This window comes from Tetrao urogallus, assembly GCF_951394365.1.
Source record: "Tetrao urogallus genome assembly, chromosome: 7".
In the NCBI taxonomy this organism is placed as follows: domain Eukaryota; kingdom Metazoa; phylum Chordata; class Aves; order Galliformes; family Phasianidae; genus Tetrao; species Tetrao urogallus.
Window position 1 is genome coordinate 12735085 of NC_136820.1, and position 576716 is coordinate 13311800.

General features: G+C 39.0%; 1 protein-coding gene across 2 annotated transcripts; it reads right to left on the reverse strand.

The window, feature by feature from the left end:
* Positions 1-35681: 35681 nt before the first annotated feature.
* Positions 35682-474783, reverse strand: RBMS3 (RNA binding motif single stranded interacting protein 3; the record flags this gene model as incomplete). 2 transcript variants are annotated; one of them, XM_079538692.1, is made up of 13 exons in its annotated part: positions 35682-35813; positions 38254-38334; positions 64872-64982; positions 95978-96028; positions 98977-99073; positions 106448-106494; positions 116062-116168; positions 168544-168623; positions 178119-178276; positions 284574-284665; positions 346811-346869; positions 374569-374738; positions 474624-474783. In XM_079538692.1, 13 exons carry the CDS (start codon positions 474696-474698, stop codon positions 35682-35684), a joined length of 1260 nt encoding a protein of 419 aa, XP_079394818.1. The 2 variants fall into 2 exon arrangements, with proteins under 2 accessions (XP_079394818.1, XP_079394817.1); XM_079538691.1 differs by having other exon boundaries at positions 374569-374735; positions 474624-474698.
* Positions 474784-576716: the final 101933 nt, after the last annotated feature.

Here is a 576716-nt window from a genome sequence, read left to right on the forward strand (position 1 = left end):
TAGCTAGCCACTCATCACTGCAACTCTACTCTTCGAAATACTTCAGGAAAGAAGAAACTTTTCTACTCCAAAATATCAGTGGAATTTAGGTCAGAATAGCATTCTACTACAGCGGCTATTAAATTACAGTAGAAGGCTCGCTTTCTCCACCTAGTGGCTAAAATGCAAACATAATAACCTATGCCATATAGATACCCTACAGAAAAGCATGAAATCCACCAGAAGAAAGAATAAGAATCACCCCTGCTTCCTAATACTTAGTGGGGCTTCATTATTTTTGAAGGCGTGACAAGCTTTTTCTCCTCCCTTGGCCATAATAAAAAGAATTTTGCCTTCTGAGGCAAATTAAGGGACACAGATTTTTGCCCTCATTGAAAGCTCAGGTTCCTGGAGATCCAAATAATTTGTTTGCTCACAGAAGAAACACGAAGCATACAAATCAGCCCACTACTATGATGCTGAGATTTTCCCAGGTACCTGCTGAGTGACAGGAAAGGAGGAAATGCAGAGGTGCTGTTTTTCTTACAGTTGTGCTCTTAAACTCTTTGTTGATAAGGATAGCTGACTGGCATGAAGCAGAGAAGCCCAAACCTCACACTGTGCTTGGTTACAGCTCCCTTGTCCCAGACAGGAAGACTGGAGGTTACAAGGGAAAATGGTTTTAAGCTGAAGGAGGGAAGATTTAGGTTGGATGTCAGTGGGAAGTTCTTTACTATGAGAGTGGTGAGGCGCTGGAACTGGCTGCCCAGAGAAGTTGTGGATGCCCCGTCCCTGGAGGTGCTCAAGGCCAGATTGGATGGGGCCTGGGCAGCCTGGTCTAGTATTAAATGGGGATGTTGGTGGTCCTGCATGTGGCAGGGGGGTTGGAGCTTAATGATCCTTGAGGTCCCTTCCAACCCTGGCCATTCTATGATTATATGAGTCACGGGAGGGCCACAGCCACGTACTTTCTCACTTGTGTCCTTCAGCCTTACAGAAAGGGGAACAAGTTCTACAGCTGCATTTGTCAAATACCTCCAACAGGATGGTCCTTCAGTGAGATAATTCTCCTGCTTCAACTGACTTTATGGGGACATTAAATGCTTGATCTGGTCCACAGGATTCAAATGATTTGTTTCATGATTGTAGCCAAAGTTTACTGTGCATGCAATTATTTTCCAAGGCCAAATGAAATTGACAGAAGGAAACAAGAAAGCTGATGGGTTCCTCTCTAGATTGTCAAGCAATCAGGAGAAGTAACTAAGCTGCTACTCTGAAAAGCTGCACTCACTGGCCTGCCTCTCCATCAAGCACCAATTCATGCCAGCATTGCCTGGAAGATTCTATTTGTATTTACTTCCTTTTATCAGCTAATCATCTAATCTAATGGGCTCTAACTTTCACAAAAATGAGGCAGGCAAGAGACTGATGAAGTACTCAAAATAAGTTTTTCCACTTTCTAATCTCCTGGTCTAATGATTTCTCAGGGAAGGCAGAAGTTTGGCTCAGCAGCTACTGCTTAGCTGTACATGCAGGTGTAGATGGAGATCCATAAACACATTGCCTACTGTGTCATAAGGAGCGTGCTGTGGAAGAAGCATCTTTATCATATCTTAGGCAACAAGATACGATAAGAAAAGTTTTCTTGTCTCAGACTTCCTGATAAACCCAGTTCCATTCAAAGATATCTCTGCTTATTCTTAATTATCCAGGGAATTCAATACACTGATGCTCACAAGGAAGAGAATCGGAGGAGTCTCAAGTTCTCCAAAATGAACTTCGTAGAATAACAGCATTTATTGTAACTACATTTATTAAAAGCATGGTTTTTGTTGTGCAAAATTCATAAAATCAGTTTGAGATAAAGGGATTTAAATATGTGACAAGCAAAAATGTTAAGTGCCTTCCTGAATCAAGATTGATTTTAAAATGTATTTAAATGTTTTACAAGCCTGGACCATTGATGACAATCACAAGCAGCACTTAAAAGAAATGTTCTTATTTAAAGATTTTCAACATTGTAGGAGAGTTACAAAAAAAAAAAAAAAAAAACCACCAAAAACAAAACAAAACAAAAAACCCAACAACCAAATGCATTAATTTTAGTTTCTAAACATATCATACACAGTGGGAGGAAGGAGAAGATTACTTTTACAAAATTTACACTCAGAACTTCCTATCTATATCTTAATCAATAAGTCATTTGCATCTTAAACTATGAAAAGATGAACTATACCATGCTTAGGGAGAGATTATAATTTATATTTTGTAAGGTGTGTCTGAGATATATTGCTTATTAATTGGCACTATGTCCTTTCAAGCTACAATACTATATCTCCCAATGTCAAAAGGAGGTGCTTCCTTAACAATATATTTTAAGAAGAGATACTGCTGACCTACTTCCACTCTTCTCTTCAGGCAGGGTAAAGGATTGAACGGATGCTTGCACCATTACGAAACACTGCAACGTTCATTGCAACTTCGTAAGCAGAATCACTCAGTGTCTTAGAATCTAGCTTCAAAGCAATAGTTTCATCTGTGATTCTAATTGGTAATGTTAGTAACATACATTACTATATGCCACAGTACCACATAGTACACATTAGTAATTTGTCTTCTGCACTGAGAGATTGTAGCTTAGATTTGTTTTCATACTACACTGAAGTGAGAATGCATCCTATACGTTTCCATAAACCAGGACAGAGTCAAAATGCTCTCTTCAGCCCCATCAGGTCAAATTACTGCTTCACTTCTCACCAGTCATACCTGCTGGGCAAAACAGCAGCAAGCCCAGATCCCAGAACTAGAACAAAAGATCCAGTGGACCTGCACAGTAGTGCACACAACAGTGCAAATCCATCAGCTTGGTAATGTTTGATGTAGAGATAAGAGGAGGAATCTGACTATGTTTGTGAAGAACTAAATCTTTCATTTTATCAAAGTTGAGAATCAAATTCACTGCAGTTTAACAACACCATTCCCCAGAATAAACAACATAAATAGTCCCTGTACAAGTGTCTGAATTAAATTACCTCAGAATCTTTGCTACAAACAAACCAAAAAAAAAGAAAAAAGTCAAAAGTCTTTGTTGACATGGTATATTCAAAGACTCGAAAGTTCAAGAGTTGCATTTACGATGATGCTTTTCTACATGATGCATAAGATCACTGTTGCTTGCTAAATGCAGTGAAGTATCCAGTTACACTGCCTTTTCCTCTATAATCTATCTTGGCATCTGCCTCTTCAGGGAAGGAGAACACCAATCAAACAGTGCCTAATAGCTGACGCTGCTGAGTTTAATCTCCTTCTCTATTCTACCAAGACCCACAGTGGAAATCCTGGAATAGCTCTTGTGTTAGATCCCTTACTAGCAATCTCTAAATTAAGTTCCCTCTACCTGACCAAAGGGATAGAAAAACACAGATCAATAGCACAGAGAAATAGAGCAGTATGACTCTTTCAAGAAATTCATAGCAGTGTAGGAAGAATTTGCACTTCTTTTAAGGAGATTCAGAGATAACTGCTCTTAACACACCTTTCAAGCAAATGGGAGAAAGGTGGGGATAAAGGGGGGGGGTGGGGTAAAATGCCCTCCCACTGTAAACGAAGATCACGTTCACAACCAACTGAGGAAACTGAACATCCATAAGCCTATGGGTCCTGATGAGATGCATCCCAAAACCCTGAGGGAATTGACTAATGTAGTTCCCAAGACACTCTCAATGATTTTTGAATAGGTGGTCATTGTGATCAGGTGAAGTCCCTGGTGACTGGGGGAAAGGCAATGTCACACTCATTTTTATGAAGAATAGAAAGGATGACACAGGGAACTACCAATCTGCTAGCCTTGCCTCTGTACCACAGAAGATAATGGAACTGATCTTCCTGGTAGGTACTTTATGGTGCATAGAAGAGGAGGAGATGGTGTAGGATAACCAGCATGGCTTCACCAAGGGCAGGTCCTGCCTGACCAACACAGCGGCCTTCTATGATAGTGGAACTGCATCTGTGGACAAGGGAAGAGCCAATGATGTCATCTATCTGGATTTCAGAAAGGCCTTTCACATGATCCTCCATAACATCTGGCTCTCCAAAGTGGAAAAATAAATACTTGATGGGTGGACTTCTCAAAGCATGAGAGGCTGATTATGAAGCTGTACCCAGAAAGCAGTGATGAAGGGTTCAAAGTCCAGGTGGAGCTCTGGGATGAACAGTGTCCCTCGGGGGTCAGTACTCTTCTGCTGTTTAATATCTTCAGCAATGACACTGACAATGGCATTGAGTGCACCCTCAGTGAGTTGGCAGATAACGTCAAGATGTGGGGTGCAATTGACACATCCAAGGGAGAGAGTGCCATTGAGGGAAACCTACACTTGTTCAAGCAGGAGAACTGCATAAAGTTCAACAAACCCAAGTGCAAGGTCTTGCACCTGGGTCACTGCAAATCTCACAGTTAATAAAAGCTGGGAGATGAAAGAACTGAGCAGAGCCCTGCTGAAAAGGTCCTGGGGGGTACTGGTGGATGGGAAACTGGACATGAGCCAGCAATGTGCCCTCACAGCCCTGAAAGCCAAACATATCCTGGGCTGCATCAGAAGAAGCGTGGTCTGGAGGTTGAGGAAGGTGATCCTGCCCTTCTAGTCTGCACTGGTGAGACCTCACCTGGAGTACAGTGTCCTGATGAGGAGTCCCTCAGAATGGAAGAGGCATAGACCTGTTGGAGCACAGCCAGAGAAGGACCACAAAAATAATCCCAGGGTGGAACACCTCCCTTTATTAAGACAGTCTAAGAGAGCTGAGGCTGTTCAGCCTGGAGAAGAGAAGGCTCCAAGGAGTCTTGAGAGCAGCCTGTCAATACCTAAAGGGAGCTATGAGCAAGAAAGGGACAGATTCTGCAGTAGGGTCTGCGTTGTCTGATGAAGGGAAATGGTTTCCAGTTGAAAGAGGAAAGGTTTAGACTGGATATAAGGAAGAATTTTTTTTTTTATGTTTTCCAGTGAGGGTGGTGAGGCACTGGAATAGGTTGCTCAGAGATGTGGACGCACCACCCCTGGAGACAAAGTCAGGCTGGTCAGGGCTCTGAGCACGTGATGTAGCTGAAGGTGTCCCTGCTCATTGCAGGGGAGTTAGACTAGATGACCTTTAAAAGGTTTCTTCCAACTCAAACAATTCTGTGAAATGCCTATACCCTGCTTCTTCTTTGTGAATTGCCTTAATAGCTTCATCTCAGTAGAAAATGGATTCTCTTTCCTTTCACTCCGAACACTTTTGTTTTGAGCCAAATCCACGTTATTGGACCCTGGGCCACTGCAGCCCCCACAAAACGATGCACCAAATAATATAAGAGTATTCACACTTTCATTTGAGAAATTACCCAAGCATCTGGAATCTAATACAGGGTGACAGAAGTCTCACATGCAGACTGCAAGAACAGAGCTGTATGCATTTCCCACTCAGACACAGGCTATTTTTAGATGATATTGGCTCACTAGCCAACTAAGATTTATGCTATCCTAAAGGTGAGACAGAAGGGCAATGCAACTCATCAGTGACTCAGTAGAAGTGAACGTTACCGTTGCAAACATCCGTGAGGTTTTACCTTGGCTTTTTTTTTTTTTTTTTTTTTTTTTTTTTTCTTTCTTTTTTGGTCTTCTTCAAAGATATTAATATTCCCCAAGTTGTTTAAAGAAGAAGAGGCATTTTGGTTTCTTTTTTTTTTTTTTTTTTTTTTCCCCCCCAAGGATTGCTTAACACCCTACTTAGGTATGCAAGTTATATCTGCATGTACACTACAGCCAGCAAAAGCAATCATGCGTTCATATCCCAGATTTCCACCGTGAAAGACAGTATGTTGGTGGTATAAATGACAGCTATTTGCATTACTTAGCCTTCAGATCTGGCAAAGGTTATTAATAGTCAATATGAAATGAAGAACTCTTTTTGTGTGTGTGTGCTCTTCTGCAGTACTTAAGGGATTGAAATAATGAAGCTGTTGGCAACGCCTTTTTAGAAGGTAGTTGCAGGTAAAAATATATTCAGAAATGCAAAATAAGGAAAAAGCACACCTAAAAATCCATGCATTACTTTGGGGGAGGGGAGAGAAGCTTCCACCATGGGCTCTGATCCCCACTATCACTACTCCCTCCCACACTGTCTCAATCTATTTCATTCTGCTGAACCAATTTCACATTGAGATGATTGAGACTTTCAGATGTCAATTCTCTATCACCACCTACCTTGTATTTTTGCAATAGAGCAGTTTCATTATCTGCTTCAGCAGACAATTAAAACATAGTACCATGTTAAGCTTATAGTCCACCACCCACTAGAAGAAAAGTCAGAAGATGAAAGATGTACTTCAAATAAGAGCTGCTGCAAACCAAGAAGAGTTTGTGCCAACAGGATCTCATGACAAAAGGGAAGCAGTTCATGGAAACTTGATTTTAATCCCCAAAAATACATCTTTCAGCATTCTGAACCTCCAAAAGATTAGGAAGTCTGATATAAATGGATACAAGACTCAAGATATACCTCAGTTTCAACATGGTCTTACAAATCCATATCATGCCTGACTATTCATATACTTAAAACTGCACATATTTGGAACATGTTACTATCCTGGATCTCAATGCAGCCCAAACGGATCCTCTATACAGCATCTCCTTTTTCAGTAATGTTTGGGATAGTTTGAACTATTAACTTCTTACCCATAAAAACTATTTATCTTCCAACTCCTGTAAGTTACACTGTAAAATGTCTCAATTACTCTGAATTGAAAGGATTTAAAAGATTTACCTCCAATATTCCTCACTACGTCTGTAGTACTGAGTTGCTGAAATAAGGCCAGTAGCTTTGGGTTAACAATCCGAAGGTACAGATTCCTGCCTCCTTCCATGACCTGACAGCAGAGTTGTGGCACTTTATTTGATGCATCATCTCCCTGCTCTTCTGTTGTAGCAGAACCAGTGAGCACAATTCTAGCATCTTTGCCCCAAGAACAGCAATCCCCTCAGAGTGACAGGGTGCCATCTCCTATCAAGACATGGAGATACACTACGCGCTCAAAGGAATTGTTTCTTACTTAGTGTGTTGGCCTTGAAGAACAGAAGAGCTCAGTTGAAGAGAGGTTTTACAAGTGGGCAATAAAACCGAGGAAAAGAGAAGACATAAGCATTGCAACAGAAGACTGCCATGGAGGTAGGAAATGCGGAAGATGAAGGATCCACAGCCATAAGAACTGTTGACTCAGACACAGATAATTTATTGTTCTCACTATTGTTTTTCAGAGTTAAAAACTACAGCTTCATTTACCTGGGTTTGCTTATTATTTCTTTGGGAAAGAGTCACAAAAAGACAGCAAAGCAAGTTTTTCCCACAGTTATACACATAACTTACATCCCTCTTCTATTTTCTCATGTGCTGTAATCTCAGAAATGCACTCTATGAGAAATGGACGGGCAGAGAGCTAATGTTTACTACATATTCCACATTAATCTGTAAGAATGAGATATCTACATATGCATTAAAATTCTGATTCCACAGTCTTGTGTGGTTGCACATTAAGAAAACAAAGAAAGGTTGAAAATTAATCGGCTCCAAGCACATTTCCCACTAAAAGGATGACCCTGTTAATACGTTCCTCTTCCTTAACAGCTCTAAAGTAGACAGGCAATTGAGCACCACTTATGTTGTATAGAAATTGATTCCATATTGAAATGGCAGTCCTATAAAAATACTGCAGCACCCTTGGGAGTCATAGGCAGCCATGTGTCTTAATTTTGCCTCAGAAGACATACTGACCGTGTTTTACCACTTGTTCTATTTCTGGGAACCATACCCTATTGAATATGTTGACAAATGTAATACACGTATATTAAATAAACACAGAATTATTTGCCCTCAGACGTGGGTGCACAGCTTCCTCTCACTCCACTGCATACATAATGGTGGCCATGGACCCCTATTTGCACTCTAAGATCACGTGAAGAATTAAAGGCCAACAGCCAGAAAAAGAACAGATAAGAAAGCAACAGTCTGAAAATAAAATAAAATAAAAGGAAATAATGGTGTATCTGTATATAGCTATCAGTTCATCCATTACGAAATGCTCAAGTATAATCACAAGTCTACTAGTTCAGTTAATTATAGGCCAGATTTTCAACAGATTGTTTGGCTACTTACACTATTATTAATTAAAAAAAAAAAAAAAATTATCACAGTTCCAGCAAATTGAAGGCATGGTTTCTGTTCTTGCAGAACAACCATCAGCCTTACTCTATATACTCATGGAACAACATGTGGTGATACTCATCGGATTTGGTTATGAATTAGTTCTGAGAAAGTCCCGATGGAAGTTGAATTTTGTAGGTGATAAGAGAAAATTCTAGTGTTTCAGTCACAATTCAGAAGTTTCTTCAATTTGATTAACAGTTTTTGGTGTAAAAGAGGGGTGGCTGTTTTTACTCCACATTCTTGTAATGCTACAGGGAGTCATACATGGGGTTGAAATAAACCACTTTAATACGATTTCATTTCCAGGTTGGAGGAAATACCCAGAAAAAAAGGCAAGGCAACATATTATTTTAGCCCCAGAAACTGTTCCCTCAGGTATTGAGAAACGTAAATATTAATCCGGTAGTATTACATTTTACAGTAACTCACTACCTCCATTTTGACTTTATTCAAAATCAAGTCACATGCTGTATAGTCATCTTTAACACATTTACCTGCCAAAGCAAGCTTTCCGGTCATTATACCCTCCCCCCAAACTGCAATAACAAACAGAACGTAAAAGAAATAACTAAATCTTGTAGCCTTGGTCGTCAGTGTGGAATTACATAACCAGGAGATTTTTATTTCCATAGTTTTGTTTGCTTTGGCAATTGATACCTCTTCCTCTTGTGTTTTAAAGGCTGGCTTTAATGAAATGACAACTTAAAAGCCCTCCTTACTCACAGCTTGATGTTGAAATGGAATCAAGCCAGAGCTGGAATGGCTTTCCAAATTAGCAAGGGAACCTACTGTTGAAGTACACTATTACCCTGCATGTGTTTGTGCATACAGGCTTATTTCTTCATACCCACAACTGGGCTAGCTATCATTTACTCACCTCACAAAGCTGCCTCTTCCCTCTTTTTCTTCTCAGAGAATTTAGTTAAAAACAAAAGAAAAGTCAAAAGGAAGTGTTATTGCACTTGAAAGCACTTTGCCACTTCAAATGCCCAAACAGCATCATATCATTTCAGAAACAGCAATGAAAGTGCCTTGAATCACTCAAGGAAAGCACAGCAGTCTACATTTTCAAAGAGGATGAGCATAAACTCTGAACGTCACATGTCTAGCGAGTGTTTATATAACATGCAAAAAGCCAGGGCAGCAATCACACCAACACACTGTGCAAATTGCTGCCTTCCAGAACAGCAAACAAAGCTCTTTATATTCTTATGAAGTCAAAGCTTTTTTTTACAGTGTGTACCCCAAATCAGACCTTTTGGGGAAACCAACAAACGCAACCACTTAATAAATTGGTACTTTAAGTCACAGAAAGGCAAAGAAACATAATAAGAAGTGCCACAAACAGTTAATGACAGAGGCAAAACACACCCTTTCTGTCCTAAATTTCAATGCTCTATACAAAATAATCCTGAATTTTACCGCAGATTAACAAAAAATATTTAGTTATGGGTCTGACTTGCTTGCAGGTACTCGTGAAGCAGCCTAGATGCAAAGATGCTGGGCAGTGATTTGCCAGACGTCACTGATTTCATTTCACACTAAAATCCAAATGTGTCATTGCTACTTAAAGATAGGCCCTAGAACTCAGGAGCAATGAGGAAAGGCACTGAAGAAAAAGTAGTGCAACCCTACGTCTCCCATGAGATGAAGGAAAAGTATCACATGCTATCAAGTGTATATATCTGTAAACTAAAGTCATGGTATAATTGCACCTTGCAACTCAGGAGCTCAGTGATAACAAAATTTAAAACACAAGGATCTGAAAGTAGGAATTTCGTAAGAGAGCAAAGAGCATGCAGAGCCTAAAACCACTAGAAAAGCTGCGGAGACAGCAACCATGAAACAACACATCTAGGACAATAAAGAAACAGCTGACAACAATTAACTACATTTGAAAAAAACAGCTTAACTCAAGCCTGCTAAATAAACTACCTAGAATGTTACCCCCCAGAACAAGAGTTACTACTCACGTGTTCTCCAAGCCACCTTGCATGCGCTCCTCAGTTATGAACGGTGACCCTGGGATGGAGCACCACATAGTTAGCTCACCTGCATGAATGAAATCCCTTGCGTGCTGAACAGCTTTCCTCATCAGCTGCAAGCACCTCTAATTAGAGTGCTAGAAATGGCATTCAGCTGAGACCATCTCAGCTTTTCCTTCTATAAGAACTAATCCCCGAAACTTGCTGAAACTTAGCACAGCCCAGGAGATTACCTTAATCATAGAATCATACCTACATCAGGTACTCAGAGCCCTGGCCTGCCTGACCTTGAATGTCTCCAGGGGTGGTGCATCTACACCTCTGAGCAACCTGTTCCAGTACCTCACCACCCTTACTGAAAAAAAATTCTTCCTTATACCCCATCTAAATCTCTCCTCTTTCAACTGGAAAGCATTTCCCTTGACTTGTCACCACTGACCCGCTGCAGAATCTGTCCCCTTCTTGCTCAAAGCCCTGTTTAGATATTGAAAGGCTTCTCTCAAGTCTCCTTGGAGCCTTCTTCTTCAGTGCACTGTTGCACTTCCCACCATTTCACAGTCCTGGAAGAGACTGACGGCGTGAATCAGATCAGGGAAGTGGAGTAGAAATGGAGGCTGCGTCTGGAAGCTTCTGGAAGCTTCTGGAAAGGGTGGGCGTGGCGCCGTGTGTGGCGCAGTTCCACCAAAGAGTTTCAAAAGCCACTTTAGGAAGAAAAACTCCTACTCCAAAGATAAAAACTGTATCCAACTGCAGATAAAAAGGTACAGGCATCCAGGTCGCTTTTACCCATTTTTCCTAGGTAGCTCCTCATCAGAACTGGGAGGTAATCTGGTGCTTGGAAATTTGATCCACTACAAAGCAAACTGGCTCATCTCTTTTCAAAGCAGTTCCCTCCTTAAAGCTGATTCTTGTTTAGCAAAACATCTCCACTTACCTTGAAGGTCTCTGGGCCAAAACAGAAGAGCACTTAGGCAGCAAGGACTGGAGCTGCTCTCAATCAGTCAGCCTTGCTTTGGCACTGAGAGAGGGCAATATTATTGATGATATGAAAGACCAGGGCTGCCAAACTAATATGGAAAAGAAACATCATATCTCTGGCTAAAAATCAGTATGGCATTTGGTCTCCAGTGGCATGGAATTTCAGTGGAAACACTCTTAAAATAAAAGGTATGTACCTATGCAGAGTAGTAAAGATTTCAAGCACATATTTTCACAAAAGAGTGCTGGCATGGAGGCTGTACCTTGGGTACTGTAGTCAGTTTTGGGCCTCTCACTGCCTGAAGGAGGTTGTGGAGAGGTTGGGATCGGCCTCTTCTCCCAGGTAGATAGTGATAGGATGAGAGGGAATGGCCTCATGTTGCTCCAGGGAAGGTTCAGGTTGGATATTATGGAGAACTTCTTCTCAGAAAGAGTGGTGATGTGTCGAAATAGGCTGCCCAGGAAGGTGGTGGAGTCACCATGCCTGCATCAAGAAACATGCAGATGTGGCACTGAGGAACACAGTTTTGTGGGCAGTATTGGTGGTAGGTGGATTGTTGGACCAGGTGATCTTACAGATCTTTTCCATCCTTAACGATTCGGTACTCTGTGATAAGAGTGCTTGGCATGTTTTGTCTGTCTGAAAGGGTCTGCTGTGTCCCCACTTCTTCTGTTTCCCTTCTCAGCCTGCTTTCCAGCCTCTCTCCCTTATACCTCCTTCCTTTTGTTCTTTTCATGTGTATCACACCTCTGTTACCAGAGTTTGTCCTCTGCTGCACTGAGCAGGTACTTCAGAAAGCACTGCAGCTCCACTCAGGAAGCGACTGCTTATTTCACATGTGGAAAGGAGAATCAATTCATCACAGCGGGGGAAATTGCAGAGCACAGCTGGAGTGGAGGTCGGTGAGACAGAGCACTGTTCTGGAGTGTTCACGCTTCATTTAACCTTTTAATAAAAGTATGTTAGAACATCCTGATGTTAAAGAATATTGTGAAAAGAAAAAAACAAGGAAAGCATTGCAAGAGCGGGGAGGAGAAGTATGGAGTCGTCATGTAAGAAACATGCTTGCAGGTAATGCACAGAGAAATTATTTCTGATGCATAGTATATAGGATGGTATTTCTCTGGTCATTCTCTGCTTAGCAGTTTGCGGCTATGTATTTTTTTGCCAGTGGTGGGGCTGGGCAGTCATACCTCTACACCTACATCTGGGGCAGAGACTGGGAAGAGACCTCAAAGTTGGACTTTTTTTTTCCCCCCCTCCCAGAAATCAAGTTCCTGAAGGTCCAAAGTACTCTGCAAGTACTATCTATTATTTTCTTCACTAAGATGTGAGAAAAGACTCCTTTTTTCCAGATATGGAAACTGCTGATTGCTTCCCCATAGTTCAAGATGGACATCTGGACTGACCAGGCATAGAAGAAGGGGTGGGGTGACGACTGCTGAACTGAATGAAATGTAAAATTGGGTGTTAATAGAAAATACCCAGAGAAATATGAGGAAGCTAGTGCTGTAATTTCATAACACTTACTAATGTAGACTGATAAGGAAGGAAAAAAAATAAACCATCAAGCCAAGAGTGTCTACCTGTGTTATGATGGATAGCTCTGATCCAATAGAGACATTTGAGTGGGATTTCGTGATATGTTATTTCTGTTTTAATCAGGCACGATGAAGCTGAACCAGGACTTATACACTTCACAGCCACTTCAGATTATTGAACGCTCACTAAGGCTAAAGGAGCACTCACAGCTCATCAAATTAAGCAAAAATGTATAAATTAAGTACCATCAAGCCTACAAGCCATTGCATTTACAGGGAGAGAAGAAGGGGAAACAGTATAGAATTAAAGGATGAGACATTAAGATGCACTTTGCAGTATGCTTTTAAGAAATGACATTCTTGACTGAAGAAAACAATTAGCAAGCATCTCAATTCATCCCTCAATGCATCCCTTAGCAAGCTAAGATCCATTTACACACACTTCCCTGGACAGCTATCTAGCTTTCCTGGTCATTGATTATTACAGTATTTCCAAAAAGCTTGATTTATTTTCTTGCACATACGCTGCAGCTTATACATCATGCCCATCATTTGAGGCAAGCTTAGCCTGTAGCTTAACAACTGCTACGTACATATCAAGCTCAGGATCTAGCATCTAGAGCTCATTCTGCAGGATACTGTAAGGACCAGAGGCACTCACTATGCTGTGTGCCAAAACAGCAGCATTCTGAATGCTGAACTACTCTTCCGTACCATAAAAGTTTAGTGATCCTAGGAATTGTGATTCTTCTCTGTCTTGCTAGATGACTATTGAGGGTACACAAACAGAGCCTCTCAGTGTGCTGTTGGGCATGATGAGCTTGCCAGTAAGTCAATCATTAATCCTCTGCTGTGCTGCTGGTTTCTGGAATCCACACATATCATGCAACATGAAGGCATTTTTAGTACTGGTGGCTCCCATGCAAGTTTGTGATACACTCAGGATTGCTTAGGTTCCAGGCTTGGACAGATAAGATGTTTTGAGCAGGAGATAGAGGGCAGCAGGTGTCTGGCCATTTTGGAAAGGGTTGGAAATAAATGCTTTGAAAGATTAGGGGGAAAAGTGGACAGTTTTGTTGTTGCAACACCTAATCAGTAGGGAGGGAAGGAACAGATGGAAACTGGCAGACAAAGAAAAAAATGCAGCAAGAACTTTTTTCACTTCTGCTACCTAGCACTGTAACATTTGTGTTGCACCTCTTATTGTGACAGCTAACAGGAATCGCTATAAAGCAGTGATAACAACAGAAGGTAAAATACCTTCCAAAAGCAAGGAGAGAATGATATTACAAATTATGAAGAGAGCAGAAATTAAAAATTGCCGAGATATAAACTGCAGACACAAAAAAAAAAAAAAAAAAAAAAAAAAAAAAAAAAAAAAATTTAACAGATTTGATAAACTGTTTGCAGTAGGACAGCCACATAACTTTAATCCATATTGCAGCATCTTTCCAACAAGAACCTTAACAATTAGTGCTGTCTTCAAAAATTGCACTATGATTTTGCATGTCTGTGCATGCCAGACTTAAGACATTAAGCAGTCTGCTACAAATCCCACTGAAGACTCTTCAGTAAAGAGATGTCTTGCATCTAAAGTGAACAAGGGAAACAAATGAGAATTAATTGAGAAAAACAAAGGTGATATCAAGTATCAATGAAATTTGTCAAGTTGCTCTTTTTTTTTTAATATATAGCTTATAATGCAGTCAACGTTAGACGATACTATTTTCCAACTTCTTTTAAAATGATTTTTCTGCATGCAGGACAGAATTCATTGCTACATTGTTCTTCCTTTGAAGGCTTTTGATCAAAATACTAAAGAAGCAAATTAAGACAAAGAAGGCAACCAACTACGACAGAAAAAGCATTTCCTTTCCATTTCCTATTAAAGAATTAGGTAATTAGTCCTTATTCTAAAGTGGAGTGGTTGGGCTGAAAGAATTTCAAATTTGTCTTCCAAGGAGTAACCCTTCAATGACAGAACTGCACTCAAGAAGGAAGACGTAGCAAGAATTGAAGCTTAGAAAAAAGGGATTGACATCAACTGTACTAGAAGGTAAAAACTCATTACATGCATTATGTGTTCAGTCACGTATATTTTGAATAGTACTGACTGCTGGTAGTATGAATATCCCAGACATGGAAGAACAATTTCTGGTGTGGTTGCAATGGAAAGCATTGGTTGGTTGGTCTTTCTGCTCCTTCTGTGATAGGCTCAGGAACATGTAATGTTGGTGAGATTTGTAGGTTTCACTCACACATTCATACCAGCAAACACATACCTATTCCTGTGTGTATTTGTACGCACGTTTGTACAATATATATACACACACACATATAGATTGAGGCTATGGATTACAGTCTGTGGTGCCATCTGGTGGAAAGAAGTCAGCAGCAGCTGTGAGAAAGTTTACAAGTGTAGGTATCCTTAAAATAAGGAAGGAAAGAATAACATCTGAAGAGGTGGCTCTCGGGCATATGATTTATAGGAGCTACAGTGTTCAAAAAAAAATGCAGTTCCTCCTTCCTTCCTGAGGCTGCCTCAAACACAAAAGCTGTTTACCTTGACTGTCAAACTCACTGATGTTGATCAGCAGTCATTGATGCACCACTAAAATCACAAAAAGCTTAAGTAGGTAGGTAAAGTTTTAAAGTTTTCCTAGTGCTTCTTACAGCTGTACTCATCCTGACTTGGTCTGAGATAGACAGGTTTAAGTCTTGCAAGTTTACCAGAAGAGCCAACATCTTCAACTGTAATGCATCTAATAATGAACCATTTTACAGTAAGCAAGTATTTACTTGAATTCAATTTTATTTATTTATTTATTTATTTATTTATTTATTTATTTATTTATGTATAATAAATGTCATCTTAATCTGGCATGCAATTTCTGTTTCTCTCAGTAGATGAAATTTTTGGAAGAGAAATAAGTTTCTAGAAAATAAAACAATCTGTCTTAAAGAATATTTGAGAGTAATGTTTGCCACATAGGCAGGGAGGGCAGTCTTCATGTTTTATTTGGAGAATTTGGGTTGGCTTTCTCAAAATTCCATTTAGTGTCTGAAGGAATAGTAAAAAAACTAAGGACTAGTTGCTCTCTAAGAGAAAGCTGTTGTCTTCAAGGACAGCACTCACATCCAACTAGACCAAACCTGAAGAAGTCTGCCCTAGAGGAATAAGGTCTAGTTCTGTACCACGTTATACAAAACTGGGTCATTTGGGAAAATTTATTTCATAAAGAATTATTACATGTATTTACAGTTATACTGAAGATTACGAATCAGGCATAACACCGTAATGGTTTCCATGGCAGAAGTAAAATCAGTAAAGCCAGGAACTGCTGTAGAGAAACAAAGAAACAGTCTTCTTTAGTGAGGACAGCTATGTTATTTCTTGCTCATATTCTTTTAAAGGTTGCTTAGCCTACTTCAGCTTTCTTATCTTCAGATGAAGACCTTGAAATGAGCCAGGAATCTGACATCAATTAAATGATGATATGAGATGTTTCAGAAAGTTTGCCAGTGATTCTGTGTGTCACAAAACAAAACAAAACAAAACAAAACAAAACAAAACAAAACAAACTCTGGAAGACGAGACTGTAAGCACACAGGTGAACGAGCATATGTATGTCCACATGCCAGCTAATAATCCCCTTCCACTGGTGAGCCACATGTGCCATCTATGTTTGTTTTGTTTTTCATTCCTTTTTGTTGTCCGTGCTCCCCCTATCCATTTTTCATTTAGCAGTTGTCTATCACATCCCTCCTTTCTTCTCTCGCGAGGCTCCGTCCACCTTTCTGAGAGCCAGCAAACTCCCTCAGTAGAGCAGATGGAAAGGCAGTGGGGAAGGAAGCTGATATGACTAAGCAATAATTCTATCCCTGTTGAGATAACATCCTAATCCAATGGCAGTTTTTCTTGAAAAGTACTTTGGATAGGATGTTATGACTTGAGCTGTGGCTAAACCATCTTTATCATCAGCAAATTAAATTTACTGCTTGCCTTCCAACAGCCAGCGTTGTCAAAATGTTCTCAAAGCTCAGCCTCCCCGTCAAAAATAAATTTCTGTTTCTACCACTGCTTTATTTCTGCTAGTCTTGCTTTTTACTCGTGTTCCTTTGCTTCTCACTGCTTATATTGTGATGTCTGAATCACTGATTTCTCCTTGTGAAGTCAGCCAGTAAATTCAGCAGAAAAACTCTTATTGACTTAACTGGGAATAGAATTGGATTTACTGTCCATTGCTCTAATCTGTTAGATTACTTCCCTCCTGCTATTTCTTTCTTTTATGTAAATAAACTATGAATGTAGGGATATTGTACTTATTGGCTATGATGCAGTTATTGGAAGAACCTGACAAAAGCCTGTCTTTGAAAACAATATTTGTATACTTTTAGGAAAATTTGTTGCCTATAGTTTCAAGTGGCTAAAAGTTGATCAAAAGAGACTTTCATTTTCTGCGGAAATGAAATCATTTTTCAAAAACTATGTTTCCCTTTTTTGCCGTCTTGTAACCGAGCTCCTCCCTGCTCACAACCACCATCAGTACAGTCCTTTGGGAGAAACTTTTGCCCCAGTTTCTCAATCTAAATCCAGAAATAGAGGCTGTGGGTGCCCCGTCACTGGAGGCATTCAATGCCAGACTGGATGTGGCTCTGGGCAGCCTGGTCTAGTGTTCGGCAGCCCTGCACACAACAGGGGGGTTGAACCTAAGTGATCATTGCGGTCCTTTTCAACCCAGTCCATTCTATGATTCTATGATACCATGAAATATTAAGTGGCAGAGGGGTTTTTATAGGACAGTTGAGCAAGTTCAGTGGTGAACGCCTGGAAGACTCTGTGATGTGTGCTGTTCTTGTGATTAATGACTTACCATTGATGCAGAACCATAAATTCATACAGGATGTTTCAAGTGTAGGTAAGAAAGCAGTAGGTTCTGCTGTGCAAAGTTACACCAGGAAAATGGCAAGGATTTATACAGCCAAATCTTAACAGGCACATTACAAAATTGTGAATATGTTTCTGTTCCCTTCGTAGTTCTGAGAGTGCTGCCTTTTCACTATTAGTGAGAGGGAGTCTGTGCCTGTAGTGGCTGTGAGAAGGCTGGAATATAAATAGAGCTAGCATTTAACAAGGTAGCTGATTCATTTCTGCATAAAACCTTGAAAAAGGTCATTTGAAAACTATTCGTTTATGAACACTCACCTGAATTGAAGTTTTGCTGAGGAAGCCAGCTGACAGTAAATGGGAAAGTGTCACAATTCTGGGAGCAGGGCAGGGGGTTGCTTTTAGCTTCAGTGATTTCATTGCTGGTTCACAAAGGAGCATTACTGTGTGCAGTTGCAGTGTGATCTTTCCGCTGAGGTGCTGCCATGCATCCTCACTCAGCAATAAACTCTGCTCAAAGGTTGTGACACAAACTTACCATGTAGAAAGTAGAGGTCAGTGGCTTTTGTTAACCTAGAAAGTATTTCAGCAATAAATGGCAAAGCAAGTACAGCTGGGGGTATGCCATCTACTTCGCTGGTTTAGATATCCATCTCTGCCTGGAAAGGCTAGCAGAGCAAACCTGGGGCCTGAAGGACAATCAAGGATCTGCGTGCTCCTTATTAACAATTGTGCTTATCCTATGGGTCAAGCCGACTTCTCTTTCTGTGGCTTCCTGTTCCATCCAGCTGCAGGAATGTCCTATGATTTTGTGCATAGCAGATGGTATCTCTGATGTAATTGCAAAATATGGAGAAGGGAAGAAAAACTCTAAAAAACCTCCAGCTGGTGTAGATGGATGTAGAAGTGAAATCTAATATCATGAAAGAGTATAAAATTAGAAAAAAACATCCTTATATATGAATGCTGTGTTAGCTAACAGGGAAAGAAGGGGTGGGATCAGATGTGTTTCAAGCTGAAGCAAGAGGGTATATACAGCACAAATCCTTCTTCAGCACCTCAAAGCCATAAGGATACTTTTTATATACACTTCCACACATATCGCACTTGTCCTTCTGAGACCATGATTGTACTTATGGGGTCCCTGCACTTTACTTTAAGGTGCAAACAAGTCTCGTTCATAACTGATCCTTCTGGGCTGCTGTTTCCTTATTCCCTCTGCAGTTCCACAAGGTTTCCCATTACATGTAGCCTCTAGTGTAGGGAGTGTTTCAGCTGGCACCTCTCACAGGTTGCTTCTGGCTCCATTCTTAGCACACCTCGTAGGTATTTCCATTGCTTTTTCTGAGCTTTAATTACTGAAAATGTGCCTGTGCAGTATCAACTGACACTAAAATGATTTCCTCTTTAATGTCAATTGACCAATGAGTTCCGTTTCTTGCTCCAAACACCACTTTCATGTCAGTTATTTCATGAGCCCAGGAGACTTTTACTAGAGCAGCCAGCTGCCATGAATGGAACTGGGCCTCTTTCCACCAAGCTCTCATTGCACAGCCTCAGCTCTTACCTATTAAGTTCTATGCTTACAGTGACAGTGCTCAAAACCTATGGGGTTATCCACTGTACATTGCTCTGCATTTGGTGGGAGGTGGAGTCATAGCTGCAGGGTGCTACTGTGCAGAGAAAAGGAATAATGAGGTCTGTTGAAAGAAAAGAAGGTTCAGAGGTTTCTTAAGTGAAGTATGGGAAAGGGCGAAAGTGCTTTTGTCTTGTTCATTATGGTCAAAAGATTCCCCTACTGGAAAGAAGGTGGGAATAGGGTAATGCTTAGGTTTATCTCTGACCTTTGCGCAGAGGTAATTTTTCCAATTTAGAGACTTGAATTCAAATACTTTTTATTCTCCATAGACCATATCTCTGCTTTGTCTGTTGTGCTGCATAGCACCTACAGCCATTAAGAACCAGAGCAACAAAGGCCAAGTTTACATTGGCAAAATTGAGGCGGCTCAAATGTACTGGCACATGTTACTCGTGTGCCTTTCTACCAAGAGGCTTTATTACTAAAAATTTGGTAGGAAGCCGTCCGTCAGCTCTATAGTTGGCTTTTTTTGTTAAAGCTTTGAGGAAAGAGATCCTGCTGATTGTTGTCAGGAGGAGCTGATGACATTTGTTGCCAACTTGACAGTTATTTAAAGCTTGGGGTAAATCAGACCCAGATAATTCAGAGGATGAGACTCCAAAGAGTTATGGTCAACAGCTTGTTGTCTGTGAGACCAGAGATGAGTGACATTCCACAGGCGTTGGTGTTGGGACTGGCACTATGTAAATCTTTGTCAGTGACATGAACAGTGGGATTGAGAGCAACTTCAGCAAGTTTGTCTACGACACCAAGCCAAATGGTGTGGTTGACATACAGCAGGGAAAGGATGCCATCCAGAGGAACTCTGACAGGTTTGAGAGGTGGGCCTGTGTGTACCTCATGAAGATCAACAAGACCAAGTGCTAGGTCCTGTATCTGTGTCAGGGCAACCCCAAGAACAAATACAGGCTGGCTGATGAGTGGATAGAGAGAAGCCCTGAGGAGAAGACTTGGGGGTGTTTGATTGATGGCTCCTAATTTGCTTCTCAACCTGAGCCACCAATGTGTGCTTGCAGCCTGGAAGGCCAGCTGTCTCCTGGAAAGCAACGTGACCAAGAGAGTGAGGAAGGTGATTGTCTCCCTTTACTCTGCTTTCATGAGATCCCATCTGGAGTACTGCATTCAGCTTTGGCGCTTCCAGCAAAAGAAGGACATGGACATGTTAGAGCACATCCAGAGGAGGGCCACAAGGATACTCAGAGGACTAGAACACACCTCATGTGAAGACAGGCTGAAGGAGATGGGCTTCTTCATCCTGGGAAGAGAAGGCTCCTAGGAGGCATTATAGTGGCCTTCCAGTACCTACAGGAGACTTAAGGAAACCTGGGGAGATAAACTTTGTCAGGAAGTGTAGCGACAGGACAAGGAGAAATAGCTTTAAACTAAAAGAGGGGAAAATTAGATTAAGTATTAGGAAGAATTTCTTCTCTGTGAAGGTGATGAGGCACTGGAACAGCTTGCTGGACGGCACTTCAGGCAGCCTGATCCATTGGGAAGAGTCCCTGCCCATGGCAGGCAGGTTGGAACTGGGTGGTCTTTAAGGTCCATCTCAGGACAAACCATTCTGTGATTCTATGATTATACAGATGTATATACACTGATTTACACAGTAAAATGTCTGTTTTAAATGGCCTTTTATAAATAAGCAAAATCAAGAGGAACTTCACAGAGGACCAAAAGGCACCATCTTTCTTCCCTCCTGTCATTACCTTAGCCTGCAAACAAACATAACATACATGTGAAGTTCTCTTTAGGTGTGCATATATTTTTTTTTAATTTAGGAAGTAAGCCATTTCAAGGTGTAGTTTTACCTTAACATCTTTGAGAATTCAGTTTATTTATTCATTTATTTATTGACCTTGGTTTTCTTAATCAAAATACTCTTATGCAGTCTTCTGGAAAAGAAAAGCAACAATTTGAAATATGAACAATATCAAGAAAGTTAAGAGACAAGAAGTCTGAAACACTTAGAGCTGCAATACTCATTTGAACTCCATTTCTACTGATAATTCTACTGAGGTAAAACTGTGCTGATTAAATGTCTAGCTCTGTGTGCTTAGGGGAGGCAGGTGAGAACTTCAGAACAAGGAAAGGGACCAGGGCTTTATTTTGTAAACTTTTTATATTGGATCTTTTTAGATATCACTACCAGAAAATCCTGCTATGAAATTTATCATCTGATGTTTCTGAGCCCTTCTTACTGACAAAGGGAATGCTTTTCTGTGCTATAGTGAGGGAGAGGCAATTTCTTGGGATGGGTGTTGATCCCCTGCTATCCGACATTTAAATTTCCTTGTTTCCTCACTGCATGCATGCATCTCAGCCATCGAACCAGCTCCAGTCCTTCCCTTTTATCCATGGATAGAAATAATCAAGATTACTTGCTAATTCACTCACCAGGGCAGTTCAGACTCAGTCTGTCCTACCCTTCCTAAACTGTAACTGCATGCAAAGTGAAATAAAATGGGGCAGAGCCTCACTAGCCTGGAAGGTTTTTCTCTTCCAAATCATTTCCTGTCTCTTCTTTTAATTAAGTTCCTCTGTTTTCCCCCTCTTTTTGTCCAGTTAGCAACAGCCCTTAATACTCCTATCCACATCTTCTCTCAGGTAAGCAGTCTAAACTACCACAGAGAGCTTTGATGCTGAAATTCCTATTTTTTTTTTTTTTTAAATGAGAATTCTTTCCAAGTCTAGTAAAAAATAACATACTTGGGAAGAAATAACCATCCCAGCAGAGAATATGATGTGGTTAATACCTGGATTTCATGTTTTGGGTACTTTGGAAGGCTTCTCCTAGGTGCTGTATAGGCAAATGATAGAAATCACCTGAAAAAGCTCACACTACACATGCCAGACAGGATGCAGCAAGTGGGGTGGGACAGATACCAGCTCTGCTTACCAGAGCTGAAACATATTATTATAATACACACATTTCACGCGAATGCATGGACTATTGCTGCAGCCCAGGGAAGTCCTGGATATGGAGGTATCCTTTGTCCAGGGACAGGGTTCTTGAGAGGCACATTCCTCATTAGGAGCGCAGACTCTGTTTCCAGTATGCAGTGAACACAGAACCACAGAATCACAGAACTTTTCACTACAGTGAATACAGAATCTCAGAACTGCAGGGTTTGGAAGGGATCTCTGGAGATCTTTGAGTCCAACCCGCTGCTGAAGGAGGTTCCTTATAGCAGGTCGCACAGGTAGGTGGCAAGACAGATCTTGAATATCTCCACATCCTGTTCCAGTGCTCCATCACTCTGACAGTGAAAAAGTTTTTCCTTGTGTTAATATAGAAATTCCTGCATCTCAATTTCTTCCTGTTGCCCCTTGATCTATTGCTGCAAATAGGTTGTTTTCAAAGGGAAAGAGAAGAAAAAACGTGACTTGCAGACAAACATCTCCATACCCTTCAATGCACATGTAAGGCCAAAGAAGGGACAGTTTTATGGCTAGCTCTCTGAACAAATAACGTAAGCAATTGCAAATGGCTCCTGTTTAGTTGAGAGCCTCTTCCACAAAGGCAATTCAGTCATCCTATGTAATAGAAACAACCTTGTCACAGGCATCAATACTCAGTCCTTGCTATAAGTAACATTGAGTTATTCACCAATATTTGCACAATGCTTTAGCATTGTTTGAAAGTCATTTGGGCTTAATCTTTTTTGGATTGAAGAAATATCTCAACTAAACCATCCCATTCTGCACAAGATACCACCTCAAGATAATTTTGGTAGCAATCATTCTGAATCTACCATAGAAAATACCATAGTCATAGCTGAAACTACTGTATCTTCTCAGCAGGAGATGCTACCCTTAAGTTCCTTCTGAAGCTTCTGAGCTGGATCTCTAAGAGCTCTCTAAGAACTGCTGTTTCCAAACAGCTGTTTACATTCCAAAGCCCTCGTAGTAGGATCAATATATGAAAAGGGAAACATTTTGGAAAGCAGTCCTTGATCTCTGTGCTACAGCCAACTATTGCTGTGAAAAGTAACCAGTAATGCTGAAGCTCATCATATTCAGCTCCAACTGAGAGTCCAATAGACATATAAATCTCTTACTGAATTAAGTGGATAATTTTTCCTTCACTTCATAAGCTTTGTAGAGCATGACTTTTTTTCTCTGGGGCCCCTGCATGTTGCCCTAACAAATACTTATTTGCTGATTTGGAAGCATACATTGGACATAATACCTAAGAAACACAGTTAAGAAACCAGTGGGAGTTGCTGTAAAAATGAAACTTTTTTAAAAGAAACTTCAAACTTTTTGGGCCTCTTGGAGACTTGCCTCCACAACGAGAAAACCAGATTGCTGGCGTGCTTGTTAAGAAGACAACTGATCACTGCTAGAAGTTGCAGCACAAACTGAGAAAGGCAGCATTGGGCTGTGGATACTGGGATATCCACTTCTCCTGATGGCACGTTCAGTTCTACTCACTGCTTAGGCACAGGTGAGCAAGTGGTTAGGATCAGGAAGACACACGTGTATTTGGCTATACCAATGGGCTCATACTGCACCTGAGAATGGATATACACTAATTCTGTTGGATGGATGCACGTGTCTACCAAGAAGGAGAGAGAGAAAGAAAGAAGCTTAAAATGATTGTTTCCTTATTGCTTTACCTTCCTCAAAGTTCCTTCTTGCTTTTCTCCAGTTATTGATTACTGTGCCTTGGTATCAGTAAGATCTATCAATTCTGTTTCTCCCTATTCTTCTACATAAAAAAAGCTTTAAGTGTCCAAACACCTCTTTTTCACAACGCTAAGATTAACTGGCAAACATTCAGATCACGTGGAAAATCTAGGTGAGCCAGAGTTTCACTGCAGAGTATTACTATATGAAACTGTCATTGGGTAAAAGTTGCTCTAACTGAGGAAAAGAGTACCCAAGTGGGCTGCAGTGTGGTGCAGCATAATTTTTAATGAGGAAATGATTTCTGATTGAAAAATGTGGGATTAGATCCCACAGGAATGATGTTCAGAGAGCTTTTACAGTTTTCAGCTGGCAGTGTATCAATGGCTGAATTCTACACAAGATAGGGAATGTATTATCTGGTAACAAATGATGAAAAAAGTAAAATAATAAGTGCAAAATATGCTTTCTGTCTTTTTCTTGGACATTTAGAATTTTTCAGAAGTATTTCAGCGCAGCAGAACTTAGATTCCTCAGCTAAACACACTATGGACTCGAGCTTGTTTAGCTTTAAATAATTACTTCTTTGCATCACTTTAAACAGCTCAACTTTCAATTTCTCCATTTAAAGTGGTGTACACAACTAGAAGATTATTTAGTTATCATTTATGTCCCTCCAAATAAGTTCAGCGATGTATCACTGGATGTGCCGGGCAGCATGCTACTGCCGGACAGGCTTAATATTTGCCTGCCAAAATCCTCCTGTGTTGAGTGCAGCCCCAGGACCACTTCTGTCAGTCATGAGTTATCATGATAACTCATGTTATCTTGTTGTATTGTATCAAGTTAATATGTATTGTGCTCTGCTAAGTCAAATGGAGACTTGCACAGAATAGTCTTCTGAAGACTGGCAACAGTGGCACAAGGAGCAGAGGCACAGGGACCGAAGGGAATGAGCAGCTCACCTACGGATACATCATGGAACAGAAAAAGTGTGTGAGGGGAAGGGTGCAGACAACACCACAAACCACATGGAACATTGAAGGAGAAAGCCACACTCTTGCTAGGCTGGGAGAAGAAGAGCATGCTGCAGTTTCCAACATTGGAATAAAGCTCCTTGGCAGAAGGGAAAGTAACTGGAAACGTCCTGCCTGCCTTTGCCTCCTTCTTCACAGGAATGGCTCTCATGGGAAGATGTGTGCGTGGCAATGTGAGAGCCGCTGACTAAGGCAGCCATGGGGAAGCACGCCAAATGGCTTTCTTGTTCCCCATGAGATGTGGCCAACAAGGCGATTTATTTCCAGTTCCCTTTCAAGATGAAGTATGGCTTGCACTATCACTGCCTGGGCTGCACTTATTCTGTAAATAAAGATTTTCTGTCTTCCATGTGACAACATTTGCCCTGAAGTCACTCTTCGAAGAAGGAGAGTCACTCCTCAGAAAGAGTTCCTCTGGCAGGTGAGCACAGCCGAGGGCCCAGACAGCAGGTACCCACTAGTGTTAAACAGTCTCAGTGCAAGAGCGTTTCCCATATTTCACCTCCTAACATGTGGATGGTGGTGCTGCTGTTAGGGCAGCAGAGCCATCCCATCCCTCCGACGTTTTCCTGGCTCTTGGTGAAGATGCAGAGCAGGCAGGTGTTGCTGTGAAGCCACTGCTGCTCCCTCTGTGCTCAGCGTATGTGCCTCGGCCTCAGGAAACCTCTGCACAATGGTTTCATAAGAACACAGTCACCCAGCTCTTTTCTTTCTTTATTTTTTTATTGAAAGCTTCATCAAAGAAAACAGAAGTTTAAACCTAACATCCACTGATCTACAGAAAGCCCCAGGAGTGGGAAAATGGCAGCTATTAGGATTGTGGTACAAATGGAAAACATCAAAAAAAATCATAGCAGTACAGATCTTTCAAAGACATTCTGAGACATCAGCACACAGATGCCCATATAAATAAGATTCATAATTTAATGGATCATGGAGGTTCTGTATTCTACATTTTGGCTACAGTGAGGTCTGTAAGGGCTTTAAAGAACCTCTGTCCCATTTGTGTGATGCACATTTCTTGATAGGAAGTTCATCTGCTTTCTAAGCTGCTTTGATTTTCCTTATAGACAGAACCTGCTCATTCTCCTTTAAAAAGGAAACAATTAAATGTTCCTATATGAATTCTGTATACTTCCTGGCTTTTGCACAAAAATGTTTTGCCTCCAAAAGATAGAATTTTCCTCCACTCTGGAATACAGCATATTTCATAATACTTTAGTTACATAAACATCACGTTCTCTTCTCTAGGCTGCATTTTTGAGCTTTTAAAAATATGACTGCCTGCAAATTCCACCAAATTCATAACATTAGTATCCAAGAGAGAGACACTGAAAGGCAGAAATTAACATTGGGCAGATACTCTCTTAGGATAACAGTTCCAGATCTTGGAAGGTGCTTACACCTTGCAGATTCTGACTCTACAAGGAAACATGGATTTGTGAACCTGTTAAAGGCTGATATTTTTTTACTTATCACAAGTGAAAGAATGCGACTGTCACTGTTGGGGAATGAAATCTTGAGCGAAACAAAGACAAGCACTTTTGTCATCACGGAAAACTAAAGCAACAGTTTTTCTTTTCTTTCTTTCTTTCCACTTTTTTGACAACTTTCCTCTCAATTTACTGTTAATTTTAACACAGAACAGCAATAAAGGGGAGAAGAAAAGGTCTCTTCAGCCTGCTTTGAGGCACAAAGGTGAATAAATTTCTGGGGTACAGAGTTCTGATCTACGTGGGTGACAGGAGCAATATAGAAAAAGTTGGTGCTCTTTTTTGAGGGGAAACAACTCTCCTTCCACTGTATCTTTGCTATGTGCTAAGATTATAGAAATCTGCTTCAGTGAGGGAGAGGAGAAGTCTGCCAGTCACTCAGCCCTCCTTCTGAGAACGCATGTGTGCATGACTGTGTATATGAATACCAGAAATGAGAAGAATCATTATTATTAGAGCCAATTGTCATCTAACAGAAAAGACCAATGCACCAAACGCCAGTGTTTTTGTTATTTTCTGTTTTGCATTTCCATCACACCGTGACTGTTTCCTCAGCTCACATGGGTTACCTAGAAAGATCTGTAAAATCCCTTACCCTAGGGCACTTTTTTTGTTTTGGGATCAATTTCATGTTAAATAAAGATTTGAAAGGAAATGTTGACCATGTGTGCATCAAACATTACTATCTTCAACTACCACATTTGGTCTCACCACGAAAAATGGATTGATTCATTACTTTAAGCACATTATCACTCTTTAGCATGACTCTTACTGGAGGTGGAAGTTCAGTGAATCTGCCTAAACCTGTTTTGCTCATGTCAACCTCAGCATTAAAATGAAGTGGCATGAGGAGAACCATCAAGCTTAAAATCATGAAGCACGGCAATTTGTTAAACACTTTGCATCATTATCATCCTTCAGTACCATAAACAACATAATATAGATCCAAATACTATGACATATTAAAAATAAACTTTATTACAATGCAGGCTTCCTCAAATTTGCTGAGTTTTGCTACACATACATACATAAATAATACCCTTTGTTTGATTTTTACCTGTGTAAAAATCCATTTGAGTTCTTCAGCCCACTGCCCACTGAAAGTTTAAGCCCTCAATTTCTCTAATAACCAGCCTTTATCTTCCACAGTTGGGCATGCATCCATAGCAGAAGATAATACAATGTGATGCAATTGCTCTCAGATATGCCTCATTCTGTATTACAGTGGATTTCTTGACCAACACAACCAAGGCAGTCTCTTGGTAAACAGAACTATACAAGTAAGCACAAGCTAAGGACATTTCAAGAGTCTGTTTCACTGGAAGGCAATAGGAGGACATTCACAATTTGAGGCCTGACTGTCACAGGTGAAAAGTGCTTACAAAACCAGCAGTAGAGCCAGATAGGAAGAAGAGTCCCTCAGCAATCTCATTGGGAACGACAAGAATTTTCAGTGACCCGATCTACACTGCATCTGCAAATATAATACTCTCTTGAGTTCCACTGTATCCATTTTTTTCCTCAATCTCAAGCGACGAGCCCAGGTATTCAGATTTTCTAGCCATAATTTGTATTTCTCTGACACCCCTCCTGTATTTATCTTTTAAAGTAAAAACAAAAATACCAAACCTGAATATTCAGATTTGACTATTTACAAGAATTCAGGTGTGATGGAAAGTACATACGCAGTTCAGCTTATGGATTTGATGTTGCTTCTAGACCGCTGGGACAGGCACCATTGCCTTAGACTTCTGGAGTTGTTTCTGCAACCTTTCAGGAACCCTCATGATATTTAAAGCTAAATTGGCAAGACATAGATATTGACTTTACAAATTCAGATCTTCCAAATAAAAAAAACCCACAAAAAAAAAAAAAAAAAAAACCACCAACAAAAAAAACCCAACAACCAAAAAACCAACCAACCAACAACTGAAAGAGATAGCTATAGCGAACTTTCTGATAAATCTTATTAGCCTGAACATAAAGAACACCAGTTTTAGAGTTCAGAAGCCACCAAGTGTTCTAGTGCTATGACAACAACCATGCAGTGTATAGGTTTTCAACTGTTCTCTTTTATCTCAACTTGTAACTTTTACAAATAAGTTACCAATTTCCATACAATTTGTATGTTCCCAAAAAGTTTTTTTCTTACCTTAATATTTATGACTGTTTATAACCAAATGTCACATTTTTTATAACTCATAGACTTTCAAGTACCAGTTCACTGTTTTTGGGGAAGAGTAAGACGATCAATTGTATTTAGGGAATCCATTTTCTTTCCTCTTCTTCTTCCATTTCTTTGCTTTATTTCTTTTGATTTCAAACACTAATAAACACTGCAGCATGGGAAAAAAAGGAACAATTCTAACACGAACGCACTTGAAACACTTTAAAGTGACAGGCATCGTTATACCATGTTGCCTGCCTGGCTTAATAAAAAACACTGAGATTGCTTAAATTTGTTTGCTGAAAAAAATAACAAAAATGTTTCTGAATGTATAAATAAAGCAGCAGAGTTCTGAATAGAAATAAGAAGGTACCTCAGCATATTCATCAGCCACATGGTAGCTACCTTGTAGCCTCATTGTTGATAGTAAATGAGACTTTTTGTATGTCACATTAGAACTAACACAGAAACAAATATGTTTATTTTATATTGAACTGAATTGTGCCTGGGGTTATCTCTATTTGTACAAAGAATTCAGAGACAGAAAGAGAGTAAGTGTAGAAAGGAAGAAAATAAGGCTAGATTGATTTCTCCCCCATATGCCCTCCAAATAAAGAGGGAACCTTTTTCCAAGGCCAAAATTCAAGTGCCACTTTCAAAAAGCAACAAGTAATGTGACAGCATGTGGAACAGAAAGAGATGATTGAGTGTCTTTATATGTTTTTTTTTTTTTTTTGTTTTTGTTTTTCTGAATTAAAAACAGGCTGTGGGTATTGTTCTTTTACTTTGGCATCATCTGGTTTTCAGAAGTGCTGAATATCCCAGCTACTCTGGAGAAAGCATAAGTTTTACAACTTCTGAAAATCAGGCCTTCTTCCTATGATGAAGAACCACATGAACTCCCCTTCCTCTCTTTTATATGTTGCATATCTAGCAGCCATTTACTTGGGAAACCCCCTCCCCCCCATACTACATTAAAAAATATGATCTCGTTTTATCAATTTAAAAAAATAACTGTGTACTTTTTCCCCTAAAAGTCAGGTTAGGGAAACAGATCTCTTTTCAGAATTGTGTGGCTGAATCAGATTGATCCAATACATATGTTTTAATTTAATTATTTTTATTGGATACCCTGTCTCTAATGCACCACAATAAATGTGATGAAGCTTCCCCTCTCTTCTGGATGGAGAGAAGTTTAAAAATGTTTGGTTTAATTTCTATTTAAAGATACATGTGTATGTACGTACATATTTTAACTGCTGCTTCTCTTCTGCCTCCTTAAGGAAAAAATCCTCTTCTGACTTGTTTACCACTTTTTTTGGTTGCTTGGAAAAACCAAGGGCCATAATCCAAACTTCTCTATGGAAAACAATGTCATTCTTAAAACAAGTTTCAGTGGATTCAATTCAGTTAGTGTCTTTTCTTAATCATACTAATTAGTGATTGTCAGCCAACATATTAAGACAACAGAAATCATAGCAGAGAAGAGTAATTAACTTCCTGTCTGGATGACAACACTAGCATAAGTCATTTTCAACATTTTTGCTTGCTTGGGAGAGCTAAAATGAGAACAAAGATCAAGTTTGCTTTCTGTTGCATCTAACTGGCAATTCAAATGCATCACTGAAAAATGAACACAGAATTAAGGTGGCTATGCATGCTGGACGATGACAAAGACTGAGGTGAAGAAATGAATCTGTGGTGTGTTGGAATTCAGAAGGAAGACTGTTGTTTCAGTAGAAATACCAAAGATCAGGCAATTTAACAGAAAAACTCATCAAAATTAAAGCCCACCTGGACAGATTAGTTGGTAACTCACTCCACTTGCTTTGCGGTGTTCTCCAAAGCACACCATCAACAAACGTAAAATACCAACTATTCTGAAATTTCCACTAAAATCATATGCAGTATGTAAAACACCAGTGGAAGATAGTTTAAACAAACAAGAAAGTAAGAACTGGTCCGGCCATGTAGGTCAAATAAAGATAAAAAAAAAAAAAAGAAAAAAAAACCTCTATCTTCTGGACTGCGTTAGGGTGTCACTTCATCTTTGGTATAAAATAGGCCATCCATAGGCTGCATTTGTTCACAACTAGGAAAGACTACAGAAATTGTCAACAATTTCTTCTATCTATTGCTTTTTTTTGCACTTTTTTGACCATAAGCTCCTATCTACTTAAGTTTTTTTTAATGCTCTTAAGCTAGGTTTTTGCAATGTGACAAGCAAAGCAGACTAAAAACTTCTTAAAGCTCATAAAAAAGACTGCAGATAAAAAGCACTAATGCTTTCGCTAGCGATCACGCTTTGTAAATAAAAAAATCTGCATTCTGCAAGAAAAAACCCCTGCATTCTCTATAATGCAGCAAGTTTTTTTCTCAATTCAATAACTTTACTGTAAAATGCTTTAGCCTTCTAGATTTTTTTTCTGTCAACACTTAAGACAAAGTTCATAAAAGTCCCAGCATTTTTCCAATCCTTTCAGTTGCCACAGTTCCTTTATCATCAACTTTTCTTCAAAAGAAGAAAATCATTTTCTTTTAAACTGTACAGTTTATTTTTTGTTCACCCCAAAAACTCAGTCTATTAAACTTCTTCTGCACCAGCACCGGTGTGAGCAGTTTCAATTCATTCTCGGGTTTTCTAACAAGACGTTGACAGCTTGCCTTGAGAGCCTTTGACGTCCTTAAAATTAAGGCAATTAAGATTCAAGATAAACCTTACCTAAACATTTCTTTAAAAAAAAAAACAAACAAAAATAAAACAAAAGAACCAAAAAACAAAAAACCACTCTAGATTTAAAACAAGAAGAAAAATAAAATGAGAGAAAAAGAGTAGCTTAATTTTTGAGGAAGACAATTGGTTTTCAGCTCAACTTGCTCCCTCTTGACATCATCAGTTTTTCTGTTAAAAAAAAAATCTAGCTACACCTCCAGGTAAATTCTGAATTCAGATGTTTGTCCAGATGAAATGTCAACCCAGCGTTTTTCCTTCGGGTTTTTTCTTTAGTTAACAACAACAACAACAACAAAAAAAAAAAGCAAAAAATAAAATTGTCAGACTACATGACGGAACCATTTGCACAGCACATAAAAACACTGTTTTGTTTTCGTTGGGAAAGGTAGAAAAAAAAAAAAAGAAAGCATTCATTTGACGCCTGTGCAAACTGGAAGCCAACTTCTTGTTCAGTGAAGTTTCTCCATTCAAGGCAATGATTTCAGACCGACATTCTTCAGTCCTGTTTATTGTCTGTAAAAACAATTGAATTAAAGTGGTCATTAAGTCAAAACAACTTTGAAACAGGCTCCTCTCCTTTTTTTTTCCCCACCCAATTCTCTTTAAAAGTTATCCAAGCTAAACTAACTTTGCAGCTGTTTAAATATGATACCGACACTAGGCTGAAAATAGCCAGGCAGAAGTAGGGAACTCCTGCTTTGGGGATGTTAACACATCCTAAGCAGATGACTTTACTTCTGTTAATGCTATGCTTAATGGGCAGTTTAACTTCGCTGAAATGAGATGAATGTGTGGCTTAGCACTGTGTAAATATTTCAAGAGTAACAGAATAAGAGAGTGGATATTTTCATAATATTAAGTGGCACTATTTGTTTTGGATACTAATGATAAAGGATAAAATTACAATAAAAGGAATATATCCAATTTACTAACAAGAACACATCTTCTGATGGCAAGAACACTTAGACGATGAAACAACCTGCTTAATGAGCTAGTTATGGCTAAGTAAGAAACATTTGAGATGATATTAATTCAAAGCACTCAAGTTTTTTGAATGTATAGTGTCACGTGTTTCTAAATTTCGCACAAAGAACAAGTTAAACGATCAAAATTTTTTTTGGTAGGAAGATAGCACTCATTTCGTGTTTGTGAGGTTTCACAACATTTAACAATACATCTAACAAAACTTATACTGGCAAGACAATATGAGATCCTTAGGGAGATGCAGATCCTACTTACAAACACTGTTAAATGTATCAGTGAGCTATCAGTAAGAGCTAGTTGCTGGATCTCCTAAGTCCCCAAAACTTGCATAGAAATGATCCTTTTTCAATTTCAGTTCAACACAAAGCAAGCTAGCACCTTTACCTACGCAAGCATTAAGGCATTTGCCTCGCTTCGTTCTAAAATAATGATATTATTATAAGGAGTTAAATTGTGAAGAACGCTCATGACCTAACATTTGCCACAGAGCAACTACTTCTACAGGATGGTGAACATAAATGAACACTGATTTTAAACATTGAATTTGCCAAAGAACATTTTCATTGCACGAAGACTTAAAAATAGCATTTTGAATGTAACAACAGATTTAAATGGAAAAAAAAAAAAAAAGGATTAAATATTTTCTTTGGGCTTCTGAAGCATTTCTTTATAATTAACTTTGCTTGACTTTACTGCCCTTCTGAGTAGGGTGGACACCATATACCCAAAAGGCTGACTGCATCAAAGGGTCACAGCACATTCTCTAACGTAACATGGCATGGAGCTTGCCCAGAAAAGGCCCCATAAACTGCATTCACCCCACATTTAAAATCAGAGTGCTTTGTGCAGCACACAGTTTTGTTTAGGAGCAAGAGAGTAGAATTTCCAGGGGGAAGAATCTCCATTTAAAGCCACTTCATAGATTTCACACTCTTTTATGTGGAAAATTAAAGATTTATGAGGAAAAGAGGCACTGTGGGTCTAAAATAATTAAGGTGATTTCCTCACAGAGTTGAGTTCTCTGCTCAGAAACAGAGGGCTGCTTCTCCTATATTGCTCCACTTCTAGAAGCCGGGCTTTTGACATGAAGTTATCATTTCTGAACATCCCTGGGATGCTCTAATTGAGTATCCAGAATATTAAATGAAACAATGCATACACTGATGAAAAGAGTGGATCTTAAATTTTATCTTTGGTTCATTTTTTTGCACACAGAGATATTACAGGATCCTGTATTTTCCCTCCTTTGTTGCCTGCAATGTTATGATAGTTGCAAAGAAAATAAAAATAATGAAACATACTGTTAGAATTTGTCTCCTAACTAATCAGCTCCTGTGAAACCATTTTTTCAGTGTCTGCCTTTTTCTTTGCACATATATGACAAAACCATTATCTGGTTAAGTTAATTACTTCTTCTCCATTGCTTTGCAAACAGCTGTTGTACACTAGGCATGATGTTTGCTATTAATAAATGTGCCCTTCAAAGAGAAAATTAACAATGTTTTATTTTAGTTGCAAAAACAAAAAAAATTGTTACACATTGAAGATTACTGAAATACTCTGCCAGGAATTTCTTTTTCTTTCTTTTTTTTTTTTCTTTCTTTTTTTTTTTTTTTAAAGACAGATTGTGTACCATTTTGATTCTTTTTACAGCTTCCCCCATTTTGCATTTCTGCCCACAACTAGCAGACACAAATGTAGGGCACATTTCAGATAAAAAATGTTAAAATAATTATAATAAATCTGTAGTGGATCAGCCTGCGTGATTAAAAAAGAAATTCTTCTGAATACAAATGTTTGTGCCATTAGAACTGCAACAAGGCTGTAGCTGACATGGAAAGATGACGGATCCCATTCTCAGGGAAAGTGAGAAATCAGCTCTTGAGCATGAATACAACACTCATTTCAATAAAGAATTGCAGTGTAGCTTCTTCTGTGAAGGAAAAATGCCAGAAGCAGCTGATCACATTTACCTTAGGAGACTTGAGTGAAAGGGAACTGGAAAACGGGAATGGTCAGATCATAATCCTTTCAGAACACAGTCATCAAAACCAGTGAACAGGATGTCACTGTCACATTCATTTATCTGTTTGACTACTATATTCTGTTAGTATTTTGCCATTGCTTATTTACAGGTACTAGAGAAGCTTATGTCAGAGCAAGTACACATACACAGACTGTGTCTCCAAAATACACCACTGGATGCAACAGCATAAAGCTTGTGATCAACTGCTTTTGTGATATGTACATATGAACAAATATGGCAGTGACATATGAAATAGTGACAGCTTATGTTTCAAGGCAGTCAAAAAGGGCCATTGCATGATTTCACACATTTCTCATTCACATATTAGGGAAATAAACGTATCTTCCATTTCCAGAGGTCATAAATGAAGTAAAGCAACTGGCAGACTGGTGTAATTCTAATCACTTCTATATCATAGCATATGCCTCTGAGTACTTAGAGCACTATGAGCGCTATGTCATGATGCATTAACTGACATATCACATGATTTTCTTGTCTTTTTGTCTACTTTCTTCAAGATAAAAATTCCTCTTTTTACAGTAAAGTGATGTTTAATGTACACGTATTTATAAATGATAGCATTTGGAGCACATCAAAATTCCTAGTCTTTCCAAATTCCTGGAATCTACGTGTGATTGAGTTTTTGACTAAGCAACCTCATCTTTTTGAGGATCAATTCCATTATGGCAAAAGGAAAGATGATTGAGGACTACTCTGAAATTGAAAGTGTTCAAAGCACCGCCACTGTGTAGATCTTAAATTTTCCAAGATATTCCAAGGAAGCAAATAAAGCGAGCAGAGGATAGGAGGACAGAACAGTCTTATCATATTCGCTTCCCTTGTGTTTCCAGCTTCTGCCCACTTGGTGTCTGCATGGCACTGGAGTTGTATTCTCAAAAATACCACCTTGGGGCAATTTACACTGCTTTACTAACCACATTTTCAGAAACTAACTTTTACACGTGTACCATAATAATTTCACCATTGCAAAATCTAAGCTCTCTGTATAACCTCTGATGCCAAACACTGGTTTAACCCAGCATGATGATTGTTAATACAGTTGTTGAGATCCTTGCAAGTCCACAATAAGCAGAGAACAGCCAAAGAGCGTTGTTTGGCAAGCACAAACTCAAGGACAATTTGCTAAGATCAGGCCATCTACTAATGCTACATCAGTACTTCTATACTGCATGCTACAGTATGCAGCAGTGTTCCACATACACTACTATGTATAGAGAATTCATTTGAACTCAATGAAGCACCTGCTGAATTTGTATTGCTGAAATAGGAAGCAGATTCCTACTATTTTGTATGTCCTACTATTTTGAAGGGAGAAAACCTTTCGGCTAAAAAGCATATGCTTGCTTACTTAGACTGTTGGTAAGAATATGCAGGTGCATGTTCACTGGATGTTTCCACTGTCATCTGTTGCTGTTGACCACTGGCTTCCTGTGATGAAGATGCTACTGTTTGTGGAGAAGTATCAGCAACAACACCCTAAGGAGTCAAATAAAAACATGAAAGGTTACTGTTTTTACTCGCTTCAGTTAATTACATAAAAGAATCTCAGTACCAGATCACTATTCCTGTATTTCTCTTGGAGCACTGTACGGTTAAAAGAGCTTGGAAAAAGCAGAACCATATGCTAACACAACAAACTCAATTAGCTCACAAAGAGATAATCCAGCAGTGAGAATCCTCCTTAGTGTACCAACCTCTCCAGTTCTCACAAGCTGAACTGGGAAACACCTACGCATTTTGAAATGTTTCTCTGGTTACTGAAAGACAAAAATTCTGCTGACTTCAGTGAAATGTGGGTTTTACTTTTTGTCTTTCTTATAACGAATGTAAGGCTCTCTGATGTTCATGTACTTAGCCCAACTTCGCAGTGAAATCACTTTCATTTCCTTTGAATTGCAATGCGATAAAAGGCAGAAATTAGGTCCACCACCTTCAATCTATTACATGTCCAGCAGAAGTCAAGCTGCCTTAGAAAAGCACTGCACTACCGTACACAGCGCATTTATGCATGATCTCTTTCAAAGATAAACTTACCCAACTGTAAAGATTTTATTACTTAAGTCAAAGCTCCAATAAAGTTTTGTTTCAATTGTAAATTTGAAAAAAGTGATTAGATACACAAAAGTTGATGTGCATGGATTTAACATTACATTCCATTTCTTAACTATTTGGACAGTCTGAATCATGCTATTAAATCTAACAATTTTGCATGCTTTCAAAGCAATCTATTTTCTTGCCTTTACTCTCACATTTGATGTGAGACACAAAAACAGTACTATCAGATCTCTTCAGGGAACAAACTATTACTGTATCACATACAACAGAGCCAGAAGAGGGAGCACAAACCACTTGTTTTGTTTTCATTTGAGTCTTATGTAAACAAGAGGTAGTTTATTTCATATTATCTGTGAAAAAAATGATAGTTTCATTTCTCCATTTCTCAGAAATTCTTCATGTCTGTTGAGACTGTGTTATTTTTTTTTTCCTGTGTACTTCTTTTGCCTTTATGATTCTGCTATTGTCCATCTTGAGAATGTAAGCTCTCTGGGGCAGAGACCCTATACAAATAAACAATAGCAGTAATAGCATCACTAGATCAGATCAAGACTGGCTATATATTCAGATAATATTTGATTACTATGTCACATTATTTCACTGGACATGAATATAACAATGGTGAGAAGAGTACAGGAAGAATTAATCTCTTATAAGCACTGGTCATTACTGATGGATGAGCCGCTCTTGTCTCCACCCCACTATCTCCTTTTGATTTGGATTTGTACCTCATTTGTGCCTCATTTAGTACCTAAGAATAGCTACTAAAAGAGGCACTCATGCACCATTTGCAACCAAACAAGGCTTATGGGAGTATTATCTTCAAGCAAAAAACAAAATAAAACAAAAAAAAAACCCTGAAGATTTGACTGGCACAGCGTGACAAAAAAAGTAGAAGCCTTTTCTGAGGACTCTCATTTAGAAATTTCAGTAATTGCACAGAACTAGGAAAAAAAACATGAGTTCACTTGACTGCTGGTGGAGCCACACCAAAAGTATCACTAACACAGCAACTCCAAAGCACAGAACAGCAACAGTACCAACTCAGAAACTCCATACAGCTCAAGGCAGAAGTATGGAGACCCTGGAACACTTCGTATTACCCTACAGAAAGGAAGAAGTTATTAATGAAAAAGAGTAGCACCAAAAAGAAGCACATATTGAAGAGGATGACAAGGCACCCTCCTCTCACTGTGCTCGGTGGCCCTTATAATGCTGCACAGAAGTGGAGGCCGACCTGATTCTCCCGGCAGCTTGTGGTCTACAGGGTTGAGTAAATACTTACTCATTAGACTGTCATCAGCATGACTCAGCCCCAAGGAGGGAGGGAGCGAATCCTTCCTCAAGGATGAAAAAGCACTCAGTCAGTGCAGCATCCTCCACGTCTGTATATACAAGAGGAAGGTTTCCATTGCTCAATCACTTTTCCTGGTGGCTAAATATTTCAGCAATTACCTATACTTGTTAAGGACCACATCAAACCCTCTTGCAGTCTTCTTTTCTTGCAATCTCTTTTGCATTTGTGGTCTGCCTGCTGGGATTGTTTTCCTGTCGCTTCCCATGTCCCCTCCCAAGTACACGGGGAAAAAAAGACAGTCATAATCACTGTTGTTTTATTCCATGTCCTGCTGTACAGCAAAACAAAAGCAAAATAAGAGCCCCTGCAAATAATAAGTAAATTAAAAGGGAAAATAACGTAAAAAAAAAAGAATGTGAAATCTTAATTTTAAAAAAGCTGGAAGATGTACCATTCCATAAAGTGATTTTAGGCCCCTATCAAACAGCAGGTACAGTGAGGAATCATAGATGTAAGAGTTGTGTTACCCCCTCACACTGCTTTCAGGGATGGAGGTAAACTTACTTCAATAGGGACAGCTGTTGGAGGCACAGGAGTGTACTGGGGAATGTAGGTCCCTTGCATAGGTGCAGCAGCAGTCATGTACTAGAACAAACCAAAGACAAATTGACATTAGAAAACTACAGTTGCAAAAATAATCACACTGGAAGCGTGACACCGTTTCTATTTTCTGTATGAAATTTGCTGATTCATGTATAGTCTTGTTTTGATTGAGGATTTTAATGAATTGTAAGATCACCTTCTAGCTATTAAAAATCATAATCTTGAACTTCAAAGTCAGGTCACACTTGAGTACAATACTGTAATCAATATCTTGCTGATATATTCAGATTGTATCACTGTTTCATGTACTTCTTCAAATTGAGACTCCTATTTGTTTTTATAAACAAAATGGTAAAGAGTCATGACAATATATATATATATACATACACAATATATATAATATTTAGAGAAACAAAGAGTCTAAACAATCTTTTGGAATCTTATTTGTCTTATCTTACAAAACACAAAGCATGGAATTTGACAGATTTATTCCTGCCCATAATTAGCCCTATCATCAAGAACATTTTTGTTTATAGTTGTTTGTATCCAAGACAGGAAGACATGTTTGGGAGCACCTGCTTTTGTACACAGTAGTCTTAACCAGATTCTTACAGATCATTTTTAATATCCAAAGATCTCTTATACAGATTTTGAAGCTGCTCCCAATTGTTATTACAGCAACATGTGTTACTGAACTTCTTTAAAACATTTTCTCTCCCAAGTACTACAAAAGAGTCTTTTTTTTTTCCTAATTCATAAGTGCGTATGGATTTTGCAACAGATTGTTCAAGTTTTCAAATAAGGTATCAATTAAGTTATCAGATCCACACATACTTTTCTTTCTACAATCCAGTCCCAACTGCACGTCTTCACTGACAAGAATCTCAGGATGTGCCCAATCACACAATGGACTGTATGACACTTCCACTACATGTTATCTTCAAAGACACATTGAAGATCTGAATCAGCCCAGAATATATTTGATGAATTTCAAAATGAGTTAAATATAGCTTTGCTTCCTGGCAGGCTTGGGAAGTGTTTGAAGGATTTTATTCTGCTGTTTATAGTAAAATTTGCATTTAAAGAACTCACCTCAATTCTAAACTAACTGTCTGGTTTGATATGCCTGTCACAAACACGCATTATAAAATTACAAAGCAGGGTACAGACTCTGCAGCAGTGCTGGAGAACGGAAAATTGGGAGTCTAAGAGCTCAATTCTCCAATCTTCATTTGAATAAAAAGAAAAACAAGCATTTAAATGAAATTGGTTTCTGATGGAAAAAGCAATGAGAAATATAGGTGACATAAAATGTACACTTGCAGTATAAGCAGCATGTTGTTGTGTTGAAAATCATTACATTATTCGCGAATACAAATTCACAGCATTTTCCTTCCCTTCAGGCAGAGGGACAGGAATTTCCCCAGTGCATGTGTGTCTGTATCAGGCCACGATTTCCTGCAGCTCCTTTTTCTTCTTTTTTCAGAATGAGAACTTAATTCAATACTTTTTTTAATGAACGCTAACCCATCAAAGACATTAGGCCAATGATCCCTATTGTACTCAGTGCAGTTGGGTTATTATCCTGCCTTAAGGAATTACAGCAAGGCGTTTCAGAGCTGCTTCATTCTGCTTTGTAAAGCTGGGATTACATCTACTCTGCAGTATTGTTATGTGTCAATATTTAAGAATAACCTGAAGCACTCTTACAGTTCTGCAAAGACCTACAAGCATTTTAAATACCTGCGTAGCCTAGCTTCACTCGAATTTATAAATATTTTAATAACAAGTATTAATGTAAAGACTAAATTGGCCTTATTCATCTTAAACTTCCTCAGAGTTTTTCCCTGAACGCAGCAGATCAATGCAAGGCTCAAGAGGTGCAGTTATTTGCCTTTCCCTTACCTTGCACATAAACATATACAAGTTTCAATGCATGGATCTCAAGTTATTCACCTGACTTTTAATTTAGGCCTCGCCCCTTTTTACAAAATCCTCTGACATTGAGTTATGCAGTACAACAACTGAAACTGTCCAGAAATTACTTGATGTCTTTGCTGGCTCTCAAAGCACTGTTCTTGGTAGTGCAAAGGAAAGGAACATTCCAGTTGTGCCAGACTGTATGAGGAACTGCAGGAATGTGACTTCTCCCTGTATATGACATATTCCGCTTGTATTAATGTTCACTGTAGTGGTGGTTCAACCTTTTGATTAAATCCCTTGTAGCTCTGCAATTAAAACAAGTTATATGGGCAAAATTAGTTGCACCAATGGCATAAAAGGAATAATTCTTTTGGCAAATAATTTGATCCTGATAAAAGTTAGTCAAAGCTTAATCCAGCAGAGGAGTTCTGCTGCTTAACGACTGGCCCTTGAACACAACAGCAGACTGATCCGTATTACAGGTACACACATTGTGTCCTTCATACAAATTGAATTTCAAAATATTCCTAATGTAATTACCTTTATGAGTTAAAAAACACCCTCCTCATTTCAGAAAAAAATATCCGGGGCAATAGTTAAACATGTTAGCAGTGCTTGGAACTGATTCTCTGTCTCCCCATACTCTCGCATAAGGATCCATCAAGGCTTTTGTAAAAGACTGCACACAACTACAAAGAACAACTGGGGCTTAATTCTCAGAGATATATACCAACATAATTGGTCTTAAGTATTTAAACTCTGCTTAGGTACAGAGGGAATCCCAAATGAGATCACATGAATTCAGGAGTGCCTGCCCTGGTGGATCTATTTTCACCAAGGGAAGCTTAACACTGAGAAGCTGCTCTAAGCTAGTCTGTTTATTTAAAGTATGATGAAAGAGGAAGACAGATTCATTTTTGTTAAAACTCACATTAGCTCAATCAAATTCACATGCATTTATTCTGTTTATGAGGAACATAATCCTAATCCTTTCTCTCACAGGTTGAATACCTTAAAGATTACCTAGTGCTGAGGTACGGTATCAGTGGACTCTAATTAATACATTAATAGCTTTGGCTAATGCAAGAGATGAATTTCTCTTGATGAATATTCATGCTTAATAGTTAGCTGAAAAGTCACTATAGAACAGGACTACAAAGTTTCCTGAAAACTGCATTTCAGTTGCTTCCACGCTCAGCACAGACCGAGCCCCCTGGAGTCTGTCTCTCTCCCTGGATCCCCTTGTCACTTTACCTAGCTATTCTGTAAAATGCAATGCTCTAGATGGGGTGAAGTGACTTCTTCTGGAAGACGCTGGGAGGTGGAAAAATGGATCTGAAAACTGGTGAGATTCAGAAGGAAAGTTAAACAATTGATGACCACCCTACACAGTACCACACAGGATGAAATTCTGCTTTATGGACATACCCTAGTTCATATGGCTTCCCACCTATCTCAAGAAATGAACATAACCTGGATGTAGACAAATGGCAAAAAAGAAGACATCTCTGTCACAAAACTGTCACTGAGATTTATCTTCATGAACCTATAAACTCCATAAATGTTGCTTAAATTTTCTGTCCACATGTATGCGTTAGACAGCATGTCTCACATGATCAGCTTACCAGTACCCACTTAATTCCAGTAAGCATTACTATTGAAAGCATTGAAATAAGAGAACGTGAAAAATTAATCCAAGCCCGTTATTTCTTTGTCATACTTTTCCATCAGGATTAAAGATTCTTGAGCAAAAACGTGAACAGTTGTTCAACAAAGTATACACAAAGAAGAAGAAAATAACGTTAATTCTTCCTCAACCATACAGGCTTTGTGGGTCTAAAAGGAGAAGATGATCCTTCCTAGCAGTAAAATGCATAGTGACTCTACAGGCATAGATGATGATCTGGAGAGCACAAGGAAGCTTGTTTGGCATTTTGATTCTTTAAAAGCTGACAATTTCTACTACAAAAAAAGAAAAAAAGGGAGCATTACTGATAATTTACTTAACTTGTTTATAAACAAATAGTCTCTTCACAGAGAATATAGAGCCCATTGTTACAGTTGGTGTTACAGCTGGAAAGATTATCGTGATGAAAATGGGAAAAAAACAAACAGGGAAGGAAAGCTCATCTGTATCTGAATATCTAGGTTCACAAAAAAGACTCCACAGAGGGGGAATCTCCAGAAGGAGACCCTTCCTGAGTTGGCAGGGAGCCCTTAAATGGCATCTAGCAGGGTCACACAGCTGAATCGCCTTCACCTGTGCTCCCACGGCTGACTCAGACGTTTCCTCAGGTGATCAGTGGTTCAGGCTGTGACTCAACAGCTCCCATACAGCCCATGTTCTCCGCACTGAAGATGCACAGTGTTACAGTGTAATGCATGCTTTGCAGTACCTCACTGCTTCACTCAGATCGCACTTACCAGGCCACCAGTTTAGCCCATACGCTACATCAGAAATTCTGCTCACACCTTGTTCTAATGAGATTTTTGTTTTTACCTCCTTGAAATTCCTTGTGTGAAAAATACATAGGTAGAAAATAAGAAAGCAGTGATGCACCTGTTCTCCTTTTAGCTATTACCCTGCACAACTACAAGGAGTTAAATGAAGAGAGGTAACAGATGAGGTGCGATGAAAGGACAAAATGAAATTGTGGGAAGGATCATTATTAATTCAGAGGGCAACATCAGTTCTTACTGATCTGAAAACAGTGTGGTATCCCCGCCTGGCTCCAGCAAGGCTTTTTGAGCCTGCAGAAAACACTAAACACATAATAGTGGCAAAAGAGAAGAAAAAACAAGGATTAAGCAGCTGCCTGCACCAGGCAGTGCAAGGGAGTATATTGAGGAAAGACAACGGTTTCTCCCATCAAAGGTGGAATTGAGTGACATGCAGGGAATTTGCAATTTATATCAAGAGTTAGGTGCAGATAATGCCCAGTTATTCATTTGTCACAGCCAGCCTTTCTTGGGCCCAAGCTAGCAAAGAGTCTGGTAAATGCTAGCAAGTGAGATACATTGCAAATGCTTCTCATGCTAGCCGTTAATTGCTGAGCTTCAACTGAAACAGTGCCTGAAAGAGTAAGCAACTATTGCAAGATTTCATTTATACCCCCAGTAGAATTTGGACACACACAGTTTAAATTCTGAAGGTCACCTTCAGCAGTAACATAAGAAACCACTCTGAAGTACAGCTCTGTGTGTAAGCCCAGTTGCCTGTGAAACAGCACAGCTGTGATTGCAAGAAGGCTACTAATTGTATGCTAACTCTCTTGACCACTATGAGTATTGTGAGATATTACAGAGCGGCAACAGTGGATAAGCTGATCAACACTAAACATATCTTCTGGAACAAAGAAAATCAGAATTCACAAAATGTGACATTAACATGTCAGTTTGTCGTAGGTTCTGAAACTGAGAGCAACACTTCCTCAGGATTAATACGCTTATTAAGCACACAAGGAGCAACGAGCAAGTAATAAGCATAGAAGAAAAGGCTTTACAAAATCCATGTGAAAATTCATCTTTCTGCTGTTTGCTTTGTTTTTCTAGAAACATCTATCTGTTTCAAGAATCAAAGATGGCTTTCCTGATTTCATTGACCCGTGTGCTCCTGAAAAGGCACAGAGCCCTTTCAGCCAAGGTTAGAGACAAACTGCAGAATCCCTATACCAGTTTTGCTGGTGAGCATTTGCCCCCACAGCAGCCTGCTGTGGAGAGATTAAATGGGTCTTATGAGAGTAAATGCTAACCCATGTATCTGAAATGAGCAGGGATTCCAGAAACCAATCTTTGGTGATTATTTGTGGTTCCATATCACTGCATGGGCTACAGTACAGTGATAATGACATAGCTTTTAGGATTCTGAGAATTACTGCCAGGATTTGTTTGTACGTGTTTTTTTATTTTATTTTATTTTTTTTAAACCATCTGAGAAGTCTAGACACTGCATCACTAACAGAATTATGTGAAAACATTTGCATTGCTGGAAAACTGAAGAAAATGAGACTGTTGGCTGGATTTATTTTTACCACTTTTATTTTTTTTCCCTCATGAAGGAAACCTGCCCTCTCACTTTTAAATCTCTTTCCCTGCAAAGAAAAACGGCATCTCTCATAGATCCCTGGGAGGTGGTTATGACTTTAATGAAACATAGAATAAAACAGCTGTATTTTTTTTGTCCCTGGTTCCACCTTCTCATTTGAAAATACCCTGTTTTCCAGCAGAAAAGAACATTGTCCTGCTGTGTCCTCTTATCCCACAGTCCAGCAGGGAGATGCAGAAACTCAGAAGAAAGACCATCTACTTCATCAGTGCCGGTAGCGGCTCGATGAAATACAATATCCAGCAGCCACGGTTTTTACTTTAAACTTCAAATATCTTTTGCTGCCCAGAAGCATTCTCATCTTCCAGCTCAATCCTGTAATTATTCAATGGCTGTTATTAATCTTAGTTTTTTTCCCAATTAAAGAGTATGAGAATAAAAGCTATGAAGATTTTGCATATATTACAATATTTTTGCTAATAATTATAAGCCTGGTCTAAAATGTAAAGCTATTTTACCGCACAATTACCAAAGTCCTATCAAGAATAGCACTGTCATTCAACAGAATCTCATCACTGGGCCACTGCACTCATTGTTCAGGCAGAGAATAAAAATCTTTACAAGATTTAACCTTCCTTCCCTGCTGCTCAGTAATACGAATGTATTTAGGAACACTGGCTATCACTTCGCTTTCAACCTTCCTAATGAGATGTTACCTAATTCTCGGAGCAAGTTAAATGAAGGTAGAGAGAATAATAACTTTAAGAACTATATTTACGAACTAATCTCCTTTTCTCTTCAGGAGTTCTAAGCATCCTTCACAAATCCCTACCTTTGGAAATCAGAGTAATGCAAAGGTATCAAAGAAAGGAGCAGATAAGCTAAACCCCCTATAGTTAATGGTCTTTTCTTTTATTTCTGAATTTAGGCCTGCTACTAAAACAGAGTAATCAGGATTAATCAGATAAAAACTATTTAGAGTAAACAAATGTGAGAACAGTCAGATCACTGCATACAGCTGTGTACTAGCATACAAAATACTACGTTTGCAGAAACTGTAGGTAATGCAAAGAGCAATCCAGGAACGTCTACAGAAGCAGATAAACCAAAAATCAGCACATTCATCCTAAGCAGATTTTAGAGTCTGACGGCTGGTATTAGAATGAAAGCTAGTGAAAATCCCAGGTTGTATTCAGATATCTCACTAGTGTCCGAAAAGACAGAAAATGGAAGTAAAACCATCAGAATGTGCAAATGAAGTTCCCAATTTGATATCTTTCACTAAAGGCAAGTGAAACTCCTTTTAAGATAATTTCTTTACATGAAGTTGTTCACATTATGTTTTTCAGCCTGTATGTGGCTATGGAACGCAGCCTCAGATAGACAGCGATGCTGGTAGTCACTGTCAGTGGACCTAGTTCTGTGATACTTTCGTTCTTGTCGTCCTTGTGACAGTCTCCACTGCGAGAAGAGATCTAAGGGGACTGTATAGAACTGTACATGGACTCTCCATGTATGACTGCACATATGAATAGCCATATGAATATGCTTTTTTGCATAATTCTCAGTATCTAATGGGTCTGATGAATACATTTGCAAGAGAGCAAGAATACTCCTGTGCTTAAAAAGGAGAAAGACTCTGGCACTGCACTTTCAGTTCATGATTTCTCAATTTTTTCAATTCTTAACCAGTTATCTAGAAAATTAGCATTTTTAAGTTTTTCCTAATACCCTCTATGTATCTATTCTGTCAATGTACATTATGACATCTCAGGATAAGTTTTCTAGCATGGGTTAGAGCATGATTTATTAGACTGTCTTGACTGCAGCACCCTATATAAAAACAGGGTACAGTGACTATTCTGTTACATTCTTTTTTTTTTTTTTTTTCACATTCTGTATACTGAAAAATAAAGGTGTGATACAGCAGAATTATAGCTGCTTCTTCTGAAACAGAAATTCCCTATACACCCCAATGGCTAGAAATTTCTATGAATTTCCATCCGAATGCAATTCCATCAATTAATCCTTGATGAATGGCTGCTAGCAAGAACAAGGAAGCCCGATCTGCATATTATACTTTCAACCCAAGTAAACAAATAACCGTGTCAGTGAAACTCTCAACACATGAGCATGTTAAGCTATTATTAGTAACACATCCATTTATATGAACAAATAATTGCTTTTTAGAAGTAAACGTATCTTCCAGAGGCTATTACATCTTCATGAATTTGAGGAGCTAAAGAGGAGACGAGTGTCTCCAAACATCCACATAGTATGGATGAATCTGTTAATAAAACAAAATGAGAACTGCTTAGACTTATTAAACTATAGTTGTTCATTAATCACATACACCTTCCATTTGCTCTTTCAGATTAGGCTTAAGAGTGGATCAATTGTCCATAAAAAAGAAAAAAAAATAGTAAAAACACACACAAAAAAGGTACTTGCATTAGTACTTCTAATTAATATGAGAAATTTAGTATTTCTAGTTTTCCAGTTTCCCGGAAACAGGACTAATTTCTTCAACTATTGCCTGATCGAAACACAGTAGTAAGATAATAGCATCGCACCATCAAACTACACCTTGGCTATTCTTAAAAGAAGCTGAAATACAGTATTACTTTGTCTCTAGAAGACCCCTCCAATCTAAAATATTTTGATAAGCTGTAATGAAGGGTATCACTGGCTGTAAAAAAACAAAAAATCATCTCAAAGCTTCATAGAAAACAGCTGTCTGCATGCTGCATTTAGAAATTTGCCAATCCAATGAATACAAAATACCTTGCAAGTGTAGTGTGTGTTTCCTTTTGGGGCTCATACTGGCAGCTAACAGTGGCAGCAGGGATAACTTAAAAGCCAGCCTTCCTGTATTTATGGTGGACATGAAATACCAGGGTTGGGCAGGGTGAAATGCATTCCCTGTCTTCTATGGGATTTGCTGGGCCCTCACACCTTAGCACAAAAGCAAAAGCATGCTCCTATTAGGTGTGTTTAGCCAAATCTCCTGCCAAACATGCACTCAGGCCTTCCAAGATGCTCAACATGGTATTGGGATGGCTTAGCATAGAGTCTGCAAGCCCCAGGAACTCAATTCTATCCGGAACTTGGGTGAAGCTCTGAAAGATTTTTGTCTCCTCCTGCGCACCTGGGAACCAGCAGTCCCTGTGCAGGCTTTGAGCTGGTGTCCTGCTTTTCTTCCAAGAAATCCCACCATGTTACCTGCACAAAGCAACATTTCTAGTCTTTTCCAACTTGTCAGCCACATGCCTACTAGGACTCATCTCTTCCTAAGTGAGCAGACCTGTAAGGCAACTCATCAAGAGATCTGGAAGCCAGCCCAAATCATCGGACATGCTAAGGCTGCTCTGGAACACAAAATCCTGGCTGTGTTCTGCAGCTGCTGCCTGAAAGCTGACCTGGAGCAGGACAGTAACCAAGAGGGATGTTTATACCAGTTGGCAGCTGTCAGGATCTTGGGGAGTGTATTTTGTGTTGCAAACACCGTGAGTCATTGTTTCCAAAATTTAATTTTTGCTAAGAATTTCTGGTACGTGGGAGAATCTTTCTGTTTTGAGGTTTTAGAAGATGAATCAGAATGAAACCAAATTTTGTAAAACGAATTTCCCACAAACTGGAAATCCTGAATGTTACTCAGCTAGCTCCTCTTCTGTCTGTAACTTAGTCAGAAGTATCAGCCATGGTCACAATTGCTCAGGATAAGAAAAATACAAAGTTTTAACCTTTAAGGGTTGATGGCAACTTTAACACATCTAAAGTACTATGCTTAAAAATAATGCAGAACAAAAGAGAGTTTCTCGTTAGCCTATGAATTTGTCTGTTCAAATCTTTAAATGTATTTACATTGTCATTAGCTCCGTCACATGGCAGGGCTGTGAAAGGTGGCTGCAGAATTTTGTGAGGGCTTCATTTTCCCATTATCCACAAAACTCTGAAATTACCCTGGGAGAAAGGTCCCCTTAAAGTTAATGCCAATGCTCTACTGTGACAGTGTTAGAGTATTACAGAGGCTGTCAAGTCTCCTAATTACCAGCTGTGGGAGGATCCCTGAAACATCAGCACCATCAGCTCTGGGACTGCATAATCAAAGCAGAAACACTGCCTATTAACAGGGTGCTGGCTAAGTGAGCTGAACCACATCGCATGGCCATGTCATGAGCTTGTCTGCAATGGAATGAGTTACTTACACTGTTGAACTCCTGAACTTATTTTGTGGTAAAAGTTATACAGAACCTCTTCAAGTTTGTCACTGTTTAATCCAAATGACAACGAAAGGAAGGAGAGGGGGAGAGAAATACAAAAAAGTTTTTTTAAAAAGGAACGAAATGAAAACTGAAAGAAGGGAAAAAATACCTGATCAGTCAAAATGCAGTCATCTCACTTTATCTTAAACTTTCTTGTTTTGTCATCTAACTAATTCCCCCTGAAGGTGCCTTGAAGAGGTCCCTTCAGAATATATATCATCTTTAAGAACTGCTTGTCTTTCACGCTACTCCATGTACTGTTTCCATTTCCTGGTACAGAGATGCTTAATTTTGTTTGAGAAAATGTGATCAGCACAGCTGATGAGACACAAATGAAGCAATCACTTGATGCTTCAGCTCTGAATCCACTGTGTATGGCAACTGAAGTCTTAGGCAACCTGAGGTTTTTTGTTTTTTTAAGGGAAAGTAAACACCTTTTCACCATAACACATAATTTAATATAGCTTTATGGGTATGCTTAGTACTTATTTTTCCCAGAATCACATTAACAATGCTTGAAGGGGCCAATAAAACAGATGTGTCTCAGTGCTGGTAGAATAGCAGCATTCCAAAGTTGTTTCTATAATTCCTTCAGTGGTGGCTTTCCAAAGGAGTCAGAGTCAACTCATATACATTCAAATTATATACAATTACCAATTTGTACAAATCTGTGCTTAAACAACCTTTTACTGTTCTGAATAATAAAAGCACAAATGCCAGGGTAAGAATTTAAACAGTATGTTGTTCTTTTTTTTTCTTTTTTTTTTCTTTATCTGTTTTAGGGTTAATAAAGTCCAGGCTAAGTGAGAAACAATCCATTTCATTGGTAAAAAGCTCTTAATCAGTCTTGTCCACACTCTTGGTGTACTGATTATGAATAGTTTTAAGTAGGGCTAAAAAATGCATAGCCGTACTCTCAGGTAAATGCCTGAAAGATGAGGAAGCTGTTATGGTGGTTCTCATTGCTGTGTTCACAGCATATTCCAAAAGGAAAAAAAAAAAAAAAAAAAAAAAAAGGAAAACAAAGCACAACAACAAAATCTCTCCAACTTCCTCCCCACCTCAAATTCTGATAGGAGATGGAATATGAGAAAGATAACTCTCACACAGAACACACAGAACCAACACTGGGGAAGACATTAATGTACATATAAATGCCTCTATTTCCTCTTTATAAAGTGCCTTTTGTATGACTAAGGTGTCCAAACAGCACTTAAGGAGCCATAGCAAAATGCCTCACAGACAGGTGTGATAAGTTATGGCTCAAAACATTTGCCTGCCAGACAGAAAGGGTGACTTCTTTTTCTGTTTTTTATTCTGAAAATCCTTTAAGGTAAACTCACTCCATGTCCGCTGGCATGCAGCCATTTTTCTATAAGCTCGTATTACAATGCTGCATTTCTAATGGATTGGGTATGGTGCTTTTCCATTTTGCTAATGAGAAAAGCTAAAGGCCATTACTTGTGATTAAGATCCCGAGGGAAGAAATGTGATGTGTATATTACCAGGCCATACGTAAAGGAAGCATGTGGCATTTCTAATCAATCAGATGAAGGATAGACAGAAAAAGTCTTATCCTGTGCCTGCAGAGGAAGATATAGGGAGAAAGAAACTATAGAAAGTGTCTTTAAAAGGTGACTTACAGGAATCAGTTATAATGATATTAGTATGATCAATGACTATAGCTACTATCTGGGAAGGATGTAATTACCAAAATGAAAACTTTCAAATGGGAAGCCTGACCAAGGGCAGAGGTACTGTCATATTTCTCAGAGTGCTGGCAGCTCCCACCCAGGTAATGCATTACCTTGTCCCTCACAAGCATAACAGCACTGCCCGGCTGAGCCTGGGGAGCTCATTCAGGGACAGAAGGAGGGAGGGGGGTCTCAAGCTGTGCACCCAGATCAAAAGAACAGTGAAGTCTTGTTCCAAAGGCAAATTCACGATAAGAAAAGGAAAGGCTGGGAAAAGGGAGAATGGAAAAAGAGCTCCACTATGACTGGCTTGATAGAAAGTTTTGCAGTCCTGCATGTTTGAATAAACATTTCAACTGAAAGGAAATATTACAGAGCAGCAAACTATTTGTTGTGGAGGGGATCAAACTAAAAAGCATGCTAAGAGAGGAGCTCATGCATCTACATAAGGATACTCTGGAATATCTACAAAGATGTTTGAGTATGCAATTTCTACATGTTTAATCTCAACTGCATACATTGTTTTCCCAAAATTTCACCTAGCTGAAATGCAAACTCTAGAGGGATTTTTCCATCATTTTTGAGTGGCTGTATAGTTACAGCTTGAATGAGCTTCAAGACACATACTCCAAATGGCAAATGAAATGAATAGAGTTTGGAGCATTCTATGAGTGGACAAGGTGCTCTGAATGTGTCATAACACATAGTCAGAGCTGCAGACATAGTATTTATAATAAATTAATTTCCTTTAATACTATAGATCATTGCTCAGTATTAAAACTGACAAAAATTCTAACAAACTACATCCTCTCAAATGGAATACGATGTAGTAGGTCAATGAAGCATTACTGTCTACAGTGGCAAAACTGTTACAAGTGGTAAGGCCAATGGAGAGACAGTATAATATATCAGTAACTCTGCTTCATCTTTAATGCAATAGTCACCAGAAACGTCTCCTACCCTTCCTTAGATGAGGAGGCAACACTGAGAGACTGTCTTAAATGTCAGTGACAAGGAAGGAAAAAATAAGCGTCACAAGTGAGAAAGCCCATCTATGGCTATTAAATTGAAATTAAACAATCTTTAGCTTTCCTTAATGGCATATATTAAAAAAAAATAATAATAATGACGGAGGCCCTAACGAGTTATCAGTAAAATTCTCTGATCTTCTCTATTCATGTGAAAAGGAACAAGTGCTGCACCATGAGACCTCAGCCTGCACAGGCAAGTAAGCAGGACTGGTGAGAACAGCCTGCCTGCTTCTACAATCCACAGCTCATTTGCAGAACTGTTCTTCCCAGAAGGAGCTTGTAGCATCTGTTTCTAAGCTAGGTTGTCCTTTCTGGTACTTTAAGGCACTTCTGGCTTTGGCACATGAACTGACAGAAAGCTCAAAGCTACCTTTTGCATTGGCTCTCATGGATCTGCAAAATGTTCCCTTTCTGTTCTCCTTTTACACTATAAATAAATAAATAAATAAAATACTGTGCAAATAGTTGCAATGGAGAAAATCCTAACTGCATGGCAGATTTTTTTTTTCAATAATATGACAAAGATGACAAAGCGCTCATTTTTCCATCAAGTAAATTTATACCACCACCTTTAAAACAGTAGGACTTTGCATGATTTACCTTACAAAAAAGGGTCAATGCTGACATATAAGTGCTACACTGAGCTCCCAAGCCTCAATTTAAAATACACATTAGTATTGTTAACATTTAAAAAATGTAAAATTGGCTATTCACGAAATTGTAGCAAGGCATTTGCAGATTGCTCTCACTTAGTGGCTAATTTCAGGGGCGATGAATTTAATCTCAGGATGGGGTGGGGTTAGAGGGGATGTATCCAGTCTGTCCAGTGGTAATATCCCCCAATAGCCTCAAAGGAATTGTCATTTTGAACCGCAGCAGCATCTGCTTAACTGTTATCCTAGCCTCAGGACTGGAACTTTTTGCTTGTTGTGACGGATCGTGAGAAAGACTACACAGAGCATGAAGATGAAAACAGAGCAAGATTAAAGCCATAAAACACAACCACCAAGACTCAGCTGTCCATACTGTGACAGAACTCAAGGAAATAAAATATATCCAACATCCATGATGCACTTTGGCACAGGAATTTGGAACACTGACTTGATAGCAAGCCTTCAGTTTATGATCTTTTTCATTATTATTATAGAGGATATGCTGATACTCTGAGTTAACGACTCAAATCTCAAACGAGATTATTAGTCAAGAAGCAATGAGTCCCAACGCTAGGCACATTAAGAAGTAAAACCAAATTCAACCAAAACTGGAAGAATGTATTCTTTACATACAAGAAAAAAGGCAGCAGTTAGTTCAGTAGCTATAACCAGAACAGCTTATTGCTCATCACAAGCACAGCCCGGGCTTGCCTTGAATGTCCTGCCTGTACCAGCAGCACTGCTGAGCCATCCAAGAAACGTTTGGCTGAAGTCCCTCCAATGTGTGCAGATGGAGTTAAAACATTTCCACAGAAACTGCACAGCTACATAGGCTGAACTGGTTACAAAGGCAGTGCTTGGAATTAACAGCAAGTGTTGCAATTTCTTAATTTGCAATGGGCCTAACTGTGAGAACCTCTGTGGAATAATCATGGTCCAGAGGCAGTCATTCTTTACACTTCTGTGCCAGACTTGTAACTGCAATCATCTATTTCCATTCCTTGGAACACACATCCAGGAATGTGTGCAATAATATTAAAATCTGAACATTACAAATAAAGGCAGGACAATGTCGTGATGCCTAAGCCATATTCTTCTCCTTTGAAACATCTGAAAATACAGTGCTGATCACAACACTTGTATGAAAATTAATGAAAAGAAAAAAGTGGATTAATAAGCCTGAAATGTATCATTCTTTTCTTTGCCTTCTGCTGCAGGTTAATTACTTTACACTATTCCATCAATCATTTTTGATTTCCAACTCTTTAACATTCAGTTTGAAACAAAGGATAAAAATTTTGGGAAGGACAGTGGTCTACTGCTCTAAATAGTTCAGGCACAAGCCATATAAATAAAACAAGGAAATCTCCTTGTTCAACTCATACCACACACTGAATGGAATGTGTTTCTATTAACTCTCATTTCTCCATGTCCTGTAACAAAGTGATGAAATTTAAAGTTGTGGCCAATTGTGCTATTTACTAATTATTAATAAATCTTCTGGACAGTGTAAATGAAAAAAAAAAAAAAAAGGTATTTTTATACCAAAGGAGAAAACCTCAATTAAAATAAAAAAAATTATTGCCAACTTCGCAATGAAGCCATTTTATACCAAAAACATGTTTTTTTTTTGAGAAAAGTGTGCTGTCTTCACAAGAAATGAGCCTTACTAATAGGTAGTTAGGAGCAGCTGCTCATTAAAAGAAGAGCAGCAAAATAGCTTTTGCTATAAAATTACACTTGGTTGGTAAAATTCTGAGCACCAATTTGTATTCCGGGTCTAGACCAGGTGATAACATCTGTGGGAATGCCATAGTAGCCAAAAACTCAATTCACCTCATTATTATACTTTTGTCACTCTGATTAGCACTGTCAAAAATGATCATGGACGTAAAAGCAAATTCACTCATTTTTCAGCCCCATGCAGGTGTTCAGGTGGGAAAGGTTGGTAGCAGAGCAGAATCATGGAAAAAAAAAAGGAGAACACAGGAATAGTTTAGCCCTTATTGGCTGGAAAAGTATTGGTTGAAAAATCAATTGGGAATTTGCAACCTTTCTGGTCTATCCCACAAACCCTGTGCACAGTGTGGATTGGAAGGCAAGACGACATAAACAGGATGAAATTTTTGCATCAGTGAAATCAGTTTACATCTCAGAAGTATTACACTGATTTGAGGGAAATCCTCAAGAGAAACACATTCAGAATAGGAAAACAGGGAATTGAGATTGGCTGATGAGTAATAATTTGGGCATTTAGCTAATAAAGCTCTTAGGAAGCTGGCCACTGCTATATTAAATTTGATAAAAATAAGAAAGCAAAATTGAGCGTGCATGGGTATGCCTACCACATTCAAAAGCCATAACAAATCCCAAAGGACAGAGCAGTCCTCCTTGGGACTGGAAAAGGATTGCGCCTCTTTGAGATACAATTACTCCCTGGACTCATCCCGGCATGGTGCAGCTCTCATCTGCCACACAGCAGAAATCTGCCATGCTCAACAGTTCATTTACCTTGCTAGAAAAACAACTCAATTCAGCAAACTCCCAAATTCACTCGATGCAGCTGCTCTCAAACCCCTTGTTACAGTTTAATGAAATGTGCTGACTGAGCTGTTTCATAGTAAATATTAGTTATAGCAGAACTCACCTCCCAAATTGAGTCTTTTAGGAGCAGGAGGATTCTGCATTGCCGTAGCACTGACACAGAATCACCCATAACTCACAAATAATAAAATACCATCTGAGGGCATAGAGGTTATTGCCATCAGCAGCTCCCTATAGAATTGTAAATCATTTGAACAAAGCTTACCCTTTTTTGAGAACTTCAGGCTACACACACAAGACACCAGTGTCTTACACAGGTGCAATGAAGACTGCACCCTCAGCTACTTCATTTAACCTTGCTTCACAAATGAGTGAACCCTGAACAGGTTGCTCTTACCAGCCGAAAATAAGAAAAGTTCCCTCAAAACACTGGCAATTTGTCTTAGAGGAAGTTTAAACCTTAGGGCGATCAGCTTGCCAACCATCTGATAAGTCAAGTGGATTAACTGTGAAATACACTGTGCACTGAAGTTCAGTGGGAGTACACTCAAGAAAAAGACAATAAAATTCAATGGAATATCATTTTTGCGAGCATCTGCAGATCCAGACCTTTGCCCAATATGTAAGTTATGTTATTTTTGTTGCTGTCATTACATTTTTAAAAAACACCGAACATCATTCAAATTAAATTCACTTTCAGCTCCATTCTATGTGCTTTCACTAATGTGGCATTGTGTCACCTTCAGAAATGCCACAGCACTTAAAATCTAACGTTTCCACCCAGTCTCAGTGCTCCTGGAAGTGAAACTTTCCACATAAAAAAAATCCTGGGAATGTAATTCAAAGGTCGCTGCTCAAAGCAGAAACATTTTGCTTTACAAAATATATCCGCTCTACTGAATGAAAAAAACAATTAAAAGCAAGCAGTACTAATCTACATACGTTGAAATAAGCAAATTGTAGCTCTTGATCCCAATATTTTTTTTAATTAATTGAATACTGAGAATAGTTAACTTGCAGAGTATGTTACTTCTCCACTGTGTGAACTTGAGGTATTGAAAACAAAGTGTTATTTTGATTCACAGCTCATCGGAGTCTTGTTATATCATGCTCAGTAAACATTTTCTAAAGTTTTCATAATTTCCTGATTTCTCCACAATTAAATGAATAGAAAATAAGAATTAATTATTTTTAGTACTTGTTTTGAATTGAAGTAACAACGTTCCTTTGCAAATAAAAACAGAGATGAAAACAGGCTGTTTTGCGTCAATGCCAGAAAATCCCACTTGCAGGTGTATGGCCCAACAGAGTTCTGGATGTTCCAATTAACAGCCATTCCCAATTAATTTCAAAGAGCAGGCCAAGCTCTAGATATATCACAGATTTCTGCAAGACATTCATACTTTCCCTATTTTGTCCTTCATTTACCTATATTCTGCTGTATGCAACTGCTGTTGCCTATCACCTTCATGCTCTTTTGTTCCACCTAGAGTTTACAACCTCTTGATTGAAGTTGCTATAACCCAAATACCTCACCTTTAACAAAGCTGATACTATATAAAGGACCTCAATAGTGCTAAGCAGACGCTAGTCACTCTTCTGCATAATTCGTCTTTCTTTCCTGCTGAGGATACAACTCCTTTAAGAATTCAGAACTTGTTGCTGTGCTTACAGCTCAGTTATCAGCCACCTGCAGTTTATAGAGACATGACCACAGGATTGTTTCCCAACGCTTGGCAGAGCAGAACTGTGGACACACCAGCTCTGGAAGACACGCCTTGCCTTTCACAAATCACAGTTTGGCAAGACAAACCTCACCTCCCTAAAATCTCAAACTTGCCTTGGATTATGGAGGCCTTACAGAGTTTTTTTTTGAATCACTGATAAATTGGATTTCTTACTTTTCTAGAAAGCCATATTCATCATTTCTATCATCTGAGTCTACTTTCAATACAGGCAGGAAAATAAAACAAAGTTTCATCCAAATAAAGCAAAGAGTTATGTATTTGCTTACAAAATAGAGAACACATTTACAACAGAGAAACACATCAAGAAAACACAGATGACAGACCTGGCTTTCAGAGTAATTTTGTTTCCTAATTTTTGTTGAATTTGTCAGTTATGGTTCTGGCAGGATGTTACAAACCTAGAATTATTTCAAGCTCTTAACTTTTTATTTGTTCCTTTTTTCATTAAAATCATATCCAATTTAAAACCAAATCAAGTTGAACTAAACCAAGCTTCTCTCCCCCAAACCAAAACCTCCCACGTTATCTGTGACACCAACACAATTGCACATGAATGTGCATGCTTTGTACACTTTTCTTTCCTCTTCACATTCAAAGCATTTAGGAAATGGTCTACTAAAAGCTAACAAAATTTTGAGAAGACGTATGAACAAAGTCTGGGAGCAGGACTAAAAGTGAGCCTTTTGGGGATATGCTGCAGACCACTCTCTATAATACTACATGTTTTGTGCCTTTCGCTTTCTCTTCATTATGGCAGAATAAAAATGTTCACTTTATAAACAGTGCATTGCTATCACAAAATAACAAACTGCTTTAGAAAAGGTGGCTTTGAGCTACATATTTCCTTGTCTACACAAAGTTCTAGAAATCACAGACTAAAACTGCAACTGCCATATATAAGAAAATACTGCTGAAACCAGACTCTAAATATTCTAGCTCACGGACTCAAAGTCAAGCTGCAAAATACTCGTCATTTTTAGGAACTGCGTTTGTCAGATGAAGAAAATGAAGTTATATTAGCTATAGCTCCTTTAGATGATGCTTTTTGATTTGCTGTTTCATTATTCTTGCTTTGTTTTAACGTATTTTCACCACAGTCAGGAAGTCTTTCTCCGAGGGAATGTGGGCTACTGTTGCTTTGGAGTCAGTAGCTGACACCTCACAGAGAGGTGTGAAGTGCTCAGCAAAAGCATTTGTTCATTTCTGGAAGTCTTACATGAGGGTAAACCTTAACAGAAAACAAAGCCTACTAACATGCTGGGCTCATATGAAGGGAAGCTTGAACAGAAAGTAGAATTCCCTCTGTGTTTATTCTGCTTTTATGTTTCTCTTCTCTGGCATACTTGCACATAAAGGCAAGTGGTAAGCCACTACTGACACACTGGAAAATCAAGCTGAGCTGAGAAGAGTAGGGGAAATGCTAGTGAAAAAAGATAAAATCTGTGTACTGAAAAATGCCATCTAGTTATTCCAACTATGGTCAAAGATTGACTGCGGAACTCATGCGGAGACAACTGGTTAGAAAAATCCTCATCTACATGAGGGCTGATCAGCCCAGTTCTCACAAGAGTCAATGGGACTTGAAGATGGTCCAAAGGGTAAAAGAACACATCTTCTTTGTTCACTCTATACACCTATTTGGCCTATACTGCCAAATTAAATTCTACACTGCTGTTTGACCTCAAAATGTTTGCTTATAGAGAGACTGAATCTATTTTTAAGACTGATTGATAATCTATTTGTCTTAATAGTGGCAATAAAGTCCAGAAGCTGATTAAATGCTTCATCAAAAAGTTATTTGTACCCTGATGACGGCCTGAAATTTGGTGCTTTTGAGTTGCACAGAGCAGCCTTTTTATTTTAAGATACATATCAGGCAAATGGAAGCTGCCTTTCAGGAGGCTCTTTGGCAAGGAGAGTGCAGGAGGAGTTTTCTATATAAATCTGGATAAGCTTATACTGTTTTCTCTTTCCCAATGATACCTTCTTAAAAGGATCTCCTGTCCCAGGAGATTAATCACTCGTACTTGACCTGGGCCTTCGCTGAATAAATGGACATAAGGATGATCTTCTCACTTTCTACTTGAACTACATTAATTTAATTTGTAATTGGTTCAGTCCTATATTTTCCACAAAACAGTAACTGAAACAGTCAGTCAATAGTTAAAACAAAAGAGCTCCAAGATTAACATCTGATAATGTGAAAGGCACAAGGTTGCAAAGACACTTTCCTCCTGTAGCTCTCTGGGGACCTTGAGACAGACAGAATAACAGACGTTGTATTTTTCTGTAATAAGGCCCTAAATAACGGGAGAAGATGATGATGTTTCTGCTCCATGTATCTGTAGTATGTGCAAATAGAATTGCAGATTAAAAAAAATAATAAAATAAAAGCACACAACCCTATCTAACAAAGCAGTTATTCTGTTGAGGCCTTTAGGTGACATTTCAAACCACTAGTGACCATGGAGTATCCAAACGAAACAGAAGATAAAAAGCTTATAACAAGCTTGTTGTTCCATAGAAGGGTTCTGTAGATACCATCAGCTCTACTGGCAACAAAAAGAGCTAACAAAGTGAAAGATAAGACTGATGTACCAGCGTAACAAGCCGGTTATTCCATGGAGAGATCTCTTTCAGGTTATACTCTAGATCAGGAAAGATGAGTTAGGATGGTTTGCAGTTTCAGCAGAATCCCATGTTGCATCAGTACAGTTCTTCTACCTGGCTGCATTTTTAATACAGAGGTATACAGAACAATTAAGCAATTTTTGATGCTGCTGTTTCTTTAAAAGCTCAATGGAGAGTTTATTTTACAAGTTGCTTACTATGTTTCTAAATTAGAAATTTAAAACTGAGTGATCCGTCTGCAAGTATGAAGAACAATTAAACAGCATGGTTGAGACAGCAGTTTTAGTAAAAACCCTCGCTTCTACCCATCCTTCTATTTGTGTGGGCCTCAAAGGTTTAAGATAAAACATGACTACACTGAGACACTACACTGAGTTTTGAAACAGAGAGAAAAAAGCTGTCAAGGAGGACTAATAAAGGCTGTTTCAATATGATGAAGGAAACTGGTACTCAGGAGGTACCTGAAATGGATGCTAACAACAGGAAGGAGTGAGAAACCCAGACTGGGAAAGTACAGAACAGAAAACTTCCTTCAGGAATGCACAGCAAAGGAGAAGGAATATAGCAAATCTCCTTTCTACTGAAACCTGTAGGTTACTGCTGCTGAAGGGCAAACTTATAAGTGCTGCAGTAAAAAGGAGCCAAGCAAGAGGGATTGAGAGCAGTGATCAAACTGCTCAGCTTTTATATTTCTAAAGGTTTTTGTATTATATCCATTCAGTCCATCAATCACAACTTTATTAAACCACAGAACAGATGTCAGATCAATGGCTGTATCGGAAACACTTTGATTGACAGGTTGATGATGGAACAATTCCAGCCTCCATACATTATTAAACACGTACTAATGCTGCTCTTTCAAAGCCACCCATACTGACTCTCTTCTCTCTGTATAATACCTTTTTCAATAGTAGACCTAATTGTAGATGAATATTACATAGGAAAAGCAAGACTTACAGTAATAAATAATAATAAACTAGTAAACAAAAGAAAGATTTCAAGGTTAAAACAGGTTGCATTATGCCCCTGGGCATTAAATTTTCATTTTAGTTCAATTGTAGGAGCTATGGTTGGATTGTCAGCTTTAATCAGAATATTCAGTTATTACCTTTTTGTTGTAATCATGACATAATTTAAGTTTAGCTATTCTTTACATATTTGCCCTCAGCCAGTCCACCAGTACAAATCTGCTCTTTTTGAGTGAAGAGGTATACATGAAAAATACATATAAATAAGGCAGAAATTGCCCCTCTGGCAATTTCTGTGCCTAACTCCAGATTTCAAGATTTCAATAGGTGATCAGAGCAGTATGCAAACTGTATTTCACTGGCAGAAATTAATCTGAATTTCATAATGGTAGAAAAGGATTATGTTCTTGGTGGATGAAGCATAAAGCACCGTAACAGGGAGATTCTGTATGAAATTCTCTCATGGCACGTGAATAGGGAGTGGGGCTGCCATGAACTGCAGTCCATCAGCTCCCCTCTGCTCTGTACCATTCTTTGGGCTAGTATACCTTGCAGATGTGTGATTTTGTAACGTGGCAGTGAGATCAGGTAGAGACGATCTGCAGTTTTTCACTTGGTCTGACATCTTGATGCATTCCCCTGATTGTGATCAGTATAGAAGCGAGATCTGATTTTACACAGACAGTTTAATAACAGATAAATAGATGGGATAAACATGTTAAAACAGATAATAAAACAAATATGTAATCTTCGGTGTTTTAGAGAGGAAAAAAACTTTATATTCCTCTTCATGGCAAGTGGTTTCCTAACAAAACTACTTGTGAGTTTTGGGGCCAGTGAGAGAAGCTTCCCATATGAGTAGTAGGAAAAGGCTGTAGGAAAACTGTTCTGTTTTAGCAGATGAAATGATTGTTTTCTACTTTAAGTTAGCAGCTTCATCAGCATTTAGAAACACCCATGTGGTTCATGTCTAAATAATCAAGTGAAGGAGTAACGGAAATGACCGCTTCCTGGATTCCTATGGGGCTTTAGCATAGGATTCAGGGCTGAAGATCAAAACTGGAATCCAGTTTTTGGTGTTAAGGTTGGAAGTGACAGAGGCTGCTCTTACTCAGGTAACTCTCCTAGCCAAAGGGATAAAGAGTGCTCCTGTGTGAAGAACCTCCCCTCTGGAATGGCTCCAACCTGGACTTCAATCTTTCAGACAGCATCAAAGGCCAGAATAATTCCCAGAAAGTATGAGGCATGAAAAGGTCTTTACACTATTTCTCTTGCTTCCTCATCAGAGAACGGATTTTCTGTTGAAACAATTTTAGAAATCCAGCATTCATTCTGAACCAGGCAAGTTTGGAATTGGGTTTGAAGTCAATTCTCACTTAAGTGACCACGAAGGTTTGTTTTGGCTGCAAAATATGATATGTTAATTAGCAAAATGTTTTTTCTACAGAAGTAAATGAATTAAAACCTTTTAATAAAAACCACTTTGCATACTTCAAGCTTTTAATTAAATTGAGACAGAATTAAAGCCAACACTGAGTGGGAACTGTTTGTGACTTTTGGGCTTGCTTGTTGGAAAAAATCTGGGTTGTTTCTTGAAAGACAGCTGGTGGGTCTTTATGGTGCCCTGTAGAACACTTTAAAAGGATAAAATTCAAAAATATGTTCATCATAGAAATGTACAGTTTATGTTTTATGTCTACCTTAAAACATAGTCCTGCTGAGGTACTCACAGTGGATTATTTTGGACTTGGCTCAATTTTTCATGGCTCTGTGCTCTCATTGTTCCTCTTTCTGGACTGAAATTCAGGCTTCAGAATAAATGAAGTGAAGATTTATTTATCTCTAAATAAATCATAGCTCTAACTAGGTTGTCCATTTTTTGCAATTTTTAAAAAATTTTTATTATTATTATTATTTTTTTGACTGGGCCATAAGATACCATTTCAAGTCAGGATGAGTACATTCAACAAAACTGCAATTGGTAGCCCAAATCCTGAAGCTATAATCTTAATTCAGGAGGAATTCCTGAAGAACTTCATGATTATGCTGCTTGCATGAGAACTGTAAATGAACATGGTGCTGCTGGTGTTTATACCAAAGGGAAATCCTCTGTGCAATAAAACGAGGTGTCATTTGCAATTTGTGAAAAACCCGTGATATTTTAACACCAATCAATCATTTACTCTTTCTTGAAATTTTCCATAAAAGAGTCAGGAATTTTAAAGATAGCAAACATAAAAACCTGTGGTGTATTTTCACATATATTTCATGAAGTTATAAGGGAATGCTGTGACCTTGAAAGACAGGACTGTGTAAAGAGCTAGTAACAGGAAAAAAAGATTTTATTTATGTTTAGTTGCACTACAGTAGCTCTAGGATCTTTTTATCAACCACTAAACTACCCGAGTTTTTCAGAGTCCTTTCCCTCTCTTTCCAAATAAGAAACATCAACATTTGCAATGGATTTGTTACTATGAATATAGTGACAGTTTTCAAGTCTGAAGGGAACATTAGCTTGGAATTCTCTAGTTTGCATTAAGAGTGTGAGAAAACAAGATCAGGAGACTTAATGTCTGTAAGAGTCATGGAAATGAAAATGACAAACAGAAAGAAAAATTCATAGTATCTGCCCAGCAGCACTATTGAAATTTGTTTTCCATTTCCTTACCATAGTAATTACACATGCAGAAATTCTCACTAGTCATACTATTTCCTATAATTTCATCTGTTCATAGGGAAAAAATGTTGATAATAACTTTTAGATATAACTGTCACCTCTTTTGACTACCGAATATTTTGAATAATAGGACTAAAAATCCATCATATTCAAGATTCCTTGAAATAAATACAGAAGTCCCAGATCTCAACAGAGTTTTTTTTAAAAACAGAGTGAAAACATACTAGAGTTAGAATTTAATTCCAACACATAAGAAAGAGGAGAAAAGGGAAAGGGAGCAGGTAAAGAACTGGAAGGGAAACGGAAGATAAAACTACAGTGAGTAAACATCTTTATTAGGATGTAAGTTTACTCAGTACCTTATTCAATTAGAAAAAAAAACCCCACACAACATGAAAACACTTGGAAAACTATTCCTATAGATTAGCATCAGGTAGAATAGAACAGAATATGGTAGGGGATGGGATAGGACAGGACAGGATTTTCAAAGACCATCTAGTCCAACTGCCTGACCTCTTCAAGGCTAATCAAAAGTTAAAGCATGCTACTGAGAGCACTGTCCAAATGCCTCTTAGCACAGACAGGGATGGCACATCTACAGGAAAACTGTTCCAGTATCTGAAAACCCTCATGGTAAAGAAATTTTTTCTAATGTTCAATGTAAGCCTTTGCTGATGAAGCTTTGTGCTGCCCCTGCATGCTTTGTTCACAGGTAGCAGAGTTCTGCACCTCTCTCTACTCTCCCTCCCCAGGAAGCTGCAGAGAGCAGTGAGGTTGCTCCTCAGCCTACTCTGTACCAGGCTAAGCAACACAAGTGTCCTCAGCCTCACCCCACAGAACATACCTTCCAGCCCAGCTACCAGCTTTGTTTCTCTTGTCTGTACATTTTTGGTGATCCTCATGTTCTTTTTATAGAGTGGAGCCCAGAACTGCATGCAATATGCAAGGACAGACCACACCAATGCTATATATAGAAAGAGAATAATTTCTTGTTGCTGACTGGCAATGATGTATTTAATGTCACCCCACAATGTGGGTTGTCCTCTTTACTGCCTAACAAACACAGTGCTGGCTTATGCTGAGCCTGCTCCACCAGCACCCCCTGGTCTCTTTCTGCTGAGCTTCTTTCCAGCCTCTCATCTCTCAGACTGCACCTGTGCCTGGTGTTACTCCCTTTGAAGTGCAGCACCTGGTATTTTCCTTTGTTGAACTGTGTGCTGTTGCTGATTACACAAAGCACCAGCCTATCTAGATCCTGCTGGAAGGCTCCACATCCCTAAAAGAAGTCAATAGCACCTCTCAGTTTAGTATGCTCAGCAAATTTGCTGGGGTGCCTTCAACTCCTGCATCCAGATCTATGATTACAATGTTGAAAAGGACTGACTCGTGAATTGAGCCATGGGGAACACCACTACTGACCGTCTGCCAGCCAGATGTAGCCCCATTCACTTCAGCCCTTTGAGCAGTACTGCATTGAAACAAAAGAAACAATTCTGAAGTACACAATAGATCCTTCACATAGTTGTAACACACAGAATGTGCTTAAAGACATATAATGTTTATGCCTGGATTTTTGTAAAACATGTATATATGCAGTGTGCACACATTCACATAGCAAATCACCATAGAGTGTGAGTAGACTGTTGGTATTACTAAAAGACTTTAGGAAACTTTCAGTTTTAATAATTTTTATTAGGACCATTTTTTGCTTTTCTTTGACTCTGGGGGAGTTAATTGAACCTGACTTGCACAGTTTAAAGAGAAAATAACCATTGAAATATGCATGTTTAAATATAATTTACTGGAAACATAGCTGACCTTGACCCAAAATCACATTTCAGAGCTTGAAGCAAACTATGTATTGCTGTCTGCTACGGGTTAAAAGTGAATGCTGGATCCTATCACAAAGCCAGAACTTCCATTTTCCAGCTATATAAAATCTTCTAGAAGCACAAGCAAACAATTTTGCATTAAATAACAAATTGTTAGAGGAGAACTTTCATATTTGCCTAAGAATTAATATGGATGACTTCTGCTAAGTAGAGAAAGTTTTGTTGACCTACTCTTTTACTACTTGTACTACTTTGTCCATTCTGTTCCGTATGACTGTGACTGTATAGTGGCTGTAGAACAGTATCTGTAGACACGTGTTACAGTGAGGCAGCAATCTGAGATATTGTTTGTGTAGGACATGATGAAAGGAACACTGACATGCTCACACAAACAGGGCCACGCATCTCCGGGCATAAAAAAAAAACATATGCAAAAGAAAGCACAGTAATATTAAACTGCTAAAAGTTAAAGTACTGAAAACCTGGGAATAAGAAGAGATCTCAAGAGATTCAGTAATCAATAATCATTTTGCAAACAGAAAGTAAATAGCATAAGCTATGATCTTACCGTTCCTGTTGTGCCCAAGGAAAGGTGGTTCATCTGTTGGGTCAGTGGGCCCATCATGCTTGCTGGCTGCATTGACATAGTGTGGTCCATTGTTGGTGTTATCACAGCACCCTAAAACACATATTATTTACACTTCAACTTTTTTTTTTTTTTTTTAAAGGGAAAACAACCAAAAAACCGCATTCTCTTATATGTGAACCTGGATGAGAACTTGACATGAATCTTAAAAGAGACTAATGTATCTGTCAGAGGAAACATGGTTTGTTTCTATTGACAGCCAAGCTACATACATATATTATTTGTACTACTAATGAGGCCATTTTATGTCAGTTCCAATTACGTGTCATTTTTTACTTCATTACTTCTGACAAAAAAATGCATATGTTCTTTCCATGATGAATGCTACTGTACATTGCAAAATGCCTGTCATTTATATATTTCCACATCCTATTCAGAACAATCTTACAGACAGAATACATATGTCCCCAATTTTCTCTGACTTCTAAAACCTCCAGTCTCTGAGATCTTCAACCTATTATGGTAATTGTCTTGGATTTTCCAGTCTCAATTAAGAACTCTTACTCAGGACATTTCATAGCTGATTAAGTAAGACTAGCTATTGACAGCGAGTGTGGCAGTGACACCCATTTAAAACACACATGCATCACTGAAAAGCATTTTTCTTCTCTGCATGAAAAACAAATACATTAATAACAAACAGCACATACACTAAAGCAAGAATAAGACTTTAAACAAAAATGAAACAAAAGACATGCCAGAGCTTTGGAGAGTCTCTGTCATTTGTATTCCTCTTTTTGCTCTTCCACTCCCCATACTGGTGAACTAATGCCTTAGTGAAGAGCTGATACTCTTCTGTTCAATGGTACAGAATGCTATTTCCTGTATTAGTTAGAGAAAGTCTGCCAGAAACAGTTATTTGCACTTTCTTTTCCAGATAGAGAAATACAAAGGTATTTTCAGCTATTTCTTCACATCTGGCAAAATGCATGGAAAAAGGTGAATTAATCTATTTTTGACATGTTGATCTTTTGTTGTTGTTGTTTGAGATTACTGATAAAATCTACTTTTAATTTGGAATCTAAAATAGACTAGTTCCAAAAAGCCACAGCACACTGTTGAATGCGTATCTCACATTTATGCAGACCCATCTGATTGCCATGTCAAGGACCAGAGTAGAACCAAAACTTTCAAATAAGTTACAAATAAGAAATAAGCAAAAAGAAAAAAGGCTGGGGAAGTGGCAACTATTTTTTTTTTCCTCACCTTGCAATGATATTTTGTCTGCACACATTCTATCTGAGAAGCTGAGATTTTGCAGTCTCTAGGAACTCATTACATGCACGCAATGATGAAGAGGAGGTAGACCTAACTTGGTCGGTCCTCTTTGTAATACCTCAGTGTACAAAATACATACACACTTGTTTCATGTCACATACTGGATTACACTTCTTGTGCTGACAGCAGTCCTTAGAGAAATTTGTCAAATTACTGAAATTGAATATCCTCCATGAATATCTGTCATGATTCCAAGTAAATACTTCCAGAACAAACTAGCCAGTGTGCAAGCATCAAACCCGCAGAACTTACAAGCACTTTTGTGCCTTTTTTGGCCATATTAACTTGTACTAGTTTACAGTAATTACAATAAACTAGCCACTGGATTAATTTACATTAATGAGCTACCAGTGTGATAACCTTTGTTACCATGGACTCTTGAAAATCTAGATAGTCAAAGTAGGGTTGGTAAATAATTTCAAGTACTCCCCTTTCTTACTTGCACATCATTCTTCTTTTTCATTCTGCTTCTCTCTCTTTATTTGAAAAATCTACTCATTTTCCTGAAAGTCTGAAATTGAATCTGCAGGACATACTCAGGACTTACTCAGCCCATTCTGCACCTACTACATTGTGCATTCAGAGCACAAGTCTACTTAAAGTAGCATCATGCCCAAGGAAAGACATGAGCAAAATTCAGCCATCTGGGATACCAGAGCTGCACTTGTAAAGGAACGCAGATCCAGACAGTGTCCTGGGGACTTGAACATTCACCTGCACTTTGATCACAGTAAGAAATCATGAATGCTTTTCTCAGAATGACTCATATCACAAACCAACACTTTCACTGCACCGAACTGTAAATGTGTAAATCAAATTTGTCAACTGTAAACTGGTTCTTAGTTTCCTTTCCAAGCAGTTTTCTTCTGCTACTTAGAAATGGACAATTGCCTTAGAGGTTTCAGCACAGATCATGTTGTGAAGTATAATGGGATAAGCAGAAAGTCATACCACAGCCTCCTGCAGCCCAATACTGCAATTAATTTAGGATGTCCCAAAGCCTAAATATACCTAGCACTCTTCTTAGAGATGTTTATTACAAAGGCATGTTTGGAGAAACTATCTGTGATTACAGATGTGACAGAGCAATAGCTATTTCTGTATATAAATTCATAAACTTGTAGTTGAAGAAAGGGCAGTGAAGAAAGTCTTGTGATTTAGTGCAGCAAATGCAAGGGCCAGACGCACAGTGGAAAAATCTGATACCAAAAGTCCTTCAGTGAGTAAGCAAGACAGTTTTGCAAATAAACTCTTCACAAAAATATGGGTTGGACAGAAAATATATTAAGGAGTAAAAATTACTAGTATAAGCTATACATATTATGTTAAATAGAGAGTGCATATATTCTGATCTCTAAATATACGCAATTTAATGTTAGAAAAAGAAGCTGAGTAAAAAAAACCCCCAAACCTGCAGCTTTCATAAAACAGCTTAATGCTTTTGAAGCTGACAGTTACCTAGAGCAGAGAATTATATGCATTTGCCAGTCCATTAATTCAACAGTTTGCAGAATCCTCTTGTGATCATGTAAGGAAAAAAATCATACTTCATTAAGGAAATATCGTCTGGTTGTTAGGGCGACAGCCAGTCTCCAGACCATTTTGCAATACATGCTGTCATGTCCATCCATATTCAACTTATTTATCTGAGGAAGACAACGATGTCTTGCAACAGACATTACCCTCACATTAAAAATAATTTGATTCTTTTCAGTTTATAATGGGCATTTGCTGATAAAAGTCCACTTGGCTACTGGCAAATGTTGCAGTAACATACTTTACATCTTCATCTACTTGTATGTCTGAGTTTACTGATGTTGTAAGCTTTATAGAGAGACATATTAGCATGGCATGATGCTACTGCCACGATTAATTGAAAAAGCAGTAGAAGAAATTATGATGATATTTTTGCCACTGTCTTTGCCAAAACAAGTTATTGGCATGCCAGTTACCAAGGTCTGCCCTTTTGCATCAGAATGATTAATTTTTTCACAATTCTTACAAGAAACTGGTTGCTATAATGTCCTTCAAATTTGGCAAGTTCTGTCAGTGTTATGCTGGCTTTGAAAGAAATGAAAAGGTCAACATGTAATGAACCAATGACACAGAAGAAAACGTATGATTTTCTCAGTGCTGCAATAAAACAAAGATAATTTCATCGATAATTAGACTTAATTGAAAGACCTTGCTGTTTTAAAATTCTCTGAGCTCTGGGGATATAACTTTCATAAAAGAAAGTCAAGATATTTATTTCAAAGTATTATCCAGTTTATTATTTGTAAAGAAAGATGCCCAGTTTTAACAACTACAAACACTGTACTTTTCTTGTATGGCAACAAACTGAAATCATGGGAAGAAAACTAAATACAACTTGTTTATTAAATTAAAAAAACAATCCTTCAGTAATTGCCAATACCAAAAGACACAATCAGAAATGAAGTTTATTTTGATGCAATGACACATGCCACTTTATGAGCCTTGAAGGGTGGGAAAGTGACATCAGATATCAAAAGTGTATTAGCAGGCTTTAGGAAGAGAGAGTTCACTAGTTGAGTGATGCACTTGGGGGCTGGTGGGAGGAAGGATTAGTCCCAGCTTTCTAGATAATGAACTGTATTAAAGGCTTCTCTTTTCTTCTTCTGTATTGGATTTAAGGCACAAATACCAGCCAGCTGAACAAATAGTTTTTAAAGCTTGTGGTAAGCATCTCACTCTTTAAAATTTACTTTTTTTTTTTTTTTTAAAAAAAAAAAAAGGAAGTTTTAACAAATTAAACATACCTAAAAATTCTTCCTTGTAAATTCTGGACAATGTGAAGCCAATGAACATTACAGCAGAAAAGCCACTTTCCAGATTTTTTTTTAGAGACACAGTGTGCAGTCATACAAGCACCCGGTCACTCCATCTGAAGAAGTTATTACCATGCCACCATGTGAATGTCTTCATGTTATCAAGAACATATTGTTTCTTGGGGTTTTATTACACTGAGTGAAAGAATTACTTTCTTCATACTTATCAGGCAAGACTTGTCTGTCAAGAATTAATATGAAAAATCCAACATACTTTTTTTTTTTCTTTCCCATACAAACATACACTCTCTGCATACAGAATAAATGACAGCCATATCTCTACTGGTTTACTGTTCTGTCTAGACTGACTTCTCTCATCTCCTTTGGCTGCATCTTATAGACAGCAGAAAAGAGTCCCCTTGCCAGGGCAGTGAGCTTGCTGAAATGCTCTGTGCTGACTGTTATTGGTCAGGCTTTCATGGCCACAGCAGGGAGACTGAAAGCTGTGAAAAACCACTCTGCCCTTTATTATCACCTTTGCAAGGGATACTTGTTGATATGCCACAAATACCTATCATATTTTAAAATCAAAGAAAACATATCTTTATACTTTTCCCTCTTTCTCAATGAAAAGTTACCAATTGCCTTGGCATTCACTGGCTAAGCTGAGGTTAAATACTTACATGAATATGATGAGGAAGATCAGCTAATGATCTCTATTCTGCAAATCTTAAGATTTGTTTTAATTTCATTACTCTGTTGAATTTAAAATCTTACTAAAAATGGAGTAAAACAACCAGGAAGCCCAAATACTGCACTGAATTCAAAGCAACTTTAACTTTGGAATGGGCAAGCACTGGTTAGACCTTTAACTCTGAGCCCCGTTTCTGTGGCAAGTACTAAACCACAACCTTGTATCGTAATATTTCTGATTTCGGGCATAGATTCAAATTCTCATCTGACATCACCTTCGTATCTTATTTAAATCTCTAGAAAACATACAAACAAGCTTTTTCATGCTCATTTTCCCTGTATGTTTGAGAACTTCTTTATTCTTACATGTCATAGGTCCAAAAGACTTCCCAGAAGTAACATAATTTAGTGCAGTATATAAAGAACAAAGGTGACCCTTTCATATGTTTCATCCTTCCTACAGCAAGAGCCAATATTCTCTATTGTTTTTTCCCCACTGTTTTCCTGTAGTTAACTATTCGTCCCATCTCTTAGTTTGAAAGAGTTTTTGAGAATAAACAGATATTAACCCACATATATAGATGCAGAAAAAAGGGATATTAGAATGGCAAAACCCAGAAATGAAAGAAGCAGTTGATGCAATAGAAAATGGCTTTTTTTTTTTTCTTTTTATCAAAAGCTGTGTGCACAAATAAAGCAATACTAGCAACTGTATTGGTTTCAGAACTGCATCAAGGAATATCATTGTGATACTATGTCAGCAGTTGATATTTCTGCCAGAGTACAAAAAAATGTAACTTTCACACAATATCTGTCTGTTATTCCAAAAGGACTTAAAAATATAAAGTAGAGATAGTGTTTATGTTGCAAACAAACAGTTCCCCATGTCATTTCATGCCTAAAGTGACTTTTACAGGGTGACTTCAATCTTTCCACACAAAATAAGATATCAAGAGGAAAGGCCATTGTACAAAAGGACAATGAAGAGAATTCTTTTAATTCCCTTAACATTTATGAAAGATAAATATACTTCAATGATTCTGAAGCATAGTTTGATAGTCCTGTGCTTTATCTTTGCTCTTATCATCTGTACATGCAGGCTAGACCACAAGCCCATATGCTTCATTTAGATTGAGAGGGAAACAGTGGTTTTTCATCCTTTTCTCCAACTTGCCACAGTAACAAAAAAAATTAACTATTACTATTTGCCTGGAAAAAAAAAAAGTGAGCAATTTCCCTGGGGTCTGCTAACTTGAAGGGGCCCACTGAAGTAAAGACATGACATGTCACAGTGGGCATTTGAGACCAGACAGCTCCTGGCTCCTCTTCTAATCCACTCTAGAGGGGAACAAGAAATCACAATTCTTTTGTTTTCTTCCTACCCTTCAGTTTATAAGTGCACTTGGGTGTGTTCTGGCTTCATATATCCATGCAGTAGTGCTTTTGCTCTTCCAAGAACAGCCATAGCTAACAAAAACATCCTCACAGTGCTCATATGAGGCTTAGCTTCCCCAGCAGACAGAGGAAACAGAGTGGCTGTGATTTACCCTAACCACTGAAACATACAGAACAAATCTTCTCCACTCCCTCCCTCTATCAGATTTCACAAAAATAACCATCATTTCATTCCATGTCAAAATAAGTACAGATTTCAAAACCTCAACACTATTAGTGGAAACAAATCTTTATTTCCTGCACAGAATTCTTGATCTATATCTCATTAGTGTGTGACACAAGCTAAAACGTTATGCTTGGCAATTCCATTCTGTTTATGCTCCTCAGCATATTTTCTCATGTGGACTAATTCCTTCATCCACTGTTTTCCAGAAGCTGGCATAAAATCCTAATAAAAAGAATCAGGAGTCTCTTTGCTCTAAACTAGCTTTTCTCAGGATCAGAATGGAGTTTCAGCTACTGAAATGAAAAGTAAACAATATTTCCTCTGCAAACAATTCTACTCTATTCTATTCCTTCATGACTACAGCCATACGTGAAGATTGACTTGATGGTAATTTCTAGTTCTATCAAGGTACAAAATGGAGTTTAAAGAACTGCACAATTAAAACATGAATTCGCATCAGCATCCTAAATTTTCACTTTCCTGCCCTAATGGGTTCAAATCAAACTTCAAAAAGGATTCTACATTTGCATCCTCAATAATCTAATCTTTTATCTTCATTTAATAATAATTGTATATAGGAATAAAAAGGATATTACTATTTCTATTACACTCTCTAGGGCTATTGGGCTAGTTATTTTGACACTTTTTTTTTTCAACATGAGGATAACTTTTTTAATGTGGTAGCATCCTGGCCTTCCCTAGGACTTAAGCCTTCTGGGCAAGGTGAGGCAGTCCTGCCTGTCTGTGTGTCTTCATGAAGTCATGGCAACGGACATTTGATCACACCAAATGTCTGAGGCACCCTACTGCTGATCTCTGCCTTTCTTGGCAAGATTTAGTACGCAGGTCATTTGGCAGGCACCAAGAGTGCCTAACTGGGTTTGCAGAGGAAATGTCTGTGATATTTCTTCTACATGCCCTTCTAGCCTCGTAACTGCAATGGCCAGTGACAGGACAGCAACTGTGATCTCTAACAGATGTGCTATGTTTCATATCCTGCCTGAAACCAGGAGGGATTTGCTCCATGCGAGCTGCAATTCAGCTGCTGTGCTAGAAGATTCACTTATTTGAAGGACAAACACTGGCACTGGGAATGTCAGAAAATCTGAGGAACTGGCTAACAACACGAGATAAAAAGCAACCAAAGCTGTATATTACCACGTAGGTAATACAGCCCCATGCATCCACCAAAGTTAAGATGGCAAAAAGGCATCCTATGCAACTGGAGACAGAGTAAAATAGTATGGCTGTGCAGGGAGTTAAATCCGCAGCACTAGAAGGACCTGATCAGAATCACAATCACTCTTAAATGGAAATGGCTGAAATGTCTCCAGCTTTCAGAAAAGCAAGGTAGTAGTACTCAATGAAGCACTGAGGAGATGTGCTAGTGTGCAGACAGCAGAGTGCTTCTCTATGAGCTCTCTAATTCCTGAGAAGACAACAGTCAAGGGAGAAGTAGGTAGCAGATTCTTGCAAGTCAGTTTACTACCGATGGTCAAAACAAATGAGAAGGAGCTCACGGTTCTTACATGTTGTTCATGGATTGCATGGTGGTCCTTGTAATGTTGAGCCTGAGATGATTCTTGACCAGTTCAGAGCTAACTCTAAATCCAGGCCCAAATCTGTACCCTCACAGACATGCTGTTGCAGGGGTTACCAGGTTTCCCAAGAATCCAGCAACAGGGGAGGAGAGATTCTGCTGAGGCTCAGATCGCTGTGTCACTCTGAAATCCAGATAAAAACCCAACCTCCACTCTACATAAAAAGTATGCTGAATAATAGTTTTCAGACTTAAGTCGGTACATGGAAATCCAGTACTAAGCCACAGATCATGTTATGTAACAATTTGTTCCATTTTGACCTTGTAATTGAGAAATGCTGCCTTACTAGAGAGGACCAATTTCTGTATTTCCATCATGTTCTGTTTGATTTGTAATCCCACATGTTAAATTTCAACGGAGCGCTTCTTAGCACAGTTTTCAAAACAAAATTATCCCAGCCCTGCCTTTCCTTTCATTAAAAAATAAAACAACAACTTTTCAAAGCATAAACACTCTATCACAGGTCCCAAACTATGTTTCATTTTCTCGATTCTTTGCCTCTCAAGGAAGGGTATGGGTGAAAGGCACTCCATTCTGTATTGAGATTTGCCTTTTGAATGCTTAAATTTGGGTACCTAGCAGCGTCAGCTTGGTGACAGCACTCAAAAACAAGACTGAGGCATAAACGTTCAGTAGTGACTTCTTACCTCATATTCCATCATAGCAAGCAATGTGACCCTATGCCTAACTCATGCCTTTACAAATTTTAACCATGATTTCTCTGCCAACAGACCACTTGCTGTTTGCATTCAACTGTACAAGCCAACTGTCAACAACACATGGCTTTTGCCACACCTGCATAACTCCACCATCTTCAGTGACTCCTGTGCAGATTTCCACTGTACTAAATAGCCAATATTACAGGCACAATCAGGAGAAAATGGTGCCGCAAAAATGTCCTTAGCTAATCTTGTTTTTCCCTAATGCATAGACCAAAAGAAGCTAGTAAATCTGATGGCAGCAGGCACAGGGAACAAGCAATTCAAAAGTAACCTCATTTAAATCAGTGTGGTATGACTTATGCAAACGAAATCAAACTCAAGTTCTAACTTCTGTGTCAATGGTCACAAAGCAGAAGTATATAAGGGCTGAACAGGTTTTCTAAGTAATAATGTAATATTTCAAGTCCTCATTTGCTTGAGAGTACTTTCAGTGAGACCAGCTTGTATATTACAATAAATTTTGACATTCGTAAGTCTCCCTTCTACAAAAATCTCTAAGTGCTTAACAAACTACGTGATATATAGAGGCCTTGAGTGCTAGCTTGTTATTATAGGGTCCTGGAATAGTCTGGATCACCATCTGAACTTTCCCAGGTTCATGAGTGTTCAGACTTGGGATGCAGCTTGGGTCATTACAGTTCCAGGCCCTAAAGGAACAGATGGTTTTGATCACATCCTCCAGTTCAAATTAATTATTAAGAGGAATCATTTAATCTCTCAATTCATACTGTGCAGACAATTTATAGAAAATGGTTAGTTTAAATCTACCTTGCTCCAAACATCATTTATTTTCTTTTCAAGGAAGATGAAAATAATGATAAAATGCACTTTAAACTGACCCTCGTGAGTTAAAGCTTCACCAGGTAAAACAGTCCAGTCAGGTTAAAAAAAAGAAAAAGGCATGAAAAGTTCAAGGAAGACAGATTTTAGCTATTGCTATGCTGAAAAGAGGGAAAAGCAACTGATCCTACAAGGATCGGTTATTTTATTTTTAATACATCTGTACTGATTAAGAATGAATAAATTGAAATATTTCTTGGGCCGAGACCTTCCTTATAAAGTTTCAGCCTGAAGCACATTTTTACAGCTGAATTATTATCCTTAAAATATGAGTTCATACTGGAAATGCTGGCAGCCCTCTTAACTATTGTATAGGACTGAGCGCAGCTGTAACGTGTTAAATATGTTGAAAGTACATGGAGGGAACAGAGTGGCTCAGAGGATCAGTAATAGAATAGGGAGTCTCAATGCTGTGTCACTGGGTTGGGTTGTTGCTGAAGTTTGCTGGGACTGAAAGTCATTATCAAACTACAGCTGTTCAGTTTTGTCCATGCATCAGCTGCCCACAGAGAGACACTCTCCATCCCAAAAGGACTGCAACTTGTGATGCCCAAAAGCATTCCCAAAGCACGTGAAGGGCGAGGGATAGTATTTTACAGGTTAGCTCCATGTAAAAGAACACTGATAGATGGAAGGGACAGGCTTGCATGGCTGCTGCCTTGCATGCTGACTGATCTAGGGAGAATGTCACTGCTGTGTCACATCAGGATGTTCTACTTTATCAAAAAGTTGCCACTTTCTGATGACTGATTCCCAAGCAGCCCACTTTCTACATTACCGAATGGATCACATCCATCCCATCCCGTTGCCAGTTTCAGAGGAATTCCAGTGATATTAGTTAAATGAAAGGCAGAAAGCAGATAACAAAGTACATTTTCAGCCACCCACATATTGCAATGCCTAGAGTTACCGAATACTTTATTACTACCTCTCTCTACACTGTGGTAATATCTTGCTTGTTATTTGCCTCTCATCACAATTCATTTCAATCCACTCTAAAATAGTCATCAATTTTGGCAGATGAATGCCAAGACTTCTGCATAATCTGGGTTCGGGCTACTTGCTTAAAAGCAATTTTCTGCTCATCAATGAAAGAGAACATCAAAGCAACGTGGACAAATTAAGACTGGGTTTCCTGCTTTAGCTTTCTAATGTGAACGGGTTTATCGGAGTAAATTAGCCAAATCTCTTTGGCATACATTTATTTACACTTTCAATTTATTACAGCTTTGAGGTGAACCACCATTTTCTACGAGTCACTATGTAAAGCATTTAACAGAACTACACAATGACAAAAAAAATTCACAGGTCTTAAGGATTATCAAAGAAAGAAGAGGTCAAGAACTGTCAAGGTCTTTTTCTAAATCCTTCTTTCATCCAACATAAGTCAGTTCTTCAGGCTAGCAGGTAGCTGACTGGAAACAGTCTACTACCAAACATTGTTTTCTCAGACAATGCTGAGCAACTTGCTCCACTGCCAGATAAAAATAAGATTGTTGCCCACTACTGTGGTGAATGTACCAGAGCAAGTCTTTGACCCAAGCTGAATGATCAGCCTTTTGTAACACAGATTAGGCAGCCAGGAGCTCAGGAAGACATCTTTTACACACAGGTAGAAGTGCTTCAGAGTTAAAAGACATACTAGAGGCTGGAGGAAAAAAAGGCCAGCTGGACAGTACACAACCACTGCTGAGATGAACAGTAAATTATTCTGAAAGAGCACTTTGAGGGAGTATAAAATATACTGTGAATTCAGGTCACACTTGGCACATAATTGTGACCAAAGGAATGAAAAAAATTGGAGCTGTCAAAATGCAGTGTTTCTACCATATTTCAAAATGACATGTCATTTCAGAATTTATCTAAATTTGAAGGAAAAAAAATCTAAAATTAGTTCAATAGACCAGAAATGAAAACAAAGATTATAGACATTTTGTCTTTGTTCTTCTCTCCCTTTTCCCACTCCCAAGCTGTCTCCTGGAGTTGAGTCAAAACAACATTTTCACAACTTTTTCCATGTCACTACCCTCTCCCTTCTGCAGATTTTCACTTCGGGACAAGTTTTAGCATTATTATTTGATTCAACCCACAAAGCCAAATTTTATTATTCACAAAGTACTATATATGTAATAGCCTTGTCAGTCCTAGCCAGAGGCAAAGGGTAGCCTCAGAGGAAAAGGAAACAAGAAACATCTAAAGGAAGATAAATAGGAGCAAGATGATAGGCAAGTGGGTAATACTCCCATCTTCTCTTGAGAGCTATGTGCATAGAAAAAAGAGGGCTGTAATTAATTCCAGAGTGATGGAGACTCAAGGGCTGGACTCTTTGCACTGCATGGTTGTGAATCTTCGTTCTGTTTGAACCCCCTTCCACCAAAAACCAAACAAGCCCTTGTTTTTTCTTTGACATCAAAAGACACAACATAACTAACAGCAGATGTTCCGATAAACTCCAATAGAGACCAACATCTTGGCAGCCATATTTCTGTTCCGCAGAGGCTTTTCCAAGCACACAGAAAATCCATTTGTGGGACTAAAAAGTACATGAAATGGTTTGTTTATAGTATTTTCTTTGTGGTATCTTCTTGTACTATTTCTACTATCTAGGAAATGCAGTATCATGAAAGATTCTGTTTTGTGGTGTTTCAGCCTTGCGTGACTGTGAGTGAATAAAAATCCCCCCCCCCCCCCCAAAAAAAAAAAGAAATGATAAATGCAATACTTGAAACTAGATAGAGACAAATTTTTAGCCATTTACAATTTCAGTGGTTAAAACCTCCATAATCCAGCAACAGCAAAGTACAGATTTTAGCTTAGTGAATTTGAAAATTTTGGCCTGAAATCCTGGCCCCATTGAAATCAATTAGTTTTGTCACTGACTTGAATGCTACTGGACTTTCACACTGTTTTAATCCTCAGAGATGGAAGCCAAACTCTGCATTACTATGCAGGTATCTAATAGATTTTTATACCACTTACAGATTGTCATTAATTAATTATACCAGGCAGGAATGATTCTGCTTTGGTCTTCAGATTTAGATTGTGATTCTCTCTCTCTCTCTCTCTCTCTCTATATATATATACATACATATATATATATATATATATATTTTTTTTTTTTTTACAACAGTCCAATTCTAAATTTTATGTTATTTTTATTTTCAACAGTGACTACTATATAGGTAACTGACGGCTGCCTGCAGACTTGTTTAATCAAGAAATAAAATCTTATTCTGTGGCAAGACAGTCATCTTGTCTAGAAGCTGAAGTAATTAATAAAGATAAGGACAACCAACCTGGGAACAGGAAGGCAGCGAGTCTAATAACAACTTCCAGTATGAAACCATCTAATAAATACTTGTTATGCACACTGAGAACAATCCTTAGGCTGAAATGTTGCCATAAATTATTCATACAAAAGTTTTGGACAGTAAACAAATTTATGAAGATAATGATCTCTTTGCAATTCATGAACAAAAAAAAAAGTGTGTGTGTGGGGGGGAGGTCAATCCTCAGAATAAATCTCAGTGTATAAATCTACCAGCTGTAGGCATAAAGTACTGACGCAGAGATTCACTGCAGAAATTTAAAAATAATCCCTGTGTGCTTTCTTCTTCCAGAAAGACAACTTTAAAGAGCAACTGTGATCAAAACGATTTAGCATATAGTCATTTGCTCTTCTTGACCAGAGCACTAATCACAAGTTAGGAATCAAAGCCCCCAGATTATAATGGTCGAATTAAATCAGAACTGTGCACAGCATTAGCCTCGGTCTGCACAAAACTAACAGCAAGCAAGCGTGAAACCTTCGTCAATACAGACTGCAAGGGGTTGTTGCAAATTTGGGAAACACTGATGTACATTTTTGTTTCATCTACCAAACTGCTTTGCCTCAATTGAGGATCCCTACTGAGTGACTAGGTGGTTTAAAAAGCTGAATGAATTTCACAATGGCAAAGTTTACTTCCAGTACATTTATTTAATGGTTGAGGCAACTGATGAAAGAGAAATAAAAATCTGATGAGGAGAAAAAAAAAAAAAAAAAATTAGACTAGAGCCCAGACTCCCCCAGGACAATTTCTTGTGCTTTGTATCCTCTGTACTGACAGACAACATATTTGCTTTCTAGCTAATTACCAACAAGACTAAAATTTTATATCTTTGATGTGCACGAGATCAAAGAATATTAGGAAATAAAAGTAAAATTAACATAATTGTCTTGTGCAGCTATAATAAACTATGACAACGTCTACAATGACACTGCTCATCAGGAAAGCATAAACTAGAATCAATTGGACTGAACAAAAATCTTAACTTTGCTTCCTCAGCAGCTTCCAGCCTCTCCAGACACCTACCACTTGATCACAGATGTACATCCAGAGCAAGATGCATTCTCCCAACAGGCTCATTTGACACCCCAAGACCCACGGGAGCACCTGTTCATTCGTTGAGCCTTCATGAAAATGCGCTCCCTTCTGCAGACACAGCAGGCCAGCAGATGGGGGAGAAGTAAAGGACTTCAAGGTCCAAAATCACATATCTCTACTACTTGATCTAAAAAATTAATTTCTATTTATTTATTTTACTACTACAATCCACCTCATGTGCACGCAGATGGGGCAAAACCCCTCTTCGGGAGCATACTTTAGTAGTGCTCCTATTATGCATGTGTTGTAGTTAGTATGCTCACTTCAGGAAAAAAAAAATAGAGGAAGTGGTATTTAAGTATATATTTGCCTCCAATTCATGACTAAAATACCATGTTAGCAGCACTGCATTTTCTTTAAACTGTCTACAAGAGCAATACTAACCTGTGAAAACCAACAAACGCCTTATTGATCTGTCTGACATTTATGCATATATCATGCGTGTTTAGGCCAAAAATATACAGAATTTCTACTTTCTTACCAGATCAAACATGAGAAAAAACAAAAGGCAGCCAAAAGTAAGTGCTTCAAAAGGGTAAAATGGAGTGGGAATGTTTGGATCAGTTCTGCTCATTAAGATGACATGAAAGGTTCACTTCTGTTTAGGAGCTGTGAGCTACTCCTCTGAGCAAAAACATTTTGAAGGTTTTATTTGTCATCAGGTGGCAGTGACAATGAAAAATGTCTATTGCACTTCAAGACAGCTGGTAATAAAGCAGTGTGGGGAACGACTGACAGAATAACAGTTATTGTACCAATGTAGCTTCTAAGTTTTTATAGCCACTCAGCTGGAATGGTACCATTGTATTAAAAGTGGTTTAGGGTATAAAAGACATTTGGTACAGAAGGACTCTCTCCCTCCCCACTGCTGTATCAGGAATCAGTCTAACAGCATTTGGGAAAAGCAGATCTTTTGCTTGATTGAATGAAGGTATTTTTACTGTGTAGTTTTGCTTTAGTTCATGCAAGGGCAAGCCTGAAAATGTTTCCTTGCTGACAACTGCTTCATTCAGCACCCTTGCAAGAAGCTCCCAACAAATCGCTGTCTTCAAAGGCACATTGTTTTTGTTTGTTCTCATTGTAACAGATGTTTTGTATCATGTACTTCAACGAACTAATTCATCTGCAGAAGACCGCCTACTCTGGCTGGTGTACATCCAGCTGTGGAAATAGCTCAAGTGTCATCTGTGGCCACTTTCATTCCATACTTCTGATCTCACAGGATCTCAGTGACCGCATCCAAGCCCATAAAAAATAAACAGACCTGAGAACATCCTTTTAAAAATTTTCCAGCGGAGGAGTAATGCTACTCCAGGCAGGAAGCCTTACTGGAAAGAATGTAACTGATGCTGAAGGAAGATTCACTCAGCTCTGGAAATCTCCTCCACAACATGCTGTTTTTGTTGTATGAACTACCCAGTCAGTATTAAGAAGCACTGGAGCACTGTCATGCGTGATTTTGATGGAGCTGAGAGCTTCTGACTAACTCAGTGCCATATCAATTAGCCCAAGCACCAGGTAATCAATTACCACTTCCCTAAATGTACTGAATTCCCATTAGGAGCTGCATATACCACAAGGCCAGTTCATCTCAACACACTGAGCACTTTTATATACTGTGGGTCTTCTACAATATATTTCTGAAGTAGAAAAAAAATCAATCTGAATTGCTCTGGAGTCGAAGCATATCCCAGTTATAGCTGTGCCCCAAGATTAAAATGTATTAGTGGATTAAAAAAAGTCTGCATCTGTAAGAAGTCAATTACTGTTTCCTTTAAAGTGACCAAATAAAACATCCAGTACTAATAAAGAATAGACGTTCTGAAAATGCCCTTAGAATCAGCTGGGATCACTTTATCACAAGTCAAAACATGTCTGGGATGGTGCAACCATTCCTTGATCAGCTTCCTTATAAGAAGGAACAAGTTGTGCTCTGAATTTGTTGAGAAGTCGACCACAGCTTCCCATAGGAACTGAAGAGTTCCTGATAAGATGCTGATCGTACACTTCAAGATCAGATCTACTGGGTTTGCTAATTACTTTCAAACCACTCAATCAAGTCACCCATTAAGAGGAAATGATTCAGTTGCAGACCTACTGAACTGAGAAACTAGGTGACCAAAACTCATTGTGGAACTTGAATTATCCACCTGTATAAGAGTGCTCACAATACGTCAAACCACGGAGTTAATTTCAGTTCAGAGAAGCAACTATGGCTGCATTTAATTAGGTACCTTGGCAGGATTTTTAACATTGTACAACGCCAATTATTGAAATATTTCAGAATCATTTCAAAAGCCTTTGAAAGCCTTCAGGAAAATTACAGCCTAGTACCAATCCTCAGAACTGATTCATCAGTTTTAGGAAGTTGCATTCCAACTCTGTAGAAAAGATTTTAAAACTTGCTGGCAACTGTCCTACATTTTAAAGCTATTGATTCATCTTTTCACTTCTGATCAAACATATTAGCTTCAGACTTGCTATGCAGATATAAGCATGGGTCAGCTGCTTGAAGGTCTAACCAGATCACAGCAAAAGCTCACTGCCTGAAGAGCTCACTGACACACATGGAATTTGCTATAGTTACTAAATCAGAGGTTGGCAAAATGGATTGCCTCACAGGGAAGCCAAACAATTTCACGTTAAAGTGCACTGACTTATCAGTACTAAATAACCAATGATACGTAGGGTAAAAATGGGTGCCAGTCAGAAGGCACTTTTGGGATTTCTTAGTTTTTCTCTGCCACACATTCTAACCTTCTGATTGTTCTGCTCTTGCTTGGCTTGGGTCCTCCTTCTGGAGCATGTCATAATGACAGATAGCACCCTTTGAAATAGAGAAGACACTTCTAAGAGGAAACTGCCACATTTGAGCAAAACTATTGTCCTTTAGAACATAAAACATATAAAAGCAATGCTTATGATGTGCCTAGGACATATACTGAATATTGGAATTGTTAACTTCAAAGAGTTTAATCACTCTTTAACCACAAGAATTTCAACAACACAAAAGAGTTAACATAGCCTTTTCTTCTGTGAGAAAAAGCATGAATTAATGTGGCATAACAACGGCTTACATATTGCCCAGCTGGGCCAAAAAGATGAAATTAAAGAGCAAGGCACTGTCACACACCACTTGACACAACTGCACTCACAGCACTGTCTTACTTACTCCTCTATATGCCTGTTGAGCAAAATGATGAAAGTAGGTTCAAAGATGATTTGAGTGCAATGGTGTATTGGGTAGACAAGCACACATAATCATCAAAGAGATAAGCAGCTACAGACACGTTTTCTCTTTTGTTTCTCTCAGCCTGGTGACAGTTTGGATGATCTTAACTGTGGATCATGGCTAAGCATCATACTCTCAAAGCCATGGCTTTCACTACTGATAACCAACTAGAGGAGAGATTTGAATGGCATGTAAAATGCTGGGAAGTTTGACAAATGATAACATCCTGGTTCCTGTAATACTAAGTTCTCTCTGGTTAAATTATGCCCAAATTCTCCAAGATCTCATGTTAGATCTTCACAATAAGTTCACTTGCCTTACAGCAAAATAATCACCAGTATTCTGAATGGGTGACACTTATATACAATATTTTATTTATATGATATCAGGGGAAACATCCGTGGTTACTATTCACTGAAGTACAAAGCCTAGAAGTTCAAAGCTGTGCACAACACCTACACAGATCCTGCAAAAGTCTTCTTAGTGTTAGAGTCAAAGCTGAATTCTCACCAGTGGATAAAATAGGTCTTGATTTACCACCTTGGAAAGTGGAGACAAGAGGGTAAAAGTAGCATAGAGGGACTGGGAGCTACTCTAGGAGAGTTGCACCTGACTCTACCATGTGAACACTGGTATAGATTAGAAGCAAGCTTGCTGTTGTAAAATCAAATCTGGGCACTAAGCCCCAAATCACTTTCGGTAGCAGCAAAGTGCCAGACCACCTTTTCAGGACCATTTTTCTCCCCCCACCACGTCCAAAGCACTGACTGAAACTGGCCCCATAGTCAACTCAGATTAAAACCAATATAATCAAGTTGTTGAGCAACCGTGAAGATCTAGGCTGAAATGTTATAAAATTCATTATCAAAAGAATAGTAAGGCATGTGAACTGGGTGCTATGCTCTGCAGAAGACAGCATGAGAGCAGGGGAACAACTCTTTCTCTTGAAATTCTTGTCAGTTCTCTGCTGTTTCTGGGGGAAGATGTGGCCTGTTGTAACCTCAGCTATTGTGATGGGCGGCTTTCATTGCTGGATCACATGCAAAATCAAAGAATTGTATAGGTTGGAAGGGACCTTCAGAGGTCTTCCAGTCCAACCCCTCTGCTATAAAAGTTTCCCTAGAGCAGATTTCATGGGAAAGCATCCAGGTGCACTTTGCATATTACCAGAGAAAGAGATTCCACAATCTCTCTGGGCTGCCTATTCCAGTGCTCTGTAATCCTCAAAATAAAGGAGTATTTCCTCATGATCATATGGAATATTGTATGTTCTGATCTGTTTGTTGCCCATTGTCCTGTTGCTGGGCACTATTAAAAAGAGCCTGGCCCTATCCACTTGACTCCTGCCTTTTAGACATTTATAAGCATTGATAATACACCCTCTCAGTCTTCTTTAGATTTAACAGCCCTCTCAGTCCTTCCTCATGAGGGAGATGCTGCAGGACTCAAATCATCTTTGCAGCCCCCTCCGGCCTCTCTCCAGAAGTTCCCTATCTTTTTTAAACTGACAAGTCCATAAATGTATACAGTACTCCAGACGTGGCCTCACCAGAGCAGAGTACAGGGGGACAATCACCTCCCTTGACCTGCTGGCCATACTCTTTTTAATTCACCTGGGATACTATTAGTCTGCATGGCCTTAAGGGCACACTGCTTGCTCACAGCCAACCTGTGTGCCACCAGGACATCCATGTGTTTGTTTGAAAAGCTCCTTTCCAGCAGGTCAGCATCTAATCTGTTGTATAACCAATGAATGTACAGATGTTATAATTATGAAATGTACCAGAGAGTTTATTATATCCAAAGAGAATAGACAGAATGCTTACCCATATCCTGGGCTCACTATGAAACTCCAGAGGAGGGATCTTCAAAAAAGATCCTTCCCTATTGATAGGCAGCTCTTAAATGAGTCTAGGAGAGGTGCAGCCAGGCTCCACCCCTTCCAGTAGCACAGCTGAATTGCCTTCACCTGTGCTCCTGTGGCTGACTCAGTGCTCACCTCAGGTGATCAATCAGAGGTTCAGGCTGTGATTCAGCAGTTCCCATACACCTGTACTGACGTGTGTGGTGAACTTAGAGCGAGAGTTAATGAGGGAACTACAGCTTTGCTACTTCTGCAGACATGAATCAGAGAGAAAGGCTGCTGCATCAATAGGATGAGAGGGAATGGCCTCAAAGTGGCACAAGGGGAGGTTCAGGTTAGATAATAAGAAAAAATTATTCTCTGAAAGAGTGGTTATGCACTGGAATGGACTGCCCTGGAGGTGTTTAAGAAACATGTACGTGTGGAACTAACAGCGGGCAAACACTGTCAGCCCACTGAGAAAGCCAGGCAAGCCAGGAGCAGTGGCAGCAGTATAGATGGACCAGCTTTACCACAGCATGTCTCTCCCACTACCTGCCACCAGGAAAAACAAGACTGCCTCTAGTCTCAGCCACGTCAGATGCAGGACATCTGCGAAAGTGACGCCTACGCTCTTGGCGAGTAGCAGGCCATAGACCAGTAATTTCCAAAGCTGCAAGCAGGAGCTTTTATTGATCGCGCTAAAGAGGAAGGCTATCAAGCTGGGAGCTGACACAGCCTCACATCCTGTGTGGATTGGGCAAAGAGGGGTGCATAATGATTTACAGATTGTCATACTGGAAAAGTACAAAGGCTGTTTGAAAGCAAGCCGTTCTCTGTGTGAATCATATGCAACCCTCTTGTCCCACCACAGAGATAAGTAGCGGGGTGTCAACCCTGTGATCCTCAGCTTTGAGCTGAAGAAATGTTCCAAGTTATTCTGGACCAAGGCCTGGATCAGGACTCTGCACGTGTTTTTTTCTGAGTGTTACAGTTTTTCAAGAGGCAAAAGTAGACATCTGATAGTGAAAAAATCAATTTTTTTTTTCCTGCTTTGGGATGTGTGTGTTGTGTGTAAAAGAAAGGGATATCTTCCACTCAGTTGCTTCCTATAAATGTACTACAGCTGGGATTTAGGATGTGAAAGACGAGGCTTCTTCTGGGCAACAAGGCCTGCAGGGATTTAATAAAAGCTCCCAGGTAACTTATTCAAAAAGCAGGGACTGGGAAAACTCTGCAGACATCCTTTAACTAGGTACATTCAAGACTGTTGTCAGTAATAAAAAATAACAAATTGCATTTAAACCACAGTTAGAAGCAGTGAAATTTCAAGTTCTGATTTCCCCTTTCCTTTTAACAATAGACCTTTTGATAAGAAAGCCTACTCTGCTGGAAGTGCGTCTCTCTTTGGCAGGTAGTCCAAAAAATAATCCTTCAGCAGTTTGACTAAATAACAACTCAGCACTCTTTCAAAATTCTTCTGACTTTGTTGATATATCACTGTTTTACACAACTCATTTTCATCAGTCTACTATGAAACAGTCAAGGAATGTTCAGTGTTTGTATTATTATATTTCTCTATTTGTTTTTGTAATCGTGTAAGAAAAAGAAGTTGAAACCATACTCTCAGCAATGTTCAGATACCACTGATTCTTAACAAGAAGCTTTTTGACACATACACTTGAATGCATGGACTTAGAACAGACATTCCTAATTTACACCAATTTGAGAAGAAAACACGGACATTCCTAATTTGCAACAGTTTGAGAAGAAAACAAGGGCATGAGGTTACAGCCTAAAAAGTGTAATTAAACGATCAGTCTGCTTAACTTCAACTTGATTTCAGGACTGAAATCAGTTTAGCAAAGATACACATGATTTTATCTAGAGCTGCCTCTGTACTGCAAAGCTTAGGTCAATATTACATTCTTTATAAAGACATTTGATCTGAAAAGAAAGCATTTCATTTAATAGAATAAGAAATGAATGGCAAATACAGTTAGACTATATTCAATAATGAGCTATTACTTATGATATCTTAGGAGTTTCTAACTTCCAGGAGGTCAAATCAAACTATATTTTTATGTTTGATATTAAAAAAAGTTAGCACTTTATCTGCAAAAATAATTAAAAAATAATTATGCTACTAAGGTGCTTCACCAGCCACAGTGGAGGAGGCATTAATTAGTCAACCACTTACTCAGACACCTAGGTAAGAATATCAAGAATGAAGACAGAATGAAAAATAAAAAGACAAAAAAGCTGCATCTTACAGACCAGAAGTAACATTTGCTAAAAATCTATGGGAGAGCTTGCAACAACATTCAAATGCCAAACAAAAGACTTTTCAAACAGGTAAGTGAAAAACAAGGACAGAACCCAGAGACAGGCTCCCCATTTGCTGAGAATCAGGTACAGATTAAAGGTAATTCAGAAGAAACCTGAACAGAATAAGGACATTGCCTTCATTTCCTGCATGAGTTATCACACAGCAGAGGCAGAAAGCTTTTTGAGAATGAAAGTTTGGGCAGAGGGATGAATACAGTCAAAGTAGATGAAAAAAACAAAGAAGTGAGTGAGCTCAAGGTGTGGGTACAAGTGAAACAAGGAACCAGGTCTGGATTTCCTCTATTTGGGAATAATGGAAGAACCAGCATATGTAATCACAGTTCCAGAGGCTAGAACTAGAGGATATTAATTAAGATAGAACATAGATAAACCAAAGATAGAGCTAGATAATCTAATTTTTTAAAATAACATGACCTATTTTCTAGACAAAGAACACAGCAGCTCTCTGAAGGTCAATAAAGTATTTCAGGTAGTGCTACACCACCAATTAATAAAATCTGAGGAAGATAAGGAATTAAGTGAAGAAGAAATTACAGCAGGTTGTGCTGAATGAGAAACTATAGTGCTTTGGTAGAAGGGTCACTAAAATCTCCATAAGGACTGTTCTCAGCAAATGTTTTTAATAATGTCCTTGAACAAAAAAAAAAAAAAAAAGATTTGAGGAAATGATGAGGTTAGAAGGCATTGACAATAAACCAGTAGATCAAACTACCTTACAGGAAACACTGTATTAAGCAGATTCGTGAAGATAATTACACTACTAAAGGTTTCCTTCATAACACAGAAACAATTGATGGAAAACAGAAAGCAAATCTAGGCATAACTGCAAATTGCTGGATGGCTGCAGTAGCAGGGTCGCATGCAATAAAGCACTCAAAGAGTACTTTAAAAAAAAAAAAACAGAGAGATACGAGTATTAATGCTGTTCTAAAAAAGGTTAGAATACTGTGTGCATTGGCTGTCCTAGAAAAATGAATTCAAAGCGAAACAGATCCGAAGAACAGTCAGTGTAACAGCCAGAGGTACAAACCTGCTAAGCGACTGCAAATGCATTGTGATGTTAGCATAATTAGCTCAGCAAACAAAGATGCAGGTAAAATTTTTGCCTATAAATGAATGTAGAAAACATCTAGAAGAGAGCTTTTCTGAAGAGAGAGGGGAATGTTTGGCCAGGAGCAGACAGATGTAAAATAAGCAGGAGTACATTTTGGTTGGAAATTAAAAATGCAGTTCTAAGCTTCAGAGCAAAGGTGTTCTGAAATAAGACTCCAGACAGAATTAGCAAGAGGCAAAAAAAATCTAACTATTTAATCAGGTTTTGGAAGGGATTATATATGGTTCTTGGGTATAGCTGGAATTCTGGGTCTTACAAACTGGCCACTAGCTCCCTAAAGGACAATTTTTACATTTTTTTGCACAATTCCTCTGCTGGACAATCATGATGTAATCACAAGTAATAAATACATTAGCTAATTTCTCCTACTTAGATAAATTGGTCCTTGAATGCACTTGCATAACCTAATGGTAATTTATGATAGTGCTTTTGTTCTAAGAATTATGTGTGTGCCAGAGTCTCCTTCATCAACTTTTTGCTGCAGGCGTGATTCTCTTCTCATTCTTACTACTTCACACCTTCATAACTCAATTTTCTAAAGTCAGGTTAACTCTTGATTTATACCAGCAAAATTAGACCCAACATTTCCCCTTGTAATCAAGACAGATTTATTTTAATATTTAACAAGACAACTCTAAATATTAATAATGTAACTGTTGTGCTTAAAGTTCTTGTTCCACCAGACATTTCACAAATGGCCAGTAAAAGCTATTTAGTGGTATGACAGTTCTGTAAGCTAAATAGGTGGTGGTAAGAAAACAAAAGACAAATCAGAAACTGAGGCTGAGAAGGAAGATGTTTTCCCTAAGGTCATGCACAAGATCAGTGGCAGAAGAAAAATCATTTATCATTAAGTGCTCTAAGTGTGTGAGTCTTCTGAAATCAGTGTGAGGAAAAGCAGGCTTAGGTCAGAAAGGAGCTCCAGCAAAAATGAATGTTGCCATACATTACACGTACATGAAAAAATATTCATGATTTCCATTTGGAATTTGCTGTCACAGAATTCTCTATGTCAAAAACCTCCATGAATAGCATATTAAAAAAAAAAAAAAGTTACAGTAATTTGCAAATTACACCTTGATTCCTTCATAACTCATTCCTCTTCAGTCATGTATAAAATGGTATTTTGTCAAAAGACTCCAACTCGACTTGTCCCTGTGCTAGCAGAAACTCACATTTGTGACTTCGTGAGGTTGTGTCAGTCTTCATAACTCTTATGCTGGAATCATCACAGTTACAGTGCTGCCCCAGCATTTCTCTAGAATCATAGAATGGCCTGGGTTGAAAAGTACCACAATGATCATGGAGTTTCAACCCCCCTGCGATGTGTAGGGTCGCCAACCACCAGAGCAGGCTAGCTGTACAATAATACTGTTCCTTAATACTGCTCTTTTGGGTTCACAGGGCTGCCCTGTTCCCCAAAGCTGCCCAGTGCCTCACCTCTAATGGAAATGAAATTTTTCTGCAATGCACAGATGTGGGTTGTGAAGCACAAAGGAAATACAGCTCCCTTTCTGCTGGAGAACTGTTCAGCAGCAACAACCTCTATCCTTATCTGCAGTATGGAAATGAGAACCATGTCTTCATCATGGGAAAGAGACCCACCACCGTGTGCAGCAGGCAACAACAGTAGATAACTCCCAGCCTTGTCACTAATAGTGCGAATCCTCAGTGCTGCCAGAGCACAGAGCTTTTTCAAAGCTTTTCGCTGCTGGTGGCGGATGAAAATTGCTGCCTTTCCTTTCCACCCTCACAGAATATGCACATTTGGCAATTACAGTATACAACCATCTGTGTTTCAAGGGGGATTGTGTCCTGCTTACTACAAGAATATCAGACAGAAATCTACATTCACTTAACCCAGTGCAGCAAAGCACTCACTGCAGAGGTTGAAGTATTACTATCCTCTGCAAAACAATGGACGTTACTGCAAAAAAATAAGAGATGGTCCATGATAGAGGATAATTATGACAAGACTGTACTACACCTGTAACCACAGGCCTCACTTGCTCACAGGACGCAGCATGCAAAAGCAAAGCACAATACAGAGGGAAAAATATTTGACGGTGAATTACACTGAAAAATCATCTGTCAAAATTATATCATATGCTTACCTAATTCATCCTTCTGCTGAGCCTGTTAATTTTTGCACACTCATCATTCTAACTCTTGGACTATAATTGATACCATGTGCTTATGTAGTCCATTACTCCTTACTGATCCTATCTCTTTCCTTCTACTTATTTGTCTACAACCTGGACAATAACTAAAATGGTAAGTGCTGATCAAATGAGAAATTTCTTGCTCAAAATGGCAAACGTTATATATGAACCTTACAGGCTGTGCTCAAGCTTTTGACTCCATAAATTTAAAACTTTGTGTAAATACAAATCTACATGCAACCCAAGACACACATGGTACATATGTTATACAAAGTACAGAATTAGTGATTTTCAGGCTTAGTAAATGTACGTGAAACTGGAAAACTTAAAACAGACTGCAGGCTTTGTACAAAATTAGACATTGATTTATTTTTTTTTTTAAACGCACTACATTCTTCCACAGAAGGTACTCTAACGTCTATTGATTAATAACTGTATTTTAAAAAATAGCCCCCTTTGATAAACCTTACTGCTTTTAAACAGTTGTCATGTCAAGATTTTTCTTGACAATGAATGTTGACAGTTAAGGTTACATCTTTTCTGTTAAAGAGAAATCAATATTCCATAACCACTATATCTCTCAACCAGAAATTCCTGGCTTCAGACTCTTTGGAGTATCTCTAAGATTTAGTGTCAGCCTTCTTCTTCAAACATCTTTTCCTTTTCCATTTATAGATTTGTATTATATATATATATATTTTTTCCCCCAGTAACATGAATGTCCTTTAAAATGTTTTAGACTGTTGGTTTATCCATTTAGTATTCATATTATCTGTAGAACACATGAAAATAAAATTTACTAGAACTCTTATGTCTTTTTAAGATTAAAGAGCAACACAAAAGTTCCTCAAATGCAATGGATTGTCTGCTGGAAAGGCTTGTGGTTCTCCTGTCCACATCTTCTAACTGAATCCATATGTGGTGTGTCTTTCTGCCATCACAAAAACACCCAATTTCACTAGGGGGCTCCAGCAGAGTGTCAAAAAAAAAAAGGGTTGGAAATCTAACTCGAATAAGGCTTTTTCTGCCATTCAGATTAATTCATACTAGTTTCTGCAACAGCAGAACAAATGACTGCATCAGTACTTTGATATGATTCCAGAAGAACTGGATAATCAGACATACAAGCCTCTATGCTTGAGCATGATGTGTGACCTGGGTAAATTGTTTACACCTATTCCCTGTTACAGAGGTGTGAGCTTGGGTGACGGGCACTGCTTTTCAAGCCTCGTCAGGCAGACAGCCCAGTACTCTCCTTACACCACTGTAGCTGGCACTAGACAGGGTCAGTCAGAGCATGCCCAGCTGAGGCTGAAATTACCCAATTAGTAGAAGAGGCAACTTCTAAAAAAGGCCAGTGCTGGGCAAGAGGCAGGCAGAAATGACCTCATGCAAGCCTGCTTGTCCCAAAGGAACATTGCCAATTACCATCTTGATTATCAGAGTTATAGAATTGGCAGTCCTTGATTTTCTGCCTCGGGAAACACTGAAATTAAAATTGTTCAGCAAAACTTTGGCACTGGTATTTGGTGAGTTATTTCAACCTCTGAACTCCTTAGCTTTAAAAGTTCAAGTAAGTTCACGTTCAAAGGATCTCTTAAAAACACACATCTAAAAGTTAAAAGAATAGCTGGAGATTCCAATTTCCAAGGATTATTTCCTGTTTACTTTTCATACCATCTAGCTGAACTCTCACATTTCATCTTGGATGCAGGACTCAGCTGTCTGCAAAGGACATACTTTGTTCCCTTACTTATACATCCAAATGTAAGATGGACTCCTGGCTCTGTTTGCTAAAAAGGTAGAGCAACAAACGTGAGGTAAAGAAAGCAGCCTTGGGAGAGGGACACCGAAGGGAGCACAAGGAACTTCTTTGTTCGAGAGTGTAGGAATCAAAACACTGAAACTGCTGTGGTATTTTGGGTACTGTCCAAAACAACAGAGTTGCTAGTGAGAAAATGAAAACTGATATATTTCAGTTGGACAGTTTGTACTTTTTAAGCTGCATTCACACACAACAATCAAAAGGCAAGATTCTGGAGTCGTTACACAGCCTCGCATCACACCAAAACAGGGGTTTCATGCTGCTTATGAAATAATTAATGTTTTTGTTTTTGATGTTAAAGAAGAACAATAATGACATTGGTTAAGACATCAACCTTTCTAAAAGGGCTGTACGGGCTTGAGAAATGTGCAGAAGAGCATTTCTCCCATGTGCACTTTAACAGTAGTAGATTTTTTGCATATTGCTGGCACATTCCTTCTCCACAAACCGCTCAAGACTGAGAAGAACACCTATTTGTGTACATAAGTTAATTGTTGTGGGAGCGCAGTTTTATTAGAAAATAAAAGCCAGTATGTACACACAGTACTGGTGTAGAGCATTTCTGTTGGTTCACTAAAAAACTGCCTTTAGAGGCAGGAGTACACATACGATGTGCAATAAAGACCTGTACAAAAATTTTTACACAAATGTCATTGTTAATAAAAATTGAAGATTATCTATATATGAACTGAGCGTAGATCATGGTTTTCAATGTTTTTCCCAAACCACCAAACGGCCTCTAGGGACTGCAGGAAAAACATATTAATATGGCAAATATTATACATCTCTATAATAACCTTTATCCCTAATATGTTTTAATTCTCTCATTGCTATCCATTTACCCTTATCCTAAGGCGGTGAAGAAATAAAAGAATCCTTTAAAGAAGGGATGAGTTTGAACTGTACTTTGAAAGATACAGTTGACTAAATGGAGCCTAGACTGTGATCAGTAGATTACATATTGTGCCAATACGAGCCCAACTCCACATGGCCATAACTCTTTGGGAGCTTGTCTTCCATTGGAGCTAACGTCACATGGAAAAACAAGAAAACTGGTGAAAGTGAGGCATTCTTACTTGCACACAGTATAATCAATATGGTCATAAAATGGTGAAGGCTCCATTTACAAAGAATGCATTTTCAACTGTTTGAGTCACACATGAGCTTAAAGGCATGCGAATCTGGGATCCTATTTCCCAAAACTCTGAAGGTTGCGCAAGCACAAAGATTTGGGACTTATGACCCTTTTATTTCAGCATGTTACTGGTTATTCTGAAACATCAGTACTTCCTCAACACATCTGATATTACTTTTCCATGGCTCTTTGCATAAAGCTAGTAAAATTCAAAGCTAAAACCAACCCTACCTTTTTAAAATGCTATCGCTCTTTGGCATCAACCTACTATATTAAGTTTAAAAGTTACAGGGAAAATCAAGAGTAAATGATGCTATAACTGAGGAGCCCTGGGCTGCCCCATTTGACTTGAGAAAAATATTTCCCAGTATTTCTGACTGTTTTCTTCTTACAGAAAGTCATTTTGATTACTCATTGTTTTAATGAGATCACAAAAGAAAGACAGACAAGGTTGGGGAGGGGAAAGCAATATCTGCACCTATTTTCCAGGCAATGGAATATGTTGCTGCTATCTATTAGAATCATAGTTAAAAAACTATAGAAAGAATCAGAGATAGAGTATTTTATATTTATTATAGTGTTCTTTGAATTCACCAAGTAAACAAAAACAGAACGCACACATCAGGAAGATGTGACTGAACTCAATATACAAAGGGAAATAAATGACCAAAACCTCCACCAGGCCAACCTACTGCAGAGGGCTATCAGCAAAAACGGAGCTCGGTGTTTACATGACAGTGGACAGAGAGGTGACATAGAAGCAGAGATGGGCATGCAAAGAAGAGGCCGGCAGAGGCAGGGTGGTGATGCTGCACAGCACAGCTTTTTCCTCATGTCAGCAAGCTTGCCAGTCTGGGAGCAAGCTGTCCTGTCTGTGCATGGCATGCTGAATGAAAACCTCCTTTGTCTCCTCTATAGCACAGGCCTGATTCTTTTTCTGTCACGGGGGACACTATGTGGTATTAAATTATACATAAGTATCAAGTAGGAGCTTCCTTCTGAAATGAAAAACTAATCATCCAGTAACATAATTTAGTGGATATTTATAATAAAAACAAAGAATTAACCGCTGGCATTTGAACAATTCAAACTGTGCTGTAAGAGTTCATCTTTATTCAGAAAGAATAATACAGGCTTAACAAAATGTTCTCCTTCCTGGGGCAAGGGGAATGTAATATTTATCTGCACTGGTTTCCAATGGGATATCATGCACCGCAATCAATCATCTCATAAAATACTGTGAAGTAAAGTGGTAGCAATTTAGATAATAACATGGCAAACTAAGTTACAGAAGAAACAAAAAGCTAAGTGAATTAGAAAGTTCCCAGTTCCATCAAATCACTGGGTCTTACATTCTGCCAGCCTTGTCACAATCTTTTCTTCATACTTTTTTAAGCTATGTAGTTGCCTAGAATAGTCTCCATACTTAACATGAAACTAAAGCAAACTTACTGTGGACAACGATTCTATATTTTCTTTCAAAATAGACCATCAATTCTCATGGTTTGCTGTGCGGTAATTCTCTGGCCATTTTTCAGACATTTCTAATAAAGAATTAATCTCTGAATGAAATCTGGAGAATGGTAGTTCTGCCTTTCTGCCTTCAGTTCTAAAGTCCTCCTGTCCATTTATTTAAGAACATAAATCTTGGGAAACACGTAGGAAAAATCTTTCAGTGAAAAGACTGGATTTGGTACAGACAACACATAGAGATAGCCCACAACGGCAGTGACACTGAAACTGAAATGTTAAACCTCTTGTCCGTTCTCCCTCTGCTTTTCCACATAAAAGTACACTTCCTTTCATTGTGTTAGCAATGAACACAAATATAACTTGGCATATTCAGGATGCTACTCACTATAAAAATTATTTTTCTCTTCACAGCCCTTTACCAAGGGGTAAGCACATCCAATCAGTACGCCGAAATACTCACTGCTTCTGGTAGTGCAGAAAAATGCTTTGCTGAACATGGTCAAATAAAACTCAAACACATCTATAAACAAAAGACTGGAATTGGTAAAGTGCTTATGTTCCTTCTTTTTGAAATGGAATATTTCCACAAGGATCAGAGATCCTTTGGCTTCCACAAGTCTTAAGTTCCTCATATCCACACTTCTCAAATTTCTTCTGATCTGCAAGTAAACCCAAATACTTAGAATACAGAATTGATTGTTCAATACAGTTTGGCTTCCTACAACAAACACAGCAGTAGCTTTATTCCACTGAGATGGAAATCTCTGCCAGGACCTGGAGAGTGGTACAGCACCAAAGAGGTGGGAATTGGGCTTCCTGGAGACAGTCAGTCACACTCTACAGTCACTGCCTAGTTAGACAAAACTGAAAAACTTGTCTCCAAAGAACACAGAACTTTTAACTTCCCTTCCAAAGATACGGAAGGGGACTTAAAAGTGGGATGAGAATCCTGCACTACTAAAAAGGTATGTAGGGTAATTGTATCCAGATTTTTGCATAGCTAATTCTAACCAGAAAGGAACAGGAGATGTTAATCTATTGTGAGGTCAAAACATTTGAACACAAATTAACATAATGAATATCCTAACGTACACATAATAAACAAGTCTGAACTATGGAACTTCATTTTTGTTTTACTCTCACTTGAATCGATATAGCAATACTCAGGTGGAATACACATTTGAATTTTGATTAATGACACTGTAGAGTGGATCCATGCCTGAAAAACCAATCAAACAGAGGAAACAAAACTAAAACAATCTGTAGGTAGTGCTGTTCAATATGTTCTTTCCATCTGAGACATCACTAATATTTAGGCAAAGTGCATCAAAACAGAGGTAAAAAAAATAATTCACCTCTAACAAATGGTATTACAAGTTTAATGCAGATACAAATAGCATCTATAAGCTGATGAAAGATAAAAATTTACTCAGAAATAAAAAGAGTTGAGTGGTCAAATCATAAAAGAGATTCAGGTTAAGCAGAGATTCTGCAAGACAGCTGTGTTTCACCCTTTTGAGTACTTGCAATATTGAGGCATTGAGGATTCTTTAAAGTATATACAACTACAAAGGACTTATTTGATGGATAAGCATATAAGGGAAGGCTAATGTGTTGAACCTGGCAATTCAAAGTATGCAGGAATGTGGCTACCTTGCAGACCGTGAAGCAAAGCTTCAGAAGTTCGACTTTAGATCTAGTTATTCTCTTATAGTCAATGCAGTTAGATAATATATCACCCATCCTCCTCTTTTCACTAAATCAAATAGTGTTCCTAAAAGAAGCAAAAAATTTGCAGCAGAGGGATCTTGTCAAAAGAGCAGCTGGCTGCTCTTACACGACCTAGGACTTTCCTGTGGCTGACAAGCAGTGTAAGGCTACAGTGTAAGCATTTTTAGTTGAATATTAACTAGTATCTACTTACTGTTGGTTGCATAACATATGGCGGATGAGGCATCCAGGAAGTACTCTGGACCTGCATATCAAATACTTTCTATTAGCACAGAAAAGCTTAAAACAGAACCCCAATAATTTACTTGAAAATATTATTTATATTGCAACTACAGAGCTAATTTCAGAAAAAGACTCAAGGCATGTAGCTCAATGTAAACATGATTTATGCATCATAAAGTTACTGACAAAGAAAAAAGCTTTCAAACTGTGTTTGATATTTCCACCAAATTCAGAAGTCCTAAAGATTGCACCACCTCTGTGATCCACATTATTTAATCTCATAGAGAATTATTCAATATTCCATGTTGTCTTAATTCTTCATTTGTATTGTGTGCTTTCATCCATCAACGTAACTGTGAACATGTCTTTGAAACTTTGAAAGGTATAACATTTTCAGAGATTCTAGAATGATTTATCCTGTTTTCAGGAAGAGCAGAAGATCTAATTTAGAGTTTTTGAAGCTCACTATGATTGAAAGCTTCCATAGCGTAGCTGACTTAAGATGCCCTTGTCCATAGAAGCAGCTCCTGCCTTGGGCATCATGGCATCCATTCTCAGCAGAACTCAGTATGCCTCACTGAAGCCTTTCTTTGTTGTTTTGTCTGACTACTGACATGTAACAGATTACACAGATAAATTAGTTTTACTAACAATTAAGTGCATTACAAAGTTCTTGTGTATTTGTGGAAGCATCTCTGAGCCATAACTACCTCTTCTGCTAAGCATGAATGGTCCACGTGTTATTGTAACTCAAGAGCCAATCTCAAGAATTGTGTCTTGATTCTTTCTGTGTCAATTTGGGGACCACAACACATGAGAAGTACATGAAAATATATCTGTGCTATAGCCATCAGTGGGCAGTCACTACCTCCACACTCACAGAAAAGGACATGTGGTATCTCAGGCTGAACACAAACAAGGATATGTAGGAGAAAGCCAGAAAGTCTTGATTTTCCATATGCCTTGTGATTTTGTTCATGAAGCAAGTGAGAATTAATTGTGTAGTTTTGTGCTTTAGCATTTTTTGAAATTGGCTAAATCAGAGTTTTTATTGAAAAGCAAGTTCACTGTAACAGTTTTAGAACCAAAACCAGAGCACACACATGCAAATACACACTACTACAAAATTTTCTATTGTGAATCCCCAGTAGCTAAAAAGATTAGTGCTCTAATGAGCTTGATGCTGTTCAATGTTCCCCTCCTTGTAGTTCCTCCTCTGTGCCAAGGCAAATGTCTTTGGGCTTCAACTATAAACTACCAAGTAAGAATGATCTGGATTTTAGAAAACAAAACAAAACAAATGGCAACAAAATGTTTTTTGATTTAAATGCGTCAAACCATGAACTGATGCAAATTTACTGAATTCATCTCACCGAAGCAACTTTTTGTTTGGTGTTACATAGCTACCTAAAATGAAACAACACAGAAATCAAAGAAAATTACAAGAATCCTTTATCTTTGACGATCAGGTTTAAAGCACAGTTTGTGTACAACATTGCCTGTAGATAAATAAACATTATCTGAGGGGGGAAAAAAAAAACAACAAAAAAAACCATCCAAAAACATTAAACCTCCCCACAGAAAACACACACCAAACCAACAAATCAATTCCAACAGTAAGAACAGTTTCTCATCTAGGACTCAGGTCTGGAAGAGTGCTGGCAGCACAGGACAGCAATAACTAGGGCAATCCTGGATATATGTACATACTGGATAGAGAGGACCCTGCACAAAGTTATCTGGGGGTTCTAGACAGTGGAAAGTTGAATTTGAGTCAGCAGTGTGGCCAGGCAGCCCAAAGGGCCAACTGCACCCCAGGGTGCATCAGGCCCACACTGCCAGTTAGGTGACGGAAGGAGAGAGCATACAAAGGAGAGATACAAAGATGAGGAAGGGTCTGGAGGGCAAGATGTACAAGGAGACCCTCATAGCAGCTGCAGCTCCTTACAGGGGGCAGAGGGGCAGTGCTGAGCTCTGGTCTCTGTGACAGCAACAGGAGCCAAGGGAACAGCATGGAGCTGTGTCAGGGGAGGGTCCGGTTGGAGATTAGGGAAAGGTTCTGCACTAGAAGGTGGTGAGCATGGAACAAGCTCCCACAGGGAAATGAGCATGGCCCCAAGCTGCTGGAGTTCAAGGAGCATCTTTACAGTCCTCTCAGACATAAGGTTTGAATTTTGGATAGTCTTGTGTGGAGTTGGGAGTTGGGCTATACGATCCTTGTGATTCTCTTCCAACGCGGGATATTCTATGATTCCAACTGAAATGGTAAAATGTATGGCCAATGACCAGCTTTACATATGTTCCCAGAAAAAAAAAAAGCTAATAATAATACTATTCAATTCAGTTTTGACTTCCATCTCACACAAAGCTAGAACATGGCAATATTTTCCCAGTGGAGAGCCGGTTGGAATATGCTGAAAAGAGGAATTCTGAAAGAGAAAATGTGTTGGAGACTGAAGAAGCTTATGAGGAGAATTATCCTAAAGAATCTTGCTCTGTCAGGGATTTTTGGGGAAAAAAAAAGAAGAGTGCTGTTAAAGGATGCTGTGACTGGAGCAAATACAACAGAGGTCAGAAGGTCAATATATAATCCAGACAACATAAATTATGAAAAAAAAAATGTGTTTAAAACATTTGGCTCATGAAATGGAGTCAAAATGACAGAACATTTCAATAAGAATGACAAGCATCTGCTATTGTTGAATGGAAATGAAGCAAAAATGCTGTTTGATGGTGAAGCTGACTGAAATAAGAAAAATTTACAGTAGCTTTCATTGCTAGTGTTAAGCAGGAAACACTCAAAACCCTGCACCAAACGATACCTGAATACTTCTAGAAAGCCTTTTGTTTAAAGCATGACTCAAGAGCACAAGCTCTCATGTAGTTTTCTGTGGTATCCACTCTGCTTTCATCCACATCCAAAACATAATTAACTGGGAAACATAGTAGACAAGCACAAATCTGACGTACCTGATATGTAGAGACAGGGGAAGCAGCAATGAATGGTGTGATTGATGTCTGTGGAATCATGCGGTTTGTTGGAATACTGTACGGTGAGGAATAAAATCTGCAAACAAAGAACAAAAGCAAGTTTTTTGAACCTTTCGACTGCTAGGCGCTGAATGACTAATTCACTGCCTCCCAGGCAAAGACAAAAAGAGCCTACACAGGTAATTATGTCCACCTATTTCCAAAACCACAATAAGGAAGATGTGATGGCTTCACTGAGTAGATTTTGAAAATGGAAAGGAGGAGGAATATTTACACAAAGCATATCTTTTTTCACTTCAACTAGCACAAATATAGCTTCACAACACAAGAAGTAATTATATGAAATGCAAAGACAGCTGATTTTCCAGAGTGCTATCTAGTGAAAGGAAATTTCTTACGCGATATTGAAGACAATGATAACTGATTTCACTTTTACATGCAGCACTGTTTTCTCTTCAGATCTTAATGCTTCAGTGCTGAGAATAACACATTCCACATATACGCCTGATTTATTTTATTAAGGGATGGGTACAGAATCTCTGGCTGAAATTTTCATACTCATCTACATGAGCTAAAAACTTACCTTCTGGTGAAATTTACCTAAATGCCCCAGGGAGCAATGAAAATCCCAGATCTAGTTGCTTTTATTTCTGCTATTGCATGCTATGAACAAAAGTTTCACTATATCTTGCTTGACGATAATAAATGTTATATTCATTCTACTTCCCTGTGGGTAAATGATTGTTGACAATATTATCGAGTGGAAAACATCACTACTGATGTACTGTGTAAATACTTAATACCCATGTACTCATCCAGTTTTTTTGTTTCTGTTGTTCTTTCAGATTTAACTAAAAACATCAAAATAAATAAATAAATAAAACTGCCAAACAATGTGGCTTAATAATACAACGTTTGTGGTCTTACTGCTGTCAAAAAGCTAATATTTTGGAATCCTTAAGGGAGAGAAATGTATTCCTGCACAACCTCCTCTGGTCTGATTCCAACCCCATGCATACTGTTCTTGTATAGCACGTGGCAACCCTATGAATAACAGTAGCTTTTGCACATATGTTCTCTGTAACAGTGAAGTGGATTGCTCTCCCTGCCTTTTTGTGTTCTTTCTCCCTGCACTGAGGCAATTCTCCCTGCAACAAAAAAAGCCAACCCACTACTGGTGTTTAAATAAGCGCTCTATTTTCTGATCACCCTGACATCCCAGATTTAGTACTAATCATTCTAGTTCAGACTGGATGCATTCATTTTGGATGCAGGCTTAAGTAATCACTGAATTTCTCCAACCAATAGGCTTGGAAATACAAGCTGCCATCTCTGAAAGTTGGGTGGAAACATTCAAAGTTAGAAAGGGAGAGGGAGACAGAGAAGCAATCAGTTCTCTCTGTTCCAAACAAGATTTTAAAATGCCAAAAGCAGCAGGTGGCGTCTGAGTGATTTTTTGTTTAATAGAAATATATTGCTATTTTAGGAACATTTATCTGCTCTTAGAGACTCACACAGAGACTATTTTAAAACCGTGCCTTTGCCCAATTTTCTGTATATCCTATTATGAGAACTTAGAAATATTTATATCCCTCTGCTTGTATCCAGCACATTCTATTATGCTTGTACAAATTTGGGGCTGGGGGGGAAGGATTTTTACAGCACTAGACAGGTTTATCTATGGCTTTAGGATGATGTGTATTTTATCTTAGTCCTATTACAGGGATCTTCTTCCCAGATAAAGGTTAACCAGAATTCACTTTGGCAATGTAGTTGCTAAGTGGATGAACTAAGAAATGCTTTGTGCTGCAAATGAAAATGGTCCACAGAAGACTGGCAGAACTTACTCTACAGGTTAAATGTATAACAGAGATACGTACAAACCTCTTCGACCAAAGGACAGTATAAAAACAATACTCTTTAGAGAAACAACACAATTTTCTTCCGTCAATTCTAATTCTATCTGTCCTGGCACTGAAGCTGTGCTCACACCATGTATGAATCACCTGGACAAAGGTGAGTGCACGGGACAAAATTTTTCCATTTGGAAGTAACACTGGCCCTTTGGAATAAACTCTCCAATAAATCCAAGTAAACACTACCAAATTTATATGAAATGTGTGCTAAGCCAAGAACTTGACAGACAGCTAACCATTTCATTTTCAGCTTAGAGATGCTGTTATCTGAAAAGTACATAAGTTTCTAGAATATAAACTCTGGTAATGTGAAAAATACAACCCCTCCAGTACCCTTGCCAATACCATTTATCTGACCCAGTTTGGAATGCTTTCAAATAGGCATCAAATACAACATACTATCAGGACGCTCATTTATATTGTGAAAATGCATGCACCAGAGTGTTAAAGAAGAAAAGGAAATTTGACACAGAAAATGACAATGTGAGAAAATCCAATTCATAGATTTCAACTTAAATAATAATAAATTGAGTTTAACAATCTGAGTCACTGAGAGGCTGTAGGTCAGACATTTTGCGATCATGAATTCTCTGTACTTGGAGACAAAGGTTTTCCCTCCTGCCGCAGCATTATTTTGTGCTGGAAGGGTTGTAATTTGCCTTAGCAAATTCAACAGAGCAAGAACTGAACCAGTATATTCTGAAGCTGTCTCTGTCACACACAGAGGACAGTGGAATGTTGAGGATTGGCTCAAGAGAAACATCCTCCAGCTTTAAGATGCTCAATCTGCCACGGTGCTGCAGCTACACACACACCCCCAGCGGCTCTTGCTCAAAAGGAGGGCTCACCATGCTCTTGCCCATGGGATGTGGAGGCATTTGCCATATAACATTTACATGTAAACAGGCTAATATCCAGGTATGTAGTTGACATAAGTATGGACCTCAAAAAAAAAAAAAAAACAAACAAACACAAGAGGACAAAAAATGCAAGAGTGGTCTGCTCTGATAAAAACTTTTCAGGCACCCCAATAAGATTCACAGCTGCCGATTTAATCATACTTGATTTTTATACTTCTAGCCCTTTGGAATGCATCAACATTCCTTCAGGCCCAGATAGAAGTGAGATGAGGTGGAAGAAGGATATTGTAAATAAGTCCAAAGGGATATAGGAATCTCAGTCATTGGAATATGCACATTAGAAAGTGGAATGAAAAGAGATACGAATTATACTAGCTTTGACCCATTTTAGATAGACAGTTCAATTATGACCCCGTGTGTGCTTGCACTGAAACATATATCAGTTTCTGGTACTACATTTGAGAGCTATGAACCATGTGATAGTTAACGTGAGAGCTCTAAGGAGAGTTCTCCAGAAGACTCAGCTGCATTCTGTGCAATAGCAGCTTGCATCCCTACAATAGGCCATGCAGGTCTTGTTGTTTTTTGCAGGTGTGAGCTACCATCCCTGATCCTGGTCTGCAATTGTATTGCTAGAAGCAAAAGCACAGAGAGGCAGGTGGGGGGAAAGAGGCAAGACAGACATTGCCCTTGCATTTCAAATAGTCCTTTTAAGCACGCCTGGATTCTATAAGAATAAGAAAAACTGTTCACTAGGAGACAAAAAGATTTCTGGAATGTTCGTGAGGAAGGGCTTATAAAGGATTCAAAAGAAAATATTTTTATGAGTTGTTAAAAGAACCACATTCCCCAGTATATCATCAGCACACATAGGCAAGGCTTTAAGAACAGTTTCTGCTGCTTAACAGAAAAAGTACACATTCCGCTCCTACATCAAGCCTCCCTCTGCTTTTGGGGACTACATTATCTGGAGCGTCTGGTCGCTATTTCCCTGCCAAAAAAATAGAAAAAAAAAAATCCATATGGTTCCCATCCTGTGGGAGAACGTGCAAGCTTCCACACAGAATCTGTACAAGAGCAAGACCCTATTTGCACTGCAATAAACACCATTTGCTCATGCCTCGTGCCTGCAGGCAATACTGAAAAAGTTACATTCATAAATAGTATCCTGGGGCTCACATAATGTAAGAGTATTACCAAGCGTTATCAGAGCAGCAATTTTCTGTTGCAATAAGCCACAGAGTCAGATGTTTGAGATGAAAAAGACCTATCTGAATATTGAGCCCATTGGCCTGCAAATGCACAATATAGTCCCCCAGATATCAGATATTAAACTGATACAGTACATTGCAATCTTAGTCAAATAGCCAGGAGAACTCAAGCCTCAGCAACATTTTAAATGAGCATCTTTACAGTGCAAGTACAGGAGCTCTATTTTGTTCCTTGTATGAGTGCATTAAACCACTAAAACAATATTAATATCACAAATTGAAAAATCAGTAGCATTTTACACAAGGCACGCTGCTCCCCAGAATAAGGCCCGACTTCTTTTGTAAATGCAATTCAGAAAAGGCTGATTATAAAAGAAAAAAAGACATGGAACAATTGGCAGGGGAAAAGAGCTTATCTACTGAAGTGTATGACTACATCTTCAGTAACACATACTGCAATGTTATGCTATATGTTGGGCCAGATTCTCCACTCCATTACACCAGTTTTATGCTGATACAACTCCACTGGATGCTTAAACAGAGTTACATGGGCATAAAAACAATATAATGAAATGGGGAGTCATGCCTTACAATGCAATAGAATAAAAAAAATAATAATAATAAAAATAAAAATCTATTCCTTTGTGGGGAAAAAGCCTTTGCTATTTTTAGTGAACGTCTCCATCTCTCTCTTTTGTTTTATTTCTGTCATAGATGTTCTAGGCAAATAAGCAGTTATACTATAATAAAAGTGATACTACTACTCTGAGAGCAACAAGAACCCGCCTTTTCATCCAGAGAACATTTAAGAATCCAAATTCTTCCCTAAGGGTTGGTTATGCCCCAAAACAAACCAGTATAATCCAAATCTCTTAAAGAGTTGGAAATTTTAAATACCTCTTCATGACACATGCAGTGACACATTTCATTAATAGACTACCATTCACGATGTATCCTGCACATAGCAACGTACACGCATCAAAATGCATGAAATACAGTCTTATATGGGATTCTAATAAATGGAGTCATTATTGAGTTTCATTAGCAACTCATAAGCTAATCTGAATCTTCACCTTGGTTTACACATCTTGACGTTTCTCATCTCTAGCCTTGGTCTACACTGTGCTGGCAGGCACCTGAAGGACCGAGCGACTCGTGCTTATCACAGCATACCAACAAATCCTGAGCTGCACGCAGGGACAACATCCGCTTAACCAGCTTACACCAAATAGACATATTACAAGGAGATCATCTTTGTTTTATAGATCCCCCCATGCAAAATACATCTACTTGATCCACTTTACTACAGAGCATTAAGCAGCATTTCACCCACATAGTATGGGCACAATATCAACACAAGCAGGCTGCAAGCATCAGCTTTGTGTTCACTTCCAGACTGCCCTCACTGTGAAGAGCAATGTGCTTGCCTAACACACCTTCACTGGATGTTTAAGTTGACTTGTTTCACTTCATAGTTTATAAGAGTCTTTAAATTCATTCTCTTTTACTGTGGCCACACACCTGCTATGATCCCATCTGCTGTATCGAGAGTAACAAATCGCATTTGCACATTTTACAAGCAATGCACCAAATTGTTCTCAGACTTGGCTAAAATATAACCCAGAAACTTGTAAGTAAAGAGCTTATGAAAAATAGTGAAAAATTATAACTACAGGATATATAATGACTGTTAAGTGAATGTCTGGAGAGTTAAAAAAAATAATAAAAATACATGGAAGCAAAAGAGAGTCCTGGTGATCCTCAGGAGACTGCATTTTGAAGATGCAACCAGAGAATAGGATAGCAGCTATGCCACTTTTGGAGGACAAATCAATGTTGCCCATATTGTAAGAGCTTCTCCTCTTAACAGTGCATGCAGTCAGAAAAAAATCTCAGTGGAAGAACATTTGAATAAGAATTTGTCCTGATGAAACAGAAAATATTTTGAACTCCAGAAATAAGAGACATGTCCAAGCAGTAATTAATTGTCACTCTTACAATGGTATGTAATGCTGTAGTTTTTCAAGCTTTACAAGTAAAAGAATATTTAAAAGCCTCCATTGGTTACTATTTATTTTTCAAAAGACCATTGACAACGTGTTCAAACGACTGAGTAATCAAACCCCCTAGGCATCCATGTATCTAAACTAAGTTCCATAATTAAAAAAATATATTCTTTAAGTAAAATGATATTAATCTCAAAGGATTATTCAAATTACAGTTTCCAAATATTTAATGCAACCAGCATACAAAAAATCCTTTGAAATAAAAGCCATTTGTCTGGATGAAATACTGGTGGATTATGAGCTGGTGATGGTTTCATTTATAGCTTACAATATGTTACCAGCTGAAAAGTATGACGGTAAAGCAGAAAGACTTGTTTAGGGGGGTCAGGGAAGCAAAACCAGAGGATTGTGAAATCCTCTTTTCACAGCTGCGTGAAAAAAAATATCTTTTTTCTGAGCTGCTCTGTCTTGGCTGCTTTATCCACAACATGAGAGTATCACAAGCCCTACAAAGATATTGCTTGCGAAGGGCAATTAAGTAAAATACGCTAACTATTATTGTTGATTTTTTTTTAAACTATTCCCACTGTTAGGGATTTTTAAATGCTTCAACTAGCAGTGCCCTAAACAGCATTTAACAAATAAATCCACTCTGCTCAATATCAATACATTCAATCCTTCCACTGGAAAGTGCAGATGGGAATATGCACTGAATAATCATATCAAACATCACTCTGATCAAAGAGTGACTGTCAAAGAGTTCAGGGCTGAGCCTCCTGTTTCTCTTCAAATTATTGTTAATCTGTCTGAAATGGTAGCTGGATCTCAAAGATCTGTTTTTCTACTTCATGAAATAATTGGAAATGTAATCATGCACATAAACAATATGGTGATGTAACTTCTTTGCAAGTTTGAAAAAAGTTTCAGTTCTTCAGCAGGCTGTAGCTGGGGAATGAAAAGGAGTGCTGTTCCACATTCTACTCCTGAATCTCATCTGCTTGCATACAGATATAAGGCTTTTGCACTGTTTGGCATTTCTGTTCAGACAATGCCATGGAAGCCATCCAGGCAGCAGAGAGGACCCAGATTAAGTAACAGCTCTAATATCCAAAATATGCTGGAATCTTCAGTGATCATTTTAACAAAAGCAAAGTCAGTAAAGGGAAACTTTACTGGTTTTCATTTCATGAGAGAGAGAGAGATTAAAAAACCACTAGCATTTGCCAAAAAGAGATGGAAACTGTTAGGAAAAACAACTTCCCATTCAAATGGATATTACAAACAAAAGGACATAAAAACAAAAGGGAAACTAAAAGAAGAACTTGACAGTATAGCATCACATGCTTCAAACAAAATATGACTGAGTAAATTTGCTTCTGAATGAGTTTCACCACAGAAAGAGAATATGGTATTCAAAATAATTTTTAAAAAGGCATAAGAAAACATGCATTTCTTACCCATTCTGTATAGCAGCTGTTGGATCATAAGTCAAAGCCATGCCAGCCTGCACAGTTAGGGAAGAAAAACAGATTTTTACTATTATTAGAGAAAAAAAGAAAGAAAGAAAGAAAGAAAAAAAAGACATTAAACATATTATGTGCCCAATGAGAATAAAAACTGAATACAACTTAGAAGTAAAAACTTTTCCAGGGAAGCTCAGATGGTCCAAAGAAGCATGGACACTTTGGCTTCCTTCTTAGCCTGACAGGCTCCCGAGAAACAGATCTCCTTGGTGACGCTTTCCCATAACATTTAGGCCAAATGGTTCTTTTGCTGCCTCAGTATCAGTAAATGTCTCCACCCGGATCAATGCATTTACAGTATAACATGACAGGGCCAAATCTTCTTCTTGCAGGTCTGATAGGTAGTTTGTAAATACCCAGCCAACTTCATAAGAACTTCTCAGGCAAGAATCTCATCCTTCCTACTAAGGCAGACCCTGTGTGACTTGAGGCCTCTGCCATTTCCCTGGGTGATCAGTCATGCTCTCACCATGAGACAAGAGACAACAAGTGGGCTGTGAAGCACAAAAGATCAACCAAAACAAGAAAGTGCCTGGGCTTTTAAACAGGGCTTTTAAAGTACCTTAGCGGTCTAGACAGACCAATAATTTATTTATGGCCTACACAGGGCTTTTCAACTGCCCTTCACCACCAAGCAAATAGTGACCTGTGCAAAAAGATTTGGAGATGTCAAAACAGCATCCAGTTAACCAGTGTCGCCATCATCACCATTAGCAAACATACGTACAGAAATAGCAGGAAAGGTGGGAAGTGAGCAGAGCTGGAGCCATAATTTCCCAGTCCATTTCAGACTCAAAGACGGCAATTAAAGCTGGGTGGGAAGAGAGAGGAGAGGGCTCCTCAGGGTGCTCTGCTCGCATTAGGAGCAGCTGAAAAATGGCCAGGGCACCCTCTCACCCTGAGGCACTCTATTCCTCTCCACTTGTCATGCGGACCATGCATTGCCTGAGACAAGAGACAGAAGCATTCACTTCAAGGACAGGTGCTTCAGTAACTGCGTGGCAGGTCTTGCACTCCTGGTGGGAGCTTTTATCACCCCTGGAGCCATATACCGAAGTACTTTTGGATAACAGCATCTGCCCCCTTCCAGATGGCTGCTCTGTCAGGAAAGTGTCTGCACTTGGCTGGCTCCCATGCAGACAACTGAGCTGCAAGGGCAAGAGGATTGGTGAGGGACAGGCAGTGGGATGGCAGTGCTCATGGAAGAGACACATTAGCCTGACAGCTGCTCACCAGTCTACGAGGAGATGGCCCCAGTTTCCAGAGGCCAAAAATTATTTCTGATCTGAAAGCACAGACTTCACTGTACCCGACGTAGCAAAAAAAAAAAAAAAAAAAAAGAAAAAAAAAAAGAAAAACAAAATGTTTGGGTCATTATGAAATGCATGCATTTTTCTCATTATTCTTTTAAGCAGGTGCTAGGGCAAATGCTTTACTTACTGAAAATGCCATTGTTTCAATAAAATATGTACAAGCTCCCATGAAAAAGATTTAGAAGACTAGTGGCTAAGACACGCAGCTAGTTTTTATGAATACATTCAGTTTGTAAAAATAAAAATAAAAATGGCTGTTTCTGCAAGCTTAAAATGTCAAATGATCAAATTTAGGGTGAGCTAACCATTGCTAATTTTGACCTAAAAAATAAAACAGCATAGAAAACAATCAAGTGTTCTCTATTTAAATTACTTTCTTACATCTTAAACATGCTCATTATACTGCATTGTTTGGGAATAGAAAGGTACACAGTTCATCCCAAAAGCCAATAAAACTTTAAAATCATGAACAATTTTTTTTTTTTCTTGCAATACATTTTCTGGAAAAACACCACACTTTCTTTTCTCTTTTCAGCACTTCTAAAGTTTATTACTACTCTCTTTTTATATCCTGGTGCTGGTAAAGACAACTTGCATAGTACACACAAGCCCTACACAAAAATTAGTTTAACAAACAAACAAACAAAAACCAAAGATGTTCTTTATAAATCAAGGTGTTGACATCTCAACATTTCATCTAGCCAGAACTGATGAAAAAAAGGAGGCAAATTATAAACCCCTCAGAAAGAAAGGATCCAAGCTTTCTAATTAAGGGAGCTTCTAGACATAAAAGTTCTCAGGATGGTCTGGAGCTCACTCTGTCCATCAGTTTGGATCAGTGTGAACTAGGAACAAAGCCACAGCAAGGAAGAAAGGTCTGGGAGACGAGGGAAACACAGACAACTGCTTTTTATTTCTTTGATGAACATAAATATGAAGATGCAGAAAGGATAAACTGAAGCATTTCTTTCACTAGATTTTCACAGGAGCCCCAGCAAGGATCAGTATGCTACTTTCAGCTACATTTCCTGTGAACATTAGAGCGCATGTTAATAACGCAGACCCTCAGCTTGCCTTCCAACACCATAATGCTCCACGTTTGCATGTGAACACAAAATGCATATGCTCTGTTCTCCCCACATTAACATCACATGCTTACATACTACTGGTATTTGGAACAAGGGACACAAGCGACTGTTGTGGGCTTAGTGAGTCCAAAATATTAAAGTACAGATTTTCAACTCATCTAAACTCCATATCCATTCTAAAAGGTGAAGTGTTAGCAGAATCTGACCAAATACTTTGCAGTGATGACTATAAATATGATCAACAGTGAGAGTTTTGCGTTAGACAAATATGGCACTGCATGTGGCATTACATGCATATGGTACACCACCTACAGATCCCCGAGTAATGCTGCTAATTTCTGCCATTGCTGAATAGCCTTAAACAGCTGCTACTTCAAATAGCTGCTAACAGAGGACTATTTACTTCTTTCTCATCAAGTTGCATAATTTCTCCCTAAAAAATTATGCTGGCATGAAGCCCAGAAGAGGCAACAGTTAGCCTGGACTAGTGAAAGATTTATAGTCTGAAGCATCCTCATACATGACTAATAAAAGCTGATGAGCAATAGTAACTTACTGGAAAATTGTCTGCACTTTATTCCATAACATACAAACAGGAATTCCAAAAACACCAAATACAGAATATTAGGGTTGGCCTCAGAGTTCCATGCTACAGAGGTCCAAATTATTCTCTCAGAAACACAGAAGTGAATATAGCTGTCACAGCGCTTGATAAGGTATTAACTGTATTGAGGTGCTAACTGATCCCCTGTAGCAGTCTTCATTCATGCTGAAGTGTATCTTCTCCCAAGTCTTTTCACCACTGTTTTGCTTATGTTTCAGTGGAAGAAAAGGGATTCATTCCTGCTTTGGAAAGTGACACTTCCTGATGAAATGCCACCTGAGTGTAGCACTGATGATGAAGCGTTGCTTCAGGAATATATTTGTCAGATGAATCTTCTATTAAGGAATGACTGAGCCACAGAATTTTTATGCCAGATAACACACACATACTTCCTGAATGAAAATTCTGCATCCCAACATTTCAGTACTCAATTCCTTAAAGAATAAATTAAAAGGAATATCTACTACCAGTTCTTCACATATTAATAACTAACATTCTCAATATTTACTCAACTACATTCAGAATATCAGAGGAGGCAAAAGTAAAACCATATTGGTTAAAATTATTATTTTTAAAAAGATTATTTAAACCACTCATGTTTATTTACTGAATATTTTTACTGAAGTGTTTGAACATAGGACAGAGGAATGAAAAATTTTGCTATTCTGTTACTGCAGTTTTCTAATTATTGACACCACTGAACAAACAAAAAATAAGCCAACAAATTAAAAAGGGGTGAAATCCACTAATGTGGTGGGTTTTCCAAGCAGTACAGTCCCTGGGTTTCTCCTCCTTAAGGGAAGAGGCAGAAAAGCATTATTGTACCATAGGACTCAAGGGATTTCTCTGAGGTGAAAGTTAGAGGAGAAGACAATCCTCTCCGCCTCATCTCCTCTGACTCAGTTTCTCATCCTATCATGCCAGAAGACTGCAAGCTGCTTCCCCAGGGCAATGGATTTGCTCTAGGGTACTACAGCAGAATCCATTGAATTTTCAATACTGAATTTCCTGTGCTTGTTTTGTCACCACCGCTAATATCTGCCAGGCATCACAGAACAAGGATCTCTTGTGCCCTGACAACAGATACTCCAACTAAAACACTTTGAAGTAGTAAGAGAGAGGAGAGGGAAAGAACCAACAAGACAAATGAGATTTTTGTAAAATACTGATTTAATAAATAAGCTCAGTCAACAGGAAAGTTAACTTGGCAGAGTTCCTTCCTTTGATTATTTAGAACAGTTCTGTCAGAAATATTCCACATTATTAGGAAGGTTTCTGAATTTAATTCTGAATAAAACACACCATTTCTTCTTAGAGGAGGAGAAATCTAAAAACGTAAATACGACACTTTTTAAATATGTAGGTGAATATGAAAAAAAATGGGTCATTTCCCAGAGTTGTGTGTTGGGAAACGCTTTTTTTTTTTGTTTAACATGCATGCGCTCCTTAAGCAGCCGCAGCTTCTGAGAAGAAAGTAGTTATGGAGAGGAAAAATTCATTATACTGAGGTCAAAATTGGAAAGTGATTCATGAACCCCAGAAGGTCAGAGGTTCAGTTGCCAGACACAATCGGAAATTCAGAAACCCAAATGAATAACTAGAAACATTTCGTACTACAGAACTTGACTGGAAGTATGATCTACATAGTTTCTGTTCTTGCTGTTGAGCCACTTTGTTCCCACTTCAATTTATCTGATAAATTAAATGAGGAGTGCTGAAGTTTGAAAATTTCTTGGCAGGCCTGCACATTTTTCCTTACCAAAAGAATAACTAAATTGTCTAGGTACGAAACAGATTAGTCCTAGACACTGTAGATTATGGAGAACATCTAAGTACTGCCTAGTTCTTGGAAGCATAAAAGAAATCTGAGTTCTCTCTCAAAATACCTATTGTATGTTTTTCTCTCTAAGTAACTGTCTGTATTTGATAAAATTGTAATAAGCAGCAGAGAAAAAGTGAAACTGTTAACAAAAGCAATATTTCCAAACTACTGTCTTCTTATTGTTTCTAGAAACAAGTAAAAAATTTATTTATTTATTTATTTTTTAAGAAATTTCACCAGGTGATACTTAATTAAAAAAAATTGAAAAGAGGAAAGGAGGATGAAGGGGAAAGGGAAGAAATAGGGGTTGATTTATTGGCTAAAGAGAAACAAAAAAACAGAAGAAAACAATCAATACAGGAATTATTTTTTGCAAATTATTAGATATCCTTGTAGACATCAGACCAATTTAAATGACAGAGGGGTCACATTCAGTGGTGCATGTCATTGTTGTGATATATGCACCAAGACTTTGATGATATTCCCCTGGCAAGAAAGATGACAAATATATGTAAATGGTCTGAATTTTAAAGAAGAGTGCAATTGAAGTGCTAAAATGTTTCATAATAATGTGATTGTAAATCTCTTTGGGTTGACTAGATATAGAAAGGCTATCATTTCTAGAACTGTTCTTTCTAGAAGAACCTATGATTTGCTAGTTAACCTTGGACTGATTCAAAGCATTTCATTTATTATCAGATTATGTGATATTTCTCCCTTTCTACCAGATAAATTTCAATCACTTGAATGCACATATCAAAAGATTTTATTTCCAAACAAAGTTTAAAAAATCTGCAATAAAAGATTAAGCCATAAAACTTAAGTTGCAGTTCTCAATCCAATCTGATCCCAGTGTGGAACTACTCCTGATTCCCCAGATGCATTTTGACCTAATGAACTTTTTCTGGAAAAATATCACGCACATAAACAATTTAGAGGCAAATTAGATCAAATATTTTACAGATAGAATTTGAATATGATTAGTTTCCATCACCATTTCCTCAACACGATCTTGTCAGGGAAAATTTCAAAACAGAGTATTGAACTAAACTAGTGTGACTCAGATAAGTCTGTCCTGATTTTGGATATAAATAAAGTTAGATATATCGAGTTAGATATTAGTTTCGAATTTCGCTGCAAATATTTCCAACGTGTACAGGCATTGTATATTTTCTGCACCTATATATCAGATACATAGTTTAACAGCCTTTTAAAAAGCCGCCAGTATCCTAAACTCTTGGATGCATAGTCTGGAATTGGTCAGCCAGCACAAATTCTCAGTCAAATGTCTCTCTCGGTCTGCTGAATGTTTCCTGAGGCTTCAACCAAGAGAGGAAGGGTACGGACTAAAAGCGTTCTTCAAGGTCAAGCATTCTTCCCTCATTACAACTGGCTTTTGGTTAGAAACCCCAAGCAACAAAGAACTAACAAAAAAAACCTGAAAAGCCCTAGAGAAATCCAGTATATTTTTAAGGACTTGACTTTAAAAGGTAGAAATCCACCTGCACTCAAACGCCAGTGTAAAATTAGGTGATAGCTAACAACATTCAGTTCTTTTCTGACCATGTTCCTCCTTTGCTTTTTTTCAGAGTGCTGGGGCTATACGCTTTACACGGCGATGTGCAGCCTACAGGCAGCCAGATCCCACCTCTGCCTTTCTAACAGTTGCACAAACCATACATGGAATAAGAAATTTGTTACTCTCTACCCCGCCCCCACTAAAGAACATTTCTACAATGAACATTTCAAGCCAAATTACATTGTTCCTGGGATTTCAGTGGGTGTGTTGTGCAAGTGGAGCAGGCTGACAGAATTTAACAACCAATTAAAGCATTTCTATACAGTTATGGAACAATCTACAGAAATGTATGGTAGAAACAAGATTTTCCATTATATTCTGCAGTATGGCCTGAAAACTTTACAAAAAAAAAAAAAAAAAAGTATATTTCTCTTTTTATATTCCACAGAAGATCTCCATACAAGAGAGCAAAACCTCTGAGAATAGCATAGCCAGAGGTACCACTGCAGCAATCTGTTTCTCCCCACTAAATCTCCTGCCTTTGCCCCCTTCAACAAAGTACTTTGCACAGCTGTCTGTCTCTACTTGGTATAATCTGAGTGACAAAACTATCAGTGTCATTTCTCTGGAGCCTGCCCTTCTGAGCAATAATCCTCACATGAATTCAGTATTAACACTGGTCAAACCTCAGAAGTTTTAGAAATGCCCTTCATGTAAGTATTTAAGAATGCAAATGCTTATCTGAACAATAGCCAAATACATGTTGGCTAGATATCTAGATATCATGGGATTTGGCCTGGGTGAAATACTGAGGCAGTAATCAGTTGGATGGTATTCCATTATTTTTTCCTTTGGGTTAAAAACTCAGAAAGAACAAAGGTTCAGGGAACACTTTCAGATTCCATTTGTAATCAGAACTATGACGCTTGTCATATATCAGTAAGTTCTCACTACTCACTATCTGTTCTTTTTTAGAGAAATTAAAGTTGACAGGAATAATTGTAGGAAAGTTATCTGAGTACTGCTACACGCTGAACAACTTAACGGTACATCTTGCTTAGAGTAAGATCATTAATGCTAAGAAAACAGAAGATTAATTTCACAAAAGGATTTCATATAGGGAATAAGAAAATTATATGATAATCTGGAGGAAATTCAGCAGCAGGCATTACCATTGATGCTTTGAGTAGTAAATATCCAACTTGCAGCAAGGTATTAACCAGAGGTTATTAAATCTGAGAAAGCCAATTACTACAGAGCAGATTCTTAGCCTGAAACATTGTGAGTTTGCATCTTGACTAGCTTTGCACATGTGTAGATTATCCCATGACAACAGCTGCATAGTTTGATGGTTGACTACAAACAACAAGATGAAATTATGACCTCCATCACTGAAAAAGTGTTTGAATGTTGATGTCATTAACACATTAGCCACACCATGCCTCTTGGTAACAGGGATATTGTTGTCCTTAGTACTTAGTAGAGGGATATTAGTGTCCTTAGAGCCACTCCATTAGCAGCAAATGAACTACATATGATGTAAGAAGCTGATGTCCTGAGGCTATAGGCGTAAAGGTGGCTTGTTGGGTTTGACTTTAAATTATTTTCTTAATGGATTTGAACTCAAGGAAGTACAGAACAGTGGAGATAATAGCTGCAGTGGCATGCTAAAATGGGATTTAGAGGTCCTTAAAATACAGATTGTTGACCTTATTCAGGGATTGTTATTGCCTCCTATATATATGCCTTTGTTTTTGGAGCCCTGCACACAATGGCTCGAGTCTAACACTTGAAGTAATTCCCGAGTACTTGTTCCTCACACACAATATACTGCATCAAAACTTTGGAGGTTTCTGCAATCTCTTGTAGCAAATGTAGCTGTCTTTTGGCACTTTAAGCCCAAAAGGCCAAAATACTTTTACAGTGTTTTTTTTGAAACAGTGTCCAACAAGCAAGGTCCTGGACAGAGAAACTTATATGCTTTAAAGAGGACCTTACATTTCTTTTAAAAGTTCAACAATTGCACTATCATTTGTAGGTCATAAGCTAATGATCCTAAAAGATATCAACTAGCAAAAGGAAGAAGTTACAATAAAGCAGTAATCCTCTTGAAACACCTATTTTAGGAATACCAAATAGTTTTCTTATTTATTTGCATAGTAAAATTGAAGTAAACATAAAAAAATCCCACAAAGAGGAGAAGGGAGAAGAAGGGGGAAGGGAGGGGAAGGGAGGGGAAGGGAGGGGAAGGGAAAAAAAAAAGGAGGGAAACTTTGGTTTTAGTGGGTCACAGTTGAATAACATACTTTGTCTTTGAATTCTCATTCATAAACACAAAGAATAAGCATTTAGAATGAAAATACTTGTAAGTTCTTCTGCCTTTGCAGTTACAATTTTCTTTAAGAAGGTACTACGACCAGATTCACTACACCTCATTTATTCAAGTATCTTTATCATTTAATGACATTCAAGGAGAATAAACAAATTCTTGAAGAGTCAAAGATATTTCTTTTTTCACCCACATTTGGAGTCACTACAAGTACATAGAAAGGAAATTCCAGTAACAGCCTATTTACAGCAGAGCAAAAAGCAACTGATTGAAACTCTTTTTAAAAAAATACTTTGTATACATGTTAGATCTGAGGCTACTGTAAACAGTGTTGTTTCGGACAAAATGAAGATCCCAGCTCAGAGAAGCTTTTGGGAAGCTTTTACATGGATTATGTGTTTAAATGCATGCGAGTATATCTTTGCTTTTTGTAGATGTCCCCCAGTTCCTTGGATGACAAAAAAAAAAAAAAAAAAAAAAAAAAAAAACAACCACCACCAAACAACATCGTTGAGCTGCTTAGGTGCAAACTGATGTTGGGTTTACAAGAGGTACACCACAGGTGCTGACTGCACACCAGTAAAAAAAATACTTAGCTCAAGTTTGGCAACAGAGAGCCCTTGGAATAGGAGAAGGTTGTGCAGAGCATCACAACCAGCTTTGAAATTCTTTTTTCCAGTAACTTTACACCCCACTCACTATTATGAACCTTACTCTTTCCCCCACATATGCACTATTGGTCATTTTTATCTGGTGTGGAACCATTGTATTTTTTGCGCAATCCTGTTTCTTCATAGCCCTGAAAGGCAAACCTTCAGATCTACAGCTGGCTTCTTCCAAATCCCTGGAAAGTAATCACCACGTGGCACTTACCTCTCCTTCTCTGGGCCACGGCCTTCCGTTCTGTGTGTATTTGCTTTGATTCTGGCGCTTCTTTTGCCCTCCATCAGCAAATTTGCACAGTAAAGGCTCAGTGGGGGCTGTGAAGACAAGAAACCCAGTCTATATTAGCAACCCCCAAAGAAAGTGATTATACCAGCAACAGTAGTGCTTTGTAATACTGATCTTTTGAAGTAAAATCTTGCCTTCTGCAGATATTTTTTTGCCTCTTTCAGCCTTGACTCTACTGGCAGCTGTTCTTACTAACTAAGCTTCAAAAAATATATACTGGCAGCCCTTAAAAGAATTTAGCAAATATTGTTGAAAAAATAATCAGCCCACGCAGAATGTTAAGTTGCTGAAGTGAAATAGTCGAGTCAGGCATTAGTTCCAGCTAAGTTAGACACGTATTCATGACCAGCATTGCTGAAGGATAAACACTGTTTTACTAACGCAGCTTTCTGTTTTTATTGTAAAAACTTCTCAAGAATATCTTTAAAAAATAAGTGTTCTCACTATTTTTGTGTTTCTCAGCACTCAATATGTTAAATTCTGAATAAACAGAATAAAATAGACAGTCTTGCCAAGCGCAATACAATTAGATTTCTTTTCCTCTTAACTTCTTTAAGCAAGTTGGCAGCTGAGAAAACTCTTTTCCTCTCCAGCTGGGCTCTGATCTGGGAGAGCACAATAGTGAGGGAGGCTGGAACCCCAGCAATGATGGACATTCCCAGAGACACACACTCAAAACCCCAGTGCACAATAGGGACTGCTGGTAGAGAAATTGCTATACAATGGGTGCCACAAGATGGGAACTTTGTGTCTTGGGATCTTCTCCCACCAATCAGCTTTTAATAATCTATTCTAAAACACTTTTCAGCCCAAGCTTGGTACACGGCTTGGTAGTGGGAACTTGCCTTGGCTGCCTCCATCTTAAATGAGGTGCCACAGTCTACCCACTTCGTTAGGTGGATGTCAGGATCGTCTTTTATTGCTTATATCAATTGGTGACTAAAAAATTTTTAGTTTGGTTGAAAGAAATCTGAAAATGATGTTTCACATCTGAAAGTCTTTTGGAAAATGTTGGGTTCCCAGCCATTACAAGTTGAGGCTCTAATTAATTAACCAGGAGGTTTGATAGGAAAAGTCAACAAAAATAGCTTTTCTCGTCATTTTCTGTTTCTAGGATGCAAGAAGTGTTGAAAGAATAGGAAGAAAGACATAAGAAGGAAATGTTGCAGTACGTGGTTAGTCAAATTGCTGACATTTATTTGTAATAAAAATAATAATTTGCTTGGAGGATTAAATAAGCTTGTATCATATTAAAACAAGCTCTCCTCCTTCAACCTCTTAGTTATAGTCAGCTCAAACCGGATCAGAAAACATAGTTTAAAAATGTGATCACTTGAAAACAACAACCAACAAAGTACAGAGAATCTCACATCAATACCACGATTTCTTATTGGGACTGCATTATTTTGGCTACTTTCGAAGCTCTAACAGCTTTGTTTTTTTCATTACCATTTTACCAGGCTAGTAATTTCCAAGGTCACTAGAAAGTGAACTACAGGGAACAATCCATTATTGGCAGAAAGCTCGACTGTGTGACCCCAGAGGTCTTTCCCCACCTCTGACTTTGGTTATTGTATCATATTTTGGTAGAAGTAATGTTCAGCCAACCATTTTAAATTTTAAATAATGAAGGTTTAAAAGCATCCAGGTGGCTGTGGAGATTCTTTCCGCAATCGGAGAGATTTTATGGGGCTGACTGCCCTGCACTTCTACCAGTTTTACTCCACAATGCGATGCAGCATAATTTCAGAGCAGTTACTTACAATTCACTTTGATGTGATTGTGAGGGAGGAGCAGGTGCTAAGCCAGCATCTGAGAAAGTCCTATTAAATGTCACATTTGATGCTTCAAAAGCTTTTTATTTCAAGTGCTGAACAACTATCATTCAACATATGGTATCAGGAGTATCAGAAGTATGCAAAAAACAATCTGAATGTTGCGTGTTTACATGTGCCATGATCATCTGCTATTGTACACATGTGCTGTTAGTCTAAATGCTATGATGTGGTATAGCAATCAAGTAAATCATATGTCTTACTACATATCCTTCCTAGAAATTAGCCAACCACAAATGGGAAGCTGTTGCCATTTCTGAGCTTCCCATTATTGAGCACTACCATATGACAACCTTTTATTGCTAAGTTGGGCCTTCCTAAAGTTAACTGAGATTAGCAGACAATCATTGAACAGATATGCCAAACAACTTCACACCACACCTAAAAAAAGTGTGGAAAAAGAAACTGTACTGGCTTTTTTGGGGTTAAGGAAGAAGATGGAAAAGGACAAATGAACCATGCCCTGCACAGGAAAGTTTCTTCAATAGGAAGCATTTTTCCTCTATTAAAAAACTGACAGGAGTTGTGGGGAAAAGATCAACACATGCCAATCAACATTACCATAAGCAGAAATATGGGAAAAAGACATTCTGGCAGGAAGATAGAGTCTAGTTCAGATTTTCTTTATTAGTTGATTATTTTTCTTTCTTTTTCAAAAATTAGACAAAACAGTGGGATGTAGCAGATTTGCATCTAGTAAAATAGAAAATGATTTGAAGAGATTTAGATCTTAAAGATTTACACCTGGGAAAAACTATGGTAATAACCTCAAAATATAAAGAACTAAACCTTTATTTTGGAAGTAAGAATGTAAAAGAATCTCAAGAGTTCAAGTGTTGCTCTAAGTACACAGAAGAACTCAAGTCTGATTTATTTCAGCCCTTTTGAAATACCTTGTAAGGCTCTTAACCTTTGTAAGCTCAGATGCACAGGAATATTTGACTTTACTACAATCATTCTTACTAAACAAATGCATAACAACAGAGGATTCTGGAGAGAACATATCCTATTCCATATATCAGAAAAACTATTTCTAAGTAGAATTCTTTTTGAATGGTTTTAAGAAATGTCAAAAGCTTTGAAAACAGCAAATTTACTTCTGACAAAGAAGTAAAAAAAAAAACAAACAACGTAATAAGGTTGTCAATTCAAAAAGAAACTGTTCAAACTATATCAGTATGACGTGACTAAGAGCAAAGAATTGGGATATTTCACTCTTAAATACTTCTCAAGGGGAGGAAGAAAAAAAAAAAAAGGGAATCTTTCAAACTGTTCCTGTTTTTGCTGCCTTCCATTCCAAACAAATGCTCCTGAATATATAGATTTTTTTTTTTTTTTTACCTTTCTCTTTTATATTTTTTACATTTTAATTTTTTTGTTTTTTAATATGAATATAGTGACTGGAAATAAATACGCCTCTTCTCTCACCTGCTGACTTAATAGCAAATGTAATTTGGGTATCTTTATATGGTCATATTTTGAACTGATAAGCACATACTTTTTTGCATGGCTCTTGACAACCTCGAAGTTTTCAGCATGTGTGGTATTTTGAAGCATATCTGGAAAATCTGCTGTTGGTATTTTCCTGTCAGAAAAGTGAGAATTGATTCACTCAAGATAAATTTCAAGCTATTGCATACCGATAAACTCTTCAAGGTACAAAGCACTGCTCTTTCTTTGACTTCTACCTGACAGTAACAAATAAAAATATCAAGAATAAGTAAGTAACAGCTTTAACCTGAACAAGGTTCATTAAGCCATTACCCATTTTTCAAGGAAAAGATTTAAATGCTTGCTGCAGTTCCCATCCAGAGCCTGCTTGAGTTAATAACACATAAATAGCTCTGAACTTGGCTTTCAGTCCTGAGAAGGAAACGGAATCAAATTGATAGTGCTTCTAAACAGCATCTGCCAAGATATTCAGGGCTGTTTTAGGAGAGGGCAGTTGCTGCAAGTATTCAAATTCTCTTCCCATGGAACAAAATGGCTAAAGCCGTATCTCTCTTTAATCAGACCCTGAATTTACTCTAAGAGTTCAGTGAAGGCGAAAGAGAAACACTGGTTTTATGTCAATCAAGGCTGTCAATATCGTCGGAGCTCCTTTAGGAACTCAACTTCTCATGCTCTGGTACTTCAGTTGGATTGACTGAACAGACAGCACCAAACTGCCAAATGCCACTATACCTCCAAAGGCACTGGTCTTTAAAATAGGACAAACCCTTTAGATGGAAAGAGACTGGGATAATAGTGTCCCATTCCCACATTGGCAGCCTCTCAACAGATCTTCCAGGACAGGAAAGCAACTTCAATTAAACTGGAGAACTCATAAAAAAAAAGCAAACTCCTAACTAGCTCCAAATACATACTTTTGTTTTTCTTTCATTCATCGGAAGGCTGAAACATTCAAGCTTCTACATATACAAAAATGTATATATCCATGAACATGTGCTTCATAAAGGATTGGGAAGATGAAAGCTGTCATTTATGTTCAGTGAATCTGTTTCATTATTTCAGGTGCTCAGTAAGTTTTTTTTTTTATCATATACTGAGAAAAGATTGCCCTCCACCACTTCCAATTCACAGTCATATTACATCGTCTGTCCAGCAATAGCAAGAATTACGTATACAGCAAGGTAACAACTAGAACATATTTATGTATTTTAACTTGTTTCACTATGAATATTTTTGAGGACAATATTTTTCAGCATGTCCGGAAGAAAGTAATCTCATCTTGTGCAAAAATGAAGATAACGCTGCTAGCAGAGACCTTAGCAATAAGTGCGATATGAACTCGTATGGATCTCTAAACTCCTTCGTTTTGTTAATGTGATGAAAAATGATAAGAAAGTCAATGCCATTAATAAAAAATGGTCAGAGTACAGACAATGATTTTTTTCAAAACATGTTTTCAGGAGAAGTTTGGATTAATTTATTTTTCAGCCCTGGCAAATCCTCCTCCACAATAAAAAAGAAGCAGAGCAATAATTGAGTTCACGGTGACACCAAACATTTAAACTGATCGTGTTTTGATAACTTTTTTTTCTTTACTCACTTTCAAATTTTAATTATTCCAGCAGCACTTTCACGTACGTATTGGACTGAAATATTCATGCGAGCAGCACAACATTTGTCTGCCACAGATCAAACATTACTTCTACAGTAACACCAAATTCACTTTGCAAGCAGACCTGTTAACTCATACAGTAGTTGAGAAGGAGATGCTAGAGACATAAAAACTCTAAATGGAAGGCACGACCGAGCAAGTTAAAGTGCTGATATGGATGTAGCCAGCAAGAATACAGGCTCTTCAGAACCTACAAAGTTTATTTACAAAATGAATTTTGCAGCTCTAAGTTTTGAACTGCAGTAGGTTCCTGATCAATAGAGCAACTCATTGTGCTAGTGAGTCTAGTGATTTCTAAGAAGTTCTGACACACAGTACTTATTCACCCCTAAGTAACAAACAAAACTCTAAATTCAAGGAAGATTGTAGAACACTGTCATAGCTATTCTGCTCTTGGTGAATGAAGGGGAAAAATTACAAAAGATGGCACGTGACACAAAAGGACAGAAGTAAACATAAGGGCAAAGCTCTACAAACCATAAGTAGTGAAGTAAATAAATGCATCATCCTATTCCATATGAAATACTTGATGAAGGACAGAGTTGATCATTTTGTGGGGTAACAGATTTCGCCCCACATGTCCATAAAACTGGATATGAGATCACAGGATAAACTCTAACATATATATGTAAAAGCAGAATAAAAGTGCACTAGTACATGTTCAGATAATTGCTTACTGCTCAATGTTTTTGATTGAGCCAGTGATTCTATACACAGGCATCCTAAAAAAGCGCAGAATGGAAGCTGATATCTTTAGAATGTTAGAAATAAACTCAAGAAATATACATTATATTTGTCTCCTCTTCCAGTACTAAACTAGATGATATTCAGTGCACTTACACAGCTGATTATAAAAGCAAAACAAGGAGTTAATATTGCACATTGTTTCTAGAAAGTATGATTTTCACAATATAATTGTGGAAATTGAGGAAACAGTTTTGTATAACAGAAAAGTTATACCCCAAAGCAACAGTTAAAAGGCAAACATCTGCTTGGCTAGAAATAAAAAGGAAAAAAAAAAAGTGATTTACTTTTGATAAACTGTATTATAGCTGAAGTAATTATCTCTAGTTCACCTCTTTGTCTTAAGAAAAGGGAAGCAATCCTTTCATCTTTCTGTAAAATAAGTATTTCTAAAAAGCAAGAGTATATTAGAAAAAGAAAATAAATCCTAGGGGAGAAATAGTTCATCAAGGATAAAGTTAGCATTTCTATTAAGTGAAACACGAACTATATAGAAGAGGTAGAACAGCTAATTCTATGCACACGGTGGAGAAACAGCATGCTGACTGTGAAGTGCAATCCAGGTCTTACTGCAATCAATGGAAACACTCTATGTACTACATAAAAAACTGTACTTAATCATATAATTGCAGAAGCCCCAACCAAGGTTTGTTAGAACTGATCGGAAATGACAGTCTGCTTTTGATGAGAAATTGCACCATTTATTTTCAAGTTTGTTTCTGTTTAAAAATCTATTTTAGTTTTCAAATTTTCTACTGAACAGCAGATTGAGAGCATCTGGTTCAGGCCTATTAAAACGTTCCTTTCTAATGCTGCTGATAAAGGGGAAACCTTCGTAACAGAGCATTAACTAGATATGTATGTTATTTTATGGAGATGACATACAGCAACAGATGCTTCAATACAGGACTGGAACTTAAATAAAAATACAAAATCAATCCAAATAGCTCAGATGAAATAAAATATTAAAGTAATGCTGAAACACAGTAACAAAATAGCATAGTTATGTTTTCACAAACTCCATTTCTCAGCCAACTTTAGTGCTGGCTTCTGTAGAAGGGCATGAATAAGTGAGCAGTGAATCCAGTATAGCATTAAGAAGATTATTAATCATACATATTAACTAGTAACTGATTCATTAATATAACACACTTCAATGTTGCATTTTATATTTATTTTAAACAAAAAGCCTGAACCAGAGCTCACAGAAGTTGAGGAGAAACTCTCAGCAACTTCAGTGGAATTTGGAGTGCAAATATAATGAGCTGAATGTAAAAAATCTTTACTGCTAAGTACGTGTATTGAAAGTACTGGTACAGATTTTGGCATCAGCCTCAGTGCCATTTGACCAAAGAGAATTCTGAGCACAGCAGCTCTTTTTTCAGTCACTTGGTTTCTGTGCTTGATGTAATTCTTGAGTTAACAGTACGTCCGATGAATTAACATCCATTGTCCTCATATTCACCAGGTTAAGTTCCCATTTTCAGTCTAGCAACTCAGCTAAAACTACTGTGACTTTGAATCCAAAGCTACTCTAATGAATCCAAATGTAAATTTGAGGTAATTATGAGGAAGAGTAGATTCAGACCTGTGATTTTCGTCAGAGAATGCAGCCCCCCCGCAATTGTCGGTACAGGAAACTTCAGCCTTATTGGAGGTTCCCTGACATAAAGCTGAAAATATCATTGTAGTTCATACTTTTCACCCAGCGCTCTTTGCAACCTTCTGGATGAAATGGAAGTGGGATCTTTGAGAAGTGATCTGTTCTTATGAAGTACTCAAAGAGACTATACAACAAGAGAAGATGTCTTTATATGAAAGCAATCAAAATAGCTATGTGCATCAGTTTGCAGAACATTTTTAACGTGCCTGTGCTTAGACCTCTAATTTATATTATTTTAAGACAGTTCCCACAATCAACTGAAATTCTGAACGCATTGTTTTCATGCAACAATTACAAATCCTAGAATTTGGACTAATACTTCCTGCAAAAACACTATGATACATCCCTTTGGAAGAACTATGTACCAAAAATTTCCACAGTACCATAGTTCGGAGAACAATATTGGCTACAAGATATTAAAAGCACTTGTCACATTATATATCAGACAGATAATAAATAAATAAATATTGAAGTAATTTGATATAAAATCTTTTTGGTTAAACTGGAAAAGCTTTAACAGTTCTTAACAGAATTGATAAATGCGGAAGCTTAAGAATCCAACTCACTTTTCCATGTCGGATAAATTTCTGTGCGGAATTTCTGTGCCACAGCTCCTATCTATTTCTCTCATGTGAGATTAACTAAGAAAGGCACTGAGTTAAGCCAATCCTACACGGCCCTTTTGTAAAATAAGTGAACAATTAGCAGAATATAAGGATATGCTATTTCAGTAGTACGCCATCACGCTTTTCCCCATTGGTAAGAGTCAGAAGGTATGAAAGTTTTTTTTTTCAATTGTTTTTCTTTAAAAAGTTTTTCTACATATTTGCATACATAGCAAGGTTCTTCTGCCGTACTGTGTTGACTCTTGTACCAGATAGCATAGCAGCTGCAAGACTATGTTGCAGTAGCGAAGCAGAGGACAGGTTTGAGTTGGCTGGTCTTTGTAAGCAAGTAGCACCCTGACTTTAGCACATTCCCTTTGCACTGGTAACACCTGAATGCTCCTGTACCAAGACAGACAAGCTTTGCATGTTATCCCAGAACTGCAATCTATGCATAGAATTAACCGAAAAAAAAAAACAACCAAAAATACACCCACTAAAAGTGAACCCCAAATCATTTTTAAATTCCTTCTAGGAAGATATACCTTTTTGCCCTCTCCCACAGTCTCAGAAGTTACTTTGTTTGGATGAAAATGGAGATCTTGTATTTCTTACTGTTCAATTATTAAGGAACAACAACGAAGTCAGCTTCATTTGAAAGGCTCAGCGATTTTTAAACGATCTCATGTACCGTAATTTATAATGGAAAATCAGGTACAAATAGTGTGAGATGCTTTCTGGTTCCCCTCTAATGGAAATAAAATGAATCCCTGGTAATGGTGACCCTACTTGCTTCTGTGGTCACCCATTTTAGTTTTTAGTGTTCTCTTTAGTACTCCCAGGAGAAAAGAGCAAATGCAAAGCTTTTATCTATTGCTGTTTCTCAAAACAATAGGTCTGTGCTTCTGCTATAAAATCTATTTTTACTATTCACATAAACTAACATTATTGATCACAGAGACTTTGCTATTATCCCACTTAGAAAAACCTACTTGTACTGACAGTCCAGAGACAAAATCATTTGAATTTAATGCAGTAAAAAGAATTAATTCTGGCTTTGCTAATACGAAGTTATTTCATGTACCTGTTTAAGTATTTATTATTTCTCATTGAATCTATTTACAATTTTAAATCATTGCATTATTTATTAATTTTTATTCAGCATTTATATAAACCAGTAAATTATCATCACATTATTCCTTGTCTGTGTGACACTTCTAGAACTAATACTACAAGTAAAAAATAATAATTTTAAACATATGTTTTCAGTATAAACAAGGAAACCTGGCCAAATGTCTTATGTCAATAGAATGATTTTTTTTCCACCAGCATTATTATAATTGCTGTATACAGACATTCATTTTTTACTAATTAAGGTTGAGTCTTGGCATTTCTGCTCACACTCCAACATATGCATAGCATTAATGTTCAGAACAGCTTATTCAAGCCAGTGTTGAACTGCATGAGGATGTCTCAGTTATGATCACTAGCTTATTTAATTCAGACATGCATGTTTCAATAACTACATTTTGTTTGCAGATTGTGGGGAAAGAAACATCTGTGTTGTCTTTGTGAACGGTCCTTGCAATAAAGAAGTGGACATACGTATACATAATGTCTTCATTATTTGATGCACTAGGCATATCTTGATAAAAAGTAGCAATGGGAAACTCTTACAATAGGAAAAAAAGTTTGGTTTGCAAAGAAATGTGCTGTGCATGGTCAAAGCAGTGACACCTTGCCAGAATCAGAGCTCAAACAGCATATTCCTAAAAGCACTGATTCATGTTAACGCATGAAATATTCCTGTGTAAATGAAACACAAATCCCAATTTTTAATCTGCTCAACAGCTTAAAAATATTAAGAAATAATGTATTTTTTCTCAGAACGCCTAATGAAAATCCTTTTATTTAAATCAGTTCTAATTAACCCACATTCCAGCCATGACTGCTGGGTGCAGAAGCAAAAATTCCAATCACTTAGAATTTAAAACGTAGCTAAGCAATACCATTTTGCCACTACTGTGAGAAAGAAGGAAAAGCTGAAGGGAAAATTCCTTTTATTGTTATTACCCTTCTTTCATTTTATTTTCTGCATTCACTGAAAGACATAAAATGAGCTAGTTTGCTAGAAGTTAACACGCAGCATTGCCAGCTTCCTTGCTTAAACGTGGGATCACCTCTAAAAAGTGGAGTTGACCCTGACTGCAGCAGAAGTGTGGGCAGGCATAGGCTACACAGCAGAAAGCATTTATCAGACGGGTGACTGACTGATTCTTAGAGGCAGGAGTTCATTTCACCGCGGTGGAGAATACCCAAATCACACTAAGCACCTTGGACAATCTAATTACTGTGTGCTACAAAACCTCCCTGAGCACTCCACCATTTTCTCCTGTAAAGTGGCCCAGGGGAAGGCAGTGATTACTTCGGAAACCACACATAAGTAAGGACACCGATGCCCCTTCCCTCTTTCTCCTGGCAGAAGAGACTGCTGGCTGTGCAGAGCCATGGGACACGCTGCTCCTAAGGCTAACAAGCATGCCCAAGTCCATGGGGCAGGCTTTTCTGCATACTACCAAAACAAATCCCACTTCTCCCATCTTCAAACACCTGTGGGTTGGAAGCAAATGTGGCATTGGCACGTATTTGCTCCGAGAAGAAGGGCGGGCCATGGAAGAAAAAAAAAAAAAAAAAAAAAAAAAAAAAAAAAAAATCACTCAGCAACTCCATTTCCTGAGAGGGCAAGGTGACAATGTGCCCCTGAAACCTACCACTACCTGCAGATGCGGGGGGCTTTGCTCCAGCTTAAAGTACTTGTCTGCCTTCAAGGCATAACTGTACCTATGATTTCTATGACAAAACGCTGCACAGTAGAGTCACTGAGAATTCTACCGTAAGTCACCTCTTTTTCACAATATTTTATCCAAAAGAAAGACAAAGAAGTAAAATTATAATCTTTTCCCGAGGCAAAAGAAGACCTAACTCGTATTTCTTAGCTCTTTTCAAAATGCGTTGTTGATACCAATGCTAAATCTAATGTGCTACAAAAGTCAATTTCTAACCCTTACAGCTTAAAAAAACATTTATTGCCATCTGAGACAATATCCTAGAATATTAAATATATAACACTAAACCCTTCTGCATTTTTCAAGTGCAGAGCTCTCTGCTGAGTGCAGACAAGGAGGCAAGCTGACATATTAGAGACTGTGAAATGGCCTCAGCTCCTTTAACTCTATGTAGCTCATGTCTTGGGGGTTGTAGGAAGGTCATGCTACATCCTGCTCTACCGTGTGTTGAAAAATTAGGAAAAGAACATTATCTCAATACTAAGATAGGAAAAGTTAAAAAAAAAAAAAAAAAAAAAAAAAGGAAAATAAATCCTCTACTTTCCAGTTAAAAATACGGGAAAAACAAGAATAGGAGTGAGACAAGCACAACAATGAAAAATTGGTAGGGGGAAATAAGGTACAGCAATAGGCAAAGAAAAACATATTAAGAAAATGAAGAGAAACAGGAAAAGAAGGAAGAGTAATTCTTCTGAAATGCCTTTGAAAATGTTCTGGCTTCACACAAAAGTGAACACAATTGATATAATTTCTGGATGACAACAGGGCTGTGATGACTACCTGGGTCTTCACCAGTACAAAGATGACAGGAAAAAAAATTACAACTGAACAAGTAAATGAATGGGCTAAATGTTACTGCCTGTGTCAAAAAGATGAAGTCTATAAAATGTGTGTGTTTTTATTTGGAAATACAGACTGAAGACAAGTTCTGTCATACTATTAAGAACTCACTCATATTCTCACAGTAAGCATATAGGATTAAAACATAAATGAAACTTAAAAGACCGTAGAGTCTCCCCTACACAGAAATACTAAGGTCCAATTATCAAAGTCACTTGAAAGTTTATCTCAAAACCCGATGGATGATTCAACACTTCTATGCCACAGAGATAAAATTAGAGATGACTACACGATAGATGAAAAATAACAGACATTGCATACAGATGAATTAGGTTATTAAAAAAAAAAAAATAATATATATATATATATAGGAGCCTCTAACACTAACCCCCATGATTCTTTAAAGCTCCAGTGCCCATCTGGAGGGGATCCTCCCTGGGTTTACCAGGGATACAGCCATGTCAGCAGGATGCGAGCATTGTGTGCCTTTCCACTCAAAGCATGATTGCAGCCAAACAGCATTATCAGAATCAGGTCTGACAAAAGCTGTCTCCAGCTGACACGAAGCAGCATTTTTTCAGAACAAATGATTTCATGAATCAGCCAGCAGAGAACGACAACATTCTGCTGCCACTAAGTTGCAATTTCCAACAAGTTAATGAGCCCATTGCAAACTTGACCATATTTATCACTCTGCTGTTAACAGAAATGGTTAACTTTCAGGTTTTTTTTTTTTTCATTTTTTATTTATTTTTTCTTTTGCAAGCTTTATTGCTTATGATGTAGTATTTCCCTGGAGGCAGAAAGCAAAGTCTACCCCATGATGCTAGTAAAACTTGAAGACAGCACAGTAGAGTAAAGAACTAAAGACCAGCAACTTTTCTACTTTGAGTAACGTGGCAGGCCTAGCAGAGACCTCCTAGCTTTCTTCTGCCATGAGGAGGACAGCTCAGTACAGTTCTGCTGAACTTTGCAGGCTGATGAAAGACAAACAGATGTAAGTGAGAGAGAGAAAACTTTTCTTTCTAGAACATTTTCTGGTACAGATCCAGAGCTAGTAAAAAAAAAAAAAAAAAATCCCAGTCTTGAGGATGGTCAGAAAAGTAACAACAAAGTTCAAAGCAGGGATAAGGTAAAGATTGAGTAACAAAAGAATGAATACTTCTGAAGTTTAAAGTATTCTCCAAATACTACAGAAGGCATTTGCATACAAAAAAAAAAAATCTACATATAACAAACTACAATGCATTGTAGTCATTTTATTGTATATATACAATGCATTAATGCTATACTAGTAAACACAGTAGAAAAATACTGAACTTACTTTATGAGACTTCATTGCAATTCTAGCACATACTAGAAAGTCATTTCATAATAGCTTTAATAGTAGAGGGGAGAAATAATGGATACCTAGATTTTATTCAGCATCAGGATTCAAGCTGATTTTTGCTCCTAGACAGAACACCAAGATACAGTAGAAATGTTGCTATTAAACCACAGTCCCATCTCTTGTGCTTTTATCAGTGGATGGATGGGACGGAACCTCAGGCTCCACAACTCAGCTCTGAACTGAGGAGAAGGAACTTCTAGTACTGAAGCACGACAACAAGTGATAACAGGACTCCATGATCAGAGTGGAGGAAGAGTTATTGACAAGGCCATCCTGGACTTGTTGGAGAAGCAGAAGATGAAAAATAATATTACTTTTCTCCATTTCTGTCTGAAGTACCTTGGGATTTCGACTACTTGGACATGCTCCATATTACTAATTTGCATCTATCGAAGAGCACATTCAGTGGAACAGCCATTTTATATTTTTTCATAACTCTCTAGTCAACTACATGGTATGTGCACTGTTACTTTTTGTCTGCTTCTGTTTTGTTTTCCTATCCTGAAGAGGATATATTTTCTGGGCAGAAATACCAGTACATTTGACAACTGATACAATCACAGTGAGACAGCACTCAGCACAGTCTGCTTGCACCAGACTGCATTTGCCGATGGATAAGCAAAAATGAACGTGCATCTTGCTTCTAGGGTGCTTTTATGCCAAGGTAGAACAATACTGAGCACTTACTCCAAGGTTTACTTTACAGTATGCAAAAGAATATTTATTTGCAATGGTCAACTTGGATCAAACAAGCCTGCTTTTATTACCAATTCTTACTGCATTTGCATAGCATACAAAATGAACATGAGTTATTCCAGGTTTAATCAGAATCTCTTATTCCTGCTTTGTAAGTCCCTTCTAGAAGAGCCTATGATACTAACTGATCTATTCATATTTATATTACGCATCTATAGTAGCTTTGCAGGATTGGTGTACGGGCATGCACATACAGTTCTCAAATTGTCATTCTATACTCCTTCAAGCTAAGTCCTGCTACCACTTTTTGTATACTTAATAAGGTGGAATTTGTTTTTTGGTCCCTATCACAGGCTTTGTAGACATTGCAAAGACCTCAAAAGCAATAATGAATCCATGTTCCCAGTAAGTAGTATTCTCTTGCTTCACATACAGACCATCTGCAGAACAGAGAAACTGCAAGTTGTCTGGCGTCCCACAGGCTCTGAGTACAGATCTCTTGAGTTCTTGGCAGCATTTAGACTAATCCTCCTCAATAAGCTTTAGGTGCTTTATTTTCTCAGTTTCCTTTCCCACTCCAGTCTGAGCAAAGATTTCTTTCAACAATCTAAGCTTGCCATACCACAATCAACTCTCTAAAAGCTCCATCAGAAGACAGCTGTGTTGTACAGTGCCTGTGAAAATCCAGCTTGTAAGGATAATTTGGATTGGATGCCATTATAGGTATGTTTTTGCCTGAGCACATAACATATACACATCTATATAAGTGCATGCTACTAGGTGTCTGTGTAAAGTTAAATCACAGAACATCAGAACAGTCAAAGGGAATTAATTATAAACCTGCAATAAGACCCGTGCTGTTTAAGGTAACATTTAGCAATTCCTATCTCACAGTGCTATATATTCCTAAAGGGCAATGCCACCTAATAGGTTGCACTCATGTCCCTGATGTCCTAATATAAAGACAAAAATGGTGCAACAGAAAGACAGGGATAAGTCTGCACTTTATAAAATTTAATTTTGTTAAATATAGATTTGTTTCCATTTTCTTTCAGGAAGTTTTTCAGCCTTATTTCAAGAACAGCAAAGTACAACTGATTCCCAAAATCTTCGCAAACCTCTGGGATTTTCCTATCATATCCCTGTGTCAAACACTCTTAGGTAACAAGAGAAGAGACACTGAGGCCTTTGAGCATAGCACACACAAAACCAAATACACATGTAAGAGGAACTTGAAGGGAAAACAAGATGACCATTTTCTTCCCTACATTTACTGCTCTGCTGCTTTGCAATCAATATCCACTTTTGTGAAGCACTGTCTCTTGTTAGAAAGGCCCACTGCCAGCACCACATCTCCCTTTATTCTCAGCATTGCTCAGCTGGCTCCAACAGCTCCACCGAATGTCATTTCAGCGTTCTTCTTGAAACCCCTCCCCGGGAGTTTAACAGCAATGTGCTACTTCTAAACAGAAAAACAAGTTTGGGGAATTAAGTTCTGCTATAAACCCGCTGACAGCATGACAACAACAGAAGCTGTGACTGTTCAGTGTCTTTCAGAATCAGAATTATGTCATGTAGTTACTTTATAGATGGATTTATCAGCCAGGATTTAGTCCTTGAAACATAAAAATGTAGGCTTCTGGCTTTTTGTTTCTTTTCTTTTTTTTTTTTTTTTTTTTTTTTTTAAATGATTGATAATTATTTCACAAATGTCTTCCCCTGGCATTTGATCTGCTAGATAATACATAAACACGCAGTTTCTAATAGGTTTTCTGGCTTTTTAAACCTAATTTCTTTCCTCATTATTTTTCATTTCCAATTCTGCTATAGAATCTATTGTTCCTGAAGTTTTGTGTTATGTGAAGCAACCTCACTTTCGTAATGTAAGGAATATTTTAAACTAACAACAAAGTTAAAATCATTGATTGAAGAGAAGCTAAATTTTCCTGTATTTCTAACTTTGTTTCATGTTGAAGCACTTAGCACACATTCTTCCCAAAATGATTCCAAAATTACAGATTAAACTAATAAATATGCACAAGTCTTTAAAATACCTGCCACGTAAGAACAGTTGGGTTGGGCAAAAAATGACAGTTCAGCATACGAATACATCTATTTTTCTGTCAAATACTGACTTGCAGATGTTACTCTATTGCAAAAGTTTATTAGTTAATTAATGATTAGGCAGAAGGTAGATCATGGAGTTAATTCATCAGGAAGTACAAATTACAACATTTTTGTAACACAGAGAGGAAATAATGACTAGAAGTTGAGGGATATATATGAGTTCCAAGAAAACAATGAAAAAAATATGAAATTTAAGGCAAGACAAGTAGCAATTCATTATTCCAAATACAGTCACTAATTTCAGAGGGAGTGAATAACAAAGTCCAGTAATTCATTTTTCATCTGAGCATTTATAGTCTTTGGAGTTGCAGTATCAGTTGTTCTGAATATATAAATCTTGGATTTACATGTCTTACTCAAACTTCTTCTGAATGAAGAACTGGTTTTGTTGTTTTTTTTTTTTCCTCCTTTTTCTTCTCATCTTTCTTAACCAGCATAAATATATTGAACATATGATCATGAGATCATGTGATTATTTGCCTTATAGCGTTTATGCCCAATGCCAATTCCATTTATAAATGCATGAACATAGAAGTCAGCTTTCCAAAGAAAATGACTTAGAGATCTAAAGAATCACCATCCCCCCCCTCCCTCTTCATTCCTTTGACAAAAACCCACTGGACTAGGAGCAAGATGTTTTTTTTCCTAGTGAAGATTCTCAATATTATATCGTTCTTTTCACAAAGACCCGCCAAGATTTTCTAGCACTACATTAAACAAATTAAGCATGTTTTTTGTGTTACTACATTGTGTTACTACCAGTACTACAAAGTACTGGTCCATGCACTATGACTCAGAATACAGGAAGCCTTCTTCTAATCTGCCTATTTCTTCTTTGTAATCAGCCTATTTCTTCTTTGTAATCTTTTTTTTTTTTTTTAAAAAGGTGTGGCTTGGGTAGAAAGGATAATGCAATGATCATCTTCAAGCAACAAAACCTGCATTGTAAAATTGCAATTTATTCAGATGTCCTTTTCAGTGTAGCCTGAAGAAATAACCTGACATGCTAACAGACAGGTTTCTATTTAAACAAAAAAGAAAAAAGAAAAGTCCTTAAGAAATAGCCTCCAAAAACCACGTTTTTGACTTTCCTCCTTGAATTCCCCTGACAAAAGTAATGAGTGAGGTGACAGAAAACCTGATATTAATTCTGCAATTTCTAACTAGATGTGCAAGGGATCTAAGCCCAAGGAATAGAACTGGAATGCCGAGCAAATAGGCAATCATTCTGAGCCTGATGATGACTTGCCTGTCTCCTTTCTCCGGCTGCAGTTCTACAGAGACTATAATCTTCCATGCTGATGCCTATATTCAATCTTAATGCCTGATATTGAGTGATAGGAAGCTGTAGGAATTCTTGCAAGATTCATCGTTAATGAGTTTAAGTCAACTGGCATGTCTGCCTGGGATGTTTCATAAATACATAACCTGTAGTACGTGATCAGAATCATTACTTAGAAACATCCAAAGCACCCAACTCAACATATTACATTTTGTTCTACAACTTTTGCCACCTTCTCCTTTACTTTTATCTGTTAAATTACCTTTTAAAAATAATCATTATTAGTAGAAGATGTGCAATAAATCTGCAACGCACATACTCACGCATGCCTTCTGCCTTTGCCATCTGAGGCCTGAAGGAATTTGGCTCTCAGAAAGCAGTTTTTGCCAAAAACTGGGGATTGGACTGGAGAATAGGACTATGAAACTGTACACTAGTAGTAAACTGGATGAAAACAGGTTTTGTTATGCTACCAGTGCAGACCTATAGACCATTTTAACTCATGTGAGGAACATCCAGAAAAAGAGGGCTGTTAGAAAAAAAAAAAAAATGAAAGATAGTGTGATAATGTGATGATTTATTTCATAAAGGAAAAAAAGATCCTGCTTCAAATATGCTTTTCAAGTAGGTCAAATAAAAAAAAAAGGTGGTTTTTTTTTTTCATTATTTATTTTTCTGTCTCTTGGTCCATTCTTCTACAGATACAACATCTGCTAACTTTGTTAGAATACGACATACAGGAGATTTATTTGTCCATAAGACCTCTCAGTATGGAACAGAATTGCTATGGTTTCTGACCTATCTGAACGCTGTCATTTGTGGCAGACTGCATTCATTTATAAGAACAGACTCTCGTGACAAGGATCTCAATGACCCACCAACTGAAAGATTTTTGGTACTTGTGCTCTCTTACATTACTGTAATCAAAAAAAAAGAAGGAAATAATATAGGGTCCACTCCAGGGGAATGTATTCCACACCACTGTGTCACACCTCTGACAGATGATTCAGGCATGGTGACAACATGCAAGGCTCCTTCTGCTGTGCCTACCTTTTGTCTTCCCACTTACCCCAAAATTAAAGCAGCTTAATGAATAAAATATACATTTAGAACTACAAAACTATCACATGATGCAAAGTGTTCCTACTCAGTCTATACAAAGTATTCCTATGGTTCTTTTTTTTTTTTTTTTTTTTAATAGCAAGTGTGCTGCAAAATAACTACAATACAATCTTCACTTCCAATCCCACCTTAACACATGGACAAAAGTTATTTTCTGAAAGTGAAATCCCATTAGATCTTCAAAATCAGAGTTTGCAAGGCTTTTCTGGAGAGCAGTATGTACATGCAAGCTTTGGCCTCAGGGACCAAACAAGGCAAGGCTGACAAATAATAAGCTAGAAAAGCTAAACAAGAGAAATCATATTTCAGTTTTAAGACCACATTGATATTGGTTTGTGTTTGTTCTTAATAGTCATGCCTAGTTAATTCCCTTCAATTAGTAACTGCAGCAACTTTAGTTTGAGTTTAAAAAAAATCATATCACAAAGTAATTTAACAACAGTTAATACCACTTATATCTTTCAGACATGCAATTATGCAAATCCACCAAGCACTGTTCTGACTTTGTTTTCTTTACTTGGTCAAAGTCACTGTTAGAATAATGAATTTGCATAATGGCATCTGTTTTAAAATACGAACTGTAACAGGAATAGCAAAGTGCAAGTTAACATGAACATCAATTTCACTATTCCTGATATCAACTAGTTGTCATTTCAATTTCTTCCTCATTGTTTAGTGAGGATGTAAACGCAGAACTAAAAGTAAGCAAGGAATCAAGAATATAGTACTGGCAAATGTCCTAGTCCAATCTGATTTCCAAAGCACACAGTCTCTGAAATAGGAATTCAACAGGCTTCAAGTATTCAGCTCAAAATTCTCTTCTAGACTCAACCCCCCAGTTTGCCTGAAATGGGTACCTGAAGATTCTGGGCACTTCAGTACTATATGACACAGCAAGCTAACAAAATGGTCCTTTATACATACAGCCCTGAGCTTTAACATTTCAAGACAGCTCTCTTGGCAACATTCTTCTGATACAATTTACTATCAATCCAGTCTTTCCTATTCCACTGAATGACTCCATATTTGGTGACATCTTCGTTTTCATTATTCTTTTCCACTTCTTAACTGGCTGAATTAAGTCTAGCAGCACTCAATAAATCAGAAGTAAAAATCTTGACTAAAACAGTTTCATGTTTCAGTAACCTTATGATTTAACATACAGAATAATGCAAAGCGAAACAAACAGCAACAAATTAAGGCATAAGTGGCACAAAAGGCCAAACACCCTATCATCACCCTCACCATTATAACAGCTTTGAATTACTGTAATGCAAGGGAGTAATTTGTGTTAGGTTCCCTAGAACAAAACAAAGTGTTTACTACTGAAGTATGAAACAAGAGACAACAGAAACAGCAGACAATATATGGCAGCATTATTTGCACGGAAATAATACAACTCATGTCAATTTCTGGCAGTGTTATTCCCAGAAGTTTCAAATGTGGACCAGGAAAACTGTGACGGTGACTCAGAGATGCCTGTATGTATTCCAGATACAAACAACACAGGGAAAAAAAAAAGATTATATCTTTTAAGTTAGAGATGGATCAAGAAAAACATGTTACACCTCATATGAATGCTAGTTCAAACTGATGTTCAGTTTGAAGTATCTGAGGTTTCACTGGATGGTCATAATGCAGGAAATATTTGTGGCTCCTTGAGGAAAACAACACTATGAAAACCATATCACTTTAGAAAAGAGAAATACTTATTACTAACATAAAACATGGTACTTTTGTCTCCTTCCAAATTCTGCATTATTTGCTGTTGCTTATTTTTTTGCTTTAAATTTCTCTGTCATTGTTCTCAGTTTTTTAAATATCATTTCCACTTAAAAGTTTCCTTCTCAGTTTTAAATGAGAAAAATTCAGCTCTTCTTTTACAACTTGTCAACTTCTTCTGACTTCTGGAACAGGTGCCCTTGTCTTGAGATACCTGTCTTGTCTCTAACTTCTCCTGCTATTAGTGACAAAAAAATTAGATAAAAGCAACTAAACTTCAGCGTTGCTGTAGTTGTCGTCTTCCTTGCAAGTCCTTGTTCTCAGCATTTTAATTTAATTCCCCTTTTCTAGCTATTCCCTATGCTTTCATTAAAACATTTCATTTCTACTTCTGTCATATATTGTGCTTTAGAGGGTTTTTTGTATATGAAAACACTGAAATTATGTTTTAACCCACCTTATGAAACAAAATTCTTAAGTTACAAAACGCTTCATGGAATGGTGTTTCTATGTTTTCAGAATTTTGTAATTCTAACATTAAGTACAAAGAAAAAATGTCTGCCATTCAGTGGGTTTCTTTCAAAACAGCAAAACAAAGTAATATGTACACATTCAAGGACTTCGTTTCCATGTCCATTTACCATAACACCACAAGCATTCAGAATGACGCAAAAGTCAATTACTAATTGTTAGTCATCTGTATGGTATGAATCATATATGAAATCACCTTCCAAGCTTTTTGGTATTATGTAATTATGACTAGAAAAAGCAGTAGTAGTGTATGCAATGCTGCTCTGGAAATTAACTCTAAGATAATACCTATTGAGAAGACAACATAATGAGAAATGCAAACAGCCTAGAACAGCACATTTGCAAATAAATGAAAATAACACATACTTCATATAAACATTTCTTGCTCACTTTTTGTTAACTCTTCTAAATTGACACATCTTACCACGTTGCAGCAAGACTGCTAATTTTGTGAATATATTAAGACAAAGAAACTCTACCTAGGTGTTTATTTCCCAACGCATGCTATGAGCAAAACTGTGAGCTGTGTTAAATTCAGATTTCCTTAAGCCCACACAGTCTGTGTTTTGTTTTATCTACAAATAGTTCAAAAATCAGTTTATTTAAAAATGTAGATAAAAACTAGTATGCTACCTCATCTTTTGCAGTTTTTGTTGCTGTCACTGTTGTCATTTAAAAAGAGGAAACTTGCATATATGCTATAACCCTGGTTGCTCTTTACTGTTTATTCCACTTTCTCTCAGTGTTCCATACCAGTATTTATTGATTCGATAATAGTAACAGGCACTACCTACAGTATGACATCCGGTGAATCAATCACTATTACCACAGCATTACATTACAACTCAGTCCAAGGTTATTGTGTTCACTGTACAAAGTAAATAATGTTTATTGCTGAAAAACTACCAACCTCAAGCCAAGCATGCTGTGTTATCGCATACTTTATTACTACTTGTGATAGTAGGCTATGCTTAGCATGCTCATCTGCACATTGGCTTTCTGAGGGAGGATGGAGGAGTCTCATCTCTCTGCCAAAATGAACTGTATGAGATAGTCAATACAGCTAAGTCCATAATAAAACATTGTGATGTTCCACACCCAGTTCAAGTAATTTCTTGTATTCTACTGTACTCAGTATTTAACCTTAACAGTGAACTAGTTACTTTTCTCTCTCATGGCAGGTTTGCACCTTTCCAAACCATTTTTTAAGAGACCTGGCAAAAAGTAATGCTGCTGTTCTCTTTGCACTGTGCAGTCAATCATTTTTCTGTTGAAGAGAAACGCTCTTTGAACACCAGTCCAATATTTGTTGTAGGTTAAATTGATGGGCTCCTTTTCTGCAAAGTGCCTGAGGGAGGCCTCACAGGCTGATTTCTCTAAGCAATGCTCAGTGCTATGGAGATGACGACCGCCTACTTCTTCCTAAATAAAACGGACTACGCACGTTTCACAACAGACAACTGCTGAAATTAAATGGGGCCTCTGATCTCAGAACAGATAGTATCTCATCATATTTTGTACCTAATTATACCCTGTTTCCTATAAGGTTTATACAGAAACTTGCTGTGTTAAAACCCCACTTAGTGTAGGTGCCCTCTCACTAGAGGCAGTGAAAATGCAACAAAAGGGATAAAGCACATAAGAAGCAGCTGAAGTCACAACAAGAAGGAAGATGCCCTTTAACACAAACTCCATGTTTACTAAACAGGACCACCTTCTTTTTACTGAGCTCCTACTTTTGTTTGGGACTTGTTTACCTTAAAACAGACACATGTAGTACAGGCCTCTAGATGTGTGCTTGTCCTCCTGAGATTTCTCTATACACAACTGAGAAATAAAAGTGCAGACTTATGGCTTGAGACATACATCAGCTTTAGACATCTGCTCCATGACAAGATAAAACACCACTTGGTGCTTCCTTCTATTAACTGCAAGAGGAGATCAGGTGATGTAGTGGGATGCAGGCTTCTACATTCAGCCTGGTGACCAAATTCAGTCTCTTGAACCTGAAGATTAAAATTATTACTTACAGAGCTGCTCACCAAAATGGAGTGAGATTTATTATTTTCTCATCTGTCTGGCTGTCAGCAATGTACTTAATATGCTGAACATGTTAAAAACAGGCAGAAAAGAAAAAGACAGTTAAAACATACATCAGGTATGAAAGCAGGAAATAGCACTTTCCATATGGAATTTAGTGATACTGATTAAGAAAAACAGAGTTCGTTGACTGCTTGCCGATGACATGGTTGTAGTTGATGTCATTATTTTAGACAAACACTAAGGGTACATTACTCTGCTGTTACCATAGAATCATAGAATCACTAAGGTTGGAAAAGACCTAAAAGATCACCCAGTCCAACCGTTCACCTATTCCCAATAGCTCCTACTAAACCATGTCCCTCAGCACAACATCCAGTCTTTCCTTGAACACCCCCAGGGTCGGTGATTCCACCACCTCCCTGGGCAGTCCATTCCAGTGCCTGACCACCCTTTCTGAAAAGTAATACTTCCTCATGTCCAGCCTGAATTTCCCCTGGCGTAGCTTGAAACCATTCCCCCTGGTCCTATCACTAATGACACGAGAGAAGAGGCCGACCCCCAGCTCACTACAACCTCCCTTCAGGAAGTTATAGAGAGCAATAAGGTCTCCCCTGAGCCTCCTCTTCTCCAGGCTGAACATTCCCAGCTCCTTCAGCCTCTCCTCATATGGCCTGTGTTCCAGACCCCTCACCAGCTTCGTTGCCCTTCTTTGAACACGTTCCAGGGCCTCAATATCTTTCTTGCAGTGAGGGGCCCAAAACTGGACACAGTACTCGAGGTGCGGCCTGACGAGTGCTGACCATGTTAAGTGGTCATACTGTAAACAGAAATCATTTTCCAAATCCAAAAGGAAATCAAAATTTGATCTCATATTAAAAATATGCATGAACATATAAAAACCTGCACGTACGCATGGGCATCTCTGTGTGGATGAGAGCCTGTGTATGTAGGAGCTTCCCATAGTATCTGAAGCTGCTTACACACAAGGACATTCTCTTTGTTTGGGTTGTGCTACTGTTAGATTAATTTATCCCTTAGTTTAACAGCTCTTATTTCTGACATAGTGATGGATGAATGCGAGTGAGAGCTGAGGGTGAAAGATTCATTTCAGCCTCTTTTTCTGTGCAAAACAGTGAACAGGACCTATTTGAAAAATAATAAAAAAAAAAAGATTTTAATCAAGGTGCCATTATCTGTCTTTTTTACTCTTTAGTACTGTGTCAACAATCCTCACCATATGAGTAATATAGGCGCATATAGCAGAGGGCTTGAAACTAGATGACCATTGTGGATCTTCAACCCAGGCCATTCTACAATTCTATGAATAGGTGAAAAAATAATAGAAAGTGTCATTGTTGCATTTTCTCAACCTACAGAAGACATTCATATTTGATCCACATCCCAAACTCTGTTCCTATCTACTTCAGAATAGTCAATCCCTTGCTTCTCTCGGTCATTCACTTCTTATACTTTCACATCAGTCCAGCACAGCAGTTACTTCCAGTGAAAAATGCTGAGAAACAGATGACTGCTGGCTTTGCCCAGAATTTGGAAAGAAACTCAGTTTGAAATCAAAATGGATTTAAATGTCTCTGGCAGCAGTGAAAGAAGCATCACTGAAGCTTTCCTTTTTTTCCACCAAGAGTTTTCAGAATAATATATATTAATGTACTTTCAGTATTTGACTGTTTCTCCGAGAAGCAATTTATGTTTAAACTCCAAGGCTGTAGAGGTCTGAAGAATGGTTAGGTTAACTTAATCATGGTAAACCAACACGCATGAGGATTAAAAGCAAAAGGCCACAGATTACATGCAGTACATTTAGAGAATTAGCCACACGGTAGTGTTAAGGTGGGGTTGGAAAAAAAAAACAAAAAACAAAAAACACACTCCTAAAACTTCCAAACAGATTTTTAGATCCAGCAGGCTTGATCCTTGTGTCTAACAAAGGTAACTATTTACATTCAGCACAAGAGCTTGTTTGAAAGCTTGTCTGATGCTTCTGATGCATTCAGAAGCCTAGTCTGACCCCTTTTTGAATTGAAACAGATGCCAGGGAAGAAGCTGCCACAAGAATTTCAGCTGCCATGGGCAAAGGTTTTGAGCAAACTGCCCTCCTCCATGGATGACTGGTGCATTTACCTTATTTCCATAAAGTTTGAACTAGCAGTGCTCATTGGGACTGCAATAATGGGGAACCCTGGCAAACAGCCAGCAGAAGAGGAGAGGGAAAGTGTAGCTACTGGAGCGAAAGGAGATGCTCAGCCAAACAACTACTGGTAACAAACACCATACATAGAGCACCCAAACAAGGAATGCTCCTGGGAAAAGCAGCAGAAACACAGTGGAATGGGACTCGCTTTTTAGAGGTTCGATTTGAGACTCCTTTTTACAATGACATAAGAGGATTGGACCACTTCCCCTGTCAACAAGGGATACTGCCCAATTCCGTTATATTGGGTTTCTTTATTTTCACGCAGCTGCCTTTGACCATGATGACCACTGATTTAATGGTAATTTACACATCTATGCAGAACAGTAAGCAAAGTGTTAATACAGAAAAGTGGCAGGTTTCTAAGTGGTCTATTTTTGTTTCTGCATTTTTTTTCCCCCTCTGAAAAAGCTAAAAATCCTATTAAAATAATTTGGCAGGCTTTCACTCTCTTCACTAATCAGACCATCTAGTAAGTAACTACTTGGTAGCTGAGAAATACTGTTCTTCCAAACTTCACTACTAACACCAATTAACACAGCAGGAAATATAAATATTTCTACCATCCAAAAAGTCATTGCAACATTCTTTGTTGATCAGGGTGAATAATGACTCACAATACCTGTGCAAGTTTCTAAGGGAAAAAAAATAGCAGAAATATATTTTTAACTTTTTCCAAGCAACAATAGCTGAATTTTTGTTAGAGGGGAAAAAAATTCCCAAACTATATTTATTAGAATGTGAAAATGCATGTGAGATGTAGTGTCTATTAGCTTCTATTTAGCGTCTTCCTCACACTAGGGAACTTTATAATAAGAAGCAGCTGCAGAGAAATCAATGTTGGCCTCCATAGATGTTCTGCATTCATAGGGATGGCTCCTCTGATTGATTTGTTGGCAACATGAGATAAAAACAATTTAAATTAAAAAAGAGCCTAATGAGAGTTAAAGTCTGTATAAGATCAGAGTGGAAGAATAACACCAAAACAAGGAAGAGATCCCTAAGAGTTCCTCTGACCACTAAAAGTTTTGTGTACATGGACAAGGACAATGGAAAGAGAACGGCTTCTCCCTTAACTCTGACCCTCCTGAAGGCAAAACGAACAGATCACTTTAGTCAGTGCAGAGTATGACAGGGATTAGTTGGCTGAGATAATAACAGAGCTATTTATTCTTCTCCAGTTTACAGGCTAAACAGAACTATTCCTATTTTTTAGTGTTTATAATGATAACTCCCTACTTGCACTGTGAAAAGCTAATCTTAAAAGCTCCTCCATGGCAGTATGGGGACAATTCAAGAGTGAATATATAGCAGCTGCAAGTCAATCCTGTACCCAGTACTGCCTTCAGAATACAGTGCCCCCAGAAAATAAATGTTTCCCATAAATACCAAAGCACTATCAGAATGTCCCTTACTCCTCCACATAGTTTCCAACACACTGCACTACATACACATATGATCCATAGCCAAAGATACCCATCTCAGCAAATATTGAGAACTTGAAGGAAGCAGAGGGGGACCTGGACAATTCACACAGGCATAGATGAATGAAGCTTGAAAATGTTATGAAACAAAATTTCTCTTTACATAAATTCAGCTCAGTGTCACTCTCTATGCAAGAAGCTAACTACACTCTCTTGGTGAGAAATTTTTGGATGAGTATTTTCTCTCTGATAGGCAGTGTGCATCTTGTAGCAGCACCACAGGTCTCTGCTGAATATGCTGATGGTACCAAGCACACAGAAATCCTGTTGAGATCAATGAAACTTCTATGCATAGAAGGGGCAGGGAATGAGCAACAGAGATCCCCAGGGTAGATAAGAGTCTTAAAAATCAAGTTCAAGGACGGCAAGTTTGCACTGCGTTCTACTGAAAGCCTGCAGTTTTATTTGTCATTGCTTTCTGAAGGAACACCAAGTTAATAATTGCATTTAGAGCCATATCATACAGCTCTTTACATTGCCCAGAAAAGAGCAGGAACAGTGGACTTCCTACACAGATCCACAGTCAGCATATAGATGCGCTGGGGTGAAAAAAATTCCAAATGAAGTAGGATTCTCATGCCTAATGTACAGATGTTTACTTAATCTGAAGAACTCTTGGCAGAAAAGAATGAAGACATAACATTTAGGCTTAATACCAACTCAGTTACTCTTGTCTGCTGGTGGTGGTGAAGTGGCAGAACAGAGCTGGTTATAATGCAAAGTGCTTTCATCCATGCAGGATTATGTCCCTTCCTCTTCTACACAAGTTTTCATTTGAAAGCTCTCCAAGATCAAGTATATTTTCCCCAATCCATGGCATAATGATAGAGGAAACTGAGCACACGGAAGAACCTATACCTTATTTTCACTGAACTTCATACATTTCACTGAATCTTAGTATTTCATGCAGACTTCTCTAGATCATATCTTCTATAAAACACAGCAAACTCTGAAAGACATCAGCTAAAAACAACTCCAGAACAGTTTCTTTATGGAGTATCTCTTCAAGTGATTCACTTTGTCTCTAAATTTAGTAGTTAGATAAACGTTTTTACTTTATCTAAGTTACTAAATTCCAGTGTAGCACCAGTCTCCGCAGCTCATCCTCTAACTCACCACTGTAATCAAAATGTTAACATGGATGACCCAGAAAGCATGCAATCACTCAGCACTGACACAAAACTACCTCTGTCAGGCCACATGGGCTTACAAGGTACAAAAGAGCTTTTTGCTGTGAATGACAGCAACTGCAGCAAATACACTCAACTGAACAGCCACCTACAAAAGACAGCTATTCATCACACAGTTCTGATCAAGCAAGTATTCCCAAACTGAGAAAAAAGAAATGCCCTTGTTCTCCATGCTCTGCAGCATGCTTCCACATACTGTTAATCAATTCCATTGGAAATGGAAACATCTCAGAAAGTTTTTCAAGCTTCAAATCCTTTTCCAATTATCTACATACAAAAATGCATTGTTGTATATGGAGGATAGAGAGCTTTTGTCAGTCAGTGATGACCGCCTGGGCTGATGTATACTCGGGAGCGCTCACGGAGGATTTGAAAAGTGGATGTATCTTCCCTAAATGTGAATTCCCAGTCCTGCATTGAGTCTGTGGAGTCATTATTCTTCATGATTCATTCAACGCACCTGAGGATACATCTGGTCAAAACTGCCAGGCAAACCTTGGGAGTTTGCTTCCCCAAGATTAGTGGTGCAATTTATTTATATACACGTGATGGAAAAAAATCAGCTCAAAAGTTTAATACAAAAAAAAAAAAAATTCATATAACCAGACTTAGCTGTCTGCCACAAATAAAAACACTCCACTGAAAATCAGCAAAATACATATTTAACAGAAATGTTCCAAAAAGCACAGATTCTAGTCACTTATACCAAAGTCAGTTCTTATAGCACTGGGATACAAACTTCATTTTGGGATTACCTGATGCGGAAACCGTGTTTGCAATTCAGTGCGTAGAGATGTAGGGGCTTCAGTTCTCCATGCATTTCACAAAGAGAGCAGGAAGGCCAAATCAACTCGTGCACAGAAGCAACAAATGCCCCATCCATCACTTCACTGCATTTATGCCTCAGTCCCTTACTGGGGAAAATGTGATATATTTTCCTCTTATTAATGAACTCAAAAAGCTAAAACAGTTGATACTTGGAAAACACTCCTCCAAATGCTGATGACTAAAGCAAGACATCTTAGCATTTAAAAAGCTTTGACAGACAGGAGAGAACATCCCTGCAACCTATCCTAAACACAAACAAATTTGAATCATCAGCAGCAAGAAAGGAAGTCCCTGTTTACCATGCTGTGGTACCATCAGCTACAGAACTCTCCCAAGCCCCACCCCAGCAAAGGTTGGATTCTCATATAGCTTCCACCCCATAAAATGACTTCTGTTTTTAAAAACTGTTCAATTTCTTCTAACATGGATGCTGATATTTAGGACTGAACATTTTACAGATCTGAGATATTCCATATTTATGTTTGGGCCCAGATGAAACTTGAATGCTGAAAAAAAACATGCCCCAAATCTTCATGGGGAATCAGTAGCAGACCAACTCATTAAAATTCCCTTACTATTGATCACAAAATACCTACAGGCAGAGGAAATCATTTAAAGTCTTGCAATATTTTTACCTAGAAGCACTATCTTATTTTGCACCTGCTTTGTATATACTTAAGATGTAATTTCTTTACATGGTAAGAACAAGATCTTCAGGGATTCAGTAAAAGAAGTATGTTTGCATTTTTACTCTCTTTGCCAACTGCTAAAGTTGGTGTTACAGCTGGAAAGATTACTGCAGCAACAATGGGAAAAGAATTGGGGAAGGAAAGCTCACCTTTATCCAAAGACCTAGGTTCACAGGAAAGATTCCACAGAGAAGATTTCCAGAAAGAGATCCTTTCCCATGTCAGTCAGCCCTTAAATGAGTCTGTGAGGTCACACAGATGAACTGCCTTCACCTGTGCTCCCATGGCTGACTCAGTCCTTTCCTCAGGTGATCAATCAGTGGTTCAGGCCGTGACTCAACAGTTCTTATACATCAACCTTTTTCTTTAAACATATAATGAAGTCTAAAGGATGATTAAACAGGTAATGGAATGAGGCATAATGTGACGTCTTACTGAAAGATAGTAGGGCAAACACGATATTTAAACCTTTTTTCAAGCTTGTGATAGATTAAGAAAGCACCATTATGTAGAAAAGTCTTCATGTTACTTTAAATATCCTGTAGATCTCCCATAAAGCTTTTGAGTAAAATTCTTGCCTGCATATATAGAAATGAATCATATCACATTATAGCTGGCTATGCATTCTTCCCTGAGCACACTATGCTCTAAATTGCAAAATCCATTTTTATTTTCTTTTTCATTTGTCACCTCACCACTGGAAGGAAGGTTTCCTGGAGCGTATTCCATTGCACGTCTGACAATATCAAGTCTGCCTTCAATACATTAGTATAAAAAATTGAAGATAAATGATTACATTTACATGAGGTCACTGAACAAGCACAGGAGACAGAGAGCCTACAGGATTCATTGTATCTTCTGCTACAAACCACTCAGGGACTTCTTGATGAGAATACAGATGAAGAAAATTAGCAGGGAAATTCCAAAGGGAAAATAACTTATTTTTAGTGTTAATTTTTAGATAATTTCATGAATATTTGGGTAAATAAGCATTATATGAATATTTCCTCTTGTTGCCTGCCTTCTCACAATACAGCAGCATGCTGCACGGTGTTAGCCTCTCTTTGTCCTTACTGTAAGTCAACCACTTGCAGATGAGGCACTGATGGATTTTACCTCTGAGGCATTCTGCTGCTTAATACACAATTACTACATCATTCCAATCAGTGCATACATTCTCAACATGTTAATGCAATAAAGCATTAAAAGTGGTCAGTATAACCACAGTATAATGCTTTATGTCATATATGTGATCAAAAAGAGAAGGAAAAAAGAAGAAAATACTTGTAAAATCTGTATAAAGCAGACAGGCCAAGGATTTTTTTCTGGGCAGAAATACATTTTGGGATGCTAAGGAGAATCTGTAAATATTTTAACATTGCTACAAGCAAAGGGATTAACAGAGTAGAGCTCTTTGATCAATACTTGCAGCACCATGTATTATTTCCAATGGGCATGGACAGCAAAATGCTATTTATTGATTCAAGTATGCTACACATCATTGAAGTTTAATACAAGGGAACATGAAATTCTCTCTTGATCAGGAGTAAGCCACTGCTCTGACCTTAGCCTAATCAACCATTACTTGTGCTGCAGTAGCACTTGATGTTTCCCGGCCTCATTTTTCTGGGAGCTTTCCAAACCATAGAGAAATCCAGTCTCGGATATCAAGAGATTAAAGCAATAGATAATTTAAGATGAAATTAAATAAAGGTTGTGCAACAGAACAAATGGAAGTGAGGAATGACCACTGAGAGAGTATAAAGCTTGAAAACATTCAGCTCATTGACTAATTAGATGTTTAGTAAGTACTACAGGATAAGAACCATTTATTTTTTTTAATATTTTTCTATTTTTCTAAATAGAAAGGAAGAACTTGGTTAGCTTTTGTACTTTCATTTTCAGCAGTGCCATGGAAGCCCAAAATGAACAGCAAATGGGAGCACAGCAGGCAGACAAAAGTTGGTCTTTGTAGCAAATCGAATACCACCTGATAAGACCAATGCCCAGTCTGCTCCAGACAATGCTCTGTAGCTGGAGCACAATGATTGAGGGTTACCAGTTTTCAGAAGAGATAGGCAAGGAAAGAAGGGGGGGAGAGTTGCCTACTATGTTAAGAAATTGATAGATTGCAAAGAACTGCCTCTGAGAAATAATCATGATTAGATCAAGAGCTTGTGGGTAAAAATCAGGGACCAGACATATAAAGGATATCTAGTGGTCAGTGTCTACTACAGGCTGACTGATCAGAGGGAGCCTGTAGATGAGGCTTGCTTTCTTCAGGCACAATAAATGTCATGCTTGCAGGCTCTCATTCTGATGGGGGTTTCAACCACCCAGATGTCTGCTGGGAAGAAATCCAGGAGACTCCTGCAGTGCATTGAGCATAACTTTTTGGACCAGGTCTTAGACAAAACAACCATAGGAGAAGCACTACTGGACCTAGAGCTCACCAATGCAAAGAATCTCATTAAAGAGGTTAAGATTGGAGGAAGTCTGGCCTGTAGTGATCATGCTCTGACTGAGTTTTTAATCGCAATGAATATGGGCCTAGCAAAAAGCATAGTCAAGACTCTGAACTTTAAGAGAGCTAACTTTTGGATGTTTAAGGAATTATTGAATGAGATTCCCCTTGGAAATTATCTCTGAAGACAAAGGAGTAAAGCAGAGCTGAAAGCTCTTTAAGGACACCTTTCTGAGAGCATGAGAGCTCTCCATCCATCAGAATAAGAAATCAGGTAGAGGAGGCAGGAAACAAGCATGGCTGAATAAGGACAATCTGAGGGAAAAGAGGGACACGTATAGGCAGTGGAAGCAGGGATGGGTGGTCTTCGGAGAATATAGGGATATTTTCTGGACATGCAGAGATAGGATCAGGAAAGCCAAGGCACAGATAAAACTGAACTGTGCGAGAAATGTGAAAAATAACAAGAAGGGATTCTAATGGGTACGTTGGTCAGAAGAGTCAGATCAAGGAGAGTGTAGCTCCTCTGATAAATTAAAAGGAAGAATTGCCTACAACAGACACGGGGAAGGCTGAGGTACTCAACAAGTTCTTTGCCTCATTCTTCACCGTCAGTCAGGCTTCCCATGCCTGCCATGTACTTGAATGTCTAGACAAGGTTTTGGGCAGAAAAATCCCTCCCACTGGAAGAGAAGTGCAAGTAGCCAGCAGAGAGAGGAGAATGTCCCTCTCCACTCCGCCCCATCAGGCCCCATCTGGAGTAGTGTTTGCAAGCCTGGGACCTCAGGCAGAAAAAGGACACAGAACTGCTGGAGCAGGTCCAGACGAGGGCCATGAAGATCTTCAGAGTGCTGGAGCACCTCTCCTGTGAAGACAGATTGAGGCAGCCGGGCTTGTTCAATCCAAAGGAGAGAAGTTTCCGGGGAGACCTCATTACAGCCTTCCAAGACGTAAAAGGAGCTTATAAACAGAAGGGAGACTTTTTTTGGTCTGATAGTAATAGGAGAATGGGGAATGGCTTTAAACTAAAAGAGAGGAGATTTAGATTAGATGTAAGAAGAAAATATTTTACTACTAAGTGGCAAGGCAGTAGCAAAGAGTGCCCAGAAAAGCTGTGGATACCCTATCCCTGGAGGTGTTCAAGGCCAGGTTGGTTGGGGCTCTGGGTAGCCTGATCTAGTGGGCAACAACCCTGCTCAAGGCAGGGGAGTTGGAAGCAGATGATTGTTAGGATCACTTCCAACTCAAGCCTTTCTGTGATTCTATGACTCTATTCAGTACATAAAAGGAAAGTTCAAGAAAGCAGACCATAGACATTTGTGAAATAAAAGGCCTATAAGAAAACATTATTTGTCTTGTCATTCTGAGTCTCCTAAGATACATTGCAGGATTCTCACTCATTCATCTTACTGGAATACATACTAAATTACATGGATTCTATTTGGGAAAAATCAGTTTATTAACCCAATTCCTCCTTTTTTTTTTTTTTTCTTTCCAATTTCTTCCAGTAGCTGAAATGTTTTGAAACAAATGGTGTTGCTCTCACCTCTCATGCAAAACCCTGCTGCACATGTGACTGCAAAGGAGTAGCACAGGCATATCAAAGGCATTCCTACTGTTAAGACCTTTTGAAGACAAATTGTTGCAGTCAGCTTCGAAGTTCTGCCCTTTCTGTTCTTTTATTGTATAATATTTCTTGTATTTTCAAGGAAGTTTGAATTATGCTAGATAAGAAGGACATATAATACAACTGCATTACTGTAAGGACCAGTAACACGTACTTGTAACAGGGCTAGCACAGGCAGCAGACTGAGCATCAATGTGAACCTCTTTTGTTCTCAACACTGAACATTGATTAATTCATCCCACAACAGTCTGTGCCTGAAAATTGTGCTCACCCACTGCAGAAGAGACCAAATTCTCACTGCAGTGTGAGAAGAGGAACTCCCAGCACAAGCCAGCCCCTCAGCCCATAGTTCTTAATCTACGTTTGATAATGCTGTATGATACTGAATTCAAACCTACTTTGCCTATTTGAAAGTAGGTAATCTGAATAAAATGAAATAACTTTTGCTCAGAAGGGAACTCTCTCAATTTTCCCTTCACAGCTGCCTTTTTTGTTACTCAATTTCAAGGAAGTCAAAGTGACTCAAAAAACCTAACCTAATCTTTTTAAAGGGCTCATATATTGGCCTTTAATCTCTTCCTTAGGGACTGATTGTATCTAGGAAGCAAGAAGGAGTTTCCCATGTAAACTTTCAAAAAACTTTTAAGGAAGCATATTGCAACTCCCGTTGTTACTGAGGAAAAAGGATAGTCAAGGAGAAAATCACTATGTACTCTTCATGTTTTAATTTAATATATCATATACTCCCCAAGAAGTTTGTAAGTGATATACATCAAAAACTGAATGTGAAAGTCCAAGGAAACCAGGTAAACACAACCATATATCCCTTTATATAAAATGTGATGTATTCCTAAAGAATAATTCTTGAAATAAACTTCCTTAAATTATCATTATTATCTTTTTTTTTTTTTTTTTTTTTTTTTTTTTTACAAAGATGAGTCTCCTTTTCCTGTCAAAGCATTTTGAGTTTTCTTCTGTGGTTACAAACTTTTCTTACGATTCATCAAAAGTTATGCTAACACTTCATGAGTGGTTTTAATAACCTTATTACCCTCTACTATTGCTATTACCAGAAATCACACATAATCCTAAATACCAGTGAAGGATTTCAGAGAACAAATTTCATTAGTATCGCTGAAATATCCTGTCACCAGCTTTAAAATGTCACCAATTCCAGCTACCACCTGACTTGAGCCCTCTCCAGTGCTGTAGCCAACCTATGAGAACTCCTTTATGGCATCTGAACAAGTGATAGATGTTCTCTTGGCCGATTATAGAACTGATTCACAGACTACATTGTTTGTATACATTTATTGTTAAGTGAGTAAAAAAGGCTGAAGAGGAGAGAGGACCACCTTTTCTCCTTTGTAATGCAAACTTTATATGTAAACATGTGTAAGGAATTTTAATGAGAGGTACATTTTTAAACGTATTAAAATGAATTATGCAGGAAAACAGCAGGAGAGTAACAGATGTACAGATTCAAGGGTGACATGCTTAGTTTCACTTGATGAATGTTTGTTTTGTTGTTTTGAAAAATTAATGTAATGAAATATTTAAATTGAACAAGGAACCTTAAAATTGACTTGGGGGATGAGTTACTTCCATGCAAGGACAAGGTTTTATTACAGAATATGTGCTTATGGCATCTGAATCAGGACTCTATGAACAACTATTGCATTATTCCAGACATTTCACAGATACCTTAGAGACAGCAGAAAACCTCATGTCTGAACTATGGTAAAACCTCTTGCGGACAATGAGGCCAGAGTACAAAGTCTTCACAGCAAACTCAGAAGACAGTGTTTCTAAGTAAAATGATGGTGGGATGATAGTCCTCCACAGCTTCTGGAGGCTGGCAGGTGACCTATGGTCCAAAAAATTATGGACTATGCTTTTCACCTTCACCTGATAGTGACAGAAATAGCAGTGAAATTTAATTACCTTTCTTTCAGGTACTTTACCAAAGAAAAGAGTTAGAAAATGATGAGAACCATATCCTACTTCATACTGCTATCCCTCTAAAGCTTCTATTTGCTTTTTCTAGTTCCCAATCTATGTTTTTTTTAGATTGGTGAAACTCTGTCTTCGAAAAATGCCTTCCAGGTATTTAAATTTGGGCATCCAAATCAAAAGGACATATAAAAACCAAGCAACAGATTCTCTGTGTAGCTTCTGCCGCTTTCATCACCAAGAGCTGTGAGGGAGTTGCGTGTGCTTAACTCCCCACTGCAGCCCGTACAGCATATATAGAAAAAGTATTAATTTGCTGATTGCCCGGCTTGAGATCAAATCCCAGAATTATAAATAAGAGTGAGGTTGTAATGCCCAATGGAAAGTGACTGTGAATGAAGCAATAAACAGAAATTATTAACCTTGCCCTCGGTGCCTCAGAAAATCAGAAAATTATTATTTGCAAAGAGTAGGAATGTTCCTGAGAATATTCAGCCTCTCCTCCATGTGAAAATTGCTCATGAAGCAAGTAAAGAAGAACAGAGGAGGTTAGGATGACATAACTTGCATGCCGAGCCTTTGAAATGATAGCCTTGTGAGAAAGAACATGAATCAGAAGGATTCTTAGACTCGAAACAGCAGAAAAACAAAACAGAAAAAACCCTCTCCCATTTTCCAGTACTATGTTCTTTACCAGTTAGAATGGCTCATATCCAAGAAATGCAAACTAACTGCATATGACTGATGCAGCTGCAAGGTTGTTTTGCAAAAACAAATGAACTTTTTGTGGCCCAATAACGTGCCTTAACTCCAACTATGAACAGATCACTACCAATAACAGTACCAGCAACAAAAACCCTCCTGGCTAAAATAATCTAAATTGCATAATATGTGGAAATTTCATTATTTTTATAACAATTTAACCTCAAGAATTATCTGTGTATCTGCCAGACACTCTTCTCTCTTACTCAGTATCTTTATTCCTGATACACAAGATCCAGAAGCAGAGCACATTTTTCATGGTGGACTTTACCAAACGTATATTTTAATATTATGAAAATTCAATTAAACAGCAGAGTACAATTATCTGTTCACTGGCAAACAGGCAGTGTGCATTAGTTCAGCTCTGCTTTGCTGAACTGTGTTCAACTGCTCAAAGCATTCAACTGTTTCATTATGAGATTTCATCAGACACCCTTGGCTCCGGCACAACAGCACAGAAAATGGGATGCACAAAGTCCACTGCTCCCTGTGTTTTGTCTGCTGCTGCTTGAAAGATGGCTACATTCTTGATGGAAATGGTTTTATAAGTATTTCACATGTTAGCATAGCTTCATATATGTATGGTTTGTACTAGCCATGTCTATTAGCGATTTTCTATCTTGACGCTCCCCCCTCCCTTTTAGACCATAGAAAATTAAAATTAACTGTAGTGGTTTTGCTTTCGCCTCCCATCAGTCAAAATGCCTTATAAATCAGCAGTGATGTTATTTTATACCATGTTAGCCACATGCAGCCTTATGTCCCGGTGTAACTTCCTACCAGTGCACACAAGGCCACCCTGTCCCTGCACAGCCGAGCTGGCAGCCCCACGCTGATGGCACACAGTACATCTGATTTAATTCCCATTTAAATCTGAAACTCTCAATAGAGCCAGAAAGAGCCTTGATCCTTGGAGATGTTTCAAGGGAGCTGCCCCCCTCACTGATGCAGGCTGATTTCAGATCTGAAATGTCATGCACAATTACCCCAAAGTCCTTGACTCTGAATCTCCAAATAACTCCCAGCACTATGCAGGCTTTTCTCTTTCCCCTGACAACATTCAGAGCTTGATTTGAGTAAAGCACAAGATTTGTCCTTCAGAAGTACTCGCTAAAATGGGAGCCCTGAATGTACACAGAAAAAAAGTACAGTATTTCTTTAAAGAAATTAAGCAGAAGAATCCAAACTATTGGGAAATAGATAGTAATAATGCCTCACAATGCAGGCAGCCTAAAGATTTCCGGACTGTTTTTTATTCAATTCATGTTTTGAGATCTCCCCAATTAGGACAAAACCTCCTTCTTCATGTCAGAGGAACGTGTAGAGACGTGTTATATTGAGTTTGTATATTATACTGGTGTATATATATCAGCTTTGTATCGTCTTTCAGCATGATAATTGTATTGCTCCTCTAAGTCACAATCTCATGTAATGTCAGATATCTCCAAATAAGTAAATCAGGTATTAAAAAATTGAACACTTCTCATGTGGAATACCTGAAGGAATCTGCTCGAGGAGTATTGGATTCTGACAATCAGAAAGAGTCTCAGAAGGAAGGAAAAATAATTTTATATGGCTGTTGAAACTCTTTCCTACAGTCTATAGTACAGAGACTCCAAACTTGCCATTTTTATTTTTATATGCTGACAAAACTAATAATCATAACAAAGACCACAGAACATATCAGAACCTCCTCTCAACCAGGCAGCAATAGCCATGGGAAAACAGTTATAATGCCATTAAATGCCTGCTCCCCGGCCTCGCCTGTCTGTTAGCTCACCAACCCAAAGACATTCTCAGCACTCTGTCAACTTGCTACTCACGAAAATAAGAATAAGCACACAATTTTACAGCAAATAGGCAAAAAGGGGAAAAAAAAAAAAAGAAAAAAAAAAAGGGGGGGGGAAGTCTTTAACCAGGAAATTAAAACCAGGATCTAACAAAAGTTTGAAACATGTTTCTAATTTTGGCAAAGGAGGAGACTCGGAATCTTAAAAGCTGTCTTCTTGTCTGGAGTGGAGCTTTGAGATTTCCAAACAGACAACAAACAGTGAAAAAGCTTAAACACACAGAAAAAAAAACAAAAAAACCACTAACAAACAAACAAAAAGAATGAGATATATCAGGATCTCAAATGCAAAGGAATGTGCTGAGAATTGGCTGTTTTTAAGACTGACGCAACCTGTAAAAGCTAGCACGGAAGATGAGGAACTGTTTTAAATTGACAGATGCTTTGGAGTTCTGAGCAAGAGAAAATAGGAAATATCTAAGAAATTGTTATTTTGGTTTTGGCAGATATTAGGGACAGACCTTTAAAATGCCACAAGAGCAAAAAGATATCCTCTTTGAAGGGAAGATGAGCACTCTTCTAAGAGCTGAGCTCAATTGCTAAAGCCTGTAAAAAAGGATTGATGTGTGTGAATGTTAACATTCATGGCTCAACTCTCTATTCAACTCGTCTGAGATTTAATTCCAAGAGTCAGGTATTCAACAAATTAAAAGCAGTATCCAGATGGAAGATGCAGACAGCAACAATCTCAAAAATTAGCACACACAAGTAAAATGTCAGGGAACTAAATTCCTTAGAAGCGATTACCTAGAAGAGCAGATTTGTAATATGTAAAAACAAAATAATACCCATGAAAACAAACACAATCTGACTTTAGGAGGTAATGAGCTTGAACTAAGATGTGGGATTAAAAATTAGATTTCTTTGAGATCTGCTGGTCCCAAAAAATATTTGGAAGAGCTACGCACCAATTGCTTTTATTATTCTTAGTACTCCAAACTTGCTATGAAGGACCAGGTAAATCTTTCTGTCCTTGGTCTCACCTTCTCTATTGTAAAAAATGGCCAAAGACCACTCATTATAATACCCTGTGAGGCAATTCACCTGTGAGATGTTCAAGTACCAACGGCATTGAAGGAAATGGAAACAGATAAGAGTATTGAACAACAACAGCAACAAAAAAACATCCAAAGCTATCCAAGTAGAAAAAGAATAGAGTTTTTTTTAATGTAAGTGGACACTGATATGCCACTATACGTTTGGTGATTCAGAAGAGTTCTTAGCTTGCCCAAACAATTCAGAAAAATTGATTTTGATCTGTCTGGAATGATGAACTTTTAAGACAAAGATTCAGAACTACTGTTCAGAACCTCTCTGAATGTAAGGCTCAGCGTTGGGAGAGAGAGACCATTGCTGTTTGGGACAAAAATAAAGCAATTTTGTAAGGGTGATTTCAGCATGCACTGAGAAGCCTTTCTCGACCATTTCAGGAAAAAAAAAAAAAAAATCATACGTATACATGTATGTATTACTCTATTTATATATATAGAAGCAGTGTTGCTGAAAAATGGATTTGCAAGCAATTCTGGTACTACCAGAGCTCAAATGTTGGACCACAACTCAAATCTTTCCAAGTTGGTAGCCTGTATCTAAATCTATTGAAATCAACAATGCAAAGCATATCCAGTCAGTATCTTACGTACGTATCAGAGCTCAAAAAGCCCAAGCAAAACAGACAAAGCAAGACAAGTAGCTGTCATACAGGCTTAGCTCTGATGATATAAACTTGTTATCAGACAAGGTTATCAGACGACAGAAGGTTTCTCCTGTCTAATGTGTCAAAACATTAACACAAAACATTAAGCAATTTGGACTGCACTGAGAAGGAGACAGCAAAGGATCATCTCCAAGTCCTTGCCACTGAGCCCCAACTGAGGCACTGCTGATCCAGTATGGAGGAATCTGTGCCACCAGCAGGCAAATCCTTCCTGTAGGAGCAGGGAACTGACAAGATGCAGATGGTGTCTGATCTAGGTCTGCAGGCACAGGACGTGCAGATGCAGGACTGTATTTACAAGGTCGGTGCAGCTGAGGTTGGCTCAAAACCCAGGAAGGAAGTCTTTGAAATGTTGGCATAAAAAAGATGGTGACAGCAAGGCAACACTAGCTGTGAGGGAGACACGCTGCACCAAGCTGTCTGGAACTGGGAAGAACGACAGGGAACCATTTCAGCAATGGAGGCACTCTCTACAAGCTGCTCAGCAACAAGGAAAAAGGCATGCAGTCAGCTCTTCTTCCAGTAGTTGCTTGTGCAGATTAAACTTGTTCACACCAGGGAAGAAGCAGGCAAAAAAACACTGGAAAGTGACAAAATGAGGATTAAACCAAAGGACAAATCTATGGTAGTTCTAAATGCTGCTTTTCTCTCACAAAAAGTGTGCACCATGAAGTTTCTATTATGGTCTGTAACAAAAATCTCTCTGCTCAGATGTGTGGTGTAAGGATTTATATCCTAACTTGGCATTGTCTCTTCCCCTGAATAATCTTTCTTTACTACATCTGCCTTCAGTGGTATACACTGACTGCTGATGGACCCAGAGTCAACAATGTGTGATATTCTGATTTCCTGCTTGCTGGTTGTAAGTCCCGATAGCTACATTTAATTTTATTAAATGCACTTGTGCTGGCTACAGCCTTTCACAGGCCTCTGCAGGGCTCTGTTACAGCCTTCTGTTTGGGACTGGACTACTCCAGATTCATCACGTCCCTGGAAAAAGGGCTAGATTACAATGTCATTTTCTACAGCAGTTATTGCTGGTCACTTCCTACATTGCTCTTTTCCTGCAGAGGGCCAGAAACACGAGGATAAATATAATTATATGTTGGTTTTGTTGTTATTGTTATTTTTTTTCTTCTTTTTTTTTTTAAATTGAAAGATGTGCAGCAATCAGGCAGAAAGGTTTTCATGTTCACTGCTAGGTATGGGATACGATGCATGAGAAATGATAATGAGGTATCAAATTAGCCATTGATTCAGCTCCCCTAGTGGTAACTGAAAACCATTATGTGGCGACTGCTCTTTTTCGGGGGTCTGTTTGAAGTGTGTTGGTGGTCCTCATGTATCTCCTAGGAGACAAACATCTGCAGAACAAAACCCACTATCAAAATCAATATGATTAACATCTTTTTGAAGTGCTCCACTTAAAGGATGGGTGGATCTTCTTCCTGATCTTAAGAGTTGATCTTTCTTGTATGACAAATATAAGCTTTGAGCTTCTAAATTGTTGTGCTTTTTTTGTATAAAGAAACAGTTTTTTTGCCCAAGTCTGACAGTCTGGTTTGACATATTAATTTTTATATACTTGGTAATACTAACATTAGGAATCAACAGTTTAACTACCTCTAAAATACTTCAATACCTAACTACCAATGTAGGTTAATGGGGCTGAGGTACTTCTCAAACTACTTTAAAAACGCCCATGGTATTATATTAGGAAGAGATACCGCAGGGTTAGCAAGGAGCCCACTTGCCAAAAACCAATAAAGAAAAGTCTTGGGGAAAAAAAAAAAAAAAAAAAAAAAAACTTTTAAAATTGAGTAATGCTTACTTTCTTTATTTTTTTCCATATTGAACTGCTACTGTCCCAAGTATGTCTTCTGTTTTCTTAGCACTGACACTAAATCCCAGTTTGGATGAAATGTCCAGTAGACAATATCAAAACCAGTCACCAGAGCCACACAATGCACAAAAGGACTGCATTTCATTGAAATTAGGGGTAGGCAAAATGTATTTGTACAAAAATGAAAAATTAAAAGGATATCAGAAAAAAATGCATTAAGGATATTAATGACTGTAAGGTAGATGGTGTTCATGGTGCTTCTGCACTGGGTGAGCTTATAGATGGAAATTCACACAAGGATATAGTAGGCTGCTGGGTCATATTTTCTTAACTTGAATAGGAACTACACATCAAAATGGTGTAAATAACAGTTCTGAACTTCAAAACTTTATTCTCCATCACAACATTATGGTATTTGGAGAAAGAGAGACAAGGGAAGGGAACGAAAAAATTAAGGCTTATATTCAGTCAATTCAAAGTATAATCATTAACCCAATAGCAGAAGAAGCAAATTGCATTAAACAAGGTAATACTGTAGGTGAGCAGCACCCACAAAAATTGCAGCATTTTTGGTTAGCATTTTTGGAAGGGTTAAAATCTGCATTTTTTGAAGATGAAAGTCATACATGCAGTGACACTGGTAAAGCTTGCTCTTTGCAAACTACACTTTTATATCATCCCAATAAAATCAATGCTAAAGTACTGCTTTCTCTTCCCTTTTCTTATTTTTTCTTTTATTTCTTGTTTGCTGAACAGTAGCAATTCAGAAATACTGTATACTCAAGGATTTTATATAGGGTAGTGGTAGAAATGCTACATACAAAATGCTGTTTTAATGAGCTTTAACAAAAAGGATGCATATAGAATCAGACATCCAGCACCTTTCCCCTCCCTCTTGATGTTTCTCACATTGTAGAAGGCAAATTGCAGGCACATCACAGACACGATAGCAGTTACAGTAAAATGAAGGCTGTTTTGCCTCTTTAAAGTTCCTGTGATTTAACCCGGGAAAGACCTTTCTATGATGTTATGATCAAACACTTCCATTCAGACAAAAAAGACTAACAGAAATGGCCAAGAAATTGGGATTCTGCAGCTGCTAAAGATGGCTGATCATCATAATGTCATTGTTAGTGGAAAAAAAAAAATCAAATAAAACGTTATACATCAGTTTTCTCAGCAGTTTCAAGCTGAATTGCTCTTCTCTGTTTTGCAGTACCATTTGAGGAGGAAAAAAAAGAGGGAGAGACTGTCTTCAATTATGCAAGAAGCTCCTGGTATTCAAAACAAATGGAAACTGCTGTTGTGATAAGCTCTTCTTTTGTCTGAATGAATTACAAAGGGAAAGATCTTTCTGCTCTACTTGAGAGACTTCATGCCACTCCGTGCTTTCGACGTGGGAGCTGTGCAGCAGAGTCCTCGATGTTCCCCCTGGCCAAAGGAAAGATTTATTTTTTGAGGGATGAAAGGAAAATGGCAGAAAGGCAAGACCAGGAAGGCAGAATATCCCGTTCTTGTTATAAGACACAAGTACCAAACATCTACACAAACTACTTGAGCACACAGAAGCACCTGGAAGATTGGATAAGTATTATCTCCTTTGAGCCAGTTTCTCTGCAAGAACTAGCAAGAAAATTTGGAGAAAACGCATCATACAGCCCTGATGGAGCAAAACTACCTCTGTGAAGTGCCACCTCAATGTGTTCAGAGACAGAATCATTCATGTCACCATGCTGAGTGGTGTCAGTGGCAGGGACCAGGTGCACATCACCTGGATGCTTACTGATTTACAGTAGTGTTCCAAAATAGGCTGAAAAAAATCGATGCCCCAGTTTTATTGGGATATCTGAAAAGGACAGTCCCAGAGGCTTCCAGTTCTAGTTGAAATATGGACTTCCAAAGCAGTAGATCAAAAATCTTATACTTGTACATTTTTAAGCTTCAATAAAATTTTTGTTTTCAGGTTAGTTGGAATTTACAGGGCAAAGGTTCTGACTGAAACTTCTGACTGAAACTTCTCCATTCTTCAAATTTCAAAATGTTTAATCTGACTTGAAAGCCAGTGGAAAAGCTAGTGGAGAGTGAGGGAAGAATGAGGCAAGAAAGGGTTTGTCTATAAAGGAGCTGAAAGGGAAATAATTCCCCTTGGTAAAAAAAAAGAAAAAAGAAAAAAGAAAAAAAAAAGAAAAAAGAATAAAGAGAAAAGAGAAAAGAAAAAAGAAAAAAAAAAAAACAACAAAGAAGAAAAGAACACAAACTGATTTCTGGATATTATTGAGCATAACACACTGTTAGCTCAGGAGGTTAGCCTCCGTTATCCTGTGCTCAGCTAGATTGATGCCCTTGCTGAAGTTAGCATTTTAGTTGGCACAGGTGTGACAACACTCTACTGCAGCAGGAGGGCTTGCAAAGCAGATGTACTCCATCATTTAAATTGTCCTGAAGGGACTAATAAAGTAATGCAGGAAAAGTTATGCCAAGGGGAAGAAACAGGAGGAGTTTTGCCACTGCTGGCCAGAGTTGATGTGAAAACAAAATTCCTCCCTGAAATCTGAATCATGTACAAATGAGTTTACAATGTTCCATGCTCTTATTTGCATGCTTTTATTTGTTTGTTTTGCTTTATTTCAAATCGCCAGCCCTTCAGACCTGTGCAATCTGAAATTCAAGCTGTGAATCTTTCTGGCTCATAAATTTTGCCTGCTATAACACCTGCGCAACTCGTCTGTCTGGTCTTGGATTTTGCAAGTGCATCCCAGGAGCAGTGCTGTCCCTGCACCAGAAACTTGTCAACACTTCTATGGCTGACGTATGAGCACGATAGAATTCAGTGCACCTGCTCTCAGCTGTGTTGCTTACACAGTGTGGTATTGTGTAGAAAAGTCTTTTTTGCCCATCAGCAGATATGTCTGTCTTTGCATATAAGGGGAAGAGATTTGCTGAATCATTAGATGTACATAGTCACTCTCCAAAGCAAAAATTCACTTTGAGGCGAAAAGAAAAATGTATATATTAAAATTAATTTAGATAAACTGAGACACAGTTCATTACCACTAGATATTACAAATGATAAAAGAATGCAGTTCTCCATTTATGCTACAGGCTTCTGGAGATATTAGGAAAGATTTGACAGGTGATACTGTGATAGGAAAAAAAAAAAAAAAGGAAAAAATAAACCAGAATGATCTTTTCTCATTTATATGCCATATTGTTCTCTAACTTCAATCTTATAAACCAAGCCAAAGATCTTAATCCAAACCACATTAATGCTGTTTTGTACATCACTACATGAATTACTACAATACCGCAGACAAACTGGTCTTACGCATTTTTGTTACTTCCAGATACAAAGTAATAACAAAAATTGTATGAAAGAATTTCTCTTTAATTATACAGCCAGATCATGAAACTCAGCGTTTCATAATAAGGTTATTTAAATTCAAAAATATATCGCTCTTTTCCTAAGGACTTACAGACCAGTACCAGCATAAATAAGACAAATATGTACCACATCAGATCTTTAGACCTTCCCCATCATCAGCATCTTTACGTATTTCTGGAAAACCAGGTCTTAGACAAACTTGGTACTACGTCTTTTCTCACACAAATTCCCTGAAGAGCCCAAACTATGCGATTTAGCACTGATGCAAACCTCCTAATGTCTGAAATATGAATTAGCCCAACTCACGTTTCTCCAAGATATAGATATATATAGCTATTGTGCTTTACTGCATTGATATCTAATTCTGTATCATGCTAGAAAAAGGGAGAGTTTGTTTGAACTAAATGGAAATGAGATGAGGGTTTGATTGGATGGGGGATTTTTTTCCCTGTAAAGTATCCCTTTGTCGTTAAAGAATATATAATCTTCAAATTCTAAAAAACTCTAGGAAATCAGGAATGGAACTTTACAGCAAGACATGGAAATGTGTGATATGAAACCAGAAGCATTTACCTGAATGGCAGCTCAGCAAGAACAACTGGTTACATAAACATAACTCTGGAAAAGAGAAGAAAGGAGCTAAAGATGGAGAAACCTCTGTTGTTCAGTGATCAGAAATGACACATTTGAAATTCCTATGAATAGTAAGGATCAAAACAAATATTTTCTGACTTTTAAAGGCTTGTCTTTGAAAGGAAGGAGACAATCCAAGGAACACTTGATTTCAGCTGAAGTCATAAAATAGTGGACATCTATAACTTAAGAGTGTATACAGGTTGGATTAAGGTCAAGTTGCATTTGGCTGAATATTAGAAGAACAGAGTTGCAGCACTGATGAGGCTGGCCACACCACAAATACCTTCATAAGCCACAAAACCCAGCCACAGAGACCTAACTAGGGAAGCAGCAGGTTGTATATTTTCTACTAATTCAGTATCCCTCCTATAGTTCCTTGGGAAGAAAGCCTATTTTTATGGCCAAAGTCTATGTGGTTTTAATTGTTACATGATGTTTGAATAATCAAACTATAATTTTCCAGGGACTCACTTTTCTGATGGCTGTGTTTGCACTGAGACATCTCCTAATGTCTAATGTGATCTAGGCAAAGAGTCCACAGAGCCCATCCTGCATTAAGCAGTTTTCCATAGGAGCCTGAGCTGGGCACTGCTGCATGCACACTGCCAGGACACGGGAAGCATCTGGTGTGCAAAGTGGGATGATTTACAATGACCTCATGGTCATTCACCAGGACTTGGGGAGGACAATAAGGAAGGCATTAGAGACTCAGATTGTCTGTCAGAGATAAAGATTATGAACTGACAGAACTAAAAAGGATGTTTTTAGGGTTCAAGATGTAAAAGAAGTTTCTGCTAACAAGGAGGTGAGCACATGCATTCACAGAGCACAGAAATTGAAGATAACAGTGGTTCCATAAAAAAATAACAGTCAGGTATTGGAGACAGGATAAAGAAACAGAAAATCTGTTGAACAGTCATTTTACAAAAGTCTTTACATGGATCGTATTTTCTGATATAGTAGGGAAGGATGTTGACTGCAGTCATCAGATAATAATGAAAATATTTACATTACTGAATTTACAGAAGGTAGAGAATGTAAAAGATTCAGATAACATTAAAATCATAAACATTAAAGGAAGTGAAGATACAAATGAGGGAAATTTTATTTTTCTGAACACAGATCTTTCCTGAGGATAACAATATGTATAAGATAATCTTTTTAAACCAGCTTTAGTGAGTATTACCAGTATGAAACTTAGCAAAGCATGGTTTAAATTCTCTGTAGTACTCAACAAGTGTTTTAAGCTAACTACAAACCAGTACCTAGTTAGTTTCTCCCTTTGACTCCTGTTTTGTCTTGTCTAAAAGTCACATACATATCCATGTATATACATGGAGAGATAGAAAAACATGGATATTTATAGTAATTTATTACTCACCTCAATAATGTGAAGTAAACTCCCAAGAATACAGTTTTGGAATAGTTTTTAAGTGTTTTATGCATACAGATCAAGAGACACAATTAAACAAAAAGATAAAGAAGCAAACTAAAAGAAAGGAGCTAACAAGTTCTCAAACAACACATTTTAGGTTAATACATTCATTCAGAAAAACAATTAACATCATCACTAATGACATATAAGATACCATTTGTTCATCCAATCAGAAAGAAAGAAAAATAATGTAAAAATGCTTCCATCCATTGCACATCTAATCCTCAACTGAAATAGTTTTTTCTCATGTCTTAGTCATGATCTCCTAGTAAAAATGTAGTTAATTCCATGTTCTAAGTCTACCTCTCTGAAGCAAAGATTAAGTATGTGAATTTACTCTTTGTGTTTAAGAGAATCCAAGAGATGACTATGCAGAATACTGAAACTAATCAGAGAGGTAGAAAATACCTGTTCGTTCTGGTGAAATGAGTCCACAGAAATGCAGTGCTCTGGCCCTCTTCAAGAGAAGAACGTATGACTAGTTATTATTTTTTTTAGCCATTATTTCAAGAACCATCTTCCTGCCTGAGGTATTTGCAAATATATCTGAATCACTGCAGATCATTTTTCCCTGTTTAAGAGTTTCTGTTTAAGTAAAGTTCCAAAATGCCAGTCACTTGTTCTTGTGCGGTTCTTAACCTATGCAAAAATGGTGTTTACTTCTGCTTTCTGGTCATCAGGCATTTGTAACCTGGCAGTAAAATTACAGCTAAAGTCCACATAGAGCTACTAAGAATCATAGAATCACATGGTCATGGAATGGCTTGGACCGCAAGGATCATAAGGTTGTTCCAAACCCTCTGCCACACGCTGGGTTGCCAACCACTAGATCAAGTAACCAGATCAGACTGATATCAGATTGATCAGGTAGACTAGATAGAAGAAAGAGGAAGATACTTGAGCATGTATTGCATTCATGTGTCTCACTATCTAGAAGTTTTTGCTGAAACAGGAATTGGACCAAAGCCCTCTGACAACCGAATGTATTCAGAAAGCAAATGAAATTTAGGAAGTACTACAATTACTAGAAAATGCTGCGAAGAAGCATAATGGATAAATAACACAACTGAGGGAAATTTCTGTGAAATTCCAGAGAGAAAACTAAGAACTTGTTAAGCTTCTGCATGTATGCAGGGGAGAAAATATATATATATTTTTAAGACATCCAGGTATACTGGGAGGTGAACACTTCAAAAACTGCAAAACTGCACTCAAATTTCACACATTGAAAAAGAGATCAAGTTGTTACTGACATAATTAGGCATTTTTACTTGAATTCTGTAGTTGAGAATATCATAGATTAGCAGGATTTCATTTTTAAGTCCTCTGTGTACCAGTAAAAGAAGATGTGGCATTGGAAGACTCAGGGCGAGCTACCTTCATCGTTAATAATGCCCTAAACACCTTGATTGAGATGTACAGTGCTGTGTTATGATGTATTCATTTGCTAACTCCTCTTTTTAAGGGGAATAAGGGACTATACAATTATTTTCATTTGGGGCTGCACTTTTCAGAGTATAAAGAAATGCAACAGGAAAAAAAAATGAACCTGTTAGGCCCTGGTCAATTTATTTCAAAAAAGCACTGCTAATAAATGGAAAACAAAAACAAAACACTAAAAAATCAACCAAGAGCTACTCCGAATATTTATGAACTTCACATGGAATCTGCTGAGCATTCATGTTTTGCACATTTCTTGAGACAATTGCTCTTTCTCAATCTGTAAGAAATGCAAAGATACTAACTAATTATTTATGGGACAACCAATTATCTTGCACTATATTTCTAAGACTGAACATCATGACATGCCTATTAGTTGAGCAAGCAGGACAGTGGAGCAATTCCCTTTGGAATGAAGTGAAGCCAAGTAGTTGGACAGAGAAGCACCCTTAGCAAGAATAATTCACTAATAAAGATGTAACAGTGCTCAATTTACTTAGCCATTACACATCTGATCAGCAAAACATTTTGAGTGTCAGAAAATAACCCTTCCACTGTCACTGGCTTGAAGTAGTGCAGTCTGAAGTTGCAACTGCTCAGCTCTATAGGTTTTTTTTCAGACAACAGGCAGACAGTAGTTGAAGTCAGAAAGTGAAGAATGATATACTTTTGCCTTGGGCACACACAGAATAAAGAGCATTCAGGGTGGCCTGTGTGTGCAGAAGTGAGGCTGCTTTACTCTTTTCTGATGTACTGTTGGTCTAGACCAGCTTAGATGTGCCACTTCTGCTTGTGTTCAAATGCTGAGGCACACAACAGTTGAAAAAAAAACAAACCAAACCAAAATAAAACAACCTGAAAATGATCTAAATTTACATCTCATTTACTATGGAAACAATAGATGGGAAAGAACCTGAAAAGAAGAATGTCTGTGGTATACTTCAGGCCAGCACAACAGTGGCCTACAGGTTACCCATTGTGAAAGCCAGAGCTGTGGGGCTTTACTGACAAAACTGCTCAGCAGCATGTGGAAGCTACCTACTCCAGTCCTTTGATCATGACTTGATAATCAGGCACAACTGCACCACAACACATGCATATTTTATCCTCCAGACACAGTATATGCACACACACATATATATCCTATTTCCTCACCAGCACTGCATCTTAGGGAATGCAACTGGGGAAGATGGTATGGATGGAAGCTAGCTGCCAAAGTGGTTTGTCTGGTCCATAATACCACTGCCACAGGAACCAGGGTAATACAAAGTAGACTACAGCCAAGCCAACTTGTACCTGGGATTGTTTAGTCTGAAGAAGAGGAGGCTCAGGTGTGACCTTACAACATGTGCTCTCTTACAACAACCTAAAAGGAGGTTATAGCATGGTTGTGATCAGCCTCTTCTCCTAAGTAACAGTGATAAGACGAGAGAGAATGGCCTTAAGTTATGCCAGGGGAGGTTCAGGTTGCATAGTTGGAAAAATTTCTTCCCACAAAGAGTGGTGAAGAATTGGAACAGGCTGGCCAGGGAGGTGGTTGCGTCACTGCCCCTGGAGGTGTTCAAGACAAGGGTACATATGGCACTGAATGACACACTTAGTGGCATGGTGGTGATGGGCTGATGGTTGCACTAGATGACCCTACGATTCTATGACTTTTCTTGCAGGCCTAATCCAACCTGTTTCTAGACAGCAAGCTTGCACTAAAACATGAGAGCTTAGGTGAGAAATGAGGACAAAAACTTAAGATGCTCACAATTGCCTGCTGGGCCAAAAGGAAATCCAGCTGACTATACACGATCAATTTCATTTAACCCTAAAAGGATTGATTAGCTTTCTCTCACAGTAAGATCATGTCTTGACAAATAGAGGTTAATAACAGATAGTGTTGCATACTTCTGCTAATGTTCTCTGGTTCCTCATGTTTTAACTGAAATCTATAAAGAGGTCACAGTAATAACTAGAGATGATTTTCTTTCTATGTCAATTATTGAGATGCTTGAAAGATAATTTTCAGAGTCTGACTGATTTTCCATGTACACTAGGAGATTGTTTCTCCTGCCTTCTCCATGCAGGAAGATAAACAACTGCCCAGAGGTTGATAAACAAGATGCTTCTATTTTTACTAAGAAGTTTAAGTACAAGTACATAACAGATACATAAGCTGAGTAGCAGCTCTAACAGAAATTACATGAAGAAGAAACTAGGACTGACTTGTTTTTTTGCAGTTGTCAAAGATAAATGAGTGGCTAGTATCACTTGAATTGATCCAACTGCTCTAATGATGGTGTTTGTTCTCTGGCTTCTTAAGAGGAAGACAAATGAACACAAGAAGTCTTTTAAATATGGATTCAAAGAGTGCCCTATACTAATACTGAGATGCAGATATTCTCTTTTTTGTGTATCAAATACACTCTGATAATTTCTAATTATCTGTGTTTGCAGCCAAAGAATTTGTCCTCCCAAAATGATATAAAATGGGGTCTTACAAATATATAGCAGATAATTGAGTTCAGCTACTGACTTTACTCCATGCTGCATTATACTTTATTTACATCTAAATGGCACTCAGGTAAACAAAAACTTCTAAAATACTCAGTTCCCAGATAATCCTTGCAACTAAGTGACATGCACGCACTGCAATTAAGAGAAAATAGTATCAGACAACTTTGCCACCTGGAAGTCTTCTTCAAGAAAGTAAGAGTAGATTTGAGTACTTAACTGAGAAAGCAGCAAAAGTTACAACCATTAACATTCAACTTCACTGTATGTTTTGGAACAAGAATAATATTGTATCACACAATCTTATCCAGACTCCTATTTTGATGTTCCACATTGTGTCTGTCAAATATCAATCCCTGACTAATTTAAAATAAAAATAAAATAAAAATAAAGTAACGATTTCTAGGCACTAGCTATCATTTGTTATTACATAGCTCTTGTTGCGTCAAGCATTGTAAAATATTCTATTTCTTACTCTGGGTCAACTGGAAATGTGAACATGGAGTATGCATGATTCTAATGATGAAACTGCTCTGCCCAAATCCTTGCTGTTCACATTCCTTCCATTGGGTGTTGCTATGATATTAAACAAATTACAGCTGTGACTTAATGTATGCACACAGAAAAGTATGCCAAAGGTTTGAGGTCTCTACCTACATTGCTTTGCCCGTTGTTTTAGACAGCTGAGTCTGCTGTACATTACACAGATAACATTTGTTAGCTGATGCTAAGAAAATCTGTCAGTGACTACTTGTGAAAAAGAAGGCCAAAAAATGAAGTATTCCAGCTTGCACTAAAAGTTTTATATTCTTTCATGAAGGTGATTTGACTGCAATTTATATGTACATTGCGGCACACAATTACTGTATGCAGTAGCTGTGCAGATGGCTCTCTTTTAATTAGAGTATTTAGTGCATCTTCTGTATAAAGAATCAGGAAATGAATAAGGAGAAATTTAATGAAAGTAACCAAAAAAGGAAATAGTATAATGAAAGTTTAAAAAAGAAAAAAAAATAGAGGATTACTTAAGGCATAATTATTACGAGGATTTTTGTTCACTTAATGCCAGAAACTCTAAATAGCTCTTCAGACAGTTTGAGGAAGAAGTCTTTGAAGATCTGTGGCCTTGGGGAGGTCTTGACAAACACTAAGAATCAGGCACCTGATCACTAAACTTTACAGTCGATAACCATAAAGATGACAGCTGAAGATTTCACAAAGAAGATATACTAGCTGTGACTGACTTTTTGATATGGCTGGGGCACACCACTGAATGTATTTTATGAAAATCATCAGAAAATCGCAAGGTTTCATGAAACTATGGCAAGTGCAAATGGTATAAAATCACTTTGTATTTGAACTATCCTCAGTACTAAAAGCTACTACTATTAATATTAGTAACTGTAAATAATAGAAGCTACTATGACCTGAAATTCTGGTCTTTTTATAGCCTTTAATGCAGTTGCTGATCTATTTATACTCTCAGGTTGTTAGAAAAGCACTGGCATTTACCTGAGTGGTCTTTGCTCTAATTGGAAAATATCACACACAATATACACATTAAAGAGGGAGAAACAGACCAAGACAACATGATTTTTATACACGCTTACATCTGCAACTGTCAGACACAAATGCCTGAATATAAGAACTTGGGCAGGGAATAAAATATTATGGGACAAAAATGATTGGTTTCATCCAGGTAAATCTGTAGAACCTCTTAGAAGGGACAGTGACATCAGCCACTCTCATTGTACATTCCAGCATTTCTATATTCAAAACTCTTATGTAAATTTTACATTTCAGAATGATGGCTACACTTACCTGGTAGACCAGGTGGGGTTTTCAGATATTTGCCGTTAAAATGCTGAATTACTACTTCACATTTTTCTGTAGATTCCATTCTGGAAAAGAGAAAAGGATGGGATTAGGGATTAGAGGCAGTAAGAGTTACTAGACTTTCACAAAAATGCTCAGTCAGCAAAAACAAAAAGGAAAAGAAGGTAAAAGAAAGACAAGCACAGATGCTGAGAGAAATCTTCAAAGCTGTTCTTGCTGACTTCTGCACAGAAACTGGTTGAGCTCATTATGGTGTAGTATGGCTTGTAAAGAGGACCTGTCACCCTCAAAGCCTGCAGCTGTGCTCCCGGCTTGTGTGTGAGCTACTGCAGTGTCAATGAGCAACTCCCTCCTGGATCTGAGGGATCTCTCTGAACAAGGATGTTCTTTGTGCTCTCACGTGCTGCCTGGAAAGGCAAACGACTTGTATGTAGATTCCTCATGCACCCAGTATAACTTCAAATGGGTTGGGAAAAAGAAACAACAAGCTTTGTAGAAGAACCCAGAGGATTAAGCAACAATTATTAAGGATTGCAATGTTAAAAAATAACCTGCAAGGATGAGCTGTAGAGCAAAACCAAAAGCCAAATTCTGGGTAAAGGCAATTTGCATATAATACCAGCAGGTGAAATGACTCGCTATTCATTCTGTGTGACCTAAAGATAACTTTCAGAATTGAAGCATTACAACATTAACAGTGAACTGTGTACATAAATTATTGAACAAACTGCCCAAGAATACCAAGCCTTTGGTCAAATCCTAAACCATGTCTATATCTCATCAGGGAATTCACAGGTTGTTCAGGTCTTGTGAACTGACAGCATGCTAGTCCAGAGCGGTCTGTGACTCTGCTACACAACTGGGATAGAAAAATGGAAGAAAGTAAAACTAATCATAAAGCTAAAGCAATACATTCACTTTGTCTCTCTTAGAAAAATGGTATTTAAAAAGTGTTCAACATTGCTTCAGCATGCTACTTCTTACCTACAGGTACTCCCCACAAAGTAACTCCACCAGTATAAGTATTTCTTCTCACTACTCAGATATTTTAAAAATTATCTTATCCTTCATTCTTTCTGTCGCATGGTTTTGGAGAAAGAGTAACATGCATTCTAGATCGCTCACATCACTTTACAGCAGAAGTTTGACTCCTATGGTAAAAGTTTGCTTAGAGTTCAAATGGACAACCTTGCTCATACGGAAAAAAAAAAAAATCACAAAAACAAACCACAACAACAGCGACAAAAATTGATTAATATTCAAGTCTTTTGTCAGTTTTTTTTCAGATCAAATCACTAAAAAATGTAATTTCTACGTTGTAACACTGCTTTCACGGCATGGCGTGTGGGCTGGGCTGTTTGTACAAGCACATAGCAGCTTAGATTGTTCACTTTGGCTTCATTCAGATTTAACTAAGCGAATGTCTGCACTGAGCCTTTAGAGAATCTTGTCTCTGGAAGAATAAATGCAATAAAAGCCTGTTTTCTGTAGCTGCAGGCGCTTAGTGTCAAACCATGTTATGTTGCACCACACAGCAGTGACAATTTCATTTTAATACATGGGGCCCATTTTAACAAGCCAAAGCAGTCCCTGCAAAGAGTGCAATATATAAGCTGCCAAGTGAAAGAGACTCAGTGCACTTTGTGCATTTTGTGTGGGAAGAGAATAGAAGTGAAACCCACAGTGTTCTGGGATAAAAAGGCCATCATTCGAAAAGCAGCCTTAGAAGGAATGTGCACATTTTCTTCTCAAGTTTCACAATTAGCAGCTCTCAACTTCCATTGCTAGCTATCTGTAATCTGGCACATGCTTCACTTGAAACCGACACTAGCATTATCAGCTCAGTTTGAAAAGGCAGTGCAATAGACAAAGCCGCCAATACACGCACGCTCCCTTCAGATGAGCTGCTGAGGAACAATGGCAGCTGTCCCTCGTCTCTACCATCCCAGTGAATCCCTGAGTGCTCTCTGCAGCAGCCCTGTGTGGGGTAGGTTTCCTCCCAGCTGCTTGTTGGCGCCTGCAGCCACAGAGCGACCAGGTCTGTGCCTGTCCCCTGCAGGGCCACCTAGGGATGAACTGTGATTTTTATTTGTCCAGAACTCCTGTTTCTTAGGTAACTGTCTGACACTTGTTGTCACCCTGGTTTTAATGTAGTTAAAACTGATCAACACCAATTATTTATGATAGATGCCTATCCATAGGTCAAACATATCTGTGTACACACTGACTCCAAGATTCCATTCTGTTTTTATTTGCATTAGCCACAAAGAATAGCCATGCCTGGGAAGAGGCCCAATAAAAATATACTTCTGTTGGGTTCACACTAATAAATTCTGCCTACTATTTCTTCAAAAAGCTCTGTCACTCTGCTGTAGAATGTCTAGAAACTCAAGGGAGATGGACAAAATACATTTTTTTTCTCATGCGTTTATTAATCTTGTTGGAGAGAGAAATGTTTCAAAATATGTAATGGTACAGAATGCTATCTAATAACACTACCAATAACTGGAATGCTACATTTTAAAAGCTGATCCCCATGGGGACAAGTTTCTAATAGAAGAAAGTCATCAGAACATGGGTAGACTTGGGGGTACAGCCCTTCTGAATCCATTTTTCAGGTGCTTTTTTGTTTTGGTTTGGTTTGTTTTTTCCATAATTGATGGAACAATAATAGGCAAATTATAACATGCTGGAAGACTGATGAAAAATTATGTTGAAAGATAATGGCTACTCAACTTCTGCTGGAAATGTAAGGACATCACCTTAAGTTTTACATGAGGGTAAAAAATCTGCTTCTGATGACATAAGTCACAAACTATTATTTTCAAACTCTTCATCACAGCATGTTTTTGGTATTGAGGGAATCTTAGAAAACAACTTATGCTCCAGGATGCACCTTGGAGATAACTATAATATATCTAAGTATTGCTTCGAGTCTAGAAATGCATTGTGGTAAAAATTATCAAAGCCATAGGCCAGATTATTCTGATATTTTTAACATACAGATAATTACCAAAATAAACCAATAAAACAAAGATAAAAGTGAGAATTGATTTTCAGTTGCTTTTGTATGTTTCCCGGTTCTGGAAGCTGAGAGATTCTCAAATACAATATAAGTAATTAGTCTGACTAATCCAAGTGGAAATGAAGTTCATTTAAAAAATAAGAAAGAAAGGATGGTTCTTACAATTTTTCTAGTCATGGTTTACAAATTTATGATGATACAACAAGACTAGTAAAACAACAAAAAATATGACCAGTTAATATTAAGCAAATATCATGACAAAATCATTTGAGATTCTTCTTTCGCTATCAATTACTCATTTCAGATAATTTAAAAAACTCACATCATTCTCTTTACATAATCCAGTCATTCCAAAGTAGTCATTATGTACTATTACATGTGATGAGTAACCTTCATCATGAAAAAAAGAAAAAGGGAAAAAAATAAGGTCTTACAAGTGTTTATTTTATTATAAAAATTGATGCCATGCCAAAAGGCAATTTAATAAAATTTATATATGATGATTACATAATTACTGCATGTGAAATACTCAGTACTATGTAATCCATGTAAGTACCAGTTAGCAGTAAAATGTGGGTTTGGTTTATGCATGTCCTATAGTCGCTTTGCTTAATAAAAATAATGTAAATGAGAATCACCTGTGTTTTTTTAATATCACATTTAAATATTAAAATATTCAATTATTATTATCACATTTATACTATGACCAACAAAGAATACTGTTCCTCTCGTGTATAAATGAAAGCAGAAATAGTTCTTCCCTACTATTTAAGGCATTTTTCAAAGATGAAAATAAGTAGGTAGTAGCAGTATTTTGCAGCAGATTGTCTGAAGAACTGAGGCCATTGTTTGACTACACAACAGAGATCTCAGTTTCTTCAGCCTGTCAATGAGAGGGGCAGCCTGATAAGGGTGCTTAAGAAACTTAGTTGGGAGAATGTACTAGATATAAAGTAGTTCCTTAATCTGGTTGAGAAAATTGTGACAAGAGCCAGATAAATTTAAAAGACATATCAAGCAGAAACTTTTCACTGCAAGAGAGATAATCCATGGACACACATTATGAATTACGAAATTTCTTAACACCCAGTCCTCCTTATACCCTACTCTTAATCAATAACTTATTTATTTTGCAAACTTAAAGCCAGGCACCACAACACTCTGATATGTGTGCTACTTGTGAATTTCTTTTCCTCTCTATCCAGGTACATTACATCCCCAACTTTTACATCCCCAACAGTTGGATATACAAATTATGCAAAAACCATTCCAATGATGACAAGTAAGAATGGAGGCATACGGTCTATCCATGCAGCATGGCCCATTATGCGCAGGGGACCCTTCTGATCTCCCTGCACAGAGTCACAGAGCTTCCACTCCACAGAGTAACCTGTTCATATCAGAAGAAAGCTAATGCAACTAAACGATACCTATATTACCCTGAAAAACCCTGGAAGATGCACAGCTTCCTTTGAGGGAAAGAATATAAAATTAAAGGCTTGGCTCTTTCATTTTGCTTGAGTGGAAACTGGAACAGATCCATTTCTACTGAAATTCACATGAAACCTCTATAAATAGAATAATGATCCTGTGGAGCTCAAAATTTCAGTTGCTGAGTTAAATACTGTTTCCAAAGACTAAATTTAATACATGTAAAATGCAGATAAGTAGAAGATAAGTTTAATAAAAAAAACCATTTGCTGGCAGAGAAAAGCATCCTTTTGGAAGCTCCACCAAGAGAACAAGGCAGGAAAAAGACAAGAATAGAGCCCAAGCTCCAAAGGATAAAATGGGTAGATGCGGTAGATGCCCTACTATAGATCCCTCTGCGTTTTCACAAAGGGACATCTCTTCATTGTTACCTTTTTGATCTGAGGTAATAGAGAAAGCTAATTGAGAATCTCCTGGGTCTTCCACTGGGAAGAGCATCATAACATGTTTTTATGACAGTTTATGTTGGACACTTTTTCTCCTGTTACTGGAAAAAGAATAGTATGAACACACAGTCATTTCTACCTAGTCCCTGTCTGATTTATGTTACAGTCTTCACCGTCTCAGGTTAAATATTATACTGGTGCCTGCTAGCAGAGCAATACTTGACAGTCTGACTGCAAGCACTTCCATCATAAATTTCTGTTTTCAGAGGCTTATGACTTTGTTGTAAAATGTCACTTGGGGGCTCAATCTTGCAAGGTCATTTTAAGTTACAAGACAGTAAACAAGAAAAAAAAAAAAAAAAAAAAAAAAAAAAAAAGTAGTTTAATCTAATTCTTCTTAGTCTAATTCTTTGCAATTTATCATTTAAAATGACCTGTAAAATGCTTTCTCTGCTGTTCAGTTGAGTGTGGTACATGTATGTATGGTATTCTAAATATTGCCATCACTGTAGGGAGGACACAAATAATACTTTAATGCTACTTTACTATGGAGCTCTGTAACCCAATCTTTATTTCACTAATTCAGTGGCATCAGTATAGCAGGGTATAGCAGAGTATATCACAGGGCCCCCTTCTTCACATCCCTAGGAGTTTTTCAATTAAACTCAAAGTAGGGATTGGGTCATGAACATTGCTCAACTAAATCACCTGATAACTTCTGATTTTCCTCTTTTCTTCATCTTTAAGGGTTTCATGCTTATTTTTCATCTTATCGGTTCCCAGTGACATTCATCCTGGGACCCTGCCCTGTCTGTGCCTCTCTGGAATTTGCATCTCCACGTAAGCACAGACCCATGCCTGGCAATATTCTCGGGGATGTACTGAATCTACAAAAATTTCATCTAGGTTGCAACACCAGATGGAAATGTAAGGATTTTGAAGACATATGCTCCTCATAGAGGACTTCAGCATTCTGCAGGGAGGCTTTTTGATGAAAATTTATCACTGCAGGCATTGGAATATCGTACTGATATCACACACAGTCTTTGGGGCATGTTTGGGATTTCCAGTTTCATCTGAGATATCCAATTATAAAGCAATTTCCTGGGGAAGATGTAGGATTTGACAGATCACTCTTCTGACTGAAAGAAGGAATGATCCTCATCATATCTAAGCCTGCACTACTGTCTCGGATGATGGATTTGTTCAAGTTAAATTTATGGCACTTTTTAGAACATCTTTTCAATCATCTTCAATTAAACCCTTGAATAAGGAAGAACAAAGCATTTTCCTTCTTCAGAGATGTATCCTTAAACTACCTGGATGTTCTCTATCCCCTGTTGCTGCTGATGCTTCTATGCCTCCAAAAGAGCACCATCAGTGATCCCTACAAGTCTTCCTCCAAACAGTCCCTCTTTCATTTAGCAAAACATTTCCACTACTTTGGCTCCACTTTGATCATGTTACTACTGCATTTCTTCTGACATTGAAACATGGTATTCACCCTTCAGGTCTGTGGAAGAGCCAACTCTTCCAGCACATGGAGTTACCTGTATGTAACATGACATCTTCAGGATGGAGTTGAATATTTCCCTCAGTGCTCTAGGCACCTTCTGCTATCAAGTATCTCCAGCCTAACTCCAAGACCTTTCTTACTCCCTACTTCTGACCTGCTTTTTACTCTCACCAACAACATTGTTAATGGCTAGTTCACAAAGCTCGAATCATAAGAGATGACATAGCAGCTTTAGAATGATATCTCAGAAAAAAAAGCCTTCAAATCCAGTTGCTTTGGTTTTTGCTTTTTCTTTTGTTTTGTTTGCTTCTCTTGAGGATTAAGGACTTTGTGTTCACTTTAAGCTTTGGGGAATCCACTTAGGCTTTCAAAAAGATTGATCAAGCGGTGAAGCCACTAAACAGCTCATGGCAACAGGGATTTGAGAGAAACACCTACCATTTTAAGTCTTCTGGTGAAATCCTGTGCCTCTTTGTACAAGAAATCTCACAACAGACTGAACACAAGGCTTCTCATCTGCACCTTCTTTTTCCATATTCCCTGCTTATAGGAAGCACTGCTCCCTGCTACTCTACCACATTTCTCTTCCTGCCACGTGACCAGCTGTGTTCAGCCACAGCTCTGCTCATCTGTGTCAGCAGAAGCCCCGCTGACAGCAGCGAGGCAGAACCTGCCAAATGGCAGCTCCCACAGTGAGCCTGGAGCCAGGTAGCACCAGCCCTGAAGTGCAAAGCCAAGGAGAGCAGCAAGGTACAGGTGGGTGTCCAGAGGTTACATCAATTCCCTTTCAACAGGACGGACTTCTGTGGAGCCACAGCTGGAATCCAGTTAACCTTCATGGGCCCCTTGCTAATAACTCTCCTTCCAAAATCTCTCCCGTGGTGTGCCCGGGCACAGACGTGTTCAAGCCACAGTGAAACATTCTAGAAAGTTTCAACAAAATCTGTTCTGCTGCTTTTGAGGAATGGAAAAGAAAAAAATACTGTAACAGCTTAAAAAAAGTGAGCTAGTTTTCTATGTGTGTATTTTGAAAGAGGCTGAACTTTAATGTGGCTAGACATTACTCCAATCTAAGAGTTTGATCCAAGAACATTTGAAGCCACTTTGATTATAAATGATTAAGTAGCCACCTGCATACTATGATATTGCTAATCATACCCACTTAGGAGAAAAATCTCACAATAGTTGTCTACAGGAAGTCTTTACTTCTTGAAAAAGTCTTTACTTTTTGAGAATACTTACTTTGACATTCACTATTCACCTAATTGGGCAGTGTCAAAAAGGGATTTTTAACCCTCACAGCACTTAATTAATAATTTTGAACCACCTAACTTAAAAATTGCTGGGTTCTAGTGTACAAAAAGTTGACTTCTTCTGAGCTCCTGTGGCTCGTGTAAGAGTTGTGGAAAGGAGCATGAGGCACTTTCACAAGCAAGCAGCTCCACTGTGGCAAGAGGGCCCCAGCCAGAAGATGTAACAGCCAAGATCACCAGATGGGTTGCTGATCAGAACTTCTATAATCTTGTCTGGGCTGTAATACAGCTGCCATTCCCTAGATATACTGTATTCATACCTACACTCTGTGTACTTACAGTATAGGTACACTAGAATGAAACCCTCATGATTACAAGCTAAGCTAAACAAATTCATCTCTTGTGAGTGACATGCAGTAAAATGATACCGAAGAGCATACTTTTACCAAAAGAAGATCGGTGGTCGTGTAATTACAGCTTGTACTGGTAATTCTGCCAAGACAAGAGTCAGCATTCAGCTGTAATTATACATTTTTGGATTAACTCTGTCCTCACTCAGGGTCAGGAAAATCTCTGCTATACTTCAACTTCAGAGCAAAGTTTTTACTACTCTGTCATTTGCATGATGAATTACAAAACCTTCATCTTAGCACATGAAAGGCTTTTTGAAATATGTTACATTATTAAATACATTTTCACAAACAAATTCGATTTTTAAAATGCAAGTTTATCCATGAGTTACACTAATTTATATTTAGTGAGCTAGAAAGATTCATGTTATTATCTGCAAGAATGCATAAAGAACGGTGTGCCCTCTGTCAGTATAAATGTTTTGCCTTTTTCCATGTGAATTCAAACAGTGTTATCTTAACATTCTTTGCGCATGATAATCTTTCACATCAAGGACAAAGGTAACATTACAATGTCACTTATCCAGCACGCTACCTTTTTATCGTACAGTACCCCATTCCACTGAGTGGTGTTATGACACTAACATAAGTGCCATGATATGCCAAGATATGGCATATTTCAAATAAATTCAAAAGATGTCTAACTCACTTTGCCTCCTCTACAAAGGACAGTGTTATGAATATTCTGTACAAACAATGATTTGGGATTTTTATTTTAATTATTATTTTTGATTTTTCTCTCAAAGCAGAAGAGTGATTTACAGCACAGTTTTATTTATCTTCTTATTTGCTTTTTCAGTATCTTTCTACATACAGCTTTCCATTCATTAGCTTTTCAAAAGAAAAATGTTTAAGAATGTTCCAAGCTGTGGAGAATCTGTGTAAATATTCCTTGAGAGTAAACATTGAATCTTGCCTTTCTATCCTGACAATGACCCACACGGAAGTAACACGCTGCCCATTCTGTCCAAACTACTCTAACAGGGCAAGTTAGATGCAAATATTTCTTCTTAATCTCTTCTCATAGGCTTGAGATTTTTTTAGTTGTTAAGGAACCTGTGGATTTTTTTTCAATTGCAATCTCTTCCTCTTGCTCTTGCAAACAATTTGCAAAGTTGTTTTTAAATATTTAAACAATTTCCTCATCGCGTGGGTTCTTCTGGCTGTAGGACATTGACATTTATTATTATCCAAGCTTAATATTGCATGGATAGCTCTTTATTCCTAGCAATTTTTATTTCCATATACATACATACATATAACAAACTTTTTTTTTTTTTTTTAACAAATTTTTGGAGAAATGAAATGAACATCCTTCTGCACTGGTATTCCTCAGCTCAGTGGAAAGAACAGATGCACAATCTGATAAAGGTGCTGCTTTGCATTTTCCATAGCTACGAGGTGTTAGAGTTATGGAGTAGACAGCATTTGCAAAGGAATAAAGCCAAAAAATACACATAAATCGAGTAAGGATTTCACCTGGCGAAGCCAACTCCTCTGCTGACTCCATTTGCATCTCTTAATATCCTGGTGGAAATGACGTGTCCAAAAGGTTTCAGCATGTTCTCCAGTTCCTGCTCATCCATGGAAACAGGTAAATTTGAGATGTATAGATTTGTGGGATCTTGCTCTTGTTGCTGTGACAAAATGAGAGAAACAGCCTCAGTTAGACTCAGCAGAATGGAATAGCTTATTGCTCCTGCAATGACGGCTACTCATAAGAAGACCAAGCCAAAAAAATTACAGCCGCACTAGAAGCGAAGCTGGGCAACCTGTTTACAATGACAACAATTTTTGCCAAATTTCTGCAAACTCTCATGCATGTGCTTAACTCTGTGCGTGACTGCTCTTACTGAACTCAGTGACACTAATCATTTGTAGAAAATAATTCTCATGCACAAATGTTCTTGGGTTTGTGTCCTAAGTTAACAAACATTGTGAAGGAGACATCATTGTCATAAACGTGCTCACTGTTAACGTAAATAAATAAAACCCAACACATGTTTTCAGCAGATGTGCTTTCCAGCCTGCAGACTTCCCATCCAACCTGTCCATCATCAGCAAGGTTGGTTCAAAACACAGAATGTTTTCCACATTATTTTTCCTTCTTTTTGTCCCCATTAGAAGTGGTAGGTAATACTCAGCAGGCCTCATCTGGATCACAGGCATGACAACTTAATTTTAGTTAATGCTTAATAAACAAAAACATAAGATACAATCTTTATGCTATGCAGCAAACCAGGCAATACATCACTGAAAGTCTTCTGAGATAGATTTAATCTTTTTTATTACACGTTTCAATGGGCAGAAAGTTCTTTTTCAACAGGGGCAAGAAGTTCTTTTTTTTTTTTTTTTTCCTAGGAGGTGTCCTGAAATGGGTTAAACAATCTTGCAGCAGCACTACAGCTTACACTGAGGAAATTGCACACAGTCCTGAAGCCATCTGCCCCAGGTCAACTACACTGGCTTCAAATTACACTCCATTAAAAGCAGTGCCGACATATCTTGTCAAACACGACGAATCACAGGTTGTGTTTCTGGAAGATGTATGAAGACAGCACAGAACCAAGATGTCTGCCCTTTCCCTGCCTTACACACTCAAGGTTTTGCAAAGAGAAGCAGAAATCTGAGTTTCAAGCTACGATTCACACAGCCATCATTTCATGGATAACTAAACGCAGTCCAGGTTAACGAAATAGAATCAAAAGCCAAAGAAAGTATTCAACTTCACCTATGCAAGGTGCAAGGGATATTTTAGGCCTTTTGGATGAGAAGAAAAGCTGCAAATGGGTATGCCAAAGGTCCCAAAACCAAGATTCCTGTAGTACTTTTTTACTGCATAATTTGGATCCTGATCTAAGAGTTGTTAATTCTTGTCTTTGGACACATTGTTTAATGTCCATTGCATTCTACTTTTGCATCTCCAGATCCATTATCCATAAAACTACCCATTACCATGCAGGTTGAATCCTCTACTGTTTTACAAAGCAGAAATAAAAGAACAAAGTAGGCACATTTTCAAGGTACTTTCCATAAAACCATATTCATTATTACTATGTCTTATGGTAAGGTGCAAAGGAGAGAAAAAAAACACACAGACAGTGAACTTAATGCAAATTGAGCTGAAGTCACAAAAAAATCTAGAAAAACATGATTTCCCTTTTCCAGACCTCTTCCTGTGCAGCCACTCCCCTTTCTTTTTCACTGCAATTTACATGCATACATGTCAAAAAGCAAGCTCCTTTACAATCACAGGAAGATATTAGAGAGAGATCAGAACAGGTACAGTACTGACAATGCAAGTGTAATCATGCAAACTGTCCTGGAAGGCAAGAAAAGAGCTTCAGCTTATACTTTTAGCTTTGAAAGGGGAAAAAACAAAAAACAAAACAAAACAAAAGAACAAACCAAAACAAAAAAACAAACAAAAACCCAAACCGAAATGTTTTCTTTTTTCTTTCCTTTAAAAAAAAATAAAAATAAAATTGTTGTTTTTAATTTTTTTCTTCTTCATCTTTTTCGTACTATTTTAAGATTTATTGCTTGTTACTTTGTTTTCCCTGCACAGGCCACAAGAGGGAAAATAAAAGGAAAGATATAGGAGATTAGGAAGACTCTTCACTTTACTAAATACTTTGAAAATGTGAGCAATGGAGGCAATTAAAGCAGAGGCATTGTGGAAGCAAATCAAAGCAGCACTGTTTGCAATTCCAATAGGTATCGTTTTTCAGAAATGATCACACCATTAATGCAAACCTGTACCAGTTGATTGGTTAAGGACTTTGATTCATCCACCAACCAGTGCTCAGGGACTGACATCCCTTGTCAATATTAAGAAAAACCCAGCAGTATTATGCAGATGAGATCACCATAGCCAAAGGACAGACTAAAATGGAAAAGGCGGCGTTACGCCTCAGTAGCTGAACAACATCCTTTACTTTCACTGAAGCAATTCATTCCATGGGAATATTAGAATGAGAACTCTTCTTTCGACTACTCAGTTTTCAAGCTGTGGCAAACAAATAAAATAAATAAGAGCTGCCACCAACGTGTCTCACTTCTGGAGTAAGAACACATAAGCCTTTTAACTGTGTTAGAGATTAAACGCTGTTGTTTTAAATATCCATGGAAAGTTTAGCTATACTTCGAGGATGAATGAAAGGCTAGCAGGATGCAGTCACTCTCTCACAAGGATTTACCAGTCCTATCTTTTATCGACGTAATAAACAAGAGCCACAAGCAGAGAGACAGATGAAGCCACTCAAGCTACCTCCACAATACAGCAATGTTTTCAAAGAAAGGGGAAAAAAATCCACATTATTTCTCCTCACTATACAAATATAACATTTAGAGAAATACTCCTTTCCTTTGCAGAGAAATATAACCCCAAAGAAGCCATATCTTACACCACAAACTGAAACTTGACAGAAAGCCTTCCCTAGGCAATGAAGCCTGGTAAAGCACATTACGCTTGGAGCAAAACACACATTACAAGAGCAGTACAGAACCCCCTGTCCCCAGTGTGGCTGCAGAGCTTTTAGGTTAAAAGGCAGGCATCCCACAGATCCAGGTGTGCTTATTGGCTGACAAGATGAGCCTAACCAGAAACATGAATGTAAGCACCCTGGAAACTACTCTCCTTTCATCATCTGAACTAGGTTTCAGTCAGGTTTCCATCTACAGTAAAAGCCCACACCCCAGGGCTGCAGGATGGGTGGGCACTGTGGTGTCTGAACACATGCAGGGTGGCCCAGGCTCTCCCTGTTTCATTTAGGTTTTACCATGACTTTTCACCAGATGTTAAAAAGTGCCTCCTTCCACTTTGGAATCCTAAATTCCCATTTATTATTGTGTCCAATCCCAAACTGACCAGCCATCAGTACAAGCTCCATTTTCAAGTGAGAGAGCTTAAAATAATTTGGCTGAGGCTCAACATCACTTCAGAACTACATCTTATGTCTAATATATCAGACGGGAGAGTGAGGCTCGGCAGCAGGAAGCCACATGTCCCATAGAAACCTCCATCTGGCTCAGACACCCCACATCTGCCACAGTGGGGCAACAAGCAAAGTGCAGCAGAGTCCCTGCTGCCATTGGGGTTTTGCAATCCCTGCCCCTCCACACCAGGACATCAAGCTTATCTCCAGATGACAAGGGAGCTCAGAGGAAGCAGATCCCTTCCAATCTAAGCTATTGTACGATTCTATTATTCTTGTTTTCCTGGACCTCATGCACGAAAGACTGCTATTTAATGTGTGCAAAGCCAGCCCAAACTGCTGCTTTGAAGGAAAGGGAAAGGCAGCTCTGGAGCCTGCTGTATATGCCAGCTGCAAGCATATCATTTTTAAGGCATGTAAACTTGCAAGTGCAGTCTCAAGGCACCATTAGCAGTCTGCTTCCAACCATTCTCATTGAAGTTCATCTTTCTTAAGGTCTTCCACTTAGGAGCCCAAGGAGGGCCACACTTCCCAAGGACAGCTCGCACTTGCACTGAAACTCCACAGAAACAGGGTGAACTTATCCCAGCAACCCTAGCCCTTTGAAATCTGGACTCAGCCTCACACCACAGACCCAGATCTTTCTGGGTCCTGGCACATGCCAGTCTGCATGTAGAGTGCCTCAAAATGGGTCATCAAGGAAAAAAAATAAAAATGAAATGAAGCCAATTAAAGCTTCTCTCTAGCCAACTGCAGAGGTCTTTGCAGCTCCCTCTGCTCCCATCCCAGCCTGTTTCACTGTCTTCATAGCCCAAATACTGCAGCTGCTCTGGAATGTTAGCTTCAGGGACACTAACTGCAAGCACACAAAGCTAGGCCATTCTGGCTGAGGGTATGCATGTTAGGAACTAGCCAAGAACACAGATAGGAAGATTTAAAACTGTGAGTATTGCAAACAAACAGAAGGTTAAGCCCGAGTTTTTGACTAAGTCCCAGCATCAGAGCATTCCCAGCATTCGGCAGCAGGCATCTTGCTGCAAGGCTCTGAAGTTCAGCAGTCAGGAACAGTTGTACTGGGGAAACAGCCAGAAACTTTGTCTCTGCCTTTCAGCAAGAACTAAGTCAGTCACTCAGCTCTCAAGGCCTGTGCCAAAGAAACAGAAGAAGTTTATAACGCAGAGGATTTGTAACATACTACACCAACAGCATTTGAAACATACAAAATGCAGCAGAGGGTGTGCTGGAGATCCCAGTTGCCATTTCCTTTGCTGAATCCTCCCAGATACTCCCTTCAAGAAAGGACAGTGCTCTGATGGGACTTTCCCTCCCATACTGAGATAATCTTTGGAAGCAGTGCATTAAAAGCTGAAGGAAGAATTTCAGCTGGTCTAAGAGGCTAAGCCTCTTTATGTAGGATATTTAGTAATGCATTCTTTAAAGACAAATGTAGGGAGGGGCTGGCAGCTTCTAACTACATTATTTTTTTTGCTAAGGAACTGAAACCTCCAGTAATCTCAATAGGTCTAGAAACCAAGAGTGTTCGGTTTATTCAGGAACCCCATGTACTAATTCTTTTAATTCAACCTAAGTTACTTCTCCTTGGAGCAGTTTGCTCTAGGAAGTGAAGCACTGACTGTTACTTCAAACGATTCCTTTTCTATCTTCCAAAATAACCCTCGGAACATATAAGAATACAGCTTTGTATTTGGATCTGCGAGAGATTCTAACGTCTTCTTTGTAAAGACACATTCAGGGTTTATATTCACAGATTACATGTTTATCTTGTCTCTACTAAATTGAGACATCATCACATTAATATTGATGCAGATCGATATTACAGATTATTTTAGAAGCATGGTCACATCTTTATGAACATTTCATACCCAGGTTCAAATTACTTCCAATTCATATTTTCCCCACACTAGTTCATCTCTTCATAATAGTCAGTGCCCAGATCTTCAGGCTATGCATGCCACTTTATTCCTTTAAAAATCCGCACTGAACTTCTGTCAAGCCCTGAATATAAAAACAGTCACACCCTTTATGTCATTTATGTGGAACCACTTATACAAAATCAGACCACTTACACACAAACATGTATATGACATTTTGAAGATTTTCCAGTGTTTGCTAAGTATTTTGAAAATCGTAGTTACATCTGTAGCATCTGCCTCATATTCAACTTATGACACTGGTTCTTAGTTGGGTTCTGTGTAAGCAACTGAGCTTAAATGAAATTCAGAGGAAACGTGATAACTTCTCTCAGGAGATTCACATTCAATATCTCTTCTTAATTTTTATTACTTTAGTTATCTTAGATAGGATGAATGTCAGCTGCTGGAGTGAGAGTTAAGGAAAGGTTGCTCCAATTGCACCAGCACCTTCAAAGTGCTGGAAGAAAATCCAGAGAGACTGGGAGGGAGGGCTGGGCACAAGGATCCTTCAAGTGTATGCCCACATGGCTTCTGTGAATCAATGGAAATGCACTGATTTAAGAAGCAGTAGCCTTACTTTCAAAGATTTGTCATATTATAATTTTATTTATTAAAAAAAAAAAACCAACAAAAAAACAACAAAACATTCAAGCTAACAAGCCACAAGAAACACACAAACCCCGTACAGAAATGGTTCAGATTATGTAGTCTTTTAGAACTGCTAATGACATATTTTACGCCATTATTGCAGTGACACAAGGTGTACAGGACTCCAGTGCAGCTGCTAGGGTTTCCTTCCACTTTTTACTGGCTTATTTGCTTTCTTTTGGGTGGGCAGCAGAGACAACTAAATCAATGGCCAGTTAGCTATTGATCCCAGACTGATCGCACACTTGTGGCGTGCAGCACACCAAAAGGCTTACAAGACTGTGAAGAGATCCTAAAGTTTACATGGATTTTATTATCAAGTGCTAATAAGTACTAAAAATCCAGGATGCAGCAGAAGGAAACAGGTAGAAGTGGTGCAAGCCTTATTCTCAAGAGTCCTTCCAAAGTTCTTTGCATTTGGACCTCCCTCAATAACCAGCTACCTCACCAGCTGAGACTGTGTCTAAACATGAGAAGTTTCAAAGGGGAAAGTACTGCAGAGCAGAACACATGGGGTATTCAGAGGTTTATTTTCTCATAGGGACCTTCAAAAGAATAGGGATGTTGTCTGATGGCCCTTCCAAGGCTCTAATACATCAAGATATTTAACATTCTGAGATGTTAAATGTCTCTTCAACCCTGCTACATCTGCTTCATGGTAGTCCCTGTGCCTTTTAAGATCGAGTGCTGACGACAAGTTTCATAAATTTCTTTCGTACCCAGCCCTAACCAACTTTTACATTGCCATGGTTTACAATTTATTAGCCCCTTCATTGTAGGACAATAGCCCTCAGCAGCCTCAGCATAATTATGCAACTATTGTAGAGCAATAATTAAGCCCAATCCATCAAGTGTTATAAATAGATCTAAAACTAGAACTGCAGCATACATTTTCTGCATAAGCTTAATTGTCAACAAGTCAAGTCAACGGCCTGTTGACAATAAAGGGATGCTTTCTGAAAAGACAGTGGTCCCACACATGAACACATTTGTAAGTGCTATTCTGAAGAAAACCATGTTCCCAATTATTTTCAGAAGCATTTCATTCTTATTTGCATAAGTAAATTTGAGCACATCCAAGCTTTACAATGACCAAAGAAAATAATTTCTGCCATAAGGCCCATTATGTGTGAACATCTAATCAGAAAAGAGAGCTGTGACCCAGGCACCTGGGCTTAACTGTGCCATAGCTGAAATGCTCTGTGTAGTTACTTTTCAAACAGGACATAGGTTAACATTTGCTCTACTAAATTTTGTCAAAAAATTGCAAACAAGCAAATTCCTAAAAACTGTGACCTATGCAGAGAAAAAGAACACGTATCGTAGGAAATTATTTGCCACAAATACCTGTATCAGCTTTACAGCAAAGCATTACAAGTACTGTTTTAATTAAAAACATGAACTTTAAAATGAGTTCACCATTTATATATGCTCAGGATTTCTTCTCACTGTGCAAACTATCAGAGTGCTGTGCAGTGCAGTGTAAGCCGGCATCAGCTTTCTCTTAATTAAGTTTGTTCATGGGCAGCACAGCATTTGCTAAAACTAAATATTGCTGGAACCAAATTGTTATTGGTCTGTTCACCACAGAGCTGTTGCAGAACTTTCCATCATGCATTTTATCTGCCAACGCTGATTTGATTTGCCCTTCATCTTGGGTAGCACATACAGACCTGAGTCGCTATGGTTTCCATCTTCATAGCACTGCATAAGATACATGGTACCTTCTTTTATTTGCACAAAATGCAATCCTAACCAGAACTATCAGAGACTGATATAAAAAGCCATTTCTCATACTTGTGCCATTAGGAGGTGAGATTTTTATAGCTCTTTACTTTTTAGTTTTCTTTGAAACAAATTTCCACACTTTCCACCTCGTACAGTTTACCAGAGCCAGAAAGACAGTTCAACCTCTGATAAAGTCACTGTGTCACTCAATCTCCAAAGGTGTTCACTTGCCTCGTCACTCACTTTTGTACTGTTTTAATGACAACACTGCTATTTAAATTGCTGTTAAGAATCAATTCATTACCTCAGATTACTCCAAGTCATTCTATAACAATTTTGAAGAATGCTACGCAATCACTGCACCATGAACCCCAAATTAGAAACTCACTGATGACCTCTGGAAGCAAAAGACCAATCTGCCAGATGAGCTGCAGTCTAAGTTTAACACCTTACCTATTTATTTTGTTTTGTCACTGACTTGGTTCTAGCGAACTTAAGACATGATGTCTTATTGCAAGTTAGACAGTATTGCATTCAGTATGTTTATTTGCCATGTACTGTGCTGGGTTAATGACACACTCACTGATTGATGTATATTTTCCAGGACTTTCTTACTGATATTTAGACAGGTGTCAAGTCCTTTGCCCCTGCACTGAGTCAACAAATCTTGCAATTTAACTCCTACTATCCACATTCTCACATAATTGTATTTTACAGAATGCTATCCCACAGAAAAGGTGCTTTTGTATTTATGTGTATATACTTACATAAAGAAAGAAAGAAAAGGTCACAAGACAGATTATTTGGTTTACAGAGGACACAGCATGCAATCAGAGAATAGTATAATATAAACCTTCCATTATCAATAAATGAGGAAAGAAATCTAATTGTAGCTAAAAGGCCATATACACTAAATAAATAAAATTAAACCTAGAGCTTAACTTCAAGTGGTCTTAAAAAGATCTTAAAACTATGTACAAACCATATCCCACTACCACGGGTTATTGTGATTATTTGGTATTTTGAAGGACATAATGTGCACAAATCTGAGCTGCTTAGTAGCCCTCCTTACTTGAATTACTCCAAAATAAAATCTGTTATGCAAGGGATACCAATTGAAATGCAGATTTTTCGTGTAGAAATATTCAATGCAAAAAAAGTCCAATCATAATTACATTTAAAAAGGAAAATCACAATTAGTTTTGTTCTCCTTAAAACTATTATATTCCCAAACGTCTGAAATAAACACATAGATTAAACATTATAAAACTCTTTAATGAAATCTACAGTTCTCTTTTGCATAAACTGAACTCTGTAAAATTATGACAGCAGATTCCAAAAGGCAGGATTTATATAGAAAGCAATGAAGATTCCTGAGAGAATAATTCAAATTATTACAGAATTTCTAGAAGAACTCATTATTTTACTATATGCATTTGCTATGGCAGCAACTCTCAAGACATGGTCTGGTAACTGCTGCAGCTGTCTAAGCTGAGCTATTTTCTTACTTCAAAATTTCAGGCAGAACGTCTCTGTCCAGTAACACTGGACCAACAAAATTGCAACTGGTAGTGGAAGTACATGTTTTTCTCCCTAATCTCCCTCAAGACACAACAATACCAATTCCTCGATGCAGACAGAATGCAGCGTGCTGAGGAACACTCTGGGTTCCTCAAAGTGAAGATGTAAAGATATAAGATAAGTCTATCAATAAACTCTTCCTCTTCAATTTCTGGAGACTGTGGGAGAGGTTGCCTGCTGCTCATCAAGCTCAGAAAAGGAGGGACTAAGTATTCCTGCATCACAGGAGCGTGGTGAAAGGGATGGATTTGCTATCTGTTCTTCCATTTGCCATAGGATGCCATAATGAAGCAGCAGAGGCACAAATTATCAGGTGTTTTCACGCACGTGCAACCAGTACTTGGCCAGCGTGGCTTTAGGACTCTCTACCCACTGTTTCCAGCAGCTGTTCTCCCAATGGACAGAAGTATTTGCGCTGTCATGGCTTGATCCTTCTCTAATTGAATTCTAAGTTCACACTGATCTTACTTGGCAGTATCAGGATCTGTGTTTAAAAAATGTTTTCAAAACTATACTTACATAGATTTATAAAGAAAAACAAGCAGATGTTCATCTTTTGATGTTTTTCATGTATTTATTGTTTGCCTTCTTTTTTTTTTTTTTTTTTTTTCTTTTAAAGCTGCCAGCAAAACAAAGACTACACAGATTTGGAATGTTACACATGCTTGGGTACATTCCTCACAGGGTTAAACTATTGTCCACACTGCATCTATTTGTAGATCAATGGGAACTTAGGTGTTTTTGTTCAGAAGCTTCTCTAAGCTGGGGCTAACTCAGGAAACTGAGATTTCTTCATGTAAAATTCAAAGGCTTAGCATTTAACTGTCTACACTTGCACTGGAAAAAGACTGCAGCTACTATTAATGGTAGTAAATTATCAGCACTGGGAAAGCATTAGAAGCTGTAAGAGGACTTTTTGGGACAGTATAATGCTTTTTAATATTTGACCTATTGACCCAAAGGCGAATTCAAGCAGCACACAGATCCCATGTGATTGCTTGTGAAGAAAACTGAACACTTTCTTTTGTCATGGTTTACGTTACTTCCTATAAACCATAAATGAAGTCAGAATTTTCTTGTCTGGGAATTCCTGTTGGGATAAAGGTTGAGGTCTACTTACCCTGAGTCCATACAGACTGCTAGAGAACTGTTATTCATCTTGATGCACATGCCAGAAATGGAAACCTACTAGTCCTTGAGGATGCATCAATTTTCAGGGAGTCTGGATTCTTCTAACTATTACAGAAACTAAGGGAAAATATCTACATAGACATCACTTAAGAAAAACAAAACCTACCATAAAGCATAGCCTTGACAGTTTTATTTTGAGAAATCTGTATTTAACACAGATAAAAATACCGTTCCCTTTTAAGATCAGGCATAACTCATGAAGCACACACTACAGAAATACCTACATTCTTCACAATGTATCAGATATAGAAGGCAACCAAGTCATGCTTCAAACGTGACAGGGGCTGTTTATGGCTCAGAAGCATGACAGACACTGAAATGTCACATTTTCCCTGTGCGTGGAATTCCTGATGCTGAGTCAGCAAGTCCCAGTGGTGGGTGAGGAAAGAAGGCCTTGAAATATTCATGTTTTATCCTCCCAGCTTTACAGTGGGGAAATACTAGCAATTGAAGCAACTGAAGCAACTGAAACTTTATTTTAAAAAGAAGAAAATACTAAAATAGAGCAAAACTCCATTGCACAGAAGCAGTGGAGCTACCTGCAATCTTGTCAGAGCCCATCGGAGCAACCTTTGATGCTGCTCATGACCCATGTCATGAGACTGTACTGATTAAGTGAGGTTGAGAGTAGGAGCCAACAGGAGGTAAGCAAGAAAAACAGGTTAACAAAGGGGCTAAAACCCTGCTTTTCTACCATATAAAGCAGATGTGGTTCCATAGTACCACTAGAGAAGTCCACTGCACATGAAATGCCTAAGAGTGGGGTTTAGCCAGCATGTGGACTGTAGGGAGGTCCAGGAGACGTAGGACCACTTCACTGCCTGCTCTGGCCTCAGTTGACCTGGGGCTTTGTCCGGCTCACAGGGAGCAGCACAGACTATAGGTAACAAAGGAGGAATGCAGAGCAATGGCATGGGGTGAACCACCACTCATGATGACCAGTGAACAAGCAGCAGAAGGGGAGACATATTGTCAGTCTCCAGATGGACAACAAATGGAACAGGCACCAGGCATCTGTCATGCCTCACCAACCTCTCAGTAGAAAGAGATGAGCAAAGCATTGAGGATTTCCTTTTCCAACACACACACACACACACACACACACACACACACACACACACACAAAACAAAAAACCAAAAAAATAACCAACAACAAAAAAACAGAAGCCAGAACCAGTGAAGGAAGAAAATATCATTTAAGGATATATTGTGCTTTATTTATGCAGAAAATTGGGGCCTAGAAGGCACAGCACATCACCTAGAGGTTTGTAGACAGCAGGCGGAGAGCAGCAGATGCTCCTACTACTCCATAATGCTGAGAAAAAAATACAGAAAGACCAGTAAGAGAAACATGGCTCCTCTCTTCCCAGTCAGTGGAAGCAGAGAGCAGAGGGAATTTTATTGTGCTTTGTTGTCTGCAAGGAATGTAACTTCTGCACAAGATGTGAGGCAGCTAAACCTGAAAGTAGCTTATGAGCTCCTTCCCAAAACCAAGGAAAGTGTAATGTTTTCAAGTGAGTTTTCATACAAACCTACCATTAGTGCCTTCCACCTCTCCTATCAGCTAGAAGAGTGCAGCAGTCTGAATTCTGCAGGCTGACTCAAATTTTCCAAACCAAGAAACTTTTCAACTTGCATATCAATACAGAAAACACAAAGTCAGCAATTTTATGCAGAACAAAATAGAAAACCAACTCAGAAAATTGAAAAAGTAGACCAAGGTGAACAACATATCCAGATCTGTCCACCTACAAAAGATCAACAGACACAAATTTTTTTTTGAGTCATAAGGCTTAGCCTACTCTTACCACAGAGAGGAAAAAAGGAATTTCCTTGAGTTCAGAAAACTAATGAGAATGGACACTTATGTTGCTCTTGTGGCAGAAGCAAAGAACATCAAGAAAGCTGATAAGCAAAGATGTCTGGAATCTGAAATGAAGTAATGCATGCAATGGCCTGCAGCCAGCTGGTGAGATACAGCAGAACTGAGCTGCCCAGACAGGAGGCCACAAGCCAGAGCTGGCCACTGAGCAGCAGGGACAAGCTCAGAGGTATTGCTGTACCAAGTGAGCCTTGCCATTGAAGCTGGTGCAATTCAGTTCCTTTGTGATCAAGCGATCAAGAGACAAACACTATTGGAAAGATAGGAAAAGATTTAAGACAGCCGTATAGCAGAGACTGAAAGATACTGCAAGTGGAAATCCAAAACAATGCATAAACTGGAGTACTTGTGATTGGTCCCTGTGAGAATGAGGAAAGGGAAAAGTAAATGTCCCAACTCTGCAACTCTATTTTTCCATCTGTTTCAAGAAACTTGAACTCAGTCACCCTGCCTAGCACACAGCTGGCTGGGACTGCCTGCGTATCACCAACGCTGCATTGTACAGAGCTGACCTATGAGAAAATGCCCTAGTGTTCCACTAGTCAGCTCTCTGCGGCTCGTGCTTCTTGTATCTACGTAGTATACTGGCTGTGGCTAATCATACATAGAATCATATATCATTAAGGTTGGAAAAGACCTCTAAGATCACCCAGTCTAACCATCAGCCCATCACCACCATGCTCACTAAATCATTTCCTTCAGTGCCACATCTACATATTTCTTGAAAGCCTCCAGTGATGGTGACTCCAACAACTCCCAGGGCAGCCTGTTCCAATGCTTCATCTCTTTCAGAGAACAATTTTTTTCTAATATCCAACCTGAACCTGCCCAGACACAACTTGAGGCCATTACCTCCTATCCTATCAACTGGGGTAAGAGGCTGATCGCTACTTTGCTACAACCTCCTTTCAAGCAGTTATATAAAGCAATAAGATCTCCCAAGCCTCTACTTCTCCAGACTAAATCCCCAATCCCAGTTCCTCCAGCCACTCCCTGTAAGACTTGTTCAAAGCTTTGTTGCCCTTCTCTGGACACGTTCCAGGGCCTCAATGTCTTTTATTGTGGTGATGTGCACAAAACTGTATGCAGAACTTGAGGCGTGGCCTCACCAGTGCTGAGTACAGAGAGATGATCACCTCCCTGCTACTGCTGGCTGCGCTATTTCTGATACAAGCCAGAATGCCGTTGGCCTTTTTGGCCACATTGTGTATATATGTGCCTGTGTGTTTGTCAATATCTGGGAGTGATGTGTTAAAGTATGCAAGTGCGGGTCTATTTTACATATGCAACAACAAATTACATTACACACGTAAAAGTGCATTTCAGTTTAGGCATGCTTTCAGCTCTGAAAATATGGGTAAACAGATGTCTGTGTGTAAAAACATACAAGTTTATACACAGATTTCCAAAAAAGGAGGAACATTTTCAAATATGCTACATATGTGTGAGTGACTGTGTATACAAAGAAAGGATCCACATGCATAGACACTTAATGTGCTTTGCTGGTGGTATGTTTGAATGTGATTAAATATATCTGTACGTAAACATATTTTTATATACTTGTATATATGCATAAGACATTCATATAAAAAATGACGGCTACATCAATCCAATAAATGAAGGTTCTTATTACCCTCTTTCTCACTTATAAATCATAAGAAGCTCTAACAACTTATTGCAGAAATAAAACTGTGAGACAAGATACGTAAGCATTTCTTGAGTCCCCGACTGGAAAGGCATTACAAAGAAGTCTATGAATCTTTCTGGACGCAGCTGAGGGCTGGTGACTAAAGGCAAAAGGGAACCTGCTGCCGTACATAGAGAGTGGTGCGGTCCTGGGGTCCATCTCCTCCAAGGATGCTAAAAGCTGGGCCTGGCTCTTGCACAGGTCCTTAAATAGCCTGAGTTGATTAGCTTTAGCTTTAGAATATTTCCATAATAAAAGAGACATAATTAAAGAAAGAAACTTGAGCTACTGTACACTTAAATGTTCTGGATTACCTTTCCCAGGAGCTGTATTCACAACCTTTTTTTCAAACCAATTGTGGTGAAAATCTAAGCTAACCGCTTACAGTTGACCATTTTAAACTATCATGTATCTAATATTTAACCGACAGACTTGAATGAGAGAGAGCCACTTTATCATGTAAAATAGGAGTGCTTTTATCAGACACAGACTCCTTATTCCAGTGCTTGCTCTTGTTGATACTGACATCAGCAGTTGATGACAAATGGAATTTCACCCAGTACTTGGAAACGACTTCAGCCATTTTTGAGGAGGTGAAATGCAGCTGTTCCTGAAGAGTTAGGACCAGAAAGTACAATTTACAACATCTTTAAATGGATGTCCACGACATTGCAGTTTGCTAGTGAAGTTCTCATCATGACTGCAACAATTCCTGGTGGTAAAACACATACATCTGTGGACATATTTCACCAGCCAGGTAAACACTTTAAACCTAGGGGATCGAACCTGATAGTTTGCAATCCTGTGAAAACTGTGCTCGGTTCAAGTTCACTTGACAGACCAAGTTTATGTTGCATGTATTCAGTGGGTCACTTGCAAAAACTAAAAACAAAACAAAAACAAATGCTTTGTGTTCTAACTATACAAGTTGGTATATTATATATACCCAAAATCCCTTGTAAACTTATAGGTTCCCTGAAGAGAAAAATAAATATCCATTAGATCTCACCAAATAACATCTCAGCTCGGTGTTGACTCAGTTGTGGATCTGCAGATCAGTGACTGTCGCAGACAGGCACACAGCCAGAAGCCTCAGAGTTAGATTTGGCATTCACAGGCTTCCCAGCCTCAGCCCCCAGGGAGGGAGGAGATGAGGCTGGCTGGAGGAGAGAAGTATCAATAGCCCTTGTGGATTGCTTGCTTTTTAAAGGAAATAGTTTCAAGTGATGTGACCTTATTTTTACAGATCAATCAACTTACCCCTGCTAGACTGCCTTTAACAAGCCCTAGAGATACTACACTGTGTTTCGAAAGGCTGAGCAATTCCCAGAGAAAAAGTTAAGAAATAGAGACATTTGCATTTGCTCTGCTATTTAAGACCTAACATGATAATATTAGAGAGTTCAAAACAGTAAAGTGTGGCGAAAATATTTTGGGGGATTCAACATAATCAGAAGGTCCTGCAGTGAATCAGGAAGAAAAAAAATCAAAACATACAAACCAGATTCTGTTACTTGAGATACACGTGTAAAAACACGTTGCACTATCCCAGCACTGCTGAGCCTGCTGTAAATATAAAAAAAAAAACAACCCTACTTTTTAGTTCTGCCAATCCTGCCACACATTCTGAAAGTTCTAAAATTACTATTAAGAAAAAGTACCCAGAGACTAAGCATACTTGAAACGAAGGCCCCGACTACTTTGGGACAATTAAAGAGCAGCCTGAGTATATTAATCACAGCCTTCTGGGCCAATTCCAAATTGGGCAATTACAATCTGCCTACCTAAAATTCTCCCCAGAGTTTCAAATTATTTGTGATTTCCTTCCTATATAAAGTGTTGTTTAGCACAGTCAGTAAAGACTAGTTTCATTCAAGTGATAGGTGAATGACCCACATTGACTATAGAAAATGTGTAAAAGCACTTTGGGATCCTTCAGGAAGAAGGACACTACATGGCCATTTTACAGTGCTTTTATTATTATAAGAGGAAGTACTCCTATGTAGGTGTTTCTTCACACGCTTCTTAGTAACAAAGGCATTCAGAGTTTGGTCTGTTTTTCTAAAAATTAAACGAGGTTTTTTTTCTGTAAATGTAAGATGATAGATTTGAAATGCAAGCACTGTATCACTAAGACGTTTTAGGAAAACATACACAACTTCTTCTACTTTGAAAACTATTCAGATCATTTGGTGAGCCAAAAAAAGATTAATGATTTATTATGGGGCTCATTAATCAAAAATTGTGTGTGCGTGTTTTTTAAAGGACCAATTCCACTGTTCAAGTCAATTAGGTCCTCTAAAGCTATTACACTGGGAAGGAGCTGCGATATTACCAAGACTTCCTGCAATATTATTGAGACTTCCCCGAGTGTATTTAGACTATAAAATAAATGCTATTATTCAGGAGATACTGAATTGCTAAGCTTCTTAAATTTGTGCAATTGGGAACTTGAAGTACATTAAAATGCTGAAACTCATTAAGAGCCCTTTTCACAGCTGCAAAATCGTTGGCATTCACAGCACTGCTCAGAACAATAAACCCTCCCCACACCTTTGAGCAGGGCAACTTCCGCTCCTCCAGCACCACTTTAATGAATCACTGAAGCAGAACTGGTATCTAATCTCTTTGTCAACCTCCTCTGTCAAAAGAGAGAAACAAAAAGCCACAACAATGCCAATATTCTGAGCAGAAAAGCAAAATGCACGAGCGCACTGTACAAACTCTCCCCCAGCACAAAAACCTTAGCTATGGTTGATGCTTTGTTGGAATATAATTTAATTTTCCCCATCAATAACAAATGAAATACCTTCAGAGACAGGAAAAAATCCACTTTTTTCTTCCAAGCCACCCATCAAACCACACCTGCATAGACGTGAGTTTTGTTTTTCTGGAACCAAAGCACAGGACTCAGCAGTTCTGCAGATGCAAAACTGCGTTTATGCTGGCTGTATTTGGTCACTCCAAGGGCTGAAAATGTCCTGCTCTGGTCACCACAGGGCTGGATTTTACATCAGCCAAGTGTCATCCCAACAATCAGCCTGAGGTCCCAGCAAAGCTGTGGACACCTCATACACATTTCCTACACACAATCTGCCAGACAGAGGAGCTGATCCTGCTGGACAGAAGTCAGCAGATTTCCAGGCATCAGCAAAGCCGCAACTGCATCAGGATCACCAATGCTCAACCTCACTCAACTAGAAGGCAGCCATGTTGTAACTGCAAATGACAACAAGGGTTGAACCAGCCTTTACCTCTGATTCGGTGGCAGCACTTTTTGTCTCCTCAGACAGGAAGGTCACAACTGTGCTTGCAATACCAAAGGGTCTCACCAACCCAAAGGCAAAAAGCCCAAATCTTATCAATGCCAGAGTGCCTCAGCCTGGTTTTTCCAGCTGTAGGATTTGTTTCCAAGTAAATCTCCATTGGGCCACCTACTGTGCTTCCTCTGGAATTTGAAAAACTGACAGAGAAATCCACTAACTGACCAAAAATTAACTATGAGTAAGAGCTCTGGGAATAGTGACTCCTCTGGAGATTTCACAAGATTCATTGTAAGCTCGGTGCTGGACAAACCTGAAAAAAAAAACAGTCTTGGGACTAACATTTATCTTTTAGAAGTCTATGAGTGAACTGTATCTGCTTACTGCAAAGTAGACCCCAAAGCAACAAGTGCATTGTCTCCCTGAGAGGGGAAAATTGTTCCCTTTTGCTGCTCTGAGCATTTCTGAAGGAAATGCAGTTTAGTGCCATGTCAAACTGCTAAAGATGACTGAATTTCAGAACTGGGTTTCAAAGATTCAGCGCAAGATATTGGCATTCAGGATTACAGAACTAATTGTGGGAAAAGATGGTGTGGTTCTGTGTGGGGGTTCCCATCAGCATCAAACAAACTCTGAGAAAGCAACAATATGAAGGAAGCTTAAAGTATGACAAAAACAAGGCATGTGGTTTAAAGCAAAAGATGCTTTGATAGCGCATGAACTGAGATGGTTTTGTTCCTGCTAACCAGCAGCTTGGCCCCCGGGTTCTGCTGAAGCCCTCTGGTTCTCGACAAAACACGATATGATTGCTACTGAAACCCGGATATTTTGACGTGTCTCCAATTCTGACTCCAGATTTTCAGTCTGTTATGCCCAACTTGCACAAAGTGAAGAGTGCAGGACTACCTACTAGCTGACCAATACAAGCACATACACCCATGTACCCTTAAACCCATCATTTCCCAGCCACATCCCAAGACTTCCATAGTCTGTGCCAAGGCCACAAACTTGGCAGCAGTCATCACCACTGCATAGCTGTTGGCACCAGGAGCAAAGGGAGAGACACAGCAGTGGCAAATTCCAACTATTTTGGGGGGAAAAAAAAGCCCAACAAGGAAAGAACAGTACCAGTTTCAGCTAGCAAGTTGAGCAGGACTTGGAAATCATAGAATCATAGAATAGCTTTGGTTGGAAGGGACCTTAAAGCCCATTTAATTCTAATCCCTTTGCCATGGGCAGGATTGCCACCCATCAGATCAGGAGGCCCCATCCAACCTGGCCTTGAAAGCCTTCAGGGATGCAGCATGACAGCTACATGCATGGAGAAAAGGAGGAGTAAAAAGAGAGCCCTCCAAGTTCTTTAGCACTGATGTTGTTGGAAGATTTTGCCATTTGTTTAGAGAGAAAGTCTCCAAGGGAAAGAAACAGCATTTCATCCTTTAAGTGCTTTGAGTTTCCTTCTTGAAATCATCTTATTCTTTCCATCAGATCATTTCAGGGCTTTCCTTCCCCTGTTACTTAAAGTGCTTGAATATTTGCCATCTTGTATTTTGTGAACACTTTAAAACAGAATGATAGCTTTCTAGCACAATCTTAAAGTCAATCTGATTTCAAGATAGGTTTTTGTTCTCCTGGAAAATAACACATCGAAGATTTTGTACAAGAAGTGCTACTAAGAAACTCTTCTTGTGCTGTGTGATCAAGTACACTTTCACTGAAATGGTAATCTCATTCATTTTAGAGTATGGTTCAGTATTTTTACAGAAAAATAATCCTTCTGGAGAGATTTGTCTTCCAGAGATTTTCTTAGGGATTTTTTTAAAAACACAAGTTATAATTCTCTGCTTTGCACCTCAAATCATTACATTATATTAAAAAATATAAGTAACCTTGTACCACTGCAGTTGAATAATACTGTCATTTGGAGCTGAAGGTACATAGTTGCACTTAAAGCTAATTGCTAATGACTGAACAGCACGCAAACACACAGGTATATATGCAAAAATGTCTGCACATGCACATGATGGTTTTATGCGTAGCACCAACCTGAATTCGAATAGTGCAGTCTGGTCCTTCAAGGAATGGGTGAAATGAGACTTCAAACACAGTGCCTTCAAGCATAAAATAGTTTCTGTTTTTCAAACTGACTTTTAAGAACAGTTTGAGTTATTCGTTTTATTCATTAACTATGCTTTGTCCATTAATGCAGACTTTGCCTATCAATCAATCAATCAATCAATCAATAAAAATCTGAGTATTTTCCAGGCATTGTCCAGACAGCAAAATGTGGAAAGAAAAGCATTTCCCAATGTTTAAGGCTCACAACAAAGATATAAATTGTTCTGTGTGCTATTTTAGAGTATCTAGCTAAAGCGAACACTGGTGTATGTGAACAGGCAGCTCTGGCCAAACAGAAAATGGGAGCTCATTCACATTCTATGCTTGCATTGGGACACAGCAGCAAGAAGGACAGCTGGGAGTAAGCTTCTCATCACACACAGCTTTGTTCCAGCGTATGTAAGAGACATTTAGCAGTTTTTTTAAACTTAAGACATTGTCGATAGGGATCTCAATTCTCCTAACCCCAAACTACTTGGCTTTAGCACCTGCACCAGGTACAAAAGCTCATGTGAACAGGTGAAGAGGACTCAGGGGACAGCAGGCTCCAGATGACTGTGAAATTTTTAAAGCTATTTATTTGCACTGCATTTAGAGATATAAATGAATGTAAGAAGTCACTCTTAATGGCTATGCTACATGTAACTTTGCTATCTAAATCAACCCAAGAATTTTTGGCAATTTTTGGCAATTTTTTTTTATTACGTTTGCATTCACTCTTAGTAATTTCAGATCCATCCTGGAAATCATTTGCAGCGGTTAAACATAGCACCATCTTTTTGGGCATTGTCCTCAATATTATTTTCTGCAGTCCCCTGTGGATTTGTGCATTTGGCCCTTCCTTGCCAGATGATGCTGAAGAGACTAGTGCAAGACCCAGGGTGGGGAAAACAGCTCATGCCAATCCTAGACTAGCCAGTGTGCAGAACCTTTAAAGCAAAAGAACTCAGCAGAGTTTGGGAAGAACTCATATTTTCATATTTTATATGAAAATATAAATGCATAAATGGATTTCAGCATCAGCTGTTTCAAGTATAGAAATCACTCATGTCTTACTCAACTGGTGACACTGCTGGTCCAACTTATGTAAGCCATTTGAAAACCACTACCATCACCAAGACCAAAACTTAGCTACAAAGGAATACTTAACTACACTGGAAATGAAAGACTTTTGAAACTTTTTATACAAGAAAGCTAAGACTTTGTCCAGCTTCATTGAAGCTGTTTGTCAATTATCCAGGGTTGAACTGACAGTGCAGACCAAACAGAGTAAATATTAACTGGCTTGAGCAGGTTTAACACCAAATCAGACTGAATGGGGAAAGTTCTATACAAGCTAGAGCGCCATATTTGTTTGTAAATCACAAGATAAAAAGGCTACAGAAACAATGAAACAGCACACATTACTAATCTCATAAGCTCCTAAGGAATAACTGAAAGCAATGAGCATTTTTAACCAAGATGAAGAAAGCATGTACCTATATCATTTTGAAATACTTTTAAAAATGTAGCATTGGTTTTTTTTTGTTTGTTTGTTTTGTTTTTGTTTTGTGCTCCTGCCTGTTCCAATACAAAGAAACAGTCCTTTTATTTTTTAACACTGTCAGATTGCCAGCTATATTTGGGCTACTGGACTCCTATTTTCACATGGTTTTAATCAAATTCTTTAGTTTGCTAACACAAAGAGAACCAAACTTAGTTGAAATCTGATCATGAAAGCATGTTCAAAGCTAGGAAAAATTTCTGTTCCTAGTAAACTGGAAAGAATTCACAAGTTTCAATGTAAGTGTAACTCAATCCCCATAAGAACAGCGCAAGACCACTCTCTTTCTGAAGATTTATAAATAGTTAATAGAGGAGTTAACAATAAATGATGCTTAAAATGTGGATCTTAATTCATGGACTTTATGACAATAATAAAACATAGTGATTGGGCTCTTTAATGGCTTCTACAGTTCAGCCATCATCTCTTAATGGATAGGACCTCAGGTCTTACAGTCAAGTATAAAAAGGCAGCTTTTGCCATCCTTTGTGAGGCTGCTGGTGCACCTAACCTGGAGACTGCATCGCTTTAGTATCAGTTTTGTCATTGCTGTGCAGGACCAACAGCAGATTTTGCTAATATAACAGCAGTGTTCTGTCTATAAGGAAATCAGAAAAAGTGAGTTATTGCTGTTTTGTGTAGTAACTACAAAATAGCTCAAACTAATCTGCATTTTCAGACTTAGAAGTTTCTCCAAGGCTAATCATTGCTATTAAAATTGAAGGCTGGGTAGGACTTTCCAGAGCTGTATGTGCATTGTGATGCTGCTTTTGCCAGGCCTGGCCCTGCCTGGCACAACAGCCATTTTGGATATTTGCTTCCCCCTGCTTTGGAGACCCTAGGACAACACCATGACCTCTGCTGCACAGAGGAGTGGCAAAATGCTTTCAGCAAAGGGAGTCTTTTAAGTCAACATAATCATTCCAGAACATGTCAAATGCAGCCACTAAAACTGTAACCTACATATGGTCTCGATTAAAACTAACAAACAAGCCAGCCCTTCAATTACAAGGCCTTTCAGAAGCAAGGAGCCAAAAGCACAATAATCTCTATACACTGTACTTCAGGGACTGACAACAAAGCCTCCCACGACTTCATCCCCACAGCATCTCCAGCACCATTCAGAAAAGAACCATAGAACCAATAGGGCTGGAAATGACCAAGACTGAGATCATCTCATCCAACCATCCACTCATCAACACCATGCCCATTAAACCATGTCACTCAGCATCACAATGTGGGCTTCAGCTTTTGTGCATGCACTGCAACACAGTACTCACTCCCACAACACAAGGGCTGTTAGGTGCTCACCTCCTTGCTGCATACAGCGCCAGGAGCATCTGCATTAATGAAGAAGAGAAAAACATCACGTTCCTCAGCCAACCAGCCCTTGGGAAAGCCCTCCACACAACCATGGGTAACGCACTGCTGACCTCAGCCCCTGGGAGCCAAGAGCGTTCAGAATGGCTTGGGATTAATGGCAAAAATGAAGAAATTAAATTTGCATCGCTTCCTACATTTAGTAAAGGAAATTATGAATTTCCCACAAAGCCTAATGCTGGCTCTGCAGGGATTATATTAGTATTTATTGTTTTGTTTGCTCAAATAAAACACCTGTCGAGGTCAGCTATTCGAAGAATTTTTAATATACCAGCCTTACACTACAGAGAGCGAGAAATGTTTATAGAGGCACTCCTGGTAAGATTGTTGGCGTTTTCTCCCCCCAGGTAGGTGCATAATGATTTAATAACAGAAACAGCATGCCCACAAACCTCTGAACCTCAGATTTAAATAAAAACTAATATATCTGAAATCGGGGTATCAGTCTCTGCAGTTTCTGTGTCTCTCTGTGTTATGAAAGGAGGCGTAACCCTAGGATACGGCATCCTTCCTTTATAAAGTCCCGTCTTGGAGTGTCAGAAGTCAAGGAATTAAAAACAAAAGCGGCATATATTGCTGTCAATCACTGAAGTCTTTGATGTGCTCCTTCCTTCACGATGTATTATGCTCTCTAAGTAGAGGAATCAATCACCATGCGCCTGCCCCTCTCATGCCTTGATGCCAGTGAGGAGTCAGCTGACATAGGCATGGCACAGCCCATGCTTCAAACAGATGGAGAGAAAAATGCAAGTGGGAGCATAAAACAAAACTAAGCTAAACCCTCAGTGCAGCTAAATGACACAACTGATTTCTGTTTCAGCATTTTTCGAGGTTTTCTCTTAAATGTCAGCTTGTTTCAGCCTGTCTTGCCTGGTATCTCATCTCTGGTATCTCCAACAGTGCTATTTCTCACTCAAGAACTGGATTTTATTTTTTAGAAAAAAAAAAAAAAAGTAGGTAGCTTGAAAGTAATGCCTCTGACAGTTTCCACGAAAACTCTAACAGCTACAAAATCTGCAATAACGCTATTTGATTGAGCATATTTCCATCTAGAAAACACTACTTTTTAACATAGTCATCACCATTAGCGATGCATTTTAACCAACAATGACCAAGAGCCTTGTTCATTGAACACGAACATGGTGCACTTGTAAAAATCTGCACGGCTGTCTGGAACGTGGCATGTCTTTCACATCTCTGTCATCACTGCTGAAATGCACCACCCACTGTCTCACTGTGCTCACATCTCAACTGGTTGGTCTCCATAAATGTTCAGCAAGCATCAATGAATATCTGTGGGTGCCATTTTTTCCTGCATGAAGAAATTTCAGTTCCACACCTTCGCTCCATATGAACCCCCATGTCAAACAGCATTCTGTCATACTGCCCCTCCATTGCCATCTGTTGCATGGCAACAGCATGTGATGGAATATTGGTGGGAAGGTTCGACCTCTACTGCCATACCATTGATGTCCACCTCTCACATCATGGGCCAACATAATAAAATAGGAGGTGTTACTTTCAGACCAAAACTTGTATTTACACTCATCCATAATCAAATTACACTGGCTGTCTTAACTTTTTGCTGTTTTTTGTTTTTTTGTTTTGTTTTGTTTTGTTTTTTACAGTAACTAAACAGATTGCTTACTTATCTCTTCCTCAACTGCAAAAAAAAAAAAAAAAAAAAAAGAAAAAGAAAAAATAGCATATTTGATTTGCCAAGAAGATACTGCAGTTAAAGTTTAAAAAAAAGGCAAAAAAGAGATGGACTTTCCCACAGAGAAATGTAACAATTATACTTGTATGCTGACTTGAGAGCCAAACTTGAGCCCATCCAGGCCCCACCATCCGGCAGGGGAGATACTGCAAGAAGACTGCAGACAAAAGCCCCTGTGATGCTCTATAACTGCACAGGAAGAGATGGAGCAAATCTGGCAGGATGAAGCCCCTATGCTATGCTATGACTGATAAGAGTCAAAAAACAGAACTGTAATGAGAGCAAAAAAGGAGCAACTGCTGGCCAAGAGACGAAAAACCTGTTGAGCAGGGGTGTGCTTGGCCTGTGACAAGAGTTAATGAGTTTTTCATCCTAACTCAAACAGGTTTGTCACTTGAAGGCTGCTATTCTTCACATGTCTAGAAGGACTGAATTCTGTTGCCCTTCCTCACTTTGAGGAGCACCCTACTGCATAAACACTGCCTCTAATTTCAGATTATGGCAATCATGGGCACAATCTGGTCCTTATAAACAGGGAATTGAAGAAAAAACAAATGTCAAGCAGAGATAAAAGTAGCATTGTACTTTTAATTATCAAAGTATTTTATTTCACTTAAAGGAACAGATTTGCTGGTCTTCTCCAGCTGCCTTGCATCATCACAGCAGTGCAAAGCATTGTAAATCCAGTTCAGTCAAATGGTTAAAGTGGGCTAGCAGCTGCTTTACATCACTGTAGCAGCATAAAGCTGCAAGCATTTGAACCTAATCCATACTCTTTCAAGGCACTTTTCTTTACCAAAAAAGAAAGAAGCTTTTCTTCTCCGTCAGTGACTGCTGCTTAACCGAGAGAGCAGAGCCATCCAGTTACAAGGAACAAAACATACCTGAAAAAATCTCTGCAAACAATTTGGAGGTAGAATTTGCTCCTTTTACTCTCCTTTGGCTACCAAGAACATTTCAATCTCATCAGACTGCCAGCAATGGGAGAAAACTGTTTAAAGTAATATGCCTCATTCTCAAGTCTGATTTTAGACAGATCACAATACAATGCTTCAGCACACGTTAGAAGGGCAGATTCACTGTTATTTAGGGCTAGGAGTATAGAGAAATCAATACGCAGAGATGAAGACAGATAAACACTTTGGGCAGAGATGAAACAGGAGGGAAAATACCACTTTCCAAATGTTTCTGCATAGCTAATGTAATGCAGAAGATGTGCAGTTCCTTCCCCAAGGTGACTACTGCTTCTCTCCCTGGTTGCAGTCCCATGTCTGTCCAAGGCTCCCTCTGCTCACACACTGCACTACATCATGATTAGCTGAGCAATTAACCATGCCCTACGCTGTTTCTTTTTCACCTAATTATTGCTTCATTTCTCAACCATGTGGAGCAATCACTTCTATTTGGCCAAGCGCCTAGGAACCACAGCTACTCATTTCCCTCAAGTTTTTCTAGCAGAAGCCAATCTTCAGCTCAGTGTGAGCATTTGCTTTCACCTGGGTTTGAGAAGAGAGGGAAACAATGCCATGGGGCATCAGTGTATGCACATGTGTGCGCACATGTGGCCATTCACTCTCAGCCATCTTCTTGTCCCTCGCCATGGCTGCTGGAAGGTGATCAGGAAAACAACTGTAGGCACAAAGCCCATCTCCTTTCAGTAAGCAATGCTGTCTCACAGTCAAGTCCCTGAGGAAATGAGACAAACACACTGACTGCCTGTATTCATCCAACTTATAATTTCTGAAGATAATGGCAACTTACTGCCAAACCTGACAGAAAGCAAAGGTTTTCTGAAAGTAACAATAGTTCTGCACGTCTTTTGCAGTAGAGAAAAGGGAGATGAGAGACCAAGCAAATTCTCCCAAACTTAAAAGTGGTATGCGTTCAGCAGAAGTGCCTCACAAATGCTTCCGATGGGAAAAAGCTTCACTCAGATCTTGTGAGTTCTGCAACACCCCCATCAATCAATTCTCCAAGATAAATCTGCTGGAAACTAAGCTTTGTTAGTCCTGGTGCTCAGAGAATGACATGCTAACAATCCCGCTGCCATTAACCGTGCAGGAGCCGTTCTTGACTCCCCTCTCTTGTGCTCCAGTCCCAAGAGTGGCTAGGCTCCAGCAACATGCAGGTTGCCTGAGTTGCCTCTGTATTTGCAACCCCACTGATCTCACCAAGGCTGCAAGAAAACTGAATTTCATTGGCACATGGGGATTCTACTCGTGAACTTGGTCATCCCTGTGTGTCTTCCCGATGACTGTGGTGCATTAGGTGAGACTGGGCTCAGTGCTCCCAAACTGATTCGTGCAACACTTTTGATGGATGCCATATGAGTGCTGTACTGGCTTCCCTGTCCAGAAAGCAAATGTGGAAACTTGAACACTGACAATACTGTCAGAAAATGACAATTATTCGAGTGTCTTCTTGTAAGCCATTTCAACTCAAGTACTCCAGTGAGTAGTAACATTTAATTTTACAGCCTGGGAGTATTGCAACGCTGTAATTTAAATGTTCCTGGCAATTTCAATCATACCATGGTTTTCATGCAATTTTCTGTTCCTGACACCCACCGCCAGAAGCTGCAGAATTGATGCCACTTGCCATGGCTGTGCACACATAATTGCACTGTCATAACAAGCAGGCTGCCTGGCCCCCATGACACCATGTCCAGAACACACCTGTAGCTCAGTGTCTGACCACACGAACTGGGAGAATGCAGAGCCCTCACTAACACACTTGTTGCTATTTCAGGAAGCCAACAGCACTAACTATTCAATTCACCCCTACAAAGGTCTCAGTTTCCAGGTTCCTTATTACAAACTAGATCCTTATAAGTAGTTTGGGCCTTCAGAGACAAGTGGAGCAACCATCTTGAATGGATCAGAAATGCATGCACTCGAAGTGAATCTGCATACTTTATCACCAGAAAAAGTAATTAAAGAAAGACATCCAATTTCTCCGGCAAAATGATGGCTTTTAGACCTGTCTTCTTTTCCACAGTCAAAAAAAAAAAAAAAAAAAAAGAATTTAATTTTAAATTCCATTTTGAATACCAGTCATTAAATATCTCATGACTTTTTGGTATCCAGTCTGCATTCTTTGGACTCTTGGTTTACCAGTACTGATACCCTCACTTCCCATTTCCATACCTAAGCAAGGTAGGGAGAACTGGTGGACAAAGACAGTTGCATCTAACTGATACAACATAGGCATCAGTTAGAAAAATAAAGACTATTTCCTTTCTTTCCTTACCACAGCAGTGCTAGGGCTTATTGAAAGCAGCACTGGCAGCACTACTGCTGTTCTGTATCAACTCTCTCTTTCCTACTGCAGCAGCTCACCTGGTTGCCACATTGACATGGCAAGCTGTAAGAGTAGCGAAGAACAGCTGCCCAGCCCCAAGCACGGGAAAGTGCAGGGATCATTCAGCACAAGATACAAAGTGAGCATCTATCATTAGGAAGGTCACTGTAGAAACAAGCCATGAGATTCTTAAACTGGATTTGCAATTAGTGCATTTAGATAATGCTGGGTGCAAGTCCAAGCCCTGCAGAACAGCTTCCATGCAAATGCATAGTGCTATAATTAGAGTAATTGCTGTGCCCAGTGAAATAGCTTTAATTTCACAGGAATTTAGGCAAAGCCAGAATGCATCTTCCTTTCACTGAGACAACATAACAAAGTCTACTGGTGTGGGACTTTTTTCTTTTTTGTCATTTTTATTGGCTATTATTTTTGAGAAAACACCTCAAGTGTTTCCTAAAATATGATCAGATCTATTATGTTTTGGAAAATATGCAACTGAAAATAATTAAAGATAACTGTAAAAATGTACTAAATCAAGTCACTTCTTCCACAGACAAAAATTAGTCAACCTCCAAAAGAATATTTTCCATTTTAGTAGTATTAGTCAAAGAAAATGTTTGGGGCTGGAGCAAGTACTTGTTCTTAAATGGCAACTATTTCTAGACAACTCTCCCTTGAAGTGCTGATGCAAAAAAAAATAGCATAATAAGGAAATGAAAAGTGAAAAAGCAGAGATTCAGTATATGACATCGGCACTTTTTTCTTTACCTACACCTTATGAACTTACATACATGGTAAATTCAATTTAGGAATATCAGGTTATATATGTTCTTTAAAATGGTTGACATGTCCACATGTAAATCCCAGCACAACAATTGCTGGATTAATTGTTTTGCACAAATCATTTGAATTCATGGCTCGATGTTTTAGATTCACTGTGCATTGCAAAACAGCATGGTGTGTATGGCTAGTGGTTGCAGCCATACTGCACAACATGGATTGGATTTTGGATTGGATTTTGTGTTGTATTTTGTGTTGAGGAACATGGTTTAGTGAGTACTGTTGGGGATGGGTGGATGGTTGGACTGGATGATCTTGAAGGTCTTTCCCAAGCTTGGTGATTTTCTGATTTGTGAACATCTGCACGCTGTGGATGTGGCTACAGAGCATAGCATCACCCCAGAGATCCCTGAGATGACTGGCAGCAAAAGCGAAGTTGAGTTTAACAAAGGTCTCAAAGACTGTCCAAATAAAAAGCCTTGGAAATCTCCCCAGAGAATTCTGTTTGGGAAAGAGAGACATTAATGGGAAAAGGTGGGTAACACTTCTTTTATGAACTGCCCCATTCTCTGGTTATCAAGGTTGTGCTTCATACAAGCAGCAGCACTGCCTAGGTGGTTATCTGTTTCCCAGGGATGGCACAGAAGCTGTCAGCAACATCCCAATACCAGCAAAGAAAACTCGAAACATCTGGAGTATTTCTTTCCTTTCTTCCCAAAGAAAAAGCAAGTTAAACGTTTAAGAGTCCTGGGAGAGTTGTCGTTGATCCACACATAAAACATCCCCTCCCTCCAGTGTGTGAATCAGTTGCCTGACAGAACTGTGTGGAAACCAGGGGCTGGAAGAGCTGTTGGGTAGAAAGGATAAAAGTACATGTTTCCCTGGGGCTGTAGTTTCAGTCCAGCTCCAGAGAGCCAGAGCTGCTGCTGCCAGACACCATTTCAGTTATTCCTGCACAATGATGGATGGCCTCAGCCCATTCCCTAATGGAGAGGTGACTTCATCAGGAAGGCCGCCATCATGATCAGCTTCTTTTTTAGGGCAGTCGTAAAAGATACTAAAAGAGGCTTAAAAAGGGAGAAAAACCAACCAATCAATCAAACAAAAACCAACAACAAATGGAAATCTCACAAAATCCACCTCCCCATGAACTGAAATGGGGGTGATTTTGTGAGCCTGGGGTTCAAAATAGTAGATCCTTGTGAATCTCTGCTTCAACATCACAATCCATACCCAATCCACAGGAAGAGAATGGCCCGTGCTGCTGATCTCTCAAACCTTCAACACATACTGGGAAAACCAGGACCCCAAAGTTTCCACAACCTCTACACACTTCTGAAAATTGAAGTGCTAAATGGCAGCAAGGACCCCTTGGAGAGCTTTCTATGTTGTGTTCACTAGTGCTTTCTTTGTTTACAGGAAGAGAAGAGAGCCTCTCTGATAGATGAACAGATCTCAATTCCATCCCAATAAGAAAGGCAGTGTTAAAAATGCAGCACTCACGAAACACTAATGAAAGGTTGAGGAGCCAAATTGTGCATGTGGAATAGTTGCACTCAAAGCTTCCTCATCTAATACTAAGCATTCAGGAAGCCAGCTACTTATAATGACAAGGAATTTCTATTTCACAGCATCACAGTGGTCAGAATGAAATAATTTCTTTAAATACCCCTGGAACAGCTGCTGCTGAGTGTGCCACCAAAGCCTCTTATTTTCTCCAATGTGTTTGAAACAAACTTGGCCATGCTTGGTCTTTTAATTTAGAAAAAGAGGTTCACAGAAGGCTATACTCTTATATACAAACCTGTATACTCTGCTAACTTGTAAACTCACCATAAAGTAGAAATACAAAATAAATGTCTTTTGGGTCTTTTTGATCACAATGCCTGCATTAATTGGAAATGCAAAGAAAGATAGACTAGAATAATTAGAACTGAGAGTGTTAATCTATACAGAAAACTATTAATGGTTTATGTATTATAGCCTGAATGATGCATTCAAAAATAGCACCCCAGAGAACATCACTGTATTTGCTGCAGTGTGCAATGTTTTTGTACTTTAAACTGACCTGGTGCTCCATTTTGACTTTGGGGGAAAGAAAGAAAAGAAAAAAGAAAAGAAAGCAATCTATCCTGCTGGGTGCTTTAGGCCATGAAATATGTTTTTCATGTAGAATACATAAAATGTATAAACCTCTGAATATTTTAGAATAGATCTGTCTCATTTGATTCACAATCCTGCAGCTGTTGTTCACTAAATTTATATTCCCTTTTTTTGACACAGTCAAATAGCCCTGATTCTCAGATGCAGAATGACATTCAAGCAAATCAATTTCATTACAAGTTAAACTATTCTACTTGATTGCTTTCAATAAACAAACAGGGTATGTGCTGTTTACTTCTCTGTCTCCTACAGATCATTAAGGTCTACCTCTTGCTTTAGACACTGTTTACACTTATTCATGATCTTCCAATAAAAGTGCATACCATTCCACCTCCCCATGCCAATTCTGGTTACGGCACTTAGCACTTGGAAAGCATGACAGGCACACATCAGAAACTAGGTGATACAAATACATGAGTTACATTCCTACTGCCTATTAAACTGATATTTACCTTATTCTCTTCCTCAAAAAATGGGCCACCCCAGCTGAGGTCTGTCTATGACAGCCTGACTCATCCCTCCACCCTGATGTGTTTTGATCTAGCAATTCCCTCTCTCCAAAAATCTTTTCAGCATGGAAGACATCCATCTTGGCCAATATCACAACTGTGTTCCCAACTACGCTGTGTTATTACTGATGCTTACAACTGCCTCTTCCAAATCTCCTGACGGGTCAGAAGACAAAAAAAAAAAACAACACACAGAATTGCTCAGAAAGGGAGTGAAGGCTCTGCTGTTGCCCAGGAAAATATACCAAAGTACAAAATTGGAGTTGTAATCCGTATGGTTATTAGCCAAATTTCTAGCATGTCTGTGGCTGGTTGGGTTCCAAAAAAATGAATGGTGGCTCAGAACATTTCTAATATTGTCTGAAACAGGGAATGCAGCCCCACTTCACATGAAAGGGATATAGCATAATGAAACATAATATTATTTTAGCTGATGAAAATAAAAACAAAGAGAGAAATTCTTACCTTAAACAATCTCCTGTTTTATCCAGATACAACAAGTACAGACCAAAAGGTCTGCAGAGTGAGCAATATAACCAGCCATCTAAAAATTCACACTTTTTCTGTTAGCCATATTCTTTTCAACTCAAGTATCATAATCAACTTAATCTGTTTTTCTGGGAGGAGGAATAGGTGACTAACCATTCCCCAGGTTATACTACTTTTCCAGTTCTTTGCCACAGTGCTAACTAAACAAGTTAAATGCTATACAGTCATCTCCTCTGTAACAACATTTCATGCAGTCATTTTCCTTTTCCAGATTAAAAACAGAATAATTTGAGTAAATGCATTTTTATTTTTTTAAAGAAAAGAGCACCATCTCTCCTAGAAGATAATAAATTTCTAAGCCTCTCCCAAAGCCAACAGTTGAGTATGAAGGGCACCACATTATTCCCAGCATCTTAAGGAGTCATGCAATCTTTGGGCTTTCAGAGCTTAAGCAACATTATTGCTTTTAATGTATTTTCAAAAAATACATCAACTTTACATTTCTCCAACTGTAAGTGGGCACAAACTAATCATACCAGCAAAAAATAAGCTGCATGTTTGATTTTAACACTGATCCAGATGTAAATACAAAGTGAAAAATGAGTATAGCTAAGGAAGTTACCATTTTAAGAGTGCTGAGACCTATGGAGCCCAATGCACACAGCATTTACCCATCTTCTCCTTTTCATAGCAAGGGGAAAAACACTACAAAGGATATTGATAGTCACTGTTTTCATGGCTCAAAGCCTAATGAAACATCATCGTTTCACTTCAATTCCCGTAGCTATCGGTTATGAAGAAGCACTGCTTCAAACAACAAAAATATTGATAACACCAGGCTTCGTAACAGCATTGCACACACAGTGACTTCAGGGCATTGTAGCCGAAAGTGCCTGACGCTCTGGATGCACAACCATTAATAATCATAATTTTGAGTTCAATATGAAAACTTTGAGGAAAACAAACGTGTCATCAAGATAATTTCACAAACTATTTGGAAAAATAGCGCTACACCACAGACATCACTTGTTCAAACTAGCAGCCCTCCTCCATGCAGTGGTGATATACTCTCTCTTAACAGCACCACTTGCCACATGTTAAGTCAAATCCCACTCTCAGGCAGCTGTTTTGGGGTTAATGCAGACCAGTTAGGTGAGACTGTAGGGTCTGTTTTGTGCACGAAGCCAACTGCTGCACCAGTATCCATGAATACTTGGGATAAATACTGCATTTTGGAAGACCTCATATGAAGAGAGGTAGCTGCTCACAAACACACATTTTTCCCACAGAGCCTTTACATTCTTTAGCAGGTTTCTTCTTATTTAGTGCTTCCCTCATATCCACAGCATATGTGAAGATGTAGACGTCACCATCGTAAATACGGCTGGCTGTTTTAGGAATGCGTTAGTGTTTCCAACAGCCATATTATCTGTTATGTTATTACTCACTGGTTTCCTGTGTGGATGACCTTTCCTTGCTAAAAAAGCACCCAACAAAAGGAGGGCAGAAAACAAGCACAACTAAAGTTGTTCTTAAACTTTTACTGAAAATTGTTTTTTCCTTAGCAATAATGTCAGGATTTTAATGTCTAAAGTAACTCAAGGATTAAAACAGTTCGTAGATAACTGAGATCGGTTGCTTCTCTCCTCAATTTATAGAAAAAAAGTTCCCCTTCAAGCTACTCAAAGGCATATTATTATATCATACATACTTCCCTAATAATCACTCCTCTTCCCAGAGCATCTGCTCACAGGCACTCTGATGAGCCACTGCATTTTGCCAGGTGCAGTCAGCTGTTCTTACAACAGTCCAGTCCTCGCTGCAACACTCAAAATTGTAATTTCCATCCTTTTGAAAGTGAAAATGAGATCACAACCGAGAGCGCATCCTGTCCTTTTCAGGTAATCAAAGTGGTGTCTGTTCAATGCAGTTCAGAGCTTTCAAATATAAAAAACAAATCCCTGGAAAGATGAACTTGAGGAATGTGCACGTCTAATGTTCAAAATTCACCTGATACCATGCTGGTATACTGATACTTTATTTTTGTATGCTTACTTTCCTTTACATCCAAATGCAGCTTCAGAAGTACTTGTTATATTTATTCTGCAGACATATGTGTGTACAGTGACTTGTATAGACACAATATTCCCTTCTCTGGTAACTGTTAGTATACTCTAGAGTACATTTCTGTAAATTATACTTCTTTAAATAATTCTGGTTGCTGATTTTTTTCCCCCTGTTTATATTAACCCAAATTTCTATCTAAATGCTACTTTATTCTTACTTATCAAATCCCTTTATGAAATAAGGAACTGGAAATAGCTCTCCTTGCTAGCCTATAATATAATGCAATAAGACTAAACTCTAATAAAAGAAAAAAGACAAACTGTAAAAGACGACAAACTCACATGGCTTTGTAGCTCACTTGGGCGCTGTGAGAAGCAGAGCTAACCTCAGGAAGTAATGCTCCATTTCAGCACACTGTAAAGCTGTATCACATTGAGACTGAGGGAGAAGCTGAGGCTTCCATTCAACTCAATAGGCCATGGTAGAAATTTATCCAGCCTGGCCTTCTTTAAACTTGTAAAACATGACTGCTAGAGTGCAGTGCATAACCCACTCTAATAACATGGCTTTAACACCAGTCAACACAATAGAGGAGGTAAAGAAATGTGACAGAAGTATTAAAGCTAAGTCAGCCCTGAAATGTCTGGAGTTGTTTAAATGTCTGTCCAAATCTCTTTGGACTTAGAAGCAAAAAGAGAAGTCTTGTGTGAACACAGTAATATTTTTCTCTAGTCCCTGTTTGCAATCAGGCCTAAATACGAAGAAAAGAAAAAAAAGAGATCAAGATAGCAAGAAAAATGTTTAATGTTTGGATAAAAAGTACCATTTTTCCCTTCCCACTGGTTAAACTCATTCTGTCACTCCGCAAAATACTTAATTCCAATGAAAAAAATTCACTTCAAAGAGTCAGTGCGTTATCTTAAAAAGGAAACATGATGTACCCATTCTCCATGGGAGTGGGAAGAGCAATCTTGCTTGTTGCCAAATTGAAGAGTGTGAGTTGGGAGGGACAGCGTTTGGTAAAAACTTAAACCAGCCCCCAGTAAATGGAAAACAAAAGCAAGCGTAAGTTATGACTTCAGTAATAAGGCAGATCATTTTTGAAATAAAAGGCACTTTGCAGATTACTACTTTTAGCAATCAAGACAATTTCATAAGAAGACCATATTGACTGATTGTCTCTGAGCACCTAACCAGATAATTAGCTAACAGCACTATGAACTATAAACTGATACAAAGTGGTTTAGTTTCAGAGAGATGTTACACAGACTTCCACGTTTTGCAGGAAAAAGCTTGTCTTCAAGGTTTTTAATTTTGGGAGAATTTTCCCCTTTGAGGTGGAGATCCATAACATTTTGGTGCTGTTGACAGCACAGAGTTTATTTGATTTCTAACTTCAACATTAATAAAAAAATGAGTGGAGACTGAAAACAGGCTGGCTAAACTTATCTCAGGCTGCATTGATGGATAGGAAAGTAATGTCCAACACATAAATACGTGTACAGATAATCTGTAAGGATCTTTAAGACTCTCCAAAAAGAATTGTTTCTTTGTCTTTTTCTATCTGTCTTGCTTAAGTACTAAAGGCAATAAAATTATTTCCACAATGTTTCTTCATAAAATAAGTGTTCAAGTGAATCAGTACTTGTAAACAAGCTCTACTGAGAATTCATGCTGCCAATTCAAGATAAACTATTTTGTATATTCAACTCCATTTCTCTGGTAAAATTTCCCTAATGAAATGTAGTAAAACTCACAAACCATCAGATCAACATACACTAGCAAAATTAAACCCCTGAGATTATTCACTGCTTTATTTTTATTAGTACTGTTTTAAATATTCAAAATGTATGGGTCATAAAATTATGCTTAGGGCAACATTTTCTCACAAGTTCATTTGTGCATGTTTTAAAACAGATTTAAAAACTAAGTAACTTTAATCTCAACTTTAATGCAGAGACAAAGAGCGGAAATAGTGATGGATGTGGATCTTAATATTCCCCTCCACAAATTGTTAATTTTAGGGTATTTTAGGACTAAAGTGTGCCCCAGGCAGTGAAAGGAATGTGTTTAAATGCCCAGAGCAGTTTATATAATGCTTCAAATTTCTAAAGCTGCCTCCACATTCCCTTCCTTACAAACACAAGATAAAATTACTTGGTATTTCCTTATATTATTACTTAATATATGACAAACAATAGCACCTCAAAAGTCAGACAAGGTGATCCATGATTATTTTTCATGGAAAGATCACAGGACAGTACAAAATCTGACCAGCTAGTCAGAAAAATGTGTTTCCACCTAGTTTGCACATACCCCCCTTGGCATGCAATTTATCATGTCATTACACTGGTCACAAAATCCAAAGACAAAAATTTCACATCTCTACTTTCTCATGGGAGCAGCTCACCCCAGGACAGCTGAGCACTACCAGCAGCACCCAGGCTTGGCCCCACAGGCTGGTACTGAACATGGCAAACAGAGATATTGATCAGCACTGCTGCAGCACAGAGTAAGTGATGGAAAGCCACAATGTGACTTGAAGGGGAGATTCCTGAAACAAACCATGACAGCCTGTGATACGGCATGGATAACTTCTGGAGATAAGAGATGCATTATCTGCATTCACTGGGAGAAGGCTGTCCTCGTGTTCATCCCAAGAATGAAAGGATGCTAAGCTGCAGAAGACAGCTTTATCACTACTCTCATTTTGTTTATTTATTTATTGCCTCATCTGAACATAAAAGCAAGGATGAAAAAGAAATAGATGTAAGCAGCAGGTTGTGTAAGCTGGAAGACGCTGGGGGAAGAGAAGCGCTGCTAGAGTGATCTTTGGGGCACAGGACATCCCCTATTTACCCACAGCTTGGAAGCACCAGACGATATTGAGCGTAAGCTGAACATCTACACATGGACTCTGGCCTGAGCTGCAGCCTTCCCAACTTTCAGGCTAGCAGAAGCCAGCAGAAAACAGGTAGATGCTGAAACGCGGCACAGAAGGGACATCATGAGAAGGTTAGCAATAGGTTGTCCTTTTTTAGCCACTGGGTGAGGGCAGAGAAGCTGCAGGAAAGGCTTCTGCGCAGCCATCTCAAACACACCACTGAGCTTTTTATTCTATCCTTGCTTCCTCCTTTTTCTTTCACCTTCTTTTTCTCTCTTCCATCACTCTGTCCTCTAAGAAAATGCATTCGTTTCCACTTTCTTTTCCTCTGCCCAATACCGTGAGGGTAGCAGTACGTTTGGTAACAGGCTGGAGACACCGAAAGCAGCAAGCTGCCTGGCTGGAGCCTTTCTGAGTGCTGGGACAGGCTTTTGTATTACCACAGATAAGCCAACTGAGAGCCCAAAGGGCAGAACTGCTGAGGAAGCCTGGGAAGGAGCAACAGGTCATGGGCTTGTTATCACCTGAGGTTTGGAGCAACCAGACTGCTCCTCTACCTCGAGTCACATTTAGGTACTGAGTTTCATCCTTCCACATAACAAAGGTGTGCATCTAAGCAAAGCCTGCCTTATCTCTCCCTCACAAGTCCTAAGTGCAATTTCACAGGAAATCATTCTTGAAGAGAACATGAAAGTGTTCATCTGATCATCCCAATAGACCTGAAGTGCAGAAGCTAGTTTTTCTAAGCAAAAGAGTGACATCCAAAGCATATCACATAGTGCCCAGCTTTTGGATAAACAAATAAACACAAAACACATAACTCACACAGCTTTGCTTTGTTTTCAGGCTGCCTATGCCAGAAAATGATTTTAAGACTAGCCAAACAAAAACCACTTTATTTGACTGTACAGAGGCAGAAGAAGAAATTTGTAACTAAGAATTCAAAAAAACTTGTCAGAAACTCCAATGAAGTCACACGGATGACAGCAAGTAGTAACAACACTGGGGAGATGCAGAGTGTTACAACGTTTCTCTATGAAGTTGTCAGTATTCGAAAGAATCCACAAGTGAACATGTACAGGGACCACCCGAGAAACACTGTATGATGTTGTAGCTGCTTGAAAAGCACTTTTAACAAAATAAGCCTTTCCAATGCAAGGGTGAATATAACAGCTAACAAATCACCTAAATGCTTTTTATAACAGATTCTCAACAGAGTATTATTTAAATATTAAGACTTATAATTGATGAAATTGCAATTATAAAATATTATGTTAGCAATGATATTTCCCAAAACCTCCTCCTTGAATTATACTGCTCTTTATTCTAATTTCAGTCAGCCTTTCTAACATGAAATGCCAACATGGTACACATCAATGGCCTCGAGGGTATAATTAACACTTGTTATTTACATTTATTTTTTAAAATAATTAACTAGGAGCATGTCTAATGAATGGTAATGGGGCTTAAATTGAGACACAATATGTCAGCTACCTTGCCATTTAGAGGAGAACTCCCATGCAGCGCCAGGCAGAGCAGACTGGTGGGCTGAGCACAGTGCTGTTCCACATCTCAGCCCTCTCTGCCAGGATGAAGTTGATGATACTGCACATACTGCCTGTATCCTGGTAACTCTGAGGGTTCTGACCGTCATCAGCTGATATAGCAAAGATCAAGATGTATGAGCACCCATTTCTTTTTAGAGACTTCTGAGATTAAACTGAGGTTTACCCATACAGTAAGTTAAACCCTCTACAGCCCTTCATCACCATGCTCTTTGCCTTCCGTAACTCATACGTGTGTCCTCAGTTGACACAGTTTGTAGGACATGGCATATGCAGCTATGCAATCCAGAATAATTCTCTGACTCAGAAAGAAGCTATGCATAAAGAAAATCCTCACACAGCGATGTAATTTTAAAATGCATGACCTCATTCTTCCCCTGTACCGCTCTGAAAGGGAAACAGACCCAAACAAAACACTGTGTGGAGTCAAACATGAAACCTGTGTCTGCTATTTCCCCTTCAAGAGTGAAAGGCAAGTCGCAAATGCGTAATCAATGTAACAATGCTCCTGTCCACTCAGTAAAAGCATAAATCCATTTTCCCAGCATTCTGAAAGATTTTGCCATCACAGTACACTTGGAGTAAGAGCGAAGAATTGACTTATAAACATATTCACTCAAATCCAATCACTGGTTGGGGCCGCAGTTATTTGTCATATACATGACTTAAAATAAAAAATATGTGATTGGTGATGCTTCATTTCTCAGACAGACTCATACAATCAGTTCAACTCTTTTATAAGTCTAGACAAACTCCCTCATTTTTCAAGTGTGGATTCAAATGTGTTTTCATAAATGATTAGCAAATTTTTATACGTAAAACATGTTCCACAAAAAACATCAGAATGGGAAGAAAAATGGCTTTTTTGTCAAAAGCAAAAACCTACCACATATCAAACAACCATATTAATGAAGCTCTCGGTTGTAAATACAATAATGAAGAAAGTAACAGAAACATTACCTTTTTCAGATATAGACCCTTAAGCAGAAGAGTACCTTTAAATATATATATTTCAACAGCTGTTTTTCTCCCCCTGCCTTTAACTTCTCCCCCTATATCTGTCCATTTCCAGGCAATTTTTCCTTTTAAACTAGTCCTCCCTCTTCCCAGATCATTTATCTGTCCTGCTGTCATGGATTGTATTGCTGATATTTACTCAATTTAGGCAGTTATTTCAGATACTGATATTGGTGAGTTGACAGTAAAAGGCTGAAATAACCTAACACAGCTGAGTTTACATCTGCACAACTACTTCACATAGCACTAAGATAACAATTTAAAGAAATGCACAATGAGGATTAAAGAAATACATAGATTTATCTAGATCCATATTAGCTTATATGCTACATACAGGGATATGTTACAAAATGTCCCAGGTTTTTAGCAGAAAACCATGAATTCATTCCTTACCAGAACTAATGTAAAACTGCAGCCTGTACAATTATCACTGTAGACTATGGCAGTCTATTCTTTTGACCAGAACTGTATACATTCGGTCCTTCTGTATATATAAACATACATGTATGTGATTCAACTCAGAGTAAAAGCAATACTGTAGGTTTCAAACCAGCCAAATACTTTTGAATAGTTGCAGGAGCAAGGGCAGCTGCAGTAATTAAAGAATGACTGCTTTGACTACAACATATGATATACAAACAAGAAAGTGTAGCACCGACTCATATATACAACCCTGTGCATTTCTATCCTGGAAGCAGGAAAACAGCAAATATAATGCATGTAGAAACTAGAAGGTGGAATTCTAGATAAAAAAGTACTGTACCTGTAATATCTGTCAGTGTGAATAATTTCGTGGCTGCTGGCTAGAATATATTCTGCAGTTCATTTTGTTTTATCACATTATTCACACTTTTTTCTGGAACAAGCAGTTCTCTTCTTATAAGACTACAGTCTAGTGGAACAAACGAGCTCAAGCCTATGATTGATTCTCTAACATAGTTGAGATGCTATAGCTTTATTCACTTTTTTAAAATGGCTTTATTCATTTACTACCTCCAGCATGACTCCAGAATGTCGGCTGCTGAGAAACAGCATTGTGAAATGCTCACTCTGCACTCAAGGAGGTGGTGGGTTTCTTTGCTTTTCTTAATAGTAAATTCCATGATAAGGAGGAGTCGAAGTAGCCGATACAGCCAGACTGTCTCTGCTCACAAGTTCAGAAAGTGCACTCCCAGAAATATTTTCTAAAAGCTTATCAGTCTAAATATTTCTCTTCAGCCCTGCTTCCCTGACGAAATGCTGTGAGAGTCTGTTTGGATCAAAACAGCACCCCCTGCTTTATTTTCTGCCGGAGAACTCGCAGGGGATGGGAAATCAGCAGCAACCTCACCAGGGCCCCTTAATAAACTAAACCATGCTATGGATGAGAAGGTTTTGCATAACTCGGTTCTGCTCTAATGTCATCTCAAAATAACCACTTTTTCCAGTGCCCACATCTTATTATTATGCCTCTGTAATAACCAAAGAAAATAAATGTATCTGAGGGAAACACAATTTGTACAGAAGTCATTGCATTCTCCTCTTGCATGACTTTCCTACTAAGAGCAGAGTGAGCTGGACAACTGTGTTCCTGCTTTCTGTTTGGGCTTGGACTAAATGGATCATGCAGAGATATCTCTGGAAGACCATGAGGAAGCATGGGACAAATTTATGCATTCTCATTTTCAAAACTAGGCTTTCAGAAAAATCCTGTACAAATAACTGTGCTCCTGACACATCCTAGTAAAGTAGAAATTTCCAAAAGGCCACCAGGAATAAAAGTTTTTTCTATCATCTGTTGGTTTTACAAATCACACAAGCAGTAAAAAGGTTAAAGGAAAACATGGCTGTTCTTTAGGTTGTGGTACAACCTCCAAGAGACCATGCCATTTTCTTTAAGAGCAATGATATCAGCTCAACTGAGTTGGGTTCTGTCTCCTGAATAAATGCTAGAGTCAATTCTACAATATAGATTTGAAGATGCGCACAGATGAACTACAGTGGCAAATTAAACTGGTTTTAAACTATACGTTAAAAATAATACTGCACATGTGATATAATAATACCCATTGATACCTGATGCTATCATGCTTTTGCCCAGAATCTGGCATTAAAATTACTTTTCTATGTATAAATCTTTTAAATGCAGAAACTTTAAAATGCATAGTGAACACAGTTTACAAAAGCTGCTTAAGTCTCTACAAAGAAGACAAGAAGTAAAGATGTGTATGAATGTAACTCAAGCTGCAGGTCACAAATTGGCCTTTGTAAGTCCCACTTAAAAGCAAAAGAGAAGCAGCTGCACAATTTATACTGTCACAATCTTTAAAAGGTTCAGAAGGTTGGATAAGGAACCTAATTCAAATATTTGGAATTCAACCACTGGATTTTGGACTCCTTACTTTTCCAAAGTCTTAAGTTTGTTTATCAGCAAGTCTCCTGTTGTGCAAATAATATTATAACCAAGCAAGCAAGAGACATTTAAATCAGAAGTGCTCTGAGAACAGCAGCGTAGAAGTAACATGCAAATGACTGGGAGTGGCAGCAAGCTAAATTAGCTCATGAGCTCAATGATTTCAAGAGAAGAAAGTTTTCTTTCTCCAAGAGCTCTACCCCTCTACTTTCTAATGGAGGGGATGTGAGAAATACAATGGCACAGAACTTCCCAGGTACTTCAGAAACAGAGACAGATGAAGCCACAGATGGTTCTTGCTTCTGCTCACAGAAATGCTCCCTCCTTTTAGGAAATGTCTTGTTGTGTCAGATGCTAATCCTGTTGTGGAAAAAGACTGTGTCTACTCTTATGCTATAAAACTAATATTCCCTGGCTGGTACACAAGTTTAAGAAATAAAAAAAATAAACAGTAGTAAATGTTCCCTTTGTCTTTCCGAAGGATATAAGGGTAAGAAGAATCACTGATTTTTCACAATTTCTTTTAAACCCATGTTGTAAGTAAACTCCAAATCCTTCTTCTGCAATAAGGGGGTAGCCTTGCAGCATCACAGAGTTACATATTTACTTGCCATTTTGTGCTACCAAAGTTTATATGATTCAGCTCCGGTTTCTAAGAAAGGTGAAGCTTTTTTCTTCCCATATTTTATATCAATAATATCATTTTTGGCTTAAATGAGAACCCTCTGAGCTAGCTAGGAGCCACCCTCGTGTTGGCAATATGTGGTTCACATATTTTCTTTACTCTGTCTCCTTAGAGGTCCTTGCCAGAAGTTTCAGATGAAAGGCTGGGAACCAGAACCCCAGCTCCCGAAGGACCCGGAGCATGTCCAACTCTGTCTGCCAGCAGCCTGATGCTGCCATGGGCATTGCTGTAGCTTCTTCAGTTTGTGGCTGTATGAGAGGCTGAGGATTTAGCACTTGTGAACGCTTAATTCAATTAGTACTAACAGGGAAGAAATGTGTACTTGATCTTTTCGTTTTCCCTCCCACTCCTCCAGCATAGCACTTCAGAGCACAATTCTGGCCGTATGACACATGGATTGCACTATCACTGCTCCATAAACTACTGTTCTGTTAATTGCACTGTATGGCTCTTTGTGTGGAAACAATGAAAGAAACGGGATATATATTATCTAATGACCAGATTTCTGCAAAATATGTTCAAACAGACACGTCAGCCTTGCTGATACGTTATTATCATCAATGAAATACAGACAGTGTAATGGTGCCATGTATGTACCTCTCGGCAGTGAATGCAACTGGAATGTTTCTGTTTCAAACTCCGACAGCTCCTTAGTCTCAGTTATTTCAGTTCAGCTAAAGATGACATGCTAAAATGAGGGCATTTATTACTAAGTGGCATTAAGAAGGGGGATATTTAACCTACCATTGAAATGCTTACAGCAACGTGTGGAGAAATCAGCTAATGTGCGCTGGCAGTAATTTATGACATTGGAAAAAATGCTATCATCTTTTTTTCCACCGTCTGTGGTCTGGCTTTGCAAACTGCAAGCCCTGAGGAGCAAGTTTGATATAATACGGCTAATGAGAATAAGTGAGCACACTGCAATATTCTTAAAGGGTTACACCGCTGAGTCTTTGACTCTTTATACTTTTTAATTTCCTTGTACAAACAGTGCAGCGAAAACGGCAAAATCCATTTGGCTGGTCTGTGCTACAAATTAAATCCTTGATTAAATTTTGGCAATTACTTCTCTGAGTCTTTTTCATTTAAACATTTTTAATTCATTTGAATAAGCTTCTTAATCATGATTCTGACAATCCATTGTATAGCAAGAAAAAACTCTAATAAATACTGTAAAGCAGCAACAAACAGAAAGACAGACGGCTGCTGAAAAGGAAGTGTTCTGTCCTTTTTTTTATTTTGAAAAGTGTTGCTTATATCCATCTTTCATGAAAGTTGTATTTCAGTCTTCTCTGATGTTGCAATTTATCTCATTATGTGTTGACATTTCCCTTTGTGATGTCAAAAGCTAATAAAGATTCCAGGTAGGGTTTCAAACTCTCTTAATAAGAGGGTGAAAGATAGACTAAATCATCCTTAATGCACAAATCAATACTATAGCCAACCAAAGGGTACAAATTAAGAGAAGAATGTGAAGGGCTGTCACTCTTCTAACAGGAAAGATGCTAGATAGACATTTTCAACAAAGATGCTTTAATTTAGATTTTCAGCTTTTACTGTGTAGAATTATACTACCTACTGAAAAATTATCCCATAATTTGAGCTATTCTTTGGCATTGTTTTGTGGGGTTTTTTTTGGTTTTTTTTTTGTCCTCTGTGAAGACAGACATGAGACAGCAGGTGTATATGTAGGTGTATATAAATATTTCCTCATCAGAGAGGAAGGTCCAGAACCCTCAGTGTGGACGGTGGCAACAGGTAGGAAAGAATGTGGGAAAACAATGGAAACTGGATGAGGAGAAAGAAGCGGGAAAGAACAGAAAAAAATAAATCTTTCAGGGCAGGGCAGACAAAGTCGAGTACAACTAGTTAAACGTTAACCGTTTTTTTCTAATTGTGCTACCAGTTCACTGCTGGTGCAATGTGAAGAAAATGTTGACAGACTCAAAAATTCACAGATCGTTTATCAGTGGCTGTAGAAAATAAGGGGTTAAAGTCTTACTGCAAGGCCAGCTCCGTCCACATGAAATATGCTAATATACAAACTGCAGCATTCCTATTCCTGCAACCTCGAGAAATGCTTAATGTCACCAAAAGAGAAAAGACTACCTCTCTCATTCTGAGAGAATAAACAAAGGGATTGCAGATGCTGTTTGCTTCCCCTTCCCTTCAGCCAGAAGACACCTGTAGATGATTTGCTTTTTTTTTCCCCCACTGTATTCCAGAGACCTGGTTTTATGTAGTTCACAAAGGAGAACAGTCAAAAAGCTACGCATTTACATAATGCATTGACATGCATTTAAGTGTATTTTCCCTTACATCTCACATTGCAAGCTCAGTATACGGTGAAGGCATAAAGCAGCCAGACCAAAAAAGAAATGAGATGTTCACTTGTGGCAAGCTGTCCTAACGTTTGTGTCAGCCCCTTTTGGGATGAAAGATGGTGGTTCTAGGTACTGAAGGGGAAATAAAAAGTGGGTAAGCTCACCTTGATATAAAGCAGTAGAAAGTATGATATATTATCCCAAATGCGAAGCCTGTCAATGCCATATACCTGTGCTTACACCCTATTTCACCACTTTTTAATCTATAAATGTTGGTCCACACAATTCAGTCTACAGGTTAATAAAATAGTGGTTTTCTACTTAAAGCCCCTTCTCATATCGGAATTTAATTCTCTAGAGTGTTCTTATCAAATCTGTGTGTGATCTCAAAGGAAGAGCTGGTGCCTGAATAATGTCACTATGAAGATGGAGTAAGAAGTCCCAAACAAGGAACAAGAGGAAAAAATTTACCAATGTAAAAACTTGCAGCATATCACAAAAAATCATATAAAGCACAGATGACAAACACTGTAGACCCATCACCAGGAGAGAAAAATAAGTTACTATGATCTATTTATACAAGCACACTGAAAAAGAACAAGGAAAGAAGAATTCACAAGGAAATGACAAGCTCCGTGTTTCTAATTTTGCAGATTATTGTCATTTTCTCTACAGATGCTAGAACAGAGAGGCTTCAAAAGCCAACTGTGACTCTAAATCTTGTTCTTGTGTAAGTGAGGGACCATGAGCTCCCCCATATAAGATTCAATATAATCTGAAAATTGCATTTAGCATAAGTAAAAGCAAAATGTGATGCATAAATGCTGGTGTATCAAATGTTGGGCCCCAAACATACATTCAGATGATAGAAAGGGGAAGACCCACAAGTCAAAGATAAAACCTTCAGGAAAAGTATTGCAAATAGATTTTATTTCTGTAGAACTACTTTGCTAAATTCAGACAAAAGATGCAAGGGAGTTCTCACCACGTTGAGAACCTGCAGCTCCAATCATTCTTCATGCACAAGTGCATGCATGATTGGGGCTGCAGTACAAGGGAGAGATGTACAGTTTCCCATCTTATATTACTAACCACATGACAACAACTAAAACAACAACTCCAGCAATTCAAATTCTGATTGCAGATGAGTCAACACAGGTGCCTATTTCTACTTTGGTAATGTATTTCTATTTTCTACAAAATCTGAACTTTACCTCAGTTTGGACATGAAGGAAAAGCTCATCTGTTCAGAAAGTAATGAGAAATACAACTACGGCCCGCATACCTGATGTATCAGTACATTTTTTACCTTAATAAATATGTATTACAGGCTTTGCTGCAGGATAGCTGTATACCTTCCATAACCAAAAGCTGAAGAAAGATGCCACTGCAGTCGGACAACTGCTGCTCTCAACTAGCCAAGATCTGGCAAGCTTTTTTTACAGCTTTATTATATTTTTTCTTGTTAATTTTAAATAAAACCTTACTATGAGCTTCAGATCCAGCATATCATAGCCTGCCAAATTCATCTACTTATTGCCTTAGGCTATAACATCTTTTAAAACTCAGTTGCTACAGAAAAGACAAATCATACCCCATGTCATCTCCACTGTCCTGCCCAGCTGGCACATCCTGCACACCCACAGGGGCACCTTTAGGAGCTGGCGGCTGCCAGAGGGACCCTCTGTGAATAAATGGTGGGGCAAGCTGCAGCCTGGTGCTTGTCAGGACATTACCATGCAAGCCAGCATGTTACTCTTTTTCTATTCAGTCCCTAAAGGAATTGTGTTTGACAGAACTGAACAGCTGCTGTGTATTTAGAGATGTGAATGTATTGCATTATTTAATGAATTGTGTCATTTTAATATAATTATTACTAAAAGTCTGAACGTAAGCCTATTTTTATTTATGCTTTGAATTTTTACCCACTAAGCATTTTCAACTCTGTTTGCAGCCAAAAGTGTTTTCTCTCCTTTGCAGACTGCACCAGGACTGTAGCTGTGTGGCTTGCACTTCAGCCAGCTGCCTCCCCTGCATGCCACTCATACTGCTGTCTTGCATACAGTATTTCTGGGCTTTTAACAGATTACATCCGTGCAGTGATTCTTGTTCCTCCCCTTTTGTTTGTAAAACTTTTTTATTACTACAGGGCCTCCACTTACATATTCTCTTACCTAATACCATGACAGTTATATATATGCCAGAAAGTCTTGTGCGTGAAATATGCCCTCACGAGCAAAGCCAGCTCCTCACATAGAGGAAGGGACAAACAAAAAGAAACCACTTGATGCTACCAATTCCTTAAAGTAGCAGCCTGAGAGGCATCCCTACAGTCAGGCAGCTCTTGGACAGAACTCTGCTCCCACCATGCACAAGGGCAGATCTCACAAGGGCACATCTCACATCAAAGGCATTTACTGTCCCTTTGGAACAATAATACACAGGAACTCCCTGGGTTATCTGAACTAGAGGGAATGGAAAGGGAACACAAGGCACAGCACTTTGCTTCCTTGTGACTGGCATCCACAGCTTGGCTAGACCCTCTCTGCTCATCCCTGTAGAAGCTTTAGGCTTTAGAAATGACATAGGCTTCAACAGGGGATGGATACAAACTGATTGGTCACAAGAATCTGGTGGCCACATGCATTTCCAGGCACCTACATTCTCATTTTATACACTTATGCAATAAACTCATTTTTGAAAGTCATCTGGAATCCTTCTCTGGGGCCCAGACCCCGAGCTGGACACATGTTCTTTTTGGAAGATATTGCTGCTTTCCCAACTGTTCTGCTGTATTGCTTTGGGGCTTACAGACACTCCAATGCTGGACACGGCCTCATGTCTCATTCGCATACCTTTATATTGCCACATTACTGGGTGGATACTGAATTACTCATCACCACGGGTCACTGAAATGTTCACCTATTACTTCATTTGCAGTAGATGTTCCTGTGGATGTAAGCCAAGCTAATGTTGAACATGTTTTTTCACTTGCAGCATTAGACAGAAGATGCCCTTGTTTTTTTTCTTAAGTGTCTGTTACTATCACAAGAAAAAGATATCTTGATGTATGTTTCTGTATATGCAGCACACTGCTGACATTTGAAATCAATCAATTAAAGAAATGGATGCTGCTAGTACACCTCCCAAAATGTTTAAACGTATAATGTGTGTATAGTGAGTCATGCTACATAGGTGTTTATCATTTCATTGATTATTATTTTTTAGGCTACAAGTATTTCTTTAAAATAGACTGAATGACCTGCTGGCATACAGTTCCAGATCCAGTTCAAGAGTAGGTGCTCCACTGCCCAGGGAAGGTAACTACAAAGGGGCAAGACACTGTTTCTCTCTATAGAAAAAGTAGAGGTAATCACATGAAACCATCAAGCAACTGGTTTGGAACAACTCAAGAAAAAATAATTAAATTGTGGAACTCACTGCCACAAGACATGACAGATGTGTGCATCCACAAAGAGCAACGTACGTAAAAAAGATCAAATCTTCATTGGGCAATCCAGCTCAAGGACCTCCTCATATATACTGCCTGTATTTGCGCACTGTATGCTTACATGCCTCAGAAGAAAGACACAAGCACAACGAAAGACTCGCATCAGTGCATCCAGGCATGATGCTGCTTAATCTGTCCCTTGTTACCAGTTTTCATTTGCAAATTGAAAAGGGAAACTCTGGGCAGGGGAGATTTAACTCGCCAAATGGGTGCTTCAAATGCAGTTCCCCCTCTTGAGCAGCCGCAAGTATAGAAGGCAGCAGAAAAACCCTGAATGACACTCTAATGAAAATGCAGTCTGGTGTTATTCCCATGATTAAGAAAAAAAATCAAAGAAAAGTGGCAGCCAGTGGGGCTACACAGAGGACTACTTTGAGAGTATAAAAAAAGTGGGTACACTGGAAATAGAGAGCATCCACGCAGGACTACAGAGAATCAGTTGAGAGTTGCAGGGAGAATAAGAGTAACCAGTAAAGCAAGGAGACTTTGTGCTAGCCAAGGGGATTAAGGGGAATAAGAGAGGCTTTTACAAATACTTTATGTCAGGAAGAAAGAAGATGGAGGAGGTTCACTAATAAATGAAGGCTGGGACAAAGAACAGGCAGTGACTCTGAAATGAATAAATCGACTTTTAACAAGGGACATAAATAAGAGGAAACTGGATGATAAAATGCGAGACCAGAAAAGAGTTAGGCGCAGGCAAGTCTGGCTGCAGTATGTAGGTGAGGTGAAGGCATGGGGCACTGGAAGAGCTGCTGTGTAGTGGGGCAGAAGACATAGCACAGCATGGTACAGGGCTCCGCATCAGCAGTTCAGGGCACAGTGTGTGCCCTTGTGGGTGAACGGCTCCTTCTGCCATAGCAGCAGCCCTCCTCCTCTTCATCCTTCTCTGTCTCCTTCTCACCTAACTCAGAGCTCAAGGAAAGGATGAGGAGTTCCTCCTGAGATCTTGCAGAAATTAGTGACTGCACGATTGCTTATGATGGGAACATGTCAGCCAAAAATCTGTGATTGTGACCCAGAACCATGTAGTGAGGCCGTGGGGCAGAGGATTAAGAGGGGACTCCATGCCTCACTGTATCATCACTGTAACATCCAGGCATCTGACATATGCCGTCTCCCTGTGAAAGAAGATTCACTGGCTCCAACACCCTGGTTTATAGTCCAGTCCTGCTGTGCTACTCTTGCAGCAACGCCCCCTATGGAAAGGATCAGACTTAGCCTGATCTCTTTATTTTTTGACTGCGAACGCTGCAAGTGAAATGGAAACTTATGGGCCACTTAGTTGCTCCCTAAAACTAGGCCAAAATGATAGAAGTGCAATAAAAGGTCAGTGCCCGAGGGCCTGAAAAGCCTCACCATTTCTGAGAAACCTTGAGAAACATTCCCTCAGCAGTAAGATATTAAATAATTCAATAAATTTATGGAATTTTTCATGATAGTCATCTGACCCAATAAATAAAACATTCATTAAATGTAAACATGATATCACTGGACTCTCCTGCTTAACTACATTAATTTTTCTCTGGGGAAATTTTACAGTTTGTGAGTGCAGCCCAGGACCAGGCAGGACAGCAGATTACAGCTCCCAGCACTGCCAACCTCCTCCTTCTGCCCCTTCTCCGTCTCCTCTACTTTCAAATGCAACTTGCGACTGTAAATTGCTAATCAGAAGTAATTCTGATTACATCCTTTTAATTCATCCAGCTTTCACTTGGTTTTCTCTATTGCACCCCCAGATAAATAGAGAATTTGTACAAGACCAGATGAAGTCCTAATACAACTGATACTAGAGTAAAAATGGTCAAAACAGAGGTATCATGTTGTTGGAAATTAAATAAAACCAGCCGTTTACTCAGCATCTTACTCCATATGTCAGTCTCTCAGCAAAAGCTGAAACTGCTTCTCCTATTTCAGATTATACAAATTAAATTTAGTGAATATTTGATGGATTAAAATCCTGAAATCTGATTTCAAGCACAAATGGGACTGTTCTCAGTAATATCACAGCATACATTAAACAGTACATGTCAAAGATTCCAGAAATCTGTAGGCATTAAGACACAGGAGAAACAAACTGCAGATAGAGCAGTGACTCGGATTAATTATTTGACAGGAAACCCAGCAGCAGTCAGCATTACTCTAAGAACGGACACACCAAACTATGTCAGAGAAAGGAAAAGTTTCCTCAAAGGCTACCAATTATTATTTGTTAATACTTCTAACCTTCCCCTAGGTTTTTTTTGATGAGCTAATGACACAGGCTGCTGGGGGAAAAAGAGTTTCTGCTGTGAAGAGAGAACTGGGTAAAGTCAGAAATTACATTGCATACAGATGTCAGAAAATCAAAAGCCTTTTTAGATATTTAAACAGACTAACTTACGCGCTGACTTTGCTGTTCAGAATAAATTTTCTGCTGAGGCCCTAAGGATGCCTCTCACCAAGTGAGGAGATTATCAAACAGGAATGAGTGCTTTGCTCTCTCCAAATCCCAAACAACTCTGAGAAGCTGAAGTTTATTTACAACTACCACTTGTGCATCTTCAGCCATGAGTAGCAGATTTCCATTAACACTGTGAAAAGGAGCATTTCATTTTCAGAGGCAAGCTACAGGCTGTACTTAACTTTGAATTCAGTCAGTGACCAAGCTAGATGCTTCAATGATTACATTTTATAGGAACCACAATTATTATGAGAATGTCTGTGCTGTTTTCTTCATTTTCTGATTTCTCACATTCATGTATTTATGTCAGAGACTTCAACAAAACAGATTTATAAACACGGTCTTGCATTATTACCTCTGACTCTTTCATCTTCTGAAATAATCTAAAAATCTAGTGTAAACTTGGACAAAACCAATATGATCTACACAGTTTATCTGCTCACAATAAAATTACACAGAATAAAAATGACTTAAAGATTAGTTCATCTTTTCTTATCTTTCATGTAAATTGAATTTTGCTACATTGAGTCTTTCTACCAACACAGGGGGGAAAACAACTGCTCTGATGGCCTAATGAACACTTACAGAACTACAGAGAGAGACATTCAATTCCATTTACATTTGGCAATTATTTAATGTCACCTATTAATATCCAACCACCATCTCCTATAGCTCTACCTTGCAAGGTGGCTGAGCTTGCTAAATGCACTAAAAAGGAATTTTCTCCTCATTTTCATCTACCTAACACTTACCCATGGCTCCCACTGTACCTGTGCCTTTACCACAGAAACACAGCTCACACTGAGCTGCTCCCTGAGGCAAGCAGCCACTGTCAGCAACTCCAACAGATGCACTGCTCAGCTCCCACTGCTGTTCCTCTTTTTGTTTTCACATTACTGTGCTTCCTCATTGCCTTTTCTTCCTATATTCAGTGCCCTGTTGTTGCCTGGGTTAGCCTTCACACACACACACATACGAAAAAAAAAAAACAACTCAAAAACAGGAAAAAAACAATCTGATAACATAATTTGATTTCATCAGATCTCTCCATCTAAGCAGTTCTGGAAGACAGAAGAGCAATGTTGAGACTTGGAGAGCCAAGTTCACATCATGCCACTGATGTTCCAAAGATAATTTTCCGAGAAGCAGGTATTTGCCTAAGCTGATCTCATGGCCTAATTCCAGTGTTCATAGTTGGACTCCTGCCCACCTAACATTTGAGTACTTCTTTTCACTGAGAGGTACTGCTGTGCCTTGAACACATTACAGTGCATCTGTAGAAAGAGAGGTGAATGTCATCAACAGATACGTATGTAAATCTGCATGCCAAGCGCTCTGTGATGCTGCAGTTTTACAGGATGTTGTTAATCTTCAGAAGTTTTGCTACATTACTGATCCTTTTTTCACACTTAGACAGTCTTTACTGCTACCATTTCTTAACATACTTTCCTTCACCAAGTCCCCAAGATGACCAGCATCTCCCTGAGGAGAACCTCATCTCCCCTTAAAAAAATGAATGTGAAGCCAGACTGCGCTGGTCTATCAAGTTCTAAAGGGTTCAAGTATCAGGAATTACTTGAAATCAGTGTTTAAATTTGTAGTGACTTCAGCAGCACTGTGGTTTCACCGGTATAAGACAGCTTACACAAAGCTTGCTGCCTGTGGATCTGCCTGGATGTCCAAAGGTGGGTGTTACATAGGAGGGCAGGCAGAGCAATGCTGGGCAAAACTTCTTTCAGACAAACTTGTGGATGGACTTCTCACTATGTTGCAAATAAGTCCCAAAAGACAGAAAAAAACCCAGCTTTCTTCCTAGTGTCATTTCACTGCTGATGGCTGTCAGCATCTTTCAACTCTTCTCTCCTGTTATTTATTCGGAGTCAAGCTATTTGCTCTACGAAGACTGTGATAGCAGAACAAGTCCAGTACCTGAATCCCTGACGACCAGTGCCCTGAGAGATGCCATTTATAAACTCACACTCAGGGATGCTGTGCAAGTGCAAAGATGTCAGCATCACTGACGTGGGGAGAGCCCCAAGCAGGCTGGGGATCTGCTCATCAACAGCACAGACAGCTCATGTTAGGGATGGCACATCACATCAGCAGGTTTGCCACCAGTTAAAATTAAAAACTTGAAAAAACCTTTATTTCTGTTCTATCAGTTCAGTGCTAATTCTTTATTATGTTGTGTTCAAATTTGGATATGATAGCAAGACCCTACCCAATGTCCTTAGTGTCTTTGAAATGTATTTATAAAATCCACCAAAGTCTCCAAATGTGCAGCAACCTTTCTCTGCATACAGTTCTATGAGTAAAAAAAAGTAGTAAACAAATGGAAATAATTAAGTCTTTGTCTCGCCTGAGCACATTTTGTATATAGCAGTTGCTTCTTTCATAATAATCCCAAATATTTTTCTCTTCCCCATAATCCTAAAGGGTTAGCAGCATGCTTAAAAGGTCAGCAGATCTGCTTTGAATGAATGAGAATCAGAGTAGAACACAGAGAAAGAAATCAATTCTCACAGAGAACACCACATAGAAAGAGATTTCTTTTATATTCTAACACTTTTGCATGCATCAGCTACAGCAATCTAGTATCTTATAGTGCAGAAAATCCAAAGCCACTTAGTTCCCCGGTAGAGAATAAATTTGCCTAGTTTGAATTAAAGTCAAGCTCCTTTAAGGCCACTGGCAAAACTTCCACTGGCTTCAGTGCAGGCAGGAATTCATCCTGTATGTTGCGTTCAAAAAGCCACAGGCTTACTCAGTGCTATTCATCTGAAAGCTCGTAAACTGATGTGGGCCAAAAGCTGTAAAATTCCTACAACTGTAGTATGATCATGATACATTAATAGAATATATTATATTCTATAGCACAGAAAATACATTATTTTTTACTTGGAATATGAAAGCTGCAGAGCAAGGCCTGTTGCAGACAGGCTTCAAACTTCAAATTATGAGAGATCAGCAAATGTTTATGAAGTATTAGCAGCGTCTTAGCTCTGAGTAACTGTTGTAATGCTGTCCCTTTGCAATCATACCCAGTTTAGTTAAATAATTTAATTAAATAATAATTTAGTTCAATAATAAGGTGTTGCACTTGGGCTGGGACAATCCTAGGTACACATAAACAGACAGGAGAGATGAACTCCTTGAGAGCAGCCCTGCAGAGAAGTACAAAAAACTGGACATGAGCCAGCAGTGCGTGCTTGCAGCTCAGCAGGCCAACAGCATCCTGGGCTGCACCAAAAGGGTGGGGAGAGGAGGACAGCAGGGCAAGGGAAGTGACTGTCCCCATCTACTTTGCCTTGTGAGGTCCCATCTGGAATAATGTGCCCAGGTCTGGAGCACCCAGCATAAGAAGCACAAAACTTACTGTTGGAGCGGGCCCAGAGGAGGGCCGTGAAGACTATCAGAGGGCTGGAGCACCTCTCCTATGATAAATGGTTAAGGGAGCTGGGACTGTGGGGAAGAGGAGGTTCTGAGGTGACGGTTATCTTCCAGTACTTGGAAAGAGCTTACAAGCAGGAGAGGGACCAACTTTTTATGCAGCCTGATAATGACAGGACAATGGGCAATGGATATAAACTGAAAGAGGGAAAGTTTAGGTTAGATGTTAGGAAGAAATTCTTCACTCATATCGTGGTAAGGCACAGGTGCAAGCTGCACAGAGAGGCTGTGGATACCCCATCCTTGGAGGCGTTCAAGAACAGGCTTGATGGAGCCCAAGACAGACTGATCTAGTGGCCGGCAAACCTGCCCATGGCAGGGAGGCTGGAACAAGATGATTTTTGAGGTTCCTTCCAACTCAAGTCAAATATTCTGTGATGGTTTCAATGCTTTCTGCCTGGATGGAAATTAATTTAAATACACAGACCTGGAAATCAAATTTAAAATCCAATCCATTCACATGCAACATACCTCTGGGCATCTTAAATGATATTGAGAATAGCAATTGTTGGAATTCATTGTCAGAGACCTCACTTTCTTCCCCTGCATTATGACTAAACTCCTTGTCTGGATTCAAAGTGACTGATACTGAGAAGTAGTTAATATCAAGCAGCTGTTTTCCAGACTCCAGCTTCTTCTGCAAGCTCATCAGCTGGTCATTTTGATCATGTGTTTTTTCTCATTCTGTTCCTTCTTTCTCCTTATTTTCCGCTCACCCACATTTCTTCTATGCACATCTCCATAATAACTCTTTATTAGGCACTATCATTCCCTGTCTTCCAATTCACTGTGCATCACAGACAACACAACAGAGATGGTATCTTACAGAGTAGCAAGTCAAAAGCCATTTCATTCTCTGATATAATAAATTCATAGGTGTTTAACTTCAGAATTAGTAGAATCCCAGGTAGTAGAACTGATAATAAAAGATTTGTTGTTTAAAAGTCTGAGTAACTACAGCATCAGGGGGTGCCCTCATCAGGCCCAGGCAACACTGCAGTCAAGATCTCAGAAAGCCTTCCAGGTGCCCTGTTGTATAAATCTCCTTACTGCTGGTTATTATAAAAAGCACTGTGTGAGGAAAGCATCCCACATTTTAACACTTTCCAAAATCTTTGCAAAACTTCTGCGTATCTCTTTGGAAGAGGATTGGAAAATTACTGACAAGAGACCACAGAAGATTTCCAAATCTCGAGCACTGACAGAGCAGGTCAGCAGTTTGTCAAGAAGTAATTCTGAAACACTGTGAATATGAAGATCATGAAGTGCACATGAAACAACCACACCAAAAAGTAAAAATGCTGAAGAACTCATTTGAATAGTGCAGAGGACTCTGTAACATCAGCACAGAGCCCTTTCTTTCTGAACTGAGTAATTCTCAGCAGTTGGAAAACAGCAATACTTCGATGAACATAGGAAAATCTGAGATGCCATTTGAAAGGAAAAGCTTTCGAAAGAGGTCAGCACTACAAAGCCTCTGTAATTGCTTCTCTGGGGGAATTTTGCTCCTTTTGCTTCCAGTCCCAGACAAAACAAGGAAGGAAAGTTCTCAAAGATTGAAATTCGTATTTTAAATAAATGTCCTACTGTCTTGTGAGAAATGATCTTTTGTAGGGAACAGCATCCCTCCCTCATACTGGGAAAAAAAAGGGGAAGTTTTAGATCTTTACTAATAATATGAATCTATGAAATTCTGATCAGAACTACTCCTCCTCACAAAATTGCTACACAAAGACATCATTTTATGTTGCTGATATCTGACCAAAGGAAAAGAGGCTGAGCAATGGACCTTCATGTGAGGAAAAATAATGCAATGCTTAGATTGTGCCAAGAGTGTGGCAGCCTCTGTGGGGATGTAACGGAGGAAAAGCAAACAATAAGCCTTCAGTTTCCCCACTGCACAGCTCTGCTCTAAGGCTGATTCTAAGGCTGACTACCCCAGACCCACTCCAAGCACTGCCTTCATAGCCAAGCATTCTGCCTTTGTCAGGGCCAAAGTACCTATGCCTTCCACTGACCAGGGATAAGTGAATAATAATACATACTTATTAACAATCATGATAATGACAGTAAGAGAAGAAAAGTACCGCAATCATAAATCACAGCTCACCCTTCTTCCTTCTAGTCACTAGGTTTTTCTACAAAATCAAACAGGCAGAGTTTTGGCCCAAGCATCTCACCCTGACATTGGTTACATTCTGGGATGCTCCCACAGGTGTTCAGAAGACTTGTGATGGTTTGCCTGATATTCCACTTCCAAACTCACATCTAGAGTGAACTTATAACAATTTAAAGCTCCAATGCAGCCTTCTTGCAGATTAAGCTTAGAAAAACTTAACCTGCTTTTTAAACTTTTTTTTTAAATTAAAAAGCAAATTAACATGAATTAAAGTTATCTTTGAAATTAACCCATTTACCTCTTAACTGAACAATTACCTGCAGACAAAATTGTTTGTAACACAAGTAAAAATGAATATTAAACTCTTGGTATGGAAATACCTCCTGTGGATTTCAATTTTGTCTTCAGACTCCTTCTGGGAAAACTGTTTTAAATACAGGTGCAGATAACAGTAGCTTAGATACAGAACTGTTTTTCAATGGTTCAATGCTGGTTTAAGGGCTAGTAATTCCTCTATAATGCCATAACAGTAAAGATAGCCTGGATGGGCCTTGAAAGCACCCATATGGACCTTATAAATCTTGCACAAGATTAGATATAGTTCTCTAGGGTGTTAAGAACCTGACAGAACTCCCACAGCTATAGTAAACAGAGCCGAGAAAGGCAACTAAAACTTGCAGCTTTGGACACCTTTTCCTCCCACAAGAGGCTAAATTATCTGAGAGAAACATTCAGAATGCACCATTAGTCCAAGACTTTCCAAAAATTCACTGTGAGGTCGGGTTTTTATACATTTCCCATACATAGGAGTTAGATACAAATCAGCTTTTAAAATCTCCCTGCAAGCCCATTCGCATCTTTAGATATCTAAGAGATTCTGAAATTCTGGCCAATGGTGTCCCATAACTTAATCAGCCAACTCATCACTTTGAAAGCAAGAGCAATTAAATCCATGTATTAGAACTGTGTCCCATTAGATCTCCTCCACCAGAACATCTTCTTAAATGAGATGTGCAGGAAAAAGACATCTGCTGGAAGAACTGGGCTGTAAATTACTCTTTGAATGCTGATAGTGTTTGAAAAAAAAAAAAAAATACTAAAACCATTTAAATTTCTACACCTAGAGAGGTATGTTTTTTAATTAGATGCGAGAGCTGACAGAGCTTGGAAGAAAAATATTTGCATGTGCCGTGCCTGCAAATACAGCTCTCTCTTTTCAGTTTTAGGAAAACTATCATTTGGATGAGACTGAGTGCTAACTCTATTTCTGGTGCAGTTTAACACATTCCACTAATGTGTTCCAAGAGACAGCTCCCTCAGAAGAACCAGCATTCAAGCGAGCAATGACAAAATTTGCCTGTGGAAGCATGCCTCGCAGTGCATGGGGACAGACAAGGCGTTTGTGTGTGCTGCTCTGCTGAGTCTGTTTGCAGATAGCACCCAGTTCTCTAAAGCAGTTAAACACCTCCACTATGATAGCACTATGATAGCACTATCTATATTAAATCAACATGTCTTGAAGGAGGCTGTGCTAATTACAGCAGCAAAAGTCCCATGAAATCTCACTCTTTGCCTAGGAGGACTTCCGAAATAAATCTGTGGCACCAGAAACATTTGTACCTGATCCAAGTGAGTTGTTACTGAATGAGTTTGACAGATTGATAACGCTTCCTTTAATGAAGTAATAAGAATTTTCAAACAGAAATCAAGATGCCTCCTTTCTGTTTTACACAAAGAGAGATCCAGTACATTCAATTCAGTATTCCAGATGTGTTCAATTAAGAACACATCAGTAATAAATATTTGTACTGTAATTTAACAACTGCTGTGGAAGAACACCTATTATCAGCATAACCTGTAGCTAGCACACGGTCACACAGTAATGAGCCTGCATGTATAAATGGTGGTGGGAAGCCCGGTGGAGATGCAGAAATTTCTTCAACTGTTCTCCCACTCATCCAGCAGTACAGGGCTGATGGTCACTCACTGGCCTTCAAGATCAGGAGACAAATTTTGAGCACTGGATAAGCAATACAGATGTTAGAGGAAGAATCAGGGTTAAGGAGATGGTTTGAGGGAGTGTTATTATGCAAACTGGATTTGGCAAACCCATTTGGCACACCATCTGAAAGGAGGCAAGGGAACGACTTGCTCCCATTAATCTGTTTGGAGTTGCAGTGCAACTCTTGTGATGAGCTTCAAAGGAGCAAAGCAAAACTCAGTGACTACCATCTTATGTACTTCCTAACATGAAACCTTTCCTTTTATTTATTTATGAAGTTTTTTGACATTTAGCAACCTCATGGGGACTGGCAGGTAAGAAAGTAGAAGATGTGCTACAATACCAACCCACAACCCTCTGACCTGAATTCAACTTTCTTACACCCTGGGAGCTACAAGAGCAGCATGGGTGATACTGTCCTGTGATATAAGCATGATTGGATCAGATCAGTCACTGTCTGCCTTTATGATCCACATCTAATTTTTCATCACATTTGCAACAGCTAGGTCTTAATTGGAAATACTTCATTTATTTTGAGGATTTATGTATTCGGTATAGCCTCCAGGGTCAATGAAGTTTCCAGCTTTCTCTTTCCCAAGTCATGATATTATTCCAGTCTCATGGGAAAATTAAGCTTTCTTGTGAACAGATGCAGGAGCTCTCAGAGAGGAAGGCAAGTAGGAGGGAGAGGGGGCAATTTCTCAGCCTGAACTCCACCCCATCCTCAGAATGTCTGTTGAAGGGGCATAGCATGAGCTATGGGTGCTCGTTCCCAGGGAGCTGACAGGAAGATCAGGCTAACATGAATAGCATTTCTTCCAACATATAGACTGCGATATTGTTACTCCTTCTCAAATTGTATAAAACCCAGTTTTTACATGTTATAGTTCACCTGGGGTGCTAATCATTGCTATTAATAATTCTGTTCTTATTTATGTTTAGCTTATTTGAATGATTCACATTAGGAGAACAAAGACTGTTTAAGGAAAATAATATTTACTTCCCCTCCCCAAATCTATTCATGTTATTATTCATCAAAGACCAACGAAGATACATTTTTACATCACAGCATTTTTACTAAAGCCTGCTCACTTGTCTTGATCTGAAGTCAACTATTCAATGTCTCAAAGATTCAAGTTCCTTAAACCAACATCCCAACTTCTTTTACAGAGTTTTTGACCAGGCCAAATTGCCAAATTATTTTGCCTCACAAAAACAATGTGACAGCTTTACAAGTCACATTTTACACATTTAGAATAATACAATAGAAGATCACCAACAGAAAACTTACAGAACAAAATACATAGGTTTATAAAGCAGAATTGCATACACATATATATTTAGCAAAGTAATTTTTATGCACAGATATTGAATATCTAAATACTTAGATATTTATTCATTCATCTTTGTATGTTGTAGCTGCCAATTGATTTTCTCAATCTGACTACTTTAAAAATGTTCATTATTTGCATTTTAATTTAAACATGACCTTCATTCTTGATTCATAAAGGGTTAAAACACTGTAACTGTTGAGCAACAATAGAAAAGAAGTACGTTTATATGTGGTAAAAAGAGAGAGAAATGAATGGATGGAAAAAAAGTTGATCGCAGATGTGGAAGACTTAAACATCTGTTGAGAAAACCATTTGTTAAGAACTGCAAAGCAAGATCGGAGGAAAAACGATAATAAATGGAGTAATGGTTAAAAAGCATTATGAAACAGGGAGAAAAGACTTTTAAGTCATTTTAAAAGAATGAAAAATTATATAAATATCAAAGGAAACCATAGGCAAGGTACAGCCTGAAGTAGAGGTTGCAGATGTCAAAATGGAGAACACAGAATGCAAAGGAAGAGTGCTGTTAAAAGGTCAGAATTTCCATCTTTTGCAGAAGTTTGATTTCCACATATTTCCCAAATTTGCAGCACTTTCCGTGGCATGTTCTGACTTTTTAGTTTTGTCTGCTGTAGTATTTTCTTTTACTTCAATACTTTTCTTTAACTTCAATATTTTTCTTTAAACATTTTGAATCAATGATTTAATGTCCTGTTAGTTAGAACTCTAGTAAAAACAACCCCCTGCACAGAACAAAAAGAAAATTCAAGAAAAATAACCTTTCTAAACAGTTCCAACTTTGGCTCTGACTAGGGACATAAGACTCCTCCTCCACAAAGCTGGCCTACTAGAGTTACTTGGGTAACTTCTGTATCGTGTTGAACAGCTGCCTGAAACAAATGCCTTTAGATATGCACCATCTTTTAGGTCACTGAAAGCTTAAATGTTGACATACCAAAGCCATACCTGTGACCACTGTGGCATCAAAGACTTTGGCTTTGACTTTGCCACTCCTGACATCAATGGCCAGGCGATATGTATTCTCTGGGACCCTTTCACCTCTTGTCATCTTAAAAAGACTCTACAGACCTTAAGCTCTTTTGGGGCAGAAAGCCATTTCTCAGCATCGCCTGCTCACATTACACCTATCTGGAGATGTGCAGACACCAAATAGGACCAACTGCTGATCTTTAACGAGAAGAGAAGGTGAACACTTTCACACAGAGCAGTGCTATTCATAGTGTTAGCATTTATGGTCTGACAACAGCATTTAGCAAGTCTGACAAAAACCTCAGTGAATAAACAAGGCTTGAGAGTTTGCTGTCTGGTTAAAGAGAAATGTTGTACTTCCAACCTGAAGTATTTCTACTTGATGGGGGAAAACAGATTGAAAGACCATAGCTACAACATGGATTAAATAGTCAGGACTGTGACCACACATTATTAATATGAAAAAGCACAGTGAAACAAACAAGTTAAAAAACAGGTGAAAATGGAAAGTTCTGTATGTTACATCAGGATTCAAAATGATAACTGCAAAATCATTTCCCAAAGTTCAAACTCCACAGTTTTTTCCTTGTACAGAAAGGCAGGCTGATAAGTCACTTATGTCAGTTAAGGTCTTTTTTCTCCTTACTCTTTCCACAAAGCCCTTCTTGTCACTGGGAAATTCCTTAGACAGTAGCAGGCCCTCTTGTTTAGAATGAACAAGACAAAGCTCAACTTCTGCAAAGCATTGCTCATTCAGCAGATATTAATTTGAACACTGAAATCAAAGCGTTGACAAACAGTTAAGCATCACTGGAGAAATGTAAGACCTGAGGTATACAGCAGTGAAAGAACCTTCAGATATGTACATACCTATGCACAGTTGCCATTTTGTGAGGTTTTTAAAATGAATGCTCTGAGCCTCAACATCTCTTTTGTTAATCAACGTATTAAAAATGCATCTTAAAAGACAACGAATCCTTTCATTTCTCTTATATCTCAAGTTTAAAGCTCTTGGGTTTTTTTTGGATTTTTTTTGTTTGTTTGTTTGTTTTTCTATTTACCAAGATTGGTTCTACTGGCCTCTGTCTGCAAATTGAGGTAATTTTACTGAGAAAAACATTTTAATTAAAAAAAATATCAAGCAAAGCACTTCCATCTTCTTAATCTACATAGGGAATATGCAAAACACAGCAAACATCTCTAAATGCAGTAAGAAACCTTGTTTCTTTTAAAAAGCTGGTTTTATGCTCTTTTAAAGTCTATCACATAAGTAAATTGTGTACATAGGGTAAACTGTGTACATAGGTAGCAGATCCAAGAATAGGAATTTATTTGTACTTCTTTTTAAAGAATAACAATGAAAGAGTTCATGAAGAACTCCAGAAGATGAGTCTCTATAATATTTATAGAGGTTGCAGATTAATATTGACCAGGAAAAGATAAACTAGAATGAGACTGAGGATCCTGAATATGAAATAATGCTTACAAAAACACATCTGCATATTAAATACACTGCTGTTTGTTATAAAAATGTAAATATTTTGTGCACATTAATGTTTATTAACATGATATTAGAAGATCTCAGAATATAATGTTAACACCTTCATTTCTTAGAGGAGTTGAGTAACTGTCGTCTCCACTAAGCTAAAATTAAAAAGGGATCAATGTCTTTGCAAAGCAGAGACAAAGCATGTACTTCGTTTTCCATCCTGGAAAATATATTTTTGAAGATCAGTTCTGATCTGGTATTCACTTTCAAGTGAAATGCCAAACTTGGCATGATTTTTAGCTTGATTCATCATTCTGGGTCATTTCTTCCTATTTTCCTCCTAGTTATCTGCTATTTAGTGACTAGTGTTTCGAAGGAGACATTGCTATCTCTTTTTATGAAATTACTGTGATTCGTAATTGGAGCCATTTGATCTTTTGAAAAGTCCACATCCCTCGTGCCAGCTCCTGCATTTCTGACCTCCACCACCTCCCTGTCAAACTAGAATGGAAAACAAGCAGTTCTTCCATTTAAATCAGTTGCTGCAGTCCACTCAGAGTTGCACAGGTAACGAGAAAGCTGGAAAAACGCAAGACAAATCTGCATGAGCTGCTGCAGAAACTGCCTTCACTCAGTTCACTCTCTCTAATCCAAACAAGGTGAGAAAGATGAAAGGTATTCAGACAAAGCAGAAATCAAATTGAACTGCAACATCTGGATGCAAAGCGTTCTTTTTACGTCGCTGCTGGAGAGAGATATGGGGAGTTTCAGGACTGAACCAAGATCCAATTTACAGCCTGCTGAAAAGGAAGACCACCAATCTTGTAGATTTTACTAAACAAGCTTTTTCTAGAGATAGGACAAAATCCCATTCCCGCCTTTCCAAGCAGTCTGGTGGGCAAATCAGACGTGCATTTTCCTTTTCTTTTCTTTGCTCTCCCTTCCCTCCCCCTTATTTTTCAAATCAAGATTTATTTCTGCTTTATGTGAAAGTATGTTATACAGTGATACTGCCTAGATGCAAACCATAGCAGTGCCTCAAGGACCACACCAAGTTACAAGGTGCTCAGTGACATCTAAACTTTCAGGGAGTTCAGACCCTCACCTGTCACAGGGAGAGCTGAGGATGAAGCACAGAAACGCCTTCTGGCAGCCCTGAAGAATCCTCTTTCAAATAACAAGTTGGGGAATGTACACATTTGGAATATATCTTTCTTCTTCCAGTGAAATAAGAGCAATATACATCTTGCACACTTACGAGAACAGTGGGCTGGACCGCAGAAATAAATACACAACAGCACAAGGTCTGCTGCCCTTGCAAAAAATGATGAAACATTCAGGGATCAGCATTTTTTGCCCCAACTACTTACAATCCAAACTAGATATTTCAAACTGGCAAGTTATACCTCTGAGGACAGAGTTATGAAATAATTTCTCCCCCGGCTTGACAATAAAGTGTGTGGGGGAGAACTGACAGGCAGGATAAATGGGCCTGTCACACAACTAGCAAATAGTAGAATCAAGCCTTAAGCAGTGTTAAATAAAAACAAAACAAAACAAAACAACAAAAACAAAAAACCCAAACCTCTGAACTTCTGCCACAGAATAAATGAATTTCTCTCTCTGAGTAATTCCCCCCCCAACCTATGTTCTATACAATAGATATGTCATGCTGTTTGGCACCTGGCCTGATGTCAACTTGACAATCTTTATCTAAACATCAGTTTTTTATTTTATTTTATCGCCTTATGCCATTTAGTTTACCACATCGCGGTCATTAGGGAGAAGAAATAAAGGATGGAGAAAGGGCAATTTCTGACAGCATCATCAAGAACAGAGGATGATATCTCTCTTCCTCCATCTTGGGACATTCAGCATTAAAAAATATCTTTTGTAGTTAATGATGAACTACAGACGGTAAACTGAGAAATTATCAATGGAAGGTTATCTCAAAGAGGGAAAACAATTCTGAACAGAAACACTTCATCATAATTAAACAATCCGACAACAAACAATATCCCTGACATGATGCTCCTCTTGTGTCTACCGTAGGCTACGCTGGCTAAAAGCTCATCCCTAAAAGCCCTGCATGTGCAGTACCTAATGCATCGGAAATGTGATTAACTGACTGAGAAAGCCCTAGAATTACTCTCATTCTGACTAGATTACCGGATAATTAGATTGGTGGCACTCTTCCCTTACTGGGCTGTCAGATTAAATCCCGCTGTTTTTCTGCAGATAACTGTCATGTTCCACAATAACAAACAGGGACTGACACCAAATACTTTTCATGTTCAAAGGATGTAAATGCCTTTTCTACCTCAACCAGACCAAAAAGAAAAATGCCCAGTGCACTTTCTGTTTCATTGAAAATGTCATTAAATTTGATTAGAACATACCTACTTGATAAATGTGGTCAGAAACATTTAATTTGACTTGATAAATGAGAACTACAAGGCTTTGAATACTCATCTGGCTCGATTAATGGAAGGGTGCGATTGAATTACACTTTAAAGGGGGAAAGAAAAAACATTTCCAAGTTTTGCCTACACAGACACAACTTTCTATTCTGCATGCTCTTTTTTTTTTTTTTCTTTTTTTTTTGAGCCTGATCAGTCCAAGAAAAGAGATGGCAAGTATTCTTGGATCTCTCACATTAGCTTGAAGTGGGAAGTGAAGACTTTTCATATTCCTGAAGTCCCACTAGATGTTGTCAAAACTGTAACAGGCAGATTTACAGCATTGTGTTCCTCCAGTCTCTATGCCTTTAAGGCATAACATTGTCTGTATTACCTGATCAGACAGGTATCAGTTCCAAAATGCACAAATAATGATACTATTGTCAGTTATTGTCATACGTGTGTATCATGAGTTTGAATAATACAAACAAAAAGCTAGAGAAGTACTAAATCATCTATAGTTTAATTATTTGTTTGCATAAAATCAAACCCGGACATCTTTGATACTGTGAGACCTTAAGATGTCAAGCTTTTAATTTTTGCTGCCCCTTTTTCTGTTTACACACAGAGGCCTTGCAACAAAAGTCTCTAAATAACAAGATTTGTACAAAAATTGCAAGGCTGGCAAGGGTTGCTTTCTTAATTTGCTTTTGTGCAAACAAAAATCTAAATTTCTTGCAGCACTTCTAATTCTAAAAAAACGAACACCAATATAAATGAAGATCAATATCCCAACTTCATTTGGCAAATCCACCTACTTCAGCAAGAGCTTCTCTTGAGTAAATTTGTAAACCTACGGTAAAATGAGTAAAACACCAGTCATCTGCTTAAGAGGATCAATACATTTAGCTTTTCTTCCCAAAGAGACTACTAGATGGGAAAAGTCACCTGAAAAAAACTCAATGGGCACAAACAAAACCCAAACCCAAATCCTGATTCAATTGCAAACAAGTGGTGAGTCTCTCACTGTCCTAAGTAGATCAGTGCAAGGACAAACCAAGAAATTTTACTACTGCAGTGATTTTCATTTCTTCTGTATTCCAGGAAGAATGCTAGTATGGAATAAGGTGCAAAAGTTAGTTAACTTAGATAAGCCAGTATTTTTTCTCCTTGCTTTCTGCAATACTGCCATACGTGGATTCTTTATATGGCTGGCTAATAAAAGGAAAGCTTTTTGTATGGCTTCTCACTGACAAACTTATGTAATGTGATGAAAACCGTTTCTTTTGAAGCGTGCATAAGGAAAGAGATTGAAAACAGAGAAAAGGCAAAACATCTCTGGTAACGTATGTCAGGATATCAAGAACATTTGAAGCTACAAGAATGCATCTGCATTTTCTTTCTTCTACCTTCTCATGACTTTTGATTTTTCTCTTTTAATTTATTTTTAACTGGAAAAGTAGTTTACACTTGCATGAGATCATTTTCCTATGAAATGGTAAAGGGTTAGAGTTATAAACAACAATGGCAATGAAGAAGAGACCACATAAGCAGCTAAAACTATAAATGTATGAATCACTACGCAGCAGGGTGGGATTAGAATTGACACAGAAAGGAGTTCAGAGTTGTCTTTTAATAACCAATTCTTCATCTGGAGAGAGGAGAAAAAAATATTTTTTGACTACTTGACAGAAGCAAAATGGCATTTGTTTAAGGTCGCTCAGGGAATTGGAATGTCAGAAAATGACCTGAGAGAGATGGATTAATATAAAGTTAATGCAGACATAAGTATAAATACATTACTCACCTGTCTCTGCCGTTTATCAGATGGATAGATACATAGGCACACAGTCCAGAACTCACAAAACCTTGTCTAAAATCTGAAATACTCTGCTTTTCCTTGATTACACTTTGAGGCTAATCTGATAACCCCATCTGAAGGAAAGCTTTACCAACAGAGGCAGCAAGGGGACACCATGGTCCTGGGCTTTTATCCTGACTTGGGAGCACATGTGCTGCTCCCAGTCTCCTCTACCACAGACACCTGTCTGAGATGAGCTAACAGAAACCACCAGCAACTTCCACGGGGTCTAATGACTGCCAGATGGCAATATATTTTGACTAGCATCAAGTGGGGTTATGACTGAAGCCAGCATAGAAGAAAGAAGAGAATTATAACCCTGCTTGTACATGTGCTGGGGAGCAAGAGCCCTTCAATTTGAAGGGCTATCATCCAGTCCCTTTACAAAAACTAAATGCACTAAAACAATAACGTGAATAGTATCTGCCACTTCACCTACTTTGGGTGGCCTTGTTTGAACAAAAGGTTATTCATGAGGCTACATTACGAGGACCCCTAAAACCTCATTAGCAGCAATGAAGCAGATCCAGTGGCAGTAATAAACTCCAGCAAAAATTAGAAACACCTACATTTTGCACATTCATCTGCATTCACTCCATTTACTGATAACCCAAAATGACCAATTTGTTAAAGTTTACATAACTTAAAGAAGAAAAAAATAATAAATAATTTTTGCATCTAGAGCAATAAATTCTTTGTTTGTCATACAGTTGATTAATTCCCCTGATCATTAAGGAACAACTAATTAAAACAGTGCTTCATACACCTTTGCAGAAAATTGCAAGCTAAGGTAGGCTCACATTTTCTTGCATGTGAGTGTGTGGTCCCAGCTGTGAAAAAGCACACAACTTGGAAGAATCACTCACTTTTAAAATATTTCCAGCCTGAACACTCCCTGTTAAGTATTCTGTCTGTATGGCATAGTAAAAGTTCCTTTTAAACACAAAAGGAATGCTTTCTGTTTTACAACACCCCTTTCCCCTTCTCTTTACTCCACTGAGAAAACCCACTATGTACTGTAAACTCAAATCGAGTCAAGCTTGCTTTCCTCCACAAAGATTTCTATTTCAACATCACAACCACTATTAACTTCAAAGGAAGCTGACAGTTCTCCAGTTATTAAGTTAAAAGACAGCCAACTTTCAGCTGGAGTCACTGCAAATTAATTGTGCCTTACAAGGCCATATTAGGTCATTTCCTGAGCTGATGATAATAAATAGCCCTTTCCATAATGTAAGAACAAATGATTATAGTGAGGTTGTCCTGAGGTGAAATAAATGAGGGCTGGGCTCAGGGTTGTGGTGCAGGGCAGCCTGCCCAAGCAGCCTCCATCTAAAACCTGGACCTGCACCTTGGTGTACAGTGAATTTTGACACACATGCATGCAACAGTACCGGTGTAGTCATGGTGTGACTGCATCCCTCCTACAGCCCCATTTGCTCTCTCATTCCACATTTCGTCTCATGTACTGGAACGAGGCACCTGCCAGCTGCAGGACAGAGCTGGCAGCCTGCAATCAGAGCAGCTCCAGCTCAGCAGGTTTGCTCTTACAAGCTTTCTCTCTGCCATGTCCTCAGCTTTGAGGGGCATTTATTTATTAATGGACATACAAGAAGAAATCGAGTTGGCAGGAATACACTGTGCAAACAAGCATCAAGCTACTGACCTTTTCATTTCTTTGCTGAGTAGTTTGCCACAGTCATTTGAAAACATTAGTTAACAAAGAGCCTTAAAACCGAGGATTTTCACTTCTTACTTAACTATTCTAGTGGCTTCATTTCTTGGAATGCAGTAACTTAAAGGGCAAAATATTTCCCCAAGCTGTGAGCAAAATCCTGTGCAAATCTGGCACTGTCTGTAGCTTGTGCAACCTCCTTAATTTGCACGGGGGCAACAGTGATGACACTGACATCCAGGGCCCTAATACAGGATGAGCACCCCACAGCTTCTCCCACCTGCATCTCCATCTATCTGCAGCAAGGGTCGCTCTTTTCTCTTGAATTGTAAAAGACACCTAATGGAGTCGTGATCCCAATCCATTCCCACCCTAACACAAATATCAAAGGCTCCATGGTATCCATGTTAAGGTCAAGATCAAGTGACACAAGATGGTGCAGAGCTTGTTTTCTGAAAGCAGGAGCAAAATGTATGGGAATTTTGTCATTAACTTGAGCAAAGTCAGCACTTAACCCAGAAAGTCCACAGCTCTTACTGAAAGCTTAATAGCAAGAGGTCAATGCTAGGTGTCTGACACCTGCCTCTCATTATGGGAACACATATTTCCTTTGTTGCAGTTATGCTGTTCATGTCCTGAATCCTCTAGGTCTGCGCTCTACACTGGTGAAGTGAATTTTGGTGAAGAAGACACGGATTAATTCTCATTTTAAACAATTATGATCATTTTCAATGACTTTGCATTAAAAAAAAAAAACAAACGAACAATAGCAACAAAGCAAACAACCAAACCAAACCATAGCAAAACAAAACAAAAAACCCTCAAAGGCCAGACTCCCTGAGCTCCAAATTAGCTCTGGATTAATTGAAACAAAATGAGTTTAATGGTAGGTTTTTGCACAGTCCCAGAAAATCAAACCAACAGGTGCGGTTTATGGTGGGAATAAACTATTTTTTGTTTTGAACAAAAGAAGGAAGCCTGAGAGCCTGGAGACCAATATGACAGCTCCATGGATTAAATATTACGTATTGCAGATAAGTTCTAGTAAGAAAACATATAGAGTCACACAGCCCATCACATTATCTCTGAGCATGTGATGAAAATGTAGGGTCTGTAAGAATACAGCCAGAAAACAGCATTAAAGCATGGGCCATGATCTGACAGTGCAAAGTCCCAGGAGGACTCAGGGTTTCTTCAGCAGGATGCAGGAGATCTGGGTTCAAGACTCTACATCCTTGATACCTAGCAGGCTGGAGCTTTAATCTCTTTCACTGCCCCAGCCATTATTCAATTATTCATACAAACTGGAAAAGGTCTGGGTGAGAAGCTTCTTTCAAGAGAGCCAATAATTTGATGGAGGGCAATCACCTGGCATGTAAGAGGCCATCCTTAAGGCCCTTGCTTCAAATTATAGACTGACACAGGAATGAACCCAAGTCACCAAATCCTAAATGAGTTCTTAAGCTCTGAATTATTAACAACTCCAAAGAAAAGAGGCTCTTTCATCATTAAAATTCACTTTGGAAGCTCTATTATTTTATTTTATTTTTTTTGTCTCCGTACATTTTAGAAACTCTTTTGGTAAGGATAAAAGAAAAAAGCAAAAAAAAAAAACAAAAACCCACACACACAAAAAAACCAACAAAACCCACATTTTCACCATTTTATGTTCTACTGTGATAGATAGGGAAAGCAAAGTGAGGTTAAGTGGTCCATTGAGATCTGTGATGAAGGGTCCTGCACAGCAATAAGAGATATTAAAAAAAAAGTTTTTAAAGTCCAGCAGGAAGAAGGGAGAAATATTGAAAACTGATAAATAACTTATATAAACTGATGTTTAATTGATTCAGCATTCAGAAAGTTGTACTTGGAATGACTTCAGTAAAGAATTGAATTATTAGAATGTTTAGGGTCTTTAAAAACATAATCTCTTCATGTAAAATAAATTCAACTAATATACTTCAATGAAGAATACAGCAGTAATCAGATGATAGATTAATATATAATCAGAATCAGGATGAAGATAATTTGTTCACACGTTGCAAAATAAATCAAGTTGGCTGTGTATATTCTCCTACGCTGAAGTCAGAGACAATTGCTAATACATTGGTGTGCATTATTTATCATAATATTATGTCTTCCCTTTCCAAAAGTAGCCACTCAACGCCCTTTGAAAACATTTAGTCATTTCCATTGCTTCAGGATCTTAATATTCTGGTTATGATGGAAAATGCATAATGGCTACCACACAAATCCTTTGCAATCACAGTCAATTTCTCTGAAAATGGAAAGAAAAACAGCGATATAACCAAGTGAACTTTGAGGGGCCCAAAGCCCCAGGAGAGCCGTACAATGCAGACAATTAGTTTCTGCTTACTGGCAATGTTATGCAGGCAAACGCATGGGAGTCAAACAAAACAAAACAAAAAATCCCCTTATAAACAAGGAGAATGGATAAAAACTCCGAAATGGGCAAACCACAAAGCATAGCAAGAAAATAAAACATACAAGTTTTTGAGATCATCAGATTTTGGTTGTATTTCAACTCTGTAAGGTCTCTCCATATACTTCTACATATTGACGTGAATCTTGCACCAACGTTTTGAAAACAATGCAGAACAAAACAAGTATATTTGGAATAGCATCCTTCATTATTTATTTACTTATAAACCACAAACTCCTATGTAATGCATTTGTTGCAATTGGAAAAAATACTTTTTACTGCAGTCTGAGTCATTTCCTATTTTCTTCCATTACCAAATAATAATTTAACATAGTAAACAAATACGCATTCATTAAAGTTTCTTAGCAGACTAAAGCTTTGAGTCATTGTTCTGGCAAAACTTACTTCTCAGAACTCTTAGAAGTGCTCTGTGAATTATCTTACACAGGTAATGAATATAGCACATGAAGATAAATAATATATCTTTTGTGTTTCAGCATACAGAAAATCCTACTGTGAGCTTCAGAAGAGAATTAGACTCATTAGACTGCACTCATTTTGCAGTCCTCCTTTAGATGCTCTCTGACCAGAAAGCCCAAATGCTGTTGCTGGCCAAGGCTGGCCCCTGGGTGCTACGGGGGATCCATCAGGAAGCCCTGATAATTAGCAGAGCTCAGGGGATGCAGCCTGGGGTTGACAGTGGCCATAAAGACCAGGGGAATGATCCTGTGAACAGCACTCATAACATGGGCAATGACAAAACTGCCTGAAGTTCATGGTAAATGATTCAAATGTGCCTCCTGCCTGCCTCCATGAAGCTGAATTCAAATGAGCTTCAAAGCAGCTACCTCTAGCTACATGAGGGAGAGCAGCCAGTTTTGGAGGGGCCTGGATAAGCTCTTGAGGACAAGTCTGCATAAGCAAGTGCTGAAGTGCACCGATGGAGAAGCAGAACAACAGCTGGCAGGTCTTGGTAGGAGCAGGAGAGAGGCAGGGAACAACTTTTTGGTGCCGTCCAAGATGGTGTGTGACAGAGATCACAGCAAACCTGAAGGCATTTGGCCTTCTCCTGAAGCCAAAAGGAGAATGAACGTCCACACTTATCACATGGATTTGTGCTCTCTTCAGGGCTCTGGTTCCTGGGGAAACAGCACTTTGGTTTAAGCAAGCTTTTGGTCATTTCTGACGGTTGCAATCCATGGTGCTCCCAGACGGTAGAACAGCAGGTGCTGAGTCTGAGCTGGGGTGATGAGATAAGCTCCTATCCTGCTTGGCTGTTAGAATCCAAGCACAGAAACACTGCTTAGTCCTGTCCCAGGACAGGAGCTAACCAGGGGTCTGAAGGATGAAAAGGACACCAGGAAAACCAGGAAGTGGCACATATCTGCCTGCGGCACAAACTACTGAAAATCCTGATTTTAACATTAGAAGGTAGAGAATAAATCCTTTTGTCTTAAATATTTACCTAAGCCTAAAGGTAAGGTTAGGATAAGAAGACACATCCCTATATCTCAGCAGACTAGAGTGAGAAGGACAAGTGCAATCCAGCCCAGACGACTGAAGCTAGCCAGCATCCCAGGCCCTGGAGTCCAGGCTGCAGGTTTATGCTGGCAGGGAACAGATGGAGTCACACCTAAAAAGCCCTTGTGAACAGAGCAGGGAAGACAGGCAGCCCCAGCTCCACACGCCCTTCCCCTGAAGCATGCTTGTAGGACTGCTGCTGAGGAATCCTCCTCCAGCTTGCAGCAAGAGCAAAAGGAAAAAAAATAATAGGAAAACAAGCAGAACAGGCCAGACGGTCTGGCACAACTCTGTTTTTCCATATGGTTCCAGGCAAGGGTTTTGAAGCCATGATGCACTGCCACAATGCAGCACAGCTGTCCTGCAGGCAGCTTCACTGCAGAGGGAAAGGAGGTGTTTTGCTGGCACTCTGGCAGTCACGGCAGCACCAGGGCACACAGCATGGGGACACACTCCTGCCACCAACTTCATCACTGCCACAGTGGGGACCAGTGCCCAGCATCCCCCCCAACTCCCACTGTTCCTTGCCAGCCAACTCACTTGGCAAAAAGAGGAACAGGAAGCCTCCCCCTGAGCCACTACTACAATTAAATCAGATATCACTGCTGTGGGAGATAGCAATCTTGCAGTGTTGATTTATTTCAGGTTTCTTGCTGCAGGGTTAACACGTCTAGCAGGCTGAAAACGCACGTGCGCACAGACACTGTCACATACAGCAAGACCGGAGGCACTGCAGAACTTTGGGAGCTCTCAGGATTTTTTCAAGTGTCTGGGACTGGTTATGTCTACAGTCAGGCAGGAATGGAGCAGAGGGCACCTCTTCTCCTCTCCTTCAACTCCTTGCCAGACTTTTATTTTCCAAACTGTAATCAAAATTTGTTCAGCAGGTATTTTAGTGTCTGGGACTGAAGGAGACTGGGGAGAAAGAAACAAGCCAACAGAGATAAGGAAGGAGAGAAGAGACAATAGGATTTGAGAGGGAGAAGGAGGTTAGGCTGGTTTTGCACGTTTCAAAATTTTTTACATTCTAAGATAGGGCTCCAAAGCTCCAGATGACACAGAGATCTGTATACTCTCCACCATTGTAATTCACAGTTCTGATATAAAATAGCAAGGGAAGAATGTATGTACTACGCAACCACTATAAAATAAGCAAATATCTGATTGTTTTTTTTCTTTTCTGCCCAATTAAAAAAAAAACATCTTGACAACTCAGAAACTGCCAAACTTCTGCTCTCAGAAGTGGCTCCAGAGACTTTTGAACTCCGTTTTTATAAAGTAACAAGTTTTCCTTGTTAGTTTTGCTTCTTTTCTAGTTCCCACTACTTCAGCCTCCTGTCTCCCCACTTAATTATATAGGTGTCAATGAGGTTGATTAGAGTACAGTTTTTGGGAGCCAGGGGACTGCCATGATAGCATATCTAAGGAGAGACAGCCTAGATGAGAATCTTTTATAAATAGCTTCAATCTGAAAAAAAAAAAAAAAAAAAAAAAAAAAAAAATTTAAATCTAATTAAGAAAGGAGGCCAGAGGAAAAAGGCAACTTCATAATTCCTGTATAATTCCTGTTTCTCTGCCGGTGACCAGCTCATGCAGCATACAGGTCACTTAAATACACTTCATGGCTTAGCCTTTGAGTATCTAGATGTACCTGTTTTAACAAAACTCCCCAAACTTCAAAATGTAGAGAGCAAAAACATTACTGCTGTCCTCTAGTAAATGCATATTATCTCCCATTGGGTACCTGAGTCTGTGAGCCTGCAACCCTACTCATCATGAGTACTGGACATCTTAGCCTGAATTATACAATATTATGCTTTGAGCTTTGTGTACAGCCCACTGTATTGTATTACAGCCCTATTGTAACAGACATGAAGACAAACACTATAATGAGAAAAAAAATCACCTCCATGATAATGTTATGCAGCAATCATTAAAGTCATACTCTACACAATGTAGGTTACATTTTTTCTTCTCCATCTTTTTAGGTAACTGCTCTTTTAGACAGCACACAGCATGACATTCTAAGGATATTCTGGGAAGGAGTTTCTTGCTAAACAGCTATTACACATCCAGATCTGCTGTAACCATGAGTCTGCACTGTAATCTACAGATAACAATAGAGGATAAGGACAATCCGGTATTTCCACTTACCCTTATAAAACAATCTACTTGCTCTATTAAGCTCTTTTTCTTACAATGGCTGTATTAAGGAAAAACATAAAGCAACGTATTGGCCTCGATTCTCACTTGCCCAGTAAGTAATTATTCTTATAGCCTTATCTATTCTCACCTGTCTTCTGCATTTTCCAAGAGCTGCAAGGTAGCCTAAAAGCAAGCATGAAGCTCACTGAGTTTGTGTCTACCTTTGTATTTTAGCGCAAATTAGGAATATGCCTTTGACGCAAACATTCTAATTATTCCCACTCATCACGTCTTGGTTCACATTACAAAGCAGTTGCAGAGCACATTCAGCTCTTTTCAGATTAAATTTACCCAGATGATTTCTCCAGGACTACAGCTGATGTATTTCCACCATTACAGACTACAATTCATCTGAGACAAAACCCTGCTGCAATGCACGTGATGGATGCCAGTTCTGCAGCACTTTTTCTGTCCACAAGCCCACTCCCATTTGACCACATTTTTTCTTTCTGAAGACAGAAAGTGGACACTACACTTGGGCGAAGCTCTACAGTTCTATGCTTGTTATACATTGCCCTGCTGAAAACAACAGACCCATCTTTCACTGATAACCAGTTTAACAGGATTATTCTGATATCAAGATGAAACAAGTGAAGAGGAGTTCAAGATCAGAAAACAGTTTGATCTGCATCACTCTGGCATCATTTTTAGTAGCCATGTTCATGAAGGTTATACATAACATCATTCATTTCTCACCAACTCAAGGGGGTTTCACTGCTCAGCATTGCCCAGGTCTGGATGGAAACGCTGAGTACTTTGGACAATATTGGTGGTATATGGTAGTAAGTGAATGGTTGGACTAGGTGATCTTAGAGGTCCTTTCCAACCTTCACAATTCTATGACCAGTTTAAGAAAACATTACATGGACTGTCATGCTAAAAATTCCTTCATGTTTTCCGTGGGAATACTAGCAGCCATTTCCACCAAGATTTCCCCTAGAATTTGTACTCTTCCAGTGACATGAAATGAAAGTAACCATTGAGTCTGGTTTTATTAATCATGACAGTGGTTTTCACAGTGAGCATGTCATGAAAAGTACTACAACTATGAAGCAAAAAACATTGTAGCTTCCAGTCTGAACCAGAACTTACAGCAATGTGGTCTTAGTCACCATTAACCAAGATCTTCCTTCACGGTCATGACAAATGTGTGTGCTGGTCAGAGTAATGAAAACATATTCATTGGACACAAGCTGTAGGACATACAGTAGGACTGAAATTGTCAAAGTCAGCTTAAGTTGGTGAGAAGCAGCATATCTGTACCTAACCCTTCATAAAGATAGCAAGCAAATACCTGTAAAGTTTGCCCACGTTTGCTGTACTACAAGACACAAAGCAGCACCATGCCATCCTAGGGAAAAAAAAACAAAAAAACAAACTTGTCTTTTTGACAAGACTTTTCTACGTCAGATGCTGTACATCATGAAACAAAGATCACAGAATAAAATAATGCACTTGGAAGAAACCTCAACCTATCAAGTGACCTTTCTGAGTATGAAGTATTTTGCTTAACACTCCAAGTATACCTTGCCTAGTTTGCCAGCTCCATGCTATAACTACATTAATGTTGCAAATTTCCTGGCAGTTTTACTATAAAGGATTTGCAAATATTCAGGCATTCCTTTTGCTTTTGATCTGTGCGGGTTCTCTCACTCCAACTCCTCCACATCTCTATTTGCCCTCGTAGAATGGAACGGAAGATTAAAAAAAAATACATCCAAGAAAACATTTTCATGTTGGTAAATTCTGAAAGAAAAAATGTACTAGTAAAACATGATTTCATCCCCCCCCCACACACACACATTAAAAAAAAAAAAAAATAAAAAAAAGCTTTCCTTTTTCTTTTTCTTTTTTTTTTTTTTTGGAAAGGCTAAGCAACCAAAGCAGGTGCACTGGGAAAAACAGATCTGCTGGCTTTGCACAATGGAACAGAAGGTCCACTTTGTTTTATTACCATTTCAAGCCATTTACAAACTAAAAAATGAAAGGAGAAGAAAAAAAAAAAAAGGAACAACAAAAAAAAAAGGAACAAAATCCAGACTTTGCTTGCATATTCTTTAGGAAATTCCTTTGTTAAAGCAGAACAGTCGAGGTTCTCTAGTGTTTCTCTTCCTGCTCCTCCCTTTTGAAAGAACTGTTGTGATCTTGAAAACTCATTCTGAGAAGAAACATCTGGCCTTCAATTTTTAATTACATTTCAATCACCTCAAAAGCTTTGCTGGAGGTAGACATACCTACAAGGGCTTACTGTCAAAACTACTGGGCTGATCTATAAATGGATCAACTATAATGGTGAATTTGGGACCAATCTAAATAAATAAGATCATGCCATGTAAAACTTACTCCTCAGATGTAGACTGCTCCCAGGCAGGCTGCTAGTTTTTGACACTGATAGAAGCGTGGTGCATGGGAAATCTTCCAGGGAAATACAGAGCCAGGCGGAGAATGAAAATCCAAACAGGATAGCAGTGGCATCCCAGCTGCCTGCCTTTGGCCACTGCCCAAACCTTTTCACACAGGGAGCACAAGCAGCCTTTTCAAATGGCAGAAGCAGAACCCTCCCTGCCCACTTGTGTATGTCTCCAGACATAGGCAGATAGGAGAGGGAGGCATAGGGGGCAGCAGTGGGGCCAGGAGCCAGGCAGCCGTGCAGGTGGGCTGCAGCAGCTTGCTCTCAGCTGGTACGTGCTTCCTGAGCCTCCCCCATCCCAGGTGCCGACACTCTGGAGACTATATGGGGGGAGCAGGAGAGCTGCCAAGTACAAGGTGTTATCCTGGACACTTGCTCCAGCTCTGAAACATGCAGTAATGTAGATACAAGAGGATGAGGAATTCACAATTTGTTCCAGCTGGGATCCAGCAAAAAGCACTTAAGCAGGTGTACTACCAGCAAAGTCACCAACTCCACCATTTGTGGGAAGAAAATGTCCAGATTAACAACTGCTGGATCCACATAATGTCAAAGGAGGAGGTGGATTGCTCTGAGAAAAGCCCTTTTCCTCTTTCCTTCAGTCCATTTCCAAATTTCATGTTAACCTGGCCACAGTATTCCCTAGAGTGCAATGGAAACAGCACCAAGGAACGGCCGGAGAGAAGAGCTGTTCTCTGTCTCTTTGCTAATATTTATGCTGCGGTAATTGAAGCCAAGAACAGGGCTGCTCTGTGCTGTGTTTCATACAGATAGAAAGCAAGGAAGTGTCCTGAAAATTATCTGAACAAAAGGTAGAGGGAGTAACAGAAAGATGGCAAGAAGAAATGAGTTGGCTCATGGCACACAGACGAGAAACAGAGCGGGGAACAGCAGCCAAATTCGTGTCCAGCAGGCTTAAACCAAAGAGGTCTATCCGCTGCATCATCCATGCCCCAGCAGAATGAAGAGAAGAACCAAAATCTGAACTATTGAGCATAGGTATTGTTTCTGTACAAAATACTTCATTCCATACTTCAGAGTATTTCTGATGTAACTTATCATAAACCAGAGCTCTGAATTATGTAAAGTATTTTACTACTTAGTCCTGTCTCTTTCTAGATTTCTGTGTGTAAATATATATATATGTAACAATGTGTACCTATGTACATATTTAGATATTAAATGTAAATAACATATATTGGCCAAAAAAAGTAGTTTTCTCTATTTTTCCTTTGCCAGTATATGAATTTGCTGAGATTCTGCAAGGAGGTTATGTCTCAAAGGACTGTCAGTAACAGAATGGTAAATAAATAAGTGTTTCATCAGCACCCCTTTTTAAAAACTTTGCTCACAATGTCTCTTGCTGGTAAGGTCAACCTGACATAAAGCAGTTCTCAGCAGGCAACTCCTGGTTTTCAAAGAAGAAACAGAACTTAAGCTCTGCAGATGATAAAACACCTTGTGTCAGAAACAATGCTTTGTGACTTTGGCCTTGCAGTTAAATCTCAAAGATCTGTTCCGAAGTGATGTAATTCACAAATTATTTTTGTTCATTACTGCTCTTAAATTTCATAGTGGCAAATAAAGAATACCCTCTAGATTAACAGAAAATCATGGCAAGTTAGAAAAAATGCATATGGGTAACAAAATGACACCAGGGATTATTTTTACATTTTCATTATCCTTCCTTGCTATAGGTAATTAGCTATATGGAAACAGTCGATGCACTTCTAAGTAGCCTAAGGCATGATAAACAAAAGTAGTTATATCTCCCACTCTGATTAGCAAACCAAAACAAAGCTCAGTAATTTCAGTTGTTTCATGTGCCTTGGTAGCAAGAAACAGAAATGACTTTTCTTGTGCAGAGCAGAAGTCTGATGACCCTGGACTTCACTCACGTTCAGGGGATGAAGGTTTCCCAGCTTTTACATCTCACGTGTTATGTAGCCTTCAGTTAGATACACAAGCACTTTCAGTACTGAGCTAGCTCCATATTCCACAGTCTAATAGTTATTTTCTAAGAAGGAGTGGCTCTGATTATACAACACCCTTGCAATGTGATTCTGCCAATGTTCATTTTCAGTGGTTTGAACTGTGGAGGCAAAACACTTCATGCACATAGTGCCGCCTCAGCTAGTAGCCTTGCATGTGGCAGTGATGGCCATTGATGGCAGGCAGTGCACTTGGCCCAGTCCAGCCATAGAAGAAGGCCAGCTAGGATGTGTGTGTAGTTTCTTCACTACACTGATTAATTTCAGCAGCTTAGATGATGTGTGATATTTATGGATTAGAGGAAAAGATGGGAAACGTTTATTTACGTTTTAAAACTACTTAATCTTAAATATGGGATGAGAAAACACACGAAGAAGCCTAGCTCACTGGGCAACTTGCTTTTGAAACTGCTGCAGCCAGGGGAAGGCTTGCCTTTTATTCTCCGGTACTTGGGGACTGTGCAAGAATAGGGAGGGCCCTGTCATATTCAATCCAGAAAACCTACAAAGATGCAGTCAAGAAGCCAAATTGCTTTGTTTCCCTTTTGCTCCTTCTTCAGAAATCCTGTTATGCACAGGTGACACTTTGTATGGAAGGATGTGGGGGAATTGTTGCACTGAAGGATGGAGATGGTGCAGAAAATTGTGGTTGAGCCCAGCTCAAAGGACAAAAAGGACAAGCAAGATGTCTCTAATTCACAGCAGACAGAGAAGCCAATGAAGCCCCAAAGGTACGCTCACATACTATCTAACTAACCTTTGACTTTGAGGCAGAAATAAAAAAAAATCACAAACAAGGCCTAAGACTGAGGTCTCTAGAACATTTCTGGGAAAAAACTTTCTAGGAGTAGGGGGCCCATATACTTCACAGAGAGTAGTTGTTAAAAATACAGAAGATATCCCAAATATTTAAGCTAACTCTGCTACTTCAGAAGTGCTGAAGTCTTGAAGCGGGGTATTGATTACACTGTGGGAGTCTTGGTGCATGAATTCTGTAATGCCCATTTGGACTTCCACAAAGAAAAATCCTGTGAAGAGAAATATAAATGCACTCAGAAAAGTGCACAAAAAATGAGAGACACAGTGAAATACTAAGAGGCTAGAAATGACGGAGATCTACCAGCACCAGTGTTGCTGCCGTAACAGGAAAATACACATATAGTGCTTATTTCCTGCACCAGACAGCCTGAGACCTGCAAGCTCATCTGAGAATGAGAAAGACGGTAAAGAATTTCTAGTCAGAATGTATTCTGGGCTGAGCAGCCGTGAGGCTTAACTAGCTGCAAGGCACGCAGCGTTTTGGAGGTGACATCCAAGCCCAGGGCAGCAGCCCAGAGCCTTGAGGCAGTGACATGGCCCAGGCCCTAGTGGTTGGCTTCCATGCTGAAGGACTGGGCTTCCCATCGCTCTTCCAGCAATCAGCAGCACTTCAAATAGAAAGGCAGTAAGGGGAATTTGTTTCATTAGCCTGCTACGCAAACATTTACACGTTTCCTCCTCACTCTTTTAATCTTAAAAAAGGAGCTACTGATTCTAAAGGTCACTGGCATCTCTCCCTTCTCCTCTGCTGGCTGATCCAGCATTAGATGAGCTACCAACACCTTTCTTTCAACTTCCAAAAGAGTCTCTGGTTTCTAAAAAGAATGGAAAATGAAAGAGACGGTATTCTTCCCTAAAATCTCCTTGGAAGTTTGTTTTCTCTGGATGACTGTTTGCCTATACTTTAGCTGGCGGCCCGGCTGTGCAGACCTCCCCCTCGGCACCTGGGAAGCACATTGTCAACTCTGGAAGTGTTTATTCTCTGTAGATTAAACAGCATTTGCTGGATGGTGATCACACAAAGTTGTAAAAACAGATGGACAATGATCTGTCCAGACTTCCAGAGCTCACCATGAGAAGGCTACTCGCATAAAAACATTTTAAGGAAGGATCAAAGGATTTTCTTCTACCCCCTCTCTACTCAGTTACATGAGGCCTGTTATATAAACATGGAGACGCAAAACAACCGGCTTGAATAACGCCAAAACTCTGACTTTGAAAAGTAATATTCCAAGTTGGTCTATTAGCATTAATTAATTGGCTGAATAAGATAATAGTCCCACTTGTGACCCTTTTCCCACTTCACCTGTATCTCAAAGTGTTTTTTCTTTTTTTCCAGATACACCCTCTTTGTTTTCAATATAGACAGAAACGCTCTTCATTTTCACTAGAATTTAAGATCAAACTGACTTAAAATTTCATATAAATGCACTCTCTTATGCATATAACCAAACAATATGCTGTTTTAAAAGTCTACAGGTTTTTATCATATGAAAATGAGCGTTTTTACAAAAGATGGGGAGCTCAACCCTGAGAGTCCTTCTGACAAAGTCCCAAGGTCAAGCTAAATAACGAGAGGAACTCTAGTGTAATTCCTAGTGCAGTACTGTTCCAAGAGGCAAACACTACGAAAGGAGATACAGGATATCCCTGCCTTCAGCTCTGGTGTTTGCACTACAGGAACTGGGAGGTCCCAATTCTCACTTCCACACTCAGAAGGACTTTGAAAAACTGGAGCAGTTACAGGGCAGAGCAAGAAGAATGATGAAAGGATCAAAGCGAATGCTTCACAGTGTGAGATGCAAGATGATCAATTTATTTAACTCATCAAAGAGATGGTTTAGAGGTGACTTGATCAGAGCCTATGAGAATCCATATGGGAAACAGAAATCTAATAGAGGGCTCTCCATTCTAGGAAAAATTACAAAGATCAAAAAGTTAGAAACTGAAGTTTGTTCATGTTATAAAATCATTTGCTCTCTCTCTGCCACTGATCCCAATTCTATATCCATCTGGCCCTTCTTTATATACTTCATACGGAAAACTAACCAGCAAATTCCAAGCAAAGAGTACTGACTTTCCTTCCTATGTCATGTTCTTCTGCTTTCTGTGTTTCTATTAACATTAGATTATTAACTCCTTTGCCAACACTCTTTACGCATGTCCTCATGCAAGCATATTTCTATACTAAATGGGAGCTAAAGATGAGAAGTACCTTTATCTTGCTTATGAGAAAGCTGAAGGTAATCTCTAGCCTCAACAGAAGTAGTTTTTCAACTGAGGGGATGGAAGATTGACACTTCAGTGGCCCCTGAAAGGATTATGAAAGGGACAGGAAAACTAGTATTTCTGTTCTTAATAAAATATGGCTTCCCATGCTTCCAGGAATTTGGGGTACTGTTCTGGTGCATGCATCTTTGCACAGGCATTCAACCAGAGAAGAGTCTCGGAAATATTACTGTAGAAGAAATGTGATAGCGTTGTTGCCGAGAAAGTAAGTGGTATGAGAAACACTTTTTGCTTTTTTACCAACAAGGAATTCTGTACAGGGTATTAAATGGTCTGAGTAACACAGAACATCTGCACATGCATCTTTCTGTATGAAGCTTATTATTAATTTCTGACAGTAATTGTTGTTTTTGTATGGCTTTTTTTTTTTTTTTTTTAATACTGTGGTAGCTAAGCACTTGTTTTTGATGGTCAGTTCAAAGTAAAACACAAGGAAGATCCCCAAATAGGTATTTACACCATCCAGATGCAAGGATGAGAAAAACTTACTGTCAAGAACACTTTCCTGCCTGGCATGCAATGTAAGCAGTATGACTGTTTGAAACTGCATGCTTTCTTAGTCATATCTTCAACACCATTATGTTCAAGCCAGAAACATAAGGAAGCAAGCTCTGTGGCAGTCTTCATCACAGGAGAATGCTGAACGTTTTGGTATTCAAAGCCATTAGTGCAGTATAGCTGCATGCTGCACATATTTAATCAACAAGCACCAGCACTGTGTAAGCTCTTATGGAAAAGTATTTTGCCTTGCGTTTCTTACAAAACATTTTAAACACTTTGTAAGAGTAATAGTCCTGGGATACATACAAAGGAAAGTCTTTGCCATACCAGTGCATTAAATCCCAACACTGACAAGCCGTGTTAAAAGGCAGAAAGGAAGAACACCATACACTTGACTTATCAAAGAGCTCTTCACAAATAGCAGAATCAGACTCGAGGCCTTTCTAGGAAGGCTAATTAAGAGCTTTCTGTTACAAAAAGCTGGGAACAAATTCCAGAGGAACAAGTGAGGGTGAAGGGGTATGCAAGCCCATCTCTTCACCTGCACGGACCCTTCATGGTACTGGGCTGTGCGAAACCCAGGGATGGCCCTGTACCTTCTCCCAGCCCACTAGCAAGCAACCTACCCTGTGCAAGGAGGGCTGTGGTGTCCTCCTTCCCTGTCTGTGCCATCACACAGGGAAAGCTCAAACATCCCCTCTAAATGATTAAATAATAGCTCAGCTCCCCAGATGCAGGACAGAAAGAGGAAAGAGTCACCTCAGCTGCTCCCTGTACTGTGAGCTGCCCCATGGTGAAATGAGCATGCCTTGACAAGGTATAAATTAGATGAATGTCCTTAAGGAGGACAAGATGGATCAGCCTCCTTTTCCAGTGGTGGCATTTGTAAACAATCCCCCTCTGCTCCTCACTGTCCTCTCCTGGCAGCCCAGCATGAATGCCCCACCCCAGGGCATCAGAGCACACACACTCATTTTCTGATTAACACAGTGCAAGCTGCTAAAATGGCTCATTCTGCCTTGTGTGTGTGTAAGCATAACAAGATGTACAGAAATCCAGCAGAACAAAACCACGAAACCTACGGAACTGGGGAGGAGTTGGGCCTGCCTTCCTCCTCTCTAATGAAGTAAACACACCAAGTTCATTCTTCTTTTCAACTCATCTGCCTCTGCCCTTCCTGTCTCCACTAATGCATTATTTATTATATATTAGGCATTAATACAAGTATCAAATGGGGTCCTTGCTCCTGACAATCAGTGCTCCTCTTGCTCCCTGCAGCAAGAAACATGAGATGTTTGGGTAACTCTGCTCCTCTTGTAATTTATGGAAAAGAACTACAATGCTGACTAGCAATTATAAGCAAGATTAATGATTTGCCAAGAGACTCTTTTGTACTTTCAACTACCTATACAAAAGCTGTTCTTTGTTTACAGAAAACAAACAGTGTTTTGAGAGAAAATATAAGAGTTAGCAGCTTAGAAATTTTCCCCAGAAAATACAGGCTGCTTTTTTTAAAATTACATAGGGTAAGCCCCACTTTGCACAGTGCCTGTGTAAAGTATGTAATACCATACCTCTAGCTTATTAAAACCCTAACACCACAATGTTTTAGAGAGGAAAACCTGCATCACAAAATAGTGAGCATGATGCAGCTATACCATGTCTCTTTATTGGTCATGTGCATTTTACTCAAAATGCTGCTATTCCAGAACTTAATCAAGCAATCACTGAGTTGTTGGATCGAATAATTGTAAAATCAAGCTAAGATTACCCTCTGTCATGGAGAATACTTTTTGGAAATTTAGCAATTTTTGTATGAAAAGGGACTGAACAGAATGGTGTCCCTCTGTAGTACTGCAATAACGAAAAACATATTATTTTTTCTCAAGTCTCTCGAAAGCACCAGTATGCTTTCTAGGTGTCACTGTGTTGTGCTGTGAGGCATTCTGAATATTCTTTCTTTGTGTTGGAATTTTCAACTTACTATTAAAAAAAAAAAAAAATCCTTTACATACTACAGCTTGAAAATAAGCCAGAGCTCTACAAAAAATGCACATTGTTGCTCTGTTAGCTAAACGCATCTTTTTTGCTGCACAGGTTTTCACTTAAAAAAACAACCACCTACAAGCAATACCGAGAAAAAGAAAGAAGGGTTATTCAAAACATTTAGTGTGTTGCAGAAAGCTAGATTTATATTCAATAGAATTATGCATAATGTTCTTCAATAATGTTTACTTCTATCAAATACAGGTCTACCATCTCATATACACATATATATGAAAAGGGTAGATATTTTCATTCTACACAGCATCTTTCAAAGAATTGGAAGCTTTCAAATCCCTCTAAAATCAGAAAGAATTACTGACAATTAATCATATCCTGGAATTATTCAGTGACTTGAAAGAATAAGCGCGAGGACAAAAGAAATACACTCAGTCACTGGTGTAGAACTATGAGTGATTTGTTAATAAAACAAAACATCTTAACAGGGATCATTTTCCTGTCTCTATATCTTTTTTTTTTTGTGAAGTCCGTGAAGGGAAATGACATCAGAGAGCCAATGTAGGCATTCTCCTTGTGACTACTTAGCATTCCCACAACAAATTTATGCATAATTTCAGTTAGCTACCTATAGTTTCTCTTTACCAGCATAAAGATCTGTATAACAAACAACTGCATTTGCTTTCCAATGCACACAGTCATGCCGCCTCAAGAGAAATGCATCAGAGCTTTAAGCCCCTAAAAATCTCTACTATTTACCTAGGAATAATTTTTCAAGAAACTCAGATTTGTGACATTTTACTTTATGTTGGGTACTAGGCAACTTAGGAAAAAGTGATTTTCTCACTCTCTTTCTAATATGAATATTAGAATATTCCTAATATGAACATTACTCCAGGTGGTTAAACCAAGTGCAGTGTAGTACTTTTTCTCTCATGCAGGGTTGGGAGGAACAACAGTCAGTTAAAACACGCACTGAAGGCTGCAACCAGTGTGTCAGTGTGATGACAAAGAATCTGCCATCCTAAACCACTGCTCAAGTTAACCCATTTCATTGGAAATCTCTCATCCCATGCACAGACCAATCTCACTACATAGGCAGGCTCAGACCCTTTTCTTAGTGAGGTGTCTCGGTTTCTGTGGTACTTTTGTAGGAGTTTCCCAAGAAACCACCCCTGTCCATGCTCCAAGTAAACTGCAACTCAGTTGCAGTTAGTAGAGAGCTGAGCTAGAGCTGGAGGAGCTGGCTGAGCAGCTCGCTCATTTTATACATATGGTTAAGCTCAACTTCTTCTGAACAAATACATAATTTATTAAAGCATTGCATTGCAAAAGCTGAAAAAATAGTGACAAAAGATCAACAAAGAGAAAGATTTAATATCCTTAGAACAACCTTATTTTGGCAAAATGCAAGATTTTCTTTTCCCCTCCAACCCCCTTCCCATCAACAGTTAAGTTAGAAGACCATGCAGAGGGAGTTATCAATGAAATGAGCTTTTACACAACGTTAACTGCACATAAACTTTCACTTTTAAAGATGAAGTAATTAAACTTAAAATCTGTCATTTCAAAAATGGCATGGCAAATATAGTTAAAAATGTTTCATTAAGATAAAGCAACTCACAATCATTTTTATGAATCCCAGAGTGGAATCTGCAGAAACCAAAGACAGTTTTTAACCAATTCTAAAGTAAGACTTTTGGAAATAAATGCTTTATATGAAATAAACAATTCTAATAAATGAAAGCAAGCAGTCTATTTAAATAAATTCTTTCTTTCATCATCAAATAAAATCCCGACTGAACATCAGTCTTCCTTACAGAAGTGTAAATGAGCGAACTAGCTCCTCCCTCAGTGACAGGTATAGGAGCATTTCTTCGCTGGATGAGAAAAGGCTAACAGTTCAAAGAGAAGTCATGTTAGTCTCTACATCCAGGTTATTACCAGCTTTCACTTGATACGAAACAATTCATACACAAGGATCAGTATTTTTCTGTGGAAAAAAAGAAAAACCCTGCAAAGTTCAAAACATCATATAACCATCTCCTATCATTTCTTAACGCTGGAAATCTTTCTGGGGATTACATACACAAAGAAGAAAACTTGCTGTGAGAGCTGTGAATTCATATCTTTTTATCTGTCACCTGAGGATCTGACTGCTCTCTCTCAGTACCGTTTGCACATTTGAAAGTTCATCTGCCTATAATACGCCAAAAAGAAAAAAGTATTTATTTCTTTAGTTCCTCTCTTAAAAATAATAATAATAATAAAATTAAAATTTCTATTCCTTAATCTCAGTCCTTCCTTAACATTCTTTTATTTTCACTTGCGTCTTTTACCAACTCTCCAGTAAACATGTTCAGGAAACCTGTCGCTGAGAGGGTTACAGATCTAGGAGAATTAAAAAATGCATAGAACCAAAGGCAAAAAAAAAAACCCAAAAAAAAAAAACCAAAAAACAAACAAAAAAAAACCTACAAAACAACCAAAAAACATGAAACAACATGAAAATTGCAGAGCAGGCAAATGCTCTCTCTCTCCTTTCAAAGTTTCCCACAATCAACTCTAACATACTTCCCATAAGTAACAGTATCTCACAAACTGCATAGATAAGGCAAAAACCTTATCGTGTAATTACACAAAATCTTGTAGTGCCACAACTTGCACTAATCATCTGATCTGACACCCAATAAAACATGTGGGGGATTTCCATTTACTTCAAAGGTTGCTGGACAAAACCCTGAGTGTTTAGGCTTGCTAATGAGCCCGTCTTCTGCCTGTAAGTCAGAGAGATGATAGCTGCAAGAAAATGCAATCCCTGCATCTGAGAGCTGTTCAGATACTGGAAAATTGAAAATCACAGAAAAGAATGAGCTGGTTGAACCACAGTCCACAATACAGTTGCTTTTCATGTATTCAACTAATCAAAATTTGTGACACGTGAATGGGAAAAGATTTAGAAGAAAAATGTGCTTACATTTGTTATCTAGTGGATTGACAACTCATTCACAAGTTAAACAGGAAAACCCAACTGTTAGCAATGGTGTGAAGACTGCAGTGGGGCATGCTTCAAGCATGGTACACTGCAGTACAGGAGAAACCCGGCCATGGCAGGGTAGAGCTCTCGAGCTGATTTAACTTGCTAAGAAAATTAGAGATGGTTCTACCCGGAAATATTTTCTGAAAAGCAACTTTAACCCTCACACAGCCAATATGTGGTATCACTTAAGCTTCTTAAAAGTATTAAGTCTTGAAAGATTAAACTGAATTACAAATTTGTGATGGGCACTTCAATTTACTTTGTGCTAAAATACAGCCAGCACACAACATTGGCTTTTTACTGCTTTATGTAGTATACAGTTACATGAAATACACATCAAATTCATTGAAATAGCTGGCCATTTAACTGTCTGTTTGGAGCAGTTGCATCGTCTGTCACATTGTGTGATCTAAAGCATGGAGTCAAATCTGGCTGCTGTTTATAATTTAAGGCAGGTAGCTCTGAACAACAGGGCCTTTCCCCCTCCTCCCTACCAAGAAACAGAAAGCTCTTAAAAGGTCAGGCACCAATGCAGTTTACTGAATAAAGCTCAAGTTTGAAGAATGTGCCTTCTAAAGTGATTTTACTACCTGGGATGTAATGAGTTTTACAGGCTCTCTTTGTTAAATTGCCCTGACAATTTCCATTTCCACTTACCTCAATCATATTAACAGAAGCTAAAGTTCACATGTAGTAAAATATTTCAGTGTACTGAGTTGGGCCTCTATAGAATAGATCACACACTTGACAAACATACAGGACATAATGCTTGGCATTCCATTTCATGTTTGGCTTGGCATGTCTCGTTTAGGGCAGGACAAGATGCCCTACCACCGTATCTCATTATTCATGGAAATAAACCATTGCTGCACCAAGGAGTTGACAAATCTGATTATGTATGTCAGGACAAGATTTTCCCAATGAATTGCTGAGGGAAGGAAAAGCAAAGTACTGGAGATGCTCCATTGAAAGGAAATGTGTTTAACATCCTAAGACTTAAATATATGAAAGCTGGGTAAATATTTAAGAATTAAAACAGGAAATCCCCCCACTGAAGTGAACGAAAAAGAGAAGACAGTGGGGAAAATTGTATTTCTCACTAGAGAAGCACACAAACAACTCTGCTAACACCTTACTGTGTACTTGCCTTTGCCTTTCCAGATTGTGCAATCCTTGAGGTATAGGATGGACATTCCTCTATCTTTGTAAGTGTCTAATGCAACTTGGAAGGTTGTGCAGTGTAAATAACAATGACCACAAATAACAACTTTCTCTTTACTAGTGCTAAAATACTTCAGAAAGTTTTATACAGTTTGCAGAATATTGGAAATTTCAGTGCACGATTATATGATGCAAAGAAGGATTTCAAAATGATCCTGCAGTAATTCAAAGCAACAGTTTTTAACAAGTAGTGCAACAAGCTTTTGTATTTTGATTTATAAATTTTATTTCCTCATTTTTTTTCTACATTATAGTCTTTCTAGAGTGCTGAAACTCTGATTACCCTTCAAGATACATTAGCATTATACTGAGATTTATATCAATTTACTGTGACTTCAACTGGTGCAACAGAGTGGGCTGAGATGTATTTTTGTTAAGAACAGCCACACCAGGAGATACATGAAATATCTAGTTGTATGTGGAACATTCAACAGAAATCTACAGGTTCAGTGAGTGAGGAGGTCTGACAGAGATCTTTAGGAGGCAGAATAATCGGCTACTGGTGCCCTATGGAGGCAAAAGGGTAAAAACCAAGCCAAATCAAGAAACCCTGTGTGTTATCATAGACATTAATAATGCTGAAGCAGATTGGGATACAGTCAATACTTAATGTAAGGAAGAACTAGTAGTTAAATAAATGCCATACTCATCACTCATGGCTCCTCTCAAAGATCAGAACACAGTAACTGCCTTCACAGAACAGCAACAAGCTCTGATGTAGAAGATCTTTATTATAGATTCTTATCTAATGGCAGTGACTGAAGGTGGCAGGCAGTATGTGAAGGGAAGATGAGTACATAATGGGAATACAGTTCCCCAGATCCCAAGAGGAATAAAAACCTGTAGCAATTGAGGTAAATCAAAGCTGTATGAAAAGAAATGCTCAGCTCATTTAGATGCAAATACATCCTGACACCACTATGCAACACCTCTAAATAGTATTGCACATCCAATATTACTTCTATTGTGCTGATGAATGCCTGTCTTCTCTGTAATAATGTTCTCTTTGGTCTACATGCTGGGAAAGAGTTCAGGCATATTTATATTCAATCAAAAAAACTTCATCAGCACGGTGAGATGAACAAAGATCATATCCATAAGAGGAGACTGACCTTTTCATATCTCTATCTGTGCACATACGCATGACCAGGAATGATACATAATGCCTGAAAGCAACTTCTGGTCAATCTATCCAAGTTTTTTTTTTGTTTGTTTGTTTTTTTTTCCTTCCCCTGCAGTTAATATATTACTCACTAAATACTTAAATTTGTATTGCACGCAGAGCTCTGTGCAGACTTGGTGGTCAAGTAATGAAGGAAAATAGAAAATGTTAAATCTAGTACATTTAAAATAAATTAATTGTATTTTCACAGAACTACATTTTGATCTAAATCACCATCCTTTATGAAACATGCTTACTTCTTTACTGATGCACAGCACTCAGTCACCTGCAAGGAGATGGCCTGCTTATCACAGAGACCTGACAACAAATGCATGCATATTACAGGACTTTGACCCAGGTTATTGCATGTCAGACACTTCAGAAACCATCTATCTCCATGTTTTTCACTTAAAATTTTTGCAGCAACTCAAGGAAGGTTATCCTTCAGTGAAGGAAAATCAAATCACCAATTTATTACTTTGAAATAGATGGTTCATGTGTCAGAACCTGCATACTTCTTCCCAGGAGCTTCCTGATCTGATTTGTCATTCACCATCTAAAAGCAGAACCTTTGCACTTAAACTGAGCAGTACAAGTTAACAATACTCTTGGTACAACCGTTTCAGCTTGAGCAGTGAAGGACTCAGAAACCAGAAATGGCCTGACAAGGTGCTGCTGGCCCGTATTGGTTAACAAGGCCCAATTCTTAAACTCAGCAGTCTGTGGGAAGCTATCAACTTCTAATTTGCAGCAAGTACATTAATTGGGGGCAATTCCACTTTGTTAAGACTGGGTAACTGTAATTTTACAGAAGTAGCATACCATGTTGGAAAGCAGGATGACAAAATCTTGAGACAAGCGTATTTCCTAACAGAACTTTGTATTCCATTACTACATGCTGAATAACTATGTTGACGTAGGGTCAAAAATATAGGTCTGTATTCTAAAACTGCAAACTTCAGAATCACAAATTACTACTATGTAGCTCTAAGCAGTATGATAGTAAACATGGTTAGAAGCGGGATCCCCTGGGAAACTATTTTTAGGCACACAGGAAAGGAGCAGAGCTGCAAGCTCTTTAAGGATGATTTTCTGAGTACACAAAAGCTCTCCATCCCCCATCATAAAAAATCAATTGGGAGGCAGAAAACCGGCATGACTGAGCAAGGACTTGCTGGTCATACTGAGGGATAAAAAGAAAATGCACTGGAAATAGAAGCAGTGACAGTGGCCTGGGAAGAATACAGGGGTGCTGTCCAGACATGCAGAGATGGGATGAAGAAAGCCAAGGAACAGATGGAACTGAACTTGGCAAGGGATATGGAAAAAAAAAAAAAAAAAAAGTTTCTACAGGTATATTGGTCAGAAGAGACAAATGAAGAAGAATGTATCCCTTCTGATAAATGAGAAGGGAGAACTGGCTTCCATAGACACACAGAAGGCTGGGGTGCTCAAGAAGTTCTTTGCCTTGGTCTTCGCTGCCAGTCAGGCATGTCACACGTCTCATGTCTCTGACACTCTAGGGGATGCTGTGGGGGAAGCAATATCCCTCCCACGGTAAGAGTGGAGCAAGTCAGAAGCTGACTCATGAGACTGAATGCGTGCAAATCTATGGGGCTGGCTGACATACATCTCAGGATCCTTAAGGAGCAGGCTGATGTGGTTACTAAGCCATTCTCCATCATATTTGAAAAGTCACAGCTCTCAGGCAAAGTTTCCAGTGACCAAAAAAAGCAAAAGATCACTCCCATTTTTAAGAAAGGGAGAAAGGAAGACCTAGGGTACTACAGGCCAGTGGGACTTGCATCTTTTCCTGGGAAGATGGTAGAACAGATCCTCCTGGAAAAGATGTTAAGGCACATTCAAGAAGAGGAGGTGATGCAAGGCAGCCAGTATGGCTTCACCAAGGGCAGATTATGCCTGACAAATCTGGTGGCCTTCCACAGTGGAGTGACAGAATCAGTAAAACAACTTGTGTTTTCTGTTGTTTTCTGATTTTTTCTGCCTGGACATGTTCAAGGCCTGTGACATGGTCCCATACCACGTCCTTATCTCTAAATTGGAAAGATAAGGATTTGAAGGCTCAGCTACTTGCTGGATAAATAATTGGTTGGACAATGGCAGCCGGAGGACTGTGGTCAATAATTCTATGTCCAGGTGAAGGGCAGTCAGAAGTGAGTGTTCCCAAGTGGTCAGTCTTGGGACCAGTACTCTTCAACATCTTTATCAATGACATAGTGAGATCAAGCTCAGCCTCAGCAAGCTTGCTAATGACAGCAAGATAAGTGGTGCAGTTGATATAAGGAAGGAAGGAAGGAAGAAGGAAGAAATGCCACCCAAAGGGAACTGGAAAGACTCAAAAAGTGGGCTCACAGTAACCTAATGAGGATCAACATGGGGAAGTACAGGGTGTTGCACCTGGCTCGTAGCAATCTGAAGTGTACACGCAGACTAAGAAATGAACTCCTTGAAAGCAGGATAAAGACTTGGGGGTCCTGGTAGATGAAAAGCTGGACATGAGTCAGCAGTGTGTGCTTGCAGCCTGGAAGGACAACTGTACCCAAGGCTGCACCAAAAGAGGGGTGGCCAGCAGGGAGAGGGAGCTGTTTGAACCCCTTCTGCTCTGTCCTCATGAAGCCCCATCTGGAGTACTGCATCCAATCCTGGGGCCTCCAACGCAAGAAATTTGTAGAGCTGTTGGGGCAAGTCCAGAAGAAAGACATGAAGATGATCAGAGGGCTCGAGCACCTCTCTTGAGCGAGCACGACTTGGTCAAACTGGAGAATAGAAGGCACCAGGGAGGCCTCTTTGTGGCTTTTCAGTACCAGAGACAATCTTATTAAACAGGAGAGATACCACCTTTTTGTGTGTTCTGTTAGTGATAAGACACAGAAGAATGGTTTTAAAATAAAGGAGAGGAGATTTAGGTTAGATGTTAAGTGGAAATTCTTTACTCAGAGGGTGGTGAGGCACTGGATATAGATGCCCCAACCCTGGAGGCATATACGGTTAGGTTAGATGGGGCCCTGGACAACCTGATGTAGTTGGTGGCAACCCTGCCCAAGGCAGGAAATTGTAACTAGATGATCTTTAAGGTCTCTTCCAACCTAAACTACTCTATGATTCTGATTCTATAAGTGTAGTACAAACAAGGCTGAGGGTTATCTAAATCACCAAACTTCCATATTTGTGCTCCTGCTCACAGAAATCGAGTTCTTTAAACAGTCCTGTCTTAAAACAACTGAAATTGATTCCTTGAAAAAATATTTGTACATGTATCTGTCATCTGGATATTATATTTGGACAGCAAGATTTCATAGCTGTCTGCAAGAATTATTAGACACAAATATATTTCAAGAGTGCATCTCTCAAGAGTGCCAATTTTAGCAGAGTAGATAACTCTTAGTAAATAAGTTTTGCATGTCTCAAGGTTTTTTCTTCGTAATATTTACATGAACAGTAATTCTGAGCAAAAAAAAAAAAAAAAAGAAAACAGAAGGGATAAAATACTTGTGTACTTCTTACAGAGATTGTATTTATAACTCAGGCCTACATTTCTCACCATTCTATCTTCATGTTAAAACTGTTTAGAAGTGAAATATTTGCATAGATAATACAAGGTGAGTTTTTAAAATAATTTTAAAGGTAATAAAATAAAACCCACCAACTCCACTGAACCTAAGTTGCATTTCTTAAAGGATCTGAGATTTTATCATGCTTGAGGTAACTTTTGTTTAGAACAAAAATATCAATAACTAATAACATGCCAGTAACTCATCTACTGGCATTCTCTCATTTCCAATTTTCTTTATCAAGTGCTGCTTATAGAAAACATTTGAAGTTTAGAAACACATATTTTTAACTGATATCTCCTAAATTTCCTATTCTACTTATGATGTTTTTGGAATTATACACAGATGGAAAATAAATGTTATGGCACTAGGCAAGAATTCTCTGGCACAGCTCAAGAAACTGAACTATCATATTTTTAATGTTAAACAACAGCCAGACAGTAGATATAATCTTTAAAAACAAGCCAAATAATGGAACTTTAGCCATGACCACTTGCATATGCTAGGAAGGTCACTTTAAAACTTGTGCTTGTAAATTAGAACATCTGCATTTCACTCAAAACCTTGTAAAGCATTCTGGCATTTAAGAGAACAGAATATAACACTTCAACAAACAAAATAACGCCATTTTTACACTTGCTAAATTCAGAATTTCTGCTTTAAAAATATTGCTTTTCAGTAGACCATTAGGGAGTAAAAAACATCCATTAGGCAAGGTACTTCCCAACTGAAAGATGGTAGCATAACACTACAGAGACCCTCTCTGAAAAACAGTGTACAGCTCTGCTCAACCACACTCAAGAAAGATAGAAAGTGGAAAAGGTATAGAGAAGTGCTACTGGTCAGTGGAATCAGAAAGAATTGATCTCTCCTAGAAACATCACTTTGCTTTACTCACCATGTGCAATGTTCAGATGCAAACCTGCTTGAATTCCAAATTAATGAAACCACAGTGAGACACTGAGAATTGTGTAGGAGTGCCCTAAAACGAACATGGTGAATTTACAAGAGCAAAAGGCAGGATGCAAATGGGATATGCTTGTGCTTTGCAAACACTTCATTTGTATCAACAGAAGTAGAAAAGTTAAAGGACTGTACTAACATGGGAACAATGGAGGACGACATAGAAGACACCTGTGAAGGCAAAGATTGTTATGAAAACTTTCCAAACTATTACGTAAAAATCTTCATAGTTATCAAAGAAATATCAGCAAATGGGCAATAAATAGTATATACAGATATCACTCTATACTTGATGAGATCTACGGACTGTTAAGACCAGGCAACACGGGCATGATGTTTTGTGAGAGGCTGTCATCACAGTATAAAGCATTTCAGGTCTGAGCTACCACAAATTCAAAGGATTCTTGATCAAAGGAATGAAAAACCTCTAGTAAAATCCATTGTAAGGGATAAGATACTAGATGACTCTCCTGGGAGGAAAGTGGTACAGTTGTTACTGTGTCAGACAGCATCCTTCAGAGGAGTGAGCATCATGCTGCCCAGATGCCTTGCGATCAAAGAGCCAGTACAGCAGAGGCTTACATGAGTGCAGAGAGGTGCCCTGGAAACTAACCTAATTGCTGACTGATAGTAAGATGCCTGGCCTCTTCAGTGTACTCCTGCAAGCCAATCTGTACATTACTTATATACTCGAGAGATGTGAATAGCACGCAATAATGCAATCATGTGAAATGAAACCATTTATTTGAACTTCAAGCAAAGCAAAGCAGAGTCGGCATCCAACACTCCTTTTCAACATAGAAAACCTAAGTTCAAGAAGAATTAGAAAACCGATCACACAAAAGAGAGCCATTAGGTATTTCAGCCCATGACATTTTTATTCTGAAAAAGAAATATTTTCACTGCTGCAGGCTCAGCAGCCACAGGAGAGAGGGCAATGCAGTGAGATCCTCGTGACCCCATCAGAAAGAACTTGAACTGGTTTGGATCTGCTCTAATGCCTTTACTCAAATCATGACTTTACCATGTGAAATACGTGCAGAACAGTAAGAATGAGGTCTGACGTGAATTCAGGCATGCTGCTATTAGAGGTGACTTATCACTGGTGAACAGTTTTTAAACACGAGAAAAGTTATTTTGGAAGTTAAGACACTGTGAAGACCCCTCCTTCCGCATGCTGCTTTAGGCTGCATTGCTATAATTGAACAGTGCTATATAAACAATAGTCCTGGTTTTCTACAATAGGTTATCATTGGAGTAATTACAAAACTATTTAGGTAAATGGTGGGATCATAATATTTTATGCAAATAAGTTACAGAGATATCTGAAAAACCTGGTGCTGTGTAGCACTCTTTCAAGCCATAAGCACAGTTAAAGCAGACAGTAAATCACTAAATCTCATCTCAGACTTTCCAATTTTGTTGTTGTTTTGGTTTTCACCAGTTTTTGCTGATAGGTTAAAAAAATATTGCCTGAATGTGAGCAACATTTAATTTACCACCAATTTCCTTCCTATTTCTACAGCACATTCCTAAAAAGCACACAGCATTTTATTTCCAGTGCTCAGAAGAATTACTATTAAATAGTCAGACACCACCGATACTTACCATAAAAATACCATTCTAATACTTTTTGCTACTCAAGAGAATTGCAATGCATTACAGAAATTCCTCTGGAATATTTTGAAATCATCATCCATAACTATGTGCATATAGTTATACAAATATAGTTACTTTAGTATGTATCAACAGTGCTTGCATATATTAAAAAAAACATGTATCTACATACAGAGGGACAAAATTGTGATATCACACTGAAACAGCAATGTGTATTAATTGAGTGGGATAGCAAAGATGCCTTTGAAGATGTGGAAGCCTTTCTTCAAGGCATCTTCTTTGCTTATCATCAGCATCATTTAAGAACTATAAATGATTTAAGTGCATGCAAAAATTATGTCTGAGGCACAGGTCTCAATGACAGGTCCTAGAATATACACCCACTTGTTCTGAGGAATTCAAACTTGAGTTTTCTAGCACCAGGCCTTATCTAGTTCGACTCCCATATCTTCTGACTTTAGAAATGAAACAACCCATACTCCATTTCTTCAGTATTTCTCTTTTTTCGGGAAGCGTCTTGATAAAATTATCAAGCCTGAGGTTGACTGAAAAGTGTCAGTTATTGGGCATACACCCTGCAACTTTCTGTCACTCATAATAAGCACAGATTTATCCATTTTAACATGCGGAAAAATTTGCATCCTATCAAATGCTATTAAAAAATCCCAACGTTCTAATGCTGTATTTACCAGTGGGAGGTCCAGTGTTTCCAACTAAAAGTGCATTTACAGAACAGCTGCTGTCATTAAATTTTTCACTGCTTTCCACAGTTTACGAGACTGCTATGTTATGAAATAACCTGCAGTGGAAGGAGTGGCTTTGGTAAATATCCCAGAGGTCCTCAGGATATAATCTTGTTTAGGCTACCTTGGGATGCAAACAAGCACTCCAGTCTAGTCAGCTAGAGAAATGAGCAATTAGGGTACCTAGGATCTTCCACATATCTACTGTTTTGGATCATGGCTCTGCCTCTCAACATACAAAAGGTCATCTTCCTCTCTGAGCACTAGAGAAAGCAGAAAAGCATTAATACACACTTCTTAAATACAGATTCATCTACACAGTGTGATTCTGCTGCACTCCTTTCCTCCTCTTAGATGGGAAGGCATCTGCCTCAAGATCACTGGTAACGTTGCAGAAAGTGCAAGGTAGAACAGACAGGAATACCTACAGCAGTGCCCAGCAAAGGTAATATCTCCACATTGCATGCCAGGATTGGCCAGAAATTGACCCACTGATTCCATTAGTCTCAGGTGCTCTTCAGCAATATGAGAAATACCAAGTTGATCCAACATTCCAGGAAAATTGAAATCAAATAAACCTAGAATTAAAGGCAGTCATTTCTAATGCCTCACTTACATACAGATATGGAATGAGGTGTGTGTGCATCCACTTTCTTTTAACATGATATTAAAAATGTCTTCATACTTAAGATGTACATTCTTCATTTGCAATTGTAAAAGATTTTTTAATTTTTTTTTTTTAAGAAAAAGAACGAGAACACTTGAACCATTTCTAGGGTGCATTTTTCTAAAGCTAACTGTTCTTTAAGAAAACTACTTTCCTAAATTTAATCAGGCACAAAAAATACAAAATACATTAATATCTGCCAAACATACTCCAAGTTCTCTGCACTCATTTCCCAGGCTGAAGCAATGTGCAGCATTAACAGTATGGCCAGCCTTTCAACATGGAATGACCCTCTAAGCCCTGTATCTATCACCTATGCTCCGACATTACAAAACACACTTTAAACTGTGCTTCATGTTCATTACTTAGCAACTGGACCTCTGCTGTAAGTACTGCATCCTTATTTACGCATGCACATGCACATGCTGGTGCATCTTTCATAAAAGTACAAAAAGAACAAGGATTAAGGGAAGCTATGATCATGTGCTATAAAATCCTAAGTGGCACGAAAAAAGATTCACAGGGAACAAGAGCCTTCTGTCTCTTTCAACACAAGAATTAACAGGCAATCAATGAAATCAGCATTGCAGGTTTAAGTTAAGCAAAGGAGATGCTCTTTGAAGAACGCACAGTTATACTGAAGAATTTCTTCATGCTGTGCTGCCAACATTTTAAATCAAGAAAAAGGGGAGAAAATCTTCATTTGGAAGCAGGGAAGACTGATAGGTTATTAAATACAAGCTCAGGAAACTCTAAACCACAAATTTCTGGATGCTCAAAGGGCATTCTGGGTAAGTATTCTCAAATACTTGCCTGCTCCTTTTACTCCTCTTTTGGCAAGTGCTCTCACGTGCTATCAGAAAGTGAATCTGATGTTAGACAGACCATTGTTCTGACCCAATATGACCTGTTTTACATTCTTCATCACATATATTTATGGCAATGACTCCAAAGTCAGACTAATGTGACTGCAAATAGAATTTGGGCCTTCATTTTGTCATTACTTCCTTTTCTAAGCATAAATAAATAAAAGGAAAGACCAAGGACTGAAAAAATGAAATTATCCGTCATCATGACTCTGTTGCATGTATCACAAGAAGAGCTAAATCTGATAATTTTATATATAGAAAAATAGAGGGTTTTTTTTTTTTCCCCCAGTGGTAAAAATTATCATTCGTTAGTGAAGAAAATTGCATATAAACCTAAATTTATTCAGACTACAGCCCAGTCACTCAGACATGACAACTGAATAAGAGGCATTAATTAATAAGGAAAAAACAAGCAGAGTATTCACTGATACTGTAACATTTAGATATTCAGAGGGGGGTGCATATGTGCACCAGGAATATCTGTGTGCATTAGTAGCAGATTTGAGTTAACTGGCAGAAAACACACCTGTGTATTTCCAGACTGATGAACAGTCACATAGCACTCACAAAGAAATGCTACTGAAGTTTGCACACCTGTTTTCCAAATCAAACAAAAATAACCCAGTGGCTTAATTTGAACAGAAATTGCATTGCTTTATTGTCTCAGCCCAACTAAGTGATACCCCAAAATGCATGCACGTATCCTCCCATTCTGGGTCACGTGAATCATCTCCTCCTGAGGAAGCATGCTAGATACAATGATGTTTTGTTTCTCAGCTTACAAAAGCATTGTCCTCATGCTGAGTTACAGAAGAATGTAATTAAACGATATGTCACTAAAAGAAAGGCTACGTACATTTTCTACCACAGGAATATTTTCTAAAACCACAGTTTTTTGATCGTTTTGGTGTGGACTGGCTTTTTCCTGGTGAGTAAAGACGTGCCTACTGAATTTAGAACATAGTTTCTCAGCCTGAGCTGTAGATTCCCAGGCTGCATAGTTGTGGTCAGATAACTCCTCCACGGGGCGTTCGGAGTTTCCTGAGTATGGAGGGAAAAATGAATTAATCTGACTCCAGTGTTTAACTCATTTGCAAGACTCAGATTTCCTGTTCTGTAAACATAAAGGTTTTGCAAAGAGTGTGTAAGAGCTTCCAAGATGTATAGCTATGTGAGTGCTAAAGATAGGGAGCCCCATTCTTCTTTCTAGCTATAACTGCCAAAGCTCTGTGGATTTCAGCAGTATTATTACCAATTCAAATCTGTTCCAAGTCAGAGGAAAGTCAAGAACAATGTGTGTTTATGAAAAAAGGCCAATTCTTGTTTGGCTGAAGTTCATAACCCGAAAAGAACCCAGTAATTCCAGTGTTCTTCAGCCTAAATGCTGGCTATGTCTTTCACTTACCAGCATCTGTTCTGTGGTGCAGGGCATTAGGAGCATGGAGATGGATATATTTGCTGATTATTTACATTGCAACTTTCAAAGGCATAGGAATGTTTTAATCATAGATGAAGTTACAGTATGAAAAAAATTAAGTCAATCTAGAAACTAAAGCAGCACTTGAATAGGGAAGTAAAATGCCATGGCAAGGTCTATTTGAGGTGATAGGTAGAGAAGAAACATGATTATATGTGCCATAAAATTTGTCTAAGCTAACTTAAGTGGTTAAGAAAGGTGCTGAGCTAAGATCTTTAGGAACAAAGGAACATAGCGCTGACCTAATTCCTTTCCATTAATCAACGGCAGAGTCCCATTCACTTCCAGGAGAGTAGAATTATGCTAAGTTAAGCACTTCTGAAAACCTCCGAAGAAATTTTTGTGTATAAATTTGGCAGATGTGGTACAAGCATTGCCTATGAATATCCTCTTCACGGTGACCTACATCATTTCAGGAGAAATACACACGTGTGGGAAAGGGCACTTGGATTTTAATATCCTCGGGATTACTTGATATTCTTTTTTCAAGAATGGCTCCAGCTAATGCACTCCATGTTTGCTAGTGAATATCTAAAAACAGGAACAGTATCATAAGCTACCAGAAAGTTCTCAGATAGGAGCATGACATTTTTTAGGCTGGACAAGATTATGAAGTCTTCCCATCTCCACTGTCATCTCAATCCATCACATTAGATGTTATTTACAAAGCTGCTCACTGCTTTAGCCGTAACTGTTAGAAAACTCAAAAGACCAAATCATCTGCTGCCTCAGATTTCCTAGAACTTAAAGTTAGCACCTTGCTATAGCACATTCATTCCTGAATTCAATGTTCCATCTCACAAAAAAATATCTGGGTTTGAAGAACCACATTTTCATTAAAATAAAACAAAACAAAACAAAATCTATAAAACCTACAACAAACAAATAATTTAGCATCTCTACAACGCCTTTGTTTTCCTTAACCACTATTCTTTAAAGAATGAAAGAATATTCTGCATTGATAAAAACTGTACCTAGGAGTCAACTCCAGCAAGAAAACTATTGCTCCCTTTAGAAGAGTGAAAGGCAGCTCATGCAAAACAACCACAGACAAACAGGTGAGAAGATAAGGATGGTACAGCTTTGCTGGGCATGTGGTTTTGCTTAGAAAGAGCTCTGTTGGTGTGACTGACTTGCTTAAAGAAAGGAAACAAAAGAGAGGCACTGGCATCTCTAATTTACAAATCTGAACTTAACCACCTTTCACGTGTTCCCAGCTATAATTTTTCATTGTAATTTAACCCAGGCTTGTTATTGATTCAGCTCAGCATTGGACACACACTGTGCACAAGTACAGGGTGAGACAGTAAACGCTTTAGCAAGACAGCAAGGAGCATTCACAGCGGAGCACTCCTCACAGACACACTTGGTTGTGCCAGATTCTTCTGTGGGATTTCCTTTTCCTTGGAGACAAACTGTCTATTTAACTCTAGAGCAGCCACTCTCTGCTCCTTTCACAAGCTTTTATACTTGGCTCTGTTCTGTGGGAAAAGTTTCCCTTTCACATTTCAACTCAATTGTGATTGCTCCCTGTGTTTAAGCTTCTGCATGATGGAGAGATGAGAAAAATATCACACAAGAAGCAAAATTATTTTCTGTATTTCTCTCAAAGAACAAAACCCATCAGAGTCTATTGATACAGCCTTGTCCGATCTAAGCTGTGTGGCATATACTCTGTATGGCAATTATTGCATCAGAGTAGCCAATAAATGTTTCTTGGATTTAGACAACTACCAACACTGATTAAATATTTCCTCAGTGTTCACATTCCTGACACAGGTAATGAGGATGTCTGAAGGAATTATTACATATAAAAAGCAAACCCAGAGAAGACAATTATCATAATAACATGATTAAAAAAACTTTCTTGATAATCAGCTGCTAAGTAGCCATTATACTAGAAGCCATTACATGCTCTTTTCAAGAAACTGTCTTTGCTGGAACTTCCAGCCTTCCATGGCCTTTACACAGACCAGAACTGCAAATAAAAGATGGTAGTGAGATTCCCAATCCTTACAATAGCACTGTACGCCAGTTTCAGCACTGACAGAAGTTCAGATCCTCAAAGTTATTTAGAGAACTAGCTTCTCTTGAGTCAGTAGGCAAATTCAGACTTAAAAGCTTACCAACAAAGCAGATTTAGAAGTCTCACTACAAATATACTGTACAGGGCTCTTCAGGACAGTTGCAAATGCCAAAAATAGATGTGCATATAGATTTCATTAATATGTTTTTCATACTCTACTAGTATAAGCCAACTCATGTGCTAATAAGATTCTCCTAATTAATTTTCCATGTTCCGTCTGTAACATTTTTCAAGAAAATGCCTGAAATAAGCACACAGAAAAAATGAAAATGACGCATTGATCATGCACACAAGCATCATCTTTTCAGTGTTGTGTTTTTGTGGTTCCAAATGCAAAGAGAGAAATAAATGAACTATTCCTACAGGACTACCCAGTTGCATATCAATTGCAACATTTTCAGCATGAAAATAAAAGCCAAAAAAATCACCAGGACAATATTAGCCCAGACAAGTACACTCACACGCAATGAATTTGCATGTTTGAACTGATTCCAAAGATGACCAAAAACATGTATGAAGTAATGTTATCAGTCAGCAGCTCCATACTACTATTATTATTTGTTTTTTTTTCCCCAATAAATCAAAGCGCAAGGAATTTTGCTAATGATGGACAACTTAGAGGAAAGTCACTGAATGTAAGAGAGTGGAAGTAGTCAAAATCTCCACTGGGTGCTTATGTGAGAGAAAACCAAAGAGGAAAAGAGAGTGCATATGTTTAAGAGAGCCTAGATCTGATGGTAGGAGGCTAGGATTGTCCCCATCCCACTGGATGGGCAGCCATCCACAGGCTTCTGCTCACCCCTGCAAGCATAGCACTGCTGTTCTTCTACTGAATCCTTTCCTGTCTGCTTTGCACCAGGCTGAACAGCATCCAAGAGAACAAAATGAGAGATTCAAACACGTTTAATGGTGTTTTTCCCTGCATAGGGTTACAGCAAGTATTAGCCTTGACGGGACAAGTTTTCCAACAGAGATGGGACTTGGAGCATCAATCCACCAGAGTTTAACCTTCTTCCAGAGGCAGCACTGAAACAAAATCAGCCAAAAGGATGTCCAAATGCTATAAAAATGAGGGAGGTGGCTGTATTTAAACATCAATAAAATGAGCATACTTTACTCAAGTATCCACAAGATACTTCTGTTAGCCAGCATGGGTGGGGGTTCAGTTCTGCTTTTTGTTTTTTAAATAAGATTCTGGATTTCTATGAGAAAAACTATATCGTGTTAAAACTGAGAAAGAACTTCTCTTTCCGAGCAAGATCTCTCTCCAGGAAAACATCACAGAATACGCCGACATTTCAGTATACTTTTCCTCGCTACTGGAGAAGGCTAGTGCAAAGAAAAGCTGGCCAACACCTTGTTCACCTTCATTCAAAAGCATTCATGTCTGAACTAAGATTTTTGACATTCACTGAGCATGGATTTCTGTCTTTTCCCTGGCAGTTCCCCTGTTTTGGAATGTAGAAGAGAAAATAAAGAACTTTGACTCTGTTTTGCAAAGGAATAGCATGCAAACATTTTGTGTAATTTCTTCACACTTAAGTCTTTTTTCATGAGACTGCCACCACTTACTACTAATTTAAGCAGTTGTCAGAACAAAACTGCTCTGGATAAATTTCCAGAAATTCTTCTTCCACCTCTTTTTTTTTTTTTCAGAGCTCATTGAGCATCCACTGTTAATTCAGACACTGGCAGGTAGCGGTGTCTTTTAGTCCTGTTACACAACTTGGCTTCCAACACCTGCAAAAGCTAACTTCTTTCTCCAGATAGACTTGCTTTCCCAGGCTCCTGACTTCTCAGCAATGTGAGGTACTTTGTGTAAAGCTGTCTCAGTTCCCGTTGAATCCGTTTTTCTAAAAAGTTCCTGATTTTTTCAGAGATAAGAAAAGTCAGTTGTATATTTATCCTGAATTATCAAACACGCTACAAAGGACCTATCTCAGATTCCAGGCACCATGGCTAAATATTAAAAATACAGTCATCCTTATGCAAACAAGAAGTATACGTGCCAGCCTCCTCGAAATCACAAATGGCTCCAGTCACAGAACCTCCAGAAAACAAACCTCAGTGGCTTGTTCAGGCCTTCCCAGTCTGAAAGCATCAGACTCAGAGGTTAGCTCCCAAAACACTGGGCATTCCAAAATAGCATTGTAAGTCACATTTAGGTTTCAGTACTTTCACACATGCAAGTGCTCACTGTTCTGAATCACAACAGATATGTCCTAATGTTGTTGACACCTAAGAATATCGAATATAAGTTTATCTTTTAATCTTACACTGAACATCTCTAATTTTAAACCCACAACTTTACATATTTCTGTAGTTATAATTTCAGTCCCCCTCAGAAACAACTACTTGAGATCAACCAGAAGCACAAAACATATTTCCTGTCTTTGGTTTCTTTTTCACAGCTTGACTAACTCATCAAATTGTCTATATTTCAACAAGGAGATTCAGTATATCTGAGGAAAAAAGATAGCAGAATCCTTAGTAGATGTTCACATTCTTCATCTTGCCATCTTTTATCCATTTTGGATCCATTTTATCTTTTTTATCACCACCTGTCAATAAAAACTAAAAGCTAATAAACCACCTTCTGACCTGGAAGTCTGGACTGGGGAGGAGAATAAAACCCCCATGATTCAGGTGGAGACAGTTAGAGACCTTCTACTTCATCTCGACTGTCAAAAGTCTATGGGGCCAAATGAGATCTATCTGAGGGTGCAGAGGGAGCTGCTGGAGGTGAATCCCAAGCCACTTTCCACCATCTGTCTGTGTTCCTGGTCAATCAGAGAGGTTTCAGGGGATATGAGGCTTCCCAGTGGAAGAGTTGAAAGAAGTATTGGGACAACTACAGGCCTGTCAGACTGACCTCAGTGTCAGGTAAGATAGAACAGATGATCTTGAGTGAGATCACATAGCATGCACAGGACAACTGGGGGATAGGTCCAGCTAGTATAGGTTCATGACAGGCAGGTCCTGCCTGACCAACCTCATCTCCTCCTATGACCAGGTGACCTACCTGGTGGAAGAAGGAAAGGCTATTGATATAGTCTACCTGGATTTCAACAAAGCCATTGACACTGTCTCCTACAGCATTCTCCTAGAGAAGCTAGCAGCCCATGGCTTGGACAGGTATAATCTTTGCTGGGTAGATAACAGGCTGGAGGGCCAGGCCCAAAGAATGGCAGTGAAAGGAGTTAAATCCAGCTGGCAACCACTCAGTGCTCTGCTGGGGTTGGTATTATGGCCTGACCTGCTTAATATATTTATTGATGGCCTGAACGGGGGGGAATGAGTATACTCTCAGTAAGGTTGTAGATGATACCAAGTTGGGAGGAAGTGTCAATCTGCCTTGGGGTAGAAAGGCCCTGCAGAGGGATCTGGACAGAATGGATAGCTGGGCTGAGGCCAATGGGATGAAGTTCAACAAGACCAAATGCCAGTCCTGCACCTTGGTCACAACAACCCCATGCATCACCACAGGCTCAAGGCTGTGCTGAGGAAAAGAACCTGGGGGTGCTGGTTGACACTTAGCTGAACATGAGCCAGCAGTGTGCCTTGGTGGCCAAAAAGGCCAGTGGCATCATGGCTTGTATCAGAAATAGTGAAGCCACCAGCACCAGGGAGGTGATTGTTCTCCCGTACTCAGCTCTGGTGAGGCTGCACCACAGATACTGTGTTCTGCTATGGGCACTTTACTATAAAAAGACATTGAGGCCCTGGAACATGGGATGGGCAATGAAGCTATGAAGGGTCTGGAGCACAAGTTTTATGAGGAACATCTGAGGGAACTTCTCCAGACTTGTTCAGTCTTCTCCAGACATCTTCAGTCTGGAGAAGAGGAGGCTCAGGGAAAACCTTATTGCTCTTTACTACTCCCTGAAAAGAGGTTGTGGTGAGTGGAGGTCAGCCTCTTCTCCTGAGTAACAGTGATACAACTACAGGGAATGGCCTCAAGCTGTGCCAGGGAAGGTTCGGGTTAGATATTAGGAAAAACTTCTCCGAAGGAATGGTGAGGCATTGGGATGAGCTGCCCAGGGAGGTGGACAGGTCACCACCCTTGGAGGTGTTCAAGAAACATGTAGATGCAGAACTAAGGGACATGGTTTAGTGTAGGGCAGTATTGGTGGTAGGTAGACAGTTGGACTAGATGACCTTGGAGGTCTTTTCCAACCTTAATTATTCTATGATTCTATAAAGCAGCTTAGCTTGTGTTCTGGGGCTCTGTTAAACAGAAATACATGGATCATACCCAGTTATTTTAAGGCATTGTGTGCATAGTTCCGTATAGGGTAAAAGAACCCCCTTTACCACAAATGGTTTTGGTTTGTTTGTTTGTTTGTTTGTTTTTAAGATGTTTTTAGTATGATATTGTTGAAAAGTAAAGGCTTAAATCATCAGTACTCCTTTAAATTGAAATGTTCACGTGTTGTGATTATTTATTAGTTGATTTGTCTCTGATTTCATATTACCCATTTGTTTTCACTGTTCAAGACTCTAGGCTGGTGTCATTTCTACACAGACAAACTCAGGCAATACTTAGGGCTTGCAGTGACTCTAAGACAAGGCATTTCGAAAGTACAAAGCTGAGCCTATTTTCATCAGCCGACACACTCTAGAGCCCAAAGACACATGATTATGCCTTTGGAAAGGCAGCAGCTGGAGCACATGATAATCATTTCCCGTAACCCCTTCGACCCCTTGTGAACAAAGGATGTTTCCAGAACCAGAGTATTTCACCTTGCTGAATGCTTGCTGCAAGATGCAAAGCATGGCTCCTGCAGCCTCTCCTAACAACACATGCCAATGCCCTTCAGGCAATCTCTAGCAAATATTCTTTCAGAAAATCTTGTACAATTTTATTTATACTCTTAAAATAAAGGTACAGGAAAAGCCAAACTGAGACTTCTCTCCTTTATAGACCTGTACATTCCAAGGCAAAGGAGCCCAATGGAGACAACTACATAATTCCTTCCCAGTGAGCCAGGATAAGGCATTGCCAGCTCTCTGCCACTGCAGTGCTCTGGACCTAATAGCTCTACTCCAAGGGAGTTAGAAATTGGGAATCAGAGTAGAACCTCTCGCATAAGACATGGCCCTTTGAGAACACAGATCACAGGGCAAACAAGGCACTGGAACCAAAGGACGAAACATTGAAATACGCAATCCTAAAGCCGACAAAAAACAGGAATAAAACAAACGCTTGGAAATCTCACAGCTCAGAAATGACACACAGCTCAATTAAACTAGTAATTACACAGTTGCTCTTACCTTTGCCATCTGCGCTTGCACGCCATTTGCTTTGAGAGATGCTACTGCTTTCTGTGCTGCTGCTGGGCTGTCAAAATCTACAAAACCGTAACCTAAAAAATAAACAATAAATACATATTACCATTAGCCATGAGCTGCACATAGATCAAGATTTAATTGCTTAAGGAAGACCTTTCCTTCTCTTGCACTGTCACGGTTTTCTGGTAGCATTTCCACTACCAGCAGCCATCACTCCTCTGTTTCTCTTGGCTTTCTTCCTGCCTTCTTTAGAACTAATTAGTCCTTTCCTGACCTAATGAGATCTAAAGAAATGCAATGACTTGAGGCTCCAAAGGGAAGCAAGGTGTGCAGGAGAGGAGACAAACAGCAGCCCTTTGCCTGTCCTGATAGAAAAGTGGGACACTTTCCCAGTCAGAGTTCTGGTGCAGTGGGTTCTTGCCCTATTTCTTCCATAAGAAGAGGCACAGTCCTTGCCACCTGCCCAGGTGGGCAACCACCATCTCCATGCTGGGCAGCTGTCCCCATTTCATGTTGCTGCCTGCATCCATTTTGTGATACAAGTTTACATAGAAATGGTCTCTGCAGACAGTGTGCCCTTATAGAAAACTGTTATAAAAATCTACAGCTTGCAGTGCTTTAGATCATGAAAAAACAGCCCTCCTTCCCTGTTCCTTTAACCAGACAAGGATGAAGCTTTGTACGAGGGTCTTAGGTCTCTACAACCAGCTGGAGCCTGGTGTGTGGGGCAGGGAGCCCACAGCAGACCTCCAGCAGGTGGGAGCACTCAGGAAACCTCTGAACCTGTGCTGGGCCAGCATCCACCAGACAGCTGCAGAAGATAGTAGGATAACCACAGCCTGCTCATACTCCATTCCTTTCACCTCGTCACCTGGCCCCACCAGGAGCTGCTTCAGGGCATTTGTTTAGCATTAACTTAGAGAAGGTGCATCCAACAGATTGACAAGAAGTGGTTGTCTGCAATTGGTAAGGAATGGTCATCTGCTTTTAAGTGGCTTTACTACGTCAGTATTTGAAGTTCAGCTTATTAACCACTCCTATCTTCTTTTCTTCCTTCACTGTATCCCTCCCCATTTTTTTTTCCTCCACAAGGAAGACTGGCATGCTCAAGCAGAAGGACTAGTGCTGTTACGCCCCTACTGGACATCAGCCCTGAAGTATTATTGTTTACCTAGCGACACAAAGATGGGCAAAGAGGACACAAAATGAATTTTTAACAACTTCTAAGCACTTAACGGCACTTAAGTCTTGCACATAAAGCTTTCAGCAGACTTTGGAAGACTTAAAAATCTCACCAAGCAGCTGCATGGATTTTACAATCCATCCAGGGAACCCTTTGAAAACCTGAGCCTACATCCCACTAAGCAATTGAGACACAGGTAGGCACATGCTGCTCAGCCAAGCCGTGTTTGGACTCCACCTCTCCCCTGGAAGCCGTATGCTTGAAGCTGAACTGCCTGAAAGCTTTAATAATATTAGCACAAGCATATTTATAGTATCACAGCTCCTTTGCAGACATCTCCATTTACTATGTCAACACATATAATACAGGAGGCAATACCTCCACAGATATGCTTTCCTGCTGTATCCATTTTTCTCTTGCCAGCCTTTCTTCCTCCTCATGTGAGGCCTCATTGCCTTCCTCTGTGTGCCACATCTGTGCATGAGAATGTGTGCTTGCGATCACCTTGCCCCAGGTTATAAACATCTCTCTCTACTTCTTTGGTATGTATGCATTACCAATGATGAGATAATTTTGTGTGTATGGATTTTTGTTGTTGTTGGCTTAAATCTTATTTGCGAAAGAAAATGAAAAAGAAATTAGAAAAAAAAAAAAGCACCAAGATTGTTAAAGAAAATGCTGACAAAGCCTAGGAAGATGCTGAAAAGCACTACTTCGATATCAAAGTCAGATCTGAACCTTTCTCCTCAATCTGTTTTTCTGTTGTTCTTTTTGGAGTACTTCGGTGTGTTGTTCTTGTTTTGTTTTTGTTTTGTTTTTGTTATTTTTTGTTTGTTTGCTTTTGGTAGGGCATTACTACAAATTGAGGGAAAGTCTGAACAACTGTGTATTGGACAGCATACCTAATAAGCTCTGTCATAACAAGCACACCGGAGTTTGGTCAATCGGGAGAAGGTTGCTTTATCTATTCAATTTCTCCCATTTAATTTTCCCTTTTTTAAAGCTACAGAGCATACCACCTGGAAACCAGCCTGTTCTCCATGGCAGGTTGCTCTGCCTTGTTCTTCAAGCTGCAGAGCTACAGAGAAACTGATGCTGTTTTGAAGCAAAAAACCTCTGTTACAGGAGAGCAAGAGATCTCTCTGGCTTCCTTAGTGCCTCTGCCCTATGGGAGGGCAGCAGATCAGAGGCAATTGCAATCCTGCTGAAGGAGAGATCCTGTCAAGAAGCCAGAGCTGCCAAATGGGAAACCTGAAACGCATTGGGAAGTCATGGGGTGGCTTGGATCAAACACAGTGCAAATGATTTTTTTAGGGTAGCAAAGTGCTCTTCTCAGGACATAAAATTTATTTTTATTTCTCACTGAGTTCATTCCAGAAAACTTGGAGGTGACAGTGCAAAAATAAGCTAACACTTCCCTTAAAAACAGATAACAGCATCAGAATTTGACTTTTATCATCAGTGCACAGCACACTATTCATGTATGCAGTAATAGAAGGGAAATGATTTTTTAATATAAATTTCTAGGCAGCACAGTAAGTATTCTCATCTAAGTTATTATTGCTTGTAAATATAAACTGGATTATTGAAGAGTGTTCTGGTGTTGTACTGTAGGGATCAGGCACATCTAGCAATGGATTATTGAAGATTAACATCAGTCCATAATGTTTAAAGCAGTGGATCTCTCCTAAACATTTATTCAATAGGCACAAGTGGCGAAGATATCCATGTCATAGATCCAACGACAGTCCCAAGACAAAAATCTTGCATCTTCAGCTGGCCATTATGCATTCTGGCATTAATACTACTTGCATCACTGCAAAGCTGCTCTTTCTCCTTCCCACAAGCTTAATTTCCATTCCAAGTATCTTTCTGGCCCTCCCTGCTCCCGACACATCTCTCCACCACACACAGAACATCAGGACAAAATCACTCCATGGCTGCAAAGTACTCCAAAGCACATCAATCTGCTGCAGGGGAAGCCAAGTTCCCAGGCTCCTTCAGCATTCAAGTATCCTTACAAGAACTTTGTAGTGCTATGGAACAGAAAAACAAGCATGTTGCCTTTCTGCACAGTTTATGTTCTTCCCTATAGATGTCTATAGGCTACGCTGATGATCTGTACTTGAGTTTTTCATTTGTTTAGAATCTTACTTCATTTTTATTTTGTTGTGGTTGTTGTTTTGGGCAGTGAGGAAGTAGCACAGGTTATATATATATTTACATATATATATATATATATACACAAGCAAACAAAAATATGTAAATATATATATATGTATTTATGTATGTTTATTTTTAATGCGACTTTCAGGGTTGATTGAGTTTAGACAGCAGCGAAGGGTGGGTGCTGTGACATTTCCTCCTGATCTCCCCATAGCAAAGATGAGCACCCAAGATGCAAGAGCCCTGCCCTTTGGGCCAGGCTAGGATGTACCCTGGCCCCTGGCCAGGCTGTGCTGGCTGCCCTGGCAGGTGCAGAGCCAGCTCTGGCCACTCAGGCTGGGCTTCCTGCTCAGCCAGCCGTTCCTTGGCTCTCCTGGGACGAGACAGCGCGCGGGCTGGAAATGTCCTTTGGGACAGATTCAGACTGGGGTCTGCCAATTGGATGCTGTTGCTGTAAGAAAATGTCTGCACTGCTTCTCCTTGTCTGAAAAACAAATGCAGAACCTACCAGCCCCACTCTCTCCTATCTTCAAATTCCAGTGCCTGGCTTTGTGTTTTGTTTCTGGTTGTTGTTGTGCGTTTTTTTTTTCCCTTATTATTTTGATCACTGCCTCATGAATATTCTCATCTATGGACTATCTTTTCCAGTTCTTGTGCAGAACATCATGTAAAGCACATGCAGCTTCTATGCCACGACCTCCAGATTGCTCGCAAGAATCAATCTCCACCACAGGAAACCAAAACCAAAACTATTTCCTCTTATGAGGCATCCTGCCCTTTTCCTTTAAGATCACAAGGCACAAATAGGGAGAGCTACGTTATCACTTGCTGCCGGGAGAGTCAGAAATTGAACTAATTACCAATGCAAGTCCCTTAGATCAAGAGCACTTACAGTGCAGGTGAGTTTGGGTACATTGATTGTGGGATCACACACACAGAATCACAGAATGGCTTGGTTTGGAAGGGACTTCAAGGATCATCAAGATCCAACTCCCCTGCCACAGGCTGGGATACCAACCTCCCCATTTAATACTAGAGCAGATTGCCCAGGGCCCCATCCAACCTGGCCTTGAACACCTCCAGGGACAGGGCATCCACAAGCTCTCCGGGCAGCTTGTTCCAGCACCTTACCATTCTCATAGTAAAGATATCCAACCAAATCTTCCCTCCCTCAACTTCAAACCATTTCCCCTTGTCTTGCTGTTATCCACCGTTTTAAAGAGTTGAGATCCCCAGTTCTTTTGTGGCGTGACATGTACGACTAGTTTGTAAATGTGAATACACAAAAAAAAACCCGACAACCCATACACCAGAAAACAAGACAAGACTATCTAGATTAATTGTTCGACCTTTCCTACAAGAAATAAAACGCTTGTAATTTTGTTTTGGCTTGATGCCATTATAGCTAAATAATTAAATTTCAGGAATAAAAGCAGTGATTTTGTACCTGTGGGGGAAAAAAAACAGCTAAGCGTCAGCAAGCACAAGTTTATAGCTTGCTGCAGTAAGTGCTACCTGAATACCCCAGCAGACGCTAAATGTCTCAGTCTCCTACAACCCCAGCGGCTGGGGGCCTCCTGCTCTCCATTCTGCAGCTCCATAATTAAGCTTGGCAGCAGGTTCAAATGAATTAAAACTGAATGTCACTATTTCCTCAACAAATCCCTCATCCTTGTTTTTTCTTACTTGTCAGGAGAAGACCAGCAGAACAGCAATTAGTGGTAAGCAGTGCAGTGAAAAAGAACCAAGTATACACTAATTAGGTCACTCGCCAAACACATTCATTTCATTGGCAGATTTAATCAATGTTTTCCTGAAATGTCTTAAATCTCCTATGCTAATTTAAAGTTTTGTTATTGTTGTTACTTTAAACACAGATGGGATGCCTGGAGATTTTCAATTGCTTTCCGCAAATCCATTTCAAAATAACAACCCCTCATATACTATATCATCAGAATTTAGGCACAGGTTTTAGGAAATGGCCTCTAATTTTATGCCAACATTTTTTGTGCCTGCAAATACCTGTGGGTGCAGTTTTGTGGATTTAAGTAATTGCAGGTGTGTGTAGCTCTAAGACATCAAACTCTGAATTGCCCTGACTGATCGGGTACTCAAGGGTAACACCAAATAATTTAAGGGGCTACCTGCCACTTGCTGTCCCCACAATTAGGGCAGAGTGTACAGCAGTAGCACAGATGATGGTGTGCTCCCCCAGTGGGCACGAGTCCTTCACACATGGGAGCCACAGCGTGCAGTGACATGAGTAAAAATAAAGGAAAATGAAAATGAGAAAAACAGCGAAGGCCAGGAGATGTATGCTTTCCCAGCAGCAAGGTGTGGAGCCTAGGCATGCAGTGGAGCTGGAGATCTGATGCCTCTGGCAAGGCATGGGAAAGAAGAAGCTGTGATAAAGGACAGAGGATAAGCTGGGATTGGGAAACACTGCTTTACCCTGCCACAAGGCCCAGTGTCACATCTGACTCCTGGCCAGGTACTGCTTTCAATCACCTGGATTCAAGTCAAGTAGAACTCTGCATTTTACAGCAACGTGCTCACACAGAAGTAAAGGGAAAGGATGGATGATGCACAGTCAGGAGATGGAGGAGATGGTATATACAAACTGGATTGAAGAAGTGTGCATGTTCTTTTAGCTAATCTTGGTTTTTTTGTTGTTTATTTCTTAGAGAAGTACATAAATATACTGATGGGGAGCTTATGCATACTGTGGAGCTCTTCTGGTTCCACTGAAGTCACTAAGCTCCCTTCATCAGAAGTTATAATGCATTGTTTCCCTTAGCTAGGATCTTTGTAGAAATAGAATGCATCCAGTCTGAATGGCAGGAAACATAAAATGTGTGTAAATTTCACATAAAAATGGAAATATCTCACAGTCATGTAAAGATGAAATAAAACTTGGTCAAGTGCAATTACAACAGTTCCATTATACTGAAAACTGATTTTCTTCTGCTGGAACACCAGACCATCTGGGGTTCTGCTTCCAATCAGTATATTTTTAACATAGCAAAGTTCCTACGTCTTGTTTTTGGACATCTAGAAGTCTACATATCAGACCTCAAATCCAGAACAGACAAGACCAAGGATATAATTTACATCAGGTCTTCAAGAAGAATTAACTGTGTAGAAAAAACGAGACATTGATTTTAAGACAACACTTCTTTTTTTTTTTTTTCTTTTTTTCTTTTTCTTTATCAGTGTGTTTGTTAACGTTGCTCAAAGTTTGGCAACTGAATATCACTTCCAAAGAGGGCTCTGGAAAGGAGAGAAATATCTGTCTTGGGAAGGGACAGTAGCCAAAAGTACCTGTTGAACTGGGAAATCATCAAATGAAATATATTTATCCTAAATACATTTTTATTCTTTAAGAGGTCAGCATATCTGTCTGAGTATATTTGAAGGCACCAGCACGAAGTTTCTACAGCAGTACTAATACATTTACACATATATAACTCAGCAAATATATAATAATCAGTGAGGTGGTTGTCCTTAACGCCTAGATGGAACCACTTGGATTTCATTTAAACATAAGTCAGTTTTAGCTATAAAGCTCACTTTGGCCCAGCACGTAGAGTTCTCTTAAAAACCAGTGTTCATTTTGACAATCAGGTAGTCCGCAAAGAAGCGATTACCCAGTAATTTACTACGCAATTCTCAGCCTTTGTTTTATGCTCAGATAAAGAATCAAATTAAAGTCTTATAAGCCTTGGAAAATTAGACTTACGGAGCAAAGAGGTTGAATCGCCCTTGAACACAAAATTACTGAAAACAGATTTTTCTTTCATTGTTCAGATTGTGCTGAAATATTTCTCCAGCTCCAAATGCTCAGAATAATGGTAGAATTGTCTAAATGATTACAGTATTTAAAGCCCCACTTTGTAACAATGTTCTTGACTAGAAAGTGGTGAATCCTCACATTTTAATTAAAACAGCTAACAGATAGTTAGGAAAATAATTGGAAACTGAGAGTCTTAAATGCAGGAAAGAAAAGACAGTCCCTTCATTTCAGATCACCCCCTAGAGACACACCTACATTAAGTATGAGTATACAGCTTTATCTTTTGTTTGCTTTAGTTTGATATGGAAACATGGCACAAAACTGTCACTTAGATTATATTCCTGCAGTGATTTCTTTTACTTCTTGCTTTATTTGAATCCCCTTTATCACAACAGAAATTGAGAAAAGCAACCCTGTCAGTAACTAACAAACTATTTTTAGACATCTGTTTACAAACACATTCTTAATTTGAATATTCAATTACTTTGATTTAAACAGAATTTATATCAATGCAGGTTATTATTAGTTGCACAACTAATTAGTGATATTTACAGACAAAAACACTAAGTATGGAACTTGTGATTATCCTTTCTTATACTTTAAACTGTTAATAAATTCAAACTTTTTGCAATCTCTAACAAGTAAATGTAACAGTACGAGGAATGCTATAAAATTTTAGGTTGTGGGAAAGAAATACTTATTAAGTAAGCAAATATACATCTATTTATATTCCCTTGGAAAGTAATTATTCAAAATCACTCTCTCAAGAATAAGAAGCAGACCTTACAAAAACTCTTCATGAAATATGGTTGCAGTAACAACAGCAAGAAGGAGAGGGAGGAACAGAGCAAATTTCACAGGTGCACTGATCAAGAAAGTGATATTGCACTCAAAGACCCTCGCTCACCATTAATGCTGCATTACTGTCAATTCAGAACCATGAAGACTGGGAAGCTGAAAAAAACTCTGGAAAGTACACAAATACAACCCCCCAGAAATCCAATAGAACTCTTTGATTACTCCTAAGAAATATGGCAAGTGTTTGAGGCCATAAGAGTGACCCTGAATGTGAGTGAGTTCCTGCCGGTAACCAAATTACAGAATATGATCAGTGTAAACACTGAGGTGTAAGACTTCACAAGCACCTGCCAAAGAACAAAAATTATGGCCAAGAGAAAAGTTAAGAAATGTTTCCTTGTATTCTGCTAACAGTGCAAACTTAGATGAGTTGTACAAAGCAAATGATAGAAGTCTCATTGCTCAAGTTACCAAATGCAGGCTGACTGAAGAAGAGAACATATTGTAAATCTTGCAGTGGCAGAAGGACAAGAGACAAATGAGTTTTTCCATCATTGCCTTTGGAAGTTACTCTCTCTGCAAGACCCATCAATTCATTGTAAAAATCCAAAACCAAGATAAACACTTTTTAAATAGGGTAATAGCTCACATTTAAAATTTCTGTATACAGAAACATGATTTCATATTACATCTACTTAGTACTATAAATTTCTAATTAAAGTATAAGTCCTGTAATCATTAAGATTATTTTTACTACATTTGTTTAGCATAAGGCATTCCTTGCTGCTCAGGGGTTGAGCTAAATTTCACATACGAAGTAGCGGCCGAAGTAAGCAAAATGTTCTCCCAAAACACAAGCTCTCCAACAGCAGTGCTAAATTCCATATTTACTTAAAAGGGAGGGAAAGATACAACAACAGTTTCTTCCCTTGACTAAAGAAATACTGTGACTCACAAGCATTAGTGTTTTGCAATAACCACAAGAAGACAGCCAGAACTTGCACTTCAAATTAAGTTCTCACTTTCAGATCCAGATCTATGATATCAATTAATAGCTTCACCAAAAACTAGACGTGAGCCTCACAGACAAAAGTTAAAAATGGTTGACTTTTTAAACAATTATTTTTCATATTTTCATATTCACTTTCCTCTTTGATTTCACAGCTGTGTCCAGATGCTGAAGTTCGAAAATACCACAAGAAAGACTATTTTCTTGGTATTTCTAGCCAGCAAGAAACACTGACACTCTCACGAGAAAGTCTGTTCTTATGAGGTTTCAAGCTCAGTTATGTAGACTCCAGAGCTTAACTTAGCTTGGATAATGTTTGAGTAAGATATGAAACCAAATCTCTTGAGATTTGTCCATCACTTATTTTAGAGCTGAGTAACTTGAGTGAAAAACCTGGTCTAGAAAAACAGCTTAGAAACAAATCATTCGGCCGTAACCTCTGAAAGCTTTCATCCTCTGTGTAGACAAACAGTTTTCTCTTCTGACTGGACCAGAGGTTACCTAAAGCTAAGCAAGTTATTTGCCAGCTGGGCAGCAAAGGGGCATGTACCCTAAGAAGCTGTAAGACTAACTGCAGTGGACTAGTTAGACATGTTAGCAGTCACGCTAAGCACTCTACAGGCGTGGCACATCATTCCAACAGTATTTATGGGACAGAAAAGGAAAAACAGAATGTCAATAGGAGTTCTGCTTTCAGTATATGTGTATTTATGGGAGAGAGCAATGAAATATTGCAGGGAAAAAAAATGAAGTCCTTGAGTAGTCAGCTTTTCCAACGGTAGACTTAAACAGTGATAGCATTCTAGGAGGCAAAGAAGGATGTCCTGAATCACGCGACATCTCTGCCAGAAATGAAATATTCCATTCTCTTCCTCTTGATGCAGGATTGCTTGGCAATCATAACATTAAGTAACTGCAAATACAAGTGGGAAGAAACAATCTGACAGGAGAAGATGCACTTGGTAATCACACGGTGATTACTGTACTTTATTAAAAATAATTTTCATTTCAGCATGTTTTGACAAGAAAATAGAAAGCATCTTGTGCAGACTTCAGGAAATATTAAAATAACCCAAGGTGATGAACATGTTATTATCCAGCCTGTTCCAGAGAGATGATGCTCAAGTACTGAAATGGTTTTCATTTCAAATACATAATCATTTTCAAGACACCACACTTGAAAAATTGGATTGTATATTTGTCATACAGTAAGCAGTGATAAAGAGCACAGCAATTTATGTTCCTTATGCAAACCACTTGTAATTCAGAAAACAACTATAGTTTCTAAGAGGCAGCAAAGAGATAGCACTTTCCGAAGAAGTGAAATGTTTTTCTTCATGCCAGTTGGCCAATTCTGGCATGTCAACCTTTGCTATAAGAAACGTTTCGGATAACATGCAAAGAGCTGCTTTTCCAACTCATCAACACTCAACATGCCTGGGAGATCTAGGCAGAGAAAAGCAATATGTTGTGAATATTTCATTACATGGATACTAAGAAAAGAATCACGACGCTACCATCCTGTCAGTGCTAAAATACCAATGACTTTTTGAGCATGAGGGAAGTGTGCTTTCAAGGAATGATTTCTAGGGACGGTGCTTCTTTCATTTTTCTTTCCCACTTCTCCTTCAAGGGAAGATCAGATCATGTAGGGATTGACATTTTACAGAAACCGCATGCCAGAGCACTGCAATCCCCAAGAGTGTCCAACCTGGATTAAGTTCTGCAGTGTAAATTCTTCTTTTATCTGTTCCCTTCCCAAAGACCCACTGAGCCCTGTGGCTCTATACCATTTTAATATTTTGGCAATGAGAGTCAGAGGGAAGTAGAGTGTCACCCCTCCTTTAGCCCTCACCATTACTTCTGTATGAGCAAGGATGGGGTTTGCTAGATGGGCAGCACAGAGCATAATAAGCCATAACATGCAGTTCAGAGGAAAACCAATGTCACAGAGACAGTGCAGGTTCAGTGTCCACAGATTCTGGTCTTAGATGGTATTTCAAGCAATTAAAAAATTAAGTATCCCGAGAGTATGACAAATATATTGGCCATCACTATTTATAGGGTGGTTTTTTGTTGTTTTTTGTTTGTTTTTTGTTTTTCAATAGATCCTTCTGTGGTTAAATATTAGTTTCTCCCTCTGAGCCTCTCATTATATGTCTACCACATTTATCTGTAGCCTGAAGTTCAAAAAATGCTATTATTACAGTACCCTAGAAATAGCTATGATTTTTCCAGGCTGAGAAAGAAAGAAAAGGAAAAGAAAAAAATTGAGAAGAAATCACATCAGGAAATCTCTGTCCAAGATCTCCAATCTATTTTTCAGATTCAAGATAATTTTACAATCTATGTAAGCTGAAGATGCAGATAAACTAAAATGTTGTTTAATCTAATCTGAATTTCTGAACCTGTCAAAGTTTTCCTATAATTACAGGCCATATAACTCAAGCATATGAAAAAAATGAGTAATTTAATGTTTTAACCTAATGCAAAAGCCTTCCTTTTTTTCCTGTGATTTAAGGTAGCTATTTAGTGTTATTTTGACTGTCAGCTTGCATTTAAAATCACCTACTGGTACAATACCCAGCAGTCACAGACTGCAGAGGTAGGAAGGACAAAAACTAGAGAGTATATTGAAACTGCCTGCATGATGGCTATGAAGCATTCAAGGTTAGACCAGGCAAAGGACAACTGCCTCTGCTCAAGTACCAACATGCAGAAAGCTTTCTCGCGCTGATACTCATGTCTACAACAAGCCTTCACAAGCTCATTGACCGAGTCTAAAAGAGGCATCTTTGGTCTTCCTGTAGGATGGATGACTATTATGCAGCACAAGGTGACCACAAGGGGTTACACCAATGACTCAGAATTTCACTAATATAATTGTTTATATACTGGAAAGCTCTCCAGTGATTTATCCTTTTATCACCCATGTTGCCTTCAGAGGTGTGTCCATTTTTTGGCTTTGGCACTTAGAGGATCACCTGTGTTCAGTTTTGGGCCCCTCACTACAAGAAAGACATTGAGGCCCAGGAGCATATACAGAGATGGGCAAGGAAGCTGTGAGGGTCTGGAGCACAAATCTGATGGGGAGCAGCCAACAGAGCTGGGATTGTTTAGTGCAGAGAAGAGGAGGCTCAAGGGAGGTATTCTGGGGAGGTCCAGATTGAATATTTGGAAAAAATGTCGTCTTTGAAAGAGTGGTGAGACACTGGCACAGGCTGCACATGGAAGTGTTAGAGACACCATTCCTTCAGGTATTCAAGAAAAGCACAGATGTAGAACTGAGGAACATAGTGGGCATAGTGGGGATGGGCTGATGGCTGGACTATATGATCTTAAGAGGTCTTTTCCAACCTTAATGATTCTATGATATTATATTTGTTATTCTTTTTCTTTATTCTATAAAAAAACTTGCAAATTCCAGTGCACAGTTTTTCCTATTACTTCTTAAGTGGATACTTTTTTTCTATTGGATTTTCCCTGTTTCTCAGACTCCAGGATCACCTAACTACCTTTCTGTATAATTGCCTTACGCTTCTCAACTTTGTGTAATGAGCAAGTATCAAGGGAATTTTAGTAGCAATATCATCACAGATGAGATGGGAAAACCAGCACCTGCCTTAGAAAGACAGAAGTAATCAGCTGTTGCCAATGAGGCTGATTGACATGTCTAAGCTGGCAACTGATAACAGTGTTATCATCAAGGAGGTATAACACTCATGACTTTCCTCAGTAGTTCTGTTGTTCAGGCATCTTTTGAACATACAAGCATTTTGTTGATGGTCTCTGGGGAACCTTAAGGGTTAATCATTGCCATATATTGCAAGTGAAACAAAGTATAGCAGAGAACAACTTCCAACCCACAATACCTTAGAGAAAGGTATATACATAGGTCACTCTGAAAGTAATGCCTTCTATTTAATGGAAACTACAAGAGATACAAAAAAGCACAATAGAACTGTTTGCTAGAGCACTGTTTTTTTTTTGAGATAGACACCACCTTTAGCTACACATTTTTACCAGTGACAGACAAGAGTCTGCATGCTGTGGTTGTAAAAATCTGCACCAGAGGAGGTGACCCATTGCTGTCAAAACTGCTGAAACACACCACCCACCACCTCACTGTGCTCACATCCTCTGTTTGGTCTCTATAAACATTCAGCCTCCAGCAAATGGCAATGAATGTCAATGGGTGCCATTTTTTCCACATGGAGGAATTCCGTTCCACCTCTTTCCTTCAGACACACTTTCAAGTCAGGCTCCATTCTGACAGATTACTCCTTTGCTGCCACCTGTCACATGGCACCAAAATCTAATGGAATATTGGTGGGAAGGTTCAATCTCTACTGCTGTATCTCTGACATCATGCGCCAACATCAAGGCATTACTTTTGGAGCCACCCTCATATAGTTCAGTGCTTAACGACAGAACATAAATATTTATGGTGTTATTTATTAAAGTCTTAATCTTTTTTAAAATTGAAAGTGAGGGTGATTCAGAATGTTATAGTATCTCTTATTTATGAGATGCATTTAATTTAATAAAAATCCAAGAATTGTAATAACAGTATAAAGTACATGGCTGTGGTAGGACCTAAGTTTATTTTCTGATAATAGCTCTGTATCTGCTTGGTACATCAAATAAACAAGACTTAAAGAGAAAGCAGGAGTGCGTTTTGTCAGGACACATAAACCATGAAAACATATCCTATCTAAGAAGCCAAAATGCTTATAAAAAGATATTTTACATCTCATACACCATATCGAAGAACCAGCAATGTGAAATTATTTTTCAGTCTCTCAGGAAGCAGAAGTGACTCTTCAAACCCCTCTGCATCTAGGTTTTTGGTCAGTCCGTGGGTTGATGGCCCACTCACATTCAGTGCAACAGCTGACATGGCTGATAGGCAAGGCGTTATAGACACCAAATAGATGTTGGTGTTGTCAATGTGGAGATGTGTAAATGTTTTGAAAGTGAATGTCTGATCCCTGTCAACAGCAAGAATTAGCCAGATGAACACTCGGCATGCATGCGCTTTCTCAGTGTAAAAATGTTGTACTACAAAGATTGCACACTGCTTGTTTTATCACTGGCCTGTTGCTCTCTGTCCTTACAGCTTTACCCCTCACCTCAGGCAATCATTTCCCAGTGGTACTGGTTCCCTCAAACTGGGCTTGGAACCCTTGAACAAAATGGGGAGTGCCTCTCTAGTACTTTGTGGAGGGGCAGAATAGCCTCAATCTCCCCAGCTCTCTTCCCTGTGTTGAAAGACAATATGAGGCTCTAATAGCAGACACATTTGGAAAGAGAAAGCCTATAGTATCTGAAGTTCTTAGCATCTCTCCTAAAATTAATAGGAACAGTCATAGAAGAAATCTTCACCTTAACCTGAGAGATATACTATTTTCTGATGTATTAACAAATACATGGCATGTCATACAGTGACATCACACCACCCTACTCTCTTATATATTGTTGGTGGGATTTTCTTTTTTGTTTTAACCTCTATCAGTGGCTGAGACAAACACTGCACACAGAAAAAAAATTAGCCTTGTTTTCTGCCTTTATCTAGAGACAAACAGATGGAAGGTATCATGCAAAACATGATGGTGTGACCGAATGGGAAACAGCCTACAGTATACTGCAGCCTTTCCCTCCCTTAGGCCACACACTACAACTTCATCTAACTCTGCCTAGTTTACTGTTCTGTTTTGTCACTGAGGAGATTTGCATTTACTGCATCAAAGCATTTTTGTCATAGATAATGATGACCAATTTAAAAAAATCCCCACCAAATAGCATATTTCCAGCACCGCTGCGTACATGCGGAACAAGTGCATTGCACTTGCTTAATGGGCTAACCAACAGAATCAAGCCTCCCTCAGGAAAGTCAACATTTCAGTACACACTAGGAAAACTGGGAAAGAGTCAGCTTCCAACCAAAAAATAAACTCCACATTTAATAGCTTAAAATGAAGCCACTGAAGACTAAACATCTGGGCTTTTTGGATATCATCCCAGATACTGCGTGTAGCACCAAAGCTCTTCATCACTGTATCCTCTTAAGAATTTGAATAAAATCCTTCCCCCAGTATACACTGCTTCTCTGCAGAACATCACAAAGAAAGTGCCTGTTGCTGTAAGATCTCGGGGCAAGGCCTGTTTTTTACTACTCGTGAGGAGAGCATTCAGAATCATAGGGCTTTGGTTCTCCTCAGGATCTCTGGGACCTCCTGTAATAGAAATCACAGTTCTGCAGCAGTGGCAACAGCAACAACCCACGTGGACCACGGAAGACGCTAATTAGAAGGGGATTATTAGAAACACTTCAGTAAATCTGTAGCACTTCTAGAAGTGCCACTGGAAGTCAATGGGATTTTCTGCTCCTGAAGAGCAGCAGGCAAAGCTAAGCACAACACTCCAGTATCCATCAGAAATCTGCTCAGCACTGAACAACACAGCATACATAGCACAGAGCGGGCCACTAACAGCACATCCAAGATATTTAGGACTCTCATCAAGATCTAGCAGTGATGTCACCAGTTGCAGGGCTACATTAGATAGGTATTCTCAGCAGAGCACTGTGCTGTGTGGCACCTCCTGCTTGGGAGCTTCTGAAAATTCTAATTCTCACATAATCTGCTTTGAGATCTCCACTTCCAACAGCTGCTGTGCTTTGCAGTTGGTTCCAGATATGGTCTGATGCAAACCTGGATTTATAGGGATTGCTCAGGAATGACCACACAAAATTCTGATGCTGGTTGCGCGCAAGAGATCAGGTTAGATCAGTACATACATACAAATTCTGAACTGCTGAGAAAGAATGTATGGAACATGGCCACTGTAAAGCAACTGAACCAGCACAAAATTTCATAAGCCAGAGGCATGCAGATTATAACTAGAGCCAAACTACACAGTACAAGAGAGCCACACAAAAGACAAAAAGCATTGGATAAGGCTGAAACAGAATTATCCTTAATAGACAGTGCCTCCCTAGAGCTTTTGTGCTCACAGCCAAGCAAAACGGTTCTGTGCAGGAAGACAAGAACTGCAGACTTCTGGCATGGCTCTGGAGACGCAAACAATATTAGAGACTCATTCCCATAATGGAACAAAGAGGTGAAACAGACCCCCTTGAAACAAACAGTTCCTGGCCATTGTACTATCAAAGCAAGTACAAATAAAATTGAATGTTTCATCTGTATTTTTATTTTATGTATGTGAATATAAAGTGAAATAAGACTAGCAACTTTCTTTTTTATTTCTTTTTTTTTTTCTTTTTTCTTTTTTCTTTTTTTTTTCCAGGAGACCCTTGTCTCACAAATGACAGAAAATCATACATCACCCCACCCCCACTCCCCACCCCCCCAGCCCTTCTTTTTTTTTTTTAAGGAATATATTTGCATTAGGTTTCATAGTAGGTTGTTCCTTTCTTTCCTTCTTTCTTTCTTTTTTTCCCCAGCCAGTTTGTCCATATTCTTTACAACACTGACATGATCCACTTCTGTACCTTCCAGCTACTCCTTTTCTCCCTGCTTCCAATGGTTGCTTAAAAACAAAAAGACCCATACTATGTCTAGAAAAATGGCTTGGATAATGATACTTCCAGAAGTCATTTCAAAGGAATCATTCTATCCAGGATTGACAACAGGGAAAATATTTCCAGAAAAACCTGCACACTTCCAGCAAATACACAATCACATCAACAAAGGCATGAAGAGTGTGAAGACCTCATGCTCTGATAATGCTTGCTTGCTTCCTCTGTCCATGCTTTCCACACATTCAGGTTTTTATTCCCCATATTTGCTGCTGTTTCAAACATATTATTCTTTTACTCCATTTTATTTATTTCTTCCACTATCTTCTCATCCCTAGCTTTTTTGTTATAGCCTCATCCAGCCCCTTGTTTGCTCATGGCAACAGCAGTTCTCAAAAGAAAAAAATGTTGCTTCTTAAGTTGAAACGAGAAGACTGCTGAGGAAATAGATATCTTAGGCGTTTAATACAAAATAAGGGGTCTTTGAAAAAAGTGAAAAGTAACCAGAAAGGTTTATTCTTAAATGATAGAGCAACAAAGAAGCCAATTACAGAAGAAAGCAAAAACATAAAGCAAAAACTATTCCAATTCTTTGCTTAAAAATGAAGCTTTTTCAATTAAAAAACAAAAAACAACAACAAAAAAAAAAACCAACAAAAAAAAACCCCAAACTATTAATATATTACATTCATTATTTTTGTTGTTCAATACGTTTCTTTGCTTTCTGATTTCATCCAAAATTGGGAGCATGCTTGCCAAAATAATATGAGAACCTTTCTACCAATGAAACTTTTAGGCAGAGAAAATGTCAGAATTTCTAGATAAATCAGAAACAGAACTTACTAGATACTGAAAGGCAAAATTTAACTCTGGAAAGAGTACAGTCTCATATTCCAAGCAAGACCATGCACAAGGACATTTGGCATTTTATTCAACCTTTAAGGACAAGATAGAACAAAGAAACTGAAACCAGACCACAGTGATATTTCCATTTATGGCAGCACAAGACAGGCACTGCTCATCTGCATTTCAGCCCTCAAGTCCCCACCTCACTGTGCTTCTACCCCTAAGTACAGCTAGAAAAACACTTAAGAGGAAATTGGAGCCTTGGAAAGATTTTAGACATACCTTAAATAAAATTTTTTATCCAAAAACCAGGGATAAGATTACTATTCTCCTTCTCAAAGTCAGGTTTCTACAGGAGAAAAGTTGTTCCCCCACAGCCCAGCTGATGATGATTCAACTTCCCACATCTCAGTTCTGCCCAGCTTCAGATAATCTAGACTAATTTAGGAAGGAAATAAGCTGTATTCCCTGTAACTGAGAATAGAGAGGCTCTGCTACAGTCCATCTTAAAAAAAGTCTCATTTTCTGAATTGTTATCTAAAGGAGTTTCTCTTCAGTTTATATGCACTCTAGTTTTTGAACTGAGAGATTTGCTTCCGTCCTAACACTGGGCAGGGTGGGTATTTCCTTCTGCAAGTGTCACTCTTCAGCCTTTATCAAGTTTGTGGTATGGGGCAAGAGCCAGGCAGCAGCATGTGCCAAGGGGAGAAGATGGAAAAGGAAGGGAAGGGATGGGAATGCATGCTGGGCTCGTACCTAGAGGCAACAGCAGGGCACTGAAGCATTCATGAAAAGCACAGCATAGGTGGATAAGGAGACAAGAAAAAAAAAAAAAAGAAATCAGAGATGCTTGCCCATTGAGGTTTCAGTACTAATAAATAAAAACTAGGGCAACACACCCATTTTTATCACAAGGCTCTGCTAATGAGAACACTGCTAATGAGAACACAGCATGGACAAAAGATTCTCTCAAAGCTTGTTCATTCAGCACCAAACACTTCCCAGTCAAAATCCAGAAAGACTTCCTAATGGGAATTAGTTCATTCTCATTGTGAGCCGGAGGCTTTGGAACAAAAATACCAAGTGTTTGGTCAGGAAAACTAATTTGGGCCAAATATTGTTCTAATTTACTCTCCATCATTCCTTTCCCTCCCCTTTTTGTTCTCTCCCAGTGCTGACGAAGGGTACTGCTGTCACCAGCACTTCTTTCTGTTAGCAGGAAAAGGTCTCTTGCTCGATTGCCTTCACTGTAGTTGGGTCATGCAGGAAAACCACAGCAAGACATTACAATGAGAAATGAGTATTCAGCTGGAAAGCAAGAACTTTTACCTCAAATTCCTCTGCTTCCTTACATCTATTTAAAGTAATGCATTACTGTGCGTATTTTAAGAAATTGGATGAATTAAAGTTATCGTTTCTTCTTCATTTTTTTTTTCTTAATAGTTACGTGGAGTATACAATCATGCATCTTATTATATGTATGCACAATATATTTTAAATATAAGCATAAATAAAAATTGGAGGTGTAATTTACCACATTGACCATGGGCTACACAAATACAAGCAGTGCCCTGAGCACTTGGCACCCTGCTAAATCTTTAAGTTACCATTTAAGTATTTGCAAGGCATAAATATTGTCACTCCAATCCAGGTGTCGGTTGATGATAGACAAGCCAAGGAACAAACAGCCCCTGCATAGACGTGGATGTAATCATTCTCTGATTACATATGATGCCCAAAAAATTATCCAGTTAGCAGAAACACAACTCTATGTACCAAGCAGGCTCAATTTAAAGAGCATTTCACCCATCCTTAATTATATTCTTGAAATAGCAATGAAGGAACCCAACTTTTCTGACTTTGGCCTTCTTTTACATGACTGAGGGAAATGGAAGAAAGAATTACAGAGCCCAGGTACATCTACTGAAGTTCCTCATTACCATGGGTGAACAAAGCATTTTTTCTTACCCACTATTTAATTGAGACAATTAAGCCCATTTTCATTGTTACTTTCCTATGCTATAACCTTTCCAGGACAGTTACACTGTCTTTAAGTTAGGATACAAAAACATATTTCATGCACAATACATAGAACCATAGAACTGTTTGAGTTGGAAGGGACCTTAAAGATCATCTAGTCCAACACTTCTGCGACGAGCAGGGATATCTATGGCTAGATTCATATTTGTAAGGCCTGCTCTTGGATAGGGGATCAATAACAGCCATCTGCATCATGGTAAAGGTCACTAGGCTTGCCATTTTGCTGCTGGAGGCCACCAGTGCCTTCAGAACAGATGAGTCTGCTGGGGTATTGGTGTAGTATGAGAACGTGCAGATACTTGAAACAGCTCTGAACACACTAGCCTGGGTGCTGAAGCAACGTATCTGTGCTTGATGCTGACCTAGTTTGCACAGCAAGTGCCTCCCAAACATGTGCACTCCTTGTACAGTATAAGCATAACTTTTTTCCTTTTTTTGCTCCACTGATACCATAACTTTACTAATTCCGTACATCTTCCTAGTGAAAATAATGATTAAAAATACCATTAAAGTATTTCTATCTCAGCATCCAAGTGGAGGCAGTTATGTTTTCCCATTAGAATAGAAGATCTAGTTCACAGGACTACAAACCTGTTAAGGTGAAATGAAAAATACAGTTCTCAGTGATGGTCCTAGATCACTAAGGAAGGACTTCTATCTTGTTTTATCTCCCTCTATTTATCACTTGAGTTGATTCCTTTTATTCCCTTTACTACACTGATAAACAGTCTGCAGACATGACTGCAGACTGTTTGCTGCCTCAATTTCCTTTTCTGTAAAAAGGGAATAATATATTTACCTTTTGGAAATTAGACAAACTAATCCAATTAACAAGTTACTGTGCATTTGTAATGCATTATAATCTCCTCAGATACAAAACATTACGATAACACAAAGTTTTATAGTAATTGTTGTAAAAATAATCAAAATTCAGAGGGGAAGAGAAGATGCCAGCTGGCAGACCGAATATCCAGTCTCACTTATTGGCAGCAGTTTCATTGTAATAAAAGCAAGACCACTGCTGATTATGCAGGGTTGTGCTTCCAGTGTTTAACTGGTTAAGGAGCTGTTGTCAGCTTATTTCACAGAAAGCTCCTTGAAGCATAAAATAGTGTCTGATCAGCTTTTTTTCTGTGAAGCCAGGATTCCCAAAAGCAGAAGTCTTTAAGTAGATACTTAGAGTAAAACCAGTCATTAGGTGCTTTGGTTATTCAGACTCACAATAGAAAAAGCTCCTCACGTAATAAAATGAAGAGGTTTTTCCCTCCCAAAAATATAGATACATTTGAGTATTCATTGCCTGAAATTTTCTTGATTTAACTCAACATTAAAAAACACATTTGTTTAAAGTTTGTTTCAGCTTAGTGTTTGTTAAATATACACAGAGAAGCAGACACAAATAAACTTTAAAAAATAAAATTAAATAATATCTCTTCTATGAGAACTGTACTTTGACTTTCATTCCTATTCACATCACACAAATTACAGAGTGGTAAAGGGCAGTTTCCAAATAAAAAGGAGTTTTCTGGTTGTCCAAATGAAGTTCCACTGCCTAATGATGTAGGAAGATGGATGTGTGGTACAGAGTATACTGGAGTATCGGACATTATGCTGCCAAGCATGGTGTCTTGTTGAAAGCTGAATGGTAACAAAAGCTCTGAGGATGTAAAACAATTCTGAAAGTTTGATTTTTTGCACAAGTGAACCATGACTGCATCAGTAAAAGCCAAAAAAAGTTGTGTGAGGAGTCAACAAACAGAATCCTGTCCTGGAGTAACTACTATTCTTTCAGTTAGCAACAGTTAATAATGAGAAGCAGACAGAAAGTCACTGAAAAATGAAAATTTAATCACAATTTACTCAAAGAGAAAAGATGGATACCACTCACAAGAAGTATCATCAATTATGACTTCTAACAGATTTCTCTTCTCCTTGGACTTATTAGTAACCAATTGCTCTGAGGTAGGTTTCAAAACATGTGAGAATGACCATTATATACTGTTCCTAACTGAAGGTTAACAGGATGAGATCAAAGATTAATTCTATATTTTTTTATTGGACAATTCCCAAGAATTAGAATGAGCATACACTACTTCAGTGTAGTGTTGGGGATATTAACAACTGTGTGGAGAAAATAACAGGTGAGTCAGATGCTTGTCTACCCAGTAAACAGCCAAGATCTGAGCAACAGAAGAGCACTGTTTTCCCACACCTGTACCCACAACTTGGCTTGAAATTTATCTGTATATTAGACCAGCTTCACAGGATATCAAACAACAAATGTCACAAGCAATCTAATTTCTGATTAGTGAGACTATAAATCGAACTCTGGAAAATGTGACACTATCGCAGGATTAGAAAAAGTGATAGCAGAATTCTGGAGGATACAGTAGAAGATTCGGTATCACTAGGAGAAACTGAAAGGAACTGGAGAGGAGACTTCAGCTGCTTGTAGGCTTAGTTCTGATCCCATAAAGTCACTACTGACACATCACAATTTTGCCTGCATGACAAATCAAAGGCAGTGCAGCAACTACAGCTGCAAATACAGTTCCTTCCCTGGGAGGCTTATCTGAAAGCACAGTTAAGAAGGGGTTACTGGTACGAGACAGAGAACAAGCCAAAGAAAATGTTAGCTCCTCAATAATACATCCTCACGGAAAAAGAAAAGGCAGGAAAACAGTACATAAAACAAAGGTGACCTAAATGACTGATTATCAGTAACAGATGCAATAGATGTCATATATTAGCAAATCGAAGGGAAGAGCTGACTGGATTTCAGAACCCAGAAGTTCATGTGCCTACCAGATTTCACCTTCAGAACAGTCACTGAGAAGCACATCAAGTGGCAAAACAAGCTCATTAAATTAATCAGTTTTTGATAGCATCTGACAGCCTCCATGACTGCTCACTCAAACACTAACAGAGGCATCTGAAGGTTGATCTGCAGCAAACCAGACCTTTGTTGTTGCAGACACAAGGGGCTGGGTTATTCCTGTAGTGGGAGGAGAACTGCATAACAGATTTGTTCTGTTTACTCTCCTGAAAGGCAGTTTTGGAAAGGGCCCCACTGCCCTTCCTCTGTTCCTGCAGTAGCACTGCCTCATTTATCCCAGCTCCTTGCCGGTCCCTGCTGCACAAACAGCAGGCTCCCAGGGCAATGCATGCAGATCGGCCATGCCCACCTGCTCTGGGCTGCTGTTTACTTTGCCTACTTGCAGCAACTCTGCCTTTTCATTTTCCAGAGTTTCCTATTCAAAATAATGGCAAGCCTTAGTATGTGCTATCAAAGTGAAACATAAGGCGATGAAATAAAGGTACAGGAACCACATAGGTTTTTGTCTCCTGCTGGACACTGTTATGGATTTTGTTATGAGGAAAGGATAAATGGATACTATCTAAACATCATCTTGGCTATCTAGCAGGATACAAAGATTTAGCACTCAATGCCAAAAGAGTAAGGTCACAGCTTAACTATCACACATGCGTGCTTCAGATCATCAGACACAGCAATAACATCACAAACAAGATGATGTTAATGATAAGAAAAGCCACAAACTACAGATGAATGTGGAAAGAAAAGAAACAGAAAACATGGTGGAATTCATGTATGTTGGCACCGACACGAAAGTCAGAAGAGAGATTCACGAAGACCTATTGGCAGTCTCTTAAGCATGTACTCATGCAAACAAAATTTGGCAATTTGAAGCAATACTTAACACTAAAATCTATGCACTCTCCACCTTAGCAAACTGGTATACACAAATACATGTTAAATATGCATTTGTTGTATTTCCTCTTTGTAATTTATTTTATATCATAGAATCACTGAATGGTTTGGGTTGAAGGGGACCATCTAGTCCCAATCCCCCTTCCAGGGACAGAGTTACCACCCACCAGATCAGGCTGCCCAGGGCCCATCCAACCTGGCCTTTAACTCCTCCAGGGATGGAGCATCCACAGGTTCTCTGGCAGCCTGTTCCAGAACCTTACCACTCTCCGAGTAAAGAATTTCCCCCTAATATCTAACCTTAATCTCCCCCTTTTTAGTTTAAAGCCATTCTGCCATGTCCTATCACTATCAGATGGTGTAAAAAGGTGGTCCCCCTCCTGCTTTTAAACTCCCCTCAGGCACTGGAAAGCCACAGTGAGGTCTCCCCTGAGCCTTCTCTTCTCCACGAAGAACAAGTCCAGATCCTTCCTCAACCTTTCTTTACAGGAAAGGTGCTCAAGCCCTCTGATCATCTTTGTGGCCCTTCTCTCAGCTCATGCCAAACCTCCATGCCGGGGTCTGGATGTAGCTCTCCAGATGGGGCTTTATAATAAGGGCAAAGCATAGAGGGACAATCATTGTCTTGCCCCACAGAGCTGCTCTCAATGAGTTCCGCTCCCAGTCTACATACATATCTGGGATTGTCCCAACTCAAGTGCAACAGCTTGCAGTTGGACTTGTTGAACCTCATTAGGTTCTCATGGGCCCACTTCTCAAGTCTGTCCAAGTCCCTTTGGATGGCATCACCTCATTCTCTTGCACCAAAGCCTGACCATCTACCTTGGCAGCAGCACCACTGGGCAGCCAAGGAACATGGAAAAAATCTCTCCGGTCGCTGTCTCTTCTGGGAGAGATGATAAATGGGATTCAGCAGGGAGAACATGCTAGCCAAGGGTACCAATGATTGTGACAAGAGCAAGCTACTATCTGAGGCTGCAGGATGCATTTCAGTTATAATTCATCATTTATGTATGTTGTCCTTTATTGTTGTCTATATTTACTTTATTCCTGTCTACATTTTACAGTGCAAACTGCTGGACCTAGAAGGGTTTCTGGTTCTATTTTCATTGTGATAAAAATAAGTAAATACTGGTTTTGTACTGTTGGCAGCTCTTTCAGATCAGTTTTCTTGGTATTGGCCACTTACCTTAAAGTCAGACTCATCTGTGGGCTTTTTCCTTCCATCATTTTCGATTTCCTTGAGTTTGTTGTTGGCTTTTTTGTTTTGTTTTGTTTTATTTACTGTGTGGGTCTGGCCAAAGCTTTAAGTAACTGGAATAAACAAATCTACTAAACACATACTGTTACTTCTTCAAGTACTCTTTTAAAAGATGATCCAAGAAGTAAAATTCTGCAATAACCATTGATTATTTACACTAAAATGCAGAAGAAAGGCATACGCTAAGCTTGGGCCCCACATTGCAAACCCTGTTGAAATCAAAAAGGGGAAAGTATTCCACATCTCAAAGAACTATGGATGAAATATGCATGACATTTTCAGCTTGGGAGGCCCAGAGAGTTTATTTATTTTTTCTGTTTGGGAAAGAGTTATTTGTTTGTTTAATTGTACTATGCCTTTTAATAAGGAATGTTAAGGAATCTTCCATTGACAGGAAAAACAATACAGCCTAAACCATCTGAGCAAGCATGACTATTATTCACTGGATAGTATTATTCATATGACATGCAATGCATTTGCTACAACAGGAGAAACATTTGCTGTTTTGCTCAGATGAACAGAGAACAGCTTTTCAGCCATGCTTTATCTATTTTTCCCAATATTAAATATTACATCACTGTGAAATAAATTAATTGACCAGTGCTGTGAACAAATAAATTACAAAATTCAATATGCTCCTTTGAATTTGCAGCTCATTTCAGCGAGCCGCTTTTGCAGTAGCTCTAACATATGAGTTAAGTAAACCTTTCTGACAGGTGTAAAAGCCTTTCATACCACTTGCAAGGTTATGCTAGCTAAATATGACAGAAAATGTGGACTAGTCACAATATCATATGTTCCATATCAGCAAGTATCATAACAGAAAGGCTCACTACACCAAATAAAATGCACCATGGAGTAAAACAATGGGTGTGCAGAAATAATGACATAACAAATCAGACAGGAGCTGGGACCCTAAATTGGTGGGTTGCTTTTCCATAGGATTAACCCAAATGAGACCTCATTATCTGGGAAAAAGAAAATAATGAACTTACCCGTCAAAGACATTGCACTGTGTTTGGCTAAGGAGCGAGGAAGCAACTTTTATTTATTTGTCTGTTTGTTCACAGTTACTGTCAAATAGGATTTCATTGCTTTTCACAGGTATTGTCTTCCTTTTTCATCCTGTTGCATGTACATTCTCTAAGGGACTTTACTGACCCTCTTCTCAGATGTTCCATGTCTGAGGCAGTGCCATAAATCACTGCCAGAGTAAGAGATGCTTCTGGCTGTAACCCATACAGTATTCCACACCCAAGCTTGATTTTGTTTTGCCTCATTAGTGGTTCACGCCCACCCCTTGGCTCACATGCCAATGCCCCACCTCATTGAGACCATACTACACATATTTGCAAGAAAGATTTTAATGGGCCTGGCTGGGGAGACTTTAGGTGTTACCAAAGCTCCCAGTGGGTGATTCTGCTGAGTGCCTCCATTCAGAAGAATGGCAGATCACTTGTCCTGCTGGAAGGCAGCTACTACGCTGTCATAAGACTGAAAGGATGATGAGCCAAACATCATCTAAGTACTTGCTTGTGCTCTCTGCTTTTGGAAGGAACTTTATCCTGGAAAAAATGAATCTGTGTGGAACTGCAAGCTGGACTTCAATCAGGGGCTCTGTGCTAAGAGGCCAGCACTGCATTTGGTATGTGATCCAGAAACTTCTGCAGAAGGTTCATGTGAATTACACATTGCCTCATGTTGAGAGTCAGGCAGCCAAAACATATTGTCCTAAACATCCTTGTTCACATGAACTTCAGCCACTATTTACTAGAATTCAAGGAAAAAAAGAGAAAAAAATTGACACTGATGGTGATCTAATTCTTCATGTTTTTTTACTAGGGGGACAGCTGTTTATACCAGTCTGTCTCAGGTCTGTAATAACCTGTAATGCACAGGTTACCTGGACAGTTTGGGCTGGCAGTGAGCAAAACTGAAAACCAGGTGTTTTAAGTTCTTCAAACCTTAATTTGTAGAAACAAAATAGATTTTTTCCCCTTCCACCTAAGGGGTCTTCCAAGAAAGAAACAACAAGTGAGGAATGAACAAACATAAAAACAACCCACCAGGATAAGTAAAATGGGGATTCATTGTTTTGCTCTATGACCGTCAACAAAGTCTACCAGCTAGCATCTATTTCTAGAACTTCCAATTCAAATTACATCTAATGAGTTTACAGTACAATTTTTAAAGGGTCTCGCCTGAGTCATAAAGACTGAAGCAACCATTAAGCCACATTTGTTAACAGCTATGATAACTACACTGTCATTATGCACACTGTAGGACACTGCGCTACACAAAGGACTAATGTTATTCCACCAGACTAGAAACACTTTAAAATCATCTTGTGAAACTAGTAAGACAGACAAAACACATTTTCTGATCATAAAAAGCATTCTGGCAATTGCTGAAAATCATACATTAGTATCAACTGTACATTTAAAATATCACGTTATTCCACTGTTTAAATAGACTGAGTTTACATGCCAAATTTAGCTTTGCAGTTTACATTAAGGATAGTGGTTGTTTTTACATTTCTTTTTAGGTCTCATGGTAGTTTCACCCTCTTACGCCCCTAAAATTATTTTTGAGGCAGCAATTTGTCCCTTCTTCTTCTTCTTATTTTTTTTTCCCCAACAGTATTCATTAATGTATTATTCTTGTTATAACTGTTCACTGAGTCTAGACAATGACACGTTGTATCGGCAGCTAAAGTGATGGAAACTGTGGAGCTATACTTGAAGCTTCATGGGTAATCAGAGCTTATCTACTTGTAATTAATTTGTCACCACACTGAAGATTTGAAATTGAAATCTACTGACCAGACTCTGATCTAAATGCGTACCTGGAGAATGCTGATGATATTAGAGATTATTCTAATTTACAGTGGCATAGCAACAATTGCATTCTGAGGTTTTATGCCTTCAGTTCTAGGAAATTAGGGTTTTCAGTAAAACACATACATCTGAGATACTGTAAAATAAACTAACTCAATCTCAGTCTTAAGCAGATCTTACTTCACACTTATTTAAAGAAAATGAAAAGGAATGATGACACATCACAGGATCCTGTAGCCACGGTGCACCATGTAAGAAATCACATATGTGACCATCAATAGATAGTTCCTCTGTATCCATAAGGGGGTCTTCTCCAACAGGCAGTATTACATGTGATATGCCTTTAGTAACAAAGCAGTTTTGTGAGTACAAGTGGAACGGATATCAAATGGTAATGACTGCTACTCTACCACCTAGGTGTAATTGCTAAGAAAATATGTTGAATTCGTATTCTCCTTGTGTGACTGAGAAGGGTTTGGTTTCCCTTCAAAACTTTCCCCAGGCTATTCTCAGAAAGCCTCAGGTCCAAAGGAAAGAGTTTTAATATACAATATGTATTAGTTTATAGGAACAAATCAAACACAGCACAGCGTTCCACTTTGCACAGAAGAATGTGGAAGACAACTGAAAATAATAATAAAAAATACATCTCTCTGGAATAATTATTAATAATCAGTGTATATACAGCTTTAATTATATTATTGCAGTGATTTCTCTAGGTGAAAGGGAAAAATTAGCACACTTCTTATTTCAGGCTCAGCATAAATAAAAAAAAAGCAAAAACTTGGTCAAATTCGTTTGTTGAAGGAAAACTTTGTACTCTAGAGAAACAACTGATGGATTGCTTGTTGTGATGCTTCAGAATAAACAGGGCATCACTGCTGGGAATGAGTCCTTGTCCTTACTCTCACAATAAGGCACTCTATCATTATCTTTTTTCTACAAGAATTATTTATAAAAGATTCTCTATGGATATTCATTTGGGGGCATATGCCTAAAGAGATAATCACTTAATATAATAAGCGTCTTAATTTAGAGTTATCACATGACAGCATGTTCCTCCGTGTTAAACAGGTAACTAGTCTCAGCTTAAAGAGGGAGTTTTATCTGAAGGAGGAGAGGTGCACAACGCCTGATGGCAAAGCAACATTTTAATCCTCTTATCAGTCACAAACCCTATGTCTTACAACGTTTACAAGTTATGACAGTTATTTCATGTCTAAACAAAAGGCTTTCCCACATCTGAATATGACCCCTTGCTAGATGATCCTGTAGGGTTTTGAGCTCTCCCGTCTCTCAGGGGAGTCAACACCCCTCTTTTCATGCTGCGCAGTTTCATGTGGTCAGGTTCACATGCTGCTGTGTGCTAGTGATGAAGTCATGTCTAAAAGTTGACAGCTTCCTTATTAAACTTCAAGGCCAGAGCAGTGAATTTCTTATCCGCTTCGTCTAATCCCTTCTAACTTCACTCTCCTATTCTGGTGCAGAATACATAGGCCTGATTCAGGTACTCCTGAGTCCAGTCTGTGGGTAGCCCTGGATACAGGCACTTTCTTTATCTTGGGCCATATAACCAAAGGTTACAACTCTCCAAAGCATTTGTCATTTTGCTGAGACTTGTTCCTAAGGTAAACACAAATATAGCAAGCTCAACAGTGGATGGACTGGGAAGATGCCAGCCAAATAGTTTTCCTCTGAAAAACACCCCAATGCATTTAAATTAGCACAAAACAATGCAGTGGTTTCCACAGACCTTTCACCTCCACAATATAATTCCTAGTCCAAGCCGCAGCAGCGCCAAGGGCACAGAGTAGTGGTCAAGACACCCATCTTGGGGCTGGAGGAGATTGGCCTGGACAATGGAGCAGACCCAGAGCTTGAAAATGTGTTTTGCACCTCTCAGCCAGCTGTCCGGATGGTGTGTTCCTTCCCTGTAGCTATGACACTGAAACAATGACAATCTAAGGGCAGGAGGGAAGCAGGCACAGAGAAAATACCTTTTATAAGACCAACTGATGGCTGAAAAAAATGCATTTGTACATTTGTACATTATTTTTTCTTCATATTTGAAACAGAAGTGGATTCATTTTCCCACTCCCTTCTCTCTTGTCTCTATTTCAAAAAATCTTGAATTTGCTCCTATTCAGAATAGGTGAAGATATCCTCAGAAAGGATTTAACAGATGGGAAACCCATTTTTTTGTGCTGCTTCATCCTGGAGTATTAACTCACTGCTGATTCCAGCAGACAGAAGATCTGAATCTCAAAGGGAACAACATCTAACAAAAAGGCGCTCCGGACGGATGAAGACAAGTACTAAGCAAAAGCTTATTTCTAACATAAAGTAACTCATGGATGTGTTGCTGCTGACTTTGCTTGTGCACGCCTTCAAACAAACAAAGAAAAAACAAAACAAAACAAAACAGAGAGAGAAACTGTTCAGAGATTTTGAGGGATTGAGCCCCCCGGTTAAAATGGATATCTGAAACTACATCTATATGCAACTGGAAGCTATAACCTATAATCTACCCATTTACAGACAGGTACTAAGTGTTAGGAATGGTCTGCATTCCTGGCTTCTTAGTGGTCAAAAAAAACAGTCCTTCCTTTAGTTAAAACTCTGTACTGACACATCCACTTTGTTAGCCAACACAACTGAGCTGCACAGATGTTTTGAACTGGGCCAGAAGGCTAAGAGATGTGATCAACATCCCACCACCTTCAAGTTGTTTCCATGAATGTTGAAGTACACATCTGTACAGCATAATTCTTCTTTAATCAATGATATCCAAAAAAAAAAAAAAAAAAAAAGTTACTAATTCAAAAGCTTGCCAGTAGCTGCTTCAATAATTCATGTATGTCAAAAATAAGATTGTTTTTCACAAAACAAAGCTATCTATTATATCACTGACACTTGGACCTGGAAATCTGGCATCACACAAACAGCTTACAGAACTCACTGAAACCAGGGAATAAAAATATATTTCTAAAACAGCATGTTGATTTTTTTAAAGGCCTGTGGAATTTTCCCTGGGTGTAATTCAGCATGTCTTGTCAAAGAAACGTTTTACTTGTGTGTGCAAATTGAGTGTTTATCCTTTCAGCCATTTGGGAGCCAGTGGCTTTGTACATCTCTTTCCCTTGTGTCATTTGCCTCCGTCTGCTTTTCTCATCCATTTCATACCAGCTTTTCAGTACTGTAACCACTGAGGCTGGACTGAAGACCTCCTCTTAATTGCCTTTGCTTCTGGTATCATTGCATTTCCATTGTAGTTCTTAAAGACGGTAAACCTCAAAGCAGCCCTTGAATGATCCACCTTTGAAAGCAGCTGCAGCATTCAGCACTGCTGGTGTGCACCCTGCCCTAGGACCAAAAAAGCAGCTCGAAGAAACATGCACATTGCCTTTTCTCATCTTCAATTTCATAATTTAATGCTTTCTTTTTTTTTTTTTTTTTTGTTTTGCCTCCAGGTATTTCCAGAGCACTTTGGCCCTTTGTGATCTCTTAGCTACATAACTTTATAGGAACAAGATTTAAATTTCACAGTGATTCTCAGGCACCTAAAACCTCAGGAGCTGTGGGAAAAAATGCACTAATGGGGCTAACTTTTCTAGCCGCCTATGCCAAAACCATAAAGACGACATAAAAATCAGAGGAATAACTGTGTGAATAGGTGGTCTGGCTCCAAAAGAAGATAGTTCTTGACTCCTAACATCTGTGGGAGCAATCATTTTCCAAGTATAGGAAGCCCAGCTATTTATTAATATAAAGCTATTTTTTAAAGGGAAAATTAGTGTGGAACAAATAGCACCTTAAAAAAAAAAAAAAAAAAAAAAAAAAAAAAAAAAAAAAGCCAGATCCAGCAGAATGGAAAAAATCACTGGAATAATTTTCCATATTTAATAATGTTATTTCCCATGAGCATTAAGCATTAGTTCTCTCCCTATAATAATCTGATAGTCATGATATTTGAAATACACTGATACGAAAATAGCAAAGAGGGAAAAAAAATGCCAGCAATGAATTATACTGGTAAATGGTAAGAACAATAAATGGCATTCCCCAATTAGAAGAATGAGCATGTTTTTTTTCCCTTACTTTTATTCAATGTTTCATATTAAGAATTACTTTTAATTTCCTATGCAGATTTCTTTAAAATACTCAATTAATTCTGTAATTCCATCCAGTCACAGGAAGCAGGCATCTTGACTGCCAAAAGTCACCTGTAAGCAGTGAAGGGTTTAAGACTGAAAAACAACGTGGAAGTTGGGTTGGCTGTGGCATACTGCCCTAACCTTTCACCTCTGCTGAGCTGGGGAAAAAAAAATCTCTTAGGTCATAAGTCAAATGGGCTTCGTGATATGGAGTCCCTGGGGAGCGAAGGCAGAGAAATGAAAAATGAGATAGGCAGGCTTACCATAGTTCTAACCTACTTCTGTGTGCCTATGAGATGGCTGCCAAAAAACCTTCCCACAGGAATGCCCTTTGCCAGTGAATTTTGCCTGGATGCATCCTAGGAACTTGCTTGACAAAAGCTAAGGTTTCAGTCACTGAAATCACACACACAAGAAAAGCCCTTCAACAACTCTTGGCCCGACTTCTTGCTGTAGCCAACAGGCTGAACTCTTGGTGTGAAAGTGCTGCCTGTACAAAGAGGCATTTGTGTCCCATGTCCTGTGTTGTCAGCAACTGCAACAGTCCTGCCAGGCTGGGGAAGGCAGCCCAAGCACCAATCTCCTGCTACCTCCCATAGGTGGTCATGCCAAAGCTACAGTCATGCTATCACTCTTCTCATAAATGCTAACATGAAAGGAGATTATGGTGAGGTAGGGGTCGGTCGTCTCTCCCATGTAACAGCAATAGGACAAGAGAGAATGGCCTCAAGTTGAGCCAGAGGAGGTTCAGGTTGGACTCCAGGAAAAATGCCTTCTGAGAAAGAGCAGTGATGCAGTGGCACAGGCTGCCCAGGGAGGTGGTGCAGTCACCGTCCCTAGAGGTGTTCAAGAACCGTGTGGATGTGGCACTGAGGGACAAGGTCAGTGGGCATGGTGGGGGTGGATTTACAGACAGACTAGGTGATCTTAGTTGCCTTTTCCAACCTTGACTATTCTGGGATTCTGTGATCAGTCTGCATAGACATCTGAGCACATGTGTATGTACGTATCCATGTATAGAGAGAGAATAGTATTACACGTGGAGTAGCAGAGGGGAAGAGCTAGGCAGTGAGATTATATAGACAGCACAATGTACACAGCTTACTACAGACATGGTGTGAAACAGCCTGCCCAAATGCAGCTTTTTCTCCTGCTTCTAAAGACCATGCTTACACCAGACATGCTGCAATGCAGTAGTAGCATGTAGAATGAAACTACATTCTGACAAGAAAGAGTTCATTTTCACAAGGCTTTATCTGTGCCGGGGGACATAATGCTTCCCCTAAAGACAACCCAGCCCCCAAGCATCCTGTGCTGCTCAGCAGGCTATCACTCCAGGCCAAGCCCCAGCCCGCGCCATCTTGTCCCCAAGCCCTCTGTACTTCAGCAGGTCACAGAGGGAAAAGCCGGCATTCCTGCTCCCACAGCATCACACGCTGCTTTTAGCCAGCTTCAAGACTTCGCCGCCCTTCGAAACACTGAACTCTATTCTGTGTGAACAACCTGACAAGCAGCCAGGCAGAGGGCCACTGCCCGGTCAACAGGAAGCAGGCTGGGACAAAAGGTCCGAGCTGAGGAATGCTTTTCTGTGGCCCAGGCGGAGGGACGGCCTCACAGCCTGCGCCTGGGGACAAGCCAGCACAGAAATGTACGCCGGGTAACTGCGAACTTTGATTAGAAAGCCACAGCACTTAATAACAAAACCTGACTGGAAAGAAAATAGGACCGAAAAGAGAAAGATTGGAGCTTATGAAAAATAGCTCGTGCCTTCAGGCTCGTTTTAAAAATGCGTTTTATTGACTTTTTACTCAATTAAAAGATATTCTTATTCTCTCCTTAGATACTGTCCATGGCTTCTTACTGCGTGCACATCAATACAGAGAACCAATGCAAAAGGCTTAGGTAAAGCGACCAGAGCCACTGTGTGAACAAGTTCATGTTTCTCTCAGCATCTCGGAAAAAATGAGCTCTTGAACAATTCAGAAATCCCATTAAATGCACACATGGATAGAAACTAATTGCATTTCCAGAACGTCTGTGTGTGCACTGACACTAAATACTAACTACGTGTGGACCCGACCAGTTCCTAAGCACTCTGAATTAACTGTTGTGAGAAGCAGAAGCCTTCGGGCAGCCGAACCAAGCAGCATTGCCAGCACCAATAAGTTTTTGTTCGCTGAATAAAAATAGTGGGACTTCAGACAGACATTCTGGCTCTTTAGGTACCACAACAGGTGTTTTAAAACTAGCTGCTTAAGCTCAAAACCAAAACACTTACCTCATTAGCAATAGCCATTTAACACATAAACCACTTGCGTGGGAAGGTAGGTCTGTAGCCTGCCATCCCTGCAACTTCACTGTAAGTCTCGCGGCATTCCATCAGACTTTTTTTCTTTTTCTTCTTATTTTGAGCTTGTATTAAAAGCTTCTGAATTTCTTTTACACGTAAGGAAAGAATATCCTTAAGAGAGAACTCAGAGCTCTAAAACAGGACAGTGGATCTCTTTCCAAGTAATTTTAACTGGACAACTAAAAATTTCAAATGAATTATTAAAAATAGATTCTTTTTCCTCCCTGCCAGAAAATTTCCTAGTGCCCTGAAGTCTCAGGCTCAGACAGTATCATTAATTAAAAGCAATAATCAAAATAATTCACAATTTTAAATTCCTCATTTCAATATTTAATTCTGATGGAAAACCTTTTCCACAACACTGTATCCTATGTTTATAGAGGCCTTTACATTTAAAGCATGGTTAACGAGCATAGTTTTTCTCACTATTCAGGAAGAAACCAAAGTATCAATACAAGAACGAATACAGGAACAGTACAGGAGCTAACAGCTTTCTTGCTGAAGGTCACCTCTCTCTTGCTTAACTTGCATTTACCCCCAGCATACTGAACCTGAACAGTTACTGAGGAGCGTGTAAGAGCTTGCTGCCTTAAGCTAAGTTGCTCATATGAGCCTTTACTCACTCTTTCTTTGCTTTGTTGACTTTGTCATACAAATAGCATAAATAGAATAGCATAAAGAGTAGTAAGAAGAGATTTTGCAATAAAAGTAATCTAATATGATTATGGAGACATACTTTTGAATAAGAAGGTGAATGACTGCCCAACAACAGATTTGAAAAACAGAGTTTGGAGTTTACAAGTGAAGAATGTCAGACTAGTGATCAGAGAGAAGATCTTACTGCAATACATGAATAAGAAAGTGGTGCATAAAGCAACTACAGTAATCTTTCCACAATTCAGTTTCGTGTCTTATTAAGAAAACCATGTTTAATGACCAACTAAGTCCACAGTAGAACAGAAAAAATAACTAGAAGTCTAGATAGAATGAGCTAAGAAAGACTGAAATAAACAGAACCAGTTAATGCAGAAGGCAGAGGAGAGACAGGAAAACAGCCTTCTGGCAAAATAACAGTTTCTGCAATGTGTAAAAGCAAAACTTTTTCCATGTTCATTGAGAAGAATAGCTTACGACACAGCAAGGAAAACAGATTAGACTTCAGAAAAGAAACTTGAGGTAAGCAAAGCATACACTGCCTGAGGGTGTTAAAGAATCTCAATCTGGAATGTTTTGGGGATAGGATGTAGAAATAAATCTAAGAAATAAAACAGATATTGTTAAGCCTGCCTTAATCTTGGGTGGATGGACTACATAAATGTCTCTTACCAACCCAAACTTCTACAGGTAGCATTTGTACATAGTTCCCTTTTCAACTTACTTGGAACTGCAGAATTGATGCTAATAATACACTGAATCCCTCTCCTAACAACAGGTTTGTGCTACCCAGCTGTCACTGATAACATGAACTCTGTGATAAATATGTTTTGTAATGATGTTACACATATTAAACTAACTACCAGCTGAAGAAGGACTGCATATATCACTGCAGTATTTTTTCACTTTTGAAGACACTTTTGAAGACACCCATGTTCTCCTCATGTTAACCTCCATAAATTAAAAGACAAATTAAAGTATGAAGTCTAAAAGTTCATATATGAAGTAGACCTACAAATCTCAATTTCATCCAAAAACTGCATAGCTATAAATTTCAGGCTACTCAGTCTACCAGTGCACAGCTGGAAATGCTGCTTTGTCTGTTACAGTCTGTTTGAAATTATGTTCATCTCTTCTGAAGTTTTCTTCAGAAAACTTGAGAATGGTTTCTGATACCTATTATTTTCAATGTCCAGTAACAAGATCCACGGAGGCCACCTGCCTCTACCTCCCGGACATGCTTTCTGTAATTCTGACTTGACTGGCAGAAAATAATAAACCTCAAAACTTCATGATAGTGGTAGCTAGCTCTGTTGGACTGACTTTCTGTAGTCATCTCGTCTGGATGGCAGACCTTCAGATTGGTTTATTAAGAGAAATCTGAAAGATATTTTGGAGCACATCTGAAACACAAGGAAAACTAAATTTTTATTTCCCGTCTTTTTTTTTTTTTCCTGTTCATTCTGTGTTGTTTTTCCTCATTTGTTTGTATGTTACATTATAAGGCACTGGAATTAACCAAAAGATATGACCCAGATGTCAGTGCATTTGTAGTGGAAAAAGGCAATTTCAGAGTCTAGTGCTTAATAAAATTTTTGCATGATTTCCTACAGCTGTTATCCATGTGTTATTTCAGGATAGCTGAATCACTGCACTGTTAAAGGACTGAAACAAACAGGCAAAATATGCTGAAAATGCAAATACACAACTTACTTTAATGTGGGATGTAAGTATAACAGAGCATTTGGGACTAGAACTGATAAATAACCAGTGGATTATCATTGCCATCATATCCTGGATTTTAAAAACCAATACCCTACTAAACATATACATTTGCCATATTTAATTATCATATCCTGATTTAGTTACTGGAGTCTCTTCTGCCCCTTAGGTTAAATCTGTTTACTTGTTACATGATGTGGATACTCATTGGTCTAGAGAATCTAGAGACAAAATAAAAATCTGCCATTCAAAACAAAGGCTAAAAAGAAATCCTTCTCTCTGAACGCAGAGTTCTGTGTTCTTGAGAGCCAAAACAACACATAAGTTTCAAATGATAGTCCCAGAGCTTAAAAAAAAAAGAATAAATTTATTTTCTTTTGAAATGTAAAAGAGGAAAAATGAACAGGGATGTGATTGCTACTTGTTGCCTACGAAGCCTTTGAATGTTTGTCATGAAACAGTAGTATGAGTTCTGCAAGTGTTAAGACTACCTGAAAAAGTAGATGAAGACAATCATCCAATAGGAAGTGAAAAGGTATTCTTTGCCAGTATTTTCAGTGGAATCAAAACCAGAAACATTGCATGCAGAAAAACAAAGGGGGGAAAAGATGGGAAGGCAGGGAGAGAGGAAGGCAAGGAGGGAAGAGAGTGAAGGAAGGCAGGGAGGGAGGAATAATGGGAGGGAAGGAGAATGGGAGGGAAGGAGGGAAAAAAAAAGAAGAAAGAAAAGAAGAAAGAAAGCAGAGAAGAAGAAACATACTACATTCAGGAATTTACTGCTACTGATCTTGGGTGGCCAATTGCAAGAAAAGATGCTGGGACAAAAATTTCCTGTGGTATAATTCCAATGACCTCAAAGTTAGAGCAAGATCAATTTGCCCATTGCACATACTGATACACACTATGATGTTGTAATAAAAACACTGTCTTGGGTGAGAGATTTCCAGAAACAGATGCACAAAGCTTTACAAGAGTTTTGTACGCAGCATGGTGCAACCGAGCGATCCTGTCCAGCAAAACACTGGAAAAGCTCATTAATCAGGAGCCAAAAGCCCACATTCTGGATTTTTTGTCTATCTTTGCATAATTTGTTTACATAAACTTTGCACAATATTTTTCAACCCAATGTTCCTCTGGTATTTACTTATCTTCCTAGAAAAACTTCCTGCCAAATAAATAATTAGAAAATAGATTTCCCCCTTCCTACTTGTTAATTATTGCCTCTAATAAGAGTAGGAGAGGATATTTCAAGAGATCTGATAATAAAGCACAGCCTACTCCAATATGTTCTTCAGCAGTCCCACAATTTCAGTACTTCACATCATTTTTTATAAAAACATAATGTTAAATCCTTAGAAAATATATGTCTTATACAAAGGCAGGTAGCTGAATGGACCATTCCAGGCATGGAATACTAGGCTGTGATTTAAGAAGGCCTTTCTGGAGAAAAGGTTATTTTGCAGAATTCCAGCTGAAGTGGGCTGCCAACTCTGCAAAAGTGAGCAGGGTTTACTGGCAATGAGAAGGACGGGGAGGGAGAGAGCTAGTGTGAGAGAAGGCAGTTGTACACCCTGCACCTTAGCAAGCAGTCCTACATTCACTTCTGTAGGCCTAGGAGTAGGATTCAGTTCAACAGAAGATCCATACTGCACCTCAATAATTCCTCCAAATCCAGGGTTTGGACTCTAACTCAAGGTGAGCACTGGTAGGACTACTTTCATGCTTCAGAACAGAGGGCAGGCTCCTGGCCTCCAAATGATCTTATACAGCCTGAAATGTATACATATATATATATATATATATATATATACACACACACATACGTAAAGAAACTTGGAAACGCCTTCTAATGAAGCACCTTCATTAGAAGTCATTAGCAATAGGAGATCTAAAGGTTGTCAAATACATGGTGATCCACAGAATGAGTCACTATAGGTGTTCATGACAGAACTTGTTTTTCTCTTTTAAAATTCCTTAAATCATTGCTGAAAATACACCTTTGAAGCAGGTTTTGTTGTTAGAAAAGATGGTGGCCTATCAATTACAAAACAACACACCCCCAAAACCAGCTGCTTCACATTCCATTCATCAATCTTTCTGTTGCTTATGTCAAACATTGACAGGTTTAATGTATTGAGAGATAAGAGTTTGTCCTTGGATCTAGCAGGAGGGAGGAAATGAAGGCTGAGCACCAGCCCACAGTGCACACACTGGCAAGTCTAAAAAGTAAATTGGGGCCTTGAAAACATTCATTCGCCTGTGCCCTGTGCTCACCTCGTGCAGCCACACAGGAGACACAGATGTGTGTGTCACCCTAAGCAGGGAAAAAATAGGGATCCCTGAGATAGAGTACCTTTCTTCTGGGTGCACTTTGGGTAATGCATTAATAATGGACATAAAACCCCAGGAGAATTTCAAAATTGCTTCTAGATTTATAAAAAACAACAACAAAAAAGAAATGCTATACTTGCAAATGCATATATCAGACAGTTCTGCATAAACAGGGAGCAGATAGCCCTTGCAAATCCAAGCGTACACTTAGTAGCCAAATAGGTTGCTCTACTCCGGTTCATCCCTGAAACTGGTTGCATTTCCAGCACTCCTCAGACATTCAGGTTCCTCCCACCCTACTCCAAAAATCAGAGCAAGTTCTTCTCTTGTACACTTTCCCCAGAGCAACTCCCTTGGGAAACAAAGGAAGCAATGCCAACCACAAAGACAGCAAACCTAAAGGCCTACCTTCCTCAAGACGGGCAACAGGTTCAGAGGTACTCAACTGAACAACCCAACTGATATAGTCACCCAGGATGAAAAAAGATGGGGGAAAAAAAAAAAAAAAGTTACTTTTAAGTTCCTGTAATTTTTCTAGGTATTATATGTGGTCAAACAGAAGGAAAAATGTCTAATGGCAAATGCCAGCTTGGAAAATCTGTTGTACCTCCACATCCCGAGGTACTGGGAGGCCAAATACATCCAAGCCTGTGAAGTATTCTGATACTTCAGCAAAGCAAGCCATGGAGGAATGCAAAATAGACAGATAATCCTCATTTATACCAGATGGGGAAACACTGAAGCAGAAAGAATTTAAGCAACTTGTCACTCAAAAAAAAAGAAAGAAGAAAAAAAAGGCATGGAGAGTGCTGCAAAGACAATTTCTTCCCCCTCTTCCCTCTCTCCAGTTGGAACAAGCTTCACCATGAAGAACATTACTACTGAAAATAACGGCATGGGAGACAAGTGACTAGCAGATTCCCAACTCAATAGCCCAGTGAATATAAAACACCATCTCATTTATCCCATCACTGGTGTTAGCATACGCTCCCATGCAAAATGACTGAATGCAGCACGACTGTACTCATTTGGATAGCGATTGTTTAAGCCAGTCAAGGGAAGAACTGCCTGTCACTTCTAATCCTTTACTCTGAGAGGTGGCAGCAGCAGCTCTGCCTTCATCCTTCCACAGGATCTCACATTTCCAAACACCAAGGGGCTATCTACTACCGAACAAGTTTCATGGCAATGTAGTAACTAATGACATTGGAGGAATGACTTTTGATTTCCACTGGCAATACCTCTGTCTGGGTGGTTTCAAAAAAAAAAAAAAAAAAAAAAAAAGTTATCAGTCAAGAAATAGCAATTTAGAAACCGTGAATGTGGGGACAGAGATGCCTTTGGGATTTGTGTGTGTTAGCTTTGCTTGCAACAATAGATTAGGAAACAGGATTGAGAGTTACAAAAAACAGAGGGAGGGGGAAGGAGGGAGAAACTGAAGTCAGACTGATGGAAACTGTTGCAAATTCTGCACTTTTGAAGAGACAGCTCTGATAAGAAGATACTCTCAGGTTAAAAGAGTCTATACCTTCCCACATTCAAGCACAATAGTTGCACAGCTGAACTATTTCCACCACAGCCCTGTGTGGTGATTTAAAACACTCAGGAAATCAAAACTTCAGAGAATGATTTTTTTTTACTCCCAAATGCTCAAATGAAAACTTAAGCTTTTTCAAAGTGTCTTCAAAACAGAAAAATGCATTGCCATATCTGTAAATGAACAAGAATCAATATTCCACCAGCAGGCTTATTAGGAAGTCTTTCAAGCTCAGCCCTCCACAAATGTCCAGTTTAAAGCTACACCTTGCTTAAAGAATCAGAGGAGCTGCAGAAATCACAGAATTTCTAATATTTATAAATAATTTATAAGAATTCATTACGAGAACACTATTTTCAGAACTCAAGATTAGGCAAGAAGGCAGCCCATTTAATAAATACCATTTTCATGTACATTCTCACATCACAAATACATATGCACACATTCATTTATTTATTAAGTTTTTTTCCAAGGAAGAACATATGCGTTCCAGTCGACTTTTTGGAAAGGAAATATATTCGTCTGAATTGGTTTTCAACTATCAAAAAATTGGCATTTTATAACATTGCATTTAGTTCTCTCTAGAATAACAAAGTATCTTCTCTAAGACAGCAAAGTACCATGACCACCCTTATCTTTCCGAGGGCAAATGCTGGAATATTCTGCCCCACCAAAACTAACATCTGTCTTCCACTACTCTAAACGGTGCTTTCCATGACTGTTGACATCATTAAAACTCACTGAATGCAGAGATAATTGGGAAATGACCACTAAGATGTAAGGCTGCAGTAAGTTTGGTATCAATTCCAAAGCACAAGCACAACATATCTTGGAGTGTTTACCCAGCACTGCTTTTGCATTTTTATTTACCTGAGTCACTGTAGCTACTATCTGCAAAGGTACTGCTGTGTATTTTTAGTAGATAAATTTTTATAAGTTTTTATAGTCCATTAAGTATCTTACACTGCCAGGTATCAGAACATTTCCTACAATTGTGCAATCCAAAAAAACAAAAAAAAAAAAAAAAAGAAAAAGAAAAAACAACCCCCCCAAAAAAAACAAACAAAAAACCCCACACAATTAAAGAGGCCACCTCTGTTTTTAAATGTTTTACTGCTTAGGATTTTAACATGCAAACTGTATATTTACCATTCAGTAATACATGCCACTTGAAAAAGCTCAGTGTTTGGATTTTTTTCTTTACTCCACTTAATGCAGTCTTTTTACAGTCTAAATGTTTGTTGCTTTTTGGTTTATTTGTTTATGAATTCTGCATCTCCTGGAGACATTTGCAATGTGTTCTGTAAAATGCACTTGGGACAGCAATGAGAACTCTGGAGGTTTAATCCTGGCTTTAACAACACCTCCCTCTGTGCCTACAGATAAAAGACAAGCTCTCCCTTCCTCCTCCTGTAGCTTCAGCTTCCATGAAATAATTTCAGAATAGACTAATAGACCTCCTACATGAAGATCTTAAATTCATTAAACTATTTTAAGGAATAAAAGTTCTGACTATTAATAATTTATTCTTATTACTGATCCATTTAAATACAGACACTGTAAAATCGTTTCACATGCCTATTAAGCACAACCTCTCAAGCTAACAGTAGTTCATTATTGTGACAGTTTGCCAGCTCGGGCTTCCTAGTTGCTCCTGTTGCATAAATTAGGAGTCTTCCATCATTTTTAAGGTGAGGACTTAAAATGCATGACTTCAAAATACCCTCACGAGGCTGCTCCTTACTTCTAATTTTTCTGCTTAGAATTTATTAAGACTTAACATTTCTGATTTGTTTGCAGAAATTTTCCTCGGGCCAAGCAGTATCACCACCTGGCTTTTCTTTCAAAAATCTGCCAAGAGGACATGGTCCAGGGAGGACTTTTTTGTCAGGTAACAAAAGAACACAGATAATATTTTGACAGAACAAAAGATAGAAATATATACGACTTTTTGCAGAGGCCAGTGAGAGAAATGAGGATTTGGTCAAGATTCAAATGAATTTAATGGCAGACTAAATATTTGTTTCAGTAGTGACTTTCCTAGTTTACGTGCACTGCCATATTAAGTCTAGGATGCTGAAGACAGTAAGAGGAAAAAAAATGAGGGAGGGCAGATGTCGCAGTCATCTACAAATACGAGAGAGAATATCATTAAATAACAGAGAGGTTGATTATTCATGTAACCAGTGAAGGACAGGGTAGGAAAGAAAGGCCTTCACAATGTTTAGATGTCATTCCAGAATCAGTACTGATTGAAAAAGAGAGACATGCAACCTGAGCCTTTTGAAAGGTTCACGCCGGGTTGCCCGCACATATAACACATTATGAATACCATCGTATTACTAAACACACCTATGCCCTAAATATTCATCAAGTAGAATTTCCTAAGGAAACTTAAGAAGCATCAGACTTTGGTTTGATTTCACATCTGATTATAAAGCTGCTATCAATCACCCTCTCAAATTAATTAAAAAAAAAAAAAAAAAAGTGCACAAAAGAAAACAAAACAAAAAAATGGCTCATGGACACTGATAGATAAAATGCTCATTTATAATGTCACTCACACACTTACCTAGGGTAATGCATCTTGTTCTAATCACTTGCATACTGGCAATTTGTGAATAAACCAGAGGGTTTGTTCACTGATGAACAATGACACTGAATAGAGGTCAGCTGTAACAGCTTTACAAGGAAAGATTGCTGGAACTAAAATATATCTGTTGAACTGGGTAAATACAAGAAAAGGAACACATCTTAACATTGAACTATAATACTGAAGGGTAAAAAGCAAGAGCCAAAAAGGGAGATGAATTAATTAGTGCTGTGCCAAGAGGTAGCGGAGGGGGGATAATGAAGAACAGTGGGATCAAATAAGGAAAAAGTAAAATTTAGGCTGAGTATGAAATAAAAAAAATAATAATAAAAAAAGAACTTGCTAATAATGAGATTTATTATTCCGGGAATTGGTCTCTCAGGCAAAATGATGGAAACACCTGCCTAAGATTTAGGACTTTTAAATTTAGGTTGCACAAAGGCACTAATGCACAGCACACAAAGTATGCACAAAGGCACACACACTTCAGGGAATAACTCAGTACTGGTGGGGACAGAAAGAGCGGATGTGGCGACATCCTGTCATATCCCTCTGACTGAATTACAATTACCAACATCCTCTTCAAGAACAGCACAAAACACACCCTAAGCCTGCACCAGAACAGCTGTGCTTTGAAGCACTGCCCGCTTGGAATAAGATGAACACATATGCATGAGGGGACAGGCACGCAGGTGACAGAACAGATTGGCCCAACATAGTCCTGCATATGGCAAGGTAAAGATGTATGAGCACACCAGGACTTTTGTTCCCAGTTCCAGCACCAACTCTCCCAGCCACCTTTTCAGGCTTCCTAAGCATGCCCATACCTACTACAAGCAAAACAATTTTAAGTCAGTAAAGAAATCAGTATACAGAAATGCAGAATGTCATTACTCCGATGCAAGCACTTTGTTGCTTTATAAAGTATTGAACCTATGCCACAGCATTCAGAGGCCAGCTTAATGCTTTAGTTACAGCATGCTGGTTTTCAGTGCTTTCTGGAGTGAACACAGCAGTTTGGAGGCACAACTGCTAGTGCTGCTGCCTCTCCATTTCGGTTCACCAAGGCCATGCAAGCCAGCTACGGGTTAACGATGGGGTCTGTGAAGCAAAACAACATGTTGCTTCAAAAGGGCTGCAAGACAAAAATGCCACATGCAGCTGATGATCAGCAGTCTGCTGCTACTGCAAGTGGGAAACATCACCTGAACCTGTCCCAACTTTTTTTTTTTTTTTAATGTTTTGCTCTGCCTAACTCGTATGGAGTAAAAATTAGCGAATGCTCTGCAGGCAATTCTGGGAGCACTGCAGAGACCACAACTAGATAAGCACTCTGTTCCCAGTAATGGGCAGGTCATTCACCTACGTGGAAAAAAAAAAGAAAAAAAAAAAAAGGAAGGGTTAAACACTGTAGCTTTATCAGGAAATGTGAAGCTTTAAACTGGAAGCAATTTGTTCAATGGCTATTTTGACCATAGAACTTCCTAATCTGAGTTCCCATAAAGTTTGGCTTGCAGCCAGCCAGAATGGTTAGTTTCAGCTGCACAGCTATCTTCCACAGAGGAAATAAAAGGATTTCAAGCCCTGGAGTCATTTCCTTTGGTTCTCGGCTCATTCAGAAAAAATGTCCTTTCGGTCAGTGATATCTCCAACTTAATTCCTGCAGCATGACTTTAAAAAAAGTCTTTGTGGGAAACTTTTTCTGAACGTTTGGAACTGTTCCCTGTAAGCTCTTTGCCAGTTGGTGTAAAATACCTCCTTTCCTCTCAGAAGCTTTCAAAGCAATAGGTCGTCTCCCCTTCTGTGTTAACTCTGAGTTTTCCAGAAGTGACAGTTCGTATGGCGAGCCCTCTTAATAATCATGCAAAATGTCCACATTCATACTGTCAGAAGTGTGGGTTTGTAGAACCATACTTCAAAATGATCCATTAAATATGCTCCAATTAGAGGTATCGATGTGCATTATCAAGTGCAATAGTACAAGCAGAAAAGTAAGCATCTATCAAAGTAAGCAATGTATTGTTTTACCCAAAATACCATAGGTTTTGAGGTGTGTAATCATAATATATTGCCTGCCTCTCACTTTCCAGAGCAGCTGATAAATAGCTGAAGATTTAGCCACAAATCTGAGAAGTGATCCAAAGGATGTAAGTAAGTTATGTTTAAAACAAGCACACAAGCCAGACAACATAAATGCCAAGAGTGTAATGTCCTATTCAAGAGAGTGCTATGCCTACTCCTTGAGGCTATCTTCCTAAGCTCGCAGTCAGGGTTTTGCTGAAATAATGGAGATAACATTTTTGACACGCAGTAATGACCAAGCTCATTCCAAGCACATCAGACCCGGGAACACTATCTTTACATCATTAAAAAAGAGAGAGGAAGATTTTCAGACATATCCTCAGGCCTGCCATATTTCTAAAAGTACTATAAAAATACTAAAGCGTAGGGCTCAGTATACACGTTAGCATACGCAAGTCTAATAATAGTGACCCTAAGTATTGTTTGTCCTAAAATGAAATGAGAAGCACCAGAGCTTACACATGTTCTGTGGAGACTGATTTTAGTAAAAATCAAGGTCTTCATCAGGCACGTGTTTCAGCATGTGTCTAATGCTAACTATACACGTTCTAATGTGACCCTTTTTATACTCAGAAAATTCAGACCGCAGAGTAAAGGACACATGCAAAATGGAAAAGCTAATGAGTTGAACCCTACTGTCAGCTTCAAATGTCAATGTCTATGTTGTCATTGATAATTAAATTACTCTTTCTAGGAAAGTTTATGACCAGGCCAAAGTCATATTTGTAGTTACTATTTTTAAGTTATGACTTATGAAACATATCTCTGAATGCTCACAACTGTCTATTCTTCCATTATAATGATGCAGTGAATTACATGACATGGACTGATATATGGATTTTGAATTTAGTCGTTCAACACACATATACATATATGATTTACATATATATAGAGAGAGAGAGAGATGCACACATATACATACAAACATGGGTCATACTGGAAATAATTCCTCCTATTTCTTTCTTTGAAAATTACAATAGGTACGAGTACAACAATCCTAATTGATGGAACAAATTTTCACATACAAAACTTCATTTTTCAACATAGTCACTGCCATTAGCAACGCTTTTTCATGAACCATGAACAAGAGCCTGCATTCTGCACCAGTGGAGGTGACTCACGGCTTCACATCTCCTACAACAGCGACATTGCTGAAATGCACTGCCCACCATCTCACTGTGCTCACATCCACTGTTTGGTCTCCATAAATATTCAGTGAGCATTTACTAATGTCTATGGGTTCAATTTTTTCCGTGTGGAGGAATTCATTTCCACACCTTCACTTCATACACGCTAGTCTGACTGCCCCTCTGTTGCCATCTGTCACATGGCAAAGACACGTAACACAATAGTGGGGGGAAGGTTCAGCCTCTATGGTCACATCACCAACATTCACTTCTGGAGTCACGGGCCAGCATAATAAAATAGAAGGTATTACTTTTGAAGCAGTCCTCATATATTCATATATCACAAGCTCCATCACAACACTGCTCTATACAAGCACTTGATGTCTTAAAACATGAGCTAGAATCATCAGACTGGAGCAAGAACAGCCCTGTGGAGATGGACTTGTGTGTACTAGTGAACAAAAAGATGTTCCTGAACCAGCAGTGTGTGCTTGTAGTCTAGAAAGCCAACTGCACCCTGGGCTATATCAAAAGCAGTATGACCAGCAGGACAATGGAGGTGATTAACCCTCCATACTCTGTCCTTGTGAGACCCCACCTGCAGCACTGTACCCAGACCTAGGGGCCCCAGCACAAGAAAGATGTACAGCTGTTGGAGCAAGACCAGAGTAGAGTCACAAAGATGACAAGGGGGCTGGAGCATCTCTGCTTTAAGGAAAGACTGAGGGAGTTGTGTTTGTTCTGCCTGCAGAAGAGAAGGCTCCAGGGAGACTTTATAGTAGTCTTCCACTACCCAAAGAGGAGCTATAAGAAAGTTGGAAAGGGATTCTTTATCAGGGAGTGCAGCAACAGAACAAAGAATAATGGTTTTTAAACTAAAAAAGCATAGGTTTCAATTTGATATTTGGAAAAAGAATATTTCCTATGAGGGTGGTGAAGCACTGAAACAGGCTGCTCAGAGAAGCTGCAGATGCCCCATCCCTGATGTTTAAGGTCAGGTTGAATGGGGCTTTGTACATCCTGGTTGAGTGGAAGGTGTCCAAACCCATGATGGGGGGTGGAATGAGAGGTCATTAAGGTCCCTTTCAAACCAAATCATTCTATGATTCCATGAAAACTGAAGATGTTCTTCATCCTAACTCAGAGATTTTCTTACAATCTCTTGAATACCACTGACTAGATCTGCAGTCTCCCATGTGGATGCCCGCTAGAGACAAAATAAGCTGTAACGTATTTCAGCTTTTCATCTTATTAAGGAATTTTAAGTGCTATCTAATTCATAAAATAAATATATAACAATCAAAACATTTTTGTATTGTAAAGTTTTCTCCCTTTAAATCTTGATTGATCAGAATAAAATGAGGATGCAGACACTCTGATGCAGCATATAAAATAAAAGCCGTGTGTGAAGATATATGGTGTTGTTTGTTTTTTTTTAAAGTAATATGTAAATTCAAACCAAATGTTAACTGGAAAGTTTCTCCCCTTTTACATTCATTCCTCTTCTCTTCTTCCTTCCAGGAATGCCAAACCCAGGAGTGGAATATCAGTAAAGACTGTCTAAGTTGAAATGAAATTTCTGGTTTCACTTAGTCTTGTAGGCAACATGTGCTTTCACTCTTCCCTAAAACACACTGGGTACAGGGGCTTTAAAATCATAATCTGAAAATCCCATTTTCTTATGAGCCTTATTAATATGAGATGACTGAGTGATAGTCTCAACTTCCACTTCAAATAATAGAGGAGCATTTCATATCCATTCCTCCGTCTTATTCCTCATTCCTAAAACACAGAAGCTAACTTTCAAAGGTTAGTTAAAAAAAAAAAAAAAAAAAAAAAAAAGATTTTGGAGTCATTTTATTTTCTTTAATGTGTGAACCTAAACGTGCTTCCTAAGCCTCACAGTGGCAAACACAAAAGCAAGTTGGAAGAAAGCAATACAACACAGCAAGACTTCACTCCTCCAGATTCTGCTCTTTGGCATTTCAGCTGTTCCCAGAAACCACTGCAGCTCCCATTTTTCCCAAAAGCATCCCAAAACAGCCAATCAGCTTGGCTGAGGGCAAGGCAAACAGGTACATCCACTTCAGCCTGAGAGCCAGGCATGCTCCCAAAGGAGCAACTCTTGTTATAAAAACCAAGTTTGCTTCACCTACTGTGCAAACATTCAGCTTCTCTAGTGGTCAAAAACACTCAACCATTTTTAAACTAGTTTCATCATGGCCTGTACACCCTCACTGACTGTTGCTGTCAGTACTATGCACACACTTTTCCCCACCTAATATCTGACACTGATTTCTTCATAGACAGCACCTTTCCTATCTGAAGAGCCCATCTATCTATGCTGTTTTAAGTAAGGAGAATTCCAACATTTCCAAGAACTAAGATGAGACTGTGAGAGCATGAGTTTGAGTCTGGGTGGAAGGAGAAAACAACTCTAGCTTTCACAGGAGGAAAGACTGAATAGGTAATCTAGATAGACAGCAGCTGTAGGAACTACTCCATCAAACACACAGAGAGAAGAAATTAAGTAAAATAGGGATTAACCATCTTCCTATGCCAATTATCACTTCTATGACTTCCCCATTGGAGGCTTCCATGAATGGATACGTAAGGTCTTCAGAGGGGCATTTTGGGTCCTGAGAGCTCAGTGGCAAACAGGGAGGAACTTGGGGAGATGGAGAAATTCAGTAGCTATACATTCAGAGACATCATTTCCAAGCAACCAAATCAAATCTTGCTTGGGAGAGAGATTCACAGAGGAAATTTCAGAAGTGATGAATCCATTAGTGCAGCCAGCATCTCACGGTAGCATTCCGGTGGGTGTGATGAGTTGAGATATGATGCTGGGCTAGATCTTACCAACAGATAGCAGCTGACTTGGAATCTTTTGGCAAAAAAAAAAAAAAAATTACTAGAAGCAAGAGCTAACCAGAAGGAAGGAACAGGTTGTAGGGATGGTAATCTCACTCAGCATACAAACAGATGGGGGAGTTTGTAAACTCAGAGACAGTCAAAGGATGATAACCAGATATACTCGTCCTGCAAACAAAACAGACTAGAGAATGGAAGTAGTCAAATTGGGTCAAAAAGTAACTCCAACATGCAATACATAACAGAACACTAGTGGCTACCTGGGCCTTGATATAAGTTGGGTGAACTGGAATACATTCTATAGTAAGAAAACACTCAGATATCAGGAAATACGGTGAAAGTGAGCTAATGAGCAGATTACTAAGACATAACATGCATGGCACAGAGTAGGACATAAGAGTGGAGCCAGGTTAAAGCCTAGTTGTGAGTAACACAGAATGATAGGACTGACATGCAAAACATAAACGTGAAGAATGATAATTTTGCATTACTGGAGAACTGAGCCTGTACTATGGAGTGTTCCACAAGGACAGCACCAATAACATCATGCAGAGATGTAGAAAGATATAGAAAGGCAGGAAAGGCAGGAAATAGAATGCTCATAGGGGACGTTATTTATCCCTATGCAGATTGAGCGAAATGGGATATAAAGCAAAAATCCCATTTTTAGGTGCTATCTCTAGCACCTAAAAATGAACAGCTGCTTAGGAAGCCCTGAGGAGCAGATGCAACTCTTAATTTGAAATGACCGTAGAGGAGGTAGGTTGTGGGACAAATTGACAAAAGTGAACAGTAACAAATTGCAACAACAGATGGTATTCACCCTGCCTGTTCAAAAATAGCTGGCACAATCGCTGACTACACATGTTAATAAGCCTCTTTTATAAAACCAACCTTATACTGAGGACTGAGGAGGTGGCATGTGTGGTGACATTGCTATTAAAAGATTCCAGGTGAGATCCACTTATCCACAGGTCTGTAAGCCTGGTATCAAATTGTCAGAAATTACAGAGAGTCAAATCACTGGAAATACAGTATATGGAAAGAGCCTGGCTTTTGTGGGTTTGCCTCACAGAACTACTGGAGTTCTTTGAAAAGGTCAACAAGCCTGTGGATAAGGGTGATCTGGCTAATATAGTCTGCTTGGATCTCTGAAAGGCATTTGACAGGTCCCCAACAAAAGGTTTCTTAGGAAGCTATGCAGTCATGGAGTAAAAGGGAAAAATTCTTGGATAAACAATTGGTTAGAAGAGAAAAACAGAGGGTAGAGGGCAAGATCTTTCTTTCAGCAGAGGAACAGCACCAATGGGTCTTCCACACGGAGCTCTGATGGGACCCATACTGCACAAACTACTTTTCTAAAAGAAGATGCGAAGAGGCTAAGGAGTGAGGTGAAAAGATTAGTTAGGAGAGAATATAGGGTGAGGCAATTGCAAATAACTGCAAGGAGGTCCTTTTTATAATAAGTGGATGGATAATAAAACAGCAGAAGAAATTCAATGTAGATAAATTTAGATGATGCACGTGGAAGAAAACAACTTCAGTTTCCTATTTTAAAATCATGCACTTTGTAATCCATAGTAATATTGACTGCTTTTTTTTTTTTTTTTTTCCAAAAAGACAACTGAATACTAAAAAATATTATTAAAGGAGGAAGAAGTAAGAAAAAGAACTTACTGCAAATACGTCTACATATCTTCCTCTGTCAGCCCTCAAATATTTTAAGTTTCAAAACCTCAATCTCATAACTAGGCACTAGGGAAAACACAACAAAGAGTTGTAAGACAGAGACATCCTAATTCCAGAAATTTCAGAATAACTTGTTGCAAGCATACACCTTCTGCTTTAAGTGCAGCTATTTTAACAATTCTTTCTGATGTAAGAACTCTCACTCACCCATCCTGATAAATATGTATCTGTCTCCAAAATCCAAAGCATATTTAATATCTGTTTCATGATTTTTTTCTCTAATAACTAACTTTTCTTCTCCAATAACAAGCAATAAAATCTATTTTTATTAAAGAGAAATAACTACTAGGATTGTGTGCAAGAAGTATGGAACAATTAAACTCTTAAGTTCTGAATAATCATTTTTCATCAGTTTGGAGGCCTTTTCAAAGATACACTCCATCAATTATGTAGAATTTACCCTGCAATTTACTGTGAACTGAACTGACAGACAAGAGTAACCAAGATACCTCAGGCAAACCAGGTCACTCAGACTTTTTCTTGCTGTTTCACAATTAACGGTTGACCACAGAAACCTTTACTTTCTGCAGAATGACATATTTGTTTGTCTAAATATGCAGGCAATTAACATAGAGATAGCGTGCATTTGAATGGAGGTCCCAGTGACCTCCATCTCCTAGCTGCAACCTTTGCTCTGAAAGCAGACAGCTTAGCAAAAAATATTCAATTAATAAAAAACTGAAGGGCAACAAGTCCATTTTAGATCATTTAAAAATAAATAGTGTTTACTGCTCCATATTTAATAAGTTAATAAACAACAACACCATGACTAATAACATAAGCAACAAGGGCATAGGTCTGAATAATTTTAACAGGGATCATATTAAAAAAATAAGATGAAATTAAAAAAAAATCTAGTTATTTCTCTTTCATTCAGAATATTACAGAATATTCTATGAGAAATTACAGCCTGTGTTCTTGTATTTTCTGAGCCCTGTATTTCACTCCTCTTCCCATGTCCCAAACCCAACTGTGACACTATAACTTGCTCCAGTTACTCAAATTTCCAATCCCAAATATTTCTTCCTCCCCTCAAACATCCATAGCTCCCTTCCAAATTATTTGTTAGGCAAGAACAGCGAAAGGTCTTGCTCAACCATAGATGAGGAAGCAGAAGTTTTCTGTGGTTAAATTAAGTGGATAAGAAGTAAACTCACCCTGCACTCTGTCCCACAGGAGCATTGAGTCTCCACTCTACGTAACTACCCATTATCTGAAAAAACTTATTAACTGTTGTATTTGAAATCCCAGACCTCTGTCACATTTGCTTGAAACTGGCCAATAACTTATGAAAACTCTGTAAACAAAACTAAACAAAACAAAAAGAAAGCCAGGCCACTTGGATATTTATCAATCAAATGAACATGTGTTTTTAAAGAGAAAAACTGAATAATTTTTATTTTTTTAATCAAACCTATAATTTGAGGGGTCTGCAGAAACCATATATCACACCAGTGCCATCTAATGGAAGAAAACATCAGCCCACCATTGGTGTTAAGGAAGACCCTGTCAGACAAGAATTAAGTCATCAAGTAGGGTTGTTTCTACCAGCCCTAATGTGGACTCCTCCTTTTCTCATGTATAAATTCAGGTCTTCACAAAACATTGTGGACTTAGAAAAAAAAAGAAAAAATTAAAACAAAATCACTAACGTTGAGATTAGAAAGGCTGGTTTGGGATTTTCTTTGCCTTTTTTTTTTTTTTTTTAATTCAGCTTTTTTTTTTTTTTTTTTTTTTTTTTTTTTTTTTTTTTATGTTATTCAGCTAAATTCAAAGTCCTAAGATTTTTACCTGTGCTACCCAAAATTAACGGTAGTTTCCTAATTTGAAGGCTCAAAAGTCCACAAGACAAGGTTGCTTTTTAAAGACAAGGTTGCTTTTTAATTGATTTATGTAGAAAACAATTGTATAATGCTCCATAGATGAGCACTTAAAGCCGTATCTCTATATGCCTGACATAACCTAAATAGATGGAGCAATTACTCCTGTTCTGACTCCAGGACTAGCTTGGATAGGCTCTTTCGCAGTGTTGAGCCTCATCTTTACTGTGAGAGGTTATGATTTTTCCCCTGTGCTGCACATATATTCTTACTTCAGCAACCGCCAAATGCCCAGAAAAGGAGATTTAATAAAAATGATGGCACGCTCTATTAGTGTTTTACTTTCACAGTATATTATCTACTACAAAAGAGAACATTTACTTAATTCATCTGGGTAAAATAGTTCCACCAATCAAAACAAAAGCCAGAGATGTGCAGTAATAGGGGAATATGCAAAATGATGACTTTTCTGATTGCTGGCATAATGCGAAAGTTAAGTCACGCTATAATTAACAGATCTGATTCAGAATGGTTCCTGTTGAGTAGCTGTATTCAATAAGAGTCTGTTGATGGGATTTATTACCAAATTGTTACTTTAACAAGTAAGCATTTGTTTTGCATATGCAGCGTACTCTGAGAGTGCTGGAATCTGCTCCAGTAGAAGTTAGGAGCAGGGTAATGTCCTCCTCTATGATAGCCTGAGGGCTCCCAACATTCAGCTCTTCTTTGTCTTACAACTTTTGAGCAGCTAACTTCTCAGCAGAATATTGCTGCCTTTGGGAAAGCCTTCGAGAAACCAGTGGTCAAACACAACTACAGAGATTTGAGCTGCTACACAATGGCATCAGATAAAATACAGAGGTTCAAGTTTAAGAGAAGTGATTCTGCAAGGCAGTTTAAAAAGCCAGTGCATTACAAGTAAGGTTTCAACAGAGCTGATTACAAGCCGCAGTTTCAAGACACAACATTTCTCTTCTATTCAGTCATGTGATATGAAATAGATATTTCCAAGTCTGCTGAGACCACTAAGAGCCTGCTAACATTACCCAGTCCCAAAATGCACTTCAAACACATGCCAAGCTATTGGCAAAGTTTTCTACAGACCAATGGCTCAAAACATTAACCACTGTGTATAAATTGAAATTTTACTTTTTTATTTCTCCAGTCGGAAAAAAAAAAAAATTAAACCAATTATTTGCCAGTGATATGGCTCTGCAAATTTTGGAAGCAGTAAATTAAGAATAATCACAGATTAGATACGTCACAGAATACTTAAGCATCTTGGGTCTTTTTACAGAAAATATTTGCTAGGCTATGAGTTCATTTATGAAAAGATAATGACCCAGGAAATATTTTCCTTAATTGCAAAGGAGCTGTTTATGACAGTGTCTAGGGAACTAATTAGAAAGGAGTTTCATCTGTAAAGGACTAGGCTTTAAACTCAATAAGTGATTTTTAAAGGACTTGCTTGAGATAGAGCACAGTTTCCATGCAGGCAGATCTGATTTCTGAGGAGTAGCAACATTTTGCAGAAGTGGAAGCAAGTACATATCAGGTCCCCATGATGGCAGGGAGGCAGCCAGTGTTGGTATGCTCCTGCTACAGGGAATTGCTCAGCACAACTCATCAAATCCTTTTCTGTTTCACTACAGCAGATGTGGAAAGCATTCAGAAGCATGCAAATGGGAGAAAAGCTACCTCTAAAGTAAAGTGAGATTTTGTAAAAATACTTCCATATTTGCCAAAGGACATGTAGGACCTACTTGCCAACAGAACAAGTGCCAGGAAAATACATATTACATACAATAACAATACATACAATATTCATCTGATAGCATCATAAGCTCCTAGTGAGCGTCACTGCCTCTTTCTGTTACCAGAACATACAGAAACTTCACCAATTAAAAAAAAAAAAAAAAAGGGATGGCACCTTATAGATTTTCTAATATACACACTTTAGTTTTCCATCCAGAACCTTGTAACTAAAATCAGTCATATCTGTAGAATAGCGTTACAGTTCATGAGCCTGCAGATCAAACATACTTCTACTGAACATGATAGGCTGTGAACTTAAAATACTTCCCTGTAGTGTGAACAATCTCGTGGTTTCTTATTGACAGTTCTTCTCATCGTCTTTTGACATATCCCTGCTCGGTGCTCTTCTAAAGACAAGGGTCCAAGTCTCACGTGGTTACGTAATAATATCAGTTTTTAACTTTAAAGTAAAAAAAATAATAATAGCAAACTCACAGCTTTACTCAAGGAAGTGAAGCAAAATTCAAAACAACAAAAAAGACCTACAAAAGGAACTCCAAACATTTAAGCAGCCAGTTTCATGATGTTTAAATTTATATCAAGACTTCAACAAAATATTCAGCATGGCAAATTGGCCTTTTTCTTTAACATTTCAAAACAAATTAAAAAATCAATTAAGCATTAAAGGAAGAAACGTAATTTTAAAATATTCTCAGTAGCAGTTCCCCAAAACAAGTGACACATTGAAAGAGGGCTCTGCATTACTTCTAGTGGGCATTAATGCTATACTACTCAGTCTACCTCAGCAGCAGGACTGACCTGGGGGCACTAGTGAAGACTCTCTGGATTTGTCAGCTAGTTTGCTAACAAAATTTGGCACCACTATGTACAGCTCGTACTCTCTCTTTAAGAAACCTGGGATTCAATGAGCTGGGACTGCTACAGGCAGAGATGGATTAGCAGAGACATACATAAAACTTGTTGAGTGCGTGCCCACACTCAGCATCTAGCCAACCTTCTCAAATGCCTCACTGTCTTCTGATCCACCAAATTAAAATATTCCATGTTGCTACACTTTTAATAACTTCTGAACTCTTATGCCACTTATTACGTAAAACTTTGGAATGGAACAAAAAAAAAAAAAGAAAAAGAAAAAAATGCAAACAAACAAAATTAACGCACAAAAAGTCACCACATCTATTGTCTGTTCCGGCATCGAAAATAGGATTGATTTATTTTTACGCAAGTCGAGAGTTTCAAAATTAAATAAGTCTGTTTTACAAATTATTTACTTTCTACAAGATCCATTTCCCCTTGAAGCACGCTGTGCATGCCCTCCTAGTGTGAACAGTTTACAGTCTGTGATCAAGCACAGACCTACTTGGCTGGATTTTTTTCCCTCTCAAAATGGCAATTCTGAGAATCATAAATAACACAGCACAGTTATTGCAATTTGAGCTTATTCCCAATAAATAAAATTAGCTAAGCAGTTTTCTATGCAGCTTAGCTCTTTCTTTGCTAGCTTATGATTTCACATTGACCTGCTTCATGTTGCTAGTCACAATCAAATTCTGCCACTGCAAGTATAAAATGAAGAACATAAATTAATGAATGCTTAGTGAAAAATGCATACATTCAAGTGATCACAAATAAGCTCTAATCTTCATAGGATATTTAAAAAAAAAAAAAAAAAACTTAAAATTTAAAATTATATATTGCCTAATATAGATTCCAGCGTCCATCTGTTATACGCTACAAAGTTCTGTTTATCAGAACACTAAAGCGGAAACCTCCTCATCATTAAGCCCCGAATGATCAGAATACTTAGGGATGCTGCTAAACTTAAGCAGTTGAGCAGCACTGCTGACTTAAAACACAAGGCAGGACAGATTCCTTTGGGGAGTTATGAAGCAGCAGTTTATCAATCCATTCCAATTATCTCCAACACTTACAATAAGCCTCCAGTTATCTCATTTTTGTTTCATAAACAGTTCTCTTATGAAACAGGTCGTGGCAAAGTTTAAGTCTTGGTCTAAAAACAGCAGAGCAACCAGAGAAATAAAATTGTATGGGATATATGGTGAGTTAACACAGATAACCTAATGGCATGTTTTGACCATAAGCCCACTGCAATCCTAATGAATGTGTATCTACATTCTCCGGTTCTGAACTTTAAAAGTAAATAGATCACTGCTAAGACTTACTGACAAGAAAAAATGTCATAATGAAATATTAAAATTATAAATAGAGTCTCTATAGTTCTCCTCATGTTAGACCCATTTTTCTCTTAAGACCAACACTTCCACTCAACAAATCAAGTCACGTTCAGTTTGAAAAAAAAAAAAACACATAAAATGAAGAATATGTAGTTGAAGTGTTTGTCTCCTACACATTACTGTGATTCATAGCTTTTATTTATTTAAAAAAAGAATTCCCACAGGTGGGACTTCAGACTAAGTCATTTTTCCAGGCTGATCTTCTAAGGTCCTAGCAAAATGCTCAGAATAATGTGAGCTCCTGATTAAACCAGGAAGTAAATCTGTATGCATGCAATTAAAGTGTCTGCAAGGGCAGATGCAGATGACAGTAATTCATACTCTAAGAAATGGGCTTGTGTATTTGGCAGATTAACTGTTCTGTATTCCATTGCAATGAGGTATGGAAACTGTACTGTGAAACAGCCATTACTCATTCCCTCTGCTCCAAGCACGTAGGTCTATCAAAGTCGAGCCAGGCTGGAGAGGGCAAGGGGCGACTGCTGGAAAGAGAAGAGCCTACGTGTTTCAGATTAACACTTCCCTTGAATGGCTTCTTTTATTTAATTTCCCCTACTTTTTAAATTAGCAAGTACAGTAGGCCCAGAAGGGAAATGCGCAACGGGAAGAGGGAGAGAGAGGGAAAAAGCAAAAGCAGCCAAAACTCTCCAACTTGTTCATTAGGGTTTTTGTGTTTGAACATCTGAATGAATCATGTGTCTGTTTTTCATTATTCTCCATATGTGATTGTTGCCTGCTTTGTTCATTGATTTCTGGCTACTTTGTCATGACTGCGCTCATTTTGTTTTATATATTGTTCTCTTACAGAGTGATTGTTGCTTCTAGTATGTCTCACTTAGTATTTATGCCACCAACAAAGACTAATCTTTAAATGAGAAGTTACGTCAAAAGAATTCCCTTGTTAACTCCCTTGAAGCATATATGATTTCTTCAGACCGACTGCTTAATTCATACCAGGAGTAAATCCTCAGATGACACTATTCCTTAGCACGCCAGAAATGTAGCAGGTATCACAAGGGATACTGAAGGGTGACGTATTGTCCATTTTTCAGAGTGTCTTCTGCATTTTTCAAAGAGGAAACCTAACACTTTTTGCTAACCAGAAGTCTATTTTAACTGATTTGCACATTTATACAAATGGTACTTGAAAAAATTTCTTTGTTGTATACACTATTTTATACTTTTAGGTCTACTCTACAACTTGGAAAAAAAACATGAATGAGGCTGAAACAGATTTTGAAATCTCCAATCACATGATTTCTTGTATCATTGACATGAGGGTAATCTTCATCACTGTATGAACAGCAGAGGATGATGAGATCATTTAACAGGACAGCTCATACTTTGGGAAAGATGTGTGATAATCAAAAGACTGGGAAGGAGCAAACAAAATGCCTGCTGTTTGTTTGCTTGCTTGATTTAAAGGACTGGATGTAGGCCCCGGTGAATTAGAGATACGTCAACTTAGATTTAACTTCCGGAAAAATCTTTCAACAAATAGTAAATAAACCAATTCACAGTGCCTCAAAGGCACCAGGTGATGAGTACCACACAGCATTGATTAGAAAGAATAAATGTCACACTGCATCTCCATCCAAACACAGGTAACTAAGTTCCATGGAGAGGTAAATACTGTATGTTTCAATCAAAACTTGGTTGTCCCTCATAACATGAAGAGATGGAAGAAAAACGACCTAGCTAAAACTGCTATGACGTAGGTGCCAAACTGACTGGCACATCCAATTTAAAAATAAAGTTCTCAGTGGCTCACTGTTAAACTATCTGGTATGCCAAGAAGGTTTCCTCATATGTCTCTCCCATGCCTGTTATTATTCTGTCTTTTCCAAATTATCTTGTCCAGTGGATTATAGAAATCATTTATTAACTGTGAAGAGGATACCTAAGAGGTAAGTGCTGTAAGCACTCTGAAGGACTTAAGGCTTGAGAATAATCTTGACAAATTAAGGAGCAGCCAGGAAAAAAAGACGATAAAATTCAATGCAGACAAATGAAAAGTACTAGCCTTAGGAGGGAATAATGAGCAGCACAAAGAAGAGCACACAGTAAGGAATGCCTGGCTGGCAGCAACGCCTGAGAAGAGAACAACAGAACCAAGGGGCTGCTGAGAATCTCTTAGCAACACCCTCATACAGCATATGTTCTCATACAACACCATCGAAAGTACACTTAAACTTTAAATATACATAGTTCTTTATATGTATAAATAAACAAACAGGGGAGCCACACGACCACACAGAATACAAATGAAATAAACTCTCCATGTTATTTAAAATGGCCAAACTCAGCCTGACTGACACTCCGTGCCTGGCTCTGAGGGCTTCTGGTTAGAGGTGAACTAATTAGAGAGACTGGTGAAGTGCAATATAAGAAACTTGAAACAGATTGCTTTTCAGGAAGGAGTGAAAGATCCAATGTGTAATCTAAAGAAAGATCAGATAGTTGCATAGCAGTCTTCAAATATATGTTTGCTGCAAAGAAGAAGGGAATAAACTGTTCTGCATCCACTGGGAAGTAAGAAAAGAAGCAATAAGCTCAAATTGCATAAAGAGAGATTTGAGTTAGATATTAGGAAATACTTTATTACAGTAGAACAGCAAGCAATGTTGCAGCTTGCCTAGAGAGCTTGCGGAGCCTCCACGACTGGAAGCCTCCAGGCATGAGAGAGGCAAACATCCGCAAACATACTGGTCCTGGCCTGGGGCAGAGGAATGGACATGATGACTTCCTCACATCCCTTCCATTTTGATGCCTGTCAGACTATTTTTTTTTTTCCCAGTAATCTCACTGAAGAGGAAGGAAATTGTAGCCAGCCTTTAAAGAAGCAAAACTTCTATTCTTTTTGTGCCATGAAGCATTCTGTTAATAAATCCAATTATGTTTATGATCTTTTAATGGCACCACTTATGTCATAAAGATCCATCATTGCAAATACAAATAATATATCTCTGCCCTACAGTGTAATAACACAGCATAAAAGCAAACTTTTACAGAATTCTAACTTACTGTTGTATGGCTCCAACTACAATAATATCAAAACAGACTACAATATAAAGAATGCCAAACCAAGATGTGTATCTTTCTCAAACTTTTACCATTCATATTCCTCACAATCTTTTCATTTCACACTTTTGTGTTTTTTGAGGAAATCCATGCCTTTTCTTCTATACTTCAGGCAATGGGAATTGAAAGAAGCTCAGATCACGTGATACCATGTTTGTAGGAGTGGTTACAAGCAAACATCTGTTGTGGAAAGAAAAGGCGTGAAGGACAAAAAGGACAACCATTTAGCCTATTTCCAAAAGATTCACTCCATTAACCTTGAGGCTCCTGCCTGAAGCATCTATGGTAAGATCACAGTGGCCCCAATCAAGATCAGCAGGGGCAAATAATTTCTCCCTTCCACATATTTCATTTAACTATTTAATATATTTACAGACCAGTTCAAATCCAATTCCATATGCCTGCTTTGTTGGACAACTTTAAGACAAAAGCCTGGTAGATGAGAAGCTGGTCATGAGCAGGCCTGGTCATGAGAGTGTGCACTTGCAACCCGGAAGACCAACTGTGTTCTGGGCTGAATTACAAGAACAGTGGCCAGCAGGAAGAGGGAGGTGACTGTCCCCCTCTACTCGGCTCTTGCCAGGCCTCATTTGAAGTTTTGTGTCCAGGCCTGGGGCTCCTTGCGCAAGAAGGACATGGTGCCCTTGGAGCAGGTCCAGAGGAGGGCCACTAAGATGATCAGAGGGCTGAGCACCTCTCCTATGAAGAAAGGTTGAGCGAACTAGGCTTGTTTAGCTTGGAGAAAAGTAGGCTCCGAGGAGACCTCATTGTAGTCTTTCAATATTTGAAACGAGCATATAAACAGGAGGGAGAATGCTTACAAGGGTAGATAGTGAAAGGACAAAGCGGAGTGATTTTAAACTAAGGGGAGGTTTAGGTTGGATATTAGCAGGAAGTTTTCCATACAGAATGACACACTGGAACAGATTGCCCAAGGAGGTTGTGGATGCCCTATTCTTGGAGGCACTCAAGGCCAGGCTGGATGTGGCTCTGGGCAGCCTGGCCTGGTAGTTGGCGACTCTGCACACAGCAGGGGGTTGAAACTAGACTATGGTTCTTTTCAAACCAGGCCATTCTATGAATCCATGATTATAGGAAAAGATGAAAAAAATGAGAGTTGACACACAAGAGAACAGAGAACACCTCAAACGTGCATTGTGATAAGAAGGAGGTAATACAACCTAAATGTTCCTGTCCACAGAGTAAAGTTTTAGCTGCAGTCTGGCCCAGGCTTATACCAACCTACCGAACTGCAGACCTCCTTCGCCTTATCTTTCACATCTGCAACCCAGGTCCTCCAGCTCCCCTTGTGCTAAGCCCCAGCTTCTTCTTGCTCCAGGATCACATCTCCAACCACTCCTAATGCAAAGCCCCTCCTATCCCACCATGTTACAGTTCAGAGCAGCACTTTCTCCTTGTCAAACCAGCTTAGAGCCCTTTGATCTGCTCAGCCCCTTTTGTAGCTCCTAGTCTTTTCATTTGCTGCTAGTTTTCCTTTCTCTATAGGTCGCCATACCACACTCTTTCTCCAAAACCCAAACCTCCTGGCTATGCAGCCAGCAGCTGGTACATCCATTTCCTTCTGGCTCAGAAACTGCAGCATTTGCTTCTGTGGCCCCCCATGCCAGTTTCCTGCACTTGGCCTAGTCCACCCCTCCCACGGGAGTATTCCTCCATAAAATAAAATAAAACAAAACAACAAACAAAACCAATAACCAAAGCTGTTTCTCCCTATGTTTTTTCAAAGTTATATGGACAGCGATGTTATAAAAAATCTGCTTTCACAGGGCACCAAGGAAAGGAAAAGCAAGTCCAGACAAAAACAAATGTATGGCAATGCTGTTTCTGATGATGCCTCATAACCTACTGGGCTGGTGGAGTTTTCTAAAACTAACAATGGTAATTTTCCAACCTTCTTTTCTCAAGTAGCTAACGAATGCTGCTGCTGACAGGCAACTGATAAAGGCACACACTTCTAAAAACATCAATGATGTCCTTCATACATCTGGCAGGATTTTTCACCTTCTCACAGTTTGCCCAAATGTCTTTCTCTGATGCTTCTCTTCGGAATTCATCTTGTCACCAGTGAGATATTTCTGTACGCAGTGTTCATACTAACTCACACAGAAATATGGTCCATGACATTTGTCCTATCAGAAGAATCTACTCAGTAGATTCTATTACTCCAAAAGGATTCTATATATCACTAGCATAATGTTACAGACTTTTAAAGCAAAGGTCCCCACCATACAACTGATTGCTTTTCAGACTGGTAAATGAATAACAATTCCCTCCCTAAGATAATTCTACATGCTCGCCAATATTTAACTATGCTCATTTTGCTATACGTACACATATATGTATATCAAACATGTTATATTTCACTTAATAGTTTAAGATATTAGCAAAAAATTAAGAAAGAAATAAAAACGTAAAACTGGAAAATGAATCATTCTCATATCTTGGTATTGCAATTGGAAGATACATTTGTGTCACAAATAATTTCTACTTCCAATAGTGTAGACCAAGACTATACAGAAACAGAAAAATTAAACCAGGTTTTGCTTGGGAAATTTTTCCCATAGGTTTCTCATTTTTACATCAGAAATCAATTTGAATCACTAATGGTATCATTCAAATCAGATGGCACTATGTAGTTAGAAGGTAATTTACTTTTCTGCTGAAGCAATTTGATACTTGTTCTGACTTGTGATTTTCATTTTGTTTGTTAATGAAAAAAATTAATGAGTAATGTCACTGGAAACACAACTCAAAGCACTGGCATTATTAAATATGTTTGCAAGATACTTTACATTATGCTGATTGCAGTGTTGTAGCGATAGCCTTGGCGGCCAAGCCACCAGTCAATCACTCAAATAATGAACTCGCAAGGCAGACTTTTTGCACATACCTTTGCACTGATTTGTGTTTTTGTCAAGAATTGCCTTTGTTGATACAATTTTCCCATACCTAAAGAGAAAACAAAAAAACAGAAACACATGTTATTGTATTTTTATATAACACATATCATATATCCAACATACAAAACATTTCAAGAACAGTAGATCTCCTTCTTGGATGAGTGTATGTCTGATACTCCTGGAGACATTCCTTCTGCCACTGCAGTTCAACAAACACCTTTAGAGTTCATTTGGAAAGCACTTATCCTCTGCCACAGCCTGTTTACCTCTGGCCACTGCACCACCGCTAACATAAGTGTCTGATACAGAGTCAATTGTAGGGCATCAGCACTGCTGACGATGCTTTTTTGATTATGTTAGTTAGGCTTCCTTAAAAATATTTTTTTCATTTTTAGCTGCCAAGGAAAATTTGTTGTAATACCGATGGACTAGATCCAACAACAACGCGGGAGGTATCATCATTTATTTGCATGCATATGTATGTATATACACTCTAAACTTCTGTTTTAGATAAACAGAAACTTTTGAGATTTATATCCATCTCCCAGGTCTAAGATGAATGCTAGAATTTATTTGAACATATCAAACCTCCCACAGACAGCACAGCACTGCACCAAAACTTGAATTAGGGCACATACAAGTTGTTATATTAAGCAGTTAAACCAGAAAACAGCTATGTGTCTTTACCTTACAGAGATTTAAACTAAAAACGCAGATTTAATGGTCACAGTCACTAATCCCAAGTGAACGATCACAGAAGGCCATTTATAGCTGAACACAACACTTCAGGAGAATGAGAACAGTAATTTTATTCCTCTAGTCACTGTCTTATTTTGGTCACTGCCACTGCTTCACCAAAGAGACCCTTCTCCAAAATGTCCCTTGTCCAATTTTTTTTAATTTATTTATTTTTTTAACCATTACAGCTACTCTGATAGATCAAGTTTTCACTTGGAAAACTCCATGATACACAACTTCCACTATTAATGAAGAACATATTACTGTAAAAGACAATAATAGAACTCCATCTTCTAATGGCAAAATGAAACACTAGATACATTCTTTTACATGGGTGAAATCAACAGAACATTGACTGTGAACTGCCAAAGTGCAGTAGACCAATTTTTATTTGATTTATGTTTATTAACAGCAATATAAATTTGGCATTAGTAGCTTCTATCTAAATTCCAGAAACCAGGATATGGAAATCCTGCTACAATTATCTTCTCTGGCTCAGGACCCATATCTATTACTATACAGAAGTGAAAAAAAGTCAAAGTGCTGGTAGAGCATTGTACTGTATATTATCTGACCTTCAATTATATAAATATATGCATAAAATTGGAATAAAAATAAAAATATTTAAAAATAGGAAGAAATTTTAAAAAAAAGAAAATGAAAGAAAAAATGAAGAAAGAAAAAAGGAAAAAAAAAGACACAGAAAAAGAAAACTAAGAAAAAAAAATAGGAAAAAGATAAGAAAGTACAGATAACCAGAGAGAATAGAAACAGCACTCAAGGAGAAAACGGGATCTTTGAGTTTCAGACAGGCATCCAGTGAACACTTAAATATCATCAAAGGGGAGCAGCACCAACACGAAAGACTGGGGACAGCCTACATAAATTGGGGACAGCCTACATAAATTGGAACCAGTAAAGATTTGAGGCAATTCTGCATCTGAAAGACAAAGTTCTCAGCTGAACTCTCCACATTAGAGGTAACTCATTAGTACTTAGATAAAGTACTTTAGATAAAGGCCACCATCTCTCTTTGTCTTGTTTTTGTGACTGACCAAACTGCCACTTTCTACTGTCACTGTTTTTAATTTCTCTAAGAACCAGAAAAAAACATTTCTCTCCATTTGACTTTCATCTTAGGCAGAAAAATGTTTTGCTTTCCTCTCCTTCAACCGAAACCATTCTGAAGGCAGGCAAACTGACCTAAAAACATTAAAGTTTGTGCAACCATCTTTCAGGAGACTTTTTTTTTTATACCCCCTGGCTCTGTAGACAGGCAGAATTTTGTACTCTGGGAGCAGATGCAATCCAATGCACACCTACCACCATGTGTAAACGGACAGGTAGCTGTAGGTCTACTTTGCCATAGCTGGCACCACTCCAAGAGCTTACATAACAGGTTTAATGTTAACTGTGAGATCACATGCTTTCCTAACCTCAGGTGCTTTCAGAATTGAGGCCTTTATACTCACTTATGTTCCACTTAGTTTTATAATTCTTCACAGTAATACCTGGAGTTGACTTTGGCCTCAAAGACGTTAGGGCACACATCTTAAGCAAGTGCAGTCAAATTCTCTGCCAGTATGATTTATGGTTGCTCAGTGGGCCAGTTTACCCAACAGGAAAGTTGGCCTGTGCAGTGCATCTTCATTTATTTGATTTATTTAGATTTAAAATTGACTACATGAAAAACATGCAAAAACATGCCTATCTTGTACAGCAAAGGGCTTCTGACAGATATATGGAAAAAGAATCCAGCAAAAATCAGTGGCTAACCCACAACAACCTCAAATAAAACACAACCCCTACCTAAACTTCCGCCAACAAAAACTAACACCCAGCCTCCATTTCAGTTCAGCCACTCCTAATGAATTGATATGTTGTTTCATCCAAGTCACCTCAAAGTTGACATTTCTTGCCAGCAAAGACAGACATTTGTGGTCGCCCCGCTTTTATTACAGATTTCGCAAAGTTATTTGCTGCATACTGTGATCCTGCAAATTCTTAGTTACACTAGAGATTTCACTCACAGAAGCAATCCTGTTCAGTCCAGAAGTTTCCTCCAACACGTAGTTACACACACATTACCTTTGTGTTTGCAAATACAGCCATCTGAGTACCAAGAGGTGCCACAACAACAAATACCATTACAGGCAATTAGCCATATGCAGCCAATTTAATCAACACTATAAACTCTGAGATCTTCCACAATAAAGTCACTGGAATTAATTTAGACACTATTTTCCTAAATATTTCAAGTAATTATTTCACAGTGATCAGAACATCAGTCCTGATGAAGAACGTTAGCTTGTGTGCTGCATGAAATCAGGAACATATTTTGCTCCTATAAATGTAGACATGTTTCTTTTTTGCACATACAGAGAGCGGTACCAAGTTATGCCTCATCTCCAAAGGTGATGGTTTTTCATTTAGCTATGGTTTCCTCCAAGTGAAAGTACCAAAAATATATTCCTCATTAACACTGCCCACAGAAATAAGAATAAACTGCATTGCAGGAGACAGCTTCTTGCTTTCTCATATTTAAATAGATATCTATACAATCCGACAGCCTGCACCTCTGCTTCAGGAATGGTACCACTAACCTAACTGATACTAGGTATAGGTCACACGTCATGAGAAAACACGATCACTATTTAATTTCTTCCCAAGTTACAACGCACAGAGGTATTCTTTTCAAGATTTTGAAAGAAAAATTCTAGTCAGAAAAAAGATAATTATGGAGTTCCGTTCATTGCAATCCCTTACCACCAACCTTTTGATATAATGACTGAATCATTAAGGATAATCTACTGCAACACAGAATCCAAGAGAATAAATGCTATGAATCTGAGAAAACCACCTCAAGAATGTATTTAGTGAACATCTGAAACAGAATTTTTCTCCAAAAGATTTCCAGACAGACAATGCATTGGTTTTCATTACATTCCTCCCTAAGCATTATTTAAATGTGTTTTCATTTGGTTTCATCCTTTTTTATTTATTTATTGTAATAAATCCTCTTAATCCTGTATCCAATGATGCTTTCAACAGTTTTTCATTTAATAATTTTCGTTTAAGACCAGGTGGTCAAGTGTTTGAGAAATTTTCCATATGAGGAGCAACTGCATAGACAAGGACTTAAGCTCATTAAAGAAGGGCCTGTGCAGTGAAATGAGGACTAGTTGTCTTCATTGTTCCTCATAATATATAACGTCTGACAACTAAATTACAAGATGAGCAGTGTAAAAAATTGAAGGGAAGATTCTTCACCAGAAGGTGAAATATACATGTGGAACTCATTGACCACAGAACGTGCCAATGCCTCACAGAGTGTATCTTTACAGAAAGCTGTTAGACAACCTCTGGGCTGGTAGATCTGTCCGAAAAAAATATATATATATATCGCTACATATAGTCTTTCAAGAACCAAATTGCATTGCACCCCACATTTTCCACCTACTCAGCAAGCTCTGGAAAGATGCAAACAATGCAGAATGAACTCCTTAATGTACATCAGAGCTGCAGTACAAATAGATCATTTCAAGAGCTTTCTGGCAAGCAGTCGATCAGCACTTACACTGCAGACAAGGGTGACCACTTGTTCCTGGGTTGCTATTTGATAACTACTGCTAAAATCCTTTCTGAAGGAAGCACTTGAGTTGTAAGTAATACCTCCTGCAAGATGCGAGAAACTTTCCCTTCACCCACACAGATCTGAAACTGATAGGAATTTGCTATCTTACAGCACACAAGGGAGTAAGGCCATTTCTGCTTGTGCCTCCAGGAATTTAAGGGTGCAGGGGAAAGCAAGTATGTTATTAGAATTGAGAGAAAAATGAGATTCAGCTGGGAGCAGGCTCAAGGTGGAGGAACCAAGGACCATTCACCCTCCTCCTGGGAAGGAGACAAACCAAGGAAGAAAGCTTGCTTGGGGACTGGTACCACAAAAAGCCATGGATTAGAAGACAGGATGTCCTGGGAAGCCAGACTGGCCAGGCTACTCAAGCATTTCACCTTTTTCATGTTGCTAAAAAAAACAAAAGCACGAGGGAGAAGTCCTTTTATTCTCTCCTTCAAGCTAGCTTTCAAGCTGGCCATGGCTGGTCTTGTAACACAAAATGATTATCAGACCAGACAGGCCAAGGTCCTCATCCAGCTTGCTACCACAGGTATGATGCCCCTCTCCATCCAATTATGACAGAAGGTCACAGACACCTACTAAACACGCCTTTTGCTCCTCTTCAGTCATTACCTGTGTTTTAAATAAACATGAAACTTGGGATTTCAACCTGATCAACCTCTTCACAGAGTTCTTCCTTGCTTAGTTAAACCAACGGAGCTTGCCTGCATTTCTAAGCATCTAGGTAACAGTATATGCCTTTATCTCGGGAGCTTTTGTTTTTGTATTGACCAGAAGTAATTGGATATAGGTAAGAAACTCTGAGGCTTTCATTCTTGTGAATCAATACATAAATAGTGTAACTGGGTTTATTTTGCTTAGAAGTAGACTCTATTAGGAAAAATTATGGATTTCTGGGTGGGGGAAAAAAAGCCAACATTATGAAAGTCTATAATACAGAAGGAATTGCTACTGGGTTTCTTGCAAAGATATTTTTCCTACAATGCCCTCCCCCATATACCCAACACATCCAAATGCACACAGAAGGGAAGCTCACTCAGAAAAGTTCTCTCCATTACCAGAGATGGGGCTTGCTTATTGTAGTTTCTTCTGCATATTAATTTAAAGAGAAAAAGAAATTGGAGAGGGACAGAGAGCTTAAGACCAAACCCTCTTTTTATTCATAAAGGTCTGAAATAACTACATTCATCCAATTCAAACCACTTTCTCTTTTCACTAACCAGCTCATTGCTTGGAGCATGGTGGTTGCAGGGAGCCTACAATGTACTAGATTAACAAGACCTTACTTTTGCCCAAGAGTTAGAGTTTAACCTCTGTCTTCTCCACTTCTTTCAGTATGATTTTCAAGTTTACAAAAGTCACTCCTTTGCAGACTATAATATAAGTTACCACAGGAATTTAAAATAACAACTTGTCCAAGAGTTTCAAAGAAAAAAGGGTGTCTTTCTGAAGTCTTTTGGCCGTTCATCTGTAATAGCATTGGACTTACAGAAGCTCTCCTAGGGACCTTACTGCTGAATTCTGTAAGGCTCAGAATTGCCTAGCAATTTTGAAACATTGTCATATGTTTCTGTTCTTAACAACAGAGTTAGGTACACAGTTTAAAGCAGAAAGTAAAGAATATTGTAGCATAAACTTTCTAAAGAACACAAGCTGATTAAAAGCCTAAAGAATGCATACATATTCAAAAATATCTTCATGTTTAGAGATTTACTGCTAAGAAAGAATGTTTTGATTCAGAAATTGATTAATTGGTCACCATCACACCATGTTCACCAAAAATGCATTTTTCAGAAGAAAAAAAAAAACAATAAATGTCTCTGAACAACATTCTAACTTTAGACAAGATCTAAGACCTTACCATTCTCATAGAATCACAGAATTCTTTGAGTTGGAAGAGATGCATAAAGGTCACCTAATCAAACTCCTCTGCAATGAACAGGGACACCTACAGCTAGATCAGGTGGCTCAGAGCTAACTCTAGCCTGACCTTGAATGTTTCCAGGGATGGGCATCCACCACATCTCTGAGCAACCACTGCCTCAACACCATTACTCTAAAAAAAACTTCCTTATATTCAGTCTAAATCTCCCCTCTTTTAGATTTAAACCATTTCCCCTTGCCCTGTCACAACAGACTATGCTAAAGAGTTTGTTCCCTTCTTTCTTACAGTCCCCCTTTAGATACTGAAAGGCTGCTCTCAGGTCTCCCCAGAACCATCTCTTCTCCAGGCTGAACAGCCCCAGCTCTCTCAGCCTCCTCTCCCCACAGGAGGAGTTTCCATCCCTTGGATCATTTCTGTGGCCACGCTCTGGATGCACTCCAACAGCTCCATGTCTCTCCTGTACTGAGGACTCCACATCTGGATGCAGTACTCCAGGTGAGGCCTCACCAGCACAGAGCAGAGGGGCAGGATCACCTCCTTCCCCCTGCTGGCCATGCTTCTTTTGATGCAGTCCAGGATACAGTCAGCTTTCTGGGCTGTGAAGGCATGTGGCTGGCTCATGTCAGCTTGCCATCCACCAGCACCCCCAGATCCTTTTCAGCAGGGTTGCGCTCAGCCCTTATGTCCCGCAACTTGTATTGGTTGTGGGGGTTGCAACAACCCAGGTGCAAGACTTGGCACTTGGATTTGTTGAATATCGCTGGGCATAACAGCTCTGTGATAGAAGGAAAGAACCTAATAGGCTATTTCAGAGTATGGTTGCATTTGATTTACACTAAACTGACAGATCACATTCAGAAATCCTGCTCTTAAGGAGAAGGTGCAAGCACCACTTAGTTCAAATCAGAAGCTGTAATACCACTGTGGAGCAGTTGTGATCCACTGATGCTTTTTTCAAAGAATATGGAAAACTTGCTAGTCATAGTGAACTTTACTTTTGTAATATTTCAACAATTTAAAGTGTATAACATTGCAAATAAACCTCTCAAAATGTGTGTAGAAATAGCAAAAGTCAAAACATCTCTCTGCTTTTAAAATGCTAGCTTTTCTTTCCAGTGCCCCTAAAAAATTCTGCTGTTAAAGCACAGAAAGGCATCTTCACTAAAATGATGCAGATGTCTTACATTCAAGTTAGAAAAATATTTACAATACAATACAGATATTTACCAACAAACAGAGTCATATTTCCTAGTCAAACTAACCTTCCTTCATATTGTTTAACGTTATATGCACATTTACCTATCAAAAAATAGTATCATATGAAAGCATACAGTCTCTGGAGACTTACTGTAATTGTTTTTGGTACTTGGCAAATTAAGATAGCTTCAACAGAAGTTAAAGTAAATTAAATTTAAACTGACACTAAATTTCTGGGTATATAAAGAACTTGAACTTCAAGATCTGTAAGAAGTATATTACTTAGACAGTCCAAACAAAGTGTTTCCCGTAGCTGTTTTCTTTTCCTTTCCTTGTCAAAATACAATAATTATTATTTTCCTTGCATGTAAATGAAATTAAATGTCTTGATCCAACACTTGCTGAAATCAAAGGCAGCTTTTTCATTGCCTTCAGTAGGTACAAGCCCAAATCCTATTTGCAGCGCTTATAATAAGGCTACAGATTTGTCACACTCTTGATACCCACGACAGAATAAAATTCCACTTACTGAAGTGGCATCCTCAATAAAAGCCTGGCATTTTACAGCGTTTTGTTTGTGCTTTTTTTCCCCAGGTTCATTTCACGCAAGACATTTGGCTCTTGGTTGCAGTTTTAATGCTAAATACTGTTTATTCTGAGTTGCTGCTATATATTGTATCCATATTACATATATATGTTTGAATATTGAAGCTATTTAAGACGTTTTAAAAATGATTACATTACTGTATATTGTACTTAAATTGTAACTCTGACATGTATGTTTTTGCTTTGATAGAAAACCATGCTTTTCCCTCACAGTTGTGCCATGACAAATAACCAGTGTTAATAATTAATTAGCAAAATATTTTACAGTTGCTAAATTAAGTATAGAAAATGAAATTCATGCATAAATTAATAACTGTGATTTCATGCAGAACACTTCAACCCTTCTTCTGGGCCATCATTAAATCTTCAACTACCAATTATTCCATATTTGCAAGAATTCAGATGTCTTTAAAAATAAAATACAACTGTTGTTTGCAGACATTCATGGAGAAAATTTCACAGCACTGCTAAGATGCATTATTTGGAAGACAGCTTAGGGATCTAAAACCCTTTGCAGGGCAAGATGAGCTTTACCGTAGCCTGTCACAAATAGTGATGCCAGGCATATCCTGATTTTCAAAACACAGGGTGAAAAAAATGCCATGTTTTCTACTGTTAAGACTCACTCATTGGCAGTGGAAGAAAAAAAAAGTAGATCTTCAAATCTGAAGAATCACCTTTATGCAATAATTTAATTATCTCAGATATTGTAAAGCTAAGCCACTCACCCCCAGTATATAATTCGTATGTATGGAATTTATTTACTTTGTATGTTCTTGCCTGCTGGGATGTCTTGGATCCAATTTCTCATTCACACTGTTTCTTGCTTACGGAGGATTCATTGTTAAATTACAGTTGGTATGAACCAGCATGCCAGCATACCATGATATTAATCTCTAGAGTATTCAATCATTGAACAATACTCTCATTATTCAAGAGAACTCTGAGTTCTGTGTTTGTGCAGATTTGCTGACATTTCACTAAAACAATTTGCTCTTACAAGAATTATGTGGCTGGAATATATTGTAAATATATAGAGAGACATAAAACACTCAATCAGATGGTACCTCTCTGACAATAGCCAAGAAAAGAAAAGGAATTAAGAAGGAATTAAAAAGAAAAGCAAGAACTCCAGCTATCACCAGGGACTAGGAACTCAAACCGATAATTTAAAGCTAAAGCATTTGATAGAGTTCACACAGAGGCCATGCGAATCAAAAGTGTGAGCAAGACTTCAAGTTCACAGAGCTCCCATTTCATTATTTACAAATGATAAAATTCCAGGTACTTGGGATGTCTTTAGAAACAATGTGGTTCCGATAAGAATCATTTCTTAGGGTTGTTTTTTTTTTTTTTTTCAAAATACATGCTTTAGGAACTACATCAAAGAACTACTTCTTTTTCTTCAATATTACTTATTGTAAAGCTTTTGTTTTCCGTATCAGAATGTTTGTTTTCCAAAGAGTGAACTGTGACCCAAGTAGGCATTTCCTCTGCCTGAAATTTTCAAGGAGAAACAACAAGAGCATGATTTTGGAATTTTTAAGTACAGAAGTGTACACTACTTGTCCAGAAGTAGCACATGATCCTTCCGCTTTTGAATTTCTTAGGATTTCATTTAACTCCACCACATATATTTTTAAAAGCAAAGATCCTTAGTTCATTTATTTAGGCAACTCTCTAAAGTAAAAACAGGGTGTGAAAATGAATTTCATAAGCTATTTGTCCATGATAATACAAAATACCCATGCACATGTACAACTTCAGGTGTGTATGGAGCCTAGCTCAACTTAAATTGGACAATTCATGCTTATCAAGGTTAAAGCATACTTACAGACTCACAAGTTACTGAGGTCTTTTTGACGTGGAAAGTCCCCACTACAGTCCTGATACAGTAACAACCTTACACAGGACTTGCAAGTGCATGTTCAGTTAGTGAGTGCTTTGCTCTCCTCTGTGCAATCCCTGTAACAATGATGATAATTTATTCTAAGAAAACAAATCTGTTCTTGCTGGTAATTTACCAAAACTGCCAGGCAAAAGTCCTAAAGCAGGTATACTTCTTCACTCAAAGAGAGATGGACATAATTCAATATATTAGCCTTGCTGTATCAGCCAAGATGTACAAAGATGTTTTCATATAACCTTCCTCTTTGAAGAGGTAATGAAAAATTGAACTTTTGATTATCTCTTGGTTTCTAGTAACATGATGGCATCCTTTTGAATCCAACAGGCTACTCTAGTTTACATGGACAGAGCAGCTGAGTCCTTATTTTCTGTCTTTGAATATTAAAGTCACTCTTCAAGATAAAATCAAGGGGCAGGAAATAGGAAATCACAGAAGTATAGAGGTTGGAAAGGACCTGTGGAGATCATAGAGTCCAAATCCCCAGTTAAAGAAGGTTCCTGACAGCAAGTCACACAAGTAGGTGTGTAGACAGGTCTGGAATATCTCCAAAGAAGGAGATACCACAATCTCCTTGGGCAGCCTGTCCCAGTGCACTGTCACTCTCACAATAATTAGGACATCTGTAGCTCACTGCGCATCAATTATCACTTTGGAGAGCCAACAAGCTTGAAATGAACAAAATGCTACAGCCAACCTAGAATTGCTCACTCAGACTTTGTAGAATCATTAATCACCAAGGTTGGAAATGATCATCCAGTCCAACCATCCACCTATCACCAATAGCTGTCACTAAACTATGTCACTTAACACAATGTGCCAGTTTCTCCTACTGGACCCTTGACCACAAGTCTCCTACAGGACAGTGGCAATTGCTGTGTTTCAGCCTATACTTACAAACAGTTAATATGGATAGGAAGAGGTTAATTAAGCCATGGGATTCACTCAATAAATACACTGTATAACTTCAGTCTTTAAAAAGGCATTTTGTTGGTTCTGCCAAGATAGAGAACTAGGATGAAAGATGTGCTCCATCACATCTGCCACCAATCCCTTCTGAAACAAAAATGGACAGATCTAAAGGAAGGAGCAACAATTTAAATACTTTATGATTCTGCTGAGAAGTTTTTCCCCAAGAACAGCAAGACTTTGAAAAACAGAGTAAGTGCATTTTGAATTTTGACCAGTAGCACTTGATTTGGAAGCAAATTAGTTTCAGTCAGGTTTAGGGGTTTTTATATGAATTCAAATAAACCAATTAAATAAAAAATGATCCTCCATCCATATAAAGACACACATGAAGAGTCAAAACCTCATTCTGAGCACTGAACATACTCTGGGAGAATGAGAATTGTGATTCACTGAGACAAACCTACGATTCTTCCTGTAACTGGCCAAGGACTACAGTACTGACAATTCAGGTTGCTCAGTAATACACCAAGAAGTTATGAAATTAACTTTAGGTATTAAATAATAACTAAAAAAAATAAATACATTTGAGATATCCTTTTCTTTTGCTTACATATCATAAGCCTTTGTGATAGACTAAGGTTGTATTTTCAAGCTTCTCTTTACAGAAACAGAAAGAAACCTCCTTTTTTTTTTTTTTTTTTTTTTTTAAATTGAAAGCTGAGATTCCCATCTTATCACATGCCCCAGGATCTAAGGGTTTAAGAAACAAATACTGTGCACCTCGCAATAAACTTCTGAGGGTTGGCAACACCAAGGGCAACATCTTCATCAAATATTAGTGAACATCCTCAGCTAGGGAAAGAACAGTGCTTGGCAGTTACATGTTCCGGGCCCCTGAAAACGTCTGAAACATTGAGGGGGGAATAAAGGGAGGGGAAGGATAACAATGAAAAAATCCACCCTGCATTTTATTCCCAGCTTTATAAAATGAGCTGCTGGATTTATGAAAACGCCAGTGTTTGTACCATTTGCTTTACTACTGCTATCATACAGATAAATAACAAGCATATCCTATATGGGTAAATAATATTTCAGCAACCAAAACAGAATCTGCCAAATGTGCTGGATTTAAAAATGAATGTCGCAAAATTTACAATGATCATCTGCAGTGTCAAGCACATTACTTCTAGGTCATCAGAAGCAGTGATGAACAGCAGATTACAGGCCATCAGAAGCAATGAAAGTAGAAAAACAATGTAAGAGGGACATCCAGACAATCCTCATGGAGTCAAAGTCACGTTCTGTGAGATACAGACATACAGTCTGCAAATGTTTATAAATATGAGTAAGTTAACTCATATCCTGAACAGTCTTCAATGCACACAATGGCCAACTTGTCTAAACCAAACATCTGTAATTTAAGGCCATGTCTTTCCTCATCTCTTAAGAATCTCACTCATCAACAGCATTTGCATCCATTTCTCCCACTTCGTTTCCCTTTTTCTGCTTTCAGAGGAAGTTCCCAAAAGATCAACATTTTGAACAAGAAGCCAAAGCAAAATAAAAGGTCTACTACAGCTATTCATTTCCTAGATGCCCCTGACCTTCACTTTCTTTGGATTTGATCCAGAGACCACTGAGGTGAAAGGAAAGACCTATGGGTTCCTCTCTTCTGCAATCTCTGATAGCTATTAAATGTTACAGTACACACAGCATTCCATTTTGTAAGACAATTTCCGAAATTCAGACTTTGTTTTCTTTTTGACTCCCACATTATCAGGACAACAGCTCCTTTGTTCAAGCTTCAGTGTTTATGTGAATGTTATCTCTGGTTTAGTCTTTAATACTGAGCAGGGTCAGGAAAGGATCATCCTCTTCTCTGAGGTTTAAAGATTTATGTCAGCTTACATTTTTAAGATGCATACACATAAATATACAAACACACAAACAAGTATAAGTAAATTTACTAGAGTTGTTCTCCATATGATGATATTTAACACCAGCTACAATCTTGTTCCCTTATCTCCCCTGGGACATTTTTTTTTTTTCAACACAGCAGCATTTTCGGAAGAAAAAAGCTTTCTTCAACTTATCTGCAAGGGAAGAACATGGTTTAAATAGTAGAAAAACAGCAAAAAAAGAAGAGGGTGAGGCAAACCATTCAAAGTGTGGAGAAAGACTTCCATAGCCACTGGGCGATCCAAAACTGAGAAACACTCAGTGCCACAGCCATGGCTCCATGATTTAGAGAGGAAACAAAAGTCTAAAAGAATGGAGAATGAATGGAAGACTGTATTCTGAAGTCCCAAGCATGCAGGGACTCTGTGAGTGACACGAGTTACACCAGTCCTGTCAGACAGCATGGACCTCAGCAAGATTTAACTTAGGCTCAGGTCTCACTGCTTGGCTCCAAAACCAAGAAGCATCTGCAATACAGATGCTCCTTTAGGAACTGAAGTGGACAGTAGTGTTCATATCTCCATCAGTTCTTTATATTTTTGATCCACATGAAAGCAGAGTGCTTTAAAAAGGAATCATCATTTGTCTAAACCTCAGGCAGCCTTCACTCCCAAACCTCTCCTGTGTCTCTCATCCCAGAGCTTCTCCAGACAGCCATTCACTCTCCTACCTTTAAGATCAGCATATTTCAGATCTGAACAACTTGGACAGCAAAAACAAACAAATAAACAACAACAACAACAACAAATAACCCTTGTACAGAGAGCCTTTCGAGTTTTTCCTCACTTCTGAAGTCTTTTTATTTTTTAATCCCTGCTCTGCCAATTTTGTCTCCCCTTCCTCCCCTCCCCTTCAGTGGAAATTTTCTACTCTTTACAAGCCTGGCTCTCTGCAGAAAATTGATTTCCCCTAGGATACAGCCATCCTACTGTTCTATGCATGGTCATTAATGACTGTCCTGTTCACCACAGAGACAGACACGGTGGCACTCCTCCCCAGCTCTTCAGCACAGAAAATGCACAGTGGGAAAATCAGAACAACCTCTGAGCTTAACCATTCCAAGAGTACCTCATCTCCAGAAAATGCCATACGTAACTTCCAAATAAGCTGCTGGGAGAACAAAATAACTCTTGCTAGTTTCTGTAACTCTGTATTTTCACTGCAGTAGATTTAAATCTTAAAACCTTCCCCAAAATAACAACCATCATGCATGTTACTCTCCCCCCCCCCCCCCCCCCCCGAGCCACACAACAATGAACTCCAAATCGAGGTACATCACCACTGCAGTGAACAGCACAGCTGCAGCTCACATTGGTTTTACTTAGGCAGCATCGCAAGAGAGTATTCAAGGGAAGAAAGCATTTCCGTACAGCCTTCAAAAACTGCCTGAAAATGTGAGAAACTACCTTTGTGCTGCATCTTTTGCTTTCTTAGCTGCTTTGCAAGCCATGAACTTGTTGGCTCTACCATCTCCAGGAGATCTGTAGTCTCCCCTTTGATTGCAGTGAAATCCCATCCTAGGAGTGACAGATGATTCTCCCCATGGCACTTGATTAACTGTTGTGCCAATGGGTGAAGTAAAACAATTTTACTCACAAAACAGCTTACGCCTTCTCTGTAAACACCTTTAGCTACACTGCAAATCAACTCTTTATCTCATCCTTAACCCATGAGTTCCTTGTATGAACTGCTCATCCCTGCAGGTACAGAAAGGAGAAGCAGATAGGAAGAAGATAAAGGTACTTGACATCTTATTCTCAACCCTCTCCCAACCAAGGATTTTTTTATGTGGTAAAACCAGTATTTCTGACCAAGTTGTGTTACTAGATTCAGGGGAAAAAAAAAAAAAAAAAAAAGGAAAAAGATTAGCAAGCCTCAAGGATGGCTATAGAGTGCTTTGTTATTATTTTGTTTTTTGATAATTCAGTTTCGTTTCAGTAATTTTACCTCAAATAAATAACAGCATTGTCTTGAAATCAAAAGCAAAGTTCAAAACCAACAACAAACCTTTTGAACAGTAGCAGCAACAAGAACCCTCTCAGAGGAGAAGACAACAGCTAAAGGCAATCCCTAAAAATCAGTAGGTCTTAGTTTGGTCTGAAATAAGTCAATGCAACTAAATCCTGGTGTGGCACTTCAGTGATACTGGGAGAGAGTCAAATTGCACAAGCCAACATTTGAAGCTCACACTGTTCAGATATGCTCTGTAAATTGTGCCAGGGTTTCTTTATATAATTTTCACTCATGTTGGATGGTACCAGCCAAGGAAATCCTCTCTGTCCCAGCAGGATGATTCCCTTGCTGCAGATTCCACAGAATCATGTGCTCCGTGGAAATTTCCAAACACCTCGGCACAACATGGGTGAGTTCAGGATAAAGTTTCAAGCCTGAACTCTGTAATTTCCTGTCTTTTGCTAGTCTACGCAGCTCTTTAATGTTATACTAATATCATTTTTGTCTGCATGATTGAATTACCCACCACTCTCGATGCCAGCATTAGTGGATCTCTGTAACAGGAGAGCAGGCTATGCTGCTCATACCATTACTGAACCCCACGCAGCAGACCAGCTGCAGACCTCCCAATAGTAGGACAGGCAGGCTGCCTTGTTAGGATCGATGGGCACTTGGATGCTGGCACACAGCCTGACCCCGGGCTCACCTCAGCATCCCACAAGAGAGCTTGCCGCAGCAGAAGCCCAGCCAAAAAAGCAGTGGCCAACACTGGGAATCTGCTGACAGTGCCGGGACCCTGCTCACAGGCTCAGCATCCCAAGCCCCACACAGTGCTGCTGGGACTTGGCATGCAGATGCAATAGAGATGTATTGGCTTGGTGACATTTTGACTCCAGGTGCGGTGAATCCTCCGCTGAGAGGAGTGCTGGTGACAGCTACTAACGAGTGGTGCAGTCCTTAAGAAATCCCCTTCAGAAGTCTTTGCAGAGAGATTAAAATGCCACATGTGCATTCGCTGTAACGATCCTAGGGCAGGAGATTTAATGTGACTGTTTTCTTCACCACACTTGCACCCCCAACCAACAGCTAATGGTGAGCTTGACTACCATACAGAAATACCCGTCTTTATAGGGGATTTACACAAGGGGAAGAAAATGAGGCAAGGGGAAAGAGGTAAAAGGGAAAAAAAGAAATAGAGATTATTCAATTCCATGGCACATCGTTGGTCCCTAGCAGAGCATAGCAACTGCACATCAGGGAGAAAAGACTTGTTCTCACAATTAAGATAAATCCTTGCTTTTTTTCAAAGTGTATTAAAAAACCACTAACCAATGCAGAACCTAACAGGAACTAACAACAGAAATCCAAGTTTCAGCAAAGCCAGGTTTTTCTTACTACTCACTGAAAATAGGGATGAAACAACTGCAGGTCCTAAAAGCACTGACAGAATTTTACAGCTGTATCATTATTAGCAGCCTCCTGGACTTCAAGACTTTTTAGAAGAGCACGTAGCAACAGAAGAGGGTAGATTTAGACTAGATATTAGGAAGAAATTCTTTACTGTGAGTGTGGTGAGACACTGAAACAGGTTGCTCAGTGAGGTTGTGGATGCCCTCTCCCTGGAAGCATTCAAGACCACAGGATGGGACTTTGAGCAACCTGGTGTCCCTGCCTATAGCGGGGGGGTTGGAACTAGATGATCTTAAGGTCCCTTCCAACCCAAACCATTCTATGATTCTATCATTAGAGTTTGTCTCTCACACCTGTAAGACCTGTAGTCACATCTTTAGTTCTATTATGCCAGGTAAGATGCAAAATCATTCTAGGAGTATACTGTCCTTCTTTCATTTAAATCTTCTTAATGACTTGGTCATACACCGTTTTGGTCCATAGTAGTCATTAAATTTCCTTCCTGTTTAGAAGCAATTGCTACAAGTCAGAAGACTGTCCCATCCTTCAACTATGTGATTACATAAGTATGATTAATTTATGTGAAAGGAATTAATTATTGAGTTCATACAACACTCAGTAAGCTGTGTATTAAAATATTTGCACTAAATTATTGTAGAATAATTTTAAAAACCTTCATAACTATATTCTATTTAATTGACAAGCCTAAATTTGGTGTTGATGTAAGTAAGGAGGAAGAGACTAGAAGCATTAAAGATGAGCTGAGAAATTAAGTTGTACTAAACTCAACTAGACATGGCTTAGATCCAAATTCCTTGTTTTTTAAATGAAGCTCAAAGAGCACTACGGATCTCTCATCAGATGGGTTTTTGTTATGGGAAGCTAAGGATAGACAGACATCTATTTGGTTCATGACCAAAGGTAATCAAACCACAGAGGTGGAGATGACAGCTTCTGGTTCTGACACAGCTTAGGCACCAGGGCACTGTGAACTCCACTGAATGTGCAATGCACCTTAGTGAACAACACTGATCAGTCTTTGAGTGTTATTTGTTCTGCCGAGGAACACATCTATTCCAGCTTTGCTTCATTCATTTAAAGACACATACAAATAGATATGATACATAAACTACACATTACAACAAATCTCTAAAAACACAAAAAGGAAATGATTTCTAACCTCAAATAATTATTTTTAAGAAGACTGAAATGAATACTGATATCATCCATAGCCCTTGATTAAATTATCAAAAGGCTGGAGAAAACTATCTTGTAATCATCAACTTAAACAGCTCCATCTATTCTTATTAGTAAGAAAAAAAGTCGGAAAAGTTACTTGATTATAGCACGTATGTCCATCTGGTAGGAGGAGGGGCAGAGAGGGAGAGAATTGGAAAAGTCTTTGATCTGATTACATCAAGAATGAAGAGGTGAAAATGTGCACCAGAAAGTCGTTTTAGAAATCAGTCAAATTTTGAACAGGGAGCAAGGTTAACCACAGCAAGAAATCGTTAGCGTAAGCAGTAGGTTTGCTATTGCTTTCATATTCTCAGATCCAGAGGGGTGCTTTTCTGAAAGATATTCTTAACACAAATAGACTGCTGCATTCAGTCTAGGAGCAAACAAGGCAAATTTAAAGACCTGAATCCAAGAGACAATAATGCTAGAAATAATGCTAGATCATCCCATGGTCTATTCTAAATGCTAAACTGTATGAACCTGTGAATTATAAGGGACACTTCCAAAGTAATGCCTCCTGCTTTGCACAACATCAGAGGCAGATGTTGGAGGTATGCTAGTAGAGGTTGAACCTTCCCAACAATATTCTATTACATTTTGTTGTCATGTGACAGATGGCAGCAGAGGGACAGAATGGTTTCTGACATGGAAGTGCATGTGAAGCAAAGGTGCGTGATTGAATTCCTCCATGTGGGGAAAAAAAAAAAAAAAAAAAAAGGCACTCACTGATATTCATCAACATTTCTGAAGGAACATGAAGACCAAACAGTAAATGTGAGCACAGTGAAGTGGTGAGTGGTGTGTTTCAGCAGTGGCAGCAGTGACAGTGGGTCACCTTTGCTGGTGCTGATCGTGACAAGAGCAACATGCAGGCTCTTGTTCGTCACTGGCAAAAATGCATAGCTAATGGCAGAGACTATACTGGAAAAGAATGCTCCATAGCTCTGCTCTATCAAACAGTGTTTATTGTGCTCTTCATATCTGCTGTAGCTTCCATGGTAGTAAATAGAAAGCATTACTTTCAGAGTAACCTATGTATTTTACCCCCTTTAATTACTAGGTGACTACTATAAAAAAGTTGAAAAGTTAACGCTCATCACGAATCAATGATTCGCAGAAAATAATTGAAGTTTCATAATTGGATTATAATCCCAGGGGTAAATGGAAATGCTGAACTGAAAAGCTTAAGTGAGGAAAGCAAGCCTATTCTCCTTTTTTTGTGTGATCACCAGGCAGTAGCAGCCATAAATGCTTCACCGATTACCTGCATTACACTGAAACAATAATATGGCTCTGATCTTGCAGTAACAGCTATTTGAACAGACTGCTGGGCTTCCACAAAGCTCACACGAGACTGGGTGTTCATTAGCAGAAAACATTTTTCTGAATAGGACCTGAAGTGTCACACAGCTATTACCATCTTTATTTCACTTGAGGTTGCCACTAGGGCAGCTACTTTTCAAATAACCCAAGAGAATGAGGATCCAGAACTCTCCACTTTCCCCATGGCTTACAATGGGAACACAGAAAATTCACATCCAAAGAGAAAACCTTTCCAGTTCAACATCTTCCAAAAATTAAGCTGAAAACATTCCATCTTTCCTGTCTCAGTTTTATAACGGGGCAGACAGAAAACCTCTGACGTAGCTGCAAAAATTCTAAGAAATTCCTTCTCTACTGAACATCTTTTGAAAAAAAATCCAAGATGTTTTAGTTTTTAATATAAAACTAAGAGCGGCGCTTGTCACACAAATAATTCTGGGAAGTTACCAAATACTTGGAATGAAGAACACTGCATGCTACATAGCACAGAGCTCTTGTCTATACTTGTTTGGAGCGGTATGGGGAAGTCTAGCAACTGAATACAATGACATTTTTGTTTTAGTGCTGATAATATTCAATAGCTTTGCCATCAAAGCTGGCCTGCCACTTCCCCTTGTATAGAAATTACAGCCATGCTCTACGATTCCTGCCATTAGCTGGAAGCAGTGCTCAGGTTATTCCTGTTTAAGGAGAGCTGGAGTGTTATTAAGCATAGCTGATATTGTTTCCTTACAGCAAAGCTGTAGGACAATGTACTTCTCAAACAGATCAGAACATCATCTGCGTCATACCTTCTGGATAAAGGTTACAGAAACATTCCTGCTACACAAATGTCAGAACACAAACATTGTCTCCATCATCTCCTGAAAGTCAGTGACTCCTGAAGAGAGTGAACCCCATCCCAGTTTCAGAGCTTCCTGCTTCCTTCTCACGCTCTGTGCATTCACGCAGCCATCAGTCTGCCCTCCCGCTGCTGCAATCACTTCTTAAAAGACAACAGCTCTAAAAGACTCGCTGAAATTGACACTGCAGAATTTCAGACAACTAATATAAAAAATGCAACCAAATAAAAAAGACAGAGGGTAAGCTTCAAAAAGAACAAAACATAACTAAAACTTTCCTTCATAAAAGACAAAATGACCCAAAGGACAGCAGAGCAGAAACCTCTGTGACATCACCAGAACATCAAACCAGCCTCCTCCCCGGCAAGCAGAAACCAGGCATCCAAGTAGTACAGAACACCTTGGGAGGGGCTGGAAAATGTAGACTCAAGAGTCTAACAGTAATGAAGGTCCTTCAACAGAGCAACACCCATGTTACAAAACCAGACATTTGACTGACAGACATGCACTGTGCACAGCCTATCTATCCTGAGGATAGTTTCTAGCTATGGGTGTTTTAGGTTCCTAAACACTTACATCAGTGAAAGTAAGAAGGCCAGCCTCACGTATGGCTCATGCCATGGTTGACTGGCTGTACACAAAATATGCTGGAGAAATGGGAAGAGGAGGAAGACAAGGAAAGACCAGAAACACATATTTCAGAACAAATCAGGGGCAGTCATTAAGTGATTAAGTGGGTTTGCCCTCTTTCTATGCCCCTTCCTGCACACTAAGCAAAACAAGTGGCTGTTACAATCATACTCTTCACACGAGTACATTGAAGACTCAATATTTACATTAAGAGCACTCAGTTTTCTGTGTAGGTTTTGTTTTTTTTTTTTTTTTTTCCCAAGGACTTTAATTAAAATTCATCAAAAGCAATGTTTTCAGCAGCAGTGTCTGAAAATGCTGTCTCCTCCCCTATCTTCCATTAAATCGGGTTCATCCAGCTTGAAAGGAGATGAGAAACTCTCCCTGACACTCTGTCACACTCCAGTGAAAAGACGGGCACATTCAAAACAGCAAAGAGTGCAGGTGCTCATTTATTACTTTGCGCAGATTATTTTTCTGCCTTTCTTTCTGACAATGAGAACGTTTACATCCCAGATGGAGCTCTCTGTAAGTGCTGTGGGCATGTGCTGACCTAGAGTTTTTGTTTTCCCTGATGAAAGAGGATAGGTAAGAAAAGGATTGGTTCCCTGCCTGCTGGGGCAACTTTAATGTTTGTATTTAAACAATAGAAGACATTTACAGATGACTGTAATGAGGAATGAATATACAAATAATTTTAAAGTCATAATAGGTAGAAGAAAACACACCTGTGCTCATCCATGTCTGTACATACATACACTCTAAGAATATGTATTACATGTATAATGAGTCTAAAACTGCAAAACAACTCAGACAAAACTCAAGTTCACTTAAATACACCTTCTGGATCCAGAGGAACTCCAAAATGATGTTTTACAGCATTAATAAGGTCCATTACTATGAAGATATCTTCAGTGCAATAAGCAACAAATCACATCCATGGCATTGTGTTCTTTTTCTGCTTTTGTCATTTTGACTTAGAATATTAACTTGAAATTCATTTTTTTCTTCCCTCTCCCATCTACCTTAATCTTCTTTTAGGAAAGTCTCAGGAACAAAGAACTTGTGAATAATACAGACATCTCCAAAATGATGTATCCATGTATTTCAGTCTGACCTAAATAAGCAAATTAAAATGAAGGAACAAACCCATGCAGAACCCTCACAACTTTGACTCATCCTATTCAGTCCAGCAGGGCACCTCTGCTCTATTTGGTCCAGTGATACCTCTATCCTGGGACTGTTCTGACCCAACTCTACTTGGAATAAAAAAGATTTTTTTTGTTGTTGTTGTTTTGGTATCTTTTTCTTTTCTGCCCTTTAATATAAGTTTTTCTTTGCTTCCCACGACACCTGATCTGTTGAGCAGACTTTCCCAGTTACTGCAGAGCCATTCACCTCTCTTATTACCAGGATACTGAACCAAAATATCCAAGATTTAAGCAGGAACAATGTGATGCCCCTCAGTTCCTATATGAGCTAATACCACTGGGTGAGCACTCTCTCACCTTTTCAGTCTATGCAATCTCATGGAGCAATGGTGCCGAGCACTGCTAATTACAGGAGAGATGTTGATTTGTTTGACTTAGTACTGCAGCCGCAGTATACTCTGCTTTAATATACACAGTGTTGCAGAACCTGGGACATTCTGTTACCTTAACAAAATGACAACTTACAGCACAGCAGCAGAAACAGGCTAATACTCTACTATTACACATCACAGATAGTACGGCTTTGCCGAGAGCAAGGCCAGGACAAGAACATCCATTTACACTGGATAAAAATTCCTAGATTTACTTTTGGTTTTGAACTTGTTAAGAAAATTTGATTTTGGTTAAAATTTATTTTGAGTATAACTGAAAGCAGTATTTTCTACTTATCATTCTAATGTGAGAGGGAAAAGGGAGGAAAGGAAGGAATTATGTTTTCTTTACCTTTTAATTGGAGCTCATATAATACAAACTTTTGTTACTTTCACAAAAGAGGATAAGAATAGCCAGGGATTTCAAACTCAAGCTGATTTAACAGGTGGCAGAACTGGCCATTGTGAACTTGCTATAAAACTTGCACTAACTGGAAATTTTGTACTTGTTGAAGCTATTAACAAGAGACGCTGTCCTGAAAGGCACCTTGAACCCCCTTTGAAACCTCAACCAGTTCTCTGTGGGGCAAAAGGACTGTACAGAGTTCATTTCAAAAACAGTTCAAGAATTTCCTGGAGAAAAGAAGGCTGCGGGGTGACCTCATTGCAGCCTTTCAATACTTAAAGGGAGCCTACAGAGGGGAGGGGAATCAACTCTTTGAAAGGGTTGATACATGTAGGACGAGGGGAAATGTTTTTATGTTGAGGGAGGGGAGATTTAGGTTGGACATCAGGGGGAAATTCTTTACCCAGAGAGTGGTAAGGTACTGGAACAGGCTGCCCAGAGAGGTTGTGGATGCCCCGTCCTTGGAGGTGTTCAAGGCCAGGTTGGATGGGGCCCTGGGCAGCCTGGTTTAGTATTAAACGTGGAGGTTGGTGGCCCTGCATGTGGCAGGGGGGTTGATGATCCTTGAGGTCCCTTCCAACCCTGGCCATTCTGTGATTCTGTGAATTAGATAATCTGTGTATTGTCAATTAATAACCTCAGTTACATTATCCTTGGTGCTAGCTCTTTAGCAGAATCCAAACAGCAGTGATTGGAATATTTATTCAGAGGTTCCACGGGGACAACAACAAGGACAGTCAGAAAGGGATGAAAGGCTAACATCTGACACACAATGACTTGTCAAGGAGACAAATAATGATAACTTTGGTGTGAATTTCTCATACCTAGAATGCTATATATACATATGTGAGAAACTGGTTCATCTTCCGCAAAAGTCAGCTTGATCCACGCACTTTCTGATCTTTATGTATGGCTAATTTTTTTTCCTTTGTTGATTTAATTAAGTCCTCTTATAACCTCTGGATCACAAGAAAAGTCCAAATTTGTTGAAGGGCAATGAGATAGTTAACCCAAACAAGAAGAGCAATAGAAATTGAAGATTAGAGAAGGTACGTTACTGGTGCAGGTGGGGAGAAATAGCTTAGAACAAAAAAAATATAGGTAGGTTTAAACTATCAGACATCAGAAGGTTGAAACAGATTTCTTTTAGACCATAAACTTGGCATGAAAAATTCATGAGTGACTCAAGACTGACAGGGATTTTCTTTTCAATACATGCCAGTGTCTTATAGTATGGAATGCACAAGGATGTGATTTTTTTTTGTCATATGTTACTGGTTTTTAAGGCAACTTTTCTTGTCAGAAATTTGTGTTGGTTTCGGTGGAGGAGGGGAGGGAAACAAAAGCATGATCTCTTTCCCCAAATTCCCATTCTGTTTTCCAAAAATAACTTTATCTTTTTAAGATATTTTGAATCTGTCTTCTTCAGCACACACATGTAAGAAAAGACAGGCAGAAATAACAAAATCCTCTGAGAGAAACTGTAAGTTTGTGAAATGAAAAATGTTTCAAATTAGTAAATGTTCCGTTTGTGAGTTTTCCCTTCTCCACTAGGACATACTAAGTAAAAATGTGATGTGTCCACTACACCAGTGGGGGACTAAGCCATCTGTGTATGTTTTCAAGAGAATTTGGAACTCTTCAGGATGAAATAAAATACAGTGCATGACAATATGAGTGACAAGTCATATGAATGCTTGATAAGCATTCATAAGAGAATTCAAAGGACTTCAAAAGAGAATCATTTATATTTTTTTTGTACTGAGACACGTGGCATGTTTTTCTGTCTATAATCTGTAATTTTTTATCTTATGGTTGGTTACCTTTCCTCTTGACAAAAACAGTGTTCTGACTGGAAAGATTTGGCTGAGATGGATAATACCATTACAAAAGTAGAGACTGTGCACCTCAGAGTAATAAGTGTGAATGACATGGTATTTACTATATTTTTTCATAGCATATTTAAAACCAAATTTTTAGACTAACAAGTTCTGATGATCAATATGATCAGGGATGGGCATTCACCTTCTTTCGATTTCATGAAAATTCATGAAAATTCATGAAAGGTTAAGAGTGGCCAAGGTCCATCTTTGGAAGTCTGCTTACTCTGCTTTTATGAGAATCCAGGACAAAAAGATATATTTACATAAAAGAAGAGCATATTCTTAATAAATATTTTTATCAACTCTTTTTCATTGTAACTAACCTTTGACAGCACAATTGTATAAAGTTCCAAAAGACGAAAGTGCAACCTAACAGCTCTCTGTTGTAAAAGAGAATTTGATGCAACTTTGCTGAATACATGTTAAACCAGATACTGAGGATCTCAACCAAACAAAATAAAAACCTTCCAACAGCAATTTTTATTATTATTTACTCAGTTACCATACAGCCTATGATGACTTGTTTTCCTTTAGTTTTATGAACAGTTTGACAGATTACTGTGACAAGGTTACTCTTAAATTGATAGAAGGTTTGATAGTGTCTGAACATTTGTCAGAAATGTCTGCCATCATGTGTAATGGACTCTGCACTTCAAGCATCAATGGTACTCCAGTCTGCAGTTTTCTGTCCTATGTTCTATACACACAACCTAAACACACGCAGCAGAAATACAAAAATGCACACAGGATCCACCAAGACAGCTCTGCACTTTATCAAACAATTCTGATGAAACAGTTTCTCTTCCATAGCCACCTGGCAGAAAGCAATTAAACAAAAAAATGTTACACATCACGTTGAGGGTGGCTCTCTTGCTCAAATAAACCTGGAAATGGGATATGCTATGACAAATGTACAGAGCCACAAGCATTTCCAGCAGTCCCTATACTTCTGAGAGAGAATTATTGTGTTTTTAGAACATCATTCCTCAGACCTGCCAAATGTCAGACACTGCAAATGACAGTTGTACCGCTGGCAGCACTGTCACATGCTGCAGCAGAGGACATGGATTCAGAAGGGCTCACAAAGCGCTGGCAGCCAGCCCTAGGGGAGCCCAGGCTACATCCTGGGCATAAAAAGGTTTGGTGAACACCTTTCCGAAAAGCTGCTCTCTACAAATCCTGCATTGCAAATAATACTGTGATTCACAGAATGAAATTCAAGTTCTCACCTCATATCTTGTAACAAATTAGATCATTACATCTATGCAGGAAGTCCAGAAACCAGCACCTTCAGCTGTTTTGGGAATACCTTTTCGGCATCTTTCATTTGTGTGATGAGACCCCAGTTAAGGGGGTTAAGTGAAAGCTGTTTAGGAGGCAACCACTTCTAAAGACACAAACGTATGTCCTGTATGTATACATAATTATATGTACAATAATATAATGTATATTACTATTTTACTACATTACTTACACAACTGCAGGCTGCTGTTGTATGTACTGTATTTTTTTGTTTTTTGTTTTCATTTTTATGAGTTAAGAAAGCAGGGATCTATACTTTTATCCATCTCTACTACATAACCAACAGCAAAGGTGAAGAAAATATCTTGCCATCTAATACTTTAAGAGTATACATGTTATCATGACAAATTCTTGTATTTTCACATTTAATTTTTCCTACATTGTCTTTCCCTTTTGCTTTGATAAATACTTCAAAACAACTATCCAGTTTGTCCTTAAATCCATGCAGCCAAAGGATAGAAAATCAGCAAAATAAATGTCAGCATTTTTCTTACAGCACATCTGTTCACACAGGAACTCCATGATAGCAAGACAAAGCTCTCTAATCACAGACCAGATTAAGTTTAGTGAAGCACATTAAAATTTTGCCACAGTGCAGTGCCAAAAGGAAGTTCTCGGATAGTTGATGTGCCTTTCCCATGCACAGACAAGGGGTACGAATGCACTCTCTGAACTGGGTTCAAGTAACCCACAGCTGCCTTGTGCCTCACATCTTGACTGCAGCACCAAATACCACTGCTGTGAGGCACCTGCAGGAATAGTTAGCTCATTCCTGCTCAGCTGAAAATATTTGTCTGAGCTCGGAAAGGGTAGATTGCTGTAAGTCATCCAGCAAATTTGCGTTCTGAATATGAGCAGAGCTACAGTCAGTTTATACCTGCTGAGAATCTGGCCCTCAAGCTGGGGTTACCCATGGCTGTCACAAGTGAGAAGTGTCAATGAATATTGTTTGCATAAATGTCAGGAAGGTACATTCACAATTGAACTTGCATCCAATATGAAATATACCCAGCACACTACTCCTGTGAGCATCTGAGTTGTAGTTACTTCACAAAGACAAGGTCACAGAGAAGACTCCCAAGGTAACCCTGCTCTACTGAAGTTCACATCTCACTTCAATAAGTCTTCTACTTCCAGCTCTGGTCAGTTGTGTATTCATAAGACACGTTTAGGGGAATTCTCTGGCTCTTCTGGTGAGAACCGGGAAGAGCAACAAGACAAAGTATATAACATCCCATTACATTCTTAGTCTTATTCCAAATTTTAAAACAACAGCAATTTGGTTCACATCAGTAGGTAAGCTCCAGGCTGCTCCTTACTTTACCAACATTTGTTGGTCTATATTGAAAATGCTGATCTGCAATGAAAAAAACATCAAGAAGACTGTTGTCTTGTGGAAGAAACTATTTTACAACAAAAGCACTTTGCTCCTATATCACAGAGGAGGGAGATAAATTTTTTTTTAATGGCTTGATGTTATTCTGACACACACAAAAAAGTGTTATTCTAAATTCTACCCAAGATATCGCTGTTTGGAATCGCAAACTGGATTATCTCCCTCCCACTTAATCAATAGTAATTAAGACATTGGAAATCAAATCAGGTTCTCATGTCTACCTTTATTACTTACTAGTCAGTCAAGTGAGGAGGGTTAACCAGGTGCAGTGTTTTCGGAAACTGTTCTGTTGATGATGCATGAGGAGCACAGAGCTCCTTACTGTTGCCTCTCCAGTGATAAAACACAATAAAATGGATATTTATCAATAGAATTTGCAAATATGACTCTGCAGATAAACAGAGGGGAAGAAGGCGCTACTTTCTACATCATCAGTTCTCAGTGGAACTGCAGTTAACTAGATGTTTACTTCAAGGCCACCTTCCGTGGGTTTCATACTTGTCAATCTATCAGACCAGCAATGTGTGACACAGCCCTCAAAAGATGTGATAAATGAGTTGAGGTGGGAACACCCATGTTTTGTCATTCCTGAACTTATGATTCACAGATTATTGTAACCATAAAATCTGTCATTAGGGAGTTTATTTGTCATGCAAGTCTCCAAGTCCTTTTTTTTTTTTTTTTTTTCTTCTAAATTTTACACAGGAAATAAACCAGATAAGCATAAGTCAGTGTGAAGGTCCTCATCTCTCTATCCCCGAAAACTCATTACCAGAAAGTTTTCAGGGCATTAATGAGCTGTTTAAACTCTATGAATAATAGTTAACCTTCAAGTGCCGGAAGCTTCTGACATCTTTCAGAAGACATAGCTATTGACAACTGAAAGATCAGCTAAGATATTTTCCTGCCCAAAGAAGCAAGTACTTTAATGGCACTTACGGCTGGCACAGCTTGATAAGGTCCTGGTCAGTGGTGCCGGGTGGAAGGCCTCGAATATACAGGTTGGTTTTACTCAACTGCTCTCCACTGCTGTTGTTGCTGCTGTTGTTGCTGCTGTTTGTGCTGGGGCTGGGAGGAGCCATGGGGTGGGGAGCTGGTGCATATGACTGCTGGAAAGAAGAGAAAAGAGGCTGTTACTGGAAAATAAGAGCTGTACACTTGTGTGCTTTGCCCCGGTAGCTACGAACAAAAGACGTTCTCCTCCTGTCCTCCCTGTCCGTGTCTAGTCACTCATTCCCTCACAAAAAGGAGACAGGATGTGGTGTCTAGGTTTGGTTACAAAGTGCATTATTTTACTCTCCACTTTACTAGAATTAAAGCTGCTAGATCATGAGGCTACTTTATCTAGATCTCAAAATAAGTCTCTGAAAGGATGGATACTCAGGAACAATTAGCATTACAGAAAGAAGTTTAATGCAATCTGCTTTAAGAGTATTCCAAGATAAAAATAAGAATATCCAGCCAAATGTATGAGAGCTGATACCAGAAGCATAATAATCTTATCCAGACAAGAGGAGCATCCAGTACACACATGGGCAAGTGGAAAGGGGTTTGGTAGCCTGAGAGAGGGAGAAACAAAGTAGCCTGGAAACATTCTGTCATAATGAATGTCTTTCAAAACAGAAAACAGGATTTGGAAAAGTAGGATAGAACAGCACCTCCCACTCTTGGGAACTTACCCACTTCTGAGGAACCACAAACCACACACAACCACTGAAAAGCATGGCTTCAGAAAGGAAGTATTCTCAAATGGAAAACAATACGATCTTCTAAATCCCCTGAAAAACACATGCTATGAAAGAAGACGCAACCTCACATTGTAAAATTACCTAAGCACCTCCAACCTGGGGCAACACACTGGATTTCAGCTGCTGCAACCATTCCTGGCTCAGCACATTTGCTTGCAACAGAGTGCATGGCAGGATGAGGACATGCCCTGACCCTGTTGTGACCTACGTGGAAAAGCAAGGGAGAAAGTCTGGGGAGCTCGGAGATGCTTTGGGAAAGAGCTGGTTTCCACAAGAAGATCAATGTAATTTGCTAACACGGTTGCAGCTGCAGGTAAATGCTGGGCCAATGCCAACTTAACCACGATGGCCAAGTAAGGGCAAAACGTATGCAATTTTCATTATAGCAGCAATGACATTTTTAGTGACTTTTGCTGTGCTAGTTCTGTATTTAGGTCTTGAAGAGAAAATATTGAAGGCTGTGAGTTATTCTGATCACGCTAATCAAGAGTTCCTTTCATTTCAGTGCTCATACTTTAGTGCTTATAATTACGCACATAAAAAAAAAAAAAAAAAGTCAGAATCCTGAGTGGATAGGTACTTTTAACTTAGGAGCTTTAGTCTCTTTCAAACAAGTCCCTTTTGCTTAGAGGAGCCCCAAAAAGTCAGAGAACTTAAAGGGAGCATCAGTGATGGGTGAAGCTCAAAGGCTTTGATGAAACACATGAAACACCATGCGCACAGTGATGCCTTTCCTGCTGCCTTCTCCTTCCTCCTTCCCCATTTCTCTCATTTAAACCATGACAGTGGGAACTCATCAGGTGTCAGGACATCAGAATTTCTCTACAATCCAGTCTGGTTGTAATGTGGCTCAAACAGGACTCACTAAAAGGAAAAATCAGCTTAATAGACAGTGGGATCACCAAACTAGCAAGTAATGACATTCACTCTGATCCCCAGGAAAAGAGAAAGGGCAACGTGCTTCCTTCTCCCAGTATCTGTGCAGATACTTCTGCTGACAATCAAAAGCACTTAGTACATACAGATCATATTTCCCTGCACACACACTTTACCACTGGGTAATCCTCAGCCAGCCAAGCTTCAATGTCATTCCCAGGAACGGATTCATGTAGCATACCCAGCACCACCATGGGGAGCTGCCTGGCTGCATGCAGTGCTGAGGACATGGCTGGATCAAACCTCAGACAGCACTAACATCCACCCAATGGATAAACCATGTGTCTTAAGGCATCCTGGCAGAAAGCACATTTCAATCTCAGAAAACTCTGGGGCTGCTGCAGAGGTAAATGAGGACATCCTGTATCACAGCACGGGAAACATTCCATAATAATTTCGCACATTTTGAGCACTGATAATTAAAAAAGAGGTAACATTCTCACTGCTTCATCCTCATGCTCCCAAGTTGAACACTGAACGCACGTAAATAGCGTAAGGATACAAAGCCAAAATTTTCTGCAAGTCAATAAAATCCTGTGTACTTAAATTATTAATTGTTATTATTATATATGTGTTTGAGAGGGATAACGAGTAAATGGCCTATTCTCGCACCAACCTAATAAGAAAAAAAAAAAAAAGACAAGTGGAAATATACCTTTGGAATATAAAGAACAGTTTTCACTCTATTATAAGATCTTTATCCTCATGCAGAGGAAAGCACTAGGGGCCTAATTCTAATTTAAGCTTAAGCCATTTTATCCCCCTCAGCCAACTGAATGGGGACCTAGAAGTGAACTTGAATCACACTTACACTGATTTTTTGAGGCCACAGCTATGGGAAGGAAAAAAAAAAAAAAAAAAAAAAAAAAAAGAAAAAAGTCAAGTCCTCAGGATACCCAGAGAACTAGGCCATGGGATAGCAGGTCTCTCACGCAGGAGCTGCTCGGATTGTAGGGACACACACACACACACACTCAGGGTGACCCCAGCACTCAGAGATACCCTAAAGGGTACTCCAATACACCATGCCGTCTGCAGAAAGACTACAAAATCGCCTGCACTGGGGCTGATGACATCTTCTGGCTGGTTGCCAGGCTAAAAGCTTCAGGTCAGAAGAAAGCTTTGGATTCTCATTTCCTGAGTCGAGGAGTGTATGACTGATGGCATGTAGAAGTATGTAATTTGCCTCCAAATGAGCAAAGGGTCTTTTCGTTAATCTCCACGTAATATCTGGACTGAAAGAAATGAATGGCAACCTGATGATGATCCCAGATAGGGAACTCTTGCCGCAGGATTCCAAATGGTGCCAAAGGGGGCACTGTCTGGGGAGCCGTGCACACCTGCTGGAAGCAAACTCAGGTCTCCTCCTGCCATCAACTTGCTCCATGGCTGGGGCAAAGCAGTTAAACCATCTGCCACAAGAACCCAGCTTTCCACAGTCTCCAAACACCTTGCCAGCAACTGCAGCCACCTGGGAAAGGCATTTTCCCAATGCAGTTGAGCGCCGGACCTGCAGCACTTGGAAGAAATAATTATGCAAAAATCTACATGTTTTACTTCAAAAGGGAACTGGAATTCAAAGACTGCTTGGCTGTTAATTTTTCAAGTAACCATCTCATTTTTCAATTCTCATGCTTCATTATTCAGTGGGGAGTTGGGGGGAATGAACTGGTTTGTAGATCATTCCGAGCAGCTTATTAATTTAGCATGGCTGGCTAATAGCATTTGTTTTCATCTTTGATAAATGAATGAAATTTCTTTTTCACTATTTAAAAGTAAGAAATTAACGTACTTAATTCCCACCCAGTTTCAGAAAAGCACCCTTACACTTACACCCGAACACCAAGCCCTCAGAAACAACGTGCCTCATACAAACACTCACAGCTAAGTGTGAATAATGAGATAGCTTGGTCCTTCTTACTCAATAACCCAGAAATGCTGAACCAGAAGCCTGCTTAGTTTCAAAATGAACAACACTTCTCCTTCCAACATCCAACCTCCTTACGCAAGAACGGTATTTATCTTCCCATGGCAACCACAGCACTCTTATATAGTTTTTCACTTGCTGCAAGTTTGGTCTAAAGTGTTTTTCTTCCAAAGCAATATACTCTTTAAAAAGACAAATTTTAAATATTTTTCAAATACAGTTTCTTCTGGATAGGAATCACAGGCCTCAGATGCCAAGTTGTAGAGTCTGCTTTATTAGCAGCAGCTGGCTCCTTGGCAGGCTTCTGAGGTAGTTGGGCTTGTGGTTTTGGAGTGGCCTTATAGCCTAGAACACAGCTGGACAGCTATGCTAATGGACTGGCCAATTTGTTTGTATTCACCTTTGACTATCCCAAGTTTGTACTCTTTTATCCACTTGAAAGTAAACTCTTGGAAAGATTCCCCAGCAACACTGATACATTGACTTTGCCTATCAAAATACATATTTTATATAAAAAAAATACAATTACAACACATGGCTCTTCATAAAAGCATGCGCTATTTAACCAATTGTGAACACACACAATCCATTTCACTCTGATCTGAGTGTTTTCCAGTTGCTGCTTCATCTCATTTAAAGTCCAATTGCTACACAATTCCCTTAGCTACTGAATGGAAGATAAAATAAGGCAAAGTAAATACAAATAAATTGTCCAAATATCACTTTACAACTCACACTAGGAAAATGATCTTTTGTTAACACTCTGTTGTACAAAGGATTTTTAATTAATTAATTTCTGAGGGCTGGAGGGTTCTTTCAGGCCAATTATAGCAGTGATGAGAGGATACTACCAACTCATAGGCCTGTTTACGGGATTTTGTAGGTGATAGAATGACAAATCTCAAACTAAGCCAAAGATATTCATAGCTGAAGAAAAAGTAGGACAAATATGACAGAAAAAAAAATGAGATAAAAAACACAGCAACTCTTCCATCCTGGGTTGGCATCCTCAGTGAGGAACAGCACCACAAGTAAAACACATTTCTTTTCCACAGCCAACTGGAATAGAAAAGCAAACAAGAGATGAAGAATGGAACTGGCAACACCAAAACCTTGTGCTTTTCAGAAAGTCTGCAGTCAGAGGAGCTCAAGTCATTGTGTTTTTTCTTGACTTTGTATGGCTTTCTTGGGTCTTACGAAGTCTATTTATAACTGATGTCTAACTTCTACATCCAGCAAGGGCCTGAAAGACGGAGCTTTTCCTGGATGCTTCCTTAACATTTTTAGATCTTTCCACAGACATCACCAACAGATATATTTGCATGCACACTTTTTAACTTCTCTGCACAGTCAGAAAGTTTCATGGTTGTTTCTTCAGAAGCAACAACTCACCCTTTGGCAATTTTTTCCAACAGTATGGAATGGCATATGAAAATATATGTAAACTCAAAAAATGAAGGAATACAAAAGGTTAAAAGCCTTTTCCAAGTGTCCTTTCAACTGAGAAGACCAGAGCACACATCAAGAAGCTTTTGGTTAGCCTCAATCACTTCCAATGCTTTTAAATGTGATTTGATGGACATAAAAATGTTGAGTCAGAGCTGCTGGATCACACTTCTGTGCTACCATCCTATCTCTGCATCACCCCAAGCCAACCATTTAGATTCCTTACGTCTTATGTTTACTAATCTGTAATGACTCTTCCTTACCTTGACATGGCATGGCTTATATAATGCACTGTGATAGCTGAATGAAGATGTCTTACTGAGGACTGCAATATTACTTAAAAACGGGGAAAATACTATAAAACTGTAACTTAGCAGTGGAAGTTATACCCAGCCCTTTTGCAGACAAAAATAATTTATGCATACAATTGATTTCATTATCCTGCACCTAAACTGAATGAGTGAAATCATTTTAAAGCTTAAGAAAAATAAAATGCCAAAATGCCAATTGAATTAGCTTTCTCATTAAAGATACATATTTTTTAAAAAAGCCCACAAAGAATTATTGAAAAATAATGCTCTCTTTTCATGCTTCTTGCATACACTGAACATTACTTTTTTTTAATTCTGTTCCAAACAATATCTTTAGCCCACAGGAAAAGGAGGCCTTAAGTTAGGCTTACCTTTTCTTTTCCCACAGTAAAAAATAAAATAAAATAAAATAAAAAAATAAAAAAATCAGTCCTGGAACAGGTACAGTAGTCTTTCTAAAGTATAAGTAAAACTGGGATTTGATGGGTCAGTAAAGTGCTTTCTGAGATTTTTGTTTCACACACAAAGCTGTTGAAATTAGTAGTCTAAATACTCCTGAGGCTTGAAGACAGCAAAAGCACTGGAACTCCACAAAGCACAAACAGGCAGAATTTAGCTCAGTCTTCTCCACTCTCCCAGCCACAGCTGCTACTTTACAGCATTTTATTGACAGGTAGACAATAGATAGGAAGAAAAGCCCCAAGGGAAGAGGGAGTTCTTTATTGGACAATACCCAGAAAGTATGTCTCATTTTATATAATTCTGCATGCAATAAATGTATGCATTAAAACCAAGTAAACAACAACAACAACAACATGAATTCACTCTTCTTTGCTATCATCAATAGCACAGAGTTTATCAACTGTTAACCAGGGTGACATACACCAGAAGCCTGGCAATTTTTTCTCACTGACAGAAATATCTTATGTTTTCCTGACTCAGGAGCCAAATGAAATACGTCAATCTGCATATTCCCCAGCTTCCCACTGCTATCTAACGGGAAATCTCTAAAACAAATTTGTCAGCTGGGAAGAGGCTAATACTGAAGGGTGATGAAGCATTAAGAATCAAGTGGATTAGAGCACGCACCGTTAGGACAAACTTGCCTAAGGTCATCTTGCCTAAGGACAAGCAGGCCTTGGTCAAGCGCAAGGCACCGGAAGGGCACAGAGATGCAGAGCGTTGCATGCAAACTGACCTCCACTGCTCCTGGGTTTTGGTCACTGAAAAAACATGGCTGCAAAGGCACCAAAATCACCCCTTCGCCCTCTTCGCTATTCCGGCAATTAAATTACTCATCTCATAAGTGATCTTCTGTTCACCCTGCACTGCCTGAGGCTCCAAATGAAACTATGGCAGCTTCCCGAATTTAGAGCCTCTCGCATTGAAGCAGGAGGGTACAATCTAGTCCTTAATACTAAAAAGCCAAAGGCTAGGAATAAAGTTGTGTCACGAAAAAAAAATGTTTTCCGCCCTGGAAAGCAACCTCCCCGGCCTTGTTCCCTCCCACTTATTTTGTGGCAGAAGCCCTGGTGACAGACCATTCCTGGGCATTATTTATCTTCCAGCAAGGAAGGAGAACACTTCCTTTAGATAAAGTATTTTGGCAGGTTAGCAAACTCGTAAACAATAACCTATATTCTTTGACATAAATTAGTGTTATTGCTTCATTATCCAATCCATTCATATTTTATCGATGTACTGAGACAAAATGTGAACAGAATCTCAGATCTTAAAAGTACTAAATCTGGGCAATCTGGACTATAAAACATTGTAATTCTCCCAACAAGAATATTTTAGAGCACAGATCACAATATGACAGCAATTACTGCCTGTAATACAGCAACTTTGTGGTGAAAAAAATGGAGAAAAAAATAGCAACTTGAAGTAAGTAGAAATTATTACTTATGTTTACATTCCCAAACATTCTGAGGGCTACGATGATGAGTTTTCAGTTCATTTGAAGTTTAAGAATAAAAAGGCGGATCAAAAGCCCGATTATTTAACTTACCAAATGTTTGCAGAAACAAATGGGGTTTTGGCTCTGAAAAGCTAAATTTACTCTCTGAGTATTTGTTTACATGTGGCAGACTAAAAGTACGCTGTAAATTAGAAGTACGAGGCACATGCTGCATTGTATTGCATCTCTGCACCCGGTACGCACATACCACAGCACCGATGCTGATGTGAGAACCGGAGTGCAATAAAAGACCACGCCATAAACCAAACTTAAAGCACAGAACAGAAACAGTACATCTGATATAATCCCTTTCTTCTCCACACGAGAACTTGGTGAGCAGAGACCAGAAGCAGATGTCTTTTTATTTGGCCTTTTGCTATGCGAAAACAAAAACATTTTTTTATCCCCCAATCTGACCCATGTTTACTCAGTTCATCTTTTCTACATAAGAATTAAGTAGAAAATCTGCCACTGTTAACACAAGCATTGGTGAAGGAAGAACCAGAGGGAGGCAGAGCTCTCCAGGCAGAGCCCCCATAACCTCCCCACAATGCTCCTGCAGATGTGCAGAGGGCACACGTCCTCTCTCCAGGCAGTGTTACCAAAAGATGAGCTGTACCTCTCCTCCCGTGGCCTAAACGATCCATAAAACACAGTGTGATACCATTGGGACAGAATGTGGGGCATTCCACAATAGCTAGAGGTCATGTTTTCCTTGGGGTCTGTTGGGCTATGGCAATGTTCTAATTTCAGGCCAAAGGCCTGAGAATGCCCACAGAAACTCTGAGCCATCACGAGCCTCACCACATTTCTGCTTCCAGTGCGAACTCCTTTAAAAAGCATATGGTAACAAATAGTTCTTAGAAGAAGTGCCGTGCAAGTTATCATACATGATACCCAACTCTTTGCAAAGAGAACAGTAGTGAGAAACAATCTCATGAGACAGATGCCCATAAATGTCATTTAAAGAACAGTGAGAAAGCCCTCTGACAGTAAGCTGATACAGCTAGAAGACTCTAGATGACAGCAACAAGGGTTTAGGCATCAGCATAGGTGACCAGCTGGCCAAACACTTACAAGAACCCTGAGGGCAGCTGGGCTGAAACCTCAGAGAGGCCAGGAGATCAGAGCAGCTGCACGTGGTGTCACCACAGGAAGCATCAGAGTCTTAAACTCCACATCAGGAACTCCTCTATCCCATTCTAGGTAATTCTTTACATCCTGAAAACAAGTTGTCTGTGAGATAGGCTGAGATTTACAATGAGGTCACAATTACTCTAGATACAAAAGTGTCTGGGCTCATGTAACAACTAAGATGAAGTAGTGGCTTTCAAATTTGCAGAGAACTCAGTGATGAGGTGGGGATGAAGCTGAATATCTTCACCAAGACTAAGACAGTTTTGAGCATCACACTATCAACATCCCAGGAGGGCACAAAATACTTGGTAGCATGAGAGTAACCAAGATTTGCCATGATAAATTTAAACACTTGCTTTTTCAGCTACTATCACTAGGTGCTTAAACTTGTATGCCAAAGAAGTTGAATGCATATGAACATTCTCCATTGTTACTGTCCTACAAAAAAAATCTCAATTTCCTCCAGAATTCATGCATCAGACATAGGAGGTAGCACAGAAAACGGTATTTAATTTTCTTTGATTTAATAAGCACCTACTGTAATTTACATTCAAATTTTCTTCCAGAAACCAATCAAATCCACTTGAGACAAAATTTATGAAATACACCAAGTAATTAATGCAAAAACAGAGAAAGTCTTCATTCTATTTGTGAAATTTCCAAAATTACACTATTTCTTCACAGGCAATTCTAACTTCTTCCTTAAAATTCAACATTCTATAAAAGATACTACTTTTGAGGATTAAATTACTCAGGTATGCTGTGAATATGGAAGAAAAAAAAAAAAACACACAACCAACAACAGTTGACTTTTTAAAAATCTATTAAAAAATATTTCTATTTTTTTTGTGCCCATTCATATATTCATTAGGAAATCACAAATAACTTAGACTAAAGTTGAGTTCTAAAGCCAATGGGCACTCATGATGCATACCACAGACTAAGGCAAAAGTTCATACTCCTCCTCCTGCATCTTATGTGCTCCTCTGTACGACTAGATTTCACAGCAGGTATTTTTCTAGCATACACGTTATTTTCATGACTGAAGGTCCTGAGAATGACATGATTACTAAATGGTAGAGTCACTGAAAGATTTCTTGACAACTTGTGATATTTTTACATCTGGCTTTGCTACAATTGAAATAAAAATCAACCTCTTTTGAAAAGTAAAAATCACACCTGAATGTCCACTTTATTTCAAAAACAGCAAATCTGTAAATAGGCGTAAACCTCCTCTGTTGATTATATATATGAAAGATTCATCATTTTTTTACACTGTAATCCAGTATTATTCATGCATTTTCCATTCTGATTTCCACTACTTTCTTCAATACTGCAGTTTAGTTTCATTAGTCAAAACAGTCACCTATTTCTGCTTTGTAGGACTTATCAGAAGAAGAGAAAAAGGATCTAGATTTACTATGCTGTAAATTCCTTCCCTCATTCCTTCAACAACAGATTGGATTTCGGTGCTCGTCCAAAGTTTCAAATGTCATTTGACTCATACGCTCAGAAAGGTTGACTCAAAATATCCATACAAAACTGCCTTGCCCATTGATAAGCCTATCCTACTGGTTTTTTTCTGAATAGCCTTAGAATGGCTCATAACCTGTGCAGAAATTTAATTTCATCATGAGAGCTATCTTCTCTCAGCTCCCTAAAATCATAATTACTTTCTGCTGAAGTTTGGGCGGTAACGAGCCAAGTACCTTGCTAAAATACACAGATCCAGCTCAAGACATTTTGCCCAAACTATTTTGAGCTTTGTGCAGCATGCTTTTTTCATGCGACGTGTAACATTACTAAGGAACTGAACTGGTGCACAGAGCTCAGAAGTTAAGAACCCTGCATTGTGGGGATTCAGCCTCTGTGTAAAATCCATCACAGCAACAGGGATAGAACACCTCCTCTACGAGGATAGGCTGAGAGAGCTGGAGCTATTCAGCCTGGAGAAGAGAAGGCTCCAAAGAGACGTGAGAGCAGCCTTTCAGTATGTAAAGGGGGGGCTGTAAAAAAGGACAGACTCTTTAGCAGGGTTTGTAGTGCTAGGACAAGGGGAAACAGTTTCAAGCTAAAAGAGGGGAGATTTAGATTGGATATAATGAAGAAATTTTTTACATTAGTAGTGGTGAGGCACTGGAATAGGTTGCTCAAAGATGTGGTGGATGCCCTGTCCCTGGAGACATTCAAGGTCAGGCTGGATGGGGATCTGAGCAACCTGATCTAGCTGTAGGTGTCCCTGTTCATTGCAGGGGATTGGTCTAGGTGACCTTTAAACATTCTTTCCAACTCAAACCATTCTATGATTAATTGAGATAATGAGGCACACTTCTTGCAAGTAATATAAAACCAGGGTAGCAAGATGTGTATGTTAAAATGCCTGATACAATTAGAAATGGGAAAAAAAAAAAAAATTGAAATTAGGAAACAAAACCCTACATATTAATCTTTATTATATTTCTCATCCAAATTACATCTTTTTTAATAAACAAAACTTAAATTTCCTTCTAAACTGAAACACTGGCTCCAATTGCGTCTGTTAGCTTGCTGGCTTTTTGACCTTTTAATATTCTTCATTCACACATGATTTATTTTTTTAAGTCTGTATTTTCTTTCTGGAAATAATATGTGTTTGAAGTTGTTTCAAATGTTAAATTGGGATAAGTAAAATTAAAAAGAAAGTCTCCTTAATATATTTCTTTAATAAATTGAACCAAGCTTCAGAAAAGAAGCTTGAAGAATATTAGCATGTGACAATACTGTTAATGTTTCAAATTAGATATGTATAAATCTTTTAAAGTCTTAATACCACTGTCTCAAACTCACAAGCACAAAATGTTGAGGAAAAGAAAAAAGGAATTTAAATCTAATACTAAAAAAAAATACATAGAAGCAGAATAAGGAAGAGCGAGAGCTACTATCAATTCTAATAAAACTATAATCCAATTGTAACAGTAACATACCATATTATCAGCTGGAATAGAAATTGGTTAGGAATACAAGGAAGGATGTCCATAGGTGTGCTGGGAACAAGAAAAAGACTAAGGAAAACATTTGCCCACTGTTGAATAGAGCAAGATGCTACTGACAAAGGACTCAGAAGAGATAGGGCAACTTGGTATTTTCTTTGCCTCAGTCTGCACTGAGAAGGTTTGCTGCCAGGCATCTCCGCCCAGTAGCAGGGTCTAGGGAGAGGGGTGCCACCACAGAAGAGGAGCATCAGATTAGAAACAGAGTAAACCAGTGTAGGTGATTCAATTGACTGTCACAGAGCCATTGTCACCAGGAGGCTGCCCTCTGTTTTTGAGAAGGTGTGGCAACTGGGGCAATATTCCATATGACCAGAATAATGGCAAACATTACTCTCGTCTTCAGGAAAATCTGAGGAATTGCACACTAGCCAAAGCCTGACAGCTCTGAAGAGCAAAAGCTTCTGGTAGTTGCATTTTACTGTAAAAGAGACAAAAAACGACTGAGAGCAGTCAGCACGGATGAGCAAGGGCAAGTAACACTCACCGAGCTTGCTTGCCTTCTGTTTGAGATCACTATCTTTACTTTCTGGTGGAGAACAGTAGATGATGTTTATCTTGGCTTTAGCAAAGCTTGCAACATGGTCCTCCATAGCATGCTTCTATCTAAATGGAGGCAGGTGTGGGAATGAATAGTAGACTCCTCAGGCAGCTGTCAATTTTTTAAAGTCTAAGTAGCAGCCAGGCCAGACTGGCGTTTCTTGAGCCTCTGAAGACTGACACTGTGATTCCATCATCAGCAATCTATGTTAGGGGAGGAAGTGTACCCACACCACATCTACAAGTAACACTGAGCTGAGCAGAATGGCTCACTGACTGAAACAAAGTGCTGTCCCAAAATACGACCACTTCCAGCGCTATGAGAAAGCACTGTTTCACACAAAACACTTCCACCTCATGAATAATATATGCAGAAAACCCTTCAAGTTTACTTACAGTCTAAACATCTAAAGTGATTTCTCCAGGTTTTGAAATATACATCCTACAATCAAATTCAACTGCACACAAAGGATTTACTAAAATGGACACATCTCAACTTTACTCCTTTGCTACGCTTTGACCTAAGTTTACTTCATTTACTTAATTCAGTGTGAAACAACAAAGTTCCACACAGATTTCAGCACCAACAGCATTTATATCAATGTGTTGACCTTTGGTTAAAGCAATTAGAAATGCTGAAAATCCTATTTCTCCATTTCCTACATGATTTACAGTGGTCTAAAGATACACTGTCTAAAAAAAAAGAAGCAGTACCATTTTTGGTGTGGTCTGTTTCTGGATCATTTGAAATGAAATAAACTGGCAGGACTTGAAAGATCTCCATGACTAAAAGATAACACAACTAATGCCAATTCCAGTTGCCATCAGATAGTCAGTGCTTAGTTTTGGCAAGATTTCAAACCCAGTCCTTTCTACTTTTTAAAACAGGGAAAGTGATCTGATGCCCTCCATCACGTCAAGGCAAAGCAGTGTGCTTGGACTACTCTCTGACTAGTTACAATCTCAGACAAAAAGTGTTGCACATAATAGATAAGTGGTAAGTACAAATTTATCTTCATCTTTTGGAAATTTAACTCAAGAAAACCTGAAAAAGTACTTCTTTCAGCAATCATAGCAGTGCAGAAATATACTGAAAGACATGAGCATGCACTGCAGGTCTCCAAGTCCTGTCTGAAGACAGCTGTAGGATTGCGTCGCACATATTGCACAAGGAACTAAATTATCACTAAATATCTCTGCAAAGGCTGTGATCTCTGTAAAGAGGAAGATATTTAAACAAATATTTGAAAGATCACATGTTAATGGATATTCACAACGTATCCAGATTCAAACTGGACAGGCTTGTGTCCAGAAGTTAAAAAGTCCAGAACTTTTTAACTTCTGAATTCTTGACTGTGAAGCCTTCTCTTCCTTTAACATAGAATCACAGAATCACCCAGGTTGGAAAAGATCTCTAAGGTCATCCCATCCAAGTATCCACCGACCACCAATATTTCCCCATTAACAGTGTTTGATAATAGAAGCAGGCGGTTACTCCACATTAAAAAAAAAAAAAAAACAAAAACCAAAAAACACTACATTTTGAAAAACAAGAAGTTCACCTAGCAAAGAGCTCTACAATTAGAGTTGCTAATAACAGGTGCTTGGGGAAATGTCATAAAAACAGAGAGCAAACAGCAATTATTCCCACTGCATCTTGCAACCTCTCAAGCAGAAGCTGCACACTGACTCTCAATCTAACTGATGCTGAAAGCCTTCTCTCTGTCCTAATATCATCCATTTGAACTACGGTCTACCTATGGGAATCAATTATACAATTTAATTTGACATTAATGGAAAAAAAAAACACCTTTCATTTTTAAACTACTGCTAGTAAAAAAATAATAGATGATGCTTCCCTTCTCTTCCTCAGTTCCTTAGTTATAACGAAAAATTCATACTGATTCTTTTCCCACCTTCTTCTTACAGTTCACAGTTCTATATGAAAGTGCACTATATTATATCCCAGGTCTTTCATGGATAATCTCCCAAGAACATGAGCTGGTAACAAGTACCCAATCAGGGGTATTTCTATCCCATCATTTTGCAGTAGATTTCAACACTGTCAACGTGCTGATGCAAGTGCCAAAATACAGAGTCAGATGATTGTAAGCACTAGACATTTTTCATACATTTTGAAAAATATGTCTATCTATATTCAAAAACATTTCTTCTTAGGCATTCCTCCAAATAGGAAAGAGAAAAGGGAATCTTACATTAAAAATACATACTCTCTTAACTGTATCAGTGTTAAAACTGTATTAGTGTTAAACTGTATCTGTGCCATCCTCCACATGCCTGATATTTTGGTTTTGTTCCCATAGAAAGGGATGGCTTGCTACTGCATTTCCTATTCTGAACTTTAGGCTGGTGTAGTTTCTGCAGGGCAAAAAATTTCTTTATCAGGTTGTTACTTATTTCACTTCGTGGGTCCAGTTAACATTGCAAATCCTTCAGTCCTATTACCCCCTACAGATGAACCTCTGAGCAAAGAAAACACATGAAGTGCCACAGCATCCCTAGGACAGACCCTAGATATAAAACCAGTTAATTCTGCCTCCTGCTCTGGCCACCCCTCTTGCTCAAAATTTCATCCTGCTCTCAAGGCATCTGAAAGAGCCTCTGTGACCAGCAGACCTTTGACAATCACTTGTCTGGTGAGGATGACCACAACTTGCAAATTCCTTTGTATGCTGGATGCTGCAGGTTTCTGAGTCACAAGTGGCCTCCGTGCATCCCCCGGGCTCCTTCTTTCCCTTACTTTTTCTCATCACTCAGATGCATCAGCAGCTGCCTAAAAGTGCCCCAGAGCACTAGAAGGAAAGGATTTGTTAGGAGCCTGGGGGTAAAATAGGTGGTGAATAGGATCAATATGCAGAGTCATTCACATAATTAGTAACATAACTCTGAGAAATATGGCAACGCTATTCAACTACATATACACTGCATTTCCCTTGTCCCCGTAACAGGTATCTCTTCAGCAAAGAAACAGTTTCATAGAATCAGTTACAGTCTTCGATGATAATTCTGCAGGAAAATAACTGGTATATTAGTACAAACTAGGAAAGCAAGGCTTAAAATACTTTTTCCCCAGTGCTGTGAAGTACACCACCATGCAACACAGCTTGGTTTTCCTTGCAGCACTTCCCTCCAGTGCTGCTAACTGCTACACTTTTGCAGTAACAGTCTGTGAGGCTAAAATTGGCAGGCAATACCTTCCCTTGCACCTGATCACATGATAGGAAACAAACATAAATAGGGAAATACAATATGTTCCTAAAGGTGGAGTTGGAGTACTTTCATCTCTATGACGGTTTAGGATTAAAAGGACGCTTATACAAGCAGCTTCTTGTGATACAATGTCTGTAACTGGCCTTATAATTCACATTCTGTGTGGTTTTGAAGATTACCTCTAAGTATGCTCCTAAACAGCCCAATCTAGCCTGAATCAAATTACTTCATGTCTATTGTACATACAAATTGTTTTATTAGGCACCACTGTGTTACCAGACATCTATTTATTCTAGCACACTTCTCCACAAAAAAACGCAAGCCTTTCAGGGGCTCCATCTCATTGAAACCTGTTATTTTACTGTTATTTTACACTTCATCCAACTCTTGGCAGGCTGCATCCCTGCCTCCTCCTCTGGTGAAGTGCAGCTGGCTGCAGGATGGGTGGCAGCACTGGAAAATAATACACGAGGTGATCTCTCTCTCTTTTTTCCTAAACATTGCCATGCAAAGCAGCCACGGCTCTTCTCTTTCTAAAACCTTGTCTAGAGGGCACGATAAAGGGGCCAAAGAAAGGGTAAGAGGAAATCCATGCAAACTGCAACATGGTTGACAAGGAAAAAGAAAGAGCAGCCAAATTATCAGCTGATTTAGAGCCTTTCTCTCTCCTGTATGAGAGAAGCAGACTTTTGCTCCCACACATAAGGATGTGTCAGCACAAACACTACCTAGTTAAAGTAGGACCATGTATAGCTAACACAACTCAAACTCCCTCCATGCTCTGACAACTTCCAAGCTTACTGCCTGGCTTGCTGCAGCCTGACTGCCCTGTGGAGGCCCCTCTCTGCAGCTGGGAGAACCCTTCCCCAAACAAAGCACAATCCTGAGTTGGACATCAGCCCGTAAGGTGGTGCCCAGGGTGTGCTGAGGCGCAGTGCTTCCAGCAAGCCTGAGGTAGGGACGTGCAGAGATGTTCTGCAAATCCCTGCAGATTGCACTGCTTCTATTTTAGACTCCTTAATTACAAACGGTGCTATTTTTGGCCCAGAAATGATCCAAGCTTTTCTTAAAATTAGCCACAGAATTTTACTTGACGCTCCGGCAGTGGGCATATCCACAAGCCAGTGACACACTTTCTAAACCCAGCATTGATCAGCAATTCACTCCGTTGCAATAACATTTCTGACAGCCTCAACTGGAGCCATCAGTTAACAAATACTGAAGCGGAGAATAAATACAGAAATATTAAAAAATTAAAAATAAAGAGAGGCCTCAGAATTAGCAGTTTTCACCCAGAATCCCAAGTTTGTGAGTTGCCGTTGCTGTTGAATATGAACCACTTCAGCCAACTAAAAGGAATTAAAAACAAACCAAGGAAGAATCCCTTTCTGACACAACAGCTGAGGAGCAAGCATGGCCATCCCATGCATTCCCTTCCAAACCCTGCATCCAGCTGCTGGCAGCAGGGGAGGGGCTCAGCTTCTTTCCAAATGGAACAATGCAGAAGAAGGATGTTGAGAGCGAGGATATGGATGCTCACAGACAATAGATGGTTTTACTTGTATTAAATTTTATCTTTTTGTCAACAGCCCAGGCACCAAGGTTTTCTTAGCTGCTCTGAAAAATTACTAACAGAAGTAGATGCAAAATTATGTGGATGTTTGTGATTAATTTCATGACTTAGAATTTTGAGTACTTCTTGAAATATTTCATTTTTAATCACAGCTTTTTTTCTTTAAACACATGCAGCATTTGTTAATGAAATCAAGACAGGACAAACAATTTTTACCTTCATAAGAAGCAGATCTTGCACAAATATCCAAATTATCTTATGTTCATTCACTAGGATCTTCATCTACCATTCCTATTTGCAGATTTGTAAAGTGGGCTCAAGCTACTTGAAAATCTCAGCAACAACAAAACCCTTCAAAACAAAAATCCATCACCAGAAAAGAAAAAAACTCAACACTTTCTCCAAACAAAACATGCTATATTTGTCTTCATCAGACAAAAGTCTAGCTGTGTTTACTGTCTAGATTGTGGCATGGGATAGGAGATATAGGCAAGATCATTCCCATGCCCTTGCACCCTAAGGCCGCCTCATAAGGAGGTATCAACTCTGTATTTTGAATTTAAAAACAATTATGGATATGAAAGGAGAACCTTTCTTCCTGCTCTGCAGAAGGTAAAGCTGGCAAGGTAAAATGCTCCCTATGCCCAATACCTATGTTAACTCTCACGCATGAAGAAAGTTAGGATTATTATCCTTTCTGAAATATAGCAGCATTGCTGATGCTAGCAGCTTATTTTTCTCTTTTTTTAAGCTTCCTTGGACTGATCCACAGACGGCTGGTCTCCCTTTTTAAGCTGCCAGTTAATCCACCTAACTGACACTATTGCTGTTATCATTAAAGTAGATTCCACTCAAGCTGCCATTGTTTAAAAGGAGCAGTCTGTGTACATAAAAAGAAAACCCTTTAAAACTCATTTTGAAGGTGTCTGTTAGCCCAGGAAATATTTAATAGCAGCAGTAGCTATGCAACAAGGTTAAGCTAGTTAGTGTTTGTGACAGTTGCAGTTAGCTGTCCTATCCAATGGCAAGAACATACCTGCATTAATCAAGGGAATAGATTTAGTAAGAAACTACACACAGCAAGAAATAAATGAGAGAATGAGAGACACGGGGAAAACTCATATTATTGTGGCATGTGCTAGAGCTATTTTAGAACTATGTCCCCCTGTGCTGCTCCTCTGATGGACTTGTGAGTGCTCACTAAAATTAAACTCAATTTCTCAGTCATTTATATATAGGATATACAAAGCTAGCAAAGCTTGGATGATTTTTCACCATCCCAACAATATTGTGCATCCAATATTCCCAAATGCATACAAAAACTCCAGTTCATCTTCTGCTTTGCCTATTCATGGGTACCCATTACACAGCCCATGCCAAATATTTGTATCTTATTTTTAGCTTCTTACAAAGACAGATTCACTGCATTATGAAATAGATTCCACCTGTTTTCCAAGCAATCTGTTCACGAATATTTAATTATGTTTTGTCTCCCAACCTGACCAGACAGCAAAGAAAACACAAATGCAGGAATATCTGAGCAAGACTGCAATCCCTTTGCCTCCTTTAGCAAATGTGTATTACTCATACAACAAGCAGGACCACTGAAATAATTGGGGCAGCATGAAAACAAGCTCAATTTCAAGAGGAAAGTTGTGTAAATCCAATCACAATTAACTTCTATAAGAATGTATAACATCTCCTACTCTGATCCTTAAGTTTTTTTAGTTGGAGTTATATGCCGTGGCATGGTCTACATTACCTCAAGAGACAAAGAGAGAAAAAGATTAGTAATGGGAACACAAAATAAGTAAAATGGTATGTCCGCAATTTAAACCAATATGCTAATATCTAAAAGCTTTTTTTAATGAGACTAGGTTTGGAACACAAAAAGCAAAACATATCACAGTCTAAGTTGCACTTAGCTACATGACACGTAACTGTGCTGAATTAGACTCCTGGAAAGAAAAAGTTTATTCTCACTCTGGCTATGACCAACACATCAACTTCTAATGTTAGGAATCCCCGCACAATAGTATCAAAAGGGCTTTTCTTCTTCCTCATCTGGAGGATAATGGGAAATCCCACTCTTTCAGATATATAAGGACTCCAGCAAAAACAGAACTGCTGACTTTTTGGTGAGTAAATGTATGTCTACATCATCAAAATGGCCCTCAGCTTAGGTAGAGAAAATCATTCACGCACTGAAGAAGGAAAGTGCCAAATTGGAATACAGAGCATTTGCTATGGAGGAGGCTATAATTATTCGTGCATCTGAACACCACTGGGCATTGAAGTTACACTAGCTATACACTGCCAGATACTCTGCATTCAGGGCTCCTATGTGACACCAGAAGGAAATAATCAAGAGTTCTCAAAGCCTGTCAATATGCCGCTTACACACACTGAAAGGCTCTACTTACAAAAGCATATGCCTAGTCTTCTTGCTATAATAAGTTGAACATCTGAACTATTTTACTGTCACTGTCTCACATTACAAAACGCTGCAACGTTGCTAACTGTGGCACTAGCAACCTAACAAGTACTCCTGCACCAACCCTCTCAGCATGTTCTGCTGGTTAAGCACTGTAATAGGGGTCTCAGAGATTAAGAAAGCAAGCAAAAGCCATCAAGATAACCACACTGCAGCCTTACCTCCATCCAGCAGAAAAAGCAGACAAGTAGATTCCCGTGCACTGGAGGTACAGCAAGTGCTGCTGCTATTGCAAGAACTTTCCCCTGGGGATACTAAGCCAGAAGGAGTCTTGAGCTACACCCAAACCTGAGCTGTGCATCTGCCAGAGCAGCTCTCCATCTGGGTTCCCACACCAAATCCTCTCCATTAAAGACTTTCACAGGTGTACTCTTTGATATTTTATTAGGTTATCATGCACTTCTGGTCCACTCACAAAGAACCCATCAACTACAGCTGATCCACATTGAGTATTTTTTCACTACTCCCCCCATGCCTGTCATCAACAGATCACGAAAATACAGAAAAGGGTCACAAAACTGTTTCTCTGATGGGATAACAAATAGCTACTGTTCTTTTCTTCCACATACACATAATTGTTCATTTCTGGAAAAGCAACTCAAAAAGTTAAAACATATTTTCCACTGTTAATTCACAATCTGTGCCTGTGCTTTTCTGAGAAGAGACTGTGGTTGAAATGATAAACATACAAAATGCTGCAAAAAGAAGAGTGTACAACAATTTCCTTTGATTCTGGAAATAGTAGAGGCTAGAAGAAACTCATCTGTCTGGGTATCTCAAGGACAGATTCCCACGTGAGAATCCAAGCTCGGCTGTGTCACAGACACTGACAGATGGGTTTCCCGAGCCTTGAACAACCTAATGGAGCTTTTAGCCAATTTGCATACTGGCTGTCGTTGGGTGAAATGGGGATGTGTCAAGGACATTAAGCAGGCCAAGACAAAAGTCTAATAGCCTCGTATACAGTATCACTTCTTACCGCTTGCTAGCTTTTTCCTTAGGAAGATGAGGAGGTGGGGGGGAATAGGAAAAAGAAAAAGCAAGCCTCAGCTGTAGCCTGTTTAGAGGCAGCTTGTTCCTACTCATGGGAACAAGCTGAAGCAACAAGACAGTTTCCTTGCAAAATGGAAGAACAAAAAACAAGCCCAACTAATTACTATTCCATTCCTTCTATTTTCTTAAAGCAAAACATTGCTGGAGCCACCCAAAGCCTCTCTATGTTAATGATCTAATTTGTTGCAAGCACTCCAAGAGTTGCACACAAGCCAGTCTTCCTGCCAGTATAGGGTCCTGCCCTGTGTCAGGGGAGCCCCAGATGGGTACCAGAGCTGAGCCTGAGGCTCAGTGTTCTCAGGCCCAGCTCCAGATCTTTTTTTAATATCTCCCAGCACCTCACACGTGGCTTTATCATAACAAATTAACAAGAACAACAACAAAAAATTGAATTGGACTTGCAACAAAAAGTTTACAGTCTGATCTGAAATCCAAGGTCGAGCCCTGAGGCTGGTTGAATTACCTGCAGAGTTCTGCGCAAGGAAAAGCACACATACTTGGGATTTCCCCAGCCATCACCAAAGCCTCCTGGCTGGATTCTGCTTCTGGTCATGACAGAATAACCCACCTACTGGGAAATAAGGCGCGACTGAGAAGGCCGTATCGTGACTTGTACAAACACCAGCCGCTTCACATCCCTTTTAATTTTGTTGCCACGCTGCCTTCTACACACTTGTTCCTTTCTGTGTGCCTGCCATGCATGTTGAAGGGTCTGCTGTTGTTTAATTTTTTTTTTTTTTTCCCTACCATTTACTAGAGATCAGATTAAAAATTAAGCATGCAAACAGAGGCCTCCCTGAGGAGAACTTCAGCTCCGGCAATCCAATTGCACAGTGCAGTAGAAAACATACACTGGAAGGTGTTGAACAATACCTCTGACAACAAAAGCCAGGCAAAAAGGCTCCAGATTTAACCCTGCTGAGCCATACTACCTCAGCAGTGTGTAGTCTTATGTGATCCTGTCAGCCAGAAGTGATGCAAGGCAAACAAAGGGCTGCATGTCTGTGGTCCAGTTATGGCCCCCTTGCTGATGTTGAGTCAACATCCATCAGGAAAATGTACCAAGAAGGCACATTCTGATTTGACGTGCAGTTTCCTAGGTGCTCTTTCCAACTTCGTCATTAATTTGCTGGGTGATTTTAACTAATCTGTCACTGGGGACTTCAAGTTCTATGCAAAATGAGAACAATTTTTGAAGAAAATTTGATATTTTGAGAAAAATAATTGATTTTTAGGCACTTTTGAGATTCTTGGATAAATACTGCTCCACCACTTCCATGGTTATTCAAAACCAGACCCAAAAGCAGCAAGCAGAAGAGCTATCTAATAACAATCTGCAACTCTAGGCCAAAGACAGAGGTCAACATTTTAAGTATTTACACACTATGGGATTTCCAGATTAGCACTTTAGTCATCCTGATATTTCAGGCTGTTCTGAAGGCTGATTAATTAGAGAGGGAAGGAGGTATATGGCCCAGAGGTGCTTTTGCTTGGGTTATATGTACACCTCTGTTTAGTGTTACAAAAAGATGTTACGAGCTTAAGTGTAAATTATTTCAGCCTTTGGCACTGCTCAATTACATATGCTAATTTTAGCTGGAGTAGATTGTACTCGAAATAACTGGATTGCATGTGAGCAAAGCCTCCTGTGGCTAAATCCGGCTGATGCTCTGTCAAACCTTCTTTTGCCAAGAGCCACCCTTTCTGCTGGCTGATGTTAATCTGCCAGACTTTTATCGTGAAAAGAAGATTCACACTCAGGGTGACAAATAAGGAATTCAATTTGAAATTTCTCATTCCGTTCAATTACAGAGAAGTATGCATATGTCTACTCAGTAGCTAATGACAGGTTTTTTAAATACACCCTTGCAAGGATTGATTTTAAGGTGCTCGCGGATGTCACTAGTCCACTAAACATGCAAATCATTGGACTTTTAAGGAAATAGGTGGAAATAGTGCAGTATGAAATAAATAATTTTAAGAACTTGTCTTCCAAAACATTTTAACCGATACAGCAACTCAGCTTTTCTTCCTTTCATCTTTTCTATACAGAGTGCACAACTAGCAGTAAAAAGAACAATGCAGCCAAGCTGTTTGGCCAGAAGCACGAAAGCTTCGTCATAACAAGGTTAATGCTAACATTAAACTGCTTTTTGAACCTGAGTGGTTGCTCTGCAGTCATGACTACAGATCCAGCAGCTCAAAGTGAGTTAAAGTAGCTCAATTTGAGGTTGCGTTGTGCCAAACAGAGGCTCCATTTGGAGAACAAACAAACAAAACAGAAAAATCACAGTGTAAAGAAAGATATTTTATTATTTTACATTTCTCAAGAATACATAGGCCAAAAATATCACGTTTAAATATTTGGAGTCTGCACAGAAACCCGTCTTCCTAATGGAAACATCAGAATAATTGCCAGCAGTGTTAGCATTATTTTATAAGTGACGTTAAAATAAGGGATTTTTTTTTAATATATCTGTCCTGAAGGTGGAAGAAACTAAAGTCACATCAGAACTAAATTACTCGGTGCTTGACTTTTTTTTTTTTTTTTTTTTTTTTTTTTTAATTAAATTCACTCAATTGCATTTACTTGGTAATAAGAGCACCAGTTAGATGATTCTGGAATAGCAAAAGGACCATAAAAGTGAAAAAACTATCATGATGAAAAGCTGTACACATTTCTTAGTGAAGCAAGTACTGTTGTACACACAGCAGTGTTCTAAGACAGCGACCTCGGGTTCACACCTCAACGCAGCAAGGCAAGTTCAAGATTTACAGCTTAGTGACAAGTCTGCCAATTCATCACCACTAAACCACCTCGAGACCTCTCTGGAAGTAGCACAGGTCACTGGAGGAAACCAGCAGCTGCTAAGAGATCTCTTTCCAAAGAAATTCATTCCACAAGCAGCCAGACAGCCACTGGCACGTGTCCTTCATCACTACCTGCTCCCACTTCTGTGCTGCAGGGGGAGCATATGAATCTGTTCTTTACCACTTACCTTCCAAAATTGTGTAATTTTTCAAAAATGTTACCAAACTGTCTGATGAGTTTATATAAAGAGTCAAGAAGAAAATAAAGAAATGCTACCACAATCCTACCCTTCTGACCGCTGTTTGCTCTAAAGGCAGATGTGATCATCTTTCCTACATCTTACAGTGCATTCAGTCCCAATGATTGGACACCTTAAGTCAAACAATAAATGAAAGACAAAATATACACCTGCAATCTTTAAATACACACACAAAACAAACAACAACAATGCAACAAAAATGTTCCCACCTCTACAAATCCACAGCTTGTGGAAACACCCAAGGACAGGAACCACTTCTGTTCTGGCAAAGAAAACTGAGGCTATTTGGGTGTCAGCTGATCTGACCAAACCCAGAACTACACCTAAGCACCAGTAGTATGCCTACCTGCACTAAATTTTCTCAAATATACTCACAGTTCAGTTTAAGAGTGACTTACTTTACCTTAGTTTAAACCTTTGTCCTAATTAATTTAAACCAAACTGCTATAAAGCCAAGTGAATGTTGACATAAGCTTGTGCATACAGTCCTTTGCATCAGTTTGACTCAATCAGTTTGAAATCATACCATTATCCAGCCTAATGTCATTCTGTGCAAGCTTAGCCCTTACAGCACTAGACACACAGGACCCATTGAAATGCAGTGACAGTCCCATCCTTCAGTTGCTCAGATTCCTTAGGAAATCCTTGCCTCAACTGTGAGCAAGAAGCAATCAAGCCCAAACCTCTTAGAGATGAACTGGGCGGTTCCCATCTCTCAGAGATATTGCTCATTTCTTACAGCTCTCTATTTAACAAAATACATTAACTGCACGCTTACATATTTTGCAGAGGAGGGGCAGAGTTACTCAGGTGTTGATGTATAACTTACGCTTTAATTCTTTGCTAGGATCTCAAAATTACTGTTTCGCATACCTCTGCACTAGGTTAAATACTTCTGTTCCTCAAAACCTGAAGGCATGGAGGCAGGGTGAGGATTCAGGGATTGGGGTTCTTCTTCCCACCCAGCATCCCCTAGAACCTCAGACTCGAAGCAATGCAGGGTACTGGGAGATGCCAAGGACGCCGCAGTGAGTTCAGCAGGTTGGCTGGGGAGGAGGCACTCCCATTTTGCCTCTTCACTGCTGCAGTGACTCTGAAGCTGCTGAAAAGTTTTGATGGCTCTAACTTTGCATACCTCACTGCTGCTATTTCAGGAACAGCTTTCCAATGAGTAATTTGGCGAGATGTACTGTTTGCAAACTGCATACTTGGCCTAAAGAGCACTTAAAGCAGTGCCTACAGTACCAGCGCTCAGCCTGTGGGATGCTGCTTACTCTGCTCCCAGACCACCCATCCCACAGTCTCCTCCCCATATGGATTATGGCCTTTAGAAAAGCCCAGATTTCCTTAGCTCTGATACACACTTTTTTTTTTTTTATATACATCTTTTTTCCATTAAAAAAAAAAGACAAGAAAAAGAGTAATGTCAAAAAAAGCCCAGCCTAAACTAAAGAAGTTCATATCACATCATCTTCCATCTAAAAGAGTCGCGAGTAGTGGGATATAAAAAGAAGAGCTCTACAACTGGCAGCTATCCATAAGCCTTTACAATTAACAAGCTAGCTCATTGTCTGGGTTGTTATCTAAATTACAGTCTAGGCATTTTCTGCTAACATATTTTCTGACTTTTTAAACACTATACTGTACAGTACCTAGTACAAAGATGCCTTTCTCTAATTCTATTTAATTTTCTATTTTCCTCTTTTAAAAATTAACTACTGTAACCATAGCCTTAAGCAAAAAAAAAAAAAAAAAAAAAAAAAAGTAGAAAGGGGAAAGCAGAAAAGAAAATGTACTTTAAGCAAGGAGGACAAAAGCACTGAAGTTCAGGTGTTGAAGTTTTCTTTGAGGTGGAGGCAATAAACACTTCTACAGCTTTAAAGAAACTTAAACTCAAGTTAAGCAGACCTGAATCCTAAAATTTTACTAAAACTGTAGATTCACACAATTCCACTTTTGGACCCATCACTACATTTTTACCAGCACTCATCAAGAGAACGTCAACTGATAGCATGAGCAGTCCTTTCTTAAGAAGTCACAGAATGTGTGTTCATTTTGCTCTTTTCTTTCTTCTTAAATCTAATCTCACTAGAAAAATTATATTTGAAAACTTTTCATTTTAGGTATGAAAGCTAAGAAAGAAAAAACACACAAAAGAATAGGTAAAAACGGCACCTGTCTCATCACTTATATTTTTGTTCTGAGTTTGTGGAGTCACTAATATTTCACTCCTAAGTAAAACAAACAAATACCAAAAAAAAGCATTGTTTTCTTCCATTTGTGAAACGAGAGGAGTGGTCAGCCTTTTTCACCCTATATGCCAACAACAGAAATATCACTTATCTGACTGAAGGCTAGCTGAACAAAAAGAGTATATCTTAGAATTCTATGGTGAATTTATCCAACAGTTTGTCAGTAAATCTGTTTAAAATTCGGCAAAAAATTTAAAAAACTGTGAACCAATATAAACAAGAACCTCATGACGCCTTTTGCATTTGGCTTTCAGCACAGGGTTGTACCATTGCCACTTGTCAAATCTGGCTGTCATTCTTTAAGAGAGAGAAAAACAAAAGTTCTCTCTAATCTTTCTCAGAGAAATGTGGAAATTTATGAAATGCACTTTATACTTTTACCCTATGGTCATCCTGACACAGTAAATCATTATACCATGGGAAAATGTTGTCTTCTGAAAACCTTGTGTTAGAAGATACCTATCGGCAAGCTGGTGTCTGCTGAGGAATCTATTTTCCCTTAAAACATATACTTCTTTCAGTTCTACAGATTAATGAAGACGATTTTATATACCATAAAAACATGGATTTGTCTTAGATGCGTTGATTAAATTTCAGGTGGGGTGTGGTGCTGTGATGGTGGCCCTCCCAATAAAGGTACTGACATGCTTGATCTAACATGAGTTTGCTTTGGGACAGTTCTCTGATGCAGAAATCGTGCTTTCAGACTACACTAAGACCACAGTAATTTACAATACAAAGTTAAGACAAAGTGTCTCACTACCGTATCTATCTGGATTATTTATGCTGGATTATATGTGCAATATAAATATTATATTTAGTATTTTTATTCACCATGACTTTTTTGCTGACACTTTAATATCCTCTTGGTTATGATTTCCAGCAGACAGCACAGGTGCCCAATATCAAACTCTGAGCATCAGTAGCAGGATGACACCAGTGAGGTAGAAATTATAGAATCTTTGAGTCTGCTCCATCTGGCACCTAGGACCAAACCAGTCCACTGATGGAGAGTTGTCATGTTGCAAAGCTGATTCCGAGCCATCCTTTGAGCTCAACTCAAAGCTGCTGCTTTCAGATTAATAACTTTTAAACCCACCCACTTTGATTTGGAATCCAAACAGGTACATAGAACACAAGGAACTGGAGGATTGAACCCTGACTCATTTCTCCAGATTTTGTACTTTCAGCAATTTGTCTTAGCCAAGCATTTACTAATTAGTTTAAAAAATGCCAGTGTTTTGAAAGCTGAACATATATAAATTGTAAATAGAGCACAGCATTTTGAACATTTAGCATTAACGTTTATTCAAAGCGTAAGGAGGCTTTTATGTGAGAAAATAATAATACCTTTTCTTCTGAAGCATTTTTAAAGGTTCATCTTCTCCGAAGAAAAGAAAAAGGAAAATGCAGTGTGACAGACAGAAATCCAGCACATACCATGCCTACATTCACATGTAAAAAGATATTTTCAACATTTCAGTTCAAAGACCAGCAACAAAAATATCCTCTCTCATATCCTTAGGATGCCAAATAATCATTTCATTCATGTCTCAGTACTGACTTACAAAGACATGACTTGCCTTTGCTGTGTGGTTTTCTTATCCAAACGAACTGAGGACAACTCATTGTTAAGGAAGTCACTGTAAGGAATTGTCAGCTTCTTTACCAAAAAAAAAAAAAAAAAAAAAAAAAAAAAAAAAGCAGCTGGCTCAGAACTCTGGAAAAAATATTAAAGATGACAGAAAAGAGCATGATATTTTGGCTCTTCTGCAGCCATTATGGTATTGAGCAATATGCTGCAAAGAGCTATTGCAGTAAAGTGCTGCAAGACCACCTCCTTGCTGAATAGAGGTCATGTAAGGACTCCTCTGAGTACTTTAAGCTGACTGGCTAATTCTGTATCTTCTCAGAACGTTTTCTACACATCTTTCCGCCATGAGTTTTGAGTACTGACAGAAATGCCATAGTGGTGAGTAAACTCTTCCAATCCTAACATCACCAAGAGTCTCAAAGATTTTTTGTCTGATGTTTTCCATCAAAACCATATTAACCACTCTGCTCATAATAGAAAGAAGAGTCTCTTCCCACATTCTTCAACCACAGAGAGGAGAGCCAGAGAAGCTCTTGCCTGGGTGAGATGAGCTCTCCTCGAGGACCATGATGGTCATCAGAGCTGTCCCCAACTTTGCAGTGGCAATGCTCAGCCCTACTGGAAGCCACGCACCATGCCACCCCTAAGACAACCTTGTCAGACAGCCGTGACACCTACACAGCACCAGTCCTGGTCACCTGCAGTCACCCAGGACCAGGCACTTCCTCAGTAGTCCTAGCTCCAAAGAGACAGCTTGGTCTCAGTGTTTCCTCTTCTGCTGTTTTATTTCTGTTATGCTGTCTTACAGCACATTACACAGGAAAATAATGTATACATTAAATATACATAAATGTATATTTCTGCCTCCACAATATAGCCAGCATACAAATACCCAACTGAGAAATAGCTCATAAACAAAAGGCCTCTTTATCTTAAGATGAGGGGCTACATCTATCACGTTAATAGCTGATGTGGTAAGACAATTTTGCAGTTTGTACTCCTTCTGCATTTGGTATTTTCAGAAGGGGAAAAGCAGAGAGCAGCATTTCTGCCTCGTTACTCAGACCATAGAGCCAATGTAATTCTGCTGTCTTCATTACATTATTTTTCCCCAGAAACAGTAATACTCCAAAAAGATTAAATTAAATAATACTTTAAAAAAAATCAAGCAGTTCTTTAATTTCATTTCAGTGCCATCTTGCTCTTCCAACAGCCTCTCAGATGTGCAGGAAATGGCTTAATGATGTGCCTTTATTAAAGGGAAATGCCAAGGTATTTCTGTGTGTTGCTCCCATCCCCCAGAAGTTTGCACAGCCACCGCTCAGAGAATATTTATCTGAGCAAAAACGTCTTCACCAGAGCCTCCTTTCATCACAGGAGTTGCAACAAAAACAACACTTAAAGGACATAATCATCTTTACTCACAGTACCTCCTAAACTGTAAATACAGTTTAAGAACTGCACGCCACGAAGTGCAGACACATTAAGTAATCCTTCTGAGACTCCACCCTGCTACAAACACAGGGAGGACAGGGCCAGGCAGCCCCACGTGTTCCCACTCATTGACCCACACAGCATCTGTTGCTCCTTCAGCTCTTGCAGCTGGAAATGCCGAGACCTCACTTGGGATGAGCTCACTGCTCTGCCTGTCACACTCTGAACACCCCACAGAGCTAAAAGCTATTGCCAGTGTGCCTTGCAGAACATTACGTGAGTTGCTGCCTAGAGCCCAAGGAGGTGCATCTCCTTCTCCTTGCCTGTATCCTTCCAGTTCTACTGCTGAAAAAGAAGAGAGTGAACGGTATTTAATGAAGCATTGAGGGCTACCACATTTACTCTCGCTGATGGGGCTGCTTGCAAAATTACTTATGTGAGCAATTATTTTGTTAACAAAGCAGCCACATCACTCAGGTAACTTTGAACCTGTCTTGTGGGACAGTGCTGCTACCAAATAGGCTTTATAGGCAGATCCATCATAAAAAAATAAAAAAGCCCGTGCTCTTTTTGTTTAAGCTTCATTTATTCACAAGGTAATTTAAGATAACTAGAAAGCCACTCTTTCCTATTATTTTTATTCCCCTAAATATTTATCCACAATGATACCACCATAACTGCACTGCAGCATGGCAGCTGTGCCATAACCAGCTGCAAAGCAAGCAATCCTGGGCAAGCCTAGAGTGCAACTGAATGTGCATTTGCTAACTGCCTGCCTTAAATCCCACCAGATCTCACTGCATCTGAACAAACCCTACCTTTGGTAAATCCAACTACTGTGGAAAAGCTGTTAACTTATTTTATAGAGCCAGTAGAGATGCTTTCTTCTCTCTTCCAATGCAATTCATCCAAGTTAAATTTAGCAGTAGTTTCTTTGAGGACTATATTTTCTAAAAACTGTTACCTGTTCCTGTCCGTTAGTCTCCATCCCCACACTCTACATCTCATTTGAAGTGCTGAGCCACAGAGCATTTAAGTCGTAACCTGCATTGATTTTTAAAATCTGCTTGTAGAGAAAGAGGAATCCTCCTCTACAGATCAATTTACACAGTTGTCATGGCAGTAAGGTCACACACACGGGAGCAACTTTCTGCAGTGCTATTGGTCTCTAGGACACAATCCATCTCTCCCACTGAAATCACCTTTGTCACAGGAAGCAAATGGGGCACTGGACAGGGTTATCCGAAACTCAAATCTACATTGTGAAATCACACACATCGCACAAGTATGTTCAAAAGTTTACCATTTACAAATGCTGTTTTTTAAACAACACCAGTTTAAAGAAAAGAGTGACAGACAGATTGTAGATGTTGGCAAAGTCAGTACTGATCAGCTTAATTCAGCAGCTCCACTACATCACAAAACACACAACCAGCACGACTTCACTACCCAAATCACTTCTCTCACAACTACGTCAGTGTCACAGAACCCCTAAAACATAAATGAACATTCCCATACAAGTACGGGAACTAGAGTCCAAAACAATTTAACATCAGAGAATTCCTATGTTGTCCCCAGATTAATCAATTACTCCAATATTGGATTTTCTATTGTTTTGTTTTGTTTTTTACTGGGTTAGCACACAGAGGTCTAGCAAAGGGATATGGAAATTTTTGCTTGCTGCAGGCCAAACAAGACTTCCAAACACTACTGGAAGCCACATACCATGCTACACTTTAGCATTACTAACATGGAGATAAAAGTCATGTTGCATTAGACTATATGGAATGAAATTACAGGTCACATCCACTGTGCAGATTGTGTCCTAGCAGTTCAGATGTTGTGCGTGCATGATTAACTCCCAGCCTTCCTTCCTGGAGAAAGTGATGAGCATACCTGGATATGCCCTTTACCCACTCCTGCAGAAAAGCTTTTTTTTTTTTTTTTTTTTGTAAAATTGTACAAAACAGAGTTATGCTGCATTTTAAATGGATTACAGATAAACTGTCTCCCATAATTATGGCATACAGACAGACTGAACAACAGCCCTGAAAGGCAATACCTGCTGTCTAGAGGGGTAGGAATCATTCTGCAAGTCCCTACTTTTTGTAGAGCCTTGTTGAAAGTTACACATGGATATACACAGAGCATGCACTCACATCAGCAGTCAGACCACACCACAGCCTCCAATTTCACAAGGATTAATCATAGCAAGGAAAATGAAGTCAAGTGCCCAAAAGTACTGCTGTGTTAACTACCTACAGATACAGTCCCACTTGTTCTCAGGTGAGAACTAAGAAATGAAAATGGGAGTCAAGGAAACAAAGGGAAAGAGTTGCCCTTTGCAAAATCATTCCTGAGAGAGATCTGGAGCATGAAGCACAATGGATAAAGAAGAATGGGTAAATCTCTACTGATCTTTGCACACAACAAAAGCACTTGAGGCCCTTAAAAATTTAAGAATGCAAAGGGGCTAATTTCAGATGCTAATTATTTTTACAGAGATGGAAAAAAAAAAAAGTAGTGCAATGTTTAACACCGAGATTTCTATAGGAGGCTTCTATGGCATAGGGTGTTGAGCCTCAGAAATTGTGTTTGCCCAACAACAAATGAAGACAGAGAAAGCTCCTTCACATTTTGTAAGAATATCTGAAGACAGAGGCATCCATATTTATTTTAATTGTATTGGGCAGCTGGCACTACCACAAGTGCTACAATGCAAAAATATTGTGGATCCGAACCATTCAGAAGTGTTTCTACTGTACAGTTGAGGACTTAATAGAGCATCAGTGGGAGGAGCACATTTTTCTGCTTCTTAATAAGCTGCCAAGTGACACTGTGTTCCTTGTTGGCTGCAACAGCGTTTTGGGAAATGGCCTCTTGGTATGGCAGGTCATGGAAGGCCAAATATACAGCAGACTCCACAGGATGAAGATGTTTTCATTCTCAACAGAACTACTTGTCCTAGTCTGGTTTCCCAGCTACCTCAATTTCCTCCACATTTCATTCCTCTGTTGTTTCTTTTTCCCTTCCATACATGCAGGTATAACTGATTTTTAAGCACTTAAACAAACACATCATGCAATTTGTCCAACTATTCTCCATTTTTTACTTTGCAGTCACTTGATGTTCCACTGAATATGACATTTCAACCTCTCCAGGAACAAGCACAACTTTTCATCAGTACCCGCTTAGAATGTTAGGCAGATTATCTAAGAAACTACCAGATGCACAGCATACAACAAGAAAGAAGAAAAGGTAAAGTATTTTCCATTTCATTACCCTGATCCCTGCTATCTAGTGAGTACCTGTGGTTGCTCTACTACTTTCTGAAGTATTGTTTAAGACCAATGCTTCAACTTTATTTAAAAAACATTAAGCCAGTTGCGCTTGCTGAGTTCTTGGATAGAAGCTGTCGGACCACTGAGGTGCTCCAGTAGATCACTGAAAAATTAGCCTCCACCTGTAAGCCTCCTGTGTTTCACAGTAGAGGAATGTCTCAAACTGGTCACTCACAGAGGGACCAGAGCTCACCAGACTGTGACTCAGATACACCCTACTAGTAGAGCAGCACCACAAACTCTTACAGTTCATCAGCCCCTTGCATTTTCTGATTGCTTATACTTCTGGATGAGTTTTGATTATATAGCTCTGCAAATGTTAGAAAAAAAATAATTAACCATAAGTGCATTCATTACAGTTAGGCACCCATAAACTGCAATATGAACATCAACCACACTTCCCTAAGTGACAAGGAGTCCCTCAAGGCTCAATTACTTGCCTCTTTTTGCTCCATTTCAGATGTTAGCAGCCTTACTCTTTCTAAATGGGTAATAACTACTGATAACCACTTACAAGCAGCAATTAAGAGTTTTAAACTAATACCAATGACTTCTCTCAAAACTGAGACCAGGCTGAAACATTACTTATTTTTCCCAACTTTATAGATAATTATCTCAACGTGTTCCATTTGCAACAAAATATACTTTAGTAAATCACTGTTATTCACTGCATCTGTACAGCTAGTAGTTTACAGAAAGTGCCTCACTTGTAACAAGGATCCCATCTGAAGCTGAGATAGGCATGAGCAAGCTTTTGGATAATTTTTTTCTCTGCAGCCTAGAACCAGGAACAGTGATTAACAATGGATGAGACCGTGTTAGTTCACAATATCTGCTTACACCTAAGTGCAGTGCACAAAGCACGGGGAATGAGTTCTCACTGACTCATCCTTTCCAAAAGTAACTTCTACTTTTCAATAGTAGAGCTCAGACTGCCAAGTATACTTCCAGCAGACAGGAGAATAAATCACTATTCTTTAGTGATTGTGCATTAATTAACTGCCTACTGCACATCCATCCGTGCGCCTTCAGTGCTCCTACACTCACCTGTTTACTGCAAAAACCCACAACCAAAAAGAACTTGTCCCAGCACACTCAGAAAATGAATAGCCAAAACCAAAGCCAGACAATCACAGAATCACAGAAACACTAAGATTGGAAAAGACCTACAAGATCATCCAGTCCAACCATCCACCTATCACCAAAAGTTCTCAACTATATCTCTCAACACAAAATCCAAACATTGGTTTGGTCACTCCACCACCTCCCCGGGCAGCCCATTCCAGTGCCTGACTACTCTTTCAGAAAAGTAGAATTTCCTAACGTCCAGCCTAAATCTCCCCTGGCGCAGCTTGAAGCCATTCCCTCTGGTCCTATCACTGGTTACACAAGAGAAGAGGCCAGCCCCCAGCTCACTACACCCTCCCTTCAGGTAGTTATAAAGAGCAACCAGGTCTCCCTTGAGCCTCCTCTTCTCCAGACTGAACAATCCCAGCTCCTCCAGCCGCTCCTCATAAGCCCTGTGCTCCAGACCCCATACCCACTTTGTTGCCCTTTTTTGAACCCACGCCAGGGCTTCAATGTCTTTCTTGCAGTGAGGGCCCCAAACAGTACTCACAGTACACAGACACAGTACTTGAGGTGTGACCTCACCAGAGCTGAGTACAGAGGGACAATCACTTCCCTTTTCCTGCTGGCAACACCATTCCTGATGCAAGCCAGGATGCCATTGGCCTTCTTAGCCACATGGGCACACTGCTGGCTCATGTTCAGCCAAGCATCAATCAATGCCCCCAGGTCCACTTCCTCTCCATAGTCTTCCAGCCACTCTGGCCCAAGCCTGTAGTGTTGCCTGAGGTTGTTGCCTGGCCAAAGTGCAGGACCTGGCATTTGGCCTCATCCCATTGCCTTCAGCCCACCTACCCAGCCTGCTCAGATTCCTCTGTAGGGCCTCGCTACCCCCCAGACAAATTGACACTTCCAGCCAACTTGGTGTCATCTGCAAACTTGCTGAAGGTGCACTCGATGCCCTCATCCAGGTCATCAATAAAGACATTGAGAAGGACAGGCTCCAGCACCGACCCCTAGGGAACACCACTTGTGACCGGTCGCCAGCTGGATTTAGCTCCATTCACCACTACTCTCTGAGCCCAGCCCTCCAGCCAATTCCTTACCCAGCCAAGAGTGTATCTGTCCAAGCCACGAGCTACCAGCTTCTGCAGGAGAATATTGTGGGAGACAGTGTCAAAGGCTTTGCTGAAGTCTAGGTAGACAACATCAACAGCCTTTCCCTCATCTAACAGATGGATCACTAGATCATAGAAGGAGATCAGGTTGGTCAAGCAGGACCTGCCCTTCATGAACCCATGCTGCCTAGGCTTGATCCCCTAGTTGTCCCACACATGCCACTTGATCTCCCTCAAGACAATCTGCTCCATAACCTGCCCTGGCATCAAGGTTAGGCTAAGAGGCCTGTAGTTCCCTGGATCCTCCTTACAACTCTTCTTGTAGATGGCAGTCATGTTGGCAAGTCTCCAGTCTTCTGGGACCTCACCAGTCAACAAGGACCACTGACAGGTAACGACAAGCGGCTTGGCTCTCACCTCTGCCAGTTCCCTCAGCACTCACGGGTGAATCTCGGGGAAATGGTTTTAAGTTGAGAGAGGGAAGATTTAGGTTGGATGTCAGGGGGAAGTTCTTTACAGAGAGAGTGGGGAGGTGCTGGAACAGCTGCCCAGAGAGGTTGTGGATGCCCCGTCCCTGGAGGTGTTCAAGGCCAGATTGGATGGGGCCCTGGGCAGCCTGGTCAGGTATTAAATGGGGAGGTTGGTGGCCCTGCATTTGGCAAGGGGGTTAGAGACTCATGATTCTCGAGGTCCCTTCCAACCCTGGCCATTCTGTGATTCTGTGAATCTCATTTGGCCCCATGGACTTATGACAGGCCAGCTGGAGTAGTAGGTCACTGACTGTGTCCTCCTGAACCATGGGGGGTTCAGACAAGAGTCTGAACTTCAATAAACATGCAGATGTCTGATAATCTGCAAAAGAGACAACTTTCAGAGAACTTCCAGCAGAAGCATCTTAGCTGATCACAACGTGGAAACTGCCATTTCACACCACAGTGGGAGTAGAAGCACCTGAGCACCAGAGACCATTAGGGTTACCCTGGATGATAAACAGAAAGTCAAGATTTCAAAGTGGTTTCAAAGCTCATTAAAAGTATTTCCCATGTTATCAGAAATCCCTTTTCTTATTTTATATTAACAGAATGAGTCTTAGCATTCCATTTTATTTGTTTATTAATGAATGAGGCTTTGTATTCCATTTGATTCATTTGTCAATGATTAAGTTTCATCACTTCCATTAACTAGAATCATCTATGTACCAAATGGTCACCAAATGGTACTGCAGACAGTATTTTGAAGACTTTGCCTGTGTCTTCACAGGCAATCCACTGAAGGATTTACCTTGTTTACGTGTCTCAAGATTCATTCTGAAAGTGGAAGCTTCCTTTTCAAACTTCTTCCAACTGATTTCAACCTTTTTTTTTTTTTTTTTTTTTTTTTTAATATCACCCGCATTTCTCTTCCCCAAGGATACATAGCTCATGGCAGAGCATACATATAGAAATAGAGTAAGAAAAGTCCTTTTGCAGTTGTTACCCTGAACCCCAGTCAAATGACAGGAGCAGCAAAAAATAAAATGAATTAGCATACTGTAAATTACATTAGTCTTAGATTTTCAGGTTAAAAAAAAACCACAAGTTATTGATTTGATTAAAACAATATAAAGTTGATAGGGAGATTGGACATCGTGCTTGTTTACTATTTTTTGCTTTGTTGGTTTTTAGGGGGGTAGCTGTGGTACTTCAGTACTCTAGTCAGAGAGGGAGAAATGGGAGCACGTGAATACTCTCAACTTTCTTTAGGGATGCACAGAAATGTGCTTGAAGGGGACAGAGAGAAAGCAATTTGTTTTACAGCACAAACTTTCACATGCATCCTATTTTAAAATTATGTATCTAAACGTAACATCTGTAGTAATCAACAAAAAATGCAGACCTAGTCAACAAGGCTGATCTTATTGCCATATCTCTGATGCTGAGCTCATGCACATGCCAACTTGAAAACAGAAAATCCAAACTCATAAGCTGCAGAAGACAAACTGCTTGAGAATGTTGATACCTCTCTTACAAAATGCCATCAGATCCTGACAGTCAAATTCAGACATGCAAGGTAAAATGTTTTAATCTCTGCATCCCTCTGGTCTGTCTGCAGTGAAATGTACAAAACAATCCTCAGTAAACAGTCTTCTCATCACTCCAGCCTGGGTTGAATTTTAATCAAGGTCCTTTAAATGCCATTGAACAAATCCATATACTATGGATTGCTTCTTGTATGTCTCTCGCCAACCTCTATTTGGAGGGTCATTTATTATTTTTAGCAAACCAAAACAATCAAAAGAAATTGTACAAATTACAGCACATCTTGAAGCAGGGCACAGTCATTTCTGGTGATTTGCTATCATATATGAATGAAGCTATTATTCCTGTACAATGACACAGTACATGCATCCCTGTGTTAGTCACACAAGAGAAGCAGCTAGATTTATCTCATGATAAATCTCACCAGTTAAGTTTTCAGGCCATACCCATGTTAAACTTGGATTATACAATTCACGTACTGGACACTAACGATAACCATAGAATAGGCATTTGAGAAAAGCTCTCATCTGAATAGTACTAATGAGCCCATGTTTCTAAAAGAATGATACATGTATGATGGAAACATTAAATTTGCTTCTAAACTATGGGTTTTTTTTTCTTTGTTTTTTTTTTTTTTTTTTTTTTTTTTTACAAAACCATCCCAGAGACTCTGTGCTTCAGTTATCAAACCAGTAGTAATGATCCCAGCAGAGACACAGGCTCAGGAAAAAACTCATTAGGAAGTGGTGGTGAGGAGGGAAACGTGGTCCTCATTTTCCTGCTCTGTTCTGCAAGGAACTATATTTGGGAAGTATAAGCCAGTAGACTGCTGATGCTACATTTTTTTCCCCCCATCTCCCATAGATGAGTCAATTAATCAAACTTTGCCTACTGCCTGTCAAAAGCCTGTGTCCTCTTGGCGAATACAAAAAAACGAAATATGCTCTTCCTCCATCTGTATGTTGTCCCTTAGTTACAGATGTTTGTTCTATGACTTTGATGAGTCAAATTATTGTGTTTCGAGTTCCTCGCAGACAGAGGTCAAGGCTAAGCCTTCAGTATTCTTCTCCTGCCTCCATCCCTGCCACTGACCAGGCAGCCAAAGCAAAGAGGTCCAGAAGGAGCAAAGGACAATTAATCAGAAAGTCTGTGTCCCAAACCCCAATTCCTCTCTGTCACAGAGACAGCAAATTAGACACAGATTTTACATTTTCCTTTCTGTAAAAAAGTTAATATCAACAGAATATTGCACTCTGGTATCCAAAAAGATCACTACATGCATACAAGGCACTAATCTTATGAAAGCAAGCAATATTCAGTATTCAATCCTGCTGCAATATAACTCAAATCGATGGAGTTCAAAGGCAAAGGTACCATGCCCAGACTTTGCAACTGGCCTTCAGAATTTCAGAGTGAATGGATAGTCTCATGGCTACCAACTTCTGCAGTTCTTCAGGCTCAAACAGGGATAGTCAAAGCAGATCTTTCAAGAAACGCACATCTGAGGAAAAAAAAAGTCTCCTTGTCTCTGCATGCCAAAAGAACTTTTTAAGTTGAAAAGAACATCATGTGAGAAAATGTTGTTTTTCTTCTGCCATTAAAATTACAGGTATCTGCATCCATGATGGGAAACAGCTGCACATATTCTTAGTAGACTAAAGAAATATTTTTTGAGAAACATGCTGAAGAGTCTTCCCAGAAGAAAATAAAGCAAGAAACAAAGCAGAAGTTTTCCTTACAACTTGAAAAGCCTGAGGAGCTGGATTTGTACACAACTGGACCTCAAATCTGCTGAAAGCTGGATATGCCTCTTTGTTCAGTTGTCAATGGTGTGCGGTTAGTCAACATGTAATTGGCACCAATTGCTCCTGGAAGGTATCCAAATAATAAATATATATATATATATATATATATATATATATATAAAATATATATATATATATATATATATATATATATATATATATATATATATATATATATATATATATATATATAATTTATATATAAAATATAAAACAACCACATCCTTTGGGATGCTTCACAAAGGTTTTGGGGAAGAAGCGTAGAGTTCCAGTGAGTCATCCAGTCACAAGCAAGGTGTGAAAAAGGCTACACGTAGAAATTTTGGAAGATTTACGTCAGGAAAAGAAAATACAGGCTACGGCCATTGCTGCTACCGGTCACTCAGGCCAAAAGCAGCTCAGGACAAATAGTCACCCGACAAGGAGTCCAGAGTCTACTGAAATCAATGGAAAAAACTACTACTTCCTATCATCTGTTCCACACACCTCTGAATTTTGCTCTGTGATTGACTGTTCTTTTACAGAAGTTATTTATTTCATATTATGGTTTGATGAAATGTTAAAAATGACCAGTTATTGAATATTACAAATTCAACCAATTCCCAGAACGCTCTTGTTTGGGATTAGTTTCTGAATTAGGTTCAGACTAAGCATTTTTAGTTCTATTTTTATTTGCATTGAAAAAGATGCTTCAGTGTTTTTAGCTGTTTGAGCTGCAGCTGTTGCCATAGAGTACTTCACTGCAGCATGAGCAAGAGTTGAATTCAATGTTATTATTTGGAAAGTTGTTTTTTTTTCCCCCACAACTCCCCTGCATATAGATTTTTTTTCCTAACAGTTCCCACAGTGTTTATGAGAGAATCAAAATGGTCTCGATTAAGTTCCTCAGTCCAAGCATACTGAAGTGAAGATATCCTCACACTTGTATTTGTGAAGATATTTTGGCTGTGGCTGAAGCCAATAAGCCACATTTGATTTCATTTAAAGTTGTATCCCGTCCTAATTTTGATTTGCCAGACTATTTCTAAATAAAGTAATTTTCTTTGGAAATCATAGCCTACAGTATCAACTAACAAAGAAATTTCTAATTAGAGGATCCACATCCTCCATAGTCATAACCTCTGGAGATTTGAAAAACATACAGGCAAACAAGGCATTCTAATTATTCCATGCCCTAGCGTTTAGGCAGCATCCTTCAACTCATGGTGATGAGTTTTGTGAAGTGAAGTTTCCCAGTTCAACTAAATCAGAATGTTGGAAGTGGAAGAAATTGCTACTTCCATTTGTCTAAACGTGAAAGCCTTTTTTCTTTAGGGAAGTCAATGTACCTTTAATGAAATTTAATGGCAGAGAATGCCACATGAATTAGACGAACTACATACTGAATATGACAGCTCAATTTCAAACCTCTCTTTTACTTTTTTCAGTTGTTTGTCTTCCCTCATGCACACTGTACTCAATTCCGTCCCCACATGCACGATATTGGTGAGGATACTGAAATGCATTAAATAATTCAGAATAGCTAAAGGTAATATTTTTCTGGTCAAGTAGATAATTGTAGTGGTTCTCAAAACGTTAATTTTTGACAGAGAAAGAGCATATTCCGTGGTTCTTCCCACTTCATAAACTGGCTGATAAGTTCCTTGGAACATCTAAGCAAATACATTCATCAAATAAGGTAATTTAACAGGAACAAGATTTTGGTTTTTGGAAAAATCAATACTAGAAGGAAAAGTTAGCCTTTCATCCCAAATAGACTACAGGTTCACATAGGCACTACTCTTAGAGATTTTCTGTGAAAGAATTGTTTCCATTTACTCTTTGACTTTCCGTTTCTCCGAGTTATTCTTCTAAATGATGGTTCTCTGGTTGCAAAACAGGATGATTTCCATTTGTCATCTTGATTACACAATGTATGCGAGGAATTAATTTTACAATGTAATATTGACTAAAATATTAATAGAAAGTGATGACAAGAACCAATCCAAAATAGCAACATGCTTTTTTTTTTTTTTTTTTTTTTTTTTTTTTTTAAAATTAGCCCTGTAGTTTCCACCATTAAATAGCCTGCTCCCTTTAATTAGATTCTAGCTGTCGCAGAGCTGGGAGTCAAGAAGGGAAAAGAACCTTTCAAAGCATTAACATCTCAAACTCTGCAACACATTTTAGGAGTCAGCGCTGCACAGTAATTCATTATGCATATGTAAAACTTTGCAGAAGATCACCGATCAGTACCAGAGTCTAGTTTCTTTAGCCTCTGAGTTGAAAATTAGAGCATGGCATATAAGGAATTTTCACCTGAAGTTTAAAATGCCTGTATACATAGGAGTTTAATTTATTATTCTAATGACTTTCACAGCTTGAGATTCTCACTGGGAGACATGCCTGTATGCATTTAATAAGGCTGCAGAGATTGGGACTATTCCTGAAGGACTTTCTGAATCATTTCCAAAGCATCTTTTTATAGCTAGCAAAGTATAAATTATGTAAAAAAGCATTTAGATAGATATCATCAAATGTATTTGACTGTTAACCCCTTTTTGTTAGATTAATCTATAAACCTGAAAAAAAAAATTCACTTTTAGCATTCCAAAGCCATGCTCTCATATTTAGATGCAAAGATGTAATCATTCAAGTAGCTGGGGCATGGGGAGGCAGGGGTAAATCTTCATGCTGTTCTCATTTGCTCCCCAGAGACCTAAACAGCACGTTCATGAAAAATCTTCTGTCCTCTTACTGCAATGTCTGTAACCCACAAACATAATTCACAATCCCCAGGCCTTAGATTTCTCGAAATTCAGTAAAAAGATCTGATCCACTCTCCTAGTAAATGGACATTTATATCTGCTCTTCTTTCTAGGATTACATAATCCTAGTTCTTTGCAGATACAGGAATGGAAAAGAAATGTTCCCATGATCCGTATAAATCACCCAGTAGCAGAGACTAAAGAGACCTAATGGCAGAAAGCAGAGTTCCAATTAAACCACATACTTCAACCCCCCCCCCACAGATAACAAAAGATCAGTGTTGACGCAACAGTTCTCTGTTTCTTTTCATAAAGTATATTTCATCATCTCTTCAGAGTTCATATACCATGGCAATGAATATTAAATATTCATACAGAGAGGAAGAGTGCGAGATTCTTTAGACTACCTACCAAAGGCTAACTCCAAGTCAAAAATCTTTCTTCTTCTCACTAGACAGTTAGAAACAACACACCATGCATTTCTGCCAGTCAAAATACTCAAAGAATTGTACACATACAGTTTTCAGTGCCCTTGAAGCTAGACACAAGATCATTCAGCCTCAAACATGAACTACAGTTTGACCGTAATCACAGAATCACAGAACTGTAGGGGTTGGAAGGGACCTCCTGAGATCATCGAGTCCAACCCCCCTGCCAAAGCAGGTTCCCTACACCAGGTAGCACAGGTAGGCATCCAGGCAGGTCTTGAACATCTCCAGAGAAGGAGACTCCACCACCTCCCTGGGCAGCCTGTTCCAGTGCTCCGTCACCCTCACTGTAAAGAAGTTCTTGCGCATGTTTGTGCGGAACTTCCTATGCTCCAGTTTCTGGCCATTTCCCCTTGTCCTGTCTCCTCTCACCACTGAAAAGAGTCCGGCCTCGCCATTCTGCCCCCCACACCTTAGATATTTATAGACCTGGATCAGGTCCCCTCTCAGTCTCCTTTTCTCAATGCTGAACAGACCCAGTTCACTCAGCCTTTCCTCATAGGGGAGATGCTCCAGGCCCTTCACCATCTTCGTGGCCCTCCGCTGGACTCTTTCCAAGAGAGAGTAATACAGATTCAGAGCTGCATTCCCCCTTCCTCAGCCATCTCTAATTATGAGTAACTTTGATTAGCTTTTTAGCTCAGTCAACAGACAAGCTGGGTACAAGCACTTCTCACATTATGGCAGAGGATAACATAATACACACATCCTAAGTGCTCTCTTCCTCCTCACACCTTTACTTCAGTTTTTCAAACCATGCCCAAAAGTAGAGATCACAGAATCACAGAATGACCAGGGCTGGAAGGGACCTCAAGGATCATGAATCTCCAACCCCCCTGCCACATGCATGGCCACAATCACATTAAAACATCGACAAGAACATTCACTACTTCTTCCTCATCAAGAATGGCTGTAAGATTCTAATTACAGAGGCATTTTGTCAGTTCACCACTATAAATGGCCAGTTTTCATACACACCAGCTAAGCAGAAACAACCTGAGACTTATGAATACTTATCAGATGGTGTGAAAGACACCGGCATCACACTGCTGTCTGACTCAATAGCAAGGGACTTCTGGGTGTCATCTGGGAATGAAAGGATGCTGTCATTATTCCAAGAAGAGAAAAAGAACCAAACGAGGCTCCCTGTGAAAGCAGTCCAATGATACAACATTTTGATTAGAATACATGACACCAAGAAATTGTCTGCTGGCAACCACACATTTTCCAATTACAACAAGATACAATAAATAGGAATTCCTTTTCAAATGCTGAGTCTACTGGGAAATTTCTGAAACCTCAAGTTTCATAAGACTAAGGCCTCTAGAGCTGAAGAAAAAAAGGGAGAGAGCATTTGCAGCAAAAAATATTAAGTTTTTTTTTTTCATCACTTGTACATACATGTGCTTCCCTCCATTTGAGTCACAAGTACATGTAGGTATAGGATGAGTTACTCTACCACAGTGCAGTGGGTTTGACGTGCCTGCATTCAGCTGCCTGTCTCTCTGCCTACATCCTTCTCATATTTTATGGATATCTTTTGTACTCACATTTTTAAAAAGGCATCACTGAATCATTTCTGTTTTGTTGGGGGTTTTAGTATGAAAACGTAACTCATACCCTTCCTATATCAGTTTCTTTCCCTCTCAGTCAGCAACCAGACATTCCACTCTGAGATAAAGTGATTTTCCAGACTCCTAAAACAGTTGAAAGGATTCGAAAGATGTCGTTCAGCTTTATATGCCACGGGAAGTACCCAAGTCACACAAGTCACACAGCTGGAGAGATGATCTCGCTCTAATTAATTTAACAGTATTTTAATTTAACTGTACAATGGAAACCAATCCAAATGGAAAACATGACGGGTTTGGCATGAGGAATCCAGAAACTAGGGCCTGTATCTGACTTGGGAAGCATTTGGTTGCAGCAGTATGATCACTCTCTGTGCAGGTGATCATCCCAAAAAGGTGTCAGCAATGATGCTGAGGATGTCTCTCAAACAAAAAGTTACTTGGCACCTTAAAATGTGTTTTAAAAAATAGTTTCTTTTTTTGTTTGTTTTAACTTGGTACATACTTCAATGGGAAAAGTTCAAGCGTAGACTAAGAGACATTTTGTGACAAAATGTTCTACAGCTTCCCAAGCAGCTTTACCTGCAAGTCTCTCCAAGTGGTCAGTGACAGTGAAAATTGGTTCAAATGCTTACTGAGAGCCCCAGCAAGCCTGGAAACCGAAGTGACCTTGGATTAAGTTGAGTCATGGTTTGTAGAAAGCTAATCATGTACCTGCAAGTCCAAATAAAAGTAAGCACATAACAGATGGATCGAGAAAGGGGAAGGAAATCAATACTAAATACACTGCAAAATGTATTTTATATTTTGAAATACAAACAGAAACTAGCTGTGGTTCAAACTCAAATAATAGCTTCAGTGAAGGAAGGATTTCAGCTGCTGCATTACAGAAATACTTAACTTAGAAAATGTTAAGCTTTTCTCCACATTTTCCAATGAACTTTTTGACAGTTCACTTGAAAGTGACATTGTTCAAGTATTAAAAAACCAAACATCCAGAAGTAAGCAGCTGTTTGGTTTTTTTGTTACTGTTATTTCGTTGTTTATTTCATTATTTTTATTTTCAATCTAAACATCTTTGAGTTAAGGGGGAAATATAATTAATCATGATGGAAAGCTTTAGACTTATTTGCTTCAGTGCACATCAATTTTTCAGCCAATTCTCCCAGATTAGGAAGCCCAGTGCATATCCAGCTCTGCAGGTAACACCTCACCCCTGATCTCCACTGAGCCACTTGCTATATGGCTCCAGGCAGCCTTCCTCGTGGAGGTGGCACTCAGACACACGTGAGCTTCTGAAGAGGCAGAATGATTTCAGGAGTTGTACATGACTTGACTTTAACTGCCCAGTTTTGTGACCAGTAGCTTGTAATGAGTGAGTGTCCAAGAGGGAGCAGCCCCAAGTGCACCCTCAAGCAGGAGGCACCCGACCCTAGGACCTCATCTAAAAGGAATATCACTGTTTTATCAGGTCAGTACTCCAATGCTCTCGGGAAGCCACTCAGGTGGGAAATGTAATTTTTCTCTGAGAGCCAAGCTCAAAAAGTCTAAAACTCAGGTGCTGCGTGGGAGTCAAAACCCCAACCTTCACTTCAGCTCCATTTTGCTGCATCCCAGAAATGCACTGGTATAAAAAAACCTCACAGCTGGCCTGTGCAAGACTCCCCAAAGGTACCCAAATGACAACAGCTCTAAGGGTTCAGCAAAAACAGTCCAGATGTTTCCCCTATGGAAAGCTGTGCTGCTCTCAAAATACTGCTCACTTCTCCCAGTCTGCAGCCATGCGGGTGAGTGCTGAAAGCCTTTATCAGGGCTATTCACACAGACAAGATGGACAGCCTTGTGCAAGCATGGCCATGTTATAGTCCATGGTACATAGACTCTATTCATTGTTTTATGAAGCATCACATACATCCTTGATACTAAGGAATACACAGCAATAGCAGAAGCAATAGCTTTAAAAATTAAGAAGTTCTATTGATCCTACACTTATATTTGATTACAACTAGGCAGGTACTCTTTTAGGCAAGAAGTTCTCTCCAAACAGAGCTCACCTCCAAAAAGCAGAGTTATAGCTGTTACTAAAAGATAGCCAATTACATCTTTGTGTGGACACACACACACACACAAATTATATTCTGTGACCAAATCAGCCCTTGCAAATATGTTCATCTAAAAAATTAACTGCTTGTAATTGAATTTTGGATTTTCCTTTTTATGAACTCTCCCAAAGGTGTGTTAAATTCCAGCCGGATGCATTAGTTTTAGTGCCATTCTCTCAATCTCTTTGCAACACACTTTATTACTGTGCATCATAAATAAATTCTATTGTAAAGCAAATGCAAAATGAAAACCTTCAGTGGCACAATGCAGATATCAGGCATTCAAGTAAATTAAAAGACCTGGTGCTCCTGATAGAAAACGTACAAACAGCAAACCAAACCAAAACAAAAAAAAAAAAAAAAAAGAGGGGGGGAAAGGAAATGGGAAATGGAAAGGAAACTCATTTACATCAGAAAGTTTCTTTTGTTGTGAATAAGACCAAATCAAATAGTAGAAATTCCTGCGACTCAAACTACACTATACTAACGTAGCTTCACAAGAAAGCATGTTGCTATGCTGTATAAATTATGGCTCCTTTCCTGGAGACAATAAGTGCTGAGTGTTTTGTCTGGCTATATGGACCATGAACAGTGTAGCAATTTCATAGCATTCCGTTCACACATTTAAAAAAAAAAAAAACACCTGCATACCATTAATATATCCTGACTAGATTAAAAATCTTGCAAATGATTTTGCCTGAAATGCCCTAGTATGAGATCTCCTTTAGGGAAATATCTTCAGCACCAATTAGTTTAATTGACAAGGAAGCCAAGAGAATAGAAGCAAAGGACAGAGTAGACCAGGAAAAGCTCTGTTTCCACTTTTGCTGTCACATCCTGCAGTCTATTTGCTATTAGTATTTGCAGCATTCCCATCCTAACTATTTTTATTACCACCACTTTACAGATATGTTGAAACTTGAAATCATGGGAGACCAGCAGAGCAAAACTTCCTAAGGTATCAGCACCGCAGTCATGCCTGCTTTTTCTTTAAAGGACCCACTTTCATCACTTGCTGTTCCCTGAATAGCTGGTTTCAACAATTTTAGCATGCCACGATTGTTTCTCTTCACCCTCCAGGGAGGAAACAGGGAGCGAATTTAACCTCCACAGCACCATAAAAGCTGTGAAATCTTCTGCTTTCCCTCCCCCACTGCCCCACCGTGCCCTCCAGAAGAAAACCGAGCCCACAACCCAATCAGACCTGTGACACTTTAGGGCCCCTGCTCAGGGGGGAAAGAAAAAAAAAAGTTGTTTCAACCTTGGGAATCATGTGGAATCCACATAATTTACTGTTTCCTGTGATTCATCAAACTTCCTTCTTCCCAAGAGTAATTGGTCACCACTTATTTATACACCACTGAGAGGCTTAACTCCAAAGGTCAGGCAAAGATTAAAAAAGGCAGATCATTTGTTTAAGAAATCTGGTGGGGCATTTTGTGTGTGTGTGTTTAGTTTTGTTTTTCAAGTATGGAAAGAAAAACTAACATGTTCTAAGCATGCATTTAGGTTGTCAGAAAATACATGGGTTACCAGAGGTGTTGTGGAACCACACAGTGCATATAGGACGCAGAATCTTTAGCAAAGATCAAGTCTCAGTTTTAGGCAGGAGTAAGAAAACTGGGAGGATCCAACACGGCATCTCACACCAGCTTAGGAGACATTCTATGCACATATTACAAGAAAAAGTTGTTACACACATGGACTCACCGTGCCTTGACACCCATGCACATCAGAGAAGCCTCAGTGTTGAGACCGCTTCTGCAGGAAAACTGTGTGAGCTTTTTTGTGTTTACATAGCAAATCGTTTGGCTCCTACAATAAAAACTTGTTTTCTTTACCATAATAACAGATAAGGAAAAGCAATTATGGAGCTAGAAGCCCAGAGGAGAGAAATAAAAACTAAAAGCTAGTCCTCAAGCTCCAAGTTTCAAATCAAACTGTGATTCTAACATTAAACATTTACTCTAAATATATATGTACTTTTAATATAAAAACACTAAGAGACTCTGGAATTGAATGCTTTCTCTAGCTAAACTCCAGCCAAAGTCTAATTCCATCACCACACCTTACAGCCCTATAAAACGCTACCTACACAAAAGGGTGAAGCAATATAGAAGTACATGCTTGACTATGTTAATACCACATAAACTGCAGAATCCAGTTTGTGTCAACAATTAATTACCTGTGTTAAAGTTTTCAGCAATTGAATGCCATAAAAACACCAATCAAAAGGAAAGATTAAAGATATAAGCTTAAATACACCTATAGCAGTATACATGAGAATATAGTACGTGCCACGGTGTACATTAACAGAGGAATTTCAGTCTATGCAAGAACTAGAAAACACAGCCTAGCTCTTGTTTTAAGATATAACAGCAGTATATCAAACTTATTTCATTATTAATAACAGAAAAATAAACTAATAGAATCTAAGATGATTTTTGTAGAACAACCATGTCTTTTCTAAACCTCTTACAGATTCCAAAGATCTACTTTATGGGAAGCAAAGGAATTCCAAACATCCTTGTGGGGCACTGCCTCAGGCATTAACTGAAATTCCCACCACGATGGAGGGAAAGAGGAAAAGAAAAAGGAACAGAAGAAAAAAAAAAAAGTACATATGCATACTGATGCATATAATATGCATTTTTATGTGTGCGTATAAATATGTGTATTTTTTCTCACAACAAACAAGATGCAGTCAACTGCATTTCAGATGACAAAACCAGATGGAATTAAATGCAAAGACTATTTAGTACTTCAATTTATTATTTGAGTCTTTGCAGCAAAATGGCACATGCAGAAATCCCTAAAGATTTAGGGAAAGAAATCATAAATAATTGGTTTTGTTCATACATTAGGGTTTTGTTTTGCTTTTTTTACATTCTTGATTTTAGAATGTGTTAGGAAGTATTTGAGATAAAAAATATAATCATAAACAGGAATCTGAGACAAAGCTTTCCCTTTTACAGCTAGAATACTTCAGGGTTTCTCTGCTTTTGTTTTGCCATGTACCTGCCTAACACTGGTCAGATGTATGGTCAAGATCATAGCCATTTTTTCAAATTAGTTCAAAGTACTCCTTCTACTCCAAATTAATCATTTTAATTATGCTGTCAACAGCTGCATCAGGGCTTCAAATCAAATCTGTTCCATTAATGAGATCCTGTTGCTATACATTTTTTACCCAATACCCTTTTAAATAGCTAAACTACATGTTAGAAGATTCTATTATAGGCTGGGCTTCACATGGACAGTCATTTTAAATAATTTATAGTATATAATCTGAATTTTCATACAGGGATGGAAAAAATTCTCCTGGTAGTTCTGTATTGGAAAGACAGGAATTTTTATGCCTTTCATTGGAATTCTCAAAAATTAACAGGAAAATCAGTTTTGAGGGAAGGACAAGAGAGAAAGAAGACAAAGAAAACTCGCCAGGATAATTTACTCCTTCCCTTTTTTGCTCTCTTTGATGAGATGTGCTGCTTCCTCTTCCTGCCTTTGCTTCAGCAAAACTGTTCTAAATTGGTAGAATTTTGACGCAACAAAAATATGTAACAGGAAGGTCACGATTTTGTTCTGCTTCCCCACATCTACCGTGTTCCTTTAAAGCTTTCAAAAGAGCCTATAGACAAGACTGTCAGGTAAAATTCACAGAACAAAAGAATGCAAATTGCCACCTATTACCTCCCAGGCACATTTCAAATAACCGAAAGTAGTCTAGATAAATGATAAGATCCCAGTCAATAGCTCATTTCTGCTATAACTCACCACACAGTCCTGAAAGGAAATACACTGCAGTTAAGCCAGCACTGATTACTGGACAAGAAAAATAGTTACCTTTTAACCGTGGCATAGTAACATTTACAGATCAAAAACATTATTAAACTCCCTGACTCACCGTGGTTCATGTCTGCTCAGAAATATTTCTCAAAATCTAACATTTCTAACAATGCAGCCCCTCAGAGCAGGAATATGGAATACCTCTGGTTTCCTCTCTTACTTTAGCTTCCGTAAATCCCATCTGCCACTCCATGCAACCAAATACAGAAGGTAACACTTTTCTGAAACGGATTCTTAAGGTTACACCCTTCGACCTGCCACTGCACTATGTTCATACAGGCACAGTGCCTTGAACCCCTACTTTTCACCCTTGGGCAACTAAATCCTTGTCCTAATTTTCAAAAACCGATGAAGACTCAGCAGTTTCTAGTCACTGCACAGGAACTACCGGGGCGTTGGCAGGTTTGAATATCAGTCTGTTTATTTGAGTTCCTTAGGAGAAGTCTGGGATGCCGAATTTTACACAGCCATTTTCGAAGAAAACAGCTTTAGTCAGGCTTTTTGCCCGAAGTTTGGCCAAGCAACTTGCTCCTTAAAATGAGAGGCTGTGACACTGGGACCTGGAGACGGCTGGCAGCAGTAGGTGGTAACACCAGAGAGGCTTGCCAAAAACTCACACAGTCAGTGGGTGACGTGAGTGCACCATAGCTGCTCCCCAAACCCTGGCACGCTACAAGCAAGCAGACAACAGCCGAAAATCAGTTTAAAGCATGTGAAAGGCAGAACTTCACACTACAACAGCAAGCTCATGGCATCTGCTGCTGCGAAAGGCCACAGAGGCAGGTGGCACGAGGATGATGAGAAACAGGTCAGAAGCTATCGGTTAACTGACCCCTAGGCACATCACAAAAGCAACGAGCAGAGATGCCCCCACCCTGTGTCAAACCCAAAGGCTGAGAACACTGGGGCAATCCAACGGGCCAGGCATGCACTGCTGCCACCCCTGAAATGGCCTAGCAGTTCTGCAGGGTTTCCAGCCTAACCCAAAAGGGCATTTCAGCTTCCTTATGCAGAAGTGGCTGGGAGAAACACAGTAAGCAGCTAGAAAAATGTCAAACTTTCAAAGCTGCCATGCAATAAGCACCATCTGCTAGAAGCAGGGACGTGAACATACTTTGCTCAGTTTCTGACCCATTTGCCCTTCAGTGTCAGAAGGAAACAGTAGAGAGTGGAGCCCTGAGAGCAACAGGGGCATCTCTCCTCTGCACTCAGCTCCATTTTGCACAAACTACTCACAGACCTTGGAGCAGAGGAGAGCAGCAAGAAGCAGGCATCACTCAAAGCACTTCTGATGCTGAGAAAACAAAGCAGTAAGAGCCACAACCAGAAAGCAGAAAGAAAAGCGCAACACTCCCTTCTGTATTTGATGCTGTCACTGTTATTGCCCTGTAGCAATGTTGACATTACTGAAGTGATTCACCAGTGCTGTCCAGAACAAACCAGCACCTACTGAGATGTCCTGAGACTCAGAGTTACTTATGCAAATACAGGGGCACAGTATTAGATCCAACCAATTTGCCAAGTTCCAGTATTTAAATCAAGACCAGGGTTTTGGTCACTGGATATAGAACCAGAACAACTGGCAGTTCACTACAAGAAAGCTCATTATCTTAAGGTCAGATCTTCTCTTTTTGTGTATTAAGTAGTCTCTTGGAAAATGTCTTATTTGGTGAGGCAAGTGACAAGAAGCAAAGAAGGGGAAAAGTAGAACGGTCAGGAATCCACTTTGGTTACTAGCTTTTGAAAATACAATACATCTATGTATATTCAGGAAGACAAAATAGAGCAATAGCCTTATTGCTCAGATTCTATCCTAGATAAGGCAACAAGAAAGTTGCCTTATAAAAATGCTGCTTCGTGAATATATGTAAGAACATCCTTATTAGTATTCCCCTCATCTCTGTGTATAATACACCCCTGGCAGAACACTCCTCTAGGTAATTCCTGCTATCTGTAGAAACCAGTCCAGCATGCCATTATTCCTGATGGATCCACGTACAGATCCACCCAGGCCTGCCAGAGGGCAGGTGAAGGTGGAGGATCAGGGAAAGCCCTCTGGACAGAGCATAGCACTGGCAGCAACACGAGCAGCTCCACTTCATTCAAGCTTAAAACCAGTTTCCAGCTGCTACTGCAGTGTTTTGCTCCATACTACAGTTGCTTAAGAATTATAAGTCTCTCTCATAGGAAAGGAGAACTTATCATAAGGAAAGCAGTTCTCTTGCTGAAAATACCAAGCATTTGGGTTACGTAAAGAAAGAGGTAGCTCATTTATTGTCACCAAATTTATGACTTATTTTATCAGTAATACTTGATGCGTGACAATGTTGGTATGTAAAATCAGCCAGTACCTGAATGACTCTGAACAGCTACAAGGGAGAAAGCAATTATAGATGAGGTCAAACTCCAGGGATTTTCACAACTTTTATGCAGATCTGCAGTGTCTATTTTCATTCATAGAGTAAGTAGTGAAAACAATAATCAAGGCTGGATTTAAGTCCTTTGAATATCCCACAGGAACATGTTTTATAATGCATTGAATCTATTTAGCACTTAAAGAACATCAGTATCATCAGCCAGTTAATAATGAAGTCAATGCATTACCCATTCAAAGTAACACAGATGAATTCTGTCTGCTAGAAGTCTGGGCTTTGTTAGAAGACATTTTCTACGTAAATTTTAATTGAGTAATCCAAAATATTTGTAAGATGTATTCTTTAAAGTCTGTTATTTGACTTATATTGTGCTTTATAGCAAGGTTTTAAAGAAAAAAAAATAATTTCAATGCAGAGTCAAATGGACTAAGCTTTGTTTTGGCAACTTCATCTGTAAGAAATTTGTCCTTCTTCCAACTTCATAATATCTTTTTATAAGTTCTTGTAGACTAGAACCGTGCCTAGCAATTATTTAAGAAATATGACTCAAGAATCTATATATAGTTTACAAACATTACTAGAATGTTTGCAAGCAAAATATTAAAGTCTTCTGACTTTCCCCACAAAAAAGTTAGATTTCTGGATTAGTTAGATTTCAGTGATGGAAAAGAATCTTTCCCTTAAGGTTAGAAACGCAATTCAAAGGACAGGTCCTGTCATGGTTTAAGTCAAGCAGTTCTGGGCACATCTATCACACTCAGCCAACGATCCCCCTCAAAGAAAACAATTCTTGCTTTTTATTTCATCAAACCACTTTTCCCTCCAAGAGCTTCTATTGTGCCATACTTTTGTGTAACACAAACTTCAGCAGCAACCTACGTATCTCTTCCATTTTGCCTGCCTTTATTGAAAAATCTCATTGGTTTCTATTCCCTTCCCTCTCCATCTTCCCCCCCCCCCCGCAACAATGTCCAGATCAGGTTTATTCCTAGATAAGTCCTTCACATCCAAACGCTGGACTTAGGCTGTGCAAAGAAATAAAGGGGTGTATGCTTCCTCCTGCTCTCAATAACAGGAGAAAAAAGCCACCTGATAAGATGAATCAGGAGACTTTTGTGCCATTTCTAATTTTAACATTCATGTTCAAGTAATGCTGATCATAGCTTTTCTTTCCTAATTATGGTTTTGGATGAACTGTGTGATGTTTAGAGCTAGTGGAAGAACACCAAAAAAGCACAATGAGCAAGAGACATTGCTGAGAGCATAACAGGCTAGCACAGCAAAACCAGTAAGTACAAGATCGAAAAAAGGAATTAAAACTATGCATCATTAAACAGTTTATTCAGTGCAAGATATTTTCAATAAATCAGGTTTTTAACCTCTCCCAAATTTTCCTTTGATGATCAAATAGGTCACATTGATCTAATTCCATGTTCCATAATACTTCTTTGGGTATTGAGGGATAATTAATTATCTACTAAAGGAAAACTAAAATAACCGACTTGTGATTTTACTGATTATATATATGAATATATATATATGAATAACTGATTTTAAGAAGCTGTTGCAACTCTAAAAACATACATTGCTAATTCAAATTCTGATCTCAGCAAGGTAATGAAAAATAACATAATGTATCTATATACTAACATAAAGATGTTCCCTTTCCCACTCTTTACAATCACTAGATACAGAGGGTAAGTTGACAAATTCCAATGTGTTTCCAAACAACGAAAAGAAAATAGAATCAATTTCATTTTAGATGCATTTCCATCTCACAAGACTTCCTCCAAGTCTCTCTGCATTCCACAGTGTTTATGCAAATAAAAATTTATAAGAAGCCCCAAATAGACATATACTAGAACTGGAAGTATCCTTTCACTACTAAAAGGACCAGAGAAGTAAGATTGAAAGAAAAAAAAAAAAAAAGCAAAGAAAAAAAAAAAAAAAAAGCAAAGTCTTCTCCAGAAAAAAAGCTTCCAGAAATGAGCTTCAGCTGAGCTGTTCAAAGCCTACATATATGCAGATTCACACTGAGGATTACTGCTCCCAGCACACCTGCACACAGCTCCAAAAGCCCCTACATAATGGCTTAATTGAATGAGTTACACTTACTAGCTTTTAACAAAGCAACTATCGATGCATTTACACACCCCAAAATTCTATGAGATCCACAGATGATTTCTCAATTATCAGGCACACGTTATTTATTCCTGAACTTCTATTTCTTTTTGTTGCTTTTTGTGTCATTTGCCAGCACCATTGGTTGCTTTCTTTTTTTCATTTTCCTATAATTATTCTTCAGAGTTTTCAATACTATTCAACTTGCCATCTAAGTGCAAACTTAAAAAAGAAAAACTCGTGCCTGAGGTAGATAAAGTTCAGAACAATAATTTACAGCACACTCTAGAAAAAGTAAGGCCACAGTGCGCCTGGAACACAGATTAGCCAAACTGAGCATCTTCCAGGAGATCACTGAATTAGGGGAGAGTAACGAGAGTTTAGCATTGCCAAGAGGGGCCGCTTCTAGGAATTAAGGCATAATGAGTATGTTACACTTGGTGTTACAGCTAGAAAGATTTTCATGGTGACAGTGGGACAAGAAACAAACAAGGAAGGAATGCTCACCTGTATCCAAAGATAGAGGTTTGCAGGGAAGACTCCACAGAGGAGACATCTCCAGAAAGAGATCCTTCCCCAGTTGCGGTCAGCCCTTAAATGGGGCCTAGGAGGGGTCGAGACAGGCTCCTGGTCACACAATTGCCTTCACCTGTGCTCCATGGCTGACTCAGTCCTTGCCTCAGGTGATCAATCAATGGTTCAGGCCGTGACTCAACAGTTCAGTACACGAGTGTAAGACCTGCTACTGCTATTAGATCAGTCATTTGTAAGCAGTGAGGATAAGCACGAAAGCTGCAGTCATCTTTATCTCAATTTTCAGAAATATCAAGCAAAATGTTCTGTACACATTTAACACCAATATTCATATGCAAATACATATATAACTTTATTGCCATCTCTATCATTATCAAGAGAATGTTTAGGTATGCATAAGTGTTGGTTGACAGACTGCGGTACAATGAAAGAAGCATTAGATACAGTACCTTTCTTCAAAAACTGAAGAGCAGTAAATTACTTCTTGCAGTTCAGCAGGTCTGACTCAAATAGGTATATTGATTCAGTTCCTCTTTATGGTTGTGCCCCAACAACTGAACACTTTGTTACCTCTAAATTCTCCAAAATATGTCACCTGGCATATTCACATGGCTTGTTCTCGAGTATTTTAAACTGAGCCAAGTATACGAGGGCAAAGGCAGGCAACTGTATGGATGTCCTCAAGGTTAAGGTAATCTTTTTGCTGTCCTTCAGTCACTCAAATGCTAAGCTCTATTTTCCCCACAAGGTACTTGAGTTATTTCTAAGGAGCACTCAGTAATCAAAAAAACATATACTTTAGTCCCAGCCTTATATCTTGACCTGAATTGAAGTATTTTTCCTGCCTATTATCACTAAACAGGATTTTCAGGACTTACATCTGATTATGTCAGCCCTTCCTCATAGAGCTGAGCTCTGGTTCTGCAATCAACACAGAAAAAGACACTGAGCAACCTGTGCAGAAGTCACACATCACTTACAGAGATGAGGGGACAAAAAAACCATTCACATTGGTAACAACACAGTTAAGGTACAAAAACACAGTTAAGGAGTCCAAAAACTCTCTTTCTGTTCTCCTTCCTGACATTTTTTCATCTAGTCATTCCCACATTGCTGTTAAAAGATGCACGTTCCTGAAGGTGAAGTGTATTCAAAGGTGGGATGATCTTTTCAAATCCTCAGACTGAAGCACAAGTCACAGTTTAAAAATGCAGATTTCTTTTTCTGGGTTTTCCTGATATTTCAGTGAACGTTCCAGTGGAATTTTTTCCAGAGACTCATTTCTCACTGAACATATCAGATAGATAAATAATAAGGAAACAGTAAGCAAATGCAGAAGCAGCAGGAGAAGGGAAGACAGGACTGCTGCAGGAGCACACCCAATTTCTTGTGAGCACTGAGCCTGAAGAGTTTCTCATCTAGCTTCCTGCCAAGCTGTGACTGGAGATGGGAGTTAAGATCAGAGCCCAGCAGACCTATGCAGAAAAAGATCCTTAAGCTCCTCTGATATCTGTAGTATAATAAGGCAAGAAACCAACACAGGTGTGTTCCTAAATGAGCTGCATCAGCAGAAAGTACGTCTCTAAAAGCAGGTAATTCTGAATTATTTTTCAACAAGGCCAAGTGCAAGATCTTACACCTGGATTGGGGCAATCACAAGCATAAAATATAGGCTAGGCAGATAATGCATTGAGAGCAGCCCTGAAGAGAAGCACTTGAAGGTATTGGTGGATAAAGAAGCTCAACAAGAGACGGCAGCATGAGCTTTCAGCCTAGAAATCCAATCATACCCTGGGCTGCATGAAAAGAGAGGGTGGGCAGTAAGGGAGGTGACTGTCCCCCTCTACTCTGCCCTTGTGAGGCCCCATCTGGAGCACTGTGTCCAGGGCTGGGACCCCCAGCACAAGAAAGCTGAAGATTTACAGGACTAAGTCCAGAGGAGGGCCACAAAGATGATCAGAGGGCTAGAGCACCTATACTTGAAAGGTTGAGAGAACTGGACTGACTCAGCCTGGAGAAGATTCCAGGGAGATCCCATCGTGCCCTTCCAGCACCTAAAGAGGGCATAAAAGAAAGCCAGGGAGGGGCTTTTTACAAGGGCACATATTGATAGAACAAAGGGTAATGGTTTAAAATAGGCTAGGTTTAAATTAGATATAAGAAATAAATTCTCTACAAGTGTGCTGAGGCACTGAAACAAGCTGCCCAGAGAAGCTGCTCCATGCCTGAACGTGTTCAAGGCCAGACTGCCTTTGGGCAACATTGCCTACTGGGACATCTGCTTGCCCAGAGCAGGGAGACAGGAACTGCATGGTCTTTAAGGTCCTTTCCAACCTACTCCACGATTTATCTTTTTCTTTTTGGCCCTTTCCACCTTACACTAGCCCTAAATGTTGGGTGCCTCTGTTTTCATACTGGGACGTAATGTAGCAGCTCTCCAAGACCTGAGGATCATTCAAGATTTATGCCGTAATTGCACATAAGAAATTGTATTTTCTGATAGCATCTGACTCATAGTTAGACCAAATGCTTTGAGATGTGCTGGAAAAGAGGTAGGTATTATTACTATCATTTGTCTCTTCTGTGCCAGACAAAGCACACTGAATTGCAGCTTTCCTTGTTTACATGAAAACAAGGAAATTAGCCTTATATCAGTGCTATCGAGGGAATGCACAAAGTATATCCCAGAATACAGGCTGATTTTGCTACCATAGAGATATTTAGGGGGCAGTAACATATGCAAATGCCTTTGAAGTGGAAAACGTTGCTCAAGGGCATCCTGAACATGAAATGTATTATCATACTTATCCAATTATTATTCTATATAGTAAATTTTGTTTACATATTAGTACACACACACGTTTACATGTTCTATATACAGATACTGATTACAGAACATTACAGATTTATATACATATAACAAGACATATTGTGTATGCAATTATTATACTGTATACAGCAGCATAATTCCAATTCTGTACACACAAATGCATGATGGGACAACAATTATTTCGTCCACATTTCAGATACTGTAGCAACTCTTGTCTTGTGCAACTCTTCTCTGATTGCCCAACTTTCTTTTTAAAGGACTGTATGACAGACACGTTGCATAAGGAAGACCTGGCTTGCTGGGTTTTGTGGGCTGCATGTGTTTTTTGTTTTGTTTTGTTTTGTTTTCTAACATATGACAAGTAGATAATTAAGGAACAGAAAATGTACCTTAGTTCTGCTGGCCAACAGGAATACTTTGTAGGTAAATTGCAGTGTACTTCATAAAGCAGTTCAAGGACTGCAAATTCAGAAGCTTCACAAAGTGGGAAAACATTATTTTTCCAAATGAAAAGATTGAAGTAAAGATGAATTGACTTCCTCAAGGCCACAGAAACAGAAGAACAGAAAGCAAGAGTCACTCTTTCAACCATTTGATCTTTTCTTTCACTAGAAGCAGGGCTCCTTATCAGTTGAAACAGGTCTATTTTTGGGGACCTTTTTTTTTTTTTTTTTTTAATAGCTTCAGTTAAAATTCAGAGTGTTTTTAGTGTTTTTTTGTTGTTGTTGTATTTTTTGTTTGTTTGTTTTGTGTAGTTCACTGAGTTAGGTGGAACGGAGTAAGTAATGGAGAGACTCATTAACTCCTGTGCTTTTCACTACTGCTTTCAAAGCAATCATGGAATTAGCTAGAAATTGTTCTCAGGCCCATCCATGTTTTCTATTGAACGATTCCCATGATGGAAGAGCCAAGATCTGTGACCTTAACTTGGCTCCAATAATGCAGAGAGCAGGCTCTCCTCTGTGGTGAACTGAGCCTTGAACAATTTCATTAAAAGGAATCATTCTAACAGATGAAATCGATGCTCTCATAACACAACGGTCTAAATCATTAATACAGATCGTAATTTCAAGAAGGTAAGAATGTAAATTTTTCCCATCTCCTCCTCTCACAGAATGGAATATTTTGGTCATTTGCAGGAGACATAAACACACCTGCAGTACTGACAGTCTCATTTCAACATCTGTTCATTTCAACACATTAAAAATAACTGAGATGCCCCCCCCATTCCACAACATGCAACTCCTCAGACCCAAAGCAACAGCAGAAAGTAGGTGGACCACCTTCGAAATGAGATTGATAGACATTTAAAAAAAAAAAAAAAATCTGTGTGTTTGTCACCAAGTAATGCTTCTACTCTGAAATAATGGCAGTCCACACACGAAGAAGCCAAGCGCCAGTTATGGTCAAGCATTCAATTTGATACCAACATTATTGTATTATTTCACATGAAGAAGAATTACATAGTCAAGCAGCCTGACAGCTGCACATCCGAAGGACAATTTCTCCAAAATAAATGCCAGCAGCTTATTAAATTACCAATACATTGCTAAGCTATAGTGACTTACTGCCATCGGACCAAAATATTTTCAAATGATTTTTTAAAGGGCAGCACCAGGAAGCTTGCAAATCACACATTCACATTTTAATGAAAGGTGCAATTACAGAACATTTACCCTGTATTTAATTAGAATGAAACATCAATAAGGCTCATTTAGCATCCCTCTAGGATGTCAGCAACTTTTTAAAAGGTAGTAACAAATATTAGTTTTTTATTTATACAGTTATGCTGCAGAACAGCACCGTACTTGCTAGGTTGATATTAAATGACTGAATGACAAACTGGAGTTTTGTCAATTCTAAAGCAAAGATAACTCGACAATGGTTCTTGCACAGAAGACAAATCAAAGACTAATTTAAAATCAGCATAATTTCTTTCCAAATAACAACAATAGAGAGGATTATCATGTGCAATTATGATGGAGGAATGCATCTCTTTTTCTGACCTAGTTGTCACTGTTTTGACTGCTTCCTAACGCTTTGAAAATTACAAATAGCTGGTGTATGTCTCCTGAAATAAATAAATAAATAATAAAAAGATAACTCGACCACACCATGAGAATACCTTTAGGGAAAGCATCACGTGTGATGCAACTAATCCTGGTTTTCCAGATATTTTCAGCATAAGCTATTTCTTACACTGCATACCCTCAGAAACTCCCTTCCAGCAGGTGGCACAGTTACAAGCCAGACACAAGGTCAAGTAACATATCTCCTTCTAGCTCAACAGTCTTTTCCTGACCTGAGCACGCTTACAATCACAAAACTCTAGATCTGAATTTCTACCCAGATCCAATAATTTAGAAGAAAATTGATAACTCAGTTACTCCTGGGCCAACAGCATCCTGGTGAAGTACTGTGCAACCACCTGCAGCTTCACCCCTAGATGCTAGAAAATGATGATATAGTGATGTAACAGATGCACAAAAAACACATCTGGAGCTTTAAAAACTTACCTAATCAGTCTATTTTCAGCCAGCAGCTGAACCCATACATTTTACTGAATTACACATTCTATAAGCTCACCATATAATGCTGCGAGCTGCTGGGACATACAGATACTTACAAGAAAGATACAGCTATTCTGAGCTATTCATGAGCAGAGAGAGCTCATGGTGTGCTCAGTATATATCCTGCTGGAGAAAAATCCTTACACAAAATATCCAAAGTACATAAGGTGTTCCATGAAAGCCAGTGGAATACCTTCTGTATCTTTACCCTACACTCCTGACTACAGGTGCAGGTTGCTGCTGACCACAGCCTTCAAAACCAGGTTCTTATGAGATGCTTGTGAAATAGAACACCTGGAGTTGCCACCTAACTGTGGAATTAGAATTAAAAATAAAATAAAATAAAATAAATCTTACTTTCAATGATTTCAGTGCTTTCATATTGTCAGTTGACATTCAAGTAGGAAAATAACTTCAGGAAAACATGGCCTTCTAACTCAACATTGTGCAGCAGCCTACCAAGTAGAAATATATATCTGTTACGAGAAAATTTAAATATTTAACATCCTGTGTGATAAATATCTAATATTTACTCAAGCTCATAATGAATGCTTGTCTAGAAGGAGGATATGAAACTGCACTACAACTATGCCATTATTTAATTAAATTTCCCCTTAAAAAAAAATTCTAATTTGCCAGCCAGCTTGCTAATGATTTCATGACCATGCTACACAAATATTACTTCCTTGATTTGTTTTAGATGTGCTCAAGTAGATTTTAAAAGGGCATAAGATTTGCAAACCACCTCTTTGCTCTCTCTTATGGAACCTCATGACAGAAGATGCTCTATGCAAGGCTCACACAGAAGAAGAGATCAGAGACATTCAGATGGCTTTCTGCACAGGTCAGTGCTTTGAAATAAAGCATAACAGAGCATCTCCACACATTCCGATTATTCCTGCTCCTTGGAGATGACCTGTGCATCATTAAGACACATTGAAGCAGGAACATCTTTGAAAACAGAGGACCTCAAGAGATGAGAAGAGCAGTTCTTTGATTGAAGCTCTAGAGTGAATCCCTTGAGTTTTGAGGTCAGATGCACGATCCCACTAGGATGACCACAGAGTGTGTGATAATTCACCCCATGTGTTACTTCAGCAGGGATCGCTTGTGCTCCCTGCACTTTCAGGAGGTACTCACCTACAGCAGGTGACGGTTTTAGGAGCATTCACAACCCTGGAACATTCACTAATTAAAAGCACGAATCAGTAAGCTTCAAACAGATTGCAAGGATTTTTCTGTTGTTGGCAAGGAACAATCTGTGCATCCGTGTGTGGTAGCTGTGACCCCAGCTGCCCTCAGAGGTGGGTGCCAGATCTCAGTGTGCTTGCACAGGAACCAAAAGCTCTTCTATTGAGTCAGCCTCAGCCAAGCGCTAGACATCCTCCTGCCTAAGCATGTGCTGAAACTACTTCTGACTCAAGTCAAATTTGATGATTCCAATTAATGCTTCAAAATATATATATTTCATTTTTCAAAGCAAGAGCCTGATGGAATTAGTACAGCAGGATGAAAGGGGAACAAAGTCTCTGAAGATGACTAGCAAAAGCATGCTTGCATGCCTTTTTATTTTATAACAATGCTAAAATCCAGAAGAATTGTTGGCATAGCTTGTTTTCAGCGCATATAGCCTTTCTTGTCTTTACAATAACAGCTCAGTATTTCTTACCCTCGTAATTAGCAGGATCTCCCAGCCCTGTCACAGGTGAAGTCAAGATGATGACCAAAAACATAGTTCTGTCTATCTTTCTGCAGGTAGCAATTTTGTTAGATCAACCTAATACACAGCTGTCTTTGAGAAAACTGCTCTGTGTCAGAGGACATCTAGTAACCTCCAGATGACAACTTTTCAGCACTGCTGAACTGCATTCAAGTAATGACAACATTGACAATTCTTCTGATTTTCTCATATTTGATGTTTTATTTAAGACTTCAACTCCTCAAAACAAATACCATACAAAAATGTCAGCCTTCACTTCCTGAAAGCATACCTCCAGCCCTCACACTCTACATAAAAGCCTGGTAACATCGACAAAATACACCTTGATGTCTCAAAAACCCAAAGCAAAATGAAGGAATCTAGTGTGTACTTTACATATTATCATTCTAGGGGATAAGATTAATTTCCATTCAGATTAAAGTATTTTTCAAGTAGCAGCATGACTAACTAGAGAATTTACCTTGAATTTAAGTAAAAATTTTGCTTACAAAAAGCATTCAAAATGCACGAGGAATATGAGGCAAGCTTTAAAAAGAAAGTGGTTTGGGCTTTTTTTTTTTTTTTTTTTTATTGCTTATTTTTCCTTGAAGAGTGCTCATTAATCCCAAGAGATAGAGGAATTCATATTGGCTCAGATTTAACATTTATGAGGTGCTTGCAAACTTCAACATGAAGTGGATCTATTAGGAGTTTGTGTTTGACACTGTGCAGAGACTTGTGGATGGATGAATAGGTTGGAAGGAGAGTCCTGAGGATTTTAATAAAATCTTTAAAGCAAGAAAATAGTTACTGCAGATGGAAAGGAAGGCAGAAGGGCACCCCATAGCTTTGCTGACTTGCTTAAAAAAGTACCACGAAGAGTTAAATTCCAGACTTCCAATCTTCCTTCATGTTTCACTTAAACACCAAAGAATGAGTTTATAATACCAAGTTCCAACACTGCAAACACCACTCTCCAAGCATGGTGCATTTTTTTTTAATGGTTTAATAACATACATTCGTGAGCAAACCAGTGCTTTAATTGAAGATTCTTTTGAACAATGAAAGACTAAACAAATGCTTAATTTATAAGGCTCACCAATGCTATTTAAGGATATTCCTGCATTACTGCAGAAATTCAAAGCAAACACATTCACATGTGGCAAGGTCCAAGCGATTCCCACCCAGTGTGACCTTTGAGTCACCTCTTAGGCCTGAGAAGCAGTGATGCAAACCATCTAACTCCATTCCATTTCTTTTTGGAGTGTGACATGCCAGGCTCAATCAGGAAGCCCCATCCTGACGAGGACCCAAAGAAGGTGAGGAAAACTGCTGCCCCGTGCTCAGTACAGCCAAGTCAGTCACAGATTACTTGTACAACACTGGCTGAGCAGCATTACTATTTTAAGGCCAACAACACTAGATGCTGTGAGACAAGCACCCTGCACACACTTTGCTTAAATATTTGGTTAAAAAAAAAAACAAACAAATAAACAACAACAAAAAAAAAAAACACCAAGGAAGGAAAACATAGCCAAGGGAACTCAAAATCCAGTTCAGCAGCCGCTGCATTCACCAACAAGGGACGTGTCAAATCCGTCAGTCAGGGACACATTTGGCTTGGTTGTCTTCTCTTTTACCCCTATGCCATTCCAGTGATGTACCTAATCCCAAAAGGACTTCACAGAAGTGAAATTACTAATTAAAAAAATTTAAAAAAAAAAAAAAAAAATCAGACCTGGCCAGATGTAGTTATTCAATATGTAAGAAGAGGAATTATAGGAAGGTAACAGATACAGTAGCACTTCATATTCTCAATCAAAATAAGGTGGTTTTTTTCTCTTCAGCTTGTTTATATCCCCAGCTGCAAAAATTAAATTCACATTAGGAGGACAAAGGCTCCTAATCCTTCCAATGAGTCACTGTATGTACATTTTCTGTGTTTACGCCACTACAAATCAAACAACTGCAGAATTAGTTTAGTAATGCTGATTCTGTGTTGTCTGATATCACAGACCAATGCTTAAAGTAGCACAAATGAAAAAGCAACACGCCATACTGAATTCATTTCCCATTCAGCTTTCATAATCCTATAAACAAGTAATGTGATTTGCACACTTATCACACACATTCTATCTTGAAACTTTTCCCCAAACTGAGTGCATCAGAGAACATAACGTTCCTTTCCAATAGAACTGCTTATACAATGAGGTTACAAGAACAGTCTTCTGCACTCATGTCATGTCATGATTTGAAAGCCACAATACAAATTAGAAGAAAACACTCTAATCAGAAGATCTCCAAATTGTTAATTATTTGGAAAGAAAAATGTAAATAAATATGAAGCTTTCATTTTGTAGGACAAACAACAATATTTCACTAAACTGTACTGTAGACCCCATCGAGAGAAAGATGTTTGCAACACCAATTAGACAAATTCACAAATTACAGGAGACCACAGAAGTTTTACTTTATCCGTGGTCAAACTCCACTATAACTTCAATTATGTGACATATAAGTGAAACCACATGCTCACAACATTTCCGATCAGCACCAACCTGTGTTTTAAGGCAGCCCTCATGAATTAGTCTCAAAGAACTGCCACTAGTAGTTAGAAATAAGCGCTCACAGGATGAAATATCAGTGGGAGCGAAGAGTTAAAGACTCCTACTTTAATATAAGGCAAAACATTTTCTCACTGCTGCACACCTACAAAAGAGGTAATTGAAGGTGACAAGAGGATGTGTTACAGGAGGCAAAAAATATTCCCTCCAAACTCCATGTCCTTGTGGAAAAATAATCTGTTTAGTCCAAAGTGAATCTTTCCTAGTCCTCATTTGGTAAAGCAGATGTACAGTGGTATAGTCATCTGAAATACCTTCGGTAATATTTCCCTTAAATTCTATTAAAAACACATGGATATTTCTTCCACTCAGCAGCCAACTTGAAGTCAGCTCTTAATATGAACTCCATTCTCTCCTTAGTTCCCCTTTATGAGGATAGGGGAACAGTTCTACAGGAGAATTAAAGCCAGATGTTGACAACTGGGCTATGCACTAATGCATTTCTCAAATCCTAAACACAGACATCACTGACCTCTCCATGGTATCTCCGTACAGCTGTATCTAATACACCTGCTGCTCATTGGGATGAGGTATTGGTCAACGTGAGGCATCCACAGTTGGGCACCTCTGCTTTTGGGAATCTAGCTCTTCGTACATCAAAGTCCAGACAAGAATCGTGGTTAAAGACAGTCACAAAGAGCCAACAATATATTTTTAGAATTGAGAAGGAATTTTACTGAACTGTTTTCAAACCATATGTGCAATGGCAAAGTCATCTCTCTCTGCCACTTGCTTGGAAACGGACACATTAGCAAGGAGAAAAAAAAAAGCTGGTATGAATAGGGTCAGATTCCTTCGCTTTCAGAAAACAACATTTCTCATTACTGAGGGAACACAGGGAGGAAGAGCAAGGCACAGATAAGGAAAGAACTTCCAAGAGATGGAAAACGGACCTGAGTGCTAATGTGCTGGGTAATCCTGTCCTTTGACCCAATGGCTTAGCCATGCCTAACGTTTGCTCTGGCAGAGCAAGCTGCAGGGCTGAGACAGCAATGGAGAGAAACACTCAGACCTTTTATAGGAACAGGGACTCCTGGTTTGGGTCTGGGTGCCTTCAATCGGCATCAGCTTCTACAGACACACGAGAAGTGTAAACAGCTTTTCTCTGGGTACCACTGCATACGCTTGCAGTCCTTTCTCCCCTGGCCTCACTGATAATGTGAGGCACACAATGACCCCCTGTTGACTGATTTTCCCAGAAGCTATCACTGAACATTTTCTTCAGTCAAATACCGTGAATCCTATGAATTGAATAGAAATGGAAGAAACCTGATTCTCCAACAATGTCTTTAAATAGCTTACAGAAGTGAACAAAGATTTATGGGTCTGATCCAAATCCCTTTGAAGCCAGTGGAAAGGCCACAACAGGGTACAGCAGGCATTCTGTTCCTGCTGAGGAAACACACAGAAAAGATGTCATCCTCTGTTAACTACTTTCCTTTTATGAGGAAGTCTTAGGAAAGGAAGATTTGGCCCTAAAGCATAAGAAATTATGTATATATATATATATATATATATATATATATATATATTACTAAATAGTTACTTTTATATTCCACAGGAATAGATTCTTTAAAAGCTACCGACTGGAAATAACACCCAAGGTTACTCTACCAAGTCAATAGGTTATTCTTTATCTTTTTTTTTTTTTTTTTTTTTTTTTTTTTTTTTTTTTGCTTCCAATAAAAAGAAGAGTTTCCTGCCTAAATTGGAAGTATTTTTATATTGCATCACAACTTTAATTGAAGTAATATGAGTACATAAAGTTAAAAGAAACAAAGACAGAACAACATAAAAAAAACACTTCTTAATCAAACTATACTGTTGGATGGTTAGGAAGTAGTTTCAGACCTATGCATATCTACTGAATACTAATGGCTGTTTAATATCAGTTATCGAGTAATTCCATTTGTCTGCTGCTTACCCTAAAACCATACTCTCTTGCCTAATTATATTCAGTGGTTTTCTACCTTAAAAATAAACTTAGCAAAATCACAGAATCATAGAAAGCCAGGGATTGGAAAGGACCTCAAAAGATCATCTAGTCCAATCCCCCTACCGAAGCAGGAACACCTAGATCAGGTCACACAGAAACATGTGCAGCTGGTTTTGAACGTCTCCAGAGGAGACCCCACCAGCTCCCTGGGCAGCCTGTTCCATTGTTACACTCTTACTTTAAATAAGTTCTTTCTCATATTTATGTGGAACCTTCTATATTCCAGCTTGCACCCATTGCCCCTTGTACTATTCATTAGATGTCACTAAGAGCCTGGCTCCATCCTCCTGACACTCACCCTTCACTTACTTAAAAACATTAGTGAGGTTCATAATGTTTCTTTTTAGCTGTTTCTGGCCACAGTTTTCACCTCTCATTTAAACTGGGTGGTTCCTAGTCCAAAATGAACTTGAGATGTGGCACGTTTGAGTTCCATTTCTAACTTGCGTATATATTGGTGATCTTTTCCCTCCTCTCAAAATCTTTTTATTTCCTCCCTAGCAGCACAGACAGTTACATATCAATAACTGGTTCCCTTCACAAACTTACAACACTTTTCTCCAAAAAGTTTACAAAATAAAACAACAGGATTTCAGAGCAACTGGATGGGACAGCATCAACATGTTTAAGTCAACACTGAGTAATACTCAGATTCTGGAATTTTTTCCCTAAACACATCCTATTTGTAAAGCTGTGCTACTCATGTTTTTGGCATTTCATAATAAGTAATTTAGCAAATCCTCAGGAACAAGGAGGATAAAGATACAGGGAAAAAATTTAATTAAAAAATAATTTATTGCAGTACTGAAAGTTGATTCCTTAATGAAGTCTGAATTCTGTTGGCAGCTGTCTACACTGCAATATCTAAGTTTTAAGGGAACAATCACTATATTTCCTTACTTTCATAAACACAGAAAAGGGAACACTGCATTAAGATTGATGCAACTAAACTCAGTTCTTGTAGTGCAATGTCATTCTTCTTTATAATCTTCATTCTAATACTATTTCCAAACCACACCTTGCCTGCATAACTATTTATTTCAGCCTTGCTTTCTGGAAGCTAAATAGGAAAACACCATTTTACAATAAAAATGCTTTCTTTGTTAGCTTTGCTCTACTGCATGAAGAAACAGTTATAAATACAGAGATTCCAAAGGAAGAGAAACAAATTTCCATGGCTGTATTTTTGTTTACTAACAGATGAGTGCAGAAACTGAAGCTTTTAACATTTGCTCCTAGTTCCTTTCTGAGCAATGAAGGCCACATTTTGCAGGGGCTACTTGTGTGGCATCTCACTCCATAGGCACTTCTACAAAAACCACTGGGTTTCTATGTTTGGCGCAAGCACAATTTACCACCCAAAACGAGCACAGAGGCCCTTAGGAGATGGTGGGGTGTTTGTAACCAGTGCTTCTTGACTCAAAAAGGAATAAAGTTTTTCCAAACTGATGCACTGGTTCTGCAGAGAGCTACGCAACTGCTGCCCAAATATCTCCTCCCCTGCCCAGACACTGCTGCTGGCGGTGCTGGCTGTGGGAGTGACAGCAAGCAGGAGAATTCTTGCCCCACCTGTTTGCAATGCCTGTGCTCTGAAACATCTCTCCTAAGGAAGAAGGTGTTTTATTTAGAGCTCTGCAAATTTCTGCTTTGCTTTTATACGAGTCACTGTACTTACAGAGATGCACACACAGCTGCATATTTTAGGAGTTTTAATATTCATGATGTATTATGTTGGAATGGTAATCAGACAGCCAATTTTCACTGAGTTTCAAATAGGAGTTGGATACCACACTCTTTCAGTATCTCATGGGGGAAGGGAAAAAATATATGTATATTCACAAACCAGCCTGATATCTTTTCATTAGGATCACTGGCAACGGGTGAGAGGAAGGAAGAGGAAAGTGTTCAAGGAACAGCTGATGGGATATAAAAGCTGCTTTCCTTTTCTTTTTATTTAAAGAAAAGAAGAAAAAAAAAGACACCAGGTCAGCAGTGATGTTTCTATATAAATCAGGTCGACAAACATATCAGATTTTGAATCTGACACTCTTACTCTCATGATGACTCTTACCCATCTTAATGAGATTCCACCATGCTGAGAACTGTGACTTACAGCCTTCCCCAATGCTGTTCACATGCATTTATTTCTATAGTATCTTTTCACTGAGGATAGAATAAAGATTTAAGAGTGGTTAAGGCTAAGCTAGAAGTGGAATACTGCTCTAGCATAGCAAAAGGCAATTGTGCTAATGTGCTACGCCACTTACTCAGTAGCACAGAGTGAGGAAAATACATCTCCAGTATCAAGCAAAACAGCTACCTTTCAAACTGTAACCCCTCAAAAAATCAACCCCAACAGCAACATCAAAGCTCTAGGATATTGCACTGAGCCTTTCTCAAACAAGTAATTTAATTAATACCTATCAGATTCCGAGCAGCAAAACCAGAGATTAAAAATAAGCACTCGTGAATTACAAAATAATATGTTACTATGCTATTAGAATCATAGAATGACATAGGTTGGAAAGGACCGTAAAGATCATCCAGTTTCAACCCCTCTATAAAGAGCCCTGTGATGAAAAACAACCTTGCTGAAATAAACTTCATGTTAAAAAACATAACAAATCAGAACTAATATATATTCATGCTCCCATATTTAGAAAATTAAACTGTAAACTAGATGTTTGATACGTTATTTATAACCAGCACTTGGTAATAAGGATCTAAATGGCACATCAGACTCCTGACATCAGAACAGATTTCATCTCTATAAGAAGTAACGTGACAAGAAACATGGGCATGTCTGGCTGTCCACGCATGCACATTAAAAAAAAAAAAAACAACATGTATTGTATGAAACCAGAATTCAAGGTTGTTACATAGTTTATAAGTAAAATGATTGAACAGCTTACTCTACTTCTTAGTCATTTCCTACAAACAGAAACGCATACATTTTGAAGTACTGGGGGAAAACTCATATGCAGCTTTGAAAGTGGTAACAAGTTCTGAATACATTAAATGCAGAACATGTGTTCCCAGTAATAGGGACTACATCATTTTCTGACTCTCTCATCTCTGATGTGATTCTCACTAGCAAAGTTGTCTTTGTGGCTCTCCACATTGAAAGAGGATTTTAGAGGAAATACGTATTTTTTCCTATCAATCATGATCCTAAGCAAAGATCTATTTTAAAGCAACCTCTTCCTCCAAGATGCATTCCTCAGAGTATAAATATCCAAAATGAGACAAGTTGTATGTCTTTTTCTCTCAATAAGCGCCAATACAGAAGGAATACACAGAGTCACAAAACTAATTAAAATTAACGACAAAGAAATGCAACACGGATGAATTTCTCTATCCGTAACACTGAAGCCGTTTGGCAAATGTCGCTCCAGGCAAAGCGACTGTTCTGCTTTGAGAGCCTGGAAGTTCTGCAAGACTACATGTTGAAGTTCAGCAAAAGGAAGAAAATCCCTTGAATTTATTTTGGAAAAGTATTGTTCAGCTGAAAGGACTACTACCCTGATTTCAATATTAAGCCCCAAAACTGTCTGATTAGAAACAGGACCTCTAAACATGTCTAACTTATTGGAAAGAGTAGTATAATATTTATTTTTGCAGGTATTTGACTGGGATAACACATAAAGCAGACTAAAATTTCAGAATCATATTCAATTACCTCACAGGAATAAGGAAGAACAGATCCTTCCTCCTTGGACAGCAGTCTCCATAAAAACACAAGACCTCCTGGAAGAATTCATGTAACATGGTCTTTAAACAAAGCATTTTGTCTAAGCCATTACTATATGTCTACTTTTCTGCATCTGTGAGAGTAATAGTTATTTCATTCAAGTATCCATTTCAACTCATCTGGTCCTGGATTTCGTTTCAGTACAGCAGACTAGTTCTGCAAGCTCAGCACATTATATCCAAGGATATTTAATCCAAATAGTAACTTCAGCTCCAAAACAGAACCAATGCCACAACACTGTTTCTTACAAAGTTTGACAAAAGTAGATGAAGAGATATAGCCCAGATCTGTGATTCATGCATCACTGAGGAGAGGCCGCAGGATGTATTACCAGTCTCTCAAGGTGTAAAGCGACCAACTACTGAACTGGCTCAGAGTAAGAAAAGGGGAGAAAAAAAAAGTCATAAAATCACCAAGATTAGAAAAGACCTCCAAGATCATCCAGTTCAACCATCCACCTATCAAAAATATTTTCCCACTAAACCATGACCTTCAGATGCAACAACTAAACATTCTTTCTATTCTTTCTTGGACTGATAGAGGTAATCACTGTTCCCTCCAGAAATGAGGAGACAGGCAGCAAAGGTAGGGGGGAAAAAAAAAAAAAAAAAAAAAAAAAAAGGAAGCTCAATTCCATAAAAGCAAGACTTCTCATAGCAATTTCATTTCTTTACGTGGGAAACAGAATTAAAAAACATTTTCTCTGAGAGAATAACTTATGATTTTCCCCAAAGTTCTCAAGCATATCAGTTTACTGACCAGACACCACATATTACCTTGCCATGCTTCACAGCAAAGAGGGGAGTGAAGGGGAGGACAATGACACTTGCTTTCACAGAATCACTGAATTCTAGGGCCTGGAGGGAACCTCTAGAGATCATCAAGTCCAACCCCTCTACAAAGCAGGCTCACTACGACAGGCTGCACAGGTAGGCATCCAGGCAGGTCTTGAACATCTCCAGAGAAGGAGAATCCACAACCTCCCTGTGCAGCCTTTCCAGTGCTCTGTCACCCCTACCGTGAAGAAGTTCCTTAACGTATTGGTGTGGAACTTCCTATGCTCAAGTTTATGGCCATTTCCCCTTGTCCTTTTATCTTCGCATAACTCAGCTCTCATTCCACAAGGTCATCAAGTGAAAAAGATGCCACAGATACAAAGCAGAAGCAGAATTAAGGTAAGTTTCCTTGGGAGGCAAATGCTGTGATGATATTTAACAATTAATGAGACAAACATTTTTCTATCCCAATACCTAGGTTTTAAAATATGTCTAAGCAACACAAAGGCTGTTCTGAGCAGCTCAGCACAGAGCATTCACAGCTACTGCTGTCTGAGATTCCCTCTCACCTTAACTGATCAGGCTGAGACATCATTTTGGGCAGAGGACCTCAATAAGATGAAAAAAAGAAACACGTGACATACAGGAGTAATTATTAGTGAAAAATGGACTTATGAATATGATCTGTGATATGTAATGTTCCCCTTCAACTGATATTCTCTTTCTTTCATCTCCTCCAATATGTAACAGTGCTATATCGTTAACTACTTCAGGCAAATGCATGCTAACACTGCATAGTGAGAGCAGCACTAATAAGAAAGATATCTGAGGAAAAAAAAAGTCGCTGATGGTAGGAAAGTTACTGAGCATTAAAAGAATAGCCAATATAAAGTTAAATTGGCTCCCTATCTTATATCTATTGGGAGAAAAAAAAATAAAATCAAAAGCAGGATTCATTTTTTACTGGATCATTATTATTCTCCTCTGGAAATTGTCCGCAGTGACTCTCATTCCAGGAAATAATATAAATTTAGTATTAGAGCTGAACTCAGGAGTCTCACGCACTTTAAAACCACAAATTTAATTGGGTTCTGGAATCAAAAAGTTATATCCGGGTTCCATTTGCCATTCTTTCAGCCTCCACTTGTCCTTTCCAAATCAGAATTGCTAATATAAACTTTTACAAGTCCATAATAGTGAAAACTCTCAAATACAGATAACGGGCCAGATTGTGTCTGCCTCCACAAAAGTGTGCAAAGGGGAAAAAAAATAAATCACAAAGACCCCACATTGCACAGTATTTTTTGCAGGGCCAGCCGTGATTCACAGCCTTCCAATTTATGTAGGGGAGGCCAATGCTAGACTCTCAAAGTAGCTGAGGAGAATTAGGGCTTGTTACTCGTGAGGCAATCAACTTGCCTTGCACAAGGGGAAAAGGACAAGCTGGTTGCTCCTACTCCAAAGAGGCTATAATGGCCCTTTTCCTTCTGCTCAAGCTGTAATGGTCTCCAGGTCTTTCAAACCATAGTAATCTCACCCTCACTTTGAAAAACCCTGAAAATCTTATCATTGAGTTTTGACTACGGCAAGGATGCTTATGTTGGTTTTGAAGAGAAGGCAGATTGAAACTCAGCACTTATTACGTGCTGCTCCTGGAAAACGACACTCCTCAGCTCTGATTGCACCCTACAGAGCTCAAAACCACACCACTTTCTGTGCCAAGAGGATGATAAGCTAAGCCTCACTATTCTCAGAGAGGATGCTAGAATGTGGAATTGGACTTACAGTAGCTGCCTGACAGTAATAGTTTTAGAAAAAAACATATGTTACAGTGACAGTAACATGTTTAAGCCCTGGGTCATATTAGTGACACTCAAAAGTGCTGATAAAATCATAATGCCAAACTGCAGCTAGAAGACCAGTAGTTTATGTAATAAATGACTTCTTTTCTCTGATACAGAACAGGCACTTAACTTTTATCCCTTCACAAAAAAAGAAAAAAAGTCAGAAAAATCTGGATTTGCACCCATCACAGCAAAAGAGAAGAAAAATTTCATTTAGCTTGTTTGTGGAACAGTATCTCCACATTTTTCTTCTCCATTAGCATGTACCGATAACTACAAGTCCAGAACAAGCTGCAGAATTTCTGTGCTTCCAACATCCTTCACCAGCAAAGATTTTTTTCTAATCTGCTCAGGAAGTGAACCCCTTATAAACATTTGAATCAAAGCAACCTATTCCTTAACAAACATGTCTCAGATTAAAACATTCAATATTTCCTTAATCAAATGAGCAAGAGAGTTTGAATATCTGAGCAGAACCACGGTGCTATTGAGACTTGCCATTATTATTATTACTAGAACAGTGAGCAGTGATACAAAATGGACTGGGATCTCCTCTGAGCAAAGCAATGAAGAGGACACACATAATGGGGGAGTTTAAGAGTTTGTACGCTATGGGACACCACTCCTCCTTGTCTGGTACATAGAACCATACATGGACACTCCTATCGCAATTTCAAAGTTGCCTAAACCATTTTCATTACAATGCTTCGGGATAGTTTAATTTAACCCGCTTTAATTTACACCCACTGTGAAATGAAAGCATTGACAGTCAGCTTCCAAATTTCATCTGAGAGCTACAACTTCAAGCAGAGCAGAGCAAAGTCCTTGAAGTGTGTTGTTACCTTGCTTGAAACTGCGTAAACGTATTCTGTCATCTGAGGACTTTCTTAGGACTAACAATTGAAATGGCAACACGGATAAAGGGTGCCTGTCAGGTGAAAGGGAGTGTTCAAACAGATGAAATATCTTGTCCCAGTTTGAATAGAACAGTAATGGTAGAGAAAGCAATGGATTTCCTTTCAGGCCAATATTCTGTCTTCGAATCTCTGCTATTTCTAAAAATATTCTCCCTTGAAGTCACAACAATAGCTGTGTTGGTTCAGAGTGCAAGTCCACCTAACCCCAAATCCTGTCTTTAACAACAACCGGAAGCAGATGCCAAGAGAAGAGCACAGGCACAGAGGAAACAGAGACGCTATCCTCAAATACACTCTCCAGCCATCACTAACTTGCACATCTGGCACTACTGGAGTCTTCTGGACAGTTTTCTGGAGGTAATTCCTCTGTGTTTAGCATCCTTAGTGGATTTGTGTGCCATGAAATTACACATTCTCATTTTGAACCCAGGTGAACTTTAGTATCCCCTTCGGCAAAGCTATGCTTTTGATCCTTCAGCAGTGCTCAAATCCCCAACTGTTAAGAGTCAAATGCTGGTTCTTAATCCCCAGAGATATCCAAGCAGACTCACCTTCATACCTTCAAGCAGTCTTAAGGTTTTACCTCCATTCACTTAGTCAAATGTTCTTCTCAGCAGTTACATCTCCGATTTTCAATCATCCCCATCATCCCCCCCTAAGAATTCACCCAGTGCAGTCAAAAATGCCAACATATGCCACAAGCACAAAAACTGAAAAGTAACAACACCCTCTTTGCAGAAGAAATACTACTTGGAGTAGGAAGCAAGCCGACCATCTCTTCACTTGTCTCACTTAAGCAATACTCTGTGCATATGGACAAACAGACATCACTCTCACAGCATACAGATGAGTAATGGCATTACATCTATAAAGGTCAGGCAGAGATATATGAATTCATTGAGCATTTGAAGGAAAACTTCACGACATTTTTTGTAACCATGTGGTATTTTCATCACGGGCAATGAGAACAACATGCAATTGCAATCCAGACTACCAGTTTGTCCCACAGTAACTTCACAAACCACTTCTCTGACCAATATGCATCAAACATTCCTAGGAGGGCAGGATTCCCAGATTGGTTTATCAGAACAGCTGTCTACACTAAGATTTCGTGCCTATGGTTACAAGAATGTGCCATGGCTAATCTGGGTCTGGGTGGAATTAACTCCGTACAGCTGCTGGTGCTGAGCTTTCTGGCTCTGTTTTATTTGGCAAAGAACTGCACAGGAAGCTGGAAGACTCAGTCACTACAGTGAAGCTTCTGACATTTTTGTTCCTGCACCCTAGAGATCCCAAACACAACTCCTGCCAGAAATCAGCAAACTATTCCATTTATACAAACAGGTGGGTAAACTCAGGTTGTAGTTTTGTTGTCTATTGATGCTGCCCAAAGCACAAGTCCTCACTAACAGTGGAGTCTCGCCTTTGTCACCTCTCTCTGCCAGTTGTCCCCACACCCCTTTTGGAACTAGTACTGGTGCTTGTTTGGCCCAATGACAAAAGAAAAATTAAAAAAAAAACAAAAAACCAACAACAAAAAACAACAAAATCTTTCAGCCAGATCTGCTCCCTCGCCTGATTCACCTCGTAGCCACAAAAAAAACCACACGCATCTGCATCGGGAAACGAGCAGCTGCCAGCAAGGACAGAATCACCTCTAGCACTAGGACTGAATTAAATAACCATGAGATGGAAGCAAGGTAAGACCACAGCAGCTTTCTCCAGAGCTCAGCGGTGCTGCAGCGAGGGCAGGAAGTGGGTCTGTTTGTCTGCTGCACTGCGTAGATCACCATCCTGCTGTGACTCTGGACAGCCGCTTCTTAAGATGATTTAAATATCTATAAACATTGCCCGCTCAAGATTAAACAAATTAGTTGGTCTGACAGGGCACATTTACTAATTACTTCACCAACCTTTGGATAGTTTATCTAAAGCCATTATGCTTGCTTCTGCTTTCTTAACAGAAAATATACTCCAGGAACAGCATGCTGTTTAGATCCTGGCCCACTTTCACAAAAACAAATGTGAATTTCACAACCTGCCATTCTTGTCCTTGCCACAAAGAGAGGGACTACCTGGCCCCCATCACTCTCCATCTCTGAAGAAACACAAAGATCTGCATGAAACTAGGACAGAAAGTGATCTTTTCTCCACGAGACCCAGTCTTTCCAGTTGAACATTAGGTAAGATTATCAGGGAGAGATAGGAGGCTTGCAATGCCCATGACTGATTTATGTTCAGGAATCTTAGGTTACTGGCAGTGCCTACCTGGTGCCTAACCATAGCCCTTTAGTCTCAAAAGGTACCTCCTGGGGAGTTCTTAAGTGTTACTCCACCCTGAACAGGGCTGCAGCATGGAGACCTGAAGCTCTGCCTTCCTCCTGGGTGGGGGTACAAATTCCCTGTGCTGTACAATGCAGTAAAAGATCAAACTCAAATATCTTACTCAGGATCACTAAGGCTGGCAGAAATGTCAATTTTAATCAAAATCCAATAAGAAGTGAACTGGTAAACCTTCAGAGAGCTGCCACAAGCAAAATACATAGAGCTTCACTTTAAAAGACAACAACAACAACATTTCACAGCCACATCAGTACTAAAACACATTTGACACAGGTCACATTAGGCATCCCATTTGACTTACCCTACTGGCATGTGGCTGCAAACTGCATCCCATATATTTGCAACACCTGCATTTGTCTCAACAGAGACCAAACCTCCCCCAGAGGTTTAATTCACAGATATTACTGTGCCCTACAGTAATCTCTCCATAAGAAGCTGCAGGGAGAAGATTAAAAAGAAAACAAGACAAAACATTTAAATCTGTATTTCTCTATGGAAAGAGGACCAGCTACCACAACTACCAACTACACCTCATCAGACTTGCAAAAGGAAGGAATCTTGTCCTTTTTATCTACTAATAGAGTCCTCCTTTTCACCAAGAACCTTGATCCAATGTCCTCACCAAAGACTGCTAAGATTAGAGACATATTTTCAAGCATTTAGTGCCTCCAACATGCCTCCAGTTACAGCTTTGATTTCTTGGGGAAACTGTCTCAGCGGGAAGCTTAAAAAAAGCAGCATCTGAAATATGACCAAATTTTTCCCTCACGTATCCCCTTCAAACCATCCAGGGCAAGTCATAAATGATGTCTCCTATTAACTAAGGCCTTTTGAGAACCCAAATCAGAGGCAATCCATTAAAATACTACTGACACTGTTCTAAGTAGACTTTAGGATTAAACAGATTTAGGAATGTTTAGATGATGAAGAGCCACAATGTCCATGATGTCCAATTCTGCAAGATACATTTTCAGGCCTGCAAAGAGCACTTTTTTCTTCATTACCCTCTCCTTTTCATCTAAAGCATTTTTCTGCGCATAAAACAAATTTCCAGTTCCTTTTCAGCCACTGGATTCCACTAAGCAAAATAACTGAAAGTAAGCAGAAAGTATAAGAAGAGCCACAAGAAGACCTAGCAGCAACCCAGACTCACCTTTAAAACCAGGTTTTTCATTTTAGGTAACAAGTTTCATCTTTGTTGTAGAAACAGGGACAATTATATTCTCCTGTCTTTAAGAAGAGTGGCTGAAAATCATTAGCAACACCTGCATCTGCAAATCATTTTGTAATGCTCTGAATGAAAGACGATAATAAATTACACTGGCATTTATGGAACATTTGCAATTTCATCATTCAAGAGAACACAGGGATTCTGGAGGAGAAGCATGATAGAAAATCTTATATGATAGGAAATAATATGGGTAGTTTGCATTTATATAGCTCCCACCACCTGGGAATATTAAAAAAAGACATCAGCTGCAACTCTGAACATCCTTCAAGAGATTCTATAGGCTTCTAACCAATCTCAGATCAGAAAAGGAAGACAAAATAGTGACTTTTTCTTCAGTTCATACTTGAAAAGCCAGTCAGGAATTCCTTACTCTACCTACCCCATGACTTCTTAGACACTGAAGTGCCAACATCAGAAAAACTGTTAAAAAACATAATGAAGTAGTACAGAAATATTATCAGCACTGCAATGTGAAGTTGAATTTAATATTTTAGCCATATACTCTGAGCAGAGAGATGAAATAAGTTGCATAGCATGTACGTAACTTATTCCTAAAGCAAATTCTACTGTAACTTAATTAACATACAAATACACTTTTTCCTTCTATTTTCTAAAAGGGAATTTCTATTTTATTTCCTAATGAACTGCAGTTAAAGTTTCCTTTGCTTCAGCCCTCCAAGAGTGAAACTGTTACCAGTTGATACCTTAGCATTTTCTTTTAACCATGTCTGTTGCAGGAATTTTGGGGAGTACAATCAAGTATAAATTTAAGAACTTCCCAAAGCTATTTGGACTCGAGCAGTTTATATTCCAGCATTACAGTTCTGTTTAGCTCCCATGCTCTCAATTCAGAACATTGTTAGCTGGGGAGCAAAGAAGAATCCAGGTGGCTTATGAATAATTACCACTTCGAACGGTACTTCTCTATACACATTTCTACTAATACTCTGTTCTAAATTTAATGAGATTTGAAATGCTCTGAATGTAAAGAGAAATATTTACACTGAGGAGCATTTTCTGACTTAGTTGATTTACTGTTGGTAGAAAGAATTCATTAGCTGTCAGGCCAGTTGTTGAAAAGACCATAATGCCAATGCGTGAAGTTGACATAATGAAAATAAAGGAAAGAATCTGGGCCAAATTCAGAAGCAATCTGTAAGGTAATGTAATTTATACCCACTTATGCTCACTCAGATTCCCTTAGAACATATTCTACCCAATCTATTGATGTATGAGGGACTCTAAACTGATGCAATTTATGTGCCAGAGTCAGAAAAAGCTCTAAGACCCCAGTGTTGAGGGCACTTAAAGTCACGCTTTCCAACATATTGTTCTATTCGTTAATCTCTCTTGAATCTTTCCTCCTTTTACCACTTCAGCCTGCAATTTATGTCATTGGTAATCCTTGAGATGCAATGGGCCAAGCGAGAGGCACGGTGCAGTTAAGAGAGCATGACTCTAAGGAAATCTAAATTGATGGAACACAAAAGCTATAAAGCCAGGTGTCTCTCCCTCTCTCACAAATGCACACACACCTATTCTCCCCACCACTTAAACTCAATTTGAGATTGGGCTTTGCATGCTCTCCATTACCAATAGCAACTGAATGCGTTACGTAGTACAAGCAGCTGAAGCTCACAGACATTCATTTTAAGGCCAGGCAGAACATCACGATGGTACAGTTTGACCTTTTGCTTAACTAAAGTCATTGAATATCACCCATTAACCCCTAGATCGAATGCAGCAAGTTAAGGATGAATGAGAAAGGCACCCAGTGTTGATTTAAAGACTTCAAGTGATAGGGGGAATCTGCTGCATCCCTCAGCAATCTGTTCCACAAGTAAATTACCATCACTTCTCAAAACACTCACTATGCCACTATTTGAATTTCACTAGCTTCAGCTTTCAGCCATTGCCTACTTTCTTATTCTGTTAGGCAAGATAACTGGATAGCCCTCTCTCTGTGTTTCTTATAGAGGATATGTAAGATTGCCTCTCAGCCTGCAGTTCAGGGTCTCATGTCTTCTAGATCCAAAATTGCTGAGAAGTCAAGAGAATACAAACATTGCAACCAAAATAGTTTTAGAATGAGTATGCACTGAAAAATATTTATATATGCTATCCCGATAAAAGCCTTTTCATTTGGAAAAGGAAATGGGACAGCTGGAATCTGGTGACCACAGCTTCCTTCTTCAATTCTGAACACACCAGGACACTATCTGTTAAAGTGCTTACTCTCTCCATTGGCTTATCTGAATTTATTAGGAAGATGGGAAGGAAGGGCAGGGATGCAAGCAGCTTCGTTAGCCACTGCTCCTCAGTCCCTACCAAAGGTCTCCTACTGACAGCTCTTCCACTCTGAGCGCGCACTTCATCACAGAGAAAAGTGTTAGGTATATCCCAGAAGTTCTGATTTTGTCACTACCTGATAATATACTGAGGTATGTGGTCAGCGGTAACCCTGGTGGCAGTGACACACAGTCACATTTTCTGCTTTTCCACTGAACTACAAAATACAGTGTAATAAAAAGTCCTCACGCCTCACGGAAGATCTCATTCCAAATCCCTTACAGCTTGCAGAGCTGTGGGAATCTTTCAGAAACAGACAAAGGGATGCTTTGGAGCAGCACTCTGGTTTCTACCAAGATGTTCTCACAAGAAGATTCATCAGACAGTACAATATGCCACCATTGTTTCTGATTTCAGAGGTCAGCACATTAATCCGTTCTGCACAGGAACCTTCACACTGCCTTGTCCCTATCAGTCCGCTGCTCAAGGTTTCACTCTACTTGAGTGAAAAGGCTGAACAATAAACCAGCTTGACTTCTTTCGGTCAGAAATCCAACTGCCAGACAGAAACAGCTACACCATAGCAAAGTCCACTTTCCTCTGTGACCTGCTGGGATTAGCTGCCCTTCACTTGGGAGATCTGCTTCCCCAGAAGAGGCATGGTGCACCCACGGCACCATAAAAAAATAGCTGAAAGGAAGTGTACTGCTACAGCCAACCACCATCACTTCCTATCGGGTAATGCCTTTCATCCCCTGGCCTCCTTCACCTCTAGACTTGGCCTCTGCCTGTATTTACACCTTCCCAGAATAAAGTCCTTGCTTTACCCACCCACTTAGTAGCTGTCACTTAGCCAGTCGGACTGTGACTCATCCACTTCAAAACCCTGCTGAGTCACAGTCCTCAAAAAAGAAACTTGCACAGGGAATGTATGGAGACGCAGCAGGCCATCCAAGCCAGGGAGGAATTCATCCAAGTTGACCCAATATCTCTACTAGCGAGAGACAAGAAAGATACACTTCATTTGTGAATCTTTATTGTTTTAAAACCTAATTAGCTCATGATTATTTATAACCAAAATATACTTTAATGGCCTGATTTCCAAAAATATCACACACTCAGTAGCTCCCACCAATTCCAACAGGCACTGAATAGTAAAAGGCAAGATACAGCTACACAGCTGCCTTTTGAAACAAGAACGTACAGTCTGACTGCTTGAACTCATGGGTGAAAACTGACAGAAACACGTGATTACACATTTAACGCCTTTGAAGACTATGTGAAGTTAAAGCAGCAGCTGTAGAAAGAAGAGTATTGTAAAAAAAGAATAAGTAAAGATATTTCAGATGGAGCTGTCGCTGCTCAGTTGACTGTGCTCCTTCACCTCCATCTATTCTGTTCATATGGAAGTGTCTTCATAGGGGCAGGTGCTCCATGAAGTACAAAAGAAGAAACACAAAAATACTGTCTTCCCTTCCCAGCTACAAAGTTATTAGCACACTGAATAAGACACTTGAGGAGGTAGCAGGAGTTCTTTAACTGGAGGGTAGAGGCTTCCACAACTTCTTCAGCCATACCTCTCTCCATAAAATAAGGGTTCCTCCATTCCCATTGTAACACAGCCACTGGTTGGGAAACATCCAGTAGTAAAACCATAAATATACTTGATTTCACACCTGAGGAAAGGAGATTGGTTTGAAGTTTTAGAAGAGTCTTCAAGAAGTCAGGCACCTCTTCTACCGAATTATTAGCAATCCATTGAGGGGAAAAAAAATTAAAAACCCTCCTTATTGGAAAATTACGTTCCCTCCTCTCCTCTTTTCTGCAGAAACCTATTAGTATTCCTCCTTCTCCACAAATTGCCCACTAAATGCACAGTCTAGTTGAAATCCTTGCCTTAATATTCAGTGGTTTACCTTAACCTCTCTCTGGCTACCACCAGCATATGTCACCAGAAGCATCCATGTTCACTGAAACTCATGGGAGGAACTCCAAATGCTGGCAGTAGGAAAGAGCTGCCCTAACATCTGGAGCTCACTCTTTGGAGTGAGTGTTTAAAAAAGAATAACAACAACAAAGAAAGGACTATGAGAACAATTATCTTCCGAAATAACCACAGGACTCAATGCCACAATTTGAGTTTCTTCATAAATTTCATAGAATCATAGAATCATAGAATCATAGAATCACTAAGGTTGGAAAAGACCTAAAAGATCACCCAGTCCAACCGTTCACCTATTCCCAATAGCTCCTACTAAACCATGTCCCTCAACGCAACATCCAGTCTTTCCTTGAACACCCCCAGGGTCGGTGATTCCACCACCTCCCTGGGCAGTCCATTCCAGTGCCTGACCACCCTTTCTGAAAAGTAATACTTCCTAATGTCCAGCCTGAATTTCCCCTGGCGTAGCTTGAAACCATTCCCCCTGGTCCTATCACTAATGACACGAGAGAAGAGGCCGACCCCCAGCTCACTACAACCTCCCTTCAGGAAGTTATAGAGAGCAATAAGGTCTCCCCTGAGCCTCCTCTTCTCCAGGCTGAACATTCCCAGCTCCTTCAGCCTCTCCTCATATGGCCTGTGCTCCAGACCCCTCACCAGCTTCGTTGCCCTTCTTTGAACACGCTCCAGGGCCTCAATATCTTTCTTGCAGTGAGGGGCCCAAAACTGGACACAGTACTCGAGGTGCGGCCTGACGAGTGCTGAATATAGGGGAACAAGAACTGTTCCCCTATATTCGTACGTTCCCTTCGTACTGTTCACACCCAAGAGAGAAACCCACACATATAAATTAAGGACATACTCATCAAGGTATTTCTCTGGTGGACTGAAAGAAAGAGAAAACAGTGCTTATTTTTATTTCTCTTGGAAATTATTTGGGAAGAGCTAGGTGTCTTGTTTAAACAGGCAGATTACATAGCTGGATAGATAGATTAGCCACACAAGATTAATACTGAAATGATTCAGAACTGAATATCCAAACCAGCCAGTAAATCCCCCCATTGTAAGCTTGCTAGTTTTTAAGAATTTATTCCCATCTACTGATCTTAACATCTACTTCAATCCTTTTATAAGATGAAATACTGCATCTAACAGTTCTCATGAGCTGATACAGAGCTGGTATCCATCACCTGTAAAAGTGTAAATATAATTTGAACACATTTGAAACAATCTAGATAACTTTGAACAATAAATAAATAAATAAAATGTCTGAAACATTAGATATATGATAACTTGTCCTTTATCTGCTTGATGTGATGTTTACAAAAACACATCTTAACAGTAATGTATTCGATCTTTAACAATGGTGTTTTTTGTTACCTCAGGAAAATCATAAAAAGACAAATGTTTAATAACAACTCCTAAAACAATAATTTAAATTTATATGTTACAATCATAATGACAAATTAAATAAAACTAGTACTTTATTAGAAAAGTTGGGCCAAAATATTTGTTTCTCCCATAAAGAAAGATGTACTACAGACTGCAGAGTTCCTGGGGGACTTTAAAGTTGCTATCAATCTTTATACAGAAAACATTCAGATACTGTGGTGATGGGCAGCAGAATAAAACCCTAAGAGAGAGAGAGGAAAAAAACAGATAAAATGCCCTCAGGAACAAGTTCCTTTCCAGGAAAACTTACTAAACCAAAGCTTAAATTGAAACAGTATTATTTTCCCACGTAGTGGCAGTTTTTCATCTCTTAACTCTCTATTGTTTGTAATACACTCAGAAAGTGAGATTTCTTTCCTAAAGGCCAAATTCTGGTAGTCTTTTCCTGCTAAATAATCCCTCCTTGCGAATGTGAATTTCAGTGGTTCCTCACAGGCTACTCTTCAGCGAAAGGGCTCCAAGATGGGGCCCAAGGAGAGAAAGCGCACCCTACCACCTAGCAGCTTCCCAACACCAGCACTGTTTGCCCCAATGTGCCCCTTCTGACACCACCAATGAAGAAAAAATTAATACCACAAACAAATCAGGCACTGTTTCTTACTCTCAAAAAGGAAAGATGTCTACTTCTCATACTCCCACCATTAATGCTATGAGTAAGGAACAGATACAGCGGAACACAGTAGCAATATAAAACAAACCCAGAATATCAAAACACAGGTGCAATTAAAAAAGATTAAGATCATCAGCTTAGTGCTAAAAAAAAAAAAAAAAACTCAGCCTACAGATTCAAGTAGTAAGATCTACACAATTGAGAGGCACTGGTACATGCACTGACCATATCTTTGTTCAGAAGACCTGATTCCCTTTGTTTCCCCTCGAATGTTCACATTACTGGAACCAGAGAAATGTGTAGAGGTAAGAAGGGAAAGTCACACCTGCCATGTTAGGAAGGCGGCTGGGTGAAGAGTTGCCAAAAATTACAGTGATAGAAGGTGTAAGGGGATGTTGTGGGGCCTTTGGGCTACTGGAAAAAACCCATTTGCATTTCCCAAGGTGCCTTCTCTGAAGTCTTCCATGCAGGGCAAGGCACCTTCTGCCTTTCTGGCTATGAAGACACTTTGCACCCCAGCATCCACATCAGCTTTTCCACATTGAGGAGATGGACAGCATTGCAGACATGACTGGAGGTCTAGAAATAACCTTGGAGAGCTAGAAATTGCAGCTCCCATGTCCAAAAGAAATGAAGAGGAGCTGGAATGGTGCTCACTGCCCTCTCTTCAACTTCCCAACAAAACAATGTGAGGATAAAGCTAGTTGGTATCAACCATTTGGCAACACTGCTCATTTCTTTCATTGTAGTCAACTGGGCAATCTAAGATGCTCTGGGCATTGGGAGCCCTGGTGACGCTGGCTGAAATCTCATAAGCTTTTTAGAAGACAAATAAATAAAATGCAGAGCTTGCTGTCTTTTGGTGTATCTGGGTTAGATGCTCAAGATTTTCCTCGCAGTCTAAAGAGATATCTCTAGAGAGATAAAAATGAGTACACATACAAACACACATACTGAAAATTTAGATCCTTTTAAACTAATCTACCTCTAGGAATACTGAATCCCTGCCGCTTAATAAAACTGTGAGACCAAAGAAGTGAGTATTTTTCACAATGCATGTCTCATTAACAAAAAAACCTCCGCCTACTAGAGAAGTGTCTGTCACCTTTTTTCTTGTCTAAGCAAATGATCGTCTTCTGGCAGCTCTTGTATTCCAAACACTATATGATGTCCATCCTTGTTATCTAATCTGAGCAGCAAGAGACAAATAATACAGATAATTATATCATTAATGTTATGCTACCAACAGTATGAAGCATAGCTTGTAGGAAACAGAGGTATTTGCTTTTGAAATTTATTGTATCAGTGTTGTTAAAAAAATAAATAAATTCTTCCCTGGTCTTCCAACTCCCTTCTTTTCCCCTAAGAAAAATACAGTAAAAGTGACAGAAGATTTCTGTCAGCTTGTAACTGCTATTAAAAAAAATAAATAAATAAAGTCAGCTTTTAAACCCTAAGGAGCTCCTGGTCTTCAAAAGTGCGAAGTACATACGGTTCTAGTTGAAGTTCACAAACAGGGAAGGTTTGGTGGGAGATGTGGAGGTTGGAGGCTGTCTTGGACAGAGTGATCATGAAATGATAGACTTCGTGATTCACGGTGGAGCCTGGAGGGGGAATAGTAATACTGCTACCTTGGACTTCAGGAGGGCGGACTTTGAATTGTTCAGGGGACTAATAGGGGGAGTCCCCTGGCATTCAGTCCTAGCAAGCAAAGGGGTCCAAGAGAGCTGGTTGCTCTTCAAAAAGGAAGTCTTAAGGGCGCAGGAGCAGGCAGTCCCCCTGAGCTGCAAAATGAGCCGGCGGGGAAGAAGACCGGCGTGGATGAATAGGGAGCTATTCCTGAGGCTCCGGGAGAAAGAGAGAATCTACCGCCTGTGGAAAGAGGGACAGGCCACTCAAAATGAATACAGGGAAGTTGTTAGGATGTGTAGAGGTGAAATCAGAAAGGCAAAAGCCCAGCTTGAATTTAACCTAGCTGCTGGTGTGAAAAGGAATAAGAAACTCTTTTATAAATACATTAACAGTAAGAGGAGGACAAAGGAGAATATCCACTCTTTGCTGGATGAGGCTGGGAATGTGACCACTGAGGATAAGGAAAAGGCGGAGGTTCTGAATGCCTTCTTTACGTCTGTCTTTAAAAGTCAGATCAGTTATCCTCAGGATACCCCTCTCTCTGACCTGGTAATCTCGGCCGGGGAGCACACTAACCCCCCTGCGATTCTGAAAGAAACAGTCAGAGACCTACTGCTCCAGCTGGACTGTCACAAGTCGATGGGGCCAGATGAGATCCACCCGAGAGTGCTGAGGGAACTGGCGGAGGTGATAGCCGAGCCGCTTTCCATCATCTGTCAGCGCTCCTTGTTGACTGGTGAGGTCCCAGATGACTGGAGGCTTGCCAATGTGACTCCCATTTATAAGAAAGGTCGTAAGGAGGATCCGGGGAACTACAGGCCTGTCAGCCTGACCTCGGTGCCAGGGAAGGTTATGGAGCAGATCGTCTTGAGGGAGATCATGCGGCATGTGCAGGGTGACCGGGGGATCAGGCCTAGCCAGCATGGGTTCATGAAGGGCAGGTCCTGTTTGACCAACCTGATCTCCTTCTATGATCTAGTGACCCATCTGGTGGATGAAGGAAAGGCTGTTGATGTGGTCTACCTAGACTTCAGCAAAGCCTTTGACACTGTCTCCCACAGCATTCTCGTGCAGAAGCTGGCAGCCCGAGGCTTGGATGGGTACACTCTTGGCTGGGTAAGGAGCTGGCTGGAGGGCCGGGCACAGAGAGTGGTGGTGAATGGAGTCAAATCCAGCTGGCGACCAGTCGTGAGTGGTGTTCCGCAGGGGTCGGTGCTGGGGCCTGTCCTCTTCAATATCTTTATAGATGACCTCGATGAGGGCATCGAGTGCACCCTCAGTAAATTCGCAGATGACACCAAATTGGCTGGAAGCGTGGATCTGCCTGGGGGTAGCGACGCCCTACAGAGGGATCTGGACAGGCTGGAGCCAATGGGATGAGTTTCAACAAGGCCAAATGCCGGGTCCTGCACTTCGGCCACAACAACCCCAGGCGACGCTACAGGCTTGGGGCGGTGTGGCTGGAGGACTGCGTAGAGGAAATGGACCTGGGGGTATTGATTGATGCTCGGCTGAACATGAGCCGACAGTGTGCCCAGGTGGCCAAGAAGGCCAATGGCATCCTGGCTTGCATCAGAAACAGTGTTGCAAGCAGGAGCAGAGAGGTGATTGTTCCCCTATATTCAGCACTCGTCAGGCCGCACCTCAAGTACTGTGTCCAGTTTTGGGCCCCTCACTGCAAGAAAGATATTGAGGCCCTGGAGCGTGTTCAAAGAAGGGCAACGAAGCTGGTGAGGGGTCTGGAACACAGGCCATATGAGGAGAGGCTGAAGGAGCTGGGAATGTTCAGCCTGGAGAAGAGGAGGCTCAGGGGAGACCTTATTGCTCTCTATAACTTCCTGAAGGGAGGTTGTAGTGAGCTGGGGGTCGGCCTCTTCTCTCGTGTCATTAGTGATAGGACCAGGGGGAATGGTTTCAAGCTACGCCAGGGGAAATTCAGGCTGGACATTAGGAAGTATTACTTTTCAGAAAGGGTGGTCAGGCACTGGAATGGACTGCCCAGGGAGGTGGTGGAATCACCGACCCTGGGGGTGTTCAAGGAAAGACTGGATGTTGCGTTGAGGGACATGGTTTAGTAGGAGCTATTGGGAATAGGTGAACGGTTGGACTGGGTGATCTTTTAGGTCTTTTCCAACCTTAGTGATTCTATGATTCTATGATTCTAAGTTAATAGGAGCTGCAGGTGACCAGCACTTCTGACTTTGAGGCCCCAAGCTACTGTACAGAGCATTGCCCCTTTGAAATTTCAGCCTAACATTTATCAGCAGCCAACTTGCTGAAGTGCAAGACACATGCATCCTTTTCCCCCGCACAATATTTGCTTGTTAAAAGCACTGAGCAGTTGTGTGAGACGTGGCTCCCTGCAATGCTGCAGCCCTGGTGAAATGGGAGGTGAAAACACCCACTCTGAGCCTGATCGAGTGTGAGCCCCCAGCCATTGCACGTTAGGATATATTTCTGGAGCCCTCCCTGCTGGGAAGAGGCTTGCTGTCTCAATGACCTTGGCCACTTTGCTCTTTTGTCCAGCTCCATTTCATTCCCCATGAAGCCAGCCAGCAGTAGCGGCCGGGGCTGTGTTTTTGAAATGCTGGCAGGACCTCTAGAGAACCACACTGCCTTTCCCCTTCTGTGCTGCCAGCACCTAAAATCTGCCAGGCAGCAAAACAGAGCAGGCTGCCCACCAAACAACAGCAATAGAGGGATCAAAGCCCAGAGGAAGCCCAGAGAAGGAGCATAAAGGCACTTTTGAAGTAAACACGTGCAATCACAACTCTAACTATTAGGAAATAGAATGAAAAAAATAGAGCATGAACTGGGAGGGTTGAATGACTCATTCCCAAGGTGGTAGAGCAGCACACGGTATGCAGGTAAACACTAGATGCTTGTTACCATCTACCACCTGGCCCTGCTCTGCACCACAGCCCCATACCAGGCAATTCATTTCTCTCTGCTTTGTGAGCCCACCTTATTCACATTGCTCATCAACTCTTGCAGGCACGGACTAGCTCTTACCCTCTGTTTGTATGCAGCTCAGCACAGCAGAACTGCACAGTCAGAGGTAGCCTACAAAGAATAAAACAACATCAAAAACAATAAAAAAGGGAAGAGTAAGACCAGCTTAGGAAACACCACTAGAATACTTATTCTTAAAAAAAAAAAAAAAACAAAAAAAAAGAGAGAGAGAGATGTGATGCTCCATCAGTGGAACAAGCACCACAACATACGTATAAGCTCTGGCTGAAAGAAAGAGACCAGAAGAGATCTTAAGAGGATGAGAAGAATAAACAGGAAAGGAAGGGAAAAAAAATGAAAAAATGAAATAAAATGGTGAAGAGGCAGATTTTCTAATGCAAAAAAAAAATGGACAAATGACACAAGAGTGACTGCTGACTTGCCTTCCATTCATTTCATGCTTTTGGTGCTCACACCTGATGCCTCAGCCTCTTTAGGTCTTCCCTTGCCATCTAAGCATCAGATTGCCTCTTCACCACTGAAGCGAGTTAAAAAGAAGGCACTAACTTACCTGACAATTTCTTCTGAGAATAAATGAGAACAGGAAGGAGATGGAAGCAAATTAAAGTCACGTATGCCTACTCCAGAATAGCTGACTGGCACAGAAAGGAAGTCACCCACCAAAGATTGAGAAATAAAAAACAACTAATAATTTATTCCCTTTCTAAAGAAAAGGAGAGATGAAGCATAAATGCAGCCTATTTCACAGGCTGTTGTTGGAGCATGGCAGTCATATTTCATCCCTCAACACAGATTATAAAATCACAATCTACGTCTTTGTGGCCACTGGCAAAGTTCCTTGTTCTGCTTTAAAAACACCAATAATCCACCCTTGTTTATAGTGTTTTCACATAATTATTTAAAAACAAAGCCTTTAGGAAACAAGAAGTTATCAGCATCAGGAATATCATCCATTTCTCTTCCATCCACAACACACCTTGAAGTCAAACAAGCTGTATATTTTTTTTAGAAAGCAACTACTTTCAACACATGCATGAGGGAAGCACATATGATAATGTCACAAGCCAAAATAGAAGAAAAAAGGAAACAAAAAAATGACAACAGGAAACTTAAAATAAGACCTGACAAGTCCCACAAAGTTGGGGGATGATGGAATGAGGAAACCAAAGCCAATAGACTATAATGACCATGCATCTTCTAACTACTGTTTGACTAACACCTATCAGTAAGTAACTTCTTTGCCATTCACTTAAAAGGGTACTGTAGATCGCAGTAACTGTCCTGAAAGATTCAAGCACAGATCAGTCCCTATATGATATTGATTGTTTCATGACAATCATTTCTCAATATCCTGAGAAGAGGCATAGCATGGAACAGAAAGGCTTGGGCTGTGAGCAAACAGTGTTTGAAAGTCTTCCTCTACTAGGTAGGAGGACATAGCAGTCCTCGGCATCCTTGCCCAGCTGCCCGTTACACTTCTAACATTTTCTGGAAGAATCTTGGCCAAGCACAGCTTGAACCACAACTGCCCTGATTTGCCCTTGCGTCACTGGACATGTACCACGAACTTCTCCTATACCTGCTCCTCCAGGCAGCTCATCCTTTGTGACTGCCTCAGCTCTCCTGCCAAGGAGGTGACAAGGGCTGAAGTGTGCTTATCCCCATCCCGGCCAGCCCAGCTGCTTGCCTCAGGTAAGTGTGTTTCAGAAGTACTCTGTAATCCTGGATGCACCATCTGGGAGTAATATTGGGTCTGATTTCGAGTGTTTTGAACACTCCATCTGTCAGAGTTGTGGGCACTCGGCACTTCTGGATAACCAGGGATTAACATGTCACTTCTGCAAATGTTTTCTTTCCATTTTCCCAGCTTTGCCTCTGCTATTACACCACTCAAGCACGGTATTTGCTCATAAAGCAGCAACAACATTCATCTCCTCCAGAGTCTGCCTGAAAAGAGGGGATGTGGATGGTACACAACTCTACCCTAAAACCTCACAGTAATCTGGTATAGACTTACGGAGGCTGTGGACCTTATTCAAATGCAGCAATTACACAAGCAAATAAGGTGTTCAAGGCACCTCTCAGAAAGGGTTGCAAAGATTAGTTAATGTTTATACAACTCTCTGAAAATTGAAGCGACTACTGCATACTGAGCATGTCCATCACCAGGGAACTATCTAAGCAAAAAAGTGTAGAAAGCAAAGGAAGCAAAACTTATTTCTTCTGTCCAGCACAATTACTGCCAGACTTATGCATGCTAAAAACACCCAATAACCCATCCAACACACTAAATTAATGTTTATGCTATTAAGTTTAGACAATCTTATGCTGAAAGCTTTTCAAACTACAGGAAATTACACGTTGCACAGGAACAACCCTATACAATTACAATGATTTTGTAAAATGGCAGATATAAAGCAGAAGCAAACTGGCCGGTGAGGCTGCTAAATCACACAGATAACAAGTGTGTCCTGGTGGGGCAGCTGCCTGTAGCTCTCTCCTAAGCATCTGTGGAGCTGGGAGCTACAGCAGCCAACTCAAATTCAGATGAGACAGTGCCTCACATACCTCTACTCGGCAAAGCAGCCACAGCCGAGTGGGACCAACAGGTATCTCCAGTGCTGCCACCCAGGGGCCCCCATGCATCATCCAGGCCTATTTCTAGACCACCTTATGTTCCCAGACAGCACCCATAGCAAGAGCACCAATGGAACAAGCACTCTGACTGGGGTTGTTTGGATCAGCCCATGTTTCTTTAGGAGGGAAAAGCCTCATAGGGATGCCAACATTGCTCACCAATCCTGTGAGGAGGATGCTCTCCCAGGCTTGCAGCTGCTTTGCTAAAGGCCGCAGTACTACATCTGCATTATGCTCGTTTTCAGGAAGGATTGTTTAACAGTACTTTAACGCAGTAAACACCGCCTTAATAGAGCCTAGGTGAAGCTTTCAGCTTACCAAGCCATCCTGAATGCTCTGTCAAACATCTAAAAAACTGCAGTGCTTCTGACTTTCCTCTGATGTCTTTCAGGTGTAGAACAGCATTAAAGGAAAGTTCTCGTGAATGCAAAAATCGGGCAGAGACTTGTTCAAGAGCTACCAGTCCTGTTCTTTACCTTACCACACTGCCTATAGCTCATCTCATTGCCAGTCTCCTTTTTTTTTTTTTTTTTTCAGAACAATTTCAGAATTGTTATTTGCACACAGAACAAGTATATATTATACAGTTCAATTACACGTGGTAGGCTATTGGTTTGCGTCTATCAGCTAAGCAGAACATTGACAGCTGTGTAGACACATCTCAGCTGATACTAAAAGCAGTCTTGTCGGCAGTTTTGATCTTAAAGTAAATACACTGAAAAACTTAGCTCTAATTAGGCTTAAAGGCAGATACAATTTTCTGGAACGAACACCAAGTGAATGCTGCCGATAACACCGTCTTTGCAAAATATCTTGCTTAGTTTGCCTTCAGTAGATAGCATTTTCAAGATAAAATATTCTGACTCACAAGTGATATGTTCCTGCTGTTTGTGTGTTGACAAAAACCTGCATTTTGTATTTTAAGTGGTGTGTTATGCTTCATTAATAGGAAATCATCCTCTTGAATCACAGACATATTAGCTGAGCTCCAAGTGACCTAATTCATTTTTAATATTTCAGAGTTGGTTAAAAGCTGAAACAAGAGATCACTAACACAGCTCTGACACCCCCGCCATGAAGCAAAAGATGTAGGGAAAAGGTCATGTGCTTACTAACTGGCACCCAACCAAATTCATCACTCTAAAATGAGAGAGGACCGCATTTCCCATTATGCTTCTGCCTTTATAAGAGCATCCATCAACTTGCACGATATCAACAAGCTGAATTTATTTATATGCGTGTCCCCTAATGAAAGGTCAGAGATCCAAGAAAGAAGAAATAAGCATTGCAGCCTTTGTCTAAGCAAGAAGCCGCTCCTTCCCTTTAAAGCAACAGCCTTTGAAGACCAAAAGAAGAAACAATTCCCAACCACATAAAGAAACTAACAAGTCCCTTATATGGCTAAGAATTGCAATGCTCACTCCCCCCCTTCTCCCCCCTTCAGTTGGAAAAATTATAACAAGAGGGGAAAAATAGAGCAAACTTTAAAAAGGCAGTTCTCTGAGCACCAGGGAATTCACACAGGCACATCATTCCAGCTTTAAGAACTGCTAGATACTTTCTTCTTGAAAGAGAAGGAGGACATTACACCAGGTGAGTCCCTGAAATCTGGATTTTAACTCTCCTGCTGTAACTATGGATACCCAGTCTTCAGACCCTTTTGTGATGTAGTGGTACACCCAGCTCCCTTATCTCTTCCTCTTGCAAAATGCCTCCAGCTGAAGTCCCCTCCATTCCCTCTCTTTGACATCACACCACCACAAGGTTTTGCCAGCTGTGTCCCTACGTCCATTATCAGTCCCCTGCTCTCACTGCAACAGCATCTGTATCCTCAGTTTGCCTCTCAACCTCCAGGAGACCTGAAGCAAACGTTACCAGCTTCTCAGCCAGGAAGTCAACCCAACAACAGTGTGTTTTGTTTCGGATAACCAGAGCGCTTCTTGCAAACAGGTTAAATGGGCACTGCATCAGCCTGTCCTGTGCCCTGCAGTGAAACAGAACATTTAAACACACCTTTAGGATTTAATCTATTAATGCCAACTCACAAAATAAGAACAAATTGCAGCTTGATTTAAGCTGGGGGCACAAATCTGCTCAATGACTTTCCATCTTGGATAACTTTGAATTACACAGAACTGACATCACTTCCACTTCATGACAGCTTATAAATTGACACCAACCACATGGCACTATCCATAAAAACATGTGTCAAGGAGACACCAACAAGGAACAAAACATCAGAGAGTTTTACATCGTAAACATGCAATCATATGTGTTTTCTGGCTCCTACTACAATCTCTATAGATTGCGTGGTTTATTTCATTCGTTTGCATCTGAATGAAGTCAATACGATCAGCCCTTATAGAAAATCTGTCCAAACAATTTAATCTGCATAAATTACTAGGTTGTTTTTTTTGTTTTTGTTTTGTTTTTAAATAAATGGCTACCTTTAATAAGTGGAAATTTATTCCCACTACTGTCACAAGCAAACAAGCACAGAAACAAACAAGGAAGACAAGAAAGAAAAAAAAAATATTTGCATCCAAAAGTATGAGAAAAATAATCTCTCTTACTTGACAATGTCAGGTCTGAAAAGTCTCTCAGCTAATAAAAACCTCTAGAAGAAGAGATTAGCCTTAACTGTAAAGCAGCAATCAAAAAGACAGTATGGTAAAGGAATTCAGCTGGACCTTCCAACGTGGGACTAAAGATATGGCAAATAACCTTTGCTTCACTTCTCCATTTACAAACTCTGCACTGTCAGGAAAGACCTACAGAGAAAAAAACCTGATCTGTTTCAAATTTCCAACAAGCCTTACAGTATTTTTATGTTAAGAACCATACAAATAGAAGTAAAACAAGCCCTATGCTCTGTCCTTTACTTTCTGTGGAGTAACCATGTAACTCTCGCACAGAACTTGCTGATGTTCATTATAGGCACCAGGCTCCATGTCAGACATCTCATATGACTCAATTAGACTTCCACTATGTATAAATCATATCTCAACGTGGCAGAGAGAGCAAAAGAGGCAAAGACAGAATGAGCAGAAAACCACAAAGAACAGCTGCTGTAAAAATATAAGTTAGAATAAACATAGAATAAACAATATTAAGTTAAAAAAATAAAGCCAAAGAAAGCCCCAAACACCATTAGAACATCAGATATGTCCCGACTCATTTGTACAACATAGCACCACTTTGACAGTTCTTGTTTCTTTTCTAATCTGTACTTAAAATAAAAAACAACATAACTCTGTACGTTCAGCTGTCCTGGTTTTCACCCTGGAGAACAGAACGTGCTTTGTGGGACTGATTCTGCATTACTGAGAACAACTTTGAAGTTCTTTGATTTTTCAAGGGAAGCAGAATGGAACTCTATAACTATAATTTCTATTCAGATATATCACTGTTAATCAACTACATGAAATATTGGTAACGTTCTGCATATCGGAAATATTCTGCATGAGCACGCACAGCACTCAGGATGATGCACTGCACAGTGAAAGCAGCTCTCCCTGTAAAAAGTTTATTCCTCAACTGCCTTCCAACACTCAACATTGCCCATAGGAGTGGGAAAGCTATTGCGAAACAGCGTTACGCAAAGACTCACAACATACGCACTGACAGTATCTGAGCAAATCACTGCTCTCAGCCTCCCTTCTTTGCCCATCTGCAGTCTTTGGTATGGAACAACTATATCATAAAAGCTCTTATTCACACATGCTTTTGATATTACACTATTTAATCACACACAGCTGTAGCTGATGAGACTGTTACAAAACACAATTTTAATGCAGCACTGGAAACAAGTTCTGGAGACACATCAACCATTTTCCCCTCTACATAAAATTCTAACATTAAAAGACTTTTCTTCAAGAAAAACAAAACAAATTTATAAGAACAGCCAACTCATTCTTTAAAATCTGCCTCCCTTCCTGGATACTCCAGAATGGACTTGTTTGCAAGTGAACTTGAAGTCTGTGTTCGGAGTATAGATAGTGACAAACCTACTTCCCCACACCAGAAATAAAAACAATTAAAAAGCCCTGCTTGAAATTACTGCAGAGAGAATGCTACCCAGGCTTATAGCAAGACCTGAAATGAACTCAGGCATCCTGCTTGGAACATGTCCTTTCTTATCTACTTCTTAATTCACGGAAATTTAGGAGCTAGCAGCCCAACCATTTTTACAATGACATTTGAATTCAAGTACAAATATACCACCATGCTAACTCTGAAAGCCCACAGGCGTTAAAAAAATCAAGTCAGTAATTCAGAAGGGTGCCTTGTATTGACTATTCTACATTTCAGCAAGCTCTGGGTGTTAATAGATAGAGTAGCATGTACGTAGCCTAATTTGGCAAATGCTTGTAACTTAAATCTTTCCCTACTGAAGCAATGGATATTCTTGCAAGATAAACTTGCATGGCACACAGGAATACGAATGCTCAAAAAACTAAAAATTTGGACATTCTTTTTCCACCTTTTGTGTTTCAACAAATTTACTTTGAGAAACCACATGAAAGGAAGACCAACAAAGAGATACAATGTTATCTCAATGTATATCATCACGACCCTTACAGCAACATTTTTATTCACACGTGTCAAACAGTAACAAGAAATGAACAAGTTCGTGTGTTTCTGTGCTTTCAGAACATCACCCCTTTGACATTCCTTATTGTTTAAAGCAACTAGCAAAAACACTAGGATTGGGTATTAATGCTTCTGCCAGAATTACACCTAGCCTTAACACATTTTTAAACGACACTTCAACAAACCCACGAACCCTTAAGGCAGCTCTCGGAGACACTTGAAAACACACCGCACCACGCTGAATCCAATGAGGGCTCAGTGCAAATCAACTTCATTCCTCGAAATGCACTTCTCTATTTGCAAGTGTTTGCCTCCACTCTGGCACTATCACATGGGCTCCAGCTAGACTTTTGAGCTCTGGCGGCAATCCAAGCTGCAGATGGTTGGAAATGCAGCCTGAAATCAGTGTGTGGTTGATGAATTACTCCTTACACCTGACCCCTGCTTCACACCAGGCCCCGAGCACCACCAGCCTGAGGAGGGCTGTCAGGCAACGCCGGAGCTGGAACGCTCTCTTCAAGGCCTTCTGCGGGACCAGATGGCTGAGAGCTGGGAACGCCGTGAACTCTGAAAGCAGAAACACGAGCGACAAAGCAGCACGGGATTGGTAGGTATGAGGTGAAGAGAGGAGAGAGCTCCGTGCCCATTCCAAAAATACGCTTTCTAAAAGCAGCCGGTGGAGCAAGCAGGGAGGCGGCCTGGTGGCGTGCGGCTGAATGAGGTCCCTGCTCCCTGTGTGCCAAAGAATGCCCTAAAAAAAGGAAAAGAGGAAGCGAAACAAAACAGAGGACTCCATCCAAACGCACACACCCAAACGTGCATTCACAAAGCGACTTTCTGGAACTGAAGCGTAGCTGGGTACACCTGTTTGCATTCCCAGCTGGTTGCTCTTCAGGTGAGACAGGTCCCTGCCGTGCCATGGCCACGTTCATTCAGCCCCTCCTGCCTGCAGGCCGGGCTGCCCTCTTCTCACACCCACAAAGAAAGGATTACATTCAAGTAGGCGTTGGGAAACTGCACTTGTGAACACAGACAGAAGCCACGTGTGCATTAGGTGTACTGGGATTAATATACATTGTGGGGACAGCTGATGCTATCTCCCTGCTGGGGGTATTTCAGCCTCCTCACCGGGCAACAAAGTCAACACTGTGAGAGTTAAACTCCCAACCCAAACCATGACTAACAGATAGGAAATATCTGGAGAATGCATGAAAGCAAACTGCACAGAAATAGTTGCTAAACAAGCATATTTTTACCCCAAAAGCAGGTAAAGCGACCATAAAACAAGCAATTCCTGTCTGCAGGTAACTGTGACACTCTCTCCTTTCTACGTTAATGATTCAGGGTTTTTCTGTAGGCTGCTGAGTGAGCTTCCTCAGCACTAGGTCTAATCATAAGCTGCAGAGGACAAAGATAAAACATTGCGTCTAATAAATCGAAGAGGCTCTTTCAAATACATTCAGATGGTTTAGGGTGTTTTGGGTTTTTTTTGTTTGTTTGTTTTCCCTTTTCACATAATAACATGAAAATTAACATTGCTCAGTTTTGATTTTTCATTGTGCAAAAGGGCAAAAAGAAAAGAATTTGCTTTGGCAAGCAAGAAATTAAGGAAATACATTTGGACCTCAATGGAAGATTTGGTCTTGTTATCATTTTATACGTGACCATTTACAACATACTGCTGTAAGCTAGTTTCTTGAGAAGTTACGCCATCAGTGAGGATGCAGTTAAAGAAATGTGTTTAACAACTCAAAATTTAATGCAAAGTTGCTGTAGGTTCTCCTCAAGCCTCCTTGCAATATTCTTTGCAGCGAGACTGCATGACTATCTTTAACTTACAAGAGTAACAAACAAAAAAATTGTTTCTTTTGAAGTAAACTCCAAACAAGAGACCCCACTCTCAGGATCTGCCTGGAGAAGTTCAAACGTTGTACTTCCAAACTGCAGTTGTCAGACAGCGTCACGACAAAACAAGAAAAATAAGGTTCTGTATTTCTTCCAACTCAGTGCTTGTTCTTAGGAGACATATTGAATTCCTTGCAATTGTCTCACAAACTGGCCTCCTCTCCCCCTCTTCACCCCCCCCCTCCCCCCCCCGCCCCCACCCATTTTGGATGACGACGAGTTTGTCTAAACCTGCAATTGAAGTCACAGCTTCAGTGGTGGCATCTGCTAATTAAGAAGCACAAGTAAACTGAATAATAAGAGTGCGTGCTTCATGTTGCAGAAAAGGCCGCGAAACACTTTAAAAACTTAAATCAATCAAATAAACATATGGAATCCATTTCTTCCTATTTATAATCCCATTAGCCGTATAGCTATTCATTTACACCATTTCAGCATAACAATGTGCTAGCTAGGTTGGAAGATACAAACACAGATTGTAGAATCAGATTTTGGGCAGCTTTGTGCTTCCCCATGAGAAGGATGTGGTGCACAGTAATGCAGCGCTTCTCAGAGAGTAACTGAGACAACTTCACAAAACAGGCACAGCACAATTCGGCGCTTCACCCAGACACACTGGGGAGCAGAGATTTCAGAACTTCAACACGCTGCCACTCAGCGTTTCACAAGCTGTACACAAACGGCACAAGAAATCCTAGAATCTCATCCTTAATTACAAATGGATGCATTCCCCCCTAGCACGCATGACTGTGAACACGAAGACATTCTTTCCTAAGAGATGAATCCTACAACGTTTGGTACAAAGGAGAGTTTTGAAGAAATAAATAGTTGAAGTCCACAGTACAATTGGAGTCATGCAGGGGTTTATTAATAAAGAGTTGTTCAAACAGGCATGATAAAAGATAGAGCTCTCCGCCACAATGTTATTTGATTACCTGAATATTAACTTTAGACGTACAATGGATCTAACTGCTTTAAAATGTCCCAGAAGCTGATGGCTAGCTTTAAGGTAACAAAATCCAGATGCTGCCTGTCTGCGCTGCTCCAAACTCTCAGGGTCTATAGAGGAGGAAAAACTCCTACGCGTGTCTCCATATACGAATGCGTGTATGTGTTTATTATTTAGGTTTTACGCATGCACTTAACGTGGAGCAAGAAAACTGGCATCTTACAAAACGTAGCACTGATTTGCAATGCTACCTGTCCTTGCAGAAATGTTTGATCTGTGCAGAGACAGACACACGTGACCTTTCACCAGGTTGATAATTTTATATACCAGCTATAAAAGGGTATTCAATTTAGCTTTTCCTTACCATAGCTTGTTTTTAACCTAATGTTCAAAAAGAAAAGAAAAAAAAAAGAAAAGAAAAAAAAGAGAAAAAAACAAAGTAGCTATTTTAAGCTCAAATGTGAGGTTTATTTCTTTAAAAAGCTTATTTTACGAAGTTAAAAATAGAAAAGCAAAAAGAAGAGGAAAAAAGGACTGACAAAATGTAAGCTACATGAGTAAAAGGCATGGAATGTCCAATATTTCTCCTCCAATACTCGAGGCTATTGTTCTTTCAAAAAAAACACCATCAATTGTTTCATGTCCTTGGCTTGCCACATTTTGAGGAATAGCATCAGGCTGCATCCCCCAATCCCCCAAACAGTTAAAGCTATGGGCAATATCGCAGGCAAGCTAGTGAGGGGCTGCTGCTGCAACAGCAACAATACATACTAAATGGCCACAAAGGTAAAACACAATTTGGATCGACCTTGAAAGAAAAAGGAGGGGGGGAAAAAAAAAAAAAAAAAGCAAGAAAAATCACTCCATCATAAAATTAAGAAGAGGTTAAGTTTCATATAAAAACCTGAACAAAACAGCGAAAGAAAGAGAAAATAAATGAGAGGTAACCCTGTGACAAATTACAGGTTGTAATCATTTTGAATGGCTCTGGTGTCATCACGACTCAGACCAGCCCAATTCCCAGTTTTGACAATTAGTTAATTTATATCATGCAGCAGTCTGGCCATAAATGTTAACAGGAGAGTAATTTCATTAACGGGGCAATATAACTTCGCCATCAGAGCTGCGAGCAGACCAACATGCTTCAGAGTCTGCACAGTCAGCCCCCCCCGGCACCTCACACAGGCATACGTCAAAGGTCCCATGTGTTAAATCTACCACGTGTGTAAGCAGGGGCAGAGGCATGTCTGTGTGCCCTGGCTATTATTTCTCCCCCCAGAAAGGATGCTGCTTTAGTGACTGAAACTGTGGCTGTGAGGTTATGCTTGCAAGCAGTCTTTTTTTTTTAAACTATAATTTTTTATTTTTATCCTAATGTTGTTTGCAAACTTTAGCTTTAGGGATCTCTTTTATTACCATCATTCAGTCACTCAGGAAATCTTTTCAGCAAGCAGACTGCTCCACAATGACATTATGACATTAGGGAAACGAGGCTTTAATTAACCAGCTCATGGCCAGGTAGCAGCAACCTTGCTCAGCCCCTGTCGAGGACACAGGCCTACTCTCTGATCCACTGGCATTTTTAAAATTGGGAAGAAAGACAGAAAAGAAAGAGCCCATGAGTGGATACACGCTCTGACCTTTTTAGCGCAGCAGAGTGCGGCCATCTCACCCTCGCCATGCAATGAGATACTAAAATCAGCGCAACCCACTGCCACCAACTCCACCAGATCTGCAGGCGGCAGCTCCTCATCCTCCCCAGCCCTTACAGCATCTCTCACACAGCTGATTAAAAGTTTGAGCTCCACAGACAGCTCTTCTGATGGCAAAACACCTTTGAGCGCCAAATGGACTGTACGGATCACTGGAAGAGCCCCTGAAAAACCCCTCCATGCCTGATGCTGTCTAGAGCAGCCCTCACCCTATGCCACAATAAGCATGCTACCTGCCCTGCGTCGCGATAGCGTTCAGACCAAACAATAAAAGGATTTGGCCGACGCCAGCAGCCCTCGGAGAGGGGAAAAAAAAGAAAAAAAAAAAAAGAAAAGAAAAGAAAAGAAAAAAAAAAAAAGAAAGAAAAAAAAAAAGAAAAAAAAAAAAGAAAAAAAAAAGAAAAGAAAAAAAAAAGAAAAGAAAAAAAAAGAAAAGAAAAAAAAAGAAAAGAAAAAAAAAGAAAAGAAAAAAAAAGAAAAGAAAAAAAAAGAAAAGAAAAGAAAGAAAAAAAAAGAAAAAAAAAAGAAAAAAAGAAAAGAAAAAAAAAGAAAAGAAAAAAAAAGAAAAGAAAAAAAAAGAAAAGAAAAAAAAAGAAAAGAAAAAAAAAGAAAAGAAAAAAAAAGAAAAGAAAAAAAAAAGAAAGAAAAAAAAAAAAGAAAGAAAAAAAAAGAAAGAAAAAAAAAAAAAGAAAGAAAAAAAAAAAAAAAAAAAAAAAATCAATAAAGCCGGGCACAGGCAGCGACCTTCCTGCCGCCCTCAGCCTGCTGCCCCCCAGCCCGGGAAGCGAGGGGCAGGCAATGGGGTGAGTCCACAGCCCCTGCTTTCCGCAGCACCCACAACCCTACCTTAGTTTGGAGATAGTGGGGGTAGTAGTAGGTGTACTGGGGGTACATTGGCTGCTGGTCCAAGCGTTTGCCCATGTAGCTGGAGTCCTTCTGGCTGGCGCAGGGAACTCGGCGGCAGGGTGTAGTGCCCCAGGGCCTTTCTTCCTCTCACGCCGCTATTCCTGACAGCGCGGACTAAAGCGGAGCTGGCTGCCGAGACTTCCTCGCCGTCTGCCGCCCGCTACTTCCAACGCAGCCCAAATCGCACAGGCGCGGACATCGATGTGCGTGCGGCTGTGGGGGGTGGGGGTGGCAGCCCCTGTCCGCTGCCCGCTGCGTGACTCCGCGCTGCCGTGCCCGGCCGGGAGCGTCCTGCGAGCGGAGACAGTGCAACTCCACACCGCCGCCCGCTCAGCTCGTTCGCTTTCCTCGTCCTCTCCCCGCTCTCGAGCCCTCCCCTCTTCTCGCTCCCCACCCACCCCCCTTAAAAAAAAAAAAAAAAAAAAAAAAAAAAAAAAAAAAAAAAAAGAAAGGAAAAAAAATAAAGAAAAAGAAGAAAAAACCAAGGGAAAAAAATAATAAAGGAAAAAAAAAGAAAAGAAAAAAAAAGGGGGGGGGAGGGAAGAGCCTTCCCCAGCCTAGTTGCCGCTGCCTCCCTCACGGAGTGACATGGTGCTCGGGGCTCGTCCTGTCTTTCATTCAAACCCCCTCCGCGCCGCGCCGCCGGTGGGAGGGACCTCGGCGCGCCGCTCCCCCGGGAGGGCCGGCACAGGCCCCGCCACCGCCCCGCGCCCCCGCCCCCCGCGGCTGCCCTGGGACCCGGGGATCGGGGGATCCCCGCGCCGCGGCTGCGTGTCCGTGGGGTGGTTCGAACGCGGCTGCCGAAGGTCGCGGAGTCGCGGCGCTGAACGGGGAGGGCGTCGTCCTGCCGCTGCCGCCGCCGCCGCCGCCACCGCCACCCCCCTCCGCATCCTCTCCTAAACGGCTCCGTGCCGTCACGCGGCACTTCCTCGAGAGGCCGGGGGGCGACCCGGGGCCAGACATATTAAACATATACTTTGTTACGGCGCTTATACAAGACTTGCTTATTGAAAGTTGGAACAAAATGGAGGAAGAGGGTAAAGGGGAAACACCCCCCCCCCCCTCCCGACCCCGGGTGCCTCGGGAGCACACGGAGCACAGAAGTTACCCGCAGGCTCCGCCGCCCCGCGGGACCCGACGAAGCGTAGGCGCGCACCCAGCGGGCGGCCCAGGTGAGGGCGCGGCGTGGCACCGTGCGCGGTGCGGCCGCACACCTGCGGGCGTCGCGGCCGCGTGGGCCGCTGTCAGCGCCGGGCCTGGAGAGCGCAGCATAAATCACAGCCAGAAAAGTGCGTGAGGAACAAAATGTTTCCTCTTGTACGCAAACCCCTGCATTTCTCTTACTCAACAGTAACAACAAAAATCTCATTCCTTTGGTGCGTCATCAGATTCCTGGGCCTTTCTACAGTGGCTTCGCCTATTTATAAATTTGGGGGGAAAAGCGTGGGGTGGCGGTTTCTTTTTGTTACTATTTCAACCATTGATAGTATTGCAGTGGGATTGTCAGCTGCTGTATTATCAACCAAATTGCTTCAGAAAAAAAAAAAAAAAAAAGAATTATAAAAAGAATTTCTTTAAAGGGACTCTTCTCAAGGCTGGGAGAGCTAAAATTGAACTTGCCAGCTGTGTTTTGGTTTGTGGCACGTGCTTGCACATGACAGGAACATGGAAGTATCACACTTCATGCTGGCAGCTCACTGTTCATGTCAGCAGAGGGTTTTGTTGTGGATTCCTATTGCTGCCCCATAATCAACAGGCAAAGGGAAACAGCAGAAGGAAATGGGCAGCACGGGAAGCAACGGCGCGCCCAAAGCACTGCCTGCAGCACACTGAGGTTTCATGGCCAAGCAGCACTCAGGTACCTGCCCACATGGCAGGAACAACAAAGTGCCACACTCACACAAGTGTCCGGCCCTTGTTTCAGGAGATAAACTTTTGGGGAATCCATTCTCTGTTTTCAGTGCACTGGCACTTGCGCATCTCAAGGAGCACTGCAAAGCACAGCCAGCACCCAGCTTCCCAGCCTGCAGGTACAGACTCTGAAGAAAGACCCTGGATGAGCAAACCGCTATTCGTCCTGCACTCTGGGCTGGTCCCATGGAAGCTGGGTGCAGGGGCAAAAGTCAGAAGGCAGACAGAAGCAGTCAGAGAAACTTTGTATTTCCAGTTCCCAGCCCTATGCTTACTTGCCCCTCCTGCTCAGCTTTATATCCACTGCCTCTCCCAACAGTACACAATCCTCCAGCAATACTCCAGCTTATGCTCCTTTCTCTTCCCCCACCTCCCCAAGGGAGCAATTGACAGTTGGAGGGTTTGTAGCTATAGGGCTGAGCAGGGATTGCTTGGCAGAGCACTGTGGTTTCAGCACAACAAGATTCAGGTTGCTCTTCAAGCTGTTTCTTCCCCACCTTCCTACTCCTCCCTCAGAACATTAACACAGTTTTTATTCCTAAGTGGTTCAGTCTTAGAAAAGGATGTAACCAGATATGGGAGAAGAAATAACCCATGTGGAGTACAGGGTGAAATGAAAAAATATATATATCAAGGAAGTAGAGAAACTGCACACTGACTGAAAACTCTATTTGAACATGCAAGGTTTGCTGTGGCCATCATGTTGTGACCAGGAAGAACTATTCTCTCTATCTTATCTGACTTCTGTGAGCATTTCATATCATGCTATGAGATTTCAGCACAAGATTTCCACACGTGTCCCACTGCATGCTCTGACCTATAGTACCAAGTTTTCCCAATTAGGAACACATCAGGGGGTCGAGAGAAGTTGGGCTGTTCTGCTGGATGTTAAGCTGGACACGAGCCAGCAGTGTGGCCTTTCAGCCCAGAAAGCCAACTGTATCCTGGACTCCATCAGAAGAAGTGTGGCCAGCAGGGTGAGGAAAGTGATCCTGCCACTCTGCTCTGCGCTGGTGAGGCCTCACGTGGAATACTGCATCCAGATGTGGAGTCCTCAGTACAAGAGAGACATGGACCTGTTTGTGCACATCCTGATGAAGGCCACAAAAACGGTCCTCTTCTATGAGGACAGGCTGAGAGAGCTGGGGCTGTTCAGCCTGGAGAAGAGAAGGCTCCAAAGAGACCTGAGAGTCACCTTTCAGTGTCTAAAGGGGAGAGGCTATAGAAAAGGAGACAAACACTTTAGAAGAGTCTATTGTGATAGGACAAGAGGAAATGGTTTCATACTAAAAGGGAGATTTAGACTGGATAAAAGAATAGAAGATTTTTTTTACAATACGGGTGGTGAGGCACTGGAACGAGTTGCCCAGAGATGTGGTGGTGGAAGCCCTGCCCCTTGAGACATTCAAGGTCAAGTTGAATGGGGCTCTGAGCACCCTAATCTAGTTGTAGGTGATCTGTTCATTGCAGGGAGGTTGGACTAGATGACCTTTAAAGGTCCCTTTCAACTCAAATGGTTCTGTGATTCAATCTATCATTCTCTGCCCTCACTGAGCCTAAACACGCAGATGCTTTGAGTTCCCCTTTACACCAGTAATCCTGACAAGGTGCTGAGCACTTGAACCATGCAGCAGAGCCTGCTCATCACTTCACATGATTGAGCCTTCGGAGATGCAAGATAGAGTGAAGCCAGTAAAAATAGAAATCCAATATAGAAGAGTGGGGGGCCAAAGGGAGAAGGCAGAAGGCAATATAGCAGAGCAAAAATGCAAATGAACAGCCACAAAAGCAGATTTAGATAGCACACAGCCTCTGAACAAATGCTAGTGCTGAAAAATGGAAAATTTCCATTTGCAAAATACAGACATCAAAAAGATCATCTGTGACTTGGGAGCACACTGTTTAAATAGAATCCCCTTCATTTTCTGGCCTGTGCATTTGAATAACCGAATCCACTTGCAAACTAAAAGAGCAGTTTGCTTACTGAGTGTTAAGTATAAATGTTCCTCAAAAGAAAAGACAAGCTGTTCAGTCCCAGCAAGCAAACTTCACAACTTCCCACAACTGGATGCTCGTTATCAACCTTGACCCGGGAATCCATGGGAATCCAGCAAGCAAACCAAGTTCCAGAGCACCTGAACACCTGAAAAGGAATTGCTGCACTGGTGTCACCCAGTGTATGGGGAGATTCACAAGACAGGCAAGCAATAAGAATCTCTTCGACAGGAAATTTAGAAATGAAATGAAATAAATGGGAACAAATCAACTGTAAACCAGACAGCCAAATACATTTGAAGACAGACACCAAAGGATATTAACTCAGAAACAACCAATGTTGTGGATAAGCAACCTGGAGTTAACTGACAGGAAAAAAAATGAGACTGCTCCTCCTGGCAGACTGAAGTAGAGAAATTACATGTTGGGATGTATTTTTACATTTCATGAAATACAGATTTCTTCATTCACAAAAAGAGAGTCAAAAGAAAAACACAGACACCAAGTGGAAAAATGTAATTCAGGGGCCCTTTTTTACTAAAATACAGTTGTACATATGCTCTTTCCTTTTCTCTTACTCCTCCTCTTCATTTTCCTTCCTCTTTCCCTCTTCCTTTTCCTTTTCCTCTTCTTTTTTCTCTTTTCCTTTCCACCTTCCTTTTCATTTTCCTTCCCCTTTCCCTTTCCCCTTTTCCTCTTTCCCTCTTCCCCTTTCCCTTTTTCCCTTTCCCATTTTTTTTCCTTTTCCTTTTTCTCCTTTCCCTTTTCCCCTTTTCTCTTTTCCCTTTTCCCCTTTTCCGTTTCTTTCCTTTTCCCCTTCCTTACCCTTTTCCCTTTTCACTTTTCCTTTTTCCCTTTCCCTCTTCCTTTCCCTTTTTACTTTTCTTCTTTTCCTTTTTTCTTCCTTTCTTTAGCGTTTTCTAGCTATTTTATCAAAGCAGCTTCTTAGGTTACATGTATCTGCATAATGAAACAATTCAAGCATTTTCTTGCTCCTTGCTCTTGAAAAGCAGTAATACACATTCTAGAAGAACTTTTATCAATATTTTCTAAGTCAGGCTAGAGAAAATTATTTCGTTCAGCAGCAGAAGTACAGCTGCCATCACTTAGAGCAATATAATAGGCTAAGGAGAAAAAAAAAACAGCAACGATTATCTTGGGCTTACATTTTTGACACTGTCTCTCTGCTTTTATTCTCTCTATTTACTCATTAAAGCTAGTTTCAAAGCAGACCATGGTGATGCTTGACAGCTTGTTTACAATGGGTTACAAGAGGAATACTGATTTTATTTCTAGATCTGTCAGCTCCTTCAGTCCAGATACTTTAAAACTACATTGATGAACACAGGATCTTGCTATTTATTAGTTAATTTATCAGGTTCATTTGCCTAAGGATAATTAACTCAATTTCTTTCAAGTAATATATCCTGGTGCAACCAGAATCAGTAAAGCATGCAATAGGCATAGAGGAGGTGGAGAAAAAAGACACTGGGGAACAAAACAGCATTGCAACAATAGAATTAGGTGGCTCTCTGAAATGGAAGGCACCACAGTTTCCAACCCTTCCTGGAGTTTCAGAAGGAAAGACCCCAATATTAACAAGTGAAAGTTCTTCCCTGTCCCAGTCTGATCCTGCTCCCCAGGCAGGATGTGGTTGTGGCAACTGCAGATGGAACTGCAGACAGGTGAGATTTTGGACAATAGCAAAGGCTTGCCACGAAACTACCATTAGATATAATCATTTTTTTTCATCTTATCATCTTCCAGATTAATAGTGCATTTCAGATATTTCCACTGGTTGACATTTAAAGATCCAATCCTAAAGGATGTCATCAGTGACAGAGTGGAAAAAGTGGTGAACATTCACTGATAGGAAACTGTTTGCATTTTCCATCTGATACAATCTTTTGCTTGCACGAGCAAATGAAACCAGCAGCCAGTTGTACAGACAGTCCAACATTATGTGTTACAGTCCTCTTTCTGCAGATGTTAATGGACACAACCACAGTAAATAGTAGGAGGGTGATCAATCCCCGGAACAGGCTCCCCAGAAAGTGGTTACAGCTCTGAGCCTTCCAGAGTTCAAGGAAGGTTCAAGCTGGGCAATGTTTTCAGACATAGGGTTTGAATTTTGGGTACTTCTGTCTGGAGCCAAGAGTTGTACTCTATGATTCTTTTGGGTCTCAACTCAGGATATTCTATGATTCTAAACAATGTTGCCTTTATCATGTGTCTACAGCCTTCTTCATATTCTCAGAAGCCTTGCATATGTTGATTTGTTCTGTCATGTGGAAGAGAATAAAGTGACACAACTAACCAGTGGCAATGTCCAAAGTCATCACAACAACTGGTGGTCATCTGTCCTCACCACCATCATGACACAGTGAAAGCCAAAGCAAATATAATCAGAAGGTAACGACTGGCGCTTTCTTCAGTGCTGGAGGAGATTAATGAGTGCAAAAAGGGGTCCAGTGGCAGAGAAATGCAGTGTGGAAACATGGGAGAACAACACAGATGTAGTGTCCTACTGCTGCACCCTTATGTAGGACCCACATCAATCACTGAAAGCTTTCAGAAAACACCAGGATTTCACATAGGTTAGAAGACATGCCTTTCAAAGGTTGTATTTTCTACAGCAGCTCCACATCACAAGCAGTAAATATTGAGCCTGTTCTTGAGTCTATATTCTTAAGATAAAAAGGGCAAAGTTTTTATACCCCTAACAGTGGCAGGACTAACCAAGGCCATTTTGCTACTGCAGCACATTAACTTGATGCTACCAGCATTGCAAGGGGCACAATTTCAGAGAGCAAATTCTTCACTTCCCACCTTCCTCCCTCCAATGTCCTGCTTACTAGACGCCTTCTCCAGCCTCTGTTTACTTAATATCAGATTGTAATCAGGAAACATGAGCTTTTTTCTTGAGGAAGTTTATTTCTGAAGGTAATGGAGAGACGTAAATATGCCGCCTGTTTACTGAGGCTCATAAACACATAAGAACACAGGCAATTAATTGTCACTGAGAGAGTTCCAGTGAATATGGAAAACTCTAGCTTTTTAGGGCATGTTTAAATGAATTTTCACCCATCACGTACTGAATTACTTAGTGAGATATTAATTTTGTGCTCCAACTGAGGGTAATCACAGAACAAACCGGCATTATTCACACAGCTCTCTGAAATTGCAGTGAGGGTAAGCTTCAGAACAAAGGCCAGTGGGAGTCGAGTCTCTTGACTTGAAAGGAATTATCTCTTCCTCTAATTGAAGCGAGGGCTGTTTTGTTTTGGTATTTCTTTCCTTCCCCTTGCTAAATTTCCAACAGCACTCCTTGGGAGAATGTCTCTTTGCAATGGGCTGTCACGGCTAAAGCCCAGGATCAGCACCTCTCTGCATGGGAAAATTTACTAAGATGCATGTACCAGCATCCCTGGCAGCTGGAGTTATAACAGTATAGCTCCTCATGCGGGCAGACGCCACGAAGTGGCCCCATGTGCGTAAGCCCAGAAAGTTGAGAGGTTTGGGTCCTGTTTGCTGGCGCTGCCCCTTCCCAGGCCTGTGACCTTGAACAAACCCTTTCTCCACCTCCCTCCTTCCTTGCTCAGTCTTGTGAACTTCAATTGGAATCTTTCTGCAGTGAGAGCAAGAGAGCAAGAGAGATTTCCTGCATTTTACAGTATCACAGGGGAACCTCAATTTTGGTAGGGCACCACAATGGCACATCACCAGAAATCTGTAACAGCGTGTGAGAACAGCTTGTTCTTACGCCATCCAGACAGCTGGTGTTAGGTGACTTTCACAGGCTGGGGCATTTTTTTGCATGGGAAAAAGTTAACAATAGGCAAGAACAGAGGGTCATCTCAGGCGAAATTCCTTTACTATCAAATATAGTACTTCCAGTTTCTCCATAGTTATCCTCCCCAGCATGCCAAGACACATTTCTTCTTGTCTCTTTCATATCTGGCAGGATTTTTTTGTCCACTAAATAACTCTTCATCTAATGCTGGCTGTAAATAAGGCCTGAAGGAGCCTTGGCTAATAAATTCCATTTCATTTGTTAATAGTCCCCTTTCTAAAATGCAGTAGAATTACAGCAATACCCTTGCAATTTAGCCCAAAACGTTATTCAAAAGCATTTGTAAAAATACTGCTTTTCAATTACTGCTATTGCAAGTTCTATGGTTATGAAGAAATCTCAAAATATTATTTTGTTGTTGTTGTTCTGATTTTGATCTTTGATTTTAATTTTTTTTCGTAAGAATGCTGTCTGGACCCAACTGTAATCAAAAGTTTCCCCCTTTGATCAGCCTGAAAAAGGAAAAAAAAATTAAGTCTAAAACAAGTCTGTAGATTTATTTTTTTTTAATGTCTTAGACAAAAATTCTTTTTTCCTATATGTATAGAAAAACATTGTTTAGGAATTATTCAATTCCTAATTGTTCAATTAATTCCCAATTATTATATATTTTATATAATATATAAATATATATTATATAATAATATATTATTTTATATATTGATATATTAATATATTATATTAATATATATATTATCTAATAATATTACATATTATATAATAATTCCCAATTATTCAATACCAGCACTTACATCTGTCTCTAGTGAACTGTGTTCATCAGTTGTTTGGTTTTAATTGAAGTTCATGACTGGGAAAAAGAATTTGCAGTTTAGCTTGCCCCAGTAAGCCCTACAGTAATTCAGAGTCCATTCAGTCCAAAGTGTTTCGTAAATAAACTAAAAACAAGGGTTATGAGTAGACATAATATTTGGATCCAACAAAACGCTATTCTTCTCCTCCTCACCTAAACACAATCGGGAAGTGAAGTGGCAAATGCATAAAAACACTTACTAGATCCTCTAGTGCCTTGTTATCAACACGTAAACTTTCCTGTGACACTACAAGAAAAACTGTAAGCGTTCACTAATATGGAAACAAAAGATTGTGTGCAACTATTCCCAATAGAGGGGGAATTTCCAGCTCTCAAATTGTCCCCTACCCCAATACAGAGGACAGGCACAGCAAATAGAGAAGTACAGTACTGCAAGACAAGTAGGCAATTCTACATGCAGATAAGCTGGAGACTTGGACCCATTCTCTGTTTTTCAAATCAGTTCACTCTTCTGTAGGAATAATGGCATTTTTTGTAATAGACAGCTTCCATTTACCACAGAACCAATGCAACCTGCCGTGCGAAATCAAACTTTATGTCACGCCAGATTACTGTCCATCATAACCAAAGAAAATGTATTGAACAGAATATATTTGGCTTAGGAAATCTGTATTTTGTCAGCTGCAGTATAACTCATTGTCCATTAAACAGCACCGAGCCCATTCTAAACAGAGCACACTCAATAAATGTTTAACCCCCCCCCAAACCTTTACTTGTTAACTTTCCAGAACAAAAGTCAGGGTGATACCTAACATTTAACAAAAACAGTCAGTGCTGCCTCTTTCCTGTACCAAAAAATTATTTGGGCAAGAGATCATTTATTTCCTGCAGATAAACAAATGCTAATTATAGCTCAAATCTTCCCTCCCTTTTTCCCCTCTAGCATTTATTTCTTTGCCCTCCTCCCTTTCTGAATGCATCTCTTCTTCAGTCTTTCCCATCAAATATCTTTTGCCTTCAAAAAAATCTTATGAAATCTCTACATTCTCCTTCATCTACAAGTTATCTGTTTTGAGAATAATTTGCTTTCTTTTATATATTCCAGCTGGAGATTTTAATAAAGCACAGGGACTTGAGGCTACCGTATTTTTATTAAGGGATGGTGGAAACTTTATAATGATTTCTATTCACATTCAGCAAATGCACTTTCCTATTGTTCTACCCTATTCACCTCTGCCGACATCATATTCCCAAATCCTTTCTACTCTGTAATTCTTCATCCGTTTTGTCTCTTCTTCATTACTGTCCCCACCTAACCCCTGTCTTGCCAACATGAATACTTTCCTTTTCTTAACCTTTTCTCCTTTTCTTTTTGGTTGCCCTGATTTCTCAGTCACTGATGTTTTAGGCTCCACTGGTAATTTCCTACTTATGTCTCAGGTCTTTGAATGCAGAACCAAAATATTCCTGGGGAGTAAAGGACTCTTTTCAACTTCGAAATCTATCCTGCTAGGTTGGAGGAGAAAGCGCTGTATGCCATAAACACGTAAATTCCTGTCAGTTGAGGTACCTCAGCAGCCCTGGGGACAAAGGTAGGGAATTTAAAATATAGGGGAAGGTTAGGATATTAAGTTCATTCACAGGTGAAGAATTGGGTCTGACAAACTGAAGAGTCAATCAATTTCACTTCTTACTGAATTATTTTCAATAAAACAATATAAAGAAGTTTCTGCTGAGTATAAATATATTCTCCTAACAAGTCCAAGTTGCACACCCTTGACATCAACACACTTATCTTTTCACGATCCTACAGAAGCAAAATATATCAGTTTAAAATGTAAAAGCAATCTTTGCCAAAGATTTCTCACCTCATATACAACAGGGTAAGAATGATGAGAAGAAAACACTCTGAGGGAGTGTGAACAAAATATTAATCTTTTCATGCAGTTTTCCAGCTAAAATACTGGCACAGCTTCTGCTTGCAGATAATTTGTGGTTGGGCCATAAGTCCAAAGGTAAGCAAAGGTAAGCATATTTTGTTCTGTTAAGAATTTGTAGTACAAAACAAACAAACCAACAAACAAAAAACCCACCTCAAAAACCTATTTCATTTAAGTTTGGAGTTTTAGCACTAGAGACATTTTTGTGCCCATAATCTTATTGGAATGTTTTACCTGAAGGGTCTGCAGCATTCTGTCACTGTGATTATTTGACATTTCCCATTTCAGTTTAGTTAACTGAAACTACTTTTACCTTTTGAGTTGAATATTTTCATCCTGTAGATCATTTCCTGTCACCATGAGGTTGAGAAATTTCAAACTATTTATCCTTTTTTGTTTCTCAACGAAGATACAAAATTTATTTGGTTTTGGTTTTTTTTCTTGCACTGGAGCAAAACGATGCCAAGTAAAAGCAAGAAAATGCCCAAGGTCATCTATCTTCTTTTCCTCAGACAGTGGCTGGAAGGAACCTGAGAGAAGATTTCTTACTGCAATTTGCAGAACAAAGACCTGAAATTTTGACCAAAGGGCGAGTCTTTCTGTTAGGGATGTGCCTTTTGTCTATTTTGACAAATATGGACACATAGGAGTCCTTGTGTGCAAAAAAATACATTCCCAGTGCTTCTGCACCTATTCCCCTGGCAGCAATGGGAAGGGCACTTGCCTCCTTCTTAGCTGTAGAGAGCACAAGTGGGATGCAGAGGCGCCAAGGAAAGATGTGCACAGCAATACTGGTCTCACCTGAGCAGCATGGCATGAGACACACAGCACAGCTATAGCAGGAGATGCTGGCATCTAACTCCGGCAGTGCTAGGAGGTATTGCTTTATTTTTGTAAATTATGAAACTGCTGTGATGCTGGGGTGTCACCTATTGGTCACTGAGATGAGGAGAGAGCCTAGGAGGAGACCGAAGAAAAGATGGGGGACAGCCTACATTATAAGAGAAGACTGAGACAATAAACCAAGGCACTGAATGTAGAAGGAGACCAGTGCAAATGAATATTACAGTCTGGAGTAAAGAATGATTAGAGAGCTGGAAATAGCTGTGCAGAATGGGAGGTGAGATTAAGAATAGAGAAAAATCAAAAAGGAAAAAGAATCAGTGATGGCAACCAGATAGCTGAGAAGATCCAAATGAATTCAGGGAGCTAGACAGGACAAGAGACTCTGCATTGGTGAGGTCTCACCTGGAGTACTGCATCCAGATGTGGAGTCCTCTGTACAGGAGAGACATGGATCTGTTTGTGCACATCCTGAGGAGGACCACAAAAATGATCCAAGGAATGAAATACCTCCCCTACAAGGGCAGGCTGAGAGAGCTGGGGCTGTTCAGCCTTGAGAACAAAAGGCTCTGAGGAAACCTGAGCATGACTTTTCAGTGTCTAAAGGGAGAAGGCTGCAAGAAGAAAGGGGACAGACTCTTTAGCAGGATTTGTTGTGACAGTACAAGGGGAAATTATTTGAAACTAAAAGGGAGGAGATTTAGATGGAGTATAAGAATAAAAGTTTTTTTTTCACAATACAGGTGGTGAAGCACATGAACAGGTTGCCCAGAGATGTGGTGGTGGAAGCCCTGACCCTGGAGACATTCAAGGACATTCAAGACACTGGGCTCTGAGCACCCTGTCCCTGTCCATTGCAGAGGAGTTAGACTATATGACCTTTAAGGGTCTCTTCCAACTCAAACAATTCTCTGATTATATGAAATGGGGGCAAATGGAAAGGGGAAAACATAGAGGAGGAAAGGAGAGGACAGCCCTCATCTGCTTCCTGGCCCCAGATGACGCTGAGCACACCTCTGCTGCCAACAGCAATGACCTACTCCCAGCTGCAAAGCATCCCAGCCCTTTTAGCACTGGTCCACATAGACAATTAAAACCCAGTGCTGCCAGGCTCTCCATGTCTGTGTGATAAATAGAAAGATTTCAACCTTGCTGACAATCCATTTGTCAATATGCCAGGGGATGGCATTTTCAGGTTATTTTTCTTTTTCTTTTTCTTTTTTTTAAAACTAAAACCCATTCCACACATAAATTAAATTAAAAGAACAAGGGGGAAAACTCCATACGATCCCACTTTTAAGGTTAATGAGTAATGGGATAATTATAATGAATAATAAAAAGATAATGAGCATTCACAGAGAAGCCCATTACAACTGCATCGACAACCATTACTCTGTAATTTTATACCTTTTGAGCACTTGACTTTGCAACCGTAATGCTTTTTTAACATTGTTTTTGCCTGTGTAATGATATATAACAATCTCCACACACCATCTGCAGTCTTCAAATTTCCTTGATCTCTTTCAAACAACTTTTAGTACTAGGTACGAGAAGAGGAAAGTGATTACTTCACTGAGCAACAGCCAGGAGACAGAGAGGGATGCATCCGGTTGTGGTTATTTCTCCTTACATTCATAGTTCCTGTCTCAACAGTTAGGACTGTGCCACAAGTGCTTAGGCTTGGTTTTTCTGCTTTAAAGCTTCTGCATTCATGATGATTCTGTCAAAATTTCTTGATTCTGCAGTTTGCTTCTCCCATTGGTCTGACAGCCAAACCCGAGTTAATGAGGCTTCAGGACACAAATATTTAATATTTTAGCTAGGGTTGTGTCCAAAAGGAAGGCACCAACCATCTTCTTGACTCCTTTTTGTCTGACACTGTGCAGATTACTTTAGTTGTAAGCATTCTCCTTCACTGCTGGGCCCCTGCTTAGACTACTACTAGGCACATTTTTTTTTAATTGGAAAGAGGCACTGCACACTTACAGACTATCATTATATGTCAAATTTACTGCTAGCAAAAGCCAATATTAATAAGGGTTGCTTTTGCGTTTCTTCAGGCATTACATATTTTATCTGCAAATGTCAACTCTTAGCTAGTTGTTAGCTATTGTTCCCACAGTATCATAATATCACTAAATGCCCTGTAGGACTATCCCAGCCTCTTGTCACTCTAGCAACTCTGGGTCACTTTAAAGTCATTGCAAGTCTCTAAACATCTGCATTACTCAGACTGGAATCCTAATGTGTACTGTGTAGCAACCATCGCCGCACCACCACCTGCATGCTGCATATATGCAGGTGGCGCTCTTGACAGCTGAAGTTTCTATCTGAAATAAAAGAAACTGTTTACAGTAAAGAGCAGATAATTTGGGGGAGCAGCTCAGTGACTTGGCTACCTGTGTGACACGCACTCTCATTTCCATCCGCAAGACCCTGAAGCAGTCATTGCAATCTGAGTGGAAAAGGGGAGTTAACACTACATAATATTAGATAAGAGCCAATCTCTACTCAGCAGTCTTCAAACAGCAAGTGAAACATGCCTTCGGTGCGAGGCGAGAGATCAAGCAAAAGGAAATAGCAGAGAAGGAGGACAGGGCCAAAGAAAGACCCACTCAGCATGCCTCTCTGAGTTGGTCTTTTCTATTATTAAGTATCAGTCTGCAAGAGAAAGGTGACAGATTCCATGCTCAGCAGTCATTCACTTCTTCCTCAATGTTACAGTGAGCAGAAAATGTAATTCAGTGTCTACATCTGTAAATATGTAAATACTCACCAATATAAAAGTGGTGAGGCAGTGGAACAGGTTGCCCAGAGATGTGGTGGATGCCCAGTCCCTGGGGACACTCAAAGTCTGGCTGGAAAGGGATCCAGGCAAACCGATCTAGGTCTCCATGTAGGTCTCCCTGTTTGTTGCAGGAGAGCTGTACTAGATGGCCTTCATGGGTCCTTTCCAACTCAAAGGATTCTATCATTCATTCTGTAACATTATGCAGTAATTTAGATGCCTCCCTGCACAAAAGAAGCAGAATAGTGCCTAATTCAGATGCTAGCCCTGTAACAGCACTAACCAGAAAGGGGGAAAATGGCAGGTGGTGTTGGATACTTAGTCATCAAACTCCTATAAAGGCGAATGGGAACAGAGTATCTGCATTCCAACATGCAGCCTTGAAAACGGCCATCGCTGAGTCAAAAGGATGGGCAGCTTTACGTACACAAACACCAGAACTCCAGTAAGCCGGGGCACAAGCAGGATGATGGGCAACGAGCGTGCTCGGGTCCTGCGGGACTGTCTGGAGGCAGCGTGATCCAGCTGAGCAGAACCGCCTCTTGAACATCGCAACCATTCCCTGCTGCAGCTACTGAAGCCGCTTCCAGCAGCAGACTTTGCAGGCTGCGCGCCCCGCTGCTCGCGCTGCCCCAGGAGCCGGCCCTGTGGCTGTGCTCAGCGTGTGGCTCCAGCAGCCCTCCGCGCAGCTCAGTCCCCAGCGCTGGCCTCCTCCCTGGGGCTGGCGGTTGTTGCACGTCTGCCAGCACAAATAGCAGTGCCTTTTGGCTGGAGAAGAGGTGTCATACCAAGCCCGGGATTTCTGGAATATGATACCGGGATTTCTGCAATAGCCTGGTGGAGCTTCTAACTTTCCACCTTAGCTGCTTTATGTAATGCAAGCAAGTACGTATTAAATGAAGAGTTGCTAAGTAAACAGCTAAAATTTCTGGAGTACCAGAATTAAGGCTGCTTATTCCACCTTAACTACCCCCTTGGGCCTATTCATTAGAATAAAATCTGATGAATCACCTGTAATGCTAATGTCAGGGCCCTTTCTCTGTGTTGGATGGGCATCTCTAGATGAATGACCAGTATTTCATATTTTACTTCCTCATTTTTTAATATCACATTTACTGTATAGTATTCAAACTCTGCTCTGAGACAGAGTTATTAATGTTTGCACAGACTTTCGAGCAGGTGTTTTTCACTACAGTGATAGCATGCTTTATAACACATGTAAATTTATCCTCCTAAAACCCAGCGTGATATAGAACCAGGTTCATCTCTCGTTAACAGGTAGGCAATTGAGGCACATACAAAACAAAGTGAAAAGATGATGCACGTTTGGAGCTCATTTTGAGAACGACCCTATGCATTCAGGATGCCGTGCATCACAGAGCACAGTCCTCCCAAAGCCCCAGGAGCCACAATATATACTGACTGTTCCCAACCTAGCTGTAAACCAGGGGCTTCAAGCAAGCTGTTGCTGCTGTGACTCCTCCCCAGCATTAAATCTGCAGCTCCTTCTCAAAAACATCTCATCCCTGGGGCCCGAGAGGGTGAGTGGTTACAGGCCATTCCTGTCCCTACAGCAGCAAGACATACAGAGCTGTGGCCGTCAGGTTCTGTTCTGAGCCCTCAACCCACATGCCTCTCTCTTCTCGCTCAGTAAACTTAATCCTTCTCTTTCAGAACAGAAGAGAATGATTTGTGATGGGAAAGGGTAGAAAAACTTAACAATAAGCTGCCCAATTAATCTCTTTCTATATATAAAATTAATGGTAGAGAATTGTATAATTATCAGAGAATGAAGCCAAAATTTTATGAAATAGCTTGAATACACTCCAAAGTAGATTATTCCCTCCACATTAAAATGGGGTAATGGATTTCTCTGAATAGGATATTTCTTTATAGCAGAAGAATGAGATGCTCTTTTTCAGAGATCTCCAATATCTGAGTTTACAAATGCCAGGTTTTCTCTTGCTGTTTGCTAGTCAGTAGAAGCAGTGATCCTGACTGGTGACCTAGGTATGTATTGTTGGCTAGATGTTTTAATATAAAGGGGAGGAGCACACAAGCCACACGTGATCTTGTCTGGAAAGAGAGCAGAGTTCTCTGCTTGAAGATTTCTGGTTGCTAATGGAGTACAGTGGGACTCGAGTAAGCAAAAATAGCATTGTGGTTAAGATATTGGCCTAAACTTGGAAGATGTTTTCTGGTTCCTGGCTCTGCTGCAGACATCCTGTGTGTCCTTGGATAAACGCCTCTTGTGAGGCTAATTTCATTTAAACGCTCACATACATAGTAATGAGCCTCATAAACAGCCTATAAATATAATCACTTGAAATAATTTTTAAGGTACAATCTCTTGTATTCTGTGAGGAATTTCATGTTCTCTCAGGAAACGGAGAAGTGCATTCTGAGCTAGAGGCATGAGATGAATTTGGATCTATCTCAGTTTCAGTGGCATCTGTGTGCACATTTAAATTTGGCATGTGCAGACCATTATGATAAAAAAGAGCCTACATTATTTGCACTATTTCTTATTTTCTTTCTTGTGCTGAAGTTGTTCCCAATTATAGCAAGTCATATTGTAGGAAGCAAGGGAAAACACACATATAGATGATAACGTATTTGAAATATGCATTGGCTTTGTATCTTTTTTTGTTCAAAATTAAGTCTGGGAACATCCTGTAAAATCTGTGTGCATGCACAGCAGTTGTAATTACTCACACAGGTCCTAATACGTGCATCTGGAAGTTACATGCCTTCACATATACAACACATGTCTCTATGCAGTTCATAAGTAAACTTTCACAACAAGAATGATCCTAGAGCAAATGCACATCTGCCAAGTCTCTAATTAGGATGGTATCTCAACATTTGTGATGCATGCTAGTGCTCCAGTGCTTCTGGGGGTTTGTTGGTGCTCTGCCTCTGCTACAGATATCCAGGAATTCCAGGTAAACAACCACCACTCACAGCAGATTTGTGTCAGGTGGGCAGGAAGCACAGTATTGCCTTGGACCCTGAGGCCAGCCAGCAAACACAATCTGTACCATGGTGTGACCACCACAATGCTCTCTGTTTTGTCCCTCACTCACTCCCCAGCCTCTTCCTTTTCAACAAGAAATATCTCCTTCAACATATATGCTTACAATGACTATTCAGTTTTTGACCCTCTGTTGCTTATATAAAACAAAAAGTAACCAAAAAAAGAAAGTATAAGAGGAACTATTGTAAGACTATACTCATTGTCTGTGCCTACCATCTATGCCTAAGTCAGGTTTTTTAAAAATATATCCACCCACTTTCCAAGGTAGATATGTCCTACCCAGGATATTCCATTATAGAAGGTTCTTTTGTGTGTGTTTTATCAATGTATCCAGTTAAAAAGATATACACATGCAGGCATTTCTGCATTGTTTATTTACAAGAAAAACAGTGCCTGTGTTTGAAAACCCACCTCGTCAGAAATATGTGTACTGTAAAGCAGAGTGTTTACTAGTATAAAAATGTTGTTGAAGATACTCTTGATAGTCAGTGATGGTTTGTTATTCATTTGTAAAGTAATGGTTGTTTCCCTTGCATGTCCAGTAGTGTTGCTTGCACCATGTTGTGTTTTCAGATAACTATTAATGACAATACCTAAATGAATCATATCACTGCCTCATAGTCTAAAGTAGCTAAAAGATGAACATGAAATGAAGCAAACAAGAAGATAAAACTAAGGTAATCCAAATGTGATCACTTCTACTGGGGGAAAAGAAAAAATAGGCAAGTACATTACCATTCCTTTTTTTTTTTTTTTTTTTTTCCCCTGGATGGCAATTCTAGTGTACTTGAGTTACTCAAGTCGACTCCAGTTCACATAAGGGCAAAGGTGTTTCTGAAATCAACCCTGCTGTCTGGTCTCTCAGAGAATTAAGAAGCCTGGCAATTAGGAACAGAGCGTTTCCAAGCAGCATCCCTTTGTAAGGGAGAGCAGAGAGGACATGAAATGAAGTACCAGTGCCTACTTTTCTTTCCTCCCCAGAATGACCTGAGCTATTAGCCAAACGCCTCAGCACTGGGATGCCTAAGTAACAACAAGGCCTGTGGCAAAGCAAGAATCTCAATACTCCCAAGAACTTGTTAATTTTGGCAAGTTAGTTATGTCTGGGGAGCTGAAGTGGAGAAAATGAGGATGTAATAATGTTGCAATGCAATATTATAACATTATGAATAACATTCATAATGCCATCAAATACATTCCAAAAGAAGACTACAGATACAGAAAAAAAATTGGCTCATATTTTATTGAAGCTGAGATACGCTGACAGTTCAACAGTAAACTCTATGTACAATTACTCAATAACAGGTTTTGCAGCAAGCCTGGTTAGTTTCCTGCTTGTATCCTTTTGGCGCTCACTTTTTTTTTTTTGTTTTGACGTGTAATGACAAGGGCATTGCTCATGTTCACTAAAATACCTCCAACTACATATAAGCTGCGATCAGTATCGCATTTACCACTGTCTCACAGTGCTCCTATATTAGTATTTTCTATTTCTTAGGGTAACACATTTCCAATACACGCACAGAGTAAATCCAAAATGAGCCTTAAATAATCTTGTTCAGGGCAACAGAGAATAATGACTGTCTTCAGTGAGGGGCATAATTACAACAAGCTGTCAAAGGAAACTTTAAGAAGGTTTGGGGGCAGGGGGAATTAAAAGCTATTTACCTCTATCAAAGCAGAATGAATAAGGGTAATGAGTAATAACCCTAAGAAAATGACAACAAAAGGGAACATTCTCAGCACCATGAGTGGGAAATTAATCAAGTCCCTCTTTTGTTAACAGGTGTTGCACAATAAATTCCCTCTGTTCCACCCTGAAAAAGCATCCTTAATATTAGAAAGGAAAAGTTCAGAGAAGTAAACAAGAAAAATATTACCTTGTACTTAGAACGCATCATTTGCAAAGGTCTCAAAGCGCCTTTCAGTTCAACAAGGTAATATAAATACTGAAGTTCACTATTTTACAGCATTTTGATTTAAAATAATTGAGAGAACACAAAGCCCTAAATTAACAAGCAGACAATGGATCCAGGACTACAAGATCAATTTGGACAATTCCAAATGATTTTCAGGAAGCTTCCTGTTGCAGTTAACAAAGCACCGGTGTGCCTTCTGGAGAGGCAGAAACTTGTACGTCTTTGTGACATCTAACCACCCAGTCCTCTAAGTCAGGGAACGCTTAGTTTGAGTCAGAAAAGCACAATGCAGTTGTGTAAACAGACAATTGGAAATTGGGAAATCCTTAGTTCTGAAGTGGGATCCAACTGTGCCCCTTTTTCCTGTCCACAAAAAAGTTAATGAAGCAGCCTAAGTCGCCCGCCCTCTCCTGCTTCTGAAACAGACATGGTAAGATGAAACTACCAATCTTGGTGACCTGCTGGATGGTTTAAATAAATCAATATGGATGGATTAAATAAGTACACATCTTTAAAACGTCTTAAAGAAGAAGATTCTATGTGCATTAAATATTACTGAAATAAAGAGCAGAAGATCTTCCAAAAGGGAAATTACTACATTTCCTTTCTTTACATATCAATTAGTCATTAATGCAGCAAAACAAAGAAAAATTAGATTTGACAGTTCTCAATGAACGGTGTGCACTGCTACATACGCTCCTGATTTGATGCTGCAAATAAATACGTTATTCAGTTTATTCCTAATCGTGTTCCTGAACTGTTACTGCAGCCTAGACTATTAAGATTTTCCATGCAAGATACCTTCTTTAATATCCAATCCAGCTTAGCTAGATATATAACAGTCATGCAGAAAGCACGTTACTGATACCTTTTGTACAATAATTTGAGTATAATTAATTGACATACCTTGTCATTTCACAGACTGGTTTCTGCGGGCCAAAGAGGATCCTCCCCTGCCCCAAATCCAACAGGAAACCCAACACCAGAGATCCCTGGCATACAGAAGGCAGTATGGCTGCTGTGTTTGCTGAGGCAAGGGAGAGGTTCTGAGCCAGAGGGTCTTGACTGAGGCCATCAGGAACCAGTATCCCAAGGATCCCAAGGATCACAGCTGACACTGCGGAAGCTGAGCAGTGGCATATGCCACTACTGGTCTCCTTGGATCTATTCAACAAATTGCAGGAAATTAAGGCTGAAAAAACCACCAAAGCACCACACAACAGCAAGCGTAAAGCTTTTTTTTCAATCATTTTTTCTGTTTAAACAATTGCTGTAGTTGTGTCAGTGGAAGTAGGTAGCTGTGAATGACAGTAGCTAGAATAAATAAGACCGGATAGGAGGTGGTGTTCAGAAAAGGCTCTGTAGGAAGAAATGAGCCATGTGGAGAGAACATGAGAACCTTTTTACAGAATACAAGGCACAAAATTGCTTTTGAATTTTGTTCATCTTTTAGAATCTATTTAAAAATAAGTAATATTTTTCTAGAAACCGTAAATAATTTTTAAAAGAATGTTCCTATATAAGCAATCTCAGTATCTGTATCCAGAGAGAAATATAGGGTCCTAAAAGGTGCAAAATCCAATTTACTCTCAAGCCAGTCAGCTTCCTCCTTCTTCTTTCTGAGGTAGACTTTTAAAAGCAGTTTTTGAAGTTGTTGTGCACTTTTTTTTATTACAAGTTTTTCCTTCATGATGAACAAATATACTTAAAATAACAGAACATAAATGTGAGAGTAAAGGGCCTTGGAAAAGTCAATGAATCTATGCCATATTATTCTAGCTGCATATTTAGCCCACAAGTGAGATGCCACATGAACATATACAAGTCTTACATTGCGTATTAACTTGCTCTGTAGAATAAGACAGTGAAGCTAATCCAGTCCCACTGAACTTTGAAGAACCAATACATGTCTTGAAGCACATGAAATCTCCTTTACCCAGACAACGTGCTTAGAATACAAGCAAACTTTGGATCATCACTGGCCATGCTGAGCAGGCAGGACTGTGGTTTCTAATCACATCAACCTCAAAGTGATTGTGAAACCAACAGCCGTGTCTGAGCAATTGAAAAAAATGATACAGAACAAAGGGGAAGACCAATCTCAACAGGGCTTCTCCCTCAAGTGCACGAACTCAGCTTCAGTGGAAAGTATAAATATTTCATTCACTATTTTGTACTGTATTTCTCCCGTGATTTATGCTCCAACCATTTTTTTAAAAGGTGCATTAATGTCTCCTTCTAACAGCATCCTTTCTAAACTTTTCCCCTTGCTTAATGGGCCTGAAGGGATTAAACTCTTAGCAGAAAAATGCATCTGCTGTACATAACATCACAGTATTAGACTATCATAATACCAACTCATTTATTTTCATTTTGTGGAAGTATACTTTCCCTTGAGAATGATGCTACAGGGTATGTTTCCTTCCTGATGCTTCCTTTCATGTATTGTATGAAATTAAGGAGAAACACTTGTATTCAGAAGCCCAAGGCCCACTTTTTGCCTTGCATTTTGAGGCCACATTATACCAGAAAGATAGTTAGGCTGACTAGCAAAGAGCAACAGAAATCCTGCCTATCTCAAAGAAGCATCAATGCACATTCTCCACACTCATTACGGTTCTGGCCGCTGACCAGGCAGAGCTACCTTCAATTTGCTTTAGGTTCAGGTGACTTCCCTGGGCATAAGTCAGAGAAAGCAGAGACTAACATTTCAGCAAGGTCAGCTGTGATCTCACTGCTGGAACACAAACCGCAACAGTTAACATCAGCACAAACAACAGTGCATTCATCTTGCATTGTTGAGCAGGTCTTCAGTGACATGCAGTTACAACTATGCTGTTCCCTTGGTCATGGGAGAAATAGGATTCCCTGCAAGAAGCGCTCATAATCTTGATGGGCACATTCAAGACCAAGAAATGAAAACAGCATTGAAATCCAGAACTTTGAGGACATATAGTTATCTGGTAACAGCTTGGTTACTTCAATAACTTAGCTTTAGTAAAAGAAGTTTACCAAGAGTTTACAGTTTAACTAAAGGGAAAGCTGATATCACATTTGCAGACTAACTTCACTTTAAGCCTCTTAACAGGAGCTGTGAATATTTAGTGCCAGAATCATAAGCATTTTCTGTTTCTCAAACAGATATATGATAGTCCAGTTGGATTTTAGAAAAGCATCAGAACACCCACTCCAGGGTGTACCTGTCTAGACTTCAGGCAACTACATTCTTTCATTACATACTTTCAATCACTGAAATCTAATTTGGCTGACTTAACCCCTTAGACACCATAACACGATGGAAAGCACAGCAACTACAGCAGAATAGTAAGGTTCTAGGCTACAGAAAGTAAGGACTTACCCAAATGCAACAATCATGGGCACAGAAATTAAGGAAAGAAGCTGCTTATCTTCAGAAGGCCTTAGGTATGCAGGGATCTCCAGCATCCTTGCCTCTACCGCCAACCCTTACATGAGGTCTAGGAAGGGGTGCATCCTGGTTCCACCCCTTCGAGTCACTCAGGTGGGCTCCCCTGGGTTGGTTCTGCCTTCCCACCAGGTCCTCAATCACTGGTTCAAGCCATGACTTAGCATTTCCACTACAGACGCACATACCAAAGTCTACCTCACTTTGCAACACAATTCTATCAAGAAGAGTAATGAGAAAAAATATGGTGCAGTCATTTGGAGATTGATGAAAAAGTGGTTCTCACAGTGTTTTGTTTGAAAGAGCCTAGGCACAGTGCAAAGCACTTCCTAGAAACCTATAGAGGTTAACTCTGCTGGAGCAACAGCTGCTGCAGACAAGGAGCAACCTCAAACATGAGGGCACTTTTCTTTATGGAGAGAAATTAAACCAACCAGACTTTCTCTCATTGCTGCAATAAGCAGGAAAGAAAATTGTATGTCAGTGAGAATTACAGGGAGGCAATCAGGTTTATTTATTATGTAGCACCTTTACATGGCACCAGATAAAATTACTCACAGGGGTTGTCAGCCTTCAGGACAGAAACGTGGGAACTTTAAAACAGTGTAATACCTTGCTGCTTTTAGTGTGAAAATTATCATACCGGGATGGTGATGACAACCACCTCAAACATTTAGGAGGATTTGAAATGCATCCATTCTCCACCTAACTGCATTACCAAGTAACTATTACACTGCAGGATTCCTGCAAGGTCTTGTTGGGGAAGGAAGGAAACAAAACAAACCAAACAAACAACAACAACAAAACAACAATGACAATAACAAAACAATGCTCTATAATAGTTCAGGGAAAAAAAAAAGAAAAAAAAAAAAAAAAGAACATTTCCAAATATGCAGGTTTTCATGTTTTATCTTATTTTTATCAGTATACCATGGAGAACTTACATCTTCCACGAACTATGGAAAAGCATTCTAGTTTTATAAAAAATTGCAGAGGCTGCATGTTGAAGAGTAAAAACGTAAGTCAGCTACTTCACTATTAAGGCATAAGAGGAAGAACAGCCTTAGGCAAAATTTTCCAGGGGCAGTTTTGAAGAAGCAGTTTGTCAAACTGAGTGGAGAAGGGTGTTTAATTCTCCTAGCTAACACGATAGTGATCAGGAAGAAATACAGAGCCAATGCTTAATGGTTCAAATTGAGATGTTGGCAAAGAGCTGTTTTGGAAAGAGAGATCTACAGTGTTTTTTAACTCAATTTTAGTGTATGTTGAAGTGAAAACCAAAGTGCAAGAGAATGAAAATGTACCACATTCTCCTGTTTTTTTCATGCTGGCCTTTTTGCAGGATTCTTTATTCTTCCAGTCTAAGGGCAGTCATCAAACTTACCGTAAGAGAAATTAAAGTCTGGTAAATAAAAAAGACAGGGGATGGAGGGTTGAAGGAGACAACCATTGCTTCTCTCACATGGCTCAAAAGAAGACTGTACCATCTGCATTATGTTTCCAACATGACAAACATTCTTGAGTATATGAGTGTGTTAATCAGTGTTAGGATGAGTCTAAATGTATAACAAGCTTCACTTTTCAAGAACTCCTGTTATCCAAAAAGGGGAGTCAAGGAACATTAGCACGGAAGAGAGCTATGATTGCAAAATCCTAAAATGATAGGGAAAAGAAAATAACACTGACTTGGAATCATTACAGGCCTAGCCACTGAATGATGCTGAGAAAAGCATGGATCCTGTTGACTGAAACTAGAAATGAATTCGAGCCAAACAAATTCCAACTCAGTTTCACACTTGCCATTATTTTTGCAACCCTACACAAATCAGCAGTTCTTCTCTGACTGGACTGTACCCACTGTCTCTCTATTTTTTCACAGTACAAACAGCAGAATAATCTACTTCATCCAGCGCACAGAATTACCAAGGAGGAAACATGTACTTCTTACCCATTCCTGTGCTTTTTCTGTTTGCGCTGAAGTTTTTGTTTCAGTAAGAGTAGCAAATGAATTTGACTTCCATCTTGCAGCAATGTATGGTTGCATACTCTTTTAGTCTGGTCAGCTTTCCCAGTTGTTTTTCATCTTCTCTGGGTAACATCTGTTTCTCAAAGACTACAGATTCTCTGAAATCTTGGAGCAATGCTGGGACATCTTCCTTTAGGAAAGCATTTTCCTGCCTTGCCTTGTGTAAATTAGCAGCGACATCTTCCGAGATTCTTGCAAAAGCTTGGGGACAGTTTGCCTTTGTGAGGTGTCTGACTAAGGTGTCAACTGCATTTTCACACTGGACAGCCAACACATACAATTTTGCTGGCATTTTCATTATACAGAACTAAATGAAAACCAAAGGACAGCGCAAAAGACAAAGCATAACAATACAGTGCTATTAAAATCAGTATCTGAAATATTTTTGTGATTATTTATTTCAGGAAATGAACCTGAGTCTGGGTGGCTACTATTATTATTAGATGACAGATTTCCATGTCCAGAAAAAACACACAATCCTATTGCCCAATTTTGTAATGCATTTACATTTACCTGAACCTGATATTTTTCATTTATTTCTTCACAAAGTAATATATATTACATATATTAGGTGGTAGCTCCTGAGACCGAAGTCTTTAAGGAAATAAATGTTGATTTGCTGATTTGGTTCTTCCTCCATTATAGAGAAATACCAATTAGAGAGCCCCAAAACAGACCTACATTTTAATGTTTGGTATCGTGGCACTTCTAGAAAATCAAGACTTTGTGAGTTGTTTTTTTTTTAGACCCGAGGACCAAATTTATCAGTTTTGAAAATATGCATACATCCACCTATCTGTAAAATTCTTTTTACATCCTTAGTGCTATCCACATATTCAATTAATCTGAGATTGATTCAAGTCTACATTGGTCTTCAGATGTTAGCTGTGCATTCATCTCCACTTCTCTTTTGCAGAGTATATTTCACTCATTGACAAGGTAATTGGAGCACTGGGTAGGTATAAAGCTACAACCACTACTGCATCCACAGGAAGTCCCTTTCTGATTGCATTTTAAGTTACTTTCCCCCAGGCCTCATTTGTCAATAAGTGTTGACAGCTGCACAGCAATGGAAGATTACCTGAATGATGTAGAAGAGGAACATATGAAATTACTAGGCACTTGTGATGGCTGGTCAGAAAGGCTATATAAGCAATAAGCACCTGAGTGAGTAAAGAGTGTGGGGGAAAAAAAAAAAGAAGAAAAAAAAAGAGGCTCCATCATACAATATATAGTTCATCTTTCAAATGGAAATGATTCTGTGTGCGTCTTTCTGTAGGACAACAGTTGAAGATTTGTGAAACATAAGCAAAAAATGATAAGACTTGGAAGTTAGATTTACTTTTTTATCCCTTAAGCTGTCACATAACAACAGCTGTCCTAAGGACTGCAGATAGGAAACAAAGCCTGGACATTCTGCAAAGATTTCAAGGTACTGTTGAAGACAAAATGTATCAGTAGCAGGTCAGCATCCCCTTCACTGCAGAAGTATTAGCTCAATTTCTTTTTCACAGGAAGCCAGGCATCTCCAGGTGGTGATGCTTCAACAGGAAGATAATTTCATTTTACACTCAGGGTCAAATTCTAATTTCAGTTGTATTGATACAGAGCTACTCCATCAAAAGGAGAAGAGCTACTTCAGATTATTATATAAATGTGAAATTACTATTTTTACATTAATGCAAGGAGACTATAATTTTTATTTACCTGCACATGTATGTGACTTTTTAAAGAGGAAACTCCATCATATTCATACCCTAAAAGAGAAACTCAGATTTCCTGCATTATCCTCCATTCTTGAATAGACACCTGTCTGACTTAGCAACTCATGACTGTTGCTCTCCAAATCCTTTCCCTCCCAATTGATTCTAAGTGCTGAATGAAGTAACAGGAGCTGAAACCTCCAGTGAAATCCTACCAGTTTTGCTCAAGGAAGGGCAAGTTGGATGCTGAGCAGCCAGATCTTACTGAATTCCTACTCATTGCCTTGCACGGAACAGAGAAGTTGCAAAGCAGCTGACTGACAGAAACTGACTCTTGCTTCATGCATAGGTAAGACACTGCTTAAATAGAAAGCCAGATATATTATAGGCAAATTTCCTTGAAACGGGGATTATTTTTTTTTAGGGTGCAGATTAATTGGATAAAATTGAGATCTCAAGGGCCCTCTCTGTTTGTATTGGCATCACTGTGATTTTGGGAATGATCAGTGAGGTAAATCCTCATCTCCCTTTCCACAGACTAAACCTGTGCATTTCCAGAAACATGATCCATTTCAGAAGTTATTCAGAAGTTGCACTGAGACAACTGAACACAGAGTACCATCTTTCTTCTTAATTAGCTAATTAAGTAACCAGTTTATCTTACAAGAACTCATTTTGCATCCTCAACTACTCTTGCTGCTCTTGTCCTTAAGAAATTTAATACAGAATAGCTTCCTTACAAATGGTCATTTAAACTGACCACCAAGAGTAATGCAGTTTTCATCTTTCCTCATGAGGAAGAGGGTAATCAATTTTAGTTTAGCATGAATTTCACCAAAACTATATGTCTTCAAAGTCAACATTCTTTCCACTCTCCAAACAATTTCTTTTAAAAATGATTCCAAGGATTCCTAAGGATTGTACCAATGGTTTCAAGTGATTTAATAGCAAATGGCTACTGGGAACAAAACAAAACAAAACAAAACAAAAAAAAGGAAGCTATAGAAATTTGTTGCTACTTTCAGCTGATTATAAAGGTAAGCTTATATACAAGCAATTTTAATTGTTCCTAAGTGCAAAAAAAAAAAGTTAATTCAATCTGGGGTTCACCAGAAAAAAAATTAGGCAGTCTATAAATAGCATCTCAAAATAAAACGCACTAGCTACACTCTGTGCTAAAAATAAATGATCCTGATATTATCATAGTGAAATCATTCTTGAGATCTAAAATTGACTGAAGGCCCAGCAAAGCTGGCTAAAAGGAGAGTACTGCTCACTGCTCCACAGTTACAACAAGAAAACTGCAGTTTTGCTTGTAGAAAGGGACAAAATAGATTCCAGTTCAGACACCAGGTTTAAAGCCACCGACATTACATGTTTCTCCACGGTCAGTATAAACAAACTGCTGAACTCATTGCTAGAGAATAGCACAAAGACTGAAAGCATAGAAAGGCTGAAAAATCTTAGGTCTGAGAGCAGCTGCAAAATACTGTGACTTATATGCTACCAGGATGAGGAAGTCATATGCTGCCAAGGGCTGAAAACTGTGTTAGTGAAAAGATCACTACATGGTCCCTGCTATAATCAGTTCTTTGCCCTTTGGGCTGGCTGGAGCCTGCCTGAATGTTCCTGCATACCCTCAAACATGGCCCACAGCGTCTCTCCACTGCTCTCAGAGGCACTCAGATCAAGATGTTATGGTTGAATTGAAATTGTAATGACAATGATACATTTGTACAGGTCTAAAAGGGAAAAGCACTGAAACCATAACTCAAGTACAGATTCTTCTTTAACCTGGACCTCTCCTACTACTCCAAGATGTCTAGCATTAGAAACTGAAAAGAGAGCCAACAATTTAGAGTTAACAGCAACAAGGAATCTGCCAGTGATCTGCTGTGAAGGAAAGATTACTATCAAAATTCAGAACAAAATCCAGATTTAAATTTAAGGCCGCTTTTGCTAAGTGATGTTGCCAAAATTTAGCCCATACTGAGTAATATCATAATTAATATACACTTTAAATTTTATATGAAATAAATAATACATAATCCTGCTTTCTGTTTAATTATTTTCCTTCAAGATTAAGTTCCTTCAAATTTAATTTTAAAAGCTACTTTCTTCACAAACCTACCAGTATCTGTCCACCTACCTGCTTGACTGAATACTGTATTCCAAAAAGAAATAGGAAAAATACAACACAGGTACCGGGAAATTTTTAGTTAGTGAGACCATGCTCGATGCATATTGTTAGTCCTCATGGTTTGATCAAGCAGTGTAGGGGTTCTGATGACATAATTAAAACTGAACATAAATTTGTGTGTTTTTTTTTTTTTTTTTTTTTCAGCCAGAGGGTGGTGAGGCACTGGAACAGGTTGCCCAAGGAGGCTGTGGATGCCCCATCCCTGGAGGCATTCAAGGCCAGGCTGGATGTGGCTCTGGGCAGCCTGGTCTGGTGGTTGGCAACTCTGCACATAGCAGGGGGGTTGAAACTAGGTGATCATTGTGGCCCTTTTCAACCCAGGCCACGCTGTGATTCTATGATTGATTCTATGATAACTTCTTGTCCTAAAAACAATGACTTGTCCATATTTTAGTTTTATTCAGGAAAATATCATGGTAATATCCAATGGAAATTACATATGCAGGCCATTTCAATTTTTAAAGTTATTTTAAAAATAAATTGTTGCATTCTATTATCCTCAAAATACACTTGTTAGAGAGGGTAGTCATACACCCAGGAGTTATTGATAACTTATTAAATACTTCATTGGAAAAAGTAACAGAAACATTTTCACTTCAGATGTTTGTTTGGATGAAAGGTATGAAGTCAGTTGACAACAGCTAGAGTGTATTCACAGAAGGCATTTGAGTTCCTTTTCCATCTTAGCTGTGCAGTTCCTAACCCTTCAGCACATAGGCAGCTTGGCTTCAGTTTCTGTACAACTAATGGGATATTACAGCCATTAGTGCTTGGGGCAGTGCCTCTTATACTTCAAACACTACATAAAGGAAAGCGCAGCATCTTAATGCTGGCACCATTTTACTTCCACAAGAATCTGCAGCAGGCTTTCTAAGGAGACTGTCATCCACATCAAACTTTATGTATTCTTATTTTATGCAAGCAATCTCAGTCCCCATTAACCACATATGAAATTGACAAAATTATGTATTTTCCCTCAAGTCATTCGTCACAAAAAAAACTGCCTAGGGGAGGACTTCTCCATAGAAGTCTGTAAGAACAACTGTTCTTCAGTTCACATCTTTCCTTAGCGTTTCTGTTTTGCCTCATCAAATTCTCAAGGCTGTTCCCTTCATATGCTTCTTTAGATTTGAAACTACTACTGGTGACTGGATAGTGTAGCTCACAGCTTATGATTTATTTACAGCAAACAGAGCTCAAAAAGAAAGTGCTTCTTCTGTACCCTAAAATTAATACTGATAGATGATTATGGCTCATTACAAGTAGTTAAAGAAAAACAGAGACACATAAAACCCCCATGATGTTCCCAAGTATAGCACCTCCAATCTATGACTGAGGGCAGGACCTCCACAGATGTAGGGAAAGGTGGCTTTTCATCTGGGATGGACTGTCATATTAATGGAGAGCTGAAACTTGCCATTTAAATATATAGCTGTTTTCTACATCATCTGAAACATTAAAGATTACATTTTTCTTTATGAAGAAAAACAAAATCACTTGGGAAATTAGTTTTACTTCTCACCTTCTTTGTGTTAAAAGCAGAATCTAAAAATCTGAAATGAAAAACAGGAATAATTGACAGTCTATTTCCCCAGTGAAGTGCTATTATGGGAACATATAAAACTGGACAAGTATTTTTAATTCATCCTATAAAAAGAAAGCCAAAAATTTTTTTCATGGTTTTATGCTGGTATCAAATAAAAATCTTTCTGTCCTACAGACTTGAAAAACTACTCTGAAATATTCTGTTAAGATCTCGCTTACCATCAGTGTTGAATTGAAATGAGATTCAAGTGTACTGAGCTATCACTTTGCAACATATTACTTACCTGGGATTATTTTAATTTCCATCCAGCACTACTAAAAATTCAGCTCTTCTCCTTTGCCAGATCTTTGTGTACATAATGAACTTTATGATTTCTTACAGGCACAATGTATTGCTTTGGATTTGACTTTCAGGTAGCTTTCCCAAGTCATTTTTCAGAAAATGAACTAAGCCCAAATACAACAACTTGCTTTATGATATCTGTCATCTTATTTTATTACAAGAGAGGATGATTGTACTTTTGTTTTGTTTTGTTAAGATTAATGTATTGGGAAGGTCTTTGCAGAACATACGCTTTAGAAGCATGAACCCTCATGTCATCTCTAATATGTTCAACAGCACACATATAGGGAATTAAACAACAACAACAACAACAACAACAACAACAAAAAAAAAAGAAAAACCAACACCACGACAGAAAAACAACCTAAAACCTAAGCAATTGTCTAAATCACAGATCCAATTTGTGCAGTCTTCTGTGTCTTTTGCAAAAATACTTTACTTGACCAGATTCAATTTCATTTCACTTTGACTTTCAAAGTGAGAGACCAAACAAGTTTTGAGGAAAAATCCCAAATGCTGGAAGGGAGATCCATGTGAGGAGCCCATCTCCTTTCCTACCACATGCAATCTGTGCCTATGCACGCAGTTTACGGCTGTCTTAGGACTGTTATTCTCTTCAAAACCTCAGGACGGGTAATGGCAAGTATTACTGCATCACTGTGCTATGGGGGGAAATGCGAGAGAAGAAAATGAGTGAGTAATACCTTCTGGTACATTTAGCAAGGTGGCAGGCAATGAAAACGTGAGTTTCAATCTCAGTAATGCTCCTCATTTAATTTCCCTCTACATAAGTTCTCCTAAGCTATAAGGGAAACGTTCTCCCACTGAAATACTGAGGTTAACTGCTGATACATGTGGAATGCTAGAGAATCCTTTTATTAATGTAATTAATGGGAAGTCACTTTAATATATTTTTGTAATCTAGGAAAATTATTGTTAATTTACAGTTTTATTGAGGAAAATATTACTAAGATAAAGAATATTTTTCTCCAGTTTTTACGGTTAAAATTGAACTAAAGTGAAATGAAATCCTTTGTAGGATTTCATTTTATCAGATTTGGAGACATTTAAGGATTCATAAAAAAATTCAATGGTGTTAATATCTACACTAATTAATCACAGGAAGGCTCATTATTTTTTCTCCTTTCATTCATTTGCTGTTACTACTGCATAGCACTCTTCCCTCTGACGCACAAAATGGAATGGAAGTAAAGCAGCTAGCCAAAAGCAAGTTCATTTTTGGATGTACATGCCCATTTACAGGTGCTGGTCTTTGAATTTTTCACAGCTCGCTGAACACTTGATTTGGGTTGGCAGAACCAGTGGGTCGTATGGCAACAATTCTAATTTTCTGCAGCATCTGAAATGTCCACTCATGGTATCATTGACAGCTAAAATTAGATATTTGGCAAAGCAGTCATAGGAACTAAGAGCTTGATTGAGTTGCCTAATTATGGCTTCCTCATGCCATTTGAGAAGACCCAGAGTACCCCAGCAACCTCAGAGGCCCAGTAGGAACCACACAAAACCTATGGGACACCTCTGGCCATCCAGAGCAGGAGCTGCAGGGGCAAGGAAAGATAACTACTTGTGCCATTTCATATGGCACTTTCATTTAGACTCATTTAAGAACTGAACACTACACAGCTGCCACTGGGATATTGAAGAAATCAGTTCTCCTGTCTTAGCTTGCTCTTGCTGGGTATTTTCTTTTCCTGCAGGTGGGTGTGGGGACTCAGCATTTCTCTGGGCCTATTCTGTGCAGGGAATGCAATGTACGAAAAAAGGCCAGAGCAAGTTTTAATTCTGGGGTTGGGGTGAGGGGCTAGAGGACCATTTGCAGGGAACTGAAAGGAGAGCCTATGTACTTCGCATTCATCTCATCACTGTTCACTCAGAGGAAAAAGTTTCTTAGGAACTGTGTGCGCTAGCTCCTATTGTATCACCACTGGAGGTGTCAGAACTGGAATTCAGTCTTGCTTAATTTGTGAAATTTGATATGACTACAGGCTTGGTTTTATAAGGTTTGTGTTTAGGGAGTTTTGATGGCATCTCTGAAGACTGTAATTCTCCATCCACCTCTCTTTCTTTACAAGATTGTATAAGAGTGGAATAAAAAAAATAACTTTATTCTTCTTTTCCACATTAAGCAGAAAATGGCTTTCTTGAGAGTGTGCATTTGCACTGGACTTGAGAAAACAGACCCCTGTGGAGCATGAAATGACACTGGGGAATATATTTTCCTTGACATGCTAGGTATTTTTCATCTGTCTGAGGCAGCTCTCCACCACCTACCCCCTCTGCTGCATATAAGATATGCAGCATCTTCTATCAGCACTCATCCTAACATTCTCTTTAACAAAGAAAATGAGCACCAACAGCATGAAGGAACAAATAATGCTTATTGTAATAAAAACAATATGGTCTCAGAGAACCAAGCACTCCTTGGAAAAAGATATAAAAAGATATGGTCATATAGTTTCCTGATGCCCCAAATTTCACATTTATTCATAACGATGTAAGATATTTCTCATAAACCTTCTGAAATTACATGAAATCTAATAATTTGATGCCCAAGGCTGGACTAATAAACTTTCCCTGATTCAGCCTAACAATTCTACTGCCTGAATAAGCAATATCCAAACACTACCACTACTTAAGACTCTGTTGAATATCAAATCTCCTTCTCCCACAGAATAACTCTCAGTGAGGCCAATATTTATTCTGTCTGATGCACATTTCAGTTCAGATCAGCAATTTGCTTTTTTCAAATATGAATTGATGTACAAGTGAATGGTCTTATATTTTTATAATAGGAAAACTGCTTCCAAAACCCTCTGTTTTCTGCATTAATGTGATCTGTTCACCTACACAACAGATTGGTTAAAATGAATATTGGTGATGACTGAAGTTATTCTGCCCACTATCACTATTAAACAATGCATCCTGACCAAGAGCTAGGAATTGCTTGCATAAAGTCTGAAATGTAACAAGTGTTTAGAACTAGTATGTAGCTAATGAGCAAGGATATTCACTGAATATTTATCAATCAGAAATTGAGATTTAAATCTTGTTGGTGAGAAAACATAATTTCAGATATTTCTAGAACTAAGGTAGGCTAAGAGTCACCAGTTGTTACTGATAGGCTTCCACAGGGTCAATGTCATCAGCTGGCACAATCCCCAGAGGTTAAATCCCATCCTGGGTCATGTACCCCAAATTCAGAAGGAATAAATCCCTGGGAAGCACAATGACTAACACACAGACTACATGAATACTGCCAGAAGTGTTTTGTTAGAGTTGGTCCCATTTTAGCACCTAAATATTTACACATCCTGGTTTGAACTGCTTTATTTTCTTTTTAACTGTTAGCCACGCTGTTACAAAAACAGCATCCAAGAAAATGTCATCAGCTTGATTGAAAAGCACATCAGTGCTTTTTCTCTCTTAATATTAAACTTCAAGGAAACTGCATTTAGTTAAATATTAGTAAATTGAAATGTAAAGAATATAAATATATTGGTACTCTATATACTAAGCAACCAACATTTTGTGGTCCCAAATGGTTTAAAGTAATTCCAGATACAAGCAATAAGATTTAAAGAATTTTAAAATATAGGTTAGCTTATTAAACAGATTTTGAACAGATTTTAACGAATTACATTTGGAATAAAAAGATCATGTATTCATTTATTTATGCCTTATGTTTCAGTTTTGGTCTTAAATCTGTCATAATGCTGCAAAGAAGAAAAATATCTTAAGATAGATACAGACTGGAGAGTGCAAGATGAGGTTTATGAACTGCTATCCATTGCTTACACTGTAAATGAAGTGAACACTCTTCCTACTAAAACCCTGTGGAACTCTGATGTGACAGTCACTTCTGTAGCATCTGGTAATGTCAGGTAGAGTTTCTTGAACGCTCAGATCTCTTGCTTTCTAGCGTACTAAGAAAAACTGCAACACTCTTCTGAATCACTGCTGAGGGTTGAAAGAATCCACAGAGGGAGGCAGATTTTTTGAGGGACTCAATACATGTGAGAGAAATGGTGTGGCTTCTGAATGACAAACATACAGCTGAAGATTCCTTGATTTGCCGTGTGTGTTGTTTAAGTGTAAACACAAAGAATCTGACAATTACAATCTTCTGTTTTTCTGAGAAACTGGATACCTACTCCTTACACTTACACAGAGATTTCCTGCCAGGATTCATGAATTTCTCTCTTTGACCCTGAGCAGGGAAAGAAACAAGTCTGAGATATATTGCAAAGTCAAATGTTTAAAGTTTATATCAATATACACGTGAGAAAAAGGTAATTTACTCGGTGAAGGAAGAACCCCCTGCTACATTTAATCATGCTCAAGTACATGGGAAAGTGCCCTTACGGCTGTTGTTTCACCCTGCCTTTTTAACCAAAGTGTTGAGAAGCACTTTTCTTCTCATGAAACACCTTAAACACAAAGTCTAATTAAACTACTAAAATGCCATTAAAGCCGGTGAGCAGACTTATCTCCAGCCACCACAGTTTGCAATTAGATTTTGGGAGAAAGTAGAGGAAATCAATGTTGTGTTCACCTCTTAATGAGAACATAAACACTTCACATTAAAAGATTATTTTCTTAAAATCCCCACAAGTAGGTGGGAGATTCCCTTCACTTGTGAAAGAACAAAACACGGAAAGTAAATTGTAGAAAACCAACAACGAAGTCTTACCAAATGCAAGAAAGTATTTTCCCTTCTCCCATGATCTTGAGAAAAGCCAAAATGGAACAGAACAAAACAGCACATGTGTAACAGAAGCAACATGTTTGAGTCAAAAAGAGGAGAAATGTGCTGCTTTTTAGAACCTCAGGAACCAGTCTCATTTCAGTGTACCAAAGCAGTAGATAATATAGATGGAAGTTAATGTCTGAGCCAAACACAGCCTTCAGTTACTTCTGCTAATCAGTGACTACAAACAAGAATATCTTAGAAGTTTAAGTGGGACTTGATCATCTCTGACCATCTGAGAACTCAACCAGTGCCATTTCCTACACATTAAGTGGATACTTCTTTTTGTCTTTAAGAAGAAAAAGCAGAACTGAAATAGCTATGGGAGACTTACTGCACGGTGGTGCACACCATCCATTCTTCAGACTGAAAGCTGCAATACGATGTCTAAAATACCAGCATGGAGACTCACATACAGCTGCAGATCTGCTGATACTACAAGAACTGTCGGACAAGCTGTAAAAGGCACTTTGTTGAAGAAGCCTCCCCTTCTTCACAAAACTCAAGCACTGTGGAAAGGCCTCTGCTTCCAGCTACATAATCTGCACAGGATGACTTAAATTTCTCCACAGTATCCCCTTTGGACTGACAACTCATCCCATTGAGATCACTAGCATTATTTGCACCTGCTTTTGGATTATATTTAATTCACTTTAATTAAAATTTGAACTAAGTATTTTCATTTTGTGTGTCAGAAATTAGATGTTTTTATTCCTCCAGACTTGCAACTCTTATAATACATACAGTCAATGAAAAAAAATCCTTTATTTGGAATGGCATTTATGTTGTTTGTTCTTATTTCGTTGTTAGGAATAACTTAGAGTGGAAACAAAATTCCTTAAGAATTTTATAGGTAACAATCGAAGCTCATTTTTGCTAACAGATTACAACCACTAGTTTGTTTTGTTTGTATGTTTTCCCCTTGTTCTTTATATTTGACACACTGTTTATAGACAAGACTGTTACTCAAAAAAAAAAAAAACCTAACTGGCCCTTTTTCCTGTGCGTGGATTTCCTCGCAGCAGCGACAAAAAAATCTTTCTTCTTATTTCTCCCTTAAAAAAAAAAAAAAAAACCTGTCTATATATATGTGTGTATATATATATTATTATGTTATATATATATATATATATAAATATATATAATGTTTTTTTTTCTTTTAATCACACAAGATGCTCCACCCAGTCAGATGCCCACCAGCACAATTCCCACTGCTGGTATTAACGAGATTAGCAAACAAAACAAGTTTGTTCACACAGAACATCTTAGAGTAAAACGTCAAAATTAGGTGTAGTCCTTCAAATAATTCATTTCTTTTCATCCTGTTAACAAGGTTTCAGTGCTGGTTGCCTTTTAAAAAGCAGTTACTCACAAAGCCATACAAGTTCGCCTTCACAAATGCGCTCACATGCTTGACTTTCTTTTATTAATGTTATGTGATTTTTTTTTTCTACATCAGTAGCATTTCAAGAGAAACAAAATGATCATCATGTGGTACACTTAGTCTTGGAAGAGGAACACAGCTGTTTATTCCCAGATTCTGAGCATTTTTTAGATCTATACAGCAGCCTGTATTCTCTCTGATGGGAATTACACATCTTACCATAAGCAGATATACTTTCCATATTCGTATTGCCAACTGTACCATACTTGGCTGCAAGAACAACAAAATGAATGCTTTGTCTGCTTTCTACTGCCATTTTTTTAACCTCTCTGTTGCAATGAATAAGCACAAAAAGGAGAATCATAAAATTACTCCATTTCACATTTCAGAAAAACCAAAATGCCCAAACATCTGTTTCAGACACCCTCTGCTGGAAAGCATCAAGTTCATCTCTCAGCCCATGAACTAGCTGATCATGTGTAGGGAGGAAAAAATTACACTGCGTCAATGTTTAACTGCCTTAAAAGCAAGTTATCTATTCTATATATCATTGTTTTGTACTTAAGGGGAGGAAAAGATTTTATGATAAAATTAGTTTATCTCAACAATGAAGGGAAATGTGTATCTGACTTCTTTGATTGTGAAGCAGAAAAAATTATTCCATTCAAAGTTCTGCGGAAACTTGCCTTTTGGATATAAGCAAACCTGATAAGCTTCTCCCAGAAAGGTACAAGTGATAAATGTATCAGTAAATAAAAATAGGGACTGCAATGAAAAGGCTTAGTCACTATGAACAACCCATAACCTGACTTGTTTTCTCCACTGGTGAGAAAAAATATCTCAAGACTAAATAGCTTTAAATTAAATCTGTTCATTCTGTGCAATTCTCAAGCAGCTCTGCAGTTGTAAGTGATTGCAGATGGAAACGGTGTTACTTTAAAGAGTTTATTCTGTAAACAAATTTCTTCCATCATTAGTCTATTAAATATATTCACTCTGGGCTGAAGTCTCTAAGTAGTCAGAGCAGCTTAACTCAGAGAAGGAAGGGTTGAGAAATTCCTCTCTTCAGAACAAAATTCTGTGCTACATTCTTGAAATCCTGGCCCCCATTTACATCAAGGATTTAAAAAAAAAAAAAAAAATCAAAATAATGATGGAACTATTTCCACTGTTTTAAAATCTACATCCCAATGTAAGATTTTAGAAATCAGAGAACATTCAACAATCCTTTTTCTTGTGCAGCAGTGTCAAGAGATTTTATCCATAAGAGACCAAAAAGATAATTCCATCAAGCTTCAATTTTTAATTAATTCTTTTACTTCTTAACTCCCAAATAAAGTATGAAGATAAACAGTTGGTTTTGGTATCAAGCTTGCTCATTAATGATGCTAAATGCTAAAGCTTTCACCACTCACAATATGTGTTTGATTCACGTACGTGGGACAGTGAATTACATTCCTTTCTTGATCACTATTCTGAATCACAATTTCTTTCTTGGACTCAGAAGTGAATAATTGCACCTACCCTCCTTAAGCAGACAAAAGGCATGAAGTAGCCGCCAAACAGAACGAAAGATTTAAAAAGAAAACCACTTTATAGTTTGGTATGAAAACAACTCAATCCAGCCTTTCATCTAGCCATAAGCAACCCGACGATTTCTACTTGTGTAATTCCTGAAAAAAGGGAATCATTCAATCAAAGATAGACTACCCTGATGAAACAAAAACTGTGGTTCTAGCTAGAGGTTTAAAAAAGGCTACCTTTAAAATCAATCACCAACAATACAACAAAAGAAGTCAGCTGCACATCTAAGTGGTTGTCTTTCATTTATGGGTAAAGCGAACAAAGAAAAAAATTAATATGGAAATTAAGAATTAAAGTGGAAAAAATAAAGGTATAGGGCTTTTCCAAGTCCGCACAAAGATGCAATAACAGGATGTAGAATAGAGCAAAAGTGAGTAAGCTAGAACAGATCACAACCTACAATTCCTGACAACCTTCACACTGTTTTCAGCCACGCTGCACAGAAAGGTCAGGTTTTGCTCTTACTGATTACAAAGGCCTGGCAGAGACATCAGCAGCAGTTCTGGCTCATCAGAGTCATGCTAGAAGGCAAGCAAGAAAAGAAAGGTTACCAGGACAGAAGGACAGAGCTTTGACAGAGCATTAGCTCTCTGGTTCCAGAAGATCTCTAGCCAAAGGCTGGTGCTCAAAGAGATGAGAACAAAGTGTGTAAGATGGCAATATTATAGAAAGTCTCCAAAAAGATCTTTGTGATACTTCCAGGCTCTTTCTACTTTTTATTCTTGCATGGAAGCTGTCTGCATACTCAGGTAGGTATTTGCATAGAATGAAAGAATCAAACGGAAAATATTCTGCTGCTCATGAAAGCTAAAGATAGTTCATCTTGAAACTACAGAAAGGAACATCACTGAAAACTATACTAAAATACTGAGATCCCATCCAAATAAAATAAAAGCAAGGAAGTAAAGGGGTGATGCCTTGTGGGAGTGCTCCACAGGGAACATGATTCTTTTCCCCAAAAGCACAAACGTCAGTGTTGAATATTTTTGATGAGAACCTGACATAGAACAGAAGAGAGACACTCAAACTGACTTCAGTTACTGGAAGTAACTAAATACACATAACTTTCAGCTGGAAGTGACAGTCTTCAGGAATTACACAGGATAATAGTCTTAGAACAAAGTAAAACACTGTCTAGTTATATACTTGGGCACACACAGAAAAGCAGCCTCATTTGACAAATAAGGCACCAATCTGGAACTAAAGATCGCCAAAGCTTATTGTTATTCTTTCTCGGTGCTTCTGCTTCCTTTCCTATCTTTTAACCCATCTCATTACATGCTTTGGGAGCATCTTTTATGGTATGTTTGTGCAATCCTGATGTCAACAGAGTCCTCCTCCTGTATAAATTCAACACAGCACCACGATGAACAGCAGAAAACAAATTAATTCCCATTTCCTGTGGATTTCAGTGTTTCCCCATCTCAAAAAATCTCTTTCCCTTATGTCTCCTTTGAGAATACCTTCCATACAATGCTTCCAGTTTCCCCAGTAAATCGTAAGCCCTCTTACAGTAACCTTCATCTTGAAACTGGTCAAAAATATGCAAGTGACTGGAAATGAGACCCAAGACAGAACTATGGATCACGGATCATCTCCCAAGGTGTGTTTTTTGTTTTGCCTTTTTTTTTCTCTTTTAACAAAACATGGCTAATAAAAGCAACAGCAAACATTTCAACATATATCACAAAAATTAGAATTCGTAATGAAGCTTAATTCTGGCTGACAGAGGAACTCTAGGATTTTGATATTTTTTAGATATCACACATTCTCCACAGCATCCACCAGCTTTTGGGTGGTTAAAACAACATTTTAAATTGATTCAAGGAAAAAAATCCCACAAAATTTCATGAAGAGAACATTTCTGTTTTGACAAATGAATGTCCCAGGTATACTTTTTTTTTTTCCAGCTCCCTTCGTAAATAGAAGTTGCTATTGAACACCATCCCATTTGCTTACCGTTTGATGTAAGCAAAACCTCCTACATGCAGGAAGCAGGTGTAAGTGCAAAAGAAAAATTTCCATCCCCTATTTGTACACTTAACAGAATGGTTTTCTATTAAATCAATACCCCCAGTTAAAATGAAGAAAGAAGAGAAAGACTCCATCAGCAAATTATTTGAAGTGGTGTTTGTTCAGACTAGTCCAAAAATCTTCACCCTTGGGGTCGGCAATACAGCAGGGAAGTCTCCTGAGCACGTTAATTATTTAAAATAAAAGCAACACAGTTGCTGGCCTTTTGAAATAATCAATCTTTCAAACAGTGTCAGGTGTCTCCAAAACACGTGACAGGTTGACAGTTTGTAGCATCTATTCTTGAGCTGTAATACCAGGATTTTCTCTGGAGCCTGGAGGAACTCATCACCTTTACTAACAAATCCTAAAGACAACCTGTCTGGCTCACTGGAAATGTAATGGAGAAGCTACAATTAGAACTCCGGACCTCCTATTTGCTAAATTAAAACAGAAAACCAAACCAAACATTTGCAGCACATTTATACATTTACAGAGACAGACACACATATATATGAATGCAGACACAAACACATGCAGACGTTTGTATAGGTAGATATATATAGACATGTAGCTGTAAATTATACACATTTACTGAGATCTGTATTTACTGCCTCCTACAAGTCTATCTCACAGACTAAATTTAGGGAATTTTCTTCCATCTTTTGAAAGAAAGAAAAAAGGCAGCATCTGGTTTGTATTTTTCAAGCCTATTAAAAAAAATATATATATATATATATTTTTTTTTTTTCTGCATATATCTGTTTGCTCAGTATAGAAGAATAAAAACCTGGAATCAGCAAGAAAATTCTGTAGAGTGTGTTTGTAAACAAAAAGTTCCCATCTTCATAGCAGCTGACCTTACTAGCACTAAGAGAAGCTGTGAAACTTCAGCAGTGCATGCTTCAGTAATGTTATAAATACATATTTTTATGTATTTTTGGTCATACTGAGGAATTCAGATTTTCCACAAATAAATCTTTCTTATTGAAAATAAGTACATATGTTACATAGAAAGGATCTTTTTTTTCCTCAATTTTTCAGCATTTCTAGTTTGGAAAAAAAAAGTTTTATCTACAGCTGTCTGAGGAAAAAATTGCTTTTCTTTCTTAACATACAAGTTATATCTATTAAAAATACCAATATTTACAAATCCTTGACATTCTTTAATTAATGTATTGAGAAAGAATAACAAGATATGTAATGATAATATGCAATTTGTAAATGAGTAGTGGATACAGGAAAAGAGCAATTTCAAAATAATGCTCTTGCATAGGAAACCAAAATTCCAAAACTGAACAGCTCCAAACTTAAATTTAGGGTGTACTCCCCTATTTCCCCAGACTTTTTGAAAAACACTTCTTGCAAGTCCTTTGAAACACTTTACATTATCAGCACTTCCTGTTCTGAGAGGCCCTATCACTTCCGACCTAGTTAACAAAATTCAAACCAAAATTGCTATCAAAGACAGCCCTCCATGAAGATGGGTCTCACTTGGTCAGCTGATGGCCAGTGGTCTTTCTGGGCCCCACATCTGTCCTCCAAGCTTGGCAGGCCTCACCCACAGCACTGTACTTTTGTAGGTGCCAAGTAGAGACATAAACAGCATTTAACACAATTACCATAGCATCATATATATATTTTTATATATTTATATTATTTATTTTATATATTTATATATATATATATATATATATATATATAAAGCTACTCTGTATGATAAAGTACACTAAATTACCTTGGCTAAAGTCCTAGAACACCTGAGACTTTTCACTACAAACCTTCATAGAAGTTAAATTTTGAAGGTTAATACACAAAACAAATATGTTGTATACCTCAAAGACAGAATGTGAAACACATTTGTAGATTTTGTTGGTTTTTTTTTTTTTAAAGGCCTGGCCAAGTTTTAATGGGCTGTCACACATGAATGATTATGAAAGCACTACAATGAATTGAGCTGATAAGCTGATCTGATCGGAATTAACTGCATGTGATTGCTGCTTTGAAAAGCTGGCCTAAAGAGGCAGCATTGAAAGCAATCTCACAAGTCACTGGTACCACTTGCCACAGCTATAAGTAAGCACAGATGGTGAGAAAAGTTAATTAAGAGACATATTTATTTGGGGGTTTGAAATTTCCACCCCCTCTTCCCCAAAGAAGCTGAGCTACACTGAAAATGTGTTTTATGTTTGTGGCCTAATAAGTTCATGTTTTTGAGGCTCCGTTCCTGTAGATGGAGGTAATAGATAAATAGAATAAATATTTTATGTCAGCAGTTAGCATATGGATTTGCACTTGCTCACCAAGCTACTCATTGCACCTGATAGCTAGAACATCTTGTCAATTAAAATATTCCTCATATTTTTTCCTCCTACCCGGCACAGCTTTTCATTTGTACCACAGTTGACATCCTACAAGAGATGTTCCCCTTCTCATTCTCACTTGAATGACTGCTTCTTCCATTTTCTCCCTTTCTTTTTCGCAAGTAACATACTAGAACATATGAGTAATTCCATTAAACAGGTTCTGCTGACAAACCATTTATCTCTTCTGGTTGGAAACCCTTTCTCCCCTTCTTCAGCCCACATTCCATCTCCCCCCACATTAACTGATGCCCTTCTGGAGCTGGAGTGTGACAGCGCTCCATAAGGTGATCACCATCTTTAGGGTATCAAAATACATCCCTTACACTTAGTGCATTGCAATAGTGTGTCCAAAATGAGTCGTGTTGCATACATTTTGCTCAGTGGTCCTTCAATAGCGTACATTCCTCTGGACCAGTCCCTCCATTCTTTTCCTCTTTTATTTTGATACAATTTTGGCTATTATACTGATAGTAGATTGTAGCTTCAAAAAAAGAAAAATACTGGCTAAAGAATGGTAGAGATTGATTTCACATGAAAGACCCTGGAAGTTAAGAGAGGGTTAAGGCTAAAGACAGAGAAAACCAAGAATTTAGAATTTAAATTGAGAGGTTCTTAGAGAGGCACTTCCAACTTATATTGACTGTTCTATTTATTTCCTTTCTCATCATAGCTGATTACGAGGATGTGCATGTGTAAAAGGAACTTTCTTCATGTCTAATCAGACTTGCTCTATGCCAGAAATTCACAATCCACTGTTCGTGACATTACAAAATGAATCAGGCAGGAGGCTCAAGCCAGATCAGAAAGTGACAGCTTCTGTTTAAACAGATATCAGATAACAGAAATTAGTGAAGGGTAGCTGTCAGTATTATACTTCATAAGCATTTAACTCTATGTACCATCTCACTCTCTAAAAAGAGGCACAACAAAATTATTCACAGGAAAGACCTTGATACTAAAAAAATATAAAATAAACGGAGCATTGATCTGTTTAACTTATATTTCCAGAACAATAAAGGCCTATTTTCGATAGGACACTTACACTATATGTATTGAACACTCTCTGTTCTTCAATATGGTCAAATAATTTATGGTCTACCAAAAGAATTTGGTACATATCAGTTTCGTACTTTTGGCAGTCTCATTTCTGTGCTATAAAACTGGTTTTGAAAACAATATTACACCTCTTAACAAGAATGTGATCCCTTACTGGGCTTAAACTTCATATAACAGGATCATATTAGAAGACTAGAGATCAACAACCAAAACCAGCCCTTCATTTAGAATCTTCCTGTATAATTCTGCAGGAATTTTAGCCAAGCATTCTATTGTCAAAGGTTGTGAATATGAACGTGTAAAGTAACCATAGCTCCTTCTACTGGGTCTTCAGATTCATCAGGCTGAGAACTTGCTATCCTAACTAGGCCCAGAAAAGTGAGTGAAGGAAGGCCAGCAGCATTTCAGAGAGCTCTGAACCACATTTTTTTTTTTCTTTTTTTTTTTTAAATTCTGCTTTACACATTCCCAGTAACAGTATAATTTCAGAAGCAATCACGCATTTAAAGAAGTTAGCAGAAAGACGTCTGGGGATAGAATATTGGAACAGAGACAGCAGTACTGATAAGCAAACTCATTGTCTGATCCACATATGACATCTCAGATGTAACAGCTTGTAAACATTATCTGTAGAGCTCCAAATAATAACTTTACAGATTTAACCAATCATGCTTTGAAGGCTGTCACTGATCTAGTGGAGCATGACCAAATCCCGTTAGAGTGCAGAATAGATTCTAGTGGAAAGTCTTACATGCTGAGTTGAATATCTAGATAAAGAATGCAAAAGCTCCACACGTGCAAAAGAGAGGTACGGAAATGAAGAAATTAATACATGCATTAGAATTAATTCATTGTCTCATGGGTCTATGAAGAAGGTTTCAAACCCTGCAGGGTAACTCAGTCTGCAATGGTACTAGGTGCTTCATCAATGAATATCGTGCTGACAAATTCCTTCGTAACTCTGACTTCTCCTTAGCGTGGCAGATTGCTGTCCCTGCTGCATAAATATTCAAGACCAAAGAGACTTCCTTCCAGTTTCAATGAAATAGTATAAAGCTGACCAGGTCTTGCTGATTTATCTGTTTTGTTTGCTGACTTTACACATGTATTTCTTTAAAATAACAGCAGTTTATCTAAGCAGTCATTTTTTTAGAGTTAATTCACTGAACTGAAATTCTATTGTCCTTGTAAAATGTGAGGAAAGGGAAATTAATTGAGTCTTTGAGGCTGGAAAGAACATGGATGTAAACATGGTCAAAGGACTGTAGCTATCTTGCCCAGCTGAGATAATAAGAAATATTTTGACTTTTTTTTTTTTTAATATCCTTTTTATCTTCCTCGTCTGATGAAAGTTCAGTACAAAAGCATGTTAGATAGCTATGTGTCTCCTCCTATTCTGAGCACTACATGCTGTATTTTTCTGGCTGCAAGCCTATGCATGTGAATGCCAGACGAATTTCTAGCTCCCAGTATAGAAAAAACTAGTTATATAATTTGTAAGGGCTATCACATTATTATTCATATTAGTATACACAGATCCTACAGGATATCCTGCCTCTATATAGAGTAGCTAGAAGTTAGCATCTTCTTGTTTGCTCAAAAACTGCACTGCACTATTGACTGTGATGATTTGCAATCTTTTTTTTTTTTCCTTCGATAATTCCAAGAGCTGAAAACATACACTGTTTAAACAAACTTCCTTTCTTGTCTTTCCTGGGGTAGAAAGACTGCTTTTACTCAACAATTGCTGTGCTATGGAGGAAAGATGCAAGCTGTACTGTCTAATTGCAAAAAAAATTAACAAAGCCTTTGGCTCAGAAATATTTTTTAGGACCAGCCTGAGTCATAAGGATGTCTTAACACTGCCTTTGTATGATATTTTTTCTTTCATTTCGAAAAAAGATGAATTCAAGGATTTTTTTCTGAGTTACGTTTGGCCCAATTAACACGAATCTCTTCTTGTCTCCTACAGCTTGTCTCCAAACAGTAGCGAAAAGCAAAGCTTTTCTCTTGGCTTTCTCTCCAGGGACTAATATCTGTAAGTACTTCAAAGCCACATCCAACTGCTTGACATTTGTCTGCCTTGAACTTGCGAAGCGCTCATAAGTTTGTTAGCCTCCAAAGCATCAAGAAACTACAAGGATCTTCAGACATACTCCATGTGGGAGGTTTTGCAGAAACAGCTTCATACAGCAGTAAAACCTGCATCTTGGTCCTGTGAAGTTGTGTCAGATGAGGGCAAATAATATCCTCTGAAGTACAGTAGATATCCAGTGGAGCATGTTACACTGGGGAGATTTGTGAATAAAGGAGCTCCTCCACATCCAGCTTTTATTGTTGTCGTTTGCCACAGAAGTGTCGATTTGAGCCCAGATTAAATATAGCTTAGTTGGAAACAGGAATCAGACTAATTCTAACTTTAGCATATACATTGCTATAGATATTCAAACAAACATTAGAGTAGTGTTTTCTTTTGGAAACTTGACCTGCACTTGATGCTGGAGGAGGAAGGAGCTGAGTTTGCTGGTGTGCCTTGCTCTGGCCCCACTTCTGGCCTCAACAATGTGGGAAGAGAGAAGCAAGGAAGATATGGAAAAAGGACTGCAGTATAGGCACTGCAGTGGCAGCTAACCTGCTATAGCATATTACTGCCAATCCAGTTCCCTACTGAATTGCACCCCTCTGATGAGCAAGAGCCAAGGAATGTTCTTCTAACCTGTTGAACCCATGAGCAGGATTAACTGAAAATTTCAGTTATTTGCCTTGTACTCATCTACTTGCTTTTGTCTTTTAGCATCTGCACACAGATTTATGTAACTCTGGGTATTCTGAAATCTCTAATTACCAGTGATCATATAAATTGACTTTCAGATTGAAATATCACTTCCAATGATTACATATTAAGGTGCTCAATAAAACAAATATTGTACAAGTAAAGTGATTCCAGTTACCACCAATTCTAGTCCAAACAATGGAAAGAGGAACTGCGGAATTATCCTGAAAGAGAATCCAGTGTTCTGACATTTCAATTTGTAAGGATACAAAGATGTCTCCATTTTTAAACCCTATTACAAGAAGTATAGCACTCTTCTTGTAAACTCTTTTGTTGAGTACATGGGTGTCCAACCTTTCACCTTGCCTGGACTGCACTGAATAAAGAGGAATTGTCTGGGGGTGATGTTTTGATTATTGCTGAATGATGGGTGTGTGCACAGAGCAAGGCTGCTTGTTGGGTTGAACACGCCTTGTTTAGCAAAGTCAAAGCTCGACTCACATTGAGAGTAGTGTTTATTTTAAATGATCAAAGCTAGGGAGCAGGTAATGACTTGAATACACATAGTTCATTATGTTAAATTAAGCTATACAGGGACTTCTCTGGGACATTATCCTGAACCAGGAAATATCTGTGCTCTTCTGATGCCATATACTGTCTTCTCCTTCACAGTACTTTTTATCTCTTTCGATGACACTATAATGGAATTAGACAAACAACAGAGTCCATAGGGATGTTTAATTCACTAAGATCTTACCAGCTCAGAGAAGAGATAAGACTTTACAAATGTATTCCTCTCCTTTATTTAAATTACCCTGTCAATACATCAGAAAATTCCTAATCCAAACTTCTGGCCAAAAGTGTGTTTTTTGGTAAGGTAGCAGAACTGAATCAAATCACACGGACTCTGCAACAAGATTGCATTACACGTTTTTCTATCTAGAGTAGAAGCTATTGTTTCCTTCTTTTTCCTACAAAATTGCTAGAGGATGACAAAGCTTCATTGCATAAACACCACAGGACATTAAGATAGCGTATCCTCTAAGAAGCTCTAACAATATCCAAAACTAAGTTCAAATCCAAGTATTAAAAGAACAAGAAGAGTGGAGAGTAAAAAGGGAAGACTGCTTACACTCGTGAGGTCTTCCCCAGTTAAGTCAAGTCTTTCAAAATCAGGAAGAACCAAAGAGTTCTACTACAGCACTTTGCTACAGAAATATGACAAAAACCACCACTAGCTTTCAGCTGCGGCTCTTTCACGGTTGTCAAATTAAAAAACACAACAACAGTGAGAAACCCCCCTCTTCATTCTTTTTGGTCACCAGTTCATGCAAATCACAGAGAACCAATAGTTTTTGCCTAGCAACAAGCTTGCACATCCACTGCTGATTGTGTTAGTGATAAAATAGCAAAAGCTAACAAATCTAGTGATAAGAAGAGTTATAAGAGTTGCCCTCTTTCATTGAGTCATCCATACAATTAAAAATATCTGAAACAATGAATAATTCATTAATCTAACAGACTTGCTAGAAACAAAAAAGAAGCCATTAATAATACCTTCTTGCAGCGCGCATCTCTGACATTGAAACCATGGCATACCACAGTACTTTTATGCATGGAGAGGACTCGCTAAACGTGCAAAACTATATGTATTATTATTGAGCCATTAAACTTTCCCATCTGTTTACACCTTAGACTCGCTCTAACATATTCCAGAATTACAATTAATACATAAGAGCTGTCCTGACTACCAGAGGACAGCAGCGCCGGCAGAGCATGCTGAACCATGAACCCCTGAACCATCAACCTCTACCTCCCAGGGAGTCACACAGCTCATTCAGTTAGTTGCAAAAATAATTCATTACTTACAGGAGGATGTCCAGCGCAGTAGGCGTAGCTAGCATGGGACTGGTAGTGCAAGCTTGCTCTTGGGAAGGTGTATGTATTCCAAGCAGGTTGGCTGCTATTCCACTGGTTGCTAAAGCCAGGGCTCATGGTCACTCTTGATTTACTGTTTTGGTATGTTCTCACTGTGGAGCTGGACTATCAAAAAAGAAAAAAATGCAATGTAAAAATAACTTTTAAGATAGAATACAAACAACGCAGCTACACATCATTATTCTGCATAAACATTCTGTTGCATAGTCTGGAACAGACTTCTATTATTTCTGAAAGGAACACAAATTCAACTTCTTCAAAGATATTGGTGAAACACAATCAGTGAAGGCTATTTCATGGTAAATGACAATTTAGGGACAATGTTTAGATGTCATTCAAGACATCAGGAATCTATCTGGTAGGGAGGGAAGATCAACCTTTACAAAACTACCCCTAATTACACGTACATAATAATTGAAACTTCACAATGCTTTCAAATTAATTGAATTAACTTGAAGGGGAAAAAAAACCCACCAAATTTTAATTCTTTTTTTTTTTTTTTTTTTTTTTTTTTTTAAGTTAACTCGGCAACTTCCATTGAAAATGTCTCAGACTGCAAACATCACCACCTACATTCTTTCTGCTTTCTCTTGTTTTGCTTTATTTTAGCAGAGTTTTTCAACTTCTGCTCCTCCTTTTGTGAAAATCAAAACAACAAAAAGCCATCAACAAACAAACAAAACCTGATAAATACTTGCACTGATAGGACAGTTAATTAGTGCAGGAAAAAATAATCAGTTACCAAATAAACATAGAAGATGCATTCAACGTGAATGCAGCTTAGCAGATATTTATGTTGCTTTTGAAAGACTTAAAGATGCATTTTTTTCCTCAATATTCCCATTCCACCTGTTTCAGTTGTTTTTGCTGTTTTTTTTCTTGGCAAAGGTGTTTTCAACATCCCATGCAAAGTTACATGATCAACTGTAATAATCATAACACCCAAACTGTTGTTTTTACACTTGTCCTCATCTCAGTAATATTACAGTAAAAAACTTTATAAATACGAACACAAACAACACTTCTCAGAAATCCTTACAAATGTTCCTGCTATTAAATTGATGCAATCAATTTCAATAACTATATTCAAGAATGAGGCTCTATTTATTTTTATCTTCCCTTCAAAGACAGCTTTTCTATGAGATATACATTGCATGAACTGGGCACTATTGAACACTGTGTTTTACACAGCCCAAGTCTATCCTTAGCCCTGAGTGATAGTAAGATAAAAGAAGAACAGGGTCTGATGCAGAAACAGAGAAAGCAGCTTTATAAATCAGCATGACTTTCAGTTTCATTTCAGTGCTTCAGCTCAGTTTCTCTGGGATAGGATTACTGAAATGGAAGGAAAAAGGGGGAGATAAAACGAAAGGATTTAATAACACGTTTGATGTATAATATATTTTATATAATGCATGTATATTTCATTTATATATATAAGCATATAATCTTTCCAGTTTTTATACTATGTTTAGATGAGCTGGTTGTAGAAACTACAACAGCATATGCCACACTGGCATTTGCTGAACATGCCAAATTTGTTTCATTTAATTTTCAAAAGCTTATGTAGACAAAGTTTGCCTCAGATATCAACTGCTGTATAAACTTGAAGTTCAAGAAAAGGCCAAATGACTTCCTGCATGTGTTTATTTCCTGTACCGCCGATTAGGAAGCCTAAAAAGAGCAGTTTCCGTTCAACAGTTCTCAATATCTGGACAGATTCGCCTCCTGCCCCCACCCCTAAAGTGAAGAATTCCTGTGGTGTGATTTCTAAAGATTTAACTTACGACTAGATGAACACAAAGCATATGAATGAACACTAAAACCCACACTAAACTCTCATTAGTCACTGTGTGTGACAAGTGGTTACTTTGTTCCTACAAAAGGCTTCTTACAAAAAAATCTGCCCCTATAGTTAAAGGGGCTTATTTGAAATAAATCTTTTTGTATGAATTTAAATCATGATATATCAAAGGAAAGAGTCTATGGCTGCAGCTGGAGGAAAAAAAAATGAAGGGTTTTAATGTGTTTTTTTTTTTTCTTTTCTTTTCTTTCTTCCCCTTTTACCCTCTTTCCCTAAGGAGCAGAAACTGTATTTTCTTTCCTCTGACGTTCTACTTATCTTTCAGATCACTCCTCAAAGACAAATCTCTCTTTCTGGGTCCTGGCAGACTTGCTTCTACATCAGAGATGAGGGCTAGGTTTTGTTTTGGACAGATCAAGCAGAGTTTTAGTCATAATGTTCTACTACACGTACATTTCTCCCCTTCATAAACATCAGGTATTCGAGCGTTGCTGCTTATTAACTCCTCTTGAGGAGTCTACCCCTGGATGAATGTATCCTGACAATAGCTGTATCCTGAACTGAAAGAACTGTATCCTGACAATAGCTCTCTTGCTTCCTATTATTTCTCATATGTCTGCGTTGTATGGACCAGTGAAAATACGTCTGGCTGATGAGATGTGAAGGCGCATACTAGCTGTGATAACTGTTATTCACTTGATTACGTCCACCTGTGCTCACATTTCACCAAACACATTCCTGTCTCTACCTCCACGAAGGAGGCACAGACCAACCTCTCATGCTACATATGGGCACAGAAACAAACCCTGCTGCTCTTTTGTGCTCTTCCACCCTCTCACACTGTACAGTGAATGCCTGAGGAGCAGCATGCCGCCAAGCCAGGAGGAGCCATGCCAGATGATGTTCCATCCTGCCTTGAAGGAACATGGCCTGTGGAGAGAACCTGTGCTGCAACAGCGAGAGCAGCCCCAAGCAAAACTAGGTCTGGGAAACAGGGGTGGAGATGAGGTACTGCTTGAATTTCTTTTTCCTCTACTACTTGGCAATGGACTAAATTAATTTTTGCCAAGTTAAGTCCTTTTTATGATAGTAATTGGTGTGAGTGATCTCCCTGACTATCTCAGCACAGGAGTTCTTCCACCATATTTTCTCCCCCGCCTTTTTCAGGAGTTTAGTGAAAGAGCAGGTTGGTGAGTGTCTAACAGCTAGCAAACATCAACTGGCCAGTTTTGTGGCAAACAAGGTTTGATTCAGTATTTGAGAATGCACTCCCCCCAAATCCACCAATTACTCCAAAAAAAATATAAAAAGTTACCACCTCTCCCCACGGTTTTGTCTTATTTACAACCCTTAGGTCACCAGTGGCATAGCACTTGGAACCACAGCTGATCAGCTCATCTATGAAAATTTCTGCAGAAAACCGTAACCAAGTGGAACTTTGTCATCCTTGACTTACTAGAAACAACAAATATTACAAAATGAGAGATTTCTTTTTCTTGAGCAAGTCAGTCAGGTACCTTTAAACTCTCAAAGTCTGATTCAATCTAAAATTGAGATCAGTACAATTTAAATATCTAAGCCTATTTTAAAATAGGAACCTTTTTATCTGATCCTTTGTTTCTCCGGCTTATAGGTATAGGCAATCTTTTCTTAAAAAACTTCCAGATATCTTTTTTTTCCTCATGTTTACAAAAGTTTTGACTATTATTAGCATAATAGACATAAGCATGAAGAAAGTACAAAGTATTATTAGAATTAATACTATTTCTTGAGCTTAACTGCTTCCTTAGTTTTCCTTGCTTTACTTAGTTCTTTTAATGGCTAACGTGTGAAGTCTAAGAGAGGAAAATTGGAACATAGTATTTATGGAGAACTTTTATCTTTAAAGCACCACATAAACGCTAAGCAGTGGCAAAAATTTTGACTGGTGTAACATTTCCAGCTTTTTCAGCAGTAGACATTAGAACTCTCTGCAGCTACTGCCTATTTGTATGTGAGTAATGTGTACCACTGACCAGGACTAAGACATAAATAGTTCTGATGGAAACTTAGAAGTCTTCATGTAATCATACACATCTTTTTCAACGTAGCAACGTTCTACAGAAAACCAACATCTATATGTCCTAATTCTGAAGTTCTATGTCACTTCAAATTCAAGATTGACTGTATCTATCAAACATTCTTATGACAAATATTCCAAAATTATTCTGCTTCAGCTTACCGCTCTGCTTGTATTGTCTTAAATACATATCTATATTTACAAGTAGGACAAAAGGGGTGTAAAACAAAATTCAGCCTCCCACTACATCATCTTTTAAAGGCAACTTCCCCAAGATGTGTCATTTTCTTAGCCAACATAATTTAAGCTGCCTCCAGCCCCTTGGATTTTGATTACAAAATGGTTCTTTCTTCAGTTGTGTCCTTTTCTTGGTGGCTTTTTTTGGTTGTTGTTGTTTTCATGTTGGTTTTTTTGTGTTTGAAAAGAACAGTGTTTGAAACAGCATCCATGTACTTCCCCTTGTCCCTCCAATATGCTGTTTTGGATGTTAAAGCGACTACAAGAGCTGAGTAAGGCTAAGCAAAGAAATAGCTGTGCTGAAGATGCTGTTGCTAGAACTCCATGTGTATTGCATTTGGATGAGACCGTGATGCAAAGCACAACCCTGAGCTCTTATAAGTTTGGATGCTTTATAAAATAGCACTGCTTCCATAGAAATCAAAACTTTCCTATAACCAGGAAGAGTCAAAAATGAAAAGATCTGCCCTAAAACATTATTGCATAAGCTAAAATGATGCATTTGTTTTCTTGCTCAGAGAAAATATGAAACTGGCAAACCAAATCTGAAAATAGTTCATCACGAAATCTACCTGAGAGATCTTCAAGACTGTAGTAATTGTGAAACTGAAGAGTGAATATTTTAGGGTTTTATTTGTTGTAGTTTTCCTTTTTTTTTTATTTTTTTTATTTTTGATTGTTATGAAAACTAAACAGTGCAGATATTGCAGAAAATAACATGTATTTCCTCAATATGAGAAAAGAGTAGTTTTGTGAGGCTGAGGCTAATTTTCCAAACATAATGTTCCACTTCACTATTTCTTGCTAATCTTCCACAGTCTAAAACCAGATTCCTTCTGTTCCAGTAAGAACTGAAGTGTTACTAATTGGCCACTGCAAATTTTGAGTTTATCAAGTTTGTCTCATAACATTTGTGAAAAAGCTTCAGATAGATGACCAAATTTCAAAAGAAACATTGTTTTTCCAGACATGGGACTGGAACTCAGTACATTATACCTGGAAAAAAACAGGACAAAATGAGACAAATAGCATTCCATTGAAACCACAGAGAAATGGTAAGTCATATTTCATATCTCAGCATACATGTAAAGCTACAGCTCATCTAGTGGGTTCAAGAGCAACAAGTGCAATCCCACAGCAGGCCAAAACACAGAGGGTCCAGTCTATCTGTATTCCCCCTTCTCTTGCACCCTATGAACAGCAGGCTCCCCCCAGACAAGACTAATGGGTGCTAGGGGCCAAATACAACAGCACAACTGAATTCTCTAGAGATGGTGACCAAAAGAAATGCAAAGCTGAGAGGATTTTTAGGATAGATCTCAAATTATCTAAATAACTCCTGAGAAATATATTCTAGGAAAGAAAAAAAAAAAAAAAGGAAAAAAAAAAAAAAAAAGGCAGTCATTGTTATGTTTCCCCAGAGTTCTGCCTTGAAAACAAAATATATATGGTTTTCACACTTTTCTGGTTAGAGCTGCTGTCACTTCCAGTGACTCAATATTGTAATTCATATTGTTCTTTTAACCATTACTTGAATGCTGAGAGTACTTTTTCCTGTGCAAATGATGAAACACTGATCCTGTAGTTACAGAGAGTGAGCACAGGAGCTGAAAATATACAAAGGTATCACAGTTCCAGGAAGTGGACATGAAGAGCCCTGTTTTTGATTGCCATAACATCCACATCAGTGCCAAGAGGCTTTGAACTTATTACAAGTTATGTTTTGCTTATTTGATCTGAATTAGGTTATTTGTAAAAAGTAAACTGAGCAAAAGCTGCATTGTTAGGCAGAATTCATACGGAATGCCTTGACTCCACGTCCCCGTATTCTCTGCTTTGAAAGGAATAAGGATATGGAAAGTGTCAAGGTTTTCCCTCTTCAGATTATTATTTAATCAAACTATTGTGAGAAATTTAAGTCATACCAACCGTAGAGGGACACTGAATATGACCCTTTAATGGCTGTTAAGTAATTATTCTCTGAATATAAAACGTAGTGGCAGCCCTTAAATTTACTCCAACCTTTTTTACAACTCCAAGGTGGCAATTTTAAACAGTGAAGCATTATGTTAACTCGAGAAGAGCATGGCCTAAATATTCCTAGCAAATTCTGGCAAGAGCAAGTGCTTATGAAGATGCAGTCACAGTTGACCTGCATGTGCCACACAGGTCTGATTTCTAAAGAACTCATGCAGATGAATCAGTCACTCAATACAATATATTCCTTCAACTGTGCACACATGTGTATGGAGTGCCTAGGAAAGAGTATGCTCTTCCACCAGAAGATGGAGAACACACAGGTGACAGAGGCAAGTGTCTCAAAGGGACAAAGAGTTCATGCCAGACAAAGCCTGATGCTGAACACCAATCTTAAAAGAAAGTCTTTATTACGTACAAAGCCCACCATCTTAGGTCTCAGATCTTAGCAGGCCTCTGCAGTAGTATTTTTACAAGATCTGAGAACTCTTCTGTTCTGGTAACTGCCATACATTGAAGTTTTTCCTGAAAACTGCACAGCAGTACTCAGGACTTGTGGCACTCCCTGAGTAAAAGATAGGACACAAACGGGTGCTACAAATATTTTAGCAGCATAATGAAAAATATTTTTACATGCAACTCTCTAGGATCACATTCCCAGGCACAGAGGGCTCTCATTCCCCTTTTGCTGCAAGTCAATGAACCATTTTTACCTATATTTTTTTTTTAAACATGGAATGTACTGCACACTGAAGTTTAAGATCTTTACCGATTAATGACTGATTTAGCACTTGCCTGTCTGCTAAATTGGGACTTTCTACAGACAGCTATCATCTTTTGTTAAACTCATTAGTTTTTTGATACTTCACAGGGAAAAATAATTATTTCATTGACACTTGAATTCCCTTTCCTTTTATTGTACCCAGAGGTATGTTTCACTCTGTTCTGCAGTATCTTAATGCTTTTTTCTGATGTATCAGTTTACTATATGTATATTGGAGTTATTCCCTGAACAATAAATCAACCACTGTCTTGGATACAAAATTATTTTTCTCACACTAGATCTAAAATGTACAATGTTTTTTAGACAATCCCAAGAGTAACACCTGGCTGACAATTTAAAGAAGTCTGCAAAATTAACTGACCAAAGCCATCCAGACATGCTTACCAGGGAAGAAGGATGCTTAAGAACAACCTAAAAAATGTCCATGGCACTTCTATAATCCTACCAAATGAGAAGTTGTCAGATTTCTTTCCTCAGTTAGAACAGACACAGCATTGATTCCAACATCACATGCACACTACAGCTCTTCTAATCCACAAAATGCTTACTTTACTGAACATGCCACAATTGTGAAGTTCATTTGGCCACTGGGAAGAATTCTATAAATCCTGCAAAGCTACCTGATGTACCACTCTACCGCTAACTCATGTGGATGGACCCGCATGTTTTTGCAAACCTCACTGAGGGATTAGGACATTTATCAAAGCTATGATTTCTTCCCCGCAATGCTATATCTATTGTATACTAGGAGTTTTGCAGGTGCATGATTTATCTGTCCTGTCTTTAGCTACAATACCCTGCAAACAATTTTTATTTTGTGCTGGGGAAACAAACACTCCTCCCATAAATTGTTTTGCTGCTGACTGGGGAAAAGGCTCCTGCTCTCTTGACAATAAAACTACTTGTTTTCTCTGACCATGGAATAATAATTCCAATCTGAAGTTCAACAATTAAGTAATATGGGGGAAAATATTGATTTTTCTCAGTATAACATCTGAACTCTTATTTATTGTTAAGCATTGACATATTTGATTACTTGAGGGACATTACATGCAACACAGCCATTGAAGTTTCAAGTGAAGGAACAAAAAAGAAATGTCAAAAAACAGATACAGCTCTTATTTAGAATAGAAAAAAATACATATATGATTTTTGTTACCAGCATGATTCAGTTTGGCTGAATTTCTATGAAGATTTTAAGAAGTGAGGAAGCACACTCGATATCCAGGAAAACTAGAAATGAAGAGCATTCTCTTACTCAGTGAAATTATAGTCAAGTCTACAGGCCTTTCACTCAAGTTAAACATTCACAGAAACATATATATTGTATATGACACATTTGAATGTAAAAAGGCTAATATTCACTAGCTTTTCTAGTACTCAGCAAATCTCTTAAAAAAGTAATACCCTAACCATTCCGTGCCTTCAGATATGAAAAATAAAGGAGAAAGCAGAATGAACAATAAACAGAAGAATAAAATTAGAAAAAAGAAGTATCCAAGATCAGCTCTCAGGGTACTCAAAACCAATCTCAGCTACCCCAGATATCATCAAGTAACAAATACAGAAGAGATGAACATGCATTTAGGTCTATAGAGTTACCTAGAAAAGTCACTTTCTTTCCCCTTAAGCTTTAGCCATTCATGCTAAAGAGAGAAAGATACCACTAATTAATTAACAAGTATAAGACAATTAGAACTGGGAAGTTGAGTATAAGCTATTTGAATTCAGTGTAGCAAAGTCTGGTTTTCCAGGATATGACAATACAAAGGTACAGATTTCATGAAGTCAGTAAATGTCAAGAAAAATGACATTAAAATTCCCAGTATGAAAGACAACTTATGAGACAATATTTTAAGGCAAATCAGCTGATGGGATTTTGTTTTGTTTTGCTTTTATTCCTCTGGAATGAAAAGCAACAAAAGAGTACTACAATCTAAATAACCCTGTAGGTTATTAACAAGTTAAACACTGTTCTCTCCTGCATGTGTCTACGGTGTATGGTGTTATTACATGACCAGATCATAAAAGAAAACTTCCCTCTGGATAAACTTAATCAAATGTTTCCAAATATATAAAAACATTTACTTACATGTAGGCACATAAATGCAAAAAAATATCCTTCTTCTCATTGTACCTTCCCTTCAAAATATAAAGAACTCCAATCTTCTCAGTAAAGATCACAAGTCCAATTGGCTGACTGGCATTTTGGATTAGTGTGCTATGCTTATGAATTAGCAACCCAACCAAGCCACCACTAACAAAATCAAAATTACTTACATTTTAATAAGTGCCACGCAGTAAGGAAATCACACAGACCTGAAAAAATTGTCAGCTTTCATTTTTTATATGCTGATATCATCCCAACAGATTACACATTGAGAGGCTCAAGGTGGAAGGCAGAGACCTTTTGAATCCTGGTGGATCAACAGAGAGAAATCATGGAACCTCAAGAGAGGAAATCCAGCTGAGCTCCACAGAGCCTGGCATGCAGAGATGCACATAGACAATCTTTGCTTAGGAGATACTGTCAGCTAGGGGAATAACTCAGCATAGAAAAGCCTATGGGATTTTTCTGCTCCAGGGCTCAGCAGTATGAAGAAGATTCAGCTCCATCCTATTGAAGCTTATCATAAATTCGACAGGAAAGAGGAGAAAAAAATAATGATGGAGCTCTGCTTTTCTGTTTCTCCCTGCTGTAACCAGAACACTTTTTCATTTCCCCAGAAGTTTGTCTGGGCTCTTAGGGGTTTGTCATCTCAATTTTAAAATGGAAGTACTGCAGTCATGTCCAAGTTGCAAGAAGCAGATGAGAGACAAGGAGCAGAGACAGATGACAAGAGAGGAGATGACCAGAAGCCACAGCAAGAAGCTCCAAGAATAAACAGATGCTACCTTGTCTCATCTGTGTTTTCTGTTTTGTGTTTCTGAGCCTACTTCTCACAAGACAAGACGTGAAATGAATGCAGATGGAGATTTATGTCACATTTTTCCCAATTGGTTTTAAAACTCTGCTTTGTGAATACAATCCTTTCCAGAGCTGAGGACTGCATTTCCAAAGCCTGAGGATGGATAGAATTTCTTACCATTCTAAAAGGACACTGGTCTAAAAATGCTAGAGGATTAAAAGCAAATTAAACTAATACAGTTACCATAGAAATTTCTTCTAAAAGTTATATTTAAAATTTCCTATTTCTAAGTCAGTAGAAAGTACTTTGCAACCCTGTGCTCAGAATACAGATTTCAGGAAAATTTTCCATATAGCATATTCAGTTGTAGACTCTATTTCTTCACTCATACAGGTATCGTTACCTTACGACAAAAACAGGAAAAAACAGTAATATAAACAAGACATGTACAGAGGCTTACCACATCAGTTACACTATTATCTACCAACACAGTTCTGATTCATTGATGGGAATATCTATGAAGACTACCAAAAGATATTTTTAGAGATACAGTATTTGTTCAGATTAATACATTTTTAAAGCTGCAAGAATCACCTGCACTTCGCTTCATTATTATTCAAGTGCAACTTGTAGTGAAACATTCTATAGATACCAAGACAGAAAATTAATGGGTATAGCTCTAAAAGGAGAGAATAGTGCATATTATGCCTGAGGGAAAGAAATGTACTTACACCTAAAGAGGAAAACAAAAAGTTACCATTAACTCTCAAGTAGGCTTCCTGAGCAACCCAAACTTTCCAAAGCTCTTTCCCAGACTCTGAAATGGCAGTATTACTGTTTCCTCTTTTGTAAACTTCCGGAAAGAGAATGATATTTACTCTCCACTTACAAGTCTTATATCATCATTATTCTACCAAAACTCAAATGAGAACTTAAATGGATCGCTACAACTTAATGTTATCAGAAATAGTGTATTGACTAGACCAGCTTTCAAAAACTGCAAGCACATCCATACTGTGTTGTATTGGGCTGGCACCAGCTCCACAATATGTGTTTATGAACAAATGAGTGTTTAAGAAACAGAGAATCTGTGGAAACCCAAGAGGAAAAAAAGAGGCATAGTAAGACAGACCCAACTGCAAAATCCTGACCATCTCCAGAGGAATTCTTTGTACATGCCAATATGCCAATCCATGGAAAAAAGAAAAAAAAAAAAAGTTTAATATTCCTCAGTCATGCTAAGATGCTGGATCTCCAGAAATATCTGAGAAGCCAGAAACTATTGATAGGACAATGGACAGTGACTAAGAATTGAAAGCCAAATATAATACTAAATTTGGAAACAAAATAAATAAAATGTTTAAGCTAATTCAGCTTCAAGATATTACTGAAAGAGATTTGGATGATGAGAAAAAATTAACCTCCAAATTGCAAACACTTGCAGTAACTTCCTTATGAGCATTTCTTTTTTTCAGTCATATAACAGAATGTATATAATATATAGAATGTATATAATACACAATATAATAAAAGAACCAAAGCTGTTAAAACTTGGAAGAAACACAGCAAAAGATACTAAAGGTCTTACAGTAATTCATGTAAATACATGTAAGTGCAATTAAGTAAAACAAAGAGAAGATACTAATGACATTTAAGTCTACTGGCAGAGTACTTTAAGGAAGCTAATAAAACCACGAGCAAGGTGGATTTAACAAAGCTAAAGCACATGCAAAAGCTGAAATGGGGAAAATCTGGGGAGGACAGAGTGGATTAATAATAACAGAACTTCATCTCATTTGTCTATGTATATTAACATGGGAGGTCAGGTGAGAAATGCTGTGAAGCTGTTCTTTAATTTATAAAGATAAAAATGAGTAGTTGTTACATCTTTTTGTTTATCTTTTGCACTTTACACTTTAGAAGAAATATCTAGAAACACTAATTTGAGGGGAAACCTCATTAATTTTTTTTCAACTGGTTGTTGATAAGATTTTTATTTTATGTAACATGCTCACAGAAAATAAAGATACTCTATAGCTTAAATATGGAAGAAAACTTTATCTCATATTCTGTAGACTGAATATACTTATGTTACCAGCTCTCTAATTTTTGAAATATCTGTTTTAGACTCTCATTGCACTCAAGTTGTTCACAGATGTTGTGGCACAATTGAATATTTTGAGATAAACTACTCAAATATTTGAAGGCATTGTCAACCTGTTAACAAAATGTAAGTCATAAATTAGACACTGAATGGGTGGTAAGACCACCAAGATCTGAGGTTACCAATTGTTACATCTCCCTTAGAGAGTTCATATTTCCTAATTAGACTTATCCAACAAGAATGATAAACATAGATCAAAATAATGAAAGATATATATTCTTTTTTGCTATTGCCAGATTTGAGACAGAAATGGCTTAATTCATAAAAAATTCTCAAGATAAGTTATTCTTTAATGCAAAACATTGGGTTTATACAGAACTGTTTTTATTTTTGAAAACTTAGTTTTGAAAAGCAGAAAATTTCACTCTAAATATAGATAATAGAGTATCCTCAAATTTAAGATGATATACAAAGGAATTTAGTTGCTCGATATACGGTAGAATTCAGTTTTGGCAACACAAATTACATGTGATCAGTTCATGGATCAAGTCTAGATGAATAAAGAACAGCAAACCTCTCAGATGAAGCAGCAAAAATGCTGTTTATCTGTTTCTTTAACATTGGAATTATACAGTTTGACAAGACCCTGATAAACATTCATCTAAAAATACAGATAACTTTAAGAAACAACTTTTAAGTGATATTTATTCAAGATGGTAAAGTGCCTTTCCATCAAGATCCTCATGCATATATGTAATCGTAAGCACACGTGGAAGTCGATTCAAGCCAGTAGATTCATTATATTACTAGAATTATTCACAGATTTTCATTTATAAAGCTTAAATATCTAACAGAATTGAACCTGTTCTCAAGACAAATATTATATTTCTTTGCAAGAAAAAATACATGGAGATTTAGATACAAAATGGAAGATTTTGTTGTTTGATGCAGGCTATAAAAGAAGACTGGGAAGATTAATACTCTCTGGGAAGCATATTCCACTTGTTATCTACAGGATATCTTGCACCTTGTTCTGAAGCATTTAGCAATGGCTCATGGAACAAGAGATGTTTAATGGTCTGATATGGCCTTACTGCATCAATCACTGTGATACAGCAGTCAAAACCAGAGGGTGCATATGGCCCTGTTTGATCTTTACAAGGGAATTCCACTATGCTAATCGCTAAAACAGATTGTAAGGATTATTCATTTATCTCTCTTGTGCATTTTATTACTTAAAAATCAATCAATCAATAGTCTTCATGCAAAAATTTCTGTATTTCAAGGAACTCAGTAGTGCTTGTATGCACCCACAACTCTTTGTATTGGTGTTTCAAATTGTGAGGACCCCTGTTGACCTTTCTGTTTTAATAAACGCATATTTTGCAAAAAATACACACATTCATTATGTCCCCTAGTTTCTGGAAAAAACATTATTGTGACTAAAGTCTACAGATACAATGCTTAACAACAGGAACAAACAATTGAAGTATGCAACTGTCTCATTTTTTTTTTTTCTTCAATACTCTAATACACAAACATCCTTCTATTTACTTTCTATTAGGGCTACGTTGTTCAAAAAATGATTCACTGTAACTTGTTTAAAAAAAAACAAACACATCTTTTAATGAAAAAGAACAAATGCAAAAGAAATGATTGTGCGATCTGAATTTTAACACCTATGCTTGCCTTTAAATCTTCAAGAATTTGCAGACAAAGTAAGCTTAAGCAGGCAACTTGTATCTAGGTGCAAAATTATGACCAACTTCAGATTATTTGTTAAAATCTTAGGTACTTCAATGAACACATTTTCCATTCCTCTCTTCATTCATTTGCACATACTTCTGTGAAAACTTTTTCACTTCTCTCTACTCAGAGATATTTTAACAGTTTGAAGTCCAGTGAAGAATTTTCACTTGAAAATTTACACACTTATGATTTGACTTTCATAAGACAAATAGCAAGTTAAAGCACAAGATTTAATTGGTTGTAAAACAGTTTAAGATTAATAATGGCCAACAAATCTTCAGTATCCAAATGCCCAATGCAAATTAATCTATGTTATTAAAAGTATGGCTGCTATACACTTCTTTTTTGAATTATGTTGAGATACCCATAGATTTATAATATTCTTGAGAAAATAATGGACTTCTTGACTACTAAAACTTGAATGTACATGTTACAGGTTGGTACTAAGTTTCTCTAAGGTTCACTTAGCATTTGTATGATTATTTTTTAAAAAGAAGGCAGAACAGTCACAAGATTCTGTAGGTTGAGAAGAACATGTGAAGTTAGCAAAGGAATATGAATTCATGCTGAAGTCACAAACCAAGCAGCAGCATTGTAAAAAAAAAAAATTCAAAGAGAAAGCCATCTACCATGAACAGTTACATGTTTATTGTCACTACAAAATCCGTATGTGCTGATACTTATTCTCAAATATGTTCTTGTTAGCCCATACTATTGTCACCTTACCATGTTTTTATTTTCCTTTAGAAAAAGACCTCTCACTTCAATTTTGCAACTGGAAACACCCATGGATCTTTAAGGTGCTGCAACAGGCTGCCCAGAGACGCTGTGAATGCCCTGACCCTGGAGGTGTTCAAGGCCAGGTTGACTGGGACTCTGGACAGCCTGGTCTAGTATTAAATGCAGAAGTTGGTGGTCCTGCCTGTGGTGGGGGGGGGTTGGAGATTCACGATCCTTGAGATCCCTTCTAACTCAGGCCACTCTGTGATTCAGTGATCTCCCACTTAAACAATTAGCTTTCCCAATTAATGCATAATCTATTGTTTTCCTTCTTCCTATTACAATTTAAAGCCTATGAAGTACAACATATCTGTCACTAATTTTTAAAATATCAGTGAAGAAAAAGATGATGAACTAAAAAAAAAAAAAAAAGAAAAAGAAACCCACAGATGACGAAGCCTCTAAAAATGGCAGGACAGGAGTTGGGAATGCCTTCACTGGGAACTTCTTACATACAGATTAAAAAGCAGGACTTTCCTCATTCTAAATAATATTGACAAATAATATTAAGCAATATTAAGAGCTATGAAACCAAGTGACACTTCACTTAGCATTAACTATTCAATAGATAAAATATTTTTTAGGTCAAAGTCATAACCAGTAAGTTTCTTCTAGAAGGTCATAAAATAATCAAGTTGTTCTAGGTGTCTGTTCTTAATAACACACAAATTGTTGATATGTTTTGTTTGTTTTTTAGCATTTGTTATTTTTGCTGTTGTTCCTTTTAATGCAACTCCAAGCTCATGAGAAACAAAGAGGAGCTAAGGACATCGCCTTTTTCCCCATGAGGTTATGCCATGAAGGATCAGTCACTAGATGTGAAATTATTATTCTTATTGTTTTCACCGGTTGTTCCTGAATAAGAAAGTTGTAGAAGGAGACAAATTCAAATTGCTAAATTAATATTTACACTGCAGTTTCATATTTTTCCTCCGGAATGAAAAAGTTCAGTTCACATTGAAAGAGATCTGGTGGTATTTGTGGGAAGAAAGAGTTGAAATCAACCCTGAAGAGTTAGAGAGCTACAACCATGATAAATAGCATAGACAGTGGAAAGACCACACAATGAAGCACTTCAATTTCTTGCAAAGTATACTCTGTGAAAGGTATTTGAAAATAAAATCTTAAATTACAGACAGCTTTTCCAAGCCTTTGCTGGCATGAACACTACTGTGGAAATGCTGTTACACTAGCAATTAGGGATAACAGTCTTAGATATTAAGATACACCTATACAGCAGAATTGAAAATATCTCAATATTTCTCATACATATTCCTTGAATGATAAAAATGAAATTGCTTTGGCTCTGCTTGCCTTTAAGTTTGCATTTTCTGGATATTTTTCAGGAAAATATTTACAGATATTAGTTCATAACTTCCATAAACATAGTACTAATTCATGTAGAAAAGTATGAGGATCGGAAAGGCTAACGATAGATTTTGAAAATATATATATAGCATGTGGTGTGCCAGCAACACAGTCCTACAAATATTATGTTTGTCCTACTAATCAAGCATAACACATTGTGAGCATCTAAACAAAGCTCCTTGAAACCCTGACTTAATTTTTGCTAGCAATACATAAAGAAGTACTGCTGAAAGAATTAATTTGATGAAAAGAGTATAAATGTTTAATGAGTGAGTCACAAATACAGCAAATTACTTCAGTCCAGTCTTAAATGACTCATTAATACTAACTATTCAGAGAAAAAAGTTCCAAGCTAATCACTAACATTTTAAAAATAATATGTGATGTCTGCAGAAATACAGCATCACCACTGATTGCGACTACTGCCATGAAAAGCATCACATAGTTTTTTCAGAAAACCTTGAATACTGTCAAAGGAAAGAATACAAATTCCTGCTACATAATAGATTGTTTTTGTCTTAAATTTGAATCACCATACTCCAGTGGCAAAAAAAATGATTTGGTACTCCTTAGCTACTAATTGAAGATGAAGAAGGTATCAAATGTAAACGGAAACAACTGTGCTGGCTCCTGATTCCATGGAGTCAATAAAAAATTGTCAACAGAAAAAATTCAAGAAGGTTTTACGTAAAAAATAATTACATATGTAAAGATATATACATACACTGCTGATGTTCAGTGTCCGTGAAATGGCTCAACAAAACAGCATGTCACTGCCCCCACCTTCTCAGGCAGGTCTGATAGGATAAAGGAGGAGAAGGATGTCAAGCTGTGCTCTGGTGATCACCAGGCATGAGAACAAGTGAGATGCTCTCTGGTAACATGAGGTTAAATCCACACAGTTCCACTTTGCTGCAGCCACTCTTTCAGCCTTTAGTAAATCACACAGTACTGACTTTGCCTTTTACTTCTCCTGCTGGGTCTAGCTAAGGATTGAGCTCCATAGCTGAATTTTGAGTATCCTTAAAGTTTGTGGACCCAAAATTGTAACAGATGTCCCCGCTGTGCAGAGAATTTTGCTTAAAGGTCCATCTGCCTGCAGACTGAAATCTGGGATTCTTTGCATCCTGCAGATCTAGATCTTTCAGACCAGTCACCATAAAAATACCGTATTTTTCATGAATACCAAGAAAGACCAATATTTTCATATGTTCCCCCCCTTCAAAAAAGAAATGCTGAGACTGTCTCAAGGTTTATCAAGGCACAACCTTTTCTGTTATTGCTGCTTCCAAATAATTGTTTACTTGCTGCAGGAAGGGAATAGATATCTGCAGTTACTTTTAAACCCCATATATTACAGTGCTCCCCACTTACCAGAGCATGGGAGGAATGGAGCCACTTCTGCACTGCTACATGTGCAATAGGGGAAAGGAGATGGACAGGCCCTAGACTACTGTCTTTTAGAAGAGAAAGCACAAAGACAATGGCACTAATATATTTAGCAAAATGATTTAGATATGTTTCTGAATTAGAGTAGGAGACTGGACAATTAAATGACAGACAAAATCATAACAACGCAAAAGCAAGAGAATATGAAGAAATGAAAATCAGGAGACGGAAAGAGAAAATAACAGAAAGGGGACAAGTGAAAGGAGATGGAAAAAGTATTTACTATGCAATTAGATTTCATGCAGGTAAGCGCTCAATTCCTTCCTCTCTACTGCTTACAATACCACTTTTCAGAAAAATTCTCCACGCTCCTCGTGGTATATGAAGGGGAGGGTGGATGGGGGAAGAAGAGCTTCATCTGTGTTCAGGCTGTGGTTCTCCTTCTCAGGTTCTTCCATTAGATCACTACATTTTGTGTTTTGGATGAGAAACTTGCTGGACTGAAGAGGACACTGCACTTGAGCAGAGTTGACCCCAACCCTAAGAGATTTCTGTGCAGGAGCTCACAATACCCTTGACAGAAGAGGCTCCAGTTCCCTTCCTTAGCTCATTCTCAGCATAGCAGCTCTACATTTCTTTACAGAATTAGCATCTTGCTGTCTCTGTGTTCTCTCATAATTGCTGGCTTTCAGGGGCCAATCTCCCCTCTGTCTATCCTCTAAAAGCAAGAGGATCTCTTCCTGAATGAATTCATTATCTCTTTGCTGTACGCCTTTTTGGTGGCCGGCAGGCAGGCAGATAAGCTTAAGGAAGGGATTCTAGGAATAGACAAAAAAGCTTCTTTCCTAAATAGTCTTGAACGTTGTCTACACCTAGGTCAGACCTTCCTTTAAAAAAAATCCTATATTGCCCTTCCTTTGACTTGCTTATTCAATCATGTATAACCTCTGCTTTGTAGCCATCCTCCTTCCTCCTGGACCAGGTCCTACATAGGCAATCATGTCCTACACAAGCAACATGTCTCTCCATTGCTCTCCCCTGATCAACCTGAGGAATCAACACACATCGAGACATGAAGCAGTGAATGAAGCAGTAATTAAAATTAATCAGAATTCAAAGGTTATGGCAGTGTCCCTTTATCTGAAGCTGACTGCAAGTGTATTTGTTTCTTCAATTCCTAACTGTTTTAGAATGATGTATTTTAACTCCACTTACCCATAGGAAGTCAAAGAGTGCATCTTCCAGCTATTTTCAGAAAACATTAAGAAAAAGGAAACATATGTAGTTTTAGACGTGGTAAATGTTAGCCATTGCTTTATAATTTGGCATCCTGTTCATCAGCTTAAGGGTAATATTTTAGAAAAGAAGTTATAACACCTATCTGGAAAGCTGAGCAATGCTTTTCAGCAGCAGAGAATCCTTCAAACGCATTTATATGTGGAAATAAGAACAGATTATTTGTATATGTAAATCATCATAGAGGCTGAATGTAATAGTCATAATAACCATAATCTGGCCAAAGCTACTATTCTGCAGAAATATCACAGGTTGACTATTTTTAACATAAACTACTACTTAACTTTTATGGAACACCTTTAATATTCTATTGAAATTCAGATGTCTGTGTTCTTTTATTACTGGCAGAATTAGAGAGAGAAAGAAGTCAAGCCTTCCATGTGGCATTCATAGTTTTCATATATCAGTGAAATGCTCTGTACCTAGATTCCAAGTTCATTCAATCATTTTGACAATCTATACTGTCTTCTCTTGTTTGCATTTGAAAGAAACAGAAGTCTGCCAAATAATTCAGTTTTTCTCCTGTTTTCATGTAAGGCAATTCAATAGCAACTCACATAAGATGCATGTGCGTAGTGGTCAAAATTTGTTGCAAGACCTCTAACAAAACCTCATCAGTGGCAGATAACATTCTTCACTCTTCTGCTTCTAGCTAATATATTTGCCTTTAACCACTGTTTTTTCCCCAGCAAGATCTTTTACTGCCTACCCTTGACTCCACCTCTTAAAACGTCAAATTGGGCTTGGAAAATTTTTAATGGGTGTTAAGTCCTACCGATAGAGAGCAGTCCAGCTCTTTTTCAAAAGGACTCCTCAAGCACAGTGCAATCTAATTGTTTCCATAATCACTCAGTGAGTCCAAGATCCCAAAAGTGCCACACAGTCCCACTTCTCTTATACCAGTGGGTGACATGCTTGCAGAAAAAAGGGTTAGACTTCAAAACAAGGAAAAAATAAGGAAGTGGTGTCTTTTTTTTTTTCCCCAAAAAATAGAACACACACACACAAAAGCAGATGAAGGGGAATGAATGCCGAAAACGAAAATGAATTATCTCCACTTCACTGAAAGAAAACCAACAAATGTCTTTACAACGACAGTAAAAAGCTGACTGGGGCCTGAACTTGCTTTCACTAATGTCAGTAACAGTTTGATTCAATGGGAGCAAAGTAAATCCCATTAGAGCCTTTTAAAGAAAAATCCTAATAAAAGCAGACGTTACAAAGTAAAGACCCTGTTCAGTCCTCACTTACTGTGTAGCCATTGTAAAGCCACACCACTGTATCTGGGGGGCCGCAATCAGATCTGGAGTATTTCAGCTCTATGCTCACCACATCGCAGAAGGCCGAAAGGAGATGCTGTACTGAAACAGGAACTGCAAATCTCTCCTGGCCATAGATTTAATACATTGCTGTTAGGTTTACATAAGATCTGGCTAGGTCCCAAATGTGCATTCCTCGACACTCATACTGCCTGATTTATGCTGCCTTATTTGGCTGGCAAAAGAATCAAATTGGTGACTGGTTTTGAATGAAGGCAATTAGGGTGGTTGATTGGTTTTGTAATTCGGAGAACACCACTCTAGAGTATAAGTCAATTGTGTAGAACTATCCAGGTCTTTAATCACTGGTTTCACTGCACAAAGAACTGATGCTTTACATCATCTGAAATTTATACCAGTTATAATCAATTCAATTCTCCCCACTGCCCCCCGTATTGCATCCTCCCCTGCCCTGCACCTGGCACAAGCATGGCTTTTTACCAGAGTGCAGCCAATTATATTTCAAAGGTGTATCCAGATTTAATTTACAGGTTCAAGAGAGTATGAGGGGATAATTATCTTTACAGAGCATCTGACAGCTGTTGTGATATAATGCTCCAACAGTGCCTGCTAGAAATCTGTCGGGAAGCACTTGTTTAAGTTTGAGTAAAGTTAAACAACAGACTGATGTCTGCATGTCCTGGAAATCCACGTCATCAACAAAGACACCACTTTCCCATATGTCTCCTGGGTCCCTTCTGGAAGACTAGAAATTCTCATTTCAAAGAGGGCCTCTTTTTTTCCTGAATGAATTTTAAAATAGAAAGATCTGCAGGTATTACCCACGAAAAATTAAGCCAAGCACAGGATAGGAAATCATACATAATTTGCCTATGTGTATTAACCATATACTTCTATTTAAACACATAGACATCTGGTCATAGAACAGTTTTATTAAAGCTTGCCAAATATGAGGGCTTCTCCAAAAATAATGCCTCCTATTTTGCGATGTTGGCTCACGATGTCAGAGGCAGATGTTGGTGGTATGGCAACAGAGGCTGAAACTTCCCAACAATACTCTATTACATTCTGTTGCCGTGAGACAGATGGCAGTAGAGGGGCGGTCTGATAGAACAGTGTCTGACTGTTGAAAAATACTGTTTTGTAGCTGAGAATTTGCTCTATCAAATAGTGTTATTGTGCTCTTTGTACCTGTTGTAGTTTCCATGCAAATAAATAGGAGGCATTTGGAGTGACCTATGAAGAAAAAGCTCTGGTTCCTACGCTCAAGTAGTATTGAGGCTGACTGCTAGACAATAACAAAATCATGTCAAAAGGTTTCTATAGCATAGGTAGATTATGTAATTGTTAACTGCCTTTCAATACTACTTACAATAAGTAAATTCCACAGCAATTGAAGTAATCCTATAGTAAGGAAAAGTGTTTGATTTCCATTTCATTTCACCACTTTTAAGCAACAAAGAATAAATTAAAAAATCATTTTCACACTGGGAATATTGATCACTTGGTAATGTAAACAATAGTGCAATGCATATACCCAATCTTCTCATCTCACCTTCTCAGAACTCTGCACATGATATATTCAAGAGGACTGCTGAACTTTAACTGGACTTACTTTATAGTATCTGCTTACCTAATCATATTCACATGCATACAGGGACTTAACTAAGACAAAAAAATTTATACAATTGCAACCATATTGACATTGCCCGAGCACATATTTTTAAAGAACTCATAGAAACATTCCAGGTAAAAAAACAGGGACTGGCCAGATGATTTGATGATGTTTCTCCTCTGAGATGGAGGTGTGGAACCTTCCAGCGATGCTGCATTTTGCAGCATACAGTTCAGATGTTTGTAGAAACAAAGCAAGATCTGAGGTGTTTTGAGTGTACAACATGTTGGCAGAGCATGGGCCACAGCACATGCCATCATGTAGAATCACAGAATCGCTCAGGTTGGAAAAAACATAAAAGAACATTGAGTACAACCATGGCCTAACCATACTACCCTAACAACCCTCCACTAAATGTCCTCGAGCACTACATCCAAAAAAGTCTTTAAAGATAAAAAGATGTACCAAGATAACCGAGGCGCAGCCACACAGGGCTGATTCCAAAAGTGCCTCCAGCCATGGAAATGAAGGAATAGCTCTGAATGAAAGGCCCTCAGTGATAGCAGTCAGAATCACTACCCAGGAAAAGCCAAGGTCATTGAGGAACACCCACCAGGAAGGTGGAATTCTCCCTCATGACTAGAAGCATATCCAAAAGGGATGGTGGCAGAAGCATTACACAACTATCTCAACAGCAGGGAGGCTGACTCCAAATGAGTGATGAGAATAAGGGATCCCATTTCTTGGAAGGGACAAATGAGGAAATAACATGCCAGAGATCTCTTGGGCTAAAATCCTTTCTGCAAGCCTCTGTTGGAGAAAGCAGCAGTTAAAAATATGTATATGAGGAGCACAAAAAAGATGCTGGAGAGAACAGTAGGATGGTAAGAGAAGGTGCAAATCCTACTCTTTAGGGCAACTGCCTCTTCTGAGACTGAATAAAGATTTTAATAAAACAAAGAAACAGGTGCAATTTTAGAAACTGCTTTTTTGCAGGCACGTGACATTGAGAATCACAGAAAAGGTAACAGATGGGTATTTCATCCCAGCATTGCCCACTTTTTTTTTTTTTTTTTTTTTTTTTTAAATCAGACCTCTAGGAGCTGCTAGATTTGGAGAAGAATAATTCAGCACACTGGAACCTGACATTTCAACTCCCCTCTGGGACTCCTGAACAAGATGTAAGAGAGAACAGGTTAGTTTCTCAGCCCACAGTTATGCTCACAAACATTCTCCATGCCCCCTACTGTTCAAAATTAGTTTTACCTTCAGGCAAGAGAGCCATCATCCTATTTGTTAATAATATGAAGAATCTTCTTGCCTGCTTTGTAAACTGCTCCCTGCAGTTCCCAGGAGCCACACGTTTCTCACAGAGCAATGGGAAGCAGGGGGAAGAGGAGATAAAACTGCTGCTGACCAGTCCTAATAAGAACTGCCGGTTAAAAAATAATAATAATAATAATAAAAGTATAAATTAAAAATGCTATAGCTAGACATTTTTTTTCCCTCCAAACAAACCTAAGTTCCAAGCACCAGCGTTCTGCCCATGCATCTATCAGCAAGGGCAAGTTCCTGCTGGCAAAACCAAGGCCCTCACCAATGATATTTTCCACTCCGGCTCCCTTCACGCTTCGCTTCAAGGTGCCAAAACCACACAATGACTTCACGGGAGATAGCTAAATGGTTGCTCTTGAAATAGGAACACAAGGACTCCTAAGAGACACAGGAGAAAGCTGACTTGCAAATGTGTAAGAATCTTGTCAATTCACAACTGAATGATTCTGATTGATTTAATGAGTGTGGTCTGTATTGCTGAGGGGATATTTACAAAAGCAGTTTAATCTAGTGAGACCGTGTTCCCACCAGAGCCAGTGAATAGATATAGGCTTGCCCTGGGCAATTTAGAGAATAAAGTCACGTTGAAGACTGTCTTTGTAAAATGGTGCACTGTTTCTTGCCATGCACTGAACAACCATTTACTGACATGGACCATTTCATGTATCATGCGCTGTTTTTGAAAGCACTTATATGACAATCTCAAGAACAATTAACACAGAGAAATTCCAACTAATTAGAATAATGAATACACTAAAGAGGTCAACCATAAAAGATTCTCTCACTTCACCAGCTAATCTGCAGGGAACAAACAAGGAGGAAGGACTAGAAGCCACTGTTAAAGGTGAATTTTCTGTGCAGGGCAATGTGGAAAGTACTCGAGTTGCAAAAACAAACTTTGGGGATTCAGGGGAAAAAAAAAAACTCACTGAAGCCACTGTCAAGCATTAAGTAAAGAGAATTTGCATTGGTTGCATTTCTCTCACATCATGTAAGACTGGCAACTTGTAAGAACAAGAACGTTAAGTTCATGCAAATAAATACTTCTCTTAGTAGCTCCTAATAGAACAAAACCACCTCTTTGAGACATTCAAAATATTCTACAGATTTCTTGAAAGGAGACAATTCAAAATGAAAGTATCAAGATGCTGTTAGTTACAACCAAATGACATGAACAGTGCGTGGGACAGCTTTATTATCTTCCGAGGGCTGTCAGTGTCTTGAACAATTCATACAGTCCAATAGCTCTCAAAACAGAGAAAGCTGCCTAATTCTCTTTGAAAACAAAGCAAATACACTTCTGAGAAAAAAATGTCTGTCAATCACTCAGATTAATATTATTCTATGTAATTAAATATTGGCAGAAGTCTTGGCAAACTGAGTGTACTTTTGTCACAACCACCTGTTCACTTGAAACAGCCTAGTTTCATTCCACAGGAAGATACAGTTCCAAATATTGAGCACTACACGTTATTCTTCACCTAAAATTATTAATATAATATTTATCTGGTATTAGATGTAGAGAAAATGGCCCGTAAGTATTCCTCTTGTTTTGTCTTTTATCAATCAAAGGAGAAATTCAATTTCAATTAGCCTTACAATGTCTATCAAGGAAGTCTACAATTCCCTATGCCTTCCTTCTGAAAAAGCTTTTGAAAAAGCAGTATTAGACAAGTGTATCTTTGGTCACTTTATCTGTTCACTCTAAACATTTATCTCCCTTCAATACATACCCTTGTGTCTCATGGGTTTAGCAGCATCGCTGTCCATGCTCACACAGAAAAAAAGAAAAATCTTTTCCCATTAACATCTTCCTTTATTATAATGAAGTGCCAGACCCCAATCAGTACCTTAGAAAATCCCAGAGTCTGTTGCAGCTGTTCTTCATGTAAATTTGGAAAAATTTGGTGTTCATAATCAGCCAGTTTTGGCAATTTTCTATGCTGCATTTCCTATCCAAGAACCTAAACAATGTAATAAGTCTATCTCTTAATATCTTATGTTAAGACTGGCTGCATCAATTTGAATTGATATTAAAAAGACTATCTCTGACTCCACTCAAATACATAATCACAGCTCTTCTAATTTGCTTGATCCATACCAGAATTCCTGTACAGATGTAACAGGAAAACATCTTGTTTCCTCGCTCAAGCTCTGAGACAGCAGTGAACTAATCCTCATCCAGTAGCCAAGGCCACAAAGGAAAACAGGTACTTATACCTTGATTATCCCTGATCACAGTCTGATATCTCAGCTGAATATGGCTACAGAGCTAGAAGCTCCACAATCTAGGAAGAGGTAATGTAAACACAACACAGAGTAAAACACACAAGCTCATACCTCTGTAGCCATCTCTTTCATCTAAGAACACTTGCGTGTAGATCACTGCAAATTCAACACTCCCTAAAATTCAAAACTTAAAATCCTGTACAGAAAATCACTGAAGGCAGGTAGACGGCCCTTTCAAGTCATTTCTTTCCCACTCTTACAGCAAACATTTGAGAGAGTTTACCTATTTTATTCAATTCACCTCAATAGCAGAGACACTGAGAAAGTGCTGATTAATCAGCTCATTAGAGCATCCTTGAATTATGGAGCCAGCATTATATTACAGACCAATTCTGGCTATGAGTTCTACATTACATTAGCTTCCAAGCAGGCGTCATTGAAGGGAAATATGCTCATGGGAAACTTCTTGTGAAAGCAACTCCCTGATGTGGGGTGACGTCAGGTCGCAGAAAGTATCCCCTGTGTGCAGCCAGCTTAGAGGCACCACCAAGGTGTCTCACACCTAGAGACACCACAAGAGGAAAACCAGAGAAGTATGCAGCCAGTGTGACACCAAAAAAGCAGTCTCATTTATTGTAAACAAAATAACACTTCTATGAACTAAGGGATTCATATATAATATTTATGATAAATAAGTTAACAGATAACTTCTCTGATTTCTAATGCTACCAGATCAACATCACCACTAATCATTTGGCCAAAATATTGTTTAGATTAAGGGGGACAATGTGGAAATGGTTATTATTTTAAAAAATACCACCAGTATATCAACAGACAAATTGGCACTCATTAATAGCAAGCAATGCTTGAGAACACACACACAAAAAAAAAAAAACAACCAAAAAACCACCACACATTCTTTAGATCCCATCTCCTCTATCCTGAATGCAATACAAATAAAAGTGAATATTTATTAGCAATATTGCTTAAACACTTTTCCTCCTCTTACACAAAATTATTATTATTTTTTATTCCTGTTGCAGATGAGCTCCTGTTTAAGCTATCAGTTATCAAAGCATGAAAGCTACGAGCGTGAGGAAGGAAGAGAATTCAAACAATAAGAAGTGAAAAAGGAAGAATTTTAATTGGGAGAACTAACATGAGGAACAGAATGAAAAAAAGCTGAGAGTGAGGGAATAGGAAACAGGAGAAAATGTTTTCATTTCTGAATTAGAGAGTTCTTCCACTTTCTTGCTATTTCTTTTAGTGAAACATTTTTACTTGATAACCTACTTCACCTTGAAGTGTTTTTCAAGGCAACAGACAAAGATATTTCTTTTCACTGCAGAAAACTGAGCTAAAATGGACTTGCATTACTAGCGCTATTAGTTCCGCTTTATTTATTTACTCTCAGAAAAGTACTGAGGTCTTATCTGAGAGATCACCATGTAAGACTACAGAGGAGAACAAGACTCAATGACTTCTCCTGATGCTTATATGACTCATCCTGTGATTTCTATGCAGCCGGCAGCTGGGGTGCAATGTGATAATATTATGCAAGGGTCTCACAAAGTAACATGAAAACAAGTTGTTTTTAAAGCATGTTGATATCATTAAGGATTCCAGTAGGGATTATGTTACTTTAGCAGAAATTGCTCAATTGTTCTGTCTTCCCCATCTTTATCAGTTTCCTTGTCCTATGAACTCTAGCTGCAAAAGAAGCATCCGTAATCCTGAAGGGAATGAATAAACACAGACTGCACTGGCTCTGATCTTTCCCATGTTCACTTTTAGCAGCCTTGTTAATCTTCCTGACTAGGTCCCTCTTCCTTTAGTGACTGAGAGGCAAGAGGAGAACCAGCAAAAGGCTCATTTTAGGCAAAATGCAATGTGATTTTGAAAAAAGCTTAACATTTTAACTGAGAGCTATAATAAAGCTGCATGTCACTAACCAGCTCAGTATTAGCCCTAGGTGACAAATTTTCATGAAAAATATTTACAAACCAGTCCTCTTCCTAAAAATATTTTTTTTCAGGAATCACTGATACAATTTCTAAAAAAGTGTTGATGAAGCTACTTAGATTTTCAGTATTTTAATTAAAAAAAAAAAAACAATGCTAATAAGAATCCTTGTAGTAAAAACAAAAAAGAAAAGAAAAGAAAATTCTGCAAAAGATAAAAAAGCATTTTGTAAAGGATTAAAAAGAAATAATTGTAGTGCTTAGCAGTATGGTAATTTTACCTTAACTTGCATCAAATAATATGAATGGAGATGTAGATGAAGAAAGTTAGTTTATAAGTTCTATAAGCTGTAACCAGTAGCCTTAGTAAAAATGCTGGGCTACAGACGCAGAACTCATGAGGCTGCTTCGCAACACTTCTTGCCAACTGCTGCAGCTGCCACAAGAGCAGAGAAGCTCCTTGCTTACAGCACTCTTTGTACCACAGAAACAACGATGAGACTAAAATATACCAATAACTAAGAATATGATCAATATTACTCATCAATTACTATTAAATGTATAATAAATATGTTAATTATCTAGCAAAAAACTTTAACTCAGTAGTGTAATATGTTCTTATGAGTTCAACTTACAAAGACTTACAAGCTTCATGACACTACTTCTGCTCTTTCTCTACTGGAAATTGCCCCATTCACTATTGCAGGGTTTAAGGTTTGAGGGTATTTTTAAGCAGTTACTAAAGCTATGTGATGGGACCTTGTTATCACTGTTTCAGTTATTGACACAACACACAGTGTCATTTCAGGGAACGTAATGAACCATGCAGAAAGGAGAGAACAAAATATCAAAGGACTTAGTGATCCCTGCTCCAAAAGCAAATTGTAGTCTCTCTCATATTATTGTTGAAGCGTTTTTCTATCTGTTGCTCCCTATCTACGCTGGAAATTGAGTTGTTACCAAAAGACAAAAAAACAACAAACTTATATACAGCTTATGAAAGCTGATTGAAGTGTCAAATGTCTATGACTTTAGAGAACAATGTAATCAATACAAGAGGTATAGCGCATACAGTTTGTACTGGCATAAAGTCCTTTGACGCATTGTTGTTTATTTCCAGCACACTGGGAAGCTCCTCTTGACTTGGAACAGCCCACTGAAGCCCATGAGGTGAGGTCAGACGCTGCTTTCATATGAACTTCAGAGGACTCCATCATAGTACTCCTTTCACAGGAAATACTATGGTGTAAAAAATAGGTTTTCATCAGAAAGAAACCCGCTTGTCATTCCAGCCCAGAGCTCCAAAGGCAAAATACTGGAATTTAAGAAAAGCCTGCATACAGATTTTGCAAGTCCTTCATTATGGGCAATAAGTTAGGCTACCGTAATTATTTGGTCAATTTCAATTTTCAAGTATTTAAGCCACACAGTGGACTCAAAGAAGTAACAGGTTTTCATAGAACAATCTCTGCAATACCCTAATAGTGAGCCTATACAAATACCATATTTTCGTTGACTGAGATAGAATACCTTTAGGTGAAAATAGATTATTTCACTTCAGCACAGCAGTTTTGATTTACTCAGGCTGAGAATTTGAATGCAACCAGTACTTTAGAGGTTAGTTTCCTTTATTTTTGTTACTTCTGCTTATTTGCTTGCCATTATTTGTGCTACAACCTATTGATATTGAAAGGTTCTTCTTTAACATTGTTTTCTGGTATTTCCTTCAATAAAATTTCCTCTAATTAATGCTAATTTTGGAGGAAAATAAATGTTTCAATTTTAATTATCACTGTATAAAATGAAAGCATTTTCTCCAGCATTTTACTTTGTCAAGAGACCAAATGCAACAATAGAATCAGATTGGAGGAAAAAATTTCCATTATAGAAAGAAAAATAATTTTAAATGATAATTCGTCCAATCTAAACCCCATAGAGCTATGATAGGACTCTTTGGATAACAAAAAAAATTGCCTTGATTTATGTTAGTACGCTTAAGAGCATAATATGTTTCACTTATTTTTTGACTGATAAAAAGATTTGGATAAGCAGAACTATCTCCCCACACAAAAAAGTCAGATTTTTTCAATACCATGAGGAGGGCAGAAGATGACGCAGGACACATCCACCACTCCCATCATCAGTAGTCAGAATGGATTCATCAAGGGATGAATCTGATAACTTGCTAAGTTTCTACAAGGGTTGCTCCAAAAGTAATGCCTCCTATTATGTTATATTGACTCACGACACCTAAGGCTGATATTGGCAGCATAGCAGTAGAGGATGAATCTTCGCAATAGTAGTACACTGCATTTTGTTGCCATGTGAGAGATGGCAGCAAAGGGCAGTCCAACAAAATGGTGTCTGACACAGAAGTGCATATGAAGCAAAAAGTATGTCACTGAATTCCTCCATGTGGGGAAAAAGTTGCACCCAGTGACACTCATTGATGCTTCTTGTGGACACCAACTAGTGGATGTTGGCACAGTGAGGTGGTGAGTGGTACGTTTCAGCAGTGGCAACAGCAACAGAGGATCACCTCCACTGGAGCAGACTGTTATGAGTATGATATGAAGGCTCTTGCTCATGGCTGCTGAAAATGGATAGGTAATGGTGGTGAATGAGTTGAAAAATAGTGTTTTGTAGCTGAGAATATCCACAGAAATAAATAGAAAGCATTACATTCAGAATGATCTATGTATAACAAAATCACCATCAACAATGAGTAATTATCTTCCTAGACTTCTGGAAGCCTTTGACTTTGTCTCCCATAAATTTTCATAAAGAAACGGTTGAAGTATGGGCTGGATGAGCAAACAGTGCAATGGATCAAAAACTGGCTGAACATCTGGGCCAAGAGGGTGGTGGTCAGTGACACAAAGTTTTGCTGGAGGTCAGTAACAAGCAGAGTATCCCATGGGTCAGTTCTGGGACCAGTCCTGTTCAACATCTTCCTTTACTATCTGAATGATGGGGTAGAGTACATCCTCAGTAAATTTGCAAATGACATGGAACTGAGGGGAATGGCTGACTCACCAGAAGCTTGTGCAGCCTTCCAGAGGGATCTGGACTGGCTGGATAAGGGCTGACAGAAGCCTCACGAAGTTTAAAAAGAAATGCACTCCTCCTGCAAAGGAACAGCCCCAGGCATGTGCTAGAGGCCAGCAAACTGGAAAGCAGCTCAGCAGAAAAGGACTGGGTTTGACTCCAAGTTGACCGTGAGACATAACCTTGACACTAAGGCTAACGGTATTTTTGGCTACATTAGGCAAAGTACCGCCAACAGATCAAGAGAGATGATCCTTCTGCTCTAATCAGCATTGGCAAAGCAGCACCTGGAGTACTGGGCCCAGTTTTGGGCTCCCAAGAGAGTTATGGACTTACTGGAGACAGTCCAGAGGAGGGCCACCAAGATGAAGGGGCACGCCTCCCACATCTAGCAGTTGAAAAAGCTGCAACTATTCAGCCTGGAGAAGAAGAGGCTCAGAGGAGATCTTCCTGATGTGTATAAATACCAGGAGGGAGGGCACAAAAGGATGGACCCAGGCTGCTTTCACTTGTGCCAGGGCAGGAGCACAGAAGGTTTTCTCTGAATATCAGGAAGCACTTGTATGCTTTGCAAGTGACAGAGCACTGGCACAGGTTGTCCAGAGAAACCGTGTGGTTTCTCTTTTTTAAGACCTTCAAATACCACGTGAGCAACCACTCTAGGTGGCCCTGCTTGAGCTATGGCTTGGAGCAGATGGCTTCCAGAGGTCCTTTCAACTTCAGCCAGTCTCTGATTCCTCATCCTTCAGTATTCAGAATCAATGCTTAATTAAACTAAAACAAACAAACAAACAAACTCGAGAACCTATTTTTTTCAATCCAAAAGCTGGCATTTTTGTGTGGTATGAAACAGGAATTATTTCCCTTATCACATGCCAGCAAAAGCCAGGTGCCATTGACCACATTCTGGCTTTGAGATTGAAGTAAGGAAAAAAAAATTAGTATCATTAACATTGTGCTACTTAGAAAGCATCAGATTACCAGCAAAGATATTAGAGTAAGAGACGCAAAGAAAAGAGAGGAACGTGAGATTGCAAACCTAAAAATTTTTATGGGTTCAACTGCCGGAAAGCAGAGATTATTTCCTGCAAAACCTAAATTCTATCGCTGATAAAAAGTGGAACTCTGTGATCAGCATTTTGGAAGCTCAGTGGTATAGAGGACCCTGAGGTGGAAGGCTAAGCCCAGGGCTAGAAAGAGAGATGGCCTCCAGAGTGTTTTACAAAATATTTAAGGGATAATATAAAACAAAATGAAGAACCCATACATGCTGTGCTTCATCTGCATCTGAAATAATGCTTGGCCATCTGTGTACCTTATCCCATAATAAGAATAAGCAAACTAGAGAAGTTGCAGAGGTGGCAACAATAAGCAACATGATTAATAATACATTATTATCGATATGGAGATGACTAGTTGATATGGAGAGATGACAGGGAACATGAGGATGGGGCTTTGCCCACAGAAACTTATGAGCAGACTTACAGCACAAGAACCAGCTGTTGCAGGAAATGCACAATTCAAGTGTGACTTCACAGTCACTGGATGTAGCCAGTAGTATAAATGCTGCAAAATGGATTACAGAGAGCAGGCCCAGAGGTGACCGTGAAAGTGAATAGCCTGGGTGTAATGAAGGTGTATTGCTGTCAAGAACAAGGAAGTAAGTAGCATAACAGAGCTGCTCTCAACTACTGCCTTTCACATTAAAGACACATACAAGTTTATACATGCAGCAGCACTGTATTTCAATGAGAAAAATCTCCCTGGCTCTTTTCCAACAAAATTTCAACAACAACAACAAAAAAAGTATGTTCCCATAGACACTTGACAGAACTGGCACTTTTCTGCAAAAGAAAATAAATAAAATCCAGCCAGTTCCTATCCTGCATGTAACTGAAAACCCAGCGGCAACTTCCTTCTCAAAGGCTTCAACCCTGGAAAAGCTCCAGTCCAACCAATGAAGACATGGCTGAGTTGAGAAGACAAGCCAGCCACCAAAACTCTGCATACATGGGAGCAGCCAGTTGTAGCTGCTGCTTACCATCATGGGACAGCTCACACTGCACTTCGATTTGGTGACTTTATACAACAATAAGGAATTTACAGCTTTTAACCACATCTTTCTCTGAAAAGAATTTGAGTTCAATTTTTCAAAAAATGGAGGTCAGATTCTTTATTTACTTTTCCCCTCTGTTACAGTGGCTGAACAAACAGAGCAAAAGAGAAAAACTGTATATGAATTCCCTTTCATGATTTTACATAAAGTTAGTACTTACTTCCAGAAATGTCTGCCATGACAGGGATGACCTGTTTTTATTGGGAACACAAAGCTTGCCAACTGGAGGCAAAGATTTCAAGGAACACTACCTATATTTACAAAATATGGGCTTTAAACTGACAGTTCTTACATATGGTGATATTTGAGTGAACAATTCTATGTATGTTTAAGTCACTATGTATAAATCTGAATATGTTCATCAGGGAATAATAATAATAATAAGGAAAATGGAGCAATAAAAGTAATGAAAAGTAAAGCTTTAGAAACAATTTTTTACAAAGGAAAAAGAAAAATACTTTAAAATCATGGATACCATAGGAGAAAAAAGCACTCCTCTCTTCAGTTGAAAAAAATTCTAAAATTGAAAGAGGTGAAGGATGTAAAACATGAAAAGTTAACCTCAGAGCACAAATCAAGAAACCACATCTCTGTAGCACAGTTACATTTTGAAGATATGTACACTGCATAATTAAAATATGAAAATATGTATAAAATGTATATTTTAAAATATTAGAACATGATTATTAAAAAATATATAAAGTCTTATAAGCATTTAAATCTTATTTTTTCTTTACAAAGTGTTATTTTTTAAAGAGTGACTCATCACTTCATTGAACTGAACTAGATTCATGTTTAAAATCAAAGATGACACATCACAATCCAAACATAACTTAAACCCGCAGTTTGTCAGGATGCTACCTTAATGAATATCAGCACTTTCTTATCCCCCAAATTATTAGCAGTTTCCCTCAGCGAACACCATGGTAGGGTCAGCAAGAACATGTCAGTGTTACAGAATATGCTCAACTGCATGTTCTCCAAGTCCTGCTCATAGTTTATTTTCACACGAAACAGTGCCTATAATTTGCCTGGTTTAAAGGCATTAAAAGACAAGACTAGAAAGTAATACTGAAGGTGAAATACCTTGACTTTCTTTTGAAAATACCCCCACTGTTGTATAAGGAAAAACAAAAGAAGATTAGAGAAACTGTAGCAAAAAAAATAACGCATATTTTTCTGAGAAAAATGCTAATTTTCATTCCCAGTTGTGTTGAGGCAGTGCCAATGATTGGCTCCATATGTTTCAGCAATTGGAGCCATATTAACATTCTTACAGTTCTTTTCTCTTTTTCCCTTTAGCATTCTTTGTCTTGGTTACCTTATGCAAACCTGAGAAACTAACATTTTTTTAACACACATACACACATCCCCAAATAAAGACTGATTAGGTTTCCTGGCTACAAGGTTTTCCCCATCCCCCATACAATGGCTGCCCTTTCTATAGGCAATACAATGAGGTAGAGGGAAATCCACATTGGTTTCCAAAGCATGTTCATCTTTTGAGAAAATTATGGCTGACCACATAGCAACGTGCAGAGATCACATTTAAAGGAAGAGCATCCTTGCTTCTTGTTAAAGAAAAATGTTAATAGATTCTACTATTTTTCCTTAAAAAGAAAAGAAAAAAAGACAAGTAGAACTACTCTGATCTTGTGACAACCTAGCAGGAAAATGCTAGTTGAGCCGAAACAAAGCAGACCAACTTAATGGCTGTAATTTTCATCAGTACTGGAATATGAGTGGTAAGATGGAAAAATTGCTTCCCAATGCATAACACAGGCAAATTTATTTTTCCAAGACAACCTGTTTTTCTAATGCCATTGACCACAAAACTATTCAAAGGCATGGTTTTACTCAGAGAAAGGAGTATCTGCTTAAGATGAGTAAAACTACTGCAACATGAATTTTACACAGATAGATAAAAAAAGATTATTTATCATCATCACGAAAAAAAAAGCATGGGACAATCCCAGCTGTGGGAGAACTCAATATTTCTCATTCAAGCAGTATTACTAAAAGTCAATGAGTCAAATAATGAATCTTTTGTCCCATTAAAACTCCCACTGAAGTTAGTGTTGGGAACAGAGCTCTGAGCTGTAGCAAAGCAAATGCTGGTTCTTTAGATTTTATTGAGTAGTTTCTTAAGACGTGGCAGATCATATCCCCACTCCCAGCTAGAAGATGAAACATCTCATAAAACAGGCTGAATTGAAACAAGCAGCTGTGGTCTTGCTGGAGAGGTGGTTTCTTTTTAATTTTAAAATCTGACAAAAATCTAAATCCATTTCTGATTCCCATTAACTTAAAACAAAAAATATTGTGTGATTTCCAGTCAGCAGTTTCGTAAGCTAGAATTTTGAAGTGCCACCTAACCTGCAACAAAGGGAGCGTCTATGCTATGGAAACACAGGGGAATTCACAACATTCCTTTCAAGGATAGTGGAATTTTTAGTACTCTGCTCCATTTATAAATACCAAGCATATTCAAAGTAGTAAAGAGGAGAAAAGAAAAAAATCCCTTCAAAATGAAAGCTAAAACCTTATCCTTGCCAAACCACAGGTTACGGATAGGCTTTCTGACATGAGTTCTACAGTATTTAAAGAACTTAACTAATGAATCTCTTGAGCCATTGGTGACCAAGACCTTGCAGCAGCAATGCCTTTTAAGCATCTACTTAGATTCAAGTCAACTGAATTGAAAGAGTTTTGACCACGCATCAAAGATTATTCAGGTTATAAAGTCACAAGGATAAACTAAAGGAGCAAAGGAAAGCAAAAGACAAGTAATCAGAAGATATTTATGAAGCACGCACTTGAAAGTCTCAAGCCATTTCTTTATTATTAAAAAAAAAAAAAAAAAGAGTTAGGGAGAGGGAAACAAACTCATCCTAAAATTATGAAGGAAAATAACTCACAACTTCCAGGCAGCTAAATCACTTAGAAACAAATCATAACAATTACTGTTAAATTTGACAGATCATCTTTCCACCTCCAAAATGTGATGACAGGAACCCAGGAGACATAACAGATTTGAATTTCAGTGCCGTGTTTGTCAAATGCCATTGTGAAATCTTACAAAACTATTCAAGTTCCGTTTGAGGTAAATAGCATCATGCAGACTCAGTAAAAGGTACGTGGGTCAAAAATCAACATTCAAGTAGTGCAGATGCATCAAGCAATGCTGATAAACTGAATGACCAACATCTAGGTAAAACAGATCATCCCAAACAAATCTGTTTTACAGGTGAATATTCCTTACCATCAGGATATTGTACTAAATCAGATATAAAATCTCCACAGCTCCTAATTTCTAAGATTCCATACTATCATTTGCAATACAAGTTTATTTTGAGAACTACGCACAAACACACTTTCATATAGAGTTCCTATTTATTTGAAATGAAATTCAAAAAACTAAGCCCTGAACACATCTTAAGGAAATCCACAATGTGAACGCAAGATAAAATATTTACCTTCAACACAGACACTTGTAGCTGTAAAAGATCTGATGAATGTGAACTACTTCTGCCCAATCATCCTCATTTTACAGAGGAGAAACAGGCAGAGCAAGTTATGTCTTGGGAGATCATTGTTGAATCTCCTCATCCCTTTCTTTACAATAGTCAAACAAGTTACTGGAAGTTCCTTCTGCACACCAAGATCTCAGCAGATCCCTCAGTCATTTTGGGGACGATGAAGAAGAATGGTGTTAGATATTGTTATTTTAACTGGGCAGTGCTGTATCACAGAGAAAGGGAAATAGTTTTCTTCCTTGTACTTATTTATTTGCCTGAGGGGGAGCTGCTGAATGTCTTTGAATGGTCCCAAGACATTAAGCAGGCACTGAAGTAAAGAAGAAGACAGTAGCAACAACTCCTGTAGTAGCAGGATCACCATTAGCAAGAAAGCAGAAATGAATGTTGGATTAGCACTGTTCAGCAGGAAGTTTCAGCAGCAGTCACCAACTGGCTCTTAGGGATGACAGCCCAACAGAGTGTAGCCATTTTTACTCCTGTATCTAGTAGCATATTTATAGGTTGCAGGACAAGGATAAGTGGCTATTATGCACTGGGATTTTTGCATCAACCTTAAAAAAGTGACAAGTATGTTTTTCCACATGATCACACTCACAGATATTACTTGGCAAAACAGATAATGAAGTAAAGCAACTGAATGACACTAAATAACTGCTAAGGTGAACTCAGAGTCCTTTCATTTTGCAACCAGTACTGTGTGCTATTACTTCTGGGCAAGACAAAACAAGAACATACCTCAGAGCAGCTACTTTGAGAGGCAGAACACTTCTTACCAGCAAAAGGAGCATGCACTGGAGAGGTGCAAAATGCTCAGACAGGCAGGTTCATAACACCTGACACATTCATAGCACCTGACACACTTCACTCACCAATAGATTCATTGGATTTACACATATGCTTGATCAAAAGCAAAAATCTCAAGAAGGGATTTACCACTTTCAACAGAGATGTAAGAAAATCATGTTTATTTTTGTGTGAAACAAACAAATGAGAAATAAACACTTCATCTGGTACTTCTGTCTGTGAAATAGCAACTGTCTTTAATATTAAGGACAATAGCCTTTCTTATTTACTTTCATAGAATATTTATTTCCTTATCGCCGTTGTTGATCAGAGTATCAGTTTTGTTTATATTTTTAAATTAACAAATAATCACCCATTCCAAAAAAAAAAAAAAAAAAAAAAAGCGAGAAAGGAACTCCTTCCCAGAACATAGCAAGACAGCTGTATTTATAGTAATGTCATTAAGACTTTTCTGGCAGTAACTAATAGATTTCTCTAAGGATCAGCAGTCTGGAGATCTGGATGTGCTGTGGTGAGAACTGCATCATGAATAGCCAAGCCTAGAGATGTTATTCATTTGCCTTAGCTTTCTACAGACCTGCCAGAATAGAGCCATGCAGAATTTCCACGGCACACCTCAACGGGAAGGGCTCTCTGAAAAGAAAAATTGAGCTACTGCAAGAGAAGAGCAGAGTCATTGCAGGAAGACTCCCTTCTGCAGGTTTGGGAATGGATCCAGCTTTTCGCTACTGAACAAAACCAGCTTCTCTAATGGGCTACATGGAGAGCAGCAAGATTACCTCTGCTACAACTCCCTTCTGCCTGGTTCATCCTGCGCAGAGATTGTCTGGCCAGAATTATCTTATCATGAAGAAGCCAATTCTAAAAGCAAATGCAATATTTTAATCTGATCTCGTGAAATTAATGAAGTCTGAACAACAATTGCCTCTTGATGCCAATGTATGAGGAATATGCGATGGTATTGTCAGATTGATACAACACACAGCAGTTTCCAAACTGGAGATGCTGAGCAAACGATCAATTTCATACACTCCCACAGGAAGCTAAATTATTCATTCAGAACACCTTATTTTTGTACATATTTGCATTCAAAATGTTTTCACTGGTTTCCATGCATGCCAAAATAAGAGCTTCCACTAGCTCTGTTTTCTATTTGTACATTAAATTTTTCCACGCAGCACAATGTAGTTCCCTGCTGCTTCTACAAAAATCTTGTCAACAACCCACAATTAATGATCGTACGTCTCATTTCACTGAGGTGGAATAATACCATACATCTTACCAACATTTTAAATAAATGTCCACTACTCAGCACAAGGATGAAGGATGCATAAGGGCAGCATCTGCTAAAACACTGGATTTATGATATCATCTTTTTACAGTTGGTGTTAGAGCTGGAAAGATTATTGTGATGACAATAGGAAAAGAAATAAACTGGGAAGGAACACTCATGCTCACCTGTCTCTTCACAAGAAAGATTCCACAAAGGAGGAATCTCCAGAAAGAGACTAGCAGCAGCCAGCCCTTAAATGGGGTCTAGGAGAGGTGCAGCCAGGCTCCACCCCTTCCATCACACAGCTGAATCGCCTTCACCATGAAGGCTGACTCAGTGCTTGCCTCAGGTGATCAATCAGTGCTTCAGGCCATGATCAACAGTTCCTATACACATCTCTATTGAAATATTTTCCAGTTTTGAAAAGATTCACCAGAAGCTATCCCAAGAAAAAAAGAGAAGAAAGTGTCTACCAGAAAGGCTCCTTAGGTTCCCTAAGGGAGTTTGTGCATGCTTCCATTTGTCAGGGTCACTTCAAAGGCTTTACTTCCGACCTTGTAGGAAAAAATGTGTGCAAAAGAGAAGGTAGAAGATCACTTCATTACCTCTTCTCCTTATTTCATTAATAGCTGGTATGAAGGACACTCAGGATGAGGAAGATAATTATGACAACCTGTTATACACCTTTTGTCCCACACTGAATGCAGGAGTTGCCAAGAGCATATGGCCTGGTTGTGCAAAGGTTAGTACACAGCCAAGGATGTGCAAACTTCAAGTTCTTTTACATATGACATACCAAGAGAGAAAGACAAGGGATTTAGATCTCCCACTTGTCAATTCTTTCAATATACCATAACACAAAAAGGTCTTGAGACAGTAACATGTTCAAAACAGCTACCTAAATCACTGATTTCGCTGAAGGATCTGTGCAAATTCAGTCCACGTTGGGAAAGGAAGTTGAGGTATCAGAAAAATTCAAGCCCTAAATGCAGAGAGGAGAACAAGCACTTTTATAGACCTATTTCAAAGAAGTAAAATGACAACTCTTTATCCCAGCCACCCTTCTCCAAGTTCCAGTAGGCCCAAAGAGGATGGTTATTTTTCAGTTAAAGAGACTCAAGATCCTTCCTATCTCTCACCTTCCAGGTTCATCGTGTTTTACATGTGACATACAGACAGTTCCACAATGGGATAACAACACTTCTTAATATGGCTTTGTCTCATGGTAGAAATGTTTTTTGAAGTGCAGGTAGGAAGCTTGGAACAACAAAGTTGTGATTTCTTCTGATGCTTCTTATAAAGAAGGGGTAAAGCAAGTAATCCAATAAATCTACAAGACTTTTTTTGGAGGGGGGGGGGGAATGTATTTACAATATCTACAGCACCTACTTCTATTGCTTCTTGCCTCACTGAATATGATGGGGTTCAAATACAGGTAACTTCCTGACGAGTATTAGAAAAATGAAAAACAGTTTCTAAAGACACTGAACAGTGCCAAAATGACCCCAGCATCCCTCCTGTAATCTTCAGAATAATTCAAGAGAGCAGATAAGAGAGTCTGTGGATGCCCCATCCCTGAGAATGCTCAAAGTCAGGCTAGAAGGGGCTTTAGGAAACCTGGCCTAGTGGGAGGTGTCCCTGCCTGTGGCAGGGGGCTTGGAACTGCATGGTCTTTAAGGTCCCTTCCAACCCAATCCATTCTGTGATTCTATAGCCATGTAGGGAAACAGACACAGGACTGTACCATGACTTTGCTCAAGTTCATACAACAGCTCCAGCAGCCAAGTAACGAACAGGACTCAGGTGCTCTATTCCTAATAACCAGCCTTGTCCTTTCAATCATTTTTAATATTGTCATTTCCTATGTACACTACAGCATTGCAAACTCGTTAATTTACTAGCAACTGTTGGTAAACATTCTCCTGTAACATTTCCCCAGTTACCAGCTAATGCTTCATTTGAAAACGGAAGCTTTTATTGACAAAGCCATTTAAAATGCAAAATTAATTGTGCAAACCTTCAAACAGGAAGGGAAGAGCAATCCATGGAAGAATTACCAAGGGATATTTCCAAGTGTGAGAGATAACAGCTAAGGAGACAGTCTCCAGACAGGCTGGTGGGGAAGGAGCGCTTTCACCCTTAACTGGAAGCAGCTGTAGCAACCTGCCCAGCCCTGCTGGAATGTGTGTGCTGGGGCTCTGGCACCGTGACTGTGGCAGCTTTCCTGTGGGCAGGCGGCTAACTCACATTTCTGTTATTTTATCCTTAAGGAAGTTGCCATGGAGACTGGCATGAAGATGGCAATGGGCCAGCCAGATTGAGACAGAAAGCGCAGGAGGCCGATAGTCCCATTCCTAATAATCTTGCTGAGATCACTAACTTCTCGGGACATGCTTTGTGCTTTCCGCCTCAGTGAAGTTAAACTCCATCTTTCATGTAGCCACAGCCTATCAAAGAACATTTGATGGAGTAGGTAAATACCAGCCATTAAATGTAATCTATCACAGCTCATGAACACCTAGTTAACAGGCATCGTATTGCTTAGTACGTGTTTGCTCGTGCAAAAATAGTTAAAAGCAGTGTTAAAACGGCACAGTAAAGGTAGGTGTTTATTTCCCAGGACAAAGAGTAGAAGACAAAAATCCTATTCTTTATCTTGAAGCAAAATACTGTTCTCCACTACGTGCAAGAGCGATACAACTTTTTAAGGGAATTAGGAAAAAGCTCTGATGTACTACAGAAGGAAGTCTCACATTTCTGATTATTACCATAATTCCATATTACCATTTGGAAGCTCTGATGGGAGCTGCTCATATCCACAAGAGCTGTGTTTTCAGAGGGAAGGACATGAAGAAAGCCTCCTCCAAGGGCTGGGGAGTAATTTAACCATGTCACAACCTCTGTGGCAGGAGAGGAGAAGGAAGGGAGGAAATGCCATTCCCACCAGAGATGCTGGGGCATCAGAAACACATTCTACCCACCCTCCCCGTCCCCTTCTATCTGGCACCACTCTGCAGAAAACATTTCAGTAAAGCTCAAAGCTTAAGTCTCTGTCCAGGACAACAATAAAACCTGTGAGAACACAGAAGTGAAAAGGGCACTGTATGACAGGAACTTCCTCCAGTGCTTTTCCTTTCTTTATCTTCTCTTTTTTTTTCAAGGAAGGCAGAACTGATGAACCACAGACTCCCTGCTGCTGCGTTTAGCCAACGAGCGCAACAGGATTCCAATGCACATTTCTGCTTTTCAGACCCATTGTGAACTTTATGGACCATGCTCTTCTTCCATCCATGGGGCAAATGTTCCAGGAGTGATTCACAATCTTTGCCACTCAGTACCAAAAACATGCTCCCCTGAGCTGGTTAATTTAAGGATGAAATTAGTCTCTTTGTGCTGACAACCTTTTTATGAAGGCAGCATAACCCCACATTTACTGCAAGCATTTCAATTCCCGATGTTTTATAGTGTTACTTTTTACACCATATGTGTATATTTGAGAGGTTTCTTTGATGCATTCCTCTGCCACAGTACAAAGCATAAAATATAACCCACAGAGCTTCCAGCTTACTGACTTTACTCCTTGTGTTTGCGTACATAATGACAGTGTCATTTGAATAGTTTTGAAGTACAATTTACAGCGTTAAATAAAATGCTGATTTTTAATACATTTCCAATTTTACTTTTGTACCACAGTGCAACTGCTGGAGTCTGTCTAGACAAAAAAAAAAGGTAGTTTAATCCAGTAATTTTTCTATGAACCATTGAAGTAATGCCATCTATTTCTGCATATGTGTCTCTGGAAAAACTAATAGAGTTTCTGACATTTCTGGAGACACTAAAAAAGCTATAAGTGACATGCAAGTATTCTCCATCGAGACTTCTGAGGTTAGATGAGGAAACCAAAGTATTTTAACAGACTGAATAGATTAAGCCCACATTTTATGACACTAAGTAACCATACATACCCTACAGTTCTATATCTCTAGCTTGATTTCTCCTAAAATTCTGCTTAGAAGCATAATAAATCATAAAATAATAAAGGTTGGAAAAGAGAAAATCTAGTCTAACTGTCCATCTACCACCAATGTGGCCCACTAAACCATGTTCCTTAGCACCACATTTACACACTTCTTGAACACCTCCAGGGACAATGACTCCTACCACCTCCCTGGCCAGTGCCTGACCACTCTTTCAGAAAAGAAATTCTTCCTAATACCCAACCTGAACCTCCCCGGTGCAATTTGAGGCCATTCCCTCTCATCCTATCACTGTTACCTGGGAGAAGAGGCTGACTCCAACCTCACCTCAACCTCTCTTCAGGTGGTTGTAGAGAATGATAAGGTCTCCCCTAAGCCTCCTGTTCTGCAGACTGAACAATCCCAGCTCTCTCAGCTGCTCCCCATAAGACTTGGGCTCCAGACCCCTCACAGCTTCGTTGCCCATCTGAACACACTCCAGGACCTTGATGTCTTGTAGTGAGGGGCCCAAACACTCAAGGTTCAGACTCATCAGTACAGATGGACAATCATTTCCCTGCTCCTGCTGGCTGCGCTGTTTCTGATGCAAGCCAGGATGCCACTGACCTTCTTGGCCACCTGGGCACACTGCAGGCTCATGTACAGTTGAGCACTGACCAACACCCGCAGGTCCTTTTGGCCTGCAAAGCCTTCCAGCCACTCTACCTCAAAATGCTACAAGCCTGCAGTGTCCCTAAAGCCATGACAGAAAAGCCATCAGTGGTGGTCCCTAAGGGTGGAGCCTTTCCCTTCTCTTGGGCAACTTCACCTGCAGGTCACACCTGCAGGGGAGTTCCAGAGTGGGAACTGAAGGATGCAGCACACAGGAGCTTTTCCTATTCCTGTCAAAAGATCAAATATGCTCAGACAGCATCATAAGTTAAGAAAAAAAGTCTCACTTCTGCTCTCTTCCAGTGCTTAAAACCTCCAGGAAGGTATGTACAAACACGCAGTTTGCTTATCATATCATCCTTTAACACCCATATAACCAGTGCTGTCCCTGTTGGAGCCCTACTTAGTTGTAACTTTCTCCTGTAAAAATGTCAAGGCTGACATTGGCTTTTCCAGAAGACGTTCTGATGAGCAACAACTTCTTATATATATATAAAAAAAAAAAAAAAAAAAAGTCTGAAACCACAGGTCATGGAGACCTCAGAATTAATAGCAAGCTTGATAACCGATCATAAATGACATAGAAATGATGGCCCACAGCCTGATGTCTGGGGCCTCCCTTCCTGAGATTCTCCTCAATCCTATAAATCACTTAGGCACCTGTGCCAGGCACATCAGCAAGACCTTAGTTCACTTCTTTCAGTGTAACACATTCTGAAAGCTAGGGTTTTTATTTGCTTTTATTTGTGTGTACATATGCAGGTGCACCTTTTAACTCTTTTCTGTCTGGCACTCCTATACTTGGGATCAGTTAGGACCTTGCACAGTAAGTCTAACTGCTAGCAAGATGTTTGGATGAGGAGGAGGAATTTGCTGTAAAAATAGGGAGAATTATTATGTCCAAAAAATTCCTTGTACCTTTGTTATTTCTCTCCACAAATATATTTCAGGAATTGCTCCTACCCTCTAACTCTCAAGCATCAAAGTATGTGCCATCATAGACAGAATACAATGGCAATCAAAAAAAGTATCACCACAGAAGAAATGTCTCTCCGTGAAAAAAAACAGACAGACATGGTTTTGTTCACAACACAAATTTACACATTAAAGGCTGTATTTATCAATATTTGATTTAAACGTCTGTGTCTGCACATTTATTGAACAAAGCCAGATGCGTGCAGGCAGTTGCACATCTGTATTCATTAACAGAAAGGAAGAGAGACATTCACAGACAGCCACAGCAACAAATAGAGAAATGAAAAGTATTTGGTTGGACTATTAGCATTTTACCTACACTCATCAACAGAAAAATGCAGCCTTCTTCAGGCCTACATTCATCCTTACCTTTCAGCACTGAAGCACTTAAGTTAGGAGAGCAGCTGATGCAATCAGTGGAGAGAGGGATGCAGAGGTGAAGCAGCCCACTTGAGACATGATTAGGTAAATCTCTCCTCCTCAGCCACATAGGGAAGCTTCTACTCCTCAGTTAGCTGGGATAAATTTCACCTTCAATATTTAACTGCCATGTATAAATTTGTGTTTATAGAGAACTGAAGTGATAAAATGTTTTCTGTGGAGCAGGCTTACATTGTCACAGATGCAATTAAGTTTTCAAGGATGTTCTTAACATTAAGGATTGAAGTGAAAGTTTCTGTCTGTGCTTTAAGTTAAAAACTTAAGTGCACTTTCTGATTGAAGATGTGACTGCACTACTTACATGAGTAAACAGGAGAAAGAGGTACAATCCCAATCCTCTTACATGGTGAAATGAAGATAAAATGAGTTCTAGAGGAATTCACCTGCTTATAGGATGAGGCCAATCACTGCTGATGACCCATCTTGAGATACCAGATAAATGACTTTCAGGCATACAAAACACCCCAGTCTAACAGCTAGCATCAACAATAGAAGGCAACAGCTTACATCCAGCCTCTCAGCAGCAGCTACAGACAGGAACGCAAGGCTCACAACAAAAGTATCCAAGAAACTCCTGATTACTCTGCGTGTGTGTAACAAACTTTTCAAAGACTTTTTTTTTTTTTTTTTTTTTTTCCCCTAAACAAGAGCACAGTCCTCTAGAAGAACAGTTTCACAGGTACTGCTCACCTCTAAAGCTTTCTGTGGGCCAAGGGAGCCTACTGAAGATCACACAGCACTAAGTGCAAAACTGAATAAATGAATTATTAGGAAAGAGGACACACTAGTGTACATTGGCTCTAACAGAGCTTTCTGAAGAGGAGGACCAGGAAAACGGGGCAAGCAGCTACTTGTTTCTGCCAGTGTTAGACAAAATAAGAATTAGTCTGGTGTAAAACTGAAGGCATCAAGATGAAAAGCCTTTTACATCTGCATCACCCTACAGTATTCGCACATGCTTCCAGATTTAACGGGACATCAGTGCAAGAGTTGCATATAACACAACACCAGCGAAAGAGATGCCATTGCATTGCCGTTGCACTGGAAAACAAAACTTCTGGATGAATAACTGAGATCACAGATCCAAAACAATGCACAGTTCTCTCCGAGTGGGGGAAACAACAACTCTATGCATTTCAGCCAAGATTACTAACACCAATAGCTCTGCTTTCTAGAAAAAGAATCATACAATAAAAACGTAACTGGATATATTGCTGCGTGCAGCAGAACTTAAAATTAAGACACTGACATAATTGGGAGCTTGGATCATAACAGTATCCTGCCAGTTTACAATACTGAGCTTAAATCTGTCAGTAGAACGTGGAACAACATAAATATTGCATCAGAGCTTACAAATTTGCTTCACAAGGAATACACTTCATGTTCTCTCCAGTGGGACCTAATAGTAATTCAGCAACCTACTGAAGTGCTTTATGCTGAATAAAGGCAAATAGCTTAACACCAGAAGGAAACAGATACTTCTTACACACAGATTACTGAATAAAAACATCCCACTTCCTATTTCTGATTTGCTAGGAAGGATGTAATGAAAATGGTGTCTCAGCTCAGTGCTGGGCAGTGGGGACTGAGCAGACAGTGCTGCCGTGGGAATCGCTGTGCCTTGCATCCAAGAACACCGTCTCTGCAAAAAAGCCCTTGCTACTTATCTTGGTTGCTAATCACCACTTCTGGGAACAAAACAATGCATCAGGAAAGGCTCCAGTTTTGCTCCAAAATCCTCACTATAAACTGACGGGGAAAAAAAGAGAAAAAAAAAAAAGAAAAAAAAAGGAAGAAAAAAAAAAAAGGCTTGTAAGGATTTTAAAACCTCCTCTAATTAATCTTTTTTTTGTGTGTGTGTGGCTCCGAAACAGAAGACAGAAACCCTGCTGTTACCACAGCGTTGCCTGAGAACACACATCTAATTTTGGAGGGAGGGCAGTTTCCCTATGCAGCATAAGCCACGCACACAGTCGCTACCAGTATTGGCTTCACAGGGCACCGCAGCAGACTGGGAATGTCGCTCCTGCCTCCAGGCCAGCTGCTGCTCCCTCCCTGCATGGAGCTGCTTCTCACAGAGGGAACACGCACACGCACGCTTCTCACTCCTTCCCTAAAGGCACATGGCGAGAACCTGCTGAAAGCTTCACATGGCTCATGATTGCACTGATGTTGGAAATAGCCCATCCTGACACCTTCTCTCTCTCACACACATACACCTTGTCTCCTGAGGAGGAAATTAAGAGGCAGGCAAAAGGTGCCTGTGGCGGCACTTATCAAACAAGCTCACAGGGGCTGCAGGCAAGGGGCTCCAGTAAGCTGTCAAACCTTCAGCTACAGTGAGAGTATTATACTAGCAGTTATTTGAAGTGATATGTTTTCATGTGGTGACCACACGTGCAGTCCCTCATGGTCACACCTGGCCACCAACACAGTACTTGAGAATGCTTTGTTTACCAGCACAATTTATGAGTCTTTTACTACCAGGAAACTGCGGGGAAGAGCATGGGGGAGAGCAGAGTGTTTACGTAAGGGAAAAACATATTGGAGCCATGAGCACAAGCATTTCATGCCAGTGGACACAGCCCTCTTATGGCTTTTGTTCATTCCTTCATGGCACCCATCCAACTCAAAGGGAGAGCACTTGTTTAGTAGGGGAAACCTGATGGAAACTCCATCAGGTTCCCTTCTGACCAGCTCCTACAAGTCTTTTCCTAAAGGAATGAGCTTTGGTCTTAGTTTGGCTAAAGACAAAACCTTGTTTTTTCCCAGTGTAAATCCTGAAGAGCACCATACTGGTACCTTCTTTTCTGTTGTAGGAATCGTGTGATTCACTGCGTGATTTTCTGCAACAACTTTAAACTAAAAAAGGGGAGATTTCAGTTAGATTGTAAGCACCAAAACTTTATCCAGAGGGCAGTGAGGACCTGGCACCGGCTGCCCAGAGAAGCTCTGGACATCCCATCCCTGGAGAGATGGCAGCCCTTCAATAACAAGGGGATGGAACTGGACAGTCTTTATGGTTCCTTCCAACCTAAGCCGTTCTGTGATTCTATGAGTATTTGCTGTTCACTAAGTAACTAGCATAATCAGAGAAGGAACAATTTCAATCTGTTTTCCTGCTATGAAAACTGCCTCAGCCCACTTTCCAACCCGTTTTGCAGCAGGAGCTCCCCTTGGGCACCAGCTTTGCTGAGCCATGGGCATGTGTTTCAGGCTGCAGCAATTATGGGCAGTCCCAATGCAGAGGCACCTGGCAAGAACTGATTTCAAAGCAAAGGAAAACCAGTGGAGCATTGTAGTGTACTTAGTGCCCACTGAAAGCAAAAATCTGCTGCCAGGCCTGACATCAGAGAAAAGTTGCAGCTCCCAGTTTGGCTCAGAGAACTCTCATGCATTTTAATAGTTCAACTCTCCGCAGTATGGATGACATCTCACCTATTTCCATTCCAGAGTGCTTTCAGTTGCTTATAAATTAGTCTCAGCAATTCTTAGTTCCTCTTTGTAGGAATCATGGCCTTGATTCCTATACAGAAGAGAAAGATCAGAACTAGACTGCAGCACAAGAACATTTCTGTTCCTCTTTCTTCCCTCCTCCATAGCTCTGTTGGAGTGAGCAGGTCTTGGAGGACACAAATGAGCACTGCTGACGCAGGGCATTACCTCTCTTGTGAAGGGACTTGGGAGGCAAACTGTTGTCTCTAATCCCTGAGAACGTGGAGTTTCCCCGAATGTGCTCTGGCAGCTCTTTATAGATGTGACACCAGAGGACTGGCTGCTGTTTTGTATTGAACAATCAATACAGAAACAGTTGCCTTGGCCAATTTTCAATTTCCTCACCAAAGCTTCTTCAGCTTTTCCGGGTATAGCTGCAGAGAATTCTCTCTGTTCCTTCAGTGTCTCCAGCTGCTGCAATAGCTCTTTTCCTCTTGCCATTCACAACTGCCTTGTGCTACGCTGTCTACAATAAATAGCTAATTAAATAAAGTCCAAATTTAAAATAGGAAATTCCAAAGGAGTCATTATTACTTTGATGCTCTATAAACTCATCAGGATTTTCTGTTGAAAGTAAATCACTCCAAAGCAATTAAAAGGCTGATTTGGTTTTAAGCCAAGCACACAAATAAGCATGGTGCAATACCCTGTGAACACCCGAGATTTCACCTGTGAACACATTGATTTCAACTCTTTTCCCCCTGTTGCCTCCATTAGATATGGTCAAATATCTCATACTTAAAACCCATGTCACACACACAGCAGCAATCCTGCAAATGATTTTGCATGTAAAGAACTCAGAATCAACCCTCTGACAAAAGGCTTATTTATTCCAAATATTTATATGCTTTGGTGATACAACAAATCCACCATCCTCAAATTACAAAAAATGTCAGTATAATGCCAGTTAAGGAAACTGTCCAGATGAAACACTCAGCTTCCTATTTTTCTAGTTTCCTACTCACCAGCAAAGTGCACACAATCCAGTTTTGTGCCCCTCACCACACTAAAATACTGACCAAGCTACACTGTGGGCTTCTGCTTCAGGCTTTTAAAACTCACAAAACCCAAACTGCTCATCTCTACTTGAAAAAGAAAATCTTTGGCAAAAATTCTCCCCCTTGGGGGGAGAAGGAAGGGCATGAAAGGCAGACTCTGGCAAAACCCTTCATATTAAAGGATTGATCCCACCACTCTCTTGCAAGTAAAACTCCCACGCTGAGATCAGCAGGTGCAGAGTCCAGGGTCAAGTTTTTCTCCATTTTTTGTTACAGGAATTGCTTGGAGTGAGGCTCCCTTATCTGCACTTTTGACAAATGTGATTTGCCATTAAACTATATCAAGGTCTGCGTGCTGCTCTCTGCTTCGATGACTCTTTAAATCATTGTCCCTTGGAAATAAATGCGCACAGTGTGCGTTGTAATCAACATCACAGGAGAATTCTGCTCTGCTTCACACAAAACTTAGCCACTGTAGTTTTAAAGAGAGACATTCAGCACAGACAGGTAGATAGATACATAGCTGTAAATATAGATTTATAACCTCTGCTTATGACACAGGGAACCCTCGATCCAGCTGCTTCCTTCAGCTCAGGAAGGAACAGCCAGGCAAACAGTTGGCAGTAGGGCACTTTATAGCTTAGAAAATACACACAATTGCAATTCCTAACTGAAAAAAATCCCATACTGTGCACTGACTGACACAGCTCCTGAGGTCATTTTAAAAGCTACTTGAGTCCTATGGGTTTATTTTGCTGTAGAGTTGTTCTTTAATCTCCCAGTGCCTATACATCAGGACCATGTACCATCTGTCAGTTAGCTGATGGGCTGAGGCAGGGTGATGGAGAGCAGAAAGCAATGAGAATCCACTGCATCATGTCAATCACTGGGAGGAGATGTGTGATTTTTCCCTGGTGGAACATATAATGAAAGCTTGCTCACTGCCACATACTTATGGCAGACAGCACAGTGATGAGCTTCTCTGAATCTCAAACAATTTCAGAACTTTGAACCTCATTCAGAACTTTGGACCTCAACACAAGGGTATACCTGGACCATTAGAAATGTCAGTCATTGATGAGACCGACTCAGGGATGAAATAAAAAAAACCTATGGGTTTATTTTTGCTACAACTTAAGAGAAAGATTTTTGGAGAAACGGCCTACTCTCTTAAAACTATATATCATGTTTTCCCTTTTATTGCCATCATTCAGTGTTAACAAATAAGAAGGACATTTAAAAATAGTTCATTGCCAGTTAAACACACAGAACAGCTTCCCATTCCAAACCCCCGAGGTTCCAAACACAGATGTTCTCCCCTGGTACAATGAATTCTAAAGAGCCTGATGGTGCCAGGATCCTTAGAGCCTGCTTGGCTTATCATTACTTCTGTAGATCACATTTATGAAAACAAAGCAGGGCAATCAAAGTGAACCACTTTTTAAGAAGCAAAGACAAGCAGTAATGCTGCTTGCCAAGAAAGGAAGCATTTTCAGCATCTTTTTTCCATGCAGTATGGCTTCACCCCTCATACCTAAGCAACCTGAAGTTTCCTGTGCTGAGGCAGGCTACGTGCCCAGAGTCCACCAGTCCACATACAGGATTTTGTGGTCATAAGTAAAGTTTCCATAAAGCATATTTGGAAATGCAGTACCCTATCAGGAGCTCTGGGAAACATTTAAGCCCAACGTCTCAGAGCTACAGGGGCAGAAATAAAGGAACAGATGTAGAATTAAGTTGAATGCAGAGTTCTCCGTTCTGCAGCCACTGAAGTGAATAGGAGGAATGTAAAAAGGTAAGGGATTTATTTCAACCACGATCTCATTCTCTCTATATTTCTACTAACGCGCACAAGAATCTGGCAGTTTTGCTTTTCAATAGCTGCTGTTTCCATGGGCACAGAGGTAGTTCTGGTCTGCACAAAGGCAACTCCTCTGGCTGGCCACAAAAGGCAATGGATATTTCTATCAATCAGTATTATTATACTAATAGAGTAGTATTCACTAGTGTTTCTGTATATAGTAACAGACCTTCCACCCTCAGAATAGTTTGAAAAGGCAGCATGTTAGTTCTGTCAGCAGTAATAAAATCATATTGACTCATGCTCAGAAAATACCAATTTCTGCTTTATTTTTGCATAGTTCTAAGTGTCTCCTTTCTAAATGCACCCACAGAGACCACATGGTACACCGTTCTGCTTTTGCAAATATCACCTCTTGCAAGGTGGGCAGAGCAGACTGGTCATGTGGCTCAGAATCAGTGAACTTGTGCTTCTTCTCGCTAGACTTCTTACATAGTTACAGATCTCCAAACATTTAAATGTTCATGAGGAGACATGCTTTCCTTATGATAATGCCCATTTTGGATAATGATAAACTCTATCTACTTCTTTTACCATTTGATCTCTTCTAAAATAATAATAATAAGAAGAAATAAATCATACTCCAGCGTGATTTTTTTTTTTAAGGAAAAGCTAAATTTAAGCTGTTATAAGTTGAAAATCAAATGACTCAAACTCACTAGTAAATACATATGTATCTTAAAACTGAACATCTTTGTGTAATTTTTGGGGGGTGTTGGCACATGTTTTCTGACATATGTGGCTAGCTTTCCTTGAATGGGCAACCTGCATTTTTCCTGCCTACGCCTAGAGGTGTGTGGCTGCAGCTTTGCTGCTAACAGTACCTGAGCTAACAAGGCAAGAGAAAGGGGAACTGCTGTTACCACAAGGCAGGCGGGAGCTAAAACTATTAAGAAACCAAACCCAAAGCACTCAAAACCAACTAGAGTTTTCTGTCAATATAAATTATAAAGGAGTTGATTGGTAATGTGTATCATAACAGAACACTCCTGTTTGAGATTCTATACTCTCTGGATTCCCCAAACTAGCCTTTGACTCCACTGAGCAACAGTTACTCCAAAACTCCAGGTTTATTTTCAGAGACGTTCTTCAAATTTCTCATTGACTTCCCTGTTTAATAAGTAATGCTGAATTTCAGCTCTAAGGAGAGAAAACAAAATGAACAGCACACTTGCATGCTTGCTCTAGTGGTTGTACAATGGATGATGCCTTAATGAAGTCAGCGTAATTAACTGCCTTTGTGTAATGATATCAAAGAGTGTAATAGTACTTAAATATTTCAGCAAGGACTGCTTCGGTAGCATGCCAGTTTCCCTCCTCCAGGTTCTTCATAACTCTGTCTTTCTCTCTTCTCAAAATATTCCTTTTCTCCCCAAAACATAAAACCAGGTTTTCTCAGCTGATGTAAAATTATACAGCCATATGTGATATTTACTAAATCATCTGTCTAGGAAATAAGAGATGTATCTCAGCCTTCTCCACACTGAGAAAAACCAAGCAACTCCCTCTGACACCCAACAGCCCTGCATACCATGCAGTAAGGTTTGTTGGGTTTGGTACCAGTCCACTGGGATTGGAATGGAAATTCTGCAGCTCTCATGGCAACTTTCCAAAGAAAAACACTTTCTTTAATTAAATATGAAAAATTGATTAGTGCAGTATGTGATTAATCTCTGTGTATATTTGAATCTGCTGTTCACATTTCCAGCATCTTGCAATATTACAGGTTACTAACACACAGCTGCACCGAACAGACTAATAAATGGAGTGCAAGCAATTTGGGGGACAACCACTTATTTGTGAATGCTCAGAGATTACTGTTTGACAAAGTGAATATGACAGGAAAGTTACAAAGAAATCATGCCCTTGTTGAACACTAAATTTATATCCAAAAACATCTCTCTGAAATGAACATCACTATGCATGGTGGGGTATACCTGTCATCCTCAATTTGGCAGGTCTGGGCTTTGCTGGGTGTGCGTTTGAATTCAAATGTTCACTTCGTTGAGTGAAAAAAGAAGGCCAACATTTTCCAACTTGGCTACTAAAATTAGATGTGTAAATCTGAGATTCATCAAAATAAAACTGAAATATGCCACCCCTTTCACCTTGAACAGATTTCAAAGTGATTTCAATAGAGTCCTTTACTGAAAAGACAACACACAACAGGTCACAAATACAACACTCAGTGAAACTGGTGACAGCATTTGTGTAATTCCAGTGAGCACTCAAGAGTAGGTCAGGAACTGTAGTTATCTTCACATTGTGACTTTTAATCCAGCTCTGACACTGCTTGCACCAACTAATAGTCTTCTGGTGAAATTGATACAATCTGACTATTGCATGATCAGAATGATTATTTGTCTTCACACTCATCTCTAAATCACCTATGACCTTTCAAATGCTATATAAACAAATTACAACCAGTATTTTGGCTTCTTTCAGACAGCCATGATAAGAATGCCACTGACATTTTAGTCAAGTTATTTTACTGGTTTGAAATATGATAGAAGTCTAATGAGACTTTAACCAAAGAAAGGCAAGTGGAAAGAACCTCAACTACAAATATATCTAGGAAAATTAAAGGAAAAGTCCTACAAAGACTATATAGAGAACAAGCTAATGGTACCTAATGTTGAGAACACTCTTCTTATCTTGAGTTCTAGCCAAAAAAGCCATGGCAGGAGGACTGCAGCAGTAGAGTACTCTGGCTGTAGTATCTTTACAGGACAACTGAGTAGGAAGGATGCATTGACTGCAACTAATAAATACTTGGTTGAAGGAGCTAAAAAAAATATAACACATGGCAGGGTAAGGCGTCCTGTCGTAAATCCAGGCGATACAAACCACGTGATGAACAGGGTGTCCTGAATAGTAGAGCCCCTGCCCTACCCATGCAGAGTTTCTGATGGAAGACCATGCTCTCCTGTCTTTGCCATGCACAAGGCAAAATGCAGTAACCTCACGCTTTTATACTGTTGTACTCTTTCATTTTTTATAGCTTACTAGAGCAAGACAAGAATTGCAGTTTACCTAACAACCAGCCACTTCTATTTTTTTTCTGCTTGTGAAAGCTGAGTAGAGTTCCTTCATAACACTAAATATCCACCAATAAGATAACAGTGTAGCTAGTGAAAGATTAACACATTCAGAATATTTATATGTTTTCAAGTTAATTAATTTCTAAGTATAAGTCGTTCATATGGCTGCTGTTTAAAACAACTTAAGAGCCATACTTGAGGAGTATAAATTAAATTAAAATCCTATTCTGAAGCTGTATTTTTAAAGGGTTGTCCTCATAAACCTGTACAAAATTATAAAAACTAGGAATTAGGAAGAAAACTCTGACTCAACATTCTTTTTCTTAATTTGAATTTAACTGGATTACACATGAATTACTAATTGCTATTTCTAGTGACCCATGGTGTTAATATGAGCTCTGTATTACAATGACCTGACATTTAATTATTTTGTATGAGTAGATTATGCAAAGTTTTCTCATAAAGTGATTTCAATGCATATTGCACTTGGTTATGCAACAGAGCAGTAGTGAAGTCTATGCATTGGTACAAGCATAAAATTTCAAGGAGAATCAATTTAAGAAAAATCAATTGATAAAATGTAAAATAAGAACAAGCTGCGCAGAGTATTTTGTACTAAATTCTACTCAACCAAATTTCAAACTCTGTAATCATCTTGAAACATGCAAAACAAACATTAGTCACATTTCTACTACAAAATAACTCCGTTTGTGTACTATTTGCAACTCAAAAACTTCCAGAGAGCTCCACTAAT